Source organism: Sminthopsis crassicaudata, chromosome 3 (assembly GCF_048593235.1).
Source record: "Sminthopsis crassicaudata isolate SCR6 chromosome 3, ASM4859323v1, whole genome shotgun sequence".
In the NCBI taxonomy this organism is placed as follows: domain Eukaryota; kingdom Metazoa; phylum Chordata; class Mammalia; order Dasyuromorphia; family Dasyuridae; genus Sminthopsis; species Sminthopsis crassicaudata.
In genome coordinates, this window is record NC_133619.1 from 216408312 (window position 1) to 216985027 (window position 576716).

General features: G+C 33.9%; 1 protein-coding gene, 3 long non-coding RNA genes and 1 pseudogene across 6 annotated transcripts; 3 read left to right on the forward strand and 2 right to left on the reverse strand.

Annotated features, from left to right (window-relative positions):
- Positions 1-91064: 91064 nt before the first annotated feature.
- Positions 91065-91949, reverse strand: LOC141561027 (uncharacterized). The gene is made up of 2 exons (XR_012487936.1): positions 91725-91949; positions 91065-91309 (listed from the first exon to the last, which is right to left on the reverse strand). It is a non-coding gene; the product is annotated as an uncharacterized LOC141561027 (long non-coding RNA).
- A 96-nt stretch (positions 91950-92045) lies between these two features.
- On the forward strand, positions 92046-137998 carry LOC141561028 (uncharacterized). Of its 2 annotated transcripts, XR_012487938.1 has the most exons (5): positions 92046-92186; positions 94379-94495; positions 109227-109324; positions 134718-134769; positions 137841-137998. It is a non-coding gene; the product is annotated as an uncharacterized LOC141561028 (long non-coding RNA). The 2 variants fall into 2 exon arrangements; XR_012487937.1 differs by lacking the exons at positions 134718-134769; positions 137841-137998 and adding an exon at positions 117868-117982.
- GLRA2 (glycine receptor alpha 2) lies at positions 117516-422293 on the reverse strand. 2 transcript variants are annotated; one of them, XM_074299962.1, is made up of 9 exons: positions 421669-422293; positions 419362-419495; positions 324170-324237; positions 314901-315124; positions 290385-290467; positions 288986-289123; positions 285463-285677; positions 185283-185432; positions 117516-119033 (listed from the first exon to the last, which is right to left on the reverse strand). In XM_074299962.1, the coding sequence occupies exons 1-9, from the start codon at positions 421734-421736 to the stop codon at positions 118755-118757; spliced, it is 1359 nt and encodes a 452-aa protein (XP_074156063.1). In that variant the 5' UTR covers positions 421737-422293; the 3' UTR covers positions 117516-118754. The 2 variants fall into 2 exon arrangements, with proteins under 2 accessions (XP_074156063.1, XP_074156064.1); XM_074299963.1 differs by lacking the exons at positions 324170-324237; positions 421669-422293 and having other exon boundaries at positions 419362-419491.
- Positions 189851-190654, forward strand: LOC141561025 (heterogeneous nuclear ribonucleoprotein D-like pseudogene; annotated as a pseudogene).
- Positions 422294-436701: 14408 nt separating the features above from the next.
- On the forward strand, positions 436702-444224 carry LOC141559434 (uncharacterized). The gene is made up of 3 exons (XR_012487413.1): positions 436702-436941; positions 439798-439928; positions 443395-444224. It is a non-coding gene; the product is annotated as an uncharacterized LOC141559434 (long non-coding RNA).
- The last annotated feature ends 132492 nt before the right edge of the window (positions 444225-576716 follow it).

The window sequence follows — 576716 nt, forward strand, 5'->3', positions numbered from 1 at the left end:
GTTGATTTGAAATCATAGGGCTTGAGTTTAAATATTGGTTCCTCTACACATTGGTTATGTGACGTTAAGCAAAATCCCTGATTTTCCTCATCTGTGAAATGTAGGGATTGGACTAGATGACTTGTAAAGTAACTTTTATCTCTTAAGTCCATGATCTTAGGAAACTTTATTCTTTATAATATACATTCAAATTTTTAAATTAAAACAACTTAAATTAAAAAATCTCCCTCTCTTCCCCTGCACTTAGAGAAGATCACTATTTAACATACGCACACATACGTATACATGTCTATGTATACATATCCACATATATATGTATATATGCATGTATTTATATGTTAAACCATACTATGCATAATTCTATTAGTTCTTTGTCCAAAAGTAAAATGAGCTGGACAAGGAAATAAAAAACTGCTCTTGCCAAGAAAATTCCAAAAGAGTTGGACGTGATTGAAACAACAAAATCTTAGAGAACTACACAAAAATTATAATGATGAATAATCCTATGAAACATATTCCTACAGAAAATATCTTATAAGTTCTTAATTGAATTTTATTCTTATTGAATATTAAAGATGGAAAAAGCCTTTAAGATTATCTAATATAATTACCTCAAATAATTGAGTCCCCTACTAATTTGGTATATCAAATAACTAAGACTTTGACCATATAATAATGTTGATTTTTCAGTGATTGAGAATAGAAATCAATCTTCTTATAAAGGAACTTTATCCTTTTTTAAAATTTTATTTATAAAATTTTTGACAATATATATGCATGAGTAATTTTTCTTTTTATAACATTATCCCTTATATTCATTTTTCCAAATTATCCCCTCCCTTCCTCTACTCCCTCCCCTTGATGACAGGCAATCGCATACATTTTACATGTGTTACAATATAACCTAGATATAATATATGTGTGTAAATACCATTTTCTTGTTGCACATTAAGTATTAGATTCCAAAGGTATAAGTAACCTGGGTAGATAGACAGTAGTGCTAACAATTTACATTCACTTCCCAGTGTTCCTTCTCTGGGTGTAGTTGTTTCTGTCCATCATTGATCAACTGGAAGTGAGTTGAATCTTCTTTATGTTGAAGATATCCACTTCCATCAGAATACATCTTCATACAACATTGAAGTATACAGCGATCTTCTGGTTCTATTCATTTCACTCAGCATCAGTTGATGTAAATCTCTCCAAGTCTCTCTGTATTCCTCTTGCTGGTCATTTCTTACAGAGCAATAATATTCCATAACCAACCATTCTCCAATTGATGGGCGTCCATTCATCTTCCAGGTTCTAGCCATTACAAAAAGAGCTGCCACAAACATTTTGGCACATACAGGTCCCTTTCCCCTCAGTATTTCTTTGGGATATAAGCCCAATAGCAGCAATGCTGGATCAAAGGGTATGCACAGTTTGATAACTTTTTGGGTATAGTTCCAAATTGCTCTCCAGAATGGTTGGATTCTTTCACAACTCCACCAGCAATGTATTAGTGTCCCAGTTTTCCCACATCCCCTCCAACATTCATCATTATTTGTTCCTGTCATCTTAGCCAATCTGACAGGTGTGTAGTGGTATCTCAGAGTTGTCTTAATTTACATTTCTCTGATCAATAGTGATTTGGAACACTCATATGAGTGGATATAATTTCAATATCATGATCTGAGAATTGTCTGTTCATATCCTTTGACCATTTATCAATTGGAGAATGGTTTGATTTCTTATAAATTAGGGTCAGTTCTCTATATATTTTGGAAATGAGACCTTTATCAGAACCTTTAACTTTAAAAATATTTCCCAATTTGTTACTTCCCTTCTAATCTTGTTTGCATTAGTATTGTTTGTACAGAAACTTTTTAGTTTGATGTAATCAAAATCTTCTATTTTGTGATCAATAACGATCTCTAGTTCTCCTCTGGTCATAAATTCTTTTCTCCTCCACAGGTCTGAGAGGTAGACTATTCTCTGTTCCTCTAATCTATTTATGATCTGATTCTTTATGCCTAAATCATGGACCCATTTTGATCTTATCTTGGTATATGGTGTTAAGTGTGGATCCATATCTAATTTCTGCCATACTAATTTCCAGTTTTCCTAACAGTTTTTTTTTCCAAATAATGAATTTTTATCCCTAATGTTGGTATCTTTGGGTTTGTCAAAGACTATATTGCTATAGATGTACCCTTTCTTGTCTTTTGTATCTAATCTGTTCCACTGATCGACTGGTCTATTTCTTAGCCAATACCAAATGGTTTTGGTGACGGCTGCTATATAATATAGCTTTAGATCAGGTACACCTAGACCACCTTCATCTGACTTTTTTTTTTTTCATCTGACTTTTTTTTCATTAGTAAGGAACTTTATTCTAAAGCATATTGTGCTATATACAAGTAATTTTCTTTTTAGCAGCAAAGCATAATTTTTAAATATATGAGATTTTTAAAATTAGACTAAATAATCTCCATCTGTCCACTCCCCCTACTTATCTGACCTATTTCCAACTTTAGATCTTCAGCCTACTCATTTCTGATGCCCCAGAGCTATTAGTGCCATTATTTATTTAGATCATAGAATTTCCTCCTCTTGCCCTAGCCCTCCTATTTTGCTAGTTCTAGAGAATATATCATCTATAGGAGGATATCAGTTCTATTGTTAAAGGTTTCAGCAGTCTGGTTGTTGGGGCCATATATGCAAAGACTATGATTTTTTTTTTCTTTATGGTGATTGGTATTTAGTATTCTTTATTTTATCATCTATTTCTCATGTTGTTGTGGGGTTAGTAGGGATGGGAGGACAGAATATTGACATTAATGTGTGGGTAAATTCAATGGATTTAACACCCCACATTCCTTTATAGAAGAGGAAATCCAAGGTTACATGAAGAAATTGTTTTGTTGCTCAGTCATTTTTCTAATCACATCTGAGTCTTCTTAGCCCCATTTGGGGTTTTCTTGGCAAAGATATTGGAGTGGTTTGTTCTTTCCTTCTCCACCTTATTTTATAGATGAGGAAACTGAAGCAGATAGGGTCAAATGACTTGCCCACATTATAGTTAGTGTCTGAAGTCAGATTTGCATTTAGGTCATTCTGACCTTTCTGACTCCAGGCCTGGCAGTCTATCCACTATTCCATCCAGCTGACCCTACATGTGAAAGACTCAGATTCAAATCCTTCCTTTAATACTTACTAGATGTTTGTGTGTAACTGGGAGCAGGTATGTTTTCTCAACTGTAAATTGGGGAATAATTCCTGAGGTAGCTTGCTATCTCATAAGGTTGTTAGGCTCAAATGGAATAACATACAAAGCATTTTATTAAGTTTAAAGTGGAAATACATGTCTATTTTTCTTATCACCACCACTGTCACCTACTATTACCATAACAATTACTACTACCACTAGCTTAAGTAGTATAAATATTACTATAACTACTACTTCTACTACCACAATCACTACTATTATTACCACTACAAATATTACCACAATTACTACTATTATCATTGCTCCTATTATTACTTCTATTACCATAATTATACTACTGTAATGGGCCAGAACTTTGGAGAAGTGTACCTGAAACAAGGATTCTTACAACAAGGTGTTAACTCAGTGGAATTGATAAGATGGTTATCTAGTTTAGCATGGTGATTAATAGTTCTCTTTCAGTATGATTGATTTAACCTTACAACAAATAATGGTTCCCTAGTGATATAATGATTGGTTTATACTCAGTATACTGGAATGATTTAATTGTAATAGAGTATTTAAGAGACAAGAATCAGACCTAGTGAGAACTGGAACAGATTTGGTGAAGATAGAAGATTGGAGGTTGGAGCACAAGCTTCCGAACTCAGGGAGACTTCAAGACAGAGACCTTCTTGGTGGTCCTCCTGCATCCCCCACAGAAACCATGCATCCCCTACATAAACCAAGACACATTCTGGAGGATCTCCAGAAAGCTAGCCCAGGCCCCAGTCAAGGAGACAAGACTGTGAAGGAGACAATAAAGATTTTTGGACTTTATCTCTGGTGATTGTGGTGATTACTCTGCTGAAACAAAGGCTGGTTAGAAACCTCCAGAAAACTAACCAGAACATTATATACTACTACTACTATTACTATTACTCTTGCTATCACAATTACTACCACCATCACTACCACTAGTACTATTCTTCTATGATTACAATTACTCTTCCTACCATTATTAATAGTATTACCACTTCTATTATTACCACAATTACTACTACTACTACTACTATTCCTGCTACCACAATTATTACTATTATCACCATCACACCACAACTACAACAACTATTACTACTACCTATTACTTTTACTATCACAATTAATACTACCACCACTACTACTACATTTACTACTACTACCACTACTACTATTGCTAGTACTAGCATTACTACTGTTATTGCAGAGCTGGGGCTTCTGTCACATGTAGTCCAGTCTGCTTCTCTTAATTAAAACTTGTTTGAAAAGTTGATTAGATAGAGAGCAGGGGGATCTGTCCAAGGTCACTCAGGAATGAAGGGGAGCAATAATTATTTTAACCCAAGTCTTCTGGATCCTAATGCAGTACTCCTCCCAATATGCTATGCTAAAAACTACTGAAACACCAATAGAGTTCTAGAATATGATATCTCCGATGTTAAAGTATTCTTTTTTAGAAAAGATAGTCATGATATCAAGGGTGGAGCCAAGAGGGCAGAGAAGGCACACCTGAGATTCTAAGCTCCTCTCATACCCTCATTACCAATTTTTAAAAATCAGCCTCAAAAATAGCACTAGACTGGTAAGGTTCATGGAGATCAGAAGTATAACAACTCACCAGCCAAAGATAATCAGTAATATTGCCAGAAAAGGTTTGTCCTGAGTGGTGGGAACAGACTGAGCAGGGCAGGGATAGAATCAGGAGTGGGGCGGCCTCTGCAGTTGGAAGGTTTACATAGAGCTCTCTGCCATAGCCTGACTTCTTTGCTTTGGTTGCAAAGTAATGGCCAGCAGAGAAATTGGAGTCTAGGGTAGAGGGTACACTGAGGGACGCCAGAACAGGATCTGGCTGCTCCCACCCAGGACCGAAAGTAACTTAGCACAGACTATAACACAGCTCTTCACAGCATTCTGCAAGCGAGGGGCTCTTGTTGGGGGCAGTCACACACAGCAGGGGCACAGCCTGAGGCAACCTGCACAGTGGAGAGTGCAGCCTGGGGTAGTGGAATCTCCCCAGCTTGACTGCACTCCCCAGGCAAAGATACTTCCAGTGTGGTGAGGGATAGGATAACTGCTAATACTCAAAGCCAGCATTTGTGGGTGGGCAGTGATACACTCCCTCTTTAACTTCTAGCCCCAAGGCAGTTGCTAATCCTCACAGCAGAGCTCCTCACAGGGCACTTACACAACACAGCCCTTGATACCCAGGCCTAATCACTTCCATGTGGAGCTCTTCCCAGAGCCCTCCTGCAGCTCAGCTGCTCCTTGCAGCCCATTGGCAGGACAGCTACTGTCCATATACCCATCCTTGCTCTGCAAGGAAGCTGGTAACCTCCTTGTCCTGAAGGCAGACCCTAAAGGATTTTAAAAAATGAGTAAAAAAGTCAAGAGAATGATAGATAGCTATACAGAAAGAGAATGGGGTTTCCAACCCCGAGGAGACTAATAGCAAACAGCCTCCAGACAATATCCCAAATAATGCTTTCCTAGAAGAGACTATTAAAAATCTCAAAAGAGAATTAGAAGAAAAATGGGGAAAGGAAAGAGAAACTATGCCAAGAGAGTAACAACTTCCTGAAATGTGAATTGGAAAAGGTAAAGAATTCACAGGAAAGTAAGATTTGTGAATTGGAAAAAGAAAATAAACTCACTAAAAAACAAATTTAGTGAAATGGAAAAAAATCCCATAGGTAAAAAACCAACTCATTTAAAAACTCAATTGGAAATATACAAAAAGAAGTAAAAAAAAAAAAGCTAATGAAGAAAATAACTCATTAAAAATCAGAACTGAACAAATAGAAATGAATGATTCATTGAGACACCAAGAATCAGTCAAGAAAAACCAAAAAAATGAAAAACTGGAGAAAAATGTCAAATATTTACTTGGCAAAACAACAGACCTGGAAAATAGATCTAGGAGAGATAATCTGAGGATTATTGGACTTCCTGAAAATTATGATGAAAAAAAGAACCTAGATACTATTTTATAGGAAATCATCAAAGAGAACCGCCCAGAGGTAATAGAACCAGAAGGTAAAATAGGCATTGAAAGAATATATCGAACACCTTCTGAAAAAGACTCTTAAAAAAAAAATCCACAGAATATTGTGGCCAAATTTCAGGACTATCAGACTAAGGAAAAAAAATATTACAAGCAGCCAGGAAAAAACAATTCAAATACCAAGGTGCCACACAATAAGATCTGGTTGCATCCACATTAAAGGATCAAAGGGCCTGGAATCTGATATTCTGAAAGGCAAAATAACTTGGAATGCAACCAAGAATAAACTACCCAACTAAGTTTAGCATTTTCTTCCATGGAAGAAGATGGACATTTAATGAAACAGATGAATTCCATTTGTTTCTAGGGAAAAAACCAGATCTAAACAAAAAATTTGGTTTCCTACCATAGGACTCAAGAGAAACAGGAAAAGTTAAAAGGAACTCTTGAGAACTGTATTTCTGTTGTGAATATGCATTAAGACTACATGTATAATTTGATTTTACTGATAAAACAAAAACAAAAGGGAAGTAGAAATGGAAAGGGGATAGTGTCAGAAAAATGGAAAAGGGGAGATAAAAAGAGGGAAACTACATCCCAAGAAGAGGCAAAGAAAATCTATCATATCTGAGGGAAGTTAGAGAGGGGGAGGAATATTGTGTGAATCTTACTCTCATCAGAATTGGCTCAAAGAGAAAATAATTGACATATTGGTTTTACAGAGAATTCTCTCTAACCTCATTAAAAAGGGGGAGAGGAAAAGGGAAAATGAAAAGAGTAATAAGGGAAGGGTACAAGAAAGGGAAAAGGATTTAAAGGGAGGAGAGAGGGATACTAAAGAAGGAGGGCTGCATGACTCAAGTGGGGTCCATAAGTTTAATACTGGGAAAGGAGTTTGGGGGGGAAGGGGAAAAAGCATAATCTGGGGATAATATGATGGCAGGAAATACAGAATTAGTAATTTTAACTGTAAATGTGAATGGGATGAATTCTCCCATTAAGCGAAGATAGCAGACTGGATCAAAAGTCAGAACCCTACAATATGTTGTTTACAGGAAACACATTTAAGCACATTTACATACAGAGTAAAGATAAAAGGCTGGAGCAGAATCTATTATGCTTCAAGTGAAGTCAAAAAAGCAGGGGTAGTAATTCTTATCTCAGATCAAGCAAAAGCAAAAATTGATCTAATCAGAAGAGATAAGGAAGGAAACTATATCTTGCTAAAGGGTAGCATAGACAATGAAGCAATATCAATACTAAATATATATGCACTAAGTGGTATAGCATCTAACTTCCAAAGGAGAAGTTAAGAGAGTTGCAAGAAGAAATAGACAACAAAACTATAATAATGGGATATCTCAACCTTGCACTCTCAGAATTAGATAAATCAAACCACAAAACAAATAAGAAAAAAAAATTAAAGAAGTAAATAGAATATTAGGAAAATTAGGTATGATAGATCTTTGGAGAAAACTGAATGGTGACAGAAAGGAATATACTTTCTTCTCAGCAGTTCATGGAACCTATACAAAAATTGACCATATATTAGGACATAAAAAACCTCAAAATTAAATGCAGGAAGGTAGAAATAGTAAATGCATTCTTTTCAGATCACGATGCAATAAAAACTACATTCAACAAAAATGTACAAACAAAACCAATGCAGATAAAATCTTAGGGAAGGGAAACAATAAACTGGGAAAACATTTTTACAGTCAAAGATTCTGGTAAAGGTTTCATTTCCAAATTATATAGAGAATTGATTCTAATTTATAAGAAATCAAGCCATTTTCCAATTGATAAAGCGTCAAAGGATATGAACAATTTTCAGATAAAGAAACTGAAGCTCTTTCTAGCCATATGAAAAGATGCTCCAAGTCATTATTAATCAGAGAAATACAAATTAAGACAACTCTGAGATACCACTACACACCTCTCAGATTGGCTAGGATGACAGGAAAAAATAATGCTGAATAATTGGAGAGGATGTGGGGAAAATGGGACACTGATACAATTGTTGGTGGAATTGTGAATACATCCAGCCATTCTGGAGAGCAATTTGGAACTATGCTCAAAAAGTTATCCAACTGTGCATACCCTTTGACCCAGCAGTGTTACTACTGAGCTTATATACCAAAAAGAAGGGAAAAGGACCTGTATGTGCAAGAATGTTTGTGGCAGCCCTCTTTGTAGTGGCCAGAAACTGGAAACTAAGTGGATGTCCATCATTTGGAGAATGGCTGAATAAATTGTGTTATATGAATATTATGGAATATTATTGTTCTGTAAGAAATGACCAAAGGTGATTTCAGAAAGGCCTAGAGAGACTTACATGATCTGATGCTGAGTGAAATGAGTAGGACCAGGAGGTCATTATATACTTCAACAACAATACTATGTGATGATCAGTTCTGATGGACATGGCCCTCTTCAACAATGAGATGAACCAAATCAGTTCCAACTGAGCAGTAATGAACTAAACCAGCTATACCCAGCAAAAGAACTCTGGGAGATGACTATGAACATGTAATTCCCAATCCCTCTAATTTTGTCCTCCTGCATTTTTGATTTCCTTCACAGGTTAATTGTACACTATTTCAAAGTCTGATTCTTTTTGTACAGCAAAACAACTGTTTGAACAAGTATTTAATTTATACCTTAACATATTTAACACGTATTGGACAACCTGCCATCTAGAGGCTGGGGAGAAGGAGGGGAAAAATTAGAACAAAAGGTTTGGCAATTCTCAATGTTGTAAAATTACCCATGCATGTATCTGGTCAATAAAAACTATTATAAAAAAAAAAAAAGAAAATGTAAGTAGTATACAATGAAAAGATGACTAAGTAGAGGCAATAGTACAATTGAACTCTATCCATCTCCAGACAACTTTAAAATATATGTCAAATTGAATTCTGGTCCAAGATAGCCAACACAATGTTGAGGAAAGGCATTTTTCTAGTCTAAAAAAACAGGTCATCAGGAGAGGCTATGACACCATGGAACCAAAACTAGAGTGGATAAATAAGCAAAACTAGTGGTAGGTTTTGGAGATCTCTATAACAGCAGCAGTACTAACTTTGAGAAATCTCAACTTGTACACAGTATACAGTGGGACAATTGAGTAAAAGATTACAGAGGCTCCTGAGCTAGCACTTGGCATAGGATAAGTAGCTGTTTGGCAACTTTGTTGTCCACATGTAGTTCTGGCTCATATTCCAGGGTACAGAGGAATGCTTGCGGTCAGTATCAAAGGTTCTGGTTCATTACAGGAGAGAAAGGAGCACTAGTGTTTATAATTGCAGGAGAGCCAAAGTCCTTCCTAGGCAAAGATGTGCTCACCAGGAAAACAGTTTTCACACCTCTCCCCAGATCAAACCACTTTATAAGCTGCAAAAACTTTCAGACTACCATAACTTTCTCTGAATACAGAAGAACAAAAAATCATGAAGCTTGGGCAGTGCTTCTCTACTATCATTCCAGAGAGAAAACTGATGAACTCTTTTTTTTTTTTTAATTTTTTTTTATTATATATATATATATATTTTTTTTAATAATATTATCCCTTGTATTCATTTTTCCAAATTACCCCCCCTCCCTCTATTCCCTCCCCCCGATGACAGGCAATCCCATACATTTTACATGTGTTACAATATAGTCTAGGTACAATACATGTGTGTGAATATCATTTTCTTGTTACACAATAAACATTAGAATCCGAAGGTACATGCAACCTGGGCAGACAGATATTAGTGCTAACAATTTACATTCACTTCCCAGTGTTTCTTCTCTGGGTGTAGCTACCTCTGTCCATCATTGATCAACTGGAAGTGAGTTGGATCTTCTTTATGTTGAAGATTTCCACTTCCATCAGAATACATCCTCATACAATATTGTTGTTGAAGTGTACAGTGATCTTCTGGTTCTGCTCATTTCACTCAGCATCAGTTGATTTAAGTCTCTCCAGGCCTCTCTGTATTCCTCCTGCTGGTCATTTCGTACAGAGCAATAATATTCCATAACCTTCATATACCACAAATTACCCAACCATTCTCCAACTGATGGACATTCATTCATCTTCCAGTTTCTAGCTACAACAAAAAGAGCTGCCACAAACATTTTGGCACATATATGACTCTTTCCGCTCTTTAGTATTTCTTTGGGATATAATCCCAGTAGTAGCGCTGCTGGGTCAAAGGGTATGCACAGTTTGATAACTTTTTGGGCATAATTCCAGATTGCTCTCCAGAATGGCTGGATTCTTTCACAACTCCACCAGCAATGTATTAGTGTCCCAATTTCCCCACATCCCCTCCAACATTTATCATTATTTGTTCCTGTCATCTTAGCCAATCTGACAGGTGTGTAGTGGTATCTCAGAGTGGTCTTAATTTGCATTTCTCTGATCAGTAGTGATTTGGAACACTCTTTCATGTGAGTGGATATAGTTTCAATTTCTTCCTCTGAGAATTGTCTGTTCATATCCTTTGACCATTTATCAATTGGAGAATGGTTCGGTTTCTTATAAATTATGGTCAGTTCTCTATATATTTTGGAAATGAGACCTTTGTCAGAACCTTTGTTTTTAAAAATATTTTCCCAATTTGTTACTTCCCTTCTAATCTTGTTTGCATTAGTATTATTTGTACAAAAACTTTTTAGTTTGATGTAATCAAAATCTTCTATTTTGTGATCAATAATGATCTCTAGTTCTCCTCTGGTCATAAATTCCTTCCTCCTCCACAAGTCTGAGAGGTAGATTATCCTCAGTTCCTCTAATCTATTTATTATCTCATTCTTTATGCCTAAATCATGGATCCATTTTGATCTTATCTTGGTATATGGTGTTAAGTGTGGATCCATATCTAATTTCTGCCATACTAATTTCCAGTTTTCCCAACAGTTTTTTCCAAATAATGAATTTTTATCCCTAATGTTGGAATCTTTGGGTTTGTCAAAGATTAGATTGCTATAGATGTACCCTTTTTTGTCCTTTGTATCTAATCTGTTCCACTGATCTACCGGTCTATTTCTTAGCCAATACCAAATGGTTTTGGTGACTGCTGCTATATAATATAGCTTTAGATCAGGTACACTTAGACCACCTTCCTCTGAGTTTTTTTTTCATTAGTTCCCTTGCAATTCTCGACCTTTTATTCTTCCATATGAATTTTGTTGTTATTTTTTCTAGGTCATTAAGATAGTTTCTTGGGAGTCTGATTGGTATAGCACTAAATAAATAGATTAGTTTGGGGAGTATTGTCATCTTTATTATATTCGCTCGGCCTATCCAAGAGCACTGAATGTCTTTCCAATTATTTAAATCTGATTTTATTTTTGTGGCAAGTGTTTTGTAATTTTTCTCATATAATTCCTGACTTTTCTTTGGTAGATGGATTCCCAAATATTTTATACTCTCAACATTTGTTTGGAATGGAATTTCTCTTTGTATCTCTTGCTGTTGCATTTTGTTAGTGATATATAAAAATGCCGAGGATTTATGTGGATTTATTTTGTATCCTGCCACTTTGCTGAAATTTTGAATTATTTCTAGTAGCTTTTTAGTAGAGTCTTTGGGGTTCTCTAAGTATACCATCATGTCATCTGCAAAAAGTGATAGTTTAATTTCCTCATTTCCTACTCTAATTCCTTGAATCTCTTTCTCGGCTCTTATTGCCAAGGCTAGCGTTTCTAGTACTATATTGAATAGTAATGGTGATAGTGGGCAACCTTGTTTCACTCCTGATCTTACTGGGAAAGGTTGCAGTTTATTTCTATTGCATATTATGCTTACTGAAGGTCTTAAATATATGCTCCTGATTATTCTAAGGAATAGTCCATTTATTCCTATACTCTCAAGAGTTTTTAGTAGGAATGGATGTTGGATTTTGTCAAATGCTTTTTCTGCATCTATTGAGATGATCATATGGTTCTTATTAATTTGATTATTAATATGGTCAATTATATTAATAGTTTTCCTAATATTAAACCAGCCCTGCATTCCTGGAATAAATCCTACTTGATCATAGTGTATTATCCTGGAGATGATTTTCTGAAGTCTTTTTGCTAATATCTTATTTAAGATTTTAGCATCAATATTCATTAAGGAGATTGGTCTATAATTTTCTTTCTCAGTTTTCGATCTACCTGGTTTAGGTATCAGTACCATGTCTGTGTCATAAAAGGAGTTTGGTAGGACTCCTTCATCCCCTATTTTTTCAAATAATTTATATAACATTGGGGCTAATTGTTCTTTAAATGTTTGGTAGAATTCACATGTGAATCCATCTGGCCCTGGGGATTTTTTCCTGGGGAGTTGATTAATAGCTTGTTCTATTTCTTTTTCTGAAATGGGACTATTTAAGGAATTTATCTCCTCCTCCGTTAATCTAGGGAGCCTATATTTTTGGAGGAAGTCATCCATTTCACTTAAGTTATCAAATTTATTGGCATAAAGTTGGGCAAAGTAACTCCTTATTATTTCTCTAATTTCCTCTTCATTGGTGGAAAGATCCCCCTTTTCATTTGTAAGACTATCAATTTGATTTTCCTCTTTCTTTTTTTTTGATCAAATTTACCAAAGGTTTATCTATTTTATTGGCTTTTTCATAAAACCAACTCTTGGTTTTATTTATTAATTCAATAGTTTTTTTACTTTCAATTTTATTGATTTCTCCTTTTAATTTTTGTATTTCAAGTTTAATTTTTGGTTGGGGGTTTATAATTTGGTCTTTTTCTAGCCTTTTAAGTTGTAAGCCCAATTCGTTAATCTTCTCTTTCTCAATTTTCTTCAAATAAGCCTCTAAATATATAAAATTTCCCCTTATTACTGCTTTAGCTGCATCCCAAAGATTTTGATATGATGTCTCATCATTGTCATTATCTTGGGTGAAATTGTTAATTGTTTCTATAATTTGCTCTTTCACCCAGTCATTCTTTAAGAAGAGATTATTCAGTTTCCAATTACTTTTTGGTCTATTTACCCCTAACTTTTTACTGAATGTAGCTTTTATTGCATTGTGATCTGAGAAGAAGGCATTTATTATTTCTGCCTTCCTACATTTAATTTTGAGATCTTTATGTCCTAATATATGGTCAATTTTTGTATAGGATCCATGAACTGCTGAGAAGAAAGTATATTCCTTTCTATTGCCATTCAGTTTTCTCCAAAGGTCTATCATACCTAGTTTTTCTAATATTCTATTTACTTTTTTAATTTCTTTCTTGTTTGTTTTGTGGTTTGATTTGTCTAAATCTGAGAGTGCAAGGTTGAGATCTCCCACTATTATAGTTTTACTGTCTATTTCTTCTTGCAGTTCTCTTAACTTTTCCTTTAGAAAGTTAGATGCTATACCACTTGGTGCATATATGTTTAGTATTGATATGGCTTCATTATTTATGCTACCTTTCAGCAGGATATAGTTTCCTTCCTTATCTTTTTTAACGAGATCTACTTCTGCTTTTGCTTGATCTGAGATAAGGATAGCTACCCCTGCTTTTTTGGCTTTACCTGAAGCATAATAGGCTCTGTTCCAACCTTTTACCTTTATTCTGTATGTATCTCCCTGCTTTAAGTGTGTTTCCTGTAGGCAACATATTGTAGGGTTCTGCTTTTTGATCCAATCTGCTATCCGTCTCCGTTTGATGGGATCGTTCATCCCATTTACATTTACAGTTAAAATTACTAATTCTGTATTTCCTGCCATCATATTATCCCCAGATTATGCTTTTTTCCCTTGACCCCCCTGATCCCCCTCCCCAATATTTAATTTACAGACCCCCCCTTGTGACGCGCAACCCTCCCTCTTTTTTTTTTTTTTTTTTTAGGATCCCTCCCCCCTCCCTCCAAGTCCCTTCACTTATTCTCCTTTTCCTTTTCCCTTTTCCTCTCTCCCCTTTTAATGAGGTGAGAGAAAATTCTCTGAAAAACAAATATGTTAATTATTTACTCTTTGAGCCTCTCCTGATGAGAGTAAGATTCACACAATGATTCTCCCCCTCACTAAGTTCCCTCAGATATGGTGTATTTTCTATGCCTCTTCCTGGGATGTAGTTTCCCTCTTTTTATCACTCCTTCCCCTTTTTCTGAACCGACCTCCTTCCCTTTACTACACCCCCCTTTTTTTCTTTTATATCAGTAAAATCAAATTATCCTTGAGTATTTTTTATATACCCACAACAGAGTTACAGTTCTCAAGGGTTCTGTGTACCTTTTTCTGTTTCTCTTCAGTCTTGTGGATGTAGATCAAATTTTCTGTTTAAGTCTGGTTTTTTTCTTAGAAACATATAGAATTCCTCTGTTTCATTGAATGACCATCTTCTTCCATGGAAAAAGATGCTAAACTTAGCTGGGTAGTTCATTTTTGGTTGCAGTCCTTGATCTTTTGCCTTACGGAATATCAGGTTCCAGGCCCTTCTATCTTTTAATGTGGAGGCAGCCAGATCTTGGGTGACCCTTATTGTGGCACCTTGGTATTTAAATTGTTTTTTTCTAGCTGCTTGCAGGATTTTCTCCTTTGTGTGGTAATTCTGCAGCTTAGCCACTATATTCCGTGGTGTTCTTTTTTTAGGGTCTATTTCAGAAGGAGTTCGATGAATTCTTTCCACATCTACTTTCCCTTCTGTTTCTATTATCTCTGGACAGTTCTCCTTGATAATTTCCTGTAAAATAGAATCTAGGCTCTTTTTTTGGTCATAGTTTTCTGGAAGTCCAATAATCCGCAGATTATCTCTCCTAGATCTATTTTCCAGGTCTATAGATTTTCCCAGTAAGTATTTGACGTTGTTCTCCAGCTTCTCATTTTTTTTTTTTTTTTGTTTTGTTTGACTGATTCTTGGGTTCTCTGTGAATCATTCATTTCTATTTGTTCCATCCTGACTTTTAAGGAGTTATTTTCTTCTTTCACAGTTTTTAGTTCTTTTTGCAAATGCCCAATTTCGTTTTTAAATGAATTATTTTGCTCTATTGAATTTTTTTCTATTTCCCTAATTTTTTTTTGAGAATTATTTTCTTTTTCCAATTCAGAAATTCTATTTTCTTGAGACTTTTTTATCTTTTCCAATTCAGAAATCCTACTTTCCTGTGATTTTTTAACTTTTTCTAATTCACTAATTTTGTTTCCCTGCATCTCCTGTGAATTCTTTATTTTTTCCAACTCCAATTTCAGGACGTTGTTATTCTCTATCATAGCTTCCCTTTCCTTTCCCCATTTTTCTTCAAACTCCCTTAATAGTGTCTTCTAGGAGAGAGTTATGTGATGGGGGGCAGGAATCGTTCCCCTTTAGGTTGTTATCTGCTGTCTCTCTGCTGTTAACTTCCTCGGGGTTGGATACCCGCTCTTTCTCTGTATAGAAGGAATCTATGGTTTTTCTAGCTTTTTTGCTCATACTTAAAAAATCTTTTGGGGTCTGTCCCTGGGGTAGGAAATTATTTATTTACTTCTTTACCAGCTTCCTCCCAGCCCGGATGGATGCAGCGGCCCCTGCGCCTGAGCTAAGATAGAGCTCTGGGAGAGAGTTCCCCACCCCCTCCCTGGAAGTGCCTCAGAGGTGATTAGCACTACTGTGCTTCGAGGGCGTTGAATAGTAAAGACAGCACAAAGCCCAGCCTATGTGTCCGGGTGGGGAGTGGATGTCTGCAGCAGGTGACGTGAAAAGCCCCTGTGCTCAAGCTGGAAGTGTCTGCCAGAAACCGCGGTCCCTAGTTCAAAGGTTCCGCTTCTCTGGGACTTCCTGGAGCTGAGTTCCACTCCCTCCAGCTAAACTAGGCAGTGTGTGTTGCCTTGGGCCGTATCCACCCACTTGTCAATCTCTTAACTATTCTCAGGTGGTAGCTGAGGCCACACCCCCTGGTGCCGAGATCTGCTGAGTCACCCCCAGGATCGGGGAAAATCTAATCTGAGTTTTAAAATATTTTGGCTTTCTCTTCTGAACTGCTAAATAATTAGCAGAGAAGAGCTAACAGCTTGTGCCAGATTCCTTTACCTCAGTGGCTTCTCTGATCCCAGAGCCCTCCCCAGCGCGATCGGCGCTGTATGCGAGCACCCAGCCGTCTGTGCTGGCCTCTCTTCTTCCTCCCCTGGGAACTGACCTTTTCTGTTGAAACTCCAGATTCTCTTCAGCTGGTAAGTCGTGCTTCCAGTCCTTATGGTATCTATCAGTCCTGAGCTAATTCTGAGACTTAATTTATCTAATTGGTTGTGAGGGAGTGAGGACGTTCACTGAGTCGTGTGTTTCTTCTCCGCCATCTTGGCTCCGCCCCCAAACTGATGAACTCTTGAGTATCAGTTGAAGTACATATATCTATATCTATATTTTTTTCACTTTCTTTGTTTTTATTGTTTTTTTTTTGTCACATGGCTAATATGGAAACATTTTGCCTAATTTTCTCTGTATGATTGATATAATTTTGTTTGCTTTCTCAAGGAGTGGAGGTGGAAAGTTGAAGAGAGGGATACATTTTGGAACTTAAAATTACAAAAAAAATGTTAAAAATAAGAATAAAAATTTAAATACAAGATAATTTTTAAAAAGAAAAGAAAAGATTCAGCTGAATGAACCACAATCCAGAAGGGAATAAATGAAAGCAGAAAATCTCATAAGCTGCTTTCTTAGAAAGGAACTCTGATCATCTCAAGGAAGAAGAGACGAAACTCTTGTAGAATATCCCAAAACAGTGAAACAAAGAAGGAAATGTTCTGAAAATACAAGCATTTTTCTCCCTTCAGAAAGAATTTTATGACCACAGAGCTATATAAAACAAATTTGAGCAGACTAGACCCATCAAGAAGAGATGCAAAAAAATACTATGCAAATAGCCCTTTTATTCACTTATCACAGTCACCATCTTGAGATCCATAGGAAATACCTAACTGTGTGAAGTAGTATGTAAAGACCAACACAACAGATATAGTATTTGGCAGGACATGTTTTGGCCCTTTCAACATAATGTGCAAACTCTAATATTATTTTCACCAATGATGTCATATTAATGCAACAACAACAATAACAACAACAAATGTTTGAGTGATTCAATATAAATGAAATCATATATTACATGCTATGTGGCTATCTAAATAATGAAAATTAACATTATTTACTAAGTTCAGTAGAAAGTTATAGTCTAGAACTTAGAAAAAAGGAATTTATCTTAGTTACCCTTCCTTCCTTCCTTCCTTCCTTCCTTCCTTCCTTCCTTCCTTCCTTCCTTCCTTCCTTCCTTCCTTCCTTCCTTCCTTCCTTCCTTCCTTTCTTCCTTCCTTCCTGCCTTCCTTCCTGCCTGCCTTCCTCTCTTCTTCCCTTCCTGCCTTCCTTCCTTTCTCTCTTCCTCCCTTCCTCCCTTCCTCCCTTCCTTCCTTCCTTCCTTCCTTTTTTTCTTCCATCTATCTACATTCCTCCTTTTATCTTTCTTCTCTTCTTCCCTCCCTCCTTGATTTTTCCTATCTCCCTTTCTTCTTCCTTTCTTCCTATATTCCTTTTAACTCTTCCTCCTTCCTCCCTATAGATTATCAATATTGTTACTTTTGAAATTATGAGAGACCTAGATATGAATCTCATATCGATCCTGCCTTGGATACTTGTTGATTGTGTGACTACACAATTTATTCTTTGAATTTCCATTTCCTTGTCTTCAGATAGAATAATAATAATGCCTGTAATAAGTATCCACTTCATAGTATTGTTATAAACTTATATTAGAGAACATGTATATAAAACATTTTGTAAGTTTTATATAGCAGTCTTATTAATGTCAGCTACATTTATTATTATTATTATTTTAAAATATTAAGCACCTATCACGTTTAAAGTATTGAAATATGGGAAGATCTGAGGGGAACTGGAGGTGGAAACAAATAGATAAATATTACTTGGGAAAACATTTGTCTCCTCCTTTTACTTAGCCTATCATTTACTTAGCCCAGAGCCATGGGATAGAACCAGATGATTTATTGGTCTTATGAATAATTTCTTAGTTTGAGGTTATTGTATATAATAAAGCAGAGCCAGAACATTTTTAGGTTCCTTGGAAAAAGTTTTTGGAGGTGGCTATGGCAAAGAAGAAAGTTGAATTGGAGGTACCATCATGGTAGGAAAAGTATTGTCTTAACCCCAGTCCCTGTGATGAGAGGGAAAGGGCTACAGGACCCTGGGTATAGTAGTCCTGTCACTATTTTCAATGAAGTGATTGCTTTGATGAAATGCATCCTCCTTCCCATTAATTTTAGAATACTGGTTAAAATCCCATTTGCCCAGTGCTTGTTATAACTCTGTAAAAGAAAAACAAAATGATAAGGTTAAAGGATTGTAAGCTCCTTGAAGACAGGAACTGTTTTCTTTTCTCTTCATATTGCCAGTGCCTAACACAAGGTATGTAAAAACCAAAGTAGGTATTTCCTAAATGCTTGTTGATTAACTAATTGATTAAAATCTACCAAAAATAAACTATAATTTATTTTAATGTAAAATTTGGAACATTTTTTAAAAAATTATTGGATGGAGAAATTGTTTTATAAATGGTTTGTCTCAGAAAAATATTTTATTTTCTGCCAGTTGTGCATGAAAAGATATTGTATTCAGATCATCCTGAAGTGTGATTTTCTTTCATAATATGCATCGGGAACACTAAAAAAAAATGACAAAATTTAATAAATCAAAAAATCATATCTATTAAATGTAAATTAGAAATTTTTCATGGAGGTGGCCAAATACCTACTATTATAGCATGCAAAACTTTGGCGTTCTGGTCCTTAATCCTTGTTTCAGAGATGTTATGATATTTCCATGGAAAATTACTGATTGTATACTAATATTCTGAGTTAAAAATTAAAACTTCTTTTGTTCAGCTCATACTTCTTTAGCATAATTTTATGCCAATAGCTACTTTGAAGGAGACAAAAATTTTTATTCCATAATTTTTTAAGGCCTTCCCAATCTTCCTCAAATTTATTGTTGTAGCCTGGAGGTAAACTTGAATATTTAGAGTCTGTGCAAGCCAAGTGTGAGATATGATAGGTTTGACCAGATTGGAATGTTTTTGAGCATAGACCTGAATTGGCAAGCTCCTGAAGTAACTTGCTATTTTTATACATGGAACTGAAGACAGATGATGGGTTTTTTCAATAACTGACAAAATGTTTCTTATGTGGTATTTTTGCCTTTATCCAATAGTCAAAGTCTCATAATCCTGTTTAACAGAGTATGAAGCTATTCATTTTCCTTAATAAAGGCCTCATTTCTCAAATATATGGAAAACAGAATCAGATTTATGAGAATACAAATCATTACCCAACTGATCAATAGTAAAAGAAAGTTTAGTAGTTCAGATAGTTTCAGAAGAAACCACAACTACCTAGTAGTCATGTGAAAACATTCTAAACTATTATTGATTAGAGGAATGCAAATCAAAAAAAAACCTCTGAGATACCACTTCATACTATCAAATTGGCTAATATGATGAAAAGGAAAAGGGCAATTGTTGGAGAGGATGTGAAAAAATTGAAGGTTTTAGTATTCTTAATATGAATCAGTGACAGCCCCAAAATATAATGTCATCATGGGCTACATTAATAGAGGGATAGCTTGCAGGAATAAAGAGCTGATGGTTTCTCTGTTTTACTCAGATTTTATAGGCAGTATTGTATTCAGTTCATTCACTAGTTGTGATATCCTGGGCAAGTAATTTAATTGTTGTTTGCCTCAGTTTCCTCATCTGTAAAATGGGGATAAAAATAGTACCTACTTACCCAGGATTTTTGTGAGGATAAAGTAAAATAATAATTGTAAAGCACTTAGCATAACATCCAGCACATAGTAAGTAGTACATGAATGTTACTTATGGCTTTCATTATTATTATTCTGAACACCACAGTTTAAGAAAAGACATCGATAAGCTGGAGCATGTGAAAAGAAAGGCAGCTGGCACCTGGAATAGTGAATTTCAGTACAAAGACTGTTTGAAGTAACATAATATGTTTGTATTTAGAAGGAGCATGATAGCTATTTCCAAGTATTTGAAGGGCTATCATGTGAAGGAAAGATTAGACTTATTTTCTTTAGACTCAGAAAACAGAACCAATGGTAATAGGTAGCTGTTAAAATGAGGAAAATTTAGAATTGGTGTCTGGAAAAAAGAAAATAAACAAACTCCCATCTTCTTGACAATTATAATGACACCCAAAGTACAATAGAGTGACTCATTATGGGGATTTGGGAAGTATATACAATAATCCATACTTCTTGGAGATGAATAGGCAGCAGGCAGACAACTATTTGTCAGGTATATTATAGTGGGAATTCCTTTCGTGGGTGATTTGGATTAGACGGTCTTTGAAATCTTTTCCAACTCTCAAACTCTACCAGAAAGAAACCAGGAAGCATTGTTAAGGATAATGAAGCCTTGGGAAACTGAAGATTTTAGTAACTGTGTTTCACTTCATGCATTGTTTTCATCACTATTAACAATTAAAAGAAGAGGGTTGCATTAGAGAAACATAGCTTCAGAAAGTGAATAGTGTGTAAAGAAGATGGTGTCTGAATATGAGCATTTCATTTTCTGGTCCATACCTTAAAATATAGATATATCAGGCAAGTCTTTATAAGGATTGTGAATAATTTTTTATATAAACAAAGACTGGTAAAATTAATTTTGTTTTTTCTTTTTTTATTATACCTTTTTATTTACAAGACATATGCATGGGTAATTTTTTTAGCATTGACAAATGCAAAACCTTTTGTTCCAATTTTTCCCCTACTTCCCCCCACCCCCTCCCCCAGATAGCAGATAGACCAATACATGTTAAATATGTTTAAAATATATGTTAAATACAATATATGTATACATAGCCATACAGTTATTTTCCTGCACAAGAAGAATAAGACTTTGAAATAATGTACAATTTACCTGTGAAGGAAATTAAAAATTCAGGCAGACAAAAACAGAAGGATTAGAAATGTGATGTAGTAGTTCACAATCATTTCCCAAAATTCTTTCTCTGGGTGTAGCTGATTCTATTCATTATTAAACAAATGGAACTGATTTGGTTCATCTCATTGTTGAAGAGGGCCACGTCCATCTGAATTGATCATCATATATTATTGTTGTTGAAGTATATAATGATCTCCTAGTCCTGCTCATTTCACTCAGCATCAGTTCATGTAAGTCTCTCCAGGCCCTTCTGAAATCCTCCTGCTGGTCATTTCTTATGGAATAATAATATTCCATAACATTCATATACTACAGTTTATTCATCCATTCTCCAATTGATGGGCATCCACTCAGTTTCCAGTTTCTGGCCACTACAAAAAGGGCTGCCAGAAACATTTTTGCACTTACAGGTCCCTTTCCCTTCTTTAAGATCTCTTTGGGATATAAGCTCAGTAGTAACACTGCTAGATCATAGGGATGCACAGTTTGATAACTTTTTGAGCATAGTTCCAAATTGCTCTCCAGAATGTCTGGATGTATTCACAATTCCACCAACAATGTATCAGTGTCCCATTTTCCCCACATCCTCTCCAATTATTCAGCATTATTTTTTCCTGTCATCCTAGCCAATCTGACAAGGGTGTAGTGGTATCTCAGAGTTGTCTTAATTTGCATTTCTCTGATTAATAATGACTTGGAGCATCTTTTCATATGGCTAGAAATAGCTTCAGTTTCTTTATCTGAAAATTGTCTGTTCATATCCTTTGACCATTTATCAAATTGGAGAATGGCTTGATTTCTTATAAATGAGTCAGTTCTCTATATATTTTGGAAATGAGGCCTTTATCAGAATCTTTGACTGTAAAAATGTTTCCCAGTTTATTATTTCCCTTCTAATCTTGTCTGCACTAGTTTTGTTTGTACAAAAGCTTTTCAATTGAATATAATCAAAATTTTCTATTTTGTGATCAATAATGATCTCTAGTTCTTCTTTGGTCACAAATTCCTTCCTCCTCCACAGGTCTGAGAGGTAAACTATCCTATGTTCTTCTAATTTATTTATAATCTCATTCTTTATGCCTAGGTGATGAACCCATTTTGACCTTATCTTGGTGTACATTGTTAAATGTGGATCAATGCCTAGTTTCTGCCATACTAATTTCCAATTTTTCCAGCAGTTATTGTCAAACAGTGAATTCTTATCCCAAAAGCTGGGGTCTTTAGGTTTGACAAACACTAGATTATTAAAGTTATTGACTATTTTGTACTGTGAACCTAACCTATTCCACTGATCAACTAGTTTATTTCTTAGCTAATAACAAACGGTTTTGGTGACTGCTGCTTTATAATGTAGTTTTAGATCTGGTACAGCTAGGCCACCTTCATTTGATTTTTTTTTTAGTTGCCTTGAAAGTCTTGATTTTTGTCCTTCCAGATGAATTTTGTTGTTATTTTTTCTAGGTCATTAAAATAGTTTTTTGGGAGTCTGATGGGTATAGCACTAAATAAATAGATAAGTTTAGGTATTATTGTCATCTTTATTATATTTGCTTAACCTATCCAAGAGCACTTAATATTTTTCCAATTGGTTAGATCTGACTTTATTTGTGTGGAAAACGTTTTGTAGTTTTGCTCATATAGTTCCTGACTTTCCCTTGCAGATAGATTCCCAAATATGTTATACTATCTGCAGTTACTTTAAATATAATTTCTCTTTGTAACTCTAATTGCTGGATTTTGTTAGTGATATATAAGAATGCTGATGAAATATGTGGGTTTATTTTTTATCCTGCAACTTTGCTAAAGGTGTGGATTATTTCTAATAGCTTTTTAGTAGAATCTCTGGTGTAATTTAAGTATACCATCATATCATCTGCAAAGAATGATAATTTGGTTTTCTCATTACCTACTCTAATTCCTTTAATCTCTTTCTCAATTCTTCTTGCTGAAGCTAGCATTTCTAATACAATATTGAATAGTAATGGAGATAGTGGGCAACCTTGTTTCACTCCTAATCTTATTGGAAATGGTTCCTGTTTATCCTCATTATATATGATGCTTACTGATGGTTTTAAATAGATGCTACTGAATATTTTAAGAAAAAGTCCATTTATTCATATACTCTCAAGTGTTTTTAATAGGAATAGATGTTGAATTTTATCAAATGCATTTTCTGCATCTATTAAGATGATCATATGGTTTTTGTTAATTTGGTTATTGATATGGTCAATTATGCTAATAATTTTCCAATATTGAACCAGCCCTGCATTCCTAGTAAAAATTCTAGTTAGTCATGGTATATTATACTAGGGATGATTTTCTGTAATAATTTTGCTAATATTTTATTTAAGATTTTAGCATCAATATTCATTAGGGAGATTGGTCTATAATTTTCTTTCTCTGTTTTCAACCTATCTGGTTTAGGTATCAGTACCATGTTTATGTCATAAAAGGAATTTGGTAGGACTTCTTCATTCCCTATTTTTTTCAAATAATTTATATAACATTGGGGCTAATTGTTCTTTAAATGTTTGTTAGAATTCACATGTAAATCCATCTGGTCCTGGGGATTTTTTCTTAGGGAGTTGATTAATAGCTTGTCCTATTTCTTTTTCTGATTTGGGACTATTTAAGCAATTTACTTCCTCCTCTGTTAATCTGGAAAGCCTATGTTTTTGGAGGTAGTCATCCATTTCACTTAGGTTATCAAATTTATTGGCATAAAGTTTGGCAAAATAACTCATTATTTCTCTAATTTCCTCTTCATTGGTGGAAAGTTCCCCCTTTTCATTTTTAAGACTAACTATTTGAGTTTCCTCTTTCCTTTTTCTGATCAGATTTGCCAAAGTTTTATCTATTTTATTGTTTTTTTCATAAAACCAAATCTTAGTTTTATTTATTAATTCAATAGATTTTTTACTTTCAATATTATTAATTTCTCCTTTTAATTTTAGAATTTCAAGTTTAGTATTCGATTGGGGGTTTTTAACTTAATTTGCAAGCCCAATTGCAAGATCTTCTCTTTCTCTATTTTGTTCAAGTAAGTCTCTAAAGATATAAAATTTCCTTTTATTACCACTTTGGCTGCATCCCACAAATTTTGGTATGTTGTCTCATTGTTGTCATCCTCCAATTATTAATTGTGTCTATGATTTGCTGTTTCACCCAATCATTCTTTAGGATGAGATGATTTAGTTTCCAATTACTTTTTGTTCTATTTACCCCTAGCTTTTTGTTGAATGTAGTTTTTATTGCATTGTTATCTGAAAAGAATGCATTTACTATTTCTGCCTTGCTGCATTTACTTTTGAGGTTTTTATGTCCTAATATATGGTCAATTTTTGTATAGGTTCCATGAACTGCTGAGAAGAAAGTGTACTCCTTTCTGTCTCTATTCAGTTTTCTCCAAAGATCTATCATACCTAACTTTTCTAATATTCTATTTACCTCTTTAACTTCTTTCTTATTTATTTTGTGGTTTGATTTATCTAATTCTGAGAGTGCAAGATTGAGATCTCCCGCTATTATAGTTTTGCTGTCTATTTCTTCTTCCAGCTCTCTTAACTTCTCCTTTAGGAAGTTAAATGCTATACCACTTGGTGCATATATATTTAGTATTGATATTGCTTCATTGTCTATGCTACCCTTTAGCAAGATATAGTTTCCTTCCTTATCTCTTTTAATTAGATCAATTTTTGCTTTTGCTTAATCTGAGATAAGGATGGCTAGCCCTGCTTTTATTGACTTCACCTGAAGCATAATAGTTTCTGCTCCAGCCTTTTATCTTTACTCTGTATGTATCTCTCTGCTTTAAATGTGTTTCCTGTAAATAACATATTGTATGGTTCTGGCTTTTGATCCAGTCTGCTATCTGTCTCTGCTTTATGTAAGAGTTCATCCCATTGCCATTTACAGTTAAAATTACTAATTCTATATTTCCTGCCATCTTATTACAAAAGATGCTTTTCTTTTTCCTGCTGCCCTTACCCCCCTCTCCAGTATTAAATTTATGGGCACTCCTTGCCTCATGCAACTCTCTTACTTTAGAATCCCTCCCACTCTTTTTGAATCCCTTCCTCTTTCTTGTACCTTTCTCTATTACTCTTTTCCTTTTCCCTTTTCCTCTCACACTTTTTAATGAGGTGAGAGAAGTTTCTCTGTAAACCAAATATGTCAATTATTTTCTCTTTGAGCCAAATCTGATGAGAGTAAGATTCACAAGATGTTCCTCCCCCTCCCTAAATTCCCTCAGAGATGATAGGTTTCCTTTGCCTCTTCTTGGGATGTAATTTCCCTCTTTTTATTTTCCCTTTTTCCTTTTTCTGATACTATCCCTTTTCCATTTATACTTCCTTTTTAAAAATATTATATCAGTAAAATCAAATTATACATGCACTCTTCATGTATGTCCATAACAGAAATATAGTTGTTAAGGGTTCTTTTTGCATTTTTCTTTTTCTCTTGAGTTCTATAGTTAGAGGTCATTTTTTTTTTTTTTTTGGTTTAGCTGTTTTTTTTCATTAGAAACAAATGGAATTCATCTGTTTCATTAAATGTCCATCTTCTTCCCTTGAAGAAAATGCTCAGCTTAGCTGGGTAGTTTATTCTTTGCTGCATTCCAAGTTCTTTTGTCTTTGGGAATATCATATTCCAGGCCCTTTGATACTTTAATGTGGAAGCAGCTAGATCCTGAGTGATCCTTATTGTGGCTCCCCAGTATTTGAATTGTTTTATTCTGGCTGCTTGTAATATTTTTTTCTTTAGTCTGATAGCTCTAAAATCTAGCCACAGTATTTCTTGGAGTTTTTATTTTAGGGTCTCTTTTATAAGGTGTTTGATGAATTCTTTCAATGCCTATTTTACCTTCTGATTCTATTACATCTGGACAGTTCACTTTGATGATTTCCTGTATAATAGCATCTAGGTTCTTTTTTTTTCATCATAATTTTCAGGTAGTCCAATAATCCTCAGATTATCTCTCCTACATCTATTTACCAGGTCTGGTTTTTTCCAAGTAGATATTTGACATTTTTTCTATTTTTTCATTTTTTTTGTTTGTTTTTGCTTGACTGATTCTTGATGTCTCAACAAATCATTCATTTCTATTTGTTCAGTTCTGATTTTTAATTAATTATTTTCTTCATTGGCTTTCCTTACTCCTTTTTGTATTTATCCAACTGAGTTTTTAAATGAATTGTTTTGCTCTATGGAAATTTTTTTCCATTTCACTAATTTTTTTTTCTACTGAGTTATTTTCTTTTTCTAATTCACAAATCTTGCTTTCCTTGGAGTTCTTTATCTTTTCCAATTCACAAATCCTATTTTCCTGGGAGTTCTTACCTTTTCCAATTCACATTTCAGAAAGTTGTTTTCTTTTTCCACTTTATCAAATTTTCCTTTAAGTGAATTATATGCCTTTTCCATGCTTTTTTGCAAAGCTTCTCTTTCCTTTCCCCATTTTCCTTCTAATTCTTTTAAAAGATCTTTTATAATTTCTTCTAGAACAGCCTTGTGTAATGGGGACTAGGTTACATCCCCCTTTGGGGTTTTGTCTGGAGACTGTCTGCTATTAGACTCCTTGGGGTTGAAAACCTGCTCTCTTTTTGTATAGAAGCTATTGATGGTTAGTGTATACTTGGCTTTTTTACTAATTTTTTTAAGCCCTTAGGGTCTTCCTTCAGGGCAAGGAGGTTACCAGCTTCCTCTGAAAAACAGGGATGGATATATGGACAATAGCTGTCCTGCAAATGGCTGCTAAGAGAGCCCAAGATGTGGAAGTGCCCTGGGAAGAGGCACACCCTGGAAGTGTTTCTGCCCTTGGAAGCACAGGCATGCTACTAAGCTTCTATTGACCTGGGAAGAGCCTGCCCTCCCCCCCCCCCTGCAGATTTGTGGCTGCCCCGGGCAGAGTTCCCTCCTGCAAAAGTGTGACTTCCCTGAGCAAAAGTCCCAAGCTGCAGATTGGGGCTGCATAGCTATGCTGTGGTCTGTGCTGAATATCTTCAAGTGCTGGGTGGGTGTAGCCAGATCCTGTTAGATTCTGGAGTTTTGGAATACATTCTACCTTTGACATTTGTGTTACTTCTTTGCTGATCTACTGCTTTGCAACCAAAGCAGAGCAGCCAACCTGTGGTAGAAACCTCTCTGCAAAATCTCCAACTATGAGGAGACCACCCCCACCCCCACCCCCACCCCCATCCACTCAGTGTGGTAGCTTCTGTGTTCTGCCTCCCTGCCTGTGATGGCCTGCTCCCACAGATCAGGACAAACCTTTTCTGGTGATCTTCCAGATTATCTTCAGCTGGTAATTTGTTGTACTCCCAATATTTGTGGATTTTACCAGTCAAGCACTATTTCTGAGGCTGAATTTGGTAATTAGTAGTGAGGGTAGGAGAGGAGCTTAGAATGACACGTGTATCTTTTCTGCCATCTTAGCTCCACCCCTTCTTCCCACCCCATAAAAATAATTTTCCTAAAGTCTCACAAATTTAACAAAAAATTTTAATGTATAAAGGAAAATGGAGAAAGAATAAATATAGGTAATATATGCACTAATCTGTAGTATCTACCATAAAAGAAGAAAACCATTGTCAGAGATATATAGAAATATACATGAAACAAAACCCAAGAAAGGGATCCTTAATAAAATCCATGGTCTCAAATGAGTGTAGTTGGAGCAGTAATCTAAACTCTCTGCCTTTGCAAATAGTTGCAAATTTTGCAATTTTTTCCTTTAAAACTATTGAGACTTTTCTAGAGACATGTTTGGTTCAAGAGACTAAGTCTATTGACATCATTTCCTCATCACTTAAGCACAAGGCAGACAATGAGCTTTGTAGGTGCTCTGACAATTGGTTGATGGATTTGATATATATTGACAATTTTCTTCTTTTACCTAATGTTTCAGCTTAAAGCCCTTTTTATTAGATATGTGAGAATAAAAATGTTTTTGTACTTCATGTAGTGCTTAGCACAGGGCTTGTTACATAGTAAGTGCTTAAAAATGATTGTTGACTTATTGCCTGACAATCTGTATGATACTGTGAAAGTTATTTAACTGCACTTTGCCTGTATTTCCTAATAGAAATGTATTCCATTAGTGTGAGATATGAATACTTTTTATCCTAAAGTCTCCTATCTACTCATATATCTAAGGTTGTATAGGATGTTCAGGAAGACTGGTAAGAGGATCTCTGGTAAGAGGGTTCACCAGAACATTTTTCAGGACTGCTATTCCATCTTTAATGTCTACTTATCACCCAATTCTCACCTGTGCTTCCAAAAAGCTTAGCTAGTGGCTATAGCTCAGTACACTGTCTCAGCAGATAGGTTTAACAAGATTCAGAGTAAGTGAGCAGTCCTCAGATCCATTGAAGAGTTAAGAGAGATGTCTACCCCAAACATATGAAGAGTTCCCCCAGCAGAATAAGCCAATGAGAACAATTTGTTCCATTGACCAAGAATTAGCTGAAGAAGGCATTGTGGAGTGTTTAGAGCTTGGTCAGACATTGTAGATGCTGAGGCCATCTGCTGCCTGACAAATCCTGAGTCATTGCCAGTCATTGTAACTCTTATCTTGCCACTAGACTTCAGTGACTCTGGAATAAAAAGTGAGACTGATGACTTTGTGCAACTCTGCCTCCTTTAAATACAAATCACACTCAAGTCAAGACATCATTCATCAACCATTATTTTATACTACCATTGTGATATCATTGATCTTCTCTGAGAATGGACGACAATCTCATTTAGAAAATGATGAGACAAAACTAGATTATCATAAGGTCATTTCTGGCCTTCAAGTTATGTGATTCAATGCAATTCAAAAATTAATTTTTGAGCACCTTATTACATGATTCTAAGCATGCACAAAAGAAAAGAAGGAAAAGGGTCCTTTCTCAAACTTTTAAAATTGATGTCATGAAAGCTGAATCTAAGATGTATGCACTTTACTCACAAAGGAGCCCCCACTTCATCCCATTTTCTATATTTTAAGCATAATGTTTTTTTTTCCTTTTGAAATTTTTTTTTATTCATTTTGGACTTAAATACAAGAAGACAAGACAAGGAACAAAGAAACACAGCACAACATGAGAAAAAGGATTCAATATAAAGTCACAAATTTCTATTTATGAAATCATTTTTAAATGAGTGATTATTATCCTAATGCACAGAATGGGCAGGAACACTTGCAGCAGAAAGAGTAATAACTTGGCCATGAAAGAGATCAGGAAAAAATCTACAAATTATTTTTAAAAAAACAGATAAAAAATTAAAATAAGTGAGTAATTTGGAGCCAGTTAGTATGGGGGTCAAACTTCTCCATTGAGAGGCAATATGACAGAATGAAAAGCCTAGAAATTATGAAAGATTAAGATGTGAATCCTAGCTTTAGTAAGTTGTATGACTTGTAGACAGCTCTCTCAGCTTTGGTTTCTTTTTTTTTTTAATTAAAGTTTTATTTAATTTTCAAAACATATGCATGGATAATTTTTTAGCATAAACCCTTGCAAAATCTTGTGTTCCAATTTCCCTCCCTTCCCTCACCCCCACCCTAGGTGGCAAGTAAAAATACATGGCAAATCCAATATATGCATGCATATTTATATAATTATCTTGCTGCACAAGAAAAATCAAATCAAAAAGAAAAAGTGAGAAAGAAAATAAAATGCAAGTAAACAACAGTAAAAAGAATGAAAATGCTATGTTGTTATCCACACTCAATTCTCACAGTCTTTTCTCTGGAGTAGATGGCTCTCTTCATCACAAGCATATTGGAACTGGCCTGAATCATCTCATTTTTGAAAAGAGCCATGTCCGTCGGAATTTATCATCATATAATCTTCTTGTTGCCATGTACAATGATCTCTGGCCTCTGCTCATTTCACTTAGTATCAGTTCATGTAGAATTCTCCAGGCTTCTCTAAAATCATCCTGCTGATCATTTATTTGAATACAGCAATAATATTCCATCATGTTCATATACCATAACTTATTCAGCCATTCTCCAACTGATGGGTATCACTCAGTTTCCAGTTTCTTGTCATTACAAAAAGGGCTGCCACAAACAATTTTGCACATGTGGGTGGGTCTCTTTCCCTTCTTTAAGATCTCTTTGGGATATAAGCCAATAGAAACACGGTCAAAGGGTATGTATAGTTTCTAGCCCTTTGGTCAGCCTTGGTTTCTTCAACTTTAAAATGGAGATAAATAATGTTTAATTCAGTCAGTTGTCTTGAGTATCAAATGAAAGATTGAAAGTAAAGTCCTTTGTAAATTTTGAAGCACTATAAGATGTGGATTATTATTATTATTTATTTCCATAGCTCCTAGGGATGTTATACTGAAATATAATAATGTATGTTAATGTAAGTTTATAATTGAAGCAACTGGTTGGTTCAATGAATAGAGAACTTTTCATGAATTCCGATCTAGCTTCAGAAATTTTCTAGTTGTATGACCCTGGGCAAGTCATTTACCCCTGAGTTGCCTCAGTTTCCTCATCTGTAAAATGAGCTGGATAAGGAAATGTCAAATCACTCCAATATCCCTGCCAAGAAAACCCAAATGGGATCATGAAGAGCCTGACATGAATGAAAAACAGTTCAAAAAGCTTATAATCATGATTCTGGAGAGGTGGCACAGTATAGTGCATAGAAGATTGATCTCATATTCTGAAAGACCAAGGTTTGATTCCTGTGGGATATTGGACGATTCTAAAGTATAAATTGATGAACTTGCTTTAGTAAAGGGAGTTTACTCCCTAGGAGTTCCCTTTACCAGGTCCAGACAATATAAACTCCAATAGCAACATGATCTTGAGTCATCCAGAAAACATTGTTTTGCTCACTATTCTGTGTTTTAAAAGGTGACAGAGTAGATTCCCTCAAAACAATATATTTTAGTTATATCATGCTACAAAATGGATAAGAAGATAAGAATTTTTTTTTAAATTTCATGCTTAAAAGGTGTAAGTTTCAGTTCTCTGGGAAATTTATATAGAATAAATGCCTCATTTTTCAATGATGAATAAATGAAGCCTTGTTATATAATTACTTAGTTAGAATTTGGTATATATATATATGTATATACAGTGTGCCCAGTGTAATATTAGGTGCTATGAGAAAAGAAAAATAATAGAAGATATCCTCCCTGCCTTTAATTAGCTAAAATTTATTTTGGTATCAGGAATGATATATAGGAAATGATATAAGATGGTTTATGTTAAGTGTATAATCTATAAACTCTATAGAGCTTCAGAAAAGTGAAAACTAGAGAATCAAGGAAAGCACTGGAAAGAAATCAAGCCTTGATGAATGGCCAGATTTCTTATTGGAGGAGAGTAGGAAGATTAGGAATTCTATGTGAGGAAAATAGCATGAGTAACTTCACATAGATCAGAGGATTTAGGGTTAGAAAGGACATCAGAGATCATCTAATATAATTCCTTCATTTTACAGAGGAGGAAACTGAAGCGCAAAATGATTAAAGAAGCTTAGCCAAGATCACATAAATAGTACATACAAGATTTGAACAGAAGTTCTGGTTTATTCTCAACAGGGAAATATAGGGAAAGAGAAAGAGAAATGTCCTTATTAGCAGAATAATCATATTGGAATGAAATTGCTTAAGTAAAATGAAGTCTAATATATAGTAAGATCAACCACAAATGTTCAAGGTGTGGGGTGTCATGATGAAAGCAGAATTCTAGGTTAATTGATTTGATAACAATATATATATGGTGAAATGCAAAAGATATGAGCACCAAAAGGCATAAAGATCAATTAGAAGCCAAAAGAGTCATCTAGGAATGTTATAAAGAGAAAGGATTCAGTATTTCTTGTCAGCCAATCTGAATTTGTCTTTGGGCAAGTCATGAGACTTGAAATTGGTTTATTTATCTGTAAAATGAGAAGTATATATTCTCCTTTTTTTAGCTCTGAATTCCTTAATCTCATGCTCTTGAGTAAATAAAGAGGAAGAAATTAATCTAAGAATCATTGTGAATGAAAGTTTTGTAAGATTTGTTCATTGACTGATATATATCAAAAGGGAAAAAAAGGCAAAGATTACTCATAGATTTCAATCCTGGTAAGTATGGAAGATATTAATAAATTAGTCAACCAGCATTTATTAAGCAAGTACTGTATGCCAGGCACTGTGCTTAATGTTAGAGATACAAGGGTAAAAATATAGTCCTTAGCCTCAAAGAGCATATTTCCTTTTGGGGGAGAAAACATGCAAATATGAACCTTTACAAAATAAATACAAGTGTTAACACCTCACCTGCAGAAAATCTCAAAAGTCAAATGCTGTGAACTTTGACAGAGCATTTTAGGAAATGTAGTTCCTTGCTCCTTAGTTCCAGAGAAGATAGAGCAATCAGTCATTAGCAATTATTGACAAGTATTGGCAAGCAGGGATAAGGGGGGAAGGGAAGGAGTGGTTTGAATTAAATTTATAAAAGAAGAGAAATAAGAAAAGAAAAGGAATAGCTTTTATCTCTGAGAAAGTACTGGCTTCTACTGAAAAGGATATACTATATCTTCTTTCCCATCAACCTTGGCATTTTCAGGGGAGACTTAAAAGAAACTGTAAACAGTTTTAAAGCAGTGATGCTAAGGACAGTGACTTAGATATATTTTTACTCTCAGGAACATGAAGAGATTAGAAAAGAGTTGATTAAAGAGGTATAGAGATTATCCCTTTCCAAAGAGATTACCTTTGAGGTTGGTAGTCTGGTAAAAGCAGATACATTGCAGGAAATGTAGAAAAACTGATCTTTATCTTCCCTCCCCCTTTCCTTCTTTGGTTTGGATGTCAAAAATCATGGTTTTTGTCTCTGTTACTAATTATTGTTCATTCATTAATTTACCTATTTATTTGTATCTTTTTATTGAAGTTTTACTTCTTGTAAATATTTGTAGTGGACCCAGACAACTGTAAGAAAGAAAGAAAGAAGAAAACTTCTGTCCATTTTGTTGAGGTATGAATATGCAGTGGTACTATTGTAGTTTTATCCACATAGAAAGAATGAGAATTGGAGTCCCAACTCCTAGTCATTGTTAGAGACTTTCTCTCTCACTGACAGCTTATTTTATTAGTCTTTTTTTTTTTTTACATCAAAACTATTAAAAGCAGAATTTTACATAGAAAGTTGGCATATTTTAATTCCTAATACTAAAGGAGCCCAACTTTCAATATTGATTCACTGTGGGTGAAAGTAATTAGCAGCAAAAGCAGCAAAGATGAATGAAGTTTCCCTAGATGGAGAAAGGAAGAGAAAAGGGACTACTGGAGAAAATCCTGCTTTTGAGCCAGTCCAGTAGGCATACTGTATGAGGATTGAAATTCTACCCTTTCTGATTCGAAGAGGGAAATGAGCTGGGCAGATTCCTTATATTTCACAAAAACACTTTTGCTATGTACAAAAGTTCAAGAGACATAGTTTCTGGATATTCAATCATTTTATTAGTGATGCTTGCAATAATTAATAAAATGAGACAATGGCACTCTAAAATGCCCAAAGACCTGTCATGGAACTGATTCATGCTTATCATCGCTGGAAGAATGGATGGATGTTCCTGAGAGTGTCAAATCAATTCTGAGTAGTTAACAATTAAGAAGAAGAATAAATAATATAATGGGAGGTAGACCTGTGAAGGACTACTCCAAGTTTTATGTAATCTAGACAAATGATCTACCCCTATCCAAGTCTGAGTAGCACACAATGGACTGGAATTTACCTTAGATTAAATTCTTTGTAAGGTTCTCTTGCTGATTTCCAGTTTGAAAAAGCATGTACCCTGGGAATTTGGGCTATCTCATTCATCAACAATGTCTTTCAGTTCAATGTAATTCAATATTTGATAATTAATATGAGAGAAATAATAATTTCTCTTACTTGATAATTTGAGAAGAATGATTAAGTATTGGAGGAGATCAGGAAGCCTCTCATGTAGAAAATACTATCTGAGCTTGGCTTTGAAGGAAAGTAGGCCATCTAAAAATTGGAGATCAGGAGGGAACACATTCCAGGAAAAGGGACAATCTAAACAAAGGTATGATAAAGATTGGTTTTTGGTGGGGTTTTTTTTTTCATCTAGGTAAATTGAATAGGTCATTCTCTGCCTTATTTTCTACCTATTTGTAATCATTGAATGGTTGCCTCAGACATAAGAAATCTGAGAAAAACTTTAATTTAAAAAGGCCAACGTCTACCACTGCATTCAGAGCTATCTCCAGTCATCTTGATCTGGTCACTGGACCCAGATGCCTCTGGAGGAGAGATTGAGGCTGGTGACTTTGCACAGCCCTCCTCACTTCAATGCAATTCATTTGCATTTCATGGTATTACCTCCCTAAGGTCATGATCCTTTTTGAGAGTGAAAGACAAACAACAATGGCAATAGAAAGGTTAGATAAAATGGTGGTACTGTTAATGGAAGCTAGTTTAGAGCATAGGAAATTATTAATCTGATTAAAGAAAAGTTGACTTTGAGGTGAAAAGTTGAATTTGAGACTAGCCAGTCTTTACTGGCTAGTATAAAAGTGACACAGTTCCTTCTTGCAAAGGAAATGTTAGGCATATATATATATATATATATATATATATATATATATATATATATATATATATATGAAAGACAGTTACAAGACCGAAACATAGTAACCTTGAAAGGGAAGGCACTAGCAGATAGTAGGCCAGAAAAAGGATAATGTTGAATTGAGTCTGGAAAGAACACAGGGCTTATAAATGGTGGAGGTAAGGAGTAAGTTGACTTCAAACAGGGAATGACTTATTCAAAGGCATAAAGATGGGGAATGAAGTGTTATTTATATATGAGGAACAGCAAGAAGGACATTTTGTTTTGTTTTGTTTTTGTATACAGGAAAGATTTATTTTACATTTACATGGATGTACCCCAATTCCATAGAATGGGAAGAACCTATAGAAGCCAGGTCAAGCCTTTTTATAGGGTTTTAGTTAGCTCTACTTCTTCCTTCTGGATCTTGACGAATCAGGATCTTTTCCAAGTTACCATTCTCCCTTAAAAGGTATGTAACATACCCATTTTTAAGCAAAATGTGATCACAGCATTTCTTTGAATTCATGCTCCTGTGACTAATAGACCATTTTAGCCACACTGAAATTTGGGTCCAACAGTTGGGTCAAATGTGACACCTAGATCTTCAATGCTAGGGTGTCATGTAAACTTGGTAAATGCTGAGAGAAATTGAAACCTACCATAAGAAAAAGTTGCTTGATTCCCTAATAATCCCTAGGTTTCTCTATCATAATCTTGATGGAGGAGTGCTAAAACAATAGTAAGCTAATAAATATTTAACAACTAGCTCTTTAGTAGAAGAAAAATTACATTCTACGCATTTAAAAATTCAATCTGTATTATTAACATTTTCATAAGTCTAGATATGAGAAGGAAATGGCAAACCATTCTAGTATCTTTGCAAAGAAAAGCCCATATGGGGTCACAAAGCATAGGACATGACTAAAACAATTAAAAAGTCTAGTTAATCAACAAAGCAATAAATCAATCCTTTAACTGTAGTACTGCTTTGTATAAATATTCACCCTGAAAATTTAACAATCAAGTTTCTTGACCAGTAAGAGTCTGAATTCTCTTTACTGGAATAGAGAATTTAATGGGATAAGATTAATTTGAAATGATCGAAAGAAAACAAATAATATACTGAGAGAACTTTATAGGATTATAGAGCTTAAGCTTATATCACTGGTTATATCTATGTGGTTCTCAATCATCCTTATGAAAAATATTAAAAATAAGTACTCTCGGAAGTGCTGCATTTAAAAAAATTAAAAGGAAAGGAAATTAACACAGTTTATTATATTTATTAGTTAATTTTTTATATCACATAAACATAGTACTTTAGTAACTCAGAATTTTTTATTTTTGTTTTTGAAGTGATGAGGACAAAACTAGGAAGTATATTAGATTTAGACTAGAAGGTTTTTTTATTTTTTAAGAGAAACAATCTTGTGATGGGAAAAGTCTACTGAATGAGACTCTGAGAAGTTCCTGATTCTTACTGAATTTTAGACAGAAGTTCAAAGGCCATTTAGTCCAACTTATATCTGAAAAAAATGTAATCAATATACTTGACAAATGGTCTTCTAGCCTCTACTTGAAACTGTCATATTGAATAAGGGACACTCTATTCTCTCTTGAAGCAGTCTACTCCACTTTTAGACTTTTTAGGATTTTTAGGAAGGTTTTCCTTTTATTCAGTAAGAGGCAATCTTTTTTTTTTTTTTTTTTTTTACCCCCAACTGTCATTTATTTCTCTTAGCTCTAAGAATTCTGGGACCAAACAGAAGAAAGTTAATCTTTCTTCATCAAGACATCTCTTCAAACACTTGAAGGCAGCTACCATATCCTTTCTAAGTCTCGTTTACTGAGCTAAATATCCCCAATTCCTTCAAACAATGCTTATGACCTGATTTTAAGGTCTTCCACTTTACTAGTTGTCTTTCTCTAGATGGATCCCACTTTGTCAATGATCATCCTAAAATATTGTAATACCCAGAATTGAACACTATATTCAAAGAGTATTTAACTAGACCTGAGTACATCAGGACAATCACCTTACTCAGTGTGAATTTTTGTTGTTGTTCAGTGGTTTCAGTCATTTTCAACTCTTCATGACCCTATTTGAGATTTTCTTGGCAAAGATACTGGAGTGGTTTTCCATTTCATTTTCCAGTTCATTTTTTAAATGTAGAAACTCAGGCAAGAGAGTCAAGGAACTTATCCAAGGTCACACAGCTAAGTGTCCAAGATTGAATTTAAACTTAGGAAGAGTTTCCCTGATTTCAAGCTCAGTGTTCTATTCACTGTGCCATTAACTGCCCATTGTGAGTAGTATTCCTCAATTGGACTTGGCAGATTAGTACTCAAGAGGTTGTGTTTCCCCCTCCCCTCAGATATTTTGCCTTTAAAGTAAGGAAGTACCACTTGAAAAATGGAAAATCATTAATATATTTCATTAATTTAAACATCTAAAATTTTCCTAGGTTTGATTTAGAAAAGTAAATGAATTTTTTTTCACTCATTTATACTTTTTACATAAAAAGAGATGTCTGACGGAAGAAATCAATAATACATGTTAAGGATGGATATACTGGTATGAGGAAATATCCTAAAATAATCTATACTCCTAATATGAGGAAAATACATATGTGTTTTCCCTTCATGTTTACATATATTTATATATTTTTGTATATATAGTACATGTTTTCTTTTCATTTTCATATATATATACAAACACACATATACATACTGAAAAATAACACTGATTATCAGTGCCCTCCAAGTTTTTATGTCAGATTTTGAGGAAAATATGTAATATGTATTTGTACTGGGGGTAGCTAGGTGGCACAGTGCATAGAGCACCAGCCCTGAATTCAGGAGGACCCGAGTTCAAATCTGCTCTCAGACACAACACTTCCTAGCTGTGTGACCCTGGGCAAGTCACTTAACTCCAGCCTGGGGGGGTGTATTTATTTGTACTGTTGCACTATTTTAAAAGGGCATACAATTTAGAGCAAGATTTTGAGAAACATAAATACCTGGAAACATTTCTGGGACACCTAAATGGTGAAGTCAATAGAGCACTATACTTGACATCAAATACAGCCTCAACCTAGCTAGTTTGAGTCACATACTAGCTAGTTGTGTAACTCTGGGCAAATCACTTATTCCTGGTTGTCTTAGTTTTTTCATCTGTCAAATGAGCTGGAGAAAGAAAGAGCAAACAATTCCAGTATCTTTGTCAAGAAAATCCCACAATGTGATCATGACTTAAGTGATTAAACATCAACAATAGGAACATTTAAGCACTAATCTTCCATTGTTAGTTATCACTGTTTTGTTTCAGGATCAGAAGATTATAGGGTTGGAAGGAACTTGAGCAGTTCTCTAATAAACACATTTTTAAAAATTTACTTTTTAAAATTATAGCTTTTTATTTATAAGATATATGCATGCATAATTTTTCAGCATTGACAATTGCAAAACCTTTTGTTACAGTTTTCTCCCTCCTTCCCTCCCCTCAGATTGCAGGTTGACCAATACATGTTAAATATGTTAAAGTATAAGTTAAATACAATAAATGTATACATGTCCATACAGTTATTTTGCTGCACAAGAAGAATTGAACTTTGAAATAGCGTACAATTAACCTGTGAAGGAAATCAGAAATGCAGGTGGACAAAAATAGAGGGATTGGGAATTCTATGTAGACATAGTCATCTCCCAGAGTTCTTTCTCTGGGTATAGCTGGTTCAATTCATTACTGCTCTATTGGAACTGATTTGGTATATCTCATTGATAAACATTTTTTAAGCTAAAATCTCTGTTTTTGTACAGCTAATTTGTTATCAACATCCTCAGGCCTTACCAACATTCTCTGGGCTCTTGAATTTACAAACTTTAGTCCATACTAGCATATCTCAAAGATACTGCAGGTGAAGTTCCAGACTACCACAATAAAGGGAGTATTACAAGAAAGTGAGTCACAGGACTCTGGTTTCCCAGTGCATATAAAAGTTTTGTTTATATTATATTGCAGTCTAATAAGTGTGCAATAGTATGTATAAATCTTAGTCAAAAATACTTTACTGTTAAAAAATTCTTACTATCATGTGAATGTTATGGAATATTATTGCTCTGTAAGAAATGCCCAACAGGATGATTTCAGAGAGGCCTAGAAAGACTTACATGAACTGATGCTAAGTGAAATGAGCAGAACCAAGAGATGCATGACAACAAGAAGATTATACGATAATCAGCTTTGATGGACATGGTTCTCTTCAACAATGAGTTAATTCAAACCAGTTCCAATTGTCCAGTAATGAAGAGAGCCATCTACACCCAGAGAGAGGACTATGGAAATTGACTGTCTTTTCACTCTTTCTGTTGTTTGCTTGCATTTTTGTTTTCTTTCTCAGGTTTTTTTTCTTTCTAATTTTTCTTTTGTAGCAAGATAAATAAATATACATATATTGGATTTAACATATAATTTAACATATTTAACATATATAGGACTACCTGCCATCTAGGGGAGGGGGTGCAGAGAAGGAGGGGAAAATTTGTAACAGAAGCCTTTGCAAAGGTTGAACCAACGGTGGAACAAAAACAACATTTATTGATTAAATTTGTCATATTTCTTAAATGGCAACATTATGTATTGTATGGAATAATGCAATGAACCGTTGTTCCTCCTTTAGTACATAGACAAACAAGTGGATTTCATAAGAAAACCCTGAGTATAAATGAGATGGCTCTCAATCTGGCCTTATGGTATGAATGCCTCTAGTTCTCAGGGTAGGACACATGATCAGACAGGTACTAGGAAGATGAAAAAGTGAGAGACTGGACAGCTTCTACAGAGAAAGCAGGATTATTGTACATAAGCCACTTTACTTAGAGTAGGGCAGTGTTCAGTACATTTCTACTAAAGAGAACAACACAGATATCCTGAGAAAAGTTCAAGGAAGAGGCTGAATGTTGTGGAGACAATGACCAATTCTGAGGAAACCTTTCTCTTGGTTCTCTGTGGTGTTTATTCTTCACGTGGGACTCTATATTTGAACATGACTGACTGGAAGAAGTTATACATCATATTAAATACTTATTGAGTGATCACTAATTTCAGCATTGATAACATCATTCAGATTCTTGTCTGTGCTCAAAGTCTTCTTGGCTATCATTGCCTAATCAGAAGGAAATTTCATAGCCTTCTCTTAGATTTAGTTTTGAGCCCTTTGAAATTGCAATTCAAGTTTACTGATTGAGGATTAAATCCTCATAAATTTGCTCTCCTTAGCAAACATCTTTAAATATGAGATACATGTGTCCTTTTTTATTTCATTTATTTTTTTTTGGTGAGGTAATCAAAGTTAAGTGACTTTCCCACAATCACACAGCTGGTAAGTGTCAAGTATTTGAAGACACATTTGAACTTCGGTCCTTCTGATTCAAAAACTAGTGCTCTATTCTCCATGCCACTTAGCTCTCCCTGTTCTTTCTTTTCTTTTCTTTTTTATTTTAATTTTAATTTTTTATTATAATTTTTTATTCACAGAACATATGCATGGGTAATTTCCCTTGCAATCATTTCTGGTCCAACTTTTCCCTTCCTTCCCTCCAACCCCTTCCCTAGATGTTAAAGTATACCTTAAATACAATATATGTATACATATTTGTACAGTTCTGTTGTTGCACAAGAAAAATCAGATTCAGAAAGGTAAAAATAATCTGGGAAGAAAAACAAAAATGCAAGCCATCCACATTCATTTCCCAGTGTTCTTTCTCTGGGTGTAGCTGGTTTTGTTCATCATTGGTCAATTGGAACTGATTTGGATCTTCTCATTGCCGAAGATAGCCACTTCCATCAGAATTGATCCTCATACAGTGTTGTTGTTGAAGTGTATAATGATCTCCTAGTTCTGCATATTTCTCTCAGCATCAGTTCATGTAAGTCTCTGCAAGCCTCTCTCTATTCATTCCTGCTGGTCATTTCTTACAGAACAATAATATTCCATAGCATTCATATACCACAATTTACCCAGACATTCTCCAATTGTTGGGCCCTGTTCCTTATTTTCAAAGTGACTACCTTTTATATAAAAGATTTGGTGGCTAGAGTGCCAAGTCTGGAGTCAGGAAGACTCATGTTTCTGAGTTCAATATGTCCTTAGACACTTTATAACTGTGTGGTCCTGGAGCACAGTGGGAGTAAGAAAGTGGAAAAGTGACCCTGGTATCATGGTTAAGGTAAAACAACAAAAAGCTGCTCTATCCCATGGAAAATTTGCATGTGACTCGGGGTCACCCATGGCCCTATCTTTCTATAGATAGATAGATAGATAGATAGATAGATAGATAGATAGATAGATAGATAGGCTTGGTAAAGAGTAAACTCCCCTGAATAAAATCCATTTACTTCTATGCTAGAGTGTCTGGGTCCTCATTTTTCAGTATCTCAGTATTTTCTTGAAGATGGCCACATTACACTTGCTACTTAACCCCATTTGCCTCAGTTTCCTCATCTGTAAAGTGAGATGTAAGAAATAACAAAACACACCCATATGTTTATCAACATAAATTCCCCCCCCCCCCAAAAAAAAAGAGTCAGGCAGGACTGAAAAATGACTGAACAACAATTTTAAAAGGCATTTCCAACTTAGTACATAAAAGAGTTGGTCTCAGAGTCAGGAAAATCTGCCTTCAAGTCGTGATATATACTGGCTGTGTGACTGAGCAAGTCATTCTTTCACTCTCCTAGACAAGTCTCCTAAGACTATATTTCAGAGAAAGTCCTGAAGTACATGGATAGAATTTCCTTTTAAGATAGTCCCTTATTTCATGTTTTTATGGTAGTGCTATGTGATAATGTTTTAAAACCTTGAAATCTCAAGTCCAATTCCTTTATTTATTATGATTGCATAGGTTTAGCTCACTTAGAATTTTTGAAACCAATAGAAAATTTAAAGTATTAAAAATAAAGTACATATATTTACCTCTAGCTAGAATCCTATTACCTATTTTATTGAACTCTAGACTAAAATGTATCCATATATAATTTACTTAACTTTTAAAGCAAGTTACAATTAAATATTTCATATGGAAAGATAAAATTCCTGTTTTCCAATGGCCATTCTGACAAATACAGAAAATTAAAAATTACTTTTCATATTTAAAAAATCCCTTTTCCTAAAATATTTATTGAAGGAGATAGTATTTGACATGCATATATATTCAAATTCTAACACTGAGTGATATGGAAAAGGCTAGTCAAAATTATTTTGATTGATCCTTTTCAAGAAGGACACATAAAAGAATGAATTGCATACTATAAAATATGTTCTTTCAAACCATGATAATAACCTCTCTATGTAGCAATGAATCTAATACCATAAATCACCTTCTATTTGGGAAATTCTGTGAAGGAAGAGAAACTAGTAAGTTTACAGAGGGTTGACAGCTATTGTGGCAATTCATGTTTGATTAATGACATACTTGAAATTCCTCTTTTTCCTTCCTGATCTATGATTTTAACAATTTAGGGAACTCCCTTAAGTAAATCAGATAAACAACTAGTAGAATTTAGGGAACTGTCTCATATACTTAGAAATTAAGTAGGAAGAAAGGGAGGAAGGAAATAAGCATTTATAAGCATCTACTGTGTGCTAGGCACTCTACACAGTACTTTACAAACATTATCTTTTTTGATTATCATAACAATATTGGGAGCTAGATGCTATAATTATTTCCATTTTTCTGTTAAGGAAACTGAGGTAAATAGAACTTTAAATGACTTGCTCAGGGAATGATAGCTTAGCTAGTGACTGAGGCCAGATGGAAATTCAGTTTTTATTTATTTATTTATTTGTTTGTTTACATATATTAAAAGATACATGTAAAGATAGTTTTCAACATTAATTTTGAGCTCCAACTTTTTCTTTCTCCCTTCTTTTCTACCTTCCCCTCTCCCTAAAATAGCATATATTCTGATATACATGTTATACATGTATAATCATATTAAACATATTTCCACATTCATCATATAAAAGAAGATTCAAAACTAAAGGGGAAAATGACAAGAAAAATATAAGCAAGTAAAAATAATATGCTTTGATCTCCATTTAGATTCTATAGGTTTTTTTATTTTTTTCTGGATGTGGTGAGTACTTTCTATCACAAGTCCATTTGAATTGTCTTGGATCTTTGCATTAATTTGAAGAGCTAAATCAATAATGCTGATAATCACAAAATCTTGTTGTTATTATGTACAACATTATCTTGGTTCTGTTCACATCAGTAGTCATCAGATCATGTAAATTCTTCAGGGTTTTCTAAAATCAGCCTGCGTATCATTTCTTATATAACAAAAGTATTCCATTATATTCATGTACCTCAATTTGTTCAGCTTTTCCTCAACTGATAATGGGCATCCCCTCACTTTTCAATTCTTTTACATCACAAAAAGGGCTACTCTAAATATTTTTGTAAATGTGGGTCCTTTCCCCTTTTTTTTATGATCTCTTTGGGATACAGGGATATAGAGTAGTGTTGGTGGATCAAATTGTGCAAGCAATTTTATAGTTCTTTGGACATAGTTCCAAGTTGTTTTCCAGAATAGTTTGGTCAGTTCACAACTGATTGTGAACACATTAGTGTTCCAATTTTCACACATCTTCTCCAATATTAATTATTTTCCTTTTCTGTCATATTAGCCAATCTGATAGTTTTAATTTGCATATAAGTAATCAAAAGTGATTTAGAGTTTTTTTTTTCATATATCTTTAGATTGCTTTAATTTCTTCATCTGAAAACTGTCTGCTTATATCATTTGGTCATTTATCAATTGGTGAATGACTTATATTCTTATATAATATATATTATATAATAATTTACAAGTTAATAACAACATATTTTAGGAAAATTAGCTTTAGCAATAAGAGAAGAAAAAGAAATTGAAGAAAATATACGAAATGCAGTAATCAATGACTATAGCAATTGACTATTTCACTCCAGCTTCTGGGAAAAAAAAGTTAATTATTTGAACTTCTGGGAAACCGGAAAATAATGTGGAAGAAACTAGGCATGGAACAACATCTTGTATCTTTTACCAGGAAGAAGTAGACAAGTGTTAAAACATCTTTTATCATGATGTCATTAAGTCAGGTGATTAGCTACTGATGCTGGAATGGGCCTCTGTTTCCTTTTTGAGCTCATTTTTACAGATTCAAGGTTATAGCTCAAATTCCTTCTCCCCATGACCAAGATAAATCTTGCTCCCCACCATGATATAGTTTTACATTGGAAAACTAGAGTGACAATCCTAATTCTTCTTGTTGAGATTTGTGAATCTATTTGAAACTGACATTGCTTAATTAAAATGACATTATTATTACTATATTTTGTGTTAATTAAAATGGTTATTCAGTTTATTAGTTCTATAGACTTTAGAATTCAGCTGAATATTAAGTTCTGCTTTTATAAAGCAAGACATTTATAAAAGCACCTCCCTTTAGAATTTAAATGATCTAAAAAGGAAAAACAGCAACTAGGTGGCAAAGTGGATAGAACTGCAGGTCTCAAGTTAGGAAGACATATTTTTCTGAGTTCAAATCTGGCCTTGGACACTTGCTTCCTGTGACACCCTGGGCAAGTCACTTAATTCTGTTTGCTTCAGTTTCCTTATCTGTAAAAATCAGCTGAAGAAAGAAATAAACTGATCTAGTATCTTTACCAATAAGATCCTAAATGGGGTCAGGAAGAGTTGGACATGACTGAAACAATTGCACAGCAAAACAGAAGGAAAACCCCAAACAATTTTTTTTCTAGGGATGGGGATAGGAAATGAACTATTTAGTTGCATAAGCAAAGAAATTTCCCTCATATAGTTAAACACAATTCTTTTAAGAGAGAGAATTAATTAATTAATCATAAAATTAAAGATAAATTGAGCTTTTATGTAATATACTCAAAACATTCAAGTCTTAGTAGAACCTTGTGTCAGCACTAAGGACTGCTAAAAAGTATAATTTTTACTACTTGAAAAGAGAGAAAGGATCATGCAAAAGCATGCAAAGGATGGTCAGTTGTGATTTCAAACAAAGGACATTGAATCCTCACATTTCATATAATTATGAATAGTTGGAGTCTTGCCTGCCTCACTAATCCACTTAAGGTGTGGTCTTTCTGGAAAGAACATGCTGTTCATTTGTGAGCCTATCTCACAGAATTGCTGGTGAATTTATCCACTATCTACATACATACTTTCCCTCTGACCATTTTACTTCCTTATTTCATCACTACCTGTTGAACTGGCATAGTTTCCCATTATGTTTAAACTTCATTTGTTATCTTTACTTTTATTATTGTTTTCTCTCCAGATAAAGTTAAGCTTCCTTTTTGTAGTCATGTTTACTATGGTGAAATAAGTAAGGCAGAGAGATGTGAGTTGGTAAGAAAGGGAGAGAGAACAATTAATCCAGATCTCAGGTGTCAAACATGTGGCTTCTGGCCTAAACAGATTAACATGTAATTGGGAAACACTTAACAAAATTAATTAAAATACAATAAATTATAGATAATATTAAAATACATCTTTCTAATTCAATTTTAGTCTGCAGAGATAGTTATTTATCACTTTATGGCCCCTGTTTCTATCCCATTCTATCTATCTATGGTTCCTGGTATCTAGTTTGATACCAGTGCTCTATCTAAACTTTAAAGGAAAAAGAGAGTTAAATGGTTATTAAATTCTTTACCAACACAAAAAGTTATCATGGGCAATCATTTTGTCAGGGCTATTTAGAAAGGAAAGAAATCAGTTGGGGGGGGGGGAAGACAGATCAGTTAGGTTATTGTTCTTTAGGTATAGTTTTTTCCATTTACTACTACTGCCTCAACTCTACTAAACTGTGCTGCCTTCTTCACAAAGTACACATAGTTAGGGATACTGACTAGAAAACCAGATGATAATTCTCAGTTATCTACTTGTTAGATTTATGGATTGTGATTTAGACATGACATCTCTTAGGTCTTTGATTGCTTCCTCATCATAAATGAAGAGATGGGATCAAATGTCCTCTAAGTCACAACTTCTTAAACTGGCTCACAACTCCTTATGGGGGGGTGTCTCATAACTGAATACAAGGGTCACAAAGTTATGATTTACTATTACTAGCCATTTGATTTATATATCTATTTTATATACCTATTTGGGATCATGTAAAATTTTTGGGGGGCAAAATGGGGTTTCACGAATGGAAAAAATTGAATAAACTCCTGCCTAAGATTCTCATTAGTTCTAACATGCAGTGATTTCATATAAAACAATGTAATGGGGAAAAATTCCTGGTGAAGAAGTATAAAATAAATGAAGTACAAATGTTAAAAGGTGGGAGAGTGGTTCAAACATGAAGGACCCATGGGACATTTATGATAGGACAAAGGATGTTATTTATTATGTGAAACAACTTATGGGCTAAGCCAAATATGATTAAGCAAGGCTGAACCATACATGATTAAGAAATGAATCCTGAGTGAAGCTGATCTTTAAATCAGAGGAAAGGGCAGAGAGGTAGGAGGTGGGGTGGGTAGGAAGCAAGGTCAGGGTCTAGTTAGGGGAGGAATTGAGGAGTTGGAGGAAAGACTAGGGAGGAACCTATTTTAGAACAAACTTACGCAGTGAGTCAGGAAAAAGTAGAATATACTTTAGATTTGCAAATAATACAGTCAATGGGAACAGAAGGGGTAGGTTAAAATTTCTGACAATAGAGGTCTAGTTAAAGGCTGATTAAAGTTCTTGTTCCACCTTACTAGTAAAAGTAATCTTCATTGTTAGCATATCCATATATTTCTAGAAAAAATATGCTCTAAGGAAGTAGAAATTGATGGATGACCATCAACATGAACTAGTTGTGACGTATGAATAAAATGGAACGAATATAATGAACTATACTAGTATATTATAAGAAATGATGGGCAGCATCAATTGGAGATTGGCTGAATAAATTGTGGTATATGAATAATATGGAATATTATTGTTCTGTAAGAAATGACCAATAGGATGATTTCAGAAAGGCCTGGAGAGACTTACATGAACTGATGCTGAGTGAAATGAGCAGGACCAGGAGATCGTTGTACACTTCAACAACAATACTATATGATGATCAATTCTGATGGAAGTGGCCATTTTCAACAATGAGATGAACCAAATCAGTTCCAATAGAGCAGTAATGAACTGAACCAGCTACACCCAGGGAAAGAACTCCAGGAGATGACTATGAACCACTGCATAGAATTCCTAATCCCTCTAATTTTGTCCACCTGCATTTTGGATTTCCTTCACAGGCTAATTGTACACTATTTCAAAATCCAATTCTTTTTGTACAGCAAAACAACTGTTTGGTCATGTATACATATATTGTATTTAATTTACACTCTAACATATTTAACATGTATTGGTCAACCTGCCATCCCAGGGGGAGGGAAAGAAGGGAAAAATTGGAACAAATGGTTTGGCAATTGTCAATGTTGTAAAATTACCCATGCAAATATCTGGTAAATAAAAACTATTAGATATGAAAAAAAATAAAGTAGTTCAACAATTCCTAAAAAAAAAAAAAAAAGAAAAAAAGAAAAAATAAATAAATAAATAAATGATGGGCAGGTAGATTTCAGAAAATTCTAGAAAGACTTACAGGAACTAATGCTAAGTGAAGTGAGTGGAAGTAGAAGAACATTGTACACAGTAACAGTAATATTGTGTGATTATGAACAAAGATAGGCTTAGCTCTTCTCAGCATTACAGTGATATAAGATAATTCCAAGGAACTTGTGATAAAAAATACCATATCCAGAGAAAGTCTGAATGCACATCAAAACATACTATTAACTTTTTTTTGTTGTTTTGTTGTTTTCTTATTCTTATTGCCATTTGTTCTGATTTTTTTATGACTAATAAGGAAAATTAACATAATTATACAGGTATTTAAAAAAAGAAAAAATATACCCTTTATAAATATAACATTGGCATAAATTCAAAATTGTTTTGCAGTTGAGTCATTTTGTATTATATCATTTTTTATTATAGCTTTTTATTTACAAAACATATGCATGGGTAATTTTTTATCATTGACCTTTGCAAAGGCTTCTGTTACAACTTTTCCCCTCCTTCCTCCCACCCTCTCCTCTAGATGGCAGGTAGTCTAATATATGTTAAATATGTTAAAGTATATGTTAAATATACAATATATGTATAAATATTTATGCTGTTATCTTGCTGCACAAGAAAAATTGGATCTAGAAAGAAAGTTAAAAAACCTGAGAAGGAAAACAAAAATGCAAGCAAACAATAACAGAAAGAATAGAAATGCTATTGTTGTTGTCCACATTCATTTCCCATAGTTCTCTCTCTGGGTGTAGCTAATTCTCTTCATTATTGAACAATTGGAACTGGTTTGAATCATCTCATTGTTGAAGACCGCCATGTCCACCAGAATTGATCCTCATATAGTATTGTTGTTGTATAGTGATCTCCTGGTCCTGCTCATTTCACTCCGCATCAGTTGATGTAAGTATCTCCAAGCCTCTCCGACATCATCCTGCTGGTCATTTCTTATAGAATAATAACATTCCATAACATTTATATACCATAACTCATTCAGCCATTCTCCAACTGAGGTATTAAACAGGAGTAAACATAAAAACACACACATACATTGCTTTGAATTATATAAAGCTCTTTCCTCACCATTACTCCCATTAGGTAGGGATTATTCTCATTTTACAACTGAGGAAACTGAGACTCAGAAATGTACTCACAGAATAAAGACTAGCATTCTTAGGTTTCATTAGGATAAACCCCTTCATGATCTTGGTCAGCTTGATCATACTTGTAAAACCTGTTTATTCTAAACCTTAAAGTGGTAAGCTATTACTTTGTATAGTGTAAAATGCTAAATCTACATGAAATTTTAGAAGCTTATGATATGCCCTTTTGTGTTCAGAATGAGATAGGTCAGAAACCCAGAAAGGGTCAAACTCTTGATTTCTATTTAACCTATGTGTTGTGAATATCTGTGCTTGGAGTTCAGGACACCAAATGATAAGATTGAGGAGAACAATAGGTGCCACATGTTGAAGTTTGGCACCAAATATTGGAGTTCAGTAATGTGATGAATTCAGAATGGCCTTTATCTTGGTCAAAGAAAACATTTATTTATAGACAAAATGAAAAGATACAATAAGATGCCAGGAATAGTAAATATGAAATATAGTTGGGACAGCATATAGTTAGCAAGAAAAAGGATTTTAACAATTAACAATGGAAAGAACAAGTTCCCTAGTAGGACTCAAAATTAACCAGGAGAAACAGAATGTTCCATCAGGTGGGAGTATGTCCTTTTTTTATTATAAGTTTTTTTTATGACAGTATATATGCATGAGTAATTTTTTATAACATTATCCCTTGTATTCATTTTTCCAAATTTTCCCCTCCCTCCCTCTACTCCCTCCGCTAGATGACAGGCAATCCCATACATTTTACATGTGTTACAGTATAACCTAGATATAATATATGTGTGTAAATCCAATTTTCTTGTTGCACGTTAAGTATTAGATTCTGAAGGTATAAGTAACCTGGGTAGATAAACAGTAGTGTTAACAATTTACATTCACTTCCCAGTGTTCCTTCTCTGGGTGTAGCTGTTTCTGTCCATCATTGATCAATTGGAAATGAGTTGGATCTTCTTTATGTTGAAGATTTCCACTTCCATCAGAATATATCTTCATACAGTATTGTTGTTGAAGTGTACAGCGATCTTTTTGTTCTGTTCATTTCACTCAGCATCAGTTCATGTAAGTCTCTCTAAACGTTTCTGAATTCATCCTGCTGGTCATTTCTTACAGAGCAATAATATTCCATAACCTTCATATACCATAATTTACCCAACCATTCTCCAATTGATGGACATCCATTCATCTTTCAGTTTCTAGCCACTACAAAAAGAGCTGCCACAAACATTTTGGCACATACAGGTCCCTTTCCCCTCCTCAGTATTTCTTTGGGATATAAGTCCAATAGCAGCAATGCTGGATCAAAGGGTATGTACAGTTTGATAACTTTTTGGGCATAGTTCCAAATTGCTCTCCAGAATGGTCAGATTCTTTCACAGCTCTACCAACAATGTATCAGTGTCCCAGTTTTCCCACATCCCCTCCAACATTCATCAATATTTGTTCCTGTCATCTTAGCCAATCTGACAGGTGTGTAGTGGTATCTCAGAGTTGTCTTAATTTGCATTTCCCTGATCAGTAGTGATTTGGAACACTCTTTCATATGAGTGGAAATAGTTTCAATTTCTTCCTCTGAGAATTGTCTGTTCATATCCTTTGACCATTTATCAAATGGAGAGTGGTTTGATTTCTTATAAATTAGGATCAGTTCTCTATATATTTTGGAAATGAGACCTTTATCAGAACCTTTAACTGTAAAAATATTTTCCCAGTTTGTTACTTCCCTTCTAATCTTGTTTGCATTAGTAATGTTTGTACAGAAACTTTTTAGTTTGATGTAATCAAAATTTTCCATTTTGTGATCGATAATGCTCTCTAGTTCTCTTCTGGTCATAAATTCCTTCCTCCTCCGCAGGTCTGAGAGGTAAACTATTCTCTGTTCCTCTAATCTATTTATGATCTCATTCTTTATGCTTAAATCATGGACCCATTTTAATCTTATCTTGGTATATGGTGTTAAGTGTGAATCCATATCTAATTTCTACCATACTAATTTCCAGTTTTCCCAATAGTTTTTTTCAAATAATGAATTTTTATCCCAAATGTTGATATCTTTGGGTTTGTCAAACACTAGATTGCTATAGTTGTACCCTTTTTTGTCCTTTCTACCTAATCTGTTCCACTGATCAGCTGGTCTATTTCTTAGCCAATACCAAATGGTTTTGGTGACTGCTGCTATATAATGTAGCTTTAGATCAGGTACACCTAGACCACCTTCATCTGACTTTTTTTTTCATTAGTTCCCTTGCAATTCTCAAACTTTTATTCTTCCATATGAATTTAGTTGTTATTTTTTCTAGGTCATTAAAATAGTTTCTTGGGAGTCTGATTGGTATAGCACTAAATAAATAGATTAGTTTGGGGAGTATTGTCATCTTTATTATATTCTCTCGGCCTATCTAAGAGCACTGAATGTCTTTCTAATTATTTAAATCTGACTTTATTTTTGTGGCAAGTGTTTTGTAATTTTGCTCATATAATTCCTGGCTTTTCTTTGGTAGATGGATTCCCAAATATTTTATACTCTCAACATTTGTTTGAAATGGAATTTCTCTTTGTATCTCTTGCTGTTGCATTTTGTTAGTGATGTATAAAAATGCTGAGGATTTATGTGGATTTATTTTGTATCCAGCAACTTTATAAAGTTGTGAATTATTTCTAATAACTTTTTATTAGAATCTCTGGGGTTTTCTAAGTATACCATCGTATCATCTGCAAAGAGTAACAATTTGATTTCCTCATTACCTACTCTTATTCCTTTAATTTCTTTCTTAACTCTTACTGCAAAGGCTAGCATTTCTAATACAATATTGAATAGTAATGGTGATAGTGGGCAACCTTGTTTCATTCCTAATCTTACTTGGAAAGGTTCAAGTCTATCTCCATTAAACATTATGCTTACTGACAGTTGTAAATATATGCTCCTGATTATTCTAAGGAATAGTCCATTTATTCCTATACTCTCAAGTGTTTTTAGTAGGAATGGATGTTGGATTTTATCAAATGCTTTTTCTGCATCTATTGAGATGATCATATGGTTTTTATTGATTTGATTATTAATATGGTCAATTATACTAATAGTTTTCCTAATATTAAACCAGCCCTGCTTTCCTGGTATAAATCCTACTTGATCATAGTGATCATCCTGGGGATGATTTTCTGAAGTCTTTTTGCTAATATCTTAATTAAGATTTTAGCATCAATATTCATTAAGGAAATTGGTCTATAGTTTTCTTTCTCAGTTTTCGATCTACCTGGTTGAGGTATTAGTACCATGTCTGTGTCATAAAAGGAGTTTAGTAGGACTCCTTCATCCCCTATTTTTTCTTTTTTCCTTTTTTTTATTTTATAATTATAAATTTTTTGACAGTATATATGAATGAGTAATTTTTTTTATAACATTATCCCTTGTAATCATTTTTCCAAATTATCCCCTCCCTCCTCTACTCCCTCCCCTAGATGACAGGTAATACCATAAATTTTACATGTGTTACAGTATAACCTCAATATATGTGTGTAAATCCAATTTTCTTGTATTAGATTCCAAAGGTATAAGTAACCTGGGTAGATAGACAGTAGTGCTAACAATTTACATTCACTTCCCAGTGTTCCTTCTCTGGGTGTAGTTGTTTCTTTCCATCATTGATCAACTGGAAGTGAGTTGGATCTTCTTTATGTTGAAGATATCCACTTCCATCAGAATACATCTTCATACAGCATTGAAGTGTACAGCTATCTTCTGGTTCTATTCATTTCACTCAGCATCAGTTGATGTAAGTCTTTCCAAACCTCTCTGTATTCGTCCTGCTGGTCATTTCTTACAGAGCAATAATATTCCATAACCTTCTTATTCCATAATTTACCCAACCATTCTCCACTTGATGGACATCCATTCATCTTCCAGTTTCTAGCCACTACGAAAAGAGCTGCCACAAACATTTTGGCACATACAGGTCCCTTTCCCCTCTTTAGTATTTCTTTCATCCCCTATTTTTTCAAATAATTTATATAACATTGGGGCTAATTGTTCTTTAAATGTTTGGTAGAATTCACATGTAAATCCATCTGGTCCTGGGGATTTTTTCCTGGGGAATTAATTAATAGCTTGTTCTATTTCTTTTTCTGAAATGGGACTATTTAAGCAATTTATCTCCTCTCTGTTAATCTAGGAAGCCTATATTTTTGGAGGAAGTCATCCATTTCACTTAAGTTATCAAATTTATTGGCATAAAGTTGGGCAAAGTAACTCATTATTTCTCTAATTTCCTCTTCATTGGTGAAAAGATCTCCCTTTTCATTTGTAAGACTAACAATTTGATTTTCATCTTTCCTTTTTCTGATCAGATTTACCAAAAGTTTATCTATTTTATTGGCTTTTTCATAAAACCAACTCTTGGTTTTATTTATTAATTCAATAGTTTTTTTTTTTTTACTTTCAATATTATTGATTTCTCCTTTTAATTTTAGTATTTCAAGTTTGATTTTTGGTTGGGGGTTTTTAATTTGGTCTTTTTCTGGCATTTTAAGTTGCAGGCCCAATTCATTAATCTTCTCTTTCTCTATTTTGTTCAAATAAGCCTCTAAAGATATAAAATTTCTCCTTATTACCGCTTTAGCTGCATCCCACAGATTTTGCTTTGATGTCTCATCATTGTCATTATCTTGGGTGAAATTAATTGTATCTATAATTTGCTGTTTCACCTAGTCATTCTTTAAGATGATATTATTCAGTTTCCAATTACTTTTTAGTCTATTTATCCCTAACTTCTTACTGAATGTAGTTTTTATTGCATTGTGATCTGAGAAGAAGGCATTTATTATTTCGGCCTTCCTGCATTTCATTTTGAGATCTTTATGTCCTAATATATGGTTAATTTTTGTATAGGTTCCATGAACTGCTGAGAAGAAAGTATATTCCTTTCTATCACCATTCAGTTTTTCCAAAGGTCTATTATACCTAGTTTTTCTAATGTTCTATTTACCTTTTTAATTTCTTTCTTATTTGTTTTGTGGTTTGATTTGTCTAAATCTGAGTGTGCAAGATTGAGATCTCCCACTATTATAGTTTTACTGTCTATTTCTTCTTGCAACTCTCTTAACTTTTCCTTTAGAAAGTTAGATGGTATTGCACTTAGTGCATATATATTTAGTAGTGTTAGGGCTTCATTGTCTATGCTACCTTTTAGCAGGATATAGTTTCCTTCCTTATCTCTTTTAATTAAATCAATTTCTGCTTTTGCTTGTTCTGAGATAAGGATGGCAACCCCTGATTTTTTGGCTTTACCTGAAGCATAATAGATTCTGCTCCAACCTTTTACCTTAACTCTGTATGTATCTCTCTGCTTTAAGTGTGTTTCCTGTAAACAACATATTGTAGGGTTTTGACTTTTGATCCAGTCTGCTATCTGTCTCCGTTTGATGGGAGAGTTCATCCCATTCACATTTACAGTTAAAATTACCAATTCTGTATTTCCTGCCATCATATTATCCCCAGATTATGCTTTTTCCCTTGACCCCCCTGAACCCCTTCCCCAATATTTAATTTATAGCCCCCCTTGTGACGCACAGCCCTCCCTCTTTTAGTATCCCTCCCCCCTCCTTTCAAGTCCCTTCCCTTATTCCCCTTTTCCTTTTCCCTTTTCCTCTCCCCCCTTTTAATGAGGTGAGAGAGAATTCTCTGAAAAACAAATATGTCAAATATTTACTCTTTGAGCCTCTTCTGATGAGAGTAAGATTCACACAATGTTTCTCCCCCTCTCTAAATTCCCTCAGATATGGTATATTTTCTATGCCTCTTCCTGGGATGCAGTTTCCCTCTTTTTATCACTCCTTCCCCTTTTTCTGATACTACCCCCTTCCCTTTACTATTCCCCCCCCTTTTTTATATCAGTAAAATCAAATTATCCATGCGGACTTTCTATATATGCACAACAGAGATACAGTTCTCAAGGGTTCTGTGTACCTTTTTTCTGTTTCTCTTCAGTCTTGTGGATGTAGATCAAATTTTTTGTTTAAGTCTGGTTTTTTTTCTTAGAAACAAATGGAATTCCTCTGTTTCATTGAATGGCCATCTTCTTCCATGGAAGAAAATGCTAAACTTAGCTGAGTAGTTTATTCTTGGTTGCAATTCTTGATCTTTTGCCTTCCCGAATATCAGGTTCCAGGCCCTTCTATCTTTTAATGTGGAGGCAGCCAGATCTTGAGTGACCCTTATTGTGGCACCTTGTTATTTAAATTGTTTTTTTCTAGCTGCTTGCAAGATTTTCTCCTTTGTGTGGTAATTCTACAGCTTAGCCACAATATTCCGTGGTGTTCTTTTTTTAGGGTCTTTTTCAGAAGGAGTTCGATGAATTCTTTCCACACCTATTTTCCCTTCTGTTTCTATTATCTCTGGACAGTTCTCTTTGATGATTTCCTATAAAATAGAATCTAGGCTCTTTTTTTGGTCATAGTTTTTGGGAAGTCCAATGATCCTCAGATTCTCTCTCCTAGATCTATTTTCCAGGTCTATAGATTTTCCCAGTAAGTATTTGCGTTATTCTCCAGCTTTTCATTTTTTTGTTTTGTTTGACTGATTCTTGGGTTCTCAATGAATCATTCATTTCTATTTGTTCCGTCCTAATTTTTAATGCGTTATTTTCTTCATTCACATTTTTTAGTTCTTTTTGTATATGCCCAATTGAGTTTTTAAATGAATTATTTTGCTCTATTGAATTTTTTCCATTTCCCTAATTTTTTTTAAAGAATTATTTTCTTTTTCCAATTCAGAAATCCTATTTTCCTGTGATTTTTTAACCTTTTCTAATTCACAAATTTTGTTTCCCTGAATCTCCTGTGAATTCTTTATTTTTTCCAACTCAGATTTCAGGACATTGTTATTCTCTATCATCGCTTCTCTTTCCTTTCCCCATTTTTCTTCAAACTCTCTTAATTTTTTAATAGTCTCTTCGAGGAGAGAGTTATGTGATGGGAGGCAGGTATTGTTTCTCTTTAGGCTGTTATCTGCTGACTCTCTGCTATTAACTTCCTCGGGGTTGGATACCCACTCTTTCACTGTGTAGAAGTAATCGATGGTTCTTTTTGGCTTTTTAGTCATGGTTAAAAAATCTTTTGGGGTCTGTCCCTGTGGTAAGAAGTTTATTTATTTCTTTACCAGCTTCCTCCCAGACCAGATGGATGCAGCGGCTCCTGCACCTGAGCTAAGAGAGAACTCTGGGAGAGAGTTCCCCACCCCCTCCCTGGAAGTACCCCAGAGGTGATTAGCAGGGCTGTGCTTTGAGGGTGCTGTGTGTCCCAGCGACTTCCCTGAGGTTTAAGACTGAACAATAAAGGCGACACAAAGCCCAGCCAATGAGTCCTGTGGGGTGTGGATATCAGCAGCTGACGTGAAAAGCTCCTGTACTCAAACTGGAAGTGTCTGCCCAGAATCCGCAGTCCCTATTTCAAAGATTCTGCTTCTCTGGGACTTCCGCGGCTGAGTTCCACAGCCTCCAGCTGAGCAAGGCACTATGTGTTGCCTTGGGCCGTGTCTGCCTGCTTTTCAATCTCTTAACTACCCCCAGGTGAAAGCCCAGACAGCCTAAGTTGACCACACTTACAGCGCCGAGATCTGTTGAGTCACTTCCAGATTGGGGTGGTTCTAGTATCTGGCTTTATATTTAAAGTGGCTTGATTTCTCTTCTGAACTGCTGTTTTATAAGCAGAGAAGAGCTAACAGCCTGTGTCAGATTCTTCTATCTCAGTGGCTTCTCTGATCCCAGAGCTCTTCCCGGCCCAATCGGCGCAGTATGCTAGCACCTCACCCTGTCTGTGCTGGCCTTTTTTTTTTCCTCCCCTGGGAACCAACCTTTTCTGTTGAAACTCCAGATTCTCTTCAGCTGGTAAGTCGTGCTTCCAGACCTTGTGGTTTCTATCAGTCCAGTGTTATTTTTGAGGCTAATTTAACTAATTGGTAATGAGGGAAGAAGGGAGCTCACAAAATCACGTGTATCTTCTCCGCCATCTTGGCTCCGCCCCCCGGAAATGCTTTTTTTTACTGGAGTAAGAACAGCAGCCACATATATTTGACACATAGTAGGGTTATATTTCATTCCCTGTAGCAAAACTGTCCATTCATATCTTTTATAAGGCTCAGCAAAATTAACCCTCCTTATCCTCCTTATCCAGAGGGATACAATAGAAATAATCCTTAATGTCTATAACCCAAAGAGGCCATTTTCTAGGCAACTGAGTAGGAGATAGGAGTCCAGGCTAAAGAGTTCCCATTAATTTCCATCTGTTCATTTACTTAAATCAGTCAACATCCTCCATTTTCCAAATTTCTTTTTTTACAACAAATACAGAGGAATTACAAGGACTTAGAGAAGGTTGTAAGTGTCCTTGGTCAAGTTGCTCTTGTACTATATCTAATAAGGCCTGAATTTTTTCACTTAGGGTCACTATTCTACTCATACTGGTGTGCTAGTTTTCCATTGAATGGGAACAGGTGAGAGTGCAGGCAGGCCTTCAACAGCAGCCCTGCCTAAAAAACTGAAGTACTCAGTTGTAATCCTAACTGTTGTAAGATGTCTCTTCCCCATAGATTGAGGGGGATTTTTTAACTACAAAAGGAGTAAAAACTCCTGTTTCACCTTCTGTATTATGATATTAAAGAAAAGCTCTGATTCGCTCCTATAAATGACGCTCTCAAGCTCAATTAAAAAGTAAAAGTAAAAAGTTTTAATCAAACAAGACAAGGCACAGACAATTTAGATTTACACAACAAAACAAATAGAAACAAGAACAATTGACAACATTACAATTATAGCAGATAGAGGAAGAGAATACATCACCAATTCAAGGGAACCTCAAAAACTCAAATGGCTGGGAGTCCCGTTTCAGCCTCACTCAACTTGAATTGTGTAAAGATTTTTCCGGGCGGAGCGTCCTCCCCATGGATGAGACTCAGTGGAGAGGTAGGACTCTCAGTCTTATATACCTCTCTTAAACAAAGAGGGCTTTCAGCCAAGAAGTCTGGCATGTATACATGTGTAGAAATACGTGACCTTCTAGTGTTTTGACTTACTCCATATATTATTTTGACATCTATAAAAATACATGACCATCTGGTGTTTTGACCCATTCTATATTGTCTATACCTTGACGTATTTCCTTATCAATTGTATATGCTCAAGGAGGAAGCCAACCGCCCTAAGCATAGACATTCCCAGGAATGGCTAGTTCCTGGTATCTATTGTCAAGGACATATAGAGTTCATGGAATGGTCAAATTCCCATAATTTAGAAGCTCAGGCCTGTTAGATTTGAGTGAGCTTACAATTCTAATATGAAATTTTAATTTCTTATTCACCTTCAAATGTCCATCTCAAAGGTTTAGCACTAACTTCAGTTGTTATTGATCATCCAGACATAATAGGTGTCTGCCTTAATTTTTGGCCAATGACTGGGCCAATTTGGTACCTCTAACAACTGTACCTGATCTGTACCTGTGACTACCAACCCTTTCAATGGTATGCCATTTATATAGATAGTGAGCATAGTTCAGCCATCTGTAATAGCTGAAGTCCAGACTATTCCTGGATTTCATTGTTGGGAGTCAAAATCTGGGCAAATATCACCAGATTGCCTATTTTAGAGTCTGTATCAGTAAAGCTGATGCTACTGTATCTCTTGGTTGATAAATCACACATTATTTACCTGTATTAGTGACTGGGATATTATCTACACATTCCCCAGTTTCCCAAATCAGTGTATGGATGAACACTGTTTTGTAAGCACTCTCAGGAGGTGAAATAGTCAAACCTACAGTGCCTGGAGTCAAAGGATCTAAAGGCTGGAGAGGAACAGATTTCACCTCTCCAGGGGATATCTCAGTAGTCCCAGATGCATACAACTCTATTTTCCCAAATTACAATCCCTTTCTCCCATCAGGTTGCTTCTTGGATGATTGATTATATAATCCCTTTTTCCCATAAGATTGCTTCTTGGCTGATTGATCATGTCTGAGTACTGAACTTCTAAAGACTCTCTGGGTATAACATTGGCTGCCATTATGCTCCAAGTGTTTTTTTGCCTGAGGCTCTGGAGCTGGGCCATCCTTCAATCTATATTCCTGAGGCTCATTGGAAGCCTCTATTGCATTGGATATAGGGTTTTGGTCTTGTTCTCCCATCCTATTTTCTATGCCAACATTGAGCTTTCAGCTATCGTACTTTACCACATTGAAAGTATTTATGAGTCTCTCAGGAAGTCCCTTGCCAAAAGGGACCCTATTTTTCCATGTTCAGATCTTTGGAAGTTTGCGTCATAGCCTGGGTATAAAAGGTATTTGTGCCCATTGTGGCATAGAGTCTTATTATCTCATCTAAAAGAGCATCCTTGTGTGGTCCTAGTATAATTCTTCTACAAACCTCATTAGTATTTTCTTTAGCAATTTGTCTTATCATGATTTCTGTTGCTGCATTTTCACCAATAGTTCATATGACAGCTGTTGCAGACATCCCATGAAATTGGCAAAGGGTTCATTTGGACCTTGGGCTATTTTTGTGAAGGCTTCTCCTCTATCTTGTTTTCCTGGGAGCATGCACCATGCTTTGATAGTAGCAGAAGTGATTTGTTCATATGCTATTAAAGGGTAATTAATCTGCCCTAAAGCATCTGTATAATGACCTATACCTGTTAGTTGATCAGAGGTGACTGGTATATTAACTCCAGGTAGCTTATTTCATTGGGCTTGTATTCTACAGAGTTCATTATACTCACAAAGCCAGAAGTTTTGTCCAGGTTCTAAACATGTCTTTGCTAGAGATTTTCCATTCAATGGAAAGGTGAGAACACCAAAGGGAGGTGAGAATATCAAAGGAAAAATGGAGAACCAAATCAGATATTGTTAGCAGATTTTCTCTGGACTAGAGTTCCCTCACTATCTGCGGCCCACATCATATTAGAAGAAACCACAATCATATTAGATGAAAATTGTTACAAGTTTTTTACTTTTCTTTATTTAATTTTCAAGATCCCCTTGAAGGGAATGTGAGTACATAGTAATGGGGAAATCCTAAAACTGGCCTCTGATTTTAGGGGGGAAGCCATGGGATGAATTCTTGAGAAACTCTTCTCTGGGAGAAGCTTGTATCAGGGAATTAAGATAAAGTGGCTTCATTCTATCATCTTTGTGGGACTAGTTGCATCCTCTATTGAGTTGAAACTTAGCTTGAACTTAAGTAGTCTCATTCAACTCAAAATCTAGGTCTGGGGCCAGTGATAACACTAAAGCAATTTCATTCAATAGATCTCTTATAAAGAAAGGCAATTTTAATCTCATAATTTGCAGAGGCCCAAAACAGGACTATACCTTGTCAAGGAACCTCTTTGGCAGAGCTGCCTGCCAGAACCCCTGCCTGCTGTGAAGATATTCTCTTCTCAGTGTTAACAGTTCTGTTTACTTCTCTGTCAGGACTGACTTCTTAGTGCCAATAAAACTTCCTTTTTTGCCACTAATATTTCAGGTTTGTGAATTCTTTCATGTTGAACTTGTGCCAACTCAAGGGGATTCTCACACCTCAACTCTCTGCACTATCACTAACCGCATCAGTAGTTTATAGTTTGAAAGAATTCAAAGAAATTCTCCTAAAGTTACAAAAGAGTTTATTTAAGTCATAATGACAGATTAGTCTCTAAAGGAAACTTATCAAAGTAGAAATAGTTTGGAGATAGTTTTATATACTGAAAATTTGGGGCTTAGTAGGCTAACATCCTACAAGATTGTTGATAGATAAGGAAGAAAAGAAAGACAAGGAAGATCATAATTTAGGAAAGGAGATAAGAGCTTTTATACAAAGACAAATAAATTAGGGGTTTTACAGGAGATAAATAAGAAGCAACAGATAAGAGTTTGTAATTGTGTAACTTTCTTTAGCTAGATATGCAGTATTTATTGTTCCATATTCAGGAGTTAGATATGCAATTTTGACATATTTCTCCCTTCTGTCTTTTGGGAGGAAGAAATTCTAGGAACAAGGAATGGGGACCCATCCCTCTCACTCCCATTTCTTTTCTTGGAATCTGACTTGAAAGTTTGAAAGTTCACTCTATAGGGAACTCCTCAATGAGGCATCTACTCTACCATGGATAGTATTAGAAACTTAACTATGACAATTAAAGACTAAGTGACTCCCCAAGACTTGAACCATGTCCTATGGACTCTGAAGTTGGCTCTCAATTTACTACATTCCACATCTCTCTCTCAGGTTAAAAAAACAAAAAAAAAAAAAAAAAAAAACACCACCACCACCACCATTAGCTTAATAATTCTGTTTATAACCAAGAAAAAGATATCAACTATTTTAATTAGTTTGATTTATTTTTAGTTTGATTATAGAATTAGGCTTCCTTCTTTAGGAAGAACTACCTATGGCAGAAAAGAGACATTGACCTACACCTAACACCGTATACCAAGAAAGGTCGAAATGGTCTCATGAACTAGACATAAAGAATGATATTATAAGCAAATTAGAAGAAGATAGGATAGCTTACCTCTCAGATCTGTGGAGAGGAAGGGATTTGTGACCAATGAAGAACTAGAGATCATTATTGAACACAACATAAATAATTTTGATTATATTAAGTTTAAAAGTTTTTGTACAAATGAAACTAATGCAGACAAGATTAGAAGGGAAGCAATAAACTGGGAAAACATTTTTACATTCAAAGGTTCTGATAAAGGCCTCATTTCTAAAATATTAAATTTATAAGAATTCAAGCCATTCTCCAACTAATAAATGGTCAAAGGATTTGAACAGACAATTTTCAGACAAAGAAACTGAAACTATTTCTAGTTATATGAAAGGATGCTTCAAATTACTATTGATCAGAGAAATTCAAATTAAGACGACTCTGAGATACTACTACATACCTGTCCGATTGTCTAAGATTACAGCAAAAGATAGTGACAAATGTTGGAGGGAATGTGGAAAAACTGGGACACTGATTCATTGTTGGTGGAACTGTGAATAGATCCAACCATTCTGGCGAGCAATTTAGAACTATACTCAAAAAATTATCAGACTGTAATAACTTTTGATCCTTTGATGGAGTAGTGTTTCTGTTGGGCTTATATCCCAAAGAGATCTTAAAGGAGGGAAAGGGACCCATATGTATAAAAATGTTTGTGGCAGCCCTTTTTGTAGTGGATAGGAATTAGAAACTGAATGGATGCCCACCAATTGGAGAATAGCTGAATAAATTGTGGTATATGAATATTATGGAATATTATTGTTCTGTAAGAAATGACCAGCAAGATGAATACAGAGAGGCTTGGAGAGACTTACATGAACTGATGCTAAGAGAAATGAGCAGAACCAGGAGATCATTATACATGGGAACAACAAGACGATATGATGATCATGGCTCTCTTTAACAATGAGATTATTCAAACCAATGTCAATTGTTCAGTGATGAAGAAAGTCATATACACCCAGAGAGAGGACTGTGCGAACTTTCACACTTTCCATTGATGTTTGCTTGCATATTGTTTTCCTTCTCAGGTTTTTTTCTTTCTAAATCTGATTTTTCTTGTGCAGCAAGATATAAATATGTATACATATGTTGGATTTAACATATATTTTAACATATATGTTACCTGCCATCTAGGGGAGGGAAGGAGGGAAAAATTTAGAATAGAAAGTTTTGCAAGGGTCAATGTTGAAAAATTACCCATGCATATGTTTTGTAAATAAAAAGTTTTAATTAAAAAAAAAAAAAGGAAGAGCTAGTCCTAAAAGCTAAAACAGACTAACATAGCTTGTCTGTTACCTATAGATTTAATGACTAAATAGATTAAGAAGACATTACCATTTAATAGCAGATAATTTAGAATAAGACATAATAAAGTAGTCATAGGAGTACTCTTTTAAAAAGCTAGGTTTTTCTTTCTAGTAGAAAGCAGAAAGATTTAACCAGAGGCTAAATCTCCCTTTCTGGCATCTGGAGAAAGGTAATCCAAAAGTTAAATTCCTTTTTCCTGTTTTAGTAGATATGATCTTTCCTTATCACCCCACCCTACCCCCAGCTCCTACCCCTTGAGTTAGAGTTGAAGTTGAGTAATGGACTCTTCTGAAGATGGGGAATGGGGTGGGACTGCTAACCACCAATTGCAAGTTCCTTTTTTTCAGAACACTTTCCATTTACAAAAGCTACCACCTGCAGGAAAAGAATTTCTGGCATAGGATTATGAAAGTCTGGGAGAAACTAACTGGTCAGGTGACCTGTCCAATTGAATTATGTTCAAAAAATTTAAAAGTTTCTGTCATTTATTTATTTTCTTTATTAAAATCACCTCTGTTAATTAATCCTTATCTCTGACCTCTGAGAAGTCAGGTCACCTGATTAGGTATGCAAATGCTAGCTCTACAAATTAAATCATAGATGGCTCAATAACTTTGTCTTCAGTTTCCTTTTTATTTCAGATAATCAATTTTAACACAAAGAATTTTATTTATAAAACTAATTATATTCCATTTGAATAAAGTCTTTAATAGGCTATTAAAAGGTACAAGATAAACCTATTTGTTCCTTATGTTATAGAATAAAATCCACACTTCTTAGTCTGGCATTAAAATCTTTCCAAATATTCAGGTGCTCTCATCAATATTCCATCTAGTCCAGCTAATATACCTTCGGTCCTCAAACAAAACTTATACAACCTTATTCCTAGGCCTTTAATTAGCTCAACCTTCTGATTCTGCAAATGCTTTTATCATTCTCTCCTCATTTTCCAGCTATTTGGATTAGCTTGTTATTTTACAGAAGTATTATATCTAAATGGGGTATATCTAAATTTTTCATTGGTTGCCTTAATATAGCTTAAGTACATATTGCCAGCAGATATGTACATTGGGATGTATCCAATAGGGTTAAATAACTTGCATCCCAAATGCCAATTGAACTGGCAAGTCAGGTTCCCTGGGGACTGATGTTCTATCTTCTATAAAAGTTCTAGGGGTAATTTATAAGAAATCAAACCATTCTCCAATTGATAAATGGTCAAAGGATATGAACAGACAATTCTCAGATGATGAAATTGAAACTATTTCCACTCATATGAAAGAGTGTTCCAAATCACTACTGATCAGAGAAATGCAAATTAAGACAACTCTGAGATACCACTACACACCTGTCAGATTGGCTAAGATGACAGGAACAAATAATGATGAATGTTGGAGGGGATGTGGGAAAACTGGGACACTGATACATTGTTGGTGAAGTTGTGAAAGAATCCAGCCATTCTGGAGAGCAATTTGGAACTATGCCCAAAAAGTTATCAAACTGTGCATACCCTTTCACCCAGCATTGCTGTTATTGGGATTATATCCCAAAGAAATACTAAAGAGTGGAAAGGGACCTGTATGTGCCAAATGTTTGAGGCAGCTCTTTTTGTTGTAGCTAGAAACTGAAAGATGAATGGATGTCCATCAACTGGAGAATGGTTGGGTAAATTATGGTATATGAAGGTTATGGAATATTATTGCTCTGTAAGAAATGACCAGCAGGAGGAATACAGAGAGGCTTGGAGAGACTTACATCAACTGATGCTGAGTGAAACGAACAGAACCAGAAGATCACTGTATACTTCAATGCTGTATAAAGAGGTATTCTGATGGAAGTGGATATCTTCAACATAAAGAAGATCCAACTCACTTCCAGTTGATCAATGATGGACAGAAACAACTACACCCAGAGAAGGAACACTGGGAAGCGAATGTAAATTGTTAGCACTACTGTCTATCTACCCAGGTTACTTATACCTTCAGAATCTAATACTTAATGTGCAACAAGAAAATGGTATTTACACACATATATTGTATCTAGGTTATATTGTAACACATGTAAAATGTATGGGATTACCTGTCATCGCGGGGAGGGAGTGGAGGGAGGGATAATTTGGAAAAATGAATACAAGGGATAATATCATAAAAAAAATAAATAAATAAATAAATAAAAAATCCTAAAAAAAAAAAAAAAAAAAAAAAAAAAGTTCTAGGGGTAACACGAAGGGGTTGGGAATCATCTTTCTAATGTTACTTTTCAATGGTATGATTCCTATTTTCCATTGTCTCCTACTGGTGTGATTAATCCCATTATTATGTTGATATCAATTAGACACCCAAAATTAAATAGCCTTTAAAAAGAAGTATTTACTAAGAGGGCATAGAGTTGGTTTAAAAAGTTTTCCCCAAAATATATGATATACTTTCCAACCACTATACACAGAACCCATTATGCACAGAATCTAAGAAACATGGTCTACACATGTGACAAAGAAATAACTTACAAAATCCTGATTTTCAGAAGACCTGTTACCCTCTTAGTGGGGATACTCATGAAGTTCCTCTTAAACATGGTTTAGCTTTTTGATAGGAATCCTTATAGAACCTTGAAGCTCTTTTTTTTTTTTTTTTTTTTAGAATGACTAATTTTTCTTTGTTCCCAATGCAGATATTGATGTTATAGGGATATTGATAGTATGATGATCAGAGTTCCAAACCCTCATAATCTCCAAAGTTCATGAAGCCATTTTCTAGTTTTTTTTTAATTTTCAAAATATATGCATAGATATTTTTCTTTTTTTTTAGATTCTTTTTTTAAATTAATTTTTATAATTATAACATTTTCTTTGACAGTATATATGCATAGGTAATTTTTTTAAACAACATTATCCCTTGTACTCCCTTCTGTTCCGAATTTTTCCCCTCCTTCCCTCCACCCCCTCCCCTAGATGGCACACATTCCCATACATATTAAATATCTTATAGTATATCCTAGGTACAATATATATGTGCAGAACTGAATTGTTGTTGTTGCAAAGGAAGGATTGTATTCGGAAGTGCATAGATATTTTTCAACATTCACTCTTGCAAAATCTTGTGTTGCAACTTTGAGTTATTACCTCTATTCTGTTAATTCCACCCATGTAGTAAGAGATTCAAAAATTAATGAAAAAAATAACAGTTTTAAGCTAATTTTGACAATCTAAATTTATATATCATATATCATATTATATGTCCATATCATATATAAAACTCTGTACTTAAAACAAGGATTCTTACAAGGTTTTAACTCAGTGGAATTGATAAAAGACAATGGTTATCTAGTTTAATATGGTGATTAATAGTTCTCTAGTTCAGTACATGTACTTAGTACTTAATATAGTTCTATAAGATTCACACCTATAATAACGTAATTATAAGAGAGCATATAAACTAGTATGAATAGCCAGAGTCAGAGCCAGAGAAGACAAGCAGACTGGAGGTGGGGGAGCTCAAGCTCTTGGAGCCAAGGAGAGACAGATTAATTCCATTGTCGACCTTTGTGGTGACTGAAGGCTAAAGCACAAGCCCTGGGACTCAGAGAGCCAGATTCATTCACTTCATCTCATAGCACTGTGATGGCTGGCCTCCTTCACTTCCACCACTGAGACCTAGGTGAGTCTGAAAGGCTCTCCAGAAAGCTGATCCAGGCCCCAGGCAAAGAAACTAGATTGTGAAGAGATAACAAAGGATTTGGACTTTAACACCTGGCTACTCTTATGGTGATTAATCTACTGAAAGGAAGGCTGCTCCAAGACCTCCAGCAAACCAAACAAGAACACCATGTTTTGGCGCCCAACTTAGGGTTAAGGACCTACATCTGTGACCCAGAAATTAGGTTAAGTACAAAAATAGACAAGAAGGAAACTTTGTTACTTATTATATACATATATATCATATATTTTGAAAACCTTTTGATTTTCAAATGCATAGCATTCCTTCTATTCTACTATTACTGCATAGATTGTCTTATTCCCCACAATGACTATTCTAAATTTTTTCTGAATTTTCCAAGTTTTCAACATCCTTAAATGTATAGCAATTAACTTGATATCCTTCTTCACTCAATTGAAGCCACACAATAGAAATTCCTCAATTTTTCTCCCCAGCTTATCAAAACTTCTCAATACCATCTCCTATTTTCTCCTCCTCTTCTATCTTTATAATTAGAACAATAATAAATTTAAGGTTCACTCTAATAATGTGCTTTACCCAATTCCCTTTAAATATTCTTAGATCTTCCCTATAGTAAAAATGCTTTTTTTTTTTTGATAGTTCCCCTGCCCATCCCATCCTCACAAAAAAAAAAAAAAAAAAAAGTCAGTGGAAAGAATGCTGAATTTGGAATCAAAGGACCTGGTATGAATCCTTACTCTGCCATTTTTTATCTTATTTGTGTGATCATAGTTAATTTAATAAACTTCACTGGAGCTTAAGTTTCTCATCTCTAAGATAAAGAAACTAGACTGGATGAAAGGCAGATAGTGTGTGCTATAGAGTGCTGAGCCTGAAGTCAGGAAAACCTGACTTCAAATCTAGATTTAGACACTTATTAGCTGTATGACTCTGGTGTAAGTCATTTAGCTCTATTTGCCTCAATTTCCTCATTTGTAAAATGTTCCGGAGAGTTTTGAGTTTTTGTAATAATTGGAGTAGTTTGCCATTTCTAGAGAAGGAAATGGCAAACTACTCCAATTATTACAAAAACTCAAAAGGAATTCAGAAGAGTAGTACACAAATGAAATTGTCTAAACAACTACAACAGAATAGTTGAATCTTCTCTCCCAGGTCTAAATCTATGAACATATAAATCCTATATAGTTACTGTCCTATCACAGTCAATATTCTGGTCAAAATTGTCTATAATGCCTTCTTTTCTCCCCAACTCCTTGCATCTGGTTTCCTTTTTCATTAGTGTCCTTAGAAAAGCCACCTCAAAGTCCTCTCAAAGTCATCTTTCTAATTAGTAAAACCAGAGACCTATTTTTCAGTATTCATCCTATTTAACAACTCAGAAACATTCCTCTTGGTGACTTTTCTTTTCTGCAATCTTTGCTTGATTTGAGAACTCTCTTTCTCTCTTACCTAATTGTTCTTTCACTGATTGCCACTGACTCCTCTTTGTTTTCTTAAGCCCTTAATGTTGGTTTTTCCCCATGTTCCTGTTCACTTTCCTTTTCTCTCCTTTCTCTATATTTTCTCTCTAAATACTTTTATTTACTTGCAGATATTTAACTTATATTGGATTATTTGCCATCTAGAAGAGGGGGCAGGGGGAAGGGATTAAAAAAAATGAAACAAACTTTTACAAGGCTGAATATTGAAAATTATCTATACATGTGTTTGGAAAATAAAAACTTTTAATAAAAGAATCACTTAAAAAGATTGCTGATTGGAGACATTTTCTTTATGGAAAAAATTCATTTGTTTCTGCTCATTTTTGCTATTTGTGCCTTCTGGAACCAATTAATGCTGAGTACCAAGGTACCACTCACTCTACTACACTATATCAAGGATTGTGTTAGATTTGGAGATAAAAAGGTAAACACTATTCATCCCTTTAAGGGAAATGTTATAGAATTTTGCCAACAACCAAAATCAGGCTTACTGGCTTATATTTTGTATACACACTTTTTCAGAAAATTAAAATTTTTGTTTTTTTCAAAAAATGAAATATACTCCCTGTTTCAACTTACTTTCATGTAGTTGACTCCTGAAATTAATTTTCCAGGCCTTACCTATCTCCCAAATGCCAAACCTGCATTTCTACCTCTGTGTTCCACTAGCAATTTTTTTTTAATCAAAAAGTAGGTTTATTTAGAAGAAGGGGTTACAGACAAAATGAAGAGATAAAATAGACCCCAGAAGTGGCAAATATGAAATAGCTTTGGGATAGCAACAGGGTTATATTATCAAGGAAAGGAGTTTGGAAGAATTCTATTAAAAGAATATGCCTGAACATGCCTTTGACTAGCAGTCCGAAGCCATAGAAGAGTTTATCAGACTAATCAGAGTTAGCTAATGTAAGGAGAAAGATGCTTTTAAAAGGAAGACACTGAGGAGGGAGAAAGAGTGTCTCATAGTGGACTTAGTCCTGGAAAAGACTTGGCAAATATCTTCATCATGAGCAGATCATAGGGGAAATACAACTTTGAGAGTTTCTCAGGGAGGAAGGGATGTACCAGAGAAGAATTTGGTAGCTCTGAGGGAGATATCAAAGAGGAGCCAGATAGAATACAGCTGGCAGCCCAGGTCCCAGACCCATCTAAATATATGCTAATCAATATTTCTACAGTTATTTAAAGATGCTCAGTGGTTTGAGGGATAGACAATGGAAACTGATAAAGAGTTCCATCCTTACAAATCACTGTCCATACTGTAAAAGTCTGCTAATAGGGAATTAAGAGGTAGTGTAGTGTAATTGAAATAGTGGGGGACCAAAAATCAAGAGACTGAGACTCAAGCTCTACTTCTATTAAGGCATATTTATTGTGTGCCTCTGAGCAATTAATTTCTCTGAATCTCCATTTTTTTCATTTTTAAAATGAAGACAATATTATCTTATGAGGTTTTGAAGTAGTTGTGTTATTTGTGGCAGAAAATTCTAAAAACTGGTAAAGCATAATTAATTTATTAATATCTTTGAAATATGCAGGATGAGTAATGAGGTCAAATTTTTAATGATGAAAATAATTTTTAATTCATTTCTTTTGGGTAGTCTTTTTTTCATGTGTATGTGTGTATATATTCATATAAGTATATGTACATATATGCATTTTTCCTGAAGACTGATATCTATTTTCAGAATTCCAAATACAAGAGTCTAAGGAAGATGTAACATGTTGCAAGATCGTCTTCGAGGTCAGAGGAAAAGAATGAGGAACAGAGAAGTTGTAACCAAGGTTCTTAGCCAGAAATTCTGTGGCCTCCTTCTCCTTCTTTTCTCCTCTTCCTCTTCCTCCTCCTCCTCTTCCTCCTCCCTTAAATTATCCTTTGGGCTTAATTTTTGCTAATTTAACAAATCCCTTTTGAAAAGAAAACCAACCTAACAGAACAGTACTGTATGTCATTAGACTGCTATAATTGAAACGCAATAAAAATTTGGTAATTAGCTTTTTTATCCTTACTGAATATTTTTGTCTTTGGTGGGAAATAGCGAAATATTGTGGGGTTTTGGTTTTGCTTTGTTTTGCTTTGCTCTGGTCCAAAGTTAAGTTCCCAATTGGGAAATTAGGAATTTGGACTGCCTTCAAGAAACTATATCTCCCTCTTAGGGAAAAACAAACCAAAAAAAAAAAAAAAAAAATACATATCTATCACTTTCTAGCCTCTGTTCCAATTGTGGAATAAAGTAAGTTCTAACTGCAAAATCTATCCCAATATGCAAGAAAAGGCCTGCTTTTAATGACCAGATTTTTTGTGTGGTTTTTAGGAAATGTCTTTGAAACTCTCCTTATAATTCATCACTGAAATGTTTCTGATTTTTCTACAAAGCAATGATATTAAGGAGGGCCAAAACATAAGAGATGGAATTGCTCTTTTGCTCACAGGCATAAACACAAACTTTAATGAGATTTTAAAGATAGCAGTTCATAAGGTTTTATTTATATAGTTGATTGGTTTATTGTTGCCTTTCATTCTTGAAGAGGACCAAAATGACAATACTATATTAGAGTCAAGATGGTGTATCTGACTGTGGCTGATCAGACCAATATAAGCTCAAAATGCTTTGCCATAGTTCAAGCACAAATAGTCCCTAAGTCCCTATGAACTTTTGTGGTGGATTCTCTAGCTTTGCACATCTTCAGTTTCTTTTGAGCTAATTCATTTCTGCATTGCGTCTAGTATTTTTTCCCTATTAGAGAATTATTCCCTCCAGCTGAGAGACTTGAACAGTCTTTCTGAATCACTCTGCTATCAGAATATGACCTCTTCCTTATTTCAGACCCTGATAACCTCATCTAGATTTTTATAATAGTCTTTTAATGGTTCTCCATATTTGCAGTCTCTCTCCAGTCTACTTTTAACAAAATAATCTTGCTAAAGGAAATCATTACTTTGCTCAAAATTCTCTAGATATAAAAATATCTTTTATTCTAATTCTTCCATAGTCTGACTTCTGCCCACATTTCTAATTTTATTTTATATGACTTTCTCTCATAGAATCCATGTCCGAGTTCAACTGGGCTGTGAACATGAAGAAAGAGTGACATTTTTTTTCTACTTGGTCTCAAAGGAAAGAACTAGAAAAGATGAGAGGAAGTTGCAGAGAGATAGATTTGATTTGATATAAGGACAAGCTTCATAATTCTAAAATTCTAAAATTCTAGGATTCTATGACTGCTATCTATTTTCCAAAGTCACTGTAAAGATCACATGCCTGAAATTAAATCTATTCTTCTTATTTTTTCAAAGCTCTTTTCTCCTTGAAAGCCTCCATTCCACTCAATTATTCCTCTTTTTTTTTTCTCAAATCACTTTGGTTTTATTTATCTATCTTCATGTTAAACCTCTGTAGTAAAATATAAAAAGCTTCTTTGCCAACAGAAATATCTATTTATTTTTCATCATTAGCATATAGCTGGAACATCTAGCACAAGCCAGTGCCTTCACAATGAATATATCAACAAGCATTTCTTTCTTTATTTATTTTTTTTTTCTTTTTCTGAGGTTGGGTTAAGGGACTTGCTCAGGATCACCCAGCTAGGAAGATTTAAGTGTCTGAGATCAGATTTAAACTCAGGCCCTTCTGACTTCAGGGCTGGTGCTCTATCTACTGTACCACGTAGCTGCCCCTCAACAAGCATTTCTTAAGCACTTCCTTTAAGTCAGATATTGTGATGAAAGCTTCTCACAGTATACACTTAGTATCTGTTGAATTTAATTAAAATCACAAGATTAATTGAATTTGTGAAGTCAGTTAGGTGATTCAGTGCATAGAGTACAGGGTCTGGAGTCAAGGAGATTCACCTTTCTTAGTTCATATGTGACCTCAGAACACTTAACTGTGTTATTCTAAGTCACTTAACCTTGTTTGCCTCAGTTTCCTTATCTTTAAAATAAGCTGGATAAAGAAATAGCAAAGCACTCCAATATTCTTTCCATGAAAACCCCAAATGGAGATACAAAAAAAAAAAAAAAACAACAAAAAACTGGTTATGATTGAAAGACAATTGAATAACAACAAAATTGAATTTGTAGTTGGGAGATTGGGTTTGAAATCTATCTTTGATAATCACTAGCTACATGCGTTTTACTTAATATCTTTGAGCTCCAATTTCCCCATGTATAAAATGAGAATACTTTATATTATTATGAGAGGAGAGCTTTGTAAATCTTAAAGGCCTATATAAATACATTGTTTTCTTGTATATGAGTCATATAATTTTAAGGTCCACGGAGAGGCAATAGGTGGCTAAACCACTGGTCCTGGAAGCAGAAAGCCCTCAATTTAAATCTAGCCTTGGACACTTACTAGTTGTGTTATTCTGGGTAAAAATCATTTATTTGTTTGCCTTAGTTTCCTCAATTTTAAAATTGGGATAATAACAGTCCCTAATTTCCAGAGTTTTTGTGGGATCACATTATAACATTTATAAACTGCTTATCACAATACCCACCATAGAGGCACTTAATGAATGCTCATTTCCAATCTTTTCTTCTTTCTTTGAAAATATAAAAGTTAGGCAGCATGGCTTATTGGAAAGAGCCATGGACTGGGGCCCAAAGTGACCAGGATTCAAGTTTTAATTATGCCACTAATTTCTCATACAATGGGGCAAATTGTTTGTCCTCTCTGTGCTTCAGTTCTCTGTAAAAGAAGGGTGTTGGACTGGAAGATCTTTAATACATGATTAAACTATAAGCTTCTTAAATACATTTAGATGTTGTTGCATCACTGTGATGGACTTGGGTCTTTTCAACAATGAGCTGATTCAAGGTAATTCCAAAGACTTCTGATGGAAAGTGATATTCACATGCAGAGAGAGAACTATAGAGACTGAATGTGGATCAAAGCATAGTATTTTCACTTTTTTTTTTTTTGGGTAGTTGTGTCTATTGGCTTGTTTTTTTTTCCCTCTTGTGAATTTTTTGTGACTTTTCCCCCTTTAATCTGATTTTTCTTTTACAATATGATGAATATGGAAATATGTTTAGAAGAATTATACATGTTTAACCTATAGTGGATTCTTTGCTGTTTAGGGGAGGGGAAGGGAAGAAAGAGAAAAATTTGGAACACACGTTTTTTGCAAAAGTGAATGTTAAAAACTATCTTTGCAGTGTTTTGTACATAATAAACAACTAATGGCTATTTGTTGTTTTTTCTCCCTTTCAGGGCTGAAATTCTTATACATCTTTGCATTCTCTAAGTTGTCTAGCACTGTGTTCTGCATAAGAACAGTAACCACATATACATCTTTCAAATGAATGAATGAATGGATAAATTAATGTCCTATATTTTTAATTCTGTCAAACCTGAATGCCAGATAGTTATTTAGATACTTGAATTAGATTCATTGTGTTCATACACTATAATATTAAAAATTAAATTTAAAAATTCACAGAATTTCAGTCACTGTTAAGTTACTTTTGTTGTCTTTTTCTTCCCTTCTGTCTAGCAACCACGTTTAATAATGTGTAAATCATTTTAGAAAGCCTTTTTATTCTTCTAAATATAGAGTGGAGCTCTGTGTTTCCCTTGCTGTTGAATAGTACATTCTCTTTAAAGCTTCCCAAAAAGCTTCCCTTTATTTGGAGCAACTATCACTCTCCTGTCATCAATATCTTTGAGCTTAAATCAAGTAGACATATTTGGTTAAGTATTTGAAGGTACTGACTCAAACTTTAGTAAGCAAAGTCCCCCAAATTATTTCTGACTTGCCTAACAAAAAAATTCCATTTAACAAATTTAATTGTTTAATCAAATAGGAATGATTAATAAATGAAGAAAAGCATGATCATTTCTGAGCTCTCTGTTTCTAATCTTCTGGATAAAAGAAATGATTTCTTGGCTAATCTTTCAACCACCAAAACAAAAAGCTGCCCCTCAACCCAAAACGACTGGCAAGACTGTTCTTGATGTCAGATAATTATTAATGTGGCAGTAACTTCCCTACCACATTATTTTAGTGACTCAAATTCCACCATTTGAGATACATTCCTTTAAATTATAGATTTGAAGTCTCCAATAATTATCCATTAAAATGAAAACACAGGCAGTCCTTGACTTTAAGTAATATATTAATTACACTCAGGCAATTGTGCACACCATTACAAAGTGTCTTATGGTAGGCAGCAAACAAGTAAACTTATGTCTCCTGGTTAGTCTACTTTCTTGATGTGCTCCACAAAAAAAGAAACTTCCAAATATGTTCTAAGATGTTATACTGGTGTGAGAAAAATATCTTGATATAAGTCTTGTCTCCTCTTTTGACTACTTATGTAACATTAGGCAGGCCACTTCAAATATCACTTTTTATGTATAAAAACAACATTTCTCAAAAAGTTGTAATAAAAAAGTTTTTTAAAATGTAAAGCTGTGTGTGTGTGTGTGTGTGTGTGTGTGTGTGTGTGTGTGTGTGTGTGTGTGCATCTATCTATCTATCTAGGAACAGATTTTTTTTTTACTAGCTAAAATAAATATACATATATACAAGTATATGCACATATATGTATAGATATGCATTGATAAAGGCAATTATTTTGGATAATTGTGTTTCTGAGAGGAGCTGACTTATTCTAAGTTGATTATCACACAATGTTGCATTGCACTGTGTACAATGTTTTCCTGATTCTAACTCATTTCACTTTGTATGAATTTGTATGAAATGATGTTCATACAATTTTTCTAGGTTTTTCTGAAATCTTCTTGCTCATTATTTCTTATAGTACATTATATCCATATACATCAACTTGTTCAATCATTTCCCAACAAATGCACTTTCCATCATTCCATCAGATTCCAACCTTTATTAGAGACACTTGCTGTATAAAGATTGTCTACCAGCTTTTTGCTTTCCTCCTAATCTTAGTTGCCTTGGTTTTGTTTGTACAAAAGCCTAATTTAATATCATCAAAATTATCTACTTTGCATTTTCTAATTCTCTCTATCTCATTTGTTCATGAACCTGTAACTCACTCAAATTTTTCTTTAAGAATTTAGATGCTGGGGCAGCTAGGTGGTGCAGTGGATAGAGCACCAGCCCTGAATTCAGGAGGACCTGAGTTCAAATCTGGTCCCAGACACTTAACACTTCCTAGCTGTGTGACCCTGGCAAGTCACTTAACCCCAGCCTCAGGGGAAAAAAAAAAAAAAAAGAATTTAGCTGCTAATAATAAGGAGTTACTTTCCCAAATTTTATGCCAATAAATTTGATAACTTAAGTGAAATGGATGACTACCTCCAAAAACATAGGCTTCCCAGATTAATAGAGGAGGAAGTAAATTGCTTAAATAGTCCCAAATCAGAAAAAGAAATAGGACAAGCTATTAATCAACTCCCTAAGAAAAAATCCCCAGGACCAGATGGAATTACATGTGAATTCTAACAAATATTTAAAGAACAATTAGCCCCAATGTTATATAAATTATTTGAAAAAATAGGGAATGAAGAAGTCCTACCAAATTTCTTTTATGACACAAACATGGTACTGATACCTAAACCAGATAGGTTGAAAACAGAGAAAGAAAATTATAGACCAATTTCCCTAATGAATATTGATGCTAAAATCTTAAATAAAATATTAGCAAAATTATTACAGAAAATCATCCCTAATATAATGCCATGACCAACTAGAATTTATACCAGGAATGCAGGGCTGGTTCAATATTAGGAAAACTATTAGCATAATTGACCATATCAATAACCAAATTAACAAAAATCATATGATCATCTTAATAGATGCAGAAAATGCATTTGATAAAATTCAACATCTCTTCCTATTAAAAACACTTGAGAGTATAGGAATAAATGGACTTTTCCTTAAAATAATCAGTAGCATATATTTAAAACCATCAGTAAGCATCATATGTAATGGGGATAAACTGAAAACATTCCCAATAAGATCAGGAGTGAAACAAGGTTGCCCACTATCACCATTACTATTCAATATTGTATTAGAAATGCTAGCTTTGGCAATAAGAGTTGACAAAGAGATTAAAGGAATTAGAGTAGGTAATGAGGAAACCAAATTATCACTCTTTGTTGATGATATGATGGTATACTTAGAGAACCCCAGAGATCCTACTAAAAAGCTATTCGAAATAATCCACACCTTTAGCAAAGTTGCAGGATACAAAATAACCCCCCATAAGTCATCAGCATTCTTATATATCACTAACAAAATCCAGTAGAGTTACAAAGAGAAATTCTATTTAAAGTAACTACTGATAGTATAAAATATTTAGGAATCTATCTGCCAAGGGAAAATCAGAAACTATATAAGCAAAACTACAAAACACTTTCCACACAAATAAAGTCAGATCTAGCCAATTGGAAAAATATTAAATGCTCTTGGATAGGGTGAGCAAATATAATAAAGATGACAATACTACCTAAACTAATCTATTTAGTGCTATACCAATCAGACTCCCAAAAAACTATTTTAATTATCTAGAAAAAATAACAACAAAGTTCATATGGAAAAACAAAAGGTCAAGAATTTCAAGGGAATTAATAAAAAAAAATCAAATGAAGGTAGCCTAGCTGTACCAGATCTAAAATTATATTATAAAGCAGCGATTACCAAAACCATTTGGTATTAGCTAAGAAATAGACTAGTTGCTCAGTGGAATAGATTAGGTTCAAAGGACAAAATAATCAATAACTTTAATAATGTAGTGTTTGACAAACCCAAAGACCCCAGCTTTGGGGATAAGAACTCACTGTTTGATAAAAATTGCTTGGAAAATTGGAAATTAGTATGGCAGAAACTAGGCATTGAGCCACACTTAACACAGTACAGCAAGATAAGGTCAAAATGGGTTCATCACCTAGGCATAAAGAATGAGATTATAAATAAATTAGAAGAACATAAGATAGTTAACTTCTCAGACCTGTGGAAGAGGAAGGAATTTATGACCAAAGAAGAACTAGAGATCATTATTGATTACAAAAGAGAAAATTTTGATTATATCAAATTGAAAAGTTTTTGTACAAACAAAACTAATGCAGACAAGATCAGAAGGGAAGCAATAAACTGGGAAAACATTTTTACAGTCAAAGGTTCTGATAAAGGCCTCATTTCCAAAATATATAGAGAATTGACTCTAATTTATAAGAAATCAAGCCATTATCCAATTGATAAAGTGTCAAAGGATATGAACAGACAATTCCCAGATGAAGAAATTGAAACTGTTTCTAGCCATATGAAAAGATGCTCCAAGTCATTATTAATCTGAGAAATGCAAATTAAGACAACTCTGAGATACCACTACACACTTGTCAGATTGGCTAGAATGACAGGGAAAGATAATGTGGAATGTTGGAGGGGATGTGGGAAAACTGGGACACTGATACATTGTTGGTGGAATTGTGAATACATCAAGCCATTCTAGAGAGCGATTTGGAACTATGCTCAAAAAGTTATCAAACTGTGCATATCCTTATATCCCAAAGAGATTTTAAAGAAGGGAAAGGGACCTGTATGTACAAGGATGTTTGTGGCAGCCCTCTTTGTAGTGGCAAGAAACTGGAAACTGAGTGGATTCCCATCAATTGGAGAATGGCTGAATAAATTGTGGTATATGAATATTATGGAATATTATTGTCCTGCAAGAATTGACTAGCAGGATGATTTCAGAAAGGCCTGGAGAGACTTATATGAACTGATGCTGAGTGAAATGAGCAGGACCAGAAGATCATTATATACTTCAACAACAATACTATATGATGATCAATTCTGATGGACATGGCCCTCTTTAACAATGAGATGAACCAAATCAGTTCCAATAGAGCAATAATAATTTGAACCAGCTACAACCAGCAAAAGAACTCTGGGAGATGACTATGAACCCCTCCATAGAATTCCCAATCTCTCTATTTTTGTCTGCCTGCATTTCTGATTACCTTCACAGGTTAATTATACACTTTTTAAAAGTCCAATTCTTTTTGTACAGCAAAATAACTGTATGGACATGTATACATATATTGTATTTAACTTATACTTTAACATATTTAACATTTATTGGTCTATCTGTCATCTGGGGGAAGGGGTGGGGGGAAGGAGAGGAAAAGTTGGAACAAAAGGTTTTGCAATTATCAGTGCTGAAAAATTACCCATGCATATATCTTGTAAATAAAAAGCTATTAAAAAAAAGAATTTAGATGCTATACCACTTAGAACATATATGTTTAATGTTTATATTACTTCATTGTCTATGGTACCTGTTAGCAAGAAGTAGCTTCCTTCCTTATCTCTAATTTTTGCTTTAGTTTGAGATCAAGATTCCTGATTTTTTTTTCTTCAGCTGAAGCATAGTAGATTATTCTTCAGCCCCTATCTTTACTTTCCATGTATCTCTGCTTCAAGTGTGTTTTTTCTAAAGATATTATAAGATTCTGATTTTTGCTATACTCTGCTATTTGCTTCTGTTTTATGGGAGAGTTCATCCTCTTCACATTCACACTTGTGATTACTGTGTATTATCTATTTCCCTCCATTCTATTTTTTCTCTTACTTGTCTGCTTTTTCCTTTTTTCACCCTTTCCCTCTTCAACAGTGTTTTGCTTCTGTCTTTTACCTCCCCTGGTCTACCTTTTCTTCTATCAATTCTCTCCACCATCCCCCCCCATAATTCAGTTTCCATCCTTTCTACTATATTCAACTGGTTGTGTATTATTTCCTCTTTGAGCCAATACTGATAAGAATAAAGTTCAAGTGATTCCATTGTCTACTCTCCCATTTCCCCCTCTACTCTAATGGTTTTTCATGCCTTTGCATGTGAAATAATTTACTCCATATTACCATGTCATGCCTTGCTTCCTAGAGCCCCCATACTGGGGTGATTAAAATATATCTTCCTAGTGGAGAAGTGATGAGGTGGGACTCCCGAGGAAGGTGGAAAAATGGAATGTTTATTTCAGGGACTTTCCCCTTTATATAATGTAACAAAAACAATACTGAGCATGTGGGACCACATAAACAACTTGCTGTTTTATGTAGTTTGCCACCTGGTATCACTCTTCTACCTGGTATCACTCTGCCTCAATCTCAACACAGGTTGTCGCCACCACCTGACTTCTCAGGAAGGCGGAGATCACTTAGGGAAGATGGGGAGCCCAATCAGACATTATTAGCAGGTTCCCTCTGAGCTGAAGGGTCTTATACTTTACCCAGAGATTCCCCACTGATTGTGACCCTCTGTATTATCACTCCTTTTCTGTTGCACCTAGTGTACTCCTCTTTCTCATTCTTTATATTTTTAATGCCATTCGCTCCAACTCACCTTATACCTGTATCTCCTATGTATATTCCTTCTGCTTGCACTATTAATATTATAATGTTTATGAATTACAAGATCATATTCCCTTGTAGGCATCTAAACCATTCAACTCCATTGAATCCCTGATGTTTTCTTTCTACCTTTTCCCTTTTTCTCTTGGACCTTTGATATTGGAGATCAAATTTTTTGGTTCAATTTTGAACTTCTCAAGAAAGCATGAAATTCTTCTATTTTATTGAATGACTTCTTGAAAATATTATATTTTTGTAGGGTAGGTGATTCTCAGTTGTAGACTTAGCTCCTTTGCCTTCTGTACTATCATATTTCTATGACCTCTAATCCTTTTTATGTTGTAGCTGCTAAGTCCCATGCAGTCCTATTGTTGTTTACCAATATTTCAATTGTTTCTTTTTGGCCACTTGCAATATTTTTCCTTGACCTGGTAGTTCTGTAATTTAGATATAACATTACTTGAAGATTTTATTTTGGGAACCCTTTTCTGAGGTGATTGGTAGATTCTTTCTTTCTTTTTTTCTTTCTTTCTTTTTTTTTTTTTTTCCCCTGAGGCTGGGTTAAGTGACTTGCCCAGGGTCACACAGCTAGGAAGTGTTAAGTGTCTGAGATCAAATTTGAACTCAGGTCCTCCTGAATTCAAGGCTGGTGCTCTATCCACTGCGCCACCTAGCTGCCCCCTTCGTAGATTCTTTCAATATCTTTTTTGGAGTAGTTTTCATTGACAGTTTCTTGAAAGCTACTGTCTGAGTCCTCCTTTTGAGAATGGCTTTCAGTAAGACCAATAGTTCTGATATTATCTCTTCTGAATCTATTTTCCAGGCCAGTAATTTTGTCTATTGAGGTATTTTACATTTTTTTTTCTTTTTGAGTTTGTATCATTGATTCTTAATATTTCATAGGATCATTAACTTCCATTTGCCCAATTCTAACTTTTAAGGAATATTTTTCTTGGTTAGATTTTGTTCTTTTCTATTTGGCCAATTGTTCTTTTTAAAGGTGTTTTCTTTTTTTCTAAGCTGCTGACTGTGAGAGCATATGATAGAAGAATTAGATATATAAATGTTAGCTATTATAACTATTTCCATTGCTTCAAATACTGCTTTATTTGGATGCAGCTCAAATTTGTGTCTTTTATTAAACAGTCTTTTATTTTCAGCCTTCTTCTAGAAAGTTACTAACATCTCAAGGTACAAGAAATCTAAAAAGCAAATTCATCTTCTCAAACACTAATTCCTTCTTGACTTCTCTCTTTTAGATAATTGTACCACTTTTCTTTCATACTTGAAACCTCAGAGCCATTATTTTGAAATTCTTCTGTCAAGTTCTCTTGATTTATTTCTTCTTGGGCTTTTGCAGTGCCTTCCTGATTAATACCCTAATCTCCTGTTTCTCTTCTCTCCAGTTTACTCTTGATGTTGCTATGAGAATAACTTTCCTAAAACATAGCCCTCAGCAGGTCACTTTCCTATTTAAAAACCTTCAATGTCACCTCATTGCTAAAGGAAGAAATTCTAATCTCCTTAATTTGGACCTCAAGGGTTAAATTTAACACTAATCTACTTCATGAGACTTATTTCCTACCTATCCCTTATATGAAAGTATTCTCATGTTTTAAGCAAACTGTATCATTTATTATTCAGCAAATGTACCCTCCAAAGTGCTTTTTCTCTCTAATTTTCGTTATGTAATTTCTCTTTCCTAAAATGGCTTCTCTCAACTCTATTTACTCATCCTTTTAAGACCTGCCTCTAATTTCACTTCCCCCATGATTCCTTTTGTTTTTTTTTTTTTTTCTGTCCCTATAGCATTCCTCTTTCCTTTGTACCCAATAATACTTTTGATACCCTCTGCTCATTACTTTTGGTATCCTCTCTGTTCAAGTTCTCTTATTATAATCCGATAGCCTCATGATTGGACATAATCACCCTCTGTGTATAATGTGTGTGTATGTGTGTCTGTCTGTCTGTCTCTGTGTCTTTCCCTCTCTCCTATTCCTCTTCATTCTCCTCCTCTCTCTCTCCCTCTCCCTCTTTCTCCCTCCCTCCCTTCCTCTATGTGTGTGTCTGTCTCTCTGCTTTTCATGTCTCTATCATTTGTCTATGCCTCTCTGTTTCTGTCTCTGTCTCTCTCTGTATCTCTCTCCTCTCTCTGTCTCTCTCTCTTTCTCTGTCTCTTTCTTTCTAGTTCTATTTGCTTCTGTATATCATTGGTGGGCTCAACTTTATATTATTTTAGGGCATTTGTTTCTGTACTTTCAGAGCAGCACATTCATCTGTCTCCTCTCTTCTATGAGAATTAGTACTTGAGACTCAATCAGGCATATCATTGAAACCTTCCAGAGCATTAATAAAGTACCTTGAATACACTAAGAGTTTTAACATGTATTTGTTTGAGGCAGCTAGGTGGTATAGCCAGTGTTTTTCAAACTTTTGTTCTTAGTATATGCTATTAAAATTTATCCAGATCTATACAAAGAGTTTCTATTTATGTGGGTTATGTTTATGTATATTTACCATGTTAGAAAGAAAACTAATTTTGAATTTTTAAGCTCTTGAAAAGATTTCAGAAATCTCTAAAATATTATGCATATATGTGCATATACATATACATATGTTTGTATGTATACATAAGCTATTGTTGTAAATTGCTGTTAATATGCCTAGCTCTTTATGACCTCATGGACCATAACTGTCCATGAGATTTTCTTGGCAAGGATACTAGAGTGGTTTGCCATTTCCTTCACATAGCTCATACCATGTTTGAGGCCAGATTTCCACTTGGGTTTTCTTAATTCTGGGTCCATTGCTCTATCCACTGAGCCATTGAACTGCCTCTAGCTCTAGCTGTTACTATTATTATTATTTTAGTAAATAAATAAATGAATAAAAGATGCAATTGATTCAGAAGGGCCAGGGTTGCTGAGGCTAGTTAAATAAAATAACAAGAAAGCAAATAATATTTCTTTTGATTATTCTCTTAAAAACTCTGAGCACTTTCCCCAAATGTCCTTACAGTTAGGTGGCTTCAAAATAAATGGAGAGCTAGGCCTGGAGAAGAGAAGAATGCTCACTAACCATCATGACAGCTGAAATATTTATTTTAATTTAGATCCCACCTTTCAGAATCCTTCTTATGTCGCATAACATTGTTTCAGTTACATCCAACATCACTCCTCTGGAGTTTTATTGGCAAAGATACTACAGTAACTTGTCCTTTATTTTTCCGGCTAATTTTACAGATGAGTAAACTGAGGCAAGCAGGGTTAATTGACTTGCTCAGTGTCACATAACTAATAATTGTCTGAGGACACATTTGAACTCAGGAAGATGAGTCTTCTTGACTTCAGGCCCAACACTCCCTCCCTTCCTTTCCTCCCTCTCTCCCTTTCCTCCCTCCCTTTCTCCTTTCCTTCCTCCCTCTCTCTTTCCCTCCCTCTCTCCCTTCTTCCCTTCCTTCCTTCCTCCCTTCCTTCCTTCCTCCCTTCCTTCCTTCCTTCCCCCCTCACAAATGTTTGTCATGGCCTTTTCCTTAAAATCTGCCTTTCTGAATCCCAGAGCCCAAAGGAATGTGCTGCTCCTTCACCTTCTATTTTGTTCATGCAAAACCAAAAATCAACCAAACAAAAAACTAATAAAGGCATTAGAAAGATAGTGTACATAGTATGGTACACTATGAATGTTGCATCATCTTAAAAATAATGGCGATCGATTACTGTACAGAAGTTAAGGACTCTAACTAGTCAGGCTATAATTAAAATGCTAGATAAAAAATTGTTGCTGCTTGAAGTTTTTTACTGAGGAATTACTATTAGGTTTGATTGACCAGGGGATTCAGGACCATGCTTGTATGGTTGAAGGTTCTCCAAATTGCTGTCAGGGAAAGAAAGAAGAGAAGTAAATAAGCTCATACGGATAATTCCATACAATCTGACCTTCTAGATGATTGAGTTGATAGATCATGTCATTGAAGAAGGTGGAATTTTAACTTTTTTTTAAATCAAATAATCAAATAATGAATTCTTATCCTCAAAAACTTGTCTTATTTTTGTCAAACAAGGTTACTATATTAATTTGTTGTCAATATGTCTTCTGTTACATTATCTACCTTTCTATTTCTTAGCCAGTACCAGATAATTTTGATAATTATAACTTTATAATATAGGTTAAATCTGGTACTGATAAATCTCCTTTTAGCAATTTCTGTCACTGTTACATTGCTGATTAGAATCAGGTGTTAAGGAAGATATCCATGCTCCTCTTCCCAATGACATCAGGATATTCTTTAAAAGATGACCTCAATAATTTTGTATTAAATTAAAACATATAACTTAAATAACTATTTATTGATAAATAATCAATATGAAAAACAGCCTCTCATACTCACAAAGCTGGGTAGCTTTGAAGTCAATTACAGACCTGGCTTCAGATCCATCCATCCATTTTAGCTAAGTAAGTCTCTGAATTTAGTAAAGCCCCAGTGTCCCAGGCAACTTTCTAAGATTGTAACTTTGCAGAGTAGGTCCTTATCTGCATTGGCAAAAAAAAAAAAAAAAAAAAAAAAAAAAAAATTGTTCCCTGGAATTCCCTCTACCAATGAGATCATGAATCAGAAAATCAAATAACAAATATTAAGTTATATCCAGACTATTGAAGGCTATTCCTGTAAGAAGAAGTAATAGTAGTAGTAGTAGTAGTAGTAGTAGTAGTAGTAGTAGCAGTAGTTGTAGTTGTGGTTGTTATTGTAGTTAGTAATAGTATTAGTAAATAGTAGTAGTAATAATATTAATTGATTCATTTCCCTACTACACTATGAGGATGAATAAAGGTAGTTCATTTACATTTCCAATCAAATCAGCTTATAAGAAACAGTGTTCCTTACAGAACTGGGGAAAAGGAAAGGTGAAGCCCAATTGATCAAGTTAATAAAATATTAAGTACTTACCACATATGATAAGACGCTGTAGGGGTTGGTTCAAAGACAAACAAAAAGACAGTCCCTACTACTCAAGGATTGTACGTTTTAATGGAGAAAACAAAACATATCTAGGTAGCTACCATGGGTTGTGACCATGTAACCAGTCAGGAAAACCTAAAGCCAAATCTAGCCTTAGCTGCTTATTAGCTGTGTGACCCTGGGCAAGTCATTTAATTCCATTTGTCTTAGTTTTATCTTACATAGAATGAGCTGAAGAAGGAAATGGCAAAATACTTCAGTATCTCTGTCAAGAAAACCCAAATGGATCATGAAGAATTGGACACAACTGAAAAGATTGAGCAGCAACATTTCTATCCATATCTACACCTATATCCATATTTCTTCCAGCTCTGTCTGTCTCCTTCTTGCTGTCTATGTAGATGCATTATAAATATCTCTATTGTTAGCTGCATGTATGTGTGTATACATACATGCATACATATACACATGCATATACACACATGCACATATCATATATGTGTAACAGATGAGGAAACTCCTAGGAGAGGAAGGAGTGTAAGCTCTCTCTCTCTCTCTCTCTCTCTATATATATATAGATGTGCAATATCCATATATATATGCATACACATTTACATATACACATATATGCATATTATGTGTATACATACACAATATATGCATATATGTGTATACATACACACATATAAAATATATATATATATATGTATGTGTATATATATATACATAATAAAATATGGTAGATCTACTTTCCCTCAGTGCACTTAATCAGATTAAATGAGATTACTAATTTGTCAATTTTTGTTATATCTCATTCAACCAGGTTTTCTGTTCATTCAATCTTTGTACCTTATTTAGCCTGTAATTGTCACTTAATACATGAATAATGTTTGTTAACAATAATTATCATTTATATAGCACTTTAAGAAGTTAGAAATATTTTATTTTCACAACAAATGCTAGATTTTACAGATGAGGAAACTGAGGCAGATAGTTAACAGTCATTTGCCCAGAGTCACAAGATAAGTCTCTCATGCAGAATTTTAACTTTAGGACTTCCAAGTCTAGCACTCTGTCTAGTGCAATTACTGCTGAAAACATTTATAATTACATAATACTATATGGTGAAGTGATAATTTCTTCCATTCTATACAAATGGTAGATTCAACCACATATACATATACAACATATATGCAATAGCTCCCTCTAAAGCTGTCTTTAAATTTAAAGCTAATTTTAAAATATCACACCTTCTCTTCCTTCATGCAAGTGCCCTTGCCTACTTTGGATCCACCCAAGTCTTAGATAATGTGAGATCTTTTTTTTTTTATTTCCCCCCTTGAATCCTTATCATTATAAACACCTTTTTTACTTCTAAGAAGTGTAATGAACATTATTTTGTATTATGTAAAAATTTATAAGTTTTTATTATAGTTTAATTAGACTGGAAGTCCAGATCAAAAAAAAAAAAAAATCTTTCAAAATATGGCAGACTTTGTGCAATGCTTTAAAAGCATCGTTTTATCAAACAATGCTTAATTTAAAATATTGGCTGAATAAAGATGTGAAACTAGGCAAGAGTTCAGTAAAGAACAATGGTTTTTATGTTCAGAGAACCTGGGTTTGATGAACCTAGCCATAAGCTACTGTTCTCTTACTATCTTTTGTCTAACCTTAGGTTATATGAATTCTTGGGTAGATATATTTACTTTCTGGATTTACAGAATTCTGCCAGTCAAGTCACTTATAAATAAAAATTTATTAAGGACGTACTTGGAAGCTAAGTGGTGAAAGTAGAATCCAGTTGCCTGGAGTCAGGAAAACATCTTTCTGAGTTCAAATCTGGCCATGTGGGCAAGTCATTTGTTTTAATTTCCTCATCTGGCAAGCTGGAGAAGGAAATGGCAAACCACCCCCAAATGGATATGACGGAAACAGTTGAACAATTATAATAAAAGACCTACTTTCTGGGAAATACAAAAGAAAGGCAAGACATATATCTTTTTTAGGAATGAAGTAATCATAGAATCACATGTCTCTTTTTAATGACAAAGTTCCTTTTTTTTGGGAGTTGAAGAAAGGATGAAAGTAGTGATGAATGAAAGTTAAGTTTCTCTTTCTAGATAAACTCCCTTTTTTCTTGAGCTAGAGGTTAAATCTAAATTGGGTAAATGAAATCTTGGCAGATATCTGGGAATGACTGGAAAATGGGGGGAGGTGACTGCTAACTTACAAACTCTAAGTTCCCTTTTAAACTTCCCTTTAAAATTTTTCTGGTTATCTGTACAGCAAGGACTCTGGGTTAGTCTTCTGATTCTCAAAGTAGTCAGTTCTTTTTCTCTTTTTGAAGCATACAATCTTTGAGGATATTAAATTAACTATTTGAAATAGAAAATGATTTCTGAGGTAGAAAGTTTAAATAATATTTTAATAATAATGGTAGATGATGTCAGGGTACTAATCCCTCAGTAATTGGTGACAAAGGGGTAATTTTCAGAGATTATTTTTATAACCAGAAAAAAAGAAATTAAAAAAAATAAAAAACTTTTTTTTTTTTTTTTTAAAAACATAATTCAGTTGGACAAAACAGGTCATCTCACTAGTGTGTGCCTCTCTCCCAGGCTTTGGTAATCCAAATTCAGACTATTGGCAACATCTACATTTAGTTGTCACAATGAGATTGTCCTAGAAGTCTTTGCCCTACAGGTAATGCCTTTTGTAATCAGAAAAACTTACTTTAAAGGGGAATTTATGTGGTTTATAAATTAGCAATCACTTCCCCCCCCATTTTCAAGTTATCCTCAACTATCTGTCAAGATCACACTTACTCAATTTAGATTTAACCTCTACCTCAAGAAAAAGAAAGTTTATCCACTATGACTAGAAAGAGAAATTTAACTTTCAGTCAACACACCACCCCCATCTTTTCTTCAGCTACCAGAAAAGGGAATTTTGTCTTTTAAAAGAATCTTGTTCTTATGATTACTTCATGCCTAACCAAGATATATGTCTTGCTTTAAATTATTACTTTAAAATTTGTCTATTATAACTGCCCTAATTAACTATAAAGGACATATTAAGGAAAACCCTATCTAAATCCTGAGAAAGAATTGATAAATGGAAGTATGTATAGAATAATTTTACACACACACATACACCAAATACATCTATTTCTGTCTAATGGTAGCCATCTCTAGGATGGGGGGGAAAGAGAAGAAGAAATTGCATGGTAATTTTGTTGTATAATGAAAGGAATAGCAAATTGTGCATAGTAGATTTGCAGTTTCACAATCATCTTTTTTATTGTATTATGTTATAGAAATGCTTATTTTAGTCTATAAATTAAAAATAAAACAAAAAATTAATTGTCTGCTACTAAATGATAAAAATCTTAATTTATTTCACTAAACCTAAAGGTTAACTTAGATTTAAAGAGAATATGTTAGTCTGGTGCTTTTTCTAAAGCATTATAATTCTATAATCAAACCAAAATTAAATAAAAGTAATCAAACACTAACTGATTTAAAGTATTCCTTTGCAAGGGACCTTTTTTCCAGATATAAGTCTATGAACTTGATCTTATGGCCTGGCTTCCATGGTTTTCTCTTTTTAAGCTCTAAAATTCTATGACTGGTGTGATTCAAGTCCAGGGAATAAAACACTTTTCAAAAGTTATTAAAAATATGGATAAAGAGCAAATCAAGTTCTTTATCCAAATGGATACTACACTTTTTATAAGCAAAACAATTTTTTTTTCCATGTATTTTACCCTTCCTTCTTGTTCTTTACTGCTGCATCTAGTCTCCCTCCTTCATCTTTCTCCTCCTCCTCCTTCTTCCCGTAGTCTTCTTATTTTCTGGCATTTTATATTACTTGACCTGAGTGACTGGTACCTGGTTCTTTGTCTCTTTTGATATATATTTCTGAAGGATTTACTTTGTTGGCATCTTCTCCATTGGGATCCGCTTTGCCATTGCAGGTCCTTTAGAATCTTTTTCTTGCATTTTTCACAGACCATATGCCTCCTTAACCAGTCACAGAATCTATATTTTGGTATATTTCTAAAGTGTATTTTTAAAACCTTGGTGGCTTTAGTCATGTGTTAATTTTTGCTTTCCTGAGATCACTTTTAGGTAGAATGTTTTGTGTCTACAAAGCTTAACCCCTACACCCCCCCACACCTTTTAAAGTCTATTCACTTCTGGCTTCCCTTCCTCCTTTCCTCCCAATGGGGCATGTGTTTAGCTTCCTTTGTGACATAACATAATATGGGTTAGTTGAGGTTTGAAGTTTTGTCCCTTTTTTAAAGGAAATTTCTTTAAGTATTATATAAATATATTAAATACTGTATATAACACTATAAGTAATGTTATTGTATACTATAAGTACATATTATATATAAGCTTGTATATGTGTATGTTTATATATATATATATATATATATATATATATATATATATATATATATTTATATATAAATGTAATAGCTCTCTTTTTTTTCCTAGTCAAGGGGCAAAGTTTTATTGCAGTAGTAGTTGTAATGGCATTATAAGTAGGAAGTAGTCGTCTCTGGAAGGAGTGGTTCTGGGTTGACCAGATTATTACTGACAAGATTACCAGTTAGCACAATGAATTGACGAGTGGTCATATTCACTATTGTCTTAGGAGTTTGATCTGTGGGAATTTCCTGAGGCCAAAAGCTATCTGACTAAGGAGTGGTCAGAATCTGACACACTGGGTATAGGAGTTTCCTAAGGCAGATTCCAAAGCTAGAAGATTTAGGACTACAGACTTATTTTATTGCCCCCCAAGGTCAGGGGAACCCAAAATTACATCATTTTACTCTCCTCAAGCAATCATCCCCAAATTCATTTGGGAAAAAGGGATGGAGGTCTCATCTTCTGGAGCTGTTTCATGCTGTTAAGGGGTGGAGAGCTGCTGTCATCTTTTCATCTTTGTCTCTGTATCTGTCTCTCTCTTTGTCTCTCAGTCTCTCCCCCCATCTCCAACTCTTCCCCCCTCTCTCTCTCCCTTCCCCTCTCAATTCTATAAGTTCTATAAATAAAATACTATATATATAATACTATAAATAATGGTATACTGTACTATATTATAAGTATATGTATTTATGTATGTACATACATATATAATTATTTGTAGTATCTGTCAACTTTCAACATCTGTCTCCATCTCTATTCTCCCCTTTCCCTTCTCCCCTTCTCCCTCTCAATTTTTAAGTAGTATATAAATCTAATAATATATATATGTATATATATATACATAAATTTATAATGTTATACTAAGTACTTATTATAAAATATATATTTAGATGTGTAATATCTCTCATCTTTCTCCCATCTGTCTCCCTCCCTTCTCCCCCCCTTTCCCTCTCCTTCTCATCCCTCTCCCTCTCAATTTTTAAGTAGTATATAAATCTAATAATATATATATGTATATATGTATATACATATATATTATATGTTATACTATACTTTAAGTACATATTATAAAATATATATTTAGATGTGTAATATCTCTCATCTTTCTCCCATCTGTCTCCCTTCTCCCAACCTTTCTCTCCTTCTCATCCCTCTCCCTCTCCTCTTCCTCCTCTCTTCTCCCCTCTCCTCCCCATATCCTCCCTCTTTTCCCCTCTTCTCCCCATCCCCTTTTTCTCTCCCTCATCCCTCTCTCCCCCTCCTGTTCCCCTTTTTTTCTCTCTCCCCATTCTCTTTTCACCCCCTCTCCCCCTCTTCTCTCTTATCCCTCCCCAGTTTCTCTTCTCTTTTTCTCCCCTCTCCTCTTTCTCCCTCTTCCCTCTCCCCTATCTCTCTCCTCCCCTTCTTGTTCTACCCCCCACACCTTTTCCTTTTTCTGGGAAATGGCAAACCATTCCAATATCTTTGCCAAGAAAACCACATAAAGAGTTATAGAGATGTGACCTAAATGACTTCTCCATATCCTCTCTTCCCCTTTCTCTTCCCCTCCCCTTTGTCTATCTCACCCCCCCCCTTCCTGTCTTTTTCCTCTCTTCCATCCATTTTCTTCTTGTCTCTCCTCATACCCATATCTCTTCCCCATGCCTCATCTCTTCCTCTCCCCATCTCCATCTCTCCTTTTCCATCAGATCTTTCTCTTCTCCCCCTATTCCCCCATCTCTTTTCCTCTCCCCCATTCTCCATCTCTCCCCTTCTCCTTCATCCCCATCTCTCTCCCCCCTTTTCCCTCTGTTCTCTCCTGTCATCTCTACTCTCTTTGGGAAATGGCAAACCATTTCCCAGTATCTTTGACAAGAAAGCCAGAGCTGGAGATGTGACTGAAATGATTCTCACAACCTCCTCTTCCCCCTTCTTCCCCCTGCTGCTGCCATGAGTAATACAAATCATGTCTTGATTTTTTAGTTAGGGTAGGAATCTTCATATTTTTTTTTAATAAATGTTTATTCTGGGTTGCCCTTGGAGAGAAATTTATGAGTAAGATATGTGAAGTCTAACCAGCAACTATAGCATAATTGGTTATATTAATACTGTGTAAAACATTGTGTTGCAAATTTTCATCTGATTCTAACTTGGTACTCAACTATGAGAGATGACCTTTCCCCCTGGGTTCTAGAATATTAATACAATGCCAGTAGAATTGCAGGCTCTTCATTCTTACAACTAGAAAGACTTCAATAGCCATGGACCTGTTCCTGTATTATTTAGCTGGTTTTGGAGAGGAGTCATCAGTAACAGGTGATTGCCAGTAACTACCCAAGAGTTTTTTTGTTTTCATCTCAATGAAGTTAATTGAGAGTCTACATAAGTAAAGGGAATGTTTAGTAATACAACAAGAATTGCTACTATTCAAAACTTGCTGTCTCCTGTGCAAGGAGTTAAAAATATCAAAAATTTTGACTAAAATATGAACTGATATTATTGGGAAAGGAAGTCCCAGAGAAGTAGGGGTCTGAATTACACAGTAGCTATTTACTATGAGAAATATGGCAAAGTAGCACCATAGAAATGACCCATTTTCTGAAATAATTTGGCTATTAAGAGGAACAGGAGCTCTGTTGAGTGCAAAGCATCAATGATTTTCAAATCCTTTTCATCTTCTATTCCCACTACTGTAATCCATCCCAATTCAGACCCCTTTACTTCCCTCCACCCCCAGATTAACTTAACTTTTTGAAACATCTGTAAAGTAGTTTAAACTGTATGAGCGAGAGATGTTATATTTAAATATTTTAAATTTTTGAAAGATATTTTTGGCTTCCAGAGACCACACAACAAAGATTTGCATTTTCCACACTTTTATTGAGACAGGTCCTGGCTTTGCTCCAGTGTTGCTGTAGGGACCCTGCATCTAAGACACCACCGTGCTCTTTCTTCTGGGATTGTAAAAGGCAATGGCTCCATTTTGCCTTGATGATGGGAAATTGATGGCTGGTTTATTGCTAGCTCCCACGGATAAGAAAAGAAATTCATCGGAGTCTATCTTGCTTTCCTATAGTAGCATGCAGTACGTGCTACAACGCTTGCTATAAAAAAAAGAGAAAATATATAAAACCCACTTGAAAACTGACATCCCTGTTATTTGGAGATACTAAGTTCAAAGTCAGAAATTTATTCCAAATAAAATAGAATGTATGATGAGTGAACGGACTTATTCACTCACCTTTCTCTGTTCATTCATTTTCCCTTTGTCACCACTGTAAATTTTAGCCAGATTTCACTTGAACAAAAAATGTCTGTGGAGATAGGGCTCCACTGGGCCCCACTCCTCCTAGTGTCTCCTGACTTTATTCAAGGCTAGAAATATGCATAAAGAAAAGGCCAATAGACAATTAAACTCTGTGGCCTGAAATTCTTCCATAGGGAACATAGACACATTGGAATAAATTCCATAAGTAATAAAAATGGCTTCAGGGATATATAGAATAGGAGTAAATTTACCTCTTCTTCTCTTTCTCGCTCTCCTTCTTCTCCTTCTCCTCCTTCTTCTCCTAACCCGACGCCGCCTTGGGGAATTATAACTTCTACATCTTGCCATTTTTATCTTCTGAACTGTTTTGATTCCAGAGAGAAAGGCTTCATTGCCCCTAAGAGGAGCAAGGGCAACCTGTCTACCTGGATGGTGTTTTTCCAAGGTTGAGCTTAACCCTCAGTTGGTCTGCATTTAAAGAGTCTGGTCATTGTGACCTCACAGAAGCACCACACCTTGTACTTTATTGTTCAGTCTGCTTTCATTTAAAAAGTGAAAACCATTACCATATATGGCTATGAAAACATAACCATTTACAGGTACTCCCAAATTTTTGTACTGACAACTCAGTTTTTAGTGTTTATAAATTTCATATACATTCTTTGTAAGACAAAAAAAGAAAAAAAATTACCAACAGATTGTCATTTGATATGGTAAGTCCAAGAACCAAAACTCTGTATCTCTAAATATATTTTTCTCAATATCTACCCTAGATATCCATCCCAAAGTTGGGGGGGGAATTATTCCAGAGGTTGGATGAAACCCTGAAATGGTCCCCCAAATATTTCTTGATCCCTTTCCAGGGTGCTATCAAGATATTTCCTCAAATCTTATTGGTATGCTACTCATTGGTAGATAAGATGCAAAATCACAAACTTGGCTTTGAAACTAGTTCATGATTCTGTTGTGAGACAGACCTCTCTTAATCTTCCATATTTTATACATGCTAATTTGAATTCTACTGCCCATTATATGAGACCAAGACTTTGCAGTGCTCTCCACTTTATTTTCTTTATATAATGAAGCTTAAATCATTTCTTAATAAGGGTCATTTCCATAAAATCTAATAATTGTTAACTTTAATTTCTTTGGAATATAGCTATAATGAGTGATCTCAGAGTATATTAACAAGCTTGTAGTGCCAAACTTCAAAATTAGATATTGTTTTCTCATATTTATATCTTCAATAAAAAAGAGAAGATTTGTTCATGTATCATATAACCTTATAAAATGTAACATAGTGAGGGAAGGAGCCACTGCATCCTTTAACTGTATCTTGTGTTTGCTTATTCCAGAATCCAAGTATTTTGCTTTGAATATACAGTATAGCTATAGTATATAGTATAGGGTTTTTTTTTTTTTACCCTCAAAAAAACACATTTCATGCATCCCTTTAGCAGCTTGGAGAAGCCCATGAACTCCTCAAAATAATATTTTAAAGTAATTAAAGAAAATGCTTAATTTCAATTAGAGGTTTCTACATTCGGAAAACAAAGAAGCACATTTTTCCCCATTCAAGTTGACAGATCCCCTCCCAGTTTCTGGAAGTAATCTATTGTGCTCTGGTTAAGAATCATGGTAGAGTATAGAGCACTGGGTTTTGAGTTAGGACACCAAAATTCAAATCCCATCTCAGAAATTTTCACTTCTTTATCTGTAAAAGAGGGATGGGATTGATATAAATATATAGCTCAAAGGGCTATTGTCAGGAGGAGGTGTGTGTATGGAAAAATATTTAACAAAGTATTAGGTGAGATTTACAAAGCCATATTGGATTTATGCCATCTAAGGTCATTCACCTGCCTTGGCTAACTAATTAGTATGTTCATGGAGAAGTCACAACCTCTCAGTGCCCCAGGCAACTCTTTATAAGACTATATAACTGTCATATGCGTTGCTGATCTGCATTGGTGAAGGATTTTCCATGATGAAAGATTTCACACACTAATGAAAACACAAATCCTAACAAAAATTCAAAACAGAACATCAAGCCAATTCAACAAGACTCCTTTCATTGATGAGTTTTGTTGCAGCGATTTAGTCATCTGTCACATCTGACACTCTGTGACCTCATTTGGGGTTTTCTTGGTTGAGATACTGGAATGGGTTTGCCATTTCCTTCTGCAGCTCATTTTACAGATGAAGAAATTGAGGCAAACAGGGTTACGTGACTCTCTCGAGTTACACAGCTAGTGAGTGACTGAGGCACTTTTGAACACAGAAAAAAGAGCCTTCCTAGTTCCAAGTCCAGCAATCTATCCACTGCTCCACCATGGCCAAATGGTTTTCCTTTCATTTATTTCTTATCCTATTCACCACAAAAACTGTTCCAAATTTCCTTTTTCATTAGAACCTCACTTTATCCTCATCTTTGTCTTTCACAGTGGATGATACTCATGTTTTCTGTTTTATTAAAATTGGAATTATCATTGAATTCCCTCATTTTTCCTCTTCAATGACTCAAAATCTCCTTCCCTCCTTTGCCAAGGATACCTTTCATTTCCTTTTATTTTCCTTTAGGATATTACTCCACCAATCAAAGAAATTATATAATTGAAATAATATCCTTGAAATAAGGCAGTAGTTTAGAAGGTAGTACTGTTTGGGCAGTCAATAATAATTGATTATAAGCAAGGGAGTAGTCTTAAGTGCATGATGATTAGAATTTGCATGAGAGATGAGAACAATGGGGAAATGTACTGAGAGAAACAATATGATAAAGAGTAGAAAGTGGCCCCAGGTATCACACTTTCCACTTGTGCAATACTTAGCTTTCAGTTTCCTTGGCTCTCTGCCTAGAAATGTATTGGAACATTAAATTGTATCTGTCTATTGTACATTTCAGGACCAGCCTGCTATGGAACCAGAATCCCTTTTTTCTCTCTTCTCTTCTCTTCCCTTTCCTTGGCCAGAGGGACTAAATGGACTGCCCGAGCCTTCCTCTGCTTTCTCCCAAGTGAAGGTAGAATGTTAAATTCAAAGTTTATCTGTGTATAAATTTTTTTTCCCCCACCAATATTTATTTCTATTAAAGCAGATTATAAATTACCATCTCTATAAATACATATAAGTTGTATTTGATTTTAAGGCCAACATTTAAAATAAAATCTAAATGAGGCAGGATTTTACATTGTTACCAGAAGCCTAATGTTTGTGGCTGGCAATATATTTGCATATGTAAATATGTATGTGTATGCACATGTGTGTATTTGTATATATACATATAAAAAAGTTTTGATCCAATAAAATACAATATATTTAAAAATTTTAATTGTTTGTAAATAAATATATTTATACATATATTAGATCTAAATAAACAATGTGCATAACCAAATGTTTATTTAGATTCCATAGAATTTTATTAATATTCGCAAATTTTTTTGCATTTATATAAATATGTACTTGTATAACATGTATAAAATCAACTTTTTTCTTTTTCTTTGTTTGTTTGTTTCTTTCTATCTATCCTCTGGTCCTCAGCTAGAAAAATTAGATAAATTAAAACTTCATGGCTGTTCCATGAATAACATGCCATGTCTTAGCTTCTGGTCTTTGTTTTCTCACATGCATACATACACACATATACACACATACATACACAGCACATTCAAACACATATATAGATACACAGTGTGTCCCTGTATAGGCATACAATACACATATGTATGTGAGTCCACGGCACATCTATGCACATAATACATGTATGAATATGCACGCACGTACACACACACGTGTGTGTGTGTGTGTGTGTGTGCGTGTGTGTGTGTGTGTGTGTGTGTGTGAGCTTTCTGGGTCTCTATACTCTTCTTCTCTTGCTATCTCTTCCCAACACTCTCATTTTCCACTTTGTGTCTGTTCAATGAGAAAGAGAGAGATCTCCTGCCTTTATGTAGCTGCCTTTCACTGTGCCAGGTAATTTTTTTTTTTTATTAAAATGAAAAGCTTTCTTTAAAATATATATTTAAATATGTATTTAGTAAACATATACTTACAAAATATATTTACATAATATATTGCAAAATGCATATTTATTAATATATTTTGAAGTATTTTCAAAATTCTATATATGTACATATATACACATAAACACATACACAAATTTCATATTTTGTTCCAATAGAATTTTGTAATTTTAAAGACAGAACAGCTTTGTTCTTCCATTGATTTTTATCAAAGACTACAATTTATTAACTACTGGCTTTCACCTATGGTCCTTGATATAATGTGCTATATATAATGTATTCTATAGAAAAGGTTAGGAATCCCCTCATCACTTCCTTTAATCTCTGCTTCCTTTTGAATAGGGATCAATCTTTTGTACAATTTCTTGTAGCTATCAATCCTCTTTATCCCTTTGGTAAAGGGCTATTTTAAAAAGAATACTTCTGATTAATACTGTCAGTCTAGGTAAAAATGGCCATTTTGTCAATCATAACTGCTTATGATTTTGATGCTTTTGATATTTGTGAATGGGAAGTTAAGGTGGGATAGAGATGTAATAAGGCATGTTACTGAGAGACAAAAACACAGACAAAAGAGTGGTTATAAGCTTCAGAATTCCCCAACCAAAGGAATTCCAAGCCTTCCCCCTCCATTCAAGAGGTACCCCTGTCCCAAAGGGGCAAATTGTTACAATAGAAAGAGTGATTAGTAGCTCCGGTATAATTACAAAAGTCCTTTAATAATCATCTGAGTTAATTACATAGGGGCTGTCCAGGGCAGCTGCCAAACTATTCAATGTTTGTCTGCAAAAAACCCTGAAAAAGCCCTGTGGTAATTATAAAATTTAAAAAAAAAAAAAAAAAGGAGAAGTAGCTATAGAGCATCATTGCATATATTAATGTGATTCTGGCTAGAATTTTGATTTACTACTCAGTACTGGACCAAGTTCCAGAACTTGAGCACAAGGCACGTAATTAGATGTTCAGACATTCAAGGCCAAGTGCTGGTTGGTTTAAATTCCCACACAAACACAAGGCTATTTGCTGAATATTGTGTCCTTTTAATGGCTTTTTCCCTATATGAAATCGTTTTCACCTGATAGGGAATCTACATTCCATCTCTGAAAGCCCTTGTAATAGCTTTCACCAACTGGGACCCCACAGAGGGAGTGAGAGAAAGAAAAAAAAAATTTCTGAATTTTCCAGATCTAGCTGTTGACTCTGGAACTATGGGAAAGAGACTCTTATAGATTTTCTATTTTAACAAAAAAACTTCCCAAAGTGAAGTTTAAATAATAGCAACAACAATTTCTATTTTTCCCCAAGAAAAAATGCTAAGTTGAAAAATAGCAGTGTGTGACCAGTGTCAGGAGTCACAAAACCTTGTTCCTCATTGTTTTACTCCATAAGCTCAGAGACATCCTTTTGTGGGATATGAGGAAAGGGGAGGGGAGGAAGCCAAGGGAAGTAAATAAAGAGTAGTTCTTAGCTAATAGTAGTATAACAATGAGAGAGGCTAGAAAAGATCAGCAATGTCTATATTCCAAGATTGGCAGAGGAAAGGAAACACATTTTCTATACAAAAAAAGATCTCTAAAGATTTTCTTTTTTTTTTAAGCCTCAACTCCTCATAGTTTGACTAGTATAGACCACACAATACACATAAATACATTTACGTGTATATATGTATACACATATACATGGATGTGTGCATGAATGAAAGCTATATTAGGGCAGAACCTGTTTCATTCATATCTAGATCCTCAGTCCCTAGTATTGTGATCCCCTAATAAAAGAAAATTATAAGATAAAAATACAAAACAGCCTAGCTTCATGGAAAAAGAGAGAGCTTAAGTCCTTAAATTACAAAGAAGGGAAGGAAATAAGTCAGTTTCTCTGGAAGAAATTTGTTCTAGTTAACCTTTAACCTCTATGATGCATGTGTGCCCTTGGACTGCCAACTCTGGAAAATGCCTCTGATTAAAAACAACAAAAATTAAAAAGCTTAGAATAGTGTCTGTAATGCTTCCTGCTACAATAAGGAGCTCTCTGAGCTACAGCTGGGGAAGCAAACTACTCACTGACCTCGAGCAGAAATACAAAATCCCTCATTTTGAACCAATTAAATCTTGCTGTACTCAAGAAATTGATTGTCATATTCACTCCTAAACTGGGAGCTACAGGATTCTTTCAAGGCTCCCATTCCTTGTGGGCTCATTTGCTATTTTGAGATAAAAGTTCAATAGAGGGAAAAACCATGTGGGTTCCAATTCCCAGTCATGCTATATGTTCACTGTGTGATCTTCACTTAGTCTTACCCTATTTGAGCCTCAGCTTCCTCATCTGTAAAATGTGGGGTATTTACTAAATAACTTCTAAGTTTCCTTCCAGTTTCTAATTATGATTTTATGAAGTTAAGAGCCTTTATTTAAAAAGAAAAACAAGATTTTTTTACTTTTCATCAAAATCATCATCATTACTTGCATTTATATAGTGCTTCAATATTTGCAAAGTCATATTAATTCATCATCCTCACAACAACCTTTGTAAGACATGAGCTATTATTATCCCATTTTACATACAAGGAACATACATTACATATATGGGTAAGTGATTTGAATAGGATCACACATTTAGTATATGAGGTAAGATTTGAACTCAAGGTTTCCTGACTTCAAGTCTAACATGTTCTATCCATTGTGCTACCTAGCTGCTATACTATAGTAAATACTGAGTATTTTAGGAGAACTGTGGTATCATTCATGTGGTTATTCCCTCCAATAAGGTAGATTGCCACCCATACATGCCTAAATGCTGTCATTTGTGATTGTCATGTAATGCCGGAGAAACTGAGGCAAGATAGAGATCAGAGAGTTTTTAATATTTTATTAATTGGAGAGTTTAATTGACTGGACAGGACTCTCATCTCAAAGTATCCAGTGATGAATGGGGGAATGGAAAACCCTTTTATAGCTTTTCAGACAAAGAAAAGAAGAAGAGCCGGAAAAGTTAGAACCACTTGATTTTTGTCAGGATGGGGGGAGGCTATAAATTCTTACTAAAAGCCAGAGTCAGAATGTTTGAATAACAGAAGTAAAGATGTCAGTGAAGTATCCGAGATAGTCTTATTTTTTGGAATATTTTAGAGGGGCAGTGTCATAAATTCTTGGGGGCAGAAGGAGCTAGGAGCCAGAAAGTCTGATCTGCTCCTCCTCTCCCATTGACATTTTATAAACTTAGAGCAAATGGTCCTCAGTCTTAATGAACCAGGGGGGTTTTACAACTTAAGGGACTGAGGCAGAACAGTTAAGGAAACTGAGATAGAACAATTCAGGGAAACTCAGTCAGGACAATAAGGAAACTAGTGCAGGGAAACTGAAGTAGAACAGCTCAAGGAGACTGTGGCATAACACTCATCCATGTTTAATACAGTAAATACACACATGATGATGAGAGCCTTCTTTTTATTCTCTCGGCACAATGTGGATGACAATGGTGGCTTTCCATGAATGAATTAAAAAGTATTTAAGTGCTTACTAGGTACCAGGCAATGTATTAAAGACTGGGATACAAGAAAATACTTCCTGCTTTTTAAAGGAGTTTCTGTTTTATTAGAAGACCAGATATTTGGGGAGTCTTGCCCAGGGAGGGATGTTTTGGTCTGAGAAGTCCAAAGGGATAGTGAGTGGAATCACAAGACAATTGTTTGACTAGTCTTTTCTAAAGATGTTAATGTTGACTTGATTATTGTTACCTCAGAGAAAGAAGGGAAACTTGGAAAGAAACTGATCATGATTATATGTATGTATATGTGTTACACACATATACATACATACATACATATATATATATACATATATATATATATATATATATACACATATACATACATGCACATTACACCCATATATTTATTTATTTTAGTCAAAATGGATAGATATAGGAACTGGTCCTGTGATTTCATTGGTATAGGGAGTTCCTGATAAAGAACTTCCTCTCTCAGTACAAGGTTGAAGATTATAATTTTAGAATTACCTAAAGGATTGAGAGATTGAGGGACTCAATCAGCATTGCAAATACATTATATATAACAGGTGTTTCTGGAATTTAGGTCTTCTTGACTCTTGAGTTAAGCTCTTCATCCAACACTCTGTGCCGTCTGCCTCTCCAATTTTGGTTTTGCATTTCTTTTATGACATCATTAAGGCTGCTTCCCTACATAATTACTTGTTTTTAGTGTACCATAATGTCACTTTATATAAGAAATCTCTGATCTTAGTGCCTAACAGAGTTCCAGGCACATAATAGGTGCTTAATAAATGTTAATTGATTGATCTATAAGTCATTTCCTCCTTCTTTCAGTAATTGTCTTCCCTCCTTTGTATTGCAACTGTCTAAAGTACTTTGTTATGTAATATTACACTTATGTTTATGTCCATTATGCACTTTGCTTCATGAAAATAAGTATAATGACTTAACTAAACTTTATTTTTGTTCAAACACCTGGAAACAAAAAATAATAGCTATTTAATAAATATTTGTTGAGTTCAATTGAATGAATTTAGTAATTTATAAGACTTTTTGGCTGAGGGCTAGAGTTAATTTTTATTTCTGTCATCATTTTGGTTGAAGATGCTTTTCCATTGGATATGCAATTTTTTTCCACAGCATATTCATGCAAGCATACTTCAACAATAATATTTGATTTTGGAACTTTTAAGATCCAAAACTCTGAGTTCTCCCACAAAGATGTTAAGATCAAGAGATAATATGTGCCTGATGAGATAATTTATGGGAAGCGCTTGGACTCTTTTAGAGGAATACAACATATGGTTGTTTAAAAAATTTTCACTTTCATTCATAAATAGTAAAACTAGAACCAGAGAATCAAAGATCTGTAAAAGATCTTGAGAATTTTTTACTTAGTCTAAATTCTTTCTTTTTGTCTATACCTAAAGCCCCCAATTGAAAATGGTGGTTGGTTTTGGCCTTCAAAGGTGAACAGTGTTCTTTAGGAACATACAAATCACTTTTGATATTTAGATTTAAGAAAAAAAATAATCTATTAAAAAAAAGAATGATAAGGGATAGTGTGATTATCCTACTAAGATGGAAAGATAATTTGAATTTTAGAATCCTGAACTGAACACATAGGAAAGAGGTTAAAAGAAGAAAGCTGCAATCAAAGGGACAAAATGAGAGTCATGAGGGACAATTGCTCTGCTAGGAATAGAGAAGTGCATTATAATTTAGTCCATTTTCTGAATATTGGGGTATTATATAGGTACCGTACAACCTTGAACTAGAAGTTCACTTAGATGGATACTAATGGTCATGAATGTTTAGCTGATTTACAAGTTTGTGTTGCCTGAAACTCTGCTCATAGATTGTCAAATACTTCTTCCCAGTACAATAAGTGATGAAGAAAACTTTCAGCTAAGAGACACTCTCACTTCATAACCCTACTCCTACCCTCTGCCTCTCTCCTATCTCTCCCTTCCTGTCTTTCCCCTTCAATAAATTCCAGAGGCTCCCTATCATTTCCAGGATCAGACATACAATAGTCCAGCATTCAAAGCCATTTATAACTTAATCCCTTCCTATTTTTCCATTCTTTCTTATATCTTATTTTTTTCTAAGCATTCCTTCAATCCAGTCATACTGGCTTCCTAGCTTTCTCTCCCAGTTTCCGTCATTTTCTCTCTCTCCCTCATATCTGGAAAGTCCTCCTTCCTCTCTCTGACTATTGACTTTCTTGGCTGGTTTTAAATGCCAATTAGTGCCCCTTCTTCTATAGGAATTCATGCTCAAACCTCTTAATTCTAGGACTTTCCCTCTTTTAGTTATTTCATATTTATCCTGTATATAGTTTGTTTATACTTATATATTTGCTTCTTGTCTTCCTCAATTAGATTTCAAACTCCCTGAAGCCATACACTGTCTCTTTCCTCTTTTTGTATTCTTAGTGCTTAGCACAATATTTGACACATAAGTAGGCACATCAATGTTTTACTGACTACTGAACACATAGAATCAATCCCTTAGAATAAATTTCCCAAGATTTGCACCACTTCCCCCAATAGTTTCAACTAGTTTTCCTTTTGCATATTCTAAATAGAAGCCCGTGCTAATGACTGGATATTTTAAAAATAGTCAAGAGACATTGCGAAAACTTTCCTAAAATCAGCATCAAATTACAGTTCCAACCCTTACAGCTGTTTATCTATCTTTTTTTTTTTTCTTTTTCAGAAAAGTAATTCCATTTGCTTAAGATCTGGCCTTAAGAAATAAACACTGCATTCTAATGGCTAGTGGTTCTTTCTTTTTTTTTTTCCTGGGAAGTTTATTCTGAAGCCCCTTATTGTCCCTGTCCCTTGAATCTGTTGTTCATTCAATATACCATTTTTTAAAAAACTATAGATTCAGTGACACTCTGAAAAAAGTAATCATAGAGAAAAGAAAATGATTATTCATACTTTTTATACAGAATCATGAACTGGAACTTCAGGGACCTTATTCTTCAGCCTTAATAAACCACTCTACAATCTCCCCACTGAGTGAGCCATCTATCTTCAGTTTGAAGACCTCCAATGAAGAACTCAACATTTATTAAAGAAACCATTCCAATTTTTGGAGTGCTCTTAGGACTTTCTTTTTTCTTAATATTCAATTTAAACTGCCTTTATGCAGCTTTTATCAATCACTTCTAGTTCTGCCTTCTGGGTGAAGCAGAAAAAATTCAATTACTTTGAATACTTAAAAACAGCAAGTATGTCTCCTGTAAGTCTTCTCTTCTCTCTACTAAATATCCCCAGGGAACCATCCTTGCATTGCATAGTCTTAAGTCCTCTCTGTATCCTGTTGCTAATTTCCCCAGGAGGTTTTCTATTTGGAAAAAAACCTTAAATTATAGTTTGTTCAGAAGTGAATAACTAAATACAACATTCCAGATGTGAGCAGATCAGAGCTGAGACTTTTTATCTCTTTGGTTTATTGTAGAATTCAAAATAATAATTATTGTACAATTCATATGAGTGTCTCTGTGTGTATACATATATATGTGTGTATATATACATATATGTGTGTAAAATGTATATTTGCATTTTATAGATCACATATCTATATATATCATTGTGTGTAGATGATGTTTATCATTCCTTATTTAAATTTTTATTGACATATTTTGTTTCTATATTAACTTCATTTCCATATTTTTCCCTCCCATATCTTATCAAAAGAGCTATTTCTTTTAATAGAAGATGAGAAAGAAAAAAAAAGCTGTTTAAAAAAACTAAAATATTCAACTTACTTTGATGGTATATGCAATGCTCTTAGACTTTAGTCTTTTAATTTTGAAAAGAAGAGAGGAAGTACATTTTCTCAGCTCTTTTTGGAAATTAAACTTGATCATTATAATTAGCATTAAATTTTGTTATTTTTCTTTTCTTTCCAATTACATAGGAGTAGGCATTGGAAATATTAGTCATTAGAAATATTTCTCCTCTCCCCTCCCCCCCCAACTTCTTTGCTTGATTTTGCATCAATTTGTATCTTCTTTATATTTTTCACATTCATCATTATTTCTTAGAAGTGGGGTAATATTATTATTCATTCATAACATAATTTGTTTATCCATTTTTCAGTCATTAGAAATGTTTTATTTCCAGTTCTTTATTCCTTCAGAAAGTGTTGCTATAAATGACTTAGTATAGTATATATGGATCCTCTTTATCTTTGATCTTATTGTAGTATATATGCCTCATACTAGGGTCTCTGGATCAAAGAGTACAGACATTTTAGTAATATTCTTACCATCATTCCAAATTACTGTCTAGGATGGTTAGGCCACTTAAAACTTTTCCCCCATAATTTCCCCCCTCCCCAAGACAGCAAGTAAATCTAATATAGATTTAACATGTGCAACCCTTTAAAAAATATTTTGCCAGAGGGGGCAGAGCCAAGATGGTGGAGAGTAGAGAGATATTTGTCTGAGGTCTTCCTGGCATTCCTCAGATCAATACCAGATCAAGCCACTGAATGGGTTTTGAAGTGACAGAACTCACAAATATATGGAGTGTAACAAATTTCCAGTAGAAGATATTTTTGAAGAACTTCAGAAAAGGTCTGTTTCAATCAGGCATGGGGAAGGAGCAGGAGAGAAGTAGAAGGTGCCTGAATGCAGGCACAGTCAGGGACCCAGGTGGATTAGCATCCAGTGACAAGGGGGTATCTACCAAGAGACTTTTAGCCAAAATACAGCTATTCTTTCCTGATTCAGAAGCCAGTTGATCAGATGACTAGCTGTAAGAAATCCAACACAATTTCAAAAGGCAAATAGTTCCTTCTGAATCCCAGCATAATATGGGACTTGGCCCTCACTGCACAGGGAGGAAGCCAGAAGCATTAACCCCAGGGCAGCATAAAGCCACTGTTTACCTGTAGATGAAGCTTGGGACAATCTCCCCTTCGCCCTAAGAGTTAACCTCAATCTTTAAAAATGAACAAAAATGGAAAAGGAGCTATGACCATAAATACCTTTTATGGAGACAGAGAAGAACAGACCTCAAACCCTGAAGACAGCAAAGGCAAAATATCTCCAGATAAAGCCTCAAACAGTGATATTAAATTGGTGTCTATCTGATAAGGCTCTCTTGGAAGAATTCAAAAAAGATATTAGAGTTAGAAAAAATGGGAAAAAGAAATGAGAGCTCTGGAAAAAGAAATACAGATATTAAGAAATACAAATATTATCTAAAGAAAATCACTCCTTAAAGAATAGTTTTACCAAAATGGAAAACAAAATCAACTCCTTGAAAAACAGAATTTCTGAAATGGAAAAAAAAAACCAATGAGCAAAACAACTAATTTAAAAGTTCAATTGGCCAAATGCAACAGGAGATTAAAAAAAAAAAAAAAAACTGAAGAAAATAATTCACTAAAAATTAAAATTCAAGAAATGAAAGCAAATGACTCAATGAGACATCAAGAATCAGTCAAACAAAACCCCCAAAATTAAAAAAAAAAAAAAAAAAAAAGAAGAAGAAAATGCAAAATACCTCATCGGAAAAACAACTGACCTGGAAAATAGATCTAGGAGATGCAATCTAAGAATTATTAGACTCTCTGAAAACCACGATGAATAAAGAGCCAAGACAACATCTTTCAAAAAATCAAAGAAAACTGCTCTGATGTCCTCAAACCAGAGGATAAAATAGCCATTGAAAGAATCTACCAATCACCTCCTGAAAGAGTCCCCAAAATGAAATCTCCAAGGAATATTGTGACTAAATTCCAGAATTATCAGATCAAGGATAAAATACTGCAAGCAGCCAGAAAGCAAAAATTCAAATATTGAAAAGTCACAGTCAGGATTGCCTAGGACTTAGCAGCTTCTACTTAAAAGGATCAAAGGGCCTGGAATATGATATTCCAGAAGGCAAAGTAACTTGGACTGCAGCCAAGAATTAACTGTCCAGCAAAATTAAGCATTATCTTTCAAGGGAAAAAGATGGATGTTCAATGAAATAGGGGATTTTCATTTTTGATGAAAAGACCAGAGCTGAACAGAAAATTTGATCTTTAATTGCAGAACTTAAGAGAAACATAAAAGGATAAAAAGGGAAGGAAAATTATGTTTTAAAAGTTAAAATGTTTACATGCCTATATGAGATGATGGCATGTTTAACTCTTGAGACTGTTGAATTTGTTAAGGGTATTAGAGGGAATAGGTATAATTTGACTATACTATGATGATATAAAAAAAAAGTTGTGGGTGGAAAAGGGATTCTAGTGGAAGAAGAGAGAAAGAGAAGTTAATTGGAGTTAAACTATTCATATTCCTATATGGGAAAAGGACACATGTAATTCTTCAAAACTTTATCATTTTTAGGGCAATTAAAGGAAGTTTACATAGAAAACATGTGTATAAGTTAATTGTGTTGGAATAATCTCCAAAGAAAAATGAAGTTGTAAGAAAGAGAGAATCATTAGGAGAAGGAGAGAAGAAGTGGAATGGAGAAAATATTCTCATATAGAGGAAGTGATCAAGAATAATGGAGGATAAAATGGGTGTGTGTGATGTTGGACAATGTGTGAACATTATTTTCATTGGTACTGGCTCAAACAGGGAAGATTATACACACAATATGTATACATATATACACATATAAATACACACTACACACAAAATATATACACGTACATATGCACAGAGATCTATAGATAAACGTGTATGTATGTATGTATATATATGTACATATACATACACACATATGCTACATTGAGTATAAAAAATTATTTTATCCAGTTAGGGATAAGAATATAACAGTTTTCAAAAGAAGAAAATCAACATTGTCTATAGGCATATGAAAAAATGCTTTAAATTACTATTGATTAGAGAAAGGCCAATGGAAATAATTTTGAGGTACTCCCTCATAGTTTTCAGAAATTACAGATTCTGGAAGGAATGAGACAAGAAAGTAAATTAACAAATTGTTGTTGGAATAGTCAACTGGCCCACTCATTCTAAGGAACAATCTAGAAATATGCCTCAAGGTCCCTAAAACCATGCATATCCTTTGATCTAGCAACACCATTACTAGTTCTGTATCCCAAAAAGATCAAAGGGTAGTGCAATTGACCTATATGTGCAAAAATATTTATAGCAGTTCTTTTTGTGATGGCAAAAATTGAAAATCACGGAGATATTTATCAATTGGGGAATGGCTGGACAAGTTGCACTATACGAGCATGCTGGAATATTATTGTTCTATAAAACAGTGGGGATAGGGTAGTTTCAGGAAAATAACACCATGAACTGATGCATAGTGAAGTGAAAAGATCATTGTGCATAGGAACACTAATGTTGTAATAATTATCAAATGTGAAAAATATGGCTACTCTGATCAATGCAGAAATCCAGGACCCATGATGGAAAAAATACTGTTCATCTCCAGAAAGAAACTGATGAATTCTGAGTACCATCTGAAACATATATTTGTGTGTATGTGCATATATATATATAACATATATTCTTTTTTGCAATATGGCTAATATGGAAGTATGTTTTGCTTCATTTCACATCTATAACTGACATATTATTTGCCTTTATGTTGAGAAAGAAAATCTGGAACTCAAAGTTTAAAAAAATGTTAAAAATAAATAATATATACATTTAAAATAAAATAGAAATAAAAAGGAAAGTGTGACATTGTCAGATATAGATAACTATAAGATGAATTTTTATCAAAGTAGGAATGCCATGTCTTCTTTCATGTGGAAAAGACATCTGTAGTTAGGCATAGTGATTAATGTTCCTTAATGAGTACTTAAATTCTAAATTGAATTTTCTTTGGGTATGTCTCTTTTGTAGGGGGAGTGTCACATTAGATAATTTCTGACAGCTAGCTAGATCTTAGGACTCCTTGCAAGATGGATTATGTAATGGAAAGAGCAATAGATTTGGAACCAAAGGTCAGGAGTTCCTGATTATACCATTTTAGTTATGTAACTTTGTACTGGATATATAATCCCTGAAGGACTCAGTTTCCCCATTTGTATTGTTTTTTGTATGCAGGATGTAGTGAATATCATACAAGACCCTGGTAGGAGGTCATATCTTGCTTTTTTTCAAGTCTCTAGAAAAATAGGCTATCAAGTGATTAACCAGTAAGGATGCAAAACATATTCTCTCCACCAGTTGATGCTCTACCAAAATCATCCACCAAGATTGTATCAGTGAGAACATTCAGCATTCTTGCACAGTTCTTCCTAAAGGCTATGGTATTCCCATTTCTTAACTCAGGGCACAAGTCTTACTCAGCCTAGATACATCAAAGTATAGCAGTCACTATTCAATTCAATATTGATCTATGAGTATGAAAAAGACATGGAATATTCATCTGAAATACAGAAATTTTGGAATTATTGATCAGATAGCTCCCATCTGTTATCTTCGAAACTTCTTTTAATATGAAAGAGCTTCTCTCTATATAATATACAGACAATCCACAGCGTGACCCTATGCATTTTATTGTACAAATCAAATGAACAAGCAACAATTTATTCTATTGAGTCTTTCAGCCTAATCACCTTCTGGTAGTTTTTCCAACCATCCTTACCAAAGAGTTGGAGGTAATGGGGAGTAAAGGAAGGTGGAGAGAAAGAGCGAGCTGGGGAGAAGTTTCAAATTGTTCCTACACACATAAACACACAATTTAAATTCATGGAATAATTAAAAGAAGGAATTATGGTTGTTTACTTTGGGATCCAATCCAGGTCTCAAGGGAAGATGCAGGAAAGAATGAAAGTAATTCTTCTCTCTCTCTGATGAGATTTTTTTTTAACAACTTTTCAGTTCAGTCTACTTTGGTCTAGTCATTTTCAGAACGCTAGTCTTGGATCATAAAAATAGTCCTTTACTCACTTCCTTGGCCACTTCAAGGGTTATTACTTCAGTCATGGCCATGGTCTTGTTATTCTGAGTGAAATTGCTTTTTGTGACCATTATGGCTAATAAGGCACACAATTATAGCATCTCTGTTTTTCTCTTGTACACACACACACACACACACACACACACACACACACACACATACACACATATACACATGCACATACATGCATGCAACAATATATACACATCTGCTTGGGTACCTAAACCAAATGAATATCTATCTGCCCAAAGGTCTCTTTAAGGATCAAAGATTAAAAATGCAAGGATTTGGGAATTTATTTTTCTATTATGCTATTTTCTTATTTTTCCTGATGTTTCATAAATCTATTTTCCTCATCCTCACTTAGACTGGTAGGAAGAAGGAGGAAAACTGGTATACTTCCCACTATAAATGAAGAAGTAGATTTAGATCATCTCTAACTTCTCCACAAGTTCTCAATCTATGATTCTACAAAGTACAAGTCCTTTTTTGAATCAACTTCTGAATATGCTTTTTTTAAGCACCCATAATGTTGATACTTTAGGTTTACCCTTTTTTATTGCAGTTGATTATCTTTGTGATGTGAGCATCTCAGCAGGACTAAAACCAATATTTCCCAGCTTTAATTTTAATTTTAATCAGTGTGCTGGGAGTTAGGAGGTGCTTAATTTACTGCCACTAATTTTACTACATATAGCAAGTTTCTTAATTTCCTAATTTCATGTTGCCTCAATTTCCTTGTCTGTCACATAGAACTAATGATATTTGTGTTACCTATTTTACAAAGCACTTTTGTAAAAAAAAATAAATAAATAAACTTATTAAGCACCTACAATGTACCAGATATTGTGCTGAAGACAATCATGCATGATAATCTAAATGTGAAACTGGCTTGAAAAATTGGAAGATATTCTCATTGTATTTAGCTATCTATCCAATGCTTGGTTTATGGAAAAAATACAGTGTTCTTAATAGCATCTGACCAACAGACCTTTAAAAATGAAACCTACATAAACAGTAGGTTTTAAAATAAACAATATTTTTAATGAACTTATTCTTAGATACATTATTATAACCCATTGACTCCTGTTCTATCCTAGGAAATTATTTTTCTTTTTAAGGTCAATGGGCAGAAATTTTACCCATTCTGAATGAGTAAACTTTCTTTTTAGAGTTCTGAGTGCATATAATGTTACATGTGAAATTTATTCCCTTTTTTTTTAGAGGAAAATTCTTATTTAATATTAATGGAGTAAGTGAAATGTAAAATGGTATTTCTTTAATCTTTAATGAAATTTCTGCTTTTTGCATTTGGCAGTTCCACTCAGTGACACAGAAGAGCTTAATGCCAGCATTCTTTGAGAAATATTTGCTAACGATCATCAGTCGGGTTTTCAGAGTCTACTTATGATTAAGGTAATCAAGGATCTCTTTAAGAATATGAGTTTAAACTAAGCCAATGCCTCCTTAAGTAGCAGTAACTGAAAAGTATAATGGAGTTTGATTTATTTGTTTGCTCATTTTAATCTCTTAATAATGTCATTAATAATAATCTCAATAATCCATTATCAGAAAAAAAGGGGACAAAAAAAGCACATCAGCTCTGAAACAGTTTCTTGGTTTGGAAAGAACATCAATCAGTTCAATTTTTGGTGTTGCTTTTACCTGGCAATCTGATTTTGTATTGTGTGCCAGCCTAATTAAGTTGGGAAAGGTTCAGGACTAGAGTGTTAACTAGGTGATGAGCCATTTGGGCCACAGCAAATTAATCTACTAAAACATGAAGGGATTGCAATCTATCTTGGTGGAAGAGCAAGTTTGCTGATGGAAATTTAAGCCTGTGGAAGAAGTTAAGGTGCTACAAATGATTTGTTTTGTACACTGTCAAATGTTAAATGCATGTGTGCCAAACACTGATGATGAACCCTGATAAATATAACTTGGCCCATATTTAGAGGGCAGACCCAATAAGCCTTTCTTGCTTGGTAGGATCTGGAAAAAATTTTTGCTTCGCTGGAAGAAACCTAGGGAACTTAAGAGATATCTCCAGACCACACACAAGGAGGCATTAGACTAAGCTTTCATTGGAGTAACAGTTGATAATCTAATGTAAATGCTCATTTAAATCATTCACTCAATCAATCAACAAGCATTTATTAAATGCCTACTATTGTGCTAAGCACAATGCCAGATTTGGGGGTACAAAGACAAAAAAATGAAACAGTGCTTGCCCTCAAAGAGCTTACATTCTATTGGGGGAAAACATATATACATATAAATACATACAAAATAGTCTAAAGTAGATACATATTACAGCAATCTGACTTCAGCCAGTCTGGTACTTCAGTTTCAAAACTGGAATGAAATGAGAAACTCACAGAACATCAGACAATTAACAAAATGAGGTTAACATCCAAAGCAAGGAAATGATATTCCATCAGAGAAAGGAGCATTAATTCAGCTGAGCATAGCTTCACTTTACTAGTGTTGTAAATGGTGGCATAGCAAATAAAGTCAGGAAGATCTGAGTTCAAATACAGCATTCAAACACAGTCATTTATTAGCTATGTGACTGGGCAAATTACTTTACCACCCCATTCAGCCTCAGTTTTTTCATCTGTAAAAAGGGGAATAACACCGCCTATCTTACAGGTTTGTTTTGAGTATCAAATGAGAAAAGATATGCAAAGTGCTTTAAAAACTTTAAAGTGCTATTTAAGTGATAGCTGTGATGATAAAGATGATGATGATGATGATGATGATGATGATGATGATGATGATGATGATGGTTCATTACTCAGAAGCCTGAAAGGTGGACCAGATGATTACTTCTTTTTTGGCTTTGGTATGTAGTGCTCTAGGAAACTACACTAATATTTTGAGATTTTATTCCTTTGAGGCAATTAATTCTCAAGGGTGATTTCAGTATCTTTTAAGAAACTATTAGTTATGGCCTAGATGGAGCTTGGAATATTGTTTCTACCACAGAAGCCAAATTTTGGGAAAGGATGGACAGCTTGGGTAGATGGAAATATATCTTGTTAGTACCTAGTTGTTTGCATGTTGTCTCTTTCATAAGATTGTAAGCTGCTTGAGGCTCTGGCTGCTTTGGTTTTCTTTTTATATATTGCACTTAGCCCAAGTGCCTGTATATATTAGAGGCTTAATAAATGCTTGTCAACTTGAATCAATAATAAGAAATGATGTATATTTTAAATGAGATTTTAAGAAAGCTAGGAATTCTGACAGAAATGAAAAAGAAATTAAATTAATTGCTATGATCAATAAACAAATTACTCTTTTCCTTTAAGGCAATCATTTCACTGTTTAAGGATTTCATTTCAAACCCTGTAGCCAAAAGACAAATGGCTTAACGAAATTTTCTTAGTTTTTTTTTTTGTTTGTTTGTTTGTTTTGTTTTGTTTTGTTTTGTTTTGAGGGAGGATGTTTCTTATTTAATAGAAAGTGAAACAGAAAATATTATTAACATTTACTTTGGAAAGAATGTTGGATTTGGAGGCAATGATTCCAAGAGTCAAATTCCAGCTTAATCACTTATTACCTATGTATTTTGGTTAAGTTAATTAACTGGATCCTATAAAATGAAAGAATTGATATATCACATAATATCTATGTGATCTTGGATAAGTCACTTAATGTGTCCTTAATGATCTTCCTGCCTCATCTATATCTGATCTACATATACTTTATCCAATTCAAAGTTACCAAAATTATTTTCCAAAAACACTGCTATTCCTCTAATCAACACATTTCAATGGCTCTCTCTTGTTTCAGTCTTAATTGTTTACTACCTGGTCCCAACATACTTTTCTACTATTATTAAATATTACTTAACTCTTTCTGCTCTATGATTCTACATATCTGGCCTTTTTGTTTTTCCTTAAATATGGTGTTTTGCATTTTTATCCCTTATTTTAGCCATCTGAATCTCTACCCCTTTGCAATGACGCTTTCATATACTTAGAATTCATTCACAAATTGTAGCTCTTTAACAAATACCTTGCTTTCATCAAAATTTTGCTTGAATGATCTTTTTACAGGAAATCTTTCCTGATCTTTATTTGCCATTACTCCTGCTTTTTCCTTGCATTTATTTGGTATATATTTTGTATACTATTGCATAATGTCTTCTTTAATATTGTTGTTCATCCTTCATTCTCAAAAAGAATGACCTTAAAAGGGTGATGTCTTGACTTGCAAGTGAATTGGATTTAAGTTCAGCCTCACATCATCAGCCTCACTCTCTCTTCCAAAGTCAGAGGAGTCTACTGGCAAGACAAAGGCCAGGATGACTCCTCTGAATATAAACTCCTCGAAGGCAGAGGCTGTTTTATTTGTTTGTATCCTCAGTGGCTAGGACAATGTCTGGCACATGCTGCGTGCTAAAAAATGCTTGTTGATTGATATTATCAATATTTATGTCTACAATATCTATGTCTATGTATACCTATATATCTATATTTATCTACTCTCTATATACTAGTTCCTTCTCTATTTGCTTTAAACATGCCTGTCTTTTTATTCTTCTGTTAAAAAAAACCCTCACTAAATGCTACTATGCTTGATCAAACTATATTTTTTTCTCCCTTTCTCAAATTCCTAGAAAAAAAGCTATCTATATTCTCTTCTTCAGTTTTCTTTCCATTTTTTTCCCACCACTGACCCTGTGCAATCTGACTTCTGAAGTCATTATGAAGCTAAAACTGCTTTCCAAAGTTACCACTGATCCCATTTGACAAAACTAATGATATTTTCTCAGTCTTCATTCCTTCTTCTGAATTTTTCTGTAGTTTTAGACATTGACTTCCCTCATCTGTTAAGTGCTCTTTGGGCTTTTATGACACTACTCTTCCCTAGTTCTCCTAATTGTTTAATACTTCTTAGTCTCATTTATTGACATCATTATATCATTCTCTCTAATTATATATATATATATCTTAAAGTTCTGTCCTGATTCTTCTATGATTTCTCTACATTCTCTTTTCTGGAAATTTCAACAGTTCCCATTGGCTTAATTATCATCTCTATGCAGATCAATATATCCATCCTCAGTTTCTTTTCTGAACTTTAGTCTAGTAGTAGCAATTGTTTTTTGGACATTTCAAACAGAATATGTTAAGTTTATCTCAAACTTATTATATCTAAAACTGAACTCGATTTCCCACTGCTATCCCTGCCCCATACTTCTTCATAAACTTGCTTATTTACTTTAAGATACCAACATGTTATCTCAATAGGTAGTCTCAGAGCATAGCAGGAAGAAGACTAATATACTGAAAGAAGCTTCCAACATAATCCAACATAATTACCAGGTCATGTTTGACATCCCACATGGATGCTAATCCTACCTATTCATTTTAATCTTTGTTTACCAAGGGTTTACCAAGAGCCTTTGCTCCTTTTGTACCCCAAGTCCCACTACCCCATTTACATCATGTCAGAGACATGACACCTACATACACACACTCACTTAAATGAGAAAGTTCACATTTACTCATTAACTATCATTCTTCTGAAAAGATGATAGGTTACTGTGCCTTACCCTTTGTTATTGTTTCCTCAAAAACTCTAAACCCTCTTAATTAGAATAAGAGTTCCTTGAGAGCAGAGACAGGCTTGCCTTTTTTTTTTTTTTTTTCCTTATTTGTATTTCCAGGTCTTATCACAGGTCTTGGAATGTAGTAAGCACTTAATAAATAAAATTGCTTTTGGCTGACTGATTTATTCATGTAGGTTCATATCCTTAATTAATTAATTAATCCCATCCCATAAATCCAATCAGTTGCTAAATCTTGCCATTTCAACCTCTACAACCTCTGTCATATCTGACCTCTTTTCTCTGTTTGTAGAGCCACTATTAATTCATATTCTCTCCAAAAGATTAGAGGTTTAGAGGGGATCTTAGAAATTACGAAATACAACCCCTCATTTTACAGATTAGGAAACTGAGAACTGGAGAGAACAAATCTTTCAAAGACACACAGGTAGTAAATTGAAGAGATGATTTGAACACTTTTTCCTTTCAGTCTATTTTTCTGATTTTTTTTCTGTTTTGTCACACTTTGTCCAATGAGGCAAAACATACTTATGTAGGTACATCAGAGGGAAGCCATCACCAAGCTGGTGCAATTAGGGAAGGCTTCATGTAGGAAGTCAACAAAGAGGTATTTGGATTTTTATTTTCCACCAAATGAGATGAAAGTTGAGATCACCTCTGATCACCTCTGGTCTCAAGGTGCTCAAAACAGATGAGAAGCCAAAAGAACTCTGACTCACATTCCATCGGTGCATTAGGGAAAAATGAGTAAAATGCTTGGGGAAAGATAATTACTGATGAGAAAGTTGAGGGGGGAAATGGAAAAAGCTAACAATTGAATAGTGCTCTAAATAGGGTTTCTTACTCTGGTGTCTATGAATTTGATATCTAAATATAAATGTAAATATGTATATATAAATATATAATATATGTACTTATATACACATATATGTAACTATAATTCAATATTATTGGTTTCTTTATAATCTAATATATTTTGTGCATTTAAAAGCATTATTTAAATTTTAACAAGCATTTATTAAATATCTTCTATGTGCCAAGCACTTTACAAGTATTATCTCTTTTTTCCTCAACAGCAACCCTGGTAGATATGTGCTCTTATTATTCCCATTTTATAATGGAGGCAGGCAAAGATTAAAGTAACTTGTCCAGAGTTATTCAGCTAGTGAGTATATGAGGTCATATTTAAACTCAGGTTTTTTTTGGCTTCAAGACCAGAGCCCTATCCACTATACCAGCTAGTTGTTTCTCTTATCCTGAGAAAGGATCCAATAGATTTCCCCAGACTGTCAAACAAGTCCATGACACAAAACAAGAAGTCTAGAACAAGTTGAGAACCAGAGACTTCAGGCTACAATATATGTACTAGAAGTTCTTGTATAATCACTTCCTTGTCCCTAGGGTCACTCATGTGAGTAGTACCTGAAGCCAGATTTGGCCTTTTGGGCTTGCACTGACAGCCTTCACTCTCACCTAAGCTACTTGAAGTATTGGGATACTATCTCTGGCTAAGACATACTTCCTGTCAAGAGAGCAGATCCTGAAGGTTTGGGTGTATACAAATATCTATGTAGGACAAAGAAGAGGGTGGGTAGGGATTAAGACCTATGACGCAAATGGTGATCAAAGGACAAGCCTAGGGGGCATATCTTAGCCTGGGCTTGAACTGGAGAATTACAGATTGCAGGTTTAAGTTTCAGAATTATTTTTTCAATTTTAAGCTCAAGGTTGCTCTCCTGAGCTCCCTTGTTTTTCAAGGTTCATCTGGTGCCTGAGAGGTTCAATCTATAGCTGTCATTTTGCCTCTGAGACCCCAAACTGCCCAAACTGCTCAGGCTTTACAAAGAGGAGGTTACTTGCTGGGCCTTTCCATCAGTAGGGAGGAGCAGGTGGGGTTGGGATAGATTACTTCTTTTCTAAAATTATTGCACTTACTTAATTTGCCTTTTTGATTCAACTTTCTCTCTCTCTTTCAGGCAATTAAATTAATTTTCCTTTAGCTGTAGATCTGAACATCTTCCACATTAGCTATTTATAGCTTGTTACACAAAATATTCCAAATCCTATTTGATTTTTCTTTTGCTGAGGTAACTGGGGTTAAGTGACTTGTCCAGGGTCAAAAAGCTCTGAAGTGTAAAATGTCTGAGGCCAGATTTGAACTCCTAACTTCAGGGCTAGTGCTCTTACCACTGCACCGCCTAGCTGCCTCTCCTTCTTTGATTTTAAAGGCTCTTCAACAACTTATCTTTTCAGTTGCCTCCAATTGGTCTCTTTATTGTACTCTAGGCTACACCTAATTCCTCTTGGACAATGGTCTCCCCTTTATATTCTTTCCTCACTTCTGCCTCCTAAAGTCCTTCACTTTCTTCTAGATTCATTGATGCCTTCCTTAACCAACTAGCATTTTGAATGCTGTCTTATTTATTTTGTAGTTAGTCTGCACATACTTATGCAAACAACCCATCTGTACATATATCTACAAATTGGTACATGTATGTATATCTTGTCTCCTCCAATAGAACAACATTGAAAATACAAAATTTTCTTTTTTTTTTCTTTCTTTCTTTGTCTTTATGTCTCCAGATGCTAACAAAATTCCTGGCACAGAATAGGTGCTTAATAAAGGCTTAATTCTTATTTACAGATATGTGTGTCCACTAAAATCCAATATTCTGATGATTCATTGTGTTGTAATATAGATACCCTGGGTTCTCAAAACACTCTGCCAGTAGGGTACAAACTCTGACAGGTACCATCAAACTGAAGGGCTTTGAGCCCAGACTTGTGATGGATTGTAGGTCTTTTACCCTAGGAAAATCTAATCTAAATTCAGACAGCCTGAGTCAATCAGAGGGTTGCTTACTAGGAGATTAAATTTTGGGTCACAGAAATTCATGTCTACTGTAGGTTATGGGCCCAAGAGATCTGGGTTTCAGAGAAAGTATCTAAACCAATGAAATAATCATTCTTTTAAGTAGATAGATGACTGAACTTGCTAGTAAAATCTAGCAGTATGATGAAGTGGATAGAGTGCTTGAACTGCCTTCAAGAAGATTTGAGTTCAAAACCAGTCTCAGACACTTATTAGGTGTGTCAGAGACTTACTAGGTCTCAGTTACCAGGGAAATTATTTAATGTCTGTTTGCCTCAGTTTCCTCATCTGTAAAATAGGAATAATGTTTCAGGGTTGCTGTAAAGATCAAATGAGATAAAAATTTTAAGTGTTTAGCCAAGTACCTGGAACACATTAAATGACATGTAAAATGTTCATCATCATTATTAAATTGGCCTTTCTCTTCTGCTGTCTACGTCCCAAGACACCTCCTAGAATGACAGGTCCTTTCCAAATGGAAGTTTAGAGCAATCAGATCGATTCTTCCTAATGAATCAATTATCAAGAATGTATTAAAAATGTTATGTCATTAGTACTATGCCAGGAACTAAAACTACAAACAAAAATGAAACTATTGCTGTTCTTAGAGATCTTATTTTCTACTATTCTAAGGTGATTGAGGCTTTGTTAATGATTAATATTTGAAAGAACACAGCCTGAGAATCATAGTTCTGGGCCCAACTTTTTTTATTCAGTGTCCCTTGGCTTTCAACAAACCTTCCTTTACATAACTCTTAGTCAATATTAAAGAAAATAAATTCTAGAGTTTGCCAGCATATGCACATTAAAAACAAAACAAAACAAAACAAAACAAAACAAAAAAACAACTTTCCTCAAAAGATAGGAAATAAATTCTAGAGTTTATCATGCATGTGCACACAAGAAATAAAATCAAATTAATTCCAATAAGATAATATAATTATCAAATATTTAATCCTTTGTGTGCTTCAGTTTTCCCATGTCTATAATGGAAATGATAATTGCTCCTTCCTCTTATATGGAATATTAGAAGAAAAATAAAATAATTAAATGTAAAACCACTTTGATACTATTGAAAAAAAAGACGATTCAGAAATTCAAATTATTATTCTCATCCTCATCCTCATTGTTAATGTAACACCATGAAAGAGGAAACATTTTGAAGAAATACTGTAGCACACTTAGCTTTATTGAAATTGAACAAATCTTTTTTTTTTTTTAAATAACCCCTTTTACTGCACTTGTAAAATTTATTTTCATTTTATAATAATTTTTTTTTTACAGGTTGTCTTTATCTGAATAAGCAAAAATACTTCTTTTTTTTCTTACTTAAAACATATAGCCAGAATTCGAACCAAGTAGCTCTGGTACCAAAAGGTTACAGGTTATGAAAATCACAGTACAATTTTAAAACTCTTAAGTTAGTCAATGGTATTTAAAATGACAGCCACTTTAATGAAGTAGAAATCAGTGGAGTGGTCTGTAAACCTATTGGATTATTTTTTGCAGCTACAATGAGAGCAGAGATGGAGAAGTGAATGCTAATCTGAGCTACACCATTTAGGAATCAAGAGGTCCAGGAATATTGTGGTGGAGGGAAGGGAAGAACACATTGGCACTTCAAATTGCAAGTAAATACAGTCAGACTAAAGTCAGTGCACCATCTTGTAATGGAAATAACATGGTTTGTCTCATTGATTTCTAGGAGAGAACACTGTCAAATTAATCACGTAGTACACAATTTTAACCCCAAAATTACAATTCTAAGAAAGCAAGAAGATATGAAAATGCACATCTACAAGGCTAATCAAGTAGAGATCTGGTTTTGTTGGAAGTGTTCATTTCTTTCCCCTTTTAAGTATAAATTTATGAGCCACAAAAAACAAAACAAAAAACAAAACAAAAAAAAAACTTGGTGAAACACTACTGATATTGTCATGGAATGTAGCTCAGTGGACTTATTTTCACATACGAAGGCAGCATTTTCCTGAAAAAGTTTGGTCCTCTTAACTCACTGGAGGGTAGCCGCTATAATTAGATATAAAGTATTTTAGGTCTTGTTTAAATGAACATTTCAGTACCAGAATTAGTTTAAAAAATTTTTTTGCCCCATGTACATACATATCTGATTGACTGGAGATCTGGAAGAACAATATTTTTAAGGGATTTGTAAGGGACCCTTGTCACATAGTCCTGTGATTACCTTAATTTTGTGCAATCAATTTTCTTCATGGACTGAAACTTTTCTTTCTTCTTTCAGTGTCATGAAACCCTCCCCCCACCCGTTTTACCTCTCCCCCCCAACCCCTTCAGTCAAAATGATAGAAAGACAATTTTACTGTTTATTTACAAGCACATTATTTGGGCAATAGTGTTCCTAGGCCCAAAGGGTTCACCTATTTCTTATGAATATCCTCATGCCGAATGATTTTGTATGTGATCCAGTAAAAGACATTGAATATGAGGAAGGCCAGTGGGAAGGCAGCTCGAGATATTGTATCAATCCTTTTAGCCCGGTCCACAAACTTCTTTTTGATGGAGTCTGAATCCTTCGGAGGTGCTGGGGGTGGATTTGGGGGTGGAGCTTTGACTGCTGTTCCATCTTTAACTTGGAGACAGTGACCCATCCCATAGCCACTGAAATTAAATCTACTCTCCCGAGCAACATCATCTTCCTGGAAAGATTAAAAAAAAAAAAAATGGACAAAAGATGAGTTATCATTTTGACAGATACAAACTCTTATTGCAATCATTTGTAAGCTGTTAAGAAATAATATATTAGAGGCAGCTAGGTAACATGATGGATAGAGCACCAGCCCTGAAGTCAGGAGGACCTGAATTCAAATGTAGTCTGACACTTAACACTTCCTGGCTATGTGACCTTGAGCAAGTCACTTAACCTCAGTTGCCTCAGGGGGGAAAAATATATATGTGTGTGTGTGTGTGTGTGTGTGTCTGTGTGTGTGTGTTCATATGTATGTGTATATCTATCTATACAAGATAAGGGTAATATATAGACCATTTAAGGTCTTTCAAGTTTCTTCTGCTAGAATATTTTTAAAGGAGATTTTAATTTTAACTTCAACCTAACTAACTTTTTGGGGATGGGGCGTGGGCTTCACTCAGTATCCAAGATAAAGTTATTATAGTGTTTTTTTTGGGGGGGGAGGGGAGTGGCTCCCTCCATGTCACTCCCCCCATGGAATTAAGAATATAAATGATAAATTTACTTTTTATAATAAAGTCACCTTTGAAAGTCAAACATCTACTCAGCCACACATTAGCTAGACATTTTAGTCCTCTAACTATTGTATAGCTCAGTTGACTGGGATTGAAAAAGTAGATCTGTCTGATTCTCTGCCACTCAGCTCTACAACTAATCTGTTTTGTGGGGATTCAAAGGGATTAGACCTGCTATTTGTATTAGAAGAGCCTCTGGTGAAGGAAAGTAGCCAGATTTCATAATATTACATCTGGTTCATCCAAGCTATATAGATCTGGCATAGAACAAAAAGGGAAGTCATCTCTTAGGATGATTTTGAGTGAGCTAGAGCCAGCTCACGCAAGTATAGGGAGAATTATTGTTAAAATTTGGGTGTAAACATTGACAAATGCTACAAACTGAGACTTGATTTATTTTCCATCCTTTTGTTAATTGTCTAAAGTTAAAAACTCAATGAAGAAAATGTTAATAATTCAGATTAAATTTGCTTTTCTCATTCATTTCCTGCTTCTCTTACCACCCCCTGCATACTCCTCTACCTACCCTCCACCCTCAAACTGTTATACATTTGTTATTATACATTTCACAGCACAGCCATGCATGGGACGAACTAGCTGTTTATAAAGTTCAAGTGAGTACTTTGTGCTTTGTAAACAAGGCTATGGAAGCAAATGCTGAAATCAGAAATTGGTGTTCCATAATCATTCAGATTCTCTTTGATAACTATCTTTACTGCCTCTCATAGAGTAGGCTGCTGTCACACAGAGAAAACCAGGGATTTGGAGAACAGCAGCATCTTTGGACTATACAGCCAGCCAATGTAAATTAATGCCAACACCATGTTTTAATTTGCCTTTGTAGAACTTGTCAACATGATGAGAAGATATATGAGGGAATGCTTTTTCATTCTTTATTAATTTGTGCAGTAGTAGTTTTTTTTAATGATATTAATATGAAGAAAATAGTAATTATGTCAAAAGCCATCTATATATGTGCATTATTGACATTTGTCTAAAAGTGATTAGAAAAATTTCTACTTTATGAAGATTTTTGTCACCAGAATTCATGAAAGATATTTCTTTTTCAAATACACAATTGTCTTTCAAAAGAATGTCCAGAATAATTTATCTCATTCTTTAATCAAATGGGTTTAGTATATGAAGCATAAGATGTTTATAATAGCAAATAATACATAATACATACCTATAGCATAGTATTTGCCCATTGAATTGCATATTATCAGACAATGGCTGGGACAAATACTGAAATATAGAATGTCCCAAAAGTCTTAGTGACTCTTGGATTTGAGCTTTAATACCTATGAAAGTTTAAACTTAAACCAAGATTTTTGGGACACCCAATAGTAAATGATTAGTTACCATTAACTTGGGATAGAACTAAAGAAAGAATATAATTCTTAATATAAAACTACCAAATACAATTATGTACTTTTAAAGATGAAAGAAGTACAAATTAAAATTATCATCATATCATCTTTGCAAATCATTGATATAGTTTTAGTGTGTACCTTTTCTTCTGGAAGTACTCTAACATGTCTTCAAGCCAAGAACTAAAAGACATACTCCTGGTCATCTTTTAGTCCCTGGCTAGGTAACTTCAGAAGAATTTTGGTTTTTCTGATTAGTTCTATGTGACTGAAGTCAACTAATGAATGCATGGCATAAATATGGGTTTTAATTGCTGTGGTAAAAAGATCATAGGACTAAGAATCAGTTTCTAAGCTTGGATTCTAGGCTATGTGAGGCTGGACATATCTATTCATCTGCAAAAAGTGAGAAATAGCTCAGATGATCTCTAAACTCCCTTGCAGCTATAAAATTAAGCTTCCAGGTTATTCTTTGAAACTAAAACAATGACATCAATGTGATAGCAATAATATATGACACTTAACTCTGAAAATTTTAAGAGTTCACCAATGTGGATTTACTCTTTCCCCCTCCCCCTTGTCAGGAAGAAGTCCACCTGGCTTTTATCAGGAATAACCAAGTCTCAGACAATCCTTTTGTATAGTGATTTGCAAGGATGGAACTCTTAATCAACCTCCTTTGTCTGTCTCCCAACCTCTGGGCATCCTTGAATAACCTTTGAAATACTTATTAGCATGTCTTTTAAACACATCTGGGACTTGATCTGTGAGATATTGGCCCCAAATGAATATCTGACTCCTCCTTGATCCCTTCCTTTGAGTTACCAAATTCTTTCCTGGCACTTCCACTCCTTCCCTGAGAACCCCCCAAGGTTATAATTCCTCTATAAAAGATCTGCTCATAATGAAGATCTTTAAGTCCTTTCCAGGACTAGATTGCTATGAAGTATTCTATCTAATGCTCATAATGCTTTCCCTTTAATATTTTCCTTCTCCTTACTATAGCTAACTCAGGTTTGTCTGCTAAACTACTTTATGGATATAACCTAGAAATCAGGAAATATTCCTTTAATAGATTGTTGCAAACTCCTTTCCTTGGTAACGCTATTGCTCTCCCAAATCCATCTCATATTTGTCACTTCTACTTTGCCTCTTTTTTTGTCTCTTAATCTCTTCTAAATAAACCTACCTTTTGCCAAAGAGTGTGGCCTTTGTGAATTTCACATGTTTATCTACATCTAGGAATTGCTTCCTGACCATATCATTATTTTATCTTTATTGTTATTGAAGTTTCTACAGCATTAGTAATGCTATCTTCCATTTATATGTGCTTTTAAGTTTTCCAGCTACATTGTATCTTGAGCTTTACAGCAGTCTTGTTAGTCTTGCCTACTATAGGTATAATGTGAAGAGGTTAAGTTGATGAATATAAGGCACAGGATTCAGTCTTATTGATTCCAAATCCAACACTAACCAAATACACTGGTTGACTCTCTAAACAGTAACATACATTTACATAATGCTTTATAATTATAAAGTACTTGATGAACATCATTATCTCAGATGCTTGTTCAGATGTTTTAAGTTGTGTCCAACTCTCTATGAGTTTATTTTGGTGTTTTCACTAGAATGGTTTGCCATTTCCTTCAGCAACTCATTTTGCAGATAGGAAACTGAGACAAACAGAATTAAATTACTTGACCAGGGTCACATAGCTAGAGTCTGAAGTCAGATTTGAAATCTTCCTGACTCCAAGCCTAGTGCTCTATTCACTGCACCACCCAGCTGTCCCAATTTTTTCATTATCATGGTTTAATTTTCCAATAATTGCTGTTACTCCCTGTAACCTCCAGTATTGAATGTAAATTCTCCTCTTTATCATTAAAACCCTTTATGAGGTTGCTCCAATCTATCTTTCCAGTCTTATTTTATACTGCTCAGCCCTCTTATGATCCCTCATACATATTTTCTTCTATCTGTGCCTTTGTTTTTTCAGTTTTGCCTATTAGAATCTTCTATTTTCATTCAACACTCAATTTAAGCATTACCTTCTATATAAAGCCTTTCCTGATTCCCTCTAGAAAAAATACTTTTCATTTGTTTAAAATGTAATTTGTGTATTTTTACACACACACACACACACACACACACACACACACACACACACGCACACACTTCTGGAGGGCCTGAAATGTTTAATTTTTTCTTTATATCTCTTAATACCTAGCACAGTGAGCAGCATATGTTATTCAATCATTTTTCAGTTATATCTGACTTCATGACCCCATTTGAGGGTTTTTTTTTTTGTTTTTTTTTTTTTTTTTTTGGTGGACAGAGATACTAGAATGATTTGCCATTTCCAATTCAATTTACAGATGAGAAAATTGAAGTAAATGGAGGTAAGTGGTTTATCCAGGGTCACATTCTTATGGAGTGTCTGATGCCAGATTTGAACTCAGGAAGATAAGTCTTTCTGACTCCAGACTTGGCAGTATGACTGTACTACTTAGCTGCCCATTTAGCTGAATGGCACATAGTAGATGCTTAATAAATGCTTGTATATTATTAATGACAGCCATCTATCCATCTACCTATCTATCCATCTATCTATCTATCTATCTATCTATCTATCTATCTATCTATCTATCTATCTATCATCTATGACTGATCACTCTTTTGAACTTGAATGCTATACCACCTGTCTCATCCACATCTGAATCTCAACATGTATAAAATAGAAATAATTTTCTCCTTTAAACTCTTCCTTCCTCCAAACTTAAGTATTTCTGTTTATGGTATGGTTGTCATTCTAATTATTTTTTATTCCTCATCTCTCCCATATCCAACCAGTTGCCAAGTCCTTTAAATTGTCTTTAAAAAAAAAACAAAAAAAAATTTCATGTTCTTTCTCTTTTCTACACTCCTTCCAACCCATTTTATGTTCTTACCACTCCTTTTCTGTACTATTACAGTAGTCTCATATGTGTCCCTTTCATCTCTAGCCTGTTCTCTTTCCAATTCATGCATAACACACTTGCCAAAATAACTCTCCTAAAGCAACGGTCTGAACATTGCACTACCTTATTCAAAATTCTCTGTAAATCTTAAAGCATTATGTAAGTATAGCTATTACTATTCTCTTATTTCTAAAAATTATATTCTGTATTCCTTCAATAGTAAATTATGGCTGTAAGCTCAGTTATACTTAATTAAATCGACTGTTTAAAATAAATATGTAATAGTTGCAAATTATTCCTTTTAATTTATGATGTGTAGCTACTATGCTATTCTAAAAGCATTCTTATTTACCATTATGATTCATTTAATATAATTTAAAAATGGAAACTTAATTTAAATAGCAAAGAATGGATTTAGTTTTACATATTTTATTCAGGAATAAAAACACTAATGTGGATTCTTTTGCATAATTAAAATAAAATTTTCCTCCACCAAAGTCTTGCTTTGATGTTTCATAATAGTGATTTGGGGTTCTTGAAGCCTTTCCCACAGGGTTCAAACTCTATTTTGGCTGAATTAAACCATGTATCTGAAGTTCAGACTGGATAAGTACTAAGATCATCACTAAAAATCTGTCTCCATCAGCAGATAAATAATTTTGGTTACAGAATCTCATGAGACTCTCAACAAAAAGTATATAATTCTCTCTCTCCTCATCTCTGCTTTTCTTTAAGTATAACATCTCACCTTAAGTAAGATGCCTTTTCTGGTCATCCTTAATTCTAATGCCTTTTCTCTGAGATTATTTCCAATTTATCCTATGGGGTTTTTTTTTTTTTTGTATGTAGTTTTTGCAAGTTGCCTTCCACAGTAAACTATGAGCTCTTTGAAAGTAGGGTCTATTTTTTGTTTAGTTTTGTTTTTCCTTCCTTTGTACCTATGGAGGCAAGTTGCCCGATAATGATGAATGGTTGTTCTAATGTTTGGCCACCAATTCAGGTGAGTGTAATAAGGTTGGCGGTAAGGATTCGGAATAATGTTTGGGAGACTGGTCGGAATATCATGCTTCGTTGGTTAGCTGTGTGGAGAAATGGGATGATTAGAAGGATTTAGGGTTTAACACATTGCATCTAGAAGGCACTTAAAAAATGCTTGTTGAATTAAATTTATTTGGGGAACTATAGACTCCATCAATGTTGGGAGAACCTGAATGAAACCATGGATCTTTAAAGTACTGAAACAATATCACTTGTTTTCTGGCTTGAATGACTTGCCTAGAATCATACAGCTATTATTGAGGTTGAATTTGAACTCGGGTCCTCCTGACTCCAGTGCTGCTACTCTTATTCATAGATATGCCACCTATCTACCTGCCTCCTTTCCCCTTTTTCCCCCTCCCAGCCTTTTTAAAGGAAAATATTTGCAACATTTATTTTCTAGTAGAGAATACCTAGAAATAGAAACAAACTTCTTTAAAAAAAGACATTAAAATAAGAAGTAATGAAGACTTGAGTTTAAACCCAGCCTCAGATACTCGAGACTAGCTGTGTGAATCTAGACAAATCAATTGTCTTGATCCACTAGAGAAGCAAGTAGCAAACCATTCTGGTATCCTTGCCTAGAAAACCCCCTATGACTTCACAAAGAGTTGGAGATGACTAAACAATATACATGTATGTATGTGTGTGCGTGTGTATATATGTATGTATATGTATACCTTTATATACTACTATTACTGCTACTGCTACTACTTAGCATTCACATAGCACTTTTAAGGTTAGCAAAGTGTTTTACATATATAAGATGCTTCAAAAGGATATAATATATGAGGGAGGGAGGGAGAAAAATTTAAACTCAAAATCTTATAAAAATGAATGTTAAAAAGCACCTAGGTGGCACAGTATATGGAGCACCAGTGCTGAAGTCAGGGGGACCTGAGTTCAAATCTGATTTCAGACACTTAACACTTCCTAGCTGTGTGACTCTGGACAAGTCACTTAACCCCAATAGCCTCAGCAAAATAAAGAAATAAAAATAAAAACATGCCATGCATGTTATTCAAAAGAAAATTCATTTAACCCCCTTTCTATTCCCCAAATTAGTGGGAAAATCTTTTATTTAGTTATTTATTCTCCATGTCATCCTTAGTGATTTGAAGAGGATGCCTAGACCTATTTGATCATAAATTATGGGAGATGGGAGAACCTTAGAAATCATCCATTTCTATTTTCTCATTTTACAAATGAATAAACTCATCCTAGGGGATATTAGGGGAGGTAATTGACTTCCAGAGGGTCCCAAGAACTCAGCTGTCCTGACATCAAGTAAAGAAGGACTATACACTATTATCCAAGTACACATTTCTAACTTGTATAAGTTCATTAAGTGCTTAGTTGTGTCTAGATGTACTAGATGGGACCTTAAACATCATTTAGTAATCTGCTCTAACTTAATGAGAAAACAAGCTCACAGAAGTTATGATTTGTCTAGTCACACAAAATAAATTAAATTTTTAGTGGAACTGATTCAATTGTCCTAAATTCTGTTTATATCAAGGCTTCATACCCTTATATCCTTTATAATTTCATAATTCTAATAATTCATAATTAATAATGGAAATTCATATTATTCTAATTTAAAATTTAGGAGGCAGTAAGTTGGCTTAATGGAAAGAACTCTGGGCCTAAAGTCAGAAAGAGTTGATTTCCAATCTGTATTCAGACTCTTTCTACCTCTGTGATCCTGGAGCCACTTTGCTTCTGTTTGTTTTAGTCCAAAGGAGAAGGAAATTGAAAACCATTCTAGTATCTTTGCCACAAAACTCAAAAAGAGTTGGAGATGACTGAACAATATTTTTAAGGTTTGCAAAATGTTCTCTATGCATTATTTCATTTGATCCTCATACTAAACTGGCAAGTTAATTGCTATAGGAATTATTATCCCTATTTTGAATTGAGAAAAATGAAATTGAGAGAAGTTTGTGCAGTTTATTTCAAATGGGATTCAAACTCAGGTTTACTCATTTTCAATTCCAATCCTCTACACTAAACCACACACACACACACACAGACACACAAACACACATATTCTATTTATCTTTCATATATATCACCTGTAGATTTTGGCATGCTTTTTTTTACTCTTATATTTAGTCTAATGATCAATTTCATTTGAAACACAAATCATTAGCCATCACCATTATACTTAATGAGGTAAAAGGCTTTAAATTTCATTCAAAGATAATGGGATTTTTAGCATTAGAGCTTTCTAAAAAAATTAAGCACTATTTGATGTTTTCACTCTGCCTTACAAAGAAAGCAATATGAAGTCTACTTAAACTTTAAAAATGGTATGTATGGGTGGGAAAGTAAACCATACTAGCATATTATTTTTCTGATTTCTTTGCTTTCATTTTATTCCAGTTAGAACAAAATATTGCTTTGATAGAGTCTATGATTCCAGAGGCCCCTCATAATGATAAATGGATTGCTTAGGAGCTTATCATATAGACAACTCTATCACAAGGACAGTAACTCTGTGGTCTCCAGAGAACATATGAGCCACACAGCTCTGTCTTGTCTATGTTTGGATTTGTGCTCAGTCTAGCTAACATGCATCCTTAGATCCTCCAGCTGGGCTTCATGCCATTTTTACTCTGCTGAGTAGTTTCTTTTCCTGTGAGAATACTAAGAACACAGAATTCTTCCATAACAATTTCTTTGCCTGGCCATCATTGTGGCAAATGCTAGAATCACAATGTTCATATCTGTTCTTGGGCCCTCTTGACATAGTTTTGTCACAAGTGCAGAACAGTAATGTCTGTCTTCAGTATTTCCAAACTTCCTAAGAGATGTTTTTCCTAGGAATATACCCTAAACCCTGTGGGAATATACATCAGAAAAGCTGAAAGTTACTCTCAAAGTGTCTAGCTATTTCTCCTCAGATACTTATGTGTGCTGACTCACATAACTTTAGCTTGCACACAGCTGCATTATTAATCATTTTCTCTCCCTAACTCACAACATGAAAGCTCAACTGATACTCTGTTCATAGTCTAGACTTTGTGTGCTGTATAGCTTGCTGCTGACACACTCTTAGCACTATTATCCTATGGATGGTTTACAAATACACATCCTCTACTGATAGAAGGTTCTGCAATGACTTTATAACTGAATGATAATAATTCATCATTTATACATAGCTTACAGTTTATAGCACTCTTTACCTAGGTATATCCTTAAATTAAATATCACTGATTAAATATTAAATTGGAAATTCTAAAAATTAAACATGAGGTTAATAAAATAGAGAGTTAAAAAGCCCATTGAATGAGGAGTTGGCTCTATGAAAAACAAAATAGATAAACATTTGGCTAATTTGATTTTTAAAAAGAGAAAAGAAAACCAAATTACAAGTATTAAAAATGAAAAGGGCAAATATATTACTGATGAAAATGAAATTGAAGCAATTATAAAGAGTTATTCTGCCCAATTATGCCAATAAATTTAACAATTTAAGTGATGGGAGAATATTTACAAAAATATAAATTACCTAGATTAGCAGAAGAGGAAATAGAATCTGTTTTAGAAAAGAAAATTGAACAGACCATTCATGAGCCTTCTAAGAGAAAAGCACCGAGACCAAATAGATTTACAAGTGAATTTTATAAAACATTTAAAGATCAACTAATTCCAATATTAAACAAATCATTTGCAATAATAGGTAAAGAAGGAATTGTACCAAACTCCTTTTATGAAACAAATATGATACTGAAATTTAAACTAGAAAGAGCAAAAACTAGGAAAATTATAGTCTAATTTCATTAATATAGACATGAAAATCCTATATAAAATATTAGCTAAAAGATAACAAAAATTTATTATACAGATTATATACATTGTAATCAATTGGGATTTATAACAGGACTGCCTGGATGGTTTAGCATAAAAAGACTGTTAACATAATTGATACATTGATAGTAAAAATAAAAATAATTATATGATTATTTCAATAGATGCAGAAAAACTTTTGATGAAGTACAACACTCATTTCTATACATAATACTTAAAAATATGAATCTAAATGGATTTTTCCTTAAATTGATAAAAAAACCCATTTATCTAAAACATTAGCAAACATCATTTGTAATGGGGATAAGTCAGAGAGACCTCCTCAGTAGGATCAGGTATGAAAATGTTCATTGTTATCAGTATTAATCAATGCTACACTGGAAATCTTAGCAATAGTAATAAGAGAAAAAAATTTAAGAATCAAAACATAATGACAGGGTAATTTTCAAGCAAAACTTTGCAAGAAGAGATAATAAAAAATACTTAACATAACTCTTGGCAATATAAAATACCTGGGAATACATCTACCAAAACAAACCTAGGAACTATATAAACACAATTATTTTTTTAAAAGTTTTTATACAAATAAAATCAGATTTAAATAATTGGAAAGACCTTAATTATTCATAGGTAGACAGGGTCAATATGATATAAATGACAATTTTACCCAAATTAATTTATATATTCAACACCATTTCAATTAAATTACCAAAAAATATTTTACTCAATTAGAGAATTAGAAAAACATGGAACATATTACTTCTCAAGCTTATGGATAAGTTGATAACTTATTAATAAAGAAGAGGGAGAGAGGAAAGTTCAGTGTAAAATAGATAATTCTTCATTAAAAAGATTGTGTGCAAATAAAACAAATAAAGCCAAGATTAGGATGAAAACAGAAAATTAGGGGAAGAATTTATAGACAGGCTATAAGATAAAGGTCTCATGTCTTAAACATATAAAGAATTTTGTCAAATCTATAAGAATATAAATCATTCCCCTATTGATAAATGATCAAAGGTTTTCCAATGATGAAATTAAAATAATTTAGAGTCATATATTTTTAAAATGCTCTAAATCATTATTGATTAGAGAAATGCAGATTTAAACAATCCTGAGGTATCATACCTACCAGAAAAAATGATAGAAATGGAAAGTGACAAATATTGGAGATGATGTGGCAAACTCTGGATACTTATTCATTGTTGGTAGAACTGTAAAATGATCCAACCATTTTGAAAAATAATCTGGGATTATGCCCCCAAAGTTATTAAATTACCTATGTCTTTTGATCTAGATGATTAGGGAAAAAGGAAAAGAATCTATATGTTCTAAAATATTTATAGCAGCATTCATTGAGGTGCCAGAGAACTGAAAAATTCAAGAATAGCCCAAAACTGGGGAATGGCTGTTTCAATTGTGGTAAATGATTGTGATGGAATACAACCATGCAATAAGAAATGATGAGTTTAATGAATTTTGTTTTTGGGAAAACATACAAAGACAAGTATGAAATAGTAACATGAACAGACACAAGAGAACAATGAATATAGTAATAGCAATACTGTCTTAAGAATGAAAGAGCAATGAATTATTTTTCTATTATAAATAAACATCCAAATTAATTATAAAGAACATATGAAGAAAAACACTACCTTTATTCAGAGAAAGAACTAATAGAATAATTTTACATAATTACTGAATAATCACACAATTATATCATGTATAATCTTTTTTATTTGTACAATGTTATGGAAATGCTCATGTTATTCCATAAATTTAAAAAATATAGTTTCCTTGTATTCAAAAACTATATATTTTTAAATTTATGGAATAACATGAGCATTTCCATAACATTGTAGACGTTGTATTCAACATTTATCATGAAAACCACTGACATGACATTGCTCATGAACACTCATTAGTTTAGGGGGATGGCAGTCTTTTCTATGCTTTTCTAAATCCACTAAAGTGTTTTCTTAATTCTAGATTTTTTTTCTGCCTTCTCTCTGCATCTCCTCTTTCTTTACTTTTTCTATCCTTAATTTCTAGCATAACAAAACAATAAGTACCTAATGAATATATATTTTTTTAATTGACCAGGTATTATTCTTCTCCAGGGTTGTTTCTCAAACCAAGCACACATATCGGTTTCAGCTTTAGGGAGGGGTTTTTATATGAAGATCTGTGAACTCCCCTCCCTTTTTAATATTTTTATAATCATAATCTTGTTTTAATTTCTACATTTTAAAACATAATTCTGAGAAAAGGTTCTTGGGGTCCATAACATAAATCATGATCAAGATCTCCTGCTCTAAGGAGATTCAAAAAAACCTAAAAAGATTTATATGAATCAATGTTGAGTGAAATGATCAGAATCTATAATGAGATCTGGTCAGCTAATCACATGGTAGGGAGGAAGCTCTTTGATTGGTTTTGATGATATTCATCAAGGGGATTCTTTTATTTCTGCTGCTTCTGTTTTCTACCATTCCTTTTTGTTTGAGGAAGTTCAATGACTATTTCTCTCATAGCATTTAGTGGGAGAACATATAATAAGGGCTCTTGGGTCTTCTCTCCTCTTAGGTCATATACCCTTCCCCCTCCCAAGAAATGGGCCTTTGCAGTTGGCTTTTTTGCTCAATTTAAAAATATTCTAGGTGTGGATGGACCACCGTCTTGGTAAAGCTCAAAAGGATCTAGGAGTTGGAGTCCATTTCAGATTGTCCAATCAGAAGAGTATTGTTGCCCTGAGGAACAAGGAAAAATCTTTGAAATTGATCTTTGGGACCCCAGCCTTGGAGAAAGATAAACCCAACATTCATGCTGCATCTGGATATGAATTTTTTGGTAGGATAAGCTATGTAGCCCTAAGATAAACTTTGATACCAATATTTTCACAGGTTAGTTTAGGCGAGCTTATGTCCCATCCCTTCAGTAGATTAGTAGATGGATAGAGAGCTCACCTAAAGGTCAAGAATACCTAGATTTATTCAAATTTCACTTCTGTCACATTCCATGTGACTTTGGGTAAGTAATTTAACCTCTCAGTTTCCTATACTATGAAGGGGAGGGCAGCTGGATTAATGGAAGTATTTTCCTTATTAGGAATTTCCTTTATGGATGAAATAAATCTCAGATCCTATCCAAGTCCTGGCTCCTCATATTCACTTTGTATAGCTATTGTGAAGAAAATGCTTTGTAGTAGAATAAGGTGTTGTGAGGGTGGCTCAGTGGATAGAGCACTCAAGAGGACCTAAGTTCAAGCGTTCACTGGGTAAGTCAATCTCCAATTGCTTGATAAAATGGATTCACTGGAAAAGGAAAGGGCTAACTACTTTAGTATCTGTAGCGAGAAAACTCCAAATGCAGTCACAAAGGTCAGATGTGACTAAAATCAATAATATAAGGAATTATAAAAATATGAGTGTTATTAGAATTATTATCATCATACTATTTAGATTTCTAGATGGTTTCTCAGATGCAAATTTTTTAAATGGAAAAAAAAACCCAGTAAATAACACTGTGTTGTACTGTTCTTTTGTGAAAACTGTTCTGTATACCTATAGAATAGCTAATCTGCTACAAGCTTGTTCAAACATGAAGCACATCTGTGTTTTTTTCTCCAACCATTTAAATACAGCATCATGCCCTAGAGTTCCAGTATTCAGCCTACTGCCAGAAATGCCACTATGTGAATCAGTAGGTGTGACAGAACAAGCAGGTCTGTGGCACGATGTTATTAGGGGATCTGTCTCTCCTGTTTCAAAAATAAGCCTTTTGGTTTCACCTCCATAATCATGAAGCAGCAGGAATCTGATGTTCTATTCCATGATCTTTTCAGGGCTACCATTTCAGAGTACACATTGCTGCAATAGTCAATATCTTTTATAAATTCATAGCATTGGAGTGTTTAGCTTTAAAGAAGACTCCAAATCTATTAAACAGATACATTAGAGGATAATAATTAATTTTACAAATTCCTTCAGGGTTTAACAACTACCTGTTGCATGGTTGATTCAACAGATAAAAGAATTTGGCATGTAAAGTAGCCAGCAAACGCTGGAAAGAACATTGCATTTGGAAGTATAAAACTTGGACTCTACTTTTAGTCTCCTGTTTACTCCCCATATAGCCTTAGATAAATTATCACACTTCTTTGGACTTCAGTTTCAAGTTCTATAAAATGGGAGGTTGAGATGGGATGATCCCTAAAGTTCCTTCTAGCTCATTGCTACAAACAATAGTTTCATATGTATTTAAAATGTGTTTGTTTTCAACATTAGCTTTTCAGAAATATCTGATTCCTAAAGGTAGGTTTAATCTTTAATATCTGTGAGGATTAGAAATGATTGCATGTTTGACCAATGATTGACCTGCCTATGTATCAGCAAGTTCTTAGATATGTATAGGATGATGCTGGATTGATCAGCTACTTTTAAGGTTGGAAATGCAATTTTAGCTACCTGTCAGCTTAACAAACTATATCTAAGATATGTAGAGTTAGTAATCTTTACAATTCATAATTGCTTTGTTGTTGATAAGAGAAGTCACAGTCCAAGCTACTTGATCCTAAGGTTTCACTGTGAATATTCCTAAGCAACAATAATCAGATAGATTCAAGGGTAGAGACTCAGCAAATCTGGGCTCTCAATTAGGGTACCTCACCCCACTGTATGATGCCTGAGACACTATCATGTACCCTAAAGACTTTAGAGTGAGTGATTCCCATCCTTGCATGCATGTGAATAATCAACTGCCTGACCGATCATCCTTTGAGGACTTATGTTCCTTCTTGGTACCTCTACAATCATGATCCCTTTACAATAAATATTTCCAGTTAAATAAATATTGTAACTACAGTGTCCTCTTCCATCACAAAACTGTTTTTCAACTCCTTATTTCTCATACTGTTGTAATTATTTGGCATGGTATCTGCTTCTTCTATTATTTTCTGTTATATGATCAAATTCATCCTATTCACATCCATGACTATAATTTTTAATTTAATATTTCTCTCTATCATATCTTCTTACATTTTCCTTCTATCCTAGTGGGTCCTTTATTAAAATATAAAAAAGGGAAGATAGTGTAAATAGCATACTATTATATATTTATGCTCTCTAATTTATTCTGTTATCTTCTGTTGTATGTGTAAACTTATCCTATTCAGATTCATAGCTATAATTATTAATTATATATTTCTTTCCATTATATCTTCTTTTACTTTTTCTTCTTCACAGGACCCTTTCTTTAAAAAAAAAAGTAGAAAAATTATCAGGGAATGTGATTTATAATAATGATTTATGATTGAAGAGATATAGTTCTATTTCTTACTACTCCCTTATTTTATCTTTCTGAGTGAAGCAGCAGGTGGTACAATGGGTAGAGCACTGGACTTTGAACCAGGAGAACCTGGTTTTTAAATTTGACTTAAGATTAGTTATATGATCTTGGGCAAATCATGTGATCTTGATTTGCCTCAGTTCTCTCAACTGTAAAACAGAGATAATAACAGTAAATACCTCACAGGGTTGTTGTAAGAATCAAATGAGGTAATATTTGTAAAGCACAGTAAATAATGTATAAATGTTTATTCCTTTACTATCTCTATAAGCACCAATGATCATCTTTTATCCATTCTTTATTTCTTTTTAATCTACCCTTTAATCTCTTTTTCTATGTATTTGTCTTTTCATGTGTATATATTTGTATATGTTCAACTCTACTTTCTTTTGTTCAAAAGATAATTGAATTTCATATAATGCAGTTTTTCTTTTTTCTAACTTTGTATATGTCACTTCTCATGCATAGTTAAATTCTATCCAACTATTCTCACTTCTTCCATAGTGTTTTTCCTTTTCCTTCTCTTTTAAAGTCTATTAAAGCAGTACAAGTCCATCCCTCAGACTCTCTGTTTCTTTTACTTATATTCCATTAGGATCCTTGACGAACCTACATTCTGAAGAAATCCTGTCTTTTCCTGTTAAAAAGTAAGCATTACATTTGTGTTTAGACCTCTTAGTTACTTAAATGTTGTTTCTAGGTTTTTCTTGAGTCTTATGTTTGCTTTCCAGTGTTTCTGATTTTATTATAATGAATGCTTGAATGTCCTTTATTCCATTGAACATAATTCCCCTCCCCACCCAGAGTAGTATTGTACTTTACAGGGTAAGTTAGCTTTGGTTTTAAGTTTTTGTATTTTGCCATTTGGAATAGCATATTCCAATATTTTCTTTTCTTTTATTTAATTACTGCTGTTTTGTGTGGTCCTGACCTTGTTTTTTATTAGTACTTGATCTCTTATTTTCTTGATGCTTTTAATATTTTTTTCTTGGGTTAGGAAGGTTTGGTTTAGGTTATGCCATTCCTTACAGTATTCATTTTGGTGTTTCCTTCAAAGTGCTTTAATGGGTTATTTCTCTTTTCATTGTACTTTCTGGTTCTGACAGATCTGGGCAATTTTCACTTGGATTTATTGAAATATGTTATCCAGGATTTTTTGGCATAGTTTTAAAGCAGGTAGATAATTATTAAATGATATCTCTGACCTATTTTTATTAGCAAATTGTTTTGATAGTAGTTTCTGACACTTTCTTTTATTTTCAATCTTTTGATATTGTTTGTATGTATATTTTGTTCCATGGAGGCATTTAATAATTATCTACCTGCTTTTTCTATTCTAATTTAGAAAATCTTGTTTGTTTAGATAAGAGTAAGTCTTGAAGTTTAATGAGGACACCTAACACATACCTAAGTGCTCATAGCATTACTGGGAACATAATTGCCACATAAGAGAAGAATAAAGTGTTATCCAAGATTATAGGGATGAAGAATGGTAGTGTTTGTGGAGATTAGGGAAAGTTTCAGGGAAGAAATGGCATTTGTGTTAAACCGTGAAATATAGGTAAGAATTCAATAGGCAAAAAATGAGTAGGAAGAGTATTTTTTTCATGGAAGGCTCAGTCCCTTGTCTAATAGATTAGATAATATAGTACAGCAAAAGGGTCACTTGGAATCAAGAGATTTAGGTTTGAATTTCACTTTGGGGAAGACACTCAACAGAGTGTTTGGCTTATAGTGAGCATTTTAAAATACTTGCTGACTTGATTTTCTTGTTGATATAGCCTATCCAAGCCTTAGTTTTTCCATGTGTAAAATGATTTTTAATAATATTTTCAGTATTCACAGGTTTACTGTATGAAAATATAATAATGAAATGAATTATTTTTATGTCCATAGAACTTACAATTAAGTAGGCGAAATTTATCTCATTCATAAGCAACTATCATGAAATATTGTTACTGTATAAGAGAGAGGATAAGAAATACTGAGTTTCTTACTCAGTATTTTAAATTCTGATTTTAATCTAGGATGTCTCTGACTCTTAAAAAATGATATTTTTATTTCACTCAAAGACCAGGGTTCTATCTGGGCCTTCTCTTTTTCCCTCTATACTCTTTCACTGGTGATTTCATCACTTCACATGGTTTCAGTTATCATCTCTGTAATGAGAGAAGTAGGTCTCTGTGACAATAAGTTTATAGAGCCTGAATTAATAATTTTGCCTTAGAATATCTATGCCTTGCATACTAAGACATTAAACATATTGTCCTTGATAACCAGAAAAATACTGGACTTGAAATTGCCACTCTTCCTAATGGTAGAGAATCTGAGACTTATTTTGGTACCTGTCTCTGAATAATGAGAGATGACATTTTTATATAGAGCTTCAACTAGTAGCAAAAGCTAGTATTTATAGCTTGCAAAGCACATTACAAATATTATTTCATTTGCTTCTTCTAACAACCTTGGGATCTAGATGCTGTTATTATCCTCAATTTACAGATTAAGAAATTGAGGCAGTTAAATTACTTGTCCAGGGTCACATAGTTAATCTTTCAGAGGTCAAGTTTGAACTCAAGTATTCCTGACTCCAGGTCCAGTATTTTATTTGCTGAATAACTTAGCTGCCTCTAATACACTATCACATTTCTTCCTCATAAAAACAAGTGAGATAAGTACTTTTATTATTTTTATTCCCATTGTAGAGATGAAAAGACTAAGGTCATAGAGTTGTGTCCCTATATACCTAATAAGTATCAAAAAATAAGCTTGAACCAAATTCTTGTTAGACATCCAAGTCTATGAGATCTTCCATTGAATTGTCTTTTGAAGAAGCAAAAATCTGTCAGAGCTCAGAGTTAAGAATAAAGAGACTCCTCAGATTAAATTATGAAACAGGGAATATCCTGTTTCCTGTGACTCCTTACCTTCTAGCCTGTTCTATTAGTCTGTAATTATCTAGAAAATTCTAATACTCTGTCACATCCATTTCAGAGAAGGGATGACCTTCACTGCTGTTATGTTTTGAATTATTATTTCTGTTCTGTGCCTACTGGGGATCATTATTTAAAAAAAACAAACACTATTTTACCAGGTTAGAAGCTTCCTCCACTGATCCTATTATAATCTTCTTCACACTTACAAATGATTTCTTGCATTCCTGTGTCCAAATAACTCATCACTTGACTTTTAGTTATCCCTTCTCTAAAATTATTAATTAGATTATGAAGTGACATTCTGTCTCTGATCCCTTTTAGTCTTCCGGTGTGGTAGAACCTGTTAGAATTTGCCCACCATTGGCTTAGCCTTAAATAATACCAGCTCAACCTAGCAGAATAACAAGACACTAGAAAAGGAATTTTGTCAAAGATTTCAGTTCTATTATAGGTTAAATATGTCTTCTGTGTATATAGTGATGTATCACTATAACAAAGGAAGCCTGAAAAGCAGGATTTATCTTTGTCCCCTGATGTTGATGTTAAATGGGCTTTCATCATCCTTCAAAATCTTACACCAAATCTGCCATTGCTGAGTTTCAATTTTAGCTGACTATGTTATACTACAATCTTCATTATTCTCATTATACCTTTCTGGCCATTGTGGGACTGACCTTCCCCTCTCTATGTTCATTTTTATCTTATATGAACTTCTTAAAGTCACAGATCTCACTGCCCTTTGGGCAAGATTACAGAAGTAATGTTATCATTTTTCATTTTAGCCAGAAAATGACTTCAGTTGTCACCAAATCTTGTTCCAGCCAAAAGCAGGTCCTTGATTCACAAGATGATTTATAACACAAGACTATTTATCTGTATTTTCTAGATGATACACTTCCAGACAAGAGAAAAATAATAAATGGCTCTCTCTCCAAAGTAATTCCTTTCCATACATCCCTTATTTCTATTTGTCCCTCATTACTAGAAAGCTGGTTCTGAAATCTTTCCATTGTGCCTTCCTAAACATGGACGATGTAATTTAAAAAAAGTCTAAATGACATGGGACACAGTTATTTCAAGTTCTACATGCTAGATGAGCATATTAGAAATTTCCTTAAAATAGAAAATCAAAACAAAATTAAAAAAACCAACCCAGTGCCTCCTTAGAAATATAGGTGGAGTAGGTCATAAAATTCCAAGTCTCTAGATTTTTCATACAAACAAAACAAAATTTTGCCTCAGACTTCATATGGATTGGTGAAAAACAAGTAAGACTAAAGCAGAACAGAGGTACTCCTGGGTCAATCCTAGAACCAAGGAAAGAGCCTAGGATGGGGGTTCAACCTGGTGTAAAGTATAAACACCTCCAGACTAGCTTTGCAGAAACAGCAAGCAGGGAGCCCTGGGACTAGCTGGGTTCAGAATGAGTCTTAGCCTGAACCACAGGATCATTTACCTCCTGGATAATGTGGGGAGTCAGGGTCTGAATCCAGGAAGACTGAAGGAACCTCTGATGATTAGAAATGTCAGGTCCACGTAGGTTGCTGAGATGTGGCCTTGGGTGAGAGGGAACCAGCACATTTGTAAAAGCAGAAGCAGTAGTGCAGGGATACCGCTGACTGCAGGCACTTGAAGGAGGATAGAGCTTTTAGTCTGGGGTTCAAAAGTTTCCTCAATATTTAATTGAATGCTATTCAGCTCAACAAACTCTTATTATGCACTTACTATGTGCCCCAAGTAGTGCTAATTTCTGCAGATACAAAGATAATAATGAGACATTACCTATAGCCAAGCACTTGTATTCAATTAGGGAGATAAATATATACTAAGATAAATAAATAGAGTGTAACGGACAGAGGGTCTGTGTAGCCTGCTGTTGTCTCCAGAAGCTGCAGATAGCTCTCTGGGAGGAGATCTGCTGTGTCAACTCAAATTTCTTGGACAGATTCTTCTTCCTGTAGAGAGCTGACTTCCCTTCCTGCAGAGAGCTGCTTCAAGTCTATCTAGAGCAGAGACTCTATCTCTGGAGTGCTAAAGGAGAGCTGGAGGGGAGAGCTAAAGTGAAGCTGGGGGTATCATCCCCTTCTGTCCCCCAGGATTAGAGGTGCTTACATTAATAAATTCTCATTTAAAAAAGAACAGATTAAAAAAAGAACCTATGGGAATAGGGAAGATCAGCATTCATCTTCAGAGGTGGATTCTTCTACCCCAAAGAATAATGTTAATTGGCTACCTTCCCAGAAAGAATTTATAAAATAACTCACAAAAGACTTTAAAAATCAATTGAAATGGAGGATTTTTTTTTAAAGAAAAAACAATCCAATAAAAACAAGAAAATTATGAAAAGAAATGTTAACTAGAAAAGAAGATAGAATATTAAAGAAGAAAATAGTTCTTTGAAAATTAGAATTGGGCAAGGGGAAGCCAATGAAGTTATAAGAGACTAAGAAATAATAAAACAAAATAGAATGAAAAATAGAAAAGAATATGAAACATCTAAGAAAAACAACAAATCTGGAAAATGGATCAAGAAGAGAAAACATAAGAAACATTGGACTACCTGAAAGTTAGGACCAAAAAAAGAATCTTGATATAATTATATAAGAAATAATTGGGGCAGCTAGGTGGTTCAATAATAATAATTGGGGCAGCTAGGTAGGAGCATGTGCCTGAGGACTTAAGTTCAAATCTGGTTAAAGACACTTAACACTTCCTAGTTGTGTGACCCTGGGCAAGTCACTTAACCCCAATTGCCTGAGCAAATAATAATAATAATAATAATGATAATCAAAGAACATTGTCATTAAGTGATAGAACAAGAGGAGAAAATAGAAATAGAAAAAAATCTACTGATAGTCACCTCAAAGAGATCCTACATAGAAGACACAGAAGAATATTTTTGCTAAATTTCAAAACCCTCAGCTCAAAAAGGAAATATAAGAAACAAACAAAAAATACTCAAATGTGCTGGGACTACAGTTAGAATTGCACAGGATTTATCAGCAGCTATAAAGAAATTATATGTTGACAATCAAAAGAACTAAGCCTATAGTTAAAACAGTCATATCTAGCAAAACTAATCATGATGTTGAATGAAAAAAACACATTCAGCAAATTCGCAGATTTTCAGAACTTTGTCTCTAGTAATCCTGAACTCAATAGAGAATTTAACATATAAAAGCCAACATCAAAAATTAATCCCAAAGCATTCAAAAGGACAAATTGTGTTTTTTTACATAGAAATATAAACCATATGTTTAAGATTGACATCAATAAGGGGGTAATTCAGAAGAAAAATTGGAGCAGACCTGAGTATGATCTGACTAAAAAAAGCAAAACTAAGAAAAAGTAAAAATATTAATTATGCTATATGAATGAGGTTCAGAGAAATAACTGATATGGAGGCACTGGGAGTAGGGCCGGTAGTTCTGAAAACCTATTCATGTCAGAAATAAGGTTAAATAAATGTGTGTGTGTGTGTGTGTGTGTGTGTGTGTGTGTGTGTGCTCGCGCGCACCATGAAGAATATAGCACTCTCTAAAACCTATAAAGAAAAAAAGGGGGGAGAAGAATAAAGTGAGATATAAAAGGATTTGTACATTTATGGCAATGAAATGAGGTATGTAGATGAATGGGAATGGGATAAAGATGGAAGGAAAGGGTAGGAGAAGAAGATAAGAGAAGGGTACATTGGTGGAGGGAGATTTAGTAATAACAAGGCAAGTTAAGGAACAGAATTAAAGTAGAAGAATTAGCAAGGATAGAAAATTAGAGATATATACAAATACCATAACCAGAATCAGGAGTAGAATTTATTAGAAAAAAAAAAAAAAGTAGGACTAATAATCATTGATTTCAAAGTCAAATTTAACGATTCAATCAAGAGAGAAATCTACATTATACATCAACCATATTAATAGTTTTAGATGAATTTCTATATATGTGTAAGTGCATACGTATATTATGCGTGTGTGTATGTATGTGTATATATATATATAGATAGATATATGAATGTGTATGTGAAATAAACATATGTGAGCATGTGTGTGTATGTGTATGTATATATAAATATACCCATGCTTAACTGTAGCCTGCTTGGGGGGGGGGAGGTAGGGATGAAAGGAGAAAAATATAAGTAAAAGAATAAAGTAAGAAGTATACAGTAGAGAAATAACCTATTTAAGAAGCAAAGGAAGCAAAGAAAAGATGGGCGATCATGAATATAATCTCTTCTATTATTATATGTTTTCTTGAAATGGAAATTTATTGTCACATATTTTGAATCCTCTCTGATGTTCTGTGGGTACATGACAATGTTATCTTTTTGTTTTCTAATTTTCCTTTTTTGTCTTTTTCAATTTTTTTTATTATTTTGAATTTAGTTTTAAATATTTAAAAAAAACCTCAACAAATTATATAAAATTAAGGATTTATTACTTAGCAGATTGATACCACACAATGAGGTGACCAACTCTAATCAAAATATCAATCAATTAGCTTTTATATAAATTCTAACTTCCTTCATGTCAATACACATGAACATTTGTATCATTTACAATATTAAATTGTAAAACTGATAACTGATATGGAGGTGGCATAGCATATTAGTGAGCTCTATTTAAAATATAACCTCTGATACTTAACTGCTCTGTATGATAGGATTTCTATAGAATACTACAGTTTTGGTGTAGGGAACTCCATAAGCAGATTTTTTTTTTTTTGTACCAATGCAAGTCAACCTAAGACCAAATGATAGGTTTTGTCCTGTCCCTAAGGTCACACAGACAATACATGACAGTCTTCCTGTTTCTAAGGCCAACTTCCAATTCATTATTCCACATTGTATTTCATTTACTGTGTGGCAATAGAAATCAAGTCCATTAATCTTTGTTTATTTTATTCTACTCCCTCAAAGTAAAGCATTTTGGATCTGAAGTCAGAAGACTTGAATTCAAATCCTACTTCTTTTATTTGAACTTTGTCACTGTATGCAAATAGTTTACTTCTTTTCTAGAAGCTTTCAATTTGCTTCCTAAAGGGCTTGAATGAGATCATCTCTGAATAGACTCTGGTGTGGCCCTGAAGAACCAAGGGAAAATCAAGATCTTTGGGATATTTAAATGATTATTAATATAATAAATGTGATGTCATGATAGCTATGTTTTTAATTACTGCTCAATGTAGTCTTTGAGAAAATAATCTAATAATATATAAAATGGTGTCTGGGGCCTTTTTATTCTTTATTCTGATAAAAGCATGAATTATGTATGAATAGACAACTTCTGGAGGTTCCTTTTTTTTTTTTTTTTTTGTCTTCTTAGAAGCTTTTGAAGGCATACTAAAAATTTTATAAAGCACGAAAGTAAAAAACTTTTATTGGTAAAAATATTATTAGATTACTATTATCATTTACCAAATATTAACATTTAAAGCAAGTTAAACATTGAGAGTTTATCTACAGGGCACAAACATTAATGCAAATTTTCTGGTTATTTGCCAGTAGGCATATTACTAATTTTGAAAAATATGGGTAAATATGGGTAAAATTGTATTTTCTCACCTGATTAATCTTGTGTGTGGAATAATTGCTTCATTTTTCTTTATGTAGATTCATTCATCCAGATTGAGAGGACAGGAATGACTAAAATAATAGTCAGGAATAGCCCATGATTTCCCTCCCTCTTGAGGATACTAATCCATATATTCAATGAGGATATGCCTTTAATAATGCTTTAATGATGATCTTCATTGGTTGTCATGGCCAGATATATTTGTAACTTAGTGATTAACTTTCTGGTAAAGGGTCTGAATCAACTTTATTTAGCTTATTCTTTGGATGGGACACACATAATCCTTCAGTGCATGGACTTGAAGACTTTTCAGTGGGTGAAATCTGGCAGAACTTTCACTCCATTAATTTAGTCTTTGAGATCCAAGGATTATTGCCTTACTGTTAAATTATCTATTAGAAACTCAGATTCACATATTTCCCCATATTTGACATAGTCTCCTTCTTTATGTACTTTAGATGGTTATGGGAAAATATAGCGTATTTAAAGACTTTTCTATTTGGATCAATTTATGAATGAAAATGGCAAAAAAGGCAACAGCACATCTAGCACAACTGTTCAAAATCTGTTTTCAAAATAATGCAGGTATTGAAAAGAGAATAAAAAATATGGCCATTGAAGAGAACAGGCCTGAAGAAAAAAAAACATCCCCATAAATTTGAAGAAATTATTTAATTATATGTAATAAGTGATCTTCAAGAGAAAAAAGGGAAGTGGATTCGTATTAGGTAAGAGGAAAGAACAAACTTTGAATAAACTATTTTTAAAAGGTTGTGGAAGTATCTCATCATTTTTAATATCTTAGAGATAACTTTCTACTGATACTAAGTACACTTTACATATCCTGATTTGGAATCAGATATATTTTCCACCAAAGGTCAAATTTAGGAGGAAATTCAGATGGCATTGTAAAAGTAATGCATTACTTCTATCTGTCTCTTTCTGTCTTTGTCTCTTTGCTTGTCTATGTCTCTTTGTCTGTTTGCCTCTCTCTCTGTTTATTTGTGACTCTGCTGTTTTTTTAATTTTAAATTTTTTGTCACTTTTAATTTTAAAAATGTTTCAAATGTTTACATTTTTGTTTTATTTATTTTTATTCATTCATTCATTTATATATTTATCTGATCATTTATTTATTTATCCATTCATTTATTTATTTGTATATTTGTTTGATCATCTATTTATTTATTTATCTGTTTTTTTATTTATGGCTCTGTTTCTCTTGGCCTCTGTCTCTCTTGCCCTTTTTCCTTTTGTTTGAAGAGACTGGCTATCCCTACCCAGGCTTCAAGAGCAATTGTCAATCCCAAGACTTATTATTATGGCAGTTTTGACCTGTTGTTTAATACCAGATTGAATTCAGAAACCTGATTGGTTTTAACTTTCCTGCAGTTCAGTACTCCACAATTCAAGAAATCCACTAATCTCATCCTCCTTAGCAGCAGGGGACTCCAGACCTGTTCCATCATGCCTCTTAATACTGTCTTTTTAATGTCAACAAACGTTCTTCTAAGGCCTATTTTAGAGTTTGGCCTATTTATTAGAAGCTCAATTTTGTTAAGGAGTTTCTCTTTAATTCAATTTTCAGGTAGAGTCTAGGCAACTAAAGTATTTTTGAGTTCTCAGTCTATGACCTTATGATGCTATGTCAAATGGCTACACCATTTAGTCCTGGGTTACCTTTTCTTTCCATTTAAAAATGCAATTATGGCTATTAAAAAATCTAGCAAGAGAAGAGGTCAGGACTGGCATGTTGACCTGAATTCAGGAAACAGGTTGTACATTAACACAAGCTGTGCTCAGCTGTTATTGCAAGATGCTCCTGGAACTCCCTAGAGAATTATTCTTATGGCACCACAAACAACTCCAGGTTGGGTTTCAGAGCTTCTTTTCCTTTCTGTGAAATCAGATATTTATTTTCAATATATTTTAATAATAGATAGAGATAAAGATCTAGTCTCAAAGCTGCTAAGCAGGAAGATCTCCATTCAATATATATATATATATATTGGTAGTGTGACTCTGGGCAATTTAACCTCTCAGTTCCCAAGACATACAGTCAACCAATTGACCACCAACAAACATATTCAGTGTCCCCTAAGGTAAAAACTGTCCTGGGAAATGCATACAAATATATACAATATGTAGATGAGAGAATCTTTACTTGTAAGGAACTTGTATTCTAAAGGGAGAAACAACAAGAACATATATAAAGCATAAATAAGATAAGTATGAAAAGTATGACTATATTAAAGTGGTTAAATATTATGAATTTTGGGAAAGAGAGTGGTAACTATTAATAGCTGAGGGCATCAGGAAACCATTGTTTTGGCATGTTCCTGAAGGCTAAGTGTCTATTCAGTTCAATGTTTTTGAATGCATAAAATGCAGTGAGTATAATTGCAAATTAAATTATAGATTAGTGAAATTAAAGATGTTACCAAAGGTCATAAATCCCCTAAAATGTATTCACAGATCCTTTGGGGTTTATAGATAGTAGGTTAAGAATCCTTGCTTGTGGGGCTTGTGCTTGAGCTGCAGTCGAAAGAAAAGGGTGGCTCTATCAGGTGAAGCTAAGGAGGATATGCATTCTGAAGGGGCTCTTGTGACCTGCTCAGATTTCTTGGTGGTCCCATTTCACTTTCCCTTTCTTCCACTTTTCATCACAATTCACAGTGAAGGGAGCATATAGAGCTGCAGCTGGTAATAAAAGTCTGGTAATGCTGTCTGTCACTGCAGTGGACTCAACTTGAGAGCTTTGAATTCAATGAATAGAAACATCTTTGCTTGGATTTGAGACTTTTCTACAGATGTGAAGAGATTGGTTAGCTACATAATGTATCTGTTCAAGTGTGACCCTAAGAAGTGTTACAAGACACAGAATATATGAGTTGTGGGGCATATCACTGGAAAAAAAGAGATTCCATTGGACATAACTACCTCTTTTTTTTTTTTTTTTTTTTTTTTTTTTTTTTTGAGGCTGGGGTTAAGTGACTTGCCCAGGGTCACACAGCTAGGAACTGTTAAGTGTCTGAGGTCAAATTTGAATTCCGGTCCTCCTGAATTCAGGGCTGGTGCTCTATCCACTGCGCCACCTAGCTGCCCTGCTACCTCTTTTTTAAATTGCAGACCAAACATATCTCTCCTCCCCCTTTCACCCCCCCCCCCCCCAAATGTTAAACAGAAACTAGAAACCTACTTAATCTGGCAAGGCTTATTCCTCTTCAATTCTAAATGATTCTGGTAACTAAACTCTTTTCTAATGAATGTGAACTTTAGTTTTAATTTTAAACTTGGTAATTATTGTGACAGATCAAAGCCACAAAATTTCAGGAGACACTTTTGGTTGTTGCTCCAAAGGGCTATTAAAAGTGAGTGAGTGAATTAAAAACATGGTCTAGTAATCCTTATTCAGGATTATTTAGTTTGTAAATTATCTATGCCCTTTTTTCATCCTTTAGTTTATTTAAAAAACAAAACAAAACAACTTTTCCTAGACCTGACATTGTTATCTAGTATATCAAGTACTGTTTGCTATAAGGGAAACTCCATTTATGAAGAACAAAGAAAGAAATGGCTAAAAGTAAAGAAGGAAAATTTCAAAGTTGGTTAGTTATATTCCTTATAAAATCCTAAAAAACTTGAAGAAAACTTAATTTTTATAGATAAAATGAGGTATGGAGAATACTGTTGATTTTATTTATCCACTTTCTCAATTATCAGTTATGATAATAGTAATATTATATAACATAAAATGTTATAATATGTAATATAATGTATCATAAATTATACAATGTATTAAGTATATACTAATATAATAAATATTATATAAATAAAACAATAAAGCAGTCATTTATTAAGTCCATTGTGCTAATTACTAATGATACAAAGAAAAGACAAATGAAGAAGCAAAGTCTTGAAAGTTGGGTGAGGGGAAAGCCACAGGAGAATTAAGAACAAAAAAGTGGTTTAGAATAGCTATTATGATGACTGAAATAAGAAATCAATTGGAGAAAAGTAGAAGTATTGTCTTGCAGCAATAAGTATCCAGTTTTGATAAGAAAATAAAAATTTGGAGTGATCTAATTGGTACAGTTTTGTCATGTGTCTCAAATTCTTGCAGTATATGAATAAGAGCAAAAGAGGCAAAGTGTAGGAGATCAGAAAGACTAAGGTTAGATAAAATATGTTCAGTTGTAGGAAAAAGGAACAAGAAATTCAGGACTAAAACATTATGTAGGGTTGAATTGATTACTAAGGGGTCAAGCTTAGGAAAGATCATAAAAGCTGAGGAACTGGAAAGTCAGGATATTTGAAAGAACATCAATTTGTTAATTATAGTTCCTAATATGAGGACATCCAGAAGATGCAGAAGACTTTCTCAATGAGAAAGAAAATCCATGTGTTTAGTACTAATGACTACTTGGATTTAGATTAAGTGATCAATTTAGATAATGTGAAAGTCAATGGAACAGAAGATAGGTGATAGTAAGTAATAAATGGTAGAGTGTGAAAATATTAATTAGGGAAATGTATATTCTAATCCAACTGTGTAATGAGTGAGTCAAAAAGAAGGAGAAAATATAGTTAATACTGAAAAGGTTAGCCAGGGATTCAGGATCACTAGGAAGGATCCAGTTCTCAACTAGGACTTAAGATAAAAGGAACTAGAGAGGAAGCGATTTAAGATAAGATGTTTGTTAATTATAAAGCTATTTAAGAAGGGACAGCAGAAGTGGGCAGATCTGGAGTAGGAACCCTTGGATGGGCTAGTGTTGAGTTTTGTGTGGGAGAAGCAGTATACAACCAGACTGGGGAAAGGGATTCACAGGAATGGTTGGGAATTTTCTAAATTATTAGGGAATGAGTTCAAATAAGAGTATTGTTAGATACTAGAGTTAGAAAATGTAACATCTGAGTCTTATATCTTATCTGTACATCTTTAGAGGCACAAGAACTCGTGTAGAGGCAATTAAAATATAGAAAAATAATGGAAATTACCTCTATTCTTTGAATCATAGATTTGCAACTGAAAAAGATCTCAGATGCCATGTTGACCAATACCATTATTTTGAAAATGAGAAAACAAAAGCCCAGGAGGTGGAGAAGTATGTTAAGTGATTTTTTCATGTTCTCATGTTTTCATGAGTGATAAATGTCAGAGGATATTCTTGAAAATTATATGCATTTGGGAAAAGAAAATACTATTGAGAAAATCTATATCTGCAAATTCCATAGCTTATTCACTCTCTACATTATGTGTATATAAGTGACATGCTAGAACTCTGGCTCCTTTCTTTTCCTTATCATACATTTCTAAAACTGTATCTCTTTTGTTGCTTTTTGAGCAAAGGTTACCACTGGAAATATTCTATAATCTGTGCCCATCATGCAAATGCTTATAACCTTGTGAGGTAAGTGATATTCTTATCCCTATGTAGCAGATGATTAAACTAAGGCTGAGAGAGGGTAACCCAAGGTTTCATAATCAGTTAAGTGTTTGACCTGGATGTGAACGGTGCTCTGTGGAATACTTATATAAATGCCAGCTATTACTACTAATCTGAAAGTCCTAGATAGTGTTTGGGAAGTCTGGTCATAAAATAAATGTAAGAGGTTAGATTGAAGGGTGAAAATGTTCTTTCTAAAAAATGCTTTTTTCTCAATAGTATTTTCTTTTCCCAAATACATATAATTTTCAAGAATATTCCTCCCTCTCTTACCTCCCCCTTCCTCAGGACAATAATCAATCCAATATAGGTTATATATGTATAACCTTCAAAACACATGTCCACATTTGTCATGTTGTGCAAGAAAAATCAGACCAAAAGGGAAGAAAAACACAAGAAAAAAGCAAAGAAACAAAAAACAAAAAGGTGAAAATATTATACTTTGATCCACATTCAGTCTCTACAATTCTCTCTTTCTGGATGTGGGTGGCATTTTCCATCCCAAGTCTATTGGAATGTCCTGGACCACCACATTTCTGAGAAGAGCTAGGTCTATCATAGTTGATCATTATATAATCTTGGACAGTGTTTTGCAGAGCTAGGAGAGGTCTTTGTTAAGTACTCACTCCAACAGCTGCCTGAGAGAATGGTTATCTTTCACTCTTGTGTATATAGAACTAACAGTTTCTCATTGTGCTCCACTAGCATTATCTAGCAAGGGCTTCTTCTTCTCATGGTTGAGGAACCTGAAATGAAATCAGAACACTCACAGGGTTCTTACCTTAGGATCCATCAATTTAAATTTTTAATTATAATTATATTTCAATGTAATGAATTTCCTTTGTAATTATATATAACTTATTGAATGTTTTTGGAAGCATTAATAGAAGGATTCCAGAGGGTTCACCAGACTCACAAAGGGGAGACATGACACAAAAATTAAGAATTCTTATTTTGGGAGCTCCTGGTTCAGGTTTCTCATTGCTACAATAATCAACGGCATAATAGGGAATTCCGGTGATAAGAACTGAACCTATGATTCAATTAAACGTTTTTTTTTTTTTTTTTTTCTTTTTCTGAGGCTGGGATTAAGTGACTTGCCCAGGGTCACACTGCTAGGAAGTGTTAAGTGTCTGAGACCAGATTTGAACTCCGGTCCTCCTGAATTCAGGGCTGGTGCTCTATCCACTGAGCCACCTAGCTGCCCCCTAAATGGGGTTTTGCTTTAATGTTAAGGAAGGAAACATTTATTAATTGCCTACGATGTTTCAGACACTGTGCTAAATGCTTTGCAAATACCATCATATTTGGATTCTCACAACCACCCTTGGAAGTAGGGGATTTTTTTTTCTCTATTTTACAATTGAGGCAAACAAAGGTTAAAAGAACTATCCAGTATCACACAGCAGTAAAGGTCTGAGGCTGGATTTGAACCTAAGTCTCCCTGATTCTATGTCCTGAGCTCTAGCCACTGCATTATCTAGCTGAGTTGAATTGACCTCTGGTGATAAATCATATTATTATATAGTTTATTATTAAGTTATTAGTATAGTTTAATTAGCTTAGTAAAGTAGAAAGTATGGTACACTGGCAGCCTAGGGGCTTGGGTTCTGATCCTAGTTTTGCTATTAACACTGGGTAGCCATAGCCAAATCATTTAGTTTCCTCGTTTATCAAGTGAACTAGCTGGATTTTTAAGGTCCCTTTTAATATTCTAAGATTTATTAAAGACTTTTTTTTTTTCTGTATGTCAGGAATGAATTTATTAGAAACATCGAAAGACTTAGATAATATATTCATGTGGATAAAGGCACTGAGAGCCATTATTCACACACACACACACACACACACACACACACACACACACACACACACACACACACACACACAAACATACTTTTCTCAAATTGATACAATTGACTTTTCTATTAAAGCGGAGATTTTTTACCTTTGGTCCATGAACTTTTTGTTTGTTTTGCTGAGGCATTTGGGGGCAAGTGACTTGCCCAGGGTCTAGGAAATGTTAAGTGTCTGGGGTTAGATTTGAACTCAGGTCTTCCTGACTTCAGGGCTGATGCTCTATCCACTGTGCCACCTAGCTGCTCTCATGAACTTGTTTTTAAAAATATTTCTATAACTGTATTTCAGTATAATTATTTTGCTTTCCAATCCTTTAAATTTTACCTAAAAAGGAGTTCAAAGTCTTCATTAAACTGTCAAAGGGGTCCATGATACATATTAAAGACCCTTGGATTCAAGGAACCTAAGATAGAAAGAACTCACATTTTATAATGTCTTTAAATTTACAAACTGCTTTCCTCAACAATCCAATGAGGTAGGCAGGTCTGTTAATATCATTTCTATTTTCCACATGAGAAAATAGAGGGTTTTTTTTAAAGGCCCACAACTGGTAAATGGCAGAACTCAGCCTTAATCCCAGATGTTCTTCTAATAGCTCCCACAATTTTTCTGGCATACTACATTGTTTAAAAAATGCAAATGCAAATTCAAGAAGCATTTATTAAAAATGTTCTGTATGGGGAACATGCTAAATGAGATGCTTAGGGACATACATACTTATGTAAGACAGGTTTCTAATAATATTATGCAAAATACACAACATTAAGAAGTAAGTCCTAAGTAAGAATGAAAGATCCTTTTCTGAGTTTCATGCTCTTCCATTTGATTAGTATCTTTAAAGACAATTTAAACATTTTTGAGAGGGACAGAATGGTTATTCTCAGATATATGTTAAGAAATCTGTGCAATTATTGATTGAAAAGTCTGCATAATGTTTTTTTCCCTGATGGTAAACAAATGTTTGAGCTCCATGGCACCAAATGAGTAGGGTTAAGAAGACATAATTTAAACACTGCCCTTTAGTTTTTCATGTCACATATGAAAAATAGCACTCATGCCCCTCATTCCCTCTCATTGTGCAGTATGAGCAGATTGTGCCCTTAGGTTTTTCTAGCCAGATGTCTGAGGTACAAGCATTGGCAAAGGATTGAAAATGAAATATTTGCAAGGTTCATTTCATGGGCACAGAACATAATACAAGCACATTGGCAAACCCTTCAAACAGGCCAATCCTTTTGAAAAGCAGAGGAGGAAAGCTGAAAATGTTGGCAGATTGTTGGGAAGTCCTACTCAAAATTTGCTTCCTGACAGCAATTTTTACAAAGGTATAAAAAGTGTGACTAAGAGATAATAAATAGATGTGAAGTTTGATTGTTACACAGATAATTTCAATAATTATTTTTGGTTTTTGTTCAGTTGTGACCAAGTCTTTGGACCCCATTTAGGATTTCCTTTGCAAAGATACCAGAGTAGATTGCCATTTCCTTCTCTAGTTAATTTTACATGGTTAAGTGACTAGCGCAGAGTCATACAGAGTATTCTAGTTTTGAACTGAAGATGTTGAATCTTCCTGACTTCAGGCCTGGAACTCTATTCGTTACCACAGCACCTACAATAATCATAATCATTGAAATCATAACTGTCATTTAGATAATGCTTTAATATTTTCAAAGTGCTTTAGAAACATTATCTTATCATCCCCACAGCAACCTTGGGACATAAATATTATAATCAATCCCAGCTAGGGAGTAAGTGAATGAATAAGAGTCATATAAAGAGGCTGGGTTTGAACTCCATTCTCCCTGCCTCCAAGACCAGCTTTTTATCCACTGTTCTACCCAGATTATATAGTTTATATAACTAAAAGATGCAGAAGGTTACATCATAGCTTGTTATCTTGGGGATAGAGGAGGGGGGCAAGGAAAACATTTTTGCAAAGTTTTGCAAAGGTGAATGTTTAAAACTATCTTTGCATGTATATGAAAAAATAAAATACAATTAAAGAAAAAGAAAAGATTTACAAGAAGCTGACTGTTTTTTCTACAGAGGATTTATGGGAGAGGGAAAATCTTCCTGACTCTAGGTCCATTGCTGTCTACTGAGCCACCTAGCTGTCTCTATATTTCAATAAAAACTTACATAATTAATTATTTCACATAGGCACAGAATTATTATAAAACAATGGCAAATGAATAGAAAACTGTATTCAGTGAAATGCAAGTTTGTACTATGAAATGGTAAAAATTTATACTATGCCACAAATGTAGACCAAACAATGTCTTCTCTCTACCATAAACTAATCAATTTTTGGCTACTTTGTGTAGCTGTAAATAGATCTAGGGAAACCCACCAATTAATAAGCATTTATTAAGCACCTGCTATATGCCATGCATCATGCAAGGTGTTGGGTACAAATAGACAAAAAGTAAAGATGAAAATTATGGATGGTTTATGGTGTGTACTGATAGAAAACAACCCTGCACACATAAGAACCAAGGCTCATCAAAGCATCTAAATATAGCATGTCCCCCAAATCTTTTATGGTATAAAAAATGAAATACCTTCAAAAATACCTTTTATTTTGGGTATTTCTGATTCTCTCTCTGTCTGTCTCTGTTTCTGTCTTTCTGTCTATATGTCTGTCTCTGTTTCTGTCTCTGTACTCTTTTTTTCTCTTTGTATCTTTATCTGTGTCTGTCTACCTCTATCTCTATCTTTTTGTCTCTGTCTCTTCAGTCTTTTTTTTTTTTTTCTGTCTGTCTCCCTGTCTATGTCTGTATCTCTCTGTCTCTTCCTCTCCCTTTTCCTCTTCTCTCTCTCTCTTTCTCTCTCTCTCTCATAATACATACAGAAAAGCATTTAGTAGAAGCAGCAAAGTATAATAGAAAAAGGATTGGCTTTAAAGTCAGAGAATTTCAACTCAAATTCCATTTCTACAATTTACTCCCTTGGTGATCTTAGGCGGGTCACTTGATTTTCTGGATTTCCTCCATAAAATGAAGAGTTTGGATGAAATGATCTCTAAGGCATCTCTCATGGATAGCTAAAAGATAACTCAACTTCATATAGACAAGCACCTTGTAATCAAGGCACTAAGGATAGATGATATATTTAATGTGGCAATCTTGCAAAGTGATCCTTCTTCCACTTAATGTGCATTGAGATATTACCATTGTATTGTTAAGATTAACTTTGTTTAGCTTAAGTCGCTATTATAACTCACACATTTAAATCTTGAATGAAACAAACAAACAAACCTAAGTTACTATAAAAATAATTTACAGCAAATTGCTCATAATACAAAGAAAAATTATCATCACAGTGAATTCAAACTTTCTGGCAAGCTAATCCAAAGGAGTTTTTATGAATGTGTTTCCACATCATAATATAATCTTATGATGAAAACTAGTGCCCACTAGAACAGAGGATGTTTGGCAGTTTGAAGTGAAAATCATTTAGTCCATAAATGACAGGTATACTGATAACATCATACATGTAGTTTCACACACACAAAAAAATGACTTCAGGTGAAATAACATTTCAGGACATTCTTAGTTCCTGGAACAATAATATAAAATACTATGCTCATTCATGTTCTCTAACTCACTGCAGCAAGGTAGTCCTTTTCTGTTTTTCTCATTGATTTCCTAGGTTACTATTCATAGAAATTATTGCAGACCTCTTTACTCTTCAAGGATCCCACAAGTTTTCTTCTCCCCTTCCTTTTCCTCCCCTTTCTATCTGCTGAATCTTTGATGTTATTTTCTTGTTCTGTGTGTAAAGAAGTTAGATAATCTATTTTAAGAACTTTTTTTGTTATCGTTATACAAATCATGAGTAAAGCATGCTCTTTACTGGGAAAATGAAGACCATTTTATGTTAGTTACTGTCTCTCCTAGTTTCTTCATTTCAAAACATCTTGGTAAAACAATCCTTTTTTTCCCAGTCTCTGATTAAGAAATTATTCTTTTCAATGGCAAGGTCAATCCCTATACATGAGTGTGATCCAAACTCTTCTTGTTTTCTCCAGCTATTTGCAGATCAACTATTTCTTCTCAGGCCCATATTTTCAATTCTTTCTATTTACAGGTACATTCTCTCTTTATTGCCTTCAAACATTTTTACACACCCTGTATCCTTAAAAAATATACACCAGAATCCTTAAAAAAATATACACCAGAAGGAGGCAAACTCCTTGAAAAAATTTATTGTTTCTACTTTACTCCTCTCCTTCCTCAGCTCTTTGCAATATAACTTCTGATCTCATCACTCAACTAAAATTGTTCTCTCCTATAGTTACCAATAATTTCTTAATTGCCAAACATGTTTATTTTCTCAGTCCTCATCTTTCTTGTTTTATCCTATATATAATCATCACTATTCTCTTTGCTCGACAACCCCATATCTTTTGCTGGCTCATGCATATTGCATCCTTAACTGTGGATGTTATCCAAGGTTCTGATTGAGGGCATTACATTCTCTCATTACCCTTGCCAGCTAAAATGAGTGTAACTATTATCTTATACATATGATTAAAGCACTGTATATACATTTATATATACATTTACATATATGTATATTCATGTATGCATGCAAATGTATATAAGTATGCAACACACATATATATCCATATACATACACACACAAAGGGAGACAGACAGACAAACAGAGAGGCTCCAATTTTTTCATGAGCTTTAGATCTATATTATCTGTTGTCTATTGCGTATTTCAAACTGGATGTCTCAGAGACACCTTAAATTCAACATGTCAAAAAACCAAACTCATTCATTTCCCCCCCAGACCATTTCTTCTTCCAAATTTCTCTATTTCTATCAAACACACTTCCATACTTCTCATTTATTAGATTCATAACTTTGGTATTATTAGTGATTCTTCACCCATAGATCTAATCAGTTGCCAAATCTTGCTGTTTAGATCTCCAAGATCTTTCTCACATCTGATAGTTTCTCTGAATTAAAAAACCCAAGCTATTAGTCATATCCTTATCCCCTCTCACCTAATTTTTTTTTCTGAGGCAGTTAAGGGTTAAGTGACTTGCCAGGGTCGCACAGCTAGGAAGTGTTAAGTGTTTGAGACCAGATTTGAACTCGGGTCCTCCTGAAGTCAGGGCTGGTCCTCTATCTACTGTACCATCTAGTTGCCCTTCTCACCTAAATTTTTGCAGTAGGCTCCTGATTATTCTTCCTGCTGTTTTTTTAAAGTTCAGATCTGACCATGTGATTTCCATAATCAACCAAGTTCCATGGTTTCTAATGGTCTCCAGAAAAAATAAGACTTTTGTTTAGTTTTTAAAGTCCTATGTAATAGTCTAGGTTTATGGACTTGTCATTGAACATTTTTCATCATTTCCACATTGCAGAGTTGAGCCAAATTAACTTTTTCCTATTTCTCCCATGATATTCTAACTACATATCCTTGCTTTTATACTCACCATTTCCCATGACTAAGTTGTTGTACTCTTCTTTCAGCATACATGTCATGTAAAACTCCTACTAAAATCTTCTCCTTTCACTTCAATTACAATGGTCTCCCAAGACTACTTTGCATTTAACAACTTTCTATATCTCTAGTGCTAGCACAGTGCTAGACACATAGTAGAAGTAATAATGAATGCTTGTTGGTTTATTGATAATTATTTGGTGAATAAATCACCATGTTCCAAGCCCTTCCTATGGGTGTATCCCAAGGCTGTGTGTTAATATCTCTCTTTTTTTCCTTCCACCAATGAATCTTCTGTATCCTCTTTCTTGGGCAGCAAGGTAGTGCAGTAGATCGAGTGTCAAGTTAGGAGTCTGCAAGACTCATCTTCCTGAGTTCAAATTTGTCCTCAGAAGCTTCCTAGCTATATTACCCTGGCAAATCACTTAATCTGGTTGCCTTAATCTCCTCATCTGTAAAATGAACTGAAGAAAGAAATGGCAAATCATCCTACTATTTTTGCCAAAAAAAAAACCCAAATGGAGTCATGAAGAATCAGACCTGCTTTTGCAATGATCTTATCTCTCTTATCCCTTCGATTATTATTTAAAAGCAGATGACAATCAATTTATGTATTCAGTTTTACTCTCTATCCTGAACATCAGTCTTACATGAACTGCCTTCATGACATCTTTATCTTGATGACCCATAGACATTTCCAACTGAACATATTTATCATCATTCTTCCCAAATTTACTTTTCTTCTAAATTTCCCTATATTTTTTTAGGAATACCCATTATTTTAATCTCCAAAGTTCACAATCTCAAATCAATCCAATCAGTCATTTTACAGCCATTTATCCTTATTATGTTCTAAGCACTGTGCTCAGAACTGAGAGATTTCTTAAGAAAGCTACATTCTAACAGGGGAAACAAGCTGTGAACATCTATGTACACATAAGAATTATATGGGATAAAGATGAGATGATTTCAGAGGGAAGGCACTAGCATTAAGTGGACTTAGGAAAGTGGACTTCTGGAAGAAAGTTGAGATTTGAAGGAAACCAGAAAAGTCAAAAGCTAGAGACAATATAGGAACATATTCTTGGCATATGGGACAGGCAGTAAAGATGTGGAGTTGGGAGATGGAGGGTCTTGTAGAATAGACAGCAAGGAGGCCAGTGTCATGATTGTCAAAAAGAAGAGGAAAATGGTGTAAGAAGACTGAAAGTATAGGAAGGGTCCCAGGTAATAGAGGGCTGCCAGACATCAGGTAATCAATGATTCTTTCCTCACCCTTACTGCCTACAGACCCACCAGATGTCAAGTATTATTGAGACTACCTTTATAGCATGTCTTCAAATTATCTACTCCCCATCTCTCCACACACATGGCTACTACTGTAATTCAGACCTTAATCACCTCTCCTATAGACTTCTTCCTATTGGTCTGTTTCCATACACGGCTTTCACTTTTCTAACTCGTTCCTCTGCAAAGCTGCCAAAATGATATGCCTAAAGCATAGCTTTTACCATGTCACTGCTTATTCACAACCATCTATGGCTATTTATTGCCTTTAGGCATTACATATCTCCGTACACATCTCCAGTATGTATTCTTCTGTTTGACCTTCATAGTCTGGCACAAGTCTCTCTAATTTTGCAGGTTTTATTATACAATACTCCTATTTAGCCATTTTATATTTTAGTTGGTTTGGCCTATTTTTCTCCTTGTATATCACATTTCATCTCCCTTCTCTAGACTTTTGCATAAGCTGTTCCCTATACGTAGAATTTATTCCTCTACTTATCTCTATTTCATAGATTTCTTCACTTCCTTCAAAATTTAGTTTAAGTGATGATAGATATCATGGGAGGAATAGAATGCTATGAGAAATTAGAGGAAGAAATTAGATCATTTCTATCTGGGGAGAATAAGCAAGGCTTCTTGGAAGAGGGTTCACCTGTTTTTTTGGTCCAAAGGGAAGACAAAAACAGTAAATCCATTCAAGGCAAGTAATGTGGAAAGCTTGAAATACAGGAAGATGGGAAGGGCAGAACAGGTTAACCTCATTGTCAGTTGAGAATTGACAGGGTAAAAGGAGAGAGGAAAATAATGTGGGAAAATTTATGGGAAATTTATCTAATAAAGACCTAATTTCTTAAATATATGGCAAATTTATAGAAATAAGATCCATTCCATAATTAAGAAATGATCAAAAGATATGAACAGTTTTCTTTTTCTTTTTCTTTCTTTCTTTCTTTTTTTTTCTTTCTTTTTTTTTTTTTTTTTTTTGCTAAGGCAGTTGGGGTTAAGTGACTTGCCCAGGGTCACCAAGCTAGGAAGTGTTAAGTAAGAACAGATTTAAACTTAGGTTCTCCTGACTTCACAGAGCCACCTAGCTGCCAGAGGCATTGTTCAAAAGAAGTAATTAAAGCTATCTGTAGTTATGAGAAAAAAATGCTCTAAATCACTATTGATTAAAGAAATTCAAATTAAAGCAACTTTTGAGTTACATACACCTATCAGACTGGTTATTTTGATGGAAAAGAAAAATAATGAATGTTGGAGATGTGGGAAAATGCAACACTGATGTATTGTTGGTGAACTTCTATACTGATTAAACCATTCTCGAGAGCAATTTGGAATTATGCCCAAAGGGCTATAAAAGCAGGCCTCTCTCTCTTTTGACTAAGAAATACTGCTCCTAGGTTTGTATATTGAAAAGATAAAAAAAGGGAATAGAAATTTTTGTATATATATGTGTATATATATATATATGTATATATATATATATATATATATATATACATATATATATATATACACACATATATATACAAAAATCTTTATAGCTGCTCTTTTAGTGGCAATAAGGAATTGGAAACCAAGAGGATATCCAACAATTGAGGAATGGCTGAATAAGTTGAGGTATATGATTGTAATGGAATACTATTGGATTATAAGAAATGCTAAGAAGGCAGCTAGATGAAACAGTGGATAGAGTATACCAGCCTTGAAATCAGGAGGCCCTGAGTTCCAATCTATCCTTAGATACTTAACACTTCCTAATTATGTGAACCTAGACAATTCACTTAATTCCAATTGTCTCATCAAAAAACAAAAAAACAAACAAAAACAAACAAACAAACAAAAAAAGAAATGATGAGCAGAATGCTCTCAGAAAAACCTGAGAAAATTTGCATGAACTGATGAAAACTGAAATGAACAAAACAGGAAAACCTTGTACACAATTACAATATTTTATGGTGATCTCTTGTGAATAACTTAGAAATTTTCAGCAATACAATGATCCAAAAAAAATTCTGTGGGACTTATAATGAAAGGTACTGTTCTATTTTCAGAGAAAGATTGCAGATTGTAGATATTCTTTCTTTCTTTTTTTTTCTTTTTTTTTTTGGGGGGGATGATCTAGTGTTTTCTTTCACAGTATGACTTACACAGAAATGTGTTTTGTGTGACTATGCATGTACCTGGGTCAAATCACTTTCTTAATGAGCAGGGGAGGGGAGAGAAGGAAGGGAAGAATTAGGAACTCAAAATTTGAAAAATAATATTAAAATTGTTTTTACATATAATTGATGAAAAAATAAAGTGTAAATTAAAACCCCCACATTATTAGTAGCAGCAGTAGCAGCAATATTTCCTTTAGGAAAGGGCAGTAGTCCAGTCTGATTGGGATATAGAGTCCATGAACAAAGAATAATGGAAGATAAAAATGAAAAAGTCAATTTGAAGAAGGTCTTTAATACCAGATCCAAAATTTGTACATCATGCTTTGTTTCATTTTGTATAAGCAGAAAGGAAATATTAAGACTAAGTTTGTAGACCTGGATGATTGGAAGAAAAATACTATTATTTCCTAACATACTCCATTCCATTTCCATACAGTTCTAATTATGATAATTCCTTTTTTCTTACTAATAATTACAATTTATATATGTCTTTAAGGGTGGCAAAGTAGTTTACAAATCTTTTCTCGTTGTATCCTTCCAAAGTCTCTGGGAGGTAGGTGCTATCATTATTCTCTTTTATTGATGAAATTGATACTTGCTCAATATCATACAGCTACTAAGTGACTAAGTTGGGATTTGGATTCCTGTAGCTGAAATCTGCTTTATGCAATTTTTATTTGTTCATCCTAATTCTACTCTCAAGATATTGGATAGTTTTTCATTTCCTTCTGCAGCTCATTTTTTTATAGATGAAGAAACTGAAGTAATTAGGGCTCAGAGTCTTGTTTAGTTACACAGCTAGGAAGTGTCTGAATCTAGATTTGAACTCAGGAAGATGAGTTTAGGTTTGGCTCCAGGTTTGATATTCTATCCACTGAACTACTTAGCTGCCCTTTTATATGAAAGCCCTTTATTTGAGGATAATTCTACCGATCCTCCTATTGGAAGTTCCATTTTTATTTTGATAGATAGGATATTAGATCTCACCATCCTGGACAATTTTCCTCAGCCATGCTCTAGGTCATTATTATTCCTTATGAAATGTGTCATTCAAAACTGAAATCAGCACATTAGATGTGATCAAATTAGTGTGGGGTCCAGCAGGATTATTTTTTTCTTGTCTTGAAGGATTATTAATATATTATATTATATTTGTAATATTATAAGCAATTTCCAAGGAGGAATCTCCCTATATTAATGTTGATCCACATCTTTTTGAAAACAACTGCTCTCAGAGAAATTCTGAGGCACTTAAAGATGGAGGAATTTATTCACCACCATAAAATCAGTATATAGTAAAGTTGGGACTTGAATGGGATCTTCCTGACTTTGAGATCAGCTCTCTACTGACCATACTTCACAACTTTTCTTAGTATATTATATATTTATAAATAAAGAACAATGTTTTACTAGAAGAGACCCTATGGCTTAGGAGATATACAACTTTAAGGCTTGTAAGGCTGTTTCCATATGTATCCTCAAAATGACCTTATGAAGTAAAGGATTACTTTTCCCATTTTACAGATTAATAAAACAGAGAATGACTAGTGATAAGTGGCACAGTTCAATCAAATACTATTATTAAATCACACAGATATTAAGTGTCTGAAATAGGATTTGAATTCAGCTCTTCCTGGCTTTAGCATGCTATCCATCATGCCATTTGGATGACTCACAGATGGAGAATTGTTTTCAAAGTCAGGGACACAAATTCAATTTCTTCCTCTGATATATATGGGTTATATATATGAGTTAACTCATCCTAGGCTATTGAGACTAGAAACTGCAAAACAATTATTGATCTGTCTTGTATTGTTAAATATCTAAGATTTGGACAAAAAAAAAACAAAAGGAAGAAATCAAATTAGCTTTTCAAAAAAACTTTCATCATACTAATTCATACTGAACTTGCAGTCATACAAACACACCTATTTGATCAAAGATACATGAGGATTTTTCCCTCAACCTCCATACAGTTTTGAGGTGATATAGAGTCATGAGCTTTGAGTTAGGAAGATCTGAGTTCAAATATTATTTCAAATAGTTACTAGGTATGAGATACTGGGCAAGTTACTTTACTATTCTCAACCTTACTTTCCTTACGTATAAAAAGATGATAATCTTAGCAAAATTTTACAATCTTAAAATGAAATATAAATACTAGCTCTTATCATTATAAACTACCATTGAGGTAAAACCTAGCAGATGAGTTTGAAGTCTTTTGCAGGATCACATAAAACCCACTGACATATCCTTTAGAGAGCCAATTGGAGAAATTTCCTCTTCAACCAAAATTTTTGCACACCTGGAGTTAAGAGTAGGAAATAGATTCTAAGAGATACTGAGAATCTCTTTGAAGCTTTAGTTGACAATCTGACAGACAACTATCTTGGCTATAATCACCTAGAGTTTGAATTACAACCTCAGACATACAGTACAGAGGCATAGTCAATTCTGGGGATAAGCTAGGATTAAGTAAAAGGATTGCAGAGGAGTTGAGAAATGCTTAGGCAGAACAGGCACATTGATATTGATGGAAATATTATTAAGTAACATTTGGTGCCATAACTAGGAAAGGGAAGCTGGGACTTTCCTACAGGACACCAAAATTTTAAAGTCAATGATAGTACTTACAAGTTCTTCAGTAATTTAAGAAGAAATGAACTGAATTTTGGTTAGTAAGGCTAGGTAAAATAAATCACCAATTATTTCCTTACTCTGGCAATCCACTCTCCAGGTGAGGTTTTTCCAGTCCTACATACACTACTTATCCTTGTCTTTAGTATCCCTATAAATATTTGAGATTGTGCTTTGTGTTATTTGCCCCTGGCATACATATTTCTAATTACAATTTTCTTTACACTATAATCTCTTCTGATAATAGAGCATTATAAATTCAAATTGTTAAATATAATGAATGTGTAATTATGTATATTTTCCTAATGTTGTCATCAGTCAATACACTGTATTTCTGATTCTGCTCTTTTCACATTGCATTGATTTTCTGCAACCAGTTCCATACATTTCTATATATCTCTAAATTTGTTATGAGTCATGGAGATATTATACTCATTGATGGGCAATGGTTTACACATCTTTTCTAGTATCTTCCAACCATTTATGTTGTTTGTAGTTTTTTGCCATCACATAAAACAAAAATATAAAACATCTTTGCACAGCTGTTCCTGTCTTCCCTCTTTCCCCTTGGGATCTATTCTCACTTGTACCCTTAGTCAAAGGGTAAGTAAAGTGATCAGATTGCTTTTAGAAGCTCAGAGGACTTAATACTGCAAAGGACTTTAGAGGTGACTGAATCCAAGCTACTCATTTAATAGGTAAGGAAATCTGAAGTACAGAGAAGTTGAGTTACTACCTCCACTCCCCTTCCCAAACATCCAGGATAAAACACTTTGTACTGGCAGTAATGTATGTATGTCCTTATTTCCTCACCAATTCAACAAAAGTTTTTATTATTATTTACTTTGGCCATTTTAATCTGCAGTATAGTGATAACTCATACCAGTTTTAAATATGATTATACATGTTTTCAAGGATTTTTTTTTGCCTTTGTATGTAAAGGGCAGGAACTTTGGAAAAATATATTTAAAACCATTATTATAGATTTAATCCTACAACAAGGTGTTAATTCAGTGGAATTGATAAGACAATGGTTATCTACTTTAGCATGGTGATTAATAGTTCTCTAGTTCAGTATGATTGATTTAACCTTACAAGGAATAATGGTTCTCTAGTGATACTGTAATGATGTAATTGTAATAGAGTATATAAACCGGGGACAAACTCAGCCAGAGTCAGAGAAGACTTGACCAGCATCCTGGTGGCTCTCCTGCCTCCTGTATTTCCTTCACTGAAACCAAGACCCATTCCGGAGGGCCTCTAGAAAGCTAGCCTGGCCTCAGGTGAAGGAGACAATAAAGACTTTTGGACTTTAACCCTGACTATTCTCTTGGTAATTATTCTGCTGAAAACAAGGCTGGTCCTGAGACTTCCAGAAAGCTAACCAGAACATTACATTTGTTTCCCTTGTTCTTTATGTATTATGTATTCCAGTCCTTTGGTAAAATGTTCTTACTTTTAAGACTTAAAGAATTGTAACATTTTCCATTTGCATTTGGAAGGCACTATTTATACTGAGTTAAAAAGAATATTGACTAGAGTTAGAAGAGTGGGTCCAAATACCATCTCTGTTCCTCACCTCCTAAGTGGTATCACCTAAGTCATCTAAGTTTTCTCCTGTTTCAGCTTCCTTTTTTGTAAGGGGATTTAATTGCAAGGCTCCTGAGATTTCTTCCAATGCTGGATCCAAACTTTTTTCCCTTGTTATTTTAAATTCCTTTGGATTTCCCTGTACACATTATAACCAATTAAAACTCTCTAAAGAAAGCCTGTGTCAATTTCATAAAGTTGGAAGAGATTTTAGAAGCATTCAAATAATACCTCTTCATTTTATATGTAAGGAATACCACACAAAACCACAAAGCTACTAAGTGTCAGAGGTAGGGTAGAACCTCAGGCATCCTATTCCCAAAGCTAATATTTTATCCATTCTGCTAAGCCAACTGTCATGAGGGAGGGCAGAAGAAAATAGAAAAACCTGAAACTCCAAAGACTAATACAGTTTATAAGGATCTAAGATGAGAACATTAGAAAAGGAACTAATGAATCAAGTCTTTGGATGATAGAAAAGAGAAGGGGAGGAATAGCTATAGGCATTAGGATGAGCAAAAATGAGAAAAAAAGATACTGAGATACAAGAAAGTGTAGGAAAAAAAAAAGAAATAGATTAGTATATTGACAGGGTGATAACCTAAACAGATAAGCAGATCATTTGCAAGAGTGTTTTTCAGATCTTCTGAGGTCTTGTGAAATAACCCTCCCTTAAAATCTGAAAATAAGTCTGTCACAATACCTAGTAGAGTGGAACAAGATTGTGAAAAATGCTTTAAAAATCTTTCAAGCTTTGTGCACAGAGAATGGGCTTAGTTCTCTTGTGGAATAGTAGTAATTCCCAGATTAGTTTGCCTCACAACCCAAAAAAGAATCCCTTTTCATTTTATCTTTAATATTGCAGAAAATTCAGTCCAAATTCCGAGTTTATGCTGACCCTTTGAAGCTATTTTGATCAAATTCAAAGACTTCAATCTTTAAATGATAAACCAGATATTTCTACCTTCTTCTCTATTGAATGTTTCCAGCTTCTTCAGTGCCAAGTGAGCTATGGAAACATGTGCTGCCTTAATTAATGGGCTATGAAATCTTTCTTAAACACCTTGTGCAAACACACAGTGGAATACATGAAAAAAATACAGCAAATTGCAAAGAAAAGCCCCTTATTTCAACAACTCCTTGCTTCAGTAAATCTCCAACGGCTCCCTATTATATACAGGATAAATTACAAAATCCTTAGTTGGACATTTAAAGCCCTCTTCAATATCGCTCCAACCTACCTGTCCATTTCTATTTCAAATTGCTAGATGCTATCTCTGGCACATAGTAAGGTACTGACAAATGATTATGTCCTATACCACCTCAAGAGGTTTTTCTTCTCCCTTTCCTCCCTTCCTTCCTTCCTTCCTTCCTCCCTCCCTCCCTCCCTCCCTCCCTCCCTTCCTTCCTTCCTTCCTTCCTTCCTTCCTTCCTTCCTTCCTTCCTTCCTTCCTTCCTTCCTTCCTTCCTTCCTTCCTTCCTTCCTTCCTTCCTTCCTTCCTTTCTTCCTTCCTTCCTTCCTTCCTTCCTTCCTTCCTTCCTTCCTTCCTTCCTTCCTTCCTTCCTTCCTTCCTTCCTTCCTTCCTTCCTTCCTTCCTTCCTTCCTTCCTTCCTTCCTTCCTTCCTTCTTTTCTTTCTTCTTTCATTTCTTCCTATGTTATTTCCTCATAAAACATAAGGTCTTTAAAAACTTCTACTGCTTCATTTGTGTGCTCAATTCATATGCTCGATGTCTAATGTAGTAATGTAATTGAGCCCATAAAAATTTGCTGAACCGAATTGCTAATAAAAGTCGGAATAAATAATAGGAAGATTCTTTTTTTTTTAAACAAGGACAAAGGCAAGGAGCCCACTTTGCAAGTTTGAACTAAGGCTTCCTTTGGCAACTCAGAGATGGCTTCATATCTTGTTAACTAGAACATAGTAAACTATTGCCATAATACGACATCTATTTGGATACAGGACTTTTGGCATGACTACGAACAAATCTATGAGATATTTCTCAAGGGAACTAATCTTAATCAAAATGATTTGAGAACAGCTTTGTCCCAAGGCAGTTTTGTGAAGTAATTACAGGATCATACATTTAGAATTGGGAAGGACATTCTAGGTTATCAAGTTCAATGTCCTCTTATAAATAGGAAGCTGAAGCACAAGGAGTGATTAGTTCAGGGTCAAATAGTCAATGAGTAAGGAAAGGTTTGAATCTTAAGTCTCCAAGTCCATTGTTCCAACTGCAATACTTCATTGCCTGGTATTAATCAAAGAAGTGTGTTAAATTAGATACCTCTTTTGAATTCTCTGCCATGCCTTGATGCTCCAAATGTTTTATCTTATTCTTTAGCTTTCCCAAAATTTTTTCTCTTCCCTAAAATTTATTTGGTACAAAAAATATTTCAAACTGAGAGGTTTTAGCTTTTTAGAAAAGAAGCTGAGGGTCAGAGCTGTTAAGTGACCTGTTATGATGGGACAAAAACCCAAGTCCCTTGAGTCTAAATCAGTATTCTTTCCATTATATGTCATAGTTCTGACTTTTTCTATGTGGCAACTTTCTAGTTTCATCAGAAATCAAATCAGAGAAAGCACATTAGATTGGGAGTTTAAGGGACTAGGTCTGAACCTTTTTTATAGCAGCTTTTTTTTCAAACTACATGGAAAGGTAGATTTCAACATTCATCCTCGAAAAACCTTACATTCCAAAATTTTCTCTCTCCTTTTCCCTCACCCCTCTCCTAGATAGCAAGTAAACCAATATAGGTTAAATTTGTGCAATTCTTCTAAACATATTTCTACATATATCCTGCTGCATAAATCAGATAAAAAAGAAAAAAAATGAGAAAGAAAAAAAAAGAGCAACAAAAAAGTAAAAATGATTCATGTTCAGTACCAACAGTCCTCTTTGTGGATGCAGACGGCTCTCCATCACATGTCTATTGGAATTGACTTGAATCATCTCATTGTTGAAAAGAACCTCATAAATGATCATCACATAATCTTGTTGCTGTGTACATTGTTCTCTTGATTCCACTTACTTCACTTAGCATCAGTCTCTCCAGGCCTCTCTGAAATCATCCTGCTGATCATTTCTTATAGAACAATAATATTCCATTACATTTATATATCGTATATAACTTATTCAGCCATTCCCCAACTAATAGGCATCTACTCAGTCTCTAATTCCTTCTCACTATAAAAAGGGCTGTCACAAGCATTTTTGCACATGTGGATCCTTTTCCCTTTTTTATGATCTCTTTGGGATACACTCATTAGAGACAATGCTTGATCAAAGGATATGCACAATTTGATAGCCCTTTGAGCATAATTCCAAATAGCTCTCCAGAATAGTTGGATCAATTCACAACTCCACTAATAATGTATCAGTGTCCCAGTTTTCCTACATCTCCTCCAGCAATTTGAGAGATTTGTAGTGGCACCTCAGAGTTATCTTACTTTGCATTTCTCCAATCAATAATGATTTAGAGCATTTTTTCATATGGATAGAAATGACTCTCATTTCTTCGTCTTAAAATTGGCTGTTCATATCCTTTCACTATCAGTTGGAAAATGACTTGTATTCTTATAAATTTGAATCAATTCTCTATGTTTTTTTAGAAATGAGGCCTTTATCAGGGCCCTTTGATGAAATTTCCCCCCCCCACACACACACACACTCAGTTTTCTGCTTTCCTTCTAATCTTGACTGCATTAGTTTTGTTTGTACAAAACCTTTTTAATTTAATATAATCAAAATTATTGATTTTGTATTTCATAATGTTCTCTAGTTCTTTTTTGGCCATAAATTCCTTCTTTCTCCACAGAGGTAGACTAACCATTTTTCTCCTAATTTGCTTATATTTTCACCCTTTATATATAAATCATGAATCCATTTTGACCTTATCTTTGTATAGGGTGTTAGATGTTGGTCAATACCTAAATTCTGTCATATTATTTTCCAATTTTCACAGCAATTTTTGTCAAATACTGAGTTCTCATCCCAGAAGCTGGGGTCTTTGGGTTTATCAAACACTACATTATTATAGTCACTGAAGATTGTATCTTGTGAACCTAGCCTATCCCACTGATCCTCCATTTTATTTCTTATCCAGTACCAAAAACTTTTGATGACTGTAGCTTTATAATACAGTTTTTAGGTCTGGTACAGCTAGGCCAGATTAGGTTTGAATCTTAACTGCTACTTCTTTATCTGTGTGACTTGGGAAATGGCTTAACATCTCTGTACCTCAGTTTCCTCATTTGTGAAATCAGGAACATGAATTAGAAAACTTTTAAGTTTCATCCAATTCCAACTTTAAGATCCTAATGTGTTAGTGGATACCTTTCTCAGAAAATATTTGTCAAATCAAAGAAGGTATCTAGACAGTGCTTTGCTGCAAATGAGAAACTTTAATGGTGGGGAATTGCAAGTACCCAAGTACTATGACAGTCTCAGGAGGAGGAAGGCAAATAATTTAGGACAGATAAGTGTCAAATCATATCATTTTGGTGGATGATCAGTTCCCTTTCTGGGGCATCCCCAGCTTTTAACTACTATGAATCATTGCAGTAGGGCATTGGAAAGTATTTGGGATAATGATGTGGAGAAAGTAAAAGAAGTAAACATATTGGCAATGTTCTTTCATAGAGATTATATTTGTTCTCTCTCAATACTGGTCCCTATTAGTATTTTGAGAAATCAAATAGATTAAACAAATGATTACTTATTTTTATTCTGAATTTAATAAATACCAACAAAATGCATGTTTTCAAGATAACAGAACTATTTTAAACTATTGCAACCCATGAAAGAAATAAATATAACAGAAAAAGTGAAACAGCAAAGGGGTGTTTTATACAAAACTAAGAATATTATAAACAGTTTACTTTTCTTTTTACATTTTTAATTTTTACATTTTAAATTTTAATGTATTTTTAGAAATCATGCATGTAAATAATACATTTAATGTGAAACTTTCAAAGTTGCCTGTGATTTTTCTCTTTGCTCTGTTTTCTTTTGTGAATTAAAAAAATGCTTTAATGATCTCCTTTTCTTTATCTGCCTATCTCTAACTATGTTCCAAAATACACATATTTGTGTATCATTCTTGAGCAGGATCAGTCATGCTAATAATCACCTCTGTTGCAATAATTTTAGTACACATGTGCTGCTGAAGTAAGCATCAGAAAATGGTTTTCTAAAGAGTAGAAAATGCTATCCTTCCAAAAGAGAGAGCCATAGAGAACGTAAAATGCATTTGATTATGTTGTAGCCATTTAAATGTTCTGATCATTGCTAATGAGATTGCTATGAACCTTTGGTTGCCATCATAAGGCAGAGGAAAGGTCATTAATCTCAGAGTTATGAGATTTGTGTTCAGATCTTACCTCTGACATCTACTTCCTAGATGACCTTGGTCTCTCTGAGTCTTAGTCAAATGGGCGGGTTGGACTAAATGGACTTTGACTTCTATTCTAGTTCTGAAGGAGTCTCATTTTAAGATTTTGTATGGTATGGTACTCTAAGGTGAATTAAGTTGAAAACTTTGTGTGATTTTTAGCATCATCTACCTCTTTCTTACCATTTGAGCACTATTGTAGAAGCAAAAAGAGGCAGTGACTCTGTATTGAGGGTCTTTTTGCATATTTATTTCTTTCATGGGTTGCAATAGTTAAAATAGTTTCATCATGAGCTTGCCAATCTACTGGGGTTGTGACTCTCTCTGTAATTAGCTGGGCTCATCCTGGAAAACAGACTTGGTCTTTTGCCAGATCTCTACCTGAATCCTTTCCAACATAGTAGGATCTGTCAAAACTTGAAATCTGCTGGCCTATTCTTCAAAAACTCCAGGCTACCTCAATCCCATGATGATATGTTGGAATAGAATTTTTGTGTTTAGACCATCACAATCCTTAATTTGACTGCTGATACTCTAAATGTGTGATACTTATCTAATAAATGATGAATGGATATTTTGTTGAGGGAATTGAATCACTACAATCCTAACATTCTTCACTAATAATTCTAAACAAAATCAGAAAAAAATAAGGAAATTGAAGACTAGAAAGATGACTTCAGAGAAGATTACAAAGATGACTCTTTATAAAGACAAAAAAAAAAAAAAAAGAAATGAAATTTCATTATATGTCCAAAAGCTACAAGAAATGGGCACATGATTTAAAACATAAAAGAGTGCTACCATAAGCAAATTAAGAGAGCATGGAATAATTTACTAATTTAATTTATATTTATAAATAAGGGAAGAATTTAAGACCAACAAGATATAGAGAACATGACAAAATGTAAAAAAGATAATTTTGATTTTGTTAAATTAAAAACTTTTCACACAAAACCAATGCAATCAAAATTAGAAGGAAAACTAGGAAAAAATTTTTTTACAGAAATCCTTTCTGATAAAGGCCTCATTTTTCAAATATAAGGATAATTGAATCTAATTTATAAGCATACATGTTATCCCCCAGTTGATTAATGGTGAAAGGATATAAACTGTTTTCAGATAAAGAAATCAAAGATATCTATAGTTGTATAAAAATCTTCTAAATCACCACTGATTAGAGAAATACAAATTAAACAAGACAATTTTGAAGTGCCACCTCACACTTAACAGATTGATTAATATGGCAGAAAAAGAAAATTATAAGTAATGAAGGGGATGTGGGAAAATCAAGACATGAATCCATTCACTAATGGAGGAGTTGTGAACTGATTCAATGATTATGTAGAGTAATTTGAATTTATGCCCAAGGGTATGGACACCATACTCTTTGACTCAATAATATCACTAAGTATGTGTCATAAGGATTTCAAAGAAAAAGGAAAAGGACCTAAATGTACACAAATATTTATAGCAGCTCTTTTTGTGATGGCATTGAATTAGAAATTAAGGGTATGCCCATCAAGTGAGGAATGGCTAAACAAATTGAGGCACATGCTTGTAATGGAATATTACTCTAAGAACTCTATACACACTATATCAGATTGTTTACTATTTCAGGGAGGGGTGAAGAGGAGAGAGGAATAGAATTTAAATTAAAACCCTAAAAATATTCCAACAAACATAAAAATTTGTTTTTATATGTAATTGAGGAAAATAAAATATTAAAAAAAATAAAAAAAAACAATAATGAATGAATACCAGTAGTAATGAATAGCTGGGTGGCACAGCACTGTGCCAGGGGTCATATTTGGCCTCAGACACTTTCTGTTGTGAGACCCTGGGCAAGTCATCTATTTGGCTCAGTTTCCTCCTCTGTAAAATGAACTGGAAAAAGGGAGGGCAAAGCACTCCATTATCTTTGATCAAGACAATCCCAAATGAAATCATGAAGTGTTGAACTCGCAAACAACAAAAGCAGCAGTATTTAATAAAGCTGGGAAAAACAGTGGAGGAAAAAATTAACATGTAAAAATATGCAAGTAAGCAGTCATCTCAAGAACCTATAAGAATGACAACAGAAAGAGAATTATAAACAGAAGAAACATGGAAAAGATTTGTGTATATCTTTACAACAATTTTCTCTGTAAGGATACTGGTTTTACCATATTAAAAACTTCAAATTATCATTGCACTAAAGAAAACAGACAAGAAAAATCTAGTACAGGTAGCTAAATCAAGTACATATAGAAGATAAAAGAGGAAAAGATACCAGGGATATGGAAAAGAATCTGATCTTACTGAGACAATCAAGAAAAATTCTCACTGAGAAAATATCAGTAGAACCATTCTGGAGAGCAATTTAGGACTATGCCCAAAGGGCTATAAAATCATGTATACTCTTTGACTCAGCAGTAACACCACTAGGCTTGCATTTCAAAGAGATTTTTAAAAAGTGAAAGGATCTATATGTAGAAAATACTTATAATATTTCTTTTTGTGATGGCAAAAAATTGGAAATGGGGGCATGCCCATCAATTGGGGAATGTCTAAACAAGTTGTGGTATGTGATTGTAATGGAATACTATTGTGCTTTAAAAATGATGAGCAGCTGGTGGATCTATAACCCAAAAAGATCATAAAAGAGGGAAAAGGATCTCTGTACAAAACATGCACAAAGATGTTTGTAACAGCCCTTTTTTGTGGTAGCAAAGACCTGTACATTAATTGGAGGCCCATCAGTTGGGGAATGGCTGAATAAGTTATGGCATATGAATGTAATGGAAAATTATTGTTCTATAAGAAATGATGAGCATGCTGATTTCAGAAAGGCCTGGAAAGACTTACATGAACTGATGCTGAGTGAAGTTAGCAGAACCAAGAGAACATTGTACACAGTATTAACAAGATTATGTGAAAATCAATTGTGATGAACTTTTCAACAATGAGGTGATTCAAGGAAATTCCAATAGATTTGTGATAGAAAATGCCATCTGCATCCAGAGAGTGAACTATGGAGACTGAATATTGATGAAAGCATACTATATTCACCTTTGTTGTTCTTGTTGTTTGTTTGTTTGCTTTTTTTTCCTCTTATGGTTTTTCTTCTTTTGATCTGATTTCTCTTTCACCACATGATGAATATGGAAATAGGATGCCTTCAGAAAAATTTAAATTTACACCAATTGATGCAAGGTGAAGCATGAGCAGTACCAGAAGAACATTGTACACAGTAACAGTAATATTGTATGATGATCAACAATGATTAACAAAATTCTTTTCAATAATGCAAAGATCCAAGATAATTTTGAAGGATTTATTATGAAAAATATTATCCATTTCTAGAAAAGAATTTATGGAGTCTGAATATAGATCAAAGCATCTTATTTTTTACTTTTTTCATTTTTGGGGGGATCTGTGCTTCCTTTCATAACATGACTAATATGGAAATATGTTTTGCAAGATTGCATTGCATAATCTATATCAAATTGCTTACCATGGGAGAGAGGAGGTGAGGGGAAGAATTTGGAACTCAAAAATAAAATTATTTTTAATTTAATCTACCTATATACCTATTCTCCCATCTCTACAAAATATAGGCTCATTTATACATACATACACATATTTTGAGGATATTCTCATCATTTCAACAAACATTAAGTATCTGTTATATGCCAGCCACTGTAAAACACTAGAAGAATATAAAAGCTTTAATTAGTATTCTATAAGAGACATCACACTCCTCATATCACAGTTGACTTTAATGTGTAGAACATATAGGATTCCAATGTTATTTTCATTTTTTGACTATACAAACAATTGACTTGGTAATGCTGCTATCTAGCTTTTTTTAAACTATAAGGTGATGTATATGTATGTGATATATACATACAAACATTATATATATACATATATATATATATACATCTATATCTATATCTCAGAATAATTTAGAATTCCTTAGAAGATATAAGAGAAATAACCCTGTTCAATGACTCTCTAATAATAAAAACCAGGTGAGAATCAAAACATATATACTTGTCACAAGTATATAATAGTGTGATGGAAGAAATCCCATATGGAGTACAGACTAAGAAGGATGGTGAGGTCCTCCTAGTGTTGGTGTTCACAGAAAAAAATGTTTGGGTTGCATCAAGCTCTAAACTCCAACTGCTTCTGGAAGAATTTTTCTGAAGGATTTTTGCCAGTCTATCCATACTGCAAACTCAAAATGTATGAAAGATATCCATTGTCCAAATGAAAACACATTTCAAGATGCATTTAAGTGGAATCATCACAGAACTTATCTAATAATACACACATCAGAACATTGGAGTCTGAAAGACTTACTTTCCTGAGTTCAACTCTGACTTCAGACACTCACTAGCTGTGTGACCCTAGGCAATTCATTTATCCAATTTGCCTCAGTTTCCTCATTTATAAAATGAGCTAGAGAAGGAAATGATCAACCACTCCATTGCTTTTGGCCAGAAAAACCTTGAATGGGATCATGAAGGAGTGTACATGACTGAGAAACAACCAAACATAATAGAGATGGGCTCCAAGAGTAAATGCAGTAATAGAGTAGGTATCCCTTGATTTGGTGATGTAGTTCCCAACAAGTCATGTGGATTGGTTTGAGAAAAGTAGATGTTTGTGCTGTAATCTGTTGTCTATGTAGGAGGTGGAGAAGTAGAAATGAATCAAACTTTCAGGATTATTCGATGTTGATCTTTTAATGATTTCTTGTTTACTGGCTGGCAATGAAGCATAAACAGTTTCAACTGGCTCTGTGCCCTGGAATTTTCTTCTGCTAGAGGAGAGCAGAAGATTTTAAAAATTTCCTTCTATGTCCACCTGTACCACTAGCTTCTCTGTGGGCATAAATTACTCTTTTGGCAAGCACAGGAGTAGTTACAAGCTTATTTTTTTGCTCTTTTATTTCTGTCTCTGCTAAGAGTGGGGAATCCATATGATCTCATATCCAGGTATAGCATGTCCAGATATAATTGAACATACAATGTAATATGGTGTTGCAATCTTTCCACAAATAATTGAGTATATTGCCTGGATTAAGAATTTTATTTAATTATTTTACTTGAATATACATTGTCCTTGAAAGAATCATTTCATTTGACAGTCCTTGTACTTGGTAGCTTATTGTCTATTAAATTAATATGTTTATAATTAAATTTAAGAATTGTCTTAATAGTCCACATGTTCACCATTTCTCCTTTTCATTAGTTTTTTTTAACCTCTTTTATGTCATAGATGTTGGAAGTCTGGTAAAGTGTATGGACTCCTCAGAATATTTTTTAAAATATATAAAATATAAATAAAATAAAAACATAAGATTTAAAGATAAGTCAATTATGTTGAAATAGTTGCTACACACACACACACACACACACACACACACACACACACACACACACACAAACACACACATTTTGAAAGTTCATGAATCCCAGGTTAAAAACAACTGCTTTGAAGCAAATTAATGCTTTATTTTGTGGGCTACAACTTCTAGATTCTTTATGTCCAACACCTAAAAATCCCAAAATAGTTAGTCCCCCAACAATCTGGGTTTTAACAAGTTTAATACCATGTGGTAAATATAGAGGTGACTCCTTTCTATCAGGCTAAATTGTATCATATGGCTTTTATCAAGTTAATCGACTTCTCAAAGCCTCTGTTTTCCCCTCCTCTAAAATGAAGATAGTTAATAATAACATTTGGGCTCTTTAATCTATAGGGTTGTTGTGAGGAAAACTGAAGACCTTAAGGTGTTATGTAAATGCAAGCTATTATTCTTTTTTCAAAGGCTGCACTGTTTGGGTACAAGACTGAACTGTCAATTTCTATGAATAGAACAGTGACTGTATGAAGACCATATCTTCTCACAATAATCTAATTTCCTTTTGCAAGTGAATAAGATCAATAGATATAAGGTTGTACTTGGCATGGTATCTTGATCATAACAAGATGCTTGCTTCAGTTTTGTACATTGTATTCATAAATTGAGAAGATGTTTTATGACCCTCTTCTATGACTGGAGAGCTAACTAATGGGTTGAAGTCCTGTCTTCCTGGAATAAAAACTATGATTCAGGGTCAGTCCCAGGGACTCATAACAGAGATTAATGCTGATGCCAATAATATTTAAACTGTTTTTGTATAAAATATAATACATAAAAGGCAATTCAGGGCAATAGATTCATGATATCCACACTCTCCTTCTCTGTGCCTCATTCATATTTTTCCCTACTTTCCCCGATCATAATCTCAAACTAGTATCCTAGATCTGATGAATGTCCCTATACCTTCTTCAACTTAGTGTGGCATTTTGACAGTCTCTTGCAGGTTGTCATCACATATGGCACAGGTGAGGAGATAAATTAGGTCTTTAAACGAGATGGCATCCTCAATATAGATGTCAGGCCAAACCTAACAGATCTGCTTAGAAGAAGTGCGGCATCCTGGGGAAAATGGATGAAATCACACAGTTGAGGAGACATTCTACAAACATTTCTCCCCCTCACAGTGAACTACAAAAATTTAAATAAGTAATTCACATAGTTCCAATCAGAAGTTTAATTTTAGGATTTTCTCTCATTTGCATTATAATTGGTTGGGTGATACAAATTCTAATTATGTCTTCTCTTTTGTCATTTAATTTTGTTTACAAGTAACAAACTAATTATTGGGAAAAAGAAAGGGTCTACCACTGCTTTTTACATAAATCAAATCAGCTAGATAGAAGAACTCTGTGAAAACATAATCACATATTGCCTGGGAAGGGAGTTCTAAACACCACAATTTAAAGAATGTAATTCTTCCTTAATCTTTTCTTTAGGTTTCCTTCTTTCTGTATCTTTCTTTACCCCTGTCTGCTAGAAGGCACCACTTTTTTTTTTTAAACAGACAACTGAAACACAAAGATGAATCCTTTTAATCTTAAAGAAGGGAAAGGGACTTGTATGTGCAAAAATGTTTGTGGCAGCCCTCTTTGTAGTGGCCAGAAACTGGAAAATGAATTCATCAACTGGAGAATGGCTGAATAAATTGTGGTATATGAATGTTATGGAATATTATTGTTCTGTAAAAAATGACCAGCAGGATGATTTCAGAAAGGCCTGGAGACACTTACATGTACTGATGCTGAGTGAAATGAGCAGGACCAGGAGATTATTACAATACTATATGATGATCAATTCTGATGGCTGTGGTTCTCTTCAACAATAAAATGAACCAAATAAGGTCCATGTGTACAATAATGAAGAGAACCAGCTACACCCAATGAAAGAACTCTGGGAAATGAGTGTGAACCACAACATAGTATATTCACTCCCTCTGTTTTTGTCCACCTGCATTTTTGATTTCCTTCTCAGGTTATTTTTACCTTATTTCTAAGTCCCATTTTTCTTGTGCAACAAAATAACTGTATGGATACATATATTGTATTTAACATATACTTTAACATATATAGCATGTATTAGTCTGCCTGCCATCTAGGGGAGGGGGTGGAGGGAAGGAGGGGAAAAGTTGGAACAGAAGGTTTTGCAAGGATCAATGCTGAAAAATTACCCATGCATTTATCTTGTAAATAAAAAGCTATAATAAAAAATAAAAAAGATGAATTTCCTTTTTATGAATCTCCCATTCCCACTTTTACTTAAACTTCCTACAAAAGGAACTGAGATAATCAAATTATAGATCTAGTGTGTTATGGAGGTCATGCAGTTCAATTTTTACAGGTGAAAACACTGAAGTACACTGCTTTTCTGTCACTTTCTGCCTTTTCTCCATCCCAACCTCCCTTTCCCTATGCCATCCCATCCCAACTTGTAGCTAATTACACAAATTTCATGATAACTGGGGAGTGGATGTTAAAGGGATAGTCTGTGGCTACTAGACAGTATTCTCCTCTCTGTCAAGCTAACTTCCCAGGTTGGGAAATTGAAGATGGAAATGGAAAAAAAGAAAAATTTTTTTGACCTCAGTCTGATTAGTATCATGCTCTGATCCACTGAACTAGTTTTGATAATCCATATTCCATATTTTTCTGCTTCTTCTCCACAAAGAAGACAGTTAATACTTTAAACCATTCTGCATGGGAGAAGGTTAAAATATAATCCTCTTTTTTTTTTTAAACTTTGATTATACTTGTCTGTTTTCTTACATACAGTGTTTGCTGTGTGGATAATCACATAAACAGAAAGACCCATATTTGCTTTTTATAGATGAAAACTAGAAAACAAAAACACCTAATCTTCATTAGTTCTAGCAGCTGTAAGTCTTTGTAATACTGCTGAGTGGGAGTCTTAGAATTTTAGAGATGGAACAAATCTTCCTGTACTTCAAACCCTCATTTTACACATTAAGGAAAGGAGGCCCAGAGAAGAAGCTTGCCATGGTATCCATTGCTATCAAATTGTAAAGCCTGCACTTGAATCCATATCCATTATCAGAGAACTCCTTACCAAGCCAACCATGCCTCCTATACCATTGTGGGCTGTGCTTCTGTCTCTGAGTGCTGAGATAGCCTGGATTACTGCTTTCTAAGCTTCAAGAAACAATTTAAAAGACAACAGAGGCACCTGGACTGCTATTGTAATAATAATTAATTTCCACTGTTCAAAGTCATTATCAACAAATATTTATCAAGAATATACATGCTTAAAATGTAGTGAGATTGGACTAACTAAATTAAAAGATACTGTTTTCTCCTAATAATTTTTTAGCAGCCTAAATAGTATTTTCAATTAAATTAAAAAAAACACTTATGAAATGATTACAGTGGACATACAAGGTAATATGTTCTCAGTGCTATAGCTATGGAAAATAATGTTTTCTTCTCTTCAAACCTTAAAATCTATGGAAGTGAAGGAGTTTAAGTAAGATATCTACATAAATATCTATAGTTCAAGCTAAAGAATGAGGAAATGAACAGCAGGAATCAAACAGAGTGTTATGAAAGATTCAAAAGAAAAAGATCATTTATAAAATAAAGGGTAAAAGAAGTTTAAAGAAAGGAGATACTACCTGATTCCCTCCATCACTTCTCCCCCAAAAGAGGGCTTCCAATTGGCCGATATAGAAGGAAGGCTATTAATGGGCTGAGGGATGGAATGTACTAAGGCAAACAATAGGGGGCAATAACAGGGAAAGTGAATTAGGAGATAGAAAACATTCCAGTTTGGCTGAAGTGTAAGCTTGACAATTTATGTGATCTTTTAAGTTTTGCAAAATAGCCCTGGCAGTTAAACCAGTGCTTACAAGAATTATCTCCCTTTCTAAATGAGGAAAATGAAACTCAGGCTTGCTAAGGATCACATAAATATGAAATGTCAAAATGGAAACTTTGAATCAGGTTTTTTAAGTCAAAGATTAATGTTCATTTCATTATAGGATATTTCACAGGATACATGAAATAAAATACCATGAAATTAGGCCATAAAGATATGTTATAGCCAGATTGTATTATGGTTTTAATATCTGTTCAAGAACTGAATATTTTACTTGGTAGTAAATGAAAAGCCATTGATGATTTTTAAGTAGGGGAATGTTCTAATCAAGCCTGTGTATTAGGAAGATTTGTTTGATGTGGACCCATACAAGTCTTTCCTATTAGTTTCTAGTTACTGACTGCTCTGAAATCAGAATTATTGTCTTCTCTCTGATCATTCTTTATCCACTTCCAGAAGATACTGGGAGCTCAGAATTCTTCCAATAAAGTCTTTACAGCTGCTATAGAATAGTTATTACAATTCCCAAATTACTGACACTGGTTTTTTTCAGGGATAGGCATAGGGGTTAGGGTTTATGAGCTCTTTAGTCAGCTACATAGGTAGGGAGGTTCTGTTGGCTCAACTAGTCTGTAAAACTCTTGTGCTGCCAACATGGAACTGGCTGCAGGGACCTCAATGCAGACACTCTTCCTTTATTTCTCATTACTCAACATTTATATTTCAGGCCCTCAGTATCTATTTCAAAAAATTAAATGTTCAAAGCTTTCACCAACTTAGAAAAATAACACAAAGATCTAACTAAAATGAGATAAACTTTGACAGTTATTTCTCAACTGTCAAACATAAAATAATTTTTGTATACATGCTCATCCATTTGTGGATATAAAGAAGCATTTATTTTTTGTCACATGTATTGATTTTCATCACATGTTTTGATTTCATCACATGTATTGATCTTTAGACTCTGCCTATTTTTTCCCTTCTAGAATCAGAATCCTCAAATACTAGATAATTCTGTGGCTTGAAGTTTTTCATAGTCACTTTTTCTATCATATACTACATGTGTCTCACTAGTTCAGCAGGTTTTTTTCTTTAAGGTAGATAATTTTATTGTCTACTTGTTCAATTTCTTCATGTAGTTTCTCATTTTCTTGTAATACTTCATAGAGTTCCCTCCATTTTTTGCCACTTTTTTTCCAGGACTGAGAAGAGTTTTTTTTTTAATTATGAGATCAAAAGCTTCTTGAGAGATTTCTTCAGTTTTTAGTTTTACTATTCTTGGGGCCTATTGCAATATCAGTTTTAGAAAGCTTGGGGGTTAGTTGATCACTCCAAAATTTCCTTTTGGATAAGCCCCTGATTGAATTCAGCTCATTTACTCTGTCATCTAGAAAACCAACTGCAGATGGCTGAATCATCTTGAGTGATTCATTTAGTATGAGACTGCCATATGTATTGTCCAAAAATAATTCTTTATTATTATTCTTTATTAATTTGAATTTGTGATTTCATTGGTATAGAGAGCTCTTCATGAAAGCTTATTTTGTCAATGTAGACCATCATCTTACTTGTAACTTATATTATAGATGGTTCCCTGGGACTTTCAGAGGATTTTAATTTTCCGGGGTCACTCAGTAATAAGGTGTACCCAAGTCTTTCTGATTCCCAAGGCCTTTATTTTACTCAATATATCATACCCTCTTTTCATAATCTGTACTCTATTCCAAACCCTTCCATATCCAAGTACTATTTCCTTATACCACCTATAGTGGTATAAGATTTGCTTAGATTTGCTATCTACCTTTTCCCTTCCCCTAAATTTGACTTTTTTTCCCCTCCTGCTAATTCTCTGGTCAAACTTAAACAAAAAATCTTATAAACATTTGGAAGCAATGTGTGGCTTTTAAAAAAGAAAGTGATTTCTTTGAGGAGAATAACCTGAAACTTCTTTTAGGAAGATTAAGATGATAGGAGTGTTTTAAGTTTCATAGGGGGTGGGAAGGAGAGGGAGAGGGAGAGGGAGAGGGAGAGGGAGAGGGAGAGGGAGTGAGGGGGAGAGAGGGGGAGAGAATAATTTGGGTGGGCTTCTCTGTAAAGAAGGAAAAGGGGGGGGAGTGGGAAGTGACAATCATTTCTATTATTTACTTCAAAAAGATAAGCATCTTAAATCAACCTATTGAGCGCTATCAATTGTGACTGACTTTGTAGGAAAAAAAAATTCATTTCTTAACTTGATTGTTTAGTGGACATCAAGACTTCAAGGTAAATGTTGACTCTGGTGTTCTCTTGGTCAATATTTATCCTGCATAAATCTTAATATGAATGCCTTTTCGTTGACTGACAGTATCTGATCTGGATTTCAAAGATAAATAAAAATTCACAGGAAGGTAGAACAGAGGAATGAGGAGAGCATTCCAGGCATAGACAATACAATGAATAAAAACAAAGACTTAGGAAAACATGGGACTAAGTATGCTAACTGGAAAGAAATCTGTTTTTCTAAGTATATAAAAGAGATAAGGTTGGAAATGTAGAATAGTAATCAATTGTGGCAGGGACTGAGTGTTTGACTGAACAAATTAATTTTATTGAATAAGTAATAAGAAGTCATTGAGGGGTCTTAAGCAGAGACTCAATGGTACATGAGGAAAATAAGTCTGGCTGTGATGTGAAATAAAGGAAAGAAATAGCAGAGGAGAATAGACAAGAAGGAAATCCAGTAAAGTAGAAAGAGATCTAGATTTAGAAAGAAAGGACCAAAGCTCAAATTCTATTTTTGTTCACTGATAATTTGCTTTTGATCTTGGAAAAGTGAGTTAACCTTTGATGCCTCAGTTTCCTCAACTGTAAAATCTGAAGGAATTAAGCCAGATGGTTTTTAAGATACCTACTAGCTCTGGTTCTATGACTGTATGGGCTGTTATAGATTGTTGCAATAGTTTAGGGGTATAATGAGAGCCTGTAATAGGATACTGGATAAGTGTGGTAGTAATGGATTACAGGGCAGTCACATGGCACAGCAGATATAGTGCCAGGCTTGAAATCAGGAAGACTTATTCCTGACAAATTTGGTCTCAGATACTTACTAGTTATGTTACTCTGGGCAACCCACTTAATCTCATTTTCCTCAGTTTCCCCATTTGTAAAAACATCAGCTATGACTAAAAATAATGACTGACCAACAATACATGTTGGATGAAAATACTTTTAGAGATAGAATTGATAGAAGTCTGTGACATTATTGGAAGAAATGGAGACAAAAGAATCAAAGATAACACAGAAGTTTCAAATATGGGAGATATTGATTGAATTGGTATCAGAATTAGTGAATTCAGCGGGAAAAAGATTTTTGGAATTTTAATAAGATGCATTCATTTGGGCTTGATAAATTCAGGGGAAAAGGATATGGATTTGGAGCTAAGAAGAAAGGATGAGTTTGCATAACCAAGATACTTAATATACAATTTTTAGCGCTTTATGTACATGTTAACTAGAGTAAAAATTATGAAGTCAGAGAGTCATTACAATTCAAACAATTCAACCAAAAGTTTCATATGGTATGTAGAACACTATACTAGGCACTAAGAGGATATAAAAATGCTTCCTGCCTTCACATAACTGATTGTGTAGCAAATGGGATAGGCTTAAATGTCAGGAAGCTTTTCTTTTTCTCCAACTAAAATCTGCCTTTCAGAAACTTCCACCCAATGCCCCTATATGATTTATATTTCCATGAATGAAACATAAACAATTTGTCCTTCTTGAGTCACTTGAAATTAATCTTGATTTTGGCTTTTATATATCAAATTTCCTATTGAGTTTAGATTTATTGAGATAAAATCTTGAAAATCTGTGAATTTATTGAATGTTCAATTTTTCATTCAATATTATGCTGACTTTTGCTAGATATGGTATTTTTGGCTACAGGCCTAGTTCTTTTGATTGTTGATACATAATATTCCAGGATCTGCCAACTTTTCTCACTGCTACTGATAAATTCTATACAATTCTAACTGTAGCTCCAGCATAGTTCAGTTGTTCTTGTGAAATTTTCTCTTGGATCTAGGGGTTTCAAAACTTAACAATAGTGTTTCTATGTATTTTACTTATAGGATCTCTGGGAGGTGGTAATGTTTGGATTTGTTTTTTTCTATTTCCACAAGACATTTTTTTTTATTATTTCTTGTCCAAAATTCTTTTTTGTGGTCCCAGCTTTCAGATAGTCCAATTATTTTTATATTTTCTCTTCTTGGTTTGTTTTTGAGATCTGTTGCTTTTCTTATAAGATTTTAAATGCTTTTCTTTTTTCATTCTTTATATTTTGTTTTGTTATTACTTGGTCTTTATAGCTTCACTGGTTTCTCCTTGACCAATTCTAATTATCAAAGAATTTTTTTTTTCTTCTCTAAAACAATCTCCTTTTCTAGTTGGTTGACTTTCTTTTCATAATCTTGCTTTTCTTGGATGGTATTTAAAAAAAAATTTCCTCAATCTCTCACATTTGATTTTTAAAGTCTTTTTTTGAGTTTTATAAATTATTTCTGGATAGTTAGCTGTTTAATGTTATTCTTTGGGAGTAGAAGAGATTTTTTTTTTAGTTTACTGCCCTCCTCTGAAGATGAGCCCCAGTCTTCCCTAATCCCATAATAACTTTCTGTGGTTAGGTTCTTTTTCCCTTGCCTGATCATTTTTTTTAAGTGAGAATTTATTAGGATTCTCATCCTTTAATCTAATTTAATCCTGGGTTTGGGAGAATAGTGCTCTCTGACTTCAATTTAGCTCTTTCCACTGATCTGTAACCCCAACCAAAAGCTCTATCCTCCTGCAAAGCCAGCAGCATCCCTGACTATCTGTTTCTACACTCACTAGGTATATTGGTTCCTTGTTGCCTCAGGTTGCATTTTAGCACATATCTGGGCCTGACATTCCTAATCAACAAAGGTCTTCCTGGACTCAGACCCCTGACTCCCTAGGCTATCAGGAGATTAAAATTCCTATGGTTCAGTCTGTGACTCCCTCTGAACCCAGCTAACCCTAGCTTCTCCACTTGCTATTTTTGGTGAGCTAGCCTAGAGGTGTTTGCACTTCACAATGATTACACTTCCATTCTGTTGTTTTTCTTCAGGTTTTTCAGATTGTCTTAGGAGGATAGCTGTTCTGTCTCATCTTATTTATTTTTTACTGATCAATCTTTGCCCTGAGGAGCAATTGTATGGAAAATCTAGAGAGTTTGCAATTTTCTTACCTACTCTACAATCTTCCCAGAATTCTTCTACTGTTCATACTTTTTCAGAGGTCACTATCAGTGACTCAGCAATAACATTCATAAATTATTTCAGCACTTTGTGATATGGTTTGCCTTTGTCTTTGACTGGACTTGAACTCATTGAGAACTAAACTTCTTCAGCACATCTTCACTTGATTTCAATTCTCTATTAAGCCATTTTGTTTTAATCTCTCCCATTTTGTAGATTATTTTCTTTGATGGGGTAAATGTATTTAAAACAAATTGAGTATTCTTTCTTTGTGTTGCCCACTAGTTCAATTATCCTATATTTTTTTTGTTATGATTAGCATATGAAACAAGCCAAAATTCATTTAGGGTTTCGTCATTTGTCATTATTTTTTCAGAACAGTACCATTATTCTGTACACATACTGAATTGCCTGTCTTGATTTCATCTTTTGTGAATATCTCTAAACTTTGAGTTGGTAATTGGATTTTCCTCCAGTCACATCACCTGTAATTTGTAATTATTGCTAGCCAATTTTTTTGTCTGAAGTAAGAACATAAAATGGTATCCCTTCCTTAATGGTATGTCATGCTTGGATTAGTAAATATATAATTGTATCCTTAATTTTATACTCTTTAAGGTTCCCCAGCTTTGCATACCTCAGCCAAGAGTTACACTTGCATACCCCTTGTTATGGCTAGATATATTGGAACTGTATACAATCTGTATTCTGAAATGTCCATGTAATGTAGCAGTTTTGGATTTGGACAGTTTTTACGATGAGTTAAAAGAACTATGGTGGAAGAAGAGAACATCTTCAGAAAAGAAGAGAAAGTAGAGAAAAGCTAGAACTTAGAGTTATATTCTTGAAGAAAAAGCTATTTATACTTTATCAATAGGTTGTAGCAGCCTCAAGTTAACCTGAATCTTGGAAATAGATGAACAGAGAACCAAAATGTGTTGCTAAACTCTATTTCGCCATGCCCATAGGCATAAGATGGCCAGATAGGGGGCAAAGTGGATAGAGTACCAGGCATGAATAGGAAGACTAATCTAAAATTCAATGGCCTCAGATACTTACTAGCTGTGTGACACTGGCCAACACAACTAACCCTGTTTTCCTCAGTTTTTTCATTTGTAAAATTATCCAGAGAAGGAAATGAAAAACTAATCTAGTATCTTTGCCAAGAAAACCCCAAATGAGGTCATGGGCAGTCACACAATTTAAAAATAACTGAACAACAATAGACATATGAAAGGTTCAAAGTCAGTTTTTTAGAATATATATAAGATGATGCTCATATTACAAGAGATAAACTTAAAAATTGAAATCAAGTGGAGATGTGCTGAAGAAGCTCTTAGTTCCCAATGAGTTCGAGTCACCAGTCAAAGACAAACCATATCACAAAGTGCTTATATAATTTGTGAATGTGATTTTTGAGTCACTGATAGTGACTTTTGAAAAAAAATATGAACAGGGGGAGGATTTTGGGAAGGGGGTGGAATAGATCAAGAAATTATAATGACTAAAAATTCAGTCAAAAATTCAAATATTCTCAGCATCCAGATTTTTTTGTTGGAAAATTTTAATTGTCCTTTAGCTATTCAATGAGAAGTAGAAATACAACTTGGGTTTGTAGTCCTAAGAGGTTGTCAATACTTCTTCAAACTGATTAGAAAATTGCTTAACAATAGTATATAGACTACTGTACAGGGGACATAGTATCTCTGTGTGATAATATCCCATCTAAAGGGACATGATTCTCTTAGATGTGGGTAGAAAATGAAGAATAAATTAAATTGATTTGTCATGGTATATGTGAATGAACTATGAATGCTTGAGCTATAGCTGCTAATACTGGGTAAAGTTTATGAACATGTGATATAGATAACACAGATTTTTATATCCATCTTCAGATTCAAAGAATGGTTGCTTACTCATGAAACAAATATAATTGTAATATGCACAAAGTACATGAAATCCATATTAAGACCACTTCTACCATAAAGCTGGTGGGTTTAAAAAGCAGATATTTGCCTATCTAGAAGAAAGAAAAAAATACCTACCATATGGGAATTCAGCTTTTTTTTTTTTAACAAAAGAAGTTAAATGAAACCAAATAATATTTATAGAAACAAAGTAAAATGGGTGTTTCAGCAATGATTTGCCTAATGTGGAAAAAACTGGGTCACTATAACATTATCTCTGGTTCAGGAGCAGTTTAGAAATAGTGAGAATTATTTTTTCTTTGCAGAGAATGGATCCTGAATTATCTGCAAATTTGGAAATTTTCCACTTGACTTTACCTGCATCGACCATTTACTGTACCTTATTTTGCCTCCTTTGTCTTCTCCTGAGCCGCAGGAACTCCTTGTGCTGCCTTGAAACAAAATTAACAGCTGCATATTCCAATAAGGCAGCGAATACAAACAGGAGACATACCGCCATCCAGATGTCAATAGCTTTTACATAGGACACCTAAAAGGAGAGAGAAATAATAGACTTCTGAGCAAAGGGGTGTTCTACTTTTCCTTTTAGAATAAATACCCAACATTTTTTCCCTCTCCACTTAAGTGGAGTACATTTCAGGTTCTAGGCAAAGTCATGAAATATATACCTTCACCTTCAGCTTCAAGCCCAAATACATTAAAAACCTAAACAGTGACATATCCTAATTCTTGCTTAAGTAGTACATTTAAAAACTTGCTTCAAAATAATCTTTCTTTCTTTGCTAAGGCAGTTGGGGTTAAGTGACTTGCCCAGGGTCACAGAGCCAGGAAGTGTTGTGTTTGAGACCAGATTTGAACTCAGGTCTTCCTGACTTCAGAGCTGGTGCTCTATCCACTGCACCACCTGGCTGCCCCCAAAATAATCTTTCAAACAAATTCTCTACATCCTTCCAGTCAAAGCTCAAATACCATCTCCTTCATGAAAGGTTTCTGTTACCATCCCTATTCAGGAATTCTTTTTCCTTCCTCAGCCTTCATGTAGCACTTTTTATGTTCTTCTTTTATCAGGAATTTACCATGCTCTATTCTGTATTGTACTTATTTTAGTGTATGTCATATTTCTGTACTAGCTCCTTGAAGATGAGAAGTCATGTCTTACTCATCTTTTTATCTCCTTTAGTTTTTGGTGCTGTGCAGCCAGTCAACAAAGCTTATTGAGTGCCTACTATGTGCTAGTCACATAGTAAATCCTTTAAGAAATGTGCAAAAACATATTATCTAATACAGGATTTTTCACTTGAATCAAATCAGCAACTATAACTTTATCATACTCATGAGATAGCTTGAATCATTGAAAAACTGAATAATTTTTAGGATTCATCTGATTTACCATTAATGAGATATATGATCTTAGGCAAGACTTTTATGGACTTCAGGTTCCTGACTTGTAAAACTAGATGGTTGGATTAAAAGATCTCTCAATTTCCTTCCAGCTTTAAATTAAGAAAGGTGTGATCTCACTTTCCATAAAAGCCAAATGAAGTTTAATAAAAGTCTAAAATATTTAGGAAGATTTACACATAAAAACTAATGCCTTTCCAAACCTTTAGTGTCTACATGCATGCCTAGACAAGTCATTCATTTTTTGGGGGGGAAGTTGTGATTCTAAGATATATTTTCCTTGAAACAGATCCGATGAGGTTTGAATCCTCTGAATTCCCAGTGGTGATGAGGTTAGTGACAATAAAAGAGTTGTTAAAAATCCCCTTTTAATCGGCCGCAGGTTTAAAGTGAAAGAATTGACTTATTCCCGAATTATTAATTGCAAAACGAAAATTTACTGTTGGATAGAAACCAGTTTGCCAAGGGACTGACTTCTATAGTGGCAAAGATCTATTAGGGAAATGCAATTTGGTGCTGAGAATGCTTTCTCAGAGGACACAAGGGTCCTAGTAAATTTCTTGGGTCTTCTGCAAAGAATTGAGCTGATGGAGGCTTGTTATATGGATATCTTGGTAGGGGGGAAGGGCCTTTTCTCATCCTGGGAAGATGGGCCTTCTCTAGACTCCTTGGAGACTGGGAGATCCTGATCTCTCAGATCAAAAAGCAGACACAATAAAGGGAATCTTAAAGGGAAACTAGCTTCAGTAAAGGGAACAGTTTCCCTCTCTCTTCAGATCCAACTCTAATATACTTAGCAAATCCTGATTTTATTTGTGGAGGCAGAGCTTATAGATGATGGATGAGAAGATCCAGGTTTGCATAGAGTTATTTAATTTGAAACTCAGTTTCTTCAACTGTAGAATGAGGATTATGAGAGTATCCACTGCCTACTTGATGGCATCACAAAAAGGTAATGTATGTAAAAGTTCTTTCTAGTCACAAAGTGCTATATGTTTCAGTTGTTATATCATAATAAGGAATGTGTTTGTAGCAACTGAAGTCCTTTGTAAAACATATATCTACCTAACCTCATCTAATTGATTCTGTATTACAATACTTGAACCTAATTTCTCATCATAATTGTAATATATTTCAGTTTAATTTTTGTCATGCTGTTTTCCATAATGACCCAATCTTTGAGTTATCTATAGCTGGATTATTAACCTAATTCAGTTTTATCTGAAAGTACTCATTAAGCATTCCTAGAAGATTTCTTTTCATTCAAAAACCATGATTTGTCTTGAAGTTAAATCTTATATTGGATCGTATCCTCTGTGGCAATTTTGTTCCCTTGGGATGACAACACTCCGCCAATCACAGTCCCCATAGTTTTGTTTTATTCAAATGGCCTCTAAATGTTTTAAGAATTTATAATGAGAGAAGCTTGTCAAAGCCATATATATTTGAACCAAGGACTAAAATTGATAAAGTTGACAAAATCTTTCCTCTCCCTGCCTAGTGTTAATCTCTCAATTATTTGTAAACCCTTTCCCTAAACTCCCTTACAAACCATTATACTGAGCATATATTTAGTGCTTTTTATAGTGCCTAATAAATGGGTCTTCACTGTCTCAATCATTTTGTTTAGCCACTGAATTGCTCTCCAGTTGGGACATATTTCTAGAATAAAAAGACCTAATATTAAATATGTAATTAATCCTGTGCATTTATCAGGATTGTTAGGACTTCTCTTTCCTTAGCACCTATTACATGATGTTCTTGTGCATGTCACTCAGAATCAAAATAGTTATTCTATATAGCTCTCTGTTGCTAAAGCCCTTCTTCTTCTGGTCGGATATTCCATCTTAATCTAACTTGAAAGTGATTTTCAAAAATATTAGCTTTTTGAAATTCTATTGTAACCCAAAAATTAGTCATTTATTAATGTACTTTTTCTTTGATTCATTGTTTATATTTATTACCTGTTTCATCAAAATGTGAGGCTAAGAATACTCATATTCTTTATCCTCTTCTTGAAACGTTCAGTATTTTGTGTACATCAATGGTTCTCAAATTTACTAATCTCATGATCCTTTTACAATCTTAAAAATTAAGTGCCCTTCCCCTAACATCTTTTGTTTGTGTTGATTATACCTATCTCTACTTATTGTATTGGGAATTAGATACTTTAATATTATTGTAAAAATAGTTTTGACCTCATAGATCTCCTAAAAGAGTTTCAGGCATCCTCTGGGATCTCCAGATCACATTTTAGGAAGTTTGAGCTTACAAACACATTGCATATTTCTGATTCTTCTTTAGCTTTCTGTTTTCTCTCTACTTTTATAGTTTCAGTGAGCTCATCCACTTAACTGTCATTTCTCATAAAAATACCTGACATTTACATAGTATTTCAAGTTTTTACAAAGTACTTTAATAATCATAATAGCTGACATTTATAAGACACCTTAAATGTTAGAAAGTACTTTACATACATTATTTTATTCCATCCTCACAACAATCTTGGGCAGGAAGCACTATAGTTGTTAAAACCTGTATACTATTGTCAGAAATCTTCCTTATTGTTGTATACTTTTGTTAAGCCATTCCCTTTTTAAGAGCCTATAAAAGTATCCTCTTGCCTTTAGCATCAAATATAAGCTTCTCTTCTTGAAATTTAAGAACATAATTTGGATCCACTCTCCTTAGAAACTTATACAATTTATATAAGGGAGTCCTCTACTCCAGTTAGGCAGATTTATTGAAGGTCTCCACACCATGTCATATTATTCTTCACTTTTTTGCCTTTCCTCATGCGTAGCCTCATGTCTGGAAATTTTCAGGTCCTCAATCTGCTCTATTTTCATTGCTTAGTCTGACATTCCACTTTGGTTTCTCCACCATGCTCTCAGAAATTTCATCCTATTGTCAATCAAGGCTTGCCACATCTCAGCTTTGGATTACTACTACCATCAATTACTTTTCTTTCTCTTCATGTGCTACCTAAGGGAGCAAGAGGGAAAGAAATTCATGAAACCTTGCCATCCAGGTCTACTACTCAACACAGCAACCATTCAAAAAAAAAATTAAGGTCATTAGGCAAGTGCTCATTCTTTTCCTTTTATTGTACAACCCAGAAATATATCCTCCATTATTTCCACCTTCATCCCTCTTTCTCATAAATAAATAGTTCTTCTTGTTAAGGTAAAACCATGTACATACACACTTGATACTACTCTATCCTAGTTTCTCCAGCAAAACTGTCACCTCTATTATAACTAGTTTTCTACAACTTTCACTATCTCCCTAGCTTCTGACTGCTTCTGGCTACCTGCAAACACTCTATCCTAAAAACAAAACAAAACAAAAAAAAACTTCATATGGCACCTCTGCAGTCATTTTTAATCTGGTCCATACAATGGGTCACGGCTACAACTCCCTTTCCTAGCTACCTGCTCCAGGAGATAATGCCAAGGACAAGGAGGATAGGAATGAGTATACCAATATGAAGGAGTTTGCTGAGAATTTCATATTCAGTTTGAGGGCTAAGCTTGAATAACAACAAAATAAACTCTCACTGAATATTTGTTTCTTTTTGGAGAGGTTGTCAACTGCACAATTAGAAAAGACTCTGCCACAGGAAGATCGAGGGGATTCAGATTTGTGCTTTTCAAAGATGCTGTCACTGTCAATATGGTCAGGGCTTGGCAAGCCCTGATTGACAAGGTCTTGGAGTATAAAGAACACAAGCTAGCTGACAAGTTGATAGACCACAAAAGGGTCAAACTCTTAAAAGGAAAGAACCCCCCAAATATTTTTCAGTGGAATGAGTCCAATTATGTCTGAAGAACAAATCAGAAACTATTTTGGAGCATTTGAGAAGATTGAAAATAGTGAACTTCCTATGGCCACAAAAATAAATAAGAAAATGATTTTGTTTCATTACAAATACAGATGAGAATCAGCAAAAAAGATTATTAGAAAACAGATATCATCAGATTGGTTCTGAGAAGTGTGAAATCAAAGTCCAAAGAGGTATACAGGTAGCAACAGCAATAGCAATAACAGAAAGATGGGAGGGGTGCTGCAGCTGGTGATAGAGATGGGAGTAGGAATCATGGCTGAGGTCAGGGTCAAAACTGGAATCAAGAATTTAATAATTATTATGATTGAGGATGTGGATATTACAATCATGTCTATGGTAGTGATTAAAAATATAGGGATTATGATGGATATGATTACACTGGGCATAATTATGTGAACTATGGATATGGAGGAAGATATGCAAACTATAGTAATCAACAAAATATGTATAGCAAAGCATTCCAAGGGGGTGATAATTACCAAAACAATTACCAGCCATATTAAAGTAGGAATGCAGAAAACGGGTGTATATGCTTATAGCAGCCTATCTTGTAGGATGATGACATTGGAGAGTAGTCTTCCATTGACCTGATATGACTATTGTAAAAGACTTTTAGTATACATGACACAACTGTGCCCAATTGTATACAGCAGCTGATTTAGTTTTCTTGTTTTTTTGTTTTGTCCTTTGCCATCTGTGTTATGATAAATATGGATTTGTGTTTATACAAATTTTATTTGTATAATTTCTTGTTAAATGATCCTCAAAAATTAATTGCTTGTGATAGTTTTCTGCGTCAGGTATTAAATAGCTCTGTAAAAATATAATTTTAAATAAGCAATAATTGAAGCACAGGTTTCCCCACACACACCTTGGAGTTATAGATAGGAGGAGAAATAGTGGACCTTTATAAGCAGCAAACTTTGCCTTAGTTTCCTAATTCCCTTGACATAGGTCTGTGCTAAGGATGCAATTAAACAGTTGTTGGAAAGTTTTAGTAGAACTACAGCTTTTGTCACAAAAATTTTTAGGAAAATCATGATAGTAAATTCCATAAACTCATGTATTGTTTTGTATTCTAAGTGAAACTTATTTTCGCATTAAAAAAAACAAAACAAAACCTGGTGCTTGGCTAGGATAAAACACCAGCCCTGAAGTCAGGAGGATCTGAGTTCAAATCTGACCTTAACACTTAACACTTCTTAGCTGTGTGACCTTGGGCAAGTCATTTAACCCCAATTGATTCAGCAAAACCCCCCCAAAAAACAAACAAACAAACAAACAAAACAATCCTCATCTACGATAACCTCCCCACTAGCAATTGCCTTATATCACTATTTTTTGTGAATAAACTACTTGAAAAAGCCATCTACAATTAGTGCTTCCACTTCCTCTTTTCTCATTCAAAGCCCTCTGTAATTTGGTTTCCAGCATCATCATTCAACTGAAACTGCTCTCTCTAAAGTTACCAATCTAATGGATTTTTCTCAACCTCTCTCCAGCTTTTGGCACTGTTAATTACTCCCTTTTCCTTAATAATCTCTTCTCTATGTATTCATGACATCACTCTCTTGCTTCCTGTCAGACACTGTGCTCAGTCTCTTTTGCTGGACCATCATCCAGGTCATGACCATTAATTATGGATGACCTGATAGCTCCTTCCTGAGTTTCTCTTCCCTTATTGTTCTGTTTCACTTGGTGTTCTAACCAGTTCTAGGAATCTAATCATAAGTGTTTTAATCATCTTTATGAAGAAAATTTTTAGATCTATTTACTTAGCCCTAATCTCTCTCCCTAGGGTATGTAGTTGGTATAGATTCCTAAGCCTAAAGTCAGGAAGACTCAAAATCTGATTTCAGACACTTACTAGCCGTGTGACTTTAGTCAAATCACTTGACCTTGTTTGAGATAGTTTCCTCATCTGTAAAATGAGTTAGAAAATCAAATGGCAAATGTTAATATTTTGCCAAGAAAATCTCAAATAGTTCCCAAAGAGTTAGATTATGATTGAAACAACTGAACAATAACAACAAAAACTTCTCTTGACCTCTAATCTTGTATTTTCAACTGCCAGTTTGACATCTTGAATTGTAGTCATATCAAACTTAACATTTCCTAAAGAGAGTTCATTATATTATCTCCTCCCAAAAAACTGTCTCCTTTTCTACTTTCTTATTGCTGTTGAGATATTATCATCCTCACGTCACCCAGGTTCACAGCTTTGGTGTGATCCTCAACTCATACCTTGCACTCATCCCTTCTATCCTATCTGTCACCAATTCTTGTCATTTCTATCTTCATTACATAACTATCATGTTTCCTTCTCTCCACTTATATATCTTTCAGTATGGCGCTTGTACCCATTATTTCATGGGTGGACTCATACATATGGTTGATCTTCCTGACTCAGATTTCACCCCATTCTAATCTGTCATCCATTCAGCTTTCAAAGTTATCCTCCTAAAGTGCAAGTCTATCTATGAAAACCTCTACTCAAAAAACTTCCGCAGCTTTCTAATACCTAATACCTAATAAAGAGCAATTCCCTTTTTGACTTTAAATCCTTTCTTATCTAGTTTCTATGTATCTTTCCAATCTTTTTCTACTTAAATGGACACTTACTAGCTGTGTGAATCTGAGCAAATCTCTTAAGTCTGTTTGTCTCAGTTTCCTCTTCTGTAAAATGAGCTGGAGAAGAAAATGGCACTTTCCTTGCAGTATCTTTGCCAAGAAAACTCCAAAAGAGCTCATGAGATTGGACTAAAAGGAAATGATTGAATAGTAAATCTACCCAGTGATCCAGCTACAATTCATAGGTTGCCTTTCAACGTCTGGACTTCTCTCCCTTTTCACCTTTGCCTCTTTTTATTTTTACTTTCCTTAAAGACTTGATTCAATTCCCACCTTCTGAAAGAGACCTTTTGGATTCACTGTTCTACTCCTCTGTGTATCTTCCATTTATATTGTATATCTCTTGCACATACATAGTTGTTTTTCTATTGTCTCCCCAAATAGAATGTAAACTCCTGAATGTAAAAGATTGAGTTTCACTTTTTTTAACTTTTTAAAAATCGCTTATTTTTCAAAATACATGCAAAGATAGTTTTCAATATTCACCCTTGAAAAATCTTGTGTTCCATATTTTTCTTCCTCCTTCCCCCCTCCCCTAGAAAGCAAGTAATCCAAAATAGGATAAACATGTACAATTCTTCTAAACATATTTCCAAATTCATCATGCTGCATGAGAAAAATCAGATCAAAAAGAAAAAGAATGAGAGAACAAGCAAGCAAACAAGAACAACAATAAAAAAGTTGAAAATACTATATTGTGATCCACATTTAGAACCCATAGTTTGATTTCTGGAGGCAGATGACTGTCTCCCTCACAAGTCTATTGGAATTGACCTGAATCATCTCATTGTTAAAATGACTTTTCAACCTCATTTTCAGCATAGGGTCTGGTATATAGTAAGCACTTAATAAATGATTATTGACTGACTAATTGATATTTAACAATCTTTTTTATTTCCCTCATGTCATTTTGAACTTTCAGGGTATTTTCCATATACATTCACTTACTAATTGGATTACATATGGCAAATTAACTGAGTTTTTACACAAAGACAGTTCTCCAGGAAACATCTATAACATCAATAACTAATTTAAAGCAAAGTCAGAGATGATCATATTTATTTTAATCACAATGCTTAATTTCCAACTCACGGACCATGGGAATCTGAATCACTGATTATTTTCCTGACTTTCTAAGGATTTGTCTTTCTGGCTTAAATATAATTGCTTGAAAAGTGAAAACTTCTGTCAAATTATTATCAAATAATAATTTTACTTTTTTTTTCATTGAATGACAGTTAATTGATTAAATGTACTCAATTGAGTGACTGGTTTTAGAATCCTGGAGGTAAGAAGGAAAAGAATAAGGATTTATATAATTAATACTATATACCAAGAACTGTGCTTAGCACTTTACAAGTATTTTCTCATTTGATTCTTATAATTCTAGAAGGTAAATGCTATTGTTGTTGGTCAATCATTTAATCATGTCTAACTCTCTGTATCCCTATTTTTAAGATTTTCTTGGCAAAGATGCCAGAGTAGTTTTCCATTCTCTTACTCAGCTCATTTACAGATGAGGAAACTGGGAAAAACAGGATTAAGTGACTTGTCCAAAGTCACACAGCTAGTAAATATCTGAGACCTGATTTGAAATCAATTTTTTTTCTGACTATAGCCCTAGCATTCTATCCTCTGCACAAAGAAACTAGATCGTTAGGCCAGATTCTGACAAGGCCATCTCAAAAGAGCTGTGACCATATTTTCTCCCTTGGAAAGTCATTGATTGGGAAGACTATTAGCAGTTGAGATAAAATGAAGGTTTCAGGAGATCTGAGTTTGAGCAGAGTAGAGCCAAAAGAAATAAAAAAACTCCTTTCACCCTTATTATTCTTTACTTAAATGGGTCCCAAGCTATTTCAGTTGGTATTCGATAATCCCAAGTATGTATCAAGACTATTTCTAATTTAGAATTAAAACTTACCTTACTTTGTCACAGTCCAATTTAATTTTCAGTTATTTAAAAGGTTGCCAATTTTAAATTAACCTTTGTTATTTCAAGTTGTTGAAATTCACTTTCCCTATCAAACACAGATGCCAGTGCTTAGATTCTATCATGTGAAACAGAACCCTGTGATTGTGTTATCTGCTTATATATTCTGTAGAGGACTAAGTAGATATTAGACATTTGCAGACTATTCTCTCCCTTCTTATTTCACCAATAAAGAAACTATTTGCTTAAAGATTGACCTAGACCCCAGAGCATGTTATTGATAGAACTGGGATTTAGAATACAAGTCTTAGGTTTATATTTTATTACTTCTTTTAAGTTACTATAAAAACACCATAAATATTATGGAAAGGATAATTTAGCTTGTTCTCAAAGACTTGTGGACCTATATGCAACTGAATATATGTGATTTTTACTGTATTAACTTTTAACCCTTTATTTAACAAGCATTTATTAAGAACTTAATGTATATGGGGTGCTGTGTGTGGTATTTACAAAGAACAATACTTTCGTCTTCATTATCATCTATAAGGATGATAAGTAATTCAGAGATACAAATAACTATGATTTGAGCTATATTGTAATACTGATATAAGAGAGGGGTCAGTAAGCTGCTAGTTGATAAGTCTGGGGATTGTTTATCATTACTCTCCTCTAAAAAAGGTCAGACACTGTTTACTGTACCTGTTTCCTATAAATCATACTTTTTTTCTACTTTATTTTTATTGTTTTATTTGTGTTTTCTTTTGCAACATGATTTACATAAAAATAAGTTTTACAGGACTTCTTACAGAGGCAGGAGGGAGGGAATTTGGAACTCAAAATTTTTTAAATTTTGTATTAATTTTATATGTACTTGGGATCAAAACTCAATGTCAAACTAAAATAAATAAAAATTGGAAAATGCTGAGAACAAAATGATAGACATGAACTTTTCAAACATGCAGATGATGCTGAAAAGTAGAAACCAAACAAAGGCAAGATTATTGATCATCAGTAATTTTTTTTCAAAAGTTTTATTTAATCATTGTAATTCAATCATTACATTGAAGAGGGAAGAAAAGCCTGGAAACCATCTTAACAAAGAGTTGTTAAATCTCCTTGCTAAGTATGGTAGTCAAGTTCAACAAATGTTTCAAATATAAATGATTAGTAGAAAAACAAACATCAAAAACGATGTTCTGGGAACTAGACTAGGTACTAGTGATATAAAGATAAAAATGACATAGTTTCTGTCCTCCAGAGGCTTATATTCCAGTAGAGAAAGGGAATCTAGATAGGGATATAGAATAAAATCAAATAAACATAAGCTAGAAATTTATGATGATCGGAAGGGAGATCAAGAAAGACTTCATCTTGCAGAAAGTGGCTTGAGTTGTATCTTTTTTTAGTTAAGTTTTTTCCTTCTAATTAATGAAAATCAATTTTCTCTTCCATCATTGAAAATAGAAAAAACAAACAAACAAAAACAAAACCCTTGTAACAAATATGCATGCTAAATAAAACAATTTCCTTCATTGTTTATATCCCCCTTCCACTTCATTCCCCCCAAAAGTTTGCCTTGTTTTGAAGGTTGAGTCCATCACCATCTCTGTCTGGAGGTAAGTCTTCACTGATCCTCTAGAATCATGGTCTGGTATTGAAAATTTAAATGACTTGCTCGAGGTCACACAGCTAATATAGTATCACATTTCTTCCTCACAAAAAACCAGTAAGATAAGTATTTATTATTATTTCCATTGTAGACAGGAGAAAACTAAGGCCATAAAGTTCAATGTTTCTGGTCATATACCAAGTAATTATCCAAAAAAGGAACGTGAACCAAAATCTCCCTTGATTTCCAAGCCCAAGTGACATTGCACTGAATTTCCTCTTAAGAAACAAAAATCTGAGTCTGAAACTAGACTTGAATTCTAGTCTTCCTGGCTCTAGGACCAATGTTCTCTTCATTATTTCACATAGCTACCCCAGCGCTATTTAAAAAAAAAAATAGAATGGCCAGTAAAAAAGACGAAATTGGGAAGAATGGCTGAACCAAAACACATCCATATTGAGGAAAATCTAGTTGGAAGTGATTCTATATTAAAGACATTGAGGGATTCCCACTCCTCCCCCCACACCAGAGATCTAGAGAGGAGAAAATGCCCCCAAAATGGGGAGAAATTCTGAATGCTATCAATAACCAGCAAAGTCAATTGATTTAGAATATTGGTAACTATTGACCTCTGTCTATTTCTTAATTATAATAAATTTTTATGAGAATGATCTATAAGTATAATAAGGGCATATTCAATGAAAATATAAGGAATGAAGAAGCAGGTTTACATAATCAATTCTCTACAGAAGACTGCATCTTTGCAATCACACAATTGACTAAAGTCTATAGAAAATAAAGTATGTTGCTGCATCTAAAGTGTTTTTTTTTTTTTGTGGTTTTGACTCAGTGCCACAAAATAAAGCCTAAAAGACTTTTCTTCAACATAGAGCCTTTCATATATTTCAGGATTATAGGAAATTCCTTGAAAAATGCAATTATGAAAAATGGCCAACTTCTCCCCCTTTTACTCCATATTCAATTACTCTTTCATGGATTAATAACAGATGAGGAATAAAGCAGGGAGGGGATGTGCATTCTGCTAAAGATGCTAAAGATGGAAAGGAAGGCATTTTGTTTTCCTCAGTTCATATGCCTACATACACATCTGTGTAATGGTACTTACCATTACAAAAAAAATGACTACTGTTATGAAATTTGTCTTCCATGAAGTTCAAATCAAAGATAAATTCCCTATAAATTATGAAGTTCTGCAGATATATACCCATTTGTGGATAATATCATGCTGATTACACATACTTGGTGCTCAGTAAATAAAGGTTCAATATATTAATGATTTTATAGAGTCTCAGAACATTATAAAGGCTCTTCATTGGGATTCATGATTATTCAAAAAGATCCATCTAACAATTAAAGAACAATTTAATCAGATAATAATATCTGTGCCTATGACCTGCAGTTGGGTGGTAATTCAAAAAATGTAAATGTAAATATATTTAACAAACATTTTTATATTTAACAAACAAATGTTTATATTTAGCAAATATATTTAACAACCACACATACACATACACACACACACACAAACACAAACACACACATATTTAACAAATGTGTATGTGTGTGTGTATGTATGTTTAGTGGAATGGAGGTGGACCTAGAATTGGAAATTGAGTATGCAATAAATGACATCTGGTATATCATTCAGTGCATTTAACAATCTCAAGCTGTTATTATCCCATGCCAACATCCATCCATCTATTCTTAATAAAAATGTTCTTCCATGAGGCTTTTTTGCAAATCTCAGGATACCGCATTCTGAGGAAACAAGTTATTGGTCACAAAGGGAAATGGAAAGATGCATGGTACTTACAAATAGATGGCAGTATATTTACAGTAATAATATGCTTAAGAAATGGTGTAAAGCAATGTTATCCAACTCAAAGGGAAATGGGCTCACTCAACTCTACATAAGGATTCTTGCAGCCTACATATTGATTTAGAAAACCACATGGTAATTTCATCTATGTTCTATTGTATGTTTATTCATTTTGTGAAATATTTTTAATTACATTTTAATCTGTTTGCAACACTAACAAGTATTGTAGCCCATAGATAATGTGTGATTGAAAAAGATAAAAGGCCAAACAGATAGCAAGAAATACAGATGGACATCCTGAATATACACTGTTGTTGTCTGTAAAATATAAAGAGATTTAAAAGACAGCCTCTAGTTTATTGGGTAAATGTTCTGTGGAAGATCAATAATAAGAATTGCATAGACTAAAAAAGGCATGAATGGTCAATGTTTGGATGGAAGGAATGTCCACATAGATGAGATTATAGATTCACTAAAGTATTGATGTGCATTTATACTTTATCTTATAGTTACAAAATATTCAATATATAATGTGGTTGTCAGAACAACCTTTTGATGTAATATAAAGTCTATACTTTCCAGAGAAAGAAACTAAGGCTCAGAGGTTTTAAGTGAAACCACACAGTAATAGAACTGAAATTTGAATTTAGGTATATGATTCCAAGTTTTGTGCTCTATCAATTATAGTAGAACACAAAAGTTCTTTTGTAAAGTAACAGTTACTGGACAATTGGGAGTTTCATCAGCATCTTATAATTGCCATGCATCTTAATTCCTCTCAAGGCATAGTTCTGTGACTGAATCACAGAATTGCACAATTTGGGAGTAAAAAGGAACTCTCAGCAGTCATCTAGTTCAATCCAGACATGAAAGGAACCCCTTGCCCTAACATACTTTCATCCAACTTCAGCTTGAAAATGTCTAAGGAGGGAAAATATTTCTGGATCTATCTATGTTCATGAGAAGAAAATAAGCCAGGATCATTCATATTATTCCATGGTAGACCTCATTTCATAATAAAGATGAGTAATTCTTCTGGAATAATTATAATTTTTGTGTAGCTTAGGTATACCATTGGTCACAAGTGTACACATTGAGAATAGGCTCATGTAAGATCATCAGTTGAGTTGTAATTTGAATACTGAGAAAAAATCAACTCTTCTCTTCTTAAATCTTGACCTTCCAGAAGTCCAAATACTTCAGGGACCTTGTCTGGCAATGGATAATCAATCGGAAAGGTAAACAAGATGTATAAATGTATATATCTCTCCAAAGCTGGCTTCTATGACATTAAAAATTATCCCATATTTTACCTTTAGCTTATACTTTATAGGATGCTGAATGCTGACCAAATTTCCTGACCATAATGAACCCTTTGTGACCAGCTATCTATAGCTAGTTATTTCTTAAATGAACATTGATGGAAGAGTGGGAGAGCAGATGAGGTAAAAGAGTGTCAGCATTTTGGAATAATCATTCTAAGGAAAAAAGTCTCCGAAGAGCATTAGGTATAGATGATAGGGCAGCTAGGTGGCACAATAGATAGCGAGTTGGGTCTGGAGTCAGAAAATCTCCTCTTTTTGAGTTCAAATCTGGTCTCAGACGCATACTAACTGTGAATCTGGGCAAGCATTTAACTCTTATTTACCTCAGTTTCCTCACTTATAAAATGAGCTAGAAATGATAAACCATTTCAGTATCTTTGCCAAGAAAACTCCAAGTGGGGTCATGAAGAGTCAGACATGACTAAAAATGACTACAAAATAAATGGTGGTCATTAGTGAAGAGTACTCAGTTTTGGCACCATGCCATTGCTTAAAGCCACTGTGAGTAGACTAGGAGAAGAGAGCTGGAAAATGCAGAGGATTTGTTCCTTAACTAAAATGCTGTGTGCAAAGCTACATCTAGCTCCCATTTCTAACACCCCTGGGTGATGAGTAAGGCTGCTTATTCATGCTTCACATTTATAGTTTAATACCACAATTTGGTATGTAAAGAGGAATAAGAGTGGGAGTGGGGGGAAGAATTGGAAATGGCAGTTCTTTCACCCACCTCCACATAGACAGCAATAAAAAGAGACAGCTTTTCAAGGACAGAAAAGTCTTAATGTCTTCCAATATGTTTTTATTCCACCCATTAGTGTAGTTTCTCCATCTCTAACCCCAAGTATTACTGCCTCCTCATGTTTAATCATCTGAAAACACATTTCTGGGGTCAAGGTAGGAGAAAAAGGAAAACCCTGTTTTTGTTTTTGTTTTTTTCTTCCTTTAATTTGGAAACAATCCAATAAACCAAATCCTTGGGGTCTGTTTTCAAGAAATGTATTATATATAGGATCTTGGGACCTTAATTGCCCATTTCCTCATTTCTAGGAACAGAGGAAGACAAAAGAGACTCCTCCTACCTTTTCTTTTGTAGGGGAAGGGGCAAGAAACTTGTATTCCAGTATTTGCAAAAGGGTAACTCTCCTAGACATATCAGGCAGAGGAAAGAAATTCGTTCCAACTTTATCTCATTGGAATTTCTGGGGTGAAGTGTAAAGGGTGGGGTCTAATAATGTTCTTTACTCTCCAATTCCAGATTCTCATTACTCTAGACTACACAAAGACTATGGGTTAAAGTTGGTAGTAGTGACCTTGATGAGCCATGAAAACTGGCCATGTACTAGACATAGTGAACTTTTGAAATAGGAAGGAAAGAAAACCTAAATGAAATGAAAATAACTCCTTTTACAGGGATTCTGTGTTTCTATTTTATCATATTTAACTCATAGAGCTATGGCAAATGGCAAATAAGGCAACACAAGATATGCATGAAGGGAAAGAGGGACTTCAAAATCTTAAAAGAAATGAATGTTGAAAATTAACTTTACATGTAATTGGAAAAATAAAATATTTTATAAATTTGTTAATTAGAGGAGCATTTCTGACTTTGGAGAGTGATAGCTAATAATAATAGTTAACATTGCTTACTATTTGCCTGGCACTGTGCAAATGATGAGGTCTAGAATTATTAATTGAGTTTTAGTGTCAGGTTTGGGGTACAGGGAGTCAGAGCTCCCCTGCAATCCCTTTGGATTTGGTGCAAGGATACAGAGTTAAATTGGGCCTAGTGGTGGCACAGAGTCCCCTGTAAAGGAATTTGCAGACCCCAAACCTAGATTGATAAAAGAGGTTTATTATGGGGTTTGGAAGTAAAGTTAAAGTCTAGTTAGTCAAGTTGAAAGTAGAGATAAGAGGGCACTGGAACCAGTGTTCCAGTGGGCAGAGATCCTTGGTGCAAGGTGTAAGGCTGCCATGTTTGGGACCTCTGCAAAGAGAGGACTCCAGCTTGGCTCTTTTATAATAGGGGGCTTTGGCTACAAGCTGAAAGGGGCTTGTAGGTGGAATCTCAGATTGGCTCCTGGCTAGGTTTCAGCTAGGGTTAGAATTTGAATTGAATTCAATGGGCTGGGCTGAGCCATCCCCACCCAGATAACAAAGATGAAACTGTTTGTGCTTGGGATGGAGTCCCTTCCCTGAGGCAGAGTCAAGGAGCTTTTCTCCTTTAAGGATTTTTTCAGAATTTTGGGGTTTCCTCTTCACTAAGACCTTACAAATGTTATCTCATTTAATCCACAAAACAATCCTCTACATGCTTTTATTATTATCACCATTCAAAGTAATTGAGGAAAGAAGCAATTAAGTGATTTGTCCAGTGTCACATAGTTAGTAAGCACCTAGGACTAGAAATAATCTCAGGTCATCCTGAGTCCAGCCCCTGAACTGTATATAATGCATCACCTAACTTCCTAGACTGGAGATTTAAGACTTAGAATGAAAGGAAAGGAAAGGCATTTTCAAGGAATTTGAGGAAGCAATAGCAGGGATGATGGTGTTCAGTAAGAGTTTTTAATGAAAGGGTTAGATTTCATAAGTGTTTATAGAAACCAGGAGGGATAAATAAGTGATTTAAAATGAGAGAGAAAAGAGAGAGGAAAAAATAGAGGAAGGGAGGGAGGAAAAGAGGGAAGGAGAGAGAGAAGTAGTGAGGGAGAGAGAAAGAGACAGGAAGACAGAGATATACACACACAGAAAACAGACAAAGAGAAAAAGAGATAGAGACAGAGACAGAGAAAGAGAGAAAGAGAAATAGAGACAGAGACAGAGAAAAAGAGAGAAAGAGAGAAATAGAGAGATAGAGACAGAGAAAAAGAGAGAAAGAGAGAGAAAAAAAAGAGAGACAGAGAGAAACAGACAGACAGAGACAGAGAGACAGAGAGAAACAGAGAGAGGAAGCAACCATCAGTCAGACATAAGGTATAAGTGTAGCCAAGTATCTGATCTGCAACTTAGTCATAGAAAATTGGCTCCAGGTACTGTTAAGTGACACAGTATGATTTGTCCATGATGGTCAATATGGGCCAATCCTTTCATCTTCAGATGGGGAAACTGAGGCTTAGAGAATTGAGGTGATTTTCTCAAAGCCACATAATTTCTGGATTTGAACCAGGTTTCATCAAAAATAAAATGAGAGAAGGGATTTGGATTTTAATGGATTATTTCAGCTTTTAAAATTATGTATCTCTGTTAGTCCAGGTACCTTCAGGACCTTCTAAAACATTTCCTAGGCTGCTGCAGTTTCTGTGGAAATCCCCGTCCAGTGAACCATGAGAAAGAAATCTAATTCACTGAACCAAGTAACCAATCCCTAAAATTAGATCAAGGAGGCCTGAAGCTAAAATACTGTCTCTTTCTTTGTCTTTGGTTGGGGATAAAGTAAAAGAATCCTCTTGTGAAACCGTACAATTACCATTTGATTTTATTCCCAAATAATATAGGCTTTATGTCAGGCCCAATCTATCTAAAGTAAAGTGGAGGACTGGCAATTATCCAGTGAATTTGTGCAATTTGAGATTGCCAATATGGATGATGGAGTATTAAAATTAATCAAGTGAAGAACTAAATTATTTGGGTCCAGAACACAATTTCAGCATATAGCATCATTCTCTATTTTACTTTTTACTATGCATAGCTTACCTTAAGTAGCTAGAATTTTGTAACCACTACAGAGAAGATGATATTTCTAACTTATTGCCAAACACAAAACAAATCTCAGTTTGAAATATGACAGTTTGTTTAACATAAATGGAAGGGTAATACTAGTAATAATAACTCACTTATAGTGGTACTATAAAGTTTATATAGCATTTTCCTTATTTTACTAACTAAAACATCACCTAAATATTATGTCACTTTTTCATGAGCATATGAATTTAGAGAATGATTTTTGATTCCTTGAACACAAACCATGTTTCCCCACCTCCTTCTTTGCTCATGTTGTTCCTTTGTTCCTTAGACTTCAAATACCATTCCCTCATTTCTCTTATTTTCCTGATTTTGACTAAGTTGCAATCATCTCCAAAAAAGTCTTTCCTGATTCTTCTCTGCTGAAAACGATTTCCCTCTGATGGGACTTCATAGAATTAAGATACTTAAAAAATTCTACTTTATATTATATTTCTTTGTGTCATGCACTCCCCTATTAGTTGTAAATTCCTGAGGAGGACAAATAATTATTTTTTATCTTTCTATCTTTTCCCTAATACAGCACAAGATAGCATTTTATAAGTGATTTTTGAAAGTCTGAATGAGAATAAACTTTTCAAGAATTTAGAAAGTGTCTCCATGATACTTTGATACTTTGAGTCCATGAATTGCAACTCAAATCATACATAATTACTTCTCATCCTGTATGAACTCTTATTTACAACTTTTTGTTTTTTATTTACAACAATTTTTCCACAGTGTATCCACCAAAAGTATAGATGTCTTGATGCTTACATTGTTGTTCAATTGTTTTCAGTCATATCTGACTCTGAGACCCATTTGAGGTTTTATACTGGAGTGGATTTGCCATTTCCCTTCTCCAATTCATTGTACAGATGATGAAGCTGAGGCAAGCAGTGTTTAAATGACTTTGTTACTTAGCTAGTTAAGTGTCTGGTGTAAGATTTGAAATTGTTTTCCTAACTCCAGACCTGACACTCTCCCCACTGTGCCTCCTTTGATGCTATAGTATTTACAAATAGAATACTGGCTTGTCTTTCTTCCTCATTTATTTAATCTTTTTAATTTCAGGGTTTTGTATTTCTTAAGAATAATTAAACCACATTTCTTTAAAATATTTTAGAAATTAATATGACTATTGCTCAAATCAGCAAACTTTCACTAAAGTTTGGCCAATATAAAAGAGTCAACCTAGATTGTTTATGGGCTTTCCCTTCTCCTCTCCCCTCCATAATGGGGAATCATTCCTAAATTATTCAGGTAATCACATATATTCACCATATCTCTTTTTGTGTAAAGTCTTAGGGGCATAAGCTAAGTGAGATCTTCAATTACTTCCCACTGATTTCATCTATTTCTATTCTGCAATTAGAGCAGATGCTTAAAAAAAAATAAAAATGAATACAGTATTAGTTTATTGTTATACTCAGGTCACCATCTTTATTAAATCAAAGCCCAGGAATTAGTCATGAATAGCTTTTCCTTGGACAAAGTAATTTAAAGGATACTGGCTAACTTCTATGTCCTGAAATCAATGCTCTTAATACTGAGGAACTAATTTTTCAGCTATAAAACCTTTTAAAATTATCCTTTAGGTTGAAATTTCTCATGCTTACTTTCACTCTCAAGGCTGATTGTTTCAGAAATCTGGGCAAAATTGTCTTGGTGGTGGTTTAGATAAATGGAGCATAAACAGCATTTTCCTCCAGTCAGGCAACTTTTTTCCAGCTGCCTTATTCATGCTTTGATAATTCATAATTGGATTTGTTTTTGCTTCAAACTTTTTGGAGACTCCAATATTATGACTCAAGCCTGTGATGTTTGAAGACATCCACAAAGTCAAAAACCCCCTCAAAACTCAGTGTTTCTGTTTTTAGAAAAATGAGGAAGGAAAGAAAGAAAAAGAAAATGTCAAATCTCCCTCACCTCATGGAATTAACCCAGGAGAAATTTATAGGCATATTCCATTCTACACAGAGAAAAAAAAGTCACTAAGCATCAGGTTTGATAATTTAGCTCTAAAGTTCAGAGTTCAAGTCAAGTCAAATCAACAAACATTTGTTGAGGTTACTAAGTAAGCACTGTACTAAGTTCTGGGAAAACAAAAATAATCAAAGAGAAAGCCATTCTGTCTTTAAGGACATTCTAATGAAGTAAGATAATATAAAAAGGAAACTGAAAAAAAGGGAAAGATAAGGTACCTGGATAGTGGTATGACAGAGAAAGTTCTGAGAGTCAGCAGTAAATAGGGTCTGAAGAGTTGAACTGTTCTCTTTATATATTTTTGTAGTTGTAGTGACTCCTGTTTTCCTTTAAGCAGGGAGGGAAGTCATATAAGGGATTTGATTAATATTGGTTTAATCTCTTTGCCCCTTGAGGTATAAAAATACCTAGTCTATAGTAAATTGGTTCTGAGAAGGTTTTAGTAAAGATCCTACTGCCTGGTGTGAATGCCTTTCTGACTTAATGCTATTAAGGGCAGGAGAGAATTTGAATGATAATTGTTTTTAGCTTTAGAAATTATATCCTTTTAATATTTTTATTAGTATAATGGGAGTGACTAAGTGGCATAGTAGATAGAGCATTGATTGGGCTTGGAACTGGAAGACTCCTCTGAGTTCACATTTGGTCTCAAACACTTATTAGCTGTGTGGCCATAGGCAAGTCATTTAACCCTGTCTGCTTCAATTTTTCATTTATAAAATGAGCTAGAGAAGAAAATAGCAAACCTCTTCAATATCTTTGCCAAGAAAGTCCAAAATAGGGCCATAAAGAGTTAGACATGAATGAAAGGACTGAAAAACAATTCACCTTTTTATTGAATTTTATGATGTATGTATATCAGTCTGAATATGATATCTATTCAGTGTGAATTATTGACTGACTTTGAGATAGTCCTGGATTAGAATACTGGTGATAGACACCATGTAGGGTAAATATAGCATTCGTTCCATTCCATCAGTCTATCTCTGCCCTATATTATACTACCTCTTTTCTCATATCTAATATATAACCTTAATTTTTCCTATGAGCATCAATCCTGCGTTACCAATGGTTCATTATTCTTTTTAAATTTTTTTCTTTTTTTATTGTGAATTTAGCTATGAGTAACAAATAAAACCATCTTAATATATTAAAAAAAACAATAAAAAGGGCACAGACAGGATGTATTAAAAGTATTAATGAAATTTTAGATTATAAAGCTTTTAGAGACTAAATTTGGGCATCCTGTAGGAAACTGAATTCTTATGTATAGATTATTTTTTGAGAAATATCTTTATCTCTATTTCCATATCTACCTCTGTCTCCACATTTATCTCCAAATAACCATCGATATATCCATCTACCTATCTACCTATCTATCTATCTATCTATCTATCTATCTATCTATCTTATTGATATATCTCAAGATGTATTAATATGGAGATAGAAATATCTAGATATTTATTATAAGTAATAATATATATCTTTAGGTATATAGATATATAGAGATTACTATATATATATATATCATGTCTATTATAAATACTGATATTTTTCTATATATATCTATTTAGATACTCTTGAAAGACAATAATATGAAGATGGAGTTATTTAGATAACTAGTATAGTTACTGGTATCTGTAAATATCTATTGAGAGACATGTAGATATTTCTTGTTAGATATCAATATGGAGACATAGATTGTTGTGTATGTATATGAAATTTAGCAATGTAATAACAAAGCTGCTCCATTCCTATTTCATTCTTCATTTGTATTCTATGCATTTAATATGGGTATATGTGTATACCCCCACACATTATTGATGCTCATTTTTCAGGTCCACTCTTTCAATATTTATGAATTAACCCTGCTCCCAACAAATAGAAGTCCATTTTTTGTCACAAATATATAGTCTGAAAATACTGATCACATCTGAGAATACATATATCATTTTTCATCTCTCTGATAAAAGACTGGTTGAATCTTTGTTCATTCTCTTTGGAAGCTGCTAACAATCACTTCTTAGCTCAGCATTTTAAGCTTTTTCAAATTATTTTCTATCTTTTTTTGTCATCCCACAAATTATTTTCTGGTTATATTCATTTTTATTTATATTCATTTATATAAGTCTTTCCATGTTGCTCCAAATCTAACATCTTTATCTTTTTTCATGGAGATCATTCCTTGTATATTTCCAGTGTAAGTCTTAACAGAATTCATTTTCTTTGGTCCAACTCCTCTCCCATTTCTAACATTTATTTTTCCCATGAAGGTACCACTCTTCTTGCTCAGAATTCTCCTTTTTTTCTCTCCCTGACTCCTCATAAACAATTAGTTGCTAAATCTTGCACACATTTTCACCTTCACATCATCTCTTTAATTCATCTTAACTCTATTCACACAGCTATCATACTATTTCAGGAATTCACCACAGACTCTTAACTGATTTCTTTTTCTCCAATTTCTCCTGCCCTATTCCACCCTCTTCACCAATAGATCTCATTTTTTTTAAATTTCAGAACTCCCTTTATACTCTTAAAAATCACTTAGGACTTTTTGTCAAGAGCTTTTGTTTATATATATTATTTATGTTAGTATTGAGCACATTAGAAATTAAAATAGTATTATTGTAAAATAGTTTTGCTCTTTACCAGATTCCCTAAAAAAGCCTTGGGGAGCTCAAGGGTTCTCAGGACCACAATTTGAGAGTCATTGCTCTATGCAATTGCCAAATTAGCAATCTTAAAGGATATAGATCATCCCCATGCTCTAACTCGGTTTCTTATAATTTCAAAGGTAAAATTTAAATTTCTCTGGCATTAATGAATATACATTCTCTGGCATATAATGAGCATTAAAGCTCACTATAATTTGACTCCAGTCTAACATTTATTTTAGATTTGCTGCACATTATATTCATTTGCAAATGCTATATTGCAATCAAATTGGTCTATGTTATTCCCTGCATGTAGCATTGAATCTCTCATTTCTATGTTCCCCCCACCTCCCAGAGTATCCCTCCTTTTCAGAATATCCTCCCTTATCATGCCCGTCTCATTGCATGTCAAGATTCCTTAAGGTTCCTCTGAAATGCCACCTCATATACAAGTTCCACTATTACTATTAGTCCCTCTTCTCATCTCCCTCTATACTCTTTTACATGATGCTAACATGAGCTTCTTTGGGCTCAATTATCATCTCTAAGAAAATTAATGAGTCTCAAATCTACTTATCTAACCTTAATTAGATAGCCCTATTGTCTTATATCTCCAACAATCTAATGGACATCTTGAAACTAAGGTCATATAGATATTTTAAATCTAACATGTCCCAAACTCAATTTATCTCTCCCCCAAAATTTTCTCTTTCCAAATTTCCCTACTACTGAGGGTATCAGCATCCTTCCAATCTCCCAGTCCCATGGTGTTATCCTAGACTCCCGGTATCACTCATGCCCCATATTCTATTTATCATAAAGTTTTATTATTTCATCTTTACTATATCTCAAATATTCTCCCTTCTCTCCTCTGATAATGCAGGCCTCCATTTCCTCATGGTTGAGCTGTTTAATCTGTTGATTGGTCTACCTGCCATAAATCTCTTCCTCACTCCAGTCCATCCTCCCTTTATCTGCCAAAATGATTGCAGGTTTGACAATATTATCCTCATATTCAATAAATTCCAGTGCTTCCCTTTTTTCTCTAGTATGAAATTTAAAATTCTTGATATTCAAAGCCCTTCCTAATGTAGTTCCCTCTAATTTTCTAGTCTTTGTATGTCTCATTCCTGCTCCATCTCCCACTACATACCCTTTGCTCTAGTGACACTGGTATCCTGGTTGCTTTTCCATCTCTTGACTTCCATCCTTGATTCTTGACTTGTATGTCCCCAAAGTCTGGAATTCTCTCTATCCTAGCTTCCTTAGCTTTCTTCAAGTCTCAACTAAAATTCCATCTCTTACAGGAAGTCTTTTCAGAATTTTTTTTTAATTTTAATGTTTTTGCTCGATTGGTTATGTTCTATTTATTCTGCATGTAGCTTGTTTGTTCCTAATTGTTTATCTGTGGTCTCACCCCTCTATGGTAAGCTCTATAAGTCCAGGCATTGTCTTTTGCTTTTCTTTGTATCCCTAGTACTTAGCTCAGTACCTGAGAAATAAGTGTTTATTGACTAATGATTTCCTCCCTCCTCCCCATCTATCTTTGTTGAAAATTACATTATTTTAAAAATTAATTTTGTATTTGCTTATCGATATTCATGTTGTTCCTTCTCTTCCTACCCCTTTCCCTGCAGCCCCTCCCACATCCAATATAACTTTCTCAGGGACAAAACCTGTTTTGATTTTTTTTTCCTATCCTATACAAAATGTCTGGCATATGGGACATGGTTAATAAATGCTTGTTGAATGAAGCTCTCCTTATAAATAAGTTATTATTTGGTTTTATCCTTCTCATGTGCCAGAATAGGATTCTATCATATATTAGAAAGTTTCTCTCACTTGTGTTCAAAGAGATATTGAAATAGATTCTAGTTAGCAACTTTTAAGATCTGAATATCAGAAGAGTTAAGGCAAAATCTCAGGAATCATGAGTAGATTTAAAAAGTGGATATAGACGGCGGAGCCAAGATGGCGGAGAAGAAACACACGACTCTGTGAACGTCCTCACTCCCTCACAACCAATTAGATAAATCAGCCTCATAAAAAAAAAAGTCCTGGACTGATAGATACCACAAGGACTGGAAGCACGACTTACCAGCTGAAGAGAATCTGGAGTTTCAACATAAAAGGTCAGTTCCCAGGGGAGGAATAAGAGAGGCCAGCACAGATGGCTGGGTGCCCGGATACTGCGCCGATTGCACTGGGAAGGGCTCTGGGATCAGAGAAGCCACTGAGATAAAAGAATCTGGCACAGGCTGTTAGCTCTTCTCTGCTTATTATATAGCAGTTCAGAAGAGAAAGCTAAAATACCTTAAAAATTCAGATAGATTAGATTTTCCCCGGATCCTGGGGGTGACTCAGCAGATCTCGGCACCAGGGGTTGTGGCCTCAGCTCCCACCTGAGAATATTTAAGAGATTGACAAGTGGGTGGATACGGCACAAGGCAACACACACTGCCTAGTTCAGCTGGAGGGAGTGGAACTCAGCTCCGGAAGTCCCAGAGAAGTGGAACCTTTGAACTAGGGACCGCGGTTTCTGGCAGACACTTCCAGTTTGAGCACAGGGACTTTTCACGTCACCTGCTGCAGACATCCACGCCCCACTGGGATGCATAGGCTGGGCTTTGAGCTGCCTTTACTGTTCAATCTCAACCTCAGGGAAGCCGCTAAAACACAGCGCCCTCGGGGCAGAGCAGTGCTAGTCACCTCTGAGGCACTTCCAAGGAGGGGGTGGGGAACTCTCTCCCAGAGCTCTATCTTAGCTCAGGCGCAGGGGCCGCTGCATCCATCAAGTCTGGGAGGAAGCTGGTAAAGAAGTAAATAAATAATTTCCTACCCCAGGGACAGACCCCAAAAGATTTCTAAAATATGAACAAAAAAGCCAGAAAAACCATAGATTCCTTCTATACAGAGAAAGAACGGGTATCCAACCCTGAGGAAGTTAACAACAGAGAGTCAGCAGATAACAACCTAAAGGGGAACGATTCCTGCCCCCATCACATAACTCTCTCCTAGAAGAGACTCTTAAAAAATTAAGGGAGTTTGAAGAAAAATGGGGAAAGGAAAGGGAAGCTATGATAGAGAATAACAATGTCCTGAAATTGGAGTTGGAAAAAATAAAGAATTCACAGGAGATGCAGGGAAACAAAATTTGTGAATTAGAAAAGGTTAAAAAATCACAGGAAAGTAGGATTTCTGAATTGGAAAAGATAAAAAAGTCTCTGAATTTGGAAAAAGAAAATAATTCTCAAAAAAAATTTAGGGAAATGGAAAAAAATTCAATAGAGCAAAATAATTCATTTAAAAACGAAATTGGGCATTTACAAAAAGAACTAAAAACTGTGAAAGAAGAAAATAACTCCTTAAAAGTCAGGATGGATCAAATAGAAATGAATGATTCACAGAGAACCCAAGAATCAGTCAAACAAAACAAAAAAATGAGAAGCTGGAGAACAACGTCAAATACTTACTGGGAAAATCTATAGACCTGGAAAATAGATCTAGGAGAGATAATCTGCGGATCATTGGACTTCCAGAAAACTATGACCAAAAAAAGAGCCTAGATTCTATTTTACAGGAAATTATCAAAGAGAACTGTCCAGAGATAATAGAAACAGAAGGGAAAGTAGATGTGGAAAGAATTCATCGAACTCCTTCTGAAATAGACCCTAAAAAAAGAACACCAAGGAATATTGTGGCTAAGCTGCAGAATTACCACACAAAGGAGAAAATCCTGCAAGCAGCTAGAAAAAAACAATTTAAATACCAAGGTGCCACAATAAGGGTCACTCAAGATCTGGCTGCCTCCACATTAAAAGATAGAAGGGCCTGGAACCTAATATTTCGTAAGGCAAAAGATCAAGGACTGCAACCAAGAATGAACTACCCAGCTAAGTTTAGCATCTTTTTCCATGGAAGAAGATGGTCATTCAATGAAATAGAGGAATTCTATATGTTTCTAAGAAAAAAACCGGACTTAAACAAAAAATTTGATCTACATCCACAAGACTGAAGAAAAACAGAAAAAGGTACACAGAACCCTTGAGAACTGTAACTCTGTTGTGGGTATATAAAAAGTACTCAAGGATAATTTGATTTTACTGATATAAAAGAAAAAAAGGGGGGTGTAGTAAAGGGAAGGAGGTCGTTTCAGAAAAAGGGGAAGGAATGATAAAAAGAGGGAAACTACATCCCAGGAAGAGGCATAGAAAATACACCATATCTGAGGGAACTTAGTGAGGGGGAGAATCATTGTGTGAATCTTACTCTCATCAGGAGAGGCTCAAAGAGTAAATAATTGACATATTTGTTTTTCAGAGAATTTTCTCTCACCTCATTAAATGGGGGGAGAGGAAAAGGGAAAAGGAAAAGGAGAATAAGTGAAGGGACTTGGAGGGAGGGGGGAGGGATACTTAAAAAAAAAGGGAGGGTTGCGCGTCACAAGGGGGGTCTGTAAATTAAATATCGGGGAGGGGGATCAGGGGGGTCAAGGGAAAAAGCATAATCTGGGGATAATATGATGGCAGGAAATACAGAATTAGTAATTTTAACTGTAAATGTAAATGGGATGAACGATCCCATCAAACGGAGACGGATAGCAGATTGGATCAAAAATCAGAACCCTACAATATGTTGTCTACAGGAAACACACTTAAAGCAGGGAGATACATACAGAGTAAAGGTAAAAGGTTGGAACAGAGCCTATTATGCTTCAGGTAAAGCCAAAAAAGCAGGGGTAGCTATCCTTATCTCAGATCAAGCAAAAGCAGAAGTAGATCTTGTTAAAAAAGATAAGGAAGGAAACTATATCCTGCTGAAAGGTAGCATAAATAATGAAGCCATATCAATACTAAACATATATGCACCAAGTGGTATAGCATCTAACTTTCTAAAGGAAAAGTTAAGAGAATTGCAAGAAGAAATAGACAGTAAAACTATAATAGTGGGAGATCTCAACCTTGCACTCTCAGATTTAGACAAATCAAACCACAAAACAAACAAGAAAGAAATTAAAAAAGTAAATAGAACATTAGAAAAACTAGGTATGATAGACCTTTGGAGAAAACTGAATGGCAATAGAAAGGAATATACTTTCTTCTCAGCAGTTCATGGATCCTATACAAAAATAGACCATATATTAGGACATAAAGATCTCAAAATGAAATGTAGGAAGGCAGAAATAATAAATGCCTTCTTTTCAGATCACAATGCAATAAAAGCTACATTCAGTAAAAAGTTAGGGGTAAATAGACCAAAAAATAATTGGAAACTGAATAATCTCATCTTAAAGAATGACTGGGTGAAAGAGCAAATTATAGAAACAATTAATAATTTCACCCAAGATAATGACAATGATGAGACATCATACCAAAATCTTTGGGATGCAGCTAAAGCAGTAATAAGGGGAAATTTTATATCTTTAGAGGCTTATTTGAAGAAAATAGAGAAAGAGAAGATTAACGAATTGGGCTTACAACTTAAAAGGCTAGAAAAAGACCAAATTATAAACCCCCAACCAAAAATTAAACTTGAAATACAAAAATTAAAAGGAGAAATCAATAATATTGAAAGTAAAAAAAAACTATTGAATTAATAAATAAAACCAAGAGTTGGTTTTATGAAAAAGCCAATAAAATAGATAAACCTTTGGTAAATTTGATCAGAAAAAAGAAAGAGGAAAATCAAATTGATAGTCTTACAAATGAAAAAGGGGATCTTTCCACCAATGAAGAGGAAATTAGAGAAATAATAAGGAGTTACTTTGCCCAACTTTATGCCAATAAATTTGATAACTTAAGTGAAATGGATGACTTCCTCCAAAAATATAGGCTCCCTAGATTAACAGAGGAGGAGATAAATTGCTTAAATAGTCCCATTTCAGAAAAAGAAATAGAACAAGCTATTAATCAACTCCCCAGGAAAAAATCCCCAGGGCCAGATGGATTCACATGTGAATTCTACCAAACATTTAAAGAACAACTAACTCCAATGCTATATAAACTATTTGAAAAAATAGGGGATGAAGGAGTCCTACCAAACTCCTTTTATGACACAGACATGGTACTGATACCTAAACCAGGTAGATCAAAAACTGAGAAAGAAAATTATAGACCAATCTCCTTAATGAATATTGATGCTAAAATCCTAAATAAGATATTAGCAAAAAGACTTCAGAAAATCATCTCCAGGATAATACACTATGATCAAGTAGGATTTATTCCAGGAATGCAGGGCTGGTTTAATATTAGGAAAACTATTAATATAATTGACCATATTAATAATCAAATTAATAAGAACCATATGATCATCTCAATAGATGCAGAAAAAGCATTTGACAAAATCCAACATCCATTCCTACTAAAAACTCTTGAGAGTATAGGAATAAATGGACTATTCCTTAGAATAATCAGGAGCATATATTTAAGACCTTCAGTAAGCATAATATGCAATAGAAATAAACTGCAACCTTTCCCAGTAAGATCAGGAGTGAAACAAGGTTGCCCACTATCACCATTACTATTCAATATAGTACTAGAAACGCTAGCCTCGGCAATAAGAGCCAAGAAAGAGATTCAAGGAATTAGAGTAGGAAATGAGGAAATCAAACTATCACTTTTTGCAGATGACATGATGGTATACTTAGAGAACCCCAAAGACTCTGCTAAAAAGCTACTAGAAATAATTCAAAATTTCAGCAAAGTGGCAGGATACAAAATAAATCCACATAAATCCTCAGCATTTTTATATATCACTAACAAAATGCAACAGCAAGAGATACAAAGAGAAATTCCATTCCAAACAAATGTTGAGAGTATAAAGTATTTGGGAATCCATCTACCAAAGAAAAGTCAGGAATTATATGAGAAAAACTACAAAACATTTGGCACAAAAATAAAGTCAGATTTAAATAATTGGAAAGACATTCAGTGCTCTTGGATAGGCCGAGCGAATATAATAAAGATGACAATACTCCCCAAACTAATCTATTTATTTAGTGCTATACCAATCAGACTCCCAAGAAACTATTTCAATGACCTAGAAAAAATAACAACAAAATTCATATGGAAGAATAAAAGGTCGAGAATTGCAAGGGATCAAATGAAAAAAAACTCAGAGGAAGGTGATCTAAGTGTACCTGATCTAAAGCTATATTATATAGCAGCAGTCACCAAAACCATTTGGTATTGGCTAAGAAATAGACCGGTAGATCAGTGGAACAGATTAGATACAAAGGACAAAAAAGGGTACATCTATAGCAATCTAATCTTTGACAAACCCAAAGATACCAACATTAGGGATAAAAATTCATTATTCGGAAAAAACTGTTGGGAAAACTGGAAATTAATATGGCAGAAATTAGATATGGATCCACACTTAACACCAAAACCAAGATAAGATCAAAATGGGTCCATGATTTAGGCATAAAGAATGAGATCATAAATTGATTAGAGGAACAGGGAATAGTCTACCTTTCAGACCTGTGGAGGAGGAAGGAATTTATGACCAGAGGAGAATTAGAGATCATCATTGATCACAAAATAGAAGATTTTGATTACATCAAACTAAAAAGTTTCTGTGCAAACAATACTAATGCAAACAAGATTAGAAGGGAAGTAACAAATTGGGAAAATATTTTTAAAAACAAAGATTCTGACAAAGGTCTCATTTCCAAAATATATAGAGAACTGACCCTAATTTATAAGAAACTGAACCATTCTCCAATTGATAAATGGTCAAAGGATATGAACAGACAATTCTCAGATGAAGAAATTGAAACTATATCCACTCACATGAAAGTGTGTTCCAAATCACTACTGATCAGAGAAATGCAAATTAAGACAACTCTGAGATACCACTACACACCTGTCAGATTGGCTAAGATGACAGGAACAAATAACGATGAATGTTGGAGGGGATGTGGGGAAACTGGGACACTAATACATTGCTGGTGGAGTTGCGAAAGAATCCAGCCATTCTGGAGAGCAATCTGGAATTATGTCCAAAAAGTTATCAAACTGTGCATACCCTTTGACCCAGCAGCGCTACTACTGGGCTTATATCCCAAAGAAATAGCGGAAAGAGACATATATGTGCCAAAATGTTTGGGGCAGCTCTTTTTGTTGTAGCTAGAAACTGGAAGATGAATGGATGTCCATCAGTTGGAGAATGGTTGGGTAAATTATGGTATATGAAGGTTATGGAATATTATTGCTCTGTAAGAAATGACCAGCAGGAGGAATACAGAGAGGCCTGGAGAGACTTAAATCAACTGATGCTGAGTGAAATGAGCAGAACGAGAAGATCACTATACACTTCAACAACAATACTGTATGAGGATGTATTCTGATGGAAGTGGAAATCTTCAACATAAAGAAAAGCCAACTCACTTCCAGTTGATCAATGATGGACAGAGGTAGCTACACCCAGAGAAGAAACACTGGGAAGTGAATGTAAATTGATAGCAATAATATCTGTCTGCCCAGGTTGCATGTACCTTCGGAATCTAATGTTTATTGTGCAACAAGAAAATGATATTCACACACATGTATTGTATCTAGACTATATTGTAACACTGTAAAATGTATGGGATTGCCTGTCATCGGGGGGAGGGAATAGAGGGAGGGGGGGATAATTTGGAAAAATTGAATACAAGGGATAATATTATAAAAATATATATATATAATAAAAAATTATTTTTAAAAAAGTGGATATAAAAATTGGACTTGGGAAAAGAAAAACAAAAAAATAAGATGGTGAGAGAGCAGAAAAAGGAAGGCAAAAAAGGAGAGAGATGGAGATTTTTTGGTGGAAGTGACTTAGTACCAATTGAATTGCTTAATCACCACAGACAGCCTAAGTTTATCACTTTTCTAGGCTGTTTATCCTAATAGCTCCCTCATTCTAAGGGGGAAATATAGTCCAGAAGTCATTGCTCTGTTTTCTCTCTTACTTTGGAAAGAAGCTATTCACTTGTCATTTACTCAACTAGCTAATGTGATTAAAAATGAGCCCAAAAGAAAAATGAAAAAAAAAACTCTAGTTTCAATCCATTCATGAAAAGCCTTCCAAAAACATGTGCAGCTAAGCACCTAAACCCTGAATCTTTTATCTAAATTACAATTTGGGCTGGTAGAGCTCACCAGGATGAGTTATCTATTGTATGCTGTCAGTCATAACTGAACTAAGCACATTCATCATTCAACAATTTGAATAGCAGTGTGCATATTTCCTAAGGCATTTGTAAGGGTAGGTAATCACAAATTAATGTGGAAAAATACTAAATTGAGTTTTCTGGAATCCCTTACTAAGATGAGATTTATCTTGAGAAAATGAAACTGTCCTAAATAATTTTGATGGTATTCTTTTTTGATTTTATGTTTTTAAAGAGATAATATAGGTCTTTCAAAGAAGAATTCATCCTATTTTTCTTCCTATGTTAAAAAGGCAATATTATTATAATAGAAGATTTGTTGGCAGAACCAGAATTTCCCCACTCCATTCCCTATATGTCACTCATAATAATTCATAATAAATTCTTGTGTAGAAATAAATTTCAAGCTTACTGAGGTTCCAATTCTATAAAATTGACCACTGTGCCCCTTAGCTCAAATGTACTTTGACCCCAAAAAGATGATGTTGTGTTCAGTTGTAGAACTATTATTTGTAATGAATTCTTAGCTCTAACGAGACATACAATTACAATTACATACATATACAGCCTGACTGTGTTAAGCATCAGTAATAAAAGAATAGAAATTCTCAATACAACCTAACTTGATATTCTCTTCTGTTTATACTCTGATTTTAGCTGATAGTGAAAAGCCTTTTCAAATATTTTAATTATTTAAAATAAATACATGTTCTCTTTAGATAGTCATCTTTTCTTTGGCACAATTAATTTTAAAATAATTAAGTTTAATTGATACTTTTTTTATACAATACTCCTTTCTTAATATTAGTTCCCTCTCCCAATTCATATGAACTTGCAGAGACAAAATCAGGGTGAGACAATCAAGGCTTTGCACAAAGCACTGAAATTCTGAATAAACTGAGAGTACTTCTATTTTGTCAGTAATTGAACTCAGCATCTAGTTAAAAAGATTAAAATAGGAAGCTATCCAATGATATCTACATATCCACCAGATGAGCTCTCTCTTATTCTAAGTTTATAAGTGATGCAGGCATAGCCCCCTTTAAGATTTCTTGTCTGATCTACCTTTGGGACAAGATCTGGTCAAAACCACCCTTTTGTATTCCTAGGGGGAAAGATCCATATCTGAGCCAGTTTGGGCTTTTACCCAGCCCCTCCACCAGATCTGAGCTGGCTTGGATAACCCAACTCCCAACTATCTGCTCAGGTTTCCCCAAAACAGTTTCTTCCTTATCTGAAAAGCCCACCAAAAAATCTGGCCTTCCAGGAATCAACCTGAGCTCCGCCCATTACTTCTTCAAGCAGATAAAAACAGCAAAGCTAGAATCATCTTTGGTCAGAGAGTTGAAAGATGCCAGCCAAGTTGCTTTGCATCAGAGACCCTCTGTCCCCGTAGCTGCTGTCGGCATGTATCTTCCTCTATCTAATGCCTTTTACTAACCAGACTTTAACCTTGCTTCCAAACCTGGCAATAAACATCTCTTACCCATCTAGGTTTTCGGTCTGTAAATTCATTTACAGGGGACTCTCGACGCCACTAGACCTGATTTAACGTTGTATCCTTGCTCTGAATCCTAAGGAGTTGCAGGGGAGCTCCGTGTGACTCCCTGTACCCCAATCCTGCCACTAGACCTCAATTATTTGGTTCCCTGTTACCTCATCATAAGGACTGTGGAGATTCTCTGGTCCTGGGATCATTTTCACTTTTTCCTCAGTGAATCCTAAGTCACCACCATCTTCTTCTTCTCAGCCAGTAAGTATCTCCTCCCCTGACTATATCTTACATACTTTATCTGAGAATATTGTACTAATTGTTGCCAGTTAACCTTTTGTTACTTACATTTTACTGGGGCGATGGTTTTTAAAGTATGGTTAGAAGTCCCTACAACCAGGGGTTCCATAGGGTCAAAATTATTTTCATAATAATATTAAGTTAGTTTAATTTCTAATCTGGTAAACAGTAATAAGCACAACTTACATAAACAAAAGCTCTTGTAGAGGGGTCTCACTAATTTTAAGAATGTAAAGATGTCCTGACACCAAAAAGTATGAGAGCCTCTGCACAAGGTTAACACTGCATATATAAAGAAATATACTTTGTATATACAGATACATGGATACGAAATGTATGTGTGTCACAAATATAATACAGACATGTATGTGAATAGATCTATATCTATGTGTATCATCTATCTATCTATCTGTATATCATGTACATAGATGTATCTATGAAATAGCTACATTACAAAGTTATTTTAAGATGCCTTAGTTCATTTTGTGAAACTTGCCCCAGGCTCTTTGGCATAGTTTATGTGTCCCCAGTTGCCACAGTTGAAATGCAAAACTGATTTAGTTCCATTCATCCATTCAAACTCTCCTTCTCCAATCAACTAGCTTGGAACTGCTCTGAGAAATCTGATCTTTTCAGCAAAATCATTTCCCATAGGAGATCGTAATGCCCTTACCTTACTAATCAGAAAAATAATCAGATTGTCAGTTTATTCAGCCCCTTCACACAATAGAGAGGCTAGTAAGGAGATCACTAAAGAAGTAGTCAAAGCCTTTGGCCATGGGTCAGATAGATCCTCTTCCCAAGAGAAGCCCTTACTAAGCAGGACTTCTAATCAATTAAGTATCATTGGAATGGGAGACTCAGATTCCCTTTCAGAGAAAGGAAATAAGCCTTTTCTTCTCTATGCAACCTGACCTAGTCATAGGAGCAGCAGGTGTCAGTGGAGTCAATTTGTGGCTTTCTCTTCATACTCCCTTACAGATTAAAAATCATATTTTCCCCCCTGAAGCAATCGAGGTTAAGTGACTTGCCCAGGATCACACAGCTAGGAAGTGTTAAGTGTCTGGGGCCACATTTGAACTCAGATCCTCCCAACTTCAGGACGGGTGCTCTATCCCTTGCACCACCTAGCTGCCCCATATTCATAATTTCTTGTCACTGTTTTACCAACTGAACCAGATGACACATGAAGGGGGGAAGGCATATCAGGGATGTTTTTAAGAAATTAAAAACCCCAAAAGGCATTGTTCACATGCTGGTCTTTACTTCAACTTCAAGAAAGAACTTAATTATAATTTCTTTTTTTTAATAATTGTCTTAAGAATCTGGATCTCCAATGGTTTTCTCTCATCACAAAGCTTCACAGTGAAAACAAAGAACTCATTCAGCCCAACCTAAAGAAATCAGACCACTGAACTAGAAAAAATGAGTTCGGGAGAAAAATAGCAATAAAACAATGTCAAGCTGAGTAGACTCATTCCTTGCTGTGAGCTTGACTCACACAACCTCAAATGAAAGTTAGATGTAAGCTCCTGAGACAAGTGCCTCTTGGCAACACCACGGGTCACTGTTCCTTTCTCCTGATCCTGGATTATACCAGCAGCTTACAAGGTTTCTTTGAGCAAGTCATAAATCAGAATGGTATGGACAGAAATAGGAGGTTGTATAAATGGACATTTTCATAATACAAGAGACACATTTTCATTTTACAAGAGATTAATCCATTGGAGACAAGAATTCCTTTATCGGTAAATTACCTGATTTTTTTTGGTAGAGTGGAGCTAAGAATAACTTTGTAAATGCCAGTTTAATATGTGACTGTTTTTTGGAGTTTAGAAGTCAGGTTAATGCTGGTATTACTTTGCTTTTGGTTAATGGATGCCCATCCTCCAACTTACACTTCCTATTGCGTTCATGTAGACGCAGAATGTAGTTGCACGTGATGTATGTTTCTCTAACAGACTAAAAGGAATTCTGACAAGGAAAAACTTGTTTTTATTGGGATTTAAATGGTCAAATCCTAGGGATAGTTAGCTTAATAAAGTTTGGTCTTGGAGTGCTTTGTAGAGAAGATCCAGACTGGGAAAGGATTTTTTCCTCCTCCTACCCTCTTCTCCCTCAGCCGTGACATCTAGCAAGGACTTGCCTGTTTGTTATTTTGAAAGAATTTGAAATATAACTGAAGGAGAAGAGATTATACATTCTAAACAGACATAGGAGCAGGCCATCATTTAAGGTAGGACTTAGCTTTCAGGACAGGGTTCTCTGGCAGCAGAGTTAAGTTGAATTAAAGAGAACAGATCCTAGGAATTCAAGTGCTCAATTTACCTAGCAGACACTGTACCCTAGGAGTGCATTGGGGGTACTCTATGAAGGAGAAAAGGACTTTGAGGCCTTTCAGTATCAAGAATTTCCTTTTCTACATGTATGCTCTCTACATGTGTACTTCATTATTATTATACTCTAAAGTTGAGTCTAATCTCTCCATGAATGCTGTAGATTTTTATGAGTTAGTGTATTCCAAGTTTATTGAGGAGAATATTTACTTGTCTTAGCAAATGCTTTTTGCATGCAATAATTATGTCTATTGACTGATTATTAATGAGGTGCACACTAGTAGGGGCCCATGAACTATAGCGTTACTGCAAGATGCCTCTTTCTTTTTGATACCTTTTTTCTTTGAAACCTTGAGTGAGCAGTTGTCCTTTGGGGATCTAATAGACCAATCCAAATGCAAGTTGTGAGAGTAAGAAGAAAAGGACAATACTTCTTTATTGTCACAAAGAAAAGAGAGAATGATTCAATGGGAAAAATACTAGTTTTGTTATGAGAGTAGTTACTATTTTTATGATCCTAGAGAAATTTTTAATCTTTCCAAGCTTCATTTTCTACATATAAAAAATAAGAATGCTAAATTCACGGTTCCTTTAAATTTGTAAATTTATGATCCTATGACCTTGTTTCAATATGGTCACACAGCCCATGTTTCCCATTGCTTTGAAATAAACAAACCTGAGACTTCCAATCATATATGGAACTTCTGAGAAGACACAAAAGAAATAGGAGGCAAATCCTTCTCTGCACTTGAGATGCTTACAATAATTTATTATTCAATCACACAGAAATACATATAAAATAGATTCATGAGAATTTCTTTTCCACAGCACAGGATTGTACTTTATGCTTTATTATTATATTTTTTTGTTTTACTCATAGTACCTTTTTAACATGTTTTGGGCACTCAAAATATGTTAAATTAAATTTGTTTGAATAACACTATTCCTTATAGACCCCCTATTGAAATCATAAACTACCTCATCTCATAATAGATCTTCCAGGGTACTCAAAGAATTTGCTTGGGGAGCAAAAGGTCTGGCAAATCAGATCAGAAAGAATAAAGCCTGGTAATGAGCTTGGAAATACACTGACAGTGATTATTGCCCAAAAGCCTTAGTTTGGGCTTTTTTTTTTTTTTTTTTTAGTTTAGTTTAGTAAGTTCATCACTAGAGGGCTGGCTGCTAGTTTATGGAATTCAAAACCAATTAACAAAACAAACCATAACTCATTAAACCATCTGCTAAAGTATAAGAAAGTTATAATATGCATGAGAGAAATATTAGCTTCACAGATACATAAAATTTTGAAATATTTATCTTAGAATTCAGACTAAGGAGTATTTGTCTTGAACCCCAAAGGGAATTAGCTGTTGTGGCAGGTGAAAGATAAAATGAATGAGAAAATAAAGGTTTGAGCTTCCAAGCATATCAATTTGTTAAGGAATACATGCCAATTGCATAATAAATTGGGAAGCAGGCCTTCCTCAACTTAGCACTGTACCCTGACTATATATAGATTTTTATGCATTAAAAACAATTAATGAAATGGAACCAATTAATTAAAAGAAAGATAACCAGGTTACAAAATTTGGTAATCTGATTTCTTATTGGAGAAAAGATTATGGATTTCCAAGTTGGAAGGCAGAGAGCAAACAGGTGCAGTTGCTGAAATTAGCAAAAGAGGTGTCTTGTTTCCCCATGTGTCTGCATTTAATCAATAACACAAGGAAATAATAACTGAGTGACCAATGAGGCCTATTTTCAGATAAGGCATATGGATTACTTGAGATGTATAATTCCTTGCATCAATATTCAGATTTGACTGTATTTCTAGGTCAGTATAACCTAGATCCTTAATTAAAGGTCTCTCAGCAGCAGATAGAAGTTATCCATCTTTCCAGCTATATAAGGCTAAGTATACACAATGCAAAAAATGTTTTTTTTTTTCTTATAATTCCTACAAATGACTTTTTCTCATAAGATAGACATTTCTACTAGACCCATAATAGAATAGAATTATGTGAGCTAGATCCTGAATTGGACTCCATTTACAAGATGGAAGACAGTATGGTTCCCTGCATTCCCACAATTAACCACTTGGTGTACTAAGCCTCTCACTCCTGAACCACTATTAGTATCACACTGTAGCAAGTACTCATCTCTTAAGTCAATTCCGCAGTATGGATCCTGAGAATACCTTATTTTTGTTTTTGTTGGACTGGTGATTTTATTGGCATAGGAATCTTCAAAAGAAAAGTCCCACCCTCTGTGAAGATTGTAATTTTCTGTTCAATGTACAACTTGTAGAGAGATGCTTGAGACACTAAGAGATCAAATATCTTTTAAATGGCCCTGGAAAATCTTTAACTAGTTCTTCCCTACTTTGAGGCTAGCTTTCACTCCAGTATGATGTGTAGCCTTTTATAATATCTATGCAAGGAATATTTATTCCCTTCCTTTCCTCTTCTTTCCCCTTCCTTTCCCATACCCTCCTGCTTCTCCTTCCCTTCTCTTTCCCTTTCCTTTTCTTTCCCCTTCTATTCCCCTTCCCTGCCTTTCCCCTTTCCTTCTCCTTCCATTCCCCTTCATTTCCTCTTCCTTTTCCTTCCCTTCACCTTCCCTTCCCTTCTCCTTCCCTTCTGCTTCTCCTTCCCTCCTCCTTCCCTTCCCCTTCCCTTTCCCCTTCTCTTCTTGCCTTCTCTTTCCCTTTCCCTTCCCTTCCTCTTCCCTTCCCTTTTCTTTTCTTTCCCTTCTCTTCCCGTTTTTCCTCCTTTTGTTTCCTCTTCCCTTCTCCTTCTTTTCCCTCTTCTCTTCTCCTTCCCTTTCCCTTCCCTTCCCTTTCCCATTCCCTTCCTTTTCCTTTCATAAGCATATATAGTATATGCAGTGCATTACATATAGAGTATTATATTAAAGGAATTCATTTTCAAGAGACTAACATTTTCCTAGGAGATCACATTTTGATATACATTGATAAATATCTGTGAATAAATTAAAATAATACAAAGTAATTTCAAGAATGAGAGAGAGCATTAATGACTGGGGGGAATCAGGAAAGATTTTTTTTTCTTTTTGGTATGATGTCGAACCTATCTTAAAGGAAATAAGATTATTTTAAGGGAGTGCATTTCAAAGCCATCTTACAAAGGCAAAAGATGAAATGTTGTATTTGGAGAATACCTGGCAGGCCAGGTTACTTTGAAAAGAGTGTGTAAAGGGAAGTTATATGAAATAAAAGTATAAAGATGGATGGAGATATGGTTGTGCAATGTCTTAAACATAAAGCTGTGGATTTTGTATTTTATTATTTGTATCAATGGTGGCCTCATGGATAGAGCACTATGCCTGGAGTCAGGAATACCTGGGTTTTAAATCCAGTCTCAATCAATCACTAGTTATGTGGACTTCAGAAAGTATATGACTCAGTTTCCTCATTGAAAATGAAGATAATAATAATACGTACCCTCAATTATTATAAGGATCAAATGAGAGCATATTTGTAAAGTGTTTAATATGGTGTCCAAATACATAGAAAGGGCTATGTAACTGTTAACTTCTATTATTAATTATAAATTTTAATAAAACTATTATTTTTCTCTGAGAGGCAATAAGGAGCCATTGAAAATTTTAGTGGTCAAGTTTAAATCTGTATCTTAGGTGTGTCAGTTTGGCCACTGTGAATAAATTGGAAATCAAAGAGACTTGGAAACAGGGAGACCATGTAAGAACCATGTGAAATAGTTTAGGAAAGCCTGATGAAGATCTGAAGGTTAAATGATGAATTCCCTTCTATTTGTAAATCTCAAATTTGGTAATTCTGCTTCAATATATCCATATAGTCTGTGTCTCCCATTAACATCCTTTCATTTTCAAAGCTTTCATAACTTTGAAATTGAGGTTGTGTAAATGGAGACAGAAGAGACAATCCTTGGCAATTGACTGGATGGGAATTTTCAAGGAGAGGGAAAATCAAGGATGTCTCCAAAGCTCCAGCTTATTTAAGAAACATTTCAAAAGCAATATTACAATGCATACAAGTTATTTTATAGAGGACAATCACAATTCTTAGGAACTGAAGGGAACCAGAAAGAAGTAGTTAACCAAGATAGCCTAAGAACTTCAAATAGACACCAACCAAGCAATAAAGTCACCTTTAAGTACCCATGTCTGAGATGTGGAGTCTAAGAGGACAGCTATGGGCACCAGCTCCCCCCGTAGGTAAGTTTATCTTAGGATTCATAGGGTAGAACATTGTCTCATTGTCTCATACTCCCCAGATAATTCAAGCAGGACTCTCATTCAGTAACATCTTTTCTTCAACATCTTTTCACAGAGTTGAAAGGAAATGGAATCTTCTAGGGATCAGGAAAGAGAGGTCCTAGGCCAGATTTCTTAGTGTCAAACACAGAAATAGTCAAGGGAAAACACTTTTGAATAAGAGCTGGAGAATGCTTGATTTAGCTGAAGCTTTGATTTGAACATACCAGATTGTCTTAAATTAGGTCCCATGTCTCCTTGTTAATGACCATTAAGCTTCACTTTGTTACCCAACCTAAACTTTCAGGATTATAGAACCTCCATCTGGTGATTCACTAGAGCAAACACCTGCTTGCAGTTTTGAAAACTCCCAAACCCATAGATTGCCAGCATATACATTATACATGTTTTATTTTTTCCCTGCCAAGGAGAGTTTTATATTTCTCAAAGATATTTTTTCAGGTTCTGGGGATAATTAAGGCATTGGTTTTCACTGGAACAAAATGTTTTGATCTATAGAATTTTATTCTGAATAGGACTCCCTTGATTTAGAAGTGACTTCTTCCTTTCAAAAAAATCAAACTCTGTCGACTGACCTTTAGTGAGGGAAATGTTTTGAATAGAGGTGAAATATTGCTTCATCCCTTATGTGAGAGATTTGCTGAGAATCAACCTTGGATGGCAAGGGGAACTTTGACTAGGAGAATATAGCCTGATCCTAATTAGCAAAAGTACCTAGAGCTATAAGACATAAATTTTAAGGAATCTCTCTCCTTATCCAGTTCTTTTTTCTCATTCAATAAAAGTGTAATCTTTATTCTTCTCCCTCTTTTCTTTCCTTCAGGTAAAGCAGAGGAATGGAAGATTAGTCATCCTCTTAATGTTCTCTTTTTCTTACTCTTCCCTTTTCCCATCTTGGTTAGTCAAGAGAATTGAAGTACTCCTCTGTCTCTCTGTGTGTGTCTATCTCTTTTTGTGTTTCTCTGTGTCTCTTTGCCTGTTTCTCTCTGTCTTTCTTTTTGTGTCCCCCTCCAGTTCTATAGAATGAGACAAATAGAAGCCTTATGGCCTCCCTACCTTTTCTGTGAGGAGAAATGGATAGAACTCTGCAGGGAGCAAAGGAATGATTGATTTTGTCTTTTCCTTTCCTTTTCTTTTTCCTTCTTTTTTTTTAATTTGCTAGGAATTGCATTAAAACAGACTCTGACGGGTCTAGGATATGTTTCAACTGGTAATCTATTGTTCATTTTCTCGCATATCATAGATATCTTGTATTTTAATATTACTGAAAATGTTTATTTAATAACATAGAGATCATTTTTGATAGGTTTTTATGTTCATTATAGATCTAAGAATTCTCTTAAAATCCATAGGCTTGACCATACCATTACCTTCTTGTCTCCCTTCAGAAAAACTTTTTTTTTTTAATTTAAGAGGTTTAATATCCTTATGATTACCTTTAGAATTCTAAAAATACTGGCTCACAACAGATTTTGGGTAGGTGCTAACTCAATCATCAAACTTTAATTAAACACTAATCCTGTCACTGAATCTATGTTAGACTTGGGAAAACAAAGACTGAAATGAAATACTGCAGTCCCTGACCCCAAGGAGTTTACAGGTTATCAGAGCAAAACTCTTTCTACTCTATTCAATGTCTAATTCTTTGGAAAGCTTAAAATATCTTCCCTACCTACTGGCAAAGTTGACACATATTTACTGATGCTGGCTTGGAGATAACTGTTTTCCACTGGCTCACAACAGATTTTGGGTGGGTGCTAACTCAGGCAACAAACTTTCATTAAGCACTAATCCTGTCACTGAATCTATGCTAGACTTGGGAAAACAAAGACTGAAATGAAATACTGCAGTCCCTGACCACAAGGAGTTTACAGGTTATCAGAGCAAAACTCAATTTCCAATTCCTTGGAAAGCTTAAAATATATGTTCTGCCTACTGTCAAAGTTGACACTTATTTACATATGCACTTAGCTCACACCTTTAAAGGAGTTCAAACCTTTAAAGGAGTTTACACCTTTAAAGGAGTTCCCTCATTGGTCCACACATTAAATTCACACCTTTAAGAGAGCATACTTTCAAGGAGCTCCCACAAACCAAGGGAGTACCCAAAGCCCACTCTCAGAGGTGGAGTCTGACTCTCACACTCTAGAGTCAAGACAGTCGTTCTAGATTCTACGCTGTGCTGGCTGGAGACACATGGACAAAAGCTCTAAGGTACCAAAGAGAGACGAAGGCCTCCAGAATGCTAGTCGAGCCCCAAGTGAAGGAGACAAGACTTGAAGGAGAAAATGAAGTTTCTGGAGATAAGATTTGGAAAGAGACAGTAAAGGACTTTAACTCCTGGCTGCGTTTTGGGATTATTGAACTGAACAGAAACTAAGGCTGCCTCAAGAAGCTCCCCAAAGGACCTGCTCCCAGAGAAGGATTACAATCTAGAGAAGCAGAACATCATAATCCACTATCACCATTCAATACTATATTAGAAATGCTAGCTTTGACAATGAGAAGAAAAAGAGATTAAAGGAATTAGAGTAGGTAATGAAGAAACTAAATTATCAGTTTTTGCAGATGATATGATGGTATACTTAGAGAACCCTAGTGAATCAACTAAAATTATTAGACATAATTCACAATTTTAGCAAAATTGCAAGATACAAAATAAATTCACATAAATCATCAGCATTTTATACATCACTAACAAAATCCAACAACAAGAGATACAAAGAGAAATTCCATGTAAAATTACTGTCAATAGTATAAAATATTTGGGAATCTGTAATGTCTAAATTGCTTAAATAATCCCATTTTAGAAAAAGAAAGAGAACAAGTTATTAATCAACTCCCTAAGAAAAAAATACCCAGGACCAAATGGATTTACATGTGAATTCTACCAAACATTTAAAGAACAACTAACTCCAATGCTATATAAACTATTTGAAAAAATAGGGAATGAAGGAGTCCTACCAAATTCCTTTTATGAAACAGATATGGTACTGATACCTGAACCAGGTAGGTTGAAAACAGAGAAATAGACTAATCTACCTAATGAATATTGATACTAAAATCATAAATAAAATATTAGCCAAAAGACTACAGAAAATCATTCCAGGATAATGCACCATGATCAAGTAGGATTTATACCAGGAATGCAGGGCTGGTTCAATATTAGTAAAACTATTAGCATAATTAACTCTATCAATGACTAAATTAGCAAAAACCATATGATCATCTCAATAGATACAGAAAAAGCATTTGATAAAATCCAACATCCATTGCTATTAAAAACACTTGAGAGTATAGGAATAAATGGACTTTTCCTTAAAATAATGAGTAGCATCTATTTAAAACCATCAGTAAGCATTATATGTAATGGAGATAAAGTGGAATCATTCCTAATAAGGTCAGGAGTGAAACAAGGTTGCCCACTATCACCATTACTATTCAATATTGTATTAGAAATGCTAGCTTCCTTGATAAGAGTTGAGAAAGAAATTAAAGGAATTAACGTAGGTAATGAGGAAACCAAATTATCACTCTTTGCTGATGATATGATAGTATACTTAGAGAACCCCCGAGATTCTACTAAAAAAGTATTAGAATTAATCCACACTTTTAGCAAAGTTGCAGGATACAAAATAAACCCATATAAGTCATCAGCATTCTTATATATCACTAACAAACTGCAACAGTTAGAGTTACAAAGAGAAATTCCATTTAAAGTAACTACCATTAGTATAAAATATTTGGGAATCTATCTGTAAAGGGAAAATCAGGAACTATGTCAGATCTAACAAATTGGAAGAATAATAAGTGCTCTTGGATAGGGCTAGCAAATAAAAGATGACAATACTAACTAAACTAATCTATTTTGTTAGTGCTATACCAATCAGACTTCCAAAAAACTATTTTAACAACCTAGGAAAAAAAATCATCTGGAAGAACAAAAAGTCAAGACTTTCAAGGGAACTAATGAAAAAAATCAAGTGATGGTGGCCTATATCAGATATAAAATTATATTATAAAGCAAAGGCTACCAAAACCATTTGGTATTGGCTAAGAAATAGACTAGTTGATCAGTGGAATAGGTTAAGTTCAAAGGACAAAATAGTCAATAACTTTAATAATCTAGTGTTTGACAAACCCAAGGACCCCAGCTTTTGGTATAAGAACTCACTATTTGACAAAAACTGCTGTGAGAATTGGAAATTAGTATGGCAGAAACTAGGCATTGACTTACACTATAAGCTGTACACCAACATAAGGTCAAAATGAGTTCATGATCTAGGCATAAAGAATGAGATTATAAATAAATTAGAAAAACATAGGATACTTTACCTCTCAGACCTTTGGAGGAAGAAGGAATTTGTGACCAAAGAAGAGCTAGAGATCATTATTAGTCACGAAATAGAAAATTTTGATTCTATCAAATTGAAAAGTTTTTGTATAAACAAAACTAATGTAAACAAAATTAGAAGGGAAGCAATAAACTGGGAAAACATTTTTATAGTCAAGGGTTCTGATAAAGGCCTCATTTCTAAAATATGTAAAGAATTGACTCAAATATAAGAATTCAAGCCATTCTCCAATTGATAAATGGTCAAAGGAAATGAACAGACAATTTTCAGGTGAAGAAACTGAAACTATTTCTAATCACGTGAAAAGGTGATTAACTATTAGAAACTATTAGAAACTATTTTATTTTATTTATTTAAATATTTATTTATTATTTATTTATATATTTATATTATATTATTTATTTTTATTTATTTATTATTAACTATTAGAAATTATTTCTAATCACTATTTATCAGAGAAATGCAAATTAAGACAACTCTGAGATACCACTAGATATTTTGGACCAGAACTCTGAACTTGAAACCAGGATTCTTACAAGGTGTTAAGTCAGTGGAATTGATAAAGACAATGGTTTTCTAGTTTAGTATGATGCTTAATAGTTTTCTAGTTCAGTACATGTACTTAGTACTTAATATAGTTCTATAAGATTCACACTTATGATAACAGAGCATATAAACTCAGATAAACTCAGCCAGATTTAGAAGCAGAGAGGACAAGAGAACTGGAGGAAGGAGCTTAAGCTCTCAGAGAGAAGGAGAGAAAGAGATTCATTTCCACCTTCAGTCAGTCTCCTGGTGGCTGGCCTAGCCTCCTGCACTTCTCCAGAAACCAAGACTCTGGAAGGCCTTTAAGAAAGCTAACCAGGCCCCATAAAAGGAGACAAGACTTTGAAGGAGACAATAAAGACTTTTGGACTTTAACACTTGGCTATTTTTGTGGTGATTACTGAACTGAAATGAAGGCTGCACCCTTAAGAAACCTTAAGAAAACCAAAATATTACAACTACACATCTCTCAGATTGGCTAAAGTGACAGGAAAAGATGATGAATATTGGCAGGGATGTGGGAAAACTGGGACACTGATGTATTGTTGGTGGAATTGTGAACAAATCCAACCATTCTGGAGAACAGTTTGGAACTATGCTCAAAAAGTTATCGAACTGTGCATACCCTTTGACTCATCAGTGTTTCTACTGGGCTTATATCCCAAAGAAATGTTAAAGGAGGCAAAAGGAACCACATGTGCAAAAATGTTTGTGGCAGCCCTTTTTGTAGTGGCTAGAAACTGGAAACTGAATGGATGCCCATCAATTGGAGAATGGCTGAATAAATTGTGGTATATGAATGTTTGAAACATTATTGTTCTCTAAGAAATGACCAACAGGATGAATACAGAGAGGCCTGGAGAGACTTACATGAACTGAGGCTAAGTGAAATGAGCAAAACCAGGCAATCATTATACATGGCAACAAGAAAATCATCCTATAGATGATCAATTTTGATGGACGTGGCTCTCTTCAACAATGAGATGATTCAAACCTGTTAAACAGTGATAAAGAGAGCCATCTACACCCAGAGAGAGGACTGTGGGAATTGAGTGTGGAGCACAACATAGCATTTTTACTCTTCTGTTGTTTGCTTGCATTTTGTTTTCTTTTTGAGTTTTTTTTCCTTTTTGATCCGATTTTTCTCATGCAGCAAGATAACTGTATAAATACATATACATATACTGTATTTAACATATATTTTAACATATTTAACATGTATTGGTCTAACTGCTATCTAGGGGAGGGGATGGGGGGAAAGAGGGGAAAATTTGGAACAGAAAGTTTTGCAATAGTCAGTGTTGAGGAATTACCTGTACACATGTTTTATAAATAAAAAGCTTTAAGAAAAAAAAATTACTGTCAATGCTCAATGAAGTAAAATAAACATTTCCTCATCCCTCAGAGACTTTTATGCAGCCTAATAATATTTTTTGCACCAAATTCTTTAAAGACTTCTCATTTTATTGTGTGGGACATATTCTTGATTGCCAGAACACCTCTATTTTTAGAATAAGTTTGTTAGTAGAAACATGTAAAGAAGCTTTTCTATAAATAATTATCACTGTATTACTTTCAATTATACAATCTTATAAACAATTTCAACATATATATTTAAAGTTGCAAGGAATTACCAGTGATAGCAGGCAGAGGGATGATGAAGCCCAGAGAATCCATAGACATAATCAAAAAAAGAACTAAGTTTTTGTTTTCGTTTAAAAACAACATTATGTCAAGAAAGTCTCTCCTCTCCCCTTCATTAAATCTCTCCTCTGGTGCCTCATTTTAACATGGAAGTGATACTGAGTTCTTCAGATTAAGCTAACATGGCAAAGGTCCTATCAAGCTGGTAAAAATTTGAGTTTGGGCCTAAGAGACAGATTATATCTGTCATCTGCAGACTAGCTTCAGGTAAATTTTTTTTTTTTTTTTTTTTTTTTTTTTAGCTATGGCAATGCACAAAGGCCATTTATCTACAAAGGCAGAGAGGAGTATAATCTATATCAGTTGGGAAGGAGTACCCTCACTAATGAAAATACAGATAACTGAAGTATGAATGTAGTATAGAAATAACAGGTAATTCATGTACAAATATCAAATATTCTATGTTCTAAATGTAAGACAGTATAGGACAATGTTTTCAGGGCAGGAATGAATATACATATAAACACTTGAATAAACACTGACCCAAAAATCATCATGTGGATGGAGTTGTGAATCTTTAGCCAGTCTATGGAAATCGTGGAGGAAAGCCTATATAGTTCTCTGACTACTCTGTGAGATTAAGAATTGCAAAGGAATATAAGAATCTAGCGCACTGATTTAAAAGGGGGGGGGCAGTGAAAAGGTAATAAAAGGAATTTTCATTTCAAACAATAAGAGAAAAGTGCCATATCAACTCCACTCAATCCTTTTATACCTTTTCAATTTCTATTGAGATGGATTTATACCACAATTTCTTAATGTATTGAAAGGAATTGTTACTCTAAACAATTACTTGTAAAAACAAATGCCAAAGTTCCATTATAAAAGTGGGCTGTTTTTCAGTTGTATGAATTGGGAGATTTCTGGGTAATGAATGAGACCAAAGTCTCTCTTTTTCTTCACAAGAAGGTTATGGTAGAAACATTCAGTTATATTTTCTCCTGATGCCATATTTATTTAATTAACATATCACTAAAGAACAAAAAGTATGAGAGGAAAAAGAGATTTGTGCAATTTCTCTCTTCTCCAAATGTAGAATTGTATAATGATCTCCTGGTTCTGCTCATTTCACTCAGCATCAGTTGATGTAAGTCTCCCCAAGCCTCTCTGTATTCATCCTGTTGGTCATTTCTTGCAGAACAATAATATTCCATAACCTTCATATACCATAATTTACCCAACAGTCCAATTGATGGACATCCATTCATTTTCCAGTTTCTAGACACTATGAAAAGGGCTTCCACAAACATTCCAAATGTAGAATTAAATTTGTACACAATTAAGAAAAATTAGATCCTTTAAAAATATATATATCTTCTGCTACTCTTTTGAGACAGTGTCCTATGTACTAAATCATTTTTCCTGCCTCAAGCTGATGTGCCTGTTTAATTAATTAAGAAGCTTGATACAGACAAACATGATTAAAATATAGTTTGAGAGAGCTTTCAAAAGGATCTGTTTATTATGTTTTATAACGTTTTATCAGAGATCTTTCTGTGGTAATTGTGGATCATTTAGATTTCCTCACCTTTTTACTGATGCTTTTTGTCTTAAAGGTGATTATTAGTCCAATAGTCTTGTATTTTTCCAATAATTTTGGGATTCCTCTCTTATCAGGTAGTAACACTGTGCAGCAAAGAGATGTGTTAGATTCTGGCATACAGAGAAACAAGGGAAATGCTGTCCATTCAGTTGTAAGTATCTTAATCACAGGGACTATTTTGACCCTTTAATTTTGTTCCTAATACTTTATCACAAGGCCTGGCACATCATAAGCATTTGATAAATGTTTGTTAATTTGTCTTTTTGTGAAGTGGTACCTGGTTTTCCTATAACAGGAATAGTAATTAACCACTTAAACATTTTAAATTAACCACTTAAAGATATCTTCTGCAGTGAAGGTCAATGATGTGATAGACTAGAAAATGTCAGGAAGAAAACATAATTCTCTATGTTAGAAGAATGAGAGTAAAAAGATTCTTGGATTAATATGGTGTGGTCACATGGGATTCCATCTTTAGATGTAAATTCTTATGGTTCTTTGTAGCATCACTCTATTTGATAGAAAAAACAAATATCTGTGCTATTTTTCAGACAGGGTGGTTGGGACATTGCCTCAAGGTGGATAAATTTAGAGGACACTTGAAGTCCCTCAGCAGAAAAGAAGCAAATTATCTCAAAACCTAGTTATCAGGAATAATTTATTAAAATAAGTTACTTGATGATGTGATTTCGGCAATAGCCTCAAGTATTCTGAGGTCTCCACTTTTATCTCTCATGACCTTCCTCTTCTTTGAAATGAATTAAAGGCGAATTTGTACCAATTGCAAGGATACATTTTGTGCTTCTATCTTATTATCAAAATGATAGTTATGGCTCTGACTGTCTGTCTGGGACTACAGAGATACATACATGTAGGAATGGTACTAAAGTTTATAGCAGCTCTCTTTGTGGTGACAAAGAACTGGAAATTGAAAGGATGCTCATCAGCTGGGGAAAGACTAAAGTTGTGGTATATGATTGTGATGGAATATAAGAAATATACTTATGCTATAAGAAATTATGAACTCAATTATTTTAGAAAAACACGATAAGACTTGCAGAGAACCAAGAAAAACATTGTACACAGTAACAGCAATATTGTTTTAAGAATTATTTTAAATGAATGTTATTTTCACTATTATAAAAACCCAAATTAACTGTAAAGATTATATCTGCAACTAGAGAAGGACTTGATTAAAAGAAATATATATAGAATAATTTTACATATGTCTATATTTACTTATATTTAATGGTGGTCATCCTTAGAGCAGTGGATAGGGAGAAGAGTGATGATAACTTTGTTGTTTATTTAAAAAGAATAGTAAGTTATACATGGTAGATTTGTGATTTCCTGTGCAATTATCTTTTTATTTTACCACATTTTGGAAATGCTTGTTGTATGTACATATACATACATGTAAACACACACACACACATATATATATGTGTGTATATAATTTTACTCACACATATAGAAGAACCAGGAGTTGGAATCATGACAACTTTAGAGCCAGCATTCATTCTAAGTAGTGTGGTACAGCCTTCAATTTCAGGTTGGAATTTCCGATAAAATTTTGCAATTCGAAAAGAGTACTTTGTCCTCTATATGAACAATATGTTATGAACCTATTTCTCCTCTCCTCAGAAACTGAGGTGTTGCAAAAGTAAAAGGGGGTTATTCTTTATTAGAGAAATTTTTATACTTGTGTTTATTCTTTTTGAAATATTTACATGTAATAGCTAAACTGTTAGTAGCAAAAAGAATCTGGGGTAAAGGGGTTATAGGAGCTAGAACTATATGCAAAATGCCTAGACAGATCCAATCTCCTTAAAGGTATCAGAGAACTCCTAGAGGAAATAGTAAAATTTAACACACCTAGACTTCATGTAATGGGGGGTCAGAGTGACCTTTATTATACTTATATAGACTAATCATTTATGCTTTAACAATTCTGTTTTGTTGATACCAGGTGACATAGCACAACAGCAAAATATATAAAGATGAACACTTCAATGACCACTAACACAAAAATTGTCACAGGGATTGAGCCTGAATGTTAGTCACTGAATATTCTAGGAAAAAGCCTAAATAAAGTCCTCTGATTATTCTCTGAGTTTAAGAATTTCCATCTTTTAATGTTTGTGGCAGCCCTCTTTGTGGTGGCCAGAAACTGGAAACTACATGGATGCCCATCAATTGGAGATTGGCTGAATAAATTGTGGTATATGAATATTATGGAATATTATTGTTCTGTAAGAAATGACCAACAGGATGATTTCAGAAAGTCCTGGAGAGACTTACATGAACTGATGCTGAGTGAAATGAGCAGGACCAGGAGATCATTATATACTTCAACAACCATACTGTATGATGATCAATTCTGATGAACGTGGCCCTCTCCAACAATTAGATGCACCAAATCAGTTCCAATAGAGCAGTAATGAACTGAACCAGCTACACCCAGGGAAAGAACTCTGGGAGTTGACTATGAACCACTACATAGAATTTCCAATCCCTCTATTTTTGTCTGCCTGCATTTTGGATTTCCTTCACAGGCTAAATGTACACTATTTCAAAGTCTGATTCTTTTTGTTCAGCAAAACAACTGTTAGGTCATGTATACATATATTGTATTTAATTTATACTCCAACATATTTAACATGTATTGGTCGACCTGCCATCTGGAGGGGTGGGAAGGAGGAGAAAAATTGGAACAAATGGTTTGGCAATTGTGAATGTTGTAAAATTACCCATGCAAATATCTGGCAAATAAAAATTATTAATAAAAATAAAATAAAATAAAAAGAATTTCCATCTTTTAAGATTTTGTTGTCGTGTTCCCAATATTTAACAAAGTATCTAGAACAGACTTAGCACACAATAAATGTTTGCTTATTGACTGATTGGTTAATCATAAGGGATTCAGGACTTTAAAGAGGATGTAAGCTTAGGGATAGGGGAAGAATCAAGATGGGTGACTTTGGAGGAGAGCAGTAAAGATTCACCTCTCTAACCCAGAATTTTACCCCAGGAAGTCAAGAGGCAGGGCACAACTCTAACTTTGTCTAATGGGAGCTCTGTATTTATACTACATTATACTACTTTGGGAAATGGCTATCTACACATATGGATGTTTCATTGCCTTTTAAAAAGGAGTGGTAGTCATAAAATTATTTTGAATCTTCAATAACTAATATTTTTCTTTCTCAAAATATTCTTAGTCAGGTTTCCTTTTGAAAGGGAACTTATGTATGAAGAACTCTCTTACTGAGATATTTGACAAAAGCAATAGGCTGTAAAATGTTGCCAGGACAACTGAGCCAAAAAACCAGTTGGTTAACTGATTAAATACTGTGTCCAAATTAACTTAAATACATCACACTGATAATAATAACAGCTTATAGTTCCTGTAGTGCTTTCTGATTTACAAGGTACTTCTTTGTCAATTACATGTTGAGGCAGAGAATAAAAGTATTTTTATTCCTACTTTTAAATAAGAGCAAAATCTTGAAGTGACTAGTCATGGGCTACTTATGTATTTCCTTCCTTATTTGTCCTTAGTTCTTGAAGAGGACCATGACATAAAGCAAATAATGCCATGAATTGCAAGTGAATTTGGTTTCAGTGAGGAAGGGCTGTGCAAAGTCACCAGCCTCATTTTTCCCTCCAAAGCCATCTGAGTCCAGTGGTAAGAAAAAGATGAGAATGAACGGAGATGGCCCAGAATACAGAGAAAGACCTTGGTCTTTTTCCCAATAAAGAAAGTCCCTTGGATTCCAAATCACTACTGATCAGAGAAATGCAAATTAAGACAACTCTGAGATACCACTACACACCTGTCAGATTGGCTAAGATGACAGGAACAAATAATGATGAATGTTGGAGAGGATGTGGGAAAACTGGGACACTGATACATTGTTGGTGGAGTTGTGAAAGAATCCAGCCATTCTGGAGAGCAATTTGGAACTATGCCCAAAAAGTTGTCAAACTGTGCATACCCTTTGACCCAGCATTGCTGTTATTGGGATTATATCCCAAAGAAATACTAAAGAGTGGAAAGAGACATATATGTGCCAAAATGTTTGTGGCAGCTCTTTTTGTTGTAGCTAGAAACTGGAAGTTGAATGGATGTCCATCAATTGGAGAAGGGTTGGCTAAATTGTGGTATATGAAGGTTATGGAATATTATTGCTCTGTAAGAAATGACCAGCAGGAGGAATACAGAGAGGCTTGGAGAGACTTACATCAACTGTTGCTGAGTGAGATGAGCAGAACCAGAAGATCACTGTACACTGCAACAACAATACTGTATGAGGATGTATTCTGATGGAAGTGGATATCTTCAACATAAAGAAGATCCAACTCACTTCCAGTTGATCAATGATGGACAGAAATAACTATACCCAGAGAAGGAACACTGGGAAGCGAATGTAAATTGTTAGCACTACTGTCTATCTACCCAGGTTACTTATACCTTCGGAAGCTAATAATTAATGTGCAACAAGAAAATGATATTTATACACATATATTGTATCTGGGTTATATTGTAACACATGTAAAAGGTATGGGATTACCTGCCTTCGGGGGGAGGGAATGGAGGGAGGGAGGGGATAATTTGGAAAAATGAATAAAAAAAATAATAATAAAAAAAAAAGAAAGTCCCTTGGGAAAGGGGTTCCTTTTTTTTTTAATTTTCTTTGTATCTCTAGTGTTTAGCTCAGTGTCTCTCACATTATATGTACTTCGTAATTATGATTGACAGATAAAAGTCCCCTTTCCAACTCTTTTCAGAGAATCAATGGTCTAGAGTAGCAGAATAAGATATATTTTCAGACATGATTAAAGTGCGAATTTGTTTTGTTTGATAATTGTCATGAGAACAGGGCAGCTAGATGACACAATGGACAGAATGCTGGTCCTACAGTCAGGAAGCTGCATCTAGTCTCAGATATTCACTAATTGTGATTGGGTAAGTAACTTAACCCTGTTCAATTCATTTTTCCTCATCTGTAAAATGACTTTGCTTGTAAGTTCCACTTCTAACTTAGAACTGGATTTGAATAGAAATAGTTTGAATGTGACTTGGATGCTCTTTCTGCCATACAATTTTGAGGAGTTCTTTCACCCTTCTTTAAAAGTAGAATGGAAAATTACTTGTTAATTCTTATCCTCTCACAATTATTTATTGAATACCAACTTCTGGCTCTTCTGGCTGAGTGAATGAAAAACCTTAATTAAGGGATTATTATGTCAGGTGTAGTTGTAAACCATGGAGAAAACAAACAGAAGGCAAAAACTTACATAGGAAAAAGAGGAGATATGTATTGAGTAGTAACCAAATATTACAGGAAAAATCAGATTGTTAATTTCCATAAGGAATGGTTTTTTAGATTTGAATTCATTGAAACAACAAATAAAAATTGTTTTTATGTGTGAGCATGTGTGTGTCTGTGTTTGAGGTGGAACAGGGACGGTCTGTCAGTCCTATGAATGACAGCAGAACATGGCCAGCATGAAAGAACATTGTCAGACCTGAGGCTGTCTGGATAGTAAGGAAACAGCTTCATTTCATAATCTCTTAAAATATGATTTTATATTTTTGGATTATAATTTTGGATTTGATGCTGGTGGTCAATTTTTCTTTCTATATGCATTCTTTTTCTTTGACTTGACATATACTATATTCCCCTAGTTATGCTTCCACTCTCCAATCATTCTTTCTCTGGATTCTTTTCTTTTTCCCCTCCTCCTCGTTTGTCTTTCTTTCTCCTTCTCCCTCTCCCCCCTCTCTCCTTCTTCCCTCTCTTTCCTTCTCTTTCTCCTTCTCAATCTCACTCTCTCCCCTTCCTTTCCCTTTCCCTCTCCTTCCCTTTCTGTCCCTGTTCCTCTCCTTTTTCCTTTGTCCCTTTCCCCCCTCTTTCTCTCTCTCCTCCCTTTCTTCATCTTCCTCTTTTTCCCTCTCTCCTCTCTCCCTCATCTTCTTTCTCTTTCATTTTATCTCTACCTCATGTAATTTTTCCTTGTTCCTCTATTTTATAATGTGAATATTTCTATATCTAAACTATGTGTCCACCTAAAATTTATATTGGTGTGCATCAATCAATTTCCAGATTCTACTGTTAATAATGCCATATTATCTTTTCACACCAATCCAGAGGCATCCTAGAGCCAAATAATACTACCTTTGTTGAGAGTAGATTGTTAATTTTTTGGTGGCTGTTTGCACCCAAGAAACCTGCAAACGTTAGAAATCAAGGCTGATTTAAGAAAGTGATGGAGAAAATGTTAATAATGCAGATTAAACTTTTTTTATTAAAGCTTTTTATTTTCAAAGCATAAGCATAGATAATTTTCAACATTAACCCTTGCAAAACTTTGTATTCCAAGTTTTTTCTCTTCCTTCCCCCATCCTCTGTTCTGGATGGCAAGGAATCCAATATATGTTAAACATGTGCAATTCTTCCATACATATTTCCATAATTATCATGTTGCAAAAGAAAAATCAGATCAAAAAGGAAAAAAATGTGAAAGAAAACAAAATGCAAGTAAACAAGAACAACAAAGTAAAAATAGTATGTGGTGATCCATCCTCAGTCCTCACAATCCTTTTTCTGGATGGAGAAGGCTCTCTTTATAACAAAACCATTGGAACTGGCCTAAATCATCTCAACTGTTGAAAAGAGCCACATCTGTCAGAATTGATCATAGTATAATCTTGCTGTTGCTGTGTACAATGATTTCCTGATTCTACTCATTTCATTTAGCATTAGTTCATGTAAGTCTCTCCAGACTTCTCTGAAGTAATCCTGTTGATTGTATTTTTTTTTACAGATTAATAATATTCCATTATATTCATATACCATAACTTATTCAGCCATTCTCCAGCAGATAGGTATCCATTCAATTTCCAAACATTTTTACACATGTGAGTCATTTTCCCTTTTTTATGGTCTCCTTGGGATACAGGCCCAGTAGAGACACTGTGACATCAAAGAGAATGTACAATTTGATAGTCCTCTGGGCATAGTTCCAAATTGCTCCCCAGAATGGTTGGATCAGTCCACCAACAATGCATTATTGTCCTAATTTTCCTGCCTCCCCTCCAATATTCATCATTTTCTTTTCCTGTCATCTTAGCCAAGCAAATTAAACTTTAAAAAGCATCATGCACACTTTTACTTTCCAGAGAATTTATTGTTAAAAATTTACCAACACACTCTGCATCTATCCTTTCTTCTTTTCCCCTGTGTCATTACCTTCATCCCTTGTGTTCTATCTCATCCTGTCTCGTGCCAATTCTTTGCTAGTTTATATGTGATATTGGTTTTCAAAGACAATTTAAACAGTTAGCAATGGGAGACTTACTTATCCATAGTAGTTGAAAGGCAATCAACAAGATGGTTTTAGATTGGAATGGGGCAAAAAGAGAGAATTCCCAGAAGGGAGAATATCACAGTAATCAGGTATTCAGTAGTTAGGATGTGGAAAGAACAATATCCTAAGCCCTTCCCAATACAAATTAGGTTAATTTTGAACTGATTAAGCTTAGTAAAGTTCTCATCACAATCTATCAGTCAAGCAAAGATTAGAGAGTTCCTCCAATTTCTTGCAGCTGCTTTGTATTCAAATAATGAAAAATTGACCCTTGAGTCCCCTTAGCTAGTCAAGTATCAAGAAATGTCTTTTTAAGAAAAAAAATGGGGAACCAGTGCATGGAGAGGAAGGAGTATATTATTTATTCTTAGTATACCCTACCATTCACTCACAGTATTGAAAGTTCTTCTCATAGATTTTTCCTCTTTCCCCCTTCCCACTTCCAAATGACTATTCTTACCACTCTCAGGCAATTCTTCCTTATACTTAAATTATTTATGTCATTCCTCTGCTCAGAAATCTTCAGTGACTCTCTATTGCTGACCCATCAAAGTTTACACTTTACTTGGCATTTCAAGATCCTCCATTATCTAATATTTCCCTGTTTTTAACCTCATTTCATACTACAGTTATGCCATATTGCCTCATAGCAGATGGCCACCATCTATTCCATCTCTCATTAAGATCAGTCCCGTACTTAATCTATTCTTCTTCATACTTTTGCATGGATTTAATAAAAAGGTTTCAGGTCCCATTGTGCCCTTTTCAACAGCTGTGCACATTAAGATCTATAGGGCCAAATTGAAGAGGAGTGTTGACCTATTTTGCTTGATTTACTCAGGTTATTGTAGTCATAAAAACTCAGCCTGAAGGTGACTGTTCTCTTCCAGAGAGTCTAGAGATAGATGGTAGGAAAGGAAAGTTGAAAAAGGAAGAAAACTGTCACTTTGAATGTTCAGAGCCATGGAAAAACAGGGTTGGCCCTAGGCAAAACAGTGAAACATCTGAAGAATATTTTCTGTACCTTGCTGCTCCCAATTATCCCCTTTTCCCTAGGTGCCCCAATACCCTTCTTGAGCCAGAGATGAACTTCTTGCTGCCATGTTATCATAAATACTCAGTGTTTGTCACTGTCTATCTATCTAAATTTAAAGGTATCTGACTTTGTCACAAAAAATGACAAGTTATTTGATTCACTGATCATTTTTCTTAAGAGAAGACAAACATAATTCCAAGAAACATTGTGCTAATGATTGAGGCAGATTTCAAAGTTTCGATAATATTAGATTCCTGTCCTCACCTAGGTTATAGTGTTAAAAGAAAAAGACAAACATATTTCCACATTGGTTGTGTTGTGAAAGAAGAAACAGAACAACAATAAAAAAAAAACACACCCACACACTCAAAAGCAAACAAATAAAGAAACAAAATCCAAAGAAAGTGAAAATAGCATGCCTTAATCTGCATTCAGACTCTTACCCTGAATGTGGAGAGCATTTCCCATCATGTAATTATCTTGTATTGCTGAGAAGAGCTGTCAATCATAGTTGATCTTCATACTGTATACAATCTTCTGGCTCTGCTTAGTTCACTTAAGCATCAGTTCATGTAAGTCTTTCTAGATTTTTCTGAAATTCAGCTTATATTATTCTATTCTATTTATATACTACAATTTGTTCACCTATTCCCCAATTGATGGAAATCCCTTTGATTTCCAATTCTTTGTCATCACAAAAAAAGGTGCTGTAAGTGTTTCTGTTTTGTTTTGGTTTAGTTTTTTAACATGTAGATAATTTTTCCTTTTTTTTTTCTTTCTTTTTCTTTTTTTTTTTAACTTTTTGGGATACAGACCTAGGGCTGATGGTACTGGTCAGAGTAGTTTGATTGTCCCTTGGTCATAGTTCCAAATTGCTCTTATTTTTTAGTCAAATCATTAAAAAAATAGAAATTATTTTGTTGTGTGGAATCCCAGTCAAACTGCATGACAAAACAGGGCATTTCTCTTGATTTAAAATATTCTTTGAAGTTAGTTTCAAGGGAGCATAATAATAAAATGATAACTTACTTTGAAGGATACACTTTAAAAGGATTTATTTTTAATGGTGGTCATTTTGCACTTGTTTATAAGTATCTAATCATGATCTTGCAGAGGATAAAGACCAATGATAGAGCTCATAATCCTTTTTCCATATTGCATCTCTATTTGTGGTAGCTTAAAAATGAATATAATTTTGTTCCTATAGAGTGTCTGGAATCCAACAGAAATGCTGGTCATAGCTAGAGTACCAAGACAAATAGGAGAAGAGGAAGAATGTGAAGGACAATGGGAGAATTCTGAGTGATTGTATCTTTCATTTTTCATGCAATAAATGAAAAAGCATTTTTTTTAGTTTTGTTTTTGAGAAATAATGAACCAGAAGATGATGATGGAAAATGTACCTTCTATGTACCTTCTAAAGAACTAGCATGTTCTGTTCATTCACATGTATTTATGCATATATCACATATGCATATGTATGTATGTATATATATATATATATATATATATATATATATATATATATATATATATATCATAGTGCTTTGTTGAAAGGTAGCAAAACTATACAGATTTAGGCTCCCAACATCATCAGATAATGATAAAACGCTGTGTCTATTTGTGCAGGGAGGAAAAAATAGATGATAAAATGATAAAAATGATCTATATACTTAACTGACATGAGTCTTATTAATCAATGTGGATCATTATAGAGTGACCAGAACTGACATAATCATTATTAAGGGATTTAGAGTAGAGATGGCTCAAGAGATTCTCTGGTTAAACTGATACATTTTACAGACAAGGGAAATGAAACTCAGAAATTAATTAATGAAAAATATTCATTAAGAGCTGACCATGCACTAAGCACTGTGCTTAGTCCTTGAGATACACACAGAGAAAGGGATGCTCTCAATGAGCTCACATTCTAATTGCAGGATATAACACATAAAAGACAATTCAGTTGCAGGGTAGATGGTAAGGTGATGAGGGCTTAAGAACACAGTATTGGGGTGGATGGCAAGGCTCAAGACTTCTTAGATTAAGTCAATTGATCAGATGGCAGCACCAAAAATCTGAAGGGTATAAAGAAAGAGTAGTTGGCAAGGTCTGGTAGCTATTTGTCACTGTAAGAAATAATCAGTGACTTCCATTTCATCTAAACTATATGAGCACCTGAAGCTTCCTAGATGGATTATAAGCAGCTGAAAACCAGGGAGGAGATAAGGGAGAGGCAAAGAATAAAGATATATCTGCAGACATTTGTGAATATATTTTCACATATTGTTGTTCAGTCATTTCAATCTTGTCTAAAATATTGGAGTGGTTTGCCATTTCCTTCTCCAGCTCATTCTAAAGATGAGGAAATTGAGGCAAAAAGGATTAAGTGACTTGCCCAGATTCATATAGCTAATAAGTATTTGAAATTATATTTAAACTCAGGAAGATATCTTCTTGACTTTAGGCCCAACACTTTATTCACTGCACTATCTAGCTGACCCATTACAATATATGGGATGTCCCAAAAAGTCTTAGTATCATTTTAAACTTTAATGACTTTAGAAGTATAAATGCTAAAAACTTAAAAAAATAATTGAAAGTTCAATTATGTAATTTCTTTCAGATACTTATGTTTGTGGACTTTTCAATAACATGCTTTTAATTTAATTTGTGTCAGGGTTTCTAATTGAAAATGAGATTTTTCAGTCACTGAGCAACAACCTTTTTTTTTTTTTTAAACAAAATTCAAAAATCACCTATGGTGCATAATGGCTATTTTGAATTTAAAAATAATATTTTAAACATTTAAATAATTAACCTTTTAAATGTTTTTTATAAGTTGGTAGCATTAATACTTCTGTAGTTATTGAAACTTAAAATTACACTAAGACTTTCTAGACAACCTGAATAGATACATCTATAATATACATGTTGTTGTTATTCATCTTTCATTTTTGATGAGGTTCTCATGATGAGAGTGATAACTTTACTTGTGAATGAATTGGTTTTAAAAGGCAAAGATGAACAAAGTCATCAGCTTCACTGTGCTCCAGAGTCATCAGAGTCTAGTGGCCAGATAAGAGTCAAAATGACCCATTATGGCTCAGATGTATATATACATATACATAATTGAATATGTATATATATGTATTATAATGTAATTGTGTTATATATAATAATTATATATGTAATGTATTACACTCATGTGGATAGTATTAATATGATAGCATATAATATTTAATATATAATATATGCAATAATGCAATATAATATAATAATGAAACATTATTATGTAATATATTACATTAGATATCACAATAATACAATATATTATATTATATAGATTTCCCCCATAGAAAAGTCTCTCTACTGATGATGGGCAACTAACTTGTCTGTGAGTTATAGATATAAAGGCTTATCTGGAGCACTGAGACTTTAAATGACTTGTCCATAGTTAAAAGGTTAGCCTGGGTCAAAGTCAGGACTTGAACCCAGATCTTTATGATTCTAAGGCTATCTATTCATTGACCTTCTATCTTTTACTCATGTAATAGTATAGCAAAAACACTGTCATTTACTGCTGTCTGTAACAGCAGTAAATTTAACTCCAGTTAAAGGAAAAATCATTGTGTTTTAGAATCAGAAGGCAAATCCTAGTGCTGTTACTTTCTGTGGGACTGTGAACAAATCAGTGGGCTTCAATTTTCTCATGTGAAAGCACTTAATGAGATGATTTTTAAGTCCCTACTACCTCTAAATCACTGAAAAAGACCCAAATTAGTATATTGATTATCATATATTCATCAATACTAATTGCCCAGACCTATAAAAATAAACCATTTTACTATTCCAACATCAATTTCCTCCTACATATGATGTGGACTTTGAACTTACTCTCTTCCCTTGTCAGGAAGGCTCAATCAAATCCCAGACTATTCTGTTTGTATAGCATAATTGTGAGAATAGAACTCTTTACTCTTCCTTGACCTCTGGCCTACCAAATTCTTCCTTGATACTTCCCCTCCTTCCTTGTGAAATCCCCAAGCTTGTATTCTATCCCTATAAAAGGACTACTCATGATGAGGAACTTTGCTAAGTTTTTCCTAGCAGTCTCTCTGTCTCTCTCTCTGTTTCTCTCTCTCTCTCTCTCGTTCTCTCTCTGTCTCTGGTTTCTCTCTCTGTCTCTGGTTTCTCTCTCTCACTCTCTCACTCTCTCTCTCTCTCTCTCTCTCTCTCTCTCTGGTTCTCTCTCTCTTTCTCTCTTTCTCTCTCTCTCTCTCTCTTTCTCTCTCTCTCTCTCTCTCTCTCTCTCTCTCTCTCTCTCTCTCTCTCTCTCTCTCTCTCTCTCTCTCTCTCTCGTTCTTTCTCTGTGTCTGTCTTTGTCTCTGGTTCTCTCTCTGTCTTTCTCTCTCTATCTGCCTGTCTTTGCTCCTCTCTCTTTATGTCTTGTCTGTTTCTATTTCCATGTCTCTCTCTGTCTTTCTTTGTCTGTCTGTCTGTCTGTCTGTCTCTCTCAGAGTGCTTTCCCCTTCCCCTTACTTTAGCTAATTCTTCTTAGGCTGCTGAACTCCTCTAAGGATTTATCCTGCAAGTCACTGGCATACTCAGGCATATTCCTTTATTAGGTCCTTCCATTAATCCTTTTGCTCTCCCATATCTATTTCATATTTACCATTCTTGGTGCCTATTTTACCTCTTCATTTTGTCTGTAACTCCTTCTTTTAAATAAAGGTCCCTTTTGGCAAAGAGAATGACTATTGTAAATTTGTCAAATGTCTGTTTCAAGCTAGGAATTGCTACCCTGACTACATTGTTTTGTATAGGCACAGCCTTACATCACTACCTTTGAAGTGGCAGAGCACTGGACTTAGAGGCAGGAAAATTTTGAGCTCAAAAGTGACTTCAGATAATTGTTAATTCCATGATTTTGGGTAAGTCACATAACTTCTGCCTAAATTTCCTTACCTATAAAGTCACAGTAATAATAACATAAGCCTCCCAGGGTTGTTATGGGCAACAAATGAGATAATATTTGTAAAGTATTTTGCAAATGTCAATGTGCTATATAATTGCTATTTATATGACATATAAAATGCTATATAATATAATTTTGTTGTTCAGTCATTTCAGTCATGTCAGACTATGATTCTATTCGGGGTTTTCTTGGTGCTCTTCCATTTCCTCCTCCAACTATTTTTTACAAATGAGAAAACTAAGGCAAACAGGGTTAAGTGACTTTCCCAGAATCATACAGCTAGTCAGGAAGATGTCTTTCTGCCTCCAGGAATAGCATTCTATCCACTGCACCAAGAGCACTCATATAATGTAATATTATCTTTAGTGCTGGGGCGTTCAGTATCAAGTAGTACTTTGATGGGCTTTACAAAGATAATCATACAGGTAGATGATAAATGAGAAACAACTTTTTCGTATCCCATAGAGACATGTAACAATAATGAATTGTATTGTTTTCTACCTTTTACTTTCACCTTGGTTTCACATTTATTATATCAAATAAGAAAGATTAAAAATAAAGACAAATATTTTTAAAATTAACCATCTACCAAAGTGTGAAATTACAATGCAATATTAATTACACTAAGTGATTGTCTAGTTTTTTTACAGCTAACATTTATATGGTGTTTTAAGGTTTATAAAGGTTTATAAAGCACTTTATAAGTATTAGCTAATGTCCTCCTCACAACCTTGAGAGGTAGTTGCTATTATTATCCCCATTTTATAGATGAGATATGCAGCCTAAGTTCTAATCACTTTTCCAGATTATATAGTCAGAAAGGGTCTGAAACTGAATTTGAACTTGTGATCCTGACTGGATAAAGCACTCTTCCACAATACCATTTGCCTGTTTATAACAAAAAAAAATAAATGGAAAAATATCCTTTAATGTACCTTATTAGCACAAAATTGATGAGATATTAGGGCAATAATCTGAATTATCCCAATGTGTTTTTTTTAGCTGCATCCTATCTCAATTGCATCAAAAGAGTGATAAAATAGCCCACATTTGTTTAAAACTTTATAGTTTACAAATACACTTTCCTCCATAATTTTGGAGACCCATTTTAACATGGCCAATTTCATTATAACACATATTCATTTTACAGGTTGATATGCTAAAGTTTAGGGAGGTTAACTGACTTGTTAGTAATCATCACACACACAATGTGAACCCAGGTCTTCAAGTTTTTGTTTGTTTTTTTCTACTGTACTATGCTATTTCAAGGAATGATTATTAGAACTTCCATTTTAATGTCCATCAATTGGAGAATGGTTGGGTAAATTATGGTATATGAAGGTTATGGAATATTATTGCTCTGTAAGAAATGACCAGCAGGAGGAATACAGAGAGGCTTGGAGAGACTTAAATTAACTGATGCTGAGTGAAATGAGCAGAACCAGAAGATCGATGTACACTTCAACAACAATGCTGTATGAGGATGTATTCTGATGGAAGTGGAGATCTTCAACATAAAGAAAAGCCAACTCACTTCCAGTTGATCAATGATGGACAAAAACAACTACACCCAGAGAAGTAACACTGGGATGTGAATGTAAATTGTTAGCACTACTGTCTGTCTGCCCAGGTTACTTGTACCTTCGGAATCTAATGCTTATTATGCAACAAGAAAATGGTATTTACACACATGTATTGTATCTAGGTTATATTGTAACACATATAAAATGTATGGGATTACCTGTCATCGGGGGGAGGGAGTAGAGGGAGGGGGGGATAATTTGGAAAAATGAATACAAGGGATAATATTATAAAAAAAATTTTAAAAATTAAAAAAAAAAAGAACTTCCATTTTATATTCCAGTTGAATGTGCTTATGAATTAGGGTAATGATTAAAGCAGAAACCCACCCAATTTTTAAAATTTTCATCATCATTTTTATGAATCTCAAAGCACTCAAAATTCAGAAAAATTCACAACTCTTCATTTACTCAAAATCTTCTCTTATTCATTATTGTTCATTTGAACAATCTAATATTCCAGAAAGCTTTATATTAAATACTAATCAATTCCCTACCCCCAACATTAGTCTAAAGTTAAGAGACAATTTGAAGCTTGATGATTATTTCTATTCAGCATTTTTATTCGAAGAATTCAGGTAATTTAAAAGAAGATAAATAATTTTGCTGTCAGTACTGGACTTCAATTGGGTCTTTGAGATTAGAACAAATAGTTTAAATTGCTTAATTTAAATAACAGACAGATTTGACAATTTACAGGAATTTGGGGAGAATGTGGGGGACAATATAAATGAAGAGAAATTAGGATGAAATTTGAAGTGGGTTGTTAATTTTTTTTAATACAATTACAAAAAAATGGGCTAGATACTTGAGCTAATTAAGATAGAAGAAAGCTTTTTCCAATATCTAATTCCAGCACCTTCCCTCTGTTAATTATAGTTTACCTTGAATGTATTTGTTTGCTTGTTGTCTTCCCTATTAGATTATAAACTCTCTAAGAAAAATCTTTTGACTCTTTATATTCCCAGTGCCTACTACTTGGTAAAGTTTATTGGAAGACATGGTGATTCAGTGGATAGAGTGGCAGGCCTGGAGTCAAGAATACTTCTTCTTCTGGGTTCAGATTTGGGCTCAGACACTTATTAGATGTGTGAATCTGGGCAACTCACTTAGCACTATTTGCCTCAGTTTCCTTTTCTATAAATGAGCTTGAGAAGTAAATAGCAAACCACTCTAGTATCTTTGCCAAGAAAATCCCAAATGGGTTCATGGAGAACTGCACACAATTGAAAAATGACTCAACAACAACAACAAGAGCTTTATGTTGATTAATCGAGGGAGAAAACTCTCAAGGTTACTTCAAAGTATTCATTAGATAATTAGATAATTGACTAGTTAATCAGAGAAATTTAAAATGTTTTAGAAACTTTACAAGAAAGAATATCTCTCACATCATCTATGATGTAAACAAACAACAGTTAACGGCATGGGCATAACTGATTCAAGAATCAACAAACCTTGATTCTACAAAGATTCTACAAACAAATTCATTTATGAATTTGTTGAATGAATAAAATAATTTTAGCATTCAAAAAAACCCCAATTCTTTCATTAAAAAGTTTTGTTTGATTTTGGTGCAGAACCCTGGGTTCATCTATCAAGGGTAGAGAATAGACTCCCTACCATTACAGAGAGACTCTTTCCACTGAAGCACATCAAAAACTCATTTGAAACTTGAGAGTTTTTAAAATGTTGTTTGCATTGCTGAGAGGTTGCTTAGCCTATGGTTAGCTTTTCTTTCTTTTTTTTTTTTTTTTCTTTTTGACTCCAAAATTGGTATCCTAAATACTGTGCAAGCTAGCTACATAAGAGAGATGGCCAGATTTAAAATTGAAAAAAAAATCAAAAGAATCAGTTTTGTTGGGTATCCTACATAAATTTCCTATGTAAGGCCACAACAGGAAAAAAATTCTAACTCCAGCAGTTTCCATTTGTTTTAGAACAGTTGAAAGTAATTAGAACTAGCAAAACTTTCAAGTTTATCCTTAATCTTTCTCTTCACTCTATTCTAAATTTTCCAATGTCCTCCTTTTCAACTTCTTCCCCATCCTCTCATCCCCATCTCCTGCAAAATAGGAAAGGACCTCCAATTATGCTTGTCAGAAGGTTGAAGTAACATCTTTCCCAACTGGGTAAATCTTGCTCCAGAATGAGTCCAGAGTTGCCCAAGCTATAGTTGCTGTGGTTTACCCTGGGAACTTGATGAAGACACAGAAGATTGTGCCCCATCATTATCAGTAAGACCAGAAATTCATCCTGCCCTACCCAGCACATTCTTTCTAGCCCCGACTTTTTCATTCATCTAAGTTCCTCTCTTCCCTTTATTATCTAACTGTTGCTCATTTCTTCTGAATCCTACTCCTTAATTTTAACTTCTCTCAAAATGTTTCCAACAGCAGTCAAAAGGTTGAGCTGGTTGAGGTTCAGGGAGGTAGATTTGGGTAAGAATCAGTTTGGGTCTCAAGACAAAGTCTGAGAATACACCTGGTGGTTTAGGGGAAACTGAAAACTATCATTCCCTTTTCTCTTCCATCTCTGCTTGGTAGGGAATGTGGCAACATTTCAGGGAATAGGAAAAATCACAATGTTTCAAGTCTGTGGCAACACAAATTGCACTGCCCTCACAGCCATCCAGATTCTGTGCTTCAGTGCACCTGTGTCCTGTATTTTTCTGTGCATATTTCCCTTTGCAACAGGAAGATGAAGCCATGCTCATATCATTAATAACATGGGAAAATCTCTCCATATGCTGTCCAAATAACCCCATCTCTTGAGATAAATTTGGAGTATTCAGCTAGTTATTTAACCTCTTCAATTTATCTTTGATACTATGGTATCTTTGAAGAACCATTATAGAAATTAGAAGAATAGAGTCCTAAACTAGCTTATTAAAAAGACTCCAGTGGCTGTCCTTCCCTTAAGTACAGCAATACCTTAGAGAAACTATTTTTCTTATGAGGCAGTGAGTAGAAAGTTTTAAAAAAATAAAAAAAGGAAAAGAAAAGCCAAGCAAAGAAAATGAGATTAGCTGCTTGATGGACATGTAATGTATGGTCGTTCACATATCCCCAATCTCATCACGTCATTACACCAGAATAGAAAAGCATCCTAGATGAATACAAATCATTGTGTAATCTTACCTCAGCTTTTATGGGAAGCTCATTTCATGATGGCATCTAATGATAAAGTGCTATAATTCCTTTTAAGATCTAATACATCAGCCAAATAAAGGACAAGGCAGTCAGTATTTTCCCTCTCTCTATTTCTTAATCTGATCTCTAAAGAAACTGTAAGATGGATCATATTTGGTTGCTCCTTGTAATGTCTTTTGCCTGAAAAATTGCTTCTGAAATGCTTCTGGCACATTCAACAAGGGAGTGATGAAGACCCTGAGCTGAGTTATAGATTAAAGACCAACCTAGGACCTCTTCTACATCCTCCTTATCCTTAAATACCTCCAATCCCAATCCTTTCATTTGCTTAAATCAAGCAGATCCAGTAGTCTCTAGAATTGTAAAATTATCTTCCCGAATCCTCATTCCTCCAAAAGAAGAAGTTAGTTCTACATAGGCATATGAACAATAGAGTCCACTGAATCTAAACCCATTTTACATGATAACACAGATAATTTAGTTAGTTGGATCAGAATCCTAATTCAGGTCTCTAATTCATTGGACCCCTGTTCTAATTTGTTTGGTTAGGCACAATCACGAAAGTCTTATGTATGTGGCTGATCCCCTACTTAGCCAATGAATAATTCCAAAGAAGACTGATGCTATGTTTGTCACCTGAAATAAGTATTAAGAAATGTATGTTTGTAGATATAATAAATTTGGAAAATAATTCTTTCAAAAACAGCATCATGATTTCTAGAAAACACATCTTCAGCTCTTGATAGCCCTAAAGAGTCTTTGACTAAGCAAGCAATGAGATAATATCGATAATAAATTTCTTTTGAATGAACACTTGAAAGTTTCCAGTGCTTGTTATGAACTGACAAGAGTTCATGCCAAGAACTATGAGCATGTCTATTGTCTTTAGAGAAAAAAAAAACTCACAAATAGTATTTGAACCAAATTTAAATATAATTGGCCAATATCTAATGCAATAAATTAAACTAATATTAAACATAAATAATGTTAATTTGTGGTTTTCTAAGTAAATATATACCTGTGAGAATCCATTTTTATTTGAATTTAATACCAAGGATTTGCAGCCAGAACTATCCAGGTAATGCTCCTGATTCTGTACTTCACATTGTGATTAAGCTAACTTCTGGAACTCCCTTTTGCCATGCTTCTTTCTCCCTTCTCCCATCAGTGAGTCTTTCCAAAGACTCACTTTTTTGTTTATTTTGTTGATGCTCCTAGTTTAGCCATTCTTGATTTGTTTTGATTCTATAGACTTGCCACCACCATACAAAAGGGAGGAGGTATCTCTCCTTCCTTCTTTCAACTAAGTTTTTATGTGTTGTCTTCTCTCATTAGAATGTAAGCTCCTTGAGGAGTTATGCTATCTTTGTTTTGGCCTTTATTTGCATTTCCAACATTTACACAGTTCATAAGTTATAGAAAATGCTTAATCAATATTTGTTGCCTGACTGCCAGGAGAGACTAGATTCAAATATCGAGTCAGGTATAAATGTCCCTTTCTGAGGTTCAATGCTGTCATCAATAAAATGGGATAGCATATTCAATAACTACTTAGCAAGATTGCTGTAAAAATTCAAGTGAGATAAGGTCCATAAAACATTCTGCCCACCTTAATTATTTAATCTTTATTAGAGTTAGGGTGCTTAGGTCTTTCACCTTCTCATTTAAATTTCTTTTGTTAATTCCAAGTCAGTAGCAACACAATCTAGTACATAAATTTTTTACTCTGTAGCACATAGATGTCATACTGGCTGTAGATGGCACAAATTTGTTTCATTAGTTTATAGAAGAGACAAGACCAGTGATTTGAACAGCATGAAGTTTATTAGAAAGTTTGTTGTTGAGTCAGTTTTCAGTTTTATTTGACTCATGTCCCCATTTGGGATTTTCTTGGAAAAGATGCTGGTATGGTTTGCCATTCTTTCTCCAGCTCATTTTATCAATGAAGAACTGAAGTAAATAGGGTTAAGTGATTAGCCCAAGGTCACACAGCTAGAAAGTATCTGAAGCCTGATTTGAATTTGGGAAGATGATCTTCCTGATTCCAAGTCCAGTGCTCCATCCATTGTACTGCTTACTGACACTTTATTCTGCTAGTATAATCAGCAATTCAGTAGTCAACTTTGTTAGTATTATTTGTGGCTGAACAGAGCTAATGTTATTGGTTCCATTTCTATGACTTGCATTTGTCTTGTCCCATTTTCCCCACACTTGACAGTCATATAATTATCATCAATTCCCATACAGAAAAGCTCAAATGTTGTACATTCGCTTCCAGAAACAATGCTGCCACATATTGCCTTCCATTTTGCAAGACACTAAGTAATGTGAATCTTGCTTTCCTTTAGACAACAAAGGCAAATCCTTAAGAAAAGTAAACATAAACATTCATATGAGCAATAGGATAATAACATACTGTAATGACTGTTGGGTGTTTGGAATAGCCAAGCCAAAGAAACTTTAATGAAAAAAAGGGGGGTCATTATAGAAAATAGAGCTGCAAAAGTGTGGAGTCACACTAAGAGTCAGAACACAATATTGATAGCTGAATAACCAAGATATGTATGTGTGTATGTATATCACATATATAGTTATCTATTCATATACTTTTATTTACATATAGTTATTTGTATATATGAATATATGTATAGGTATATATATATATATGCATATATATATACATACTCTATGTTTAGTATACACACACACATACACACACACACACACACACACACACACATACACACAAAAACTGTCATTGATTGGCCAACAATACTTTTCAGGCCAAGCCCCAGTTAGTCATTGTTTGTGCCTAATTGACTCAGAGTAAGCATAAATAGAAATTATTTCTGTTTTGACTAGAAACTCCATAGATGTTCCCTTCCCAGATTGATTGCTTTTTGTTTTTTGTTTTTTGACTAGGTAAAAGAGGCTATCCCTTGTTTCAATTTTTACCTAGTCTTAGTCAATGAATGGGCATTGCGTCCATCAAACTGAGACCTCTTAAAGACTTGAGCTTAGAAAGGCCAAAGTCTCCCTCGTACTGCATCCAGAGCCATCTTCAGTAATTTTGATTATATCTGGACCCAGATGGCTCTGGAGGGGAAAATGAGTTCAGTAACCTTATTTATTTAATTTATTTAAATCCAACTCACTTGCATGTCATGATATTACCTCCCAGATGTCATGGTCCTTGTTGAGAACAAAGGACAAACATCAACAAGTGTGCATGTATCTGTCTCTTTCCTTCTCACATAAAGAAAAAAGAGGCCTTGATTTCAAACCTGTGGATATTTTTTTTTCTTTTTGGAAAGGATATTTTGACCTTTGTACTTCTAGCCTTCTAAAAATTACAAATACACAACCACTTTCTGAGATGTTGTAACTTAAAAAAAATAACTTTAAGGCAACAAGAAAGCAAATCTTGGGAAACAACAATGATATAAAACCAAGAAGACTTAAATCCTCCTCACTCCAAAATTCCAAAATGTTTCCACTTAAGGAATTATGCTTCTTCTAGTATAAAAATTCAGGATCAGATTCTATATTTTAATTACTCAATTGCCCACCTCATACTTGCAAATAACTTGACAACAATAGATGATGACAGAATGTCTGAATAATAAAAAAAATAATCTCAATGTAGATAAATCAAAAGAGAGATCATAAGGCCACAAAGAAAAAAAATTTAGAAAAATCTAAAAAGAATCAAAGCATATCGAAGAAATATACAAGCAAATCATAATTATTTTCCAGTGAAAAAGATAATTTTCTGAACACTCTGGAGATTAACAAAAAATGCTAGAATATTCAAAAGTGAAATGAAACTCCTCAAAAAGAAATTAGAAATGTATTTAAGACAGTGGTAAGAACCTTTAATAAGAAACATATAAAAAAGGGGGGGGGGATAGAGTAGGAAAAAACGAATACATGATGAAAAATCCTTTCGAATAAATAGAAATCATTTTTAAAAAGGGAACAATATACTTGGGGAACAAAAATTTTGAAGTCTATAGACAAAAAGAGAAGTCCATTGGATAACATCAAAAGAATATGAATGAATGCTATACAAAACAAAAATGGCTTAACATAATGAGAGGACATGGTCTCCAAAAGAACATGAAAAGGTTGTTTAAAAAAACAATTTGTATACCATAATGAAAGAAACAATGAAAATCCTGTAGAACTTCAAAATACAAACAACAAATAATTTGTTGAGAAATTCAAAAGTTGCTTACAGAAAAAAGATTTAAACTCCAAATCATTTAAGAGTTAAATTTATCCATTTTAATAACAACATATTTTTTCTCAGCAACCAAGAGAGACTTTCTTAGATAAAGGAAAAACTTCAGATAATATAGAATTATTCCAAGTTCATCAGAAATCACTGAAAAAAAATGACATAGTATGTTCCAAAGAGTAACAAAACTCAAGCTACATCTTAAAATGAAATATCTGGTCACTTGAGCCTAATCATCAATCTTTAAAAATAGATATTCAACAAAACAGAGGTATCTGAAGAATTTTTGGAGTCCAAGAATTTGGCCATGCTGAGAGATTTGCTATGGCTCCACTGATCTTCTGATAATCCACCAGTATAGAAATATTTTGGTATTCTTGTGTTTTGATAATGAATTTGTCTACTTTCAGAATCTCAAATGATTCATTGTTAATATGGCCTTATTATGACATATTAATCAGAAATGAAAATAATATGTAACAAAAATTTTTAAGTTGTGTGACGTTGGAACTAGAAAATGGAATGAATAGGATGTGACAATTTTATAAAAAAAATAATTTCTTCACATAATTGTGATGAAATACTATTGTGCTATAAAAAATGTTGAATAGGATGCTTTCAGAAAAATCTGGACTACATGAACTGATATTGAGTGAAATAAGCAAAACAAGGAGAACATTGTACACCGTAACCACAATATTGAATGATGATCTTCAATAATGGGTTTGGCTATTCCCTGCAATACAATGATCCAAGAAAATTCCAAAGGACTTAAGATAAAAAATGCTATCCACTCCCAGAAAAAGAACTGATTCAGTCAGAATGCAAATCAAAGCATACTTTAAAAACATCTTTTATTTTTCTTTTCTTTATTTCTCTTTTTTTGGTCTCTTTTCTTTTGTAACATGACTAATATGAAAATATGTTTTGCGTGACTACACATATTTAATCTAAAACAAGTAGCTTAATCTCTCAGGCAAGGGGGAGAGAAGGAGCAAATTTGGAATTCAGTTTTAAAAATGAAAGTTAAAATTTGTTTTTTTTAATATAATTTTAATATATAACATGTAAAAATGCAAAAAGACCCCCAAATTAACTACACTATGTGATAACAAACCATGGGAACATTTTAATATATTAAATTATTGATTAGATGTTAACTGACATAGCAGCCAAAGATAACTAAATCATAGACTTAGAAATGGAAGGGATAGGTGTCATCTAATCCAATATCATCATACTTACAATAAAAGAAAGAGAGGTCCAATGAACTTGAGTGACCTGTCTGTAATCACACAGATATATGACATATATAGGATTCCAAGTCAAGTCCTCTGATTCCAAATTCATTGTTTGTTGCACTGAACCATGATATTATGAAAAGAATAAGAATTTCCTTATGAATCTCTTTGAAGCAGAAACATAGTTTAAAATATTAGATCCCTCCAGCCAGATTTTGCAATATATTCTCCTCTATCCCACTGCTTAAAAGTCACCCTAAGGAAGCTTTTCCTTTCATGGATCTCCAAGCACTACTTGGATTATAGGTAGTAGATTATGCCTATACTCTTAAGAGGTAAAAATATTGTAAAGCCTCTATAATTCTTGGTTAGGGATTCCCTGACCATAGCCACCTAGTCTTTCATAGAAGCAGAACAGCTGATGGTGTCTGAATGGAGTTTTAAGTATGCTTTTTTACTTAATTTTTTAAGGGTTTTATTTGGGGGGGGGGTAGGTCTATTTTTTCCTTTACAACAGAACTATTATGGAAATGTTTGGCATGATTACACATGTGTAACCTATATTGAATTGCTTGTACTTTCAATGAGGGGGTCCTGGGGAGGGAGGAAAGGAAAAAAAGCTAGAATCAAAGTTTTAAAAATGAATGTTAAAAATTGCTTTTACAGGTAACAGGGGGAAAATATTATTATTTTTTAAAGAAGTAAAACAACTCATGATAAATCTAATTGGGGAATGAAAATAAAGGATTAAAAATGGACCTTAAAGAAGAGCAGTGGGACAAGACAGGATAATTGCTACTCTCTTGGGTTGCTGTTCTTCTCTTTCCTCTGGCTTTTGTCCTCATCCTCCTTTTCCAATCATTGTTCTAGGAAAATATTGTCCTGAGCTCATGTATAACTGTTTCCTCTCTGCAGCCTGGTCCTTGGATGATTCCTAGATACTAATGTAAGAGATGTGGGATTTATAAAGTGCTCTCAGCATTTTTTGTTACACATAACCATCTAGAATTAAATTCTAGGCAAAATAAAATTCCAAGCTACTTACACAATGTAATTAAATTCATACAAGAAACAAATTAATATTCTCCCTCAGGCATCTGGAGATCATAAGAGAAATTCCCATTGTTTTCTAATATTTGGAAATATGTGAATACATCCTTATTATGTACAATAAAATATATTTTTTTTCTGCCTAATGGCACAGATTTATGCCGTTATACCTTATATTGTTCCTTTGTTTATTTAGTGATGTATATGTACATACTTTCACACATATTTAAATAAACCCCTTCTACACATTGAAAGAGACACTCACAGACATATTGATATATATTCTGTACACACATGGGGTTTATAGCTAGATTATTATTAACTGGTTCTAAAAAGTCTTCTTTAAGGGCTTCTTCAACAGCCTTTACTTCTTCTCATTATTTCTCCCTGCCATAAATTGATGGCCAGTTTCTATCTTTGCTGTCTATCATAATTTTCTCAGTGGAATATGATCAACAAATTTTATAATCCTACAGATATTTACTCTCATTTAAATGCAGAAAGATAAGCTAGTGTTTTCTTTAGCAGAACTGCTTTAAAACTGTCTTAAAAGTGGATACAGTTTTAAATATTAACTCAAGAGATACTGGCTAATCTGTGCTGCTTTAGCAGTCTATCAGTCTTAGATTCTCTTAGGTTGAAGTTCCTATTAGCCTTGATTACTTTAAAAAATAATTAATGGAATGTATAAACCTTTTACTTATTTCTTAGTTTTTATTATTTATTTTAAATGTTGCATTCATTTGGGTTTTTAAATAAAGTATACATTGTGATGATCAACTAGGATGGACTTAGTTCTTTTCAACAATGAAGTGATTTAAGGCAATTCCAATAAACTTAGGATGGAAAGTGCCATCTGCATCCAGAGAGAGAACCATGAAGACTGAGTGTGGATCATAACATAGCATTTTCACTTTGTTGTTGTTGTTTGTTTAGCTTTTTTTCTTTCTCATGTTTTTTCCCTTTTGATTTGATTTTTCTTGTGCCACATGATGATTGTGAAAATATGTTTAGAAGAATTGCACATATTTAACATATATTATATTGCTTGTTGTCTAGGAAATGAGAGGGGAAAGAGAGGGAAAAATTCATAACAAGATTTTGCAAAGGTGAATATTGAAAATTATCTTTGCATGTATTTGGAAAAATTCAATACTTTTTAAAAAAGTATAAATTTTCAATTCTCAGTTACACCAAACACATAAAGAATTTAGGAGATAATGGATAGTGACAGTGAAATCATCAGGCATAGATCATTTTTTAAAAATGGGTTCATCTAGTGTTTTTTAATTTAAAAAATGATGATGGCTTAACATTCTGACCATACAATTCATCAACCTTTTCAATTCCAAGGATTTCTGAATCTGCCTCAGCCATAGCTACTATTTTTATATGTTAGACTTCACTATTATTTCATGGAACTTGAACACCTTCAAAGTCAGAAATTTGAAATTCTACTTTCCCATCCCAAATCTTTTATCTTTCTATCTCTCTCATTTACTTAGTCACAATAAACCTGCTGTTTTCTATATCCTGACCTTTGACCCTTATTCCTCTAATTCATCTTCTTCATTCTGATTTTTCTGGAATGTAAAGTCAATCTGGACCCAATTTTTCTCCAATTGTAGGATACAGTAATCATTATTTAACTATCTCTAATCCCCTTGTAACCTTCAATATTTTGGTACTTCAGATTCTCAGCTCTGGATATTACTATTCTGGCTCCCCAGGTAGAGATCCATCTCTGAAGAAAGTTTTTTGAGGTTATTTGACTAACTGTAAATTTGTGAAGAACAATTTCAATTGGACCCTCACTATTTCTCAGTAATTTCTCTTATTATTAATAACTTCACTCATTCATAACAACTATTGTTAGAAACCTATTACTGTGTCCTAAAATTCCTAATCAAGCCCCTATCTTTCACATTTATGAATGATTGAACTTCATACTCCACTGAGAAGATTAATGCTATCTGATTGATTTCCCTTGTCTAATCTACTCTGTATCAACCAATATTTGTCTGTATTGTTAAATATTTAACAACTGACTCTCATTTTCTCTATCACTTTCTTGTATCAAGATAAGGAATAAAATAGTAAAGCAAGCCCTGATTTGTAGATTTCCAAAGTGGGAATGCTAATTTTAAGAATCAAGCAATCATCTGTTAAGCAAATCTCTGAATTGTATCTTGCTTCAGCAATCATCTCCTTTTCTTATGTTTCTTTAATTCCTCTCTTTATATGATCTATCTGTTCTATATACAAAAGTGTTCAAACTACTTCAATGTTGGCTTCTGTGACACACTATTCCCTGCTCTCGTTCCCACCTCCCAAACCTTATTGTGATTCCCCTTCCTTCTTCTTGTCCTCTAAGGTAGGTTATTATTCAAAATTCTATCGTTATCTTTTTATATTCTTTCTCAATGAAGCTACCTAGAAAAGTAGATTGAGCACCAGGTCTGGAATCAGCTCTAATTTGGCCTCAGACATAAGCTGTATAAATCAGTTAACCTCTATTCACCTTAGTTTCTACAACTGTAAAAATGGGGATAATAGCAGCATCTACCTGCCTCACAAAGGATCTATAAAGCATGTAGTACTGTACCTATTACCCATCTTTTGCTATATAAATGCTTATTCCCTTTCCCTATTCCCAGGACTTTTTCAGTTTCACAGGACCTGCCAGAACTTATGTCCTACTGGCATAGCCATTGAGAATCATGAATCACCTCTATATTATAACGACACATTCAAATAGGAATTAGTCAATTAGCCATGGAGTACCTTAGAAGCCTTTAGTGTAAGTGAATCTTTTTTCAAAAATTCTTTTCTTGACTTGGTTTTCCATTCCATCATCATTATGGTCACCTTTCTCTGAATGTATTCCAGATAATCAATGCCCTTCATTCAATGTAGCACTAACATAGAGCTACTGTTTGAATCTGACCAGGAAGGGAAAGGGAATAAGCAATTATCGGGCATCTATTCTATTCTCAGAGTTATGCTAAATGTTTTAAAAATATCTCATTTGATCCATACAACAGCCCTGTGAGATGGGTGCTATTATTTTCACCCCAATTTTGACTGTTGAGGAAACTGAAGCTGAGATTATGTAACTTGTATATATGGATCAGACAATTATTAAGTGTCTGAGTACAGATTTTAATTTAGGCCTTCCTGACTCCAAAACAGCACTCTATCCACTGTATATATTATATATATATATATAATCTCCCCCAGTTTCTTTGATTTGAACATTATATTACTGTTAATATAATTTAAGATCACATTAGCTTTAATGGTTACCTTGGCACATTGACAGTTCATGCTGAGTTTACAATCCACTAAATCCCAAATTTGAGGAAATGTTTCCAGATTAATTGCTGTATATCTGTTCTTGCCCCATCATTATTGATGTTTAAACACGAATGCATGACTTCATATTTATCTCTATAAAATTTAATCTTATCAGATTTAGTCAATTGTTCTAGTCCATCAAGGTTTTTTTGGGGGGCATATTTTGACTTAATCATCTATTGTATTAATTATTTCTTTCAATTTTTTGCCATTTGTGAATTTGACAAATGTGCCATCTATGTTTTAATCCAAGTCATCAGTAAAAAAAAAATGGACTGAAACATGGTGATTAGTGGATCAACATCAACTTGGAGGGAGGTCTTTAGTGCTATTATTGGCTTTCTTCTATTATATATTTTTCTTATTGAATTAAGCTCTCCAAAAGAAATTACTTAAAAATAAAGCTATAAAATGCATGGTGGAAGAATTGTTCTTATAGATTAGACAACTAGTTGAACAATTGGAACCCAAAGTAGAGATGAATGGATATCAAGCAGGAGGAGGGTTCAGCTCTTCAACTAGCTATCTGATACATGAAGCAAATGTTTGATGTATTTTATAGACTTACCCTAAATAGTTGCCCCATTCTTTCATTTTTGGGGGGCTCATTCTTTATTTTTAACTAATTGCTACTGTGAAAGTTAATTTATCTTCTATCTGATATCATCCATGCCCCAAACAAGTACATTTTAGAGATCCTAGTAAAAATATCCATGAATATCATATTAATTTTTGAAGGTCTTTCCATCCTATATAACTCCACTACCTTCCTCATCCCATTCAAGATTCAGCGTTCTGATAAACAAAAATTCAAAATTGTTCTTAATTTTTATGCTTTTTTCTCTTGCCTTTCCTCCTTTCCTTCCAAACAAAAAGATAGACAAAGCTTTTTAACAAATTTGCAGTGAAAAAACCCAAATTCTCATATTAGCCATGACTAGCAATGTGTGTTTCATTCTGCATATTAGTCTATTATTTCTTCCTCTCATGAAGAACATAGCATTTTTCATCCCTCAATTGTATTTCTGATGACATCATTTCCTTCCTTTTTCAATTTTCATGATCAGATATCTTGAGTGAGTAGCCTTCAATGACTGCTTCTACTTCTTTTTCTCTTTACCATCTGCCTTTTGCCCCCATTCTGCTGAATTCTTTCTTCAAAGATTACCCATATTATTATCTTTATTATTAAATATAATGCCTTTTTAAAGGAAACATTCCCCTTGGCCACTCTGTGGCCACTAAAATTTAACACTATAGTGAATAGAGAACTTGACTTGGATTTAAGAAGACTCATATTCTTGAATTCAAATCTGACGCTGAACATGTCATTTAACACTACTTGCCTCATTTTCCTCATCTGTAAAATAGTATGGAGAAGGAAATGGTGAATCACTCCAATATCTTTACCAGGAAAATCCCAAATGGGGTCAAGAATAGTCAGACATAATGGAATAACAACAAAAACACCACCTCTCCTAACTCCCTTTCTTTTTCTTTAGCTATCAAGATACTACCTTCTCCTAAGTGTCCTCTTATTCTCTTAACTACAGTGTATCCAATTATTTTTTCTTATCACCTTTCTTTAGTGAATATTTTCCCAAATGCTCTATCATTGATTCTATTATCTTTGGTGAACCCATATACTCTCATCTTCAGCTATCATCTTGAAGTAGATGGCTCCCAAATTTCTACCCCCAACTCTCAATTTTCTCTTTATCCCTACCAGACATACACACTTTGATGTTATCCAGCCATTTGAAAGTCATTTTATCTAAATATAAGTTATTAGTTTTTTACCTTCTGCTCCCAACTTTCTACTCATTTTCCAGATTTCTCTTTCTTTCCCATTGTCAGTCACCTATATCCATAACTTTGGAGCCATTTCTGATTCCTTTCTTCCCTTTTTCTTTAATTTTCAATTAATCAACAAATTTTACAAATTATGGATCCCTAATATCTTTTTCATCTACTGTCTTCTTATTATCACTCCTCCTTATTATTTATTGTTTTCTTACCTTGCTACCATAGTAGCTGAGCCCTCATTACTCCTGACGTAGATTACAGCAAGTGCTGTAATAGTTTTCTCCATATAGGGTCTCTTACCTTGTCAATATATTTCCTGCACATAACTTTTTTGTACCTGATTTTTTGGTATTCCGCAATGATCATGTTGTTTCACTACTCAAAATGCTTCAACAATTCCTCATTGACTACTGGATATACCCCAGATTCCTTATTATGCAACTCAAAAATTTTCAGTCTATTTCCTACCTACTTTTCTGCCTGTATTTTACCCTGTTTGTTTACTTATTCTAGTTTATCAAACATATAAAATATATTCCATTCCTACTCTCCTCTATAGTTCCTATGCTTGAAATTTATATTCTTCTCATCTCTGCCTATTGATTTCCTACCCATATTTAAATCCCCCCTCCCCAAATGTTAAATCCTCTATGAAGCTTTCCCCAATTCTCATAAATGGAAGTTATTTCTTCCCCACTTGACCTAATAACAATTCATAATCCAGTGTAATTATATCCTAATTTGTAATATATTATCTTTTTTATTGAAGAGAAAAAGATAGCATGGTTGGCAAGAAAGTCAGTTATGAAAAATCTAGGGTCAAAGTCTGCCTATGACATATGTCATCTGTGACCAAGATAAGATCTGTTAGTGTCCCAGGCAACTCTCAAGATTATAAATTATAGAGGTGTTGCTGGTATATAATAGTGAAGGGAGATTCCTTATGAAAAAGTCCCCTATACCAAGATCCCAGTGAAAAGGAGAGATATCAAGTAAGAAATCTGAAAAAAAAACTTTTGGGGGAATTGGAAAGTTTATTTTTTACTTCTTATTTTCTTTTATTACAAAATACCCCTGCTAGAAATGCAACTTGATAGACATTATTTATATATATATATATATGATATAACTTATCCCCACATCTTCTTGATGCAGAAAACAGTTCTCTCTTTGTATCTCTGTCTCTCTCTTAGTCCCACATGTACTTCCTCTCTAAGACTATAAGGTGGAGAATAGATATCAATTTGCATTGGTAGAGGAAGTCTTCCTGACTGGGAGTTCTCCACACCAGTGAAATGGCAAGTCTAATAAAGCAATAGCAGCAACAATAGCTCCTGATACTAAATTGAAAGTTACTTGAAGGCAGGTATCATGCCTTAATTATTTTAATATCTGTCTCTAAACCTAGTGAGTATACATTTTTGGTGTTTAATAAAGGAAAAAAATGAAGATGCAAATGGTGATTGTTGATGGCTTTAGGAACAGCTTATTTACATTAGAACAGTCCATTATGAAAACAGTGGAAAATATGATGTCAAGGAGGATTAAGATAGGTACTTTTCCATGAAAAGAGAATCTCAAAGAAAGGAACTTTATCATTCCCATCTTAAATTAAGATACTTAAATTAACTTGTTCTAAATTGAGAACATTATGCATATCCCCCCAAAAATCTATTGGTTTAAGAGTAGATAAGCAAAAATTTTCTTATAAGCTATTGAAGCTTTTACTCAGTTCTTAATAATATATTGGAAACATCCAACTAATTAATCTTAGTTCTGTTTCTAGGGATATTGAAACTGGCCAGATTTCCTAAAACATAAACTTGTGAAAGACAAGTTATTCTCATATAAGCCCGTTGATCCAGCATAAATTCCTTACCATGACAGAAAACATCAGAATCAATCCAACCATCTGGCTCCTTATAGCACCTTTTGTACCACCTGAAAACTAATAAAGATGTCACACAGAATCCTTTTGTGTTTTGCCTTTGCCACCCAGTAAATGATGTGGGTGAACAACAAATAATAAGAAATTTGTAAGACTATATAAAGAGTTCATAATCTGGGTTCCTGGACACCCATGTGGTCTGTGAATAGATTTCAGTGGGTTTATGAAAACTTGAATGAAAAACCAAGTTAACAAATAACAATTTATTCCAGCTTAGAGATTATAACCTTCTAAACTTTAAAATAGCCTATAAATATAATTACTGTTATTGTTATTAGTTGAAGTTCTTGTACAAAGTCAATTTGTTATTGTTTGTTCAATCATGTAAGACTTTTCATGACCTTATGTACCACAGCAAAAAAGGCCCTTCTTTGATCCAATGTCTCTGGAAATCTGTCCAAATTCATGTTTGTTGTTTCCATGACACTGTCTATACATCTCATCCCCTGTCATCCTCTGTTTCTTTTACCTTCACTCTTTCCTAATATCAGAATCTTTCCAGCTGAATAGAATGATTTTAGACAATTTGTATTTGTTAACTTTGAGGCTTAAAAGGGAATAATTGCTTTGTAAACCTTAAAGCAAACTATAGGTATGAAATATTATTGTTGTGGTTTATCATTATGATCATGGTTGTTATAATTTTTGTTATATACAGTGAAAATCAAAACAAAATGATTTACTTTTTATAGATTTTGAATTTACCTATCTGTGCATATGTTATTTAACCCTAATAGAGTATATAGTCTTTGAGATCAGGGACTATTTCATTTGTATTTTTATATTCCTCGCTCATAGGGCAATGTCTCACATATGGCAAGAATTTAATCAATGTTTTTCAGATGACTAAATTATTGAATGAATGACTAAAAAGAAGGAAAGTTCTAAGGGATAGAATCATTAAAGAAAAATATTTATAGAATAATATACTATTGCTGCTACTGCTGATAATGATAACTAGCACTTATATAGTATACACTGGTTGAGATAATAGTATTACTCTTGCTCCTCATTGCCACTTCCAGAATTTCCTTCCTATCGTTCTGCAATTTCTCCTTCTCTGAGATTCATACAAATAATTTAACAAATAAAATTGTATTTTACCCTAACAAATACATTGGGATTAGATAATATTATTTTTATTCCCATCTTATAGATGAGGAAACTGAGGCAAATAACAATTTAATGTCAGTCACAGAGCTAATAAGTATCTGAGACAGAATAATTCCAAGTGCAGGGCTCTGTCCACAAGATCATTTGGGTGTCTTCTTAAATGCAAGAGCTAACCTTAGGGACCTGGCAATAGGGGAACTTTGGCAGCCTTTGTTAGTAATAAGAGAGAAAGAGAAAACGCAGACCCAACCTCTTTGGCATTTGTTTTGCTAGACATTTTTCCAAATTGTGACAATGATGGAAAAGTCACATTTGCAATAAAAAAAGAAAAACTTTCTTGTTTGGATGGTTAGTATCCCCTACTCAAGCTCTAAAGTGGCTTCTTCGAATTTTCATTATCAGTTGGTTAGATTTCAGCTTAAAAAGCTCCTCCAAAGAATGAGACTCTGATGTTATGAATCCTTTCAATCAGATAAGCACTCCAGTGTAAAAAAATGCAAATTAAGTATTGGAATAACAAACAGCAAGAGGCCAAGAGCCCCTGCTATAAATCAGTTCCAGATATGGAAGGCTGGGATTCTCTTGGTTTTGCATTTGTTCATTTTTGTCACATCCAAAGGAGATGGTGCCTTGAATTTTCTCAATGAATAGATATTTCTCTAGTGGTTCATGAATAAGTAATACAGAGAAAGATTGCCTATACTTGCCATACTTTTAACATATTTATATTTTATTCCTACAAATAAATCCACCTATATATCTCTCAGGAGGGGCAGAAAACATGTGCAGGAATTCCAGGGTGATTGTGATGCTGCTAGGATTGTGATCAAACGCATCTATTAAGCACCATGCTGCCTGTGGTGCTATGCTGGGCACTTTATGAAGCCAATTATGGAAAGGGATAATATACACAGACGTTAAATGAAAGAAAAAAGGCCAAGTGTATGTAATAAGTGAATGGAAGGAAATCTGTGAATTGAGAGGCTGGATAGTATAGAATAGGGAGGACATTGATTCAAGAAATAGGAGAGTTGTATTAAATCCTAACACTGACACTAACTACATGGGTGATTTTTGAGCGTGCTACTTTATGTCCTTATGCCATTTGAAAAATAAGGATGATGATTATACTTTCTGGCTTACACAGTTGTTGTTTAAGAGAAACATTCTTTAAACCTTTGAGTGCTCTAGGGAGGGGAAGTACTATTATGGGGGATTTCACAATCAATAGATGTTTGCTTCATTGGATTGGATAATATCTGTCATTTGTATAGAAAGGAAAGAAGAGGAAAAGGGAAAAGACATGTTGAGTATAAAAGCATATTAAATAAACCTCGTGATCAAATGGGCAAAAGTTTCACAGAATGGGTTGGCATGGATGCTTTGGGATCTGCATGACTGGAATTCCCAAATTAATGGGATCACAGATCCTTTAAAAGATTAATAATACTTGCAAGCCTTTCTTCAAATCTTTTTAGGCTTCCAGATGCCCCAAGGACCACAGCCAAGCTAGAATTTAAATTTGGAGAGGTGCCTTTAGGCTTCTGGACCAGACACACCACCTCATACCTCCTCCATAGTCTTCCATCTCTCCGAAGGTCACAAAAAGCATGCCCTAATCAGATTCTTAGACATAGCAGTGTTTAGAGGAGAATACATCACTTTTTACTTAAATTGTCTCTAAGACACTTCCTAGAACTGAACCACATGGCAGGTTGAGTAGCTGAGTACCATGCAAAATCTGGAGAGTTGATTTTGAACCTGCTGTCATTATTAGACATTCCCCCAATAATTAGCCTATTCCTATCTCTCTTAATCCTATTATTTTGAACTTCTCTCTGCCAAGGAATAAACTCTCTTTCCTTAAACCTAGCCATCGGCTCTCTCATTTCATTTCAACTCAATCTGACCATTCTGACAATCCTAAAATGTCCTTTGAGGGCTGCCCACTGAAATCCCTGCTCCACCATTAACAAATTTTCATCTTTGACCACTTATTTCTTTCATCTTCTACCACTCACTGAGTTCTCTCTCTGTCTCTCTGTCTCTCTCTCTCTGTGTCTCTCTGTCTGTCTGTCTGTCTCTGTCTGTCTCTGTCTCTGTCTCTGTCTCTCTGTCTCTGTCTCTCTCTCTCTCTCTCTCTCTCTCTCTCTCTCTCTCTCTCTCTCTGTCTCTCTCTGTCTCTCTCTGTCTCTCTCTCTCTCTCTTATACACACACACACACACACACACACACACACACACACACACACACACACACACATTGCATTCCTGGACACCTTTTTCACTGCTAGTAATTGCATTTTTACTTATTGGAGGTCTCTTCACTTCTTTCAGCATCACTGGTTGAGATTACAGTATAACTCTTGCTCCTCATTGTCACTTCCAGAATTTCCTTCCTATCGTTCTGCAATCTCTCCTTCTCTGAGATTCATGCAACCCAAAATTATTAGCTTCTGCTGTGAAGAATTGCTGAGCCCCTTTCAGCCCGGCTTATTCATCTTTGGTGTCCACCTAATTGACACAACTTTCATCTGTGGATCTAAGAAGCTGTAGTATATGCAGTGGCCACATTCTGGTAAAAACATCTTGTCAAATGGATTAAACCAGGCTGAGTGTGATCAACAGGTTTCAACTCTCTTGTTGAATTAGGGGATGTCTACTCCAATAGTATGAATGATTTCCCCAGCAGAATAGACAATTAAAAGCAATTTATTCCAAAGGTATTGAAGGCTACTAAAGTTTGCAAATACTACACATGCCAGTCATCCACTGCATCCCAGGCAATCTGACTTTTGTCTTACCACTAGACCACTTCTCAGATAAAATAAGGTTAGTGACTTTGTACACGTCTGCCTCACTTAAATCCAATTTACTAGTAATGTTATTGGTCCTTTTTGAAATCAACGGACAAATAAACACAAATTTATAATTACATACTATGTAACCTGTAATATTAATATATAAATATATAATTATATGTAATTTCTTACATGATATATAATTATATCACTTATTAGCCAATTCAGATTCTAGTAGTTATTATCTACCAACCCCAAATCACTCTTTTTCATTTATGAATTCCATGCCTAACTCATGGTCTTCTCTACCCTTATTCCTATTTTCATTCTAGAGGACATGGACAAGCATTTGAATGCTCTCTCTAATATCCTAACTTCCTCAATCTTCTCAACTCTCAATTCCCTGACTTAGCCATTCATTTTGGTTCAGTTACACAATCAAGGTCATTGTGTCACCCATACTTCCATGTTCATGAACTCTGAAGTTCCTTTAACTAATAATAACCATAATCTTTTATCATTTCATATTTCTCAATGCTTCACAACCCCTAACCCTTTCTTCATCCTCAGTATGACCTTTAATCCCTTAAATCTTTAGTATTTTCCTATGTCATCACTCCTTCTCTGGTTGTATGCTCCTCCCTTTCCATTTAGTCATTGATAAATCAGTTCAACTCTACATTTTCCTGAGCAATTAAATCATTTATTTTTCTTGTTATATCACTGTTTTAAGTATATCCTCTGCCTTCTTTGAGGCTTTACACATGTTGCTGAACAGAAAGTCAAGAACTGCTGATTATATTCACTTCAAATTTATGCTAATTAATCCAGCTGCAATAAGGTAATTCTTACTACTTCAACTTAATTGATTCATTATTACATTAATCTCAGTTGCTCTTTCTAAACTTACTCTTTCTACTCAAACTTCTCATGGCTCTTTCTTTCTTTCTTTCTTTCTTTCTTTCTTTCTTTCTTTCTTTCTTTCTTTCTTTCTTTCTTTCTTTCTTTCTTTCTTTTTCTTTCTTTCTTTTCTGAGGACTTACATTCATATTTCATTAAAAAAGAGGCCATTTGTTGAAGATTCCCCACATTCTCTCTTCCTTTTCATCTCACATCCTTGTGACATCACCTCTGCTGCCTCTTCTAGCATTCTTATCTCTGATAAGGGGTGGGGGGGAGAGCAGTGTGACCCTTCTATTTGCTAACATAGTCCCTTCTACATATTCCCTTAATTCCATCTTCTCTTTGTTTAGTAGATTTCCCACAGCTACATTCCAATGTTTAAATATTAAATCTTTTTTCTACCTGCTGATTCTTTTTTCTGTTGCCTGTAAATATACTAATCTCTCTCATCCTGCAACAAAAAACAAAAACAAAAGATCTCATTAAATTCTACCATTCATATCAGCTTGTATCATGTCTCTCGTTCAATTAGTAGACATTTATCCTGCTATATGCTAAGCACTGAGGACACAAAAAGAAGGAAAGCACATCCCCTGTCCTCAAGGAGTTCACAGTATAATAGGAAAGACAATAACCAAATAAATATATACCACAAAAGCTATATAAAGGATAATTAGGAAATAATTAAAAGAGGGAAATCTCTAGAAATAATAAGATTTGAGAAAAGTTTCTTGTAGAAAAGGGGATTGAAATTGAATGAAAGCTGAATGAAGCCAGAGAACTGTTAGGCAGCAAAGATGAAGAGGGAAAGCATTTTTGGCATAGGGGCAGCTAGACAAAGTACCCTGAACCAAGAGATGGAATGAATTGTTTCTGGAGTTTGCAAGAGTAAGGCATAAGAAGAGAGAGAAAATGATGTGAGGGGGAAATATAAAGGGCTTTGATTGCCACACAAGATTCTATATTTAATCCTGAAGACTAAGATCCTGAAAATCCTGAAGACACTGGAGATCACTGGGTTGGGTGTAGTGTGTGTGTGTGTGTGTGTGTGTGTGTGTGTGGGTGGGTGGGTGGGTGGGTGTATGAGAGAGAGATACAGAGAGAGACAGAGACAGAGAGAGACAGATATAGAGAAAGAATGAATTTGGACTGGAGTGGGGAGAGATTTGAAGCCGACAGATCCACTAGCAGGGTATTGCAATAGACTAAGAATGAAGTGAGGAGAAGTGAAGGAGAGATTGTAAAGGTGATATTGAGAAGTTTATCAAGAAACTGTATATGAACGATAAGCAATGATGATGAGTTAAGGATGGTTGTAAATCCAAGGAACTGGGAGGATGGTGTTGCCTTTACCAGTAGGGAAGTTAGCAAGAAAGGGTAGGGTTAGGGGAAAAGATGACAAATTCCATCTTGGACATGTAAAGTTTAAGATATTTGCTGAACATATAGTTAGAGATTATTTCTATGCTAAGGATCCTCAGATTAATTTATCTAGCCCTAGTCCATCTCCAGAGATCTAGTCTTATACCATCTATTGGGCCTAAATAGATACTGGATATTTCAAATTGGATGTCCCATCATCATATTGAACTAAATATGCCCAAAGAGAGATCAATATCTTTCATTCCAAACTTACTCCTCTCCTGAACTTCTTTGCTATTATCAAGGGTTCCACCTTTATACAGTCATATGAACTCTCAACCTTGGTATCATCCTTTATTCTGCTTTTATTCATTCTACATATCCAACTTGTTGATAAATCATTCAATTTCTTTTTTTTTTTTTTTTTTAGTCTACCACATCTATCACATACAGCTCTTTATCTTAATTCACATAGATAGTAAGTACTTTTATTCAGGTTCTCATCACCAGTTACCTAGCCTATTATAATGGACTCGTAATTGGACTCCCTTCTTTATGTCTCTTTTCTATAATAATATACTCCTAACTATATTATTCCCTGGATTCTAATATTATCTAATACCTGACATTTGAACATTCTAATTCCTGGATTTACATTCTAATATTCTAATAAGTAAGAAAATACATAAAGGGATTGTGGAAAGGGGAAGAATGCCTACCAGTATATGGTACCATTATGCAGAAATATCTAGGAAATGAGTTTGAGAGCTTAGGCTCTGGCACAAGCTCATTTGCCATAACTGAGGGTTCTAGGCAAAGAGGACAAAGTCCTAGGTGGGAGAGTGTTGAGTCAGGCTGATGGATGAAGTATAAGGTCTTCCCCATTAGATTTCGAGCTCCTTGAGGGCAGAGATTCTTTTTGATTTTTTTTGTATCCCCAATATTTAATACAATGCTGGGCAGATAATAAACACTAAATAAATGTTGATTTAATTGGATTTAAATATAGTCTAATTAAAGATGACTCCACCCCCCTATCAACCCTTCTCCAGTACTTGATAGACTCTATCATTTGTCTTTCCCACCCAAAACAATTGAGGAGAAGGAAGAGGAAAACTAGTTTCTTATAATCATTTCCTGTCCTTTACTGCCATCCCTCAGTAGTCTTTCTTTCTTTTATGGTTCTCTCTACACATCTACATTTATTGTTATTCAGTCATGTCTGACCCTGAAACTCCTTTTGGGTCACTTATCTTTATATTAATAAAATGATTAATTATCCAGAAACTATGTCTCTTAAACTTTTAAAATGTCACAGAGCTTATATTCTTATGGAGGAGAAAATATATAAATAACCATATAGAAACAAGTTATACAGGAAATGTGTATTTATATGCATATAATGCATATACACATATGTGTATATATATGTATATATATTTATATATAAATATATATGTATATATATTTATATATAAATATAAATATATATATAAATATATATATATATATATATATAAATATATATATATATATATATATATATATATATATATATATATATACCTATAATATAACTGAGATAATTTCAGAATGAAAGTATTAGCATTTAGGAAGAGTAAGAAAGTCTTGCAAAAGGGGAGCTTTTAGTTGCTAGTTGAATGAAGGTAGAAGACAGGAGTTACTGACATGGGAATTCTAGGCATGATAGCTGGTGAAAATTCCTGATATCAGGGAAATGGAGTGATTTGTGCTAGAAATTTCAAGGAAGAGCAATGATGCTGTGGGGTAAAGGGGACTTAAGGAGAATAATGTGTAAGAAGATTGGCAAGGTAGAAAGGAGCTGTGAAGAACTTTAAAGACCAGAGGATCTTGGAGATAATTGGGAACCACTGGAATGAATTGAATAAAGAAGATAATATGGTCAGCACATGCTTTCTTTTACCACTTGACTTGTTTTTCATGATTTTCTTATATCACTTTCATTTCTCTTTCAATTTTTCCTCTTCTTCTCTTACTTGATTTTTAAAATCCCTTTTGGAGTTCTTCCATGGCATGAGACCAATTTATATTTCTCTTGGAGGCTTTGGGTGTAGAAGCTTTGACTTTGTTAGATTCTAAGTATGTGTTTTGATCTTCTTTATCACCATAGTACCATTTTTATGCTTGGCTTGGAATTTTTTTCTGTTGTTTACTCATTTTCTCAGCTTATTCCTTGGCTTTTAACTGTTTCTTAGAGTAGGGCTCTACTTCCAAGGTGGAGGGTGTGCTGTCCCAAAGTTTAGAATTTTTGTGCAGTTGTTTTTTGAAACTCTTCTAGGGACCTATAAATTTTCAGTTCTTCTGAGAAGGTATGATCTAAGGAGAGGTGTGCTGATTATTCTCCCAGTCTCTGGTCTATGAATGACCACAAAAACTCTTTTCTGCCCTGGAACTGTGAAGAGGGTCCCCTCTCCACTGTGGTTACAAACTCTGGTGTCCTAGTGCTTCTCCTCACTCTGGGATCGCCAGCAAGGACTGTGATCTGAATATGAGTATGATTATATCTTTATTTGCATGTTTTCCCTGCTATTAGACTATAATCTTTTTGCAGGCAGGATCTGTCTTTTGCCTTTTTCTGTCTCTCCAGCACTTAGAACAGTGTGTGGCACATAGTAATAAATGCTTATTGACTGATTGCTTATTCTGAGACAGGCTTCACTGGACTGTCAAAGGGTTCCATGATGCAAAAAACAAATAATCCAGTTAAGAATGTTTTATGTTGTCAGATAATTGTTATTTTTCAGATGAGAAACATAATGTCCAGAGTCCTTTCACTTGCCCTGGGTCATGTATGAAACTAAACTCAGACTTTAGGATTCCTAGCCTAATACATTTGGAGGAATCGTAGGCCTTCATTTTCCTGAGCCTCACTTAAATGAGGAGGAGAAATACACACAGATGTGAACATAATTGAGTCACCAGTAGAGCAGTCATTAGCTGATGCTCACTCTTATCTATGAAGAAGGGATAATGCCTTTTTACTTTTCAGACTTTTGGTCAGATCAGTCTGACTTGACAATTTCAAGCTCCTGTCAAGCTTAGAATTCAAAATAAAGTTAGAGTATTCCTCTTTCTTCTTTTCATCATTCATTTATTTCATCCATGCTCAATTCTTCATGACTCCATTTAAAGTTTTCTTGGCAAAGATACTGGAAGGGTTTGCCATTCCTTCTTCAGCTCATTTTACATATGAGGAAACTGAGGAATTTTATAATTTTTTTTTTTTTTTTTTTTTTTTTTGCAATACCCCTGTTGAAGAAACTTGATAGGGTTAGGGTGGGGATTGGATCTGTGATTTCATTGACTTTTGCTATTATTCAGTCAAGTCTGACTTTTTCTTGGCCCATATTGACTTAGAAAACCACACATGTTTATATATTTATTTTTACAACCATATCAATACATTAAAATCAAATAAGAACCACAATTTAATTGGATTTGGGCTCTGGTGTGTTGTGGACCCTATCAGGCCCTGTATGCCACACATTCAACACCTCTGGTCTAGAGCCCTGATAAATTAAGTGACTTGACCATTATATAGAATGCTATAATGAATTCCATCCTAACTCATTGCCACCTGACTCATATATTTATGAGATTATACTTTTCTGTATCACATTGTAAAATGGGACATAATATATACTCATTACATAGTCCTAGTTTATCTCTTTAAAAAAAGCTATTTGAAAAAAATTTTTGAAAGCTACATTCTATATCTAACATTGGCAGAAAGAAAGGGAACAAGTAATTCAGAATAAGCCTAATTCCAAAAATGCTGTTCTAAGAACATCTCGCCAGCCAAAATAGGAACCAATCAGGACAACAGCTTGTGTGTCTTTTCCTGCTGTCTGCTTCACTGCAAACCCTGCCAAATGCAATCTTGAGCAAATGAACCAGTGGTGCTCAAGCTCTGTCTCAAGGGGATTCACACACATCATCTTCCTGCATATTTTTATCACCCACTCACTACAACAACTAGTGGTTCAATTTGCTGTAACTCCGTAAATGTCAGAAGGGAAAATTTATGCAATCTCCTGCATATGCAGACCATCTGGATGAGCCAGGTAGACCGGAAACATCTACACCTCCCCTCCCCCCACTTTGTATGCAGGAAATCCCCTTGATTTGTATTTAATCATTGTAATAAAAAAAAATCATTTGACCTGTACCATAACTACTAGTTTGACCTGTGTAAATCATCCCAGTGTTTCTTTGGTGTACTTGCTCTAGATACCAATCCTTTATTGTCTTTTGGATTCCAAAAAGAAGCATCCTTCATTCCTAACAAATCTATTTCAAAATTTTTGTTGATGTTAGTATTCCCTTCAGCTTCTGTATTGTAGTCTTTACATATTCATTTGTGCAAGCATATTATGGAAGAATAACGTAGGAACAAGGAGAAACAAGGCTAGCTAGATGGCACAGTGGATAGAGAGCAGGGTCAGGAGTCAGGAAAACTCATAGTCATGAGTTTAAATCTTGCCTTAGATGCTTACTTGCTGTATGACCCTTGGTAAGTCACTTAACCCATTTGCTTCAGTTTCCTCATCTGTAAAAAATGAGCTGGAGAAGGAAATGGCAAACCAGTTCAGTGGCTTTGCCAAGAAAACTCCATTTGGGGTCATGAAGAGTAGGAAATGACTAAAATAATTGAATGTCAACAACAACAACAAAGAGAAAGATTGTAGTTTCCTTTGTTTTGAATTCTAAGTTAGCCAGGGGCTTGGAATGGTCAGTCTGATTTGACCACATGTCTGAAAAGTAAAAGGCACTATCCCTTCTTCATAGATAAGAGTGCATCAGCTATTGATTGTTTTACTGGTAACTCAATTATGTTCACGCCTGTGGGTATCTCTCCACCTCAACTAAACAGATTTATTCCCCACCAAAACTAGCATTCTCTAGTTGAACATCTTCACTCATCAGCTTCTTGTCCAGATAGCTGCCACCCCAAGATGAGTCAGGTGTTTGCTGCCCTCTGCTGGTTTCTGAAAATTGAGGGACCAACCTCTTGTCCATCTCTACCCCATTCATTATCATTAGTGACCCTCTCCCCCCATTCATTATCATTAGTGGTGATGCTAATACTAACAATAAAAACTCATGCTTTAAAGTTACAAAAGGAAAAAAATATAACAAATCACTGAGGTATTCAATGTCAGAATTATATTCCCCTTTTATAGATGAGGAAGCTGGACCTCAGAGACATGAGGTGACTTATCAAGAGTCACACACAATAAATATTGGAGATAAGACTCAGGCGTTGACCTCTGGACCCTGAACCCATCACTCTTTCTGCTCTCTTAACTCAGAGTATGAGTGTTCTCTCCTTTCTAACACTTCCTATTTATCTCTATTACTTTATTCAAATACCTATATTTTTACTTCTATGCAAGCATTCTAGTCCACACCCCCTTCATTTTGTGGCTTTGTCTATATTGATGTCTTTTGTTTTTGTTTTTTTTTTTCTTTTGACATCCTTTTTCTTTGTTGCTTTTCTTGGGGCTATCACTCTTTTCTGAAGGGACACTATGAATATCTAATCATGAAACACCTCCTCCCACCCCCAAATTGGTGCCACTATGCAAGAAGGAATAAAGATTTCAAACACTATTACCACCTCAGTCTTCTTGTTCCTTTAACTGCTTTATTTGTGGGAATTTCTGTATATTCACTAGGGATGCTGATCATAGTCTTTTCACATGCTATTTCTTTGGTGTCATCTTGCCTTCATTGTTTCCAGACATCCTTCCTTCTTTGTCTTTGTTTTTCTGGGTCTTGTCTGTCCTTTCTCCCTCTTTCTTCCTCATTCCCTCTCCTTTATTCTTCTCTCTTACTTTCCCCCCATCATAACCTGAATGGCTCCTCTTTCTCCATACATCTCTATATTTTTTTTCCCCATAAACCTATTAATATGCTTAAGAAGTAGTTTCTACCATTATACCTTATGTGAATACAAGTAAAATCAGGATGTCCAAATACTTATTAAATAAATATGATATATAAATGTTACTAACTATGTGCCCTGGGTAGCAGTAGATGGTCTGTGAGACTTGGAGTAAAAGAGACCTGAATTCAAATCCACACTCAGACACTATTTGTGTAACCCTAAGCAAGTCACTAAACCCATTTGACTCAGTTTTCTCAACTGTAAAATGAGTTGAAGAAGGAAATAGCAAGTCAATTCAGTATCTTTGCCAAGAAAACCTTAAATTGAGTCACAAATTGAAATGACTTAACACTTTTCCTCTTTATTGTTTTCTAATACATTGATAATACAATTATACATTAATAATACAACACATAACTGGGGTGCTACCTGAGGCAAACAGGGAAGGACAATGATGGGGATCAGCTCAATCTTACAGTATCACTATTTTGTAATATCCCATCTTACTGTATTTAATCAGAAAGCCAAATTACATCAAATCTCCAAAGCTAAATTTCTTCTATAAATCTATCCATGGCCCATACATCTTTGTGGAATCCCTTTTGGATTAGCCTTTCTTGTAGTTCTTCTTCATGGTCTTTCTCCTTACCCGTCCCCCATGCTGCTTGGTGTCTTTCCTCTCATTCCTTCATCATGCCTCATGTATCTTTATTTTTATTATAGCTAGTCACTCTTTTAGGATGCTGAATCCGTTTTAGGATTTAGCCTGCCAATCAATAGTATACTTGCACTATGGATGATTTTTGATAGAGTATCTAAGTGTTCCTAAATTTTTCCATCATGTCAAAATCTAAGCAAACAACTAGGAACAACATGCTAAAAATCAAATAAATGCACAGAGATGATAAAGAAGTAAGAAAAATAAAGTAATTAACAAAATTTATCGCATTCAAAGCCAGCCTGATTTCATGCAACTTTCCAACCAATTCTTCTCTATTTTCTTTTCAGTATCAGAATGACAACACAATCCCAATCTTTACTTTTCTTTTACAGATTCATGTTAGCGCAGTATCTAAACTTCCAAATGGTGTCAACAAGAATAGCTTCCGAAAAGGCTAGTGAAAGAAGTATTTTTCCTGGAATGTCAATTTTATGAATCCAATTAGGAATGTACCAATGAAAGTAACTTGATTTGATTTGATTTTTTTTTAATATCTAGGGATTACTGTTAACAGGAGAATTGAGAAAAGAGAAATGTGTGGCTGGAAGACACCCAATAAAGTAATTGGTTATTAGTAAATAGAAAGCTAACTTTTCTGGAATATTTAGTAAGTCAACATAAGAGCTGCCTACATCTTCAAGGAATTTATAATTTATTACTTGGAGGATAAACCTATAGCTCCCTAATAAATATAGGTAGATTAAAATTTTGTGAAAACTAGCACATCATCAAGCAAAGCACACTTGAAATATCTTTGGCAATGACCTCTGGTTTTTCTAACATTGCATGACTTCATCCCAGGACAACTATACTCACGTAAAAATGAACATATATGCCTAATATCCAAGTACATTTAAAATTGTCTTAGTGAACATTTTGAAATTATTGAACAACAGAGTATTCAAACATCAGAGAATCATAGAGTTAAGGGAAGTTTTAAATGACATTTAGCTAAACCCGTATCTGATACAGAAGTTTCCTCTTCCATTTTGTAGTTTATTTCATTCCATCAAGTATGAGGATTGAAGTTATCACATTTGTACATGAACTCTAAACTATTCAACCTCTTATTATATAATCTTGATAATATATATTCTTCATGTAATTGATTTTTTCTATGCAGAAATGAAGTCAAATTCTTGGAGTGATTATGGATCTCATTTAGGAGATTGTAATATTTTAGGAGAATAAACACTGCAAAATCTACAAAGAAGATGTTAGCATCTATTAGATAAACTACTTGATTTGAACTCTATGTTGAATCTCCTCTATGATAGTATTCAATATTTTTAATGAATTTATATTTCTCTGTTTTATGTTGAACTTGATATTATGGACCAGAGTGTTAAGAACCATGCCTAAGTGAAAAGGCAGGTCAATTCTCCAAGAGCCTCCACAGCTGTGAATCATAACACTTGAAGGAGTTAGAAAGCAGCCTTTACTTACACATATGTTCCTTGTGGTTTGGGAATGAAATAAATTGGAGGAAAGAGGGAAGAGGAGAGAGAGGTCAGAAAAGGCAACTGCCTCTTAGTCTCCTTGTATCATCATCATCATCCTTTCACATGAAGAGATCCATTCTACTGGTCTTAGTTAGACCTCCAGCAGCCACTGGCAGGTGGCTCCCATATCACAATACCAGAGGGTTGTAAACATGGTTACTTATGTTGTTGAATCTGTTATGGAATCATGAATTACTTCAATGCCTATATTGGAGACAGCTTGTTGTAAGATTTTTCTACTGAATCATAGTCTTTACATAGTTAATGCATAAGAAAATATAATAGCTTTTAGTATTCTCCACATCTTTTAATCAATTTTGTGATGATAAAGATATGGTCCATTATGATATCCTTGTGAAAACCTTCCTAGTCCCTTCCAATAGCTTCACTAGATTATTTTCATAAATTTTATATAGTTGAAAAAGCATGTATATAGGTCAATAGTTATTGATGTTCTCTTCATCAAATTTTTATAACAGTAAGGATTGAGAATTGTATGTATGTGAGGCTTTTGGTATCTTCCCCTCCTTCAGATATGTTGAAAACTTTTCTCTCAATGGCCTCAACATTTGTCAGCCTTAGCAGAGACATATGTATATTTCTAATCCATTTTATTTTTTCATATTTATTTTTGTTGTTGTAGGATTATTTCTATTTTCTTTACAAGTACATATAAGGTTATGATATTAGAATCAAATATAGTGATTCCATTTTTTTGAAGAAAAGAGTTTGTTATAAAAGTTTTACAGTATTTTCATTTTTTCATCCATTTGTTGTCCTCTTTCCAAATTCATCCTTATATGCTCTCAAGATGTTTTTAGTTGAATCTCTTGTCAAGCTTTCTTTAAACTAGTTTTCCTCTTTGTGACTACTCTTTCATTTCTGAGTGGATATTGCTAATAAATGATATTCAACAATTCACCTTAATATTTCAAATGAGTTTGCATTCAAAACTATCATTTCTCTTCACTACTTGTCATATTGACATATAAGTAAAATGTTGATTAATGCTGTTTTCAGAGTTTTTTTTTGGGGGGGGTGTCTTACATTGGTTAAACTTCTGTCCCAAATCTTTATTATTGGCACCAATATCCTTTTCTTCATCCATTTCCCAAGCAAAGAAATAATAGCCTGATTAAATAAGTTAACGTGTAATTGTTTAAATTACATATATTATCTTTTTAAAATCTTTTTTATTTTGTTAATTTTGAATTTTACTAAGTCAATAGTTTTTCTATAAGAGAGCTGATTCAGGAATGAATCCTCTTATTTCCTGTAAGACAAAAAGCAATGGATTTCAATTTATGTGATTTTTTTTTCAGCAACTGACCAATTTAGTTTCATCTCTTTTATTAGGATACATTGGAAAGAACACTCACTAGCATGTCAACTGTATTCAAATCTTACTTCTGATGCTCATTACCTATGATACCTTGGGCAGATTACTTAATCTTAGTTTACTGTCCTTTAAAATTAGGTTATTGAATTAATTGTCTTCCAATATCCCTTCCAGTTCTAGATCTTTGATTCTGGGACTACAAGCTTATGATTGTATAATTCTTTTTACCAAAATGCATATGTAATATATAAGTATAAATATCTCTGTGCTCTATAAGTTTTGGTTTTTCCTTTTCCTAATACCTGTCATTTTTTTCAGATTTTTCCACTAACATAGTGCTCAGTATTTGAGTTATGGAATGTGAGAGCATATGTTTAAACGATTTGGAAGGTCTTATCTAATTCTTCATAGAATTTGTCCATATCTTTATATTCTACAATAAATACTGGAATGTAAAATATATTTATTTTTATTCTTTGTTTGGTTTTGTTTTGATTTTTATAAATACTTATTATAGGAACTGAAGTGTAAGATAATAATGATGATAATAGCTAATGTTTATATAGCTTTTACTATTAATTCTCAAAATAATCCTGGAAAGTAGATATTATTTTTAGCCCCATTTCACAGAAGAGAAAATTGAAGGCATAATGTATATAAAAGTCACAAAACTTTATAAATTTCTGAAGTCAAATTTGAATTCATGTTTTCCTGACTCCAGATCCAGAGCATGATCTACTTTTTTCATTTAACTTCTGTCATATAATATGGTTTCTAGAACTTGGATTATTCTTTGTATTAACTTCTTTAGAATGCAGTACATTTATGTGAAATCAAATTAACAAGTCAATAAGTACTTACTGAGCATATTTTCTATGTGTAATGCACATGCTAAGTAATGAGAGTATAAATACAAGCAGAAGAAGGACAGTTCCTATAAGTCCCCAAGGAACTTATATTCTGAAAGGGAAAGACAATACATATAAAAAGAAGGTAGCCAAGGGGGAGCATGATGGAGAACACTCAGAGAGAAATAAAAACAGGACAGGGCACTTTTCTTAAAGTCACATTATAAACTGACAAATCAGAGAAAGGGTATACAGGGATGGAATTTGCTTCCAACATGAGGTAATCAGTGACAAAATAAATTTTCAAGATAAGGAAGTCATAGTGGGTTGGGGGAGAGGATATCAGGAATGGAGCTTGGAGAGAAATCAAATACATATATCTACTTGTACTTATGCATGCATATCTATATAAATACATCTCTTCATCTCTTTATCTGTCTCTCTCTGTCTCCATTTCTCTGTACCTGTGTCTGTCTCTCAATGTTATGGGTTAGACAAAACTATAAAACCTGATAGCTGGTGAGTAACCTGGGTAAAAACAAAGATGAGGACTGAAATAACTATGATTACCCTAGACAACTTGCTCATGAATCAGCAATAATCTACTATAACTGATAAAGTACAATATTATCTGGATATATACAGATCATCTAATATAATGGTGGTTTGACTATTGACTATTTCTATTTCATATAAATGGTATTATCAAAATGTGTCAGTTAAAAATATTCTACCTCTCTATCTGAAAACTGTTCTTCTTTAGTATTCTCTGATTGAAGACTTGATGCTATTTAAAATTACATCAATTTATTTTTCAGCTATCAGGGAATCAAGTTTACTCTGGGAATCAAGTCATAGTATGCAGTAAGAAAGAAAGTGAATAGAAGAATAGTAATTAACAAACAAGTAAGTAGGCTCAGAATGAATTTTAATTTTTTTTTTCTAGCTGAGAAGTGATCTTTCTAATAATGCAAGCTAGAGGCAGAGATAGTGGAGGTGGTTGGTATCACTGATAATATAAATTCACATGAAAGCAAACATATCTTCTCCCCTCAAAAATCCCTATTTGTTCTTCAGGTAAACAAAAGTTTGTGTAGACTTTTTATTCATTTAATAGAACATAGAATTTTTAGGCCAGATCAGAAAAAATCTCTCTCAAAATAGCTGCAATCTATCTTTCCAAATTGATTTCATATTATTCTATTTTATACATTACCAAACTGGATTACTAATCATTCCCCAAACTTAGTATTTCAGTTTGTGTCCCCCAAGCCTTTCTGTGGGCTATGCCCTACATCTGGATCATAACTTCTTTTTATCTCTGCCTTTCTGAATCCTCATCATTCTTCAAAACCACTAAGGTACCATTGAGAAGCCACCTCTTATTTCCTATCCCCTACTTTTTGTTTCTCTGTCCCACTTCAGATTACTTTCTATTTACTACTCTATTCTCCCAGTAAAATGAAGGATCCTTGTGATCAAGGACTCTGATTTTTACTTTGTATTTTCCATGTCTAATACAATATCTTGCACATATTAGGTATATCTGTAATCTATAGCTATATATTTTGTTGCATTCGAAGTACAACATAACTTGAAATGTAAGTAACTTGGTAGCTTTAGATAACAGTTTCTTGTATTCACAATCTTTCCTCTACATCATCATCATTTTCACAATCCATTCTGAATATCTTATAACAACAATTTGCCATCTGTCCCATCACTGCCACTACTTTCCACCCAAAACAAACCTGTTTAGACTGGTGACTCCCTTATGTCAGTTAAATTACTCAGTTATAGTAGAGATTGAATGAATCAGTGAATGAAGACAAATTTTTTTAAAGGACTAGAATAAGATAACCTTGACTATACAACTATTCATGCCAGAAATCTGGGGACCTTTTGACATCTTCCTTTCCATTCTTGTACTGCATCTTCTTCCATTTCTTCTTCTTCTTCTTCTTCTTTTTTTTTTTTTTAGCAAAAACATCAGTTATAACACTGCTCTTGGAAAGGATATAGAAAAGGAATGTTTTATGGTTTTACTTGTTATTGTGATTACCCTTCATCTATGTCTGTCTTCCCTCCGTCACTAGAATATAAACTCCCTGAGAGCAAAGACAGTATTATTTTTACCTTTATATTCTGCATAATGCCTGGTCCTTAGTAATCACTTTAATAAATAAATGTTCATTTATTTATCATCACCATTATCATCATTATAGTCACCATTATTGCCATCATCATTATCATCATTATCATAGCTGAAATTTTTACAGCCCTGAGGCTACAAGGCTAAAATGCCAACAAGTGCATGCTTTATCTGTCTGCTTGTCCAAGACTTCATCTTTGCTAAAAGAAGAAAGCCTGTTTCACAATTGCTATCTTTTGGTTTGAATTTTGTCATTAAGGTCATGCAACACATTTGAATATGACATCAAGGCAGTCAAGAAGTGGGATGATATTTCAATGACCATAGACTGGATGTACTGTTTCCCCCACATGCTTCAATATATATTCAACTATAAATTTAATAAAGAATTTAGGAAAATTTTTGCTAATGACACAATATCCTCTATTCAAGAAATAGACCAACATTTATTTATTCTGGTTTTCCCTTGAGTTTTAGAAAACATTCTGAATCAAAATTATTAGGAATTTCTTAGTGATTTATATATTCAACTTTCTACACCAGGGGTTCTCAAACTATGGCCTACGGGCCAGATGTGACCCACTGAAAATGGGCTGAGGGGTGGAGACAGAGTGTGAGTTTTTGTTTTTCCTATAGTCCGCCTCCCTTAGACAGTGAACTGCCCCCCCTATTTAAAAAGTTTGAGGACCACTGTTCTACACATTATATCTCAGTTTAAACATCCTGCATATATCCACTCAAACATGACATCTTACATGGCTATAGAAGAATGAGCCATCAACACACTATTTTTTAAAGTTACCACAAGGTCTACCTATGCTACAATTAGTCTTTTTCCCACCTCCTTGACTGCCATGATGTCTGAAAATCCACCACTTTAGTTCCTTTAGTTAATTGACAAGATAAAGTATTAAATCTATTAGAAACATTCAACATATTAGCACATGCTATTTTAAGCAATTAAGCTGCATTATCATAATATTGCATATTTATTCTTTCAAACTTTTATCCGTGAGAACATCTCATTCAAAGTTCAAGAACATAACTCAATTTCTGTATAAGTATGTGACTTGGTCAATCAGAGCAGTCAAACAAGTTTGTGTTTACAGAATTCTTATGCCTAAGTCATTTTTATTCTACATAGATTCCTTGCAGGCTTCCTTGCACCAACCACTCAAATCACTGAGGAACAACAAAAGTGAAAATCAGGAGGACTTTCAATAACTTTCTTGAGTAATTTTCTGATCCTAGTTCCCTCTCCTCCTTTACTATGTGCATCTGAATTTTAGAAACCTAAATGACTATCATCTTCAAACATGCCATTTTCCATCATCCATGTTTCAAATACATTCAAACACATTATTTATCTCCTATTTGTTTATATTAGCATATATTAATATTCACATAGGTTTTCCCAATAGAAAAGAATTCTAATGAAACTGGAGTCAGATAACCAAGTCTTACCTTTGGAAGTGAGGCTCTGGAACCAGAACTTTGAGTTGTCATTGTCAAAACTGTGGTGATGCCCAAAGCCACTCTGGCTGGCGCCGCATCCATATTGATCCAAAATGAAACCCAGGACAAAATGACTATCAATAGACTAGGAATATACATCTGGATCAAATAGTATCCCATCTGGCGCTCCAGGTGAAATTTGACTTCAATGCAAGTGAACTTTCCTGCAAAGAGGAAATTTATTTTGAAGAGTTAACTGCATATTTCATTTCATTTCAATAAATAACCTTTTTTGATTGACATATAGATATGGTTGTGGAAATAAATGTGAATATGGGTATGAGTAGAGATGGAGACAGAGATAAAGTTATAGAAAACAATAACCACCTACAAAAATGATCAACAGACTTCTTATTTTAATGCAAAAAATAGCAGTATATTACAAGATTGTAGAATCATAAATTTAGTGTCATTGAATTCAATTCCCTCATTTTATAAATAAGGGAAACTGAGAATCCCAAAATAAAGAAATGTGGCATAAATTTGGCGTAAATTATTTTAATCAATTAAATTTTTATTGAATTTTTTTTTTTTTTATTTCTGCCTCCACTTAAAAAATCTGTTACTCTTTTATTTTCCCCCTCAGGTAATTGGGGCTAAATGAATCACACAGCTAGGAAGTATTAAGTATCTGAAGCCAAATTTGAACTCAGGTCCTCCTGACTTCAGGGCTGGTGCTCTATCCATTGTGCTATTAGCTGCCCCTAAGAATTTGTTATTTTTTAAGGCTATATATTAAACTGTCTTCCATAACTTTGATTTATAGAAGTGATTTTTAAGGCATCCAGGGTGGGCAAGATTATCTTTGAGGAATTTGGAATTTAAAGTTGTTCAGAGCCTCTAGCATAGAATCTCTTGCCACTGATACAAATAAACAATTTAATTTTATCTTAATAGTAACAGAGTTTCCTTGCAGCAGGCAGGTTACCTGAAAGCATTTATTAAGTATTTACTATGTTCCAGACACTATGCTAAATTCTAAGAATGCAAATACAAACAAAAAGAGAGGTAGAAGTATTAGCTGACCTACACATAATTGTATAGGGAGTCAGTAAGTCAACAAACATTTATTAAACTTATTAGTCTAATATGGAAATGTGATACAAGTTTCCACATGTATAATTTATATCTGATTGCTAAATATCTTAAAGAGGGGAGGAGAAGTGAGGGAGGAAAGAAGGGTTAGAATTTAGACCTCAAAATTAAAAAAAAAGTTTTAAAAAGTTTTACTATATAATTGGAGGAAAAATAAAATATTGTTTAAATGTCCATTAGTCAGCAAACATTATAAATATACTAAGCTCTGAAAATATATAAAAACAGCACAAGACAATCCTCACTTTCAAAGAACTCACAGTCCAATGGGGGAGGCAACAACTATGTACAAACAAGAAATATAGGGGATAAATTGGAGATAATAAAGCAAAAGGAAAGCACTAACATTAAGGAGGAACAGGAAAAACTTCTGGCAGAAGATTTTATCTGAACCTGAGGGAATTCAGGGAAGCCAAGGAGATTGAAACAAAGAGGAAGAGAATTCTAAGCATGAGGAACAATCAGGGAAATATGAGAGTGAACCACAGTAAGGTCCAAGCCTTAAACTACTATCTTGGGTTACCTTCTTTAGATATGATTAAAGCTTTAATGATCATGCCTTCCTACATAGTAAGATTCATAAGAGATGAACAAAACAATTCTTGGTTAAACTATAGTGTCTGAATACTTTAAAAAGTGACTAGATAAGAAATCTGGATGCCCAGAAGATAATAATAATCTATGGAGAAGTCTAATGTTCTATACTAGAAGCAATTGACATATTATCTTCAATCTTTCAATGATATTGATCATTTAATTGATACCACTGAACTAGTTACTCTACAAAAAACAATAAATGCTTATCAATCTCTGCCAGCATCAGGAGAGATGCACAGGCAGACAGATAATGTGATGTGGCTGCCTGTATACTGGATCATGAGTCAGGAAACCTTTGTTCTAGTCCTACTGCATCCATCAACTAGCTATGTGACCTTGTTAGCTTGCATATTCCTTCATGATCTACTGTGCTCAGCAGATAAACAACTCAGGGCTGCACCTGTGCAAGACATCCTGAATAGATATAGCCTCGCTGTTATTCACTCTAGGTATGATCAATGCACAGACTTAAACACCAAATCTTCAAAGGGGAGATCACCATCTTTCACTGGATGGTCACAAACATTTTGGTACAAATATAGAAGAACTGTTATTGTCACGTCCGATATTGTCTCCAGTGCCTCTCAATACTATTTCATTCCCCCCCCCCCCCAGGTTATGTTCTTGGAGCCAGCTGAATTTTAGCCAGCTGAATCTTTTCCAAAATCCTATTACTGTGAAGCACTGGAAAGCAGGATGTCTCTATTTCTGGGTTTACAAACAAGCAGGATATTATCCCCTGTTTTACTAAGGCAGAGAGTGCCAACCCTCATGTGTAATTTTATCCAGCATATCAATGACAACAATAAGTTGGGCTTTAGGAGGGCTAAAGTTTTAGCTTTGCTTCCTATGCATAAACTTTAGTGTTTGTATTCATTCTTCCCAGATAGACATCAGACTCATGAAATCACTTACAGTTTTTCTAAGTCACCTTACCTTTCTGTTGAAAGAGAGAGACACAGATAGAGAGAGACAGAGAAACAGAGACAGAGAGACAAGAGACAAAATGAGACAGAAAGTTATGGGGAGAAGGAGGAGGACAGGGAGAGAAGGAGGAAGGAGGCAAAAAGAAGACAATGAAAATGAGAAAACAGGAAGGGAAGGGAGAGGAGGGGAGAAAGAGATAGGGACAAAGATAGATACCAAAAGAGAAAAAGAGAAAAGACAGAGGAGAGATGGAGAGAGACAGAGATGGGGGAGAGACAGAGAGAGACAGAGACAGAGAGACAGAGAGAGAGAAACACACAGAGAGACATACAGAGAAGAAAGAAAGATAGAGAAAGAGACAGAGGGGGATGGAAAGAAGCAGGGGGGGAGAAAAAGGCGGAGGGAGGAAAGGAAGAAGGATCAGAGGAGGGAGGGAGGGAAGGATAGAGAGAAAGAGAAAGAGGGAGGAATCAAAAGAAATAGAAAGAATGATAAATAGATAATATATGATAAACATATGGATAGAACAAAAATTTCTTAACTGTATCTTCAGGAGAAATTATACTTAGCTGTTTCTCTTTGAAGACTTGGTTTAAAACTTTGCAAATTGATCATATTCAAAATGAGTTACAGGGAGGCATTCTCTCCTAACATGTTCTAGAGATCACAAAGACTTTTTGTATTAAATTTGCTTGTTATGTATGTATGACCTCTAAATGAATATTAAAAACTATATGCAAGTAAAAATAACCTAAATTACAGATATTATGTGAATAGGGATTATTTTATTTTTCAACCTATGTGAAAAAAAAAGAAAATCCAAAAGTCTTAGTTTAACAGAAATAATACTTACCAGTGTTGTAATGCTTTGTGCAATACCCAAGTTCCTTCTCTTCTTTCAAAATAAACTGAGGTAAGGTTAAACCCTCAGCCACTTGTACTGGTCCATCACTTAGCCACTCAAATATCAGGTCATTCATGGTATAGCCAACTAGAGAAAATAAAACATCTTGGTCAATAATATGGATAGACACTTCCTAGAAAGTATAAAATTTTAATGAATGACATGGAAAAAAACAAACAAAATAAAACATATATCTGAGGTAGGGCTGCTCAATGAATCTGGAAGAGACTATAAAAAGGCATATATAGCATGCTCATTATTTTCAACAAAATTACTGCAGGACAGCACCTCAGTGAGAGTTATACAGAAATCAATGGCAAAGTTAACTGATCTCTATCTCTTCTGGTGGGGCTCCTTTCCTTTGTCTTAGTCTTTGCCTGAAAAGCTCTGACTAAAGAATCAGAATGTCAAGGATCCATGTGTAGATAACATTAGGTTATAACATGCAGGAAGGAAAATTTAGAGGTATAAGGGGCCTTAAGGATTATCAATCTAACCACTTCATTTTTCAAATGAGTAAATTTAGGTTCAGAGAAATTATTTTCCCAAAGTGATACAGAATATATAGCAGAGCTAGCAATCTTCAGATTTCATATGCTATCCTTTTCCTTCCACATTCCTAATTGAACTCTCTTTTGGAAGGTGAGTTTATTTTTTCCAAAAAGAAAAATAAAGGAAGAAACTTATGCAAGGAAATAAAAATCCTTGAACATCTTTTCAAGGTGTAGATAACTTTCTAAAACTAACACACCAAGGAGAAAATTCAGAGCTCTTGGCTCAAAATTCCATTCTCAATCTCAGGCATTACTTATCTGAAGACATATATACCAGGAAGATATAGTATAGTGATTTGGGGAACACAGGTCCTCAGCAAAGTGGCAAAGTAAGCAAGACTGACATCACAGGTCTCTTTAGTTGTTAGAATTTTCCAGAATTAATGCTAAAGATTCTGTGATCACTTCCCTATTCTAGAAAGCATCTGAGGAGTGGCTTCCATTTAGTGCAACAATTCATAATCTTTTTCATGTAATGGAATTCTTTCTTAAAATAATATTTTATTATCTACATTCACAAGTGAAGGGCATGTTAAATTTTAATTGAGAGTAGTGAAAATAAGATATAATAGGTTTTTCACCCATCCAAGTTTATGGACTCTTTGAAATCTCTGCATGGACATTGAGTTTATGAATCTCAAATTATCAATATCTCTGATTTAGCGTAAGAAAGAGCATTCTTAGCTAAAAGATAAGTAAATCTTATTGATCAGTTTCCCTTCAGTGGGAGGGGAAAAAGCAGGATATTGATAGAAAAAAATAAAACAAAAACTTATTTCAATGAAAGGACTTACAGCTCTCTAGTTGCATTGTACATGTCTGGACATCCATGGGAAAGTTCTTCAAGTCCATTGGACAAGACAAGGTTAAAGTAAGCCTAAGAAAGGGGAAAGAACAAATCATTATGTCTATTGAATTTGGTTCTAAATAAACAAAAATGTATTTGGTATGAAGTAAAGTGACATTTTGAAGGCTAATAAAATCTGACACTGACCTAGGACATTTTTCCTTGTTTTCTTTTTTTTTTTTTAGATAAGAGGGACAGGTAAAAATTAACTATAGTGGACATCTCTTATTTTTCCTCCATTCCATTTTTCTCATTTTCCCAACTTCTTTTTCTTGGTTGGCACTGGCCAAGATTTCTTTCTTGAGTCAGAGAGACAATTACAAAGAACTACATAAGGAAAACAATTGCTCCTTATCCTACAGATAAGAAGGCCAACCTTGCCTGTATTCCTTTAAAAGGTCAGATTTAACAATCTTCTAATCATAACTGGGTGGGTAAACTCATCAATGGCTGTCAGCTCTAAAATTACCAGAACTGCTGGTACAGCAAAGTTGGTGTCCATCTGTAGATATCCTGCTGTCAAAGGTGCTCTGACTTAGCTACATTGTGACTACATGGGTATTCTATAAAGAATAGTGATAAGTTATCTAAGTTGACATTTCAACACTATAGCAATATTTTTTTTTGTAAAAGTTGTATATAACTGAATGACTTCTTCCCAAATGACTGTATAAATTAAAATATATAATGTCATATTCTGTAGTCATATACTATGCCCTCCTCTACCATTAGTCCTTTTTACTGTAGTAAGTAATTTTTGATACACATTGCTTTATGAATCATGTTGGGCGAGAAAAATCAGAGCAAAAGGGAAAAACATGGGAGAGAGAAAAAAACCAGTAAAAAGGAAGTGAAAAAAGCATGTGTTGATTTACATTCATTCTCTTTAGTTCTCATTAATCCTAATTCAATGCATTGCCTCCTTATTTTTATATGCTCCTCCAACTCACTACACATTAATCTGGGTACACAGAACCTCTTATTCCATTAGAAGATACCTCTTTCCCTTCAGAACATTTCACAAAGAACCCCTTCAAGTTATTTTTTGGTGAGGAAAAAAATGGTTCAAGAAGTCTGAAGACATAGTTCTTCATTCTGGTTCTGTCACTACCTACTTGTAAGACTTTAGTCCAGTCATTTCATCCCACTATACCTCAGTTTCTTCATCTTATTTACTAGGAGAGTGAATGTAGATAGTCTTTAAGGTTCCTTCCAAATATAAAATTGATTTCTATGATTCTATGGTTGTGTGTCTCCCAGCTTAATGTCATTTCTTCCCTTTTGATTCCCAAGCTTTACATATGTATCCTTTGTTACTCTTTCTCATCTCTATATACCCTCTTTTCTCTTATTACTTATTTATTTTTTATTCTTCTCTGAGCACTTTTATTGCTTTGACTTTAATCCTCAAATAAAGCTAAGCATAAAAGTGATGCTAGTGGAACATCTGTATCACAGAAAACAAAAGAAAAAGTTTGGAGAAAAAAATAAGCTTTGTGAAGCACTAGTGCCAAGTATATAAAGCCACTGAAACTTCCTAGAACTGCTTCATAATTTTTACTAAAGTTTCCTTATACTTCCTCTTCCTCTAATGAAAACTTTTTATTCTTATATAAGCATTACAAATAAATCAGTATTTCTATTCAGTTGTATTATTTGCCTATTTTAAAAAATATTGAATTGAACTTTCCCCACTAAAGAAATAACCTAACTAAAAGTGAAAACAAAAACAAACAAAAACCTATTTATCACATTAGGCTTACAGTTTGCTTTTTTCTTCTGAAGAAGAATTTTTAATTTTCATTCATAGAATAAGAGCTCTGCCTCCTCTTTCTATTCCCTCTCCTCAATCCCCACCTATTTATGTTCTTGATAATTCAAGGATAATACTTCATGTATACAGACTTATTTAGGTCAATAGTATTACCAGCATGGGTAATCATTTACTGAAGAGAAAAAAAAAACTGTTTTCCATCAATCAGCCAAGAGTTCATTAGGTATAGTTTTTTTTAACATTCATTTTTGCCTCTTCTGATTTCCTCCATAAGAAGTCTTTGCACTTTCAACTATATGGTTGCCAGTAGCAAAGGCTAGAAGGTTTAAAAATGACTTTAAAAATCATGTCATCTGAGGTACAAATGAAAATTAGAATCTGTTCATTCAAAATTAGAAACAACCTACAATTTATTATCTCTAACTTACCATGTATCTGTGGAAAGTTGGGTTTTGGACTTTACACTTATAAGGGGGAAAATAATCTATTATATTGTAATGTAATTTTTGTTTTTTTTCTTTATTATAGCTTTTTATTTACAAGATATATGCATGGGTAATTTTTTCAGTATTAACAATTGTAAAAACTTTTGTTCTAATTTTTCTCCTCCTTTCCCCACCCACTCCCCCAGATGGCAGGTAGACCAATACATGTTAAATACATTTAAGTATATGTTAAATACAATATATGTATGCAATTCCATACAGTTATTTTGCTGCACAAGAAGAATCTGATTTTGAAATAGTGTACAATTAGCCTGTGAAGGAAATAAAAAAATGCAGGTGGACAAAAATAGAGGGATTGGGAATGCTATGTAGTGGTTCACACTCATTTCCCAGAGTTCTTTAGCTGGGTGTAGCTGGTTCTATTCATTAAATGTAATTTTTAAAAAATTGAAGCTATATTAACAGGGAACATTTGTTATAGAAGTATAACAAAAGTACCAAGTTACAGGAATGGCTTAATCTTCTATATTTTCCAGAAGACCTCATGGCACCATGTGCTCTATGTAAGCAATTTAACATCTTCCAACATTACTTTGTTGCATAGGCTAGAATCATTCAACAAACATCTATTAAGCAAAAACTATGTACGGGCACTATGACAAGGCAGTGCAAACACAAGTATAAAAAAGAAATCATCTCTGTTCTCAAGGAACTACATTCTATCCAGCAGATTCAATACATAACCATTTAAATATATCCAAAATAAAACATGGTCATTGGGAAGAGGGAGCACTAACTTCTGGGTGTTTAGGAGAAGCTTCATGCTTAAGGTAAATTTTAAGTTGAACATGAAAATAAACTTGGACAGTCCCAGTTTCCAGTCATTTGCTACCACAAATGGCTGAGTAAATTGTGGTGTATAATGTGGTGACTATAGGCTTAATATAATGATGATAATGATGCTATGCTATGCTATAAGAAATGATAAGCCTGATTATCTTAGAAAAAACATGGATAGGCTTACATGAAGAGTGAAATGAATAGAACCAAGAGAATATAGTATACAATAATAGCAATATTGTTTTAAGAACAACTTTGAGTGAATAAGTTATTCTGACTATTATAAATACCCAAATTGACTAATGACACATTAGTCATGACACATGAAGGAAGACACTATCAGCATCTAGCGAAAGTACTGATAAATGGAAATATGTGTAGAATGATTTTATATATACATATATACACATGTACATACATACACAATATATAAGGGTGTGTATATATGCATACACATACACACATATATATGTATATACAATGTACATATGCATATATGGGTATATATATACACCTGTATACATACATACACATGTACACAATAATACACATAGATATACTCATGTACATATGCATAGATACATATATGTATACATACATACATATGTGTGTATATTTTTAACTGATAACTGATTGGTGGAGTGATTGATTGGCTTCCTCCTCATTTTAAAAGAAAGGCAAGCTTTATTGAGGTAAGAAGATCATTACATCTAGGCCTTAATTCTGTGATTTGTGCAATTGTCAATCATTGATGCTGAGAGGAGCCTATTATTTGCCATTCAGTATGGCTGACAGCAATTTGTCACCTGCATAAGTTGATGAAAGCTAGAAATATTTTTCTCATAGAATTGTAGAATATTCCAACTAGAAAAGGCCTTAGAGATGTTGTGGACTCTGGTCTCATTTTACAGATTAAAAAACTGAGATCCAAAGAATAGAGATAACTTTGTCCATCATTACACAGGTATTGAATAGTAGACCTGAAAATAGTTCTAGAAAGTCTCTACATGGAAACCTTATGATTCTAAAAAAGTAGTCTTTTTATTATACCATTAATTTTTCTTTTCCAGCCCAAACCCAGATGGAGAGAATGCAGGAACAAGATAGTGGCAAATTTCCATAACCTTCTACATTCAGGAAGGCAATATTCTTATGACCACCTGTGTGCAAAGGGAAAAACTAACCCAAACAACATCTGTTCAGTTTAGACAAATTGCAGTAGGGTCCTTAGTTGGGGAAAGGACTGTTATATGTTGCAGCTATTATCTAAGCAATTTCAATTAGTTATTCATCATTACAACTAATAAAAAATGTTACTTGACTATTAAAGGAACTATAAAGATTCCAGTGATGAATGGGTGGATCAATTATAAATTCAGAAACTAATAATACTAGAATACTTATTCCCAGCTAAACATTTATACAAAAATAGCCATTTGATGAATAGAAAAATTTAATGATGGAAAGACAAAAATTTTAATGAGCAATGTACTTGCCTAAAGCAAATCCCATGAATGTACTATTTTTAAGGCTTGATTTAAATAGTTTTAGTAAACTTGTCTTCACTAGGACACAGAGGCAAGCAATACCACTGGATCCTCAAGTCAAATCTGTGGAATCATAACTATAGATTCTTTGATGGGGAAGGTGGTGTTTACCAACATATAGAGATAAGAATAGAGATTTGAGGAAACTCCCTTAGCCAATGCCAATATATATATATATTTTAAATTTGTAGTCATAGAAAGTTTTTCAGAGCATTGAAACATTACATGATTTGCCTGGTTCACAAAACTAGTAGCTGTCAGAATGGGACTTGAAACCAGGTCATTCTACCTTCAAGGCCATTTTTCTATCCACTAATCTATGCTGCCTACACTGCTCCTTGTATATTGTAAATATTTAAGATTCCCAATGATGTGACAAGGAAAATGACTTTAGAGAGCTCAGATGTTAGGTAACCTACCACATGTGAAAGAGCACATACCTGCTCTTTCAGTAAAGAAATACATATTCTAACCCACCACACACTATTGCAAAATTTTTATTTTATTTTGCTTTATTATTTTTGTCAATACCTATGCTTTTATTAACAAAAGAAACTTCAAGTGGAAAATTTTCCCTATTAAGATAATTAATTTGTTATTTATCTTCTTAGTTTTGCCTAAGACACTGAGAAATCAGATAACTTGTTCACATATATTTGACCTCAAATCTTCTTGGCCCTAAGGTAGACCTTAACCTCACTAAACCAACTGCCTCTTTTCTGAGAAATATATAAGCTGTGACAACACCAAAAATATAAGACATCATTATTCTTTCTTCCAAGTTTATGATAGATAGATTTATTCAGATCGGAGTAAAGTCAGTGGTTAGTTAAGGAAGGCTAACCTAGCTCCATTATTAGGGGAGCATGCTTTAATTTAAAGTTTAGATGGATTTGTACCAGAGATTCCACCAAATGTCTTTGGCACTCCTAGTTTCCCAATTCAGTGTCCATATCTATTCTGTGCCCATGATCTTGTCAGTGGTGCCTTTTTTTTGTGCTCTCTTATCAAAAACATCTCAAGAAAAGATGTGAAACTAATTCATGATACACTATGAGTAACTGATTGTTTCAGTATTATATCTTTCAAGAGAATTTGCCATATAAAAGTTTTTAGCTTGAGTATGAGAGCTCAAAGCCCTAAACAAACGGAACAATACACTTCAGTTTTCCTATCTTTGATTAGCTTGGCAATTATAGGTATCAGATCATGTGAGAAAGAATTTTTTTACACTGGGAAAGAGGGATCCCATAGGATTACCATCTATTCATCTGCTTTGCCTTCAGGTAAGGTTCAGCTAGTATATAGGCTTCTTGAATTTATTTCATGGCTACAATCATGAAATCTTTTCCAACTTCATCTGCTATTCTTATGCTAGTGAGATTTGACTATTTGCATCAAACATTAGAAAAGGATGCCATTTTAATTTAGCTGGAGCTTAAATGGAATTAGCCTAGGGGAAATTAGAAATTTAAATAAAAATCATAGTTATGAAAGTATACAGAGTAAGACTATTATTCATTTCCCTTAAAACACATCAACTTGTTAAATACTTTGATTCATATGAAGAATGAACATTATGTTTCTTATGTTTTTCATTGTCTTCTTAAAAAAGCAAACATTCCTATGACTTTTTTCCTTCAACTCTTGGCTAGTTTTTAATATCCTATTTGAATTTCATTCTTCAGTTTTAGTTTTTAATCCTCTTTTTGGCTATCAGTAATTAATGTTTGAGTATAAATGAGTTAATAGATCTTTTTGGAGATTTTGAAAGAGGGGAGAAAAGGGATGCTGTGGAGATAGCAGAACAGTGAGTCTGAGAGCTCAAAGACTCTCACAATTTTATTAATGGCCTAGAAACACAGAATTGTTCTGGTGCCCCAATTGAGCAGGAGTTGAGGTAGTCCTATAAATACTTCTGTCATTGGCAGGAATACCTAAATGCAAAATTATATCGGTATTAAGAGACACAGTAGATAACCACACTGTCTATTTTATTATTTGACCTGTGCCATTCTCTCCTTCATTAAAAGAGAGGCAAACATAAATTGATTGCTGAGTAGGTGGAGTTATGTTTTTCAATATTATAAAAGTGCTTCAGAAGCATCCATTGTGCATTGGACAAAACTTGCCAGAAAAAGGAAAATGTGACATTAAATACTATTTGTGATCAGTACCTTCAAAGAGCACATTTGTATATTGTTGGGTAAAGTTAACATAAGATCCAATATGGAGGAGACTAAATTTAGATTCTACCTATTATATCTTGTAAAGGTAAATTGTGCCTAGATTTTGTAAAACCCCTGTAACAATAACTATTTTAATTGGCATAAAAGGAAAGATGTTATTTTGTACAAAATATCTCTAATAAGAGATTAATAACTAAGACATTTAAAGAATTAACATAACTTTTTTTCCCACTGAGGCAATTAGGGTTAAGTGACTTGCCCAGAGTCACACAGCTAGGAAGTTAAGTGTCTGAGTCCAGATTTGAACTCAGGTCTTCCTGACTTCAGGGCTGGTGCTCTATCCATTGCACCACCTGGCTGCTCCTGAACATAACATTTTAATACCAACAATCATCCCCTGTTGTATGTATTCAGAGATATGAACAACTAAATCTCAAAAAGAATTGCAAACTATTAATGACTGTGTAAAAGATTGCTCTCAAAAAACTTTAATAAAAATGGAAATCCTGAAGTTTCACTTTATACTTAGCAAATCAACAAAGGTGATAATGTTGGGGATCTTCAGAAAGATAGGCACACCAGTACAACATTGTGTTATGACTGTATCCATATATTTTGTAAGAAATTTGGAATTTTGCTTTAAAAAGAAGTCTAAAACCCCTATACAAAAGTTCATTAGCATTAAGCATGTTCCCTTAGGGTGATCATAGAAAGAAAAGTTTGAATGTACAACAAAATATAGTTGCAATTTTTTGGCGGAAAGCAAAACAAAGCAAAAAACAAAAAACAAAATGGGGAAAATAGTTACCCAATTAAAAGGAAACACCAAATAAACTTTAATACTTGAATGAAATAATATATACTGAGATGTAAGAAATAATGGACATGGACAATTCAGAGAAACATAGGAAGTTATTCAAAATGATAAAGCATGAAAGAAAGCGGAAATATGAGAACAATATGCACAATGACTGTAACAATGTCAATGATCCATTGAACAAAAAATAAATCTGAATATATGAAGTGAAAAACGACTGAATCTAGCTTGGCGTGTCTATCATCTTTTCAGAGGTAAAGAAATATGGGAGTGGAACATATCCCGTCATCCTCAGTTGATATATTCCTTACTTTTGTTGAACTATTTTTTTTCTCTTTTTTAAAAAAATACTTTGACACATTAGATAGCTCACCAGGAAGAAGTATGTGTTTATATTCAGAAAAGCAAGTGACAAGGTCAGAAGATATTAATAATTTCTCTTTTTTTAAGAAAGAAAAGCATTTGAAGATAACAAATTAGAGAGACCAAATGAAAAATAAGGTAGGAAAATACCTTCAAGTAAAAGAAGAGTTCATATGAATTAAAATCTTATTTGCTATTTTCATGTAATTTTAATGAGTTATTCCTAACTGAAGAAAGGACTAGATTGTAACTATAAAGTCCTGAGTTTGAATCCTGATTCTGACATTTACTCTCTTTTGATATCTTATCACAGCACCTTATTCATAGTAGGTGTTTAATAAAATGTTGATTGATTGATAATAATAACAGGAAAATCGCTTAAATCTCTCATTAACACTAGTATAATATTAGTGAAACGGGGGATAATAATACCTCTGTCTTAATCACTAAATGGACATTGCCTCAGGAGACTCAAAAAGGCCACGATTTTCTACTGTATCCAAGGTTATCTCCAGTCATCCTTCTCTATATCTTGCCATCAAGCCCAAATGACTATGAAGGAGAAAGGGAGGCTGGTAGCTTTGCATAGCCTTCTCTCATTTAAATCCAATCCATTGCTAGTCATGGCATCATATTCCTGATGTCATGGTCTTTTTTCAGAATGCAGGTCAAGTAATGGATGATATGAAAATGTCAAATTTTGTTATTAATTTCCTTAGAGCATTACTATGACGATAAAACAGAAAGCCTGCTGTATTGTTTTTCAAAAGATTGAAAAGTTTAGTTAACAAGATCTGTTTAAAGCTCTGTTATAAAAAGTTATCTATATAAAAGTTCTGAATGTCATAAGTTATCTTGGTGATCAGTGAGTTGCAATGGAGAGAATGCTATATTTAGAATCATAAGACCAGAACTGGCATTCAACTGCATATTCAGTGCCTATTTGACTTCAGGTAGTCATTTTTCCTTTCTAAACCTTGGTTTCCCCAAATATAAAGTAGGAGGGAAGTAGATTAGATCAAAGCTTCTTAAATTGTGGATTATTACCCCATATGGGGTGGCACAATTGAATATGAAGGTCACAAAATTATGATCTATTATCAATACATGTTTGATTTGAATACCAATTTTATATATTATACATGGGCTTGCATAAAATTTTTTTGAGTGAAAAGGTATCAAGAATAGAAAAAGTATAAGATGCTTTGGACTAGATAATCCATAATTATTAGATCATCTCTAACATTCCTATAAGTCTAAATCTGAAAATATTATCTTAAAATCTCATGTCAGGTAATTTTAATTTTTATGGAGAGAATACTTAGATTTGCAGATGAGCAATTATTTGTTTCATATTTTCCTTTCTTTGGAAATATGTGTAAAGAGAAAATATTCCTTGTGTTCCAAATGGGCCACTATAAAGGTATGAGAGTTTATTCTGGGCTTAACGGATCCTGAAGAATCTTTTAAGAGTAGCCCATAAGGTGAGCCAAATATAAACTCAATTAAAATTTACCATAAGCCCAAACTTTCCTTTGGCTTTTTGACAGAAGGAAAATTCAAGAAAGGAGGATTAATAGAACATCACTGTCATTTTGCTTGCTGGTTTGGTTTGTTCCAGCTTTTGAATGCAACTGATTATTTTCCAGGCCAAACATTTTTGTAAGATTGTATAAAAGCATTTGTGAGAGCCTTCATCTGTGAACACATTCTGGAGGCTATATTTATGTCTATGTTTTGTCTCCAGAGATCCTCTCAGATTACAGGGATGCTTACTAAAGATTTACTGTGGACCTGGGAGTTCATTATTTGGGTTTGTGGCCGAGGGTGTCAACATATTTCTGAATTGTAGGGGATATATGCTATAAGATTGACTGTATAACAATGGACTGCGTAGAGGCCCTTCTGGCACCCCAAATCTCTCATAAAAATAGGTTCTATTGGCCAAAAATTGGGCATCCAATCTAAGGTAAAAGGAGTCAGAAATCCAAGATTAGATGTAATTTTTTTAACCCTGGAACTTCTTTGTTATAATGTCAAATACAGAATACAAGGAAATTCTTAGACATTTTTGAGTTTTGATGTTAGGGTTTGGAAAAGAGTAGAGTGGCTCTGGAGATCTCATGTATAAAAGCAGCACAGGGTAAATGACAGAAACAGGAAAGGCATTTATTGAGGCTGCCTACTATCTCCCAGCTCAATCTGAACATCAAGCTCAAAGGAATGTTAATGGAGTGGAAAGGTACTTTAAAAGGGATAAACACACTTGCAGTATCACACATACAGCTTGGCTATAATAGGGATAGTGGTCACTCCAGGGGCATTTCAATGATGACCGCAGTAACTCAGGGCTTAATTTTTTCTTTCTCTTTCTTTATTTCATCTAATTATGTATACACTACATATAGTAAAAATCCCTACCCAGAAGAACTCCATCTAGAATGCTACCACAGTTTGAGGATGCATTGTGGACATATACACATTTTGTCTCCATCCAATCTACCTCCTCTCAGCCATACCTTCAGCACACTCGTTATCCTTTATTTCTCTTTAGAGATCCTCACTGATAGTCTTCTGTCTGCCTGTCAGTTTCTTCCTCTATTTTCACTCCCTCCTTCATAAGGAGAATTGGCATCCTTATTTCTCTATGATTACATGGCTTTTCCTGGGAGTTCTCCTAAACCTCAGTATTTATTTAAATGATGGCATTTATACTACAGTCATTAAATTAGCAGGGTTGTACACTTCAAATTACTTCATTAAATCAAGTTATAAAAATAATGAGGGTTTGGATACAGCTTTGGAAAAGGAGAATGCAATTTTTCCTGGATTGCAAGATATCAAGCAAACATTGCCTAAAATATACTCAGAAGGAAAATAATTTGTAATTTCTAATAATTGGCTCCCATTAGGAAGTTCTGTTCCATCCCATGTGTAGCAGCACAAGATATAACTGTAGCACAATGCAGATCACATTTGAGCCAAAAAAATCCACTTTGGGCTTGTTTTCATCCATAGCATTTAAGTAATGAGTTTCCTCTCCCTGTTTTCTATGACAATCAGTCAACAAAACATTTATTGAGCACTTCCTATATTTCAAGCACTGGTAGAAAGTTTCTTGTTTAGTCATTTCAATCCTGCCTAACTCTCCATGTCCCTATTAGGAATATTCTTGGTATAAAGATAATGGAATGGTTTGCCATTCCTTTCTCCATTTAATTTTACAAATTGAGGCACATGGTTACATGACTTGTTTAGGGTCACACAGCTAGTAAGTGTCTAAGGCTGGATCTGAATTCAAGTATCCCCTGACTCCAGTTTTTGAAGGGAAGGCAATAACATTTAGGGAAACAGGAAAAGAACTCTTCTAAAACCTTAAAATGAATCTTGGATGAAAGTCAAGGACTCTAAGAAATTGCAATGAGAAGGAATTTAAGACACAAAGGAAAACAAATACAAAGACACCAAGATAGAAATCATGGATAAACAACAGTGAATCAGTTTGACTGGACAATAGTCTGCTCAGAGAGGAATAAATGTAAGAAGATGATAAATGTAAAGGCCAATCTTGTAAAGAATTTTAGAGGTCAATTAGAGAATTTTCTTTCTGATTCAAGAAGTTTATAGGGATACACTGGAATTTATTGAGTATGTGAGTGATCTTGGCAGACATATAACTTTAGGAAAATCTATTTGGCAGAAATAAAGGTCTGAGCTAGGGTGGTGACTGATGTGAACTCTAAACCAGCTTACTCTGACTCTTTGTCAAGAAATGATAAAATGAGCCCATTCTCTTTCTATTATCAATCATAATCAGCGTACAAAAAGATCAGCTTTTCTAGACTAACCTATTAGCATAGTTAAGACAATCTAATGTGAATTCTATCAACCATAATTATATACAAAAGGATGTAAATTTTTCTTAAACTGTCTTATTAGCATTTTTAAGACAGTCACAATAGTCTCATTACAGCTCTTGGATTCCTGGACCCATCATTTCCTCTTCCTCCCTCTGAGACCTTATTAAATGTTATTTCCCCCCTAAAAGTACATCACAAAATCATCTTTGGATTTTTTTGTCCATCACCTTGTCCCATGAATAAAAGCCATCTTTTGACAAAGAAAACATCTTTTTTTATCACATAGGTGCTACAAACTACGGAGTGCTCTCCAAGTCTTCATTAGTGATTATGTGGGTTAAGAGAGAGCATGTATAGGAGAGCTTTTGTGAAGATTTTTTTTTCTTGGCTAGATTTGGCAATGGATTGGCTATGTGGGGTGAAAGGGAGTAAACAGGGAGGGTTTGAGGGAAAAGATAATGTCTATAATTAAAATAAAACTTAACAACATGAAATAAGTCAAGTCTATGACATTTTGTAGGTAAGGTGGACACTAAGTGTGGGCAGAACAAGTATTACTACATAGGGCTTAGACTTCCCCTACCTACTGCCACCACAGTAGACATCCTTTTAGGTTTAAGGCATTGTCATGTCCAAGGGTTTTTCTTAAAATATGAATTCTCTTTGACAAAGCAATTAGCATCTTGATATGAATCAGTTTAATGAATTAATTTACTTAGGTAAGAAACCTTGATAAAATGAGACATGAATGAGACAGGAAAAGAGATTTAGTGGTAGAAAGTTTCAGAAAGATAGAACTTGCCCAGGAAAAAGAATACCAAGTTTCCTGTTGCTAAAGAGAACCTGAACATGAGAGAATTGGAAGAAGAAATGAAGAAATGAAAAGAGACCAGAGGCAGTATGATAAGATTATTGGACTAGAATTTAGAGTAATCTTTGTTGGAATTCAGTTACTTATTATCTGTGTGTCCCTTGGTTAACCTTTCTGGACCTCAGTTTCTTAAGATGCAAAATGAAGGTCTGGGACATAATCTGCCAAGGGCATTCCCTCTGGCTCCTGATCGATCCCTATGAGTTCCTGCCTTTACTTATCTGGTATCCCTGAGAAAACATAAAACCCAAGGCAGTATTTCCCCTAAAAGGTTTAATTATAAAGAAGACTGTTGTTAAGTTCTCTTTAGAATTAAGCCTACTGTGAGGTATTCTCTTTCTTTCCCTCATAGCACCTTCCCTTTAATGGCACTTTTCTATTTATTCTAGCTAACTCTGATCATTCTAATGGCTTACTCTTGCCTCATAGAATATTTCTTTTCCTCTGGTTAATTGTAAATTCCCCTGGATAACTTGTCTTTTTCCTTGCTAGCTACATGTTCTCCCAATTTAATTTCATATTTGCCACTCCTCTTTTTTATTTCACCCCTTCATTTTATCTGTAACCTATTCCTCTAAATAAAACTGCCTTTTGCCAAAGAGAATGACCATTGTGAATTTGTCATATGCTTATTTCGAACTAGGTATTGCTATCTTGACCTCATCAAAATGACCTCTATTATTTGGAGCTAAAAAGTATTTTAGAGAATTTCTTATTTTTGTTTATGAAGAAATTGAGACCAAAGAAAGTTAAATGACTTGTACAAATATCATTCATCTAACAAGTGGCAGAGCTAAGATTTGAATATAATTGTTCTGATTAAAAATTCTGTTTCTTCCCACAAAACACAGCACCTTTCTGGCATCCATGAATATTGCTCACTGTCATTTTGAGTATAAATGGTACAGATTGGATACCAGTAAAATGAAAATCAACAATATACTACTTTAAAAAATTGTATATATTATACATACATGTATACAGATATATGTGTGTATGTATATATATGTGTGTGTGTGTGTGTGTGTGTTTGTGTGTTTGTGTATGACTGATCATTACTGTAGGCAAAATAGGCCAAAATTTGTGCCAAAGAGCACCATCCTAAATACTTCCCCTACTTCCTGACTCCAAAAATTAAGCTATTATCATATCCAAGAGTTTCCCTTAAGAAGTAGATGTCAGAAGATAGATATGTCTCTCTTTATTAAATATAATATGTAATATTATATATAGTACATTATAAATGCATTTTAAATTATATGATGAGAGAACAGATCTTTAAACTAACAATATATGACGACTTTTTCAATGTTTTTCTGAAGATAGAATAAAAGAAAAAAGATTTAAGTTAAAATGATGAGTATTTAGACTATGATGTATTCTCTGAGAGCGTCAGTATTCCATAAGACACAATTAGAAATGGTCAAGAAAAAAATGTGGAATCTCTTTCTTTGGAGGACTATGAAACAGAAGGGATTCTCAGTTGGCTGGAGCACTTTAAATATGGTACAGCCTAAAGGCAGAAGGATAAACTTGGTGGCTAATAATGTGGGCTTAGATACAGCTTTGGATAAACAGACTGTGATTGTATCCCCAGTGCTATCTTAGTCCCTTCCAGTCATTTGATTTTATAATAGCAAAATTAGCCTGAAAAGAAATTTGCTTTATCAGCTCAAAACTGTCTAGTAACCTCTCTCATTTTCAGCTTGAAGTTGCCTTTTTCAGTCTTTGAAGCACTTTAAAATATGTTTGTTTTTCCCCTCCCTTTGAACTCTTTCTACACATTTTCCTTCCCCCAATTTTAAAAAATGATATAATACCAATTTTTTTTTAGAAAAAAAGCAGGGATCTCTAGAAACATAGTTCTTCTTGAAACTGATATTGGGATCCTCAATTGTTCTCATCTATCAAATAAGAAACATGGCTAAGATTCTATAAGCTTTGAGTCCAAAAAATTTCAAATTTGGGCTGAATATTTCCAATTTTCTTGGAAGGAAGGGAAAAAAAATCCAGGAAAAATGGAGGGTTGGGACACTCAGATACATAGTTATAAGAAAGACAACTATTTTCTATTTTCTATAATCATTCCTTTTTGCTCTTCTTGTCTTATCCACCATGCTTGTTTCTACATCTTAAACCTAGAATTTGATTTTGTATTTTTCTTTAGATTATGAAAGGGACCAAAATGTACTTTGAGTTACAAGAAAAAAAAAGGGATAAGAAGGTTACAGATGGCTGTTATTTCTGTCTTTCAAATAAGAAGAACCAGTACATTCTGGTTCCATCCATCATCAGTTGCAAACACTCTAATAAAATCTGAACTCAAGGATCCCTTACCTGATCTTCTGATTAGTTTTTTCCAACCTTACATTTGTGTTTATTCTCAGGAGGCCTATCAGGCATGAAGACTATTGCATTCTCTAAGACATTATCTTTGATCGTTTTTAAAGTAGTACTCCCTACCTCAAAGCATTAAAACTTCACTTCTTCCCTTAGCCATAGTAGATCAACTCCTTTGTTGATCTTAGCTTTTGAAAGTTTTTGCTCCTAAAGTTATTCTTTCACATTCAGGAAGATTAGTTCCCTTTCCCTGGGTGCCATTGTGATTAAATAAATAATAGCTCCCATTCATATGGTACTTGAGGTTTTTTGTTTGTTTGGTTTTTGCTGAGCAATTGGGGTTAAGTTAGACCACACAATAGGAAGTGTTAGGTGTCTGAGACCACATTTGAACTACAAGTCTCTTGACTTCAGGGCTGGAGCTCTATCCACTTCACCATCTAGCTGCCCAGGCACTTGAGTTTTTATAAAATGCTTCCCTCACAACAACCTTGCAAGGTGTTGTAGCAACAACCTCATTAGCCCCCATATTACCCATAGTGAAACTGAGAATTAAGTGACAGAACCAAGATGGTGGAGATAAGGTAAAGACTTGCTTGAGGCTATTCTCCAATTGATAAATGGTCAAAGGATATGACCAGACAATTTTCAGATGATGAAATTGAAACTATTTCCACTCATATGAAAGAGTGTTCTAAATCACTATTGATCAGAGAAATGCAAATTAAGACAACTCTGAGATACCACTACACACCTGTCAGATTGGCTAAGATGATAGGAAAAAATATTGATGAATATTGGAGGGGATGTGGGAAAATTGGGATACTGATGCATTGTTGGTGGAGTTGTGAAAGAATCCAACCATTCTGGAGAGCAATCTGGAACTATGCCCAAAAAGTTATCAAACTGTGCATCCCTTTGATCCAGCAGTGTTATTACTGGGCTTATATCCCAAAGAAATACTAAAGAAGGGAAAGGGACCTGTATGTGCCAAAATGTTTGTGGCGGCCCTTTTTGTAGTGGCTAGAAACGGGAAAATGAATGGATGCCCATCAATTGGAGAATGGTTGAGTAAATTATGGTATGTGAATGTTATGGCATATTATTGTTCTGTAAGAAATGACCAGCAGGATGAATATAGAGAGTCTTGGAGAGACTTACATGAACTGATGCTGAGTGAAATGAGCAGGATCAGGAGATCATTCTATACTTCAACAACAATACTGTATGAGGATGTATTCTGATGGAAGTGGATATCTTCAACATAGAGAAGATCTAATTCAGTTCCAATTGATCAGTGATGGACAGAATCAGCTACACCCAGAGAAGGAACACTGGGAAATGAGTGTAAACTATTTGCATTTTTGTTTTGCTTCCCAGGTTATTTTTACCTTCTGATTCCAATTCTTCCTGTGCAACAAGAAATTTGGTTCTGCACACATATATTGTATCTAGGATATACTATAACACATTTAACATGTATGGGATTGCCTGCCATCTAGGGAAGGGGGTGGAGGAAAGGAGGGGAAAATTCAGAACAGAAGTGAGTGCAAGGGATAATGCTGTAAAAATTTACCCATGCATATGTACTGTCAAAAAAAGTTATAATTATAAAATTAATAAAAAAGTAGCAAAAAAAGAGACTTGTTTGAGGGCTCCAGAATTTCTCTCCTCAACCTTTATATCCTTAATATAATGCCTAAAACAAATTTTAAGAGTGACAGAACCCACAAATGGATGGAAGTGAAATATTTTTTCAGCTCAAGACAACTTAGAAAGTTGGCAGGAAAAGTCTATTGTACCAGCTTGAGAGTAGAGCATAGTCTAATGCAGACAGTACAAACACCAAATAGGACCCAGCAAACTAGAAACAAGCTTTGGGAGTGACTGAATCAGTAGTGGTAGTAGTAGCATCCAAAGTTGTCAGCCTACAGATAGTAAGGGGGGTGGGGGTGGACAACTAGTCAAAAGACTAGTTCTTTGCTGAAACTGGAGGCAAGACTCTTGCATTGCCCAGTCTTGGATCCCAATCCACGGTGGAGTCTTAGGGTGAGAAGGAGCACCAGCAGAATTTATGGCAAGAAGAGCAAGGACACTAGTCATACTTCCAGGGAAGGGTAGAGTGCTTGTGGTCACTCATGGAGTATTAAACACATTTCTTAGATAATTCCACCATGGAAGAACTAAAAACTCCCAGTCTCCCAGAACTAGCTCTGAAAACAGCTGCACAAAAACTTGGAAGTAGGGAAAAGTGTGGTCTTCACCCTAGAAACTTAAAATTGCTTTCATATGGAATTTAAAATGAAGAAATAGGGAAAATGAACAAACAATAGATTTTAAAATGACTATAGGGAGTAACTATAGTTATAAGAAAATTCAAAAAATACATTCAGAAAACTATAATAAAGTCCTAGCCTCAAAGAAAAAATACCATTCCCTCCCCCCCCCACACACACTCCTCCTTTCTTTCCAAATATCCTGTCTTCTGAAACTCCCATTGACTATATAGTCTTTCAGTTCTCTATTTGTCACTTTCCTTTCTTTTATTTGGGGCTTCTGCATATAACACCTTGTTTTATGATATTTTAGTTACATAAATTCATAAAGTATGTTTTTTTTTTTTTTACTTTTCTGTGTATATGGGTGTGATTATCTGTTGCAGATTTTGTTTGGAGGAATTGTTGTTAAAATATCAATGCCAATAAAATAAATGTTCAAGAGTGTGAATATAAGCACACTAGAGAAGTTTCTATGAAGAAAATAATTAGGAAAGAAAAAAAAACCTAAGAAGCAGATTTGGTTCTTCACTCTGGCTATTGACTCCTTATCTCCCTTATGGAGAAAAAAAAGGCAAAAATTCTCACAAATACTCTGTTGTTGTTGTTGTTGTTGTTGTTGTTGTTGTTGTTGTTGTTGTTGTTGTTGTTGTTGTTAATGCACATCTGGCAAATATGATTTCTTAGGGACAGAAAATGATTTGCTTGAATTTCACCAGAAAACATTTCCTGTTCAAAGCAAATGAGATCTCATGGTATTTCTGATCTGATATAATTTTTTGCACACATTTCTCCCCCTTCATAATAATAGATAAGGCTAGAAAGGAAATATGGACTTGACTAAAATTGTAGTGTGTGGTCTCTATCTTTCTATCTCTGTTCTTTCTCTTTTTCTCTGGATCCTCTGGTTATCTCTGTTTCTCTGTCCCTACTCCACTTCTCTGCTATTTTCTCCTCTCCTCCCCTTTTATGTTTTTATTTCTCTTTTGTTTTTTTCTGTCTTTCTTTTTCTCTCAATTTCTGTTTTTCTCAGAACATATATAACTGAATATTTCCCCATATTTTCTATAGTTTTTCTGTTTCTATGTCTTTATTAGCTGCATGTTTTCTGTCTGATTTTTGGTCTTACTCTTTCTGTAATTCTATGTTTGTCTCTTTAAAATTTTGACTGTTGATGTAGAATAGTTTCTCTATGCTCATACAAAACTAAAAAATTCACAAAACATTACCTACATTTGCTGAATTGTAACAGCTTTTTCTTTAGGCTTCAAAAAATAACAATATAATTCCATAAACATTTATTATGGACAGATCTACATGGGGTCTTGTACCAAGACAGTCTGCTAAGTCTCTAAACTTGTTTTATTTTAATATTTTGATAACTTTATTTCAACATAATTAGTTCTTTTTGAAATTTTGTATATTTTATGTATTTAAAAACATTTTTCCTAAGGAAGGGGACTCTTTGTGAGCTTGATTTGTGGTTTTCTTGGCAGTGATTTCCTATTTCCTTCTCCAGTTCATTTTATAGGTGAGGAAACTAAGGCAAACTGGGTTGAATGATTTGCTGAGGGTAAATACAATTAATAAGATGGATTTGAGGATGGATTTGAACTGAGGAAGAAGATAATAGGAAAACGCTAAAGATATTGAACTGGGAAGCAAAGGGATCACACTTATATTTAAGAAAGTTGATTTTAGCATATCCGTGAAGAATGAATTATAGCAAGGGAAGAGAGCACAAATGGGAAGATCATTAGTACAGGTCAGAGATGTATGAAAGGAGAAAAAGAAATAAACGTGAGAAAGATTATGAAGGCAGAATTGATAAGAATTGGTAACTCGTTAAATGGTTGGGAGATAGATTGGAGGAGGTAGAGTGAAAAATGACTGATTTTCAAGTTTAATTGATTTGGAGTTTGAGTGTTATTTATAGGAATAGGGGAGTTTAGAGGGAGGACAACTTTATGGTGCACATTGAATTCAGTTTTGGACACTTGGAGTTTGAAGTGAAGTGAAGTTAATAAGATATCTAAGTGGAAATACATAATAACCAGTTGGATAGAGAAAACTAACAAATATGAAAAAATTACCTCACATAATACTTTTGAGATATGGAGCAATATTGTGAAGTTATTCAGCCATAGCAAGTAAATTTGAATTTATAAACCAGACAGGATTCACCCAGTTTTCCTTTTCTATGTCACCACTCCATCTCCACTCCTACTCAACAAGAGTCCTCTAACTTTTTAAAGTTCCAAAATGGCTCTTTCTCTCTCAGAACCCTATCAAAATTCCATTAAAACCCACTCAGGAAAAATCTGATATCAGTCACTTATACCTAAGCCAAAGTAAATGCATTTAAAATTTTCTTCTCTCTCAGTGAGTAATAAAAGGTTTAATTGTCCTTAAATTCAATAATGCTTAAGCAAATGAAAGAAATACTTGGGGGACAAAACCCTTTTTCCTGTACCCTTTACTCCCTGGATTCATCCCTGTATCCCTGTAACCATATCTACCATTCTGAGTTTAAGATCAATTCTATATCTTCCCTTAAATTACACCCACTGCACTTCAATCTCTAATAAGACAGTTTTGTGTCATTTAGATGGGAATGTGACATCTTCATATACAGACTTGGATCTATTTCTACTTTCCTTATTTTCCACCCCCATAATTCCAACACTCTCAATGGATGACACCATTTAGAAAAGCTCCAAGCAAACAATTAGACTTCCCACAGCTAGACAGTACTATGATATTCCATTTTCTTAAAATTCCACAAAAGATTAGTCCTTGTACACAAATGAGGCAGAAATGGTTTAGCTTAACATGCATTGTACAAAAAACACTAGCATTTTTCCCATTCATTTCACAGCGTGTCCAAAAAAAAGGGAGAGTTCCGCCTATCACAGAACAAAACCCAGACACGATAGCTATACCATTTCAAAGTCTATGTGAGGGATAACTGGAAAGGACTCCTGAAGTGAATAGCTCAATATCAAAGTTATTGGAACCTTACCTCATTGAGCTCTGCCAGGATGGAAATGTCTTTCTCTAGCAGACAGAAAATCCTGGTGCATTTTAGTAATGGGTCATGCCAGGTCTTCACCAGCCTGAATGTCACATGGGCACTGGAGGCTTATTTGGAGCATCTCATACCCATGTGTTGCTTTTTATAACTCCTTTTTCCTTTGTGAGGTTCTGCATATGTCCCATTTGATCAGGTCACAGCAAGTTATGTCTTGTCCAACACTGCATATTAAATGAAGTTAGCCTGAGCCAACCCAGCGTGATGCAGTCTTGACAAAACAACTCTTTTTCACTCTAAGGGCAAGCAAGCAGTGGCTACTTGTTAGTCAGTGAATGAAACAACTGTCCCATAAATGTTTCAAAACTGGACTCTTGGTTCCAAGACAATGTTTTATCTTTTAATTAATAGGAGCCTTCAAGTAATTAAGTAACATGGAAGAAAGCAACCAAGGTCAAAAACCAAAAATGACAGGCTTCAAAAAGTAGAATTGCCAAGAAGTTGTCATCAGGACATATTACTTATAAAATAAGTATTTTCAGTTAAAATGCTTTTTGACTAGTATAACTGAGCAAACTCCTTTGTAATAATAATGATAAATAATAGCTAACATTTTGATAGTGCTAGGCATTGTACTAAGTGCTTTCCTATTATTATCTAATTTTCTTCACAATGACCTTGTGAAATGAATGAAATTATTATATACAATTTATAGATCAAGAAATTGAGGCAGACAAAGATTAAATGACTTGCCCAAGGTCATACAGCTAGTAAGTATCTGAGGTAGGATTTGGATTCAGGTTTTTCTGACTCCATGCCCAGTGCTCTATCCACTATGCCTCCAAAACTTGGTGGGCAAAGATAAAAAAGGAAAAGTACTTCAACTCATGAGTAATGCAAATGTTGATTGATTCAGTACTTTAGGCATCACCTAGAGAAAACCCTACATTTCATAGACAGAGAAACTGAAGCTTGCCTAGGTCATCTACATAGTTGAAGACAGGACAAAAATAGAAATATCCTGGCTGAAAGTTCAGTGAATTAGCCTTCATATTAAGAGTTATATTAAAATATTAATTAATTACCTAATTAATAAATTAATTTATATATTAATATATTTTTAAATTTTTAATTACCCAGAAATGATTCTCACAGACTTTTTGTATGTCATTATTTCCTTTGTATTTGGATCCCTGGGGTTAAAAAGTTACATAGCGTAGTAGACCTAAAGTCAGAAAGACTCAAATTCAAAATTAGCTTCAAATATTTAATAGCTGTGTGACTTTTGGTGACTTTTGGCAAGTTATTTTCCCTCTTTCTGTCTCAGTTTTTTCATCTATAAAATGGAGATAATATTAACACCTACCTCCCACAGTTGTTGTTGTGAACATAAAAGAGATACTATTTGTAAGGAACTTTACAAACCTTAAAGCACTATAATATATGAGAAGAAAAAATTATTTATTAAGTGCTTACTATGTTCCAGGAACTATACTAAGTACTTTACAAATATTATTCCTTTTGATCTTCATGACATCAGTGGTTGAGGCTATTTTTATCTCCATCTTTCAGTTGAAGAAACTGAAGCAGGAAGAGGTTAAGTGACTTTCTCAATGTCATATAGCTGGTAAATGACTGAGGCTGATTTTGACTGAAGGTCTTCCTTATTTCAGACATAACTCTTCATTGTGCTATCTAGTTGTCTTTGTGTTAAAAAGTGTAACTACTACCACCACCACCACTACCACCACTAGTACCACTACTACTACTAGTATAGTGCTTGGCACATAATAAGTGCTTAATATTTTTTTCATTCAGTCATGCTGGAGAAACACCAAAACTTGTACTAAATACTTTGAGAGCTGTAGCTAATATACTTACATAGATAGAGCTAATACATTTATGTAGCCACAATTATAAATATCTTGCTTAAGGTCACATGGACAATAAATGACCAAAATTAAGATTTGAATCCAGGTGATTTGACCTCAAGGTCCAGCATTCTTTCCAATATGCAATGATACCTCCACATAAAACCTTGAAGCAAAAATAGGCATTAATAACTGTTTGATTCAACTTATTAGATTTGAACATTTAAAATAAGAATTCATGTTTGAGGCTGTTTGAATTGGTTAAAAGATTACTGGAAAGGTAGAAGAAATTTGTAGTCTCAATCGGTAAGAACAGGTATAAATTATCACAATTTCTTATACTTGACTTTATTTACTGTTAGATTGTATGTTTCTTGGGAGCAAGAACTATTTTATTTCTTTTTGTAATTTAGCACAGTATGTGACACATAATTGCTCTTATTTGTTCTTCAAAGAGGACAAATAATATCTTGGGGTCATGAACTGACTTGGTGTGAATTGGATTTACATGAAGCAGAGTTGTACAAAGACACCAGTCTTACTTTCTTTTTAAGAATCATTCAAATTCAAAGTGCCAAGCCAAAAGTCAGGGGACAAAGGTGCAGTAGATGATCTTGGCAGCTTAGATATTTGACCAAACTTTAAGCTCTCTATAATATGTATTTCAGTCTCCTTCCAGACAGTAGAATAAATTGTTTTTATCTGCCAATTCTAATGGAAAATATTAAAATGGTTGGAATAGATATCCTCCTAATATATGGACACAGACACTAGGTAATTAATAAATCTTTATTGAATTAAATTGTAAAATGAGGAGAATTAAATCTCATGATTGAGAGATCATGTGGTTTATATAATGAAAAGATAACTGGTTTTGGATTCAAAGGACCTGGATTCAGATGTCATCTCTGACACTTGAGTAACCTGTTTGTCTCTTGGATTCTTCATTTTAAAATGAGAATGTTGGGCAAAGAGTGCCTTATGAAGTCCCTTTCAACTCTCATGATTTCTAAATGCCCCTCTAACACCAGTTTCTGTGTTTCTATGAAATTAGCTTGCATCCTGAATTAACTTAATCAATTTAATCATTTGATCACTTAATCAAAATAATTACAATCAAAGTGGCCAACAGGAGTTAGAGAATTAAAAATACAGTGAAAAGATTGACAAATATGAAGCCCAAGGCCAAAGCTAGCAATGCAACTAAATCCACATACCTGAAAAAAACACTAGACCATGACAGTCTATTCAAAAATAATTCCATTCAGCATCTAGAATGTGTGCTTTCCACTTATGACAAAGCAATTTTGTTGTTTCTGAATTCAAAGACTAGACTTAAATAATCTCTAAGGTCAATGTCAACTCTATAATTACTTGATGCTATATTTTGCATCTAACCTGAGATTTTTTTAAATTTCTAAGTTGTTTCCTTGAGGGGCATGAATTGTAATTTTTTTATCTCTGTGTCTTTAATACTTTTTGAATCATTCATTCACTAAAAGCATAATGAATGAATGATTCAAAAAGCACTTATTTAGAATTTACTATATATGTATGCCAAGTTGAAGAGAAGATGCAAATAGGAAAATCCTTAAAGACAGTGTACCCTCAAAGAGCTTACAGGCTTTAAGTCCCAACTCAAATCTCATCTTCTAGAGGAAGTCTTTCTCAACCTCTCTTAATTCTATTATCTTCTTTCTTTTAGCTAACTTTCTATTTATCCTTTATATATTGTTTTGTTTATATTAATTTGCCTCTTGATTCTTCTCTCACATTACATTGTAAGCTCTTTGAGGGCAAGTGCTGTCTTTTCCCTTTTAGTTTGTATCCACAGTGCCTAGCACAGTGCCTGACACAAAATAGGGCTTAATAAATATTTGTCAACTGACTGACTACACACAAAAACTAGTGATGTCCAGTGGGGAGCCAAAGAATAGGCTTTTTATAAAGGCTTATTGAATAATTGGGAAGTATACTTTAGATTCTGTGAGAATATTAAGACATCTCCACTAAGTACAGTTCAATGGACCAATGAAAAACTATGGTAATCAAATATATATATATATATATATATATACACATATATATGCATATATATGTATATATATATATACATATGCACATATATACATATATATGTATATAAATATACACAAAATATATAACATATACAAAGTTTGTCCTGTAGATTGAGATAGTTCAAGACATAAGAAATAGCTGAAGTCAGTAGGAACTTACCTGATGCTGTATAACACTTTGCCATTTTTTGAAATCCGTAGTAGTTTGTTGTCTGTGGTAACATCATGGAAGTTGGCACCCTTTTCATTGGCAAAGAATAAATCTGGTTTCCAAATGGAGTCCAGCATAGATGGATCTAAATCCAAGGAGTCATCAGGGTATTCACTGTAAGCCAGTCGGGAGTCATTCCACTGTTGCCTCAAAAAGATGTTCACTCTGTAGTCCTACAGAAATGTCACAGAGAAAGATGACTATTCCCTCATACTGACCATGACAAATCTATTTAATCTTTCCCATCATTCACAATGTTTCAATTTTGGACATCAGCAATCCATGCATGTTTACACAATATCAACATTACCAATGAATTCAGTTGGAGCAACAAAACAAAATCTCTCAAGCCAGCAGTATAGCATCCATAGCATTAATTGAACTGAATTTTCTACCTTTAAAACTGGTATGCTGGTTTGGTGTATACATACCTCCAAGTTAACATTTCTTTGGAAAGATCAAAGTACTGCAAAAGTCAGCCAATGAAGGCAGGCAACTGAACAAATACAACTAAATACTTTTCAAATCAGAATTGATATGGCATATAATCTCTTTTATTCATGAGGATAAACATCTACTATTTTACTTATATGCCACTTCCCAGGATTATAAATTCCTTAAGGAAATCCTGACAAAGGAAGAATTCTGGTTAAAAGATCTAAGAGGTCAATAATATAAAAGCAAAATTGCAAGCAAAACATTTCAGGAAATTTTCAAGGTTCTCTATTCTCTCTTATTGCCTCATCAAATTATCAGGCTACTTTAACATTTCTCTGGCCTGCTCTATTATGAACACCTGTGCATCTGGGCATTTCTTCAGAAGATAGAATTTTTCAAACAACAAACAGATTGCAATTATTTGAGTAGAGCTTCTTTCGTATCTGAAAACATCTGCATCCTTTTCATAAAAACTTTCTGGATTTATATATTTTTGTGTACAACAATATTCCTTCTTGCTTTATCTAAAAAGTCTCTTCTATCAGACATATTCACTAGAGATGTTGCTCCACTGCAGACTAATTGCTAATCTGAAAGTCTAGTCCATGTAAGAAATTAAGCAGGATAATTTCTCTCTGTTTCAATCTATGCCTGTCTATTTTCTATTTTTCTATTCTGTTATCTATTTTTCTATCATCTCTCTATCATGTATCTTTATCTCTATCATTTACTTACCTATTTCTTTTCTCACGTCTTTTCCTTCACCATGAACTTAGATTTATTGTTACTATTCACTCTCATCTAAATGATTTTTGTCACAGAGACTATAGGAGAATAATCATTTGAACTTGAATCCTATCTGAAGATGTCCTTCATATTTTAAGAACACTTGGCATAAGGAATGCTGACTGTAAGAAACAGTTTTTACTTATCTGACATCTTTTTACTCTTTTGTTTCCTGGTCATTCTAATATTTATATTGGTTATATTGTATACTTCCATGTGTAAAAAGTATGGGATGAACTTGAGATAGACAAATATTAATTATTTGACTGATTTATGGTCATATCAGGATCTAGTCAGCAACTGCTTTTAGGAAGAATGTTATATGTGGTTTAGAATTTTAAAAAAAATAATTACAGAGTAGGCCCCTCACAGAAATTCTAAAGTATAAGATATGTTTGATATATTTCACTGGCTATATGGAAAATAGTCTTTTGATATGGAAAATTGATTAAATTTTATTTTTGTAAGTATAGCTTCCAAATTAAATTTGTGTGGGCTAATGACAGGCTAATGACCCTAAACCAAGAGTAAATGCTTTTTGACTGAATATCCCCATAGCAAATCATTTGGCAAATCCACAGTAGGGTGATATAATTTCATACAAGGCTGTTTACTTACTATGCTTGTGATGACATTAAGCATAGAATTAGACAAATCCTTTTAAACTGTTTCCAGTGACTAGTTTCCAAATCCTACAAGGGGAACAATGGAACTTTGAGTTTGTGTTGGGAATATGAGAGAGCCCTTGACCAATATCACATGGTGGGGAACAATTGGTTTGGCAAATTGTTGTGAGACAAACATGGAAGCATTGGAAAACCAGAGATCAACACAAAAACATTATTCTTCTGTTTCCCATGAGCTTCTATAGGTTCAGATTGAGATAGACAGTGTAGTCAACCACGTCACTGATAAAGAGTGTGAAAAGGAATAGATAGTTTAGAAAATCTTTTCAAAAACAAGTTTTCACAGTCTTTAGGCATCTGGTTACTTTAATCCCAGATGTGTCTTGTTGGAGAGTATTCATTTGGTTTTCAATTTTCAGATTTGCACAAAGGAAAAAATGAAACTGATTTCTCAGTTTATAAGCAGCTTTAAATTGGGAACACATGAATGCCTTCTAGTTATAAGGTTACACTAATTAGCTACAGATAAACTTAAAATATACATGTATGTATGTATATATGTGTGTACACACAAATTTGTGTGTGTGTATATGTGTGTGTATATATTATATATATGTGTTATATATATGTATATATATATACATACATATACATATGTATGTATATATATATACATATATAATCAAGGAATTGAACTGGATTCTGAAAGGTAGAAAAATAAATGGGATGGTATTACTATAGAAAATAAGTGAAGTTCAACTTTTCTTACAGGTAGAGAACACACACTTTCCTTCATATACCCATCTAAAACGTTCTCAGATTTTGCAAAAAGTGGTAAAACATTATAACAAAAGCTTTATTTCTAAGCCAAAAGCATCTCAAAAAGTCACAGAATAGAGTATGGACAAAGACATATTTGTAGATCTGGTTTAGGAAGAATGTTTAAATGGGACTTTAATCTTTTATTATCTCTATTAAATGAACTATTAAATTAGGAAGTAAATATTATGCACACATTGAAATACAGTTTCCCTTTGAGCTGCATTGATTCACTGGAATAAATGTTATTTTGAATCCCTGATACATTGTCTTACACTAAACTTGACTTTCCTCTTATTTATTCTCTTTTATTTTTCACAATATAAACAGCCTCTATGAAACATTTGTATTATGTATTAATTATTCTTCCATTTGTCAGAAATATTGCCTAATAGACTGGGGATTGTCTTTGGAGTCAGGAAAACATGGATTCAAGACTTGTTTCTAATAACACCTTCTTGTTGCTGGACAAGACATTTAGAACCCCTAGGCAACCTGTGGGGGGAGTGTCTATACCAAAAATTACTCAAAATGTTTTAAAATTTATTTTATTATTTCCATTTTACATATTAGGAAATTGAGTTAAATAGAGGTTAAATGATTTGCTTAAAGTCATAAGCTAATAAGTATCTGAGGTCACATTTGGATTTAGCTCTTCTTTATGCCAGACTTGGTGCTCAATCTACCAAGCCATTTTATAACATTCCTTGAACAATTCAGCCTTAGAATAATTTTTCCTTTTTTTCCCTGAATCATTCAGTGCTTTTTTCAAACAGACTGAACTGTATGTTTATTACATTGCAATTTTATTGTCTTGCAAAAATGTCCTTGTTTCAAATGTAGATCTTATCTTTCCTATTAGATGGTAAGGTTTCCAGGACAAGAATTGTGTTCATTCTCCTACATTGCCTAGCAGATTGTTGAATTTCTTTTAACTAGAGAACATCATTTTCCTCACTTTCAGTTTGTTAGCCTCTGCTAGGGAGAAATCAGTTTGAATTAGAGGTTTGTGGAAATTGTCTCATGTAGTAAGAACAGTCATTAGCATTCAATTTTTAGTTTAAAAATCAAGGTCATCTTATACACTAGATTACCTTACATGCCACAATGGATAGTATATTCTCATTTTTTTACTGGTGAAGTAAAAACAGCAAATTCACCTTTCTGTCACCACTGAAGAATATTTCATTTCCACTATGAATATTGGAAAATATACAGGGCTACTTAAGTAATATGTGATTCTGCATTCATTATAATAGTTAACCATTTGTTCAGTCTACTATCACGTTTTATGTTCAGTACTTTTGTAATTGAGATCAAATGAGCTGCTATCAAATACCTTGCTCCCTACTATATAGCAGTATTCAGGAAAACACCCATGCATGGGAATGTGAGGAGTCATAAGATTGTCTTTTTTTTTTTTTTTTTTTTTTTTTAAATCTGCTATTGTACACTCTGGACCTCACACCTGTGTATGCTCTGGGAGACTTTGAAACTTCTGTCATTAAGTCTTTTGTCCTCATTGGTGAAGACCTCATTGGCCTACTTTAGCTTGCAGCCCTAGTAAAGCTTTGCATTTTATCATTTTTCTTGCTTTTTACCCTCTTCTCCCACTTTCTTATCCTAATCCTTTTTTAAAGTTCCAGAATGATAATTAAGAATATATTATAAGACATCCTGTATTATCATTAAAGTATTCATAACATGAATTCACATGAAGAATGCCAAGTTTGTTGGTATAACAACAAACTCTTGGTAAATTTATCTGCTCTCATCATCTATTAACAATAACAACAAAAACTGACCTTTAAAAACTGTGCATATTTGTCAGCTTTTTTATTAGTGTTCGCTCACTAAATCCTTGAGCTTAGAAGTATAATTGGAACTGAGCAAAACTTCTTTCTTGCATTGCTACAAACACAGTCATCTACCCACAAACTTTATTTTCCCAATCCTTAGGTAACTTCATGAGTATTTTAGAATTATACATGTATATGTGTATGTATGTATGTATGTATGTATAATTATAGCAATCCATTAGAAATGCATTCCATTGGTCAAAAATTTGGGGGGGTATACATTCATAACTCATATGAAAATTTCAGTTATAGATTTCCATCTAATAAAAAAGCTCTATGTTTCAATACCACCCTTCCTTTCAGGGAGAATTTTGTGAAACATTTAAATTACTAATTGGGTAGTATCAAAAGAATTCTCAGGATCAAAAATCTTTGCCACATTGCTGGAAACAAAAATTCTTAGATTTTACCTTTGTAAATTTCCTTCTATTGTGGAGAAATGCCAAGATGGTTGGAAATGAACTCTTGGTGTCCTTTCCTCAATGCCAAAACTTCCTGATATCAGGAAAATGTCTTTATTTGGGGGACTTCAGAACCACAAGAGAAATGAGAGGTTCATCTCAAAGATTTTAGGAACTTTGAACATGTACCTATGAAAACACCAAAGAGTCACCCCAAAGATATTGCAAATGCTGCCTCTAGGTTTTTGTGGATTTAGGTCCTAGATTTGGTTGTAGGGAGACAATGTGTGTGAAGTGATTCATAAACCTTATAGTACTATTGAAAGGTCAGTTATTATTATCTTTATTATTTCTGATCATTTCTTCCAAAGATGAAGCCTTTAATAAAATCATTTATTGTAGATCTATAATGTTTAAAGCTCTATGGTGGTTTTATGGTTTATTAGATCTTTTAAATTGTTAAGTCCTAGCATCAGATAGTGTGCTGAAAGTACTGAAAGAACCCCATATGACCATCCTCATGTTTTTTATGAGGTTTTCAACAATGTCTACTTTTAGCATCCCATTTATAGGGTGCAAGAGGACCATACATTTGATTTAGGGCAGAAATTTCATTTTTTAAAGCAAATATTTTCATTTAATGTCAAAGCCACAATTAGGAAAAAAAGAAAAATGAGTTTTAAAAGCCAAATGAACTTTGTAGTCACAAAGAATGCAGGGGGCAGAAAGCAGCATACACATCTTTCCTTTGACCATGCAACTCAATTTACTCTAAACACCAATTACACCAATTTAGATGTGCCACTGTTAACAGTCTGGATAACATTTTCAGAATACTTTAGAAATAGTCACCATCAAGGGGGCACTTCCTAAATTTTTAGGAAGCAGTTCAGTAGCCCATTGTTTTACCATACCTCCAAACACCTGCAAATATTACAAATAAAGGAAAACAAAGATACCGACAGCTTCTGTTTTCATTGACTTAAATGTAGCCTTCTTGCATTGATGATCATTGAAAAGGTGCACATTTACATATTTGATAGTAAAATGCAATGAGGGGATTTAATCAAAGCGATGAAGAGTCTAATTAATGCAATCAGCATTAGGTCGTGCAAATATTGTCATTGAATGCCATCATGTGAAGCCAGTGATGAAATGGAATTGGGCCACTTCAAGTTTTATCCCTTTTTCTGTAGGATAAGAGCAATAGGAAGAGATTGAGATTGAATGCCAAAGCTATGTAATTTTTCCAGTGTTTTTTGGGGAACTCTTTATATCTTGAGAGAAGCAGCAATGGTATAGTAGAGACAGAGCTGGAATGGAACCCTGGAAAACATGGATTCAAATTCAAATTCTGACATCTACCTTCTATGAGATATTGCAAAGTCACTTGACCTTTAGAGACTTTATGCTGTACTAATCTGCAGTACAGGATAAACTTTCTCATTAGGGAGATCCCTTTACCAATAAAATCACAAAGCCAGTCTCTTTCCCCATGAAATTTTTATCGTCATAATTAAATAAATCATATTTGTTTAGAATTCTTAATAATTCATATTATCTTGTAATCTCTGTCCACTTTTTCCCATATTCCCTGTTTCTTGTATCTTAAAGTCCTATTAACAATACTATTTGTAAGAAGCAAAGTGTAAAGCTAAATTCATTTTTAGAATTCCTTTCAAGAATAACAATTCATTAAATGCTACATATTCTAGCAGCCTAAAAGACAATTTAAACTCCCCAAGGATGAACTCTTTGTTCCTTCCAATCAGACTGATAATTTATTTTTTTCCTATAAGCCATACCAATGCTTTTCTAAGACATGAATTGGTTTGATTTTTAAAATGTTAAGCTTTGTAAACTTTGAGTAAAATATCTTGGTTTGTGTTTCCTAAGATTTGTTTCATTTTTTAAAAATAACAAGTTTAGGAAATTTTCATTTGGAAAGGTTTATGTAAAACAAGTAGGTATTACCCAAGACACATTTACTGTTAGCTAAAACAATTGGGAAAAACAATTTTAATACTTTAAAGATTAGAAGCATTAACTTTGGAATTGAATAAAATTTCTATTCTTTTTATTAAATATATATATATATATATATATATATATATATATATATATATATATATATATATGAATGATGGGAGATAACATCTTAGATGACCTTGAATAGCCCTGGAATCTCTAAATCTACATTCTTATGATTTTGTATGCATTTTATTCTTAAAATCTTATGTGTGTGTAAAGCTATAATGGTCTCCATCCTCTAGCAGCAGACTAAATCACAATCAACATCAGCTAGAGAAGCTGATAATAAAACTATATGTATATATATATATATATATATATGTATGTATATGTAACATTTTAAAACTTTAGTGTTTTTCCTTAATATGGAAATCTAAAATTTCATCTGCACTGTTGCCATATCATCAATTAAAAAGTATTTAATAAAAGTCAATTGTGTACCAGGTACAATTCTAGAGAGTAGCTGAAGTAATTTCCCTAAAATTTTTGCTTATTAATTATCTTCTATTCAATTGCATTTATATGTCATAGTAACTACCCTTTAAAAACATCTTCCTTTCAGTTCCTCATAACAGCATGCAGATGACCTCATATCCTTGAGAAATATGACTGAAGATTACATTAAAGATAGCCAAATGGAAGAATGGATATAGAGCTAGGCCTGGAGTCGAGAAGACCTGAATTCAAAATCTGGTCTCAGACATTTACTAACTCTGTGATGCTAGGAAAGTTACTTAAACTCTGACTACCTCATTTTCCTCAACTGTAAAATGTGGACAAAACTAGCACTTATCTCAGGGTTATTGTGAGTCTCTAGATAATATTTATAAACTGCTTAGCATAATACCTTAGCAAAATACCTTAGCAATACCTAGCATATTCCTTAGCATAATAAATGCTAACAAAACTACCAAACTGAAATAAAAGCAAAACAAAACAAAACAAAGAACACTTTAGGTATGAGTACAACAGTACTTTGTAATCTATAGTCTGAGAACAAGCCTAGCTAAGTTCAGAGACCTCATTGTTAAAAGACATAGAAGGAATAAGACTATCCATTCTGATGAAATAATATATTATTGAAATATTGAAGCAAGGAAGTATAGATGGTAGAATTTAGAGGAAATATCAGAAAGTAAATAAAAGTGTCCAATGTAATCTTGATGTGACATACTTTGCTCTGTAATGGGAAGCTAATTAGTTAAATACCAACGACATGCTGTGTAGAGGGCCACAGAGAATAGGGGAACTTTGGGTGAGGTATAAGACCCTTCAGCCCAGAGGGAACCTACTAACAATGTCTATCTAGTTCAGCTCCCCATCTCCTCTAAGGGCTCTCGGCTTTCCTGAGAAGTCAGGAGATGGTGACAACCTGTGTTGTGATTGAAGCAGAGTGATACCAAGTGGCAGAGTGATACTAGGTAGCAAACTACATACAATAACAAGTTGTTTATGTGGTCCCACATGTGCAGTACATAGTGCATATGCAGTGATGCTTTGGTTATGTAAGGGTATTTGGGTATGTTAAGGGTGAGAGGACTTGAAATAAAAAGACTCCATCTTTGACCATCCTTGTGAGTCTCTTGCCTTCTTCACTCCTCTACTAAGACCAAGGACTTGGGCTGGCCTCGAGATTCTCTAGAGATAGCATATTTTGGCACCTACCTCTACTTGGGAGCTCTAGAAAGCACACTACAATGCTGTATTTGTAAAGATTAAATTTTAGTGACAACTGTGTGTCTTAAACTTCCATGACATCTATAAAAATCTTCCTATGACTTGGTTTCCAAATTGATTCAGCTAACTAAAATATTTAGAAATGTGATTGTTCATTGCTAACCAATTTTTCCTAAATGTAGTCAAATTATTGTTCCTAAAAGTCCTTTAAAAGTCCTTTAATGGATGAAACAAGTTTTTTTAAGTTTTAGATAAAAAAACTGCCATCTTTACAACAAAACAAAACAAAACAAAACAAAAAAACTTTGTATAGGGGAGTTTGGTATTCAGTAAAATCTCTCCCAAATATGTAATAGCTCTCTTCTATCCCACAATGCACTCCTTCACAAGATGGCTTCAATGGTCAGTCCCACTCACCATTGTAGTTTCTGCTATTGAACCAAAGCTGTTGATAAATATGTTGCAGGTAACATTTACAGGAGGCCCTGCAAGTTGAACAATAATAGAAAAAATTGACAGGTTGTGTTCATGACATATATCAAGTATTGTTTTTTTCTTGCCCATGGTATTGTAGCACTTACCATTGTGGTCTCTGTGACTGATCCAAAACTGTTGATAAAAATATTGCAAGTAACGTTTACTGGAGGACCTGTGGAATGCAATAAGAATTTTGCAATAGACATTGAGCCAACGGGACAGCCCCACCAATATCCGTGCCAACTGGTGGAGAGAGGTGTACATATCTAAGAAGAGTGAGATTTCAAGTGCAAAGACCACCAAAAGAAATATAACTAAAATGTCCATCAATTCTTTAGATTATAAATTTCAAGTATGTACTTATAATAACAATTTTATGTCAAGCCTCAGAAATTCTCAGAAATATTCTCAGAAATTCTGAACTAAAGGTACTTTATGTATTATTGCTGGGATAGTTTGGCAGAAAAACATCCCCAATTCAGATTCATAACACTAAGCTGTCAACCAAGAGTTCATTTGATGACAACTAAGAAAACACATCTGTTTATGGATGCCCCATCTCCCATGGGCAAGGAAATGTGACTAAGCAGGCTCATTCTGTACTACTAAATAACTGCCTACATTTTCTCAATCCCTCCATAAAAAGAAATAAAAATAACTTTAAGGGAAAAATGGGAGTAAAATAAGATTTAAAAAACTTTAAAAGCATAAAACTCAAGTACCTTAGAAAATGAACAATTTGGGGTTGCATAGTATGCTTGTTTTGCTTACTCATATCTTAAGGCACAAGTTTGGGGTGGTCCACAACTCTTAAGAGGCTGGTCCTTGGAAAATCAGAATCTATGCCTGCCAGATCTTCCATTCTTAAGATAAGTGTATCTTATCTCAGTGTAAAAGCTTTGTAATGTCTCTTTCTTAATCTTTCTTTTCATGTATAAGTAAATTTTGCTTATTTTATAGTATAGTTCCTTTGTCTGGGGGAATGCTATTTTCTGTCAATGATTTTTCCTTTTGGTTATTGAAGAAAATTAAATGACAGCAATGAAACATTCATTTTTTTTTTCATTCACTTATTTACCCTCCATCAGGAACTTCCCTCTCCTTATTCACCAAGGCACAACACCTAGTGTCCTTGCACTTGTAATTCAGTGGGTCTAAATGGAATAGGACTTTTGCACAGTGTCCTTAGAAGATTAGCCAAATCATAAGTTACACATAGTAATTTTGAACTTTATTGCTCCAAATTCAGAGCAGACAGCATTGGTCAAGGCAGCTTTTTGGACTGACATATACCAGCAGTATAATGAGTCATTTGGGATACATGCAGGAAAAGTTTTAGTAAAAGGAAAATGATCATAATTTTTACTCTTTTAAAATAAGTGGTAAACTTATAGTGAGAAAACATGTTTAGATAGTTAATGTTTTGGAAGTCTTAAAATACCAGAAAATCAATTCAGCCTCATCATTTTCTTTTTCTTTTTCTTCTTTTAAATTAATTTGAGCAATAGTAAATGTAGTCTAAGTAGATTTACTTTTATTTTGGTCTTTCAAAGTTCCACAGTTCTTCCCACTCCCCAAAATGCAACCAATTTGGTGCTTGGTCCGTATTTTGTTTACATTTTTTCTCCTTATCATCAATTTAACTGTTTTATTTCCTTCAAAATTATAAATTATAAAGCACCACAATTTGAATTTATTCATTTATCTACATTTATTTTTTCTTAACTAAATATTATTTGAAGAAGTAAAGAAAAATATTAAGACGAAGAAAATTGATTTGAAATTGGTTTCCCTTCCCCCTCAATGAAAAATTCTTTGGGGTGATTACTTGAGTAAGCAGATTTTAAAATAATGATAATTATATTTAATGTTATAGAGTTAAAATCAATAAAGCTAAAACAGATAATAAGAGTAGGAAAGGAGAAATAACATTTTTGGAATAGCATTTTAATATTGTCAATTAAATTTTAATTCATATTTGATCTATTGTACACTATATGCCCCAACTCTTAGTGACCATTTAAATTCTAATAGTTGAAAATTGAACTAAGACTTTTGGTGAAACCTGTATCGGTCAGCAAGCACAATCTTGTCTATTCCCTTGTCATCTTTTCTGTGATAAATAGAAAGATATACTTGGGTTCCTTCCACTAATTAACGAGGATACACAAGATATACAATGGACTGTGTTATCAAACTTAGGAAAAGTTAATCACCATCAGAAATTAGCAGAAAGGAAGATCTATGTAGCTTTTTTGGAATTATTCAACAAATCCTCTTGTGCTGTACTTCCTGGTCACAATGGCAGACTTGATCCTTTCTCTGATTCTCATGAGCTTTCAAACATTTAAAAAACACAAATTATATGCAAAATAGAAAGAACCATCTGATGTCTCTGTGATCTAGGACAGACAGAATCCAAAAGAACGTTTAAAATAGCTTTATTTATCAATAGCCATCTTTTCTTACAACCTAGGTTATGTTGCATGTCTTTATGTATTTAGAGGGAAAGGTGATTTTTGAACTGGCAGAGAAAATGCTAAGTGTGACATGTTGCTAAGTAGCTGTGTTAGGGAAAGAATTGGTTTCAAAATTTTATGAGGAGACACAAGTGTGGTTACAATGACTCTACTGGAAAGATATATAAAGAGAGAGGCAGCAGCCTACTAAAAGAAGCTGGTTTCTCAACATTTCTTTGCAGTATACCTACCTAAACACTAATTGAATAGGGATCCTTGAGTAAGGTTGAATCTTCTCTCTTGGTCTGAATTGATATCATATCTCATTTCAGCTAATAAGCTCACTTACTTTTGTATATTATTTAATATATTCCAAAATATGTAATTTATATGATTTTACATACAAATTATATGATTTCTATTTGCTTAAATAAATGGATTTACTATTTGTCATCTGTAATGATCTTTGCATTCTTTCCCTATTTATTTACACTTTTCCAAAAGCCTTTAAACAGATCCTGAAGTTTTCACTCAAGCTACAATTCCCTCAAGCTATCATTCTGGGTCTCATATTTTTCATATTCTTTTCAGTTCTATTTTGTCATAAATTCAGAGCTTTCCTTTAATCTTCACTTCTTTACTCCTTATTTCCATTCACTTGCTACCACTCTTACATATTTCCCTTTCTCTACTCAAAACAACTACCATTCTAGTTTGAACCCACTTTAACTCCTCCTTATTAACTATTGGAATAGTCTTCTACTTCTTCTCCCAGGCTTAAGTTTCCTTTCTGTCCAAGCCATGCCCTACATAGCTGTCAACATGATTTGTATACTTACGCGGATCTGATCATGTCACTGTGCTATGCAAAAAGTCCTAGTGACTCCCTCTTGCCTCTATAATAAAATATAAATTTATCTATTCAGTATTTAAAATCCTTCACAAGTTTCATATTCTACCCTACTTTTCCAGGCTCATTACATACATATTCATGTACTCCAAATACCAGATTATTTGTCTTATTTCCCTTTCTTAATATTCAATATCATATCCCTCGTCTCTATGTTTTCATATATGCCTAGAATATACTCTCTTCTGAGGTCCATTTTTTTTTTACAGAATTCCCAATGTCCTTGAAAGCTCAGCTTAAATTCTACCTTTTACATGAAGATTTTCCTGGATTTTTTTTCTGATAATGTCTTTCAACTTCTATGATCCTCAAATTACCTTGAATTTGCTCACACTTTTATATTTAATTACATGTAAATATCATTAACCCTCTTTCTCATAGGATGTATGATTCTGAGAGCAGAGGCTATTTTGGTAATGTATTTGTATCTCAGTACAATGCAACACAATTTGTTGTTTCTAACAGGCACTTAATAAATTTCAAATTGATTTGATATATCCTTGGAATCTATGCTGTGGGACAGACTAACAAGTAAGAATGCTTTATAATGTGAAACTCTAGATAGTTCTCCAAATAAATGTCTGTAGGAATCAAACCAAATCATTCATACACTGATTTCTATTATAAAATAAATATTACCAGTCTGAAAAGATGTGTGTAGACAACTCCCTTTAAAGATGTATATTACCATCCTTTTATATATTATTGAATGTTTTTCACTGATTGATCTATATAACTAAATCGGGAGCTCTATGTAATTAAGGAATCAGTCTTTTACTTCTTTAGGGAATACTTTCAAGACTTGGTATAGTGTTGGGGAAGTATAGATGTTCTACAAATATTTACTGAATGATTAACTTAAGTCTAAATTACTAATTAATGCCATCTCTGTAGTATAATACTGACATATCAGATTATATCTACAAATCTGTAGAACACTTTATCTCTATTTCTCTATCCATATCTAAATCTATATTTACATTTACCTAACATTATTATTTTAAAAATTATTTTTTCTAATTGCATATAAAACTTTTTAATATTCATTTTAAAATTTTGAGTTCCAAATTTTCTCCATTTCTTCCTCTTTCCCTGAAAAAGTAAGCAATTTGATAGAGATTTACACATGCAATCATAAAAAACATATTTCTATATTAACAATATTGTTTATATGGGGCAAAGATCAAAGTCCTCCCTCCTTCCACAGACAAACACAAAGTAAAAAATATTGTGTTTCAATCTGCATTCAGACTCCACCATTTCTTTCTCTGGAGGTAGACAGCATTTTTCATCACAAATCCTTTGAAATTGTCTTAGATTATCATATTGCTGAGAATGGATTTGTCATTCATAGCTGATCATCATACCAAATTGATATTATTTTATATAATGTTAATCTGGTTATGTTTACTTCACTTTGCATTAGTTCCCATAAGTCGTTACAGATTTTTCTGATGCCATCCTACTTGCCATTTCTTATAGCACATTAATTTTACATTACAATTATATACCACAATGTTCTCACCCATTCCCCAGTTGATGGACAGAATCTCTGGAACTATTATTTATAAAGATATTTATTTTCTATATTGAAATCGTTATAATAATTTGTGATTATTGAGTTTTACATTTTATTGGGTAGAAAAGATAAAAAACAACATCTGAAGTACGGAATAAGGAAATAATATATAGACACATGTATTGATTGAAAGAGATTATAAATGAGCTTCTTTGTTGAAAACAACAGTCCAGTGTTGATATCATGGGCCACCTGTTGATTTTAATTTGTCATGGAGTCTGAATTATAGAGGAGAGCATTATGATTTATTTTTTAGTTTTCTAAAAGCTATTTTGAAATATACTTAATTAAAAAAATATAAGATTCACTTCGATTCAGAAATCAAACTTTACACAGGTATTTAGATTAATGGGGACATAAAAATTTCCATGTGATCTCTAGAGATTGTGTTCTGTTTTTGCTGAAAACCAGATTTATTCTACTTAATTTATTGCCACACCACTTGTGTCATAAGGCATATCACTGAGAATCTTGCTGAAAATAAATACACTATAGATACATGTATCCATTTTGCTATCATTTGATATCTTTGATTTCCACTGGGATAAGATTTGTGTACCAGAGAGAATTTCTCTGAATTAAGAAATTCAAAATATCAATGGGAAAGGAAAGCAATTGTAAAACACTTTTAAACCATCTTAGAAAAAATATTTTTGTTAAAGCTTTAGTTTAAACCATAAAAAGGCTCCTCACTCAAAAACATTTCCTGTACATTTGGATTGCCTGAAACTCCAGTATTAGAGTCATTCTTTTTGGCTAAAACATTTTGGACCCTAAGTAAGGAGGAAAAAACAAGGAGTTACTTGACCAAGAAAGAGAATAGATTAGGGACAAAAAGGAAATGGAGAGGGTAAGCAAGAAAATTGGACTAAAATAAAAAGGAAGATGGATCATAGCACTAAACTTTGAAGGAAACCTTAGAGTTAGTCCAGTCCAAACTGTCTTTTCTTACAAATAAGGCAAATGAGATTTAGAAATATCAATAATTTATCCAAGGTCACAAAGTTGATCACATACAGCAGATAGGCACTGGAATTTGAATTTAGGTTCTATTATTTCAGTTTCAGATTATAACACTTTGCACTATTACAACTATCATACTAGTTTCCATTCTGAAAGCAGTACAGAAAAGTATTAAAAATAAACTAAAAATCTATTCCTGATTGTAAATGTGTGCCTGATTGAAAAATTTTACTAGTACTGACTCTGATAGAATATCAGAAATGATAATAAGCTCAATATTTGAGGTCATTAATTGTTGGAGTTTCTGATAATGGATCCTCTTAAAAATTCAGTACTCTGGCCATGTCCTTCTATATGCTGAAGTAATGTTATCCCTACTTAATATCTTAAAGTGATCATGAATATACTGGAAAAACATTAATACTTCATGTAGGGATTCTTTACTATTACTACCAGAAAGCAGGACACACTGAATTCTAGGGAAGATATTTCTTTCAGATTTAATTTTGATGATTGAAAAGTACAACAAAAACAACACTGATGGCAACAGAAAAAGAAAAGGGTCAATGACAAGAATGAGAACTAGAATAAAATCAAGAACCAAAAGAAAATAAGAATATTAATGGTATAAAGGAGGAAAGACAAAATAATAAGAGCAAGAACAAGAAAAACAAAAATAAGAATATGAAGAATAAGAAAAAAAGAGCACAAATAAGAGGAAAAAGGAACAAAAATTATGAAGAACAAGGAGAAACAAAGAAGGATAAACATGAGGAAAGGAAAAGAGAAAGAAACTTATCTCTACTACTAATTTTCCAGTAAAGATAGAAGAACAAAACTTGTTTTCTGAGAAGGGAAGAAAAAACTAAGAGCTTTACAGAAGGAGAAATAGGTTTCTGCCAATCACAAACCAAAGATTTCTGCATTTTCTCAAATAGCGTAGCATTAAATCAGCTGAAATCCTTATGTGAATCTATAAAAACAACTATTGCCATTTAAAAATAGAACTAAGAGCAGTGAATTGACTTATGTAGTTGAAATGTTGAGTCTAGTAAAGAATTAATACCACCTCACCATAGAAAAGCTCTATTTAATAATGGCATCTCTTATCCTACAAAGATTCTATACCCATATGTGAACTTTATAGATGGTTCCTAATGTTGTGCCACAGTTTCCTTTGATTATTCGACCTCAATTTCCCTAATTGTTTTACCTCAGTTTCCTAGAATTGTTTTGCCTGGTTGCAAAAACCCTCCCTTCTAATTATCATGATCCAGATAAGGAGAAAGACCTTTTTATCTTAGATATCATGACCCCAGACCTTCCCTACTTATCAGAATGTCAGGTGCCTCCCCCCATTCTGTCATTCTTCTTCTTGATCCCAACTTATCAGAATGTGCTATGCCTCCTCCTACACTCTGTCAGAACCAGATTGATAGTCTGTTCCTGCTCTTAGTGCTCTGATTTCGCCTCTGCCTCAGTCTACCCCCTGGTAGCTTGGAGACACTTGCATATATATGTCATTGAGAACTCACATCGGCTGCTGGATTCTTGGAGACAATAGTCTCATTCAGCCCTGGAACCAAACCATGGATCCATTTGGTTTCAGCACAATCTCTCCCTTTCAAATAAAATATTAAAACTCTCTAATCTCTATATTGCCTCAGTTTCTCCAGCATTACATTTGGAGGCCCCAGCAAGATATGAGAGCACGATTAGAGATTTTTTATATGTATTTATATGTATTGATATATATATATATATATATTAAAGTAAAATTATTTGCATAATATTCAACTTATCTATCTATTTGGGTATAAAAGATGTGAACTTACTGGGACAAATTTCTTACTGTTATCAATATAAGGTCATGGTAAATATCTATTTAGGATTTATCTGAAGCTTTGGTTAATTTGATTTGTTATGGAAAGTAAAATAAGAATTGTTAATGCAATTTAATCATGTCATATCTTGCTGGTTTCAATATGGTTATATGGTATCATTATATCCTAAAGACTTAGGCAAATAAGTATTTAGCCTGGTCATCTATCTGTTACTGGATATTTGTGTCTGTGGATATTAAGGTTTTTAAAAGTTTCTTAAAATGAGAGAACAATTAACAGTGGTCTGTGAAACCTAACTGCTGTTTTATTTTTGGGATACGGCTGACAGCCGTTTGACTGTCCTGTGAGACAGACATCTCTTCACATAGAAAGCTGATGGCCAATCTATTTTGGCCTCCCCACATCTTGCAGCAGTCTTGTGAACCAAGTGTTTCTATCTCAGACTATTCTAATCTTTATTTGTTAGATTTTTGTTGTTGTTGTTGTTGTTGTTGTTGTTGTTGTTGTTGTTGTTGTTCTACATTTTGGTCAAATTACAGCCATATTGAACTGCTTCTGGGATTGTTCTCAGCATACCACACCCATCCCCCTGCTTCGACTAAGAGCCAATTCACCTATCATTTTCAGTCTAAAGCAGCTTGGATAGAGACCATCACCCCATATCAGTATGAGGCAGTTTTGAATGAGGCTTTGCCCCCTACCCCTGGGAATTTTGGAACGGCTGATGATGCACTGTTAAACCCTAACTGGGTCATCTATTACTGTGTGTTTTAAGATTTGGGATGGAAATTGTTAAAATTGTGAAACTATTGCTGTTATATTTGAGGGATTTTTAGGAAACTATACTGTACTAGTCTGTTATGTATAGGGATTTTGATTCACTTCGGATTTATATGTGGTATGGTTATTTGATAATTCCTTTCTGGGAGAAAAAAAGGGAGGAAACAATAAGAAATTGGGGAAACTGGTGGAAACCTGAAAGAATGGTAACCCCTAGTTCTTATTCACTTTGCCTTAGGCATTTCTGCCCCATCCCCTATCTCACCAGTTCAGACTGAACTGGAAGTCCTTCCAAGCAGTCCTTTAAACTTACTGAATTATGATTGCTAGCTATGCTTTAGCTTTAGAAACCCTTATTCTGTTGGAATTGTACTAGCAGATACCTGTCTTGGGACTTGAAGTCTCTCTGATCTGTTTCTCCAGTCCTGTAACTCCATTAATTAGTATTTCAACATTCTCAAAGGACCTTGTAGTTTGGTATCAGGTCTTTAAAAGTTCGGGATTTGCCTGCCTTGATGGTCTAACTGGGCATACTCTTATAACTCTGCTCAGAAATCTGGATCCTTTCTACATCCTAGTAGCAGTTCCTGTTCTTCTGAATGGGGACAGGTGTAGCTACGCCAGGCCCCACTTTTCCTCCACTTGGAGTCCCCTCTTAGGATGGGCAGCAGGACTGCTTTTTCCTATATAAGCAGAGGCTGAATTAAGTGCATAAATAACTGCAGACCTAATTGTCCATTTCAAACTGGATTTTCTGGCTGAGATGGTGCCCCAACTGAAGAGAACCTGACATGCTTACAACAGGGAGCCTTTGTACTACTAATTAACTCTAGGGTTATCAGAGAGAGACTTGTCCTTGCCATAAGTCTTTGCATTTTTCTAGTTTTATTTTGGTTTATTTGGTTCACATAGGGTGAACTTTGGTGCTAAGACCTTTCAGGTATCTAGAGGAAGTTAATTCAATTATTTGACTATTCAGAAGAGGGAGAGCATGGAATGTTGTGCCAGTTTCCTTTGATTATTCGACCTCAATTTCCCTAATCGTTTTACCTCAGTTTCCTTGAATTGTTCTGCCTGGTTGCAAAAACCCTCCCTTCTAATTATCATGATCCAGATAAAGAGAAAGACCTTTTTATCTTAGACATCATGACCCTAGACCTTCCCTACTTATGTCTGGTGCCTCCCCCCATTCTGTCATTCTTTTTCTTGATCCCAACTTATCACAATGTGCTGTGCTTCCCCCCACACCCTGTCAGAACTGGATTGATAGTCTGTTCCTGCTCTTAGGTCTCTGATTTTGCCTCTGCCTCAGTCTACCCCCTGGTAGCTTGGAGACACTTGCATATATATGTCATTGAGAACTCAAAACGGATGCTAGATTCTTAGAGACAATAGTCTCATTCAGCCCTGGGACCAAACAATGGATCCATTTGGTTTCAGCACAATCTCTCCCTTTCAAATAAAATATTAAAACTCTCTAACCTCTATCTTGCCTCAGTTTCTCCAGCATTACACTAAGAAAAAGAAAGTAGTTCAATAATAAGTTTCTGAGTTATGAGTTGTCCAGACTACATAGATTCTGCTATATACGCTGCCTTATTTTGGTAAATTAAGTTTTTATCCATTCTCCTGTGTAAGCATGATGGGGATTAATAAGACAGTGTATACCTAAATGAGTGGAATATTAGACAATTATTCATCTCATTTTGCTTTCTTATTGAGTAAACATTTTTCATAGTTTCATCTTGGTTAATTAGTTAATGGGAAATAATACTAATAGGATTTTGGTTTTGAGCTATGAAAATAAAAATAGCAGGGTTATCTTTAAAACTTCCAGAGTAGTGAGCTGAGAGTAACAACTAGTCTCTCTGAAGAGTTTACAACTTCTTTCCGTCATACATCAGGGGGCGAGTGGAGAGATTAACCAGCCCAGAGAGAAAAATAGATAGAGGCCAATATTCCCAAAATATTTCAGGCAGCCTGAGATGAAAACAGATTTGAGACTAGATACTCAGCCAACAGACCAACTATGAATTTATTTGTAAGGGACCTTGAAATTCAAACCTACCATTTTACACATGAGAAAACTGAATCCTAGAGCAGTGAAATGACTTACACAAAGTCATATTACTATACAGTACCAGAAATTATTAATTAGAAATTTTCTTAATTAGAAATTAAGTCTCCTGACAACTTTTCCAGGAAACTTTAAAAGTTTAACATGATACCTTTTAGATATGAACACATTGATAAAATAGTACCACTACAATTCTATGCCCCTGCTTTTTTCATTTCTAGTCCATAATCAGAAGTCTGGTATGCTATATTACAACCATCTGACAAAAATACAAGTTTTGGTGCATTTTCATAGTATATCTATCAAAATTATAGATTAAAAAAGTTGAAGTGGTTAATACTCTGAATGATAAAGTCAAGATGCCAAAATAGCTTGATCATTATGTAGAATGGGTTGTATAGAATGGATATAATTGTAAAAACTTACATGTGGTTAGAGAGAGATTCTTATGGGGGGAAAATATGATTGCTTTTGTGGACCAAAACATCAATATGAATCAGCAAGGGATATGGCAGCCAAACATATTTATGTACTCTTGAACTACATGAAGACAGGTTCATCATTCAGGAACAGAGATAATTCTACTATGCCTGTGTAAAGTTTAAGTTTGAGAAGAACATTAATAATCTGGTTAGTATCTAAAAGGAGACAACAAGGATAATATATACTTGGACTACATGTTCTATGAGAATTAAATGGATAATATGGGAATCTTTTGGCTGGAAAAGGTAAGATTTGTGAGAAATATGTTAGGAACCTTTAATTATTTGAAGGCTATCATGTGAAAATTAAATTAGAATTATCCTGTTTATCACTATTGATCAGAGAAATGCAAATTAAGACAACTCTGAGGTATCATTACACATCTGTCAGATTGGCTAAGATGACAGGAACAAATAACGATGAATGTTGGAGGGGCTGTGGGAAAACTGGGACACTAATACATTGTTGGTGGAGTTGTGAAAGAATCCAACCATTCTGGAGAGCAATCTGGAATTATGCCCAAAAAGTTATCAAACTGTGCATACCCTTTGACCCAGCCATATTACTACTGGGCTTATACCTCAAGGAAATACTAATGAAGGGAAAGGGACCTGTATGTGCCAAAATGTTTGTGGCAGCCCTTTTCATAGTGGCTAGAAGCTGGAAGATGAATGGATGTCCATCAATTGGAGAATGGTTGGGTAAACTATGGTATATGAATGTTATGGAATATTATTGTTCTATAAGAAATGACCAACAGGAGAAATACAGAGAGGCTTGGAGAGAGGTACATCAACTGATGCTGAGTGAAACGAGCAGAACCAGAAGATCATTATACACTTCAACAATGAACGATACTTCAACAACATATGAGGATGTATGCTGATGGAAGTGGATTTCTTCAACATAGAGAAGAGCTAATCCAATTCCAATTGATTAATGATGGACAGAACCAGCTACATCCAGAAAAGGAACACTGGGAAATGAATGTAAACTGTTATTTTTACCTTCTGAATCCAATTCTTCCTGTGCAACAAAAAATTCGGTTCTACACACATATATTGTATCTAGAATATACTGTAATATATTTAACATATATAAGACTGCTTGCCATCTGGGGGAGGGGGTTGGGGGAGGAAGGGAAAAAATCTGAATAGAAGTAAGTGCAAGGGATAATGTTGTAAAAAATTACACATGCATATGTACTGTCAAAAAATGTTATAATTATAAAATAAAATAAAAATTAAAAAAAAAAAAAGAATTATCCTGTTTGTCCACGGAGAAGGGAGAAATAGGCATAAAAGTTGGAAATTGCAAAGATGGAAATTTAGCTTAGATGTTATGGGGGGAAATCATAAAAAATACTAATTCTTAAAAGTGGAATAGATTGTTTGGAAAATTATTATAATTCCCTCCCCTAGAGGTCTTTAAAATCAGCTGCTTATTTGTCAGATATGTTATAGTGAGGCTTTTCACTTGGATTTGTTTAATCATCAATCAAAGTCTCGATGATATTATAAAGACTCACAAGAACACAGGTTTAAAACCTGTTTAAAAAAAAAAACTTATTTAGCTCAATCTCTTTATTTTATAGCCCCAAATAGGTTAAATGACTTGTCTAAAATTACATAGATATTAGGATTTTAAACTAGGTCCTTGGACTCTGAATCTTTCACTTAAGGCAAGGACTAAAGGAAAAGAAATATGGAAATTACAACCTAGTATATTTTTTTTTTGCAGAATGAGTTCAAGCCTTGCTATTCATAGCAGCACAGAAGCAGTAGTAATATGCATCTGGCTTTATGCAAAATTATTCCAAATATGAGCCTAGGAACTATGACTTCACTTTCACCCTGGTAACAGAAACTGTACTTAATTTTTCTAGTAATTGTTTTAAAGACAATTGTTAAACATATGTTTACATTTTAACCTTGTATTATCAAAATTCCCCAATTCATTAAGTTCTGCATTAAGTAGAAGGAAAAGATTTGATCAATATCAGCAAAATTAGTGACCAATATGAATGGTCACTAATGAATAATTTTTTCCTTCTCCTTTTCACAATCTCTGTCTTTCCAATCTTTCCCAAACCTAATGTTAAAACCCTTTGAAAGCAGAGGGTGATAAAAACAAACAAACAAACAAACAAAAAACAACACACAAAAAAAACCTTGCATTCCAAGATGAAAAGACATTATTTGACTCTCCTGAAACAAATTGACAAGATGGACATTTTCATTTTGCCTTTGATTCCCTGAAATTTTATATGAAAAATATACAAAACTTAACACTAACATCTTAGAACTACTAGTACTTTAATGTATGAACCTTGGTCTGGAATGAAATATTAAGTGCATGTTTTTGACGCACATAAATTACATTTCTTTGGAATGAGATTATCTGAACTAAAAGAGAAATGAATTTGCTCTTATCTCATGATCTGAAGAGAAAATTCAAAATATTCAATGATATGAGATCAAGAAAATGTAGAATTAAAGGTCAGAGCCTTGATATTAAAGTACAAAGAAACAATGTTCCTTACAGTAGTTTCTTGTGAGTTCTTGTGCTTTGTTTCCTATAAAGGATGAGCAGTAAGGTGAGAAGAGAGAAAAGAGGAGAATAAAAAGAAGGAGGAAAAGGGAAAATGATTATCCTTTGCATCATTCTTCATTATTCTTTAAGTAGATAATTATGACACTTTCCCAGGGAGGTTATAAAACAAGGAGGTGAGAGTGAAAAACATTATGAAAATATTTGGGTGCAGACAATGAATTTCACAGACTATTTGGATCAGGTATTCTTAACTTAGGATTCACTATGATAGATTTTAAGGGGTCCAGGAGGGGGAAATATAGCTATGTTTTGACAATCCTTGAATTGAAATTTAGCATTTCCTTCAATTTTGAATATCTGCAACCGGATTACTCTGAGAAATGATCCATAAATTTCACCAAACTGCCAAAAAATATTTAGACATAAAAAAATAAAAAAAATATAAATCATTTGGATGACTCATCAGGGTTCAGTGGATTATATTACAATACATTTTGATGACCAAGCCAATCATTTTTGCCCTCTTCATCCTCACACCATAACATACCATATCATACATTACTATACCATGTCATATGAAATGTTATATGACACACATACCATACTACCATTTAGATGCTTAAAACAATGTCTATGTAATAGCCCCAAATATTTTTGGAAGGCATAGACATGAGGATGATAATATTTTATTAGAGAAACTAAAATGAACCACTAACAATTTGGTAAGCCATTCATTTTGGACCAATTTATTATTCTTTGAAAATGAAGTTTCTATCCCAATTTGTTAAGGTACCTTAAACATTTGGCCATGTAGCTCATGCCTTCATTTTTATGTCCCATATCCAAATGAGAGCTTTAAGGAATCAGTCCACTTATACTTATGAACAACTCTGTCACCAGGTTAAACATATAACTAAAATGACAGATGGAAAGATGCTTTGAAAACATGGGAGTATTCTTTCAATAGTGAATCAAAATCATCTACTTATCTAAACTTTTAAGACTGGTTATATGTCAATGAATAAATATTTATTAAGCACTTATTATAGGCCATTCAATGTGTTAGATTCTAGGGATACAAAAAAGGGGGATGAAAAACAAATCCCTGATCTCAAGAAATTCAATCTAATGGGAGAGACAACATATAAATAACTATATACAAATAAGCATTACATTGGAAAAGTTGGAAATCACTTTTAGAAAAGGGAAGGCATTAACATAAAGGATGATTGGAAAAGGCTTTCTGAAAAGGAGGTTCTTATTTGGGATTTGAAAGAAGCCAGAAAAGTCCAGAAGCAAAGATGATGAGGGAGAACATTCTATGTATGAGATATAGCCGGGGAAGATACCTGCTATCAGGGATGGAGTATCTTATTCAAGGAATAACAAGAAAGCCCGTATCACTGAATTTTAGTCACTGTCTCTGTCTCTGTCTGTCTCTTTCTCTGAATCTATCTGTCTCCGTCTCTGTCTCTGTGTCTCTATGTCTGTCTGTTGCCTATAAGGGATGAGTTGAGAAGGCCATAGATGGGGATCCATGTTTAGAAAAGGAATGAAAACAAGTTGATTTCAGAAAGTCCTGTAGAGACCTATAGGAAGTGAAGCTGAGTGAAGTGAATAGAACCAGCAACAACAAGAATATAAGATGATCAACTCTGATCTGATGATGGACTTAGCTCTTTTCAATAATGAGGTGATTCAGGCTAATTCTAATAGACTTGTGATGGAGAAAACCATCTGCATCCAGATAGAAAACTATGGGGATTGAACATATCAAAACATAGTATTTTCACTTTTTTGTTGTTGTTTGCTTGCTTGTTTTTTCTTTCTCATTTCCCCCCCCTTTTGATCTGATTTTTCTCATTCAGCATGATAATTGTGGAAATATGTTTAGAAGTACTGCACATGCTTAATCTATATCAGATTGCTTTCTCCCTAGGAGATGGTGGGGAGGAAGGGAGAGAGAAAAATTTGGAATGCAAGGTTTTGCAAGGATGAATATTGAATACTATCTTTGCATGTATTTTGGAAAACAAGAAGCTATTGTTATAAAAAAGAAGAGATGAAAAGCAATGTCTTGCAGTAGTGAGGGCTAAATTGAGATATGTAACATAAATTTGTAGTGGATACCATTACTATGATTTTGTGATTTTCTCCAGTTCATTCAGAACTATCAGAGCATAGGCAACAGACAATAGGAATGATTTAGGACTGAGGTTTGGCAGGGCAAGATCAACAACAAGGAAAAGAGGCAAAGGACTCAAGAGAAGTCAGTGTGAAGTTGTATTGGTTCACTGAAGAATCAATAGGGTAAAAAGAGAAAAGTTTAACTAGGACAAGCTAATGATTTGGGAAAGAATTTACGGGTCACAGCATTAGAAGATAGTGGTATAGATGAAGTAGGATATGGCTCAGGGTTGCAAAGCAGAGACAAAATAATAGAGTTAATGAAATAAAAGAATTTCAAAGTTCATCAGCTTGAAAATGGCTCATTTGTGGAGGATTATAAGATCAAAGAATGGATATATTTATAGGAAATTGAGACTGGATGATGGAGTAGGTCATGAGAAATGATTGAGGAACTATGAGGTAAGAGTGTCTGAAGGTGCATGAATATAATATTACTTCCCCATAAGCTGCTATTAATGACCTGTATTAGTTTTAATTCCATACTCTATTTTATCCTTCATTTGTGAAATGATGCCCAGGAAGATTGAATTTCTTTTTCTGTACCTTCCCATTTTCTTCTCTTTAAAAGAGCCAATGATGGTGGATATAATGGTGGAGATCTCTCCCTTTTCTGAAATCAGCTTTTTTTTATCTGTTAATGGACACCTTTTAATGAATGGGACTCTTTGATAACCATGTTCATCAGTTCTTCTACTGAGATAATAAAGGTTTTTCCAAATAAAACATTTAATGCATCTTTTTCCAATAATAAGAAAGTAACCCACCACAGTGGAAAGAGCACCAACTTTGGAATTAAAGAACCTGGATTCAAAATCTGCCTTTGATGTTTGTTAAATTAAGAGGTTGGAGTTGATAGCCTCTGGGGTCCCTTTCTAGCTTTAACTCTGTAATCCTCTGAATTTTCAAATTTATGATCTTTAGTTTCCTTGAGGCCAACTGAACAAGTAGGAGTTTCTCTTTTACATTTGAGAAAATTAAAGCTCAGACAGGTTAAATAACTGTTGCCCAAAGTCACAAAGCAAATTAATAGCAGAACTGAGACTACAACCAAGCCAAGCTTTTGATACTTCTCTTTCTTGAAATGATGCCTAAATCCACTCCCATTTCTTTTAGTTCTTTCCACTACAAGCCCTGAGACTATCATCTCATTATCTCAGTACTCCAATGATTCATGGGCAAACATCCAAACCTCTGCCATCCTCTTCCTGCCTCCCAGTGCTTAGTTAGAAACATTCTTTGCATTAAAATAAACCATGTAGCCACCAAATGCTTGAGATTGTTCCTGCTATTTATGGATGACAATTGGATCCATTAAGAAAGAAAAACGGGAAGCTATCAAGGATTCCTGGAGTACCCAGTCAGTGGTGATACAATTTTATACAGCAGTATAATAAGGTTCCAGTTTTTTTCCTATTTCATCAACCACAGGCAATTTAATATTAAATTCTCTCTCTCTCTCTCTCTCTCTCTCTCTCTCTCTCTCTCTCTCTCTCTCTCTCTCTCTCTCTCTCTCTCTCTCTCTCTCTCTCTCTCCAGGAGTCATAATGGCTTTTTTGGCAGAGAAATCATTCTTCTCTTTAGTCTACTCTCCTTTATTATCAGTAACAACAAAAAGATGATTTGGAAAATTTAGCACTTCTTTGTGTTATTTCATTCTTTAGGTTTGGGACATGTTAATATTATGGTAGCCATAGAATTTGTATAACTTTTTCATTTGGAGCTGACATTGAAATTTGCTTCATCTTCTTCCTTTGGGACATTTGCTAGGTAGCAGAATAGACTGAAGTCTGATCCCAAAATAAAACCTGACTCCAGACCTGAATTCAAATTTGGCTTTAAAGCTGCTTCATTCCAGGTGAATCAACTAAGCTCTCACAGCCTCCGTTTTCTCATACTCCCCAGATTTGTTGTGATAAAATTAGATATTTTAAGTGTGTTGCAAATATTACAGCTTTATATAAATGCTATTACAACATCATGATCAGTAGTAGTAGTAGGAAGAGGAGGGGAGGAGAAAGAGGAAAAGAAGGATGAAGAGTATCAATAAGTAATATTTTATCTTGAGACACTTCTAAGTACCCCTTCAAGTAAACTTTGGAAATGAAAAGGAGAATATAAGAAATTCCAGACTCAGGTACATGTCCAATACAATTTGTTAGAAGGAGAAAGTTTGTTCTATCAGAAATAAGTGCAGTTAGAAATATTCATCTACCCCAAATGTGAAGGAACTATTGCTTCTATGTGTTTGATGGCATATTAGTATCATGAACACAGTTCTCAGCTTCTAAAAAGGCCAAATTTCCTCCCAGATGCAGCCTCTACAATCTACATTAGGCATACACCCACTCCCATTTCTGTTCACTATAAGCCCTGAGACTATCATCTATTTATCTCAGTACTCCAGTGATTCATGGATTCATATTGGATTCATCAAATGTGGGTGAATTATTAACAATAACAGTAGGTTTACAACAGAAACTTTGCTACTGAGAAGTAATTTGACAATTCAATTCAACAAAAATATATGATGTACCTACTATACTTATGAGACAAAGTGGGATAATGAATATTACAACAGAAACTTTGCTACTGAGAAGTAATTTGACAATTCAATTCAACAAAAATATATGATGTACCTACTATACTTATGAGACAAAGTGGGATAATGAATAGAATTGGAGTCAGGAAGACCTGAATTCAGATTTGTCTTCTGCAATCTTCTGGTCATTTTATTTTGGATAAGTTGTTTGACCTCTGAATAGTCTACACCAAAGGTGTTAAAGATGAAATCTACACACGCATTAAGATTCCTTGAACCAGATGAAAATATAATTGGCAAATATTTTAAAAACAAAGAAAATAAAATAAAATGTAGATAATGTAAATATGCTATTTCCTTAGCCAATATACATCCCAGGTATCCTTCTATACAGTTTAGTGGCCCCAGTTTGTAACTGAGTTTGACACCACTGCTTTACCAACTTTCAAAGACTATAAAAGTTGGTGACAAGCATTGGAAAAGAGTTTCCTCCTATTTGGAAGTCCAATCCTTTCTGAAATGTGTTAGATATAGTACTAGGTGTGGGAAATCAATATTAAACATTTATTAAACTCCTACTTTTTGCCAGAAATTTTGCTAAGCATGGGGAAATAAAAAAAGAGACAGAAACTAGTCCTTAACCTCAAAGAACTCACAATCTAATGTAGAAACAAGCTATATACAGGATAAATAGGAAACAGTTAAAAGAGAGAATTAAAAGGGATGGGAAAGACTTTCTGTAGATAATATATGTGGAGAGAGAAAGAGGGAGAGACAGAGACAGAGAAGAAAGACAGAGACAGAGACAGAAGGAAATGAGACAGACAGACAGAAAGAGAGAGAGAGAGAGAGAGAGAGAGAGAGAGAGAGAGAGAGAGAGAGAGAGAGAGAGATATTATTCTTTTTCATTTCAAAGAGAACCAAAATGATATTACTTTGTTAGGGTCAAGGTATAGTCTGTCTGACTAGTGCTAATAAGAAAAAAATATGAATTTGGAAGGCTTTACATAGGTCAGGAACAAAGAGTCCCTTTGAATATCTATGCATATATAATTAAATGATATAATATAATAACATAAATGATATATGGTATAATATAAGATAACATAATCTAGTATAAGTTTTTTCATGGGTCAGCAAGAAGAGGAAGTAGGACAAAGGCCATTATCTCCACCCATCCCCATTCAATATTGCTTCAAAGGAATTCAAAAGACAAAATTTAGTTAAATATACTTTACGATAATCTTTGATATTTATTGAACTGGCATTGCTTGAACCCAACCATCTCTTTTAGTAAGTTTGAGAATAATTCTTTCAACTTCTTTCCATTTCTGTGTAAGCAATCATAATCCATGCATATCACCAAAATGCTGACTATTCTTATTCATCTTCTCTGCCAGTGACAAGGAATGCCCCTGACCCATATGTACATAAGTAGTTTTGAATATTTCTGACAATACCATAGCAATTGAAGGTAAATAAGATAGTATATACTTATTTATTACAAAAATATAGCTATGAGAGTGATTAATGGAATTATGTAGTGAGCTTCTCACCTTAGAATTGTAGGATCTCCAAACCTTTCTTTCTACTAGTTATCTATTGAAGGATTTTGTCACATTTTGAAATGAAAAAGTTAAAAAAAGGTACTTATGAGGACATAATTTTTATTTAAAGCTATTACTGTTTTTAATTGTTTTTCAGATTAACTATATGACTTTACAGAATGAATACAATTTTATAAATCATTTGGTTACTGGTAAATTTCAACCTTTTCCCAAACTATTCAAAATCAATCAGCAAAGAGTAATGTAATTATTTGCCCCAAATAATAGTGGAATAAATGACGTTTGGCAGTTAGGTGGTTTACTGGAAAGAGCATTGGATCTAGAATCAGGGAGATATGAGCTCAAATTTGAACTCAGATACCAGCCATGAGGTCGTAGGTAAGTCATTTATCCCCTTTTGTCTCAGTTTCCACCTCTGTAAAATGAGTTGGAGAAGGAAATGGCTTCTACTCTAGTATCTTTGCCAGGAAAATCCCCAGAGGGGCTATGAAGAGTTGAACATGACTGAAATAACTGAATAACAACAACAAAAAGTAAAGTTTATCTATTAAAATGTATTTTGGGAGCAGCTAGATGGCACAGTGGCTAGAACCAGCCCTAGAGTCAAAAGCACCTGAGTTCAAATCCAGCCTCAAATACTTAATACTTACTAGGTTGTATGACAATGGACAAGCTACTGAACCCTGATTACCTTGCAAAAGAAAAAAAAACAAGAAGAAAAAAGTATTTTCTTTCTTCCTTTGTGCTTTTAATTATACTGTTCCCTGTACTTGGAATGTCCTCTTCTTCCATACCTGCCTGTGGATTCCTTTATCATTCTTCAAAAATCAGTTCAAATGATTTCTGCCATTTTCCCAGAGTTGTGGGAATGTGGGCAGAGGTTGTTAAAAACATACATTTTTTAGAGTATTATTACACTTTAACTCATGGTACTCTAGATGTGAGATCCTTATCCAGAAAGCAATGAGTTGGATATATTGCTGGAAGAGCTGAATCTTATAAATCTTGATATTCTCACTATTGGATCACTTTGGAGCCTTTGATGTGTTTGCAGAGGATATGTAAATGTTCAGAAGACAGAAGTTTCATCTATATGAAAGAATGACTCACTTGTGCTTTTTGTAGACACACAAAAAAAGAAGTTATTGCTATGGATATTTTCACATATCCCAAAAGACCATGAAATATCCCTTGCAATATTTGGTTTTTAGATGTTGCAGGACTAATGATAAGTATTAGGGGAAAAATGTGCCATGAAAATAATTGTGGCTTATTTATTAATACTGGTTACTTAGAATAAAGTAGTAGAGATATTCTGTGAGATCTTGAAAAGATACATCAAATCAAGTCAACATACTTGGTGAGAGTTTGTGAACTCAATAGAAAGGTGACGAAAATGTAAGAATGGGGAGAAATATATAAAGAAATATGGTTCTGGGAGAAGGAATAAGAGAGGTCAAAGAATGATAGGTTACAAGGAAACTTCATATCACTACACCATAAAAAAATTGTGGTTGCTTTAAAAGAAATTTATAAAGAAAACCCATAAAGAACACAATTACTAATGAGGAGAAAATGCCTTAAAACATAATTGGCCAATCTGAAAAGGAGGTAAAAATGCTTCACAAAGGAAAACAATTCCTTAAAAATAGAATTGAACAAATGGAAACTAATGGCTTTATGAAAAATCAAAGTACAATAAAGCAAAATGCCCCAAAATGAAAAAAAAAAAGAGAGAAAATGTGAACTATCTCATTGGAAAAAACAACTGACCTGAAAAATAGATCCAGAGAGATAATTTTAAAATTATTAGTCTACCTGAAAATCATGATCAAAAATATATTGGACATTATCTTTCATGAAATTTTCAAGGAAAACTGTCCTGATATTCTAGAACTAGAGGATAAAATAGAAATTGAAAGAATCCACAGATCACTTCCTGAAAGAAATCCCAAAATGGAAACTCCCAAGAATACTATAGCCAAATTCTGGAACTCTCAAATTAAGCAGAAAATATTGAAAGTATCCAGAAATCATTCAATTGTAGTAGAGCCACATTCAGGATAACACAAGATTTAGCAGCTTTTATGTTAAAGTACTAGAAGGCTCCAAATATGATATTCTGGAGAGGAGTGGAACTAGGATTGCAACCAAGAATCACCTACTCCTCAAAACTGAATATAATCCTTCAGAGGAAAAAATGGCTGTTCAATGAAACAGAGGATTTTCAAGCATTTGTAATGAAAAGACTGCAACTTAATGAAAAATTTGATTTTCAAATACAGGACTCTGGAGAAGCATAAGGAGGTAATCAGAAAAGTGAAACCATAAGGGACTTAATAAAAATTATGTGTTTACATTTCTACATCAAAGGATGATACTTATAACTCATTAAAACATTCTCATTATTATGGCAGTTAGAAAGAGTATATAGACAGAGGGCACAGGTGTGGGTTGAATATGAAGGGATAATATTTTTTAATGATGAGAAAGGGAAAAAGGAAGGGAGAAATGGAATGGGGCAAATAATCTGTCATTAAAAAAAGAAGCAAGATAAAGCTTTTACAATGGAAGGAAAGAGGGGGAAGTGAGGGGAAGTGAGTGAACCTTACTTTCATCAGAATTGGTTCAGATAGGCGTAGAGGGGTATAGAAATCTATCTTACCTTGCAGGAAAATGGGATAGAGAATGGGATGGGAAATAAAAGAGAGGGAATATTAGGAGATGGAGTGCTCAGTAGCAGAACACTTTTGAGGAGGGACAGGAGGGAATGAGAGATGATATAATTAGCAATAGTAGTTGTAAAAAATTTTCAAAGCAAGTTTCTCTGATAAGGCCTCATTTCTCAAACATAGAAATGAATCAAATTTATAAAAATAAGAACCATGCCCCAATTGTTAAGTGAAAAAAATATATATATATACATATATATATATATATATATATATATATATATATATATATATATATATATATATATATATATATATATATATTCTGTGACCAAAGTGCGGCAAATTCATGTATATCTTCTGATCTAACAATACCACTACTAGACATGAATACTAAAAGAGATTCAGAAAAAAACAGAACAAAATGAAAATGAAATATATGTACAAAAATATTCATAGCAGCTCTCTTCTCAGGACAAAAAATTAGAAACTGAGGAGTGTTGTGTCCTGCTTTCTAGAGCCTCCAAGTTGGGGTGACAAAATGTACTATTGCTTTATGGAGCCCCTACAACAGGGTGATTAAAAATACCTTCCTAATGGAGAAGTGATAAGGCAGTACTCCTGAGGATGGTGAAAAAATGGAATCCTTTTATTTCAAGGACTATCCCCTTTATATAATGTAACAAAAACAACTCTGTGCCCATGGGGCTATATTAACAATTTTCTATTGCATGTAGTTTGCCACCTGGAATCACTCTTCCACCTGGTATCACACTGCTTCAATCTCAACACAGGTTGTCACACCCCCTGACTTCTCAGAAAGTCCGAGAGCCTTTAGGGGAGCTGAACCACACATTGTTAGCAGGTTCCCTCTGGGAAACTCCTTACCCAGAGTTTCCCCACTGACTGTGACCCACTACAGAGGGGATGTCCATCACTTGGAATAGCTATGGTAGGTAGTTGTGATGGAATATTATTATTTCCTGGGAAATGATGAGCAAAATGCTTTCAGGAAAAAAAAAAACACCTGGAAAGTCTTCCATGAATAAGGTGAAATATACTAAATACAAAATAATAGCAATGTTCTGAGATGACCAGCTGTACGTGACTTTGTTATTCTCAGTAATACAATCATCTACAACTACTCTGAAGGACTTAACGATGAAAATTCTTATCCATACCCAGAGAAGGAACTGATAGTGTTAAAATACAGATTGAAGCATTCTTTATTTCTCTCCTTTTAACTTAATTTTTCTTGAGGGTTTTTATTTTCATTAGAATGGGAAATCTGTGTTTTCTTTCACAACTTGATTTTTATGGAAATATTTTGCATAGCTTCACATGTTGATTTTTTAATTGTGGCTAAGGATAAGGGAGAGAACCTAGAATCTTAAAATCCAAAAATCTTAAAAATCAAATGTAAAAAATTGTTTTGAATGTTACTTGGGGAAATGTTAACTATTTTTTTAAAAAGAGTGCAACTTATATCTTTTTAATTTTTTTTTCTTTTTTGCTGAGGCAATTGGGGTTAAGTGACTTGCCCAGGGTCACACAGCTAGGAAGTGTCTGAGACCAGATGTGAACTCAAGTCCTCCTGACTTCAGGGCTGGTGCTCTATCCACTGTGCCACCTAGCTTCCCCAACTTATTATACCTTAACAGAAAGGAAAAGACTTATTATTGATATGAGAATTATTCCTGAGTCACCTGTCCATGTACAATCAAACCTTCAATTGGTCAGAGCTAAGAATAGAATTAGAATAAAACAAAAAGAAAAAAAATTATAATGAGAAAATGTTTTAATGGTAAATAGACAACAGAAAAGACATAACACTGATCTATTAATATTTGTAAAAATAGCTTTATGAAGACATTTAATAAATGTAAAAGAATTACAAGTAGATAAAAAGAGATCAGAAAATGCCTTATTAAATATCTGATTCGATCCAAAATGGAAAAAAAGGTGCCCATCAAAGCCAATTCTGGGATAGAATGTTTACTTGTTTGTAGAATAATTATGAGTAGTATTGTTCATAAAGCAGAGAGAAGTAATGAAAAATTTAAAAAAAAGAAATTTTATGAAACTCGTCAAAATATCCAATTAAGCAACCCAAGGCATTCAAAGATAAAAATAAAAGATGACTACAGGCTGAAGGATAATGGAAAATATTTGCAAAATCCATTGTACAAACTGCTATATCAGTCAAGAATAGTAGAACCATCACTCTTGGACCACTCTAAAGTGGTCCATGTCATGAATGTAGGCATATAAATGGCACTAAAGAGAACAGACTGGGAAAACAGTTGAATTGGATGACATATATTTAAAGGAGATACATGATGGAACTGATCTATTTGTAAGATTTGTAAGAACATTGAAGGAGCAAAATACTAAGTGTAAGAATACACCTCCCTCCAAAGAATTAATGAATATTACAAAGAAAGCAAATGACAGAAAAATAAGATACTTTGGGTATGAAAAATGTCTTACTTTATGAATATTGAAATACTGTGGTGGTGTGCATCCAATGCTAGACTTGAAATCAGTAAGACTTACATTCACATCCTACCCTTAATATTTACCAACTACATAACCATAAGCAAGTTACTTAATCTTTTATCTGAAATATGAGAAAGTTGAATTTCTGGTCCCTGATGTCTCTTGTTATTCTATAATGTCTCAAATGAACTTATACAAGCCACCTCTGTTTTGTCTCTTAAATACCCTTGTATTTCTAAATATATGATCTTATAATACTGAAAAAGTGACCAAGATCACACCAGTAATTACTGACATACATGTTCTCCCATCTTTACAAAATTTTTGTTAGAATATATACATGCCTACATTAAGGAGGCATTCACTGTAGATGATAACTTTTAGTGATGATCCTTTCTGATAATGGCATCTATATTATCATGTAGAGCTCCAGAATGTTACAGAAATTCTAATTAATCAAAGAAATTTAACCTAAGCATGCAGAAAAACCAAGCTTATGAAGAATGTCTATTGTTCATATTTTAACATGCTCCTTTAGAGCTTGTACATTAATATGTATATTTGGGATAAATAGAACCCCTGGATAGTAATTTGGGCCCAGGGTTGAATTGGAGGAGAAAAGTAGGCTGGATTGCCTCTAGGAAAATTCAAAACTACTTTATTGACCCCAAGATTACCATTTAAATACCAACAGTTTAATATTATTTTCTATGGCAGTGGGACAAATATTTCCAAAGAACTCATAATGAGTAATGCATGGGAAACAAATGACAATTGTATGGTAAATGTGAGCCATCTACATGATCAATGATGAACTATGAAAGAATACTAGGAGTAAAACACATCAGCAAGGAACAAGAAGATGAATTGTTCTCATAGTAAGAATGGGAGATGAACCTTCTTACTGATCAATAATATCCAAGCTTTCATTTTCCTCATCTGTTCATCCCAGCAAGCAGGTATTTGATCTGTTAATTAAGGAGTTCTAGTGAAGAACTCTGAGAGTGGGAAGGTCACTATTCTATTGTTTGGGGGGGTTCTGTGTCAGCGATAGGAGTAAAACAAAGAAATTAAATGACAGAAAGAAAAAATGAATCAGATTCATGGCAAGAATGAGAGAAAACAGGTAGAAAGTCAAATTGTTCTACAGTACCTTCAAAATTTCAGGATAAAATGAGAAAAGCCTGTGTAGACCTTAGCTGACATTACTGGAAAATATGGACAAAAACTACACAGAATGGCAAACATGATTTAAAAGGGACTTCCAAAGTGAATAAACCATAAATAAATATGAATATTTGTGTGGGATAGAGAGATAAGATGAAGAACTTAGAGGAATGTGTGAATTCTTTTTTCTATATTTTATTTTCATTATTTCTGTGTTTCCCCTATGGATTGTATAATATGTGCAGGCCCATATTTACTTGAGCCTTGGCCAGCTATATCTGAAACCTGAATGCCTGATTTTCTGTTTCCTGGAAATCAGGTGATTTAGGGGAAACAGAAACCTTCCATTCCAATTTCTCCAGATAGCAACAATCAATTAGATGCCTTCCCCTCCCTTTCTCAATGTTCCCTTACTTGTGATGTAATCTCTTGTATAAAAACTGTGTATCTTTACTACTTCTTTAGCCCTACTACCACAAGTTTTCTCTTTCCCTTTTCTCATGATAGAATAGCTCACCCTTTGGAGGTTTCAATAAACAACCTTTCTGCTTTCTACTGAGTGATCTCTGAGTAATCATTTTAATTAAGGGTCTTCTACAGTCCACACATATTTGAGTGATCTTTAGATTAAAAATGATTTGTTGTTATCTTTATATGTCCTTCTACTTACTAGCTTGGTGTTCAGTTACTGTCTTCTTTTTAGATGCTTATTGAATGAATGAATTTTTTTTTCAGCACACTGACACACACTGACAATTATGTGTTTTATTTATTTTTATGCTTCATAGTATTTTAATTTTTTCTAATTACAAGATATTTTTCAAAACTTATTTTTGTAACATTTTGAGTTCTAAATTTTTCTCCTTTCCCACATTCTCTCTTCACCATCCAAGAAAGCAAGCAATTTAATAGAGATTTTACATGTACAATCATGTTAAACATATCTCCACATTGATCATGTTGTAAAAGAATTATCAGAACTAAAAGTTAAAACCACAAAAAAGAAAAATGCATAAAATAACAACCCCATCAAAAATTGAAAATAGTATGCTTCGATCTGCATTCAGACTCCTTAGTTTTTCCTCTGGATTTGAGTAGCATTTTCAAGCACAAGCCTTTTGAAATTGTCTTGGGTCATTGTATTGCTGACAAAAATTAGCTTTATCATTGTTATGCCACAGACCTCTTTTATTGTCCTGACTCAGTTTCTTTAATTATCCTGACTCAGTTTCCCTAAATTATCCTGCCTTAATTTCCCTGAATTGTTCTGCCTCAGTTCCTAATTGTTCTGTTCAATCCTGCAATACCACCCCTCCTCCTAATCAAGATGATCCAGATAAGGTATCTTCAGAATGTTGGGTGCCTCTCCCCATTCTGTAATCCCAATTATCAGAAAATCTCCCTGCACCCTGTCCGAACCAGATTGTTAGTCCCATGTTCCTGCTCTCAGCACTCTGACTCTGCCCCTGCCTTGGTCTACCCCTGTAGTTGAGCCAAGTGTGTGTGTGTGTGTGTGTGTGTGTGTGTGTGTGTGTGATTAAGAATTCACATTGTTTTATGGATTCTTGGCGATGATAGCCTCATTCAGCCCTGGGACCAAAATATGGATCCATTTGGTCCCAGTAACTCTCTCCCTTTCAAATAAAATATTAAAAACTCTCTAATCTCTATCTTGATTCAGTTTCTTAGGCATTACATTTTGGAGGCTTCCCACCGAGATATTAGAAAATGAGAGCAAGACTAGAGATTAGAGATTTTCAGGTCTCCACCTTGGGCCTCAGGGCAGCTAGAGATCTGGGTTCTTGGCCTGGAGAGGCTGGCCCTCTGGATTTCTCTAGAGTTTTTAGGGAAAGAGAGCAGTTTTCAGCCACAGCCCAATATCTGGATGTTTTAGGACATTATCTTACCTGTTTACCTGTTCTTTCTGTCTGTGCTAGCATCTGGATTCTCAGAATAATAGAATGCCAATGGGCATTACATTCTGAGAAGGGTATCATTCCAGGACACTGGATGATATACTCTGGTTTGAGTGTCTTCTAAGACACATCTGGTCTGATCTGATTCTGAGCACCTTTTTGGGCACTATCTGGTTATAAGTTAAGTGCTTTGTTTAATTTGTAATTGTGCAGTCTATGTCTGTGTGATTTTGTGTTCTGTGTTCTGTGGGACTTGTCTCTTTTGGTTAAAGAGTCTGCTAAAGGTTTAAGAACAATGATTAAGAACTGATTATTTCAATGTTCCAAGGGTGCTTAGTATAAAAATTGCTTGTGATTTCTAACTGCTTAATCTGTTGTTATTTTAAACTGACAGGAAAGTTTTCCCCTTAAAACAGGTTTTCAAAGCCTGCTAGAGTAAAGGCAATAAACCCTTATCTGATTGAAACTTAGGCAGGAAAAAACATTTGATTAGGAATTTTAGGATGATTCTGAAATTGTGAAAATAATTTTACTATTGCCTTTGCATGCTAGATTTGTTCTGAGTATTCTTTTGGTCAGTTTTGAAATAGTGGTAAATAATTTTACTGTTGCCTATGCAGGCTAGATTTGGTTATCTTTGAGTATAAGATCTTAAGAACAACTTGTTAAAGAGAAGTTGTGTTAACTTTTCTGAAAAAGGGTCACGTGCCTCTAATTAGGTAAAGTATGTTACCTTCTGAAGCACTTTGGGTAATTTGTTAACATTTTAAGTTATGCTTTAAATCCAGCTCTGCTGGACATGTGGGTTTTATGGAATCATTTAGCTATCCATTACATTGTGAATCGTAATAGTTTTGAAGGCGATTTAGGAGAGTCTAGAAGGAAAATTTGCATGTGGAAAAAGATTGGGTTTGGTAGGGAGAAACAGGATCTTTTGTCTTCAAAGGTGAGAATTAAAACTCACCTCCCCATTGCTCTCAGCTACTTTAACAATAGAGCATTTAGTTAGAAAGATTGGAAAAGACAGAGGAAAGTTTTTAATGGAAGGATTTCTGTGTGGGGAAAATTGAGTGGGGAACATGAGAGAATCTTTTGTCCAGAGATGAAGTTTAACTCTTCTTCACTCCCCCCTGCCTCTTTCGGGGTGGAGTTAGTGGAAGGGCAGCCACGTGGAATTCTCTCCTTCCCCTACCCCCCCAACTAAGTATGTTCCAAGCCTTTTTTATCAAGTTGTAGCAACCTGGAGGAGCAAACTGTGATTTAAGTTAATTGACTGAATATTTGTTTCTTTTGATACATAATGGTTTCCTTGGTTAAGGAATATGGTCATAAATGTGATTTATACTTTGGTAGAGTTATTTCTAAAAGTTTAATATTTTAAGAACCTCTTGGATTTTTTTATGTAGTATAGAATATTCTGAATATCTGTATATTCTATCTAAGTTTTGATTTATTGTATTGAGTCATCCTGAGGTCACTTAAAGAGACTCTGAATAGTATTTTACTTTGTCCTTTTGAAAATGTTTCTGTTATGGACAATATGCAATTTGGGATATGTGTCATTGTATTGGATATTTTAAAAGCCAACTGGTTTGTATGTATAATGTTTACTTATGAAACTGTCTATGTAGATATAAAAGAAGTAAACTTATTGGCACAAACTTACTGTTATCAATATAAGGTTATGGTAAATATCTGTTTAGGATTTAGCTGAAACTTTGGTTAATGTGATTTGTTATTGGAAGTAAAACTTCTTGGGCTTATAGTTAATGCTATTTTGACTTTTAAAGCTCTACCCTCTGACAGTTAGTGGGACAATTCACTGGAGTAAAAATGAATTAAAGCTATTTTATCCTGTATCTGCTAAAGGTTGAGTTTTAACTGCTTATGTTATGTTACAGTTATGTCCCTGCATTTTTTCCTCCTGTGACTGAGTTCTAGGATCAGATGATTGGCCAATAGAAACTGTTAATGCAATTCAATTATGTTATACTTTGTTATTTCCAATCTGGTTATATGTGTAATCATTATATCCTAAATACTTGGGCAAATAAGTATTTAGTCTGGTCATCTATCTGTTAACTGTATATTGTGCAAGTGTTTTTTAAAGGTTTCTTACTAATGAGAGGACAATTAACAGTGGTTTGTGAGACCTAACTGCTGTTCTTTTTTTATGGGGACTATAGCTGATAGCCTTTTGCCTGTGAGACTCATCTCTTCACATAGGAAGTTGCTGGCTAATCTATTTTGGTTTCCCCACATCTTGAAGCAGTTTTGGTGGACCAGTCTTTCTATTTCAGACTGTTCTAACCTTTATTTGTTAGATTTGTGGGCGTTTTTTTGTTTTAGATTTTGGTCACATTACAGATTTTGACTTGCTTCTGGGACTTAGATCAACTTTGATTGTCAGCACGCCACACCACAGAGCCATCCCCCTCCCTGGACTGAGAGTCTCTGCCCATCAGCATGAAGCAGTTTTTGAATGATATCATCTCCCCTGCTCCTAGCACACTTTGGACTGATATGGGGAATTTGGGAATGGTTGATGAATGATTGTTAAATCCTGACTGGGTCATCTATTATTTGATTCACTCTTAGGATTTATATGTGGAGTGGTTATTTGATAATTCCTTTCCGTGAGAAAAAAAGAGAGGAAGCTAGATAGGAAATTGGGAAACTGGTGTGTTTTTCTCAAAATATCCAAAAGAATTATTCACTTTCCTTAGGAAACTTCTGCCCCACCACTATCTCACTAGTTCAAGTTGAATTGGAAGGCCTTTAAAAAATCCTTTTTGTTTTTTACTCCTTGCTTAAATTTACTGGACTATGATTTGCTGCTTATGCTTTAACTTTGAAATCCCTTGTTCTGTTGGAATTGCCCTGGCAGACTCGGTTTTGGGGATTATTTTTTAGAAACAAACAGAAATCAGACACCTGTTTTGGGACTGGCAGTCTTTCTGATCTGTTTCTCCACTCCTGTAATCCCAGTTCCTTAGTTAGCATTTCAGCATTCTCAAAAGACCTTACAGTTTTGTATCAGGCCTCTAAAAGTTTGGGGTTTCCTGCCTTCATGGAACTGTGTATAATCTGCTCAGAAATCTGATACTTTCTGTAGCACTGTCTGTTCCTCTGGGCAGGGAAAAGGTGGAGCTACTATTCCAAGCCTCACCCTTCTCCTCTGGGGAGGGTTGCCCCTCTGAATAGATAGCACAACTGCCTTGAGCCCTGTTGCTCTATAAGCAGAGGCTGAATTAAGTGCAAAAATGACCACAGACTTAACTCACAGTGAACTGTCCATCTCAAACTGGATTCTCTGGCTAAGATGCCCCAACTGCAGAGGACCTGACATGCTAGCAGCAGGAAGCCTTTGTATTGCTGATCAGCTCTGGGGTTATCAGGGAGAGACTTGTCCTTGCCATAAGTCCTTGCATTTTTCTAGTTTTACTTTGGTTTATTTGTTTTACATAGGATTGATTAAAATTATGGTGTTAAGACCTTCCAGGTACTTAGAGGAAGGTAATTCAATGATCTAAATATTCAGGAGAGAGTGTGGAATGTTGTGCCACAGTTCTCTTTTATTGTCTTGACTCAGTTTCCCTAAATTGTCCTGACTTAGTTTCCCTGAATTGTTCTGCCTCAGTTCCTAATTGTTCTGTTTAATCCTGCAATACCACCCCTCCTTCCTAATCATGATGATCCAGATAAGGAGAAAGACCTTCCATCTTAGGGATCATCAGAATTTTGGGTGTCTCTCCCCATTCTGTAATGCCAATTTATCAGAATGTCCCACACCTCCTCTCACCCTGCCAGAACTGGATTGTTAGTTCTGTGTCCCCACTCTCAGCGCGCTGACTCCACCCCTGCCTTAGTCCCTGCATCTGATATATATATACACACACACACACCTCTCTCTCTCTCTCTCTTTATATATATATATATATATATATATATATATATATATATATATATATATATGTATATGTCATTGAGAACTCACATTTTTTGCTGGATTCTTGGAGATGATAGTCTCATTCAGCCCTAGGACCAAACCATGGATCCATTTGGTCCCAGAACAATCTCTCCCTTTCAAATAAAATATTAAAAACTCTCTAATCTCTATCTTGATTCCGTTTCTCCATTATTAAAATCATAATTGATTATTGCAAAATGTTGTAGTTGCTAGGTTCAAAGTTTTCCTAGTTCTGTTCACTTCACTCAGCATCAATTAGTGCAAGTCTTTCCAGGATTTTTTGAGAGCATCCTGCTTATTATTTCTTATAGAAAAAATAGCATCCCATTATATTCATATACTACATCTTGTTCAGCCACTCCCCAATTGATAGGCATTCCCTCAATTTCCAATTCTTTACCACCATAAAAAGAGAGGTATCAGAGATATTTTTGTACATCTGGGTCCTTTCTCAATTTTTATGATCTTTTTGCAAGAGTATGCACAGTTTTATTTTTAAATAGCACTTTATTTTTCCAAATATCCATTTTTGCTAAACCTTGTGTTCCGAATTTTTCTCCCTCCCTCTCTTCTTCTATCCCCTCCCCAAGACAGCAAGCAATATGATATACATTAAAATTGTGTAATTCTTCTAAACACAATTCCATACTTGTTATGCTGCACCAGAAAAATAAAATCAAAAGGGAAAAAAGATAGAAAAACAAATAACAACAAAAGTGAAAAAAAAAACTATGCTTTGATCCACATTGAATCTTTATATTCTCTCTCTGGATGCTGATGGCACTTTCCATCTCAAGTCTATTGTAATTGCCTTGAATCACCTCATTATTAAAAAGAGCAAAGTCTATCACAATTGATCATCACATAATCTTGTTGCTACTATGTACAATGTTATCTTGGTTCTGTATGTGCAGTTTTACAGCCCTTTGGGCATAGTTCCAAATTGCTCTACAAATGACTGAATCAGTTCACAGTCTACCAACAATGTATTAGTGTTCCAATTTCCCCATATTTTCTCCAGCATTTATCATTTTCCTTTTCTGTCATATTAGATGGTACCTCCAAGTTGTTTCAATTTACATTTCTCTAATCTATAGTGAGTAAAGCATTTTTCATATGACTAAAATAGCTTTAATTTCTTCATCTGAAAACTAAATATTCATATTCTTTAATAATTTATCAATTGGAGAATGAGTTGTAATCATAGAAATTTGATTCAGTTCTCTATATATTTTAGAAATGAAGCCTTTATCAGAAAAACTGCTGTAAAAATTGGTTTCTAGCTTTCTGCTTTACTTCTAATCTTAGTTGCATTGGTTTTATTTCTGCAAATATTTTTTTTAATTTAATATAATCAAAATTAGTAATTTTACAATTTGTGACATCTTCTATCTCTTGTTGGTCATAAATTCTTTACTTCTCCATACATCAAACAAGTAAATTATTCCTTGCTTATGATATCACCCTTTTGTACTCATTTTAACCTCATCTTGTTATGGGGTATGAGATGTTGGTCTATTCCCTGTTTCTACTATATTATTTTCTATACTATGGCAATTGTGAACAAATCATTAGGAATAAAAAGCAAGTATCTCTCTTTTTATAGTTTTAATCACTATAGAAAATGCCACTATAATAATGAGACTCTCTCATGTCTTTTCCTTTCATTTAAGATTAGCTTCTCTAGTAATACAAGCCACTAGGTGCTATCAATATGCCTTCAATCCTCCAGTATCAGAGGGCAGCTCTGTCTTTGTTTCTTTGTCATTGTCTTTGTCACTGTCTCTGTCTGTGTCTGTCTGTCTGTCTCTTTCTGACTGTATTTCCCTGTCTATCTATATTTGTCTCTGTCTCTTTCTCTGTTCTATTTGTTTTTCACTCTGTCTCTCACACGGCCACTCTGTCTCTCACACGGCAGCTCTGTCTCATTCTCTCTTGTCTCTGTCTGTCTGTCTGTATGTCTCTCTCTTTCATTTAAATCAATTGGCACATCTATTTTTGAGAAGACTCAGGAGGAAATTTTTTTGGGTTTGATTGTGGAGAGTGCTCGTTAGAACCAGAACATTCCTATCAAATATCTCACAGTCACACATACCATAACTTAAGGAGCTAGGTGCTTTTATGTTTGAGCTCAATATCACATCAAAGAAGGAGTGATACAGAGATCATTTCACTGGTCTGGGTCACAGTTTTAAATCCTGCTCTGACACCATCCAGTTTTAGGAAAGTTAACTGACTTATGAACTCAGTTTCTTCATTTGTAAAATGAAGTTGGCCAGATTGGGAGTCCAAACATTTCTTTTGCTTTGACTTTCTACTGAAATTGTTCTTTGAGTCACTTGTCTGAAATCAGTCTTGCTGAAGACCTGTCTCACTCTCTCATCAAAATAAATTTTTTTGATTCAGCCTTGACATTTTCACACTATTAAGAGGTGAAATGAACTTGTACTAGCCCTCATATGTGCCATTCTTCCTAAAAGTTTCTGCTACCTCACAGAGGATCAAAGAAAAGACCAGGATAAAAATTAATCATCTATAATAGCCCTCAGAGAAAAAAAAAGCCACACTGAAAGCAATCATTGGATAAATTGAATCATTTATCCAATCATCTCTGTTTGAATTCTCAAAATTATTTGGCTAGTTCTATAAAACCACTTGATAACAGCTCATTTGAAAAGAGACTGAATTTTTTTGAAGCATTTATTAAAGGGATTACAAAATCTTAGACATTGAATATTGGGAGTTTGGAAATCTCAATTTTTTGCCAGGCAGTGTACATATCTGAAAAAATAGGTTTGGTAATATCATCATTGTTGACAAATATCTGGGTTTTCATTTTCCTGATCTGTTCATGTGCAACTTCAACAAGTGGGGATCTGTCCTGTTAATTGCAGTCTTCACTAGGGCTCTGAGGGTGGAAGGTCACTATTCTACTGTTGGGAGGTTTTTTATGTCAGCAACAGAACCAAAATAGAAGCCAAAATTCCTGACTTGCACTCTCCTATGCTCACAAGTAGGGCAGCATGATTTTTCCCCTTTCAGCAAAGGAAAACACCCTGAAATTAGGATGCAAGCTATGTTCATGCATGTGCAAGGAATAAGTGGCCAGCTGACATACTTGCATAGCCTGTTTTCTAAATGCTTTTACAGATATTCTTTCTCTTGCTATCATCCTTATCCTTTATAACAGTTCAATTTCTATAGAGCTCTCATGTTTGAAAAGCACTTTACAGACACAACCACATTTTATCTGTGATACTGCACAGAACTCTGTGAGATAGGTGCTATCATTATCACCATTTTACGAATGAGGAATCTGAAGGTCATTACCCAAAGTCATACAGCTAATATCAGAGACAGAATTTGAACTCAGATATTCATAAATGCAAGCCAAGCTTTTCATTCACTGCATGTTGCTTCTTACATGATGTAAAAGAGAAGGAATTTTCTCCATATTGCAGATGGGGAACTGAAGCATACAGAAAGTGACCCATTGAAATAGAAAAAAATAAATTTTGGGCAAATTCAACCACTGATCTTATTATTAATGCTATTTTTTTATCTTTACTAATAGCCATAGCAATCAGTGAATCTCCATTACTGGATGACTCTTGTTAGTTTTTCTGTCAGATACAGATCACTAGCATAGGGAAATTTCTCCATCATGCAGATTGGCAATTGCCAATTTTTAACAACTTATGGTGTTAGAAAGTTGCCTAGAAGCATTGACATATTAAGTGACTTGCCATTGTCCACAAGCTTACACATATCAGAAGCAGGATTTGAATACAGGTTTTTCTAACTTCATGACCAGCCCTCTAATCCATTGTCCACTTTCTCTCCACAACCAACTGTTCTAACAAATAATTACCCGGTTTGATCATCCCTGCTGACAGAGAAAGATCAAATCCGAAAGGACAAGCATTCTTTTTCTGAAGAGAGAGGGACAACCCAGAAGGATCCAAACTCTCTGCCTCACACATCAGCATCTCCACTACCAGAGAAGAAATTTAAACTGCAACAGTTTGGCTCAAGGACGTGATTATATTCTCAGATAATGATACCTAAGGTTTTTGAATGCCTAAGGATGATAAATTCTCCTCACAGAAACCTAGGTTACTTAAACTAACCTATAATAATTAATTCCTCTGAATGCCTTTGTGCTGTCCAGGGTAGTGATTCATTATAAAAGGCCTATATTCAAAGAACTCCTGAATTTTCTTACTATTTCTCCTCTTTGATATCCCATCAACATGTCCAAAACAGGAGTCATCATCTTCCTTCTTCATTTATTCCTTCCTAACTATCCTATTTTTATTGTGGGCACCACTACATCATCTTAGTCACTCATATTTGAAACCTTAACACCATCTTTAGCTCTTTATCCTCCTTCACTTCTACAATCCACAACCATTTTAATCATACAAGTTCTCTTCTATCTACCCTGTTCTCCTCCACAGAAGCTACCTCTACTCAAAATTAGGACCTTATAGTCATTCACCTGTACTATCATAATAACCTTTCAGTTACTCTATGGCCTCTAGTCTTTTCTCCAATACAGCTTTCATGTGGCTACATATATACATACATATATATACATATATATATGTATATATATATGTATAGATAGATAGATAGATATCAACACCATAGGAAACCTCAGAGGAAAACAAAATGGCTAGTCTACCTTAAAAAATTAAAAAAAGAAAAGTTACCTAAACATTGTTTACCTTCTCAAATATTATTATATCTCCTTTATATCTGCCTATTATTTCTATTATTATTATTATTTATATATATCCCATACTCCTGTTATTAGACAATAAGCTCCTTGAGAGTAGGAATAATGCTATTTTTCATTGTTGTATCTTCCAGATATCATACAATTCATTGCATATAGTAATATTTTTAAAAATCAAATTGTATATTAATTAACCTTACTTTACAAAAGAACTTTTCTGCCTACCAAGATCAGATCATATTCTATTAGTTATAGATGTGATAGTCCAGGGTAACAATTGGCCCATACTCCATCGCTAGTCCAATCAGACATTATTTATCCCTAGCTCTGAACAGAGTTTTATCCAAGATACTTATAATAGTGAGTCATATATTTGAAGCATGCTAATTAAGAATTAGCAGTTGGATGTGGAGAATCCCAGATAGGGAGATAGAAGAAGTGGTATGAGAATATCTGTGAGTAGAATTGTTTTTGGATGGGAACATCCAAGAAATTCAAAGTGTGGAAAATAGAATGGAACATAGAATAAATTAAATGTAATTATAGAAATTTGGGATAACTAAACAAGTAGAGATACATTTAAAGCAGAAAAGAGATGAGAAAGCTAAAGGAAACAGTCACACTGGATGTACTGACAGGGATAGTTAAATTCAGTGAAGAAGATATGGAGACAAAATGTCCAGAACTTGAGAAAAGACTATTTCAAAAATTATTAACAAATGAAATATAGGAGAACATGGGGTGAGGCAGATGTGGGAATTGTTGTGTTGTGTTTATTTTTAATTAAAGTCAGTGATATTCTATGTGAATATAAAAGGGAGAGGGAAGAAAGGAAGGAAGGAAGGAAGGAAGGAAGGAAGGAAGGAAGGAAGGAAGGAAGGAAGGAAGGAAGGAAGGAACTAAGTAGTAAAGGGAGGGAGAAGAAGTAAGGCAGGCAGCGATAAAGGGAGGAAGGAAGGAAGTTTTTTGATCAGTTCTAGTTTGTGGGCCAGCTCTACTCACAGAGATTGATGTTTGGCCTTCTTTCTTGAAGAGGATCTCCTTCTCTCCCATCCCTCTGTCCTCATAATAGGGTATCCTACCCTTACCTACAGATATTCTTAAAAGCTTTTTTTTTTCTTTTTTGGATTTTTGAACCCTTCCAAGTATCTTGGGGCTTATGGCTATTTTTTTTTTTTCTTAAGGACCATGCCTTAAACCAAAGCCACTCTGATTCTCACTGATTGGCCACCTATAAATCCCAGGCTAAGTCCCATTGGTTCATTGTCTGGGTTGTGGTTGACTCATATTGAAATAAATTTCTTTGGTTGTTTGTTTTAGTTAGATTTTTTCCTTTTTTTGGAGTAGGTAAGAGAGGAGATTCTTTGTCGCAATAGCTACCTAGCATTAATCACTGAATGGATACAGCCTCAGTCAAACTGAAATCTACTGAAGACATTAGCTTAGAAAGACCAAGATCTCCCATTGCATCTAGGACCTTCTCCAATTGTTTTGATCTATTTCTGACCACTGGATCCAGATAGCTGTGGAGCAAAAAATAAGGCAGATGACCTTGTACAACCTTCCCTCAGTTAAATCCAATTCCCTTGTATGTCATGGCATCATCTCCCCAATATCATGGTCCTCTTTGAGGACAAAGGACAATAAATTAAAGCCTAGAGAATTAATTTGGAGCCAAATTAAAAAAAGTCCCTTCTTCAGAGACCTAAAGAGCTGAAAGAAAAGAAAGCTCAGTATGGCCCCCAGAATATAACAGTAGACTAGCAGAAAAGACAATGATTAAAAATCAGACTAAAAAAAGGACACTTCTAGTAATAAAACAAATCATAGAAGGAATGTTTAATAGTCAAAACTATACCAAGTCAATAAAATAATATGAGAGTTTACACTTGAGTTTTTCATTTGTAGTTTGTACCAAAAATCTCACAGGATGTTAATAATAACTTGAGCAATTGAAGTACTACATTTTGATAGCAGAAAATTAAGCTCCTTTTTGATTTTTGTCTTTGTATCTTCAGTACCTAATGAAGTAACTGGCACATAGTACATCATCAGTAAATGATTGTTGATTGATTTATATAGAGTAAACAAAGTAGAGAAGAGGGTCTATTAGAGAAACCAATATGCAGAAAGTCATGAGCTCAAGAATATAGTATTTGAAGGTCACAGTGGCTGGAGTTTGCAGTTATTTACTCTAGCTTCTTTTTGGATGTTCTATAATCTCTAGAAGTGAGATCACTCTTTCCCTGTTTCTTCCTTCAGGAATCTCCATAGTTGTGATTTTTCTCCTAGACAACACATTTTTTTCTCATGTTCATGAGGAAAAGGAATTTCTTTGAAGCTGGGGGAAGAGAACGCAGTAGGGAAATGAGACTGCCTTAGTTCAACTACTTCACAGGAAATTAGAAAGAAAGTTTCTTTATACATAATCCTCCACTCCCTAAAATTATTGTTTAATGTATTCTTTTCTCAGGAGATTCTAAAATGGGTCAGATTCATCTGGCAATTTCCCTCTATAATTTTGAGGACTCAAATACTATTTTTTTAACTGAGGCAATTGGAGTTAAGTGAATTGTCTAGGGTCACACAGGTAGAAAGTATTAAGTGTCTGAGGTCAGATATGAATTCAGATCCTCCTGACTTCAAGGCCGGTGTGCTATCCACTGTGTCACTTAACTGCCCCCAGGCCTCATATACTATTATCAATAAAAGCACTTAGGCTAATTTTAAACCACAGAATGCTGAGGACAAAAGATTGCAGGACTTTGGAAAGATTTAATTTCCTTATCTCTCCTTCTGTGTCTCAGGGAAACCAAGTCTCTTTCTCCAATGTGTCAGGACAGTATCCTCCAAGAAGATACACACACACACACACACACACACACACACACACACACACACACACATACACAAGAAAGATATTGTAGAAAAACAGATTTCTTTTTGAGAATAGTTGGCCAAAATGTGAAATAGGATTAATGAAAGAGCTATGACAAAATAGAAAAAAATGTTGCTTCATGTGAAATTTCAGTTTTCTCCAACCTTTCAGATAATGAGAGATTATCTTTTCAAACATGGCCACAGCCTTTGTGTTCCCAAGAGTCAGATACAGAAATTACCAGGATCGTTTGCCACTGAACATTGTCTTCAAAAAAGCAAAAAGCTTCTCATGAAAACATGAAGTTGAAACTTGGCTGAAGGAATCTTCTTTTGGGGACATTATATTCCTTCATCATATCATGTTATTCTGTTTCAAGTTACCATGTTCTAGTAACCACTTGTACTTCTATGCATAGAAAATGTGTAATGCTGTTTCAAAGTCTGATTCTTTTTGTACAGCAAAATAACTATTTGGACATATATACATGTATTGTGTTTAACTTATATTTGAACATACTTAACATGTTTTATCAACCTGCCATCTGAGGGAAGGGGTTGGGGGGGGGGAAAGTTGGAACAAAAGGTTTTGCAATGCTGAAAAATTGCCTATGCATAAAATTTTTATTAAAAAATATATAATATGTAATGCGTAATGGTAACACTAATGTTCTGAAGTGGTATAAATTGACCATACTTCTCTATGAATAAAATTTAAAGTGGTAAAAATTTTTTTTCCCAAAAAAATCCATTGAGGTTGGTACTGCCTGTATTATTATCCCCACCTAAAAGATCACATAGTAAATGACACCTGAGATTTGAACTCAACTCCAAATAACTGAGCTACAAGTATATGTCTACTTAAAGAGACCTAATGTGATATTTTCAGACAGTATTTTGAAATACTCAGCCATTATTTCCAATATAATGTGTGCCACAGTAGGGAACGATCAAAGCTTTCTTTCCTGTATTCAACCTCAGCAATCTCAGGTTTTCTCAAGTTTTCATTAGCATCTGAAGGAAATCAAACCGTAGTGTTTAGTTCTAAGCCTTGTGCTTAGTCAGAAAGAAATTTTCCCCCTTTTGTCAATTTGATTGAGGTTGTAAGTATATTTTCCCCAAAGCATCAGATGTCATTACTATAAGAGATGCATTCCAGTATATAATAAAAATGCCAGATGGAAGGGCATTCTGATATGTCACTTCACAGTTGGCATTTTTCTCAAAACAAAGTTAAATACATCACAAAATTGTATTGATAAAAGGTTAGAAAAATTACTACCAAAATGCCAGTTGTCAAAGATGTGAATTTAACATTTAAAAAAGCAGATCCATAACTCATACACATTTCTCCTTTCTTCTCCCCCCAGTCCAACCAAGTTTAGACTAGGGAAGTAGAAATATAACTGGGAATTTTAACCATATTCATACAACCATTCTTATAGTTTTTAAATATGGATGGATGGATAGATGCCAAATCTTGTTGATATGGACAGTTAGTTCATGGGGGCAGATTGCAGTCCATTCATAGCTTTTTAGTGCATTTTAGCAAAAATTAAATATAAATGTGTGTATGGAAGGCCATAAGCATTTATTAGGGGCTACTTTGGCAGGTACTGTGAAAAGCACTTTACAAATAACATTTCATTTGATCCTCACAACAACCCTGTAAGGTAGATGTTATTATTATCATCCCCATTTTACAACTGAGGAAACTGCGGAGAAAAGATATTTATTAGACTTGAGAATTATTTAGATTTTTTCCCAATCCTCATTTTTTTTAGGATTCAATAACAACCTTATCTAAGAATGGGCAGGGAAAATGGGGAAACAAAAAGGTTGGCAATGTTACTGCTTCTTAGAAATTTTAGTGATGAATTTGAGGGGAGAGACGGTTGAATTTTTTGGTAAAAATATACTTTGGATATTATTTTATATTTCACTAATATGGACAAATGAAAGTTGGTTATTTGAAAATAAATACAATGGAGAAAATATTACTAAATGATTCTATAACAGAGGAGGGGATCTTTAACAAAATATACAATGACTTCTCTGATTAATTTTATTTTTCTTTTATGAGTGCCTTTTGAAAGATTCTACATGGATGTCCTGCAGTCTTCTCAAGCTCACATATTCAAATGAATTTTCTTTTCTCCCACAAATTTTACTATTTCTCTTAAAACTACCACTTTCAATCAGTGAATCAATAAGTATTTATTAAGTTATATATATATATATATATATATATATATATATATATATATGTGTGTGTGTGTGTGTGTGTGTGTGTGTGTGTGTGTGTGTGTGTGTATCTGCCATCATGTTTAGCACTGGGGATGGATGATAGTAAAACAAATATGCCTTCAAGTTGTTTGTATTCTTTTAAGAGACACAACACACACACACACACACACGCATATGGAACATGTACAAAATATATACAAAATAGATTTGAGAGTAGAAGAGCTATAGAACCTGAGGAAATCAGGAAAAGTTTTACACAGTATGCCAACAAAGTTTTTCAATAAAAGAGGGTTCCATAAAATGAAGGTAAGGAAAGTGGCCTATCAGCTATTAAGGCACATCTAGTACAAACACTCAGAGATGGAAGACTGAATGTTGTGTTTGAGGAACAGCAAATTAAGCAACATGCCTTAGACCATATAAAGGCAAATACTGTGTAAGGAGCCTGAAAAGGTAGGAAGAAGAAAGATTGTATTAAAAAAAAAACTTTAAGTGCCAGGTAGAGAAAGCTATATTTGATCCTAATAGCAATTAGAAGCTATTGGAATTTATGGATTTGACAGGGGAAGAAGAGCGGGTGGGTATCCAATGATCAATCACATCCTTGGTCTAGGACAATCATTTTGGCAGCTAGCACAGAGGGGACAGATGGAAAGGGGGAAAGAGCCAAGCCAGGAAAACAAAATAGATAGGTATTACAGTAGTTGGGGCAAAGAAAAGATATGAAGATTGAAAGTGATAAGATTTGGCAATAGACTGGGATGAATACAGGTAAGGAATCAAAGATGATCTCAAAGTTAAAAGGGTGATTAGGAGGATGATAGTGCTCTCAAAATTAAAGTGGAAATTTAGAAGAGGGGAAGATTTGGAGGCAAAGAAAATAAATTTTGTTTTGAACATGTTGAATATGACATATCTGTGACATTTAGTTTGAGATTCTAAATAGGCAGTAACATGAGACAAAGTCAGGAAAGATATTAGAGCTGGATAAATATAACATAGAATCATTTACAAAAAGTTGATTATATTTCTTTACTGATGGTGAGTAAAAATGAGGAGTCAATCAAGTATTTAAGAGTCAGTAGGCACTGTGATGAACCAAGGAGGCAAAGATCAAATATGAAATAATCCCTTCTCTCCAGGAGTTTATATGATAATGAGGGAGACAAGTACATGCACAAATATATAAAGGATAAATATAAAAGAAATACATGCAACTGATTACCAAATAGTTCAATACAAGGCAGTTTATGAGGGAGGGCACAAGTTGGTCACTTTTCAAAGTTTTTCAAGTTAAGGTAACCTTCAGCTGAGTCTTGAAAGAAGAGAGGGGCTACTAGCAAGATGACACCAGATTTGCCTTTCTCAATAACTAAAAGTTCCTTAGATAGGAAAAAAGAAAATTTAGAAGAGGACTATATGTGAGGAGAAAGGATAATGTAGATTTGAGAGTTTTTATTGAGTTACTCTCCATCATCTCTAAAATGATGTTCCTTATTACTGTCACCCCTGAAACCCAGTCAATTACCAAATTCCACAGTATATTTCACTTTCTTGCTTCCTTTCTACTCTCACTTCTGAAGTTCAATCTCTTGTTAACTCTCACCTTGAATACTGGAATAGCTTTCTAAGACACTGAACCTGGAATCAGGCAGACAAGTTCAAATTCAGCCTCAGACAGTCAGTAGCCATGTGGTCCTGGACAAATCACTCAACTACTGTTTACCTCAGTTTCCTCACCTGTTTAATAGAGATAATAACAGAACCTACCTCTAAAATTATTGTGAGGATCAAATGAGATAATATTTGTAAAAAAAGTAGCATAGTGCCCAGCAGATACTATATAAATGCTTATTCCTTTCTCCTCACCCCTCACAATAGAATACTATACTTGGAGTAGAATAGACCAGATTTCAATGCTTGTTTTAAATATTTACTATGCTGGGAATTCAGTTTTTTTCATCTGGAAAATGAAGGTAGTAATGGTACTTATTATATAGAGTTGTTGTGAGTATCAAATGAAGTAATACTTGTAAAGATTTACAAATTTTAAAGTGTCACATTATATCAGTGTTAGTCTCCTCATTTACTTTATAATCTAACCCAACTGTGCCACTCATATTTCTTTGCCTTCTCCTGAGTCTGTTTTTTTTTTTTTTGTTTGTTTGTTTTGTTTTGTTTTGTTTTTGTTTTGTTTTTTTTGGCATAAGCTCTTCCTCACACCCAGATTAGTCTCTCCTCATATCTCTACCTACTGAAATCCTTCCCTTCCTTCATTAACCAGCTCTGGTACCTCTTTTTTGGTTTTCCAACTACAGTCTCTCCCTTCCCTTTGGACCTCTGTGACATATTCATATTGTAACTCATTCTGCATTGGACTCATATTGTTGCTGTCATGCTGTAACTTCTCCTCTAATTATTTGTGTACTTCTTGCAAACTGTAAATACTTTGAGGGTGGGATTGTCTTGTTTCATCTCTGTTTCCCCACTGCCTAGCAGAAAACATTCATAAGTTTGGTGCTTAATAAATATTTCTTAAATTATGCCCATTTAGAATAGTTTATATGAGATTTTATAATAAAAAGTATTCATTCCTCCATATCCAGCTGGCTTTTGCCCTATCTAGTGCATTTATTGATAGGAATAACTATCTACAAATGAACTGATTGAATTTATCCAAATAAGGAGAAAAAATATTTCAAGCAATTCAAAACCATTAGGATCACTGGCACTGGCTCAATTGAGAAGCTTGAGGAGATTAATTAGGGAAAAGAGATGTGTGTGTATTCTGCTTCTACTCAATAAGAAACTTTCCTCTTTCTGTATCATGAAATTCATATTCCTCATCTAAATGTCTTATAACTATTGCAAATAAATTCACAATGTCCCTTGGAGCACTACACGGAATACAGGACTCATGTCAAAAGTGAAAATTGTTCAGATTTCTCTCGTTTTATTGTCTTAAAGTTTTGATTCATCAACAAGCATGTTTAAGTGCCTATAATGTATTAAGATCAGTGCTAAGCACTAGAAAAACAAAAGAAGAAATGACTGTTCCTGTGCTCAAGAAGCTTATATCCTACTATATTTTAGGCAGTTAAGTGACCCAATGATAAAAATATTTGATTTTAATTCTTAAAGACATCATCATCAACATCATCATCATCATCATCACCATAGTTATCACTATCAATATTTATATAACATTTAGTATGTGCCAAGTCTTTTGTTAAGCACTTTATAATTTGTACCTCATTTGATCCTTACAAGAATCTCAGAAGGTAGGTGCCATTATTATCCTCATTTTGCAAATGAGGAAACCAAAGCAAATAAAGGCTAAAGATGCATAGCTAATAAATGTCTTAAGGCTGAACTCACATCATCCTGACTCTAGACACAATAATCTATCCTTTATGACAGCTGTTTCTCATAAAATATAATTTATCATATCTTCCTTCAGTCATTCACTAGCTGTGAGATCCTGATCAAGTCATGTAACCTTTGTCTACTTCAGTTTTCTCATCTATAAAATGGTATCAATAGTAATAACTACCCAACAGAATTATTGTGAGAATCAAATTGGATAATACATGAGATACATATAGACACTACATATAATATATTTACAAAGCATATATATGCATATATATAGAAAAATAAATATACTGTATATGTATATACATTATATATGTGTGTATGTATATGTATATATATGTATATACACATATACATATATATATATATATATATATATATATATATATGAAATATATTTGTGTTCTAAAGATTTAATTATTTATTAGGATACTTCCTCAGTATAATGGTACCTCTGCCTGTTACACAGGCACATAAGGAGGAATCCTAATTAGATATTGCTGTTTATGGCATATGTTCCATATAATTTATCTTTTCCTTATAAGCTAATATTCATGCTTAAAGCTCAAAATATTTTGGTTGGTGATAAAGGACATAGAGAAACAGACATAGAGAGAGATAGAGTAATATACACACTAGCTATTTAGCATTATTACATTTTAGGGGAGAATCAACATGGACTCATATAAATATATACTCAGTACTATATACTATGTACAAACAAAATTAAGATAACTAAGCCAAGAAGAGATTCTGTCAACTAGAGGAATTTTACATCAATCATCTCTAATATACAAAGCAATTAAAAATTTATATAACTTGAAGCTATTTTTCAGCAGATAAGTAAAATAATATGAAAAATAATTTTTCAAATTAATAAAATCATATGAAAAAGTTCCAAATTGTTAATAAATGAAATGTAAGTTGAAACATTTATGAGATTACATCATATACACAGAAAATTACTAATGATGACAAAAGAAGGTAACAGTGTTGGAAGATTAGAGAAAGACACATGCATAGTTAGTGGATTTGTGAGTTAACCCAATCATCCTGAAAAACAATTTGAAATCATTGTAAGGAAGGGACTAACATGTCAAAATATTTAACCCAGAGATTGTAAGGCATATCTCCCAAGATGTCAGTGACAAAAAGAAAGATGTTACATATCTTCAAACATTTATAACAGTACTTTTGTAGTAGTAAAATCCTGGAAACAAAGTAGCAGAGTTTCAATTAAAGAATGGCTAAACATCTTGTAAACATAAATACCCTATTACTGTGCTGAATAAAATTATTTATGTGTACTGATGCCAAGTGAAGTAATAAGAACAAAGAAAAATATACACAGTAACTACAGAATGTCAATAGGAAAAAAAAAGATTGGAACTGAATGCTTAGAATTTTAATGATCAAGCTTGGTGCCAAGGAACAGATAGAAGGCTCACTTCCTTTTATGTAGAGATAGGGGATAATAGACATAGATAATCACTTATAAAATCTAGCTGTTTTGATGTATTGGTTAGATTTGTGCTCTTTTTAAAGTCCTTGTTATAAAATATGATAATTCAGAGATACATGCACTAGGAAATTTTTGTGTTATATTACTTTTTAATAGATGTTGAATCTTATGAGAGGACATAAAAATGCCTGGCTAATCCCTGGTGTTCCTTATGTACACATAAGTATATATATTTTAAAATATAAGGTAATTTCAAAGAAGAGGCATGAGAAACTGAAAAAGGTTAGCAAAGGCTTCATGTAGGAATGGACATTTTAAAGTTAGCTTTAAAAGGATTTAGAAATTTGATAGAAGATGAAGTAGAGAAGAAGGACATTTTAGGCAAATAATTTCATCTATTCACAGGCTGAAACTAGGAGATGAGAAGCATAAGAAACAGATCTATTAGTGACCTCTACTTTAATGACTGTGTCAATGTCCCTTCTTTTAAATAAAAAGGACATCAAATGCTGCATAAATATCAGTTGGATTACTTCTTCAATGCCATATATACTCTCCACCAAGAAACCCCATTCTGTCAGTTTCTCATGACTGGAATTCACATAACATTTCAGGACTTATTTTCCTCATCTATAAAATGATTAAATTGAACTAGATGACTTCTATGGTCCCTGGCAGTTCTAGACCAATGACCCTGACATAAGTATCAGGTTTCCTTAGGGTAATTGCTTATCCTTAGTCCATATCACAAGTACAGGTTACCATATTTGTAGATAGTATGGTTTAGCAGAAATAATGGTACATTTAGAATAAAGAAAAAACAAGATATGAATATCACCTTTAATTTTTATGTATGATCATGGGTATTTCCTCCTTACTTCTGGTTGTAAAATTCCTCTTCTTTTTAGACTCAGCTTAGGAACCACATTCTCCATGAAATCTCTCATTCCTCTCTGCCCCTAATTAAAAATGCTCTTTCTTTCCTTATATTTTCTTAACTGGATCTCTGCCTTATTTCCAATACTTTCTACATTATGCTATAATTATTAAAGATCTACATTGTACATCTAAGATAGTCTCCTAACAGACAGTCAGCTTCTTGAGCTAAGTGACTGGGTCATTTTCATTTTGTAAATCCCTTTTGCCTAGTACAGTGTCTTACACACAGCAGACAGAATAAATGTTTGTTTAATTGAATGATATTTGTGTACTCCTGGGATTTGTCTCCAATAGGTCTATTCGCTTCCTTGGGCTGCCACATTCAAAATCAGTGATATGCTATATGCAAGTAAATAGACTCAAGTGAAGACTACCTCTGTAGTTATAACAATGTATCAGTTAGCATTCATTAAGTACCTACTATATTTTAAGTACAAACCTTGTCTGGAAGGCTATTCCTTAATTTAATGAGTTTTATTTATTTTTACATACTCTAGCTAGTTCCACTCTTCATGGTCATGATGCTTCTGAGAAATGCAACTATGTTAGCCTGGGGAAAAACCAGATGATATACACATTTTTACCTAGAATGTGAACTTGCAAGCAAAGGATAAGGAACATCAAAGAATCCTTAAAGATGACCAAATCATAGAATTAAAACTAGCAAGTACATTTGGAATTATCTAATCCAAATCCTGTTATTCATGAGCTAATACGTGGACAGATGAATAGAATTACCAATGATCTCAATTATCAAATTAAATTATTTCTTGATCTTCATACTTCTTGACCATTCTGCAGCATTTGGCACCATCGATTACCTTCTTCTTCTATTGATAATACCTTTTCTGATTTTTGTGACTTTGTTTTCTCTTGTTTCTCCTCCCATTTGTCTTTTTTAATTATAGCTTTTTATTGCCAAAACATATATATGTGTAATTTTTCAACACTGACTCTTGCAAATACTTCTGTTCCAACTTTTCCCCTCCTCTCCATCCCCTCCTTTAGATGGCAGGTAGTCTCATACATGTTAAACGTGTTAAAGGGTATGTTAAATACAATATATGCATACATGTTTATATAGTTATCTTGTTGCACAAGAAAAATCAGATTTAGAAGAAAGATAAAAATAATCTGGGAATAAAAACAAAAATGCAAATAAACAATAATAGAAAGAGTGAAAATGCTATGTTGTGGTCCACACTCATTTCCAAGTGTTCTTTTGCTGAGTGTAGCTGATTCTGTTCATCACTAATCAATTGGAACTGATTTGGATCCTCTCATTGCCAAAGATAGCCACTTCCATCAGAATTGATCCTCATATAGTATAGTTGTTGAAATGTATAATGATCTCCTGGTTCTATTCATTTCATTTAGCAACAGTTCATGTAAGTCTCTCCAAGCCTCTCTGTATTCATCCTGCTGATCATTTGTTACAGAACAATAATATTCCATAACATTCATATACCACAATTGACTCAGTCATTTTCCAATTGATGCGTATCCATTCAATTTCCAGTTTCTAGCCAATACAAAAAGAGCTGCATGTACATTTTTGCACATATGGGTCCCTTTCTATTTTTTAATCTCCTTGGGAGATAACCCCAGTAGTAAGTAACACTTCTGGATCAAAGGGTATGCACAGTTTGATAACTTTTTGAGTATAGTTCCAAATTGCTCTCCAGAATGGTCAGATCCATTCACAACTTCACCAACAATGCAACAGTGTCCCATTTTTCTCCAACATTCATCATTATCTTTACCTGTCAATATTTATTAGGGAGATTGATCTATAATGTAACGTGCTCTCCTGGCAGTTACAATTACTAGTCTGTCCTAGACCCACCAGAGTACCTTTGACCACTGTCCTTTGCAGTGTGAACTCTACCCGGCTCGCCTCCTCTGAGGCCTTCAAAGATCTCTGGCCACAATCTCTTGAATCTATAGCTTAATAACCGGTAGCGCACTCAAGAACAGCCACGTGTAATCTTAAAAGCCTTTATTATACCTACTCACATAATGCCCTAACTGATGCCCTGACTTGTTGGTTCCCGAGTGAACACCTGGTCAGAAGACCCACGTGTTCACTACCAAAACCCTTACCTCTTTTGGCTACCCATCTTGGCTTGGCCACCCAGGCTAGGAAGCCAAGGTGAAGAACGCCAGGTTAAAGAGACCGCCTGCTGCCTGCAGTGGGCTTACATAGGCCCTGTGAGGTCACACACACAGCCAATCAGCGAGAGAATCACCCATTACGAAGCTATCTCAATATGGCCAGCATCCCGCCCAAGGGCAGTCCTAATATCCACAGAAATTACTTCCGGGCTTCAATCTCCCGATGTGCTGTGGCGCCCATTTAAAGGGCCCTTACACTATAATTTTCTTTCTCTGTTTTCATCCTACCTGGTTCAAGTAACAGTATCATGTCTGTGTCATAAAAGGAATTTGGTAGGACTCCTTCAATCCCTATTTTTTCAAATAGTTTATATAGCAGTAGAGTTAATTGTTCTTTAAATGTTTGGTAGATTTCACATGTAAATCCATTTGGTCCTAAGGATTTTTTCTTAGAGAGTTGATTAATAGCTTGTTCTATTTCTTTTTCTAAAATGGGACTTTTTAAGCAATTAACTTCTTCCTCTGTTACTTTAAGCAGCCTATATTTTTGAAGGTATTCATCCATTTCATTTAAATTATCAAATTTATTGATATAAAGTTAGGCAAAGTAACTAATTATTGTTCTAATTTCCTCTTAATTTGTGGCAAGTTCTCCCTTTTCATTCGTGAGACTAACAATTCGATTTTCTTCTTTTCTTTTTCTAATCAAATTTACCAAGGGTTTATCTTTTTTGTTGGTTTTTTCATAGAACCAACTCTTAGTTTTATTTATTAATTCAATAGTTTTTTTTCCTTTGAATTTTATTAATCTCTCCTTTAATTTTTAGAATTTTGAGTTTAGTGCTTGATTGTGGGTTTTTTCTAGCTTTTTTAGTTGCAAGCCTAATTCATTGATTTTCTGTTTCTCTATTTTGTGAAAGTAGGCCTCTAGAGATATAAAATTTCCCATTATTACCACTTTGTCTTCATCCCACATATTTTGGTATGTCATCTCATTATTGTCATTCTCTTGGGTGAAATTATTAATTGTGTCTTTGATTTGCTGTTTCACCCAATCATTCTTTAGGATGACGTTTAGCTTTCAATTATTTTTGGTCTATTTTCCCATGGTTTTTTATTGGATCATAATCTAAAAAGGATGTATTTACTATTTCTGCCTTTCTGCATTTGAATTTGAGGTCTTTATGTCCTAATATATGGTCAATTTCTATATAGGTTCCATGAACTGCTAAGAAGAAAATGTACTCCTTTTAGTTTTCTCCAAAGTTCTATCATGCCTAACTTTTCTAGTATTCTATTTACCTCTTTAACTTATTTCCTATTTATTTTGTGGTTTTATTTATCTAGATCTAAGCATGCAAAGTTGAGATCTCCCACTATTATAATTTTGCTGTCTATTTCTTCTTGCAGCTCTCTTAACTTCTCCTTTAGGAATTTAGATGCTACACCACTTGGTGCATATATGTTTAGTATTGATATTGCTTCATTATTTTGCTACCCTTTAGCAAAATATAGTGCCCTTCCTTATCTCTTTTAATTAGATCAATTTTTCTTTTTGCTTGATCTGTGATCAGGTTGGCTACCCCTGCTTTTTTTTTTTTTTTTTTTTTTTTACTTCACCTGAAGCATAGTAGATTCTTCTCCAGCCATTGCTCTACTTCAAGTGGCTCCTTTGTATTTGAATTTTTTTTTATTTTGTTTTGTTTTGTTTTGTTTGTTTTTTGTTTGTTTGTTTTTTTCTGACTGCTCTTAGTATTTTTTACTTGGTCTTATAGTTCTGGAATTTAGCTACAATATTTCTTGAAGTTTTGATTTCAGGATCTCTTTCAATAGGTGATCAATGAATTCTTTCAATGTCTATTTTACCTTCTGTTTCTATAACATCTTGGCAGTTCTTTTTGATGATTTCCTGAAAAATAGTGTCCAGGCTCTTTTTTTCATCATGATTTTTGGGGAGTCTAATAATCCTTAGATTATCTCTCCTAGATCTATTTTCTAGTTAAATAGTTAAATACCTATTTTTCCCACATAGGTTTTTAACTTTTTTTTTTTCAGTTTTTTGGTTTTGCTTGACTAATTCTCGATGTCCATTTGAGTCATTCATTTCCATTTGTTTCATTCTGATTTTTAATGAATTATTTTCTTCATTTACATTTTTATTTCTTTTTTTAATTGTCCAATTGAGTTTTTAAATGATTTGTTTTGTTCAATGGGATTTTTTTCTATTTAGCCAATTTTATTTTTTAAGGAATGATTTTCTTTTTCCAATTCACTAATTCTGTTTTTCAGGGAGTTGATTTCTTTTCCCACTCTTATCTTTTAATGAGTAGAATGACATATATTTTTTCTATCTATTTTTGTGAAATGTGGTCAGTTAAAATTCCATATAATGTCAACTCTTTTGAGATGTATGTGCCTTATAGCCAGCCTAAAATGTAAGAAGTAGGGAATGGCAATAAATTTCCTATGACATTTATATTCTAGATCTTTCCTTTTGATCAATGACAACTGATCAAACGTGCAGGCTTTTAAAACATGACCAATGGACTCAAAGAAATAAATGAAAAAAACTAGTATAAGTACAAAAAAACTTTTCTGCACCTATCAAAGGGGATCATTTCTAAACTCCCTTTGGCTATAGTAAGTAATTATCTATCCCATTGGTGTCAAAATCAGATAAAAAGGAAAGCCACTAAATTATACGTAATGATTTCTGTGGGCTATATTTTTTTATTAAAGATTTTTATTTTTCAAAGCATATGCATGAACACATTAGCCCTTGCAAAACCATGTGTTTCAATTTACTCCCCTTTCCCCCCACCCTCCCCTAAATGGGAAGTAGTAGTGCAGTATATGTTAAACATGATAGAAATATATGTTAAACCTAATATATGCATACATATTTATACAATTATCATGCCACATAAGAAAAAAAAGAGAAGCAAAACAGAATGCAAACAAACAACAACAAAAAGCGTGAAAATGCTATGTTGTGAACCACACTCAGTTCCCACAGTACTCTCTCTCTGGGTATATGGCTCTCTTTATCACTGAACAAGTGGAACTGGTTTGAATCATCTCATTGCTGAAGAGAGCCATCAGAATTGATCATCATATAATCTTCTTGTTGCCATGTATAATGATCTCCTGGTTCTGCTCATTTCACTTAGCATCAGTGCATGTAAGCCTCTCCAAATCTCTCTGTAAATTCATCCTGCTGGTTATTTCTTACAGAACAATAATATTTCATAACATTCATATACCATAATTTATTTAGCCATTCTCCAATTGATGGGCATCCATTCAATTTCCAGTTTTTTGCCACTACAAAAAGGGCTGCCACAAACATTTTTGCACATGTGGGTCCCTTTCCCTCCTTTAATATCTCTTTGGGATATAAGCCCAGTAGAAACATTGCTGGGTCAAAGGGTATGCAGTTTGAAAATTTTTTGAGCCTCATTCCCAATTGTTCTCCAGAATGCTTGGATCTGTTCACAGTTCTACCAACAATGTATTAGTGTCTTGGTTTTCCCATATCCCCTCCAATATTGAGCATCTTTTCCTGTCATCTTAGCCAGTCTGAGAGGTGTGTATTGGGAATCTCTGAGTTGTCTAATTTGCACTTCTCTAATTAGTAGTGATTTAGAGCACCTTTTCATATGACTAGAAATAGTTTCAATTTCTTCATCTGAAAATTATCTGTTCATATCATTTGACCATTTCTCAATTGGAGAATGGCTTGTATTCTTATAAATTTTATATTATATAATCTTTATATATTTTAGAAATGAGGTTTTTATTAGAACCTTTGAATGTAAAATGTTTTCCCAGTTTATTGCTTCTCTTCTAATCTTGTGTGCATTAGTTTTGTTTGTACAAAAACTTTTTACTTAATATTATAATACAAAATATATAAATTATGATATAACAAAATTATCTATTTTGTGATCAATAATGATCTCCAGTTCTTCTTTGGTCACAAATTCTTTCCTCCTCCACAGATTTGAGAGGCAAACTATCCTGTGTTCTTCTAATTTGTTTATAATACCATCTTTATGTTTAGATCATGAACCCATTTTGACTTTATCTTGGTATATGGTGTTAGATGTGGGTCAATGCCTAGTTTCTGCCATACTAGTTTCCTATTTTCCCAACAGTTTTTGTCAAATAGTGCATTCTTATCTCAGTACCTGGGGTCCTTGGGTTTATCAAAACTAGATTGCTATAGTTATTGACTATTTTGTCCTGTGAACCTAACCAATTCCACTTATCTACTATTCTATTTCTTAACCAATACTAAATGGTTTTGATGACCACTGCTTTATGATATAGTTTTAGATCTGGTACAGCTAGACCACCTACATTTGCATTTTTTTTTATTAATTCCCATGAAATTCTTGACCTTTTTTCTTCCAGATGGATTTTGTTGTTATTTTTTTCTAGGTTAGTACAATAGTTTCTTGGGAGTTTGATTGGTATAGTACTAAGTACATAGATAAGTTTGCGTAGTATTGTCATCTATATTATATTCACTTGGCCTATTCAAAACACTTAATATTTTTCCAGTTATTTAAATCTGACTTTATTTGTGTGGAAAGTATTTTGTAGTTTTGCTCATATAGTTCCTGACTTTCCCTTGGCAGATAGATTATGTGGCCTACATTTTGACTTTGATTGCCTATTAACATCATGTGCAGTTTATTTTATTTTTTAAAAATTTGTTCAATAGTTTCCAATTACATTTTAATTTTGGTACCAATAGAAAGTGGTCAGTTGCATACAAGGGTTGCATATTTGACACCTCTGATCTGCCCTTATTAAGTTCCTGTCACAGCTATACAAAAGAAATACTTCAAATTTGTCAAAGGTCCTATTGTATAAGGTCATATTTTTAAAAAAGTAAAAGCTAATTCAAAAAATTGATTTTCTGCATATCTGGTATTTATTTCATATAAATGAGGAAGCAGTAGTGTAATGATGCTAGAAGCTGGAGAAAGTAGTCTAGTGGATAAAGCTCTGGACATGGAGTCAGAGAAACTTAATCTGCTCTCAAATCTGCTCTCAGACCCTTACTAGCTATATGAACATGAAGAAGGCATATAATCTCTCTCTGCTTCAACTTCTTTATATGTAAAAAGGGGATAATAATACCTATTAATATTTGTAAAGAGAAAAGGAGATAATGTTTATAAAGCACTTTTCAGAGCTTATATAGCAGGCATGCTTAATAAATGCTTGCTTCCTCCATTCCTATTATTAGGACAGTGTCAAGATATATAGTAGATATTTTATAAATGTTTGTTCGTGTATAGGAAAAGTGTGAATTTCATATAGTATTTTATATATATTTTCTTGTAGTTTATGCATGCCTATTAGTCTTATAAACCATGTGTATGTGCATAAATCTTTAAATATATAATCACTTGTTCATCTTTTGGATGAGTTTAGCAGAATGGAGGATCATTAATATAATCTTTGGAATAGAATACTTTCCAACCTTTTTAATTTTATTTTCACAAAGATAACTTAATAATTACTCCTGTAGTACATCCTCACTGAACTAGGATTTGGGAAGAATTGAGTAAGACTAAAATGTGTATATCTGAAAACTTTAATGTGAACCATTTTTCCCCCCCAAAGCAGATAGTTCTGGGAAATATATACATGGGGGGAGTCAGTTGGGGAAATGCATAATTATCATATTTGCCCAGATTATTTGGCAAGTAAAAATGATACATTTTATTGGATATTATATATTTTGTTGGATATTATAGACAAAATGATTTACATATATGCTATTTGAAAATATCTATCTGTATCCATGTCTCTTTCTCTATGTCTATGTCTCTGTATATGTTAATGTCAGTATCTACATCTATCCTTATCTACATCTATCTATCTATTTTTTCCTAATGGTACTTACAAACATCCTAAGGCATGTGTTTTTTTTTGGGGGGGGTTGTTTGTTTCTTTTTCCTTTTCCTGAAAGCTGGATTCATTTTCAATTTTATTGGTGCCAGGAGATCCAGGGAACTAAGGAACTATTGATTTGGACACAGATCAACCCTGCTGTCATCTAAATCTTACTCAAAAGCACATTCTTAAAGATTTTTCCAAGTATCATATGTAATCTGAATACATCCACCCTCATACTTTTAACTGAATGAGATGAATATAAATGATGAAAAAATGTGATTTTGTTATTGAGGTACTTCAGAAGCTAAGTACATTTCTGAAGTTATTCAAGTTCTTTGAAAGAAAGATGAGATTTATGAAAACTGCTGCTGCTGCTGCTGAAGATGATGAAATTAAAAGAGTTTGGAGAGAGTGAGCTGAACTTTCTAATCCAGATGAAGTGGTCAGTGTAACCTCAGAATCATTACCACTGCGATAAATGGGATGGGGGCATATAAAGAGAATAAATACATGGTAGCATCTAAACTTTCTGGTTAGATTTTTCTAGTCAGAATTTTTTTTGAAATAGAGAAACTGTGGTGGTTATCTAAGTAAATTCTCCCTTAAAATGAAGAATTAAATTTGTGAAAACAAAAAAGGATTACATTCTAGGTAAGTGCAGACATCTAACACTTCTTTTCAAATCCCCTTCACCTCTCATTTTAACTCACATGGTTCAGGAAGGAATTAATTATCTAAGACAAAAGGCAAATCCCAGAAGGCTCTTAAGAATGAGTCAATTTACCTGTTTATATTATAACCCCCTTTCTGTGACTTGAAGTACTACAGTCCCCTCCTCTTTTAGAGAGACAATACTCTCTGCCACCCTTGAAACAATGAAACAGGCAGGAGAGCATGAGCAAATATTTGTGGTAATGTAGCTTGCAATTTGGGTCAGGCAACTAGACTTGTGGGTGGTAGTGGTTATGAAAGTCAAAACAAATCCTGAAGACAGATTCACATGAGCCAAGCACATACTGAAGGATTCATGTTTCACAGAGAAATTGCTCTTAGATTTTGCTTTAAGAAAAAGTCATCAGCTTCTGTCATTCTACACCCACCAGTGAAACTTTAAAAGATGTGCTCCAAAATCTGAGCATCACAAAACAGCGTCAATGCCAAGGACCAACTGTATGGATGTTACAAAGCTTACCATTTTGGAAAGGGACTAGGCTTATGGAAGATTATTAAGGTTCTATTACCAAAATAGTTTAACTTTACCATATAGGTCAGGTGATTCAGGAGTATAGGAATGAAATTGAAATTGCCATAGCAACCATTCCCTCTGCTACCCTCCCCCCCATGCATGATGTAGCGCCACTTGTGTAAGAAGCCAAGGACAGAAGAAGAAAGGAGTAAAAATCACATTTTGGGGTGATCAGATACTATTAGTATAAATGTAAGAATGCTGGAGAAGTAAATTTTCAAGAAATTATGAACAAGAAAATTTTATCTCTTCTTCATTCTCCCTATCTTCTTCTCTTTCCTCCTTATTTCTCACCTTTCTTTTTCTATTTCCCTCCTTCTATTCTCTCTCCTTCTTCCCTGCCTCCTTCTTTCCTTTTTTCTTTCCTTTCCTCCTTCCTCTCTCCCTTCCTTCCTCCCCCTTTCATCCCTTCTCCCTCTTTCCCTCTTTCTTTTCCTCTCTCCCTCCTTCCCTTACTCCCTTTCCTTCCTTCTTTCCTTCATTCCTTCCATTCTTTCTTCTTTCCTTCCATTAATTATACCACAATGAAAAATTTTCATAATTTGAAACCCGAGGTCTTTGATGTTAATTTTGATATGGATACTAAGTAGCCAAGTGTGACCTTGCACAAATCACTTTAACCCTCTGTTTTTTTTTTCCACTTATAAAAACGAAGGACTTAAACTAAATGGATTCTAAGAATTGTCTTGTTTTAAACTTATGATATTATAAATAATGGATAATCACTGGCCGTGTCAACCACTCATTGTAGGAAGAAAAAAAAGAAGAGCATTCATAGTTTCCAGAGGTTTGTTGGCCACCAGGCTATAATAGAAAGACAGTTAAGTGTCATAGGCACTAAAGTGCTGAACTTGGAGTCAAGCTGATTCCTGAATCCAAATCTGACCTCAGGCAGTAGAGTGACCCTAAGCAAACTCTGTTTGCCTTTGTTTCCTAATCTATCAAATGAGATGGAAAAGGAAATGGCAAACCACTAGAGCATCTTTGCCAAGAAAATCCCAAATGGAGTCACAAAAAGTTAGACAAGACAGAAAGATAACTCAACAGCAACATATGATATGATAGAACCATATATTTTCAAAACTTTGCTTATCATAGTGTCTAGGACCAGAAGGGACATTAGAGATCTTCTTTATGTTACATATAAGAAAATTTAGGTTCAAAGTTTTAACAAGTCTGATTGATGACAATGGGAAAGGTGATAGAAGAGCTCAGGTTTTCCACACAAAAACCAGTAAATATCTAAAAAATCACATGATACATCAATGACAAAGAAAACTAAAGAGAGAGGGGGAAAAAGTAAAATTTTCCCTCTAGTCCAGAACAAAAAGGTGTCCTGAAGCTGGCAAAGGCTAGACTAATATAGATGTCATACCAGGGAAGCCAGAATGAGCATGAGGCAAAAAGATCTAAAGCCTGAGGGACATGTGAGAGAAGATCTTTTCCACAAGTGAATAGGCCAGCACAATCAAGAAGGGGGAAACCAAAAAGTCTTGATAAAGAGACTCAAAGTTTGAAGAGGTTAGTTACTGGATCCACACCATGGAAGCTTCATGAACCCTTATAAATGATCCTGAAGAGAGCTGTGAATTATAAGCCAGCACAAGTGCTAGTAATCAGAAGTCTGAAAATAACTCTTGGACTTAACTTGTCAGCACAGAGATGGAATGTACTGCCTGCTACCATAGCTCATTGTGGTATGAGAAAGAGGTCCAGCTATGTTCTACTTTGAGAGTATGAGATTGCATTGGGAGACAGAGCCAATTAAATGCCTGATGGTATGTGCATATCTGTGTGCATCTTTGTCTCTGTCTCTGTCTGTCTCTGTCTTTGTCTCTATATGTCTCTTTGTCTCTGTCTATCTTTCTGCCTCTGTTTCTTTGTGTGTGTGTGTGGATGTGTGTGTGTGTGTGTGTGTTTGAGGCAGAATTATGCAGGAAATTTGAATTCTGAATATCCCATTCAATTTTTAGAGAGTTTACCATTTAGCTCCACTTTGTTATAATATATTTGCTTTTCCTTGTATTTAATAATTTCATAATGCAAAAATATTATAGTAAAGAAAGTTTAATTATAAAAAACAACTGACCTGTGGGAAACCTATATGGTGTAGTAGATAGAGGACTGCCCTGAAGTCAGCAGGACCTGAGTTCAAATCCAGCCTCAGACACCTAATATTTACTAGCTGTGTGGTGCTGAGCAAGTCACTTAACCCCCAATTGCCTCTCCCCACAAAAAGAAAATTAAGTAACAAAAACAACTGACCTAAAAGATATATCCATACCTAAAATTTAAAATAATTTTAATGCCTGAAAACTACAATGAAAAAAAAATGAACATTATAACTAAAGAAAACATAAAAGAAATTTATCTACAGATAGTAGAACCAGAGGGCAAAGGAAAAAGAAAAACAATTCCCCATTCTTATCCAGATGGAAATCTCAAATTGAAAACACCCAAAACACATTCTAGCCAAAATTCAGTTTCCAGTCACAAAAATTCTGCACAAAATAAGCTTTCTAAAAACCACAGGAAGGACCACATAAGATCACATAAGACAAACATAAGACAGACAATCACATAAGACAATACTACAACTAATAAAGGAAAGAGAATCTTGAGGCTCTAATATTTTAAAAAGCCAAAAGATAAAGCTTACAATCATGAATAGCTTAACCTGAAAATCTGGGAGTAATCCCACAGTGAAACAAGGGACCTTTAAAAGACCAAAGAACTTTCAACTATTTGCAAATGAAAAAATCAGAGCTGAAAGAAACTTTGAAATATAAATATATTTAAATATAAAGGTAAATATATTTGAACTGGAAGATTCAAAATGATGAGTGATTATAGATATAGATTATAGATGAGTGACTATAGATTATTAAATTATGAATATTTTTCAAATTAGTTGAGATGAAAATAAGACACATCACAACTATAGATAGTTAAAGAGTTTATGAATAAATAAGTGATTAATTCTCCCAGGAGAGAAAATGGATAATTTAGATTATGCAAAATTAATTGCTTTTGTATAAACAAAATCAATGAAATTAGAATTTGTGATAAAATAATTAATTTATCTGGAAAAAAATTTACAGCAAATTTGGTTATGTTCAGAACTCATGCTCTGAAGTTACTCTCTCAACTCTGATATGAAGTATAAAGTCAAATACCCAGAGAAAGAGGTTAGTATCTCCTCTCTTCAAACTTCTAGGGATAGTATAGAATAGAATGAAGTACTTTTACAATGTCTGAAACCATGAAAAATTAAGGGGAACTTCATGATAGTAAAGGACTTCTAGCAACAAAAGGTTATGGATTACACCTTTGGCATATGTGTATTCTTTTGTTGCTAGAAGTCCTTTACTTTCTTTTAGGAAAGTACCTTGAAGTTCCCCTTAATATTGGGAGCTTTATGCTGTCCTCCTTGTAGATTATTTTTTATTATAGCTTTTTATATACAAAATATATGCATGGGTCATATATGGGTAATTTTTCAACAAGAGTCAACTTCTCCCCTCCTTTCTTCCACCCCCTCCCCTAGATGGCAGGTAGTCCCATACATGTTAAAAATGTTAAAGCATATGTTAAATCTTGTAGACTCTTGAAGCAATGTATTTAGTCGGTTCTAGGCTCCTAGTTCATTCGCTGTCACTATTCAATGAAGTTTCATATTCAATTCTAAGTCATCAATGAGAAGTACCCTCTGAAGTTGAGATATTCTCTTCCTCACAAGGATTCCTTCTGAAGAACTGGAACCTAGTCAAATTTCTTGATTTATTGTTAGATTCAACAGAAAAGTCTGCTTTGTCCACATCTAGATTATAGCCCTGCTCAGCTAAATGTATTGTAACCTCACCAAGGTACTTACTTTAAGGGGGGTGAGATAGTTGAATGGTTATTTTAAAGGAAATCCATTCTTATATCTGATAATGTTATGAAATCCTAGTTATATAGAGAATTGATACAGAAGCCATTTTAATAGGAAAATGAGAACAGGTAGTTCTGAAAAGAAGAAAGCAAAATTTTAACTGCCATAAAAATACTATGATTCAATAATAAAGAGTAATGCAAATTCTATCTTGTAATTACAAGATTGGTAATGTTGGCCCAACAAAAGTACAGTAGCATTTTCTGGAGAGCCTAAAGGAAAACAGGTACACTAATATGCTATTCATGATGCTGTGCATTGATCCTACCATATTGGGAAACAATTTGAAACAGTACCCCAAAAGTCACTAAACTTGGAATGTTGTTTGATTCTCGGGCATTATTACTAAGCTTATAACTAAAAGAAATCACAGAGAAAAAGAAAGGACCTATATACACAAAGTATGCACTTTTTGTTACAGCAAAGAACTGGAAACAAAGTGAGTTTCTATCATTTGAGGGATGGTTGAAGAAACTATGGTGTATGAAGATGATGTAATATTATTATGTTCTAAAGAATAATGATAAGGAAATATTCAGAGAAGCCTGACAAACTTCTGTGAAATAAAACTAAATGATTTGATCAGAACCTTGCTAACAATTTGTACAATGACAATAACAATCTAAAGGAAAACTGCAAAGCTAACAAATATGATAAATCATAAATTCAGAAAACCGTTAATGAATAATGTTTCCCAAATCTTTGCAGAGACATGATAAACTAGAGTGAAGGATAAGCTATCCATTTTCTGACATAGAAATTGTGGATTTGTTTTGCTTGAATATGTTTATTGAGGAAAGGATATAAACATGGCTCATATCAGATCTGTTTTCTTTAAATTTGACACCACTCACTATACTTATGGAGACATTGAAATGCTTAATCTCCTAACCTAGATTCCCTATTAGGTTTGATTGGCCCTTTGCCCAGAAAGGAAAGAATTTTGCTAAATTATGTGAGGACATTGTATTGATAAGTACAGTGAGAAGTATGGAATGGAAGAATTTGAAAATGTCACTGGAAAAAATATCTCCACAACTTAAAAAATAGATTATTGATTGACATATTTATCTGTTACTTGGTATTGGGGGGGGAAATGGACAAAATACTTTTGCTCTACTGACTTCCATGTACTCTTTCTTCAAAATGCATTTTCCATAACTTGACTGAATTTGTTTATTATTTAATTTAGACAAATATTTTGTAACAATATTCCTACTTCTTAAGTTAATTTCCTTATCCCAACCAGAATGTTAATGATGACATTTCATCAAAATGAAAAGCCCGATTACAGAGGGGAGATGCTTTCCTATTTCCTAACTCTACCTTCTGTCTAGCAATCACTATGCTTTATCTATATTTAGTCTGTCATTGAGAAAATGTTCTGGTGCCAGAAATTTTTCAGATTTAAGATTTGATTAACATGATAGTTCTGCTTCTTCCTTTAGCAATCCAAAAATGCACATGAAATTTGGGATTTCTAAATTTTTTTTGCTCTTGAAAATTGCCCTACAAAATCAAAGCCTGTGCATTCTCACTGAAACATGTAGGATGGGAGAAGTGGATGCTACAATTCGATATGTATTGGGTAAGCAAGTTTAGAGGGCTTGGGAGGAGGCATATTCTTGATTAATTTCTTATTTACTGTGATCTTGAACAAGAGATTTCCAGAGTCTCAGTTTTTCTTTTGTGAAATGGGAACAATAATAATTGCTGCACTGTTTACCCAAAATGCAGGGTTGAAAGGATCAAATAAGATAATACATAGGAAAATGTTATTATATTTCATCTATAAGATATAGACATTCTAGTTCTCTGGAAAATTAAGATGATTTCTAACTGGCCAAAAAAAAAGATATATTTTACCTAAAAAAAGACATACCTCTTACAATCATGAGAATTTTCTTCCTTGAATGAGGTGTGTAGACATGTCATAAGGAGACTTTGGGGACATTATCTCCCAGATAAATAATATTTCCGCTCTACAACTTGAGTGAATAAAAATATTATTTTTATCATTGAGAATCTATGTAAAATAAAAAAGTGGCAAAAATCAGAGTTACATAGAATGAGATCAGATTATGAGGAATCATTTTGTAGTAGTCAGACTGCATGTGTTCTTCAGCTTGTTAAAATGGAAAGATCACCATTTATAGAATTAAAAAATCTGAGTCCTACTTTGGCCATTATTATTACCTGTATAATTTTGGAATGTATAACATATACAAACTCCTTTGACCTCAGTTTCCTTATTGATTGCACTAGATAACCCTTACAGATATAGCTGTATGTATATATGTATGTATGTATGTATGTATGTATGTATGTATATATATGATCATTTTCTTTCATTTGTAACAAGATTTACACAAATTTTCAAACCTTTTTTCAGAGAGTTAGAAAAAAAAATGAAAATGTGTTTAGTTTCCTGAATATTTTTTTCCTTGGAAAACAATATCTTTTCTATGAGAAAATATGATAAAAATAATATTGACTACCTTGTTGGGCATCCAATAATTCAGAAAATTAAACATCTAGTAGTATTTCAGTGTCAATACATTAGAAAGAAATAGATTACATTTCCTCCTGGGTATACTTGGACTTTAAAATTGAAGGAAAAATTACCTGTAAAAGGGATATGAGCTTTTACTAAAGTGTCAGAAAGTCCAAGAGGATAGCCAAAGATCAAGTACCAGTAATCAATTAAACAAAGTAGTCAACATATAATGGTGAAGGAGGCAAAGATGGACTAGCTAGAATGCTTTGGAGAGACTCTACCATTTTCTACTTATGTGATCCTATTAGTTCCTTGTTCTCAGTTTCCTCAAGTGCAAAATAAGAATAGAACCTGTCTCACATGGTTGTTATGCATCACTTGATAGATAGATAGACAGATGGATAGATGAATAGATAGATAGATAGTTGGATGGATAGACAGCTGGATGATGGATGAATAGATTTAAAGCATTTTCCAGAAATGGTCTCAATTGCTAAAGCTACAGACAAAAACATGCTGCAGTCCTTGCTCTTAACAGAATTTATAGTCCAATGGGAGAAAGTAACTGAAAAGAGATTGAGACGATGACATGACTAGAGATGATTAGAAAGTGCCTTGGGAGGATTAGAATGGAACAAGATAAAGAGAGGTTGAGTCTAATTTTACTGTGGGATAGGAGTAAAGATGATGATGTGAATAGAGAAATGGGGACGACACTTTTGCTATCTCCAGAGTTATTGTGAGATCTTAACTCACCTAGACAAATGTGATTTGCTTTTGTAGATTAAAATTTTGGCATTGCCTCACTACAGGTTGTGAAGATTTTATTTTGTATTCATATAGAATAACAGTACAGAAGGGGAAAAGAAAAAAAATGCCTGAACCTTCCAACAACCTTAATGCAGCTGTCTAAACCTAAAAAAACCTTGATTTTGACAAGACAGAAGCACTAGTTACTCCCCTGAACTCATGTAGACCAATTGGGCCCTTCCAACAACTAGAGGGAATCCTGACCTCCTGAGGAAGTGGCACTATATACCCTGAGATCACATCCTTGAAGATTATCTGGGAAAAAAACACTCTTCATTTTATAGATCTAAAAATTAAGACCTATGTGCAGTAAGTGATTTCCTAAAGACCATAAGCACTGTGGCAAATTGGCAGAGCCATGTTAAACTTTAAATCTCATATCTATTTCCAGTACTTCTGCTTCACCACTGCACCATGAGGTCTTCTCATTCTTTATTGGCTTTATGCCTGTTTGTGTGATATCCCTTACCCAGACTCACCTTTCTACTTCCTTCTACTCAAAAAACTCTTGACACATCTTATCTCTTCCAAATGTTCTTCAGAGGAAAACTCATGTGCAGTCTAATTTTCATCACCCTTTTTAAGCTCCTAAATTCTTATTTTAATATCACTCATTTTAAGTAGTTTTATAGTATGGAGAGTATATATTATTTTGTAGCGCATCAGACATAAGAGTAAGATCTTTCCTGGTTGCCTGAGATTAAATCCAATTTTTCCTGTACATTTACTTGTACTTTGTACATATTTGCATGTTGACTCCCACATTAGACTGTTAGAGTCTTGAAGTTAGGGACTAGTTTCACCTTTTTTTTTTTGAATATTCAGCATTTCATGTAGTGTCTGCACATAGCAGTTATTTGATAAATGCTTGCTTATTGGCTGAATGACCCTGAGTTCTTAAAGACTATAGTGGTGGAATATGTTACAGTATATATGTTTTACCAAGGTCAGAAAGCTTTGGTTATAGTCCCAGAGACGTATCAGGCTTGTAATTTGAGGATCAGCCTACTTAAAATATCAGTTCACATGGTTACCACTATAGTTAACATTTTCTATGTTATTATAATGTCTTCCTAATTGATAGGGCAATTTTTATAATAGTTTTTTTTTAATTTGCAAGATATTTACATGGGTAATTTTTCAGCATTGACAATTGCAAAACCTGTTGTTCCAACTTTTCCCCTCCTTCCCCCCACCCCTTCCCCCTGATGGCAGGTTGACCAATACATGTTAAATATGTTAAAGTATAAGTTAAATACAATATGTGTATACATGTCCAAACAGTTTTGTTGTACAAAAAGAATCAGACTTTGAAATAGTGTACAATTAGCCTGTGAAGGAAATAAAAAATACAGGCGGACAAAAATAGAAAGATTGGGAATTCTATGTAGTGGTTCATAGTCATCTCCCAGAGTTCTTTCGCTGGGTGTAGCTGGTTCAGTTCATTACTGCTCTATTGGAACTGATTTGGTTCATCTCATTGTTGAAGAGTACCATGTCCATTAAAATTGATCATCATATAGTATTGTTGTTGAAGTGTATAATGATCTTCTAATCCTGCTCATTTCACTCAGCATCAGTTCATTTAAGTCTTTCCAGGCCTTTCTGAAATCATCCTGTTGGTCATTTCTTACAGAACAATAATATTCCATAATATTCATATACCATAATTTATTCAGCCGTTCTCCAGTTGATGGGCATCCACTCCACTCAGTTTCCAGTTTCTGGCCACTACAAAGAGGGCTGCCACAAACATTTTTGTACATTCAGGTCCCTTTTCCCTCTTTAAAATCTCTTTGGGATATAAGTCCAGTAATAACATTGCTGGATCAAATGGTATGTACAGTTTGATAACTTTTTGAACATAGTTCCAAATTGCTCTCCAGAATAGCTGGATGTATTCACAATTCCACCAACAATGTATCAGTGTCCCTGTTTTCCCACATCCCCTCCAACATTCCGCATTATCTTTCTCTGTCATTCTAGCCAATCTGACAGGTGTGTAGTGGTATCTCAGAGATGTCTTAATTTGCATTTCTCTGATTAATAATGATTTGAAGCGTCTTTTCATATGGCTAGAAACAGTTTCAATTTCTTCTTCTGAGAATTGTCTGTTCATATCCTTTGAACATTTATCAATTGGAGAATGGCTTGATTTCTTACAAATTATAGTCAATTCTCTATATATTTTGGAAATGAGGCCTTTGATAAGGAAATTTTGCTATTTATTAACTGTGTACTTTTAAACAAGTCGCATTACTATCCAAATCTCAAGTTCCTTTTATAATAAACAGGAATGACAATATGTTCTTGCACCATAATTATAAGAATGTTTTGAGGAAATTTCTCTATAAACTTCTACTTCAAAGGAAGATGCTCAGTTAAAAAAGAAATTGATTGAATATTGCCATATGACTTCTTTTCAGCCAGATATACTCTCAAAGTCTTTTGATCTATACAACAGCTTCTTTTAACCTCCCTTATCCTGTGCCCCTCTGTATGAAGCAGAGAAGACATTTAGCCTTAACTATATGTGAGAGGATCACTCCACTTTATTTAGAATCATAGAATGGAAGCAGGGAAATAACTAGTCTAATGCTTTTTACTTATAGACGAGAAAGCTTAGAGTTTGAATGGCTTTCCTAAGGTCCATAAGCTAGTAAGTGATAAGCTAGAATTCAAACTCAGGTCTATTCTTAGCCATACTTTAGATTAGCTTTGGAATCATTAGATTTTGTTGATGTCTTTCTACTATGTCTTCTATTCTAGTTAAAACTTATCTATAATATCATATTTTGATGCTGGGTGCAATATTTTAGGAGAGAAATTGGTGAGGTGGAGCATTTTCAGAAGAGAGTGACTTGCTGGATGAGATTTTTGAAATTCTTTCAGAATAACATATCCTAAAATATTTTATATCTCTTTTTGGCTTATAAAGAGTATTACTAATAGCAATTCTATGAAACAGGTAATATGGTATTATTATATTTTACAGATAAAGAAACTGAGAATTAGTGAGATTAAATGAATTGCTTAGGGTTAGTGATTCAATGCAACTAACTTTATTAAATACCAAAATGTGTTGGATAATTAGTATACATAAACAAAAGTAAAGCATAACTTGTCCTTGAGGAGCTTATATTCTAAGAGCCCAGTCTAGTGATAGTGAAATAGAAGCCACATATATATTTAAGTATATGAAAATAAATACAAGGTAATTTTGTGCGAAAAACTCTGTCAGGAGGGAGGAAAAGCTTCATGAAAAAGGTAGTACTTGAGCTAAACCTTGAAGGATACTAGTGATTCCAAGAGGTAAAAATGAAGGACTGTCTTTCAAGCATGGGATATAGCCAGTACAAAGATATGGAACTAGAAGATGGAGTGTCACTTTTGAGAAATAAAACAAAGGTAATGCCATTGAATCACAGAATACGTAGGGGGAGCAAGGCATAAAAAGATTTCTAAAGAGAAAGTGTCTAGATTGCAAATGTCTTTCTTTTTTTTCTCTTTTTTATTTTTAAAGCTTTTTTATTTTCAAAACATATGCATGGATAATTTGTCAACATTGACCTTTGCATAGCCTTGTGTTTCAGATGTTCCCCTCCTTCCTCCCACTCCTCCTCCAGATGGCAAGCAATACAATACATGTTAAACATGTTAAAATATATGTTAAAGCCAATATATGTAAACATCTGTATAGAATTCTCTTGTTGCACAAGAAAAACCAGATCAAAAAGGAAGTAAATGAGTAAAAACAGAATGCAAGTGAATAACAACAAAAAGAGTTGAGAATGTTATGTTGTGATCCACAATCGGTTCCCACAGTTTCCTCTCTAGGTGTAGATGGCTCTCTTCATCACAAAATCTTTGGAACTGGCCTCAGTTATCTCATTATTGGAAAGAGTCACATTAATTAGAATTGATCATGGCATAATATTGATGTTGCAGCGTACAACGATCTCATTTCACTCAGCATCAGTTCATGTGAGTCTCTCCAGGCCTCTCTGAAATCATCCTGCTGATCATTTCTTATGGAATAATATTCCATAACATGCATATATCATAACTTATTCAGCCATTATCCAAGTGATGGGCATCCATTCAGTTTCTAATTTCTTGCTACTACGAAAAGGGCTACCATAAGCATTTTTCCACATGTGTGTTCCTTTCCTTTCTTTAAGATCTCTTTGGGATATAGGCCCAACAGAAACACTGCTGGATCAAAGGGTATGCAGAGTTTAATAACTTTTTGAGCATAGTTCCAAATTGCTCTCCAGAATGGCTGAATCTGTTCACTGTTTCACCAACAATGTATTAGTGTCCCAGTTTTCCCACATCCCTTCCAACATTTGTTCTTATCTTTTCTTGTCATCTTAGCCAATCTGGGAGGTGTGTAGTGGTATCTCAGAGTTGTCTTAATTTACATTTCTCTGATCAATAGTAATTTAGACTGTTTGTGGCAGCCCTATTCGTAGTGGCTAGAAACTGGAAAAATGAATGGATGCCCATCAATTGGAGAATGGTTGGGTAAATTGTGGTATATGAATGTTATGGAATATTATTGTTCTGTAAGAAATGACCAGCAGGATGAATGCAGAGAGGCTTGGAGAAACTTACATCAACTGATGCTGAGTGAAATGAGCAGAACTAGGAGATCATTATACACTTCAACAATAATACTGTATGAGGATGTATTCTGATGGAAGTGGATATCTTCAACAAAGAGAAGATCTAATTCAGTTCCAATTGATCAATGATGGAGAGAATCAGCTACACCCTTCCTACGAGAAGGAAGCCTGGGAAATGAGTGTAAACTGTTTGCATTTTTGTTTTTCTTCCTAGGTTATTTTTACTTCTTAATCCAATTCTTCCTGTGCAACAAGAAATTTGGTTCTGCACACATATATTGTATCTAGGATATACGATAACATATTTAACATATATGGGACTGTCTGCCATCTAGGGGAGGGGGTGGAGGGAAGGAGGGGAAAATTCAGAACAGAAACAAATGCAAGGGATAATGTTGTAAAAAAAATTACACCTGCATATGTACTGTCAAAAAAGTTATAATTATAAAATTAATTTTAAAATAGTGATTTAGAGCACCTTTTCATATGATTAGAAATGGTTTTAACATCTTCATCTGAAAATTGTCTGTTCATATCCTTTGATCATTAATCAATTGAAGAATGGCTTGAATTCTTATAAATTTGATTCAATTCTCTATATGTTTTAGAAATGAGTCATAAAGGTCTTTAAAATTCAAACAGAAGATTTTATAGTTGATCTTAGAAACAATTGAGGATCATTTGAGTTTATCAAAGAGTAGACTGATATGGTTAGACCTATGATTGAGAAAAAAATCACTTAGGCAGGTTTTTATCAAGAATAATTTGTAATAGGGAAATATTTGTGCCTTGTTAGACAGAACAAGTGGAGTGAGTAAAACCAGTGAGTTGAAGCTAATAAAGCAGAAAATGAAATTCTAGCTTACTGTTAGAAAGAACTTTATAACAAGTATAAAATCACAGAATCTCAGAAATGAAAGTAATCTCAGAGACAATGTAGTCAATATAAACTTGGGAAAGAATTCCTAATATATCTATGTATTGTTATCATCTGTAATGTTCTTTGCCTGAAAAGAGATTTTGAATGATAGGAAACTGCTTACTACCAAGGAAAATCTAATCGTTAAACCTTGTTTCCTCATATTAGTTTTAAATTTCCCTCTTTCCCTCTTGCATCTTCTATCTATTGTTCTCGATTCTTCCCTCTGATCCCAAGAAGGCCACTTATAATCTTCTTCCATGGGAAAGTCTTTTGAACATCCAAAATCAATTATCATATATTTCCCTTTCTTTTTCAGTTTGAATCACTTCCAAGTCTTTTCTATTCCAAGCTAAACAATGACATTATCAATAGATACTCCAACAGCATCAATTCAAGACATTTCACAATTCTGGTTTCTTTCCTTTGGATATTCTCCATCTTATCAATGATTTTTCTACAAATGGGATATTTAAAGGCAATGACATGGTGTGCCTAAGGTAGAGTTTTAAATGCCATTCAAAATGGACGCAGTGGACTTCTTTACTCAGAGCTACCAAGTCTTTTAGCCTTAAATATGTTGAATAAAGTTTGGATACCCACATGTCAACACTTGGATTTAATCACCTTTGAGTTCCCTTCAACAGTGAAATTCTAGAAGGTTATATAATTCAAAATACAATTCTGTCATTTAAACTGAAATCAGAAGACACACCATTGTAGCTTAAAATTATAATGCTTCCTATCTATTTCAGTTTACTTCTAACATAACTATATCAGTCTTGCTGGTTTAATTATTATTTACTCATATGTGGGATCTCTAGATACAAGCTTACCTGACAGCATTAATATCACATAAATGAATGTATATTTTTCTCCTTGGAAAATGTAAAGCAATACTGTAATTTCTTCTAATATGATGGACAAAGAAACTATGTATTCCTAACATCACATATTTGAAACAATCATGTCATGACGTTGAAAGGCACATGTAAAACCATTTGGATTATCTATAGGGCTCTCATATTAGCATGTTAAAAAGCTATTGGAGACATTCGTTGTTTTATGCATGAAGAATTATCATTCTTGCTCTAGAGACATCTGGGCCATGTGCTGATCTGGTGCTGTCAGCTCTTCTGCTACTTGCACAGCTGTCACTCCAGGTTCTCCAGGGGAAGACTGGACATCCTAATATGGCTAATGCCTTTGGCTACACACATGCCCTTCTCTCTTAAGAAGAAAGGCTATTTAGACATCTATCTTTCTGATTTATTTTCTGACCAGCACTATCCACAAGGCTAAACATTTTATAATAATCATATGAGAGCTTTTAAAACTCTTAAAACATGTTAAAACTCCTTTGAGAGACAGCTGAACTATCTTGAACAGAATACTCCTAAGGAGTTGAGGCTTCTTATGAAGCCCAAGTGTTGCAAGTTTGAGGGGATCATATTTATTTTTATTTGTTTATAAAATGGGGAGCAGGAGGTAGCTGGGTGGTACACTGGATAGAGCAACAGTAGTGAATTCAGTAGAATTTGAGTTCAAATCTGGCCTCAGACACTTACTACCTGTGGGACTCTAGGAAAAAATATTTAATCCTGATTGCCTCCTAAATAAGTGTAATGTAGTAAGCAATGTACTAAAAAAAAAAATCAATCACTCAGACTTAAGCCATCTACTGTTGTCTTCTATCTAGATCTGAAAGTCCCAGTAGAAAGAGTGTAATGGTCTGCTGCCAATTATCAAGAGACCTTGATATTGACCAGCAAGCTAAGTAAAAAATCAAAGATTAAATTTCCCCTCTGAGAATTCACTGCCTTCATCCTTTGTCAAAATCAAAAGTTATAACTGTCAGCTAAATTCACTGGATAATCCCAATGGAAGTAAAGATCAGTAGTCCCTAAAGTAACCAGGGATTCAATTTTAAGGCTTTTTTTCTACAAAGATCAGAATTAATGTGAATTATATCCTGAAGCAAATAGGTAGTAGCTATCATACTTGTTTTCAAACTATATAGCTATCTTTTATTCCCAAGGTCATTAATCTACTATACTTCAGAATTCAGTGCATCCTTTAAATCATAACTCTTAAATGGGAAATCAATCCAAAACTCTTGTGGAGCAACCTCAAGACTGGCGCTACCTATGCAGGAAAATACATTGAGAGTGACAGTCATTTTATCTTCCTGTAATTTTGTTATCCTCCTGCTAGGGACTAGAGGATATTACCTCTTTGTCTATTACTGGATTTGTATCAAAAGTGATCACAATGAAAATACACAGAAATAGGATTTGAATGAATATGGACAAGGATTCTCTGGGCAGTGAGAATGGGGGTGGTGGAAAGATGATAGAACCTTATTTCTTTTCACAGGCAGGAATAAAATAAAGCCTTTATTAGGATATATCACTTTCCATAGTACTCAACTGGGGGGAAATAACTTCCATCTATACCTGAATCAGAGGTTTGAAAATTTCTTTTTGCTGTTGATCAGTTGTTCTAGTTGTGTCTGGGGTTTTCTTGGGAAAATTCTGGAATGATTTGTCATTCTACAACTCATTTTATAATGAGAAACTAAGGCAAACAGAGTTAAGTGACTTACTCAGGGTCACACAATTAGTAAATGGCTGAGATCAGATTTGGACTCATTGGATGAGTATTCCTGATCCCAAACTCTATCCATTGTGCTACCTAGCTACCCCTGAGATTTTTAAAAACCTGCTTATCTTAGGGGAAAAATCATAAAGTGGAAAGAGTCACCATTATGAAGTTTAAGTTTTAGAATACTTATTAAAAGGAAACAGCTGACCTAAGTGACAAGGACATCATGGTTACTGTACTGACCAAACTTAGTGAACAATGACTTAACAGACAATTCATCTAGAATTAAAGTTGTCCATCTAAAATGTAAGATAGCACAGAACAGGAAATCCATTGTACTCAAGATATACTGATTGACTGATAGGTTTCTTCTAGAATAAAGCAATAGTTATTATATAATATAAACTCATACATATGGGATTCAGGGGAATGATATCAGAATGTACAATCTTATCATTGTTCAGAAGTCTTTTGTATTAAAAAGTTTTTGATAGGAGATACTGAAGTCAGTCCATTGGAAATGGAACAAATGTATTATGAGACTTGATCATGATAACTTCAGGATTTTATACACTTTAATGTGTCAAACTGTTGTAAATTTGAGACTTTGTATTACAGAGCTTTTAGGGGTGTTTTACTCTCCTTTCCCCTCTCTTAAAAAACCATCATTAGTTTATTATCCAAGTTTTCCCATCAAAAAATTATGATTTTAGTAAATTGTATTTTCTTGTTTGTAGAAGAAAGTTTAAAAATATAATATGTGACCAGATATTTCTGAAAGCATTTATCTTAGTAAGAGCTTTAAAAACCTTTTGATATGAATATAATTTAATATTTCCATAAGTACTTTAAAGTTATTTTGAGTTTTGTGGCTATTATGGAGTAGAGGAAGCATTCAGCTGAGCTCTCCCAACATTCCCCACCAAACAAATTGAAATAATGCCTCAAAACAAGTTATGGAGCCAACAAAATGTCAGGGTAAGACATTATTCTAGTTCAAGATAATTTAGGACACCATTAAAATATATCTCCATGGCAGTGGAGAGTGGTCCAGAGTTCTTGGAGATGATATTAGTAGTAGGGGGACTACGTGGTGACAAAAGAAGCAGCACCAACAGCTTTAGGAGATATCAAGGTAGAGATGCTAAAGGAACTTGTTAAGTGGTATGACAGAGCTTAAAGGATGTTTATGCTAGTAGTAGGTACAGAACTAGACATAGTTTGGCAACTCTGTTTATACCTTTTTTCTGAGTCATAGTTCAAAAATGGACATTCAGTAAAGAGAGAGGAGAAGCCTAGAAGGGCAGTATCATTTCTGGTTTCCAGGCAGCAGAGGGCTTTAAGGACCAATAATGATTACAATCTCAAGATATTGGGGACCTTTACTGGGTAAGGACCACAGTGCAGACCAGGAGAGAAGTAACCACACTTCTCCCCTTTGAAGCACCTAAAAAGTCGAAATCCTTAAAGCTAACTTTAACATAGTAGTGCAAAAAAGCCTGAAGCTTGAAAAAATTCCCCTGATCTCTCAAATTGAGAAAGAGCCAAATTTAACTTAATGTTCAAAATCAAGAAATAGGGTGGAAAATGAGCAAATAATAACATGAACAAACAACAAACAAAACTAAAAGAAAAACAAGACCATAAAAAGACACTGAAGAGCAAGAAACAAAATTAAAAATTAGTACAATGAAGTAAAAACTATGAAGTGAAAACAGCTGCAAGCAAGGAAATATATCCAATTCAGGACACAAGACCAATACAAATTTCTGGAGGAGCTAAAATTATTTTGCATGTAAAATAAGATTGGTGGATGAAAACATGTTTAAAAAGAGAACAAAGGAAGAAAATTATGAAAAAAAATTAACAGCTTGGTAAATGAGGCACAAAGTACTTAGAAAACACCTTAAAATGGAATTATCCAAAATGAAAAGAAGTACAAAAGCTCATTGAAGAAAACATTTTCTTAATAATTAGGATTTGGCAATTGGAAGATAATGACTTCATGAGAACCAGAAGCAATAAAATTTTTTTAAAAATTGAAAAAATATCAAAGAAAATGTAAAATATTTTGGAAAAACAACTGACCTAAAATAAATTTTAAAAAATTTAGAATTATCAGACTATCCAAAAGAAGATTAAGAATTACCAAGAAAACATTTTTCCAGTTAAAGGTTCTGATAAAGGCCTCATTTCCAACATATATAGAGATTTGACTCTAATGTATAAGAAATCAAGCCATTCTCCAATTGATAAATGGTCAAAAGATATGAACAGACAATTTTCAGATGATGAAATTGAAACTATTTCCACTCATATGAAAGAGTGTTCCAAATCACTATCGATCAAAGAAATGCAAATTAAGACAACTCTGAGATACCACTACACACCTGTCAGATTAGCTAAGATGACAGGAAAAAATAATGATGAATGTTGAAGGGGATAAGGGAAAACTGGGACACTGATGCAATGTTGGTGGAGTTGTGAAAGAATCCAACCATTCTCGAGGGCAATCTGGAATTATGCCCAAAAAGTTATCAAACTGTGCATACCCTTTGATCCTGCAGTGCTACTACTGGCCTTATATCCCAAAGAAATACTAAAGAAGGGAAAGGTACCTGTATGTGCCAAAATGTTTGTGGCAGCCATTTTTGTAGTGGCTAGAAACTGGAAATTTAACAGATGCCCATCAATTGGAGAACGGCTGAATAAATATGTGGTATATGAATGCTATGACATATTATTGTTTTATAAGAAATGATCAGCAGGATGAATACAGAGAGGCTTAGAGAGACTTACATGAACTGATGCTAAGTGAAATGAACAGAACCAGGAGATCATTATACACTTCAACAATGAATGATACTTCAACAACGTATGAGGATGTATTCTGATGGAAGTAGATATCTTCAACAAAGAGAAGATCTAATTTAGTTCCAATTGATCAATGATGGACAGAATCAGCCACACCCAGAAAAGGAACACTGGGAAATGAGTGTAAACTGTTTGCACTTTTGTTTTTCTTCCCAGGTTATTTTTACTTTCTAAATCCAATTCTCCCTGTGCAACAAGAGAACTGTTCGGTTCTGCACACATATATTGTATCTAGGATATACTATAACATAATTAACATGTATAAGACTGCTTGCCATATAGGGAAGGGGGTGGAGGGAGGGAAGGGAAAAGTCGGAACAGAAGTGAGTGTAAGCGATAATGATGTAAAAAGGTATCCAGGCATGTGTTCTGTCAATAAAAAAGTTATAATTAAAAAAAAATACCCAGACATCATATATTAAGAAATTTTCAAGGAAAAGTGCCATAATATCCTAGGACCAAAAGGTAAAATAGAAATTGAAAGAATACTTTCATCAACACCTGAAAAAGATCCAAAAATGAAAACTTCCACCAATATTGTAACCAAATCCCTAAATTCCTAGGTCAAAGAGAAAAATAGAAAACTTCAAATAGATAGAAAGAAACCATTCAATTACTATGGAGCCATAGTAAAGATTATACAAGATTTAACACCACCACATTAAAAGAGTAGAAGACTTAGAACATTATATTCCATCTGAGATTACAACCTAGAATTACCTATCCAGAGAAATTGAGTGTAGTATTTATCCTTGTAGTCATCTAGTTTCAGTTGACAAGTAGTGAAAACAATGAGTTACAGAATGAATTTTTCTCATCTTCAGGTTGCAGCCTAATCATCCTTTCCCATCCAATTTCCCAAAGGGGAAAGTGGGACTTGCAGCTGTCAGAAAACACATCAATCCAGCTCAGCCACACTCTTCCATTTTTGACCCAATTCTCTTTCTGAGAAGAATCTTTTTCTTTATTCTCTCTCCCCACCTCATGCCTCCAATCTTCCTTTGGTTTCAGGTTAAGGAAACAGGACTGGTTGTGAAAGTGGAAGCTATGGTCCCAAATCTAGGGTTGTGGTTGCTATGAGTCCTGGGTTCTCTACTTCTGTGGTTTTCACCTGGGTTCCTGCTGTTGCTCACATAGCCTACACTGCTTCTGCTCTTGCTGTTTCTCATCTGGCTGAGCATGCTAACTCCCAACCCATTCCATCCCTACTGTTTTAGAGCTGAGAGACTACAACTACAGTGATGTTATTCTGCAGGAACTGCCTCAGGATCTGACAGCCTACCTACACAACATCAATATTCTAGGGTCCAAACTGTGCATAACTAACTTCACTGGGAAGGAGCTGTCCATGGCTGAGATATATATATATATATTTTTTTTTTTTCTCATTGAAATGTTTTTAACCTGAATTCAATGAATTTCAAAGCAGATGACTACCAGGGTGCCACTGTATAATTCTTCCAATGGGAAAATGTATATTTGATGAAATAGATGATTTGAAAACATACTTGATGAAAGGACCAGTGTGAAATAGAAATTTTGACTTTCAAATGCAATAATCAGAAGAAACATAAAAAAGTGAAAGTGAAAGAGAAATGATAATAAGAAACATAAAAAAGTGAAAGTGAAAGAGAAATGATAAGAGACTCCAAAAAAGGTCAAACTGTTTAAATTCCTATATGAAAGATGATACATGTAATTTCTAAAAACTGCATCATGATTATTAGGACATCTAGAAATATTCGAAAAGAAATGAGAGTGTGGAAGTGAGTAAATTGTGTTGAGATGATGTAAAAAATGCATAAATAAGAAAAAGGATACTCTGGAAGAAAGGAGGGAAAGAATGGAGAAAATTATCTGCCGTAAAAGATGCATATAAGGAAAATCTTTTACAATGCATGGGACAATAGTGAAGGGACAGGTAATATTTGAATCTTACTCACATTTAAATTGATTCAAAGAGAGAAATGTATGTATGACTGGTAATAGAATTCCATATTTCCCAATTGAGAAGAGGAGAAGGAGATAAGGGAAAGGAGGGAATTACAAAAAAAGGAGAGATAAGAAGCAATTTTTAGAAGCAAAACAGACTTTAGAGAGGAGCAAGATAAAAAGGAAGAGGATAAAAGAAAAAAATAAGGTGAAGGGAAATGCAGTTAATCATAATTGTGAATGTGAAGGGGGTAAACTCACCTATAAAAGTGAAGTATATCATATAGACTGTATTAGAAATCAGAATTAAACAATATGCTATTTAGGTGAAATATGCTTGGGACAGAGATGTTCATATAAAGTTAAAATGAGGAGCTGGAGTATTATGTTTTGGCTAAAGTAAAAAAAGAAGGAGAGTAGCAATCATGATCTTATACAAAGCAAAATCAAAGATAGAACTAATTTAAAATATAAACACAGAAACATAACTTGTTAAAAGGTAACACAGACAATTAAGTAATGTTAATATTAAACATACACGCACCAAATGGCTTAGCATCTAAATTATTTTTTCAATAATATTTATTTTTCCAAATACATATAAAGATAGTTTTACACATTTATTTTTGTAAAATTGTGTTTTGCAAAATTTTTTCTCCTCCCTCCCTTACCTGACCCTTTCCCAGGACAAAAAGCAATCTGATATAAGGTATATGTGTATAATTCTTTTAAATATATTTGTATATTTGTCATATTGTGCAAGAAAAATCAGTTAAAAATGAGAAAGAAAAAATAATCAAACAAACAACAATAAAAAAGGTGAAGATCGTATGCTTTGATCCACATTCAGTCTTCATACTTCTCCCTCTGGATTTGAATAGTGCTTTCCATCACAAGTCAATTGAAATTGTCTTGAATTATTGCATTGTTGAAAAGAGCCAAGTCCATAAGAGTTGATTATCATATAATCTTGTTACTTTATACAATGTTCTCTTAGTTCTGCTCACTTCACGCAGATCAGTTCATGTAAGTCTTTTCAGGTTTTTCTGACACCAACCTGCTCATCATTTCTTATACAACAACATTACATTGCATTCATTTAGCATAACTTATTCAGCAATTCCCCAACTGATGGACATTCACTCCATTTCCAGTTCTTTGCCACTACAAAAAGAGCTAGCATGAAAATTCTCAAAAGAAAAAGTTAACTGAATTATAGGAGGAAATGGACAGTATAATTTTAGTTGAAGTAGTCCTCAACTTTTCTCCTCTCAGATATAAATAAATAATTATCATAAAATAAAAAAGAAAAAACTTAAGGAAGTAAATAGAATTTTAGAAAAGTTAGATCTTGTAGACTTCTGGGAAAGTAAATGAGAATAGAAAGGAGAATACCTCTTGCTCATCTGGACATGGCACCTTCACAAAAACTGGTGATAGAACTTAAAAAACCCTACAACCAACTACAAAAAGAAGAAATATTAAATGCATTCCTTTAGATCATAATTCAATAAAAGTTACATCAATCAATGGCTATGGAAACAAAGATTAAAAATTAATTATAAAATAAATAATATAATTCTGGGTTAGGTAGCAATTATGATCTCAGATAAAAGAAGAGAACAAAACAGGAAAACTTTTTTGCCTAAATCATAGCAAATTTCTCTGATAGAGGTCTCATTCTGAAATATATAGAGAACTAAGGCAATATATAAATTAAAAGCCATTCCTCATTGGATAAATGGTCCAAGGATATGAGAAAGCAGTTTTCAAAGGAAAGAAATCTAATTTATCCCTAGTCATACAAATAATGCTTTAAATTACTATTAACTAAAAAAATTAAACCAATTCTTAGGTACCACCTCACATCCATCAGAAATGACAAATGCTGAAAGGGATGAGGGGGAAAAGGTATATTAATGAAGTGTTGGTGGAGTTGGAACTGGTCCAACTCTTCTGAAAAACATCACAAACTATGTCCAAAAGATTATCAAACTGGGCATATCCTTTGTTCCAGTAATACCACTATTAGGTCTGTACCAAAAAGAAATCAAAGGAAAAGGAAAGGCATCTACATATAGTAAAATATCTATAGCACCTCTTTTTGTGATGACAAAGAATCGAAAATTGAGATGTTCATTAATTGGGTATTGACTAAAGAAGCTATGGTATATGATTGTGATGGACACTATAAGAAATTATGGAGAAGGTTTCTGAAAGACATGGGAAGACATATGAACTAATTCAAAGGGAAGTGAGAAGAACCATTGTGCACAAAACAGCAATACTTTAATGTTGGTCAACTGTGAAAATTCTGGCTATTCTAATCTATACAATGATTTAAAACAATTTCAGAGGACTTATGATTTTAAAAAAAATGTAATCCATCTCCAGAGAGAAAACTAATGAATTTTAGGTGCAAACTGAAATATAATTGTCTCAACTTTTTTTTTTTTTTTTGCTTTTTTGTGATGTGGCTAACACGGAAATATGTTTTTTAATGATTTCAATATAAAATTTATATCATATTGTTTGCCTTCTCAGTGAGAGTGTCATCAGTGGGAAGGAGAATGAAAATCTAGAAATAAAGAATAAGTTTTAAAAAATGACAGTTTAAAAAAGAATATCAAAGGATAAATTACGAAAACAATAATTTCATTAAAGAGAATGATAATAATGGGACAACAGTATAAAACTTGTTGTATTGAATAGAAAATTTGTATTTTTAATGTGTACATCAATTAAAAAAGAAAAAGAACAGATCAGTTAATTAGGCATGTAACTTTAAAAAAACTGTAAAAAAGAGCAAATTAAACATTTTCAATTAAAAATCAAATAATGAAAACAAAAGATAGATTAATAAAATTGAAAATAAAAAATAATTGAACTAATAAATAAGACTGGCAGCTGATTTTATAGATAAAAGCAATACAATAAAACATTAATTAATTTGATTTTTTTTAAAAAGAAAGAAAAAAACAAAATTATCAGCATCAAAAATGTAAAGGGTAAATGCATTAACAATGAAGATGAAATTAAAGCAATTATGAGAAATTATTTTGCTCAGTTATGTCAGGAAAACAGATAATCTAAGTGAAGTGCATGAATATTTTTAAAATAACCTATCCAAATGAGTAGAAATGCAAATAGAATACGTAAATAATGCTATCTTGGAAAAAAATAAATTGATCAAGCAATCATTGAGCTCTTTTTTAAAAATTCCCTAGGGTCAGGAAGATTTAGAAGTAAATTAAAAAAAAAAAAACACTTGATCCCAATATATAGAAATTATTTGAAAAAATAACCAAATTAGTCCTACCAAATTACTTTTCTAATACAGTTATTTGTTTCTGAGCATTGTGCACCCAAACCATTATATTGATCCTTCAAACCATTTATTAGCCAGTGTCAGATGGTTTTGATGATTATTGGTTTGTAAAATGGTTTGAAATCTGAAACTACTAGGCCAATTTTTTTTTCCCATTGATTCATTTGATATTCTTGATCTTTTGTTCTTCCAGATGAATGTTGTATAGCTCCATAAAATAACTTTTGATAGTTTGATTAGTATAAAATTGAATAAGTAGGGGAAAATATAAAAAGTGCCCATCCTAGGAAAATTAGGATATTTGAGCTTATCCAACTATTCTAGAGATCAATTCAGAACTATGCAAAAAAGAGCTAGAAAATTGTCCATACTCTTTAACCCAGAAATAGCAATAGTAGGTCTATATCTTAAAGATATTTTTAAAAGATAAACGACTCTATACATACAAAATATTTATAATAGCTCTTTTTGCTTTGGCAAAAAAAAAAAAAAGAAATTGAAGGGATGTCCATCAGTTGGTGAAAGGATCAAAAAATTCTGTCATATGATTTTGATAGAATACCATTGTGCTTTAAAAAGTGATGAGCAGGATACTTAAAAAAAACTAGGACAGACTTACATGAACTCATGTAAAACGAAGTGAGAAGAATCAGGAGAACATTGTCATAGAAACAACAATATTGTCTGATGATCATCGGTGACTCAATTATTCTCAGGTCCATGACATTTTCAAAGGATTTATGATGGAAAATGTTATCTGCCTTCAGAGAGAGAACTGATGAAGTTTGAATGCAGAGTGAATATACTTTTTATGCTTTTTAAAAATTTAGTAGTATAGCTAATATGGAGATGATTTTCATGTTTTCATATGCATAATCAGTATCAAATAGTATGACTTCTCAAACAGGAGAGGCAGGATAAAGGAAGATAATTTCAAATGTAAAATTTTTAAAATACATGCAATATTTATTCAATGAAATAAATAAAAACATATTTTTAAAATAAGCCAATTTTGTCTAGATGAAATTCAAATTCTCCAAAGGAAGTTAGCATTTTAATCATTATTAATCATGAACACTTGAGTGTAAATCAGCTTTGGTTAAGTAATTCATTCTGTGGATCACTCATTTCTATTGGATAATAGAATACAATTTTTGTTCACTTTTCTCCCTTAGAAGGTTTGTTATGTTTCAGCTCATTTGGTGAAAGGTCCAAACTAACTATAGCTCAGGCCAAATTTAGCTCTAACGGGTTTGTAAGTTATTTTGGAATGATGCTATGACTATGTAGGCAAGTCAGCATGGATGAATTTTTTCACACCTAAAATATAACCACTCTTTAAAAATCATATACTATATTTATCCCCTGTTGGCAATTGGCATTTCTGACTCATGTTTGGCACTTTGTTTATTACAGTACTGTTTCTGTATACTTTCTAAGTATGTCCCTGATTTGTTTTCAAATTTATCATTATGAATTTTGGTTTTTAGCCTTTCACTTATGTGCATTTAAATATATGGATGTATGCATACATTCATACATACTTATATATTCACTATGTGTGTATATATATATATATATATATATATATATATATATATATATATATATATATATATATATATATATATATATATTCTCACTTCAGGAAGATTTTTTTCAAAAGTAATAGAATAATGGAAGAAGATATATTGAATTCAATATACTCCAATTCAAAACGTGCATTAGGGACCTGCAATGTGCAAGGCACAATTATTCCTCAGGAATGCAGAAACAAAAGATGGTTTCTATCTTCACAGACTTTATATTCTACTGATAGACAGGAGGGAAAAGGGAGAAAATGCACGTAGATAAATATAAAACAAGGTAATGAACCTTTTTAAAAATCTCATTTCTGTATAGATTATATTCCAGATTTCTTGTAATATGCCCCAGTTTCCTCAAGAATTACTCCAGGCTTGGAATCCACATACTGGAAATTGTTATTATTCATTCTTCATTTTCAAAGAAGATCAATGATGTCATAGGGTAAAGCTTATGAATTGTATATAAGTGGGGCAGAGTTTCACAAAGTCATCAGCCTTACTCTCTCCTCAACAATTATCAAAGTTCAATTCAATGGCAAAGCAAAAGTTAATAATGGTCTAGGTTGTAGTGGATGACCTTGGTATACATTGGAATACCCTCTACTCTAGTGATATCTCTCTTTGATTGGATGCCTTCTCCCATAGCCTCCATCTAAAGTGGGTGGCCAGGCTAGTTATATCTCATTTTTCTGTGCTGTGCTCTAGACTCTATCATGTTCCTGTGCTAACTTTATCATTGTCCCTTCCTCCTCTTCAACTTTCTTTTATATATTATTTTTCCTAATTAGAATGTAAAGTCCTAGAGAGCAAGGATTGTCTTTCCTTCTAGTTGTATTTATATTCCCAACACTTAGTAAAATATCTAGCACATAGCAAAGCTTAATGCATGCTTGCTGACTGATTGAGTAACTTTGGGCAAAGTCATTAACCTTTCTGTGGTTCAGATTTCTCACCTTTAAAATAAGAGATTTGTTTTAGATGATCTCTCATGTTCCCTCCAGCTCTAAATATATGGTTCTATGACACTCAGAAGAGATTCAGACCAAATGTTCTAAGAAAACTCAATGAGGGAAAGAACACTATAAAACAGATCAGGAAATGCTGTTCGGAAAAGATGTTTTATAGATTATTTTATTCATAATTGATCTTATTTCTTAGTTTTGATTGTGGGGATCAATTAACACCTATTTCAATATGTTCCTAACCTTTCTTTCTAGTCTTATCTCCTATTATGATCCCTTCACTCACCCTATTTTCTAGCAGTACTGTATACCTTGACTTCTCCTAAATATGACCTAAACTTTACTAGTAATTAATTCCATCTTTACTCTGATTTCTAGGGAATGTATGTGTCATCTCCCTTACTTCTCATGGCCTCATTTCTGTTCATATTCTATTACTTATCTCATTTCTACCTGCCAAAATTTTATTAACGCTTCAGAACTCATTGAAACATTACCTCCATCATGAATGTCTTCCTGATCTCCAAAATCTAAAAGGATGACTTTTTACCCAAATTCTCACTGACTTTCCCTCTATCTTAATTGAAATTTAACATAGTACCTTATATTATAGAAATTTCTTGTAATTTTACTCTTCAAATTAGACTATAAATTCACGAGGAAGCAGGAACAAGAGAGATAATAAATATTTTTCTTTCTCAGGAAAAAAAGGCATCAAAACCATATTCAAAAGTCGCATTTTAAGACAAATTCCATTGCAAGAGGAAGGCAGGAAAAGAAAGAGAGACAGAGACAGATGAGCCAAAAAAGTGACAGAGTAATAGAGACAGACAAATAGAAATATATTGACACATTGAGAGGATAGAAAAATAGAGAAGCAAAGACAGTAAAATGGAGATAGAAGGGCTCAAATTAAATCTAATCCCAAGAGCCAAGTCATAGTTCAGCAACATGAAGATAAGCAAAAGTAGATCACACAGCAGGGACTATTGAATTCAGCATATTTTCTTCAACTTCTAGCCTCTGTGAACAGCTTGGGTTTGTTGTCTAGTGCAAACCATCCTCCTTTCATACAAAAACACATTCACATGCACACAGAGGATGCCAGATAGATAAGCAATAGTTGCTATGGACATTACATGTTCATTTGCTACTCTTTTGAAAGTTTACTTAGGCCTATAGAACCTAATAGGATGTACAACATTTCCACAGAACTCTAGAGATAAAATAATTTGTATGTTGTGCATGAAATACTGAAGACACTGAAGGGAATAATTATCTGATAGTATTTTCTATTCTAGAATCACTTTCTGAAGGAAATGCCTCAGCATAATGTGTTTATTCATATTGGGATGAAATTCAGCAGCCAAACTCAAGCCAGGAGCTAATTTTATTTTCAAAGAAAATTTCATTCAAATAGACAAAAGCTTTATTTTGAAAAGAGAGAAACAAAACTAATTCATTTTGTTGAGATTTGAACATTTCATTTTGTTTCTTTAAATGCCTAATTTTTAAAATGATATTTTCAGGAGACAGAAATTCGGACAAAGGAATAGTTGATAGAATAAAAAAAATAATGAACATAAATCAATCTAAAAAGGGACACATTACTCAACATGAGGTAAAGGTCTTTATATCTACAAAGGACTAATTTTAGTCTTGACTTTCCTTATCTGATTAAATAGGACTGGACTTTGCATTCTATACCTAACCAGGGCTAATAATTTTAAATTGCCAATATCTTTCCCAAGAACTCTGACAGTATAATTCTGTCTTCTATAAAAACTTGTACCTTAAAAGGAACTTTTGTTATAATTTATGTCTCCAATTATTAGTGCCTTAGTGCCTTTCTCTCACAAATGACAATGTTTCTATTTTGTATAATCCTGTATATTTATATATATATATATATATATATATATGTATATATATATATATATATATATATATATATATATATATATATATATATACATATATATATATATATATATATATGTTTGTTCTTCTGATAGAATGTAAATGGCCCGAGGACAAGAACTGTTTTTATATCCCCAGGATGTAACACTCTGCTTGCTACATAGTAAGTGCTTAATAAATGCTTGTTGATTTATGGTGAACCAAATACACAGAATCATGGACCCATCAAATTAAAAGGGATCTCAGCAATCTAGTTCCATTAAAGTCTGTGTAAGAATACTCTTTGCAGCACACTTGATGTTAGATATCATATAATGATTACTCTAACTACCCTGCTTTGCAGATGCAATTCAGATGGTAACTAAGTCTCTTAATGGAGGCTCAGATTACATTAGCTTTTTTTGACTGCCCAATTTACTCATACTGAGTTTACAATCTGATTAAACCCCAAAATCTCTTTTAGGAAGAATTCCATTTTGTCATACCTCCCCAAACTGGACTTAGAAAAAATTTAAACCCAAGTAAAGGATTTTACATTTATTCTTATTAAAATAATTTTGTTAAATTCAAACTAATGTTTTGGGATCATGACTCTTAATACCCAGTATATAAAATATTCCTTTTTAGTTTTATATCATTTGAAAATGTTATGAGCATGTTGTATATGCCATAACCAAGATCAGTGGAAAACTTAACTCTACCTCATTAAACTTTCTCCCCACATGCCTACTGTGTGCACAGCACTGTTAGGCAATGAGTATCTAAAGACCCAAAATAAACTATCTTTTCCATCTATGAACTTACATTCTATTGGAATATGGGAGAGTGATACAATGTGTAAATAAAATATATGAAAATTTGAATACAAAGGAAGCACTAAAATGTTTCTGTACAAAATATGTATGTGAAATAGAAATTTTAATGATTTATAAGAGCATGGTTAAAATATATCCTAATTGGAACATATATATATTTATTTTTTTCTCATTTAATTGTAATGCACAGAAGCCTGTAAAGGGCTGAAAGGAGAAACCAAGCAAATGTCCACTAAGTTGCTTCAAAATGGTATCTCTTCCATGACTAAGGACCACTTTTCATTTTGTTCTATTCTTTCAGTTATCTTAAACATGACCACATTTATTCATCATCATGATCATCATTAGATTTTTAAACTATTACATAATGTTCCTGATGCTTTTCTAGAGAGGAGAAAATGGCAAAATAAAGAGGTTAGAAGACAGCACATTGTAATGGAAGAGCATGGAACCTGGAGTTAGTAGACTAGGATTTCTATTGAGCTTTCCTACTTAGTTATCCTACTTACTAAATATATGACTTTGTACAACTCAACATATCCAACAATAGAACTTCCAAAACTTCAACAATAGAAGTGTGTGTGTGTGTGTGTGTGTGTGTGTGTGTGTGTGTGTATGTATTTACACAGGTCATATGGCATAGGGATGAAGAGCTGTGGTGGGAGTCAGGAAGACCTGAGTTCAAAATCTTTTTCTGACACTTATTAATTGCATCTCAGAAGGCAAGTTTTTCAATTTATATGCCCTTCAGTGATTTCCCTAGCACTTTTCTTCTACTTCATAAAACAACACTATCTTTGATGTATTCTTAAGCCATTAATTAGTATTTGTTAAGGACCTTCTATGTATTAGGCATTGTGCTAAGCATTAGGAATATAAAGAAAAGCAATAGTACAAATAACTAGGTACAAGCAAAATATATACAGAATAAATTAGAGGTAATGCCAAAAGGAAGATATTAATGTTGAGGGAATTGGAAAATCCCTTTGTCTTGTACATTGTTTTGCCATGTAATATAATAAATTTCTATATGGTTTCTTTGATTTTATATTTTCCTTTTTCTCTTCCTTTTCAGTTCAGTCTGAACCATCTTCCTTTCCTGTTGCCATAAATCTCTTATTACCCCTTTGTTATTTTGTTTAGTTGGTTTTTTCATCATGTCGAATTTTTTGTGATTCTATTTGCCATTTCCTTTTCCAGCTCATTTCATGGGTGAGGAAACTGAGGGAAACAATGTTAAATCATTTGTCCAGAAAGTGGATATCTTCAACATAAAGAAGATCCAACTCACTTCCAGTTGATCAATGATGGACAGAAATAACTACACCCAGAGAAGGAACACTGGGAAGTGAATGTAAATTGTTAGCACTACTGTCTATCTACCCAGGTTACTTATACCCTCGGAAGCTAATACTTAATGTGCAACAAGAAAATGGTATTTACACACATATATTGTATCTAGGTTATATTGTAACACATGTAAAATGTATGGGATTACTTGTCATCAGGGGGAGGGAGTGAGGGAGGGAGGGGATAATTTGGAAAAATGAATAAAAAAAAATCATTTGTCCAGAGTCACATAGCTAATAAGTGTCTGAGACTAGATTTGAACTCAGGTCTTCTTGACTTTAGATTCAGAATCTATCTACTGTGCCACCTAGTTGTCCTTACAATGAATGCATACTAATACTCATTCACCATTATATTTACAACAAATTAGAAATGTGAAATCCTATTAGATCATAGACCATAATATCAGATTTTTATCTGAAAGAGATATCAAAGCTTATTTGATCTAAACTCTCCATTTTACAAAAGAGATAACTGAAACTCATAAAGTTTAAAGGACTTGCCCAAAGTCACATTGGCAGATTTTCAGATCCTCCTGATCCAATTTGAAATATAATGCTCTTTGTACTACACCTCAGCTGCTACTATACTTTTCCCTTCTTCTTATCAAAAGGAATAATAGTACTTATGCAGTTTCTTCCTCTTTCAAGTGTGAGGGTTGAGCTAGATAATCTATAAGGTCTCTTCTAGATCTAAATCTATGATCTTATTCATTTTTTTTACCTAGAACAAAGCATTGTTTTGTGTGTTTTGGAAATATGAAGCCTTAAAGAAATTAAAACTATTATGTTTATTGCTATTACTGGGACCATCATCACTTTTTTCATTATTTATAATGTTTTTTCTTTCCATTCTAGATAAGAGAATGGTCTTTAGGTACACTTCCCTCCTCCCATGCTTTTATGTGATCTTGTATGATATTCTCTCCTATATACTAGATTAACTTGCACCCTAATTCTGTTTACATAATGTCTCAGAAAATGATTTTGAGGTATCTTATGCTCTCTTAAGCAAACTAGAATAGGCTCATGTCTATGCAATATTCAGGATTTTCAATAGTATTATGTCCCTGCTTCCTAAAATAAATAGTTATCTGTCTTTCTACCTAAAGCCAATTATGTATCATGAGCTCATTGAGTAATACTTTATTGCATGTTCTATTTGTTACTAAAATTTTTTTTGACATTATGACCAAATGTCAAAATAAAAAGCCCTCTATTGAGTTTATTGTACCATAAATGTACCATAAAGTTCTGCTGTGTAGTTTCCTTGATTTTATATTTTATATTTTCCTTTTTTCTCTTGGGAGAGATTTGATAGAGCTTTTGATTTTGTTACTCTTTAAAACAGTATCATTGCATTTCCCCCCCACAGAAGCAAGAAAAGCAAATGCAATGTTCAAAAAGGTTGTAAGTCTTAGTTGAGAAAGCAACTCACCATGACAAGTCATCTAGATTTACCATACTAAAATTCCAATGGTGACTGTGATTCAGACATCCAAATAATTTATCCAACTAGATTCTAATTTGATCTATATACAGAGAGGTGATTCTAAAGATCAATATCTTTCTTTGTATCCACTCATGGCTCATTAGTAAAGGCAGAACAACAGAATTTAAATTTATGTTTAGTGCAATAATTTCAACAACCTTTGAAAATGGGGAAATTATCCTATAAACCACTTTTAATGTAACTAAAAGGGCATTGAATAGTCTTTTAATGAACTTTTGAGTAAATATATCTAATTATTATAGTAGAAGAATTTTAGTGACAGTAAGTGATCTGAAGCAAATAGGATGGGACTACTTCTCCTTTTCTCTCCCCTTTCTCTTTCTTACACTGTTACTCTTCATCTTCTTCCTCATAAATAGCTGACCTTCATAAAGTATGTGATGTCATAATCTCCCTACAAGTTAAGTGATTCAAATATTATTATCATTTCACTGATGTGGAAACTATGACAAAGTGAAATAAAGAGAATTCCCATAATCTCATAAATACCTAACTTTCGTCAAAACACAGTTGCTGTGACTGACAAAGAATTACCTGATACCCCTAGGTACTAATATTCTCTTAAGAAATTGTTTTGCATTACATTGCATATATTTTACATTTGCTTAATTTTAAACGTTATACCCTCCCAGTAGAATATATACTCCTTGAAATCAGGAATTGCTGTTCTTGTTACTTTTGTAATCCTTATAATGCTTTTGTAATAGTAATATGCCTTTCAAATAGAAGGTGTTTGATATATATTTGTTAAATTGACTTAGTTTTGAAAACAATGCATCATTAGTCAGATCTGCAGCCTGCTCATCAATTTTTTTAATTTATCCTCTTAGGGGTTAGAGGTTAGGACTACAGTCATATGATTTTAAGACTTGTTTGTCTTTAACTTTGACTCAAAATAATTGGAAGCTGCTGATAGTTCCTTTTTCCAGGGAAGAAGACCCCTGAAGTATCAGAGGAAGAAAAGACAAGCAGAGAAGTTTGGCTTAACTCTGACTGTGCAGAGTTTTTATTCATAGTTTATCCCTGTTTATAAATTCAAAGATTAAGAAATGAGTTAGTTACCTCTGCTACTCATTCATTTAGATGAACAAAATATATTGAAAAGAAAGAAATAAACCAGTTATTCAGAAGCTACTTGGCATTCTCATTGGGAAACAAGCATAATTTCTACTCTAGCTTTCTGGATGACACTGAAAGAAATGGTAGGGTTATGGAGTTATCACAGAATAGAATAGAGAAAACATTTATTTAGTTTAAGAGGAAAATTTGTGACATTCTGGGAGAAAAAGCCTCCATTCCTGGCAGGATTATTTGAGATTGCCTGATCAGTCTCATTTAAATAAAAGTCATCTGTTACTTGATTCATTCCCATATTTAATGTTATCTTGAATCCTACAACAGTCTAGAAGATGTACTTATATATTTCTTCATTAGTTAATAAAAATTCAAGTAAACAATTAACTATTGTTAATCTCCCCTTAATTAAGTATTTATTTTAAAAAACAGACAAACCTTCTTTCCAAATAATAGTTATATCTTGATTTCTCTGCCAAATGTTAGGAAGTCCTGTATTAAAAATTCAAATGATTGAAACACAATTTATTAATAATAAAATAAAAATAAAGATATATTGATAATTGTTGCAAATATTATAGTTGTGAGGAAGATAACAGTTACTGCAAATCTTCGCTGAAACTGCAGATAACTATTCCTTGCTTCAGAAAAAAAAAATCACTAGCTAATTCATTCAGGAAAACATGTGAAGTTTCTTCTCAAGAATCCTCTTCATGAAGGGTTGATGAAAACTATAATAATTTCATTAAAATATTTCTTCTTTTCCTGTCTCTTTTCCCCCCAGCCTCTCTATTTAACTATGAAGTGAAACTCATCTCTTTGACTTCTCTGAAGCCCTCTGAATTTTAATAGTTTTTTTTACAGTAACTAATCATAAAATTTTCTTTATTTATTGACAAAAATAATAGTTAAAATATTCAAATAGGAAAGAAGTTTTCCTTTATTTTCCTCTGTCTTTTTTCAGTCTCTTAGATAGATTAAAATTAAATTCATACAACCACAACAATAACAAAATATAAAATCTCCTAAAGTGATTTACAATTATTAACATCTCATCTCTCTGCACTTAATACTTTCCATAGCACTGGTAGGATTGACTTCTGTGGCAGAGGTTACAATTCATATCAAAACAGAAATAGCACACTTTAATTTAAATTTCCTGGTTTGGTTAGATATGTTTACTTAAATAGCACTTAGTGTTGGTAATGGAGTTAGAAGAGCAATTCCTAGTTCAAAATAAAAGGTGTGTGAGGTACATGTGATGAATTAACTCTTTGTCAAAAGATATCTTTATTTAAGAGAAGAGGTTCATAGAAAATGAAAAGGAAAAATAGACACCAAAAGCAGTAAATAGAATGATTCGAAAGAGCAATAAAATTAGCAAGGAAAGGGTTTGGAAGAAGCCATTAAAGGAATATGCCACGAAATGTGAGTACTCTACTTGGCAGGCTAAATCCATAGAGGAGTGTAGCAGATTAATCAGTTAGCTATAGTAAGGATAAAGATGCCATTATAGGGAAGATTCTATGAGGAGGGAGAAAGAGAGAGTACCTCACATCAGGCTTTGTCCTTAAAAGGACTTAGAAAATATCTTCTTCATAATCACATATTTTATAGGAGAAATATAAGTTTGGGGATTTCTCAGATAGAAGGGAAATACCAGGAAAGAGTTGGGGAGATAAAGGATGTGTATTAATTCCTTAAAGTTATTCTGAGAAAGCTTGGTTCCTATCATGGGAAGTTTCAATCATCGGTATCTTAAAGGTATCTTAAAGATGTTAATCAAGGCAGTCTGGGCACATCTTGATTCCCTTAAGTATGGAAATAAGATAGCCTAGAAAACTAAATTCACAGGATAAGCATGTTAGCATTTCTATAAAAAGGAGACAGAATAAACTAATTTGAGGATTCACATCTTTGGCCTTAGAGTCAGGAAGACTCATCTTCCTGTGACCCTAGAAAAGTTACTTAACTCTATTTTTCTCAATTTCCTCATCTATAAAATGAGCTGAAGAAAGAAACAGCTGGAAGACCCCAAATGGAGTCACAAAGAGTCAAACATGACTGAATGACATGAAAGTTTTCTCTAGTGCAAATGCAGTACAACTCAAATAGAAACAGATTCTTGCAGGTTGCATTTTGACTACTACACATCAACATAATTTATGTTGTATTTTTTATTCATTTAAAAACATTTCATAATTGTATTTTGATCTGGCCCTTCCACTCTTCTTGGGGAATTTTGCACCAAGTTGATGTTTTCATAGAACACTATGAAGACACATCACATATTTGATCTACCACATTCTTCTAGATGAGGCATTGAGGGAAGGAAGGAAGGGCAGGCCAAAAACAAAATCAGCATAGGGATATGTGTCTGAAACTATAGTTTTTGAAGTAGGATTCTTGGTTTCCCTATTGGCTTTCCATAAAAGTACAAAATATGTATTTTGGGAAAATCCTATTATTAATTACTTAGTATAGCTAATAAACTTGTCCTAGAAAATAGTAGATGATTCTATTCTTAGTTCAATTATGTACCTAAATAAAAGGGAAAATGCATAATTCTAATATGTTGGGAGGTAAGAAGCCATATTTTCATGGTATATGTCTTTCTTTTTTTCCCCATAGATTATAGATTTGGCAGGGATATTAATGGTCATCCTATTTAACCCATATCAAAATGTAAAATGTACTTAAAGTATCACCCCAGCTTTTGCATGATGAGCTTCAATATGGAAGCACATTTATTTTTATACAGCATTAATTCTTTAAAAAAAATCTCTTATATTAAATATGAAATTGTCACTTTTCAGCTTTCACCTATTGGTGCTAATTTTGACCTATGAGACCAACAATAACATCTAATGTCTTTATTACATAACAGTGTGAAGACTGAGTTAGCACCCTGGATACCTTAGAATCAGCCGGTGTCAGGATAAGCAAAAGTCCTTAGTTTTTATTCTTGGTCTTTTTAGGGGTAGAAGTGAATTGTATGGATGCAGGATCTCCATGACCTCTCCTCTCTTAGTCTATTGCCAAAGTGACTCTAGCTTGTCTTATTTCACCGCTTAATTCCTCCCACAATTCTCTGTTTACACTAAAAGATCAAACCAGCATAGAATAGTGGGAAGGGCCATTTTCCAAGCATGCACTAATAGAGTATTGTCCAATCAGTAATTAGCCTTAAGTGCTCAGTTGTCTGACCCCGATGCATCAACTCAGAGTTTCAGCCCTTTACATAATAGTCCTTCAATCATTTGAAGACAGTTTTAATGTCCCACCTCTCTCAAGTTTTCTCTTCTCTAAGCTAAATGTACCTAGTTATTTTAACTTTATATGCTATGAGTTCAAAGCCCTTCACTTTCATGATAACTTTCCTTTTAACACCATCCATCTTATCAATGTTCCCTCTAAAATATAATGGCCAGAACTATACATCTCATCCACACACAAAGAGAATAATTTAGCTAAATTTTGGCTGATAGACTTTAAATTAATTATAAATATTATCAAATCCCCAAAAGAGGAAGATGCTTCAATTAATTAAATAAGTTAGGAGAAGAAAAAGGTCAAACTAGACCATCAATGTGTAAATATATAAATACTTGGTATTCACTTTTTTTTGCCCTCATGAAGCTATTGAGACATTCTGGATTAAGTATAATACTCATGAAAAGCTCCTTCAGTTCATTAAGTATTTGACAAACTTGTGAAAGCAAGATCATTCCTTGTTGAAACTAGCATTCTTTTATAGAAAATGTAAGTGGCATGTAGGCTAATAATGGGTTTTCCTCTTTATGCTTATGCTGATTTCTACTTCAACATTGTAAAAATTTACTATTAGTGGCTTCTGTTAGATTTCTTAACCCAGAAGTAGTTATTAGTAAACAATATGAATAATAAGAATATATGAATTGTTCCATTGAGAACTGATTTTTATTTTGTAAATTAAAATTTATAACAAGAAGAAATGATGCAAATAAGAAATAGAATGTTTATAGATTTTCTGCTATGTTAACTTCCTATGGAATATGCTCTACAAATCAAGCTAATTACACAAGTGCTTGCTTTGTCAAAACTTGGATTTTTTCCCCCTTTTTCTACCCACTATGAAACATGTATATAGTTGGGCATACTCAGAAGTGTAGAATTCATAGAAGCAATGGATTTGGCATCCATATTCAAGTTTGCTAATAATAAAGTCAGTCACTAACTTCAACAAAACTATACATTTGAATTGCTAATGAGTGAAAATGAAATACTCTGAAAAAATGAATATAAAATATTCAGGGTATTGTGGGATTTCAAAAAAATAACATTGAATATCTTCTGCTTATGCTTTATGTTAAAATCTTTCAGAATAAAAAAAAAACAACCTTTGAAATCTATAATTTTATATTTACTTTTATATACAAAAAATTCTAAAGTTCTGATTAATTATAAAGTGACATTATTAGATGGATGTCAGAAGAAAAATGTTTGAACCAAGTATATAAAAACCAAGTAAAATTTTCCATAATATCTATTCAACTCTAACTTAAATCCATGTTTTCCCAGTTGTAATAATAGATAACTCTGGAATTTGTACCTAATAGAAAATGAAATAATTCATTTTATTGACAAAGGCAAAATTTAACCAATATGAGAACTTTATAGCTCTATGACTATGTTAATACAGGATTTCAGAGGAATATCAAGGAATCTGTGGAGAAACAAATACCTGAGTAACTATACATGTATATATAGATACACACATATGTGTATATAAAATAGTATGTGTATGTATATAATAATTGTTAAAATTAGAAATTTGTGTGACTATATGTGACTATGATTTATTTATATAATTATATGTGTATGTGCAGAAATACATATATATGTATAATATATGTATGTATATGTATGGAAAAGAGAGAGAGAGAGAGAGAGAGAGAGAGAGAGAGAGAGAGAGAGAGAGAGAGAGAGAGAGAGAGAACATATGTAGTCACTGTTGTTAAACCTAGAAATTTTAAGGACCCAAAGTATGAAGGGGAGATGGTTTGTGGGATTCTATAGTTACTTGGAATTTAGAATTTTCAAATTATTTTGATTGGTGAAGCCATTAAGTACCTATCAATTCAAAATGTTTGCAAGGACTCTAGTATGTATTTATAATGTAAGTATTCATCTGTCCATTTTTACCACATTCTTATTTGAAAAGAAAAACCAAGGAAATAGAGAAATGATTTCTGACATGTTTCTAAAATATTGTTAGCAAATAAAAATAAGTTTTCAGAAGTATCCAGGAAGAAGAGTCAATTCTGAGCTGATTCATTAAGAATTTGAAATATTACAACTACAAAAGGCTATCATGTGATGCCAACTCTACTTAGGAAAATTTTCCTACTTAGAAACCCTGAAAAATACCTACTTTTAAAGAAGACTTCCAAAACATTCATCATAAAATGAAAAAAGACCTTACCTTTAAAATTTGGTCTGATTCTTGCATCATATCCTGATGTCCTTCCCATTAATTTGTCCAAAAAATCTGAAGGAGACATGGACTGTGAAGGGGGTTTTCCAGACCTAGAATCATGGTCTTTGCAGAAAGCCGCCCTAGATAGATAATTAGCTCTATTAGTAATGCAGCTATCCTTGAGGTTAGAAAAACACACTGAAGACATATTATATGTGTATATATGTATATATACATATATATATGTATATATGGAATGCAAAGGAAAGCTTTCTCCACTTTTAGGAAAAATACTTGAAGCATTACAGATACTCAAATAGAAAAGTTCAAACTTTTTTCAATAACATCTGAAGTTGAATAACTTGAGCTAACTTCAAGCAAAGAAAAATGCAAAACATTAAATATTACCCAAAATCTCACACTTCAGCTATGAAGAGGAGGAGATGACATATTTACATGGTTCACACTATGGTTCATGCTGTTCATATGGTAGGTATTGGCAAACAGAATGATTCATCACACCCTAATGCCAATGTTGACTTTCATCATACTCTTCTGTTAACACCATTTTTCAGTAAATTTAAGCTTATATGTGTTCAAGTATTTCATCTCTAAATGAAAAAACTCATTTCATATTAGTGAAAAGTATTGTATACAACCAGAAAACACTGTAACAAATCACCAGTCTACTTAATTCTCAATTATTAGTTTCCTTTCTAGATATGTATCAATTCTTATTTTCAAAACACTCACTAACTAAAAGGTACCATCTGGAATTTAAGGTTTTTTTGAAAATTATATCAGCAATGAGCATATAATGCAATCCTATTATTTTTATCAACTCTTTTATAGCTCAGCACAAATTAGAGGTTCTCAGCTGAAGTTTTTTCCTCTAAAGTTTGTTCACTCATCATGTCTTTGAAATAATAGTAAAGTACAAGTTAAATTGAAAAATTCTCCAACTATTATTCCCTAATTAAAGTAATTAAGGGTTCATGAAATGAACAGATTTGGTTTTAAGGGAGATGAATCCTATTACAAACTATTTTGAATTACTGGACTCCAACAACTCTTTTCTGAAGTATGAATTGTATTTTCTGTGTACTTTTAATAGTACTTTTCATTAACTCTTGCTAAACCTGCCAATTCACAAGAAACCACATTATCTTCAGTTTTTTAAACAAGTGGTATTAATTACAAATGCTAAGATACTATTATGACCATTAATAGGCTTAAAATTGCTGTAATAAAACTATCTAGAAACATATAGAGGTGTGTATGTTGAATGAAATAGCTGATGACGATGTTAAAATGTGGCCTACCCCCACCCCCTTCATTTGTAGTGAGAAGTGTAACCCTGATGAGGGCATAGTAGATTTTGCCAGTACTCATGATGTGATTGCTACACTCTTGTCTTCAATTCCATGAACACTGATACAAAAGCTTTCTTATTGAATGAAAATTAAATGTTAAATAGTACACTTTGAGGTGTAAGCATTTCTTACTTGAAAACTTCCCCCAATCCCACCATGTCTCTTGCTGTCATGATCTGAATGACTTTTTCACTTACTGGGAATAACCTAACATGTTGATGTTCCACTTGATTTGACAACTTGTTAATTATGTAGTAATAATAAACAAGTAAATTATAATATCACCCTTATTATAATCATATATATTTTCATTTTATGCAAAAATATACACAAATATTAATAGTAATATCTATAAACAATTCATCTTGGAATTATATTTGAAGGAAAAAGTAGATTGAGCTGGAAGAATATAGGATGTCTTTTCCCTTTGTTTGGGGTTTCAAGAAAATTCCTCAATAGTGCTTCTTATAAGTGAGCTTGAGACTGTTGAGATTTTATAGGGACCCCAGATTGCCTGGGGTTGATGGAAGCATTCCTTCTCCCTTTGTTAACTGCAACAGTCATCTATAGTTAATAGATTAATTCATTTTTCTAACTTGAAAAAATCATTTAGGCAACCTTCTAAACAACTTCCAACAATATAGGAAAGGGAAAAAACACATATCTACATGGAAAATTAAAACAAAGACTATGTTGATATTATTTGTGTGTGCTAAAATCTAATGAGTAAGAAGATGAATTAAAAAAAAACTTGTTTTTTTTAATATATATTTTTGCCAAAAAGGAAGCTCTTTAAATGAACAAAAGCAATCTAACTCTCCTCCATACAATTAAAATGAGATTGGTTCAGACAATGCAAAAGAGATTTCTGTGACATTTTCCCTTTTATACAGTTCCATGTCTTTTAGTAAATATTGGCATGCAAAGTCGTATCACCTACCTGAAGTGGTTTGTCTCTAAGAAAAATGCAAACAAGGCTGTCAAAATGTTCACTAGCTGCCGGTTCATTCCTGTTTCCTGTGAAGATTGTGGAAAATATCCCAGAAATGATGCCAGAACGAAGCTAAAAGAAAGTACCTTTTATTGTCCAGATTCAAAATCTGTCAATAATCTAATTTCCTTGAAAACCAAAAAAAGATATGGATTTGTATAGTTTGGGGAGAAAAAATAAAAAGTGCCAGTCCTGGGAATCATGGTCAGGTTAAACCGAGGCTCACTACCATCAGTCGACAAACAAGAGAAAAAGCATCAGAACTGGTGAATCTCCCAACTGCTTTTCACTAAATAATAAAAACGCTGCTACCTTAAGCGCATCACCATGCAAAAGGGAATGGTGACAATGCCATGCTGGAAATCTGGCTGATGAAGCTTTGATTTTATTCTTTATCTATTTGGTAAAATCCTGTTCCTAAAAAAAGGTTTTCTTTATGAAAGGAGTTGTAAATGAAGGCAAAGAAGGGACAGTGTGTTTTGGGGTGGGGAGAGTGGGGAAAATTGCTATGCTCCTGTGCAGGAATGAGAGCGATAGAAAGAGACAGGGACGTGATCTTACCCAGCCTATAAATTTCAGCACTTGGACAGCTCCAAGCTCTGTAGTGCGCATGTTTCCTTCTTCAGTCTTGTTGGGGCGGGGGACAGGGAGAAGCATTTAACAGAGAACGTGACTAGAGTCCAGACCCTAGGAAAGAGTGGTCCGACAGCAAGCAGTGGGTGTGCTGGATAGGTTCTTTGACGAAAAAGAAAGAGCAAAGATTGAAAAAGGAAGAATAGGGAGATTATTTAGGTTCATAATGAGTCTGGGGGCTATGGGTAGAGTAGAATTTGAGCTAAAATATAAATGAAAAAGATGTAAAGAGAATGGGAGAAAGGATATAAGGGCATTTTAAGTAGGGAGAAACAAATCTAGAGTTCTTAAAGTTTAAGAAGCAGAGCTGGAATTTTTCACTCACATAGAGAAAAGGGACTGAGATTGTGGGGGAATGGTCTCATGGTTACAAGCAAAGGCAGCAAGGTGAACACAGATTTAAGATTTTTCCATTCATACATGGTCTAGGGGACTCATACATTAATTTAGATTCCATTCTTATCTCTATAGTATTGCAAAAATACTTCCCTTTATACCTCTTGTTTTCAGAGGTAACACTGTCCTTCTAAGATATTCAAGGTATCCCCTGAAATCCCCTCTTCTAACTGAACTCCACCCCTACCATATTGTCACAGTAGTGTCTTTCCTTTAAGAGGAACTCAAATTCTTTGGTAATGTTCTTTACTACTCCACTAGTTTAGATGAAAGAACAAAAGACCAGAAGGGGGCAGTAGCAACCTGTTTCTGTTCTTACTGAAGGTGATAGGCTAGGACTATCTGAAAAAAGGGAGGAACATTAATGGAGGGTAAGTATTAATTTTAAAAGGTTTCATTTAGAAAACTTCCTTCCAAATATTTTATTGATCTCATGAAAACTCAGAAAGGAAGAATGGAAGGCTTCATGGGAAAATGAATATGACTAAAATGACTTTGTATATAAAGAATTAAAATTACCCTCAACATACTATAGTAACTCTTGTTAAAAGGAGTACAATATAAGTCTGTGAAGTTTTTTGTTAGGTTTGGTGGGATAAACTTTCAATGATCTATATTCATTCATCTAAAGAGATATAGATTTCAAAATAGGCTACATATGCACCTATCCACATAAATGTTTATGTTTTGAGAGAGAGAGAAAGAGATAGAGGGAGGGAGAGAAAAAAGAGAGGAAGGGAGGGAGGAAGAGAGAGAGATTTAAATTAAACATACACAAACATACACAGACAAATAGGCAAGGAAAAATCTGATTTTTCCTCAGTGAAACATAGGCAGGGTTCCACTTTACAAAGGAAACAACACATCCCCAAAATACATTACTTACTTAACAGACAGGTATTACTTGAATGCACTTTGAATCTTTACAATCCAGAAAAAATAACCAATAATGGGGGTGGGAGCTGTATGATGTAAAAGGAAACATTCCTGATATATAAGTTTATGTATCCTAGTCCCATGCCTCATCATTTATTAATGCAAACCCATGGTAAATTTATTCCATAGTTCTGGTTCCTAAATAAAATCAAAGTGTAGAAATAAATTATATTAATTGGCATTGCCTAAAATCATATATGAGAACAAGTTCCCTTTTTGCTTGTCTTAAAATTTTATATAGAGAAGATTCCAGGTAGATGCCATCCTTTTGTGCCATATTTCCACATCTACCATTCTGAGCCTAGTCTAAGCAAACTTCAACAAGTTCAGTCATAGTAATTCTCCCATTCAGATGTTCATGCTTGATATATTTCTAAGAAGGGAGAAATATATATCTCATCAACTATCTCATACCAATAGTAAAATATTGATATCATGTTCACTTGGGAAAGATCCCCATCACTTAGAGGTAGTATTTTGCATACTAATTCAATTTATCAAGTGTTTTATTAATCACTTCCTTTATTCCAAGCATCATGCTAAGTCCTGGGGAAACATGCACAATAAAAACATCTCTTCTCTCAAAGGAATTGATATTCTATGATGCTGATTCTGATATGACACAACTTTAGATCTACTTTAAAAATAATTCACTTAAGTTATAGCATTGAATCTGCACTGCATGGGACCGAGTGATCCATGATTTGAAACTTAAAAATTCTAATGTGTGAAATCAAACAGATATTGTGGTAAAATGGAAAGGATGCTGGAAGTAGAATTAGGAAATCTAGATTTAAATCTTAGTTCTAGGATTTACTAATTCTGTGATAATTGTGTCCTTATCTACACACTAATTGTGTGATTATCTAATCTTTCTGAATCTCAGTTTCTTCATGTATAAAAAAGAGATAACAGTATTTGCTTGTACTACCATGGTCCTAGCAACTTTTTGAGTAAAGTGTTTTGTAAACAAAGTGTTATAGACAGTTATAATTATTTTGAGCCTATGGAGAATTATGATTGAATGGCTGAATGAATAAAATCCAGAGACATCTTGTTTCCTGAGCATTGCCATATTCCAAATTGAAGTGGTTTGCTTAAATATGAAAAGACTTGGACTTCTTAATGCCTATTTGTCTTTTATGTTATTAAATTACTTTAGACTATTTACCTGGCATTTTCATGTTTGATTCTTTTAATTCTTGAGGAAGATATACAATTTTTCATAAATCTTTGACACATTCCTTCTAACAGTGCAGATCAGAACCTATCAATGTTTTCTCAGGCACCCCTACTATATTTTCTCCAATAAATCTCCACAAGAATATATTTAATATGCTTAGGAATTTAATTTCCTCATATTGTGTAGTCATAAACTACTTAAATTTCTTGTTCCTATATTTGTCTGAGGATAGCTTTTACATTGCTGCTTCTAAAAAAATCTTCATTAGTAATATGCTAGAGACTATACGTATCTTTCAGGCATGTCTCTTTTGTTCTTTGGGTAATATGCAACTTGAGTTCTTCTGAAACTATAGTATTCCATGAATCATTGTCACTTGGCATTACTAAAAGGAATATTGATGTTCAAAAAGATGGCCTTTTTCTCTTTTCTTTTAAAAATTATTATTTATTTAGGTAGCTATGCTGAATTTAGAAAGATCATCCTTTGTGAGTTCAAATACAGCTTCAAATTCACTTACTAGCTGTGTGACCCTAGGAAGTCATTTAACTCTGCTTGCTTCAGTTTTCTTATTTGTAAAATTATATGAAAAAGAAGTAGCAAATCACTTTAGTAAATTTGCCAAGAAAAAACTCAAATGAGGTAATAAAGAATTGAATATGAGTAATAGACTAAACAAGGACAATGATTATTTATTTATTTTTAACATTTTTTTTCTGCTTTTTAAATTTTGAGTCCTAATTTTCTATCTCCCTGTTACTCCTATCCATACACTGAGAAGACAAATAATATAATATAATTCATAAATGTGGAATAATGCAAAATATATTTCCATATTAGCTATATCACCAAAAAAAAAAAAAAAGAAAAAAAAAAGAAACAAAGAGAGAAAATTAGATTCTAACTTACACTCAGAATTCATTAGTTCCCTCTCTGGATTTGGACAACATTTTTTCATCATGAGCCCTTTGGAACTATTTTGTGTCATTATATTGATCAGAGTGGCCATGTCTTTCACAGTTGATAATCATTACAACCTTGCTGCTGTGGTGCACAATGATTTCCTGATTCTTTTCAATGCATTTTGTATTGGTTCATATATATGTTGCTATATATTTTTTTCTGAAATCACCCCCTTCATCATTTCTTAGAGCACAGTAATATTCAATCACAATTATATGCCACAACTTGTTCAGTCATTACTCAATTGATGAATATCTCCTCAATTTTTAATTCTTTGCCACATTAAAAAAACCTGCTCTAAAGATTTTTGTACACATATCTCATTTTCCTTTTTCTTTGATCTATTTGGAGTGTAGACCTAGCAGTGGTGTTTCTGAATCAAAAGGTATGCACAATTTGATAGTCCTTTAAACATAGTTCCAGATTTTTCTCCAGAATAGTTGGATTAGTTCACTACTTTACCAATAGTTTCTTAAAACATTTTTTCTTCCTGCCATCCCTGAAGCATTTTTCATTCGGGTATGAAGTGGTACCTCAGATTTGTTTTAATTTAAATTTTTCTGACCAATAGTGATTTAGGAAGTTTTTGCATATTAGTGTAGTTTTGATTTCTTCTTCTGAAAAGATGACTATATCCTTTGACTAATTGACCTAGAACTGTTTATGAGCAATGGAGTTGCCAATCAATGCTAACTACACCCAATGCCAGCAAAGGGTCCCCCGTAATATATTTTTGGCCAATCATTCTATTCCATTTACCATCTCTGGATTGAGAGCTCCTAAAATTACTTTTGCTGCTATTGTGGCTGTCTCTAAGATTCATAACTGGTGCTCCTGCCCCTCTCCACAGCTACTATGTCCACTCTGATGTTACAGATGTCTCTTTTGGACCTCTTAAAATATTTTAGGCTTGGAAAACATCTTCCTTTGACCTTTTGTGGTTTCTGCTTCTCTAAAATATGAATTGAGGTGTTATTTTAGAGGTGTTTCAAGGGGAATGTTGGGAGAGTTCTTCTGGTTTTCAGACTCTACTCTGCCATCTTAGCTTTATTTTCATGGACCTTTTTTCCCCCAAAGAAATTCTTTGGATTACCAAAGATATTGTCTGATTTCCCAAAATCAATAAAACCTTTCTCTTATAATTTAAATCTAGGACAATGTATTGTACAGCCTCTGTTTCTGTCCAAGATACTCATGCTACTGCATTAGTTCAATGGATTGTCTTCCCAACTGTATATCATCTTCTTAAAAAAAAACAGATATTCAACATGCACTTGATTTGTCCTATATAAATAGTTAATAGATATTGATGTTTATTCCATATTAGCTATATCACCAAGTTAAATACCAAATAGATAGATGGACTTTTTCATTTACATACACACAATTGGGAGTACTGAGTAATAAGTTTTATCAAAACAAGCAAAGTTATACAAAGTCAAATGTTTAGATTCCCCCTCCCCAATCTTTTCCTCCCTCTCCACATTCTGTTATATATGTAAATAATATATGTCAATATATGTAGACAAATTACATATCTCCTTAGTCTATACTATCTTAATTACTTACATGCACTTAAGGTTGCAGGTTTGTCTGTGTGTATAAAATTCTAAATTTCAAAGAAATTGCAATATAATATTTCTTTTTAAAAACTCTTTATCAGTGTGTCTACGAACACAAATATTAATGTTTCCATGCATTATTAGAAAGATTCATGAGTTAGTATGGCTAAAAGAAATCATCATCTAAAACTCAGTCCCATGGCAATGAAATCCATAGATGATATTTATGCAGCCCATAATAGGAAATGATTTTTCCACCCTTAAAGGATCTGCTAGTTTCTGTGTTACACTAACATACCTTTGGATCATGTTCATGTCTTACTGAAGTATCAGAGTAAGATTTTGTAGGGAAATGTATTCACAAGAGTTTTTTCTCCTATTGCAACCTATTCTTCATGGTTTAATATCAGGAAACAATTCTTTCATTGTAGTATCTGCACCATCACTATTATAGAAGAGCACAAAATCACTAATTAAATTTCCTACACTGAACCTCCTCAATGCCAAGTCTCCATTTTACAAGTGATGAGTATGAAGTGACTAGATATTTAACTATATAAGGATATTTATTAGTAATTCTAGCATATTTCATCTGCAATATCATGATCTTTGTAAAGAAATCATTATCTTTCCATTCAAGATTGTCAAGCAGAGGTCAAAAACTAACATGAGTTTTCAAGCTAACATTTACCAAGAAGACACTATTTGAGGCAAACCAATTAATCAGGAAGAATTAGATTTTAGAAAATCAGCAATTGCTAAAGTATTATTACAAGAAGAGAACAATATAACCAAATTGAACTCTTTTATATGCAGCGAGCAAATAGTTTCCAAAAACAGTCCAACCATCTCAAGTATATTTTCTTTAAGAGTAAAATGCTAATTTTCTAGTGGCTAAGAGGAGTAGATTGGTGGAATAGGTTAGATAAACAAGACCCAGTCGTCAATGACTATAGTAATCTACTATTTGATAAACCCAAATATTCTGGCTTCTGAGATAAGCTCACTATTTGACAAAAGCTATTGGGAAAACTGGAAAAATTTTGGCAGAAATAGACGAACATCTCATACCCTGTACCAAGAAAAGGTTAAAATGGGTTCATGATTTAGACCTAAAAAGTGATACTATAAGGAAATTAGGAGAGCAGAAGATAATCTACCTGTAAGTTCTGTGTAGAAGAGAGGAATTTATGGCCAAAGAAGAACTACAAAACATTATGAGATGAAAAGGATATTTTTGATTACATTAAATTAAAAAGGTTTTGCACAAACAAAGCCCATGTGACCAAGATTAGAAGGGAAACACAAAGCTAGGAAACAGTTTTTCCAATAAATGTTTCTGATAAAGGCCTTTTTTGTAAAAATGTATAGAGAGAAGTGAGTCAAATTTAGAAGAATACAAATCACTCCCCAAATGATAAATAATCAAAATATATGAACAGACATTTTTCAGATCAAGAAGTTAAAATAATTTCTAATTATATGAAAACATTCTTTAAATCACTATTGACTAGAGAAATTCAAATTAAGACAACTATGAGGTACTTCTTCATTCCTATCAGATTGGCTAAGATGACAATAAAAGATAATGATAAACATTGGAAAGGATGTGGGAAAATTAGGACATTAATGCATTGTTGTTGTAGTTGTGAACTAATCCAACCAACTGGAGAACAATTTTGAACAATGACCAAAGGACTCTAAAACTGTGATTACTTTTTGATCCATTAGTGTCACTATTGGATCATATCACAAAGAGATCATAAAAGAAGGAAAAGGACCCATATGTGCAAAAATATTTGGAGTAGCTCTTTTTATAGTAGCAAGGAATTGGAAATTGAATGGATTCCCATAGATTGGGAATGGCTGAATTAAGTTATGTTATATTAATGCAATGGAATGTTATTGTTCTATAAGAAATAATGAGCAAGGGCAGCTAGATGGTTTGGTGGACAGAGAGCTGGCCCTGAAGTCAGGAGGACCTGAGTTCAAATCCAGCCTCAGGCACTTAGTAGTTAATAGCTGCGTGACCCTGGGCAAGTCACTTAACCCCAATTGCCTCAGTAATAATAATAATAATAATAATAATAATAATAATAAGGAGCAGGCTGATTTCAGAAAAGCCTGACAAGATTTATATGAGCTGATGCTGAGTGAAGTAAGCAGAACAAAGTAATAGCAAGATTATGTGATGGTCAACTATGATAGGCTTAGTTCTTCCCTGACAAGATAATTTTGATAGATGGGATATAAAATGCCATCTGCATACAAAGAGAGAACTAAGGAGACTGAAAGTGGATTGAAGTTTAGTATTTCCACCATTTTTTGGTATTCTTTTTCTTTCTCGTGTTTCTTTTTTCTTTTTGATCTGATTTTTCTTGCACAGCATGACATATATGAAAATACGTTTAAAAGGACTGTTATGTGTATAATCTATGTCAGATTCCTTGCTGCCTCAGGGGAGGGAGGGAGAAAAATTGGGAACACAAAATTTTACAAAAAATCAGTGTTAAAAACTATTTTACATGTATTAGGAAAAATAAAATGCTATTAGATGTTGAGCTTATCAGAACAATTGTTTTTAATATATTTTTATCAAACACAGTTGTTTGTCAATATAATGTAGTATAAAGAAAAATGAATCTAAAATCAGGAAACCTGAATATAACACCTGTGCTATAACTATGTACAAAATTCAGGTCCTGTCCATGTCATGTTTTCTACACTTGAGTTATCATATCTACTTCCTGCCAGAGGATTTGTATTCTGCCACTTCAATTCCCCTGGACTCTGAGGAGTTTTCACTTGATCTTGCCAAGATCTAAGCCTCCACCTCACTTACTGGTTATTTTCACTACATCTCTTCTGCTCAAGGCATCATCTATAATGCTTCTATATCTTTATCCACTCCAGTCTTCATCCCTTCCCACCACTTTCCAGCTTCAATTTATGCGTTGAATTCACTAAAATGTAAAGTCCTTGAAGGCAAGGATTCATTTGCAATTGTAACTCTTGCATTTGCTATATCTCTTTGAACAGTATCTTGCACACATGAAATGTTTAATAAATCCTTTCTCTTTCTATCATCAATCAATTTACCCATCTTTTTGTATATCTATCTTTCCACTGTTATAACTGTAAGGTATTATTATCCTGGGTAAGTCATTTAATCTCTTTAAACTTCAGTTTTAATGACCTAGAATTAATAATCCTCATCCTGCTTTGCACAAATGTGATAGTAAAATGAGATAGTGATTATAAAGGGCTTTGTAGTTGTAAAATGCTTGATAAAGGTGAACTTTTATTATTTCTCAAGTCACATCTAAAAGTCATGACTTTTATTACAGTGTATTCAATGAACAGCCTCCTTTCATGGCTACCTCTGACCACTTAACTCTCCATTTCTAGCAAATAAGAGAAAAAGAAACAACATCTGTTCTATTTCTTACCTTATTTCATTGACTAAAATGAAACAAGGTAATAGGAAATAAAGCATGATCAGGGGTATGAGATTCATTTGTGAAAACTCTCTTATGGTTTTTTCAACTATTGGATTTAAAGCTTTTTTCCAGTAAACACTTTCCATGGAGAGAGCATATTCAAAGGATAGAGATCTTCCTTCACTTCTGTACATTTTAGAAAATCTATTTCACTACTTCTCTCTTTGCCATGTGGAATGCTTGAGAACTCTAGTTATAAGGAAGAGAAAAACCATGTAAACCTCATTTATATATTAGTGGCAGTGTTGTACAGTATAATTTAAGGCCATTTAAGATCAACATTCTTCCAGATCCCAGGTACAACAATGCCTCTGAAAAGAAAATGTAAACAAAACAAAAAAGAAAAAAGAAAGAAAGAACACACTATTAGGCCAAAATACAATGAAAATTAAATTCATTTCATTGGGATCATACATTTACAACTGGAAGGAACCTTAAAAGTTATCAAGTCCAACTCAGTCTTACAAATAAGGAAACAGAGGCATAGTGAGATTAAATGACTTGCTCAAAGTCTAACAGCTAGCAAATATCTCAGGTGGGATTCGAACTTAATCTTCTTGATCCATTTAGCATTCTATCTAAATTATTCATATTCTGTATTTACTGAAAACATAATTCGCATAATACTTGATGATCATTCTATTGCCTGCCTCACAGGGTTGGTATGAGAATCTAAAAATATAAAGCATGTGAAAATACTTGGTAATCATGAAGTTCTTACATAGAAATGTTTTATCATCCTTATTAGAAATCATAAGAAATGATCAATTTATATTTCCAGTGATGATTTGCACCAAAGGATATCTTTATTTCCAGGATAAATAGAGCAGCTCTAAAATTCAATCCAATTTAGTGATGTTCCACAAATATTTATGAAGAAATTTGTTATATGCAAGGTGCTATGATAGGTATTGGATTTATAAATAGAGTCCCTACCCTATGTACTTATGAGGGATAGAACATATAAAACATTAAACAAGTAATTCTTTCATGAGAGAAAAAGTATTAAAATTTCTGGAGGAGATAGTCCTAGTTAGGGTGATCTAGTGGAATGAACAACATATTTGGAGTTAGAGGAACTGCCTCTGCTATTTATTACTTGAATGATCTTGGATAAGCCATGCGAGTATATATGAATTGGAGAAAAAAATGAGTGATAGGAAATGCATTTCATAGCCTCTCAGAGGTGAGTACAGATAGTACAGATAGTTTCACTTTGGGGTGGTAAAGGACAGCCTCAAAGACAAATGTGATTTGAATTGGGTCTTGAAGAATTGTTTAAGATTTTGACAAGCAGAGATAAGGGAAAATAATCATGGATGAGAATGTGGAGAAGGGTTTGATGGCAGACAATGTTAGCAATGATATAGATATATACAAAGATTATCGTTCAGTTGTTTCAATCATGTCTCTTTGTAACACATTTGGAGTTTTCTTGATAAAGATATTGGGGTGGTTTGTCTTTTTTTTTCTCCAGCTCATTTTATAGGTAAGGAACTATTCTGTATGGCAAGTATAAGAAGGATTAATTACCTTCAGTTTATAAATCATAAAACTGCTCTTAGAGAGCTTATGTGAATTCCCAAGGTCTTCTGACTACCACCACACCAGAGCCAAAGTTTAAACCAAATGTAAATCCATCCCTCTTTCTATCATCTTATATACTTGATGTTGGCAATTCTTTGTGTTTCAAAGATAGATTTGATTTTTGGAAAACATCCAGAAGTCATTCGGAGCCAAACCTTGTGAATTAGTTGGATGATCACTGAGGATAATTCCATTTTTGGTCGAAGATGAAATGTGGTTGAAAAGTATTGAGTCTGATATTCTTGCATGATTGATAAGTTTGGCTCTGAAGACCATTTTTAAAGAGGATTACCAAAAGCATTTTGACTACTTACATCCTTACTTTAAATACAAAACTCAATATAAATATTTTAAAGGATAACATTGAATTTTTGAATATATGAATTTTATTAAAAAGCATCAAGAACTAGTGGATAGAGAACCAGCTTCCAAAGGAGGAAGATCCAAGTTCAGGTCTCACTTCTGATACCTACTGACTGTACAATCCTAGACACAAAACTCTCTCTAAGTTTATAAGCAGCAAAACATTTGTTGAGTTCCCTTGGTGGAGGGAAGTTTAGATCTGAAACTCCCTGCTCCCCCAAAATTATTTTTTTTCTTACTCCTTACTTTGGACTCTACAGATTAAAAGTGCTTTCATTTCACATGATAGTTGCTTATGGAGATCAGTGCATAAAGTTTCTCTTCAGAAAATAGAAAAAATATGATCACAACAGTTCATTTTATCATGCTGTATATTTTGTGACACATTAGATAAGTTATTGATTAAGTGGACACACTTAGGTATTCCTGATCTAGAAATCTGAAAAGGATCTGTTTGCCCATCAATCTCAGAGAAAAGAAATCAAATGATCTATGATTTGACAATTTGGTGATCTAGTAATTTTTTTTTTGATTAGCAATTATATGAACTAGAAACGAAGGCTTGAAAATTTAGCTTCTATGACATTTATTCATCCATCCATCTAACAAATATTTATTGAGCACTGAAATTGTCCTGTTATTTTGTCCTGTTATTTTCTAGCTTAAAAATGTTTATATCTCATCATTGTCTATCAAATAAATTAAACACTGATGGATTTATAGAATTTTTCAACTGAAAAGGACATTATAGATCACATCATCCAACCATTTAATTTTACATATGAGGAAATAATACATGGGCATAAGTCTTTTAATAAAGTACTTTCATGATTTGATCTCTACTCAACTCAAAGAATTGTGGGGGAAATGCTTTGGAAACCTCAAATGCCATAATGAATGTTAGCTCGTGCTATAATTGTCATCTTTAATTGTACCTTTCCATATTTATTTTCCATATTCTTTTGAATATATACCTGCCCCTTTTAAGATATTGTAGGCATCTCAAATTCAACACAGAACTTCTTAGGTTTTCCTAAACCTACTTGTGACAGGATAAGCAATTTCCTGACACAACTTTTTTCACCTATTGACATTTCTTTATCCAAAAGAAGATAACCTAATTAGTGTGACTTGATTGAGTTCCACTTCTTTGACACAGTAAAGTTCGGGATGTAACCATCATATCTCTTTCTCTCTCTCTCTCTCTCTCTCTCTCTCACCACCTGGAGCTTTGACTGGGCACTACCAAAATAGGTGCAGGAGGTCATAGAGTAGATGTGATCACTGTGAATAAAGTCTAAGCTTGTTCCTTTAAACTCTCAGGTGCTTTGTTATGTGTACAAACTGCTTCCCTATGAGATAGCAGCTGGAGGATTCTGAGGATCTCAAAACAGAGGTAAGGTTGATATTATATTTACCAGTTTCTCTCTGATAGGCCTAGGAATAAGGACAGATTGGCATTAGTTAGGTGAGAATAGGCCTAACATACAAGCAATTTCTTTACAGAATAAATAGAAAGTTGTTAAAAGAAGGAAGGCACTGCAATGAAAAGGCTTCATATTTCTGAAGGACTAATGATAAACTACATTCTGAAAAAGAAGTGATGGATTGAACTGAAGAATGAGACACATTATTAACCTTAGTATCAGAATTTGTCTCATTCAGTTATGTTTATTGGAATGAAGGAGTTGGGAGAGAGAAAAAAACAAATGCTTAACAATTGAAAAAGATAATATTTCAGTAACAAATTAGCAATTATTACAGGTTTTTAGAAAGAAAATAATAGTAAGACTTGTGCATTAAAGAAATAATTTTGACATATTTTTGAAGAATAATTGTTCTTAGAGATTTTTCTTCATTTCTGGAATTCCTTCAGATCTTATCTTTGCCTTATAGAATCCCTCCTTTCCTTTCTTTCAAAGTCCAGTTTAGATAATGCATCCTATCTGAGATCTATTCTGATCCTGCCCTTCTCATCCAGTTGTAGGTTCTTTCCTCCTTTTAATGTTACTTTGTATTCACTCATCTAGGTCCATATTGTATTCACCCAATAGAATGTAAGCTTCTTAAGGCAAGAACTTTGCTTTTGTTTTTATTTTTTCTCCAGCACTTAACACAGGAAAAATAGTAAGGGAAGTGTTATAATAAAACAAGTAAGATGTAACAAGGATCACAACAACAAAAACTATGGCTTTGTGAATAAAGAGGAGGAAATGAATGCGAGACATAGCCTTCATAATTTATGTATTATGATTTTAAAGGAAAGTTTGGATTCCCTCCTATAAATGATGCTCTCAAGATCAATTAAAAAGTGAAAATAAAAAGTTTTAATCAAATAAGACAAGGTACAGACAATTTAGATTTACACACAAAAAAAAATAGAAATAAGAACAATTAACAATATGACAATTATAGCAGATAGAGGAAGAGAATACATCACCAATTCAAGGGAACCTCAAAAACTCAAATGGCTGGGAGCCCTGTTTCAGCCTAAATCAACTTGAATTGTGTAAAGATTTTCCCAGGGGAAGCGTTCTCCCCATGGGTGAAGCTCGACTGTGATATAGAACGCTGGCTTTTTATATCTTTTTTTAGACAAAGAAGACTCTCAGCCAAGAAGTTTGACATGTATACATGTGCAGAGTATGTGACAATTCTGTATGTTGACTCATTCCATATTGTCTATATCTTGACATGTTTCCTTATCAATTGTATATGCTCGGGGAGGAAGCCACCCAGCCCTAAGCATAAACATTCCCAGGAATGGCTAGTTCCTGGTACCTATTGTCAAGAACATATAGAGTTCATGGAATGGTCAAATTCCCATATTTTAGAAGCTCAGGCCTGTTAGATTTGAGTGAGCTTATATTTCTAATATGAAATTTTAATTTCTTATTCAATCTGAAATGTGATAACATCAGCATAAAGTTGGTGTTGAAAGTCCCTCCACAGATGTACATCAGTAATTTCAATAACCTGTAATCTTTAAGACTTATGTGGGGGCACTAACTTAAATATGCCTGATCACATAGTAATATGTATCAGAACCAGGACTGGAACTGATGGGGGTTGAGATTCCTTTCTAATTGCCCAACCCATGGCTGACCTTGATTCACAAATCCTGGTCAAAGGCATCCTTTGGATATCTGGGTCCAGCCCCCATCATCAGCCCAGCCCCCATCATCTGCTCAGCTTCCCCCAGCCCTCACCTGATCTGAGCTAACTGAAAAGCCCGCCAAAAACTTAGGGGTACCGCCCATCATCTTCTAGATATAAAAAGTGCCAAGCTGGAGCCCTCTTCACAGGAGACCTCCCAGCCAACACATGGTATCCTTCCAGCCATGTAGGGGTTCCTGCCCACTCAGTGGCCACCTCTGGCCCTGGCGTCTTTGTAACTAACTTTACTTCCAAATTCCTACAATAAACTTTTTTATTTATCAATCTAGGTTTTCTGGCCTGTAAATTCATTTTACAGGGGACACAGAACCTCATGGGATTATCTATGCAATAAGAAATGCATTCCCTCATTAGTTGGTGGCCTGCATGGGGACCCCAAAAATTGTTACCCCAAAAACTAACCTTAACCTTTTCAGGTCTCTCAGAACCAATTTTTGTCCTTAGCAGCTTGAGCAGCTTCCAGGAAGAATATCTGTGTTCCTACCCTCGTCACACTCTATCTCTAAAACATAGGACACCCAGACCAGGTTTGGGGTGCGAACAAAGTCTCCCGTGGAGACTACTAGCGTTTCAGGAAAAAATCTCTCCTTTTGTCTCACTCTGTCACTACAGGCTGCTTTTCCAAAGCATTTCTAATCCTTTTATCTCACCAGAAAAGCCTGCCCACAGGCTGCAACTCCAACACAGGAGAGTGTCTTCTTCACCCCTCCCCCCACCACGTGGCCAATCCTCTTGGATCCCAGGCTAGCAGTCTCCTTGATATCTTCTGGGGGAGATATCTGTGTTTGAGCCCTTCTCGCACTCCACTGTAGTGGCCAGGCTGTAGCCACGAAGAGATGGTCAATGGATCGGGGTGAACTTGGAGATGTGTCTCTAGCCAACTGCATGAGCCTTCACTCTTTTGCCACCTGAGAAGCACTGGGTAAGATAACATCTCTCCTTTCCCCCATCCTCTCTCTTTTCCAATCTCTCCCATGTGGCTTAACCTGCCATTTAAATGCTCCCATCCTGTCCCCTTCTTGGAGTACAGTGGGGAGATTTGGAGACTCTTCAAGATCTCTAGAAAAGTCTACTATTCACTTTTAAAAGGTGCTCTGCAGCAACTCTGAACACTCCTCCCATAGCTTCTACCTGGCTCTTAAAGAAACCAAGGCTTCCAGCGCTCTCAGAGAACTGGCTTGTCCCATACCTTTTAAAATGGGACTCGGTTTACATGCTCTCTAGCCTGGATATAGGATTTTAAAACTGCCCATTTTCTTTCTAAGCCTCAGGGCATACTTACTTGCTTTCTAAAGCCTAGGCAGAATTTAAACTAGCTTTTCAAGCCTTTCTCTGTCTCAGCTCCTAGTGCACTCTCTTATTTATCTGAAATTGGCATCTTATGTCCCCTATGCCCCCTCCCAACAGTTAAAAGATGCCCTCTCTAAGTTCTTATCCTTGCCAGACTAGAGCTTCAGAAAGGACATCTTTGTAATTTGGGCTGGGGAACAAATTCTGAATCCAGGCTAATTAATTGTTAAGAGAGTGAAAATAGTTTCTTTTATCTTTCTCTCATCCTAACTGCAGCAGGAGGAAAATTAAGAGATTGAAACTATTAAAAAAAAAAAAAAAAAAAAAAAAAAAAAAAACCTCCTTAGCTACTTTTAATTTGGCGCCTCACTAGAATCTCTGTTCTGGTGTGCAACAGTTTTTTTTCTTTTGTTTGTTTTTTTTTTGTTGTTGTTGTTTTTTACTGCCTCAGTTTCCTTAAGCTGTCTCTTTCTTGACTGAACTTCTCTGGCTTCAGTCCAGGAAGCCAGGGATATAGAATAAGAATAGACTCTCCCTCAAGCTGCCTTTTAGAGAGTGGCTACATTAACACCTTAATTCTATGTAGATTTCCAATCTCTCTACTTGCCCAAAATCCAACTTGCTTCAGGAGTCGCTTATCTCCAATTAGGGTCTGACCTTTCTAAATGCCCCAAACGCACGCCCCCATATTCCTAATCACTAGAAGATGGGTGTGGGTAGGGTCTTTTTGTCTTCGACTCACTATTCTCTGCATTGATGCTATCTGCCCTTCCCCTCCCTCTGCCTTCTTCTAACAGAGTAGGGAGGGGCCATGTGGGATTTCTTCCCCCTCCTTCCACTGAAAAAGTTCTGAGTGAGATAGGCCGGCTTTCCAATTAATTGATCTGCTTTTTTTAAGACTCATTAAAACTGGAGGACTTGCATAAAACTGTTTGACTATTGTTCTGTATGAGAAAAACTTTTAACTATTGCTGTATAAACCTGTTTAACTATTGCTGCATAAAACTCTTTGACTACTGCTGTTTCAGGAAATTTACTAGTCTGTTATTTATAATCTGATAATTTCTGTAAACAAGGGAGGAAGGAAACTGAGATTTCAGCTAGTTAGGAAATTGGGGAAAACTGATGTCTTATTTCAGTTCAGGCCGAATTGGAAACTATTTTACTCTTTGCTTAAAATTTGCAAGACTATGATTGACTGGCTTATGTTTTAACTTTGAAATCCCTTATTCAGTCTTTGGGATTATTCTTTAAAAACAACCAAAATCAGACACCTGTCCTAGGACTGGCAGTCTCTCTGATCTGTTTCTCCACCCCTGTTACCCCATTTCCTTAATTATTATTTCAGCATTTCAACATCAGAACTCTAATGGTTTGGGGCGGCCTGTCTCTTGGTTTAATTGCATAATTTACTCAGAAATCTGTCCTCCCGAGAGAGAGAGAGAGAGAGAGAGAGAGAGAGAGAGAGAGAGAGAGAGAATGAAGCTCTCAACTCCATTTTTTGTCTCTCTCTCAGAGCCCCTGACTCTTTGGGTGCCTTCTCAGGGCAGCAGGACTGCCTTGAGCACTGCTATACAGCAGAGCCTGAGTTAAATGCACAAATGACCACAGACCTAAAGACTGTCCATCTCTGGCTGAGATACCCCCCAACTGCAGAGGGGGGTAATACACACACACATAATCCCATAATCATGGGATTATCTATGCGCCGAGAAATGAGGTTCCCCTTTTCCTTTCCCTCATTAAAACTGATTCCCTACAAGAAGATGGAATTTATTTTTAGGTTTAAATTTCATGTTGGGTTTGAGGAGGCATGTTGTGGGATTAGATTTAGAGCTGAGAGACCTCAATTCAAATTCAAACTCTGTCAATGACTAGATATATAATCTAAGATACAAAATATTTCTCTTTTCTGGGCTTGTTTCCTTGTCAATAAATTAGGACATTAGAACATATGACTTCTAAGAATCTTCCTATTTCTGACTATCTATGACTCTGAATAATAAATTGGTTCAAAATCTCAAGGGCATTTTGCAAACAATTGAGACAAAAACATTCACTGCTTGGAGTAAAAGTGAGGAGCAAGGTTGTCTATTTCTCAAGAAGATCTATCTTTTCTGTCCTCCAAGTGACAAGATAAGGGATTTTTGTAAACCCCTACTTAAATGAGAGGATAAGAATACCAATAAATTGAGGGATCTTAAAAGTGAGAGTTCAGAACAGATGGATGAGGGTAAGTAGATTTTATCTGCACAACTACCTGCTCCTTTTTCATATATTCCACTCTTTCTTTTAGCCTCACTGCCCTGAGCATGTATTTTTTTTTTTTTTTTTTTGGCCACAGAATCCACACTGTGAAAGCTCACCTGAACGTTTTTTAATCTCTTCAAAACATATCTGTCCTATATCCCATTCCCTTATAATCCATAAGTAAGGAAAGACTGGGAGATCACAAATTTGGTCTAAATGATTCTATCCATCTGTCCAGGATTATCTCCATCCCAAGGCAGTTGTAACAACAGCAAAGATATGAAAATGATGATAAGAAGAACCTGAGATATGGGATGACTGAGCCACGGTCTTTGATCTTAAAAAGAATTTCCATGGAACTGGAAAAAGGTAAGTGACAAATAAATTTTATTTATTTTTCTCTTTTTACATAGTACTTTTTTCCTATTATATATAATTTTTGACATCCATTTTTACAAGATTTTTGAGTTCCAGACTTTTCTCCCTCTGCTCTCCCCTCCCCTCCTAAAATAGTAAGTGATTTCTATATAGGTTATACATGTGCTATCATGTAAAATATATTTCCATATTAGTCACAGTTGTTAAAAGAAATAACAGATCAAAAGAGAAAAGACATGAAAAAAATAAATTAAGTGAAAAATGTACTTTGATCTGCATTCAGAGTCTAACACTTCTTCATCTACATGTGAATAGCAATTTACTTCCTAAATTGTTTGTTCTTGTCTTGGATTATTATGTTGCTCAGAAGAACTGATCATTCACAGTTGATCATCATACAATATTGGTGGTGCTATACAAGTATTTTCCTGATTCTACTCATTTAACTTTATATCAGTTCATACAAGTCTTTCCAGGTTTCTCTGAAATCTGTTAATTCATTGTTTTGTATTGCATAATAGTCTCCCATTATATTCTATTTTTTAAATTTTTTTTATTAATTTTTATAATTATAACATTTTCTTTGACAGTACATATTCATAGGTAATTTTTTGTTTTACAACATTATCCATTGTACTCCCTTCTATACCAAATTTTCCCCTCCTTCCCTCCACCCCCTCCCCTAGATGGCAGGCATTCCCATACATATTAAATATTTTATAGTATATCCTAGGTACAATATGTATGTGCAGAACTGAATTTTGTTGTTGTTGTTGCAAAGGAAGAATTGTATTAAGAAGGTAAAAATAATCTGGGAAGAAAAACAAAACAAAACAGTGCTCACAATTTATACTCATTTCTCAGTGTTCCTTTTCTGGTAGCTGATTCTGTCCATCATTGATCAATTGGAATTGGATTAGCTCTTCTCTATGTTGAAGATATCCACTTTCATCAGAATACATCCTCATACAGTATCATTGTTGAAGTGTATAATGATCCCCTAGTTCTGCTCATTTCACTCAGCATCAGTTGATGTCTCTCCAAGCCTCTCTGTATTCCTCCTGTTGATCATTTCTTACAGAACAATAATATTCCATAACATTCATATACCATAATTTACCCAACCATCCTCCAATTGATGGACATCCATTCATTTTCCAGTTTCTAGCCACTATGCAAAGGGCTGCCACAAACATGTTGGCACATACAGGTCCCTTTCCCTTCTTTAGTATTTCCTTGGGATGTAAGCCCAGTAGTAGCACTGCTGGGTCAAAGGGTATGCACAGTTTGATAACTTTTTGGGCATAATTCCAGATTGCTCTCCAGAATGGTTGGATTCTTTCACAACTCCACCAACAATGTATTAGAGTCCCAATTTTCCCACAGCCCCTCCAACATTCATCGTTATTTGTTCCTGTCATCTTAGCCAATCTGACAGGTGTGTAATGATATCTCAGAGTTGTCTTAATTTGCATTTCTCTGATCAATACTGATTTGGAACACTCTTTCATATGAGTGGAAATAGTTTCAATTTCATCATCTGAAAATTGTCTGTTCATATCCTTTGACCATTTATCAATTGGAGAATGGCTTGATTTCTTATAAATTAAAGTCAATTCTCTGTATATTTTGGAGATGAGGCCTTTATCAGAACCTTTCACGTAAAAATTTTCCCAATTTGTTACTTCCCTTCTAATCTTGAATGCATTAGTTTTGTTTGTGAAGAAAAATTTTAATTTGATGTAATCAAAATGTTCTATTTTGTAATCAATAATGGTCTCTAGTTCTCCCTTGGACACAAACTCCTTCCTCCTCTACAAGTCTGAGAGGTAGACTATCTCATGTTCCTCCAATTTATTTATGATTTCATTCTTTATGCCTAAATCTTGGACCCATTTTGATCTTATCTTAGTATATGGTGTTAAATGTGGGTCCATGCTTAGTTTCTGCCATACTAATTTCCAGTTTTCCCAGCAGTTTTTGTCAAATAATGAATTCTTATCCCAAAAGTTGGGATGTTTGGGTTTGTCAAACACTAGATTGCTGTTTTTATTCACTGTCTTGACCTGTGAACCTAACCTATTCCCCTGATCAACTAGTCTATTTCTTAGCCAATACCAAATGGTTTTGGTGACTGTTGCTTTATAATAGAGTTCTAGATCAGGTACAGCTAGACCACCTTCATTTAATTTTTTTTCACTACTTCCTTGAAATTCTCGACCTTTTGTTGTTCCATATGAATTCTGTTGTTATTTTTTTCTCGGTCATTAAAATAGTTTCTTGGGAGTCTCATTGGTATAGCACTAAATAAATAGATTAGTTTGGGGAGTATTATCATCTTAATTATATTTGCTCGGCCTATCCAAGAGCACTCAATGTCTTTCCAATTATTTAAATCTGACTTTATTTTTGTGGCAAGTGTTTTGTAATTTTGCTCATATAATTCCTGACTTTCCTTTGGTAGGTATATTCCCAAATATTTCATACTATCGACCGTTATTTTGAATGGAATTTTTCTTTGTATCTCTTGCTCTTGGATTGTGTTGGTAATGTATAAAAATGCTGAGGATTTATGTGGATTTATTTTGTATCCTGCAACTTTGCTAAAATTCTGAATTATTTCTAATAGCTTTTTAGCAGAGTTTTGGGGGTTCTCTAAGTATACCATCATGTCATCTCCCATTGTATTCTATTGTACCACAGCTTGTTTAGCCATTCCTCAATAAATGGTCATTCCCACACTTTCTAATATTTTTCCACATGGAAAAGGGCTGCCTTTTCCCTCTTTTAATTATCTCTTTGGGATACAGACCTAGTAGTGGTACTGCTGGATCAAAGAGCATCCACAATGTTATTGATCTTGGGGCCTAGTGTCCCAATTTTCCCACATTCTCTCCAACCTCCAACATTTATCATTTTCTTTTGCTGTCATAGCATATAGTCTGATAGGTGTAAGTGGTACCTCAAAGTTGCTCTAATTTGCATTTTTATAATCAAAAGTTATTTAGAACATTTCTTTATATGTCTACTGTTAGCTTTGGTTTTTTCATATCAAAACTGGTTGTTCATATTCTTTGATCATTTATCAAGTGAGAAATGACTTGTTTATTTTTAATAAATTTGACTTGTTTCTCCATATATTTGAAAAATTAGGTCTTTATCAGAGACACTTGTAAATAATATTACCTGTTTTTCTGCTTTCCTTTAATCTTGATTGCATTGAACTTGTTTGTGCAAAAGCTTCTTAATTTAGTATATTCAGAATTATCTATTTTATATTTTGTAATGCTCACTATCTCTTGTTTGGTCATGAATCTATAACTCACTTAAATTCTTTAAGAATTTGGGTGATAAAACACTTGGTAAGTATGCTTAATATTAATATTGTTTCATTGTCTATTGTACCTTTTAGCAAGATGTACTTTTCTTCCTCATCTTTTAATTAAATCTATTTTAGACTTCCGGCCAAGATGGCGGCAAGGAGGCAGACAGCTGCTTGAGCTCCATGTGTTCTCTCAGGACTTACTTCATGACAAGCCTCGAAGTTAATGCTTGACAGGAAAAGAAACCCACAAATAATCACCAACAGAAGACATCCTTGAAATTCACCAGAGAAGGTCTGTGTTTGCTTGGGGGAGGGTCAAACAGACTGGGCTCAGACTGAGGGCAGGCTAGCCAGAGCAAGACAGGCAGCTCACACTACCTGGACCAGAAGGGGGATGGGTACAATCTCTTCCATTTCTGAGAAAAGACTTTTACCCCAGTGTGGATACTCTGTCTTGGCAGCAAGCCAGGAGCTGCAGAGAAGGTGTAAACACCGGAGGTGAAGAAGAAAACCCCGTAAAGCTAGCATTTCTTAGAACCCAGCCACTCAGTGCATTCTCAGAGCCTCAGAGTGCAGACACAGAACAGCCATCACTGTCCTGTTAGTGCCTAACTGCTGCCCTTCCCTCCAGTCTGTAGAGGAAGCTCATTAACACCATCCAGCCCCATTCCCCCCAAAAACAGACCAATTGTTTCTCTTGTCAATTTGTTATCTTCCATTCCTGCTCTGACAAAATGAACAAAAAATTTAAAAGGGCTCTAACCATTAATAGCTTCTGTATGGAGAGAGAGCAGACTTCAAATACTGAGGAGACTAAAAGCAGATTGTGTCCAGAGGAATCCCCTAAGGGGGATATGAGCTGCCCCTCAATACAAAAAAATCTCATAGAGGAAATCAAAAAAGCTCTCACAAGAGAGCTAGAAGAGAAATGGGAAAAGGAAAGGGAAGCTTGGCAAGAGAGCCTGGAGAAGTCATCCCATGCATTTAAAGACAGAGTGGATAAAGAAAACAAATCATTGAGAAACAAAATTAGTGAGCTGGAAAAAGAAAACAGCTCTCTGAAAAATAAAATGGATGAAAAGGAAAAAAATTCCATAGAAGAAAAAAACTCACTTAAAAACACAATTGGACAATTACAAAAAGATATAAAAAAAGTGAGTGAAGAAAATACATCATTGAAAATTAGACTGGAACAAGTAGAAGGAGAAAACTCAAGGAGAAACCAAGACATAGTCAAGCAAAATTAGAAAAACAAAACAATTGAAAAGAATGTTAAGTACCTTATTAGAAAGACAATAGACCTGGAAAACAGAAAACAATTTGAGAATAATTGGACTCCCTGAAAAATGTGAGGAAAAAAAGAGCCTGGACACTATTTTCCAGGAAATTATCAGAGAACTGCCCAGACGTTTTGGAAACAGTGGGTAAAATAGACATTGAAAAAATTCATCGATCACCTACTGAAAGGGATTCTAAAACCAAAACACCAAGAAATATAGTGGCCAAGTCCAAGAACCATGAAAGGATGAATGAAGGAAAAAATACTAGAAGCTGCTAGAAAAAAGCAATTCAGATATGGAGGAACCACAATAAGGATAACCCAGGATCTAGCAGCTTCCGCATTAAAAGAATGAAGGGCCTGGAACATGAAATTCTGAAAGGCTAAGGAACTTGGTATGCAGCCAAGAATAACTTACCTAGCAAAAATGAGCATCGTTTTCCAGGGAAGAAGATGGACATTTAACGACATTTAACGATGAAAAAAACCAGACCTACACAAAATGTTTGATCTTCAAATACAGAACTTAAGAGATTTCTAAAAAGGTAAAAAGAAGTCTTGAGAACTATATTTCTGCCATAAAGATATATAAAGAACACATGTATAATTTGTCCTAGAAACTAGAGGTGGAAAGGAAATTATATCATAAAAAGGGTAAAGTGGTGGTACTACATCTCATGAAGAGGCAAAGGTGTATGTTATATCTGAGAGAAAGAAAGGAGGGAGATGAACATAGTGTGCATCAATAGACATATTAGATTTATAGTGAAACTTCTTCCACTTCATTGAAAAGTGAGAGGGAAGGAGTAAGCTAAGGGAAGGGAATACAGAAATTGTGAGGAAAAGGGGTAAAATAAGGGGAGGAATTTTAAGGTGGGGGAGGGATACTAAAAGAGAGAAGGAAAGGAGAAAAGCATAAGCAGGGGTTAACAGGATGGCAAGCAATATAGAATTAGTCATTCTAACTATAAATGTGAATGGAGTAAACTCCCTCATAAAGAGGAAGTAGTTAGCAGACTGGATTAAAAGTCAGAATCCTACTATATGTTGTTTACAGGAAACACACCTGACACAGGGTGATATTTTCAAACTAAAAGTAAAAGGGTGGAGCAGAATCTACTATGCTTCAGGTAAAGCCAAAAAAGCAGGGGTAGCCATTCTCATTTCAGATCAAGCAAAAATAAAAATTTATCAAATTAAAAGAGATAAGGAAGGGCATTATATCCTGCTAAAGGGTAGCATCAATAATGAAGCAGTATGAATATTAAACATATACACATTAAGTGGTGCAGCATCTAAATTCTTAAAAGAGAAATTAAGAGAACTGCAAGAAGAAATAGACAGAAAAACTATAATAGTGGGAGATCCTAACCTTACACTCTCAGAATTAGATAAATCAAACCACAAAATAAATAAGAAAGAAGTCAAAGAGGTAAATAGAATATTATAAAAGTTTGATATGATAGATCTTTGGTGAAAGCTAAATGGAGACAGAAAGCAGTTCATGGAAACTATACAAAAATTGATCATATACTAGGGCATAAAAATCTCAAAATCAAATGTAGTAAAGCAGAAATAGTAAATGCATCCTTTTCAGACCACAATGCAATGAAAATTACATTTAATAAAAAGCTAGGGAAAAATAGACCAAAAAATAATTGGAAACGAAATAATCTTATACTAAAGAATGATTGGGTAAAACAGCAAACCATAGACATAATTAATAACTTCACCAAAGAAAATGACAATAATGAGACATTATACCAAAATGTGTGGGATACAGCCTAAGCAGTATTAAGGGGAAGTTTTATATCTCTAGAGGCCTACTTGCATAAAATAGAGAAAGAAAGGGTCAACAAATTGGGCTTACAACTAAAATTGCTAGAAAAGGAAACAAATTAAAAAACCCCAGACAAACACAAAACTTGAAATTCTAAAAATAAAAGGTGAGATTAATAAAATTGAAAGTAAAAAAAAAAAACTATTGAATTAATTAATAAAACTAAGAGTTGGTTCTATGAAAAAACCAACAAAATAGATAAACCCTTAGTAAATTTGTTTAAAAAAGGAAAAGAGGAAAATCAAATTATTAGTATTAAAAGTGAAAAGGGAGAATTTGCCACTAATGAAGAGGAAATTAGAGCAAAAATTAGGAGTTACTTTGTCCAACTTTATACCAACGAATTTGATAATTTAAATGAAATGGAAGAATACCTTCAAAAATATAGCTTGCCCAGATTAACAGAGGAAGAAGTAAATTGGATAACACTCCCATCTTAGAAAAATAAGTAGAACAAGCTATTAATCAACATCCTAAGAAAAAATCCCCAGGACCAGATGGATTTACATGTGAATTCTATGAAACATTTAAAGAACAATTAATTCCAATGCTATATAAATTATATGAAAAAATAGGGATTGAAGGAGTCCTACAAATTCCTTTTATGACACAGACATAGTACTGATACCTAAACCAGGTAGATTGAAAACTGAGAAAGAAAACTATATTAATGAATATTGATGCTAAAATCTTAAATAAGATATTAGCAAATAGACTTCAGAAAATCATCCCCAGGATAATACAAGGAGGATTTATACCAGGAAGGCAGGGCTGGTTTAATATTAGGAAAACTATTAGCATAATTGACTATATCAATAAACAAATTAACAAAAACCATATGATCATCTCAATAGATGCAGAAAAAGCATTTGATAAAATCCACCTACTAAAAATGCTTGAGAGCATAGGAATAAATGGACTATTCCTTAAAATAATGAGCATATATTTAAAACCATCAGTAAACATCATATGCAATGGCGATAAACTAGAACTTTTCCCTGTATGATTAGGAGTGAAACAAGGTTGCCCACTATCACCATTACTATTCAATATAGTACTAGAAACTCTAGCTTCGGCAATAAGAGCTGAGAAAGAGATTCAAGGAATTAGAGTACGAAATGAGGAAATCAAACTATCACTCTTTGCAGATGACATGAAGGTATACTTAGAGAACCCTAAAGACTCTGCTAAAAAAGCTATTAGAAATAATTCAGAACTTTAGCAAAGTTTCAGGATACAAAATAAATCCACATAAATCCTCAGCATTTTTATACAATACCAACACAATCCAAGAGCAAGAGATACAAAGAGAAATTCCATTCAAAATAACGGTCGATAGTATGAAATATTTGGGAATATATCTACCAAAGGAAAGTCAGGAATTATATGAGCAAAATTATGAAACATTTGCCACAAAAATAAAGTCAGATTTAAATAATTGAAAAGACATTGAGTGCTCTTGGATAGGCCGAGCAAATATAATTAAGATGATAATACTCCCTAAACTAATCTATTTATTTAGTGCTATACCAATCAGACTCCCATGAAACTATTTTAATGACCGAGAAAAAAATAACAACAGAATTCATATGGAACAACAAAAGGTCGAGAATTTCTAAGGAAGTAGTGAAAAAAAAATTAAATGAAGGTGGTCTAGCTGTACCTGCTTTAGAACTATATTATAAAGCAGCAGTCACCAAAATCATCTGGTATTGGCTAAGAAATAAACTAGTTGATCAGTGGAATAGGTTAGGTTCATAGGGCAAGATAGTGAATAAAAATAGCAATCTTCTGTTTGACAAACCCAAAGATCCCGACTTTTGGGATAAGAATTTATTATTTGACAGAAACTGCTGGGAAAACTGGAAATTAGTATGGCAGAAACTAGGCATGGACCCACATTTTACACCACGTGCTAAGATAAGATCAAAATGGGTCCAAGATTTTGGCATAAAGAACGAAATCATAAATAAATTAGAGAAACATAGGATAGTTTACCTCTCAGTCTTGTGGAGGAAGGAATTTGTGTCCAAAGGAGAACTAGAGACCATTATTAATCAGAAAATAGAAAATTTTCATTACACCAAATTAAAAAGTTTCTGCACAAACAAAACTAATGCCAACAAGATTAGAAGGGAAGTAACAAATTTGGAAAATTTTTACAATGAAAGGTTCTGATAAAGGCCTCATCTCCAAAATATACAGAGAATTGACTTTAATTTATAGGAAACCAAGCCATTCTCCAATTGATAAATGGTCAAAGGATATGAACAGACAATTTTCAGATGATGAAATTGAAACTATTTCCACTCATATGAAAGAGTGTTCCAAATCAGTATTGATCAGAGAAATGCAAATTAAGACAACTCTGAGATATCATTGCACACCTGTCAGATTGGCTAAGATGACAGGAACAAATAACGATGAATGTTGGAGGGGCTGTGGGAAAACTGGGACACTAATACATTGTTGGTGGAGTTGTGAAAGAATCCAACCATTCTGGAGAGCAATCTGGAATTATGCCCAAAAAGTTATCAAACTGTGCATACCCTTTGACCCAGCAGTGCTACTACTGGGCTTACATCCCAAGGAAATACTAAAGAAGGGAAAGGGACCTGTATGTGCCAACATGTTTGTGGCAGCCCTTTTCATAGTGGCTAGAAACTGGAAAATGAATGGATGTCCATCAATTGGAGAATGGTTGGGTAAATTATTGTATATGAATGTTATGGAATATTATTGTTCTGTAAGAAATGACCAACAGGATGAATACAGAGAAGCTTGGAGAGACTTACATCAACTGATGCTGAGTGAAATGAGCAGAACTAGGGGATCATTATACACTTCAACAATGATACTGTATGAGGATGTATTCTGATGGAAGTGGATATCCTCAACATAGAGAAGAGCTAATCCAATTCCAATTGACCAATGATGGACAGAATCAGCTACACCCAGAAAAGGAACACTTGGAAATGAGTATAAACTGTGAACATTTTTTTGATGTTGTTTTTATTGTTTGTTTTTCTTCCCAGATTATTTTTACCTTCTTAATACAATTCTTCCTTTGCAACAACAACAACAACAAAATTCAGTTCTGCACATATATATTGTACCTAGGATATACTATAAGATATTTATATGTATGGGAATGCCTGCCATCTAGGGGAGGGGGTGAAGGGAAGGAGGGGAAAAATTCGGAACAGAAGGGAGTACAAGGGATAATATTGTTTAAAAAATTGCCTATGCATATGTACTGTAAAAAAATGTTATAATTATAAAAATTAATAAAGAAAAAAAAGAAAAAATAATAAATCTATTTTTCCTTTGTCTGAAATCAAGATTGCTATATCCTGTTTTTTTTTTTTTTTCACTTCAACGGAAACATAATAGTTTTAGTCCAGGCCTTCATCTTTATTCTCTCTGTGTAACTCTGCTTTAAATGTGTTTCTTGTAAACAACATGTTGTAGAATTCTGTTTTTTGATACATTCTGCTATCTACTTCCATTTTATGGGAGAGTTCATCCCATTAAAATTCATAGTTATGGTTACTGCCTGTGAATTTCCCTCTATCCTCTTTTTCTTCATGTTTTCCCTCTCCTTCTTTTTAGCCTTTTTTTGTATGTCATTATTCAAAGTCACCTCATATACATATCCTCTGCCTATATATGTTTGTTCTACTATTAATGTTATATGTTTGTTTAGAATTATAAATATCATATTTCCATGAAGGAATATAAACAGTTCAGTTGCATTGAATTGCCTTATCTCTTCTTTTCTCTTTTTCCATTTTTAGGTTTCTCTTGGGTCTTGATATTAGAAATCACATTTTTTATTGTTCAATTTTGGTCTTCTTATGATAGTTTGAAATTCTGCTATTTCATTAAATGACCATTTCCCCCTTTAAAGTATTATGCTTAATTTTTCTAGGTATATAATTCTTGGTTGTAGTGCTATCTCTTTTGACTTCAAAAATATCATATTCTATGATCTCTGATCCTTTAATCTTGCAGCTATATCCTGTATAATGCTAGTTGTGGCTCCCTTATATTTTTATTGTTTCTTTCAGGACATTTGAAGTATTTCATCTTTCAAATGATAATTCTATAACTTGGCTATAATATTCCTTGGAGTTTTTATTTTGGGATCTCTTTCCTGAGTGGATTTTTCAATGTCTATTTTGTTCCTATAATTCCAGAATATCAGGGTAGTTTTTCTTGATGATTTCCTTTAAAGATGCTGAACAGGTCCTCCTTTTGTTTATGCCTTTCAGGTAGTGATTCTGATATCATCTCTCACATCTATTTTCAAAGTCAGTTTTTCCCCCAAAGGAAGTATTTTAAAATTTCTTTCTTTTTTTTAAAAAAAATTCATTTGAATTTATTTGATTGATGCTTGATGCCTCATTAAATCATTAGCTTCTGCTTTTCCAATTCTAACTTTTAAGGTGGGTGTTGTTTTCCTCCATTAGCTTTTGTACTTCTTTTTCCATTTGGCACTTGTACTTTTTAAGAAGTTGCTTTCTTCAGTGGATTTTTCTATATCCTTTTCCATTTGACTAATTCTATTTTTAAGCATCTTTTTAAATTTTTGTTTTTGTTTCCAAACTATTGACTCTTTTTCATAATTCTTTTCATCACAGTTTTTCTTCTACCTCTCTTATACTATTTTAAAGTTTATTTTTGAGCTCTTCCATGTTTCTTTCTGAGCTTGAGACCATTTCCTAAGGGTTTTTTTGGAAGGTTTGCCCAAAGATATTTTTAACATTGCTTTCCTCTTCAAAGTTGATTCTTGAGCTTCCCTGTGACCATATCTTTCTGTGGTCAGATTAATTTTGTTGTTGCTGTTGTTGTTGTTTTGGATTATTTTGTTTTACTTTTAAATTTGAGTTCTGCCCTGGAGTGGAGGAGTTTACTATTTCAGGATTTTTGTGCTCAGGGCTAAAGGCCTTGGCCAATAACTTGGAGATCTGTTGATGTTGCCTTGAGACCCACATGTCTGGTGCTATGTCAGATGAGGGATAGTTAACACTGATGGAAGCCGTAGGGATCTGGCAGTTTTCCATATGCTGAACAGGGTCCTAGTGCTGATGTTTGGCATATATTGAGGCTGTTGAAGTATCTCTGTATTTCTCCAGAACTACATTGAAGCACATGAATTATGCTGAAGCATGTGGTGGAACTCAGCATTCATGATTTCCCATTTTCTTGGGCACTGTTTAAAAATATTGGTCTCAAACCCAAAGAGATTTTTTGGAAATGCTCATGATAGATTTCAAAAAGCAAATAATAGAGGTAAAAGAAAAAAATGAAAAAAGAAATGAGAGTTTTGCATCAGAGATTCAACAATTTGGAAAAGGAAGAAAAAAAAAGTTTGAAGAAAACAACTCCTTAAGCAGTAGAATAAAACAAATGGAAAAAAAGAAACAAAAGCTAACTGAAGAAAATCACATATTAAAAACTAGAATAGGGGCAAATGGAAGGTAATGACTTTGTGAGACAGCAATAATCAGTCAAGCAAATTTAATAGAATGGGAAAAAAAAAACAACAGAAGAAAGTGTGAAATACCTCATTGGCCAAAGAGCTGACCTGGAAAATAGATCCAGAAGAGACAATTTCAAAATTATTGGCTTACGTTAAGGCCATGACCAAAAAAAAAAAAAAAAAAGAGCCTGAATAGCATTCTACAAGAGGTCATGAAGGAAACCTGCCCTATCTGGAAAGAGATTCCACAAGGAAAACCTAAGGAACATTGTTGTGAAACTCCAAAACTATAATCTCAAGGGAAAAAATACCACAAGTTTCCAGAAAAACAAAACAAAACAAAACAAAAAAATAAATAAATAAATAAATAAAAACTCAAATATCAAAGAGCAGCAGTCAGAATTACTCAGAATTTGGCAGCTTTTACAATAAAGAATAGGAGGGCCTGGAATATATTCTGGAAGGCAAGTGATTTGAGGTTACAACCAAGAATTAACTACATAGCCAGTAATCAGCATTACTTTTAGGGAAAGATATAGGGCTTCAAGGAAGTAAGAGATTTTCAATCATTTGTATTGAAAAAACACAGAGGGGGGCATCACATGGACTGAGGGTGGTGTTGTGAATGGTTCCTGATATGATGACATCTAAGAAAAAAACATTAAGGGGTGGGAAAAGGTCTGTACTGGAAAAAGAGGAAAGGGGGGGGTATAATGGGACAATTAGTTCATATGAAGAAGTGAAAAGACATTATAATGAAAGGAAAAAGAGAGAGGAATGAGCATTGTCTGAAGCTTGATTTCATAGGTTTTGGCTTTAAGAGGAACTAATTTAACCATTCAGTTCAGAAATTTATCTAACCCTATAAAAATTTAGGAGGAGAAAGCAGAAAAGAAAAGTGAGGAACAGGATAGAAAGGAAGGCAGAAGCAGTAGGGAAATAGATAAGAGGAGAGAAGGGTTGATAGAAGAGAAGGTACTGAGCAGAATGGGTTAAAAAAAAAAGCACTACTAAAAGAAAGAGAAGGGATGCTATAGGAGATAAGGTAGTGTGTGGGGTGGATAAAAAAATATTAGTAAAAGAGGAGGAGGGGTGACAGGAGATAAGGTAATGACTGGGATGGATAAAAAAGAAACACTGTTAAATATAGGGTGGAAAGAGAAAACAAAAGTATATACAGGGGCGAAAATAGGATGGAGGGAAATACAGAGCTTCTAATCACAACTGTTATTGTGAATGGGATGAACTTTCCCATAAAACAGAAGCAAATAGCAGAGTGAATTAAAAACAGAAGTCTACAATGTGTTGTTTATAAGAAACACATTTGATACAGAGAGACACAGTAAATGTAAAAGGCTGGAACAGAATGTATTATGCTTTCAGGTGAAGTAAAAAAAAAAAGCAGGAGTGGCAATTCTGATCTCAGATAAAGCAAAAGTAAAAATAGATCTTATTAATAGAGATAAGGAAGGAAAATACATCTTGATAAAGGATATCCTAAATAATGAAGTAGTGATGATATTAAATGTATATATATATATATATATATATATGTACCAAGTGGTAGAGCAGGCAAATTCCTAGAGAAGATTTTAAGCCAGCTACAGGAAGAAATAGATAGCAAAACTATTCTGGTGAGAGATTGCAACATTCCCCTCCCCTTTGTCCCTCTCAGGCAAATCTAATCATAAAATTAAACAAAAAAATAAACTAGGGAGGTTTACAGGATCCTAGAAAACCTATATATGATAGACCTCTGAAGAAAATTGAATAGGGACAGAAAGGAATATACCTTTTTTTTTTTTTTGGCAGTACATGGCATTAGGACATTAATAACCTCACAATAAAATGTAAAAAAGGCAGAAATAATAAATGCTACCTTTTCAGACCACAATGCAATAAAATTAGATTCAATAAAGGGCCAGAAAAAGACAGACTAAAAAATTTGAAATTAAATAATATAATTCTAAAATAATGAGTGGATCAAACAACAAATCACAGAAACAATACATAATTTCATCCAAGAAAATGATACTAATGAAACAACATAAAAAAATTTATAGGATGCAGTCAAAGCAGTTCTTTGGGAAAATTTTATATCTCTAAATATTTAGCTACATAAATAAAATAGAAAAAGAGGAGGTCATTGAATTAGGCTTGCAACTAAAAAAGCTAGAAAAAGAACAAAGTAAAACTCCCAATTAAATACCAAATTAGAAATTTTAAAACTCAAAGGAGAGATTAATAAAATAGAAACTAAGAAACCTATTGAACTAAGAAATAAAACAGAGTTGATTTTATTTTAAAAAACTAACAAAATAGATAAAATTTTGGTTAATTTGATCAGGAAAGAAAAAAAATCACCAGCATCAAATATGAAAGCAGTGAACTTAAACACCAATGAAAAAGAAATTAAAGCAATAGTTAGGAGATATTTTACCCAACTCTATGACAGTAAGCATAACAATCTAACTGGAATGAATGAATATTTACAGAAATAAAAATTATTCCAATCCTATGTAAACTATTTGGAAAAATTGGTAAGGAAGGAATGACACCAATTTGTCACTGATACCTAAACTAGGAAGGACAAAAACAGAGAAAAAAAAATAGACTTAAATCTAATGAATATTGATGCAAAAAATTAAATAAAATGTTAGCAAAGAAATTATATATAGATATAGATATAGATATAGATATAGATATAGATATAGATATAGATATAGATATAGATAGATATAGCAACTTATCAGCAGGATAATACAGTATGACGAAGTCAGATTTATACCAAGAATGCAGGGCTGATTTAATATCAGGAAAACTCTTATCTTAATCAATAATTTTAATAATAAAACCAAGAGAAATCATATGATATTCTCAATAGATGCAGAAAAAGTTTTTGAGTAAACACAGCACCCATTTCTATTAAAAACCCTAGAGAGCCTAGGGATAACAAGCACTATTATTTGCAAGCATTATTTGTAGTGGAGAAATGCTGGACACATTTCCAATAAAATCAGGGGTAAAACAAGGATGTCCCTTATTACTGCTATTATTCAATATTATATTAAAAATTTTGGATTTAGAAATAAGATAAGGAAATTAAAGGTATTAGATTAGTCAATGAGGAAATAAAACTATCACTCTTTGCAGATAAAATTATGATATTCTTGGAGAATCCTAGAAAATCATCCACAAACCTACTGGAAGCAATTTACAGCTTTAGCAAAGTTGCAAGATATAAAATAAATTCACACAAATCATTAGCATTTCTATATACTACTGACAAAGCCCATCAGCAAGAGATAGAAAGAGCAATTCCATTTAAAATCACCTTAGACAAAATAAACTACTTGGGGGTATATCTGCCAAGACCACCCCAAGAACTATATAAACACAATTACAAAATACTTCTAACAAAAATAAAATCAGATAAAAGCAATTGGAAAAAATATCAATTGTTCATGGTTCAGCCAAGCTAATATTAAAAATGAAAGGGGGCAGAGTCAAGATGGCAAAGAAGCCACATGCGGCTTTCTAAGCTCTCTCATTCCCTCACTACCAACTATTTAATTCAGTCTCAAAAATAGTGCTTGACTGATAAAACCCGTGAAGATTAGAAGTACAACAACTTACCAGCCAAAGAAAATCTTGAATTTCATCAGAAAAGGTCTGTCTTAGGGGCAGGAAAAGACCAGTGTGGGCAGTGATAGAAATAGGCTAGCATATTGTGCAGATTGGACTGGGGAAACGTCTGGGGTTAGAAAAGCTACAGAGACAGACAACTCTGGCATAGGCTGATTGCTCTACTCTGCAAAATAGCATATCAACAGAGAAATCAAAGCCACTTTAAAAAACACCAGAACCTATAGTCTGGCCACCCAAAACCGGAAGTAACTCAGCACAGATTACAGCACAGCTGTGCAACCCCATTCTGCTGTACGGGGCTTTTCCTTGGAGCAGTAAAGAACCTGCAAAGCAGGGGGACACAGCCTGTGGCAGCTTCTAATCTGCACAGTGGGGGACTTGGCCTGAGGCAGTGGAAATTCCACAGCAGTAAAACTTCCATAGTGACTGTGTTTCTCCAGGGCAGAGACACTTCTGGTCACTGGATTATGTGCTGGAGCTATTCCCTGGTCAGCTGCTAATATCCACAGCTCCACAGTGGGCTTTAGCCTGATGTTGTGACACTTTCACTGTTCAGTCTCTAGCCTGAGGGCAGTTGCTAGGCCACACAGCGGGGGTTCTTCACTGGGTACTTCCTCAGCCCAGCTTGTGCTAACCAGCTCTGAATCACTTCTGGAGGGGGATTCTCTCCCATAGCACTCACAACCTGTTCACAAGACAGCTGCCTATCTCTGTTCTGCAGAGGAAGCTAGGAACTGCCTTGCTCTGAAGCAAACCCTATAGGTTTTTTAAAATGAGTAAAAAAATTAAAAGAACAATCTATAGCTTCTATACAGAAAGAGAGGAGGTTTGCAATCCCAAGGAGACTAATAACAGATAGTTTCCAGATAATACACTAAAAGGGAATGTTACCTCGTCCCCATCACATAACTCTCTCCTAGAAGAGACTATTAAAAACCTTAAAAGAGAGTTAGAAGAAAAATGGGGAAAGGAAAGAGAAGCTATGCAAGAGAATAACAATGTCCTGAAATGTGAATTGGAAAAGATAAAGAATTTCCAGAAAGTGCCGGCAAATAGAATTTGGGAATTGGAAAAGGTTTAAAAAAAATCCCTGGAAAGTAGGATTTGTGAATTAGAAAAGATAAAGAATTCCCAAGAAAGAAGGATTTGTGAATTGGAAAAAGAAAATAACTCACTTAAAAAAAAATAGTGAAATGGAAAAAAAATTCCATAGAGCAAAACAACTCATTTAAAAATTCAATTGGATATATACAAAAAGAATTTTAAAAAGCTAATGAAGAAAATAGCTCATTAAAAATCAGAACTGAACAAATAGAAGTGAATGATTTATTGAGACACCAAGAATCAGTCAAGCAAAACCAAAAAAATGCAAAACTGGACAAAAATGTTAAATAATTACTTGGAAAATCAACAGACGTGGAAAATAAATCTAGGAGAGATAATCTGAGGATTATTGGACTTGCCAAAAATTATGATGAAAAAAAGAGTCCTAGATTCTATTTTACAGGAAATCATCAAAGAGAACTGCCCAGAGGTAATAGAACCAGAATTGAAAGAATTCATGTACACCTTCTGAAAAAGATCCTAAAAAACAAACAAACAAACAAACAAAAACTCCATGAAATATTGTGGCCAATCTTCAGAATTATCAGACTAAGGAAAAAATATTACAAGCAGCCATAAAAAAACAATTAAAATACCAAGGTGCCACAATAAGGGTTACTCAAGATCTGGCTGCCTCCACATTAAAAGATTGAAAGGCTTGGAATCTTATATTCCAAAAGGCAAAAAACTTGGAATGCAGCCGAAGAATAAAGTACCCAGATAAGGTTAGCATTTTCTTCAATGGAAGAAAATGGACATTTAATGATGAAACATATGAATTCCATTTGTTTCTAAGGAAAAATCCAGATCTAAACAAAAAATCTGATCTCTAACCATCGGACTCATGAGAAAGAGAAAAAGGTAAAAAGAACTCTTGAGAACTGTATTTCTGCTGTGGATATACATTAAGACCACATGTATAATTTGATTTTACTGATATAACATAAAAAAGGGAAGTAGAAATGGAAAGAGGATAGTGTCAGAAAAACGGAAAAGGGGAGATAAAAAGAGGGAAACTACATCTCAGGAAGAGGCAAAGAACACTTATCATATCTGAGGGAATTTAGAGATGGGGAGGAACATTATGTGAATCCTACTCTCATCAGAACTGGCTCAAAGAGAAAATAATTGACATATTTGTTTTACAGAGAATTCTTTCACCTCATTAAAAAGGGGGAGAGGAAAAGGGAAAAGAAAAAGAGTAATAAGGGAAGGGTACAAGAAAGGGGAAGGAACTTAAAGGGAGGGGGGTGGGATACTAAAGAGGGAGGACTGCGTGAAGCAAGTGGGGCCTATAAGTTTAATACCGGGGAAGGGGTTCAGGGAGGGCAAGGAGAAAAAAAAAAACATAATCTGGGGATAATATGATGGCAGAAAATACAGAATTAGTAATTTTAACTGTAAATGTGATTGGGATGAACTCTCCCATTAAGCGGAGGCAGATAGCAGACTGGATCAAAAGTCAAAACCCTACAATATGTTATTTATAGGAAACACATTTAAAGCAGGGTGATATAGAGTAAAGGTAAAAGGCTGGAGCAGAATCTATTGTGCTTCAGGTGAAGTAAAAAAAAAAAAAAACAAAAACAGATCAATCTCAGCTTTATTTCAGATCAAGCAAAATCAAAAATTGATCTAATAAAAAGAGATAAGGAAAGTATATCCTGCTAAAGGGTAGCACAGATAATGAAGCAATATAAATTCTAAAAATATATGCACCAAGTGGTATATCATCTAACTTCCTAAAGCAGAAGCTAAGAGAGTTGCAAGAAGAAAGAGACAGCAAAACTATAATAATTATAATAATGGGAGATCTCAACCTTGCACTCATAGAATTAGATAAATCAAACCACAAAACAAAAAAGAAAGAAATTAAAGAGATAAATAGAATATTAGAAAAGCTAGGTATGATAGATCCTTGGAGAAAACTGAATGGAGAAAGAAAGGCGTATACTTTCTTCTTAGCAGATCATGGAACTTATACAAAAATTGATCATATATTAGGACATAAAGATCTCAAAATTAAATGCAGGAAGGCAGAAATAGTAAATGCTTGCTTTTCAGATCATGATGCAATAAAAACTACATTCAACAAAAAGTCAGGAATAAATTTACCAAAAAGTAATTCGAAGCTAAATAATCTCATATTAAAAAATGATTAGGTGAAACAGCAAATTATAGACCAATTAATAATTTCACTCAAGATAATGACAACAATGAGACATCATACCAAAATTTGTGGGATGCAGCTAAAGTGGTAATAAGGGGAAATTTTATATCTTTAGAGGCTTATTTGAAGAAAATAGAGAAAGAGAAGATCAATGAATTGGGCTTACAATTTAAAAAGCCAGAAAAAGACCAAATGAAAAACCCCCAATCAAATACTAAACTTTAAATTCTAAAATTAAAAGGAGAAATTAATAATATTGAAAGTAAAAAAAAAACTATTGAACGACTCAATAAAACTAAGTGTTGGTTTTATGAAAAAAACAATAAAATAGATAAACCTTTGATAAATCTGATTAGAAAAAGGATAGAGGAAAATCAAATTGTTAGTCTTAAAAATGAAAAGGGGGAACTTTCCACCAATGAAGAGGAAATTAGAGAAATAATGAGTGACTTTGCCCAACTTTATGCCAATAAATTTGATAACCTAAGTGAAATGGATGACTACCTCCAAAAATATAGGCTTCCCAGATTAACAGAAGAGGAAGTAAATTCCTTAAATAGTCCAATTTCAGAAAAAGAAATAGGACAAGCTATTAATCAACTCCTTAAGAAAAAATCTCCAGGACCAGATGGATTTACAGGTGAATTCTACCAAAAATTCAAAGAGCAATTAGCCCCAATGCTATATAAAGTATTTGAGAAAACAGTGAATGAAGGAGTTCTACTCCTTTTATGACACACACATGGTACTGATACCTAAACCAGGTAGGTTGAAAATGGAAAAAAAAATTTTTATACCAATCTCTTTAATGAATATTGATGCTAAAATCTTAAATAAGATATTAGCAAAAAGACTACAAACAATCATCCCTAGGATAATACACCATGATCAAGTAGGATTTATACAGGAATCCAGGGCTGGTTCAATATTAAGAAAATTATCGTATAATTGGCCATAATAATAACCAAATTAACAAAAACCATTATGATCATCTCAATTGAAGGAGAAAAAGCATTTGATAAAATCCAACATCCATTCCTATTAAAAACACTTGAGAGTATAGGAATAAGTGGACTTTTCCTTAAAATAATCAGTAGCATCTACTTAAAACCATCAGTAAGCATCCTATGTAATGGGGATACATTGCAACCATTCCCAATAAGATCAGGAGTGAAACAAAGTTGCCCACTATCACCATTACTATTCAATATTGTATTAGAAATGCTAGCTTTGCCAATAAGAGTTGAGAAAGAGATCAAAGGAATTAGAGTAGGTAATGAGGAAACCAAATTATCACTCTTTGCTGATGATATATGATGGTATACTTAGAGAACCCCAAAGATTCTACTAAAAAGCTATTAGAAATAATCCACACCTTTAGCAAAGTTTCAGGAGCATTCTTATATATCACCAGCAAAATCCAACAGTTAGAGTTACAAAGAGAAATTCCATTTAAAGTAGCTACCGATAGTATAAAGTATTTAGGAATATATCTGCCAAGGGAAAATCAGAAACTTTATGGGCAAAACTACAAAACACTTTCCACACAAATTAAGTCGATCTAACCAATTGGAAAAATATTAAATGTTCTTGCATAGAATATAATAAAGATGACAATACTACCTAAACTAATCTATTTATTTAGTGCTATACCAATCAGACTCCCCCAAAACTGTTTTAATGACCTAGAAAAAAATAACAACAAAGTTCATATAGAAAAACAAAAGATCAAGAATTTCAAGGGAATTAATGAAAAAAAAATCAAATGAAGGTAGCCTAGCTGTACCAAATTTAAAATTATATTATAAAGCAACAGTTACCAAAACCATTTGGTATTGGGTAAAGAAATAGAATAGGTGATCAGATTCAAAGGACAAAATAATCAATAACTTTAATAATCTAGTGTTTGACAAACCTAAGGACCCTAGCTTTTGGGATAAAAACTCAATGTCTGACAAAAATTGCTGGGAAAATTGGAAACTAATATGTCAGAAACTAGGCATTGACCCATACTTAACACTGTACAAAAAAATCAGGGCAAAATGGGTTCATGACCTAGGCAAAAGAATAAGATTATAAATAAATTAGAGGAACATAGGATAGTTTATCTCTCAGACCTATGGAAGAGGAATGAATTTATGTCCAAAGAAGAACTAGAGATCATTACTGATCACAAAATAGAAAATTTTGATTATATCAAATCGAAAAGTTTTTGTACAAACAAAACTAATGCAGATAAAATTAGAAGGGAAACAATAAACTGGGAAAACATTTTTATAGTCAAAGATTTCAATAAAGGCTTAATTTCCTAAATATATAGAGAATTGACTCTAATTTATAATAAATCAAGCCATTCTCCAATTGATAAATAGTCAAAGGATATGAACAGACAATTCTCAGATGAAGAAATTGAAACTATTTCTAACCATATGAAAAGATACTCCAAATCATTATAAATCAGAGAAATGCAAATTAAGACAACTCTGAGATACCACTATACAACCATCGGATTGGCTAGAATGACAGGGAAAGGTAATGTAGAATGTTGGAGGGGATGTGGGAAAACAGGGCCACTGATATATTGTTGGTGGAATTGTGAATACATCCAGCCATTCTGAAGAGCAGTTTGGAGCTATGCTCAAAAAGTTATCAAATTGTACATACCCTTTGACCAGCAGTGTTACTAATGGGCTTATATCTCAAAGAGATCTTAAAGAAGGGAAAGGGACCTGTATGTGCAAGAATGTTTGTGTCAGCCCTCTTTGTGGTGGCCAGAAACTGGAAATTACGTAGATGCCCATCAATTGAAGATTGGCTGAATAAATTGTGGTATATGAATATTATGGAATATTATTGTTCAGTAAGAAATGACCAGCAGGATGATTTCAGAAAGGCCTGGAGAGACATGAACTGATCCTAAGTGAAATGAGTAGAACTAGGAGATCATTGTATACTTCAACAATACTATATTATGATCAATTCTGATGGATGTGGCCATTTTCAACAATGAGATGAACCAAATCAGTTCCAATAGAGCAGTGATGAACCGAACCAGCTACACCCAGCAAAAGAACTCTAGGAGATGACTATGAACCACTACAAAGAATTTGCAATCCCTCTAATTTTGTCTGCCTGCATTTTGGATTTCCTTCACAGGCTAATTGTACACTATTTCAAAGTTCAATTCTTTTTGTACGGGAAAACAACTGTTTGGACATGTATACATATATTGTATTTAATTTATACTTTAACATAATTAACATGTATTGGTCAACTTGCCAACTGGGTAGGGGGATGGAGGGGAAAAATTAGAACAAAGATTTGGCAATTGTCAATGTTATAAAACTACCCATGCATATATCTGGTAAATAAAAACTATTAAAATAAATTTTTAAAAATTGAGGATGCTCTTAAAAATCTTGTTTATAGGAGTTATATCAATCAATAATTTTCATCATTATTATTATAAAAAGTTTTGTCTTTGCTGATTCTCAGATTTTTCAGGTATCCCAGGCCATACTGGTAATTTAGACTAGTAAAATCATAACTCCAGTGTTTATCCCTATCATGAATTTATTACACATTGATAAGTTTATATGCTTTTAGATAATTTACCAAATAATCAGAAAATGGAAATGTGGTTGTCTTTAACTATTTCTGATTTCACAGAAGGGATCCAAACTAAGTGATCAAGGCAGGAGAAGTTTTAATTAAATAATTTTCCTTAATAATTAGAAATGTAAATGGTTACATAATAAAATGCTACTTTGTTCTTTTCGAAAGAAAGAAAGAAAGAAAGAAAGAAAGAAAGAAAGAAAGAAAGAAAGAAAGAAAGAAAGAAAGAAAGAAAGAAAGAAAGAAAGAAAGAAAGAAAGAAAGAAATGACCAACAGGATGATTTCAGAAAGGCCTGGAGAGACTTACATGAACATGAGCTGAGAGAAATGAGCAGAATCAAGAAATCATTATATACTTCAACAGCAATACTCTATGACAATCAATTCTGATGGATGTGGCCATTTTCAACAATGAGATGAACCAAATCAGTTCCAGCTACACCCAGTGAAAGAACTCAGGGAGATGACTATGAACCACTACATAGAATTCCCAATCCCTCTATTTTTGTCCACCTGCATTTTTTATTTCCTTCACAGGTTAACTGTACACTGTCTCAAAGTCCTATTCTTTTTGTACAGCAAAACAACAGTTTGGATAAGAATACATATATTGTACTTAATTTATACTTTAACATATTTAACATGTATTGGTTACCTTGCCATCTGAGGGGGGGTAAGGAGGGGAAAAACTGGAACAAAAGGTTTGGCAATTGTCAATGCTGTAAAATTTTTCCATGCATATATCTGGTAAATAAAACCATAATTAAAAAAATGAAATTCTGCCTAAATTTGTCTCTTTATTCCATGCCATTCCAGTCAAACTGCCAATTTTGTCATTATTATTTTATAGAACTAGAAAAATTCATCTGGAAGAACAAAAAAGGTGAATAATATGAAGGGAATTAATGAAAAAAAGATGGTGGCTTAGCAGTACCAAACTTAAAACTATATTATAAAGCAGCAATCATCAAAATCATTTGGTACTGCCTAAGAAACAGAATGGTGGAATAGTTTAGATGCACTAGGCAAAATAATCAAGGCCTATAGCAATCTATTATTTGATATATCCCCCAAACTCCAGCTCCTGGAATAAGAACTTGTTATTTGATAAAAATTGCTAGGAAAACTAGAAATAATATCTAATAAATTTGGCATAGACCTACATCTCATACCTCATACCGAAATAATGTCAAAATGGATACATGATTTAGGCATAAAAGATGAAACCATACACAAATTAGGAAAACAAGGGATTTACCTATCTTTGGAAAAAGGAGTAATTTATGACCAAAGAAGAATTAGAGAACAATATGAAAGGCAAAATGGGCAGCTTTGATTACATTAAAAAGTTTTTGCACAATCAAAACAGAAACAAAATTAAAAGGGAAGTACAAAGTTGGGGGGAAAAATCTTTGCAACCAGTATTTCTAATAAAGGGATCTCATTCTGATAATGAATTATGTAAAATTTATAACAATAGAAGTCATTCCCTAATTGATAAATGGTCAAATGATATGAATAAACAATTTTCAGATGATGAAATTAAAGCCATCTATATAGTTATATTAAAAATGCTCTAAATCACTATTGATTAGAGAAATGCAAATTAAAACAGTTATGAGATACCACCTCACCCCTCTCAGATTGGCTAAAATGACACAAAAAGATAATGATAAATACTGTAGGAGATGTGGGAAAACTGGGATACTAATGCATTCTTGGTGAAATGATCCAAACATTCTGGAGAACAATCTGGAACTATGATCAAAGGGCTAAAAATCTGTGCATACCCATTGACCTAGCAGGCTATTATTGAGTCTGGATCCCAGCAAATCATAAAGAAGGCAAAAGGACACACATGTACAAAGATGTTTGTAGCAGCTCTTTTTGTGGCAACAAAGAATTGGAAAAGGAGTGGATACCCATCAATTGGGGAATGACTGAACAAGAAAATAATGAAATGTTATTGTTCTATAAAAAATGATGAACAAGCTGATTATACAAAGGCCTGGCAGGATTTACATGAACTGATGCTGAGCGAAACAAGTAGAACCAGGAATACATTGTACACAATAACAACAAGAAATTGCTTGGTTCTTCTCAGTAGTTCAGTGATGTAAAGAAATCCCCATAGACTTTGGACAGAAAATGCCATCTGCATCCAGAAAAAGAACTAAGGAGAATGAATATAAATGAACACCAAGCTATGTTCATTTGTTTTTTCTGTTTTTTGTTTGTTTGTTTTAATCTCTACCTTGGTTTTTCTCTTTTTCTCTGATTTTTCTTTCCCAACATTATTTATAAAGCAATATATATTAAAAATAAATATTGGGGTTAGCATTATACAAAGCTTAAAGGGACACCAGAATTCTAGTTTTCTTGATAGTGATAAATTGTATGGAAACACTTATCTTAATCTCAAATGTGTTTTTACTACTACTCTATGGGAAAGCTAATCTTCTTAGGAAGGACCCCACCTATACTTCTCATGCATTAATCCTCTAGAATCTTCCTTCCCCTTTCTTCCTGCATTTGTTCCATTTCTTTGTTATGTGTTTTCCCCATTAGGATGTAAGGTTTAAAATTTAACATGTATTTGTCTACTTGCCATCTGGGGGAGGAGCTGGGGGGGAGGAAAGGAAAATTGGAATAAAAGGTTTTGTAATTGTCAATGCTAAAAAATTATCCATGCATATATCTTGTAAATAAAAAGCTAGAGTAAAAGATTAAAAAAAAAAAAAAAAGTTAAAAAAAGATGTAAGGTTTAGAGAGCGGATTTTTTTTTTCCCATTTATATTGGTATCTGTCTTAAATTTTATTAAATAATTATTGTTATTAAATTTTTTAAAAAAAAGAAATATAAAATTGTCAAAATGTTTTTAAAAGTTCATGATGTAGGTTACAAATACCTCTCCTAAATAAAATTTTTGATCTTATGTGCCTCAAAAGTTCCTAAATTTAAATTCTGGTCTCTTGCAAGAAGGCCTTTTTCTAAGGATAGATGCTTCCAAAGAAAATTGACACAGAATTCCCCTCTTTCATCCATGCAACAATTGTGCAAAATGAACTAATTAAATGTTTCCTAAATGGTCTTTCCCATTTAGTAATGGCCCAGTGCCAGGACCTAGACAAGGCAGAATTCCTAATGCCTTCTGCTGCTCTGCAGTGATTTTAACTAATGGACCAGGATGATCACAGCAAACCCAGCAAATTGATTTGTTTCTATGAACTTAACAAAAGCCTATTTTACTCCAAGTTTTAAGCTTCCAAATCTTTCTCTCTGTTGTCATAAGTTAAGGAAATAAAAATAAGTTTCTTTTTTTTTCCCTTGAATTCCCTCAGCTCTCAATTATACACCCCAATGGAGCCAGGCAGCAGCTCTGAGGTCAGGCTACCATTCAAAGAATTCATGTGTCCGAACAAATTTGAGCTTTGAGCAAAGAGCTAGTACACAATTTGTCATGCTCAACATGGTTAGGTTACCAGCTTCCTTTCTACCACTGATGTGTGATTCAAGCCTTGACCTTCTTGTTTCTCCATATGAACTTCAATTGCTATGGACAGCAACCAGGAATTGAAAGTTTTCCCTTTTCTCAGCAAGTTTTCCCTAGAATATTTATCTTTCTAATTACTAATTACTTAGGGTATTGTTAATATAAATTAGCATTTTTGAATATACATCGGCTGATGAAAGAACTAACAGTGTGGGAGTGGCTCAGAAGTGCAGTGGGTGATGAGGGAGAAAACTATAATTATGAATTTATGTGAATGATTTACCTGAAGATGATTGAAATATATTTGATTGTGAAATTTTGCACAAGATTATCATTTCAGTGTTTTGTTTTTGCAAAGCAATTTATATACATTATCTCATTTCATCTTCACAACAACCCTATGAAATAAGTGATATTATTGTTCCCATTTTAAAGTTGAGGATAAAGATTTTCACAGCGGTCACAGTTAATCACTATATGAGGTTGGATTTGAACTTGTTTTTTGATCCAAGTCTATCCATTATTCCACACAAAGTAAGGTGGATTAGGGAAATAATAATAGGGTTAAATGATCTAAGACAACCGGTCAAAAATTCAGACTATCTCAAGTCTCTAGGGTTAACAATAGTAATATATAACAAAATAGCAGCCCAATCAGGCAGGCTGAAGCCAGTGTTTGTTATTACTCATTTATAGAGATATTCCAGATGGAATAACTTGTGATAGTGGCTAGGAGCTGCTAACATGATCATTTAGTGAAAAAAGGATATTGGGGTTAGTAGTATAAAAGACTTAAAGGGACATCAGAATGCTTGTTGCCTTGATTGTGATAAATTGTGGAGACACTTAATTTAATCTCAAATGTGTTGAACAACTACTCTCTGGGAAAGCTAATCTTAGGAAGGACCCCAGCTATATTTCTCATGCATGAAATCTTCTATAATCTTCTTTACCCTCTGCATTTTTTCCATTTCCTTTTTTTATGTTTTCCCCATTAGGATGCAAGGTGCTAGAGTGTCTGGATTGTCTTGTTCATTTTTATTGATATCTATAGGACTTAATATAGCTGTGTGTATATATGTGTGTGTGTGTGCACATGTATAAACACACAAACATTTCTATCTCTGTTTATGTATTTTCTACCTATCCAATCATTCAGCCAGCCAGCCAGCCCAACCACTAATTCATAAATTATTTTGACTTTGGACTGTTTCTCTCTTCTTCTGATAACGTTGGATGTTAACTGCCCATTGCTTATCATTCCATGTTTGAAACGCTAGTAACTGTCCTTTCTGGCCTCTACAAATTATCCTTAGAACTAATTCAATCTGACCTAGTGAGCATTTTTAGAACACAATCACATATTTTGATATAAGCTAACCCATACACAAAAGGAATCCCAACTATAAAATATTCAACCAGTGATTTTCGAGTGTATATAGTCAAAAGCTTTCTTTATTTATGAAATATCTATTATATATATAGCACTGTGCCAGGTGAAAGGGATGTAAAGATATAGCCCAAAAAGAGTTCTATCTGCATTTTTTTTACCCCAACCAAACTAATATATCAACAAACTAATAGAGAGGAGTCAAGGTCATACATGCATAACTCCAGGGCAGTCTAATTTCTAGAAGTACCTCTGTAGTAGGACCTTGGATAGAGTTTGTGATATTCTAGTTCAAGTTTAAGAGGTGAGAAAACTAAAGCTAACAGAGATGAATTATAAACTATAACCTATATAGCTATGAGCTAAATTGTGGCAATATCCAGAGATATCTTGTTCCCCAATCCCTTTCCTTATCTTAGCTCTATTATAGTCAAACATCTGCATGTACTTTTTAAAACTTGTCACACTCAAATGAGTTTTGGCCCTTAGAGAAAAGTACAAGGAAATCCTTTGCTCACAACTTCTCAGAATTAATTTTTATTCTTGCTAGTACCAAGTTCTGGTCTTGCTGAGAATGGCCATCCGTGTCTATTACCAGACCTCTTTCCTGTTATTTTATCTCATGCTTGTCTAGAATCCTTATCCTGACTTCCCAAATGCTTATTGGTTGAACCCTTTGTTTGAATTTCTGTTTCTTTATTTTCTTGTACCCTTGGGCACCAGCTTTTTTGCTGACTTGCTTGCTAGACTCTGGACTCACTCTGCCTAATTCTATGAAATCTGTTCCTTTCTTTTCTAGTTTTACTGATTTCTATGAATATGACCTCTTATTTGCCATATAATATCAACTTGTTCCTCCTCCTGGAATTAAAATCTATATCTTTTGATTTCAAAATACTTTCTTTTTGATGCATGGACTGCCCATATATAAATGGGAAAATCTTGGTTAGTGTGGGGTAAAGTCTGTTCTAAATATGATAGATTAGGAAAACAGCATTTCTTTGTTCAGGTAAGGAGAGGGTATATATATATATACATATATATATACACACACACACACATCTGGATATATAGATAGATATGTGTGTATTTACACATATGTATGCATGTAGAAATATATACATATAAATGTATACATTTATTTATGTATATGCATATATATGCTTTGCATATATGAAATATGTAGCATTTATAGGATATTTATATTATGTAAACATACATAGTTCACATTTTTGTGTTAAGTACATAATATATATCATCTATACATACCATATGTATTGTTTTATATAGAGAGTATATATATTTATATATTGTACATATATCTATATATACATATATTTATATTTGTATGTAAATCCACACATACACACACACATATATATATATATATGTTCATATGTGTATATATATATATATATATATATATATATATATATATATATATATATATACATATACATATTATAAAGATAGGTGTATAGACATAGACATAGATAATTTCATGTATTTTGAAAATGTAGAAGTCAATACCCAGGTCTTTCAGATTTATATGAAATAATTTTTTAAAATTCCATTTACTCAACAGATAGAAATAGTCCCTTTGGATCACTGCTGAGCAGTTTATCTAAATTATTCATACATCTTAGATTTTACTCTTTGAAGATTTACTGCCTATCATTCAGTGATGTTTTTGTCAAGTACGCAGAGCAAAGAATTTAAAAGCTCCATTCGGTAAGAGATAGGCCAAAATCTTCCTATCATTCTCCTGTCCCTGTGGATTGCTAACATCAGCTTGTCTGCCCTTCATCCCTCTCATGTGCCCACCCACATCTATTCCAGGTTGAGTTCACAGAGCTCTCAGTTTCTAACCTCAGACATGTTAGAGAGATAAAATTATTATTATTATTTTTTTAAATAAAGCTTTGAAGGAAGTTTGGCAGAAATCAGAGACACTTCTGTTTCCCCACCTTACAGGAATGAAATCTCTCTATATATGTATATCTGGGTTTTTACATGCATATACACATATATAAATGTTTATATGCACACACATGTATATATATATGCATTGCACTGCACATTATGTATATATGTATATACATGTATGTCTGTGTATGTACATGTGTGTTATCTACACATATGCATGTATGTGCATATATATGTATATATACATCTATACATATATATATATATATATATATATATATATATATATATAAATCATTTATTTTCTGTATACTGTGCAGAAAAAGGTACAGATATTTGCCTTGTTCTGCCTCTTACTTGAGTCAATTACTCAATAAATATTTATCAAATATCTATTATGTGTCCAGGTACATGTAAGCTAGTCTTTAGATAGAGACAAAAATGCTAGTTCCTGACCCCAGGATCTTACATTCAATTTGTGGTGGGTGTGGGAAATGGGACACAATTTGTCCATAAATAAGTATATACAAAGCATACACAAAACAGATACAAAGCTTAAAACACTGATGGAGGCAGACACTAGCAGCCATGGGATCAGGACAGATTTCATGGAGAATGATGATGTTTGAGCTGGGTCCCTAGGGAAACAAAAAATTGGTAAGAATAGGGCTGAGGAAAGAGTTAATTCCAGAAATAAGGGTAGGTGTAAACAAAAATACAGAAAACAGAGTGCAGAATGAGAACAAGGGAACTAGTAGTACATATTGACTAAAACATATAGGATGTATAGAAAAGAGATTAATCTAAGAAAAGGCAGGAAAGATAAATTGGAATCAGATTCCAGAATGCTGAACCTCTTTCCACATTGGGATCCTCTTTACTTTTTCCAACCTGGATCATAGTTTATTCCTTTTCATGCACTTCACTTTTTAGCCAATTTGATCTCAGCACCATTTACTCTTCTTTTCTTACCCTGTTGTCTGCTTGACACTTGCCTTTACTTATCCCATTTGCCAAATTGGAATAGACTCTAGTCAATTTTTTTTATCCAAATTTTAGTCCATTTGGCACTTTACAGAGGAAGGTGAGCAGAGTGTTGAAAGGACTGAAGACCATGCCACAAAAGAATCAGTTGAAGAAAATTGTGATGGTTAATTGGGGAAAGAGAAGATTTAGGGAGCATAAGAAAATTTTTTTCATGTATTTAAAGACTTGCATTGGGAATTAAATTATTTTGTTTGGCCTCTCAGAACAGAAGTAGGAAAAATAGGGGGGAGGTTACAGAATAGGATTTGAACTTGATAAAAGGAAAAACATTCTAAGAATTATATTTTTGAATAAGTGAATGAATTTATTGGTGGGTAAATGAATGAATGACTCTTTCAACTTTTAACATATGTATTAAGTTTTGGACACATATCTAAGCAAGCAGATATCTAGGTGGAAAAATTGAAAGGTCTCCCGAATGCATCCAGTGCCATCTCCAGTCATTCTAATCTATATCTGGCCAATAGATATTAGAGGAGAAATTGAGACAGATAATCTTACACATCCCTCCCTCATTCAAATCCAATTCTTTCCATGTCATTGCACTACCTCCCTGATGTCATGGTGGTCTTCAAGAAGGAAGGACAAACAACAGCAATCACATTTGGAATTTCAAGATGAAACTAGGTCTGGCCAAAGATTTGGAGCCAATTAGATGTAGTGGAAAGGTAAGTTTGCATTGTCACCAACTAAAACAGAAAGACTTTAGGATAGTAATTTAAAAGAACAACAGATTAACCCTCCCAGTGACTGAACTTTTGGAATCTAAAGGTCCACAGTAGAGGGTATTGGTTCAACTGAAGGAAAGGAAGGTAACTATTTTAAAATTTTAATGAATGGTATCACCGGAAGGGGTTACCTCACTTAAGTAAAAGGCTATTGAGGATATTGTCAAGGGTATTCAGGTATGTAAGGGTAAATGTTTAACAACTAACTCTTTGGAAAAGAAAAGCATATGACACTTTTAATTTACATTTATTTTAGTTACAAATTTTATAAAATTTATAAATTTAATCTACATTACATTAATTTAATTTAGAATACTATATTATTAGCCATAATATATTATAAATTATTATTATATTATATATTACCATTGCTCTGTTAAGTCTAGACAATTAATAAAACAATAAATCAAACCCTGATTCATAGCATTTGCTGATTTCTAAGCTATACACTTTCATACTGAAATTTTGTTCTCTGTGTCAATTTAAGCTAGCTATAATAACCCCTGCTATTATTAGTCCATATGACTGGGTCAATGAATTCTAAGAATCCTTGATTTTGGAATCCCTGCTTTCAAAATGTAACTAAAGTCTTGCTTCTCTCATAATGGCTCTGCTGAACAACCAAAATGAAAGCATTTCTCATATATTTTGTAGGAACTTAGCCTATACTTACTATCTGCCAGCCTTGTGCTAAGCACATGGATATAAGCTAAGGAGATTGACCCTTATATCAAAATGGGGAAACAATATTTATAGTGAAGGATGAGTTCAAAAATATGCACATTAGAGTAAGTGGTAGAGGGCTTGGAAAATGTCAAGAACCTGACTGGGCGAGCTAACCCAAAATGCGGAATTTCAATAATCAGGACCCAAGGAATGGTGGATGGCTTATCAAAATCTTAGTTCAAATCTAGATTTTAGAATCTAGATTTATAAGCTGTGTAAGCCTGGATAATGACTTTGTTACACATTACATGTTCCCATCTACTTTTATAATGCTACCACTTTGGTACACACCATCATTACTCACAATTAGACTATGGCAAAAATCTGCTGGTTGTTCTATCTGCCACACTCTAGTCCATCATCCAGTCAATTGTCAAAGTGATCTCCCTAATGTGTAGGCTTGACCCTGTCACCTCTCCCTCTACTAAATACACTTCATTAGAGAATCAAATATAAAATCTTTTTGCTTAGCATTCAAAATTTTCCTAATCTGCCTCCTTACCTTTTCAGTCTTTTTATATCTTACAGCTACTCTTTGATTCAGTAACACTAGGTTCCTCTCTTTTCCTTGACTTAGAGATTCTTCTATTTCTTAGCTCCTGGACTGAGACTTCATTCCTTTTCATCTCCAACTTCTGGCTTCCTTCAAGCTCAAACTAAAATCCCACCTCCTCCAAAAAGTCTTTCTCCATCCCCCTTAAATATACTGTCTTCTTTCTGTTGATTACTTCAAATTTATTCTGTATATAGCTTATTTGTAGTTAATTGTTTACATGTTGTCTCCCCCATTAGGTTATAAGTACCTTGGGAGCTGCAATTGGTTTTCACCTTTCTTTGAATTGCCAGCATTTAGTACAGTGTCTGGCACAAAGCCGGCACTTAAAATGATATTGAGCATTTGGAGAATACTCAATTCTGGGACAAAAGAAGGAGAATGAAGCCAGAATATATGCAGCATGGCTTTGAGATAGTCAGAAGTGGTGTGATGGGTCTAGGACCCATTTGGTAAGTTCATCAATCAAACCTAGGGTTATTTACATAGTTCCTTACTGATGTGTTAGAATATAATCTCGTTGAGGGATAGAAGTAGGTTTTATTTCAACATATACCTAATTATGTGCTATAAATATTTTTGCGTGTCAGACCATGCCTGAAAATTATGTGTTGGGACTAGATAGGGTAAGAGCTATGATGTCTTTGATGAAGGCAGTTTTATAGTGAGGAATGTTCCTCTACCATAGCCTATGAGTAATTAATCAATAATTTAGAATCTTACAGAGATATTCTGTTCATTGAGAAGTTAAGTGGCCCACCCTGGGTCCCATAGTTGGGATGGCTTTTAAAACACATCTTAATTGCCAAATTTAATGATATTTGTTCAAGCTCATCTTTCTTGACCTCCTTGCAGCCTTTGATAGAGTCAATCAGCTTCTTTTCCTTGGCATTCATTAATCTGTCTAGATTTTCATGAAAATGCTCTTTCCTCTTTCACCCTTTATCAATCTGGTTACTTTTCAGTCTCTTTTACTGGATCTTTCTTCAGGGCATGCCTGATAATTGTGTGTATCCTCCAAGTCTTTGACTTGGGCCTTGTTCTCTCTTCTCTATACTATTTTTCTAAGTGAGTTTTTTAGTTTTTAACAATTCAGTTATCATTGCTATAATGATAATTGTCACATCTACTTTTCCTGCCTTAACTTCATTTCTGATTTCCAGTCTAATATTTCCAACTATCTATTGAACAGGGTTAACTGGATATCTCATCTTAACTTAATATGTCCAAAACTGAACTCATTATCTTCTCTCCCCTTCCCTTATCCTTTCCCTTTTTCAAACTTCACAATTAACTGTTGAGCATCCCACCATCCTCTTAGTCACATAGGTTTGTAACCTAAATGACAATCTTGCCTCAGTATCTCTTCCCCTCTTCCCCATATTCAATTTGTTGCCAAGTTGTATTGCTTATAGCTTCACAACATCTTTCATCTAGGCCCCTTTCTCCCCTCTTACACTGACACCACCTGGGGCAACCTCTCATTGTCTCACACCTGGACTGCAATAGTCTTCTAGTTGGTCCCTTTATCTCAAGTCTCTTACTATTTGATATAGGTTGACCATATTTGCTCCATTTCAGAGCATTTAAGATCAAATAAAAATTGAATTTTAAAAGTCCTTCATAATCTAGTCCCCTCTTACCTTTCCAATATTTTTATAACTTTCTGCACTCCATTTACTCTGCAATCCAGTGTCTCTAACATCCTTTCTGTTTCTTGAAAAAAGATTTCCTGACTCTGGGCATTTTCACAAGCTGCTCCCATGCCTAAAATATCTTCCCTACTGAATTCCACTACTTGTTTTCCGCAATTTCCTAAAATCTCACTCAAATTCTACATTCTTCAAGAATTCTTTCCTGGTCTTCCCTAATCCTGCTTCCTCAGATCATATCCAATTAAAATCTTGTGTCTATCTTCTTTGCATATTATTGTTCACTTGTGAAGTCTCCAATTAGATTGTAAATTCCTAGAGGACAAGAATTGTTATAAATACACAGCACTTAAGTATACATTAAGTGTATGTGCCCCTTAATTAATGCTTATTGAGTTGACTGGACTTCCTGTTTGCAAACTACTCTTTTTATTCTTTATCATGGTACTTTATACACAGTAGGCACATAATACATGTTCTTTGAATTTTACCCTGCTTGCCTTTCAGAACTTTTCAAGGACTTCACCTAACTACTGCTTAAGGCAATGGCTTTGCTTAGAGCTTTCTTAAAAGTTCCAGGAAAATCTCCATATACTTTAAAATATCTTGCCTAAAATCAGCAAACCCTGCACATTTGACTGGAAATTTTTTATGGTAGATTGCTTTAGGCATCAATTCGGTTTAGGGCCAAGGACATCTCTTAAGGGGAACCCCAAGGCCATTGAAATAAACACAATCTCTAAATGTCTTTTATAGGATAACTATTCTAGTTCTAGTCTAATTTAGCTATTCCTAAGAAAAGCATAGTCTAAATGCATAAAAGTACTGTAATTATGGCTCTGGGCACTGCATATGCATGTGATACTTTATATATTTATTGTCCTTCAGATAAGTTATGCACTACAGACAATTTGCTGTCAGTAAATATTGCTGAAAAAGCCTTACAATTAGGTTTTTGTTTTATTTTTCCCCCAGTATTATATGTGCATGAAGATTGTTCTTTGGAGCATAGCTATTGTTGCTTTTTGTAAGCTCTGACAACTGCTCTCTGCATGCTCAAGGGCTAAATCCATTCCAACCACTAACTTGCATCCAGGGCTAATTTGCCTTCATCAGAGTGATCTCTTTGCTTTTTCATTTTGAAGTCACAATTGTAGTAGGGGAAAAAAAAAAAAAAAAACCAAACAACTCAGTCATAGGACTTTTTCCTGACATAAGAATAGCAACTTATATTTATATAACACTTTAAAGGGAGGGCAGGGAGGGTATTAGACATAATTTATTTAGTTTAGGGATTTCCCAGTGTAGAAATTTCTTGCACAAGTAAAGATTAGCAACCAAGGAGTCAGGTGATTTGCCTACAATCACACAGCTAATATACTTCAGAAGCAATACTTTTTAGCCCAGTCCTTTCTGACTCAAAGGCTAGCTCTCTATTCATTATACCATCTTCCTCCCTACTTCCCTTCCTCTCTATCTTTACTATATATAGTATATTATATCTTTACTATATACTTGAGCTATACATATATGTATATATATAGATATATAATGTAGATATTGAGATATCTCTACTCTTCTGTCCAGATATTATATATCTGTATTTACAGATATGTTTATATAATTATGTAGGATGTCCCAAAGCATTTGTTCAATTTTAAAACATTAAAGTGTAAAATTTCACTAAAATATTTGGGATATCATGAAGAGAGAGGTAGATAGACACAGATAGATGGAAGAATGGATGAGTACATAGATAAATAGATACATATGTAAATGGAAACAGATTTGATAGATAATAGATAGATAAATAGATAAACAGAGTCAGAAACAAAGAGTGATGAAGAGAAATAAGTAGAGATAAAGAGACACAAAGAAAGACAAAGATAAGGCTTACAAAATACTAACTTCACAATCCTATAAGACAGTCAGTTTAAGCCAAATGATTATTTAACAAAGAAACTGAGGCTCCAAGAGATTTTTTTTTTAATTTACCTATGTTGCAGCCACAGATCCTAACTCTTCTTACACTCTTCATCACTTCATTACAAGTTCTTCTTTATTTCTCTGAAACATTATTTATTACTACAAGATTCTAATATATCTTCCATCCCCCAACTGATAACTACCAGTGCTGTTTCTTTGTTAGGTATTAGAACAAAAAAAGCACTACTTCAGAAATGTGAAGTGGGACCTCTGGATTACTTTAATTTGAATCAAAATTGAATAATTCTTGGATATCTGACTTTTGTCAGAAAACTTGCAAGAAAGATTTATTTCACAATAAACTATTTTGCTTCCTATTCTAACTGCATTGATTCTTTTTTTTTTATTTTTTTGTACAAACACCACAATTTTGTGCAATCAAAATTGAACATTTTATCTCCTATGATTATTTTATGCCTTATTAAGGCAAGAATTCTCCCCTTAGCCATAGATACATAAAGTATCACTTGTATAATCTCTATTAACTTAATGATATTATCTTTTATATTTAAATTATATATCCATTTGTAGCCTGTTGAGTGATATTGTATGAGATGTGACTTTAAACCTTAATTTTTGTCAAAAAGAGTCTTACATGCCCTTCCTCTCCCAATAGGACTTTTATATTATGTTTAAAGCTACTCTATTGGACCATGTTTACCCATTATAGTGATTGATTTTTCATTATTTTCACCAATTTTAACTACTTTATAATACTGTTTAATATCTAATAATATTATGCCCCCTTCCTTTCTTCTTTCTTCATTATTTTCTTCAAAATTTTAATCTTTTTTGCTACAAATGAATTTTTTTGTCACTCTAATTTTCATAGAATAATTCTCAATGGCTTGATTAGTATGGCATTAAATCTGTTAATTTAGAGAATGCCATTTCTTACTGTATTAGTACAACTTACAGTTGTTATCTCTTTATAGTTGTCTTTTTATTTCTATAAAGTATTTTATTAGTTGTAGTCTTATAGTCCATGGATATATAAGGGTATGTGTATATGTGTGTTTGGTAAAAGGACTCCCAAATATTCAAATATTTCATAAATCCTTTAGCTAAGTTGAATATAATTTTTATTTCTTGTTTTGGGTTTTTTGGTAATATATAGAAAAAATGTTGGGCTTCATTGAAATTCTGCTATTTTACTATTTATTATTTCAATTAATTTTATGTGTATTTCTAAATAAAACATTGTCATCTGTAGAAAGCAATAGTTTTGCTTCTTTTTTAATGTTTATTCTCTTAATTATTTTGTCAAGTATCCTCTAAAACCATATAAAATAATGGTGCAGATAATGAAAATTGTTTTTTGGGTTTTTTTTTTTTTTAATCTCTGATTTTATTGTTAAGCCTTCAGAAATCTGTCCATATTGGAACTCTTCATACTGGAGTGCATACTTTTAGAATTACATTTACTATTCTAAATAGAAACCCATTCATTTCTATGTTTTCAATTAAAAAAAAAAAACATGAATTGCTATAGCAGTTTGTGAATTTTTTCTGTATCTATTAATAATCATGAACTTTGAAAATTATATTTGTAATTAACATGGTCTCAGGTTTGTATGTTTTATAATAGAGAACCAATTCTGCATTTGTTGCATAAATTAAGACTGAAAATAATGCATAATCTTTAAATATAACTACTTTTTCCTTTTGTTAATACTTGCATTCATATATATTGGAAATTTTGTTTAATAGATTTCTTTCTGTACTACTTTTTCTACCCTTAGTTTGTATTTGAGAACCATATTTTTTCTACAAGAAGAATCTGGTTGAATTGTTTTCTATTGTCCTTTATTCCTGCAAAAATTTATTTAGCATTAGAGTTTATCGTTCATTAGATATTTTAGAAAATTCACTTGTTTTTTTCTATAGCCTGAATGGCTTTTTCCTTGGGCATTAATTTATGATTTGTTGAGCTTCTTTTTGTGAAATTAGATTACTTAAACTTCTATTTCTTTTTCTGTTCATCTGAGTACTTTATATGTTTTGTAAATATTTAATCCATTTATCAGTTTTTTTTTGTTTTTTTTTTTTTTGTTTTTTTTTTTGGTATATGACTTGGCAGAAGCAGTTTCTAATAATTTTCTTTATTTCCTGTTCATGGGTCATGAATAATTTTTCATTTTTGATTTGGATATTTTAAATAAAACTTGCCAGTGTGCATACTTTACTTTATCTTACTTTAAAAATGTCACATTTAATTTATTAATTAAATGGCTTTTTATTTTAGCTTTACTCATCTCATTTTTGATTTTCAGAACTTCTATTTCTGTAATTAGTTCTCTCTATATATATTTTTGATGCAGGTTTGTTAGAGCAAAGCTCTTTCTTTCTCTCCCCCCCCAAAAAAAAAGAACTAAGGGCTTGTAACTAGAAACAGCTAGAGTAATTCATGAATACTCAAATGACTCCTCATGCCAAAATATTCTACCAATCCATGTGAGTATCCTTATCTGACTAACGCTAGACAGGTAAATTCAAAGTACTTACTATCTGCTTGCTCTAGAATAGTGAATTCATAAATAGAACTCTTAACTTAATTCTTTGTCTTGATTTAAAACCATGAAAACCTTAAATCAATGGTATGTGAATATTGTAGCAATTATCTCCACTTTTAACAAAAGAAAACATATAACAGTCTATACAAATAATTTCTCAATCATTATTTTATTCAAAAAAGTTAATAATTTATTAAAATTTATCACACATATAAAATAAAATGAAGCTCACATATATTTGTTGGTAAAATCAATTATAATTTTCATATTTATAAATATAATCATAATAATTTTAAGATGATAAATGGAATTGTTTTTGACAAAGCTGCTAAAAATGTGACATCATTAATGATACTGCTCTTTATAATTATTTTTCAACTATTAATCTAGAGTGATATTTTGTCTTTATAAAAGCAATAGCAGAAAACATTTCACACAAATAAGATTATAAAATTTATATTGCTTTCATTATCTATAGCTAAAATATAATTTGGATTTAAGTTTACATGCTCATTGTAGAGCAAAAAAAAATTTTTTTTTGAGAAAGTGTAGAGGGCTGAAAGTCCAAAAAGGTATGCTTGAATCACACAACTGAGCACTTAAGGCTAATTACCTATTTGATGTTAGACAATGACTCTATTGGCACATGTTTGGATAAATGGTCTTCTCATTGTTGGTGCTTGCTGAATGTTTGGTGTTAAGATAATCATAGGCAAGGATTGGAGGATAGAGAGAGAGAGAGAGGCCAGAGTCACTTGGCAGCAAGATGAGGAGGAGAGAGGCTAGAGATTCTGGACTCCAGAATCCAGGAGAGATTTTTGGCAAGCCTCATGGCAGCTTGCCTATGTCCTTCACTTATCCCCCTAAAGACCAAGGACTTTAATTCATCCTGACTCTGGTTGACCCTGAAGCCCTCTAGAGAGCTAGCCCATACTCTACAAGAAAATACTTCCTCTTCATCAGTAATGATATTTGTGAATCTCAGTGTTAAACAGTAGCTTATATTTTTTCTGAATTTCAGCTTTTTACTTTGTTTTTTATATATCTTTACTACTTAAACCAGGAATCACCCTGAAATTTATGAGCTCCTTCTCAGGATAATGTTTTCAGATGCATAAAATTAAAAAAAAAATTACTTGGCATTTTAAAGAAGCCAAAAGTGAAAATAAAGTTATAACTTTTGCTTTCATCCAAGTTCATGGACTCTCTTTTATCCATATACAGATAACTTGATTTAGAATACCTTTATAATGCTCAATTCTCTTGGAAAAAGTGGATTTTCTCTTCAAACTGTCAGGTAGTTATCCATAACAAAGGAATAATATTTTACTTAAAAATCAGAAATACAGATTCAAAACAAAGTGTGATTACTAAAAATGTCAATTATCTAAAGCTTTTCTGAAGATATTTTCAATTTTAAATCATAATTTTGGCAAATAAGCTTATTGTATTCTTAAAAAAAATTAACAGAAATTTAGACCTAAGTACTTTTCACCTCTATTCAAAGGTTCAATTTAATTATATCATTCCTATTCAAATGCATGTAACATTTTGATCTATGTGAAATAATTCACTTCCTAACTAAAATGTAACCTATTTTGTGTATAATTTATGAAATAATTACTGCATTGCATACATTGTCATTTAGAATAAATTTTATATGTTCACTTGATAACCATAGACTCTGTAGGTTGTCTGCAGAAAGTAGCAGTTCAACTACAATTCTCAGCACCATATTATGAGTGGAAGATGGAACGGTGATAAGATGACCCATGTGCCATTTTGAAGCTCTTTTTTGCTAATATAATTGTGTTTCTTTTCCTTGAAATCTGAGTCCTAAGTAGTTCTGGGTTTTGATTTTGTCTGCTTGTTTTGGTTCATTTAAAGTCTATATTCCAGGGATATAGAAGTTACTTTTTAATTGTTCTCAAAGGTCCCTTCCAGTTGTGCAACAAAAATGACAACTAGCAGCACCTGCCATTAGGCCAAGTAATTATGTGCATAGAGTTTGACAGCCCTTTATAAACTTTTATCTACCTGAGCCTACCTAAAACAGGGTGGCAGTGGGTTAAATTTAGCTATAATGGAAAGATTTCATCCCATTTTTCAAATGCCTGGGTACAGTGGTGCTATAGTATTTTGGTTCAGGCAAATACTTGTATCTATATTTGATTGGCAACAATATGGCTTTAACAAGGCACCAGAGAGCAACTAAGTGGATTGCAGACTCCCTAATGAAGAGAATGCCATTCTGGGAGTCAGATATTTTAACATCTGGCAAAAAATAAAGAATAAAAAATTCCCTTATTTCTCCAAGTATTCCTATCTCCAATTCTTGTGACAGTCAGGAAAGCTTTTTGAAAGCTGTGATTACTTTATGAGTAAAACTGATGTTCACATTAGACACCTAGAACCTTTGGCATCAGTGGTAATGAGGAAAAAATCTTGAAGACAAAATGAATTTAGAAAATAAAAATATTTCAGTAGTCATGTTAGATTCACACTAATCTGAGTTATAAATTATTCTAGTATTTGAAAGAGAGATCAGGTAAATTCCCTAATTCTGAGACTCCGAGGAAAACATAGCAATATTTTTCTGTCTTGCAGATGAATTAAGTGAATATGTCCGATCTCAAAGATAGGAAGTAATATGGAATGTATTGAAACCTGGAGAAAGTAAAGCAAAGCATGCATTTTAATTAAAGGTCATGGCAAATTTTAAAAATAAACAAAATTACCAAATGTATAGTTACTCAATGTGTGTAAAGTGTTGCCAATCTTTAATTTGGCAAGATTCTAAGAACAAGGTTGAAGAGTCTAGGCTTAAGAGAAAAAATAAAAGGTGAGCCTAGTTAATTGACATGTAGAATTAGTTACTTAATGGAGTGAGAATTGACAATATAAATGTAACTTTCTTGGGTTATAATAAATTCTTTACTATTCAGGGAAAACTGACAGTCATCTAAACAAATTTACTTTGTCCTGTTTAGTGTTTTTTTTCAAACTTCCTTTTTCCTTTTAAATAGGTTTTATTATAAATTAGAAATTCACCAACAAACATGAACATTTCAATATGCAAAGAAATCCTGAAAATAGCAATTATATATGAAATAATAAATCCACAATATAAAACTTGTTCCTTTTAATATATATTAATGCTGCATGATATCCAACATTGCTCTATATGTGCTCTATCTCCCCCAAACTCCTTTTCTGGTTTTCTGTGTATTTTTAAAATGTTTTTCATTTATAAAATCTTTATATTGTTCCCTTATATGCATAATGACCACAACATCTTTATCATTCCTCATTTTCCATCCTTACATATGAAGCCTTTCCTTATACCAAAGAAGTATAGACAGATAAAATATATATTTTATATTTGTGTTTTTATGGTCATGCTTGGAAGTATAAGTCTTATTCTGCATCACTAGTGTATTATTTCTTTTTTGTTTGATTTGTTTTGTTGCTGTTGTTGTTTTAGTACATTATTTCTTTACCAAGAAATAATAGCTTCATCATCAGTCTTTTTTTAGTTATGGCAAATCACTGATATCCAAATAAGAGCTGATTGCCCTAGTTTGACCCTTTCTCCAATTCTATTACCTTCCTCCTTTACTTGAGTTGGGATGAGCTTCTCCAATTTGATCTCACTACCAGGTTCTGCTAGCATCTGGCCATCTTTTGGGGCATTTTTGAACTGAATGTATCTTTTTAAATTTCCACATCACTGGATTTCCTTATACTGTTTTCAGCTATTTGCTAGAATTACTATAGGAGAATCAGACTTCTTTATTACTTCCACAATTGTGTGTGTGTCTATGTGCGTGTGTATACACACACATATACTTGTATATATATGAGATATGTGTATATATATACATATATATGTATACATATATATGTATATATATGTATGTATTTAGAAAGAGAGATTGTTATATACAGCTAAATAATTGTTATATAATTATATAATAAGTTAGAGATAACATCAGAGAAAAAGCACCAGCATTAAGAGGGGATCAAGAAAAAGAGCAAAACATTGATTGCTTGAGACATCTTGTCTTGCTTCCATCACTGACTTTCTATGTGATCTTGGACATTTCACAAACTCTCTTACTTTCAGCATCTCCAACTTTAATTGGGAAATAATAATATCCATCCTACTTTCTTCAAAGAATTGTGGTTGCAATGTAAAGGGATAATATTATGAAAGTGCTTTGATAATTATAATGTAGTCAAAATGCAAAATAAAGTTATAAAAAACTTGAACATAGAGCAAAATCAATAAATGTTTGTAGATTTATTATTTCTGCCTCCTTTTAACTGTCAATCTCTTGACCAATGGTCCATCCCTCTAAAACTTTGGAAGGATAAGTAGAGAAATCATTCCTTAGATAAGTTCATTTTAAAAACTCATTAGAAAAAATAAAGCATCAGAGAGGGAAATTAAAATATTAGCATCCATTGAGTATAACCTCAAAATGAATCATTGGGATTTCTCCCCAAGATGTGTTGGCTTTTTTATGCAGTTTATGGTCAGATGCAATTTGTACTCTGGAAAGAGCATTGATTGTCCTTTGATCAGACAACCTGAGTTCAGATTCTAGTTCTGCTACCTATGTGACTTTGAATAAGCCACTTATCCTAGGCATAAAGGATGATAACATTTAAGCTGAAATTAAAGATGAAACGAATGGCTGTTATATTTCAGCTCAAAACCTGATGTTTTTCATATATTTTGGTATTGTTCAGTTATGTCCATCTCTTTTTGACCTATTTTGGGTTTTCTTAGCAAAGATACCAGAAGGTTTGCCATTTTCTTTTCTAGTTTATTTTACAGATAAGAAAATTGAGTTACTTAGGGTTAATTGACTTGCTCAGAGTCTGAGGCCAGTTTAAATTCACAAAGGAAAATCTTCCTGACTCTAGGCATGATATCCTAACTACTAAGACAACTAGCTGCTCCATTTCTCATGTGTAACACATAGCAGACCTCATATTATTTAGATATTCTCAATGGACAAAAAATGGCACAGGTATACAAAGTACCTTAGCATTTATTATAATGCCTTTATTTTCCAGAAGAAACTGAGGTACACAGAGGTTAACAGTCTTGTTTATGATCACACTTATAACAAGTGATTGGTTAAAACTTAGGTTCTGACTGACCATTAATTCTACAAGACTTTTTCACCTCTCTGGTTTATTGCCTCTATCCAGAAAATCTATTATCTTCATTATAGGACACAGCCCAAGGTGTTTTCACCAAATTCCCCTTATGAAACTCAGGAAAAGAAAAGAGTGTTTACAAATCAAAGAAAATAAAGAGATATATCAGAGACCTCTCTTTCCAACCACTCTAAGCCTACTTTCCATCTATTCACATTGTTAACTGCTCATGAAAATCATAGGAGAAAACAACATATAAATGGAGAGCTGATCAATGGGTAAAATAAAGAATCCTTGTGCATAATCTATCTTGATTGAAATCTAAAATTTTACTCTAGAATTTAAAAATCTATGATCATCAAAAATAAGAGGGAAAAAAACATTGAAAATCTAGAAAGAGAAATTTCCACCTTACAGCAGATTCCCACAATGCCTCTTGTCCTATTTGTTTCTTTTATATGGGTGTTCAAACTCTGATCGCATATAAATAACTTGTTATTATTTGACTAAATCTGATTCTTTCTGTGAAGTATCAAAAAGAAATCCATCCCACTACTAACTGCTAAAACCACGGCTAGCTAAAATTGGTGTGGAAAGAAACAGAGCTACATCCACTCAGTAGGGGAAGATAAAAGAAGGTATGATGACAAATATGGATTTATTATCAAAATGAATTCAAAAGTCATTGATTAAAGACAGTCCATTATAACTGGCTCTTCATCTTTCAAAACAGCACACCATTTTGAGGTTTGTGTGTGTGTGTGTGTGTGTGTGTGTGTGTGTGTGTGTGTGTATGTTTCTTTTTGTTGTTTTAATAGACTGCGGCCCTAACTCTTATCACTACCTTCAAAGACAGATACGTACTGAAAGAGTCATCCAGTTTCCAGCATGGTTAGAAGTTGCTGGTTCTATAGGGACAAGATGATTGCTAAAACACAGACATTCTCATCATTCACGACTTCTGCTATCTGTTCCTTTCCATCATTGGAGAGATCAAGTCTTTCTTCTGGTTGGAAGCATTCACTCGGATTTCAAAAAATTTCCAAAAAAAAAAAAAAATGTAAGTAGCTTGTAGATGAGCAGCAAATCTAGTGATTTAGGCAAATATTTACTCCTGCTTCCCAAACCTTGGATATATGCTCCTATTCTTGTCATTGTAATTCCCATTTAAGGCTTTTATGGCCCTTTCAGTGATACAGATTGCCTCACACATATTGCCTCATTTGATCTTTGCAACAACTCTATGTGGTAATAGTATTATTATTCCCATTTTACAGAGTAGGAAACTAAGTCTGAGAAAAGCTAACTGATTTGCTCAAGTGTTGTACATCTTATAAGTATCTGAGGCAGAAGATGAACTCTGATATTTCTCATTCCAATCCTAACAGTCTATCCACAACAACCAGTTGCCTCACAAAGGTCTAGCCAGGGTGGTTAGTATTGGTCAACCAATCAATAAATGTTTATTAAATCCTTACTATGTATCAGATACTATGTTAAGCAGTCAGCATACAAAAAGGGTCAAAAGATAGTCCCTGCCCTGCCCCAAGGAGCTTACAATTTAATGGGATAGAGAACAAGCAAATAAATATGTACAAAACAAACTATATTCCAGATATATGCAATAAGCAACAGAGAGAAAGCATTGGAATTAGAAGGTCAGATTTTAGTTATAACTTAATGGAAGCCAAAGAGATCAGCAAATGGAACAAGAAAAGCAAAGCATGCCAGGTATGGAGGATATCCAGAGACAATGCCCAGAGTCAATTTATGGAGTGTCAATTTAAAGAACAGTAGAATAGCAATTGTCAAAGGATGGGAAAATATATGTCAGAGAGTAAGGGAAAGGAGGGAAGTGGGTTATGGAGAGCATGTTTGCATTTGATCCTGGGAATAATAGGAAGCCACTGGAGTCTATTAAGGGGTAAAGTGACGTGATTGGATCTCCTTTTTAAAGTAATCAATTTAGTGGCTAAATGAAGAATAAGTTGATTCTAAGTAGGAGAGAAAAAAAAAAAAAAAAGATGACCATAAAGGATTCCAAGATCTAAACCCAACACTTATGGTTTCACTAACTCCTTTGCAGGGGCTGCTGCACATTTGTATTTATGTCCCTAGTGTCTAACACAGTGCATGACACATAATAGATGTTTAATAGAGGAGTGACTAGTTGCCAACTCAGTGTTATGCCACAGTTTCCTTTTAGTGTCCTGCCTCAGTTTCCCTACATTGTCCTGTCTCAGTTTCCCTAAATTGTTCTGCCTCAATCCCCCTGGTTGCAACCTCCCTTTCCTGTTCATTAGGTCTAAGATAATTAAGGTTGTAGAGATCTGGCCACTCCAACATTCCAAAAGATAAAATTCCAGATGTCCTATCTCAGAAACCTAATTGGCATCTCTGTCTCTAAATTCCAGATTTTTTGTCTCTTGTGACTACCCCCTTCACTCCCAGTTTATCAGAATTTATGGTCTTCACTCCCCCACCCTGTCAGAACCAGATTGATGGTCCATTTCTGAAAATTTTCATGCTCACCAGAGTTCAGACTCCATCCCTTGCCTTTGTCTCCCCTGATTGCTTACAGCCACATATAGAAATCATTGGAATCTCACATTTGATGCAGGATTCTTTGAGACAAAAGTCCAATTGAGCCCTGGAGGCAGTATGGATTCTTATCTGTCTCTAGACTATCTCTCCCTCTCAGAAATCCAAGTGAAATATTAAAAAACTCTCTAATTTTTATCTTCCCTCAGTTTCTCTGGCATTACATCAGCATCCTGACTTCATAGATCGGCTATACTTGAACTCTGATTATCTGACTTTCTAACTATTGCTATCTTCAATTAGCTCCTACCCCCATCCTTTTCTGATCTCTTTGCAGATGCCCGCTTTCTCCATAGTATGAGGATAATTAACACAATCTCAGTAATTACTTGAAGCTCAAGTAGTTACTTTAACATTTTAACTTCAGGGCACATATGCATTGCTCTATTATTAATGCATATTCTAAGATTTGTTACCCAGGGGGAAAAACATATATACAAATTTAGAAATAATACTCTAAAACAAGACGAAGAGACCATCCCAGGCTAGATATCACCTAGATTTCCCAAGCTTTTTCCTTACAAGAATCTCCCAAGACTAACTAGTCATTTTTCTTATTCTTGGGTGGGGTCCTCCTTTTTGGGCACATATAAAGTTAATTGGGCATTTATGTATCTAGTTTATCATTGCAATTCAAGACTCACTCTTCAGGAGTCAGGAAGTATCCTGGAGATAACATGGGTTTGCTGTATTCTTACTAGAATATCATATATTCCTTTAGCAAACCAGGTATCTAGACTTATATTCCTCCACTAAGAAAGAAACATGGAAATTCAAAAAATATAAACGGAATAGTTCTCATCTCCTCAAAAGCTAAACAATTCATCAAGACACATACTCTTAAAGTTCATGAAATACAAGTCAGTTTTTTTTTTTTAATGAGACTTTAGAAGTGAGATGTGAGTAGATATTGATAATAGTTATATGAGAAAATTTTAAATTGTTGTAGATGATGCAACCTGGATGTTTTGTGAATGCTTTAGTAAATCCTTGGAGACTTAAACCCTAATTAGTTGTCCCCTTTCTTTGGCTTCAACCATTCAGATTGGATTCATTTTTGTCAAGAGCTTTCTTATTCTCTTCCCTTAGGGGAAAATATTAGAATATAAACTACTCTATTATTAGTATACTTAGGAAAGGTCTTCCCTCAGGAGTAGGGGAAAAGTTCAATAGTTATGCTTCCCCTAGACCATCATATGACACCTTGTTATACCCAGTTCATTCTTTACCTGTTGAAAAAATTTTGAAAGAGTAGACCAAACATCAGGAATTTACAGAAGAATTCATATATGTGTGACACATAGCTCTTTAAACATGAAGGCATTATTTCATTTTAAAATAAATGTTGTAATGTGCCAGAATTCTGGAGAAATGTACCTGAAACAAGGATTCTTACAAGGTAATTCCAACTCAGTGGAATTGATAAGACAATAGTTTTCTACTTTAGCATGTGACTTCTCTAGTTCAGTATGACTGAATTAATCTTACAACAAATAATGGTTCCCTAGTGATATAATTATTGGCTTATACAGTATGATGAATGGATTTAATTGCAATAGAGTATTTAAGAGATCATAGTCAGACCTAGAAACAGACTCAGAGAGAGAGTCATAGAAGATGGAGGACTGAAGGCTGGACCTCAAGCTCTCGAAACCAAGGAGAGACACTCCATTTCCCACCACCATGGTGGCTGGCCTGTCCTCCTTCATTTCTCCATGAAACCAACGCCTATCTGAAGGGCTTCCAGAAAGCTAGCCTGGGCCCTAGGCAAGGAGACAGATTGTGAAGGAGATAATAAAGAATTTAGACTTTATCCCTGGCTATTCTCGTGATGATTACTCAGCTGAAATGAAGGTTGGTCCCAAGACTTCCAGAAAGCTAACCAGAACACTACAAAAATAACCAGTGACTACATTTTACACTATATGGAACTCTTAGTACCCTATCTTACTACCAAAGAAAGAATGCATCATTATCTACTTTACCTTATCAATCTTGATCACAACAATTACTCAGAGTTTGGCTTCCTTTAAGTTGTTCCAATATCATTACTGACCATAGTTTTTGTTATTCAACATCATTACCTTTTGTTTCTTGAGATATTTCTTCACATTCTCTTACTCTGTAATATTAGAATGTTTTATCATATTTCTCTAAACATAACTTGTGATTTCTTTTGTATAGAGAACTCCTGTTGACAGAATTCCCTTCACAAATACACTTTCTCTGCTTTATATTTTAATATAATATAATACTTTATATTAGTGAGTTACTTGGGCATAAGAAGCAATTACCTGATTTTTTTGAGAGTCACAAAAACACAAAAACAATGTATGTGTCAAAATCGCATCTTGAATCAAGTTCTTCCTGAGAAATTGATAGACAAAGAGAAGGAAAAAGGAAGAGAAAGAGAGAGATAGACAGAGACAAAGAAAGTAAGACAGAGACACAGATACACACACACACACACACACACACACACAGAGAGAGAGAGAGAGAGAGAGAGAGAGAGATAAATGGATAGATGGATAGATGGATTGAGGATGATGGATAAATAGACAATGTATATGTATATAGTTATCAGTTACACAGACATATATAAATTCTGTTAACAATTCTGTGATTTTGGAAGGTGAGCTTATGTTCTGCTGTTCACTCAATCATTTTGATGGAAGCCTGGTCAGGAGTCCTTATGGTGACACAGCTGATTTTAATGAAAACAATTTGTTCTAATGGCAATGAAGGCAGCTGAAGCAGGTGCCATGGAGTATTTAAAGCTTGGTCAGACATTGATGCCAAGGTCATCTTGATTTTTTGTCTTGACCAGCCTCTGATGATTGGAAAAGAGAGCAAGACCAAGGACTGTGTCCCACTCTGTCTCACCTAAATCCAATTCATACATAAGTCAAGATATTATCTTCAAAATGTCATTGGTCTCTTTGAAAATGAAGGTGCATCACCACCACTAACAACAACAATGGATTTCGAATGCCCTAAAAACTTTCATCTGTAGAGAAATTGATTTTCAGGAAGGCCACTTCTACTGAAAATTGGAATATATAAGTATTTGTTGAGTGGAAGAGGTCAACTATGCTCATTATAACAAACAGAAACAAACTCCCAGACACATTTTTCAGTGTTTCATTTTAATCATCTCACTGTGTAAGAGAACAAAAAATTTAGAAGTATCATTTATTCCTAGTTTTCTGAAAAATATATACATTGGTTTCACTTTTTGGTCCCATGTACAATACAGCCAGCCATACTGTCTCATTGGGAGTCTAATCTTCCTAGATGACAATTACCTATCTTAACTGTGCTGTACTAGGGCTTCACATGGTTTCTTTTGAATCATTTTTGTTGGTTTATTGGCAGCCTACTGTTCTTTGTCATTTAGAAACTACAAAAGGTACTTGAGGGAAAAAAAAGAAAAGAAAAGAAAAAGAAAAAAGAATCAATGTGAATTAATTGAAAATTCACTCTTTGGGCCTTTAATCCATTTTGTTTTCTGAGAGGGCCAAAGTTAACCCATTGCTCTTTCTATATAATAAGGATAAAGACACATGGAGATAGCATGAGTTAACAAAAAGTGGGGGGGGATGATAGCTATTTGTCTTTGTACCATTCTACTCTTTTCCATGCCCTTTGGAATGCTACTAAATCTGAATTAACTCAGTACTACTCTTGTTAAAGAGGCATGCTTTTCCTGATGTTCACAAACTCCCCAGTTAGTCTGCTCCAGAGACAGTAGGTACCCAGAGAAGCAACATGATTAACCATGATGACTCATTTGTAATCTGGAGTCAGACTTAAAATGTGCTGTCATTAATGTGGCCAGAGAACAGTTAAGATTCACAAATCCTAACTCCTATTTGTGAAGAAATTACATTTCTGTTATTGTCAGTGAAGATATTATTTGAGCATGACTTAAAAGAGGTCATGAATTCAAAGATGGAAAGAATCTTGGAGGTCATCAAATCTAAATCTTTTATTTTACAGGTGAGGAAATGGGGATCTCAAGGTTAACAGAGTTGCTCTTAGGGAACAAAGGGAAGATGTCACAAGATTTAGAATGTTTATACATTTTTTGGAAATATTGAAGCATTTGCTCACACTTATCTCTGAGCCTGGAATGATCTATCTCTATCTTTTTTTCCTGTCATATTTCTACTAAAACTTTAAAGCCCAATTAAAATTCTACTTTTTCCAGAAAGCCTTCTCAAATTGGTAATGCTCTTTTTTCCCCTTTTGGACTTCATCTAGTATTTTACTTGTGGCTCTACAATGTACTTAATGGATATTTTGTATCTTGAGCATTATCACATCCTCCAAATAAACTATAAGGACTTGTATAAGGATAGGAACTGCATCTTATTAAAACTTCCTAGCACTCAGCACTGAATTCTGTATGCAACAGCTGTTTAATAAATATTTGTTGATGGTGCGATGATTCAAGGCAATTCCAATAGACTTGTAATAGAAAGTAGCATCTGCCTCTTGGAGGCTGAATATGGATCAAAGCTAAGTATCACCTTTTTGGTTTTGTTGTTATTGTTGTTGTTTATGTACTTTTTCCCCTTTCTCATGATTTTTCCCTTTTGATCTGATTTTTCTTGCCTAGCATGATGAATATGGAAATATTCATTAGAAGAATTGCACATATTCAACCTATAATAGATTGCTTGCAGTTTTGGGGAGATGGAAATGGGGAAGAGAGGAAGAAAAATTTGGAACACAAGGTTTTATACAGGTGAATGGTGAAAACTACCTTTGCATGTGTTGGGAAAAATAAAATACTGCTATAAGTAAATAAATAGGAATTTAAAAAAATAAATGTTTATTGAGTTGAGTGCTAATAAAGATCTTTAGGAAAAACCCACATCATCTCAAACCTATTTAAGGGTAAGAGGGATGGAACATACTCTCACTCATGCCAAGAGAATCTGATGGGTAGGTTTGATGGGTACTGAAGCATGAACATGAGTCCTGACATGAGTCAGAAGGTATAGGAGGGACTGCCATCCCCTTAGGGTCTGGTATAATAACCAGAGATAGTCAAAAGGGAAGAATTTAGGAAAGGAAAAAATAACACTGAGTAAAATGAGCCCTATTTACCTATCTTTCTTTCTTGTATCCTCAACTTTGTCCCTTACTTATAAAACAAAACCATTTAAACACATAAGTGATTTCCTATGAGTCCCTTAGGTACTTTGGGAGGCTCTATTACCTCATTCAGGTCACCAGGGTACTTTTAAGTAATTGTAATTGCAGACCCAAGTCAAACAAAAAGCTAGGGAGAGACACTTGGTGGCTAGTTCCACCCTTTGAACTCTGAATCCTTTTCAATCCCTTGTGGTGCCTTGTAAAATCTAGAACTTCCTTTTTCATTAAGAATATTTGCCCTGGTGAATTTTTCAAATGGGAAAGTAAGTCAGAAAAGGAGAGACCCCAAAATGACTTTTAGATCTTGATATAATTTAATGAATTTTAAGGATAGCTTGAATTACCAAAATCTAGCTTCAATAAAGTTCCATCAAAGTACACTAAATAATTTTAATAGCCAGATTTTCCTTCCATAGTCATGATTTATGCTTTATATTTTCACATATGAAAATAGCACTATCAGTATTATTATTAATAATAATAATAATAACAATAATTCACATTCCTATAATGCTTTATATTACATTTTCCTCTGAACAACCTGACATAAGTACTGTATTTTACACCCCATTTTATAGATGAGAAAATTTGACTCAGAGAACTAAATAATCATATAAATAGTGCCAGAATCAGAACCTGAAACTGGGCTTTCTGCCTCTAAGTCCAGACTGAGTTTTATTTTTTTTTTTGATTGTTTGTTTTATTGTGACTGATTAAAACATTTATTTTCCACTGCTTTTCCAGTCATGAAAATGGGTTAACTCTATTTCCTCACTGGCCCTATTATCTCAAAACAACAAGCCTTTGTAGGCTGAATGTGGTCTGTGGCCTTAGGTCAGAGGAAAAGAAAAACAAAACAAAACAAAACATTAATTAAAGTATATTGAAGAGGGGGGAATCTTCTTTCCTTTTCAAATTTAAATTAAAGACAAGTGCCAGAAAAATAATCTTAACCTTTTCCAGTGAACTTTTGTATGAAAAAAAATTTCATTAAGAGATGAATTAATCATCTGTAGATGCATGAACTCATTTCTCTCAGACTATTCATTTGAAGTTCAACTAAGAGAAAGATAATATTAAGTGGCTTTTAAAGACAACATCACCAGGTAAAATCTTAAATAATGCTATTTTACTATACTTTGTATGGCAAATTAATAATAATAATAATAGCATTGATATTGCATTTTAAGATTTGGAAATCTCTTTATAAATATTATTTTACTTTGTCTTAACAACAAACCTTGCTATGTAACCTGCCCGCCACATAACTATTAGAAGTATCAGAGGTCAGATTTGAACTCCATTGTCCCAAATTTCACATAGTTAGGTGGCACAGTAAATAGAGCACTGGGCTTGGAGTAAGGAAACTCATGTTCATGAGTTTAAATCCAGCCTCAGACTCTTAGTAGCTGTGTGTTGTTGGTGAAGTCACTTAAATGAACAATACTTCAACTTCCTGACTTCAGGTCCAGACCACTGTGCTGCTTAAGAAGAGTCTTAATTAAAGGTCGAGTTAGGAATATCAATGAGCCAGCATCCAGAGAATATAAATGGGAAGTCAAAAAGTGGCCATTTGATTTTTGATAATATTTATTTTTATATTTATATTTTGAGAATAAATAAGGAAAGATAAAAATTGCTGCCTGACAGACTGGGCCTATGACTAATTAGCTAGCCCAGTGATCAATAATTCTTAAAATATGGAGTTTGTCATGGTCTTCTCTATGAGTGTCTTTATTTCATTGCAATTGGGAATACAATCATGGTACTGTAATTAGACTCTGGTAAAAGGAATTGGAGATTTTCTCCAAGTAATTAAAGTAATTTACATGCATTTTCTCACTGAGGCATTGCAATGACCCCTCAAAGGAAGTGATATATCTATTACTAATGCAGGGGTTCTCAAACTACGGCCAGTGGGCCAGATGCAGCAGGCTGAGGATGTTTATGCGGCCGGCTGGGTTATGGCAAATGGACTGAGGGGTGGAGCGTGAGCTTTTGTTTTTACTACAGTCTGGCCCTCTAACAGTCTGAGGGACAGTGAACTGGCCCCCTATTTAAAAAGTTTGAGGACCACTGTTAACTAATCCCTCATCCAAACCCCCATTTTCCCAAATCATGTGACATAGAATCATAGAGTTGGAATTGGAAGGATCTTAGAGGCCACCCAATCCAATTCCCTCATTTTCCAGTTAAGGAACCTGATCCAGAGATGGCTTAAGTATCTGTTCCTCCTGATTATATTATCCTTAAACCATACATTCTCTTTGAGATAACTGAGGACAGTGGTTTCTTAACTTTTTGGTCTCATGGGTTGGACCCCTTTACACTTAAAAATTATAGAGGACTCCATAGAGCTATTGTTTTTGTGTTATGTCTATCAAAATTTATTTAATATTAGAAATTGATGCTAACTAAAATTCATAAAAATAATAAATTTATATGTAAATATAACATTTTTATGGAAATTTAAAAAATAAAATAATGGTATTTCACTTTTTCTCCAAATTTCTTTGATATTTAGTTGAGTACAAGACCTCAGGTTTTTCATATCTAATTCTGAATTCATTCTCTTATAATAAGTTGCATTGGTTGAAGCATATGAAGAAAATCTGGCCTCAGAGATATATAGTTGGAAAGCAGAGGAGTCATTTAAAAGATAAGTAACATCAGAGAATTGTTATAAGAGTAGTTTTGATCTAGAAGAATTCCTGGAAGGATTTCAGAAACCTCTAGAGATCCATGGACTTAGAGAACTACTGGACTAGGCAGAAGCAGTTAAAAAAAAAAAAAAAGTATCCTGAGTCTCCAAATTCTTTCTCTTAAGCAACAAAAGAGAAAAACAGCCACAGAATTGCTTCAGCTGAGGCCAAAACTGTAATTAACCTGGTCAGAAAAGGAAACTGTCTTTTCTGATAACAGCCTTGTTTCTATCAAATGAATCTGTAATTAATCTTGAGATGCTTATTCCTTCTGGTTAATCATCAAACTATGTTATTGTAGTGATCTGATGAAATGAGAGCCTCTGGTAGAAAAACTTCTTGAAAAACTGCTAAAATAAAATGAGTACTTCCTAGTCAGTGAATAATGACAGAAGACACAGGATTACTTTGAACATGACTTAAAATGGCAGATATGGCTCAGAAATTGTTTTAAGTGTATGAGATGCAGTTAGATGTTTAAATATCATTTACATAGTGCCCAGGGCTTGCAGTCAGGAAGACCAGTGTTCAAATCCAGCCTCAAACACTTAATAGCTGTGTGATCTTGGGCAACACAACTGTTTCCATGTTCTTTGTCTCAACCCTGTTTGTGGGTTTTTGGGGGGTTATTTTGTTTTAATTTTTAATTATTATTGGGTCTATGCTTGAAGGCTCATTTACTCCCTCTGATTAAGAATGCTCTTGAAGTGGATTTCACAAAAGAGCACTGATTGTATCATTCATGCTCAAAATGTTATTTTCCAATGATTTAAACTGCTCATGTACAACCCTGTCCACATCTATCTTGAGAAGAGAAGAAGAACAGTGTGTAAACATTAAAGGAAATGTACATCAGCTTCTCTAACCATGGGCTCAATCAGGCTCAGGGCTGCATCTTGATGAGTTGGAATATAAAATGGCATTTCTGTAATGGCATTTCCTTAAACTAAAGGGATCAACAAACTAATTTATTGATGGTATTGTGAAAATATCTATTCAATAAGTTAATAAAAAGTACAATACTCTATAAAGTTGGGTTTTTTTTCAAGTGGGTAAAAAAATTAAAGTTGTTCACCATAAACACATAAGAAAAGTTTAATTTACTTCATCATAATGTTTTAGAGTGCATCGGAGTCATCTAGTAAACTTTCCTCTCTACATTTTTGGAAAAAAGCTGTCAAAGCAAAATGTTATAGCATGCTAAAGCTTGGCAGAACCTTAGAAATCAATCATATCAATAATTGTGATCTTCTGAATGGGAATTGGGTAAAGATGGAGAAAGACTAATTAAAATATGAACAATGAATAGCTATTTAGAAACTGATAAAAATCATCTAAGCATTTTTACTTTTACCTCCATTAACCTCTTTCTCTATACTTAGGCTATGTAGTACAGTGGAAAGTGTTCAAATTTACAGGCTGCAAGGCTTAATTAGAATTTCAATTCTGCTTTTCTTACCTTGTGACCTGGGACAAGTCACTTAGCCAATACTAGTTTTACTTTCCCCATTGCATCCAGGGCCATCTCCAATTGTTTTAATCTATATCTTGCCACAGGACTCAGATGGCTCTACTGGGGAAAGTGAGGCAGGTGACCTTGCACAGCACTCCCTCACTTAAATCCAATTCATTTGCAAGTCATAGAATCACCTTCCTGATGTCATGGTCCTCTTCAAGAATGAAGAACAAACAATAAGAATGTGTGTGTAGGTATATATATATATATATATATATATATATATATATATATATATATATATATATATATATATGTGTGTGTGTGTGTGTGTGTGTATGTGTGTGTGTGTGTGTGCATATTATATATATATATATATATATATCCCATATTTTATATATATTTATATATATATATATATATCTACACACACATATATATATGGAATTTAATGATATAATGCTTTTAGTCATTCATTTAGATGTTAGACTTGGGAGAGAAAATAGAGGAAAAATGAAGAATGGACAAACCAAGACATGTGTAAAGGAAGAATCATCTCATGTGTGTCTTTTCCCCCTTAGAATGTAAGTTCCTCAATGTCAGGTACTCTTTCTTTTTTGCTTATATTTCCAGTCCCCGCATTTATGTCTGACACATAGCAAGTATTCAAGAAATGTTTACATATTGAATTAATATGAAATCGAATATACTTTTTAGGGAGCATGATATTCATAATTAGAGTGAAAGCAAACATTCTCAGAAACCAGGTTGCTTTGCTGTTTGTGCACAAATGTTATCTTTAAGTTCTTTGGATATATAATGAAGTTTTCTTTTTACTGTCTCTAAAGAGCATTGTAAACACTTTGTTAATAGCATTGGTCTAGAAGATGGCCATTTAGATAGCCTTTTAGGAGCAATGTCTTTCTCTTAGTTGTCTGTAACACACTTTATCACCATTCATCTTCTGGAAAGATAGTACACATGTGCTTGGTTTCAATGTTAACAGAAACAACTCCATTTTAATTCATTAATCACCTTCTTTAGCACCCATTATGTGCAAGGTATCATATTAGCTGCTGGAATATAAAGACAAAGAAAAAAGAAGATAACAAAGAGAACACTTTCCCTCAAGGAAGTTATATTCTGTCAAAGAAGTAAAATATTAATGAAAATAAAATGAATATAATGAAAAAAAACGTCATAATCAGATGAAGATGATTTTGGCCCTGAGAGGACGCCATACACTTGCTAAATCATTCTTTTTTGCCCCACCAAAGTCTAAAATTTACTGTTTAGTCAAAAGGTTCCCCAAGGCCTCCTTCCTTCCCTCTCAACTTTATATAATATATCTGGTACAAAATGTTCACATTCTAATAGCCACACTTCTTGCCTCATTGCAAGGATAGGGTCAGTAGCTGAAACTGTCCTGAGTTGGAGTTATGTTTGAGAAGGTGACAATGAACATACCCATATTCTCTGTAAATCATTTTAATAAGATCATGAGAAACATATAACCTGCCTCCAGATGTGAATTTAATTTCTGCATCATTAATTAAGCACAGTACTTAATTTTTGGAGGTATTATACACAGTCTTCAATATTTGGAAAAAGTAGCCTCTGGTCAAACATTCAAAAATGAAAAGATTTTTCATTCCCCACATCCCAGAGTACAAAAAGGAAACTTTTTTCCTTTAGGTAATAATGCATCTTGCTCCAAGGCTAGAATATTTATTTATTTAGTATCCACTTTACATTAGTCAACTAAAAACCCACAATAAGAATATATTTTAAAGGAACACATTTGATATGTTTTGCTAACATGAAAAGCCTTTGAGTAAAGATCTTGCAACAGATTATATATCCATTGTCTATAGATCAACCTAGCCAAATTCAGAAATACATTGAATTTAGAATTTGGGAATGCTACTGGAAATTTTTTAAAAGTATATAATCAAGAGGATGATGCTTTAGTTGTAACGCAATAAATATAAGTCTGAGAAAGAAGACAAGAACCGTTGAAAAAAAGAGTTTTGATCTTCTAGCTTTTTAAGGAAATTTCTAATTTAATAGAAATCTATGATAAATATATCTAAAAACTAAGATTATTCTTAATAATTATGTTAGAAACCCAAAATCAGAAACACTCCTAAAAAGAAAATAGTAGTATTAGATTATGATAAAATAGTTGTACATATAATCCTGGTTCATTGAAGTGTGCACAGAATTTTAATTGAAGAGACCAAATATTGTCTCTGCACATCTTAACTATATGACATTGGTGGTTATTTTATTTCTTGGCATGCTTCTCCATTTGTTAAATGAAGTGGTAAAACTCTAAGTTTCCTTTCACCTCTACATTGATATTACTTTAATCTAAAAGATCCTCCCTAACTCTGAATCCTATTAGCTACAAAACTCATTTAGACCCTGTTGGATTTATATTGAATAAAGCTAAGATAAAAGGATATGTGCTTAGATCAAAGTACAAGTTGCTAACAAGTATTTCCCTTGCCAATTAAGAATTTTAATTTATTAAAAAAAAAAGGAATCACTACAATCTGTGAACATATTAGACTGTGTGACAGAGATGAAAGACTTAATATTAAAAGGTCTCATGTTAAGGGAATAATTCTTGCTTTAGTCAAATTTATTTCCCATATAGTCATTCAATGCAGGTTATTTATATGGTAACTAGACACATTGTAGTTCAATAGATAATTCCTTGGAGTCTGTAATCTAAATTCATTTATAATCAGCTCCCTTGGGCATATGGGTTCTTTGTGCTATATTGATAATAAAGCGTTATGAAACAATCCTTCAAATATTGGTAGTTGATCTTCTAGTAAAAGGCATTTATTCTCAGTTTCCTAAAATGCCAATGTGACATCAATATAGTTTCATTAAACTAGCTGCTTTTAGCTTTACAAATTTATCATATTTATTGTTTTAAACTGGAATTTAGTTAATCTCCTTGATAATGTACACAAATATTTTGATATAGTTTCAGTTTTTTAATAGTTCAATTGTTTTGATACTTTAAAAGGTGATTTATAATATCAGTGTCAGAATTTCTTTCTGTTCTCCCCATATTGTGGGTTGTTATAAATAGAAAATTCATCTTCAATCTTGTTGACCAGTCCTCTGTTGATAAGCTTTAGTTAAACAAATTCTTGTTCAATAACTACATAGTTTACTACTAGGTCCAAATTTACTTACTTTGGTAAGATTTTTCAGAACTTGAAATAAAATAGCCTTTGAGAATTTAGGGTCATATCCATATCACGCCAATACATCAAAGCAAAACATTATAGACATGTACATATTGCAGTAATTAGACTTATAAATTGAAAGTTCCTTGAAATTATTTAATTTTTATATTATTGTTCTCATTATTTTGCATAGTGTCTGGCGCATAGTAGGCCCTTAATAAATTCCAACTACATGTCATAATCAAGGTGAGAAACTTTTTAAATCCAATTGCGTTCTCCTGTGTGGATTACTTGAAAGGTTGTGGAATTCCCTGAGTAAACTTTGTAGTATTCTGAGGCTTGAAACTACAATAGCATCTCCAAACAGGGACATTTTGATAATTTCATCATTTAGAAGAATGAATGAACAAAGAAGGGAAGGAAGAAAGAAAGAAAGAAAAAAGCAAGGAAGGAAATAAGGAAGGAAGGGAAAAATGAAGGAAGGAAGGAAGGAAGGTAGGAAGGAAGGAAGGAAGGAATGAAGAAAGGAAGGAAAGAAGGAAGGAAGGAAGGAAGGAAAAAAAGAAATGTGGAAGGAATGAATGGAGGGAGGTAAGAAAAAAGGGAAAGGAGAAATGATAGTAAGTAACTACTATGTGCCTGTCATTGTACAGAGCATTTTACAAATATTTCCTGACTCTGGGATCAACATCCCATCCATTTGAACACTGGTAAGAATATTCTCCATAGTAACAATAAACACTTTTGGCAAGATGTCCCCATAGTTTATATTTTTCTTGATACTGATAATAATAACAATATGATTAGGTGAGGGTTTATCCCTGTGGTTGTATCCATCAAGGAATCATGTATGTTTGTTGGAGGAAAGCTTAAAGAGGTTGCCTTTTATTCTACCACATTGAGAGATTTTTGTAATCAAAAAAAAACAGCAGGATCATGGGTTATTCTCAGTTTCAGAACCCTGACTAATCCCAGGTTTTAGGGGTTTTTTTGTTTTGGTTTGGTTTTGCTAAAGCAATTGGAGTTAAGTAACTTGCTCAGGGTCACACAGCTAGGAAAGGTTAAGTGTCTGGGGTCAGATTTAAACTCAGGTCCTTCTGATTTCAAGGTTGGTGCTCTTCACCACTGCACCATTTAGCTGCCTCTGAGCCCCTAAGAATGTCTGGCTGATTCCATTCTCATTAGGACGCTGAAACATACACAACATTACTTGCGCCTTCAGTCTTCTAAACATGTGGCAAAGTGGAGTCTTTTTGATTGACTATGGAGAAGGAATTAGGGTATGTTCAGAAGTCACTAGCCTAAGCCTTAACCATGGTCCAACTCTTTCCTGGCTAGCAGCTACATTTGAATAAAAGAAACAAAGCCTCTTCCCCATATAAAACAGACATATTTTTCCCCTTTGTGTATGCTCTTTCCGGGTTTTATGTTAAGGAAATTAGAAATAGCTATGACTTAATGAGCATTGAAAATCTAAAAGGTAAAGAAAGCACCAGTCCCAAAATTAGAGTGTATGCTGGAATTTGCCAGAAGCCAGAAAATGAAAAGTGAGGAGCAGAATTACTTAATTGTTCTATCCCAGCAGAAACAGAGATGTGTATCCATCTATTAGTCAAACAACATTTACAAATAAAAGTGGTGGGGTAAATACCACATAGAAATAGAGTTAAGTATGAGCTCACTATCCCCAGTTTGTGAATTGGGAAAGTGAGTCCCTTAGGGATTGAGGGAAGTTTTTGTAATTCTGTTCTTGCTATGTCTGAGAAGTAATAGTCTCTTTGTAAAAGCTAATCTATGTTAATTGGTTAAAAGGAACTGGAGCACTGTTCACTGGAGGCTAGCAGTGGGGGGAATACCTCTCTCTGAAGGCTCATTTTCTCCATCTTGCTTTTTGTTGTGCTGTGAGGCAATATTGTTTATATTGTTGGCCATCATCCTGTTCTATATCACTGTGCAAATGATCTTGTATCTTAAAATGGTGTTGCCCTTGGCTGTAATATCTCTAGCTTGGCAAAGCAAGCTTGTTATCTTAGATGATTTCTGGGTTTCTTTAATCTCCTTCTAACAACATTTAGTTAAATTTCTACTAACAATAAGAGATAATTCCTTTATCTTTTCCATTTCCTATTTTTAAAGAGTGAATATCTTTTTCTAGGATAGCTAAGTGATATAGTAGATAGAATACTGGGTCTGGATTCAGTAAGCCTTCTCTTTCTTAGTGCAAACCTAGCTTCCAAAACTTACTATCTCTGTGACTCTGTCTGCTTTAATTTCTTTACCTGTAAAGTAAGCTGGAGAAGGAAATGGCAAATCTTTCTACGATCTTTGCCAAGAAAACCTCAAATTCAGTTGTTGACAGCACTCAAAAATAACTGAACAACAACTTTGTTCAAATTGGCTGGAATGGAAATGATATTTTTATAATTCCATGCAATATCTTATTATTATTCTTTCTTCTATCAAGGAATTAAAAATAATCTAATCATTTTACAAAGGGAAACTTGTTCAAATTTACATTATAAAGGCAGCTGAATAAATTGGGAGATAATGCTTCTTTAAGTTACTTCCTCTTAAACTTCTTCCCTTCTAGTCTTAGCTGTACTAATTTGGTTTGTGCAAGAAAAAAAAAAATGTAATAAAAATTGTCAATTTTATCTTTTGTGATTCGTTCTAGTCCTTGTTTGGACATGAACATCTTGACCAATCACAATTCAAAAGGACCCATGATGAAACATACTACCCACTTTCTGACAGAGAGGTCAAGGACACAGACACAGAATCAAGCATACATTTGTGGATGGAGATTTGTTTTTCTTATCTACCATAGTTCTTTTCCTTTTTTTTTTCTTTTCCCCCCAAAAAAGTATGCTCTAACTTTGATAGGAAGGAAAAAATAAAATAATTTTGATGAAAAAAAAAAAACATTATCCCCCTTTTATTTCTAGTCTACCCTGTTCTCCTCTGCTTCCTTTCCCATTTCTCCAACTCCACTCTACTTAGCTAGAGTTCCTGGTTCCTATAAGTTGGAATTATCTTTCTAACTGGACTTTCTGCATTTCAGCAGTTGAGTTGACTTACTTGCTCTGATTTATGGATCAACATTAGTACCAAATGAAGGAAATCATTTTCAGAGGTGGCAATGACCAAGTTTTCTTAAACACCAGCAGTGACCCTTGGCACTTTGAGAGCCCCTGAAGCTTCCTCAAATCATGAGCAATTTTCTTACCTATTGATTTCTTCAAGGTCATCAACATAGGCATTTCCATGATCATAACAAGAGCTTGAATCAAGTCTGCAAAACTGTAGCATTAGTGGTCAAGAATGAGCATGTATCTCAGCAATGAGAAGCATTTACTTCAGTTGTGAAAAAATTCTAGTATCTGAACCAGCATAGCAAAGACTAGGAGAAAAATGTTCAAGGGAAGGCCAGATGTTGATGACTCTGATATAATAAAGGGTCAATACCTTCAAACCAAAATAGAAACTAGCTTACATAGTCCAAGCATCCACAGTAGTGTAGATTTAGGGGTACCCCAAGACGCAAAGTAAGTCTGATCCCAGAGTAATAGAAAGGAAGACCCAGTTATATTCATGAATGAGAAGACTAATCAGTCTCTACCTTCTGGCTATGAGAATAATATCTAACCTCAGTGATCCTAACTTTGAACTGATAGGGATATATGATGATCTGGCATATCTCAGAATGGTATTTGGTCCTTCCTTGGGCCTTTTTTGGAAAACAAGAACAAAACTGAGGGGCTGGTGATATTTCCCTTGGAATCAATTGATATCTTCATGGTTCTTTTTCTTCCTCCTACTCCATTCTCTGTGATGATGTTGTCCCTGGAGAAACTTACGTCTTGGTAGATGTTCCACAATTACAGCACTAGGAGTGTTCACCTGGATGCCCTTGTACTTCCCTAAACTGATCATGGGTTGTTTAGTTCCTACCCCAGCTTCAAGGAACTTCTAGACACTTGTATCACTCCTTGGACCACTACTGATCACTTGAGGGCCCTGTTTCCCCTTGCTGGAAAGAAAATTGCCTAGATTCATGGAAAAAATCTGGAGTTCTTGCCCATTTATCACCAATTCCTAGACCTCAACACCAACTTTGTAGACCTCTGAAGAAGATCACAAACAAAACATTGCATGGAGGATACTTCAGTGACTAGGGGTTTTTATCTAGAGTCAGAAGAAGTATCAAAATTAGACAAGATTGGGGTAACACTGTTAATACATGGAGCTTTTCACTTGAGAGATTTCTTTAAGGAGTCCAGAAGCACTGCCCCAAATCTCTTATCTATTTTATTCCAACTCAGAAGAAATATGTGGACTCAACTTTATCCATGGACCTAGCCTCTAGTGACCAGATCAGGGACTGTCCCATCTAGATTCCAAGATCTACAAAGCTTTTGTGATAATTGAAGCCACTGATCTAACCATGGTCACATGGCATTTTTATCCATTGCCTTTGGTCATGATCACTCTGAATCAGTCACATTTTAGCCCCAAGATCTATGTTTCTGGGATCTCACTAACTTTCACTGGTCTGTTCTTCCCATAATACACATAGGTTCCCACATCTTTCAACATTATTAACTCCTTCCTCCTATAACTGGTGCTTTCTCACCATCTATAGCAGCAAAGTATGTCCTAGAGAGTGAAATGGACATATAATAGACTGTGAACTAGATTTTGTCCTTGGGCCATAGTTTGCTTATACTTGATCTAGAATATAGTACTCTGAATATAAGTAAGGGAGGGGGGATTTATTCATCTTCTGCCCCTTTCTCCATAAGCTTCAGTTCTAATCTTACCTCATTCATAACTCATCCACTCCACTGTCAAAACTGACTTCAGATGTGTGTGCTCATGTAAGTTATGAATGCTCACATGGCTTTTCTAAATGTGGCTTGAAGGGAGTTTTTGATATATATTTCTGGAATTTTGCCCATCTTTCTCCAAGGGATACTTTAATTCCTGCCTGGAGTGTAGTAAAAGAAGGACCATGAGACTGTCTGCTCTGCTCTCAGCAAAGGAAAATAGAACTAAAATTATATCTAACTGCCCAACCATAAATAATGCCAGTCTAGGGAAAGCATTTTTTTAAATGTTCTAAACTACTTTCCTTGTTACTATTCCTTAAAAAGAGAATTAGGAAATCAACATGTCTGGGGTAAAAGATAGTTATACTGACACCCAATTTTGTCACATATATCTGAACATATTCATTGTTCTGGGGATTTTTCAAATTATGATTATGTAAAGGTTATTTTTGATAAATCTAGAATTTGAAAATTATTAGATCAAGAAAACTTTGTTGTTGGCACTTCATGTTCTTTTAATCTAATGTGGGTCCTGACAATAGGATTTATTCAACTGCCAAAAAAGTTCATTACTCAAAAATAAGAACTTCTGGATTAACCCATCAGTTTTTCCAATTCAGTAGCCAACTGGAGGATTCTTCATCATTCTGTGGGACAAACCTTTCTGTGATGAGTCCTATATTCTTAGAGATTACCACCCCTTCTCACAGCTTCCACAGCGGTGGGTGGATAGGAAGAAAGAATAGCAAGTGAGCATGATCTATGTTGAGGGAAGAGGAATAACCCCAATATACAACTATATGTGTGTGTATACATATATATTTGTGTGTATAATATATATATATATATATATATATATATATATATATATATATTATACACACAATCAATACACTATCATTTGAAGTGGAGAACACTAGTGTCCAGGGGATCAAGACAGACTTTATGGATTCTGTATCATCTGAGTCTTAATGGAAATAGAGAGTCCAAGAGATTAGAGGTCAAAAGGGAGCACATTCCATGCATGGAAGGACAAGAAACCAGGACAAAGGCAGACTAGAGATCTCAAAATATTTTGTGCGTAGACCAAATAGACCAATATGATTGCATTATAAAATATGTGGAGGCTACCCACATAACATGAATGAAATCAGGAAAGACAGAAAAATTTTGAATACAAAGCAGAATTTACATTTAATCCTAGAAGTATTAGGGAGTCACTAGAATTTGTTGAATCAGTCATGGAGAGAAGTTGATATTGTGAGATCTGAATTTTTCAGGAAAATAACTTTGGCAGAAAAATAGGTTGAAATGAGAACAGGCTTAAGGGAATAGAAACTAAATACTAGTCTGTTTCTGGAATAGACAAAAAATCATGAGTGTCTAAACTATGATACTGATTGATTGAATGGAGAGAAATGGAGGTTGGAGAATGATGACAAAGAACAAGTAAATGAATGCATTTTGAGTTTGTCTAATTCTCCAAATAAATAAAGCTTCCAAGGAAGCTTCATTTTCTGTTGGCTTAACAACCAGGTTAATGAGCTCCTGCAAATCCTATATGGAGTGGTGCTTGCATTCTATTCAGAATAGCAATTTGAAGAGATTTAATCCATGTTTCTAAGAAGAAAATTTACTCACCACATGACACCCCATGGGGATATAAGTCATTTCATTAGGTTACACAGAAAAGAAAAGATCAAAAGAACATCTTAGCAACAACCAAAAAACAGGGTCAAGATGGCAATGGGAGCATTTAAGGAAATAACTCAGAAGCCATTGAAAAGTAAGTCTGAGGGGTAGCTAGATCGGTGCAGTGGATAGAATACAAGCCCTGAAGTCAGGAGGACCTGAATTCCAATGTGACTCAAAACATTTAGCACTTCCTAGCAGTGTGATCCTGGGCAAGTCACTTAATCCTAATTGTCTCAGCAAAAAAAAAAAAAAAAAAGTAAGCTTGAAAAAGATGCACCTCAGCTGAAGTAAACATTAACATGAAAGGAAAAAAATGTATAAGTACTTAATAAGTATTGTAATCACAGGATTCTTGATGGTTGGCAGATCAGCTTCTGTGTTTAGGAAATTAGAAGAAAGGAAAATTCAAGACATCAATAGGTCCCCAAACTCTAAGAGCTTTTAATCCAAAACTATGTAACATACATTTAAATCAAAGCAATTATTTTCTAATTCTATGCTATGTATATAATACTTTGTTTGGCAAGTTGAGATATACTAAAAAGTAGGAGTCAGTCCTTGTTCTCAAGAAGCTTAGAATCTAGATGTCAGAATAAATCATCAATTAACCATTAATCATTTAACAGTTATTTAGCTCTCAGATTATGCTCAGTACTGGATAGAGCAGAGGGGAAATGGAAAGAAGATGCTATAATAAGTAGAATATGTCTTTGAGAACAGTTGTTTTTCCATTTGTATTTGTATCCCCAAGCCATACAGATTGCTTGGCATAAAGTCAGTGCTGAAAAAAGAATTGTTTTATTACATTGGAATCTAGTTGGGCATACAAGATCTAAAAGCTGTCACCACGCAGCAAGATTCCTGGTCCCAGTCAATACTTTTCCTGATCTGCCAAGGAGGTAACAAGGAAGAAAAGCCCTTATTATAGCAAGAAAAGGCCAATATCATTTACAAGTGCAATAAGAGGAAGCTATAAACCAAGGGGAAATTTATGGTCTATGATTACAGAAAGTTCCTCAATCAGAAGGGAATCTATAGGAGCAAAAGTGGGATAAATGTTTGTTTGCTTCAAAACTGCTAAGAACTATCATTTTTATTTTCTTTTTCTCAAGATTTGAGCAGTTATGCAAAATTACCTGGCCTCACCTGGTAATGACTAAGGAAAATGGACAAGATAGTATATAATATGATTCAAAAGGAGTAAGATATTGGAAATGGGAGAAATCCCAGTCAACTGAGATATATAGACATAGAAGAAAGCCATGTGTAAGACTGAAATAAGATTTCACACAACCTAGTTAATCCAAGACATTTTAATATAATGACTTTATTCAATTGAATTATAGAATCTCAAATGAAGTCTTCATCTGAAAACTTTCAATGAAGAGAAACTCATCAATTATACTTCAGGATAGTTCCGATTGTTATGATTTTTTTTTGCTTATATCAAGGCTAGTTTTATTTTTGATTTGCCCTATTTCTGACCCTAACCTCAAGTTGAATAAATCTAGTCCCTTGTCCATATGACAAACTTTTAAATATTTGTTGATAGCTCTCACATCTTTTCTAAGTTTTTTCTTCTCCAAGTTAAACGTCCATAGTCCCTTGAACTTATTTTCATAAAGCATTAACTTGAGGCTCTACACTATCTTTGGATGCTTTCCTATGGATATTTTCCATCTCATCAATATCCTTCCAAAAATGTATCACCAAGAAGTTATAAAACTCCTGATATGTCTTGAGTAGGATTACAACATTCCTCATAAACAATTAATTATCCTTTGATTAAAGAACTCCAATAATGGTGAATTCATTAAACATTGAAGCTGTTCATTCTAAATTTAGGTTGGCGCACAGCTATTCAATTTTAGATTCATTTAATTGCATAGACTAAAGCAAAAACAAATTCTCTATCACAGTTGACTTGGTTGATATATAGGCATATGACTTTTGAAATGGTGAAATAGCCCTGCTTCTTGGAAGAAAGAGAAATTATTTTCATAGAAAATGTATAGAAAAATATACATTTTGATACATAGTCATTTTATGCCTTCTTTATTATCATTCTCTGACCTTAGTCTACCCCCTAAAGATAGGGACAGCATAGGGTACCAAACACCCTGGAAAAGTAAATGCTTCCCATTACTAACCTTTTAGATAATGCTTCTTTCTTTTTATCCCTCCTGGGAAAATAACCGACAATTTCCTTCTAGTTCTACTTACCAGTCCATGTTGGGGCTTTTCAAGTTCTACTTTAAAGAGTAGACATAGTTGCTCATATATCTTAGATGAACAGGGAATCACTAATATCAATTTTTCTAGCAAAACAGCCCTGATCTGTCCTGATATGGAATCAACAGGTCATCTAGGCCTTACCATGGTTTTTCAGTATACTTTCAATATTTACTGGACACTATCATCTGATTTGATGATCTATTCCATGCAGTTTTCCCTGCCTTAGAAACTTTCTTATTTCTGGTGTCTTATTCAATTAGATAATGTACTCTAACTAAACTGTCTGACTTTTAATTTTATTTTTATTAAAGGTTTTTAATTTCCAAAAGATATGCATAGATAATTTTTCAACATTAATCCTTGCAAAACCTTGTGTTCCAATTTTCCCCCACCTTTCCTCTCACAATCTCCCCTTGATAGCAAGTAATCTAATATATGTTAAACATGGTAAATACATGTTAAATTCAATATATACATACCTATTTAAACAATTATCTTGCTGCAAAAGAAAAAAATGAGTAAGAAAATAAAATGCAAGCAAATAACAACAAAAAGAGTGAAAATGCTATGTTGTGATCCACACTCTGTTCCACACAGTCCTCTCTGTGTGTTTTGATGGCTCTCTTCATCACAAGATCATTGCAACTGGTCTGAATCATCTCAGTGTTAAAAAAAATACACACATTAGAACTGATCATCTATAATCTTGTTGTTGCCATGTACAATGATCTCCTGGTTCTGCTCATTGTACTTAGCATCAGTTCATGTAGGTTTCCCCTGGCTTTTCTAAAATATTCTGCTGATCATTTCTTACAGAAAAAAATATTCCATAACATTCATACACCATAACTTATTCAGCCATTCTCCAATGGATGGGCATCCTCTCAGTTTCCAGTTTCTAGCCACTACAAAAAGGGCTGGCACAAATATTTTTGCACATGCGGGTCCCTCCTTTAAGATTTGGGATATAAGCCCAGTAGAAACACTGCTGGGTCAAAGGGAATGCACATAAACTGTCTGACTTTTCTATTTGTATCCCCAGTAATTATAAAAATGCTTGCCATAGAGTAAGTACTCAATAAATACTGTTTTTCTTCATTAATTCACTGTCAAATCTTCATGATTAGTCTTGAGACCTGTCACTTGGAAGTAGCATACTATCAGATGATCTCCTTATATATCATATCATTCAAAAATGTTACTTGTATTAATTTTTGTACACAATCCACTCCTTATTATACCATCAATCCTGGACCAAAGAAACTATAATGCCTCTTCTATCTCTGTTTTATTCCTGAAAGCATTAAAAAATTGGAAACACAATCCCTTTCATGATACAAACAAATAACAGCACTGATCTGGAATGAAAGAGGGTAGGTGATATCTTCCTACAGTCTCTTGTGTTGAAGATTGAAGTCTGAGACAGACCATTTTAGCATTCTGAAGCATTAGGTGATTTAAAGGGCAAAGAAAAAATTAACTGAACATCTACTCCTCCGAACAGCTCAGAGCTATGATACTGTTACATTGACAAGTATTTTTGGTACCATCTGAGAAATACACTAGGCTAGGGAAGCATATAAAATTAATCAATCAATCAATCAATCAGCAAAGATTAATTGAGAATCCCACATGTGCCAGACATTTTGCTAAGTGCTGGAGATATAAGAGAAAAAATTGAAACAATTCCTGCTTTAAAGGAATTTACCATAATTAATTACCAAATAATTATTTGGATTATTTTTCAGACAAAGACTCCCTTTTCACAGCTATCCCTCACATTAAAGGGCATGCACACTATAACATTAATCTTATTTTCTTTTCAACTCTTCAATAAAATTAGAGTATTTTCAGTTTTAGAGATAGAAAGGAACTTATAAGACCATAAGATAATAGATTTAAAGTTGGAAGGGACCTTAGGGTCACAGTGCTTATCACATAATTGATGCTTATTCATTCATCATTTAATATAAAATTCTCATTGAACAAAAGAGTAAACAGAGGCCCAGAGAAGTTCTAAATGGTAGAGCAGAGATTTGAATCCAAGTCCTCTGATTCTAGATACAGAGATCTTTCAACTATTCCATGTTGCCCCACTGCCATCAACACTTTGTAGCATTTTTCTAAATTCAAAGCCTGCCTTCTGACTCTGGCCAATTTTATCATATAATGACATTTTCTTTCATTCCTAGGACTCCCTATATTCCATATTTGGTTATCAGAACTATGCCTACTTTTTTCATATGAATATTGTGGAAGTTTAGGAGTCATATACTATAAGAGCTGGAGCAGATAATTAAGATTATCTAATCCAACAATTTTATTTTACAGAAGAGGTAACTGAAGCAGAAAGAGAGAATGACTTTTCTGTATAAGGGAGTGGGGCAGAGGGGACAAAGTCAGATCCCCTGATTCTTAATCCTGAATTCTTTCCACAACACTAATATCATCTGCTAGTAAATGCCACTGATTAGTACAGAATATTAACACAGGGTAGCACAGTCTGAAAATTTATTGAATTTGAAGCTTCCAGTTTTTATTATTGTTATTCAGTAACTAAGTCATGTTTGATTCTGTGATCCCATGGATCATGTATCATACCAGGTCCTTCTCTCTTCCATTATGTCCTAAATTTATGTTTTTTGCTTCCATGATATTATCTATCCATTTCATGTTCTGCTATCACCTTCTCTTTTTGCCTTCAAATTTTCTTAACCTCGGAGTCTTTTGTAATGAGCCCTTGCTTCTCTTTTTGTGGTTAAAGTATTTAAGTTTCAGCCTTGGCATTTTTCTATCCAATAAATAGTCTGCATTAATTTCTTTAAGCATTGACTGATTTGATCTTCTTGCTGTCAAAAGTGTTATCCAGCACTACAATGCAAAAGTGGTGATTCTGTGACCCTCAACTTTCCTTTTACTTTAAATACCATAGCCATATATTGCTGCTGGAAAAACCATAGTTTTGACAATAAAGACCTTTGTCAGCAAGGTGATCAGTCTTTAGTATGCTGTCTAGATTAGCCACAGCTTTCCTTCCCAGAAGAAAGTATCTTTTAAATTGCATGACTATAGTCACCATCTACAATGATCTTTGATCTTAAAAAAATAAAACCTGACACCAATTCCATTTTTTCTCCTATTTGTCAGAAAGTAATGGAACAAGTTGCCAAGATCTTATTTTTTGTTTGTTTTAATTTTAAGCTTCAAGCCATTTTTTTAACACTCTTCTCTTTCAGTCTCCTCAAGTGGCTTCTTAATTCTCCTTTATCTTCTGCTATATAAGTAGTGTCATCTACATATCTGTGGTTGTTGAAACTTCTACATAGCACCTTGATTTCAGCTTTTGATTTATCCAGCCTGGCATTTCACATGAGATATTCTGCATATATGGCCTTGTCATATTTTCTTTCCAATCTTAAATCAATCAGTTGTTCCATGTTTCTTTTTAGTTGTAGCTTCTTGATCCACATACAAGTTTCTCAGAAGAAAAGTAAGATTATCTAGTGTTCCCATTTCTTTGAGGTTTTGCCACATTTTGTTGTGATACACACTGTCAAAAGCTTTAGTGTAGTCAATGAAGTAGTAATTTTTTTCTTTAGTTCCTTTGCTTTCTCCAACTAATGTTGGCAAATTGGTCTCCAATTTCTCTACTTCTTTGAAAACCAGCATGCTTTTCTCAGTTCACATATTACTGAAACCTATCTTGCAGAATCTTAAACCTAATCTTACTAGTGTGTGAAGTGAGCAAAATTGTTCATTAGTTTTAACATTCTTTGGCATTGTCCTTCTTTGGGATTGGGATATAAACTGGTCTTTTCCAATCCGGTGACCACTGTTGAGTTTTCTAAATTTGCAGCCATAATGAATGCAAATAGTAGATTAGATAGAATTCCATTACTTCTACTAGCCTTATTATTAGCAATGCTTCCTAAAAAACCTCTTTACCTAGGGCAGCTAAGTGGCACTATAGAGTCAGGAAGAGCTAATTTCAAATGTGGTTTCAAACATGAGCTTTGCGACCATGGACCTGTTACTTAACCCTGCTTGCCTCAGTTTTTCATTTGTAAAATGAGGTGGAGAAGAATGACAAACTACTCCAGCATTTTATTAAGAAAATCCCAAATGAAATCATGAAAAGTAGGACATTCCTGAAACAACTCAGCTACAACAAAGACCAAATTAATTAATTCTCCAAGATGTTTAGCTCTAAATCAGTAATCATACCAATTGGTGATATTAAGATTTTTCTCCTCTTTTATTGACTAAAAGGACTACTTCATTTTCTAAGAGATTTTTTCCCCATAACTGTATGTCTAATGATCACCTGAATAAAATTCACCCATTTCCATCCACTTAAGTAATTAAGAAAATTAAGTTTAACTTTCCATCTCCTGTCACAACCAGTTTATCTTGGTTCTTAGATTTTACTTCAGATTTTTATACAATAATGATCCTTATAGAACAAGAATTTCCTTTCATCACCATGCACATATGAAGACAGGCTTCCTTTCTGGCCTTGATTGAACTGCTTCATTAGTGATTGAAAATAAAAAGACTGACTCTCTAGAATTGGTTTGAATTGACTCCAGCACATATTTATGTAAAAATATTTTTAATATTGAAAAGAACTCAGGTCATCAATATGTAGAGATGAATCATGCCACAAAGGAAAGGATTCTGGATTTAGGGTTAAAAAACCTAAGTATAGATCCCACCTTGGCTAGTTACTGAGATTACTATTTCAAGTAAATCACTTATCCTTCCTGTGCCTCAGTTTTCTTTTCTTTAAAATCCCCTGTCTGTTTCCTCCCCATTTCCTATTCTGAATCTATGATCTAAGATCTAGTTTAAATCATTACAATGGAGATTTAGGACTCTGTAGAATATTTTTTTTCAGTTTGTTGGCATATAATTTCTAAGCAACTGAAAAACATCTGCCAGTCAAACAAAAATCAATTTCTGTATCTTAAATCTGGCACAAAATACCATGTGTACATTCCCCATGGTCTAAATACAGAGTTCCTTACCCTAGGGAGTAAAACCTGAGAATTTTCCAAAGTAGGAATCTTAACCAAATAAATATTTGGGGTTGTCACAGAAGGCACTTGAATGAGAATAATATTAATCTATTATGCTTTTTCTCCTATCTCATGTTTGTTCATGAGATCCAATCAGCTGAAGGTGCCCTTGTGATTCTGTACAATCTCTTCCAAAATACCACTTCAGCATTGCTATGGGTTTCTATTGCCATCAATCAAAGCAAAACATGTTAATTAAGTACTTTACCATTTTTGCGCATGATTTATTAGGTCTCCCTTCATTACTGAATTTTATCAGAGAGAAAAGTAATTAAATGGTGAACAGTGGCAGCAATATACACTTTGTATCAATTATTAAAATCAGGGTTCTTAGAATGAGAACTTGGTAATTAATGCTTAAGCAATTTGGGAGTCTCAGCTGATGTCAAACTGTCAACTATTACTACCTCTAATTCTTGAAGTCACTATTTTTTAAATGGAATTCTAAATAGGAAATAAAGACTTCTTGATAATAACAGTTAAAATAGCATCAGTTAGTATAGAAAAAGTGGGACTCAACAACTAATTTTTTATCCCTTAATCAAAGAAAGTCAACAAACATCTTTCCAGATTAAAAATAAAAAACAAAAACATTTTGGTTTATGTTCTTAAATATTTGTGGCATACTTTTGGGAAATGAAATTTAAAGTAAGCAAAAAGCACCCAAATGCTATCATTAAAATGTTTTTTAAATGCTGCAAAAGTCATTAAAATCACATTATTAATAGAATTAATGATGCAGAGTCCAAAACTCTCATTTTACAGATGGAAAAACTGAGGCTTAAATCTTACTTTGTATATTAAAGATATATGTGTGCCCATACCCAGATAATATATTTATATATTAATATGTATCTCTATCCATCTATCTCTATTATCTCTCTGTCTTTGTGTAACTATCTATCTACTTCCCTATCTATCTATCTCTCTGCCACATGGATTATGGTGATATTTTTCTAATATTATGATCATGGATAAATCACAGACTCAATTTCCTTAACTGTAAAAAAGGAGATAATAATTATTGCAATTACTTTAAAACTCTTGTGAGAATCAAATGAGATAGGATTAGAGTTAGAGAAAGCTGTTTCAGAAAGCTGAGTATTAAAATCTGACCTTAGGCATTTACCAGCTGTGCAACCCTGGCCAAGTTACTGTACTCCTATGTATCTCAGTTTCCTCTATTTTAATGAATATAATGATTGGATCCACTTCCCAGGATTGAAGGCAAAAAGTTGGAGCAGAATCTATTATGCTTCAAATAAAGTAAAAAAAAAAAAAAAAAGCAGGTGTAGCCATTCTGGTCTCAGATCAAGCAAAAGCAAAAATTGATCTAATTAAAAGAGATAAGGAAGGAATTTATAGCTTGCTACAGGGTATCATAGGGTAATGAAGCAATATCAATACTAAGTATATGTGCACCTATAATAGTGGGAAATCTCAACCTTGCACTCTCAGAACTAGGTAAATCAAACCACAAAACAAATAAGAAAGAAGTAAAAGAGGTAAAGAAAATATAGAAAAGTTAGGTATGATAGATCTTTGGAGAAAATTGAATGGAAACAGAAAGGACTACATGTTCTCAGCAGTTGATGGAACCAATTCAAAAATTAACCATAAAGACCTTAAAATTAAAAGCAGAAAGGCAGAAATAGTAAATGCATTTTTTCATATGATGCAATAAAATTACATTCAATAAAATGCTGGGAGAAATAGACCAAAAAGTAATTGGAAAGTAAATAATCCCATCCTAAATAATGAATGGGTGAAACAGCAAATCATAGACACAATTAATAATTTCACCCAAGAGAATGACAATAATGAGAGAAGATACCAAAATTTGTGGGATGCAGTCAAGACAGTAATAAGGGGAAATTTTATATCGCTAGATACTTACTTGCATAAAATCGAGAAAGAGAAAATCAATGAATTGGGCTTGCAACTAAAAAAGCTAGAAAAAAGAACAAATTTAAAACCCTCAAAACAAATACTAAACTTGAAATTCTAAAAAATAAAAGGAGAGATTAATAAAATTGAAAGTAAAAGTCTATTGAATCAATAAATAAAACTAAGAGTTGGTTTTATAAAAAAAACAACAAAATAGATAAACCTTAAATGAAAAGGGAGAACTTGCCACTAATGAAGAAGAAATTAGAGAAATAATTAGGAATTTTTGCCCAACTTTATACAAATTTGATGACCTAAGTGAAATAGAGGAGTACCTACAAAAATATAGGTTGCCCAGATTAACAAAGGAGGAAGTAAATTTCTTAAATAGTCCCATTTTAGAAAAAGAAATAGAACACAATATTAATCAATTCCCTAAAGAAAAAAAAAAAACAGGACTAGATAGATTTACATGTGAATTTTACCAAACATTTAAAGAACAATTAATTGCAATACTTTATATAAACTATTTGTAAAAATAGGGAATGAAGTACTCCTACCAAATTTCTTTTATGGCACAGACATGATACTGATACCTACACCAGGTAGGATGAAAACAGAGAAAGCAAATTATAGACCAATCTCTCTAATGAATATTGACACAAAAATGTTAAAAAAATATTAGCAAAGAGATTAAAGAAAATTATCCTCAGGATAATTCACCATGACCAAGTAGGATTTATACCAGGAATTCAGGGCTAGTTCAATATTAGGAAAACTATTAGCATAATTGACTATATCCATAACCAAATTAACAAATATATATATATGAATATCTAAATAGATGCAGAAAAAGCATTTGAAAAATCCAAAACCCATTCCTATCAAAAACACTAGAGAGTATAGGAATAAATGGACTTTTCCTTAAAATAGTCAGTAACATGTATTTAAAATCATCAGTCACGGGGCAGCTAGGTGGCGCAGTAGATAGAGCACCAGCCCTGAATTCAGGAGGAGCCGAGTTCAAATCTGATCTCAGACACTTAACACTCCCTAGCTGTGTGACCCTGGGCAATCAAAAAAAAAAATTAAATTAAATTAAAAAAATAAAATAATCAGTCACGCATCATATGTAATGAGGATAAACTGGAACCATAAGATCAGGAGTGAAACAAGGTTGCCCACTATCACCATTACTATTCAATATTGTATTAAAAATGCAAACTTTGGCAATAAAAGAAGAAAAAGAGATTAAAGGAGTAGTTAATGAGGAAACCAAATTATCACTCTTTGCAGATGATATGATGGTATACTTTGAGAACCCTAGAGAATCTATTAAAAAGCTGTTAGAAATAATCCACAACTTTAGCAAAGTTGCAGGATACAAAATAAATCCACATAAACATCTGCATTTTATATATCACTACCAAAATCCAACATCAAAGATACAAATAGAAATTCCATTTAAAGTAACAGTCTATAGTATAAAATATTCAGGAAACTTTTTGCCAAGGGAAAGTCAGGAAGTATATGAGCAAAACTACAAAACACTTTCCACACAAATAAAATCAGATCTAAAAATTGGAAAAAATATCAAGTGCTCTTGGATAGGTCAAACAAATATAATAAAAATAATATAAAAATATAATACCTAAACTAATCTATTTACTTAATGCTATACCAATCATACTCCCAAGAAATTATTATACTGACCTAGAAAAAAATAACAACAAAATTCATCTGAAAGAACAAAAAATGTCAAGAATTTCAAGGGAACTAATGAAAAATAAATCAAGTGAAAGTGGCCTAGCTGTACCAGATCTAAAACTATATTTTAAAGCAATGGTCATCAAAACTATTTAGTACTGGCTAAGAAAAAGAGTAGTTGATCAGTGGAATAAGTTAGGTTCACAAGACCAAATAATCAAATAATTATAGCAATATAATGTTTAACAAACCCAAAGGTCCTAGTTTTGTGGATAAAATTCACTATTTGAAAAAAAAACTACTGGGAAAATTGGAAACTAGTATGGCAGAATCTAGGCATTAACCCACATTTAACATTACATAACAAGATAAAGTCAAAATAGGTTCATAAAGAATGATATTATTAATAAATTAGAAGAACATAGTCTAATATACCTCTCAGATTTGTGGAAGAGGAAGGAATTGGTGACTGAAGAGGAACTAGAGATCAATACTGATCAAAAAATATATAATTTTATATTAAGTTGAAAAAAATTGTACAAAGAAAACTAATGCAGACAAGATTAGAAGGGAAGCAATAAACTGGTAAAACATTTTTACAAAGATTCTGATAAAGCCCTCATTTCCAAAATATATAGAGAATTGACTAAAATTTATAAGAAATCAAGCCATTCTCCAATTTGATAAATGGTCAAAGGATATGAAAAGACAATTTTCAGATGATGAAATTGAAACTATTTCCACTCATGTGAAAGTGTTCCAAATCACTATTGATCAGAAAAATGCAAATTAAGACAACTCTGAGATACCACTGCACAGCTCTCAGAATGGCTAAGATGACAGAAAAATTAATGATGAATGTTGAAGGGGAATGTGGGCAAAACTGAGACACTGATACATTGTTTGTGGAACTATAAATGGATCCAACCATTCTGGAGAACAATTTGGAACTTTGCTCAAAAAGTTATCAAACTGGTCATACCCTTTGACCCAGCAGTGTTTCTACTGGGCTTATATCTCAAAGAAATCTTAAAGGAGGGAAAAGGACCCACATGTGGCAGCCCTTTTTGTAGTGGTTAAGAAACTGGAAACTAAATGGATGCCCATCATTTGAGAATGGCTGAATAAATTATGCCATATTAATGTTATGGAATATTATTGTTCTATAAGCCATGACCAACAAGATGATTTCAGAGAGGACTGGAGAGACTTACATGAATTGATGCTATGTGAAATTAGGAGAAGCAGGATATTATTACATATGGCAACAACAATACTATACGATGATCAGTTCTGATCTGATCTGAGGACATGACCCTCTTCAACAATGAGATGATTCAAACTAGTTTCAACTGTTCAGCAATAAAGAGAATCATCTACACCCAGAGAAAGGACTATATAACTGAATGTGGACCACAACATAGCATATTCCCTCTTTCTGTTATTGTTTGCTTACATTTTTGTTTTCCTTCTCAAGTTTTTTTCTTCCTTTCTTGATCCAATTTTTCTTGTGCAGCAAGATAACTATATAAATATGTATACATATATTGGATTTAACATATACTTTAACATATGTAACATGTATTGGACTTCCTGCCATTTAGGAGAGGTGTGTGTGGGGGGAACAAGGGGAAAATTTGGAACAGAAGGTTTTGCAAGGGTCAGTGTTGAAAAATTACCTATGCATTTGTTTTGTAAATAAAAAGCTTTAATAACAATAAATACTTTAAAAAAGAAAAATATATTTATGACTTAAATTTCTGGAGATTTAAGTTTGAATATAGGGAAAGATTATTTAATGTCATTAATTTATTCTTAAGAATGGGACTTTAAGTGAAACAACATTGTGTTGGGGTGGGGGATAGGGAAGTTTTCTTAGTCCCATAGCAACAATGTTATACATGGAAAATATAATCCTGAGGAGCCAAAATTTAGACTATAACAATGTAAGATACTTCTTTAGAAAGACACAACTCTCACAGTAACTTAAATACTCATACTGACTCAATGTATCATAGTGATATACTGGAGTCAGCTTATGCTTGCTCAGAAGAGCTAACTGTTAAATTTTTAGTGCATGCATTTACAATTTGAAAATCGACAAATGCTATAAATTAGGGCATTATTTATTGTTTTGTTGAGTATCTAAAGAATGTGATAGAAAAAGCATTAATAATTTAAATTGAATTCAAAATTGTTTCATGTTTGTGTTTTTTTCCCTAGAGAGTAAGTTGTTAAACATAGTCCAGAACATCCATGAAGAAAGACTTAAAAGCTCAGAGAGAGCCTTGAATTTTGCAGCTGGTAATGAGCTAGGAGAGGACCAGGAATGCCATCTGAATGATGGAGAAAGGGAAGGAAAAGGTAGAGAAAACAGAAGCTAGTTAAAGCATGAAAAAGACATACAAATAATGGCTCCCTGAAAATATTTGCAAAGACAGAGTTGAGAAAATAAAGAATCCAGTAATATCTCGAAAGAAAAATGGGAAGAAGTTCTAATTCTGTCCTCTTTAGGAATTCCCTAATCCTAATTTAAGATCAGATTAGAGATGAAAATTGTCAGCAATATTGGAGTATTATTTCTCCATAAATAATTAACAGCTGAAGAAGGCACAATCATTCTCTATGGATGGATCAGATAATGAAGATATAGTGACTTCAATGTATAGAAGTATAGAACAGATTTAAATTCTGATTCTACAATTTATTGTCCATGTAACCTCAAGTGATTACTTTAAGAAATTCCTCTGAACCTCAGTTTCTTCATCTGTAAAAAAAAAAAAAAAAAAGATGGATTCAACTGGGTAGTGTTTAAAATGCTTTCTAGATCTAACTTTATCATATTAAATGATGGCAATTGAGGAAGAATTAGAGTCTAGTACAATCTTTTAGGCTCAAAATCAATTAGAATTCCAACTACATGAGCTTGATAAAGAGATCAATGAAAAAATAAATGATTTTGAATATATAGAGTCTGAATAAAAGTTTGGTTTTCCCCTTACTTTTCTTTTATGTTCCAGAAGACAACTAAATTAAGCTAATTCCTCTATATCACGAATGGCACAACAATTGCTTAAAAGTTTTCAATCTTCTTTTTCAGTGAATGATTTGTACAATGACCTTAATTTCCCTCTGTGATATTTAGTGACTAGAGAAAAGAACCAAAATCAAATCAGCAATATGGGATAAACTAGATGTGTCTTTGGAGATTGGTACAGGGACAATTAGGTGAGAAACTTCTTGAGAGTAGGACTTATATGACGTGCATAAATGATAATGTCATAAAATATAATTAGCTTAATATGACATGTGTAAGCATTGTATCTTCTGACTCATGGAGAAAGTCAAGATTATTGGAAGATGGACAGACCTGTCTCACATTTCATATCTTTGACTATTTCCAAAGCTGCTGGTTTTCAATGTTGGGTTTTTTTCTCCTTTCTAGTAACCTTGAGATAAGTTTTCTAACACTACTATCTCTCAAAGGCCATTTATGTCACACTCCAGAAGATTTTTCTCATTACCTGAGTAATCATGAGAGACTAAAAATCTTTATCTGGGACTGGAATTGAATGCTTATCCTTTATTCTATCTAGCCTTAACTACTGATCTTCCATTGGGACTCTTCTTTGTCACACAGGTTTCATCTCATTGGAAATGCAAGTCTATGCTGTTAACACCTCTCCAATTTGAAATTATTTGGCTTGAGGTAATACATTATTTTTAACCCCTTGTCATGCCAATTATTCCTAGACACAGTTAGTTTAGAAATTCACACCTTTCTTTAAAATACTGAATTCCTTATTCTTTCAAATTCTGGAAGTACCCCTTTTTATCCCTTTCTCCATCAGTCATTTGATATATCTGATCAACTAAATTCTGGTATAAGTAAAGAAGTTCAGGGAAAGCTTATTTGATTGCCACCAGTGTAAATGATTCATCGCATGTTTTGCATAACTTATAGGAAAAGAAGCAGAAACATTTCTGGAACCAAGAAGTAGTTTTTCTGAATCTGTTATGATACAGTATTGCCTTACTTAAGTAAAAAAGTAAATTGTTTCTCTTGAGATGTTTCTTCTCTATGTCCCACAATCCCAAGCTAGCTATTGATAAAATTGAAATTATTTACTCATGGTCACACAAGGAGTAAATAGTCAGGACAGTATTGAAACTTTGGTCTTTTGACCCCAATTCCAAGGCTAACTCTTAGTTTTTTTTTTTTTTTTTTTTTTGGTTTTTGTATATATCAGATAAGGAAGGAAAGCAACTGGGTGGCACAGCAGATAGAGTGCTGAGCCTAGAGTGAAGATCTGAGTTCAATTCTAGCTTCAGACACTTACTTGTTGTGTGATATTTGCTAAGTCACAACTCTGCTTGCCTCAGTTTTCTCATAATATAAAATGAGCTGGAGAAGGAAATGACAAATCAATCTGTGTGGGATGTAGAAGACCCTTACCCAAAATGACTACTCAGAGATCACTCAGTAGAAGGCATAAAAGTTGTTTATTGAGAACCTCCCGAGGATGAGCCGTCCCATCTCGAGATAAGAAAGAGAAAGCTCGAAGTAGGAGGGCTAAAGAAGTAGTAAAGATACATAGCTTTTATACAAGAAATTACATCACAAGTAAGAGAGCATTGAGAAGAGGAGGGGGAGGCATCTAGTTGGTTGTTGTTATTTGAAGAGATTGGAATGGAAGGTTTATGTTACAAAGGATTACATCATAAGTTGGGGAGCAGAGAGAAATAGATACCAAAAGCAAATTAGGACAGAACATTTTCAGTTTCCCTGATTCTGAGAAGAATCATCCATCAAATCTTCAAACTTCAGATTACTGAGCTGACGGCATTTAATAATCTAAATGTTGATAACATTGAACAAGTATAAACATCATCATTTTTGGTTGAGTAAATGTATCTAAAGTTTAAGTAAATAGTGGCTAGCACACACCATAGGTCATAGAGACATAGAAATAATAAAAAATACAGAAAAATAATTTAAACATTCCTGTAAGTTCTTCACTTTATCATAACTCCATTCCACACAAATCTTATTAATATCTTTGCCAAAAACAAAACAAAACAAAACAAAACAAAACAAAACAAAAAAACCACAAAAACAAAACACTTCAAAAGGGGTCATGACAAGTCAGACATGTTGGTAAGTGATTAAACAAGCAGCAGCAATGAAAAATAGCAATGATCTTGGATCTAATTCCAAAATTTAATCTGTGAGTCTTTTTTTTTTAATTTTTATTTTATTTTATAATTATAACATTTTTTGACAGTACGTATGCATGGGTAATTTTTTACAACATTATCCCTTGCACTTACTTCTATTCAGATTTTTCCCCTTCCTCCCCCAACCCCCTCCCCCAGATGGCAAGCAGTCTTATATATGTTAAATATATTACAGTATATTCTAGATACAATATATGTGTGTAGAACTGAATTTTTTGTTGCACAGGAAGAATTGGATTCAGAAGGTAAAAATAACAGTTTACATTCATTTCCCAGTGTTCCTTTTCTGGATGTAGCTGGTTCTGTCCATCATTAATCAATTGGAATTGGATTAGCTCTTCTCTATGTTGAAGATATCCACTTCCATCAGCATACATCCTCGTACAGTATCATTGTTGAAGTGTATAATGATCTTCTGGTTCTTCTCATTTCACTCAGCATAATCTGTGAGTCTTAATAAGCATGTGTCCACAAGCATCAATTTTTTGAATTACAGTATTTTGTCTATAAAAATGAGAATACATTATCTTTCTAACTTTCAGGAATAATATGAGGAAAGCTGTTTCTAAACTATAACATTTAATAGACGAACTTTCACAGTTATGTGAGAGTTCTTAAATAAGTACTAAACAATTTAACAGTATCGATATTGTTGTTAATAATTGAATACTGATTCCAGAAAGAGGGCTGTGGGGACTGAATGTGGATCACATCATAGTATTTTTACTTGTTTGCTTGATTTTTGTTTCCTTTCTCATTTTTTTTTTCCTTTTTTGATCTGATTTTCTTGTGCACCATGACAAATGTGGAAATATGTTTAGAAAAATTACACATGTTCAACAAATCTTTGATTACTTGCTCTTTAAGTGAGAGGGTGGGGAGAAAAAAGGGAGGAAAAAAAACTCTGGAATACAAAGTTTTGCAAAGGTAAATATTGAAAACTATGAATATATTTTGAAAATAAAAAGAAAAAAAGAAAAAAAATTAAAAATAATAGAATCACTATTTGTTTAACTAAAAAGTTCTTAGTAATACACTTACAGAATTGGAATCATGAATTAGAAAATAGAATAAATTACTTTGCTATGTTGGCCTTAAGTAAACCAAAGGATTTCTTGTTTTGTTTTGTTTTGTTTTTAAATGAAGAATGAGACATTTATAAGTTGGTTAAGGAAAAAAAAATCGTCCCTCTCTCCCCATTGCTGAGCATAATATAGTAAAAAAAGAGACAATCTAATACCTTTCATAAAACCTCTTTATCTCATTAATGGGAAAATAAACATACGGTTCAAACTGATAACCATGTCATTTAAGTATGTTTCTGTCTCAACTGCAATGGAGATAATGATAATGGGGAGAATGTTAGCACTTTCCTTATATGTTATTGTATCAAATAAAATAGTTCTTGTGAAACACTTAGCATAGTGTCTGACATTTAGTATGTATAATATAAGTATTATCATTGGCATCACCATGACCATTATTTGGTTCAAGTCTTTGACATAAAATAAGTTACAATGTAAACAGATTTGATAATTCTTTTTATTTTTTTTCCATATTGTGAAGATCATCAGTTTGAGTAGCCAGATAAGTAATCAGTACTTGAGGTTATTTCTTCCTAAAAATTGGTTATTTTATACTTGTCATGGGAATAGAAATCTGATTTTTCATCTATCAGGCTGAAGTGCAAAGTGCCTTTCAGATTTGGATTAACAACACCTGAATATTAAGGGGCCAAAAATGTGGCTGAGCAGGAAGCAGTGTCTGACACTTTGTCCCCTTGCCATTGATTCTCCACTCTTTTTTTCCCTATCATTTGTCTACATGAGAAAACACAAGGCACTTAGAACTTTTAAAATGAAGGAACTTTCAATTCACAGACCTGTTTGGCAATTAAAAGAACTAATTATTACTATTGACTTTATTACTTTGTAAAATATCTTAACATGGGACCAATTGAGAATCTCTGGCTAAGGCATCTAAGCTTCAGTTGAAAGAGTGAATCCAAAGAATAGGGAAAACCTTGAATCTAAGGGTATTAAGTATCTGAGAAGATCCTTTTCTTTCTTCTAAAACAGCTTGGCAGCAGTGACTGAGAAGCTCCCAGCTAAGAACTTGAAAGGCTCAGTGGCCCAAAGCTTTGAAGAAATAATACAAGGAAGGCTTTCACCCGACCATAAGATGATTCCCCCCCTCTACCTTTTCTAAAAAATGGTGGAGAAAGCTTTTAGTCTTTAAGTAAAGGAAATATAATAGCACTTGTTTTATCCTGATAAAGGAGATAGTCAAAGATTGCCACAAATTGAACTTTATGGAGACCAGAGAGAATTATTCATGTTCAGCAAATCAGGGTCCATTAAAAGTTATGAGCTTTTACTGGTAAATTTTCAGTTTCATGTGCAATCATCTTTTTTATTGTACTGTGTTATAGAAATGCTTGTTTTAGTCTATGAATTGAAAATAAAATATATTTTAACAAATAATAATTTTAAAAATATGCACTAGATGAGGAACAGAGCAATGGCTCAGGTGGGAGCAGCACCACCATATCTCTAAAACCTATAAAATGGAGATGTGAGCTGCCCTTTTATGCATGTCTCTATCACATGTACTCCCTAAGCATGAGCTTTTCCATATGAGTGCTCTGATAATACACATTTTCTATATATGCAACCAATAATGCATGCTTCCTGGCCCCCTGAGAAGGCATAAATTACTATATGTGGGTTTCTTCAGGTGAATTCTGCTTTGGGTACCAACTATTTCCATTGGTATCATTTATATTACTGGGAAGATGTGGATTAGGTTTGTGAGATATTTTGTTGCTACTTTATTGCTGTGCTATTTCATTAAATACCTTTGTTTTAGCTGAAATTATGCCTAAAGTGCTATAAAGCTACACATCCTCTTTGATCTAGAAATACCATTACTACTTTTTTTTTTAACAGAAAAAAGGACCTATTTGCTCAAAAATATTTGTAGCAGATCTTTTTGTGATGGCAAAAACATTGAAATTGAGGAGATGCCAATCAATTGGGGAATAGCTGAATAAGTTCTGGTACAAAACTATGATAGAATACTATTGTATTATAAGAAATGACAAGCAGGATACTTTCAAGAAAACCTGGAGAGACTTCCATGAACTGTTGCAGAGTGAATTGAGCAGAGTCAGAAGAATATCATACACAGTAACAATATTGTACAATAACCAACTGTGAATGACCTTGCTATTCTCAGCAATAAAATGATCTAAGAAAATTCCAAAGGTCTCATGCTATTTACTTCCAAAGAAAGAACTGTTGGAATCTGAATATAGATCAAAGCATACTATTTTTTAATTTACTTGTGTGTGGGGGACAGTGCGGTTTTTTTTCATAATATGACTAATATGAAAATGTTTTACATAATTGAATGTGTATAACCTCTATTAAATTCCTTGTCATCCCAGGTACGGTACAGAAGAGGAAGGGAAAGAGAAAATGTGGATCTCAATTTCTTTAAAAAAAGAATGTTAAAAATTATTTTATATGGAATTGGAAATAAATGAAATAGTATTCAAAAATGTCTTTGCTCTAAAATATTTGCACCTTTTGGCTATTAAAAGTAAATACATAGGTAACACTTCATAGACTTTTAATTTTAGGAGATGCAGACCCTTTCTCTGAAGACTAATTAGGAAAAAAATTCCTAATAAGGTGACAATGAACAATAATATTTGAAAAGTTATTTCACCCAAGATAGGAACATTGACGTAGAGCTGCAGGAAATGTAACCCTCTCATGGTATTTGGAAGGAAACTGAGACACATAAATTCAATGTGATTTGGCCAGTGTCTTCCAACTAATTAATAATAGAATCTGGATTTGAATGCAAATCCCCTAATTCCATATATTTGCCCTTCCTACTGTATCATGAAGCTGTTTAAATGAAGAATGGTGAGATTTCCAGGTATCATCCAGACCAGTAAGAAAAGATTGGAACAATCCAATTCAATCCAAAAAGATTTACCACTTTATAAAATTGGATCATGAGGTTGTTGTGTGGATGGTACTGTATACAATATAAAATACTATATAAATTTAAGAGTTTTTGCTAAAAAGCTATTAGAAATAATTCAGAACTTTAGCAAAGTTGCAGGATACAAAATAAATCCACATAAATTCTCAGCATTTTTATACATTACCAACACAATCCAATAGCAAGAGATACAAAGAGAAATTCCATTCAAAATTTTGATTGCATCAAATTAAAAGACTTTTGTACAAACAAAACTAGTGCAAACAAGATTAGAAGGGAAGTAACAAATTGGGAAAACATTTTTACAGTTAAAGGTTCTGATAAAGGCCTCATCTCCAAAATATACAGAGAATTGACTTTAATTTATAAGAAATCAAGCCATTCTCCAATTGATAAATGGTCAAAGGATATGAATAGACAATTTTCAGATGATGAAATTGAAACTATTTCCACTCATATGAAAGAGTGTTCCAAATCACTATTGATCAGAGAAAAGCAAATTAAGACAACTCTGAGATATCATTACACACCTGTCAGATTGGCTAAGATGACAGGAACAAATAATGATGAATGTTGGAGGGGCTGTGGGAAAACTGGGACACTGATGCATTGTTGGTGGAGTTGTGAAAGAATCCAACCATTCTGGAGAGCAATCTGGAATTATGCCCAAAAAGTTATCAAACTGTGCATACCCTTTGATCCAGCAGTGCTACTACTGGGCTTATATCCCAAGGAAATACTAAAGAAGAGAAAGGGACCTGTATGTGCCAAAATATTTGTGGCAGCCCTTTTTATAGTGGCTAGAAACTGGAAAATGAATAGATGTCCATCAATTGGAGGATGGTTGGGTAAATTATGGTATATAAATGTTATGGAATATTATTGCTCTGTAAGAAATGACCAGCAAGATGAATATAGAGAGGCTTGGAGAGACTTACATCAACTGATGCTGAGTGAAATGAGCAGTACTAGGAGATCATTATACACTTCAACAACGATACTGTATGAGGATGTATTCTGATGGAAGTGGATATCTTCAATATGGAGAAGAGCTAATCCAATTCAAATTGATCGATGATGGACAGAATCAGCTATACCCAGAAAAGGAACACTGGGAAATGAGTGTAAACTGTTAGCATTTTTTGTTTTTCTCCCCAGGTTATTTTTACCTTCCGAATACAATTCTTCCTTTGCTACAACAACAACAACAAAATTCGATTCTGCACATATATATTTTATCTAGGTTATACTATAACATATTTAATATGTATGGGAAAGCCTGCCATCTAGGGGAAGGGGTGGAGGGAAGGAGGGGAAAATTTGGAACAGAAGGGAGTACAAGGGATAATGTTGCAAAAAATTACCTATGCATATGTACTGTCAAAAATGTTATAATTATAAAATTAATAAAAAAATTAAAAATAAATGAAATAAATAAATTTAAGTTTTTTCTCCTTATTCTCCATAATTTGATTAGTCCTTATCTGATCATATATCTGTCTTCCTAAATTTTCACTAAAAACATGCTATAACTTATTCACGTCTATGATGCACTTCTTCATTGTCCTTCAAATGATTAACAACTTTTATTTTTCAGAGACTGTATTATATCATGATTCACAGTCTAGCAGAATCAATAGACAACATTTGCCTGACTGCTATCAATGTAGTGTCAGGAATTCCAGAGGAAGGTCTGTTATTGTTGTTTGTCCTTCATTCTAGAAGAGGACTATTAACATCATGAGGGTTATTATGTCTTAAACTGGATTTAAGTGAGGCAGAGATGCACAAAGTCAAATCCTCACTTTCTTCTCCAGAGTCATCATAATCTAGTGGCAAGGTCAAAATCAAGATGATTGGTGGTGGCTTGGAGAAGTGTTCTAGCACATTATGTGAACCTTCTAGGGAGAATTTAAAAGAAGATAGGCAAGAGCTGATAGAATGAAAAGATACAGGAATGAGAGAGTTATTATCTGAAACATTGAAAGGAGCATTTAATGAGATTACAGATATACAGAAGCACTATCATCAGTACTATTTTGTCTGCAATTCAAGTAGCTGTCCCACAATGAACAGCGTTTTCTGCCTTAAGATTTCATGGTCCAAATTCTGAAATTTTCTATAAATGAGAATAACTGAGTGCATAAATTTATTTATTTATGATAAATAAAATAAAATAAAATAAAAATTTGCTTATTTATGATATATTGTTTAAAATAGCTCTTACATAAATGGTATGTATTAATGAATACCAAGTTTTTAAATGAAGCATTTATTCTAGATAGTATTTTCTTTTTCCAAATATATTCAAAGATAGTTTTCAACATTTACCTTTGCAAAACCTTATGTTGCAAATATTTCTCCCTCTCTCCTCACTCCTACCTCTCCAAGATAGCAAGCAATCTGATAAATTAAATATGTGAAATTCTTCTAAACATAATTCCATATTCATCATGCTTTGCAAGGAAAATCAGATTAAAAGGGAGAAATATGAAAAAGAAAAAAAAAACACAAGCAAATAAATAAAAAGAAAGGAACGGGTGAAAATACTATATTTAGTTCCAAATTCAATGTCCATAGTTCTCTTTCCATGAATGGAACTTTTCATCCCGAGTCTCTTAGAATAGTCTCGAATCACCTTACTGTTGAAAAGAGCAAAGTCCATCACAGTTGATCATCATATAAAATTTTTGTTATTGTGTACAATGTTATTTTGATTCTACTCACTTTATTTAGCATCTGTTTATGTAAGTCTTTCTAGGCTTTTCTGGAATCAACCTACTCCTCATTTCTTATAGAACAATAATATTCCATTACATTCATATATCATAACTTATGTAGCCATTACCCAATTGGTCAACAGACACTCAAGAATAACAATAATTTTTAAAAATAGATTCATATTTTAGAGGAAGATTTAAAGAACTAAAAATATCTAGTAACAACCACTGTTTAATATAATTCAAATATATCTCTAAAAATGTTTTTGTAGTTTAAAAGCAGTCTATATTTCAGCTATGGTATTTTAAATTTTCTTGGCATCAAAAATCTTTACAGGAGACTTTCTCTTGTCATATTGATCACTGAGAAAGATCTTGTTTGTACTTCAAGTTTTCTTGCTTTTTATTATCCTTTTAAGAAAAATAAATAGGAAGAGAGAAATCGACAGTTCATACATAATGTGACTCCAAATGGTGGTTTCTTTCCATCTGGGAAAAAAAAAAAAAAAAAAAAAAAAAAAAAAAAAAAAAAAAAAAAAACTTTCCATCTGGCTCTTTCTAATTCTCTTTAAAATCAACAGTATAAAATCTGAATATGAATCAAATGAGCAAAATTATCACTAGCTATTCTAAATTATTCTCAACTTATAGTGAAGTATAGAGTAGATTTGTCAACAAAAGAATTAGTTTCAAATAGCAATTCTGCTGCTTATTTCTTGTGAATCACTCAATATTTTTATCTATAATATTAGAAGATTGAATTAGGTGACCTCTAAAGTCCCTTCTAGCTTTGATATCTGTTTTTCAAGGAATCCAACTCAAATTTCTTTTGAAATTTATATACCCAGTGCTTCAGAGAAATTTAAGAAGATGTGCACAAACTGATGCAGAAAGAAATAAGCAAAATCTGGAGCAAAATATATATATAATGGCTTCAATAACATAAGTGAAAAATACTAAAAGTTACTTGAACTCACATTAATGAAGATGATCTACTTCATCCTGGGAAACACATAATGAAGCATACTTCCTTTAATAGAGAGGTAGAGAGAAGGGAAATGAAAAGGAGCTACAGGATGGAATATTCAATTTGCTATTAGTTGTCATCAAATTCTGCTTAACTTTAACCCTTACAAACAAGAATCCCAAACCTACCAATTTCTTGAAGTTACAAGATAGTCTCTAAGTCTGGCTGGGACCATGCTGCAATCAAAACTCATTCAACTATTATCAGAAAAGATTAACAGAATATAAAGCGAGGAACAAGTTTTCCTAATTAGAACGTGAGCTTCTGCTTCTATGCCCTTGTCAGTTTGACATTTCTCTTTGGGGTAGGGAGAAGAGCCGTTTCCCTTCTAACCTTTCACAGGAGAACTATTTGCCACACAGAGAGATGAAGAAAGAGGAGAACAGAGGTGGAATTATTCCCTTTTTAAAAAATGCATGTAGTCATCAACTCTTTCTGTTCAGTACTCAATAAAAGGATAGCTTCATCATGCTAAGCTCCTTTAGCTCTGAGTCATACACATAAATAGATGGAATCAATCAAAGATTTCCCTCATCTTTAAAAGAGTAGCCATTTGTTGAATTAGAACACATAGTCCACCAGATCATGGTGGACATTCAATCCCTGGTGACATAAAACTCTGTATAATTTTGCTTCTGGTTATGCACATTTATTCTCAAAATTATTCTTTGGGGGCCCTGGTGTTTGGTGACTTGCTTACAGAGATGGGGATAGTCTGACTTAGTCCTGATTGTTGTTACCTGATTTCCCAGTGTGGCAATACCTAATGCATTGGGAGTAGAGGTTCCTTCCCTACTCTGCTGTGCCACTGTTGATCCAGGACAGAAGATTTTGGTTGTTGATCTGTGCTGTGATTAAGCCTCTCCCACTGGCTTTCCTAGACATTATTTGAACTGGGCTGCACATCCCTTTCACTTATGAAACTGACCTTTTTAAAAGTCCTTCCAACCTATTTTGAGCTGGAAAATTGTTTCATTCCATCTTTTCATAGGCTCTGTCATTCCAGACTCAGTTCATTCATTCCAGTTCAAAGTCTTTTGTTTCATGTGGTTTTCAAGGGAAAATAAGAGAGTTCAAGCAGCTTCCTGGCTTTACTCTACTTTCTTGACTTTGCCTCTGGAAATCATGTCCATTTATTCTTATCTCCTCTATGACATTTCTTTCTTCTGGTTTCATTCTTTTTACTTGTCCAATTTTGTCTCATACTAGTCTCCTTAATGATCCCATCTTTCAACCCTAAGTATACTATTAACCATCCCAGTTTGAACTCATTTCATTCTTTTCTCATTTTGTGTTTTGTTCACATAATTTCTTATTTCCATAATGTTGCACATCTTTGCCTGCTAAAGCGTTTCCCATTTAGAGCCCATCTCAGTGACTACCTTTTCCAAAAAAATTTCCTTAAAACTGTAGTCTAAAATCTGCTTAATATTCCAAGATCTCTCATAATCTTGTTCTTTGTATACACACTTTAACATTCTGACATAAAATGATTCATGTATCTGTTTTATCTACTCCATCAGGGTGGTGGTGGGGAAGGAATGAGGAAAAGCATTTATTAAGTACCTACTATTTGCCAGATACTGTACTAAGTGTTTTACAAATATTGTCTCGTTTGATCCCCACAACTCCTTGAGGAGACAGATATTAGTATTGGGCTGATTTTTATAGTTGTAAAGTCTTAACAGATAAACATTAAATGATTTACTCAGGGTCACACAATTAATAAGTATGTGAGACTGAATTTGAACTCAAGTATTTTACTCCAGGTTCACACTGTCAAAGCATTGCATGAGGGATTCAAATCTCAAAATTTTAAACTTTTCATTAATTCAGTGTTTATTAAGTACTTATGTGAAAAGAATTACATTAAGTTCTTGGAGCACAAAGAGGTATATAAGGCACAGCTCCCACCCTTGTGAAGCTATAATGTAGGCAGATAAGTGGTACAATGGATAGACAATGTGGAGATTCTTTTAAACATAATATTTGATGTCCTAATGATGCCATCACATCTAGACATCTCAGATTTCAGTAAGTCAATGCAAGGAGTAAGCAAGCAAAAAGAGTTGTTCAAAAGAGGAAGAATAACTAGTTTTTTAAGCTCTTCATGACCCCATTTGAAAATTGTGGCAAAGATAGGCAAAGATACTATTTTCATTGTAGTAAGTTTATTTATTTTTAATACACATTGCTTTGTGAATCATGACAGTAGAGAAAAATGAGAGCAAAAGGGAAAACCATGGTAGAGAGAAAAAATCAGAAAGAAGTGAACATACAGCATGTGTTCATTTACATTCAATTTCCTTAGATCTTTTTCTGCATGCAGATGGCATTTTTTTTGTCCAAAATCTATTGGGATTGCTTTGGATCACTGAATCACTGAGAAAAACCAAGTCTTTCATAGTTGATTATCACACATTCTTGCTATTATTGTGTACAATGTATTCCTGATCCTGTTTGTTTCACACAGCATTAGTTCATATAAATTGTTCCAGGCTTTTTTTCCCTTTGAGGCAATTGTGATTAAGTGACTTGCCCAGGGTCACATAGCCAAGGAAGCGTTAAGTATCTGAGTCATATTTGAATTCAGGTCCTCCTGACTTAAGGGCTGGTGCTCAATCCACTATGTGAACCAGCTGCTCCCATGCCTTTTTATGATCAGCTTGTTCATCATTTTTTAAGAGAACAATAATATTCCATTATCTTCTTGTACCACAACTTATTCAGCCATTCTCCAGTTGATGGCCATCCATTCCTTTTCCAATTCTTTGCTACTACAAAAAGAGCCGTGGCAAAGATATTGAAATGATTTGCCATTTCATCTTCCAATTCATTTGTTAGATGAGGAAACTGAGGCAAACAGAATTAAGGGACTTGCCCAGTATCATAGGACTAGTATGTGTCTGATGCTGAATTTCATCTCAGGAAAATGAATCTTTCTGACTCTTTGCTGGGCGCTCTATTTAGTGTGTAACTTAGCTACTCCAATCATCCAGCATTTTAACTCTTTAGCACTTCTGCCACTGTATCCTCATTTCCTATTTGGTTATACATGGTTAGGTCATGGAGGAAAGATCAGTTAAAAATAGTGCCACATTAAAAAAGATATCATATTAAAACATTTTACAAGGAAAGTAAAATTTGTATGGATTTCAATACAATTAACAATGAGTAATCTATCTTCACAAAGCTATGTTGTATGTGATAAAAAACTGGACTTGGAGTCAGGAAGAGCAAAGTTTGAATCCTGTTTTATATTAGCTGTGTGACTCTGAGTGAAATGATATAACTTTTCTCAGCCTCAGTTTCCTCATCTGTAAAACTGGAAAAAATAATAGCATGTACTTCACTCGTTGTTTTGAAGATCAAATGAGATAATATATACAAAACATTTTGCAAACCTAAAAGCACTATATAGATGTTTTTCTACCATTTGTTTTCACTATGTAGATATTATGCCAGTTCCAAAATGTATTACCTGAAATATCATGAAAAAGATATCTTTCCCCATAGCAAATCAATATGAAGGCATGTTTCATCTTTAAATATTCATGAGTTTTTATTCCCCTTTTTCTTTGAAGAGTTTTGACATTTACTTAAGTAATTACTGTCACTTTCCAAGGGTGGCCCATATTTTTCTCTTTTGTAAATCCTCCTGTGGCATTATTTATGCTCTTTGTTTCATCTCCACTCTTTGTGGCTCAACTTTATCAGTTGTGCCAGGTGGACTGTGCACACAGCCTGAATTAATCTCTCTGGCCCGTCAGAGTGTAGCAAAGTTCATTTAATCAAGAGAGGAAGCAAGCAAGGGGAAAGAGATAGGGAGGAGAGATCTTCTGACAGACATGGAGTTTGATTACCATTGCAACTTACCCGGAGCAACCCCAGATGCCATTTTCTGCTCAGGCAGTTTCACAACTATCAATATCTAAAGCTTAATGTGAGCAGATTTTGGCTTGGCCTACTGCAGGCCTTCTAACACCAGACAGACAGATTTGTTCAATATCTTCCAGTATGCTAAACCACTTAGCACATTCAACACAGCACATTTCATTTGACTCTCCTATAGATGAAATGAATTTTTAAAAAATCTAAAATGAAAGTTTTACATTTATGATTAAGATTTTTAATGAAAATTCTGTTAGTTCTGCCATAAAGAAATAAATCATTTAAAGCACTGCCCCTAGTAATGACTTCTGATTTCTTGTATTTTGGTACTTTAAAAATAAAATTTGAAACCATTGTTAAAGCAACTAGTTCTTCCCAAGGTTAAGCACATTTGGGGACTAAAATATGATTGTATAATATAGTGTGGTGGTGTAGCTAGAAACCAATCTGCCAAATTAAAACATGCTGTTCTTTGAGCTTCATATCCAAAGCCCTGCAGCTCATAGCAAATATGACAATATGCTTCCCCTTTCCTCCAAAATATTTAAGAAACAAAAGCAAGATTAGGGGAAAGAAAGGAAAATAATTTCCTTTTCAACAGCTATTCTACAATTCTACTTTGTAAAAAGAGAAACCCATAAGAGATTAAGGACTTTGCCCAACAAACGTAATAGTGAGTCAGAAGGACTCTAGACTGCTTTTGGTCTTTTTATAGCCTTATCACTGTAGGTAGTAGCTAAATATGGCCTGTATTTTAAAAAGTATCAGCTTGCTCTAGCATATCTCTTATATTTGTATTAAATAGAGGCTCCTTTCCTTTCCTTTCCCACCAGAACTCCCCACATAAAATGCTAATCTTAGTAGACAGCTTTTTGGAGAATAGTTTGATATCTATCATTTGAGATTACCACTGTAGAATAGGCCACAGGCTAACATTCATCCTATTTTAATTCCAGTTCAATATTTATGAAACTTTAATGATAAAAACTTTTAGATTCTACAAAGAACCTTGGAATCAGCAAAGAAAGATGTCTGACGTAAATGATTGTGTCTACCTGCAGGCAGAGTTGTTCCCTGCAGTATATTCTGACATCTTTTTACATGACAATGACTTCAGTGATGATGCTTTTACTATTTCCTATGGGAGGACAAATCTGTCTTGACATAGACTTGAGAAAAAAAACTCTACTGGCCTAAATATGCCTTTACTAAATTTCAGGGTTTTTTTCTTATTTTTAAGGCCACATCCACAATGTGGGTCATTCTCCTATTTGTAAATATCACTTGGAATGCAAAGAGTCAAAAATAAGCATTCTGACTCTGTTCAATCAGAAAGGTAGCCTATTAAAAAAGGCAAGATAGAATCATGACTAAATTGAAATTAGGGAATATGGTAATCAGAGTGGTGAACTTGAGCTCACATCGTGCCTCAGACATGTGTTATCCTGAGCAAATCACTGAACTTTCAGTTTCCTCATCTATAAAATGGGGCCAATAATAGCACACATTTCACAGGCTTGTTGTGAGGATAAAGTTAAGTAAAACTGGTATACTGCTTAATATGCTCTATAAATGTTAGCTATCATCATTTTTTAAGACCTGACTTCAGAATCAGAAAGTCATTCATTCAAATCACGTCTCTACAATGCTTAGTTTATGAGACTAGGGCAAGTCACTTAACCTTTTATTATTTCAGTCCATTTGCTAAGATTATAAATTGCAAAGAAAGTATCAATTTTCATAGAAGGCTTTCCTAAAATAGTAGCTCTCCTAGGATGACTATTTATATCTGCTTAAAAAAAAGAATACAAAGAAAAGAAAATCTGGTTTACTTAAGTCTTTTTTTTTTTAAAGGATTTCATCTTTTTCATTCTCGTTTCCAATTGGTCTGAGTGATATGAAAGTACCTCAAATCCAATAGTAGATATTATTTGTTGAAACAGATTCTTTGGGTATAAATAGAATTTCTAGAAATGATAGCTTACTCCTAACTACTTTGCCTTAGACTATTATCTGAGACTCCATTATTTCTGATTGATCATCATTTGGCAGGAGTTCCCAATTAAACTTTGGCACCTCTGTCCTGTCATGGAGTAGGTGAGTTTAAATACATTAAAAAGAAATTAAAAGTTCACTATTTAAAGGAATCCTGGAAGGAAAAGAAGAAGGGAAGGATGGTAGTAGATTTCTTTGGTAGATTAGTTTTCTCAGTTTGTCCTGTGAATAGCAGATTTTCCTTGGGGAAAATGGGAAAAGGAACAAGCACTTATTAATTGCCTACAATGTACCACATGTTACAAAGATTATCTCATTTGATAATCCCCAAATCCTGGGAGATAAATGCTGTTATAACACCCATTACCTACCCCACCCACACATAATGACACACACGTGTGTATATGTATATGTATATGTATGTGTGTATATATATATGTATATATATATTCATGTATATATGTATTTGTATATTTTTTTAGGAAATTGAATTAAGCAGAAGTTAAATGACTTGCTCACAGTTATATACCTATTAATTGTCTGAGATGAGATTTGAATTCAGATCTTTCCAATCTCAGCTCCAGAATTCTATCAACAGAATTTACCCAACCCATTTACCCCCAGAGACATGAGGAAAAGGAATCTATAGAATCATTGCTTCATTGTGTGCCTCTAAGATAAAATTACAATGACTGACTTTTGTGATTTTCCACAAACCACTTTCAATCTACTTTTCCAATATAATTATTTTCCTTTAAAAACTCTACTTTTAGCTACTTCCTAAAGTCAGTACTCCATCTTCTTACTTCTATAATAATTCTCTCCAGATATGCAATCCTCCTCTTCCCATTTAGACAGTTTCCCTTTCTTTCATTCCATTATGAACCATCACCAGTTATCCTGACTGGTGATTTTTTTTGCCACTGGACCTCTCTTAAATCCAATTCGCTTAAAATTCAAGACATTACCCTCCTGATGACTTACAATTCAAGACATTACCTACCTGATGTCATTGGTCCTCTTTCAGAATAGAGGATGAACAACAACAATCTTATCATCTTCTTTCCCTCTCAGAATCCTGGTCTTTCTTTAAGGCTCAGTTTAGTGCTCCCTTCTCCATGTAGTTCCCCAGCTTTCCCCAACATTTGTGTGCAAAGGAAGCGTCTTACAATCTTACTCCACTCCCAAATCTATATTCACTAAATATTGATTAAATAATTTAAATTGACTATAGAAATTTATCTGTGATCTGATCCTTTTATCAGGAGCAAATGCTTCTCTGATTGGGTCAAAAAGGGCACAATATGATGGGCTAACCAGCAAGGTTGATCATATATCTGAGTACTTTAAATTGCTACATCCTGAAAGAGTTTCAGAATTCAATATTTGTATTTGTCTCAGCTTCCTTATCTGTAAAATGAGCTGGAGAAGGAAATGGCAAACCACTACGGTATCTTTGCCAAGAAAATCCAAGTAGCATCATAACAAATCAGATATGACTAAGAATGACTGACCAACAAAAACATTTATTCATGTACATATTATCTCCCATATCTACTTTAGTAGAATATAATCTCTTTTGGAGAATCATTTTTTCTGGAACTCTCTAGAATCCTTCCAAATGTTGGTACTCAGTTTTTGAGATGTTGGGTTCCCTGTCCCCAATAAATTTATATCCTTCTTGGAATAACATAATTCATGTTTGTTTTTAACATATACACAGAAGAACTCTTTTGTCCTGTGGGAAAAAAGAGAAGGTTGTTGTTATTTTTTATACTGAGGAGATGAGTTCAAATGGGTAAATCATTGCACATTTTCAAGACTCAGTTACCTAATTTGTTAAATGGGTGGTCAATCTAAATGCCTTTTAAAGTGACTTCCAATTTTGGATCTCTGATCTATACTCTTCTAAGAAGACTTACATTTGGATTTTGAGAATTTAGAAGTATGATTATTACCCATAGTCAATCTACTGAAGACACTTCATTTATTATTTTTAGTACAATAGATCTGGTTGGTTTCTTTTTCACATCCTTTTGCATTTAGCCAATTGTAGAGTTTGTTTTGTTCAATGGATTTTTTTCCCCCATTTTTGCCAATTCTGTTTTTAAGGTGTTTTTTTTTTTATTTCTCCAAATTTATTTTGTAAGAAATTGTTTTCTCCACTATTTTTTCCATTTTGACAAATTTATTTTTAAAGTTGTTTTATTCAGTACATTTTTTCCAATTTAGTCAAATTTATTTTGAGGGTTTTTTTTTTCCAGTCATTTTCTATGTTTTCTTTTCCAAGCTCTTGGCTTTTTCCCAAGAACTTTTATAATTTTTCTGGAGTGGTTATGTCTTTTCCCCATTTATCTTCTATCTATCTTTTTGAATCTTTTTTTGAATTTTTTCAAGAGAGTTTTTTGAGTTTGTTTGAGTTCTCATTTCCTTTGAGATTTCACCTGTAGGCACTTTGCCTTTGCTATTCTCTTCTGGTTTGTGTTCTGATCTTTCCTGTCTCTGTAATAGCATTCTGTATTCAGCTTTTCTTGCTTTTTTGCTCATTTGAAAGAATTGAGCTCTGGTCCTACAGTACAGGGATATTGTTCTGAGCTTCCTCTTTAAAGGGACAGGGGCCTTTCACTGTACTATACTGGGCTAGTGGTGTTGTGGGCTTTCCACTGTTCTGGGAGGGCCTGGCTGAGTTCCACCTGTTATGCTGGGATTCAGAAGCTCACAATTTGCCTTCTATAGTTGGGTTGAATGTCTTATAGCTCATTTGCTGATTCACTGGCCTTATGAACCAGGACAGAATAGCCGATGTTGCTATGTTTTGGCTAAAAGCCTCTCTCTAGCTTCCCCATGCTGAGCCTCTCCAAGCCATACCTTCATTGAAACAGACCTATCCAGAAGTCCATCCAAGATATCTTAAGCTAGAAAATTATTACACTCTGAATATTTGTGAATTCCATCATTCCAAAATCCATTCAGAAGTTTGATCTCTTGAGGGAGGCTAGGGAGAGCTCAGGCAATGTCCTGTTTACTCTCTGCCATCTTGGCCCTGCCCTCTTTTAAGCATTCTTGATGCAGACATCAGGTTGGTTTCTTAAATGAAACTTAAGTTGAGCAGCAAAATGAAACAGAACAAAAACATTTTGGCAGAAGGAATAGGATATTTGTCTCCTGAACATGCTTTTCTCTTGCCTATGCCCCAGAGTGGTTATACTAGTTGCATAGTAGATAAACAGAATTATAGATTAATCAAACCTAGGTAAAATCCGGAAGTAGGTGAGTTTTGTCTTTATCTAATCATCTTTTCAGTTACTTTCAACTTCTGACCTAAGACTCCAAAGCTCATCAACCTGTCTGTCCTCTGACTTCCTATCTGATTTCAAAGATCACTCTCTGTTTTCCAAAACCTGTGTTCCACCAAAATGTGCACATTATGGTCCAACTTTATTCATGCTCATGCATCCAAACTAAATAAAATTTAGCTGTCTTGTTCTCTGTTTTTTTATTGCTCTGTTTTCTGCTACATAACAAAAGATAATGAGGGGTTAACCTTGAAAGAAATAATGATGTTGAGAATTTTAAGCATTAGTACTGGAGATATTTTTGATTGTAGAACCTTTCTATAGACCTCAAGTCCTCAAATTGTACAATGTAGGTTGTTCAATATGCCTGGAAGTGGCTGACTATGGATGAGACTGACCCCACTAAAATGGTACATGTGTGGGAAGGAGCTTGTCTGTTCATGCTGCTCACAAAATTCTTTTCTTTTCCCTGGTTAACACCAACGCCTAATCATAAAATCTCATTTAAAAATAATATAAGAAGTAGTGTGGTACAATGTATACACGAACATGAAAGCAATATAGTGTAGCAGAGAGAACACTGGACTCAAAGTCCAGAAGAGCAGGGTTCATCCCCTGCCTTTAATATTTATGACCTTTGTGTCTCTGAATAAATTTTTTCTTCCTCCACTTAATACCTCCTTCTTCCATTTTCTCATCCAGGAAAGTGAGAAGGCTGAACTCAATGACTACCAGGTTCTTTCCAGATCTAAATCTATGATTCTATGGCCCAAAAACTTACTCTCTAATATCTCTGAGAAGTACTAAAGAAAAAGAAAATTGAGTCAGAAGTCAGAAAACCTGGGTTACAACCTCTTGATTAGAGTTAGCATCTTGTCAGGTTTATCTGATATAAAATGATCCATGTAATTGATAGTCTGCATCTATTTTCCTTAGAGAAGTGATGATTCTTCTTCATACCATTGAAGCTACTTGACCTTTACTCAGAAGAAAATTAAAGTTTATAAATAGGTGTATCCTGGATTAATTTCCTTCAAATGAATAATAAAAATGAATTTTTAAAAAAAATTTACTCCTACCTATTTTTTCTTTACTTTCCTAAAGACTATTTCTTGTAGAGTTTTTAGTTTAGTTTTTTGTCTTTTTCTAATTCTCATTCAAACCTACAAATTCTTGTTTATTCTTTTAGTCATGTCTGACTCTTTACAATATATAAGGGGTTTTCTTGGCATAAAGATAATGGAGAAAATTGCCATTTCCTTCTCTAGCTCATTTACAGAGGAGGAAACTGAGGCAGGCGTGATTAAGTGACTTTCCCGATTCACAAAAAGCTAAGTAATTGTTTAAGGTCAGATTTGAACTAAAGAAGATGAGTCTTCCAGACTCCAGGCCCGCAAGCTTTCTGCCTCCACAACCTTAATCACCTTCCCCTCAAAAATTACCTTACCATTTTTGTCATTGGAATCCCAGTATTAAGTATAATATTTAATGCATAATAAAGGTTTAATAAATGTTTTTGATTGGTTGATCAACAGATTTGGGTAGGCTGAGCCCAAAGCAAAACATCGTAAAGCAAACATGAATAAAATTCTCTAAGAATAATCAGACTTATCTCTAGATTTATTCCAAATATATAGGTTGGTAATTACTAATTTAAAACAATCTTATTACCTTTGATCTTTATTTTTATGATTATTTTACATCCTTGTCTATTTCCTTTCAATGACTAGTAAGATAAAACAAAAGAAACCCAAATGTTTAGGAAAACCCCCAAGACTACTATGTCCTCATATTATGCAATTTTGGAGGGAGGGCAGCATAGGTGAACAATTTATTAATTAACAAAAAATAGATAGCAAATTCATATGTATGGATTATTTCTATTACATTAAATTCCAAAGGTTTTGTACAAATGAAATAAATGTAGCCAAAAACAGAAAGTAAGCAGAAAATTAGGGGAACATTTTTATAGATAGTTTAATAGATAAAGGTCTCATGCCTAAAATATGTGAGGAACTTTGTCAAATCTATAAGAATAGGAGTCATTCCCCAAATGATAAATGGTCAAAGAATGTGAACATGCAATTTCTTGATGAAGAAATCAAAACAAGTTGAAGACAGATGAAAAAATGCCCTAAATCAGTATTATTAGATTAATGCAAATAAAACAATTTTGAGGTATCATTTTATACCTATCAAACATTGCTTTGAAATTTTATAAATATTCCTTCCTCTGGGCTAGACTTTCCAGGTCAATTCTGTGACATTTTATTGGGATTTTAGTATGTCAGCTTAATAACATATGAGTATATTAAAATGAAATGATATAGTCATAGGTCATACAAAACTAACAGAAAATTTTGTAGCTTAGCAAAAGTCTATTCAACAAGGATATAAAGATATGTTTTTGAAGATACTTGAGGCTGATTCAGTAGAATGAATAAACAAACAATATTTTAAAATTTGTAAACATTTGCCTCTAGTCCATCAATTTGAAGTCCATTGCTTCAAATATGTGATAAATGATTAATATAATGGAACATTATTGCAATATAAGATGTGAATATGAAGAATATAGAGAATTATGAGAATAGCTATATGAAGGGAAAGTTATAAGCAAATTTTGTCTCATTTGATCCTCACAACAACTCTATGGAGTAGATGTTACTATTTTTCCATTTTACTGTTGAGAAAACTGGGGCAAGCAGAAGTTAAATGAGTTGCCCAGGATCGCATCTTTAGGAAATGTTTAAGGCTGGATTCTCAGGTTTTACTGATTCTATTGGTTCTATCCACTGTACCACTAGCAGCCTCTATGAACTATATTATCTAATACAAATTGAAATAAGTAGAATCAGAAGAAAAAGATTATTCAGTTACTATAGCAAAATAAATGTAAAGAAGACTAATTATTTGTTTAAAGTAAAAACTGAATGCTGTGTAATTATAGTGACCAAGGTAAGAACCAAAAATGAAATTTAAAAAAATGTAAAAATCCTGCTATTGTTAAAGAATGTGAATTATGGTTATGTACAAGGGTATGGCCTCCCTAAAAATCAAAGAACTTTGCCAACTGCTCTTCCATTGCACCCTGAAAGCTTTATCAGAACTTTAATCAAACCTTTTTCAATGCATTGTTTCTTTCAATTAAATTATCATTTCCTTGACAGTAGGACAGTAGGGATTCTCAGTGTATGTGTTTCTGTTTCTATCTCTGTGTATCTTTCTCTCTTTGTCTTTCTGTCTATGTCTCTCTGACTCTGTTTTCTCTCTTTCTCTTAGCCGCATTTGTCTCCCTAGCATCTTGGCATTTAGCACAATGTTTGACTCTTAATAAATTCTTAATTGATGTATTTTCATTCAACTATACTGAGCTGTTTTTTTTTTCTTTTTTCTTTGTTATAGGGGATGGAAGAGAAGAGGAGAGGAGAGAAGAAGAGGGGAGAGAAGAAGAAAGGAGAGGACAGGAGAGGAGAAGAGAAGAGAAGAGAAGAGAGAGAAGGAAAGCAGAGGAGAGGAAAGGAGGAAAGAGAGAAGAGGAGAAGACAGGATAGACAATGAGAGGAGAGAAGGAGAAGATAGAAGAGGAGAGGAGAGATGAAGAGGAAAGGGGAGGAGAGGAGAGCAGAAGAGAGGAGAGAAGTAGAAGAAAGGGGAGCACAGGAAAAGAGAGGAGAGAAGAGAGGAAGGGGAGGAGATGAAAGGAGAGAAGGAGAAGAAAGGGGAGGCCAGGAGAGGAGAGGAGGAGGGAGGGGAGGAAAAGAGAAAGGAGGAAGGAGAGGTATTAGTTGCAACATCTCCAACAAAAAAAATTATGTGTATATATATATATACATGTGTATATATATATATATATATATATATATATATATATATATATATATATATATATATATATATATACATATATACATGTATATGTGTGTGTGTATGCCTTAAGAATAGGAATTATTTCTTTTCTTTACATTCTTTTTAATTTTCTACATACCTAAAACAGTACCTCATATAATGAGGCTTAATAAATTTTTGTTGAATTGAATTTCTTGACTCACTCTTTGGTGAATAGCACCTGTCACCTGCAGTTGTCTCCTTCTGTCTTTCCAGAGTAGTCTTTAAATATCAGCTGGAAACAGACTGTTCCTCTGAGTACATATGGTATAACTTCTCTCTTCCTCTGCATGTCTCATTTAGCATTTAGTTTATAGTTGTTTTAAGGGGGAAAATTATAATCACCACTAACAACAAACATATATTGAACACATTATGCATTCAGAACACTGAAATATATTGGGAACATAAATGGCTAGAAAAAACAAAATATGTTCCTTTTTATAAAGAAAAAATACCTGGATCATCTTTATTACTTTTTGAATCAAACTCCTTCATTTTAAGGAATAGAAGATGGAATCCGAATATGATGAAGTGACCCTCCTGAAGTCCTAGCACTTGACCCCACCCCGATGTCCGGTGAAGAGATGAAGATGGAGTCTGTTGCAGAATATAAACCAGGAGCTATTCCTGGCAAGAAGCAAAGCACCGACTAGTGATATGTCTCTTTCATCATCTTTTCAGTAATTGCTTATCAAATATTGAATTAAAATTTCTCTTTTACTTATTAAAGAATCAAGACCAGAAGAAGTTAGGTGATTCGCTAGTACACTCAAGTAGCATGTAGCAGAGTTGAGATTTGAACCATACTCTGAGATGCCAAATCCACAGTCTTTCCAATGTGGTATTCTTTGAACTACATTCTTGCCATGCAGAACCTTAATCTTTTTTATTGTGCTCACTTAAAAAATAAACCAACAAAAGAGTTTTCTTCTTTCTGTTTTTTACATGGTTTATTTACATTTATCATTGTTATTGTTGTCATCATAATCATCATCATCATCATCATCACCATCACCACCACCACCATCATCATCATTGGATTGAATTTCAATAATATAAGGAACTGTTGGTGAGGAAACTTCATCTACCACTGAAGATGGCATCTGTTCTGAAACTTATTCTCTTGGAGTGTAACCTAGAGTACAGTGAGTGGCTTGCCCAGGAACACACAGTTCATATGTCTCTAAGCTAGAAGGTGATCTCAATTCTTCATGACTCAGAGACTGATGCTCTATTCACAACATCACATTTGAACATATCTATTTTTAAATTATGTTTTTCAGTGTAAATCCAATGAAGCTGTCCACTGCTCTTACTGGAGACAGCTTGAGAATTAATAGTCTATATATAACAATACAAAAGCAGTTTCAGTCTGAGCTTACTGAAATAAGCATAAGTGGTAGGTTTATGAATCCAACTGTTAATAAGGCTAAAGTCAATCAAGGTGCTGATTTTGCTGGGACATAGGTAAGGAAAGCAAAGGTTAAAGAATCTTGGATTTGGAGGATAAAAGGATTAAAGCTCATCTAATCCAACATCATTATGCTGATAATCTTGCAAAAATAACAAAGACTATGTATACATTGCTACTTTGTCTCTTCTCTCTCCATCTTCCTTATTCCTTTCTTCTTCCCAATTCTATCTTCTCTTTATCTCTTATGCATTTACACTATGAATATATAATGTGCTTAATAATTTTAATGTTAGGTTTTCATTTTTCAGATTCTATTTCATGGCCATTAAAATTCTGGCAATTTTATAAAACAAAAAATACCATTATGAGCATTTTGAATGATTTTTGTTTATTTGTCTCAGTCATGTCTTATTCTTTGTGATCCCATTTGGGTTTTTGTTTTGTTTTTGGCAACTTACTGGTTGTGTTACTCTGGATATCATTTTGACTTCGATTTTCCCATCTGTAATAGGTTGGATAATAAAAGTACCTACTTCACATGGTTCTTTTAATAAAGCTCTTTACAATTTTACAACATTCTGTTGTTCTCGATGATTATGATGATGATCACTATTTCTCTTAAGAATAATATTTCTTTAGCTAAATGGTTAAATTCTTTAAAAAGTCATCTGCAATCAGAGCCTTCATTTATTTTCCTCCCATTCTCTTCTTAACTCCATGTCTACTTGGTTCAAATCTCATCACTCAACTGAAATGTGACTCTCTCCAAAATTATCCATGAGTTTTTAATTGCCAAACTAATGGCTTTCTTGATCCTTATTCTTCTTTCCTTCTATATCATATGGCATTACTGACCATCCTTTTTACTGGTTCTTTATCTATGTCTTAGCACTAATTATGGATGTCTCTCAAAGCTTTGCTCTTTGTGTCTTCTCCTTTTTTCCTTATCTGTTCTCAATTGGTAATTTCATCAACTCTTATGAATTTAATTAGCATTTCTATCCATATGGTTCCTAAATTATGTAGTTAGCCCAGTCTTTCTCCTAAACTCCAGTCCCATATCACCTTCTATCTGTTAAAAACTTGCAGTTAGTAATTTGTAGGTATTTAAAACTCACCATTTCCAAAAGAGAACTTCTCTCCACCAAAACCTTCTCCTCTCTTAAAACTTGTATAACATTGTCCAGACCACTACAATTTTTCAACTCATCCAGTTCTAGAGCCCCAGTCTTAACCTGGACTTTTCTATTTCATCTACTGAATATATATATATTCTACCTTTAATTTTTAAAATATCTTTTGGCTTCACATCATCTTATTTTTCTAAGATATTTTTTTCTCTCATGGCCACTAAGGAAGCAAATCTCACATATTTAGTTACTTATTATCTCTTTCCATAAACACATATACTTTTGTAAGGAAGGAAAGGAAATAAATTTTATATTTTCTTTTTCCATATTGACAGTCATTATAATTTCAGGTTCTTTCCACTTTCTTTTTGTATTCATTGTGTATATTGTTTTTCTAGGTCAGTTTGCTTCATTTTGTTCCTATTCATATAAATCTTCCTATGCTTCTTTTTATTCTACATATTCATTTTTCCTTTCAACAAGGTAATATCTAATCACATTTAAATAGCACAATTTTTTTTAGCCATTCCCCAACCAATTGACATATACTTTCTTTCTGGTTATTTGACAAAAATAGTAACTTTTAAAAATCTTCATGAAGCCTATTAAATTTAGTATGGATATTATGTGGAGATCCCTGCTTGAGTTAGAAGATTAGATTAGTAAAGTCTAAAAATTTTGAGAGACATAATTTCTGGATAATTAGTCATTTTATTTGCCAACATTTTAATAATATGTCAATGGCACTCTCAAATGCCAAAGACAAACATGGTGGTAGGCTTAAAGCTAATATGTTCTTGAAAGAGGGGTACACTTGAGGATAGCAATCAACTATGATTTACTTAACATTTATGGAGAGAATAAATATTACAATGAGGGACTGGACTTATTCTAATGAACTTTGATTATGTCACTGACATAATCAAATTGACAACTAAATTGCACTCCCTTGGGAAATCTATTCAAAGAATTTCTTCTCATCCAAACTTGAGTTAAAGTTTTGGTAAGGTCTGATCAAGGTTGAGGTGAGTTAATTCAATCTCATTATTGTAATGTTCTTTAAAAGACAACTTTTGAAATGAAGAGTTTGGAAATGGGGGAACTCTGGATCTCCCTAAATCATTGGTTATAAATAATCATTTTTCTCAATTAGATGACTTCTAAGATTATTTCCCACTTTAAGATGCAACAATCTTATGACATTTAAATTTTTTAAATTTCGGAATTAAAAAAAAATACAGTAGGTTGCTATGGACTACCTATGGGGAAAAGAACATTATTTAAAGCTATGTGACACATCACTAAACTTCTCAATTTTCTAAACTGAAAGATTGCAGAGAAGGTGCTGACTTGTATAGTAGACTTTCCTCACCTAAAAGTCCTTTATAGCAATGGAATTACAAATTCTATCCTTAGTTTTCTATTTAAGGGTTAATATATTCATTGTTGCAGGCTAATATTTGATATGTTTCTTCATCAGAACCTTACCTAAGCAATGTATCTGAATAATAATCCAACAGAATGAGTACATGTAGAAAATGAATATTCAACATAGCCAAAAAACCACTTCTTCTTTGTGCAAAGGTTCAAATGTTCCTGCCTTGTGCAAACACTTGATTAAACAGATGATTAATATGTAAACCCAAATCCCCTGTTTTAGGGGAGTGCTGTTGGTTGGGTTCTTTAAGTCAGAACTGGAATTTTATTCACAATACTTGTGAGAATTCAGAGAACAGGGTGTCAAGGATATGAAAATGTGATTTATCAGGTAAGGGTTACTACTATATTTGAAACTCCTGAAGGGAGAGAGCAATGGGAGAAAGGTAGCTTAGGCCTGATTCAGCAATCACTGACTGATTTATCTGAGACATGAGAGATATTTTGCATTTATGTACCAAGATTATGTATGTGAGATCCTTAGAATTTGAGTTAAATGACTAGTAGAGAGATGATTTACAAGGTCACTCTTAGAAAGGTTTGTTCCATGTTAAACATTTATTGCTGATAAAATGGGGAATACTTTTGACCTCCTCCAAGGTGCTACCAACACTTCTCTCTAGTTCATCTATAAGGGACATGATAGAAATTGAGTGCTCTCATTTTATCTTTAATAGTTTTTGACCCAGGTACAAGTTAAGATTGGTCAGAGGAAGGAAAATCTATTTCCTTTGATGGGTGAAGGAAAGGTGGGGCTTCTATTTTCTATAAGAACATTGTGATTTAACCAAGACGTACAGTAAGCATCCGCAAAACAGACATATGCATACAACCTGTGATTTGCGAATTTTTAAAGGCTTCTCTGAATCCGGCCATTCTGGAGAGCAATCTGGAACTGTGCATACCCTTTGATCCAGCAGTGCTACTACTGGGTTTATATCCCAAAGAAATATTAGAGAGGGGAAAGGGACCTGTATGTGTCAAAATGTTTGTGGCGGTCCTTTTCGTAGTGGCTAGAAACTGGAAGATAAATGGATGTCCATCAATTGGAGAATAGTTGGGTAAATTATGGTATATGAAGGCTATGGAATATTATTGCTCTGTAAGAAATGACCAGCAGGATGAATTCAGAAAGGCTTGGAGAGACTTGCATGAACTGATGCTGAGTGAAATGAGCAGAACCAGAAGATCACTATACACTTCAACAACAATACTGTATGAAGATGTATTCTGCTGGAAGTGGATATCTTCAACATAAAGAAGATACAATTCACTTCCAACTGATCAGTGATGGACAGAAACAACTACACACAGAGAAGGAACACTGGGAATTGAATGTAAAATATTAGCACTACTGTCTATCTACCCAGGTTACTTATACCTTCGGAATACAATACTTAATGTGCAACAAGAAAATTGGATTTACACACATATATTATATCTAGGTTATACTGTAACACATGTAAAATGTATGAGATTACCTGTCATTTAGGGGAGGGAGTAGAGAGAGGGAGGGGAAAATCTAGAAAAATGAATACAAGGGATAATGTTATAAAAAAATTACTCATGCATATATACTGTCAAAAAATGTATAATTATAAAATTAATTTAAAAAAAAAGGCTTCTCTGACCAGAAGTCATAGGATGATGTCATTTTATTCTAGCTTAAAATGATCTTAGAGTTTACCTACATCATAAAGAATAGCCAATTGAACATCTCTCATTTGTTATTTGTTCAGTCATTTTCAGTGATGTCCAACTCTCTGTGACCCCATTTGGAGCTTTCTTGGAAAAGATACTGGAGCGATTTGCCATTTCCTCCTCCAGCTTATTTTAATATGAGGAAACTGAGGCAAACAGAGTTAAAGGACTTGTCCAAGATTACAGCTAGTCATACACTATCATTATCTGCCCATATAAATCAACAAAATAAATGTGTACATGGGAAGTTTAGGGAAGTAGAGGGTTTGATGGGAAGGGAAGAAATGAATTCAAATTTGAATATGTTGAATATGTAATGGGGATGGATTATCAAGAGGAAATATACAACATTCAGATAGAAATATAGGATTATGGATTTGGGAGAGATATTAGGTGTGGTTACATTGAATTATATGATGATTGAAACAATAGCAATAAATAAGATCTTTAGTGTATAATGAGAGAAAGGGCTCAGGAAAAAAGCAAGATATAAAAAATTGCAATGGTTTTGGTAAAAGATATGCAAAGGGAAAAATCAATACACACCTCAAATTGAATTTTATTTTGTTTATTCTTAAAAAAAAAAAAGAAGCAGAAGATTAAGTAAAAACAAAACAGACACAGAAGGGTAAGAAGGAGAAAAGACAATATTTTATAGTATATACAACTGACTTGGAAAATAAACATGCTCATATTCCCCAGTACTGATGAAAACCATTATTATCCCTTATATCTTCTTCCCTTTGTAGCTAAACTTCTCAAAAAAGACTACTTATATTGAGTGCTTCTATTTTCTGCCCTCTCACTCTCTTCTTAACACCTTATGATCTTAAATCCAACTATAATATGCCAACAAAATTCTCACTCCAAAGTTACCAATGATGTCATAGTAGCCAAATCAAATTGCCTTTTTTCAATCTTCAATACAATTGTAAAGAGAAGGGACTTCTGGCCAAGATGGCAGCAAGGAGGCACACAGCTGCTTGAGCTCCCCGTTTTCTCTCAGGACTTACTTCATGACAAGACTCATAATTAATGCTTGACCGGAAAAGAAGTCCACAAATAATCACCAACAGAAGACATCCTTGAAATTTGCCAGAGAAAGTCTGTGTTTGTTCAGGGGAGGGGACGAACAGACTGGGCTCAGACTGAGGGCAGGCAGCAAGAGCAAGGCAGGCAGCTCACACAGCTCAGACCTGAGGGGGGAGGGGTATGATCTCTTCCATTTTTGCGAAAAGACTTTTACCCCAATGTAGATGTTCCATCTTGGCAGCAAGCCAAGAGCAGTGGAGAGGGTGTAAACACCAGAGGTGAAGAATAAAACCCCAGAAAGCTAGCTTCTCTCGGGACCCGGCCACCCCCACCCCCACCCGGAGTGACTCAGCGGGTTCTTAGAGCCTCAGAGCACAGAAACAGAGCAGCCATCACTGTCCTGTTAGTGCCTTGCTGCTGTCTCCCACAGTCTGTAGAGGAAGCTCGGTAACACCATCCAGCCCCAACCCCCCCCCAAAAAAAAAAAAAAACAAAACAAAAACAGACCAATTGTTTCTCTTGTCAATTTGTTTTCTTCAACTCCCACTCTGACAAAATGAACAAAAATTTTAAAAGGTCTCTAACCATTGACAGCTTCTGTCAATAGAGAGCAGACTTCAAACCCTGAGGAGACTAAAAGCAGATTATCTCCAGAGGAATCCCCAAAGGGGGATATGATCTGCTCCTCAATACACAAGACTTTCACAGAGGAAATCAAAAAGGTTATCACAAGAGAGATAGAAGAGAAATGGGAAAATGAAAGGGAAGTTTGTCAAGAGAGTCTGGAGAAGTCATCCCACACATTTAAAGATGGAGTGGATAAAAAGATTAAATCATTGAGAAATAAAATTAGTTAGCTGGAAAAAGAAAACAGCTCTCTAAAAAATAAAATTGATGAAATGGGGAAAAAGTCCATAGAACATAAAAACTCAATTGGACAATTACAAAAAGATATAAAAAAGTCAGTAAAGAAAATACATCATTGAAAATTAGAATGGAACAAGTAGAAATGAATGACTCAAGGAGAAGTAGTCAAGCAAAACCAGAAAAATGAAAAAATTGAAAAGAATGTAAAGTACCTTATTGGAAAGACAACAGACCTGGAAAACAGATCCAGGAGAGACAATTTGAGAATAATCAGACTCCCTGAAAAATGTGAGGAAAAAAGAGCCTGGAGACTATTTTCCAGGAAATTATCAAAGAGAACTGCCCAGACATTTTGGAAACGGAGAGTAAAATAGACATTGAAAAAATTCATCAATCACCTACTGAAAGGGACCCTAAAATCAAAATGCCAAGAAATATACTGGCCAAGTTCAAGAACCATCAGACAAAGGAAAAAATATTGGAAGCTGCTAGAAAAAAGCAGTTCATATATGGAGGAGCCACAATAAGGATAACCCAGGATCTAGCAGTGTCCACATTAAAAGAACAAAGGGCGTGGAATATGATATTCCAAAAGGCTAAGGAACTTGGTATGCAGCCAAGATAAACTAACCCAACAAAAATGAGCATAGTTTTCCAGGGAAGAAGATGGACATTTAACGAAATAAATGAATTTCATCTATTCTTGATGAAAAAACCAGATCTACACAAAATACAGTTCAAATACAGAATTCAAGAGATTTCTAAAAAGGTAAAAAGAAATCTTGAGAACTATATTTCTGCCATAAAGATATGTAAAGAACGCATGTATAATTTGTCCTAGAAACTAGAGTAAATTATACCATAAAAAAGGGTAAATTGGTACTCTCATGAAGAGGCAAAGGTAACCTATTATATCTAAGGGAAAGAAAGGAGGGAGATGAACATAGTGTGTATCAATAGACATATTTGATTTATAGTGAAACTTCTTCGACTTCATTTAAAAGTGAGAGGGAAGGAGTAAGCTAAGGGGAAGGGAATACAGAAATTGTGAGAAAAAGGGATAAAATAGGAAGATGAACTTTAAGGTGGGAGAGGAATACTAAAAAAGGAGGGCTGTGAAAAGCAAGTGGTGTTCACAAGTTTAATACTGGCTAGGGGGGTAAGAGAGAAGGAAAGGAGAAAAGCATAAGCAGGGGTTAACAAGATGGCAAGCAATATAGAATTAGTCATTCTAACCATAAATGTGAATGGGGTAAACTCCCTTGTAAAGAGGAAGCAGTTAGCAGACTGGATTAAAAGCCAGAATCCTACTATATGTTGTTTACAGGAAACGCAACGGAAACAGGGTGATACATTCAAAATAAAAGTAAAAGGGTGGAGCAGAATCTACTATGCTTCAGCTGAAGCCAAAAAGGCTGGGGTAGCCATCCTCATCTCAGATCAATCAAAAACAAAAATTGATCTAATTAAAAGAGATAAGGAAGGGCATTATATCCTGCTAAAGGGTAGCATCAATAATGAAGCAGTATCAATATTAAACATATACACACTAAGTGGTGCAGCATCTAACCCCCCCCCACTGAGGCTGGGGTTAAGTGACTTGCCCAGGGTCACTCAGCTAGGAAGTATTAAGTGTCTGAGACCAGATTTGAACTCGGGTCCTCCTGAATTCAAGGCTGGTGCTCTATCCACTGAGCCACCTAGCTGCCCCCAGCATCTAAATTCTTAAAAGAGAAATTAAGAGAGCTGCAAAAAGAAATAGCAAAGCTATAATAGTGGGAGATCTCAACCTTGCACTCTCAGAATTAGATAAATCAAAACACAAAATAAATAAGAAAGAAGTCAAAGAGGTAAGTAGAATACTAGAAAAGTTTGATATGGTAGATCTTTGGCGAAAGCTAAATGGAGACAGAAAGGAGTACACTTTCTTCTCAGCAGTTCATTGAACCTATACAAAAATTGATCATATACTAGGACAAAAAAACCTCAAAATCAAATGCAGTAAAGCAGAAACAGTAAATTCATCCTTTTCAGACCACAATGCAATGAAAATTACATTTAATAAAAAGCCAGGGGAAAATAGACCCAAAAAATAATTGGAAACTAAATAATCTTATACTAAAGAATGATTGGGTAAAACAGCAAATCATAGACATAATTAATAACTTCACACAAGAAAATGACAATAATGAGACATCATACCAAAATGTGAGGGATACAGCCAAAGCAGTAATAAGGGAAAGTTTTATATCTCTAGAGTTCTAGTTGCATAAAATAGAGAAAGAGAAAGTCAACGAATTGGGCTTACAACTAAAAATACTAGAAAAGGAACAAATTAAAACCCCCCAGACAAACACGAAACTTGAAATTCTAAAAATAAAAGGTGAGATTAACAAATTTGAAAGTAAAAAAACTATTGAATTAATAAGTAAAACTAAGAGTTGGTTCTATGGAAAAACCAACAAAATAGACAAACCCTTAGTAAATCTGATTAAAAAAAGGAAAGATGAAAAGCAAATTGTTAGTCTTAAAAATGAAAAGGGAGAACTCACCACTAATGAAGAGGAAATTAGAACAATAGTTAGGAGCTGCTTTGCTCAACTTTATGCCAATAAATTCAATAACTTAAATGGAATGGAAGAATACCTTCAAAAATATAGCTTGCCCAGATTAACAGAGGAAAAAGTAAATAGTCTAAATAGTCCCATTTCAGAAAAAGAAATAGAACAAGCTATTAATCAACTCCCTAAGAAAAAATCCCCAGGACCAGATGGATTTGCATGTGAATTCTACCAAACATTTAAAGAACAACTAACTCCAATGTTATGTAAACTATTTGAAAAAATAGGTATTGAAGGAGTCCTACCAAATTCCTTTTATGAGACAGACATGGTACTGATACCTAAACCAGGTAGGCTGAAACCTGAGAAAGAAAATTATAGACCAATCTCCCTAAAGAATATTGATGTTAAAATATTAAATAAAATATTAGCAAAAAGACTACAGAAAATCATCCTCAGGATAATACACTATGACCAAGTGGGATTTATACCAGGAATGCAGGGCTGGTTTAATATTAGGAAAACTAATTAGCATAATTGACTATATCAATAAACAAATTAACAAAAACTATATGATCATCTCAATAGATGCAGAAAAAGCATTTGATAAAATCCAACATCCATTCCTACTAAAAACGCTTGAGAGTATAAGAATAAATGGACTATTCCTTAAAATAATAACAAGCATATATTTAAAACCTTCAGTAAACATCATATGTAATGGGGATAAACTGGAACCTTTCCCAGTAAGATCAGGAGTGAAACAAGGTTGCCCGCTATAACCATTACTATTCAATATTGTCCTAGAAACGCTAGCCTCGGCAATAAGAGCAGAGAAAGAGATTCAAGGAATTAGAGTAGGTAATGAGGAAATCAAACTATCACTCTTTGCAGATGACATGATGGTATACTTAGAGAACCCCAAAGACTCTGTTAAAAAGCTATTAGAAATAATTCAGAACTTTAGCAAAGTTGCAGGATACAAAATAAATCCACATAAATCCTTAGCACTTTTATACATTACCAACACAATCCAACAGCAGGAAATACAAAGAGAAATTCCATTCAAAATAATGGTCGATAGTATAAAATATTTGGGAATATATCTACCAAAGGAAAGTCAAGAATTATATGAGCAAAATTACAAAACACTTGCCACAAAAATAAAGTCAGATTTAAATAATTGAAAAGACATTATGTGCTCTTGGATAGGGCAAGTGAATATAATTAAGATGACAATACTCCCTAAACTAATCTATTTATTTTGTGCTATACCAATCAGACTCCCAAGAAATTATTTTAATGACTTAGAAAAAATAACAACAAAATTCATATGGAAGAACAAAAGGTCTAGAATTTCAAGGGAAGTAATGAAAGAAAAAATGAAATGAAGGTGGCCTAGCTGTACCTGATCTAGAACTATATTATAAAGCAGCAGTCACCAAAACCATTTGGTATTGGCTAAGAAATAGAATAGTGGAATCAGAGGAATAGGTTAGGTTCACAGGACAAGATAGTGAATAAAAATAGCAATCTAGTGTTTGACAAAGCGAAAGATCACAACTTCTGGGATAAGTATTCATTATTTGACAAAAACTCCTGGGAAAAATGGAAATTATTATGGCAGAAACTGGGGATGGACCAACATTTAACACCACATACTAGGATAAGATCAAAATGGATCCATGATTTTGGCATAAAGAATGAGATCATAAATAAATTAGAGGAACATGGGATAGTTTAACTCTCAGACTTGTGGAGGAGGAGGGAATTGGTGACCAAAGGAGAACTAGAGATCATTATTGATCACAAAATAGAAAGTTTTGATCGCATCAAATTAAAAGACTTTTGTACAAACAAAACTAGTGCAAACAAGATTAGAAGGGAAGTAACAAATTGGGAAAATATTTTTACAGTTAAAGGTTCTGATAAAGGCCTCATCTCCAAAATATACAGAGAATTGACTCTAATTTATAAGAAATCAAGCCATTCTCCAATTGATAAATGGTCAAAGGATATGAACAGACAATTTTCAGATGATGAAACTGAAACTATTTCCACTCATATGAAAGAGTGTTCCAAATCACTATTGATCAGAGTAATGCAAATTAAGACAACTCTGAGATACCACTACATACCTGTCAGATTGGCTAAGATGACAAGAACAAACAATGATGAATATTAGAGGGGATGTGGAAAAACTTGGACACTGATGCATTGTTGGTGGAGTTGTGAAAGAATCCAACCATTCTGGAGAGCAATCTGGAATTATGCCCAAAAAGTTATCAAAATGTGCATACCCTTTGATCCAGCAGTGCTACTACTGGGCTTATATCCCAAGGAAATACTAAAGAAGGGAAAGGTACTTATATGTGCCAAAATGTTTGTGGCAGCCTGTTTTGTAGTGGCTAGAAACTGGAAAATGAATGGATGCCCATCAATTTGAGAATGGTTGGGTAAATTATGTTATATGGATGTCATGGAATATTATTGTTGTGTAAGAAATGACCAACAGGTGAAACGAGCAGAACTAGGAGATCATTATACACTTCAACAATGATACTGTATGAGGATGTATTCTGATGGAAGTGGATATCTTCAACATAGAGAAGAGCTAATTCAATTCCAATTGATCAATGATGAACAGAATCAGCTATACCCAGAAAAGGAACACTGGGAAATGAGTGTAAACTGTTAGCATTTTTTGTTTTTCTCCCCAGATTATTTTTACCTTCTGAATCCAATTCTTCTTTTGCAACAACAACAACAATAAAATTCAGTTCTGCACATATATATTGTACCTAGGATATACTATAAGATATTTAATATATATGGCAATGCCTGCCATCTAGGGGAGGGGTGGAGGGAAGGAGGGGAAAAATTCAGAACAGAAGGGAATACAAATGATAATGTTGTAAAAAATTACCTATGCATTTGTACTGTCAAAAATGTTATAATTATAAAATTAATAAAAAAAAACAATTGTAAGGAGAAAAAACATTTGAAAAATACACTCAGTCTGGCAAATTTAATGCCAACCATAATTCCAGAAGATTCATAATGAAATAAATACATTATTCATTTTTGTTGGTAATATAAAGAAATGCTGATGATTTATGTGGGTTTGTTTTATATTCTGTAATTTTTCCAAAGTTGTTAATTGCTTCTAGAAGTTTTGTAGTAGATTCTCTAGGATTATCTAAATATCTTTCATATCAAAGTGATATTTAGTCATAGTTTTATTACCTCATTACCTACTCTATTTCCTTCCTATTTTTCTCCTTTATTAATAAAGCTAACATTTCTAGTACAATATTGAAAAGTAAGGGTGATAATGCGTAATCTTGTTTCACCCTTATCTTATTAGGAATGCTTCTAGTTGGTCCCCATTGATGAGTAATAAATGATGAGTAGTAAATTGAGGAGTAAATTGTGGTTTAAACAGAGATGGATCTGTTCCTTTTCTCTCTCTCCTTCCTTCCCAAAGTAACCAATGGCGGGTTCGGCAGCAAAGGAATTTGCTACTTAATGCTGTATGGAAACATAGTCTTTATTGATTAGAATGGAAACACCGGAGAGCCGGTGGGCAAAATGGCTGCATGGTACAAGGCCATTTGCAAAGAGAAGATTCCCGTTCTCTCTTTTATGCAGTGATGTAAGGAGGTTCCTGAGAGTGATGTAAATTAAGATAAGGACTCTCTTGTTATCTTTTGGGAACAGACAGAAGTCTCTTCCCAAAAGGAATTTCCTGATGCCATTTGGTCTATCTGAGCAGATTAGAATGGGGGCTGTAAAACCCTGGCCACCTCAGATAGCCCAAACTAGTTTGACCAGATCTTGTATCAAAGGTCCAAGTCCCAAAAGAAGTTGGAGATCAAACAAAGAATATCAAAGGGGCTACCGCCCTCAACACCCATTACATATAATCCTTATGCTATTCATTTTTGTTATAGTGAAAAACTTACATTAAAAAATAAATTGTACATTTCTTTATGAAAAAATAGTTTTTTTTCCTCTATAGATTTTTAATAGTAGACTTGTTAGGGTTGTTTTCCTTCCAAATCGAGAGATGGTTTGGAAGGACAAAGGGAAGTCTTTGCTGATTAAAATAAATAAATAATTTGGAAAGGGTTAGAGGGGAAGTATTAGCTCATTGTGGTATTGTATACCAGTAACATTTGCTTTCAGGGAGCCTGAAGCTACTCTTCCAGTACTCTTACACTGAACTACAGTGGACTAAACAATTAGATGCTCACAGAGGGAAAGAGAGCATTGAGTTGTCTAAGAAGAGGAAATCATCCTAGGTCAGAAACAGAGGAGATCTAAGCTCCATGCGATAACAGTGAAATTAGTGTTACAAATAGTTTTTGTACTTCCATACTCAAAAAATAAATTACACCTTTATTTAAAAGTAAAGGAAGGTAAAATAAAATAAAGCAAAACAAAATTAAGTATGTTTTTGCATCAAACAATTGCTGCAAAATGCTTTAAAATGGAAAAAAATGCTATATTAATAAATTCATTAGCCCCTATAAAGTCATAACAAATAATCAACTGTTGCTGTTATTTAAGGGATATCTAGAAAGTCCATCTTATATAAGAAACATAAGTAAAAAAAATAAGCATCATAAATCTTTCAATTGGATTTTCTATTTTTTTTATTATTTCAAAATACAATTAATCCTGGAAGAACTAACACATTCAATTAACCAAGCATTGTGTGTTACTAATTTTTAAATCTTATTGCTTTCTCATAAGAAGGATCAGAAACATATTAAAGCTCTGTAGCTATGTGAAAGGAGTTCCCCATTTGGGAGTGTCACAGAAATGGGAGAGGAGATATTAGGTACCCAAGACAAAATTAACCAATTTCACGATTTTGCCTCTAGCCAGTACTTCACCTATACATCATATAAAACTGCTTATCAGCCAAAAATACTGTTTTATTTAAACAGATTGTTCAGCTATATAGTGCTGCATTTTCTTCTTTCATTTTATGTTCAATCCAGTCAAGCAGTTTTATAAATAGAAATGGTTAGGGCCCTTTAACTCAAATAGTAAAATTCATTTGTTTTCTCCTGATAAAGCTAAAGGTTCTTCTTAGAAACCTTTTATTTTAGATCACTTAAACAATTCAGCTCAAAAGCACTATCACTGTTCTTTAAAGTATCAAAACTAATTTCAGCAGAAAGCCTTGGTACTACACTGCTTCTGTTCTGCCCAGTGGACATCAATTTTTAAAGCTAAATCACCAGGACCAGCCCTTATGAAAGTTGTAAATTGAACAAGGTCCTTTCTTTAAACATTGGATTCTGAGCTTATCAACACCTCCTTGTTTATATTTCATTGTTCAGACACACAAGTCTCCACTTGGCCACATTTCGAATTGAATAATAGAAAAACAATATGGTATTGTGATGAGTGGTACAGCTTTTGATTCAGGAGGACCTTGTTTCAAGTTTTGCCTTTTTCTCCTGCTAGCTGTGTGACCCTTAATCCTTCAAGTACCTCAGATAACTCTTTAACACTATAAAAATGGAAAAGCTCCAGATTTGCATCTGTGGAGAGAATTTCTACTCTAAGAGTTCTGTATATAGTTGAAGTCAAAGTATTCTAAAATAAATTTTTAAAAATAGTTTTGTATTTATATTGGATTTTTAGATTTTTTTATTTGATCCATTGACCATATTTTAAAGAAGAAGAAAAGGGTTCAGGAGCAGCCAGATGATAGAGAAGATAGATTGCTGGTCATGTGACTGGACAAGTCATTTAACCCTGTTTGTCTCAGTTTCCCTATCTGCAGAAAATTAAGTGGAGAAGGAAATGACAAACCACTCCATTATCTTTACCAAGAAAACCCTAAATGGGATCACAAAGAGTCATTCATGGCAACTCAATAAAAGCAACAAACAGTTTCAGAAAAAGCTGTCAAAGGTTTCACAGTCACTGACAAAGGCAGGAATCCAATTTCAGTCTTGGGGACAGCTAGGTGATGCAGTAGAGTACTGACCTTGGAATCAGGAGAACTTCACTTCAAATCTGGCCCAGGTACTATCACTTAACCCCAATTGTCTTGCAAAAAATAAAATAAAAAATAAACTTCAGTCTTTTGTCATCCATTCCAGGGCTTTTTCCATTATGCTATTGCGGTTATGTTAATTATCAGAGATTGACCAGCACACATCGAAATTTAAAAAAAAAAAAAAATACACTTAAGAACAAATATTTGCTTGTCTTTATGTCCTCAGTGCCCAGCAAAGAGTCTGACATATAATAGATTCTGTTTATCGTAAATATTTGTTAAATTGAATTAAAATAATTATGCAGTTGCTCTTCACTCATAATAGCTTGGTTTCCCCCCACTTTTTATGTTTCCATTATTGATTGTAAACTGCTTCATCATGAAAAAAAATGACACGAGTTAGTCAATAAATATTTATTATCTCTTATATGCCAGGAACTCTGTTCAGCACTGAGGTAAAACTGAGGGTTAGTTATTTATTGGCTTCTAACCATTGTGCAGAGAACTGAGTTCAGAGTTAAAATAGATGCAAAGATAAGAGCAATATGGTTGTTCAGTTGTATATAACTTTTCTGTGATCCCATTTGGGGGTTTACTAGTAAAGATGCTGGAGTATGTTGTTATTTTCTTCTCCAAATCATTTTACAGATGAGGAAATTGAGGCAAGTGGAGTTATGTGACTTGCCCAGTGTCACACAGCCAGTAAGGATCTGAGCTTGGATTTGAACTCGGGGCATGAGACTTCTGATTTCAAATCAGGCACACTGTGCACAATGGCACCATCTAGTTGTCCTAAAGAGCAAAAGACTAGATTTTATAAAACTCTTACCTCACAATGACCTTACAAGCTAGGTAATGCAGGTGTCTTTATCTGCACTGCTGATGGGGAAGCTAAGGCTTGAATATGCTAAGTTACCTTCCTGATAGTCTTATAGCAATTAAGTATTAGTTCTAGAAATTGAAGCAAGTTCACTTGAGTTCAAGTCCAATACTTTTTTCACTATGTCAGGAATGGTCTCTGACCTCTTAGATCTTATTATCTAATAGAAAGATACAATTCAATGGAAGCAATTATCATATATATTATCATTAAGCAGATAGCCTTTATTAACAAGGGACTCAGGAGAAAAATAATTATCCCCAAATATTGGAAGGGATTTAAAGTTTCTGGGAGGCAGAAATCTGTAGGGTTAAGGGAAGTCCTGGAATTTTTGAGTCTGTTGGGATGATTCCCAGAAAACTAAAAGTGAAGAATACTGGCTGCTAATCATAAAGAGTTGACATCTCTACTTCTGCAGTTTCTCTTTCTCTTTACTTCTTTCATACTTTTATAGGGGAGTTTATTTCCAGATAAAGATAAGCTGATTTTTTATTTCTTTCTGAGCTACTAATAAAGAGTGGGTCATACAATGGGAAAGGATGACAAAGAATCTCTGAACAAATGTTAGTAGCCCTAAACAAAATCCTGTCCCTTCTTCTTCCCTCCTCTGCCCTTCATCCCTTCATCCCTTCTCTCTTTCTCTGTTTCTGTCTCTTTTTGTACTCTCTGTCTCTCTATCTCTATCTCTCTGCTTGTCTCTCTCTGTGTCTTTGTGTGTCTGTCTCTCTGTTTCATTCTGTCTCTGTCTCTTTCTTCCTCTGTGTCTCTGTTTCAGTTTCTCTGACTCTCCTCTCTGTCTGTCTCTATATCTCTTTGTGTGTATCTCTGTCTTTGTCTCTCTGTCTCTGTCTGTCTCTCTTTGTCTGTCTCTGTCTCTGCCAGAATAAAAAGTATATATTTGATTGGTTAGGTATTGAAATGGAAAGTTTTGGGAAGTGAGGACAATGATTACGAGTTGGAATTAAATGGTAATGTGAATTTGAATTAATGTGATGTGAAGAGGCACAAAAACTATCGGATAAATTTTTTAAAAGGCATTTTAAAATTAGAATTAACAAGACTTGGCCAATTAACCAATTAGATAGGAAAAATATTGGAGAGAAAGGAGTCAAAGAAGACTAATAAAGTTACAAACTGGGAAACTGAGTGAATGGTTCTAGTATGAAATAACAAAATAATAACACTAATTTCCAAAAAAAGGTTTGGAAAATTCCTACTGTTAATGTCAAATGATTCTCTAATATTATCTCTTGCCATGATTGGCATACTTGATTGCAAACTCTCTGAAGAAATGAATTGTTATATTTATAATGCTGTCTCTCCAAAAGTCTTACACATATTAGATGATTAATAAATATTTGTTGAATGTCAAGGTTAAGTCAAGACCACAAGCATTTACCAAGTGCTTACTGTGTGCCAGATTCTGCACACAGATATAGTTATGCCTAGAATCAGAGTTAGTTGCTCATCTATGGAGATTCAACTTACAAACCCTGTGTAAGCATGGGGAATGAACCAATACATACATACAAATATATACAGACACAGATATATATATATATATATATATACACATATATTTATACATGCACACACACTACCATTTTTTAAAATATATGGTGCTTTAAAGTATAAAAGATATATTCATTTTAAAACATTAGTTCATAGTAGTTTGTGTTATGCTTTTTCAATCCACAAATATTAGTAATATAATCAGATATGAGATATATATGGAAAAAAAGAATCCTAATCATCAAGAAAGTTGGGAACCACTGTATCATCCTTCTAATATCCATTCCAGCTTTGTAATCTATTATTTTCAATCTTATGTTATGGAAAAGTGCATTTAGAGTTCCAAAAAACAGATGCCAGTACTACATTTCCTCTTCTCAGTTGTGGAGACCCATTAGCAGAATCTTAGATTAGATTACATAAAACATCTATTAAATACTTACTGCATGCTAGGCACTTTGCTAAAAAATGAGGATATAAATACAAGAATATTGAAAGGCAATTCTTATTTCCAAGGACCTTATATTTTAATGGAGGAAGACTAAAATGGTAGTTGAAATGCCAGGAATGGGGGAAAGGTTTTAATATGGAAGCACGGTGCTTCCAAATTCTAGAGTCAAAATTCTAGAGTCAAAAGACTGAGCAGAAAAGGGATGAAATATGATTATTCTGGAATGTCACCAAAGTGAAGGTCTTGATGGGAAGAGGTGACCATCATGATAAAGAGATGTTCAAGTAACAGATGGGACTAGATTCTGAGTGTAGTTCTAAGGGAAGAAGGCAAATGAGTTATGGTAGTAAAATCTATAATACTAATTATTCAAAACAGATGATACAAAATGATACATAATATGAAGGCAAGTTGCAAAAAAAAATGGGGGGGTGTAATGCAGAATACTCTCAGGCAGCCTAATGTAGTATAGTATGGTACTATATGATATGGTATAATATGATGTAATATAATATGTTATGGTATAAAGGAGGGATACATAATAGATTGAATATTGAATTTAGAATCAGAAAGTCTTAGGTTTAAATCCCATGTGTGGTATATAATGAGCTACATGAACATGGGGAAATCACTTAACCCCTTTGATCCTATTTTGTCATCAGAAAAATTGGGTCATAAAACTTTGCAAACAGTAAATCTCTTAGAAACATCATTTTATTATCTCATGTAAGAATAAATTAAGTGATGTTATAAGAAACATATCAAAATATTAAGAGATTAAATAATATAGTAAGATTAAGGCAGACAGACCTAGTGTTACATTGTTATGACTATAATGAATCTATGATCCCTTAAATGTGTGATTTCTTTGCCAGTACAATTCACAACTGCTCCATGTTTTCTCATTTCATGCAATTTTTATGCATGACTTTCTAGAAATCTTCCATAGAGGATGTACACGACAGTTCTTCTGAATCTTTGATTATTTTATGGATAACAACAGTACAATACTCAAACCATGTGCATTCTTATTCCTTGCTCTCATTATTTTATGCTCACTATCTGTAGGTATCCCCTTAAGGCTCTGACAATTAGTCCTCTTCTTTTTTCCCCCTATAATTTTGTGTGGGTGATCTCATCACCTCCCATGGTTCAATTACCATCTCTAGGGAGATGAATACCAGATTTAGATCTACTGAGCATCAGTCTCACATCAATTGCTTTTTGGATATTGAGAACTAGACATGTCATAGTCATCTTTGACATATTTCCAAATCAGAGTTAATCATTCACTAACCTTTATAATCTTATCTATGTTTCAACTTTTAAATTTGATTGATTGATTTAATAAAAATATCTAATGATTGTTAACACTTATTGTTATCAAGGGCACTAAAATCTTCCTAGTAAGCCAGTCTCACAAGTTTAGGGTCATTCTCAACAAATTTCATATGTCTAGTCAGTTGTCCATTCTTTTTGTTCCTATCTTCCCAACATATCTCATATATATCAACTTCTCTTTATTCTAGCAACTCCATAATCCATGTGCTAATAATCTATTATCTAGATTACTGCAATAGCTTTTCAACTGATTTCTCTGTCTCAAGTGTCTCCTTTACTTCAACTGTCCTTCACAAAGCAATTTTTCTAAAGAATAATTTGCCCAATCCATAGCTAGAAAGAGATCTATGAAAACTGAATGCGGATCAAAGCATAGTCACCTTTTGTTGTTGTTGTTTATTTGCTTGTTTTTTTCTTTCTCTCATATTTTTCCCCTTATGATCTGGGACATCCATCCAGTGTACTCAACCAACCAATTAAATTAATTAGCTTTATACTAGGCTTATATCCCAAAGAAATACTAAAGAAGGGAAAGGGACCTGTATGTGCCAAAATGTTTGTGGCTAGAAACTGGAAAATGAACGAATGCCCATCAATTGGAGAATGGTTGGGTAAATTATGGTATATGAATGTTATGGAATATTATTGCTCTGTAAGAAATGACCAGCAGGATGAATACAAAGAGGCTTGGAGAGACTTACATGAACTGATGCTGAGTGAAATGAGCAGAATCAGGAAATCACTACACACTTCAACAACGATATTGTATGAAGATATATTCTAATTGAAGTGGATATCTTCAATATAGAGAAGATCCAATTCAGTTCCAGTTGATCAACGATGGACAGAACAGCTACACCCAGAGAAGGAACATTGGGAAATGAGTGTAAACTGTTTGCACTATTGTTTTTCTACCCAGGTTACTTATACTTTCAGAATCCAATTCTTACCATGCAACAAGAAATTTGGTTTTACACACATATATTGTATCTAGGATATACTGTAATACATTTATTATGTATGGGATTGCCTGTCATCTAGGGGAGGGAGTAGAGGGAGGGAGGGGAAAATTTGGAAAAATGAATACAAGGGATAATGTAAAAAAAATTACCCATGCATATGTACTGTCAAAAAATATAATTATAAAATTAATTTTAAAAAAATTAATTAGCTTTTAGAAAGGAATATTTAATAATGAGATATAGGGAACAAAGCAAAATAGTTGGTACAAAAACAAACACCATCCCAAAAGGTGGGTCATACTATCCAAAAGTACACATAGAGACCAAGGGAAAATGAGCTCAAGGTTAATGAGTACATATGGCAAAAGGGTAGCTCACAACTCCTGACTAATATTAGTTCTTGTCTTCCATTATGGAATCTTCATAAATGAACACTTTTGTCTGTCTGTCTTTTGATCTCTGGGGGTCTATGATCTTGTAGAATACTAAAGTTGCCCCTCCTCAATATGTCTAGTTTGTCTTCAACTTATAATTCAGACACTATTATAAATCACGTTGTTCAAGGGACAGTACTAGGAGTCACTAGATGCTGATGGGAAGGCTTCTTGAAGTTCATAAGATGATCCTGCTACTTTGCCAAATCGATTCCACCTCTAGGATAGCCTGCTATTGGAATGTTGGATTCTTATGTGACTTGCTATTTTATCCAAGCTCCATAGATTGTTAATAATTCACTTTAGGAAACTACAGGACATTTCCTGAGTAGAATAATATGTTTTTATTCAATCCATATCTATACTAGAGCTTTAATGATGGGTCAGTGGGAGTGAATAAGAATTTTTCACATCAATTTTATACTTTTGATTGACTCAATCACTCATACAGCAGTTCTTATCTGATCAAGATGTCAGAACTAAAGCATCCTGTTAGTTGCTTTAATTGGGTTTTATGAGCATAAGGTACCTCTCTTATGCTCAGATTATATATTTTTAAGAATTCGAAAAGGATATTAGGTCAGTAAAGTTTAGAGAAATTGAAGAATGCTTCATGATGCAAATCTTGAAAGATGGGTAGGATTTGAAAAGATAGGTAACAGGTAGCATTGAATGTTAAAAATAAGAAAAGAGTAAGAGGGCTTGGGTTCAAATTCTGACTCAGCTACTTAATCAACTTTGTTCCAATTATTTCAATTTTCTATATTTCAATTTCTATTCTATGCAATAAAGAATTTAAAGTAATAACTTCTAAGGTTCTCTCAAGCTCTAAATTCAATGATCCTGCTCACATTTCATAATAAATTATTAATGGGGAGGACATTATTTGCTCAAATAACTTTGGATGACAAGAAAATTCATTGTCCTATAAATACATGACAGACATACACAAATACATAATATCTTGCAGCCTTTAGCCAAGAATAACTTTATAGTTTCTGTATAGACACATGTCATTATTGCAGGGTGAGAAAGATTCTTTTGGGACTTCATTTCTCTCGCCAGAAGAAATGGCCAAACTATTCTGACTCATTTCACAGAACAAGTTTGGGAGGGTATGGAAAGTAATTACATTCAAAATATGCTGGAAAGTGATTTCATGAATAAAGATGCATCCCTTACTCCTCAAATTGACACTTAAACAGTAACTAACAACTCAAGATAAATAACACCAAACATGCCATGAAATTTTAGTATATACCAAATTACTTACTCATACAATCTCCATTACTGTTTAAAACTTAGAAAAAAAACAAAAAACTAGTGCCTACCATATGCTGCCTTTCTTTTAGTATATACTCAACCAATAGCTGATGATGACAATGATAGTGAAGATATATATGCTGTAAAGGTTGTAAAATATCTTAGGCAGAATGCTTAAACTGCTCAATTCATTCAGCCAGTCAATAAACATTAAGTTTTCACTATGTGTTAAGCACAGAGGACACAAAGAAAGACAAAAGTCAGTCCCCATGTTTATGTAATTCCAGTCTTGATGTGGTGCAGGCCTTAGGGAAAATGCAGCAATAACCCCAAAACCTGACTGATGTGGGAGATATGTAAACAAAAATGTATAAATAATATAATAGGATAAATAGGAACTAATTAGAGGAGAGATTATCAAACATATACATGTGTGCACATAAAGGAGAGGGAGAGGCAGAAACACAGAGAGATAGAGACAAAGAGACAGAGACAGAGAGACAGAAGAGAGAGAGAAGAAGAAGAAGCAGAAGAAGAAGAAGCAGAAGAAGAAGAAGAAGAAGAAGAAGAAGAAGCAGAAGAAGAAGAAGCAGAAGAAGAAGAAGAAGAAGAAGAAGAAGAAGAAGAAGAAGAAGAAGAAGAAGAAGAAGAAGCAGAAGAAGAAGAAGAAGAAGAAGAAGAAGAAGAAGAAGAAGAAGAAGAAGAAGCAGAAGAAGAAAGAGGAAAAGGAGGAGGAAGAGGAAGAGGAGGAGGAAGAGGAAGGAGGGAGATAGATGCTCTTAATGTGATGTCTGTATAACTATTTTTAAAAATATTTTGTAAATTTATGTCAATATAATCGGATTTTGTTAATCCTATGTGTTTTATTTTGTGCATTTTAAAACATTATTTTGAGAAGAGGTCCATAAGTTTCATTAGTTTGCAGAGGGGACTGTAGCACAAAAGCAGAAAACCCTGTCTTCAAAAGAGAAACAGACTGGAAATCAGACTGACTCTCAACATCATTAAGCAGGGAAATCAACACAGCTACAAAGCAATACTTTTAAAAATGCAGATGAGTAATATTTATTGAAATAGAATGAATTGTCTCACAGAGGCAGTTTTTAAAAAATATTTTAAAGGGAAAAAGCATTTATGTCTACCTTAGAAGATACATGTCATCTATGGAGACTAAATTCAGACAACCATAAATAAAAGAACTATATTTACAATAAAAGGTGACAACAACATTATATGAAAATGATGACTGGAAGAGACCAAGAAAATTGAGTTTCCCCATATCAAACAAGCTCCTGATGAGAATCATTGAAGTGTTTCACTCAAGATGAACACATAACCCCCATCTTCTCTGAAGTGGCTTCTATTCCTCCCTTAAACCCCAGTGTCTTTGTCTCCCACTCATTTATTTCCAACTTGAAATGATTTATGTAAGCCAGTGGGATATTTTCACCCAGTTAACCAAGCAGATTTCTTATTTTCCTTTGGTTTGTGATTTCATCAATAAACTGGCTATGTGATAGATTTGGGTTTTTATTCTAGTCAACAATTGATTATGTGGTGCTTGGATGGGATGTTAAAATTATTAAAAATAATTATATGGTTAATGAACTGTTGCTCTTTTATCTAAACAGCTGCAGTGGCCTATAGAAGAGTCACTTCAGGGGAAAAAGGCATAGAAGAAAACTATCAGCCTGTATTTTAACTCCCCAATGATGGTGTATAATAAAAAGATTACAGCATTTATAGTCCTAACATTTCAATTTACTTCCTGCTTCTTCTGGGGTGACCTTGGGAAAGTTGTTTTATCTCAGTTTCAGTTTCTATATATTTTAAAATATTAAAATGTATAATTGGAGATGTAATCTCTGGACGAAGATGTTACCTCTAACAACCAACTGCTTAAACTGTGATTTAATATCCCAAATGGTGTCTCATAATTGAATGTGGGAATTGGAAAATTATAATAATAATTGTAATTACAAATATATAATTATAATAATAAATTATTATGAGTTATTAAAGGTTTGGTTCATATTCCTATTTTATATACCAGTATACCTAGGATTATATGAAAATTTCTTGGGCAAAAAGGAGTATTGAGTGGAAAAAGGTTAAGAAACCCTTCTGTAATGCATATCATGACCCATCCATGCTTGCCTATTCCTTGTGATTTTTATATCCCTGTCTTTCTTTAAGTTCACCACAAGATATTTACTCAATGTAATAGAAGATTTCCTTGTTTTCTCTCACAATTATTTCAGTGGTAACAATATCGACTGTTCCTTTCTGATGACACATGAATCTTCTTTTTTCAATCACCTGTTTTTTGATATCTTTTACTCTGGTTCTTCTTCATAGTTGTTTATTTGTTAGGTGTTATATTCTGCTTTTATTTGCCATGTACCTCTTCATTTTGTTTCTCTTGCCTTGCCTTCTTTAAAATGGTTTATTCTCTCCTCTCTATTTTATGAATTGATACTTCCCATAATCTTCTGTCATATTTTTTTTTCAAATGATCCTTGGAAAACACATTTAGTCTTTTGTCATTACCACATCAAAGTCTTTTTATCATGAAAGAAACTTTTAAAATTTGTACTCCACTAGCATAACTCTTCCACTTTCCCTTACCTTTGCTTTTCCTTCAACTCAGCTGCCCAGATTTATGGGATAGCCTGGATAGCCAGGCAGGAAAAATAACACGGCTGCTAATACCTAGATGAACTGGAAATAATGAACTGCAAGCTTTCCATAAGATGGGGCACCTCCAAGTTTTGCCATCAGCCTCTTACTGATTCATAAAGTATTCTACTCCTTATCATTTGCCTTGCTATGTTCTCAGAAACTAAACATTGTTATCTGACTTTCAAGTTTATCTTAATGATTTTTGGACCTTTCAATTTGTTTTGAAGTTTCATCCTTAGGTTTTGGATCATTCGTTGGGGAGCTAGGTGGCACTTCAGAGCACTAACTCTAACATCAAGAGGACCTGAGTTTAAATCTAACCTCAGTAACACTTCCTAGCTATGTGAAACTAGGCAAGTCACTTAATCCCTATTGCCTCACAAAATTCATAACTCCTGAGTTTAACAAGGCCTTTTGAACATAGTAAGTGCTATCTAAAGGCTTTTTCATTCATTCATCCATACTCTCATTCGTTTACTTATTTATCCATTCATAGTGATATGGGTTAAGATTTCTTTCTAATTCACAGCACCATGAATCCCAATGGGAGATATCAGGGCTTTCCCAGCCCACACCAGATCTGAGCTAACTTGGACTGTCCCAGCCCCCACTCTAATGATCTGCTCAGGTTTCCCCAACCCCTACCCCAGCACAAATAGTTCCTTATCTAAAAACCCATTGAATTCTATTCAAATTCTAACCCTGGCTGAAACCATCCAGGAGCTAACATGGGACTCCACCCATGGGCCCCTTCACCAAAAGCCCCCCATTATAAAAGAGGGAAACTGGAGTCCACTCTTGGCAGGAGCCCCAAACATAGCATACACCAGCTATGCCAAGGGTTCCTGTCTGCCTGGTGCCAGCCCTGGCCCTGGCGTCTTTCTACCTTTAAGCTTACTTCCAAACCCCAAAATAAACCTCTTTTATTAATCTAGATTTTTGGGTCTATAAATTCCTTTACAGGGGACTCTTGTGCAGCTACTAGACCTCATTTAACTCTGTATCCTTGCGCCAAATCCAAAGGGATTGTAGGAGAGCTCTATTTGATCCCTGTACTCTGAACCTGCCACTAAACCTCAATTAACCCTAATTTCACTCAGGTACCCCTTACCTAATTCTCATCGATAATACCATAAATCAATAGTTATTTCATATAGCCACATATTATAACTGAATGTCATGGATGTCTTGTCAAATAAAGATGATAATAGTAGTATTACCCATTTGCCAGGGTTTTATGATAATCAAATAATAAAAATACTATGCATAAATTTTATAATTACAAAGAAATGTAAATATTAGTTATTTCATTTTCATCTCTTTCCATGAGGTTCAGGTAAATGTTATCTTATAATTAATTATTACTTATCCTTTAATATATATCGGTAAAATACATGGTTTTCAAAGTTGAATAAAAATGTAAATTCATCTTCAGTAGGTTTAATGAAAGCATTTTAATGAAAGCTTTTTATTTTTTAAACATATGCATAGATAATTTTCAACATTATAAAATCTTGTGTTCCAAATTTTTTCCTCCTTTCCCTGTCTCCTTCCTTAGATGGCAAATAATCTAATATATGTTAAACATGTTCAATTTTTCTATATATATTTCCACAATCATTATCCTGCACAACAAAGATCACAAAGGGAAAAAAATGAGAAAGAAAACAAAATACAAGTAAACAACAATAACAAGTGAAAATACTTTGTTGTGATCCATACTCAGTATCCACAATAGTCTCTCTGGATGAAGATGGCTCTTATCATCATAAGACCATTGGAACTGGCTTTGAACCACCTAACTGTTGAAAAGAGCTATTCCATCAGAATTGGTCTTCATAAAATCTTGCTGTTGCTTTGTATTATGTTCTCCTGGTTGTACTCACTTCATTTAGCATCAGTTCATTTAAGTCTCCAGGTGACTCTGAAATCATCCTACTGATCATTTCTTATAGAACAATAATATTCCATAACATTGAAAGCATTATTTTTAATTCAATTTTTTTTATTTTTTATTAAAGGTTTTTTTATTTACAAAAAATATTCATGGGTAATTTTTCAAGAATAATCCTTGCAAAACCTTTAGTTCCAAATTTTCCCCTCCTTCCCCACCATCCCCTCCACTAGATGGCAGGTAGTCCAATACATGTTAAATATATGAAAATATATGTTAAATCCAATATATATATATATATATATACATATATATATATATATATATATTCATAGTTATCTTGCTGCACAAGAAAAATTGGATCAAGAAGGAAAAAAACCTGATAAAGAAAGCAAAATGAAAGCAAACAACAGAAAGCATGAAAATGCTATTGTGGTCCACATTCAGTTCCCACGACTCTCTCTCTGGGTGTAAATTGCTCTCTTTCTTCATCACTGAACAAGTGAAACTGGTTTGAATCATCTATTTGTTGAATAGAGCCACGTCTACTTGAATTTATCATCATATAGTCTTGTTGCTGTGTATAATGATCTCCTGGTCCTGCTCATTTGACTTAGCATTAGCTCATGTAAGTCTTTCCAGGCCTCTCTGAAATCATCCTGATGGTCATTTCTTATTGAACAGTAATATTCCATAACATTCATATACCACAATTTATTCAGCCATTCTCCAATTGATGGGCATCCATTCAATTTCCAGTTTCTAGCCACTACAAAAAGGGCTGCCACAAACATTTTGGCACATGTGGGTCCCTTTTCCTCCTTTATATCCTTGTGATATAAGCCCAGCAGAAACATTGCTGGATCAAAGGGTATTCACGGTTTGATAACTTTTTAAGTATAGTTCCAAATTGCTTTCCAGAATGGTTGGATATGTTCACAGTTCCACCAACAATATATCAGTGTCCCAGATTGCCCACATCCTTTCCAACATTTGTCATTATTTTTTTCTGTCATCTTAGCCAATCTGTGTATTGGTAGCCAATCTGGTATAAGCAGGTGTATAATGATATCTCAGAGTTGTCTTAATGTGCATTTCCCTGATCAATAGTGATTGGGAGCACCTTTTCAAATGACTACAAATAGTTTCAATTTCTTTATCTGAAAATTGTCTGTTCATATTCTTTGACCCTTTGTCAATTGGAAGATTGCTTGATTTCTTATAAATTTCAATAAATTCTCTATATATTTTAGAAATGAGGTCTTTAATTAGAACCTTTGAATGTAAAAATGTTTTCCCAGTTTATTACTTCCCTTCTAATCTTGTCTGCATTAGTTTTGTTTGTACAAAATCCTTTTAACTAAATATAATCAAAATCATCTATTTTGTGGTCAATAATGATCTCTAGTTCTTCTTTGGTCACAAATTCCTTTCTCCTCCACAGATCTGAGAGATAAACTATCCTATGTTCTTCTAATTTGTTTATAATATCATCCTTTATTTCTAGATAATGAACCCATTTTGACCTTATCTTGATACACAGTATTCTGTGTGCCTCAATGCCTACTTTCTGTCAGTTCCCAATTTTCCCAGCTGTTTTTGTCATATAGTGAATTCTTATCCCAAAAGCTGGGGTCTTTGGGTTTGTCAAACACTAGATTGCTATAATTATTGACTATTTTGTCCTGTGAACCTAACCTATTCGACTGATCAACTAGTTTATTTCTTAGCCAATAACAAATGGTTTTGATCACCGCTACTTTATAATATAACTTTAGATCTGGTACAGCTAGGCCACCTTCATTTGCTTTTATTTTTTTCATTAATTCCCTTGAAATTCTTGACCACTTGTTCTTCAGATGAATTTTGTTGTCATTTTTTCTAGGTCAGTAAAATAGTTTCTTGGGAGTTTGATTGGTATAGCACTAAATAAATAGATTTGTTTAAGTAGTATTTTTATCTTTATTATATTCACTCAACTTATCCAAGAGCATTTGATATTTTTCCAGTTGTTTAGATCTGACTTTATTTGTGTAGAAAGTGTTTTGTTGTTGTGTTCATGTAGTTCCTGACTTTGTCTTTGCAGGTAGACTGCCAAATATTATGTTACCTACAGTTATTTTAAATAAAATTTCTCTTTGTTTCTCTTGCTGCTGGACTTTGTTAGTAACATAAAGAAATGCTGATGATTTATATGGAGTTATTTTGCATCCTGCAACTTGCTAAAATTGTGGATTATTTCTAATAGTTTTTAGGTGATTCTCTAAGGTTTTCTAAGTGTATCATCATATCTGCTAAAAATGATAATTTCGTTTCCACATTACCTATTCTAAATTCTTTAATCTATGTTTCTTCTGTTATTGCCAAAGCTAGCATTTCTAATACAATATTGAATAGTAATGGTGATAGTGGACAACCTTCTTTCACCTCTGATCTTATTGAGAATGGTTCTAGTTTATCCCCATTAATATCATGCTTGCTGATGGTTTTAAATAAGATGCTACTGACTATTATAAGCAATAGTCCATTTATTCCTATACTTTCTAGTATTTTAATAGGAATGGGTGGCTCCTCTATATTTGAATTGATATTTTCTAGCACCTTGAAGTACTTTTTCCTATTGTCTTATGGTTCTGGAATTTGGCCACTATATTTCTTGGTGTTTTGAGTTTAGGGTCCCTTTCAGTAGGTGGTCAATGAATTATTTCAATGTCTATTTTACCCTCTGTTTCTAAAACATCTGTGCAGTTCTCTTTAATAATTTCCTGGAAAATTGTGCCCGGGCTCTTTTTTTCATCATATTTTTCAGGGAGTCCAGTTATTCTCAGATTGTCTCTCCTGGATCTATTTTCCAGGTCTGTTGTTTTGTTGTCTTCCCAAGAAGGTATTTGACATTTTTTTCCATTGTTTAATTTTTTTTTTTTCCTCAAGTCATGCAATTCTATTTGTTCGATTCTGATTTTCAATGAAGTATTTTCTTCACTCACTTTTTAATATCTTTTTCTAATTACCCAAATGAGTTTTTAAGTAAGTTTTGTTCTATGGAATTTTTTCCCATTTTGCCAATTTTATTTTTTAGAGAGTTATTTTCTTTTTCCAACTCACTAATTTTGTTTTTCAAGTATTTGACTTCTTTATCCACTTTATTTTTAAATAACTGGGATGATTTATCCAGACTCTCTTGCCAAGATTCCCTTTTCTTTTCCCATTTTTTTCTTCTAGCTCTCTTGTGAGAGCCTTTTTGATGTCTTCTATTACATTTTTGTGTATTGAGGAGCAGATCATATCTCCCTTTTGGGAGTCATCTGGTGACATACTCATAACAAAAATAAAATTCTCAAAGAGTTCTTTTCTCTTTATCTTTTTATGCTTCTCTTGAGTTTCATATTTGGAGGTCAAATTTTTTGTTTAGCTCTGGTCTTTTTATCAGATATAATGGAATTGACCTGTTTTATTGAATGTCCATCTTCTTCCATGAAAGAAAATGTTCAGTTGAACGGGATAATTTATTCTTGACTGCTTTTCAAGTTCCTTTGCCTTTTGGAATATCAGATTTCAGTCCCTTCAATCCTTTAAGGAAGAAGCTGCTAGGTCCTGGGTAATCCTTATTGTGTCTCCTTGGTATTTTAACTGTTTTTTTGTTTGTTTGTTTGCTTGTTTTGTTTTGTTTTGTTTTGTTTGTTTGTTTTTGTTTTTTTCCTCCATGCTTGTAATTTTTTTTTTTCTTGGTCTGATAGTTCTGAAATTTAGCCACAGAATTCCAAGGAATTTTTTTAATTAATTAAACTTAATTCCTTCCTTCCTTAATTAAAAAGTTTTAAATTTAGGGTATCTTTCTGTAGTTATTCGGTGAATTCTTTCAATAGCTATTCTACCTTCTAATTCTATGAAATCTGGGCAGCTTTCTTTGATCATTTCCTGAAAAAATAGTGTGTAGACTCTTTTTTCATCATAGTTTTCAGGGAGTCCAATTTGAATCCTTAGATTATCTCTTCTATATCTATTTTCCACATCAGTTGTTTCAGTTGTGTTGTGGGTATTTTGCATTTTTTCTTTCTTTTTTTGGGGGGGGGTTTGCTTGACTGATTCTTGATGTCTCATTGAGTCATTCATCTCTATTTGTTCAATTCTGATTTTTAGTGAATTGTTTTCTTCAGTTACTTTTTTTTACTTCTTTTTGTATTTGTCCAATTGAATTTTTAAATGAGCTGTTTTGTTTTGTGGAATTTTTTTTTATTTCATAAATTCTGTTTTTCAGTAAGCTGTTTTCCTTTTAGATTTCACAAATTCTCTTTTTCTAGGAGATTTTTTTTCTTTTTCCATTTTGTGAAATCAATTTTTTAAGGAGTTATATTTTTTTTCTATTTCACTATTTTGTGGTGAATTTTCTTTAATTTCTGTGTTGCCTTTCCCAAACTGTCTTGTAAAGTTTTCATTTCCTTTCCCCATTTTTCTTTCAGCTGTTTTTTAAGATCTTCTATAGTTTCTTCTAGAAGAGCTTTATGAGATGGGGACCAATTTATATTACCTTTGGGGGCTTCATGAAGAGGTGATCTGCTTTTAGTTTCCTCAGGATTTGAATTCTGTTCTTCTCTTTCACCATAAAAACTATTTATGGTCAGAGTTCTTTTTGCTTTTTTATTCTTTTTTTTTTTAAAGTTGAGATGTGGTTTTAGGATAAGGGGGTTAATAAGATGCAAACTTCCTCTACAAGTGGCAGGATCACACAGGTAGGAAGTGTTAAGTGCCTGAGGTCAGATTTGAACTCAGGTCCTCCTGACTTCAGGACAGATGCTCTATCCACTAAGCAACCTAACTGCCCCACCATTTTCTTGAATAATCTACATTAGTCACAAATCCTGTGCTCCTTAAAGATAACTCTTCTTTCATGTTTGTGATAATTGTCATCTTTTGTCAAAAATATATCCTCATGATAGCTTTTGTAAAAAATGTTTCTTCATCTAGATATTATTCATTGAGTTCATCTAGATATCACTCATGTAGATTCTATTCACTGTATTCTTATATTTTAGTCACTTCATGGTCACCATTATTATTTTCATTATTGTAATCTCATATTCCTCTCCTTATTCTTGATTGAATTTAGACTGCAATAGTAGTATGCCCATTTTTCATCCTGTGTAAAGATTTTTTTCTTTTATATTAAGTGTTGTCACCAACCCTATTTGTTATTGTCACTTTAATCATGTTCCTCCAAAGCCTGATTATTGTTCAAGTTTTATGATCTATGAATAATAGAGCCCTATATAAAAAGATCAATATGAGCTAACTGATGAAATGTGGTATCTAGGACACAACTGTCATATCTTGCTCACTTACACAGTCATTCAGTGTCCTCATGGCCCCAAATCTTGTTCTGCTTTTAGTACAGCACAGAGCAAAAGATTCACCCAGATATATACACACCACAGGTGAATATAGATGCTGAAACATGAAGAAAACAAGAAATCACCACCAGACTAATCTGATTGATTCTCCTCCCCTTCTCTAAGCTTTTCTTTCCTTCTCAAGGATAATTATCTCTTTAACTATAGTGTGGAGACCTAGTTTTAGAAGACCATTCCTGAGGATTAGGTTTTCTCTGCTTTCACCTCTTGCCTATGGGCATCTTCAGAATAGGTGAGAAACTGTTGTCCATAATGAAAATATTGGTATCTCTCTACTTCTACTTGTCAGTCTCCCTAAATTTTGTAGCATCAGTTTTGTTTAAATAAATTCAAGAGTCTGGGAATTCAGTACTAATGGATTCCCAAATTTTTCTTGCCTTGTCACTAGCCAAGGTCAAAGAGAATGAGAGTCATGGTAAACTTTTGATGAGCAGATCTGTTCTTACTCATGCAGTGTTACATATCACTTACAAAGGATACCATTGTCTACCTGGAAATTTTCCACTCTGGCTTATCAATGATGTGGTATGGTATAGTGGACCAGATTTGCTCTATGTGGTCCTAAATAAATTGCAAGGACAATAGAAAGATGTTGCAAAAAGAGAGATTTAAATTTAATGTAAGAAACATTTTAACAATTAGAATTATGCCAAATTGGAATAGTGTGTTTCAGGAGATAGAGGTCTCCCTTTTACCAAAACTTGTTCATTTTAGAATAGATGAGCTTATACTGGATATGTTGTAGAAGGAATTAGTTTACTTTTATATAAGGCTAAATGACCTCTTGAGGTAGTTTCCAATTCAGCCATCATATGAAAGCAATATTATTTTAAAATGTTTTTAAACATATTTAAAATGTATGATAAGTGATTGCTAGTAGTTTATCTGAACCTTTCTTATCAGAGCAAAGATTTTCTTTTTTTTTTACTTTATTTTTTATTAAAGCTTTTTATTTACAAAATATATGCATCTGTAATTTTTCAACATTGACCCTTGCAAAACCTTGTGTTTCAAATTTTCCTCTCCTTCCTCCCACCTCCTCCCCTAGATGGCAAGTAATCCAATACATGTTAAACATGTTAAAATATATATATATATATATATATATATAATCTAATATATGTATACATATTTACACAGTTATCTTACTGAACAAGAAAAATTAGATCAAGAAGGAGAAAAAAAATGATAAAGAAAACAAAATGCAAGCAAACAACAACAGAAAGAGTAAAAATGCTATATTGTGGTCCACACTTAGTTCCCGTGGCTCTCTGAATGCAAATGGCTCTCTTCATCACAAGATTATTAGATCTGATCTGTATCATCTCATTGCTGAAAAAAAGCCATGTCCATCAGAATTGATCATCATATGATCTTGTTGTTTCCATGTACAATGATATCCTGGTTCTGCTCACTTCACTTAGCATCAGTTCATGGAAGTCTCCCCAGACCTCTCTAAAATCATCTTGCTCATCATTTCTTATAGAACAATAACAT

Coding starts and splice junctions, on each gene's coding strand:
- GLRA2 (XM_074299962.1), bottom strand. CDS start 421,736: ATGAACCGGCAGCTAGTGAACATTTTGACAGCCTTGTTTGCATTTTTC. Junction 289,124..290,384: donor TACAATGCAACTAGAGAGCT/GTAAGTCCTTTC, acceptor TATTTTCTCTAG/TTGGCTATACCATGAATGAC. Junction 185,433..285,462: donor CCAGAGCCTCACTTCCAAAG/GTAAGACTTGGT, acceptor CTCTCCTTTTAG/GTGTCCTATGTAAAAGCTAT.